This window comes from Macaca thibetana, chromosome 4 (assembly GCF_024542745.1).
Source record: "Macaca thibetana thibetana isolate TM-01 chromosome 4, ASM2454274v1, whole genome shotgun sequence".
Taxonomy (NCBI): Eukaryota; Metazoa; Chordata; class Mammalia; order Primates; family Cercopithecidae; genus Macaca; species Macaca thibetana.
In genome coordinates, this window is record NC_065581.1 from 150798143 (window position 1) to 151374858 (window position 576716).

Here is a 576716-nt window from a genome sequence, read left to right on the forward strand (position 1 = left end):
AAGCCACTGTATTTAATTGCTAAATGTTGTATTTCAAATACCAAAAGGTAGAGTTGTATTTTTTAAACCCTTCAGGTACGGTCTAGGCATAGATATTTTTAGAAAGCTTTCTAGGTTATTCTAATATGCAGCCAGTAATGAAATCCACTGTGCCGGAAAGTCTCCACCCTGACTGACGAATAACTTTCAGTTCTGATTTAGGAAATCAAGGTGAGGACACAGATATGAACCCTTTGTTTCTCAAACTTTAGTGTGCAGAAGAATTATCTGGGCTTCTGTTAAACACATACAGTCGGCCGGGCACGGTGGCTCACACCTGTAATCCTAGCACTTTGGGAGGTGGGCGGATCAGGAGGTCAGGAGATTGAGACCATCCTGGCTAACACGGTGAAACCCCGTCTCTACTAAAAATACAAAGAATTACCTGGGCATGGAGGCGGGTGCCTGTAGTCCCAGCTACTCAGGAGGCTGAGGCAGGAGAATCACTTGAACCCGGGAGGTGGAGGTTGCAGTGAGCCGAGATCACACCACTACACTCCAGCCTGGGCGACAGAGCAAGACTCCGTCTCAAATAAATAAAAGCATACGTACATACATGCATGGCTCTGGGGCTTAGACTCCAGAGAATCAGATTTCACAGGTCATATATGGAAACCCAGAACTCACATTTTCAACAAGAGGCTCTGGTGATCCTGATGCAGCGGTCTTCACACCATGCTTTGAGGAAGGCCACTCAAAAGTCAATCACTATCCAGTCCTGTGAACTAATATTTAAGAGATGATATTTTAGATCGTAATAAAGTAACCCAGAATCAACATGTCAACATGAATATCTTGTAAAAGTGAATTATTTTATAAATTTATTTTCATATCCTTTTAGTGTGCAGTATTTGATTCATATTCTTGCTGTTTTATCATCACTAGATAGATGTTCAGAGAAATTTGAAAATTATCCTCCTCTTGCCACCCTTGGACTTATTTAGAAGACTAAAACAGTAGAGATTCACTATTTTAGAAAATAAAAAAGAAATATGAAAAAATGTAGAAAGGAAGGAAAATAGCTTTCTTTAGTTTGTACATGCATGTTTCTATATCTGTGTTTTTTTAAAAAACTTTATGACAAAAGTTAAAGTTCTTATTTTAAAATTATTAAGGACTTTAACTAATGTTATATACACTCAAGACAATTATGTGACTTGCTCATTTTAGCTCAAGGTAATTGTTTATTAAAATGACCAACGAAAAATCTTTTCAAAAACATGTTTATTCCTCCAGAGAAAAATGTTACATGAGCAAAAATAGGACAGAAACAGAAAAATGCACAAAATAGGTACTTCTTCTGCCATTAAGTAGTTGGAAATTAAATGTCAATGTAAATGCAGAATGTAACACATAAGAACAACTGCCCACATCATGACATACAATGTGTAACAATGTTAGATAACATAAAATGATATGCTTGATATGCTTTATTTATGTTTTTTTAGAAAAAAAGATTCCAGAACAATGTTAATAAAACTTTATATTTGTACTTTTAAATTCATTTAACATTAAAATTGAGAGCATGTATTTTATTCCTGTAGTTAATTCTATTGTCTCCTTCTCTCATGTAGTTAAATCCATTCTCTCTCTTTGATTTAAGGCTTGAAATTCAGCTAGTTTAAACCATCTAAATCCTACCTGTCTAAGAACAGGCACACCTGCAGAAGAGCACAGTTCTCATTGACCTTGGGAACACAGCAGTTTCAATGAAATAATCTCATTTAGTAAAAAGAAAACCATATGCGAATCAACATTAACCGCTTTTAGCCCACATCAGGGATGATAGCTCCCTTGGCACCAGTTTGAATTTTGAGCTAAGGAATTTGGCCTGATCTTCCCTATGCTCAGCCAGGACAGATTGATAAAGAGGTACAACATTAGCTTAATCAGTTGCTCCATATTTCTGAATTTTTCTAAATATGTTCCTCGTAAGTTTGCTTTCAGTGGAAATATAGAGAATGCTTTCACACACATTTTTTCTTCTGAAATCAGTTCTCTGTGCATTAGAGCATTAAGCTTAGCAAATATGAGTTATGATACTACTAACACATTTATCGAGTGCCTACTTTTTGCCAGGAACTGGACTAGGAGTAAAAAATATATATACACTTTGTTTCTGATATTCACAAAAATCCCTCTAAAATAACTATCATTATCCCCATTACACAGATGAAAAATCTAAAGGTCAGAGGGGCTAAGTGATTTGCCCAATGGCAGAGAATTACGGGGCCAACAAAACACTTATAATATTTGTAATAATGTTTCATGTGCATTGATTTACATTTTTCTATTATATACTGTATTTTAAAAGCAAATGGCTAACTTTTATGAAATGTTCACTATATTCTGGGCATTGCTCTGAGTGCTTTGTATGTATTAACTCATTCAATATTTCGAATAACTCTTTGAGAAAAGTATTTTATTTCCATTCTACAGGTGAGAAAACTGAGGCACAAAGAACTCAAGCAACTTGTTTCTGGTCAAAAAACTGACAAATGAAGGAGCCATGATTTAACCCAGCCATTGGCTCCAGACCATGCTATACAAATATTAAGTAGGTTCCAATAGCCATTTTTTACACTTAGTTATTAAAATGTAACACTACATGCTGCTTGTACATCAGGATTTACTATAACAAGACAGAATGTCAATGCGAGTAATTCTAGTTGATAAAAAGGACTACTTCAATCCTCTACCTGCCAAAAGATGTGCAGGGGAGATCGACCAGACATCAGAGGCATCATGCTGTGTAGGACAAATCCTGGGTCTTTTCCAGCAGTCGAGAAATTTCAGAGTTAATAGTCACATCATCCTAAGCAAAGGTGTATTTTTTGCAGACCCCTTAGCATATCTAAAGGGTACAACAAACAGTAAATAGGAGGAGGTGTTGATAAATAGCCTCTCAGTCCTGGGAGAGGTGACACCTGACATATAATTTCCATTAAGTTGCCTTTTCTGAATGATAGCACCACAATTTTGAAGCACAAAGATAAATATAGTGTATCTAATAGGAAATAAATGCATATAAGGTGGCATGGCACTTCATAAAAATAGGAGAACTCTAAGAGAATAGTAAAATTCTCTTAGAAATCTAAGGAAGAGAAGGAATGGTGTTTATGATATTTAGTAGTTTTTAGTGGGTTTGTAAAATTTGAAGGAAAGTAAAAAGGATGATTATCAATCTGTCATGGGAACTGGCCATGATGTAACAGCTTGAACTAAGAGATTTGTTCTACAAAAGCCCTAAGACTTGTTAGCAAATAATAATTTCATTAAAAGACAGAAAAAAACATGTATCTGCAGAGGAAATAAAACTTTATCTTTTTTCACTTAATAAAATAGCAAATATCACCACTGAACTCAGACATATGCACTGCCAAGATTTTAAGTGTTGAGATACTCATAAAATACGGAATCTCTCTCAGTAATGGTGTTGTTTCTTCCCTCCACCCCTCCTTTCTTACTCCCCTGGGAGTCCAGTCCCAACAATTACAGGGTTGCTATCACAGCAGCTGTCCCTCTTGCATAGTGCTGATTTTCTACATGCAAAAAATGTGGACTCCAGAGAGCCATGACAATGTGAGTTAACAATATGTCTGAATCTAGTTTGGGAAGACATGAGTTTATTGTATTGTAAGAAAAAATACTGAATGTAAGTTATTTTCTTAGGATTTTTAATTGTTGCCATTGTCATTCTGGTTTCAATTAACAACTAATACTCTAAATGAATTATTTGAATAGAAATAATGAAGTGTACAAATAACTTAAGGAAGTTTCAAACCCTGGCTTCTGACCTGCATATAATTTAATGAACAAACAGAAAAGAAAATGGAAAATGGTTAAATGAATGTATTATTTTCTTGGTCTCTTTCTTAGATTTGTCTGATCCATCTAAAAGCCAGTTTCTGCATTTCTGAACTTGACTGCTCACTACAATCAAGAGAGGATTTCCACACAATCATTTAGAAATTTCAAAATGTATGGTGTTTGGGAATTATATATTCATTATGACTACATCCAAAGCGTGGTATCAGAAGCCAAATTATTTTTTCCTTGAAATATAAATACTGCAACTTAGGTGGCATGGCACTATTGAAAACAGCTTGCCATATGCCTTTGATTTCACTGAGAGACATGCCATCTGCCACCACACTCAAAAATGATTCAAAAAAATTAAAAAGAATGGCAGAAGATTGTGGTCAAATGCAAGAATATTACCCATCATGTGTGGTCTAAGATTGGGCCGGGGTACTTGTTCAGATGACCTGTAGTCATGAAGTCAAAGTTGGACAGAAACAAATACATTGTCATTTTTTTCTGTGGGCAATGAACTGAGTACAGTGTAGTTCCCTCAGCATGATTATTGATACCGATTTAGAAAGAAGTCTTTGATATGAAAGTAAAAAAGACAAAGATCCTAGGGCAATGCATATTTTAAAGGAGTTTTGGCCCAAGGACTGGGATTAAAACAGGGAGAACTTGCTTATGCACAGTTAATTTATTTGTAAAAATTCAATACCTTCATGGGACTTTGGAGAAAGAAGAAAATGGCAAGATATCAGAGACTTTTGGGGGGATATATATATATATATATATATATATATATATATATATATAGAAGATATATATATATATATATATATAGAAGAAATGTATAAATCTATTTAGATACTATATTTTATCAAGTGCTAAATCAGCCAAGTGTGTATTTTAACTCTACATAATAAAATCACTGTGATAAATCCCTTCAGATGATTCCCAAAGAACAGAGGTAATTTTTCTAAGAAGCTTAAAAATAGAAATCTCTCTTATGCATCCAGACAGTGCCCCTTACAATCACTATTTTGTCCCAAAAGAAAAAGAGAGCAGAACAAAATGTAAATTTTACAGGAAAAATTTTACAAGTAACTATTTGTTTATTTGGTTTGTTTATTTGAAGAAGGAAAAGATTCAAAATCTATGGACCAAATTTTGGCTAAGAGAATACTACCTTAGTCTGTTTTTCTTTGTTGCTATGCCTGACTGAGGTTGGGCAGTTTATAAAGAAAAGAGGTTTGTTTAGCTTATGGTTCTGCAGGCTGGGAAGTTCAAAGACCATGACACGAGCATCTGCTCAGCTTTTGGTGATGGCATTTTGTGCTGTGTCAAGACATGGCAGAAGGTCAAAGGGGAAGCAGGCACATGTGAAGAGACAAATTCTGAGGGGTATCCTGATTTCATCACAACCCACTCTGGTGGGAACTAATCCAGTATTTCCAGAGCAGAAACTCAGTCATTACTATGAGAACCGAACCAAGTCATTCATGAGCGATCTGCCTCTGTGACCCAAGCACATCCCACTAGGCTTCACCTCCCAGCACCACCACATTGGGGATCAAATTTCAACACGAGTTTTGGTGAGGACAAACTAAACCATGCCCACATGGGAAGTACCATATGAGCAATGAAGCTGGATTTCTTTATAAAAGAAAAAGAGAGAACATGTCACTAAATGGTAAAACTGGTTTTGAGAATGAAATGCAATCCTGTTTCAGAGATTTGTAGCCAGTATTACAAGGTAGTCTTGTGCCTGGCTTATGAGGTTTATTTGAAATGGTTCATTCCAGATAATCAAGGGAAAAATAGTTTCCAAATAATAGCATTTCCAGTACTCTTCTAGAAAATAAAATTAAAGATATGTAGCTCCCCAAAAATATCTAATAATTACAGATAACTATATTAGAACTGCTCTAGAAATTTTATACCACCATTTATTGAAAAGTATTTAATGACCATCTAAAACGGTATTATAGGAAAAGAAGTAAAGTAATAATAATAATACATAGTATTTGTATATCACTTTTTTATTTATTTGTATTATATTTATAAAATATGTGTTCCTATTTTATAGATGAGAAAATTAAGGCTTATCAGGGTTCACCTATCTAATGTCAAATAGCTAATAAATGTTGAAATCAGAAGTGAACATAGGTCTTATGATATCATGTCAGAGTTCCTTGCATTCCAGCATCATCCCTCTTAGCCTAAGACACAGTGGTTTCCACTTTCAGGGTGTGATATACAATTCCATACAGTTTCCCTCAATAGTTTCCATCTTGTTTGAGTGGAAGTACCCTGGAAGTAGTAACATTTTAGCTGTTCTCAACAATAGACCCCTCTGTATAAAACTAAGGAATTAAGAGTTTACAAGGGAAAGTGAGAAGTATCTTTATGTCACAATCTGACACAATCTACTTGTATGACAAGTTATACATGCATGAAATAAATACTATAGTAAACAATATGTCCTTGCTGGTAGTATCAAATATTGACATATGAGAGTGACAATTTGATCAGTACAATAGATCAGACATTATATAACAGGGTTCACATAGAATAAACATCTCACAATTTGCCTATCCAGATCAAATTTGTATATATAGTATACAAATGACTATATATGAAATATATATACAGAAATGACTATATATATGTATATAGTTGCCATAGCACAGTGGTATTAGGCAGAGAATTTTGAGTTGTAAAATAAATAATCTGTCTGCAAATTATCTAATAACTTAATTGTGAAGAAGATCTAATTTTGAAACTGTTTTGCTGCTGTAAAATCAACTTCAAATATGAGACACCACAAAAGAGGGTGTCTCCAAGGGAAATCTTCAAAGACAGGAGAGTAGGGTAATCAAAGAAAAGTTTAAAGTTTGCTGAATTTCTTGGGCAAAAAAATTGAAGTCTTTGAATAATATTTCTCTGCTTCATATTACATCTACAATTTCTAGAAATATGTACAGCTGTTAATAGAGAAAAGCAAAAGAAGTATCAGAAGCTGAGAAAAGGCAAGAAGATAAAGCAGGAAAGAAAACAAATGTCTTTGCAGCGCAGCCCTCGGAGTTTAGTCAAAATACTCTAGGACCATGAGACTGGGATCCTGTCCAGTCGGGAGGAGACAGCTAAGATATGGATGAAGGGACTTATAAAGTTCAGTTAAGACCTCTGATCCATTCTTTGTCTACACTCTGAAATCAGCAGAGTCCTTCATTCACGGGGGAGTTTTCCCTTCACTTAGTGGAGTTAAGTATGTTAATAAAACATTAACCAGAACTGTTCCTACAAAAAGCACGTATCAAATAAGAAGGTAGAGTGAGATGATCTCCAAGGTCTCTTCCCAATTTAACATGAGAATTTGCTAAGTGAAAAGTCTAATCATATTTTCAATGTTAAAAAAATAGAAATTTTCATTTTAAAAAAAGTCATAGTTCAGGGGCTGTTTTATCAAGAGGCTGGGAGATTAGATGGCTAATGTTATACAACCTATTTTCTATTAAGTTTGGGATGCAGTTTTGTCCCTAGATAATGGAAGAAATTCTCTTAATTGATACTTGTTATTAATTCTTTTGTTTCCCCATTTTCTAGTTGCTCTTTTTTTCACTTGCCAGTTTAGGAATTTGCTTGGCTCTTTTCCTACATTTAATGACTATATTTAAAAAAAGGACTTGGCCATGTGCCTAGAGGCTCTTGGGTGTTGGGTGCCATATAAACAAAATTAATTACCAACTTCAGTGCCAATATCACATCAATGGCAATGAGAGGTTAGTCGACAAAAGAAAAGACAAATAAAAATTTCAACAAATAATAGTATGCATAGGATGCATAAAATAAAAAATTAATCAACCTAAATTTGTATATATTTGTATAGTGTTCAGTTTTTCCTAATGTACTCATATGCATTATTTCATCTGGTTGTCAAAATAACCTTATGTGCTGGCCATTACAGATGCTTCTAACTTCATTTTACAAACTTAAGGAACTTAGCCCCAGAGATGTTAATCTGTCTTTTTTCTTTTCTTTTTTTTTTTCATTCACTCAACAAATACTTAAGAAAACCTACTAAGTGCCGTATGTTGCCCTCGGAATTGTAGGGTGACAAACCATCCCAGCTTGCCTAGAACAGGATTCCTGGGATGTAGATTTTTCGTGCTAAAATGGGACTGTCCCAGACAAACTGGGATGGCTGGTCAGCTTAACACAATCTGGCCACTCTAATAGCACATCACAGTTCAAGTCACAAAACAAACTGTACACCAGATGAAGAGCTCTCTCTCTCTCTCTCTCTCTCTCATTATTTTTGCCTCACTTAGGACTTTTATTTCTGAACCCCACTAGACTAAAAGTTCTCCTTAATGTTGCCAGTGATCACCCAAGCAAGAAAAATAGCTTTGCTGCCCACTTGTCTGCACGATTTGACATTTTGACCACCTGATACTCTCTTTGGCCTTTACTCTTTCCCTTGCTTTTCTCTCTCTTTCATAATGCCCCGCATCTCCCCATGTAAACTTTCACCATTAAGCACATGGTCCCCAAATGTATACCCATAGCTGCAATGTGATGGTTTTGACACGTGGATGTGTATGACTGAAAGATATCTCCTTAACTCCTGGCTATCCCAAGTATTCAAATAAACTAAATCTCAACAAAAATGTTGTTTTCTCCACAGCCAATTCTTCCTCTTGACTTTCCTATCTCTGTGTTCAGGCAACACCACTCTCTTGGTACCAGGCTCATTCTCAGCCCGCAGCGGTCTCTTTCTCTCCCTATTCACCACATCTAAGGTGTTAACAGTTCCCAGCAAGTAGTCCTTCAGAAAGTTTTTCATATTCATCCCTCCTTTTCTTTCCCCACTGTTACCACCTTAGCTAAATTCCTCCTTACCTCCCTAGAGTTATTTTTCTGGTCTCTTCCCTGAACCAACTCCACCCTCCACCTGTGCATTCATTTCTTTCTTACTCCAATTTAGTCTACACTGCTCCCAGGTTAAAGTGCATTTCGGCCTTAATGACCAATGTTCTTGTGTATGAGCCCCATTCTCCAGCAAAAAAATAACCATTTGCTATGCAGTCTTTTCCTCTCTGTGCCTTTGTTATATTATTCCTTAGGTGCATAATATTTTATTCTGTCAAATTTCACTCATCTTTCAAGGCAATCTTAAATTTCAAAGTTCCACAGATATATTTTGTAGTTTCAAATGAATGAGAACCCCTTCCTATGAACTTACTTCACTTTGTACTCCTGAACACTCATCCTTATCTGCTTTGTGTTGTAATTATTTGTATTCTTTTCTCAGTCCTCCAACTAGAATGTATACTTCTCAAGACCGAGGCTGTGTCCTACTCATTCTAGTTCCCCTGCTTAACGCAGCAGGTGTTCATTATATTTTTATGAAAGATTCAATTACTTTAACTCCTCATCCAAGTCTGGCTTCGAAAATGAATTTTGCAAATTAGTTATTTCAGATATTTAAATTTTAGCATGTGCCTTACACAAATATATAATGAATTCATGAACAATTTAATTAAAAAAAAGAAACAAAGAAAACCTCAAACACCCAAGGATTATCCAACATCAACACAAAGTTTCTAAGTACAGAGGTATCCCTAGGATCATTACTCTAGTGTGCAGGTTTGTACACATACATGTTGTCAGCCCAGCCAGCCCCTTATCAGCTACTCTGCAGAAAAGGCCGCAGACAAGGAGAGCTATTCCAGGATGGGCAATCACTTGCATTCAGAAAATAGAATTTAATTGAGTAATTTTTCAGATGGTTGAAACTGAATTGGTATTGCACTGGAAAAAGAATGCCTGTTTGGGGCCTAAATTGTTCCTCCCCATTTAGAAGGGGACACAATGTAAGCTTAAGATTCATGCAGCTTGGGAATTATAAAGATTTGGATTTTAGGACAGTCCCAAAATAAACCCTTTAATTCAAGCCTTAGAAGGTTTCACTTAATTAACCTGGAATCAGTTGAAACACTGTAACTAAAAGGTTCGTCACAATATTTGTTTAGTCTTTATAGACACAATTTCCAAAATATCAAAGTTGAAGGAAAGTAGAGTCATTTTTCATCATATTTGTGAAAAAATTCTCCTACAGGCTTTGGACCTGCATCTGGAGGGAAAAATAAGAGATTAATGAGAAAAAAAATCATATTATGTCTTACCTTATCCACTGCCCCCCCGCCTTCAAATCTTTCCCTATCATAAAGTTTCTTCAGTCATGCACAAATACTTCAGAGACCGCTACCTCAGACACTGCCGTCAGCGCCCAGAGGATTGAGATTTAGTCTCTGCATCTTAATTACAGCTGACTCTTTTTCCCTTGTTCTGAGCTGAGTTATAGCAAGGAAAGGGGGAGATGAATGAATGACCCATGCATCTGACATCTAATATCTGCCACTTCAGATTTGGGGTTTGATTTAGGGTCTCTATCAGAGAGTTTGAGGAAACAAAGTCTTTTATCTTCTTTAAATAAATTCATGCACTGAAGCACAATTTACCTTCTCTGGCAGTTTTATTATTCAGAACAATGGGCTTTTTTAGTTGTGCAATATTTGGGCTTTTCCCTTTCCTCTCACGTTTATAAATAAAAACATTCAGTTTAGTAATTTAAACAAGGATAACACAGAAGCGATGTGTGGCAATAAGGCTACAAAAGTGTCATGTTGTCATTTTCATTCTTTTTACAAAGGACATGGAATTGAAAGCAAGACTCCTCATCTTTGTATTTAAATAATGACCCGAATTCAGTACACAAAAATGACCTTTTCTGTGGATGCATTGTAGTTGTTACCTCATCACCCTTTCATCTATATGAAACTTTGTATGAGTCAGTTTCGGAAGCATGAGGGCCTCCACTCTGCCCACAGGCTCCAGCCACAGTGATAAATGGGGCCCAAGCCCCACCTCTGTTCCACTAGCTAACCATAGCTGCCCTTCCTGGCAGTTGCTCTTTCCCAAAAGACTGAGCACCTCTTTCTCAACACAAATGTGCCACCTGTTCTTCCAAATTCTTCCTGGTGCTGCACTGGCTCACAGGAATATGCTTTTTTCCCCCCCCCTAATTGACCTGCTTAGAAGAGGCATTGTTTTCTTATTTGCATGAAGGCATTATATAAGCTAGCTGCGACTTGGCCCTGTGGATCTGATGCATGTGTTCTAGATGAATGGTGAAAACAGTATGCAACTAGGATTAAGCAGGCTTCATGAAGAAAAAATCATACAACAGCTTTGCTAATCCAGCATTTACTTGCATTGAAAGTCAGCAGATGGGTGGGGTGGGTGCTCACGCCTGTAATCCCAGCACTTGGGGAGGCCGAGATGGGAGGATCACTGGAGCCCAGGAGTTTGAGATCAGCCTGGACAACATGGTGAGACCCCGTCTCTGCAAAAATAAATAAATAAATAAATAAAATTAAAGTTTAAAAATTTAAGTCAATTGATGACAAGAAGGGAAGTTGCAAAGACACTTGGGATTCTGACAGAACGTGTTCAGATGATATGTCCCACTGGGGAAGCTGTTACGGAGTAAATGGGCCCTCAGGGACACTAGAACTAGGTTTATGTCACCCAGAACAGTGTCATTACCAAGAGGACAGGTGGAAGGGAATAAGCCCGTGATTATCATGAAGTAGAACACACCTTGGTGAGGTGCGTCTCTAGGTGGACTATTCATTACAAGCTCAAGACAGTATGCCGGAGAGGGTGCATCTTGAGTTTAATGGAGAAATCTCTGAGGCAGCAGAAGATAACAAAGACCTATCCTAACTGTAAAGTAGGTCCTCGGAAAAAAATGGATAAACCTAATTGCTGTCTTCATCTCCTGTGGATGCTGATGGAGAACATCAACCTCTGTGTAACAGATGCTACCGAGATTCCATGGTCTCCTGCAACCTTTTCGTCTCATTTTTTGCCTACAGAAACTGTTTCAATGCTTCTTCACTCTGATCAGTCTCTGACCCTACCACGCCCTCCTTTACTTATCGTAGATTTTTAACTAATATTTTACAGAGAAATTGAAGATGAACTACTGACCGCTTCCCTAATCATTCATTCATTTAATAAGTATTGATTAAGGGTATGCTGTCTGCCAGGCACAATAACAGGTGCTGTTTATAAAGAGATGAACAGAGACAGGTGCCTGCACTCTTCAAGATTACTCTTCTAAATAGAACCACATCCTTTCTTCCTTTCTCACTGCTTGTTTCATTAGATCTTATTAGATCTATATTAGATCCTGTGTTATCTTATCCCACAAGACTTTCTCTGCAATTCACATAAAAGTGAGACTCTCCTCTCACTCTTTTTTCTTCAGTTTCTTTTTCCTATCAGAATATCATATTCAGTTCTCTTTAAAAAAAAAAATTCTCCATCAAACTCCCTTGAGATTCTGGTTACTACTCTCTCTTGACCCACTTCCTCACAGGCTTCATGGATGTATTGCTATTTGCTTCCTCACCTACGACTTCAAAATTGCTCACCTTGCTCTCACTAGAGTCACAAAATTCAATGAGTATATTTCAGATCTCATGTTACTGACTCTTAGGTAGCAGTTTTAATGTTAGGCAAACTTTCCTACATTAACAGTTCCTTTCTCTAGTCTTCCAACACAACACAAACTCTGGTTTTCTTCTTCAATGTCTGTCTATCAATTCTCACTGTCTTTTATAAACTGCTCTTCCTCTGGGCTTCTGATAAACACTGGTGGTGTGTTCCTTCTCTTCACCTCCCTTGGGTGATGTCACGAGTGAACATTTTCAGTCACATAAATTAGTGGACTTCAAATCTTACTGTGAGAATCAACTGGAAAATTCAATCTAGTAGACAAAGGCGGGGCCAAATTTAGTATTTTAACAAGCACTCCTGATAATTCTGAGAAAAGTAGTCATCACATTCAAATTTCTCTTAAGCTCTGAGATAAACCATAAATTCTGCAATAACATGAATTCTACCTTTCTTGCTTATCATGGTCTTCCCAGAGTTTAGCAGGGTATCTAATTAACACAAGTGTTCATTTGCTACTTGTAGAACAATTGAATGTATATGTAATTGATACATGATCTCCAGCCCAGAATTCAGTTTGCATTCCCCATCAACCACCAATCTCAGTGAACAGCCCTATAATCCACTGATATCAAATCAGAAACCCCGATTCTTCTATCCACTTCCACCCTGCCAACCAAATCAATTGACAAGCACATCTACTTTAATCTTCTTATATCTTGCCAAGCCTTCCACTTCTTTCCATCACCATTGCCAATGTCCTAGTCCAGGCCACCATCATTTTTCAACTGGATTACTTCGATGCTCATTTAACTAGTCACACTATATCTATTCTTAATCCAAGTTTTCTTAAACAGAACTTTCATCATTAGAGTTCAAACACAGTGATATGGCTTGCATTGTCCTTTATGAGATGGCCTCTGCTCACCTCTACCATATTCATTTTCAACTTGCTTACCTCTGTTCACCCCACTTTATGCCCTACACAAATTTTGGAAAGTATTTTTCTTACCTTTTATTCTAATGGTATTTCTTGTTATAAAAGCTTTTAAAGACATATTTAAATGCCAGTTCCAACTGAAAAATTTTATTTTAGGTCTCATCTATATAAGTTACTTAGTTTTTCATATTTTGATTCCTTTACTATACAGTTTCCAACTCCATTTTTCAGCCTTTGTTCATTTGATATATTTGATATAAATTATTATTGTTACATTATTATTAAATTATTAATTTTGCATATGTATTTTCTTTCAAGAATAAATTTTTGAAATTTTAATTATATCATAACAATGAAAATATTTTCCATTTTTCTCTGATTTTAATAAAAAAGTTTTTAACACTTCTGTGCTTTATCTCTCATTCTGTTGAATGGTATCACTAATAGTTTTTCAAAAAAGTTGACAATATTTTAATATTTTCTTAATAAAATCTGAAATTACCATTCTATTATCTAAATGACAGGATGATAAAATTTTTAGATTACAGAATTTTTTACACACTCTCTCTTTTTTTTTTTTTTGAAATAGGGTCTCACTCTATTACCCAGGCTAGAGTTCAGTGGTACAATAATGGCTCACTCAACCTCCTGGGCTTCAGCAATCCTCTTGCCTCAGCCTCCAAGTTGCTGGGACTATTTGCTTTTTTATTTTTATTTTTATTTTTTTTAGAGAGAGAAAGAGATAGGCTAGACTCGAACTCCTGTGCTCGAGTGATCCTCCCACCTCCGCCTCTCAAAGTGCTGGGATTACAGGTGTGAGCCACCATGCCCAGCCTTCAATATTTTTTGGCATTAATTTTGCATTGGACAACATGTAACAAAACTGAATTTTCCGCCTTGAAAGGTCAATTACTTTTGTCTACTTAGACACTTATAAGGTATTTTAATCTACATAGTTCAACATTTTTTTATTCTGTGATCAGATGGAGATACGTTTTCATTGTATCTTCATTGTATTCTTCCTGGAATACAGTGGAGTCTTGCAACCCACTGTTGAATATTAGCTTTCTAAAATATCACCAAATCAACCTGTTAATAAGACAGAGCTGAGTTTATTGCTTACTTCAATAAGAGAAAGCACTTCAGAGGTGTTAACAACACCTCTGAAGAAAAATCACAAAGTTATTTATGATATTCTGAAGTCTGGCTTAAGGTAGGTCTTTTAACGGGTAGGAGGAAAGGAAGAGGTTTGATTAGGATTGGGTAAGGATCATGATAGAATAATATAGCATTGGTAAGCATAGGAAGGAGAGAATTTTGAAGAGAAAGTTTCAAAATATTTTGAGAAAAAAAAAAAGCCACAATAGCATTATCTTTCCTAAAAGATAACATTTTTAATATCATTAAATATAAGCATTCAAATTTTTCCACATTATCAAATACATTGGAGGATGAAAGAAATATCTTGGGATATAACCTTTGCTTTCTGTTGAAGGGTTGGTGAGTCTCTCAGGAAGTTTCTGGAGTAATCAATAAAATTAATTGCAGAAAATAAAAGTCATTTGCAATTTTTACCTTCCAGACCAGGAGTTTCTGGGAATAACAAAGCCACGTTAATGTAAACAGGAGCAGTGTGGGTGTAGATATTAATAGTTTCGGCTTTTAGTGCATGCACATGTCTTTCTTCAGCTCAGGAGAACATCACTGATTTGAATGTTTACTTGTTGTTGTTCTGAGCTCTTCTTCAGAACTGGTGATGCAAAACATGGCCACTTGTTTTCTGAGCTTTTCATTATCATCCTGGGTTGCAGAAGCTGACTCACCAAGTGTCACCTGAGTTGTAGAGAGGGAGGGTGCCCAGATATATATTTTGTTCATACCTTGGGTCTAAAGTCACCAAATGGGTATGGGAGAAGAGAGGTATAAAGTATAATTCATTTCTGTTAGATAATATGGTTTGTGATATGGAACCAAGCCTTGAAATGAGCTGAAGCCTGAAGATTTTATATCAAGCCATTTCTATTTGCCTAATAATTATTGACAGTCTTTTCCAAATGATTGGCATTTGTCCTTATGCCTGCTTATAGACAGACAGACAGATACATAGAAATACAGAGAGACATAGAGAAAGAGAGATAGATGTAATTTTTCATATACATGAAAAACTTTTTTGGCTAGGCCCAGTGGCTCATGCCTGTAATCCCAGCACTTTGGGAGGCTGAGGCGGAAGGACTACTTGAGCCCAGGAGTTTGATACCAGCCTGGGCAACATGGTGAGACCCCATCTCTACAACTGTTTTTTTAATTAGCTGAGCACAATGGTACACACCTGTGGTTCCACCAACTCAGGAGGCTTAGGCAAGAGGATCACTTGAGCCCAGGAGGCTGAGGCTTCATTGAGTCATTCCAGCCTGGGCAACAGAGTGAGACCCTCTCTTAAAAAAAAAATCACACAAAAAAAAATCAAAGAAAATCTTTTCCCTTTGGAAAAATTTTATATTTGCTAAAATGTTTCAAACACAGTACAAAGAGTTATCATATATCACTCACTCAGCTTTATCCATTTTTATCATCTTATTTTATCATGGTATATGAAGTAAACAGTACATTACTAAACCCTAAACTTAGTTCATGTTCCACCTTTTTTTTTCCCATTAATGCTCTGTTTCTGTTCCAGAATTCTATCCAGGGTACCACAATATGTTTGAAAGTCACACCTCCTAAGTCTCCTGGACTTCTACCCTTTCTGTCTTCCCTTGCTCTTTATGTCTTTGAAAGTCTTGATGGGGACTGGCCAGTAGTCTGCAGAATGTTTTCCAATCTGGGTTCGTATTCACCAGAGAAAAAGAGCTAGAATGGATAGACAGATAGATTGATATACCGATGGGTAGACGGCAAGAACTTGGCTTATGGGACTTGCTCAGTAAGACCAAAATCTGCTGGACAGGCCATCAGAAAACATAGGCTGGAAACTTTCAGGCAGGAGTTAAATCTGTAGTCCAGAATTTCTGCTTCCTCAGGAAAACCTCACTTCTTTTCGTTCAGAATTTTTAGGATAATCTCTTTTGCTTAAATTGATTATACAGGCTAAACACATCTGCAAAATTCCTCCACAGCAACACCCAAATTCATGTTTTATTAACTGAGTATTGTAGCTGAGCCTAAGTTGACACACGAACCTGACTATCACACCAAGGTTATGGGATTTTTGAAATCATGCAACAGAGGTGCATCTCATTATATCAGGGTGTATGTGACATCTAGATGACATTACAGTGATATTAACCTTTATCACTTTGGTAAGGGGGCATTTGCCAGGATTCTTCACAGTAAACCCATCACTTTTCCCTCTTTCTTCTCTATTCTTTGGAAATAAGCTACAAAGCCTAGAATGCCCTTGCGGGTAGAAGGAATTAATCTTCACTTCTTATATTGGAGGGTATCTACATACGTTATTTGAAATTTTTCTGTAAGAATCAGTTGTTTCTTTTCCTCATTTATTTCTTTATTCTGTCATTTATCTATATCAGGATAGATTCATGTATATACTTTGGATTACAATCTAGTGCTGTATCCCTTTGTTGTTCACATTGTTCCATTGCTGGCCGCTGAGAGCTCTATCAGGTTGGTTCCTATGTCTCTTTGACATGCCCCCATCCTTTTGCTTTTTAATCACTTTTTTTACTTTCTGGTGCTAAAACATATTCCAGGTTCATCTTGTATTTCCCCTGTCCTGGTCCTGGAATCAGCCATTTCTCCAAGAAACCTGTTGCTTTTATTAGAAAATAATATTTAGAAACCAAGAAAGATCTGAATGTGCAGTGTGCTCATTGATAGTGGGTGTCATGGTTTCTAGACCCTCTCAGAAGACAGCACTAGGTAAAATATACTTATACTAACCTGTATATCTATAATTGTTTCTATATTTATCCAACTGTATCTTTAGTAAGCTAAACATTAGTTTATACCAATGTGTCCAATTCTACTCCAGCAGTGCAGGGCTCATTATAGACTTTCTTTCTTATTTATCAGTGACTTCCTTCTCTAACACTGACAAACCTGGCCCCCACACCCAAAATCCATTTACATATTTGTTCAACATCAGTATCCACGTAAAGCACTTTTAGAATTGTTAACCCATATGCCTGTGCAAACAAACAAACAAACAAACAAACAAAAAAAACAAAACTAGAGTACAGTGTTTACGTCTAGTTCTTTTTCTGTAGTCTTACAATTTCTAGTAAAAAATTCATTTACCAAAGTTACTTGTTAGGATTTTTTTTTAGGTTGCATACATTAAACTTTACTTTCTATGTATAATTCTAGGAATTTTGATATGTATAGTGGTGTATCATCCCCCCAGGACCACAGAGAATGTTTCCTTCATCCTAAAATTTCCTCTGTGCAACCTCTTTGCAGACAACCACTGCCACTTCCTTAAATTTTCCTAGATTTTTAATACTGGTTTTTTTTCAGTCTTTTTCTTTATATGTTTTATTGAATAATTATAGAGGAAGCTCAACCAAAGCAGGCTAACCATATAGCATCTTTCTGTTCATTCTGTCTTGAACAACTGTTTTCCAAGCTCTTCATTCTGTTTTGAACAACTGTTTTCCAGGCTCTTCATATTGCCATGCATTTGGATGGGTAGAGAATATATACACAAGGATACTTTTTATTAAAGGTCATGTTCACTGTAGTAGCATATTTGAAATTTCAATTATTTTATTTCTTTATAGTTTATACTTAAGATATAGTTAAAAATCAACAGAAGCTTTAGTTTTAAAAACCAATTAAAATCACAAAAAATATTTTATGTCATACTAATGACAGTATATTAAGGAAGAAAGTACAATGACATATGTGAATTATACTTTCTGTTAGTTATAGTAATTATATATCTAATTCTGTGTTTTAAAATAATTGTATACTAAATGTAGCAACTTAAAACAGATCAACCCTGAGGTTCAGTGTTTCATGCCTGTAATCCTAGCACTTTGGGAGGCCAAGGCAGGGGAACCTCTTGAGGCCAGGAATTGGAGACCAGGCTGGGCAACATAATGAGAGCCTATCTCTAAAAAAAAAAAAAAAAAAAGAAAGAAAGAAAGGAATGAAAAATTAGTTGGATGTGGTGGCACATGTTTGTAGTCCTAACAACCTCGGAGGCTAAGGTGGGAGGATCGCTTGATCCCAGAAATTTAAAACTGCAGTGAGCTATGATTGTGCCACTGTACTATAGCCTGGGTGACAGAGTGACTCTCAAAGAAAAAAAAAGTCAACTCTGTACCTTTAGAATATACATGAATTTCATTGTCATATTTATTTTGGAATCTACAAATATTAAACCAGTAGATTATTAAGTTTTACTTCTCCTGTACCAGAGAAATCTCTGGAGGCCACTTTGTTTTCTGATAAACTGATATCTCAGGCCAAGTGTGCATGGGTATGTGTGTGGTTATTGGGGGAAGGAGCTGAGATTCATCTTTGAATAAATTTATAATCTTATCTTCTCTGACTCCATAGAACTCAGCCTGCTTAAGTACCAAACAATATTGAAGAAAATATGTTCAGAGAATTTTGAAATAAAGTCTAATTATCTTTAAAATAGACAAACAGAATTAGATTATTTTTTCCATGATAATAATTATCTCTTGTGGAAAATAGCAGTTGGATGAATTTAGAAAATGAATGAATTACGTTATATAATGTGTATACCCATTTCGTGATACCATTTTTTAAGACAGAGAATTTCTGTAATAGCAAATCACTTACCATAAGAAACTCATAGATTTTTTTTTCATTAATTTGCATTCTTCACAACAACTAACAGAAAAGTATTGTGATTGTGCCTCACCTGCAATTTGGTGGGCAAACTGGTACACCTACTTTAACCTCTATGATCAAATGACACATTTTAGGAAAGCCTGTTGCCTTGACAAATATGATTCTCAACTGAATTTAAATAATGCATTTTGAACAATACTTGCAGTTGAGAATACAGAGCATTTGTAACTTTGCTAAATAACATGGAAGGCCACAAAGGGTAGGAATGTGTTTTTGCTGTTGTTGTTTTGTATAGACCTGGGAAAGCCTTTCCCCTTATTATCATCCTAGGGTTTGAGAGATAGAGGGGACTACAGATGTCATCTAGATGTCAGGTTTTGTAACTCATGCTTGTTTTTACAGGTGAATATTTCTTGTCGTTCCATTATCTCTTTACTAAAAATAAATGTGGCGAATGCTAATGGAATGTGATCTCTTTGGGAAAATATTCAACAGAATGATTAATTAATTGAGAGAAAGGTTAGGTGATAGCTGAAATAAAAATTAGTGTTTTTTAATTCAACATTCAAAAACACATTTGACATTTTGTTGTAAACTATGTTTCTAGCAGCTGTTAGGGTAATTGTTTTGCTAGTTTCTAATTGCAGATGTTGGCAGCTGGAAATTAGAAGCAAGTAGTAGTTTCTTTAGAGACTTGAATTAAATGTGTGAAAACATGAGATTATGCTTTTTCAGTGATCTTCAACACAGCTACGAAGATCGGAGTTTTAGAATCTCTACTAATTATTTTAACGGTCAGATAACCTTAAATATTAAAAAGCTTTAAGCCTTTACTAGATACATAAAGGTCTGTCACTTTTCAAAAGTAAGTTAGATGACAAAGAAGTCTCTACGGCCAGAGAAAAGAAGGAAAAATAAAGATTTATTTGAATAATTAAATAAAAGACGGGGGTTTATTAAATTATTCAGAAAATTGCTTCAATTTTCCCACTTGGCCTTGGCTGTGCAGACCTGAGAAAATGGTCTTTTCTCCTACATTTAATCTCCAGAGCAACCTAAAAGGATGCTGACAAACATTAATTTTGCATTATAAAATAGTCTCGGCAAGTGACAGCAATTTCAAGATTCATGTGTTGGCCTCCTGAGATTTCAGTAAGGAAAAAAGGTTCTCTTAAACTTTGTATTCAAGTCTTATATAGTATTGGTCACTGTCTTGCAATGGTATTTTCCAATCAAACAGACTTCTGAAAAGACTATGGGTTCTCTAGCAGCTAGGAATGAAGAGTGCCTGTTCCTACAGGTATGGTTTCTATTGTGCAATTCACTGAGCTAGTGACTCACACTAAGTCTCTGGGATGCTTCTTTAAGATATATATTCAGGTGTAGGATAGAGAATAAAGGCAATAAAGATAAGGAATTTAAAACATACCCAAACTTTTGCTCTATCAAAGTTACTGTTAAGAGAATGAAAACATAATCTGTAGGCTGGGAGAAAATGTGCAAGTCTGATAACTTGTATCCAGAATTTGTTTAAAAGCCCTCAAAATTCAACAAAATAAGAAAAAAAAAATTACTCAATAAAAAAATGGGCCAAAGATTTGAACAGCTTCACCAAAGATGTACAAGTGGCAATAAGAACATGAAAATATGCTCAATATTATTCACCATTAGGGAAAAACAAATTAAAACCATAAGATACTACTATGTACTTATGAGAATGGTTAAAAGTTAAATCTTACAATACCAAGCGATGGCAAGAATGTAAAACTACCATAAATCTCATACATTGCGGGTGAGCATGCAAAAAGGTACAGCTACTCTGGAAAACAGGCAATATTTTATATTTAAGTGAATGCTTAGCCATATGACCCAGCAGTTCCATTCCTAGCTATTACCTAGCAAAATAGAAATTTCTGTTTGTGCAAAAACCTGTATGTGGATTTTGTTTTATAGAAGCTCTGTTTATAATCACCCAAACATGAAAATAACTGTATGTCTTTCAATGGGTAAGAAAACTATAGTTCAAAAATAAAATGGAATATATTCAGCAATATAAAGGAATGGGGAATTGATATACACAACAACATGGACGAATTTTGAAAGCTATATGTTAAGTTTAAAATCCAGTTTTCAAAAGTCTTTAATAAATGAATTAATTTATGTGACATTCTGGAAATAGGAAAAACCACAGCAATGGGAACAGATCAGTAATTACCAGGGTGGGGATAGGAGGAATCAGGTTGGTGATTCTAATTCCATATTCTGATTGTGGGAGTGGTTATTTAAATCTATGTGTTGAAATTAATAAACTATATACCAAAAAGTTAATTTTAATGCATATTAACTTTTAAAAGTTTTAAATTAAAATTAGCTTATTAAGCACTCAAATTGTGATGTAATAATCCATCTGTTCCTAGTTTTACCTGTTTCTCTTACTTTTTTTGCTGCAAATTGTTTGTTGACATTTTCAAATTAGTAATAATTACCTATGCTGTGGAGAGATTGGTGGGAGAAAGGCTTGAAAAATTTCTCACCATTAATCAAGTCTCCTTGGTCTTTAAAAATAAGTTTCTGATATAATGTACATTTTATCTCATAGTCTACCCTCAGGATATTGCCAAACCCTCTTTTAAAGGAAATAAGGAAGCAGGGTCTGGGCCATTACCAGTCTTTGGGACAGGACATTTTGGAGTCTACCATGCTAGAGCTAATAGGCGAAATTTGAAAATGTGGGGCTTCTGCCTCCTAAATTCTGCGGTGATGACTCCAGAGTAATCAAGGCATCAGAAATAGAAAAGCCCTGCAAATCAGGGTCTCTGTTACTGAGAGGTCCTAAATAGTAATCCTGGCCAAAGTATCAAGCTCTAACTCCCTCTGTGGCAGCCACAGTGCTATCAGAAGGCTAAATCCATCCTCTCTTTCAGAGTTCAGCCTCTCTCCCACACTCACATGGCAATAATTGAAACTTTGGGTACATTTGCCTTGCCTTTCCATATATGATTCTACACTGAATAAATCCTGCAGCTTTTATGCCATCCACTTTATCTCCTCTTTCTTCTCAACTTAAAGTCCCACTTTTCTGAATACTCTCAGAAAGAGCAGGCATAAATCCGAAACTATACATCAGATTAGACTAGAAATCCCTACAGAGCTCTCTAGTCCCTGTAGCTCAGTCTTCAGATCAGGTGTGGAGTCAGGATAAAAAGGCATGATTATCCAGAATAAATGGCCATGGCTCGTTCCACAGAGACCAGCGTAAAACTTGGAGGGGAGACTTATCTTGTTAATTCTCAGCAGCTGTCTTTAGGTTTTAGCAGCTGTTTGGGAGTTTAATGAGAGTAGAGGAGAATAGCTCTCTATTTGGAAATGCAAGAGGGTTTTGGACTAATTTTTTTCCAAAGAATTGGTGCTGAATGCATAAATGAGCTCCTAATATTTTTCACGTCTTGCATTTTAGCATGTTGAATTGTAAAGGGTTAAAAAGATTTAAAGAGTTTTTAAGTTCCTCCAGCAAAGGTGAAATATTGGCCAACTGGTAGATCACTTAGAAATTGCCCATCATAATTTCCGCATGAGGGTTTATGAGGTCAAACAGGAAAAAAAGAGATGAATAATTTTAAAGCTGTCAGAGACCCAGGTGGGAGTTAAGTTAATGACTGCACTGTTCTGAATGGAGAGGCTACCTGTATCCTGGAGCAGATGTACTCGTATCCTAAGTCTTGTAAGTGCCTTTCCTTGTCTCCGTTCCTCAGAGTGTGACTATAGGACCACATATGATGCTTTTGGACTCTGCAGTTACCCACAAGCATGTCCTTTATATAGTGTATATTCTATAATGTGTCAGTGTTTTTGTCATAAAATATTATTTATCATATTTATGCCTATCAATCAACAAGTGGATAAAGAAACGTTGGAATACTACTCAGCCACAAAAAGGAATGAATTAACGGCATTCACAGCAACCTGGATGTGATTGGAGACTATTATTCTAAGTGAAGTAACTCAGGAATGGAAACCAAACATTGTATGTTCTCACGCATAAGTGGGAGCTAAGCTATGAGGATGCAAAGCTATAAGAATGATACAGTGAACTTTGGGGACTCCAGGGGAAAGGGTGAGAAGCTGTTGAGGAATAAAAGGCTACAAATGGGGTTCAGTGTATACTGCTTGGCTGATCAGTACACCATAATCTCACGAATCACCACTAAAGTACTTACTCATGTAACACCTGTTCCCCAAAAACCTATGGAAATAAAAAAATTAAAAAAAAATTACTTATCATATTTAATTTTAAAAGGACACAATAATTTATTTTGTCGAGAGCAAAACCAATTTCCTGATTAAGTTTATGAGGCACTTATTTAACTTGAGTGATAATTTAGGATAAGATGTTCCACAAGTTTTTTGCTAGAATAGGTACATTTCAAGAAAAAAATTGCACCCACCTCTATGTATTCAAAAGCTTTCTCTTAAGTTCTAAAAAATGCTCACTGATTGACATCACAGTGAGTGAGATTTCTTAATACAGAGGCCTATTTTTTTTTTCTAATTTCACCCAGATGCTATAGAACCTCTTGTTCACTGACACTATATCACAGTACTGGTGTCTTTAGACATCAAAGCCATGACTTTCTGATAATCCTGCCTCCTATCTCTTCTTTTATATTGATCCTTATTTTCACAACCTTTCCAAACTGTTTAAATCATTGTAATACTGCAATGTATTTGCAGTTATCAAAAATCATTATTTACTTTTTAAAAATAGTTTTGACAATGCTCTGGTTATTCTTACTGATGTGATAGAATCATTCTCTCAATACCTCCTTCACTCCTTCCAACAAAATCATAAATTTACTTAGAAATATATTAATCTATAATTAATACAGTTATACACTCTGCCTTCCTGATGGGCAGGGACCATAACTGGCCATTGTATCTCGGATTTAGCACAGAGTGGAAAACACAGTCAACAGTAACACTTGCTACATGTTTACTGAATGAATAAATAATTCTCATCATACTTCCCCACAGCTTCAGAAGGAAAAATAGTACTTCCGACACTGGACCTTATGTCTCCCTTTATGTATGAAAATTTTCTGTACCTCTGTTTCTGTTTCTCTGACTGCCTTTCACATCTTTCCCGAAACTTTGTCCTCCAATGTTAAACTCGGCTTACGGCTTTTGAGCTGTCCTCTTTCTTCTAGAATGTTCCAGTCCAAGAGCAGGTGGCTTCTGAATTGATTCTAGAATGCTTTTCTGGCTCATGCAACTTCATCTACTTCACCTCCACTATACCAGAAACTAGTCAAACATTTTTATTTTTTCTTTTAATTAATATCATTTCATATCATACCAAATGATGAAGCATGCTTCTCTCATAATAAAAGAAAATAATTTAAAAAAATTAAGTTCCAAACAATGATATTGCAGTTGCCCAGTAAAATAAGAAATAGAAAACATTTTCCGCTGGGCGCAGTGGCTCACATCTGTAATCCCAGCACTTTGGGAGGCCGAGGTGGGTGGATCACCTGAGGTCTGGAGTTCGAGACCAGCCTGACCAACATGGTGAATTCCTATCTCTACTAGAAACACAAATTGGCCAGGCATGTTGGCGGGCACCTGTAATCCCAGCTTCTTGGGAGGCTGAGACAGGAGAATCGTTTGAACCCAGGGGGGCGGAGGTTGCAGTGAGCCAAGATCCCGCCACTACACTCCAGCCTGGGCAAGAAGAGCAAAACTCCATCTCAAAAAAAAAAAAAAAAAAAGAAACTGAAAACATTTTTGGTTTATTCAATTCAAAAATCATCTATCGAGAACTTAGAACTTACTGTGTGTCAGGCTCTGTGCTGGCCACTTAAAATATTTCATTTCAACATCGCAACACTATGAGGTAGATGTAATTTTGATTCCCAAGTTCCATGTGAGGGCACTAAGGCTTGAAGAAGTTAAATGGACCTAAAATGGGAAAAGTACAGCTGGCATCGGAACCCAGGTGATTTTGACTCTAGGATCAGGGCCCTTGAGCGCAATGTTATTATGTCCTCCCAAATTCACGTACACAAATCAACATTTACACCAAGTTTGGAGATATCGTTAAATATTATTTTATACCAGAGTCACAGTTAACAACTGCATTTCAACAGGCTCCATTCAGAGCATTAACTCATGACTCCTTTCAATGGAGATAATGGCTGAACAAACTCTCTAAGCTCTAGGTAGAGTCATCCCTTGATATTCTACTGGTGATGTGCAAGGATATTTTAACCAAGGGAAGTGCAAAAAGGGTGAGAACAATTTTTTAAAAAAGTAAACCAAAGAGAAAGCAGATGTATTTCTAAAGCAACTAGCTTTACACAGAGTGCCCTGGACTTAGAAGCATTGAGAAAAAAATTGCCTGTTGTCATAGACCCAAACTGGCTGGAAAGCAGGGCAGTCTCTGTGCAGGTGAGAGGGCAGCAGGTTGCAGCAGCTTGTATTTGCCATGTGTCTTCATCCACCTCTGTGCATCCTCTGGCGTTCCCCCTATCTGCCCATTTAATACTAAATACCTAAAGTGCATTTTAAAGTCTCGTATCAGATTTGTCCTGTTGAAAAGCTATTAAGCTAGTTACCCTGCAGCCCAGAGGGCTCTTCTTCAGTAAAACTGATTGTACCACAGCATCACCATTAGAACAGCCCTCCATGGCTGCCTGCATAATTCCTGCGAAAGGTCACCGGTACTTCAACTACAAAGGCCTTTTTTCTTTTACCAAAAAAAAAAAAAAAAAAAAAAAAAGGAAGAAAATGGTAAATCGGTATTTTCAATTTTTCAAGAACAAAACTGACATAAAAGCCCAGACACATTTTTTTTTCCTTCTTCTCACCGTACTCATAATAACTGCATTCAATTGCAAACCTTGGAAAGAAAGTTACCTCATTATGTTATGATCTAAGCCAAAATCCATTTTAATGTCTATTCCTGTATCTAGATATTGATTCTATTCTTCAGATATCCCACCTGGAAGTGTGGAAATTTCTAGCATTGGATGACATAAAGCAGAATCTGGGCACTATTTTAGGCTGATTTTGTAATGATAAGCCACTCTGCCCCGCAGTGGAGTAATAAACAAGCTCCCTGCAAGGTGCCCATGGGGAACCACAGTGAGAAATAGCTGATCTCCTGTGTGACATCAGTTCAAAGCAGTTGTCCTACATCCAACCTTGAGACTGGGGTAAGACTGTGTGTGATGGATTCATACCTGGTAGAATATAATAGAATATAACGGGATTGTGAGTTGCATCGAAGCAGTACATTAACAGATTATCAGATTATCAATTTTTCCTTCATAAGTACCCTATCTTCTCACATCCAAGCTACCTGTAAGTACTCATCTTTTAAAATCACTCTCTCTCTCTCTGTCCTGTTTTCTGTGAGCACATTCTCAGTGAAAAGCACACTCAGAGGCTGAGAAAGCAAAAGCTGAAGGAATTGTCAGTGAAACTTGGCCTTTATCGTAAACAAAAATTAGATTCTTTAAATAGTTTATGAATGAAATACAGTTTGATAAGCACTATTTCTTCTGATTTCTTATAAATGGACAACTCTTTCTCTGGATTTTACCCTGAATAATTTAAAGACAAATTTTCTATTGTTTTGGCATTAAAAATAGTTTTTCTTTCCAAGATAAAGGACTAGAAAGCTCTAGCATTGTCATGAGGATAAGGACACTGAAAGACAAGGATTTACTAATGCCTCCTCAATCCAAAACACATAGGAGCAAAGAAAATTCATTTTAAAATGTGAGCATCTTGCCCATCATGGTTGAGAGGAAACTGTTTCCATAAGTAATTCAGAAATATACTTTACTGGACTCCTGGACAATTTCACTTTCTTAGAGGGGGAATAATAGGTCAGTGGACTGTGGGATAACCTGTTTATTTGGTGATTTAGGGTAGAATAAAGGAGGTAGACAAGAAAGTTTTAAAAAATCACAGTAGTGAGGCAGTCCTAAAAATTCAACTTAAAAACTAAACATTGTTAGGATTTTCCAGTAAGATTCTTGAAGCTAATAGCCTTGTGATAGAGACTATAATAAAGATAGCAAAATTGAGGCACAAGAAATTCAGTTATTTTCATAACATCCGATTTAAATTCCCACAGCTCTTTCATGACACTTAACTGGTCCATTTCTTCAACTGTGCCACATCCTCTGATATTCTTGTTTAGGAAAAAATAAAATATTACCTGAAGTTTTCACACTTGGTGATCCTGAACCTTCTATAGTCCTAGATTTTATTCTGTTTAAGAGGTAAATCCTTTCACTCCTTATAATTATCATTTAAAAGACTTTAGGCACTGTGCTAGACAAGAAAGGTAAAGATAGACAGTGGTTCCACCTTTTAAAGGGACAGAAGATAAAATATGCACATATAAAATAGCTGGACAATTATCCCTAGACACATAGACAAGGGTCTCAAACACTTAATAACTAAAGAGCTAAAAGAATTAAAACATGGAATAAGGATCCTCTTGGGATAAAGTTAAAGAACTTTCATTAAGGATGTCATTTGAGTTCAGTCTTAAAGTAATCATAGGACTTGGTTGAGAGGATAAATATAGTGTGGGGAGAATAAAATCTTGTCATTTAAGAAAAAGAAGCAAAATCAAGCAGGGCATGCTTTCTCTTAATAATTAAATATTTTTTTTCCTAACCTACATCTTCTGCAAATGCTGATAAACATCAATAACACAGAAAAGCCTGCAATGTTCTAGGCACAATAGGAAAATAAGGAGAGTTAAGATACAAGAAGCATTCAATAAGTATTAGAAGAATGAATTAATTAATGAGTGATGTTGGTGAGATGATAAAATAAAAATAATGTCTTACTGTAGAATTTCATATTCAGTTGCTTTCTTACCAAAAAAAGAAAAAAAGAAAAAAAAAAAGAATTTGAAATGGCCTGAAATTATTTCTCTTAGCTTTAGGAACCCTGCCGTGCTGCCTCCTCTGCAGACCACACTGAACAACAAAAATTGAAGAAATCAATTTCAACATTTGCTTTGGAGACAATGAAGAATGTGATCCCTGTTTGCTAAAATTCAGTTGGAGATGTCAGCATTCAGCTTTATCTTCTACTGCTGCCCCAAGGCAGAGCCAAAAGAGGCTACTGTGGTTGTGTGAACATGCCTTTTCTCTCTTCCACACCATGCATGTCCTAAGGGAGAATCTGACTTTTGAGGAAAATGAAGCTTGTACAATTTGGAAGGGGGTACTTTTAAAAAATACAAAATTAGAAATGCAAACAGCTATAGAGCCTTGGAAGGAGTCCATGCAAGTGAGAGACATGCAAGTTTAAGAGTCAGGAGATTAACAGTAAATCCATGTATTCTCTGCATTTTGTGACTGGTCGTGTCTTTCTACATGCCTTTTGGGTAAACAACTTGAATCTCTTCATATGAATACTGAAACGTTACAATATGCAATTTTCTCTGACACTTTGACACCCAAACAAGAAGCACAATCACTCCAGAACTGCTCATTTTCCTGTCATTAATACAATTTATTTAGTTGTTTTGCAATTGGTTATGTGTATTTCTGTTTACGTATTTATTTATTTTGAGACAGAGTCTTGCTCTGTCACCAGGCTGGAGTGCAATGGCGCCATCTCAGCTCTCTGCAACCTCCACCTTCCAGGTTCAAGCAATTCTCCTGCCTCAGCCTCCCGAGTAGCTGGGACTACAGGCAATTGCCACCACACCTGGCTAATTTTTTTATTTTTAGTAGAGACAGGGTTTCACCATGTTGGCCAGGATGGTCTCCATCTCCTGACCTCGTGATCTGCCCACCTTGGCCGCCCAAAGTCCTGGGATTACAGGCGTGAGCCACCGCGCCCAGCCAGTTATATGTATTTTTGAGACCTCTGTTAGACTGTGAGCTCCTTGAGGGCAGAATCTTTGCCTTTGCATCCACAGCACAGAGATCTCGATACAAGGTTAATTGCATGATCGGCTAAATTATGTTTTTTGTTACACAATTTACACATGCTTAAAAAGACAAAAATATTACTATTTTTATATAAACTAAGTAAGGTTTTTACCGGACTATTGCTGTTGATTAAAGAGCGGCACCAGAACAGCAGGTTAGTTTTCTGACATATTTTTTTTTTTCTTATACCAAGGAGGTGATTTTAAAGAAGTGTAGAAAGTTACAAAAACTTACACATACAAACAGTCAAACACGCTGAACACATCTGCAAGTAGCCTAGAAGCACTTTCTTCTTAGTCACGATGATCATTTTCAAATGAATGATCTAAATTGGAGTTTTGCAAGCAAAACAATTAAAGACTCTATTGCAAAATATAACCAGTATAATCTTTGATTAACAAATTATATTGTGGAAATAACAATGGAACATTAAATATACCATTTTGTGAACGTACTATAATGAGTTTCAGAAAAAAAAGAAATCATTGTGTACTATTTTCTGGGCTGTGGCTTGGATTTACACAGAGGGAGAATAAAAAGAAATTAGAACAAGCCTGAAGTTTTTGCTTTTTAATATTATTTTTCTGCAGCAAAGCCTATAGGAGCAATTAAATTGGAAAATAGAACCACACTGGCTGTTTTTTTAATAAAGTCACAAAAAATAAACATACAACTACATTAAAGCAAGAAGATATAAGAAGAGAAAAAAAATGAAAAACACACCATATTTTGTGTACCTCTAAATCCCATCCCCTTCCCAAAAGGTATTTTCTGTTTCTGAGATTTGCTTGTCTTTACTTCAGCCATATACAGCTTATAAGCACCACTTAAGATTTATTATTTTCAATATCTAAATATGATGAGAAGTATTTATTATAGCAACAAAATAAAGATGAATAATACAGACTACTACATTATAAATGGTCTAAGGACTAAAGTACTTAATTGATTTACATAGATATTGATGAAAATAATATAGATGTCATAACTCGGTTTTTGTTTCTGGCTTGGTTTCAAGAAGAGTTTCAAGTTAACAGTCAAATCTACCTTTTCTTTGAATTCATCAGCAAATATTAGCACATGGACAAAGTATAGGACTGGTAATCTTGTCATGTTACTTTTTTCTCCCTCTTTTGTGTACAATTCTCATATGAAAAAGGGGAGAGCAAGTTCAAAAAGATCTAAAATACATAAGCTTATTACTATTATTTCATACAATGAGTGGCTTTTTTCTAGTTTAAAAAGTAACTTTTTGGGAGCTATGGCAATTCTGATATAATCTGAAATCACCTATGTTAATTAATTTGATTTGCAAAATATGGCTTTCCAAAAATCAGATTTTTTCAATTTTAGCTTCCCACCCTGCTTCTTTTTCACTATCAGCAAAATAAGATATGAAGAAAAGGCATAGAGAATAGAAAAATCTGATCTCTTCTGTCTCATAAAATATATGCTTAGACTAGGCTTTTTAGTTGTTATTTGATACAAAGATTATTATTTTGAATTATGGATGCAATTAATGATTTAAAAAGTCATTATTAACATTATTCTGGTTTTATTAAACAAGAAAATCTGGTAGCCATTATCAGTTTCCCACAACATAATCACCATAGTTGGAGGAATAGCATAATTTTGGAAATTATAATGTAATTAAATTTCACAAGTGTTTTCTGTATTTATACTTTGAAAAAATTTGTAAATGTGTTCTTACTCTACTGTGTGCACACAAAGATCTGCTGTTCTATTTGCTTTTTATTTCTCATAAAAATAAAACTGAATTATAGGAGCCACTATGTTAACTACAGTTTTTAGCACCTCTGTTTATCATTGCAATCAAATTATATTGAAAGCCACTGAAAACTTAACAGATACACTTATTTTGTTGACCTTCACTATATGTCAAGAAAATGGGACAATGTAATCTTTATTTGCAGGCTAAAATCATTTTAAAGTTTTCATGGAGAAAATAAAATCAAAAGTACAAAACGCCAAATTATCCAAATGAAACGTAGTTCACCTCATTCAGTTAAATAGTTTCTTTTAACACAAAAGATTAAACGATGCCAAAGACAAAAGTGAATGGAGGAAAAAGAAAAAGAGAGGGAGAAGAGGAAGAAGGAAAAGGAGATAAAGACAGCAGTCTCTCTTCCGGCCATTTTCAAACTGAGTCACTTGGTTTGCTTTTAGCCAGAAAAAGGTTCTGTATTTTCCTGTCAAACTTTGAAAATCAATCTATATTTTCAATATTTATCAATATTTGTTCATATAACTTTTTAGTAAAACTTGTAAAGAAAAAGAAAATGAGGCCCCAATGTTTTCTTGATTCAGTACCTAAATGACCAAAGAGCAAGTGCTGCTTTGATGTTGCTGGGTTCAGTTGACTTTACACTCTCTATCAGCTTGCATCATCAGTAATGTCCTTAGAGCTCTGAATCTTATTTTCTTTTTTTTTTTTTTTTTTTTTTTTTTTTTTGAGACGGAGTCTCGCTCTGTCGCCCAGGCTGGAGTTCAGTGGCGCGATCTCCGCTCACTGCAAGCTCCGCCTCCCGGGTTCACGCCATTCTCCTGCCTCAGCCTCCCGAGTAGCTGGGACTACAGGCGCCCACAACCGCGCCCGGCTAATTTTTTTTTTTTGTATTTTTAGTAGAGACGGGGTTTCACCGTGGTCTCGATCTCCTGACCTTGTGATCCGCCCGCCTCGGCCTCCCAAAGCGCTGGGATTACAGGCGTGAGCCACCGCGCCCGGCCTGAATCTTATTTTCATGTGTTTCTGCCTCCCAGATGTGATGTTAATACAGCCAGTAAACTAAGCACATAAAATTCATAAGAAGAGCCACAACTCACAGCCTTCTTAAGTCTTTTTTGGTCAAGCGAAAGAAAAAACAAACAGACTCTAGAACCCAATAAGCAAATGATTGAAATAACGAGAGAACAGCAGATGAATGTCAGCTGTGATGATTAGAGAAAGGGTGTGGGCTCAATTTCTAAATGTGTAAGAAAGAGAAGTGTGAGAAAGAATTGAGAATTATACCACTTGGTAGGAGGTCAATGCAATTATATTCAGTGAAAAAACAAAATCTCTATGCAGAAATTAATGATGAACCAAAATATGCAGTGGACTCTGCAGGACAAGTTAAGTATACTAGTTTATCGTAATTCCATTGCTGTTTCTAGAGTAGGAACTGGCTATTGAGCTATTGACTGAAGATGATTAGGGGACAGAAGAGCAAAAATAAAGAAAAAAGACATAATGGAAGAAGGAAAAGAAGAAAGGAAGGAATTATGAGGTCAATTTTTTAACTCACAGCCAAGAAAGGCTAGAAGCTCTTACTAGGATTTATAAAGCAAAAAATTAAAATTGTAAATATCTTCTGACAAAGAGAATCTATATGACTTGCTGATATAATCAGTTTGTATCTTTATTCAACAAAAAGTTGTGTACTCATGTAACAACCTTATTTAAATATATACAGACTTATGAGAATGTGTGTTAAACGAGTTTGCCTAAAGGGGGTTTGGATTATAATCCCCAAAGATACAATCCTAAATGCCATAATCCCAAATGTTGAAATCTCAAAAGATCAAAATTTCTAAAGTCTAAAATCCCCAATGTCTAAAATCTTGAAATTCACAATCACAGAATAGGTGCATCATGTTAGGTAGAACTATTACCTTGTTATTGTCTTTATTTGGAAATTAAGTATGGTTTAAGGCAAGGGTGTCCAATCTTTTGTCTTCCCTGGGTCACACTGAAAGAAGAATTGCCTTGGGCCACAGATAAAATACACTAACACTAACGACAGCTGATGAGATTTTTTTTAAATCACAAAAATTCTCATAATGTTTTAAGAAAGCTTATCAATTTGCATTGGGCTACATTCAAAGCCGTCCAGGGCCTCATGTGACCCACGGGCCATGGGTTGAACAAGCTTGGTTTAAGGGGTTATTTATGAGTGCTAAATTGACAGTGAGTGAGCTTGTGGACTTAATTTTAGGTGTCAAGTTGACTGGATTAAAGAATGCCTAGAAACCTGGTAAAGCATTATTTTGCATGTGTCTGCGAAGGTATTTCCAGAAGAGATTAAGGTGTGAATCTGAGTGGACTAGGCAGGGAAGACCTGCCCTCAAAGTTGGTAGGCATTGTTCAATCAGACAGGGACCTGGAGAGAACAAATACTGAGGGTAAATTGCTCTCTCTCTGAGAACTGAAAAGACTTTTTACTATTATTATTATTTATTTATTTATTTATTTATTTATTTATTTATTTTTGAGACAGAGTCTCACTCTGTCACCCACAGGCTGGAGTGCAGTGGTGTGATAGCTCACTGCAACCTCTGCCTCCCAGGTTCAAGCAATTCTCCTGCCTCAGCCTCCCAAGTAGCTGGGACTACAGGCGCGTGCCCCCCACATCTGCCTAATATTTGTATTTTTGGTAGAGACGGGGTTTCGCCATGTTGGCCAGGCTGGTCTCAAACTCCTGACCTCAGGTGATCCACCCACCTCGGCCTCCCAAACTGAAAAGACTTTTATCCTGCCACCTTGGACATCAGAACTCTAGGTTTGCTGACTTTTGGACTCCAGGACCTCCACCAGCTGTCTCTTGGGTCCTGAAGTTTTTGATCTCAGATTGAAACTTATACCAGCTACCTGGGTTCTGAAGTTACTAGACTTGGACTGAGTCATGGTACCAGCACCTCAGGGTCTCCAACTTGTAGACGACCTGCCCTATGACTTCTCAGCCACCATAAGGATGTTAGCCAATTCTTCTAAAAATCCCCTCTCGTGTGTCTATATACATATCCTATTGATTCAGTCTCTCTGGAGATCCCTTACTAATACAAACGTGGTATTGAGGAAGCCAAGTATCATTTGTGCTACTGTATTCCTTACCACACAGTGGAAGAGATCTGTGAAATTGTTCCCTCACAAAAAGGCTGTGATAAGTTAAGTGTATGAAGCTTCTTAACGGTGAAAGATAAAAGTTTAAAAGCTAATTATTATTGGTGCTGCAAAAGCAGAAAATCCCTTAATTGCAAAGACCAAGCAATTATCAGACTTTCAGATGGACTGCATATACTTACAAAATTTGTAGACCACAACCACCGCCCAAATACAGATCACAGAAGTAAAAACACAGATGAAAAATACAAGAAGTCCTCCAAGCCAAATTATCCAGTCACATATAACTTCTATCTCTTCACACATAGTGTCAATTTGCTATGCTGTGTATTTCATCTTCATATCATATCCCATGTTAGAGGTCTAAATTGTGTGGAGACTTTTAGAGAGTTCTAATTTGTTTAATACTGCAAATCTGATTCCATTAAAGTGCATTATCACAATGTTGACTTTGTGTATAAGCACTGTGCATTTATATAGAAATGTTGAAATTTCCTCACTAAATGAAGAAATGTCCTTTTTGTAGATCTGCATTTGTGAAAGATAAAATTTCTTGAGATCTTGACTCTTTGGGCGATTACATATGTGACAGTAACTCATCATGGATTTCCATCCGCCTCGCCAAGACAAGATCCATGTTGTCTGTCATTATGTTTCATATGACCAAAGTTGTAAGCTGGATGCACATAATTACCAACCATAGTCATGTGGGTTTATAGTATATATTTTGCTTTTGACCTATTTATATGAATACAGTTTGACTGCTTATGACTGTTATACCCATGCAACTGTCATTAGTATGCCAAAGTGTCAATGCTTGCAAAAATATGCACGTTATTATTGCCTATTTTCTTATGTAAAATGGCCTAGGAAGTGTTTTGTTGTGTTTTTATGTTTCTCAAATAAATTCCCTTTAAAAAATGTAAATAAATATTTTAAAAAATTATTTTTAGGATTCTATTTTCAGTATTTTGATCTTTGGTAATTTCAACACTTGGGACTACGGCATTTGTGATTGTTTCTTTTGGAATTATGATCGGCTCCCACCTGAAGGACATACTGAGAATCTTCACATATATGCAGTCTTTTGTGGTTTTGGTAAATTTAAAATTCTTTGTTCACTGAGTAAGTACTCTGTGTAGAAGAAATGCTAGAATGTTAATTCCTTATGAATATTTTAAATCTCATTATTTAGAAGTTTGGCTAAAATATTTAACTAGGGTATAAGATAAAAGCGGTACGTGGTAGTAATGTGTGGACTCTCATTTCTAGGATTTGATGGATGCAAACATTCTTGAGCACAGAATTCCTATAACAGAATAAGAGATTAAATTTTTACTAAAATATTAATTATATTCAAAGTAGAATTGAATAAGGCTTATGTGCCTAAAACATACAGCTCCAACTGTATAGCTCCAATTGGAAGAATCCTCAAATATATGCAGTATTTTTTTGTTTTGGTAAGTTGAAAATTCTTTGTTCGCTGAATAAGTACTTTGTGAAGAAGAAATGCTAGAATATTAATTCCTTATGAATGTTTTAAATCTCATTATTTAGAAGTTTGGCTAAAATCTTTAATTAGCTTATAAGGTAAAAATTGTATCTGGTAGTAATGTGTGGACTCTAATTTCTAGGATTTGATGGATGCAAACATTCTTGAGCACAGAATTCCTATTCAAAGTAGAACTGAATAAGGCTTACGTGCCTAAAACATACAGCTCCAACTGTATAGTTCTAATTGGAGTCTGTTGTATACTTACCTAAAATTTGCTCAAATGAAATTGTAGGTAAATATACAAGAAGATTACAATTCTTTTATGTAACAATTATTGAGTCACTACTATGTGCTAGCTACAGGTGCTCTAAGCCCTTGGAGCACAGCAGAGAACCCTGCCCTCATGGGACTAGTATTCTAGTGAGAGAAGTCAGGCAGTAAGCAATCACTGTAATAAATGAGGATGTCATCCACTCTGCTGGAGATGAAAAATGCTATGGAACAATAAGAGAGCTGGGTAACCAATACTGAAATTGTTGAGAGTGGGAGGGGAAGATATTCAGTTTGCAATTTTAAATCAGTAGTGGTGAGAAGTAGTCAAAGTGCAGACATATCTTGAAGGCCAAGAAAACAGAATTTCCTGATGAATTAGATACTGATCTTGTGAGAGAGGGTGGAAAGTCAAGGACAAGGACGGCTCCAAGGTTTTTGACTGAACAGCCTGATGGGGTTGCCGCCAACTGAGAGGGAGAAGGCTGCAAATGACTAGGTGCCAAAACCAATGAGCTTTTTCCCTGTCATGCTAAACTTTAGCATATAGGGATGCTATTTGTTAAATACCCGCTTTCGTGAAATCTCCTGCCGCTGCAGTTTTTGTGACACCAGTCTCCTGAATCTTCTGTTTCCCTTTTCCCTTCTGCTGCTCCACATGCCTTTCTCAGGAGCACCTCTTCTTTTACTGGCTCTTACACGTCCATGTACAATCAAGGTTCCTTGATCTCTAACTCGCCACTCCTTCCCCATTCTTCTGCCATCATCCTTTGATACTTATCCCAGTTCTCCAAATTGTCTTACACTCTTATCCAAAAAAATCTAATTCTGGTTCTAGTAATTTAGCAATTTAAACAAATATGCCCTCTTTTCCCCCCTTCTCAGTCCTCAGCAACAAAAATACAGAAATTATAAAGCATACCAAAAGATTTACAATCTTGTCAAGCTTGAATTAAATAACAGAAGTCTCTGTAAATGAAGAAAGAAAGGAGTTAAGGCCAGAATACAGAATACACTAACTAATACTTCCAAAGGCCAAAGGGACCTAGATATTGGCCCAAGGCAGTTGACCACTCACGTGGGAACAGAGTAACCTTGGACTTGTGCACAGTAGAAAGCAAGATGTAAGACTGTGCATAAAAAGAAATCTGAAAGGCTACATCTGAGTGTAATGGTAGTGAAAATAGCTATTCATTTAGGGAATCCAGTGTCAAGCAAGAGGAGGAGGAGGTGGGTACTGTGTGGATTGAGTTTAATTGGAGAAATTCAACCTCTGAGCCTATCCTAGCAGTAAAATTTGAATGTATTAGTGTAATTTGAATATATTAATGTTGTGTGGAAATTTCAAGTTGAAAAATTAACATGAAAACTGAGTAAACTCATAAAGTTCCAAGAAACTGCTATTTAGGGACATTTTTACAACCCGCAGCAAAATTATCACAAGACCAAAAGAAAAAAGCCAGAAAAAAAAAAATCAAGGGAGAAAGTCAAACACATAGAAGTAGAGAGTAGAATAATGGTTTCATAGGCTAGTTTTATGGGAGGGGTAAATGGGTGAAAGGGAGAGGTTGGCTAGTGAGTACAAAGTTTCAGTTAGGAGAAGTATGAGCTGGTGTTCCCTTGTACAGCATGGTGACTATCATTAATAAAGCATTTCAAAACAGCTAAACATTTTAAGAAAGAGGGTTTTAGCTGTTCTTACCACAAAGAAATGATAAATATTTAAGATGTGGATACTCTAGCCTGACTTGATCATTCTACAATGTATAAATGTTTCAAAATATCACAATGAATCCCGTAAATATGCAAATTATTATTTGTCAATTAAAAACAAAACTTAGAAAAGAATAAACATCTTTGATAATTACACTGAACTAAAATTTCTAGCATATATTGGCCTATCCTAAACTGTAAGAAAGCATTCAATTTAGTTCTTGTATTAGAAACTGAACAATGTAATACTTTAAAAGTAGTAAAATTTTTCATGTTTTTTTTTTGAGACAGAGTCTCACTCTGTTGGCCAGGCTGGAGTGCAGTGTCACAATCTTGGCTCACTGCAACCTCCGTCTCCCGAGCTCAAGCAATTCTCCTGCCTCAGCCTCCCGAGTAGCTGGGATTACAAGCGTGTGCCACCATGCCTGCTAATTTTTGTATTTTTAGTAGACATGGGGTTTCACCACATTGGCCAGGCTGGTCTTGAACCCCTGATCTCAGGTAATCCACCTATCTCGGCATCCCAAAGTGCTGGAAATACAGGCGTGAGCCAGTGCTCCCAGCCATGAATTTTTAAAAGAAATAATTTGCAGTTGATAATGTACAGTATCAGGAACTTTGGATCTGGAAATAAACGCCTGTAATAGTGAGCATGTTGACTGAATCGCATTAGCCAGTGACATTTTTTGTTAACTAAATTATAATCGATCAATAAGTATATAGAGTTGATAACTTTCCAAGATCAATTAAAAGCTGGCACAAAGGTAATATAATACATATCTAGAGATAAATATTCTTGAGATTTCCGGACATTAAAAACAAATTTGATACAGGCCAAACACTTTGCCCTTTTTTGACCTTGGGATCTCTGTCTACAAACTCCCGCCCTTTAATACTCAACAACGGCTTTATATATGCCATTTCCCATGGGAACAAATTTGTTTCTCTCCAGGTAGAATTCATCACTTTCTTTTTCCTGTTTTTTTTTTTTTTTTTTTTTTTTTTTTATTGCGATGGGGTCTCACTCCATCACCTGGCTGTAATGCAGTGGGGCAATCTCAGCTCACCGCAGCTTCCTCCTCCTGGGCACCTTAGCCTCCTGGGTAGCTGGGACTACAGGTATGCACCATCACGCCTGGATAATTTTTGTATTTTTTATAGAGATGGGATTTTGCTATGTTGCCCAGGCTGGTCTCGAACCTGTGAGCTCAGGCAGTTCACTGGCCTCAGCCTCCCAAAGTGCTGGGATTACAGGCATGAGTCACTGCACTTGGTCTCATCACTTTCATATTTGAGCTAGATCCACTTCAAGTTTTCCTGGACTACAGAACGCATCATGTTATATTATAGTCATAGTCAACCCATTCTTTTCTTCTGGGAACCATAAGCTTTTTGAAAAGCAGGAGACACTTGTGTTCCAGTGCCTTCTAAAACATCTGACAGACTCCTATTCATAAGCATTTTACTACTAAACAAAAAACTGTTTTGAATCCCTTTACCTCCTTATATCTAATACTTTGTAGTTAAATGTGTTATATTAAGCAGTCTATAAAATAAAAAGAAAGACTTGTATATTTTCTATTAACAGTAAATACATGGAAATGCATAGACTGGGCAAGTTCAGTAACTAAGCAAATCCACAGAATCTAATAACTTAATGAAAATTAAAATGTGTAGCACCTGTAAAGCTATGCTCTCATGTTTATATCAATAAACGAAGTTAATCTATAAATTGGCAAAATTCATTGTATTAATCAATTGTTCTATAATACAATCTTATTAAATCACACAAACTCTGTGCATGTGCACAAGTAACTAGTAAGTATGATTTTCAGATAATTTAATTTTGCTTTAAATTATATATTTTGTTAACGTGAAATTATTGACATTACTTTTAATCTCTTATCTGGAAAATGCCTGAAAAATAAAATTTGCCCAATATGTACCCAGTTAATAATAAGTCTTCAATGAGTGAATCAACTGAATGAATATGCTTATTCAAAATATAATTTTACAGAGTGTAGTTTCAATTTATATTTATCAGTAAGTAACTTGTGAATCTGCCTAAGCAAAGCTCTAAAATGCATTTTCATCAGGTTGGTTCATCTAAATATCTTCTCCTTTAAAGATTTGTCAGTGGGAAAATTAAACCATATTGATTACAGTATAATTGCATAGGTGATATAACTATAAAGAAAAGTTGCTAAAGGATTATCAGGCAGTGGGGGAAAGAAGTAGGCTATGATAAGAAAGGGGTATATAAGAGACTGTTCCAAGGATTCAGAAATATCATTCTTGTTTATTGACCTGGAGGGTGATCAGAAGGATATTTGCTTTATAATTTTAAAATTGTACATATATTCTATCCATAGTATATATGCTTTTTAATATTAGAAAGCAAAAGAACAGATTAGCATATAGCCTCTATGTAACCAAGTGGCACAAACTGGGTGTCTTTCAATAGAAATTCACTCTCTCACATTCCTGGAAGTTAGAAGTCTGAAATCAAGGTGTCACTGGGACTGCACTTTTTCTGAAAGCTCTAGGAAAGAATCTAATCTATGCCTTTCTCTTGGCTTCTGTTGTTGCCCAAAATCCTTGACATCCCTTGGCTCATAGATGAATCACTCCAGTCTTTGTCTACATTATCACACGGCATTTTTTTCTGTGTGTCTCAGTGTGGCTTCTCTCCTCTTCTCATAAGGACACCAGCATATTGGATTAGGGCTCCCCCTAATTCAGTATGACCTCATCGTTATTTGATTACATCTGCAAAGACCCAATTTCCAAATAAGGTCATATTCACAGGTATAGGGGGCTAGACTTCAACATATCTTTTTGGAATACGCAGTTCAATTCATAATAGCATCTTTCTCAGAAGCCTTGTTAATATAATAAAAAAGGAAAGTTTGAGCTATTCCCTCATTATTTTAATTATGTGCAGGCTATTTTACATATTCCTGTATTTATTATTTTAGTAATTTGTTCAGTATTAATGGTAAAGAGTGTGCACCATGTGTGGCAATGTGTGTGAAAGAAAAAGAGAAAAAGTGAATTATCAGAAATTAAGTGCTATCATCAGGCCTGAGTTAAATTTGGCCATGTCCATTTATTCCATTAGTTAAATGTGCAGTAAATGAGATTCACATTGTAAAACAGTCAATGGCAGAAGTCTGGTCTCCTTATTCTTTTAGTTTCTGCTTTTTTACTTCTCTGGGTTTTTTTTTTTTTTTTTTTTTATCATGTTTGTCTTGTTTTTTATTACTTTTGCAAGCATTGGTTCTCGAACTTGCAATTAAAAGTTAAGTAGAAGTTCTTGTTTATTTTGCAGCAGTATTCTTAAATATTTATGAAGGATCTTAAGTCTGACTCGCTTTGAGGAAATATAGATGAATTAATAATTGATGTGGCTGCTTTGCAGAAAATTAAAGGGTGGAAGCACGTGTTAAAAAATTAAATCATCCATGGCTAAGACAGCAGATGTTATTTATTTAAAATCTTGCAAAAATGTACAATTAGGTTTTTTCTTCAGTCCAAGTCAACTGAAAACCTAATGACTCATTTCAACTTTTCAGATTCTAAAACTTGAGGCTAGTCAAATACTAGACAATAAAGGAGAAAGAGAAATTTCGATTCTTTATCCTAGGAATTTTAAGAATGCTGCTTATTCACACAGAAAAGAAAATAAGTAGGAAAGAAGGATCTGCGTGTTCTCTATGGACCTAGAGGCAGGACCCATGTATAGTCTTAGTATTTGTTTATACTTACAGAAATCATATTGCTTATTAGCCATTTTGGCACAAAAAAAATATCTCTACAGAGCTCTAACATATGGACATTCACTTGTGTGAATAAAATAATTCACATAAAAAAAGTACATAAAATAATGAAATACGAAGATGTGGAAAAATGTTGGGTTAAAAAAGCTTGCTATGATGAAGCAAAGGTAATTCCAGCAGCTGGAGAAGAAATTCACACTTTTCCACAAGATTTATACAACTTGCAATCTTGGCTGGAAGTACTTAGGCGGCAACTTTTCAATAAAAGATCAGCAATTTTATTTCTGCCTATGGAGAATGAGAGAGAGTCTACCCGAACACTCACACTGTCCTAGAGTGAGGAGGATGGAAAGCATAACCTCTACAAATCCTCACCAAAAGCCTTATTTTCTTATCTGAAACAAAACAAAGCAAAACAAAACAAAAAGTTGCAAGTTCAATGAGAAACAAACTATGCTACTGTTGTATCTTGAAGTTACTACTTCAAGCTGTCTAGTTGTTTTGAAGGTGTCATTTTTAAAAGACATATTCATCTAGCCAGATTTAGAGCCTCTTTTATTTTTATTTTTTGCAATAAAATACTCCATAACTTGATGGATCATTTTTTATAATTCTGGTTTACCTATCTCTTACTGGAAGATTCCCATAAAACACCTGTCCTAAGAATGGTTACTATCATCAAGTTGTAATGCACAGGGTAATACTTTATGTATTCCTTAAACATATGAATCAGGAAGAACTTTCCTGAGTTCCCTAAAAATTGAAAATTGTAATTTTTCTCATATAAGCAGATTTTTGAAGAAGATGCATATCCTCAGTATATCCAAGGTGGCCTAAAATCTGAAATATCCTTCCCCAATTCACCAGAAATAGCTATTTTTCTAAAGATTTCATTAACCCAAACCTTACACTTTTTTTCTTGATTATATCAAATTCCTTATATTTACTGTTGATTCTATCTTATATTTCCTGGGAATATAAAGGTTGGTCCCATCAAATTCCTTATATTTGCTATTGGTTTTAACACAACAAAAAGAAAGTTACATCTCTATCACAGTATTGACTGGAAATCCTCTTTATTTGATTCCCCCAGTGGCTCAGAGAAACATTATGGGGTTGAAGTAGTGGTTTCTCAATAGTCTCATGACTGGAGGGTCAACAAAATGTGCTAGCTTCATTTAGCTCCTATTAAGTGTCCTTTAGTCACTTGATGGAAGTCACTGAGCTTGCGTGGCCCCACAGAGAACTGATGTACCTCGACATCTCATTGCTTCTTACATCATCAAATATTTTCTTATTCAATCCAAGAAAGACAAATAATTTTTTTCTATTCTCTCCTAAATATCTACTACCTCTGTTTCTAAATTAAATAAGCCCAAGAGCCTATTGTATGATCCCAAAATGGGCTTATACATATCTTTGCCCACAATTCACTATGAAATGAAAGTATTGTGTTACTAAATAGCTAGCCTTCTCAAGGCAGTTAAAATTATTACAGTGTCTTCCAATCACTGTTATGTGGTATGTCCTATTGTTACAATCTTTGCAACAATGGTATAAAAAAATTAATAAATGTGTTCAAGATTTAGCCAGTGCATTCAAGAAAACACAAGAGCAATGCATTCAAGAAAACATAAGAGCAATGCTTTTAAAGCTTAGAAAGGAGTGGACTGGGCTTGTTCATCCAGCTTTCAGTTACATTAGTAGACTCACTGCATCATGATGGAAATATGTAGCTTATACAAGGAAAAGCAGCTATTCAGTACTTTCAGAGAAGTATTAAGTCTAGAATTTAAAAATCTAGACTTAATAGGAGTAATTTAAGTTAGAAACTAAAATAATCTTCCTCGCTTTAATGCTATAGTGAATGCTGAGACAAGCTGTACAAATCCCTCTTCAAGACTTTGGGACTTGTTTCTCCAGTTGCTAGAAGAGTTGTCCTCAGCTGCCAGCCCTCTCCAGAAACTATCCTGGACTACAGAGAGCTGTCTTGCCTAGCTGCAAGCCTCCTTCCTGGGGCAGCAGCACCCACTGACTGGAGTAATTTCTAAGGTATAGTAAATAGCATAAACTCTATATAGCTGTACAGTATAAACTATGCAGTGTATTACATAGCATGTTGAATAGGATGTAAGGATCCAGCACCCTCACTGAAGTATGGGATAACTCTTTGTTATTGAGACACCATCACAGCTGCAATTTTTCCTTCTGCTTGTGTCTTAGGTTAGGCTATTATAACAAAGTACCATAGGCTTGTTGGTGCATAAAACACAGAAATTTGCTTCTCATAGTTCTAGAGGCAGGAAGTCTGAAATCATGGTTGCGGTCAGGCTCTGGTAAGGACACTCTTCTGGGCTGCACACTGCCAACTTCTCCTTGTATTCTCACATTGCACACGGAGAGCTAGCTAATGCCCTGACCTCTTGATAAAGGCACTAATCCCCATTCTGAGGGCTCCACTCTCCTGACCTAATTACCTTCCAGGGCACCAGCTCCAAATACCATCACACTGAGCATTAGGTTTCAACATATGAATTTTTGGGGTACATAAAACATTTAGCCTATTGTGCTGCCCAGTCCTGCTGCCTCCCCTACTTCTCCCTTTCATCCTCTCCGTCCTTTTCCTCTCCACTGTCACACCCAATTCATTCCCTTGTCTCCTCCCTCTTCTCCCTTTCCCTTCCCATCTTTGCTTCCCTTCTCTTCTCTGAGAGCAATCTTGCATGTAATCTCAGTCTCAGAGTTTGCTTCCCAGGGAACACAGCTGCAGCCAATGCTTAAGAAAGATGGGAATTTAACCCAATTTGGTTTGTAACATTTCTTTTCTAGACAAGGTTTTAAAAGAATAAAATATGTGATTATCTTTCTGGAATCATTTAGGACTGAACCAACCCAGAATTATTCAGATTAAATGATGTTGGGAATTATGAGATGTGGGCCGGGTGCGGTGGCCCACGCCTGTAATCCCAGCACTTTGGGAGGCCAAGACGGGTGGATCATGAGGTCAGGAGATCGAGACCTTCCTGGCTAACATGGTGAAATCCTATCTTTACTAAAAATACAACAAATTAGCTGGGCGTGGTGGCGGGCGCCTGTAGTCCCAGCTCCTCGGGAGGCTGAGGCAGGAGAATGGCGTGAACCCGGGAGGCAGAGCTTGCAGTGAGCTGAGATTGTACCACTGCACTCCAGCCTGGGCGACAGAGCCAGATTCCATCTCAAAAAAAAAAAAAAAGAATTATGAGATGTGCTGAGATACAAAATCAATTAGTGCACACACATGTAAGAATGAGTCAACAACAGAGAATAACAGATTCCATTAAAAACAAAAGTGATTTCACCAGTGAACTGTCTTTGTATACTTTCAATATTCTTTTACTTTTCTATTAACGGTTGCCTTTTCTTGTTAACTTCTCTTATCTTGAAATGATACAAATATGAATTTTCACCGTAATACAAATCAAATATGCAGTCTATCTGCTTTGCAAAATACCTGTGTTCTCTTTTGAGAGGTAAACTGTAGTTACTTTAATAGAGGTCTAGAAGCCCACATATCCACTATTGTCAAAAGAATCACATGGTACAGTATTAGAAAGCATCAGCAATCCCAAAATTGGGGTGCTCACATCAACAAGGGGCCTTGGGCACTAACACTAATGTTGGTAGAAAAACATCAGGTGCTAAGTGGCTATGCATTGCCAACACAGTCTTTTATCTCTGTTGAAAATAGCAAAGTATCACTCAGGCACCTTTTGTGTTGTTTTGAAAAGTTTTCAAACTTGTTAAACTTTCATATTATAAATTCACAAGCAGCTGATTTGCATTTAACAAAAATTCTTCTATCATTTCAGAATGGCTACCCATGTCTAAACGGATGGCATGTATCTAAGCTGAAAAAGTGTGTTCTCCTTTACATTTTAGTATCCTTGTCTCATTACACAGTTAACATTCTGTTTCACCATCTAATGTAACATAATATGACAAGTAAAATTTGAGGAAAGGAATCATTTTTTATGTTGTGTAGCTACTTTCTATTTGAAAAGCTGATATCCATCTCCACTTTCTTAAGCACACCGAATAGCACCACAGCTTAAGCCAACATCTGCTTGCAGATACTGGTTAATGAGTTGATGGCTGACTTTTAAAAAATCGAAGTAGCTTGGCACATCACATTCCACCAAAAAAATTGTGACATACGATGTTTTATAGCTTCCAATTTGCTTGAAAAGGCTGTGTTTTTTTCGTGTGTGTATCATCTTTTCTTGTCTTGTTTATATATTTTACCACCTACATGGATTCACACAAAAATATTGAATTCTTTTTCATTTTCTTAATTAAGAAAAACTATACAATTCTATAAATGCCAATGGAAAAAAATATTGCTAAATTATGTTCCTTCTAAGATAAAAGCACAGAAAAAGATGGTCTAAGACTGTCTTTGCTTCCCATATGTTCCAGTTTTGAAGAGAATGTACTTATTTGCCCCAGTTGATATAGTGCCCAGGAATTTCTGGGTGCAAATATATCATTCTCCTTCCAATAGCTCATATTTCAATATTTAGATAGTCTTCATGTACTTTTTCCACATTAAATGTTAAATGTTTATTCCCTCTTCCAAAACTTTTAAAAAATTATATCAACTATTTATTTAACAATAAAACTATCTTGTTATCAGAGGATCAAATCATTGACATTGAATCCAGTTCTCTGAACACCCACTACTTACCTTTCTTACTGTTGTTTACATTTTGCCACTATTATCAGCTCTGTGTTCATCTTTTGACTTGTACCTCATTGACTCTGAATTAAAACAATGCAAGTTTCCTGTGGGGAAAATTTCTTGGAATTTAATACTGAATATCCTTTTCTCATTTAAAGTGGTAACTTTATTGGCAAGAAGCAGTGATGTTGAGGGGAAAAATAACATTTACATTTTTTAAAAGACTGCTCTAACCTATTTAATTTTTATAAAACTTCAATTGTATAATTGATATAGAATAGAATTTTGAAATTCCAATTCCTTAATAAAGGATGAATCTCTCCTGCCACCTGTTTTCATATGGCCCACAAGGTAAAAATGCTTTTGGCATTTTAAATGGCTACATTTTAAATGGTTATATAAGTACCTACACAATATCCTTGATTTGTCTCTTTACTCAAAAAGACTAAAATATTTACTATGCATACCTTTAAGAAAACATTTGAGAGCTCCTGATCTGGAGGAGAAGATCCCTGTGCCTTTGTTACTAATATGCTAGTATATAGTTTTCTTCTCTTTTTTTTTATTTTTTTTTTTGAGACAGTCTTGTGCTGTGGCCCAGGCTGGAGTGCAGCGGCAGGATCTCAGCTCACTGCAAACTTCGCCTCCCCAGTTCAAGCTATTCTCTGCCTCAGCCTCCCGAGTAGCTGGGATTACAAACGCGTGACACCACACCCAGCTAATTTTTGTATTTTTAGTAGGGACGGGGTTTCACCATTTTGACCAGGCTGGTCTCAAACTCCTGACCTCAAGAGATTCGCCCACCTCAGCCTCCCAAAGTGCTGGGATTACAGGCGTGAGCCACTGTGCCTGGCCTGTTACTAGTATGTAGTTTTCTACGACAATTGTGGTCACTGGAGTCAGAAATTACTTCCCTCAGAAAACATAACCAGATTAGATGGCTGTAGGAAGGAAAATGCTTTGGTTTATTTTCCCCCCACTTTATGTTTTCATGTATTTTGTCATATTGTAGTTGTCAATCCAGCACTGTTTTCCCCTATTTCTTCAATAGGTTTTTCTTCCAGATAGAAATAACATATTTCTTACAGAATATAAATGCAACATATATTTCATGTATTTGTGGCAAGTGGGGACCATGATGTCGTTATCTGCCTACCTCATAAAATCTGACAAAGTGATTACTGTGAGGTAATAATTGACTAATAAATACACATAAATCAAATTAAAAAATAAATCAATAATACAAATGTAAAATAAATTTTTAAAAAGAAAGAAAGTGTTTTTTCCCCCATAATTAAGCTTTGGGTAACTGAAAAATCTGTATAAACTGAAAACATGCTAATAATTGATATGAATTACTAACTTAAATAATGTGTTCATTTAATAAAATTTCGGTTTTGTTGAAGATTTTACACTTTAATTTTTTATTGGCATATTTTGACATGAATATTCTTGATTATCTCAACAATTTAGTGATGGTTGCAGATACTGAATTTGTAGGAAGTTTTCTCAATTTTCTAGGTGTCATCTTTTATAAAAGAACAATTATTCTGTCTATAAACATGACCTTTTTGATGTTCTATTTGTATGGCCCTACTCTAAACAAGCAATATTTTAGACCTAGATAAGTAAGTGTCTTCTGAAGTGTCAGGGATTCTATATTCTGTCTTTCTAAGTTATTACAGAACAATGAGTTTATCATAATGCTCCAAGAGAGTTGGACACCATACTAGATATTTCATTTTCAGATCAGAATAATACATTCCATGCCATGCAGGTCTGGCTTCCCAGGCTGCTCAGAATGAAAAAATGTAAAAAAGTAAACTTAAGTCTTAAATTTATATTTTTTGGGAATAGCTAACAAGACGAATGACATCTAAAAAAACAACTTCAAGACCTCATTTTAGAGAAGAGAGAAACCGAGGTCAAGGGCAAAAAAGGAGGGGGGGGCTTTGCAGGCTCTTCCAACACTTGGCTTCTGTGATTTTTTTATTTCTAAATGAGTAAACATGAGCTTTTGTATTGTGTTCACACTTGGAATAGAATAAAATAGTACCTAATGCAATTCAAAACAGCTTTAGTAAGTCATTGTGCTAGTATCATAACATTTCTTTTTTCGGTACATCTTTCTTCCAAAGTCAGTTTTTCATTTAACACCAAAAGAGCCCACATTGCAGCACTCAGAAAAGAAATAAAGGTTTTATTTTTAAAGAGTGTTAAGTCTACAAGTGACTAAAGAGTCTTTGATACTAAAAATACCCTAGGTAAAGGGGGAAATTTTTCAGTTTGAACAGTATGTAGTCATAAATGTGGCAGACTTTCTATTAGCTCAGACTCTGGGAAGAACAGTTGGTGAGGCTGCAGCTCTTTGCTAAGGAGCATAATACATATCACAGGGAGTCATGAAATAAGAACCCTCCATTCTGCCATAGGTACAACTACACAAGAACACACACACACACACACAAACACGCCTATACACACATCCACATCTAAATAATATCACATGCAGAAATGCCACATCCATATACAGACTCAGAGATATACACACCCAGTATCATGGACACACATACACACATGGACACACACAGACACACCAATGAGTAGGTACCACAAGTAACTATAGTAATAGCAACTGTCATTTAAACTATATCACTTATATTAGTTATTGGTCTTCTTTAGTCTAATGAAATGACTTCCTTATTACAAAACATCTTGTCACCGTATTGAAAACAGCATGTTACAAAGATGGCAGAATCTTGATCATCTTAAGAATGTGTAAACATAATGGCAATAGCAAAAGGAACAAACGCAAAAATTGTATGTCTACAAAAACATGGCTCATTGACTGTTCTTGGGAAAGGATAATAGGTCACTCTGGTTCCTCATCTGTGAAATACAGGGGCTGGACTGGGTGTTCTGCGAGACTTCTTACAGCTCTCATACCCTTAGAACATACACTTCTATTTGCTTATGAATGAGAGTGATAATTCTTACTGGCTAACCCCAAATGGTTTGCCAAAACATTTGATTAAAGCATTTACTGCACACCTGAATATTCTGCAGAGATAAATTATAATGTTTTCCATATAAAACATTTAATTTGCCTGGGCACGGTGGCTCATGCCTGTAATCCAAGCACTTTGGGAGGTCAAGGTGGGCAGATCAGCTGAGGTCAGGAGTTTAAGACCAGCCTGGCCAACATAGCGAAATCCCATCTCTACTAAAACTAAAAAAATTAGCCAGGCATGGTGGGTGCCTGTAATCCCAGCTACTTGGGAAACTGAGGCAGGAGAATCACTTGAACCTGGGAGGGGGAAGTCGCAGTGAGCCGAGATTGTGCCACTGCTACATAGCCCTGATGACAAGAGGGAAACTCTGTCTCAAGAAAAGAAAAAAAGAAAAAAAAAAGAAGAAGAAAAACATCTAATTTGTGCTTAAACTAAGCATAGAAATGGTTGATCAACACACTCACCTTTAACCTTGACCACATGAGTGTTTCAAGAGACTAATAATCATTCCTTAGGAGTTATCAATAGTAAACTATCTATGGCATCACGAAATACATAATTTACTAAGGGCATCACTGCCTTGGGTGCTAAATAGACACTGTGCATGTTAAGCAGACTTCAAATAATGATGGCAAAGTGATAGCTCTATATTAAAACAAAATTTTCCTGTTTGTGCTTCTTCAGAAATTATGTTTTAATTTGGATATTCTTTCTAATTTTTTCATATTAGGAAAAATATTAATGTGACTTAAGTACTATTGTATTTCCTCTCTCACATGGCCAAAAATATCAGTGAACTACCTACACATATCATAAGCTATCAACTATTGAGTCTCCTAAAAAACTTTGCATTACCAATGTCAATTTTTAATTCAAGGTCATAATCTGTTGTTAAAAAGAGGACTCTGAAAAGATCCCTCCCAGTAGCAATAAATAAGAGAACACAAAATTTCCTCTATAGCACATAAAATGCACCAAATGATACAAGAATTAAAGGGTTCCAAATCTAGTTCTGGATAATAATAAACAAGTCTCATGACTTCTTTGTGTCTACTTTTCTTCCTTTTTAAAATAAAGAATTTAGAGTAGATTATTTTAAAGTCTTTTTTAGCTCAGAATTATTTGTGTATTGCTATGGTTAGAACATTTGTGTCCCCCCTCCCCAAATTCATATGCTGACACCCTCTCAAGTCGATGGCATTAGGAGGTGGAACTTTGGGAAGTTAATTGTGTATTGAGGGCAAAGCCCTCATGAATGGAATTAGTGCCCTTATAAAAGAGGCTTCATGGCTAAGATGGTGAAACCCCACCTCCACTAAAAATACAAAAATTAGCCAAGCATAAATTAATACAGGTGGCCGGCACCTGTAATCCCAGCTACTCAGGAGACAGAGGCAGGGGAATCGCTTGAACCCACGAGGCGGAGGTTGCAGTGAGCCAAGATTGCACCACTGCACTCCAGCCTGGGTGGCAGAGTGAGACTCTGTCTCAAAAAAAAAAAAAAAAAAAAAAAAATGCTTCAGAGAGTGAGCTTGTCCCTTCCACCATGTAAGGACACCACTAGAAGATGTCATCTGTGAGGAAGCTCAACCATGTTGACACCCTAATCTCAGACTCCCAGTCTCCAGAATGTGATAATTAAACGTCTGCTTTCCTGTTTTACCCAGTCTGCGGTATTTTATTATAACAACCCAAACAATCTAAGACATGTATGTAATTAACTTTGAATTAGTCTCTACTGAGCACTCAACGTATTTCCATACTCTGCTTGCAATATGCTTTTGAATGCAGGAGCTGTGACTTGTAAATCTTTAAGCCTCTACAGCATTCTTATCATGCTCAGCTCATAGTAGGTTCTTCCATCTGTCTGTTGGAAGCACTAGAAACAAATTATGAACTATTTTCTCAGGATACCTTTTAACGTTTAAAACAACAGCTAGATTTTCACTTCTTTTCTTTGCAGAGATTGTCTTTCCTCACACTAATGAGAAAGATGCATACCCTGAAAAATGTTTTTAAGTAACTATGAAAAAAGACTTGCACAAAGCATCTGCCCTATTGCATCGCTAATGGGGTAACCTCTTTATGTTTATGCAATCCATAAATAGTGGGCACAAAATGCCAAAGGTTTTAAAAGTGCTGAAAATAACTTCTCTTGGAATAGTAGCATTTTTATTTTAAGCTGCAATTTACAGATATTAGAGATTGTCATTTTGCCCCATCTCCTGCAGTTGTAGTTTAAAAGCAAAATAGGTAACTACTTTTCGAAAGGGCAAAAGCAAAATGATGAAAGAAAATAAAATGTATTATTTTAAAGAGTTCAGTACTTTCAGTAACACTGGGTTTGAACTCTTGTTTTTCATTTCCAAAACCGTAGGGGCAAGATAATTTCTCCAACGGCTAAAACCAAGACAGGGTATTGGCGGAGACCTGGGGCTCAGCAGGCCTGGGGAGATAGTGAAACCTGAGAGTTAGAGTTTACCAGGAAGGTGTGAGAATTATAACTTGGCTGGGAAAAATAGTAAAACTAAATTGGTTGGGTTGACAAATAGCCAAATTACTCAGCAAATTCTAACAAGGAGTTGAGACCCATAGAAAACATGGAGATCTGTCTTAAGAAACAGAAGGCTAATGACAAGGTATAGCCTTGAGAACCATGAAGGGAACAAAGACTAGTGTAATCTATTCATTAGCGTTGTTCTGAAAAATTGATCTGGGTACAAAAAGTAGTCTAAATGATAAAAATAATGCATTTTCTGCCTACAAAAGGAAAGTATCCATTTTTTCAGCCAGATAATACACAGAAACAAAAAATTATAAGAGACAGAGATGGATGAAAAATGCTTAAGTAACAGAAGCAGAATACTAGCATCACAGTTAAGACATATGACACTGGACTTTAGCATAAGGAAGCAGAAATATGAATTACCCCTGATGACAGCATAAGTGCCATCTCTATGCTTAGTGTTGGGGATGCCGTAATTAGCAAAAACAGACATAGTACCTTCCTATATGGACCCTATTATTCAATATGGAAGATGTCCATAAAACAATCACTCAAGCAAATGTAAAACTGTGATTGACACTAGGAAAGAGAAGCGCATGGTATTCTGATAGCACAAGAGGGGGATTTGACTCTACCAGGATGATACAAAACAGCACTCTTAAGGAAGTGATGATTTTGCTGAGATCTGAACAATGAGTAGGAGTTAACAGGATGATATGTGTGTGGTGGTGGGGAGGAGGTGTTCATGAAGAAGGGGTAAGATTTTCCGGGAAGTGGGAAGAGCATGAGCAAAGTCCTGTATTCAAGGGAATGGAAGAAGGCCAATGGCTGAAAAGTCAAAAGGAAGGAACATGCAGTGACAGGTGACACTGGAGAAGAGATGGAAGGAAGATCAGGCACGGAAAAGGCCTTTGGTACTATGTCCTTTTGGAGTTTATTCTAAGATTAGTGAGAAACCATTTAATTGTTTAAACAAGGGACTGACATGGAACGTTAAGTTTTATTCAAAAGAAAAATAAAAGATTTTTCCAGCAATGACAGAGTGATGTAGTACAGCCCAGATTTGAAAGAAATAAAGTAGAAGGTTTTGGGTGGCTTTCATTATTTTCCAGGTGAAGATGACAGCAGCTTGAGCTAGGGTCATAGCAATGAAAATAGAAATAAGTTGGTTTGTGAAATGTTTAAGAAGTAAAATCAGCGGGCCTGGAGATGATTTAATTGGATATCAGATATGAAAAGAGAAAACTTTTAAGGATGACTCAGGTTTTTGGCTTGTATATCTTCGAAAAAGCAATGCTAGGAAAAGATCTTATTTTGTTTTGTTTGCAGTGGGAAGGTGGTAATGATATTAAGTTCAGTTTGGGATAAGTAGAATTTAAAATGGCTTTAAGATGTCCATGTGGAGATACCAAATAGGCAATTGAACATACCAGTCTGGAGCTTACAGGATAGTGCTGGGCTAGAGATAAAAACAAACAAAGCATGAACATGGTCAGAGCCACAGGCCTGGGTGAGATTGCCTGGGAAGAGTGGATAAACTGAGAAAAGAAGAGATCTTAGGATGAGACTAGTTAAAGCTACAATGTAATGGAGAAGGGTAAATCTGCCATACCTTCCTCACTCTGACCAGACTTTACCCTAATGTAAAAATGTGCTATCAGTAAAATGAAAAGTAACAGATAAACGGAGAATACACTAACAGTCAGGCATGGTGACTTATGCCTGTAGTCCCAACACTTTGGGAAGCGGAGGCAGGAGGATGGTTTGAGCTCAGGAGTTTGAGACCGGCCAGCGCAACATCAAAAGACCGTGTCTCTATAAAAGAATACAAAAATTTTTTTGTAGGTGTGGTGGCGCATAACTGTAGTCTCAGATAGTTGGGAAGCTGAGGTGACAGGATCGCTTAAGCCCAGGAGGTCGAGGCTGCAGTGAGTGGAGATCACGTCACTGCACTTCAGTGTGGACAACAGAGTGGGGCCCTGTCTCAAAAAATAATAATAAATAATCATTAGAAGAAGAAGAAGAATACACTAACATTATTATTGCAAAAGTCAGGGAACATACCAGAGAAAGACAGCTTAGAGTGGTCAATGATTTAAGTAAACTATGTAAAAAAAAAAAAAAAAAAAGAAAAGAAAAGAAACCTCAAATAATGAAAATATATACTAAGTTCTGATTTTCACCTTACCAAACGATGTTTTTCTTTATCAACCTAATTCTTGTCCCGTGTCTATTAAATACATATCTTTTTCAACAATTTAAAATGAGATTTGCTTTGGCATTTGGACCAAGTGAGCTGTCTGTGCCCTTATTGATTAATACTGGGGCTGAATCTGAAGACAGCAGCCATGTGCCTCAGACAGGAAGCTGAGAGCCAACACAGCAGTGCGGGAGAGGGCCTCCACTCCAAACCGTAACAAAGCAGACCGGGGTTCCAGAGACAGGAGAGGGTTTACAATAAAATAGAACAGGAATAGTATCTCCTCTCTGAGTACAACATATATATTCATGTACATATCTCCTTAGAAGCTCCTTCCTCAGTGACAGTCAGAAAATATTGATTCCGAGGGAAAAACCTGGATGTTGTTTGTGAATCACTAACCAAGCACTTAAGGTTTTAGACTGAGGTTAACCTAGAAGTACAAAGGTGAATTTTAGTAAGGTATTTCTAGAAAGAAAATAATGCATCTAGGTCTTCATTTTGTAATGGTTGATTCTATATTTTATTACAAAACAAAAGAAAAGCACATCTGCTAGAAGTAAAAGATAAAATATCTGTAGTTTTTACATCTGAGTTTATGCAAGTGTTAACGCCTTTCTATTTTAAAAACAATAGCTGTTACGGGAGCCATAATGGTCTGCAGTGAGGCAGATGAACAAACTGAAGAATTAGTGAAATACTCCCAGTTGGAAACTTCACCATGAGAAAGAAATATTCTGTCAGGGCTCTCAATGAGCTTTGTAAATCTTGTGTTGAGTGATTTATTGTTTTATATCTACAATTTTAAATTGTTCTGAGAAATGTTTTTGTACTCTGGAGAGAACTAATGAAAACATAACTGAAAATATATGCACTGCACTGCCTTTTAAAAATAACTTTGTGATCTTTATTTCAAAATTCCTTTTTATGTTTTCTTTCAAAAAGATGGTTTTCTTCTGACAATGTTATTCTATTATAAATTTTAATTTTATTATTCTGCTTTGTCTAACTTTATAGATTTAAATACCTCAGCAAACCTAAAGTATAAGGAAGAAAAAAAAAATTCTGATGTGATGACAATGTGCCAACTGAATGGTATTTATACTTTGTAGTCAGAAATGTTACAATGAAATTGTCTCTGCTTGTGATCTCACATTATGGAGAGTTCTGAGGGTCTGACAACTCCTGACATTATGATATACTCCTATTACACGGTTAAAGCAGACAGTCAGAGCAGAGTTCTCAGCAGAGCATAAGGAAAGATTTATAGACATGGCAAAAGAACACTTTGCCTGTTCCCTTCTTTAAATAATTATGACTTTCCATGAATCTCTTTCTAAATCAACTACAGAATGACAAATATCTGGGCAAAGAAAAGGCCACAAAAATATCACTTACTGTAAGCACTATTGAGGTTTTAGAAGCACAGTATTGAATTCTCTGTTGTACGTTCTGCATATGATTCATTATGTGGGATGCTCCCCACCTCCCCACACACCATATATTTCTCCCATTATCATTCAAAAAGGACTTTTAAAACTCCCTCTCTCTGTCAAGTTCGTTCTTTTCTCAATACGAGGAGTCAAGAAGAAAATATTTCAGTGTATTTTTCATCGAGCAAGTTAAGGAGATGTGATCAAAAGATTTGTCTAATTGATTACATGGTATGAGCACTCCGGAAGGACTTTCCAGGATTTTGGAAAAATAAAAATAACATTTTCAGGTATATGTTTTATTTAATTGTGAAGGTTGATATAAAGTAACATTTTGAAATACTGGGCCGGGTGCAGTGGCTCACGCCTATAATCCCAGCACTTTGGGAGGCAGAGGCAGGTGGATAGCTTGAGCTCAGGAGTTTGAGACCAGCCTAGGCAACATGGTGAAATCTCATCACTACAAAAAATACAAAAATTAGCCAGGCATGGTGGTGTGCACCTATAGTCCCAGCTACTCAGGAAGCTGAGATGGGAGGATCGTTTGAGCCCAGGAGCCAGAGTCGCAGTGAGCTGAGATGAGGGCACTGCACTCCAGTCTGAGCAACAGAGTGAGACCCTATCTCAAAAAAATAAAATAAATCCTGTATTTTTTTCAGCACTGAAATACTGAATTTTGAAAAAATGCTTCTTTGTTCTGAAAAGGGAAAGACAATATTTATAGAGTATCTACTCTGCAAGGGCCTTTCCATAGATTATATCTGTCAATCTTTACAACAGCCCAAGGAGGGAAGAAATATCAGCGCCATTTTACAGATAAGCACACTGAGTTATAGACAGGTTATGTGCCCAAGATCACACAGCGAATAATAGACCCACAATCTAAAGCTTTGTCTGGCCCTCAATTCATGTTCTTTCCCAAGACCTGACTATTGCCTACTCCTAAGTTTTGCATACAAAAATGGATAAACACAGAAAGCGAAAACAAAAATAATCTTGCCCTCTTGCTTTGCTATTATAATGTAAACGCACAATGGGGAAAAAAGAGGTGACTGCTGATTTCATAGTTTATATAATTCCACCTATTTGAAGAGTCTAACAATAAAATACTTAAGGGATGTAACATTTATAAATTTGCAGACTTGCTGAGCTCTGAGCTATGCATATTACCTGCATTATATTCTGTAACTATTTTAATCCTCACATTAATAACACAAGGTAGGCACCATTACTATCTCCATTTTAATGATGAGGAAACTAAGGCTGAGAGGTTGAAAAGCTTATCCAGGATCACACAAGTGATTCTGTAAGTGGCAGAGCTGGTCTTGAATCTATGATTATAGGGTGCTGAAGCGCTCTTATCTGTGATGCTAAATTGCCTCCTTTAATTACATAATTACTACAAAATGAAACTATAATAAGCCACTGATTACGTTTATATTTCTATGTATTTTACAAGCAATATATTGCATTATCTATGAAAACTGTTTATTTTCAATTTCCAAAAAATGCATCAATTCTGTAAAACAATGCATTAATTCTGTTAAAAAAATACAGTATCAATGCAAAAAAAAAAAAATGCATTAATTCTGTAAAAAGAAAACTACAGAAAACCAATACAGAAACTAACTTGAAAAGTAACAGGTGAACCTAACCTGTCACATTCCTCATTAAACCTATCTTTCTTATCAAAGGTAACTGCTGTTCACAGACATACAGCCTTCCAGACTTTCTCAATGTGTGTGTGTGTGTGTTTATAAATAAATGTATTTATATATACCAATGTATTTACATATATACACACATATACATACATATATATCACAGTGTATATTATATCACATTATATATGTGTGTATGTGTATATATATGCATGTATACATATGTATGTATATGTGTGTATATATGTACATATGTGTGTGTGTATATATACAATACAAATATAATTTTAAGTCATATTACATACCCTAACTTTTTTTTGGCTCAATAACATATCTTGGAGTTCTTTCTATATTGGAACACTTAACTTTAATGCTTTCATTCTTCACTTCTGAATAGCTTACCATAATACAGATATGTCATAATTTAATTTTCCATTTTACAACTGATGAACAATACATTATTTTGTGGGTTCTTTAACCTTTCTCTAAACATCTGTCATGTTATCTACCCAATTACTTATTGAATGCTTCTGTTTAGATGCCCATCAGATGGACTTAAATTTCCCCATGTCCAAAATGAAATTTATCACCATCCTCCACATTGCTAGCTCCTGTATGTTCTTTAAGTCAAGGCTACTGAAAATGTGAGCAATGGACAAGTGATGGTCAGGGATTATTTGAACTAGTCCATGGTTAAGTAAGTACAGAAACTAAGAGAAAGCATTTAGAAACCTTCATAGCATTTTAGCAATGCTGCCACATCTTCCCGCACTAACACGCTTCTAGTAATTTATTTTTACTGCATTTTACAAAGTATGCAATGAAAAAGAAACTTAAACAATAAAAATAGAACGCTGATCCATCACCACAGATACTCTGAGAAACAGTTACCATTGCAATTCAGTGAAGGGCCTTGGTATCCAACCAGTCTAAGCCAGAAATGTGAGACTTATTCTTCCTATCTCTCTGACCAAGAATATACATCGATAGATAAGCTAGAGAAAAACCATGAGGATGTTTTTAGAGCAAAGGAATTGCTTTCAAAATTTTGCCTTTACTGGTCCCTTTTCCATTAGGAAAAGCATGCTGATTTTCTCTGATCTTTTGAATACCCTTCTTCAGTCCCACTAGTGGAATTGAAGTGACGTTCCAACTATTACCTTAGCTCTTTCCTTCTCTCTAGAATAATACTTGTGTCAAACATTTTTAGGTATGCAAAGATCCCTTCCACATTCCCCATCAGTTTTGTTAAACCACTGCAGTGTGATTTTCCAGAACTCCTCTGTTGAAAATCTCGAAGTAACCAATCATAGCCTTATTTCTATGAGGTTGGTGGAAAAGTAATTGTGGTTTTTGCTATTGCTTTTAATTGCAAAAACTGGAATTACTTTTGCACCAAGCTAATAAACCCCCTGTTCTTTTTTTCCTTGACTTCTGTGCAACATTTAATACCACTGTCCATTCACCTCTTCTTGATACTCAATCTGTCTAATAGTTTCTATTACAAATCATTCAAGTAAAATGTGAAGTTATCTGTCAATAGGTATAGGAGAAGATGTAAAATTGCCCCTGTAGAGATTAAGAGAGGGCTACGTCTGTAGAAAATATAAAGATGGCCAGGCAGCATTGTGGGCCTAGGTCTGCCTGGAGACCATCAATGTGGAGTAGTACCAACTGCTTCTTTCTCTTATTTTCTTCAGTGAATGTAGTCCTGGTGTAGATACAGAGAAAGTGGGTGGTTGGACTGACCCAGAGTTTATCATTTTAAAGAGTTTGGGTGGTAGCTGAATGTTATTAGAGTAGATAAGATTGCCTAAGGAAAACATGTCAAAGGAGAAGAAAGCAAAACCAAGGATAAAGTTTCAGACAATGCTAGCATTTAAAGAGTTGGCAGGAAAGGTGCTTACTGATGATGTTAAGGAAAAATAGCCAGATGAAAGGATAAACATGAAAAGGTAGGGGCTAAAAATTAGAGGACAGAGTTTTAAAAGGCAGATGTCATCAATAGTAGCCACTGTAAGCAAATTATGCTATATGGGGCAGGGAAATAAATAATTGGTTGTAAAAATTAAGAAGCCCTGAGTGATTTTATCAAGGGTAGTTTCAGAAACACCCTGAGAAGTCCATGCAGCTACAGCTTTTGCTGAATCAGACTTGAACACTGCTTCTGCAGCTCTGGGACTTACACTACTGGCCATGGTATTCCCAAGGCCATAAAATATATGACCACAATTAGCGGGCAGAAGCAAATCTCCCTGGAAAACTCTTTGTACGCACAATGCCTTCCCAAAGGCTTTGACCAGAGTGTGTTATCTGTCATCATCTACTGTATTGCATAAACCACCCAGGCCCCTCTGTGGAAGCCATTCAATCAAGATAAAGTCCCTTTACTTTGATAAAGAGAAATAGCAAACTACAAAGTTGATATTTCCCACCTAATGCCACTTCCAAGCCCTGTCTTAATTAACTTCTAAGCTCTCATGTCTGACTTTTTATGGTGATTTTCTTCTCTCCCTCTCTTCTTCAAGACTTTTTTCTGCCCAAAAAAAAGTTACATAGGATATGAAAACCTTCTAAATCAACAACAAAAAAAGACTAGTCTTTTTTTGTTCTTCTCATTTTCCATTTATATTTTTCATTCCAAAATATATCCCAAGAGCCCTCTTTGTTTTGGCACACGTGTCATGAAAATCCCAGTCACTTCCTCCCACTCCCAAAGTGCGTGATGAAGGGAGCACAGATTTCTCACCATCCAACTTGAGGGAAAGGAGTTTGCAAATACGAGACTTCCTAATGTGTCAAAAGCCCAAGAGAAGTCTCAGGACCACCCTGCAACTTGAAGTGTCACTCAGTAAAGAGGAAAATTATCCTGCTTTTTCAGAAAGCACTGGACAACAAACATGTTCATGAGACAGGAGAAACTATTTCATTGGATGCATTCCCTGCTGTAATGTAGCACTATGGCAGAATCAATGCTATGTGGCTACCCAATTTCATTTTATAGTTGTGATGGTTAGTATTGAGTGTCAACTTGATTGGATTGAAGGATGCAAAGTATTGTTCCTGGGTGTAAAGGAGATTAACGTTAGAGTCAGTGGACTGGGAGAGACAGACCCATCCTCAATCTGGGTGGGCACCATCTAATCAGCTGTCAGCATGGCTAGAATAAATCAGGCAGAAGAAAGTAGAATAAGCATATTTGCCTCCATCTTTCTCCGGTGATGGCTGCTTCCTGCCCTCAAACATCAGACTCCAAGTTCTTCAGCTTGTGGGCTCTTGGACTTATACCAGTGATTTGTCAGGAACTCTTGGGTCTTGAGCCACAAACTGAAAGCTGTACTGTCTTCTTCCCTACTTTTGAGGTTTTGGGACTCTGACTGGTTTCCTGGCTACTTACCTTGCAGACGGCCTATTGTGGGATTTCACCTTGTGATCATGTGAGTCAATTCTCCTAATAAACTCCCCTTCATGTATATATCTATCCTATTAGTTCTGTCCCTTTAGAGAATCCTGATTAATACAATAGTTGTCTTCCAAGTATATATCAAGCTAGCCTAGCTACCATGCAGTTAGGGAGGGCTATGATTCTGTTCCAGCCAATGAAATGTGAGAAGAGCCAATGTGGCTTGAGGTGGACTCCCTGTAATGGTGAAGGTGGAGTTCGTGTATACAATGGTAGATACAAAATATTCAAGCAGACTGGTTTGCATCAGCTGAGATATCACATGGAGAACAGTCATTATCAAGTATCTCTCTACTTGTAATCAGGCTTTTCATGAGTGACAAACTTTTGTTATTTTAAGCCACAAGATTTGAAGTTTAATTTGTTACTACACAGTGTATGTAGTCTTTCCTATCTCGAGCAATAGAAGCTTCACACAATTGTAGACCTAAAAGAGATTATTTTCTCCAATTCCTTCCGAGGCCCAATGAGTGTGTGTGACATGTTCAGTATCACAAAATTACTGAGTGGTGCAGAGGAGCCTCGAATGCCAGTCTTCTAACATTTGGTTCACCGTTCTCACTTTTTTAACAAAGACTACAATCTACAATATTGGAACAATAGTGACAAATATTTTGATAGCATGCATTTATCAATATTTTAGAAAAATAGGCACATTTATATACATATGCATAATAAATATTATTTTAAATGTGTGTGTATAAATGCAGAAATATACATCTTCAATATCTTTTACATAACATGTTGGAACTTGGTGCCACCCATCTTGATAAAGATTTGTAGACTTACATTGTTGTTTTAACTATAAACTGCCTTAAACATTACATATTGTTTAGTTTTTCCTTTGTTATTGGTAAATGAGGAAACAGAGGTCCAGGAAGTAAAACCATATTTCATGAGTTCATGCAATCTGTAGGAGGGTAACATTTGGGAGGGAATACGTTGATAGTCTTTAGGAATTATTTATTATTATTTTCTGCTGGGGACTAGGAACAAAGCAAAATAGTGTGAAAAGAATTGCTGTCCGTTACATAAGACTGCGGTAGTCTCTTGGATTCCTCAGGGGAAGGAGGTGATGAAAACAATGTCACTCCAACTTCCATTTTCCCCTGTGGTTGAATAAGCCATTATGATAAATTACCTCCCACCTTGTGTGCCTATGTGATGTCTCTACACAAGCTTTCCTTTTTGTGGTGTTTTAATGTCCTTTCTTGGTAAAGTACTCATGCCCTAAATTCAAATGATCCTCGGTTAGACTCTAGTCTATGTGAGGCCCTGAGGTCCTGGGGTCCAACAGGTCTCTACTAGTGATCTATTTAATTGTCAAAGAGCAATGCAATTCCTTCAGAAAGCTCTGCTAGAAAGATAATATTTCAAATCCCCTCCTGTTTATGAAGTATTTTCTCCATTAGAATTGTGAATATTATATGTACACATCATATATGCAAGCTCAACAGCCATATTCCATGAGATGAGCCGAACATAATCAAAAATCTATGATCCTGCTCTCAGTAGCCCAACCACAGAGCTCACGATTGCTCTCTGTTGGTTAGCTTTTCCCTTGCCTTCACTGGTCAACAAGTAGAAGCTTTTCTTTCTTTTTTTTTTTTTTTCTTGAAAAATAAAATAAAATAAGGTATTTGACACATAGTAACTGTACACATTTATGGGGTACATAATGATGTTTCGATACATATGATATATAGTGATAAGATCTGACAATTAGCATATCTATCAACTCAAACACTTACCCTTTCTTTGTATTGGGAACTTTTAAAAAACTGTTACACCTCAGCACTAAAGGGTCCCAAGAAGGTTGAAAAAGGAAGAAACGCTGGTTATCCCTCCACTGGCAAAATTATGCATATAGCATTGCCTCTTACCAGTTAGCAATAACCGTATCTCCCCTATGCCTTCATAGCACTTGGGACATATGTTCATTACAGATGATTTCATTGTGACTTAGTATGATTCATTTGTATAAGTCCCCCCTGTTAAACTGTAAGTGATTTAAGGTAGGGGATTGTTTCACATATGCCTACATCCCGGCATTGACACTAAAAGCTAAATTTGTTTGTTTCAATAAGTAAAAGGATGAATTGCTATGGAAGTAATGATTTGAAAGTGATGGAAAGGATCCCACAAATATAAATAAATTACATGTACAGAAAGCAAGAAAGTGAGATTCAAAGTTGATTCTGGCTTCACTGATTATGAGTTTTACATCCATTTATCTTTCAAGGGGGTCAGGCTCACAAGCTAGCCTTCCTCTTTCCAGGAGAAATGCTTTTTCAGATGCACAGAAATACCCATTCTTGGCTTAAGAAAGAAAAAGAAAAACACAGACTCTATGTAGAAATCAGAAAGTAGGGCAGGGCCCAGAAACATGGTAGCTGATAAACTCTGTTCTCTGAGAAGGAAGAAGAAAATGCCTTTTCTGAGTAACCCAGCTAGCTTCAGCTTCAGCTTCAGCTCACTACATTTTTCAATAGGTGGAAGTATATCAAGCACAGAGTAAGAAGAGGGTCCTTCTGGAGCATAGGATTTGTCTAAATCCTGCACAGAGAGCAAATATAAAGGCATAGGAAATGAAAATTATGATGCTGGAACCACCCTGACAGTATCCGATGGGACTTTCTCACTCTCCCTTGATTGCCGGTTAAGTGTTAATGAGAAACCTGGGAGTATCCCCAAGATACCATGGCCAAGACTTCTATTCTCCCCATTTTTTTAATCCTCAAGCTGAATATCATCATAACAGGCACTTATTCACAGGGACAGTTAAATAGATGTTTGTAATATGGCTTGAAACCCCTCAGGTGAAAGTGACTTTCTGAAGACAAAGCTGTGGTGATGGATCGAACTTCCTCACACTTCCTATAACTTGCTCTGCTTCCTAAAACTCGATTCTCTGGGTTGACCTTGCTTAGCTTAGCTGGTATTATATTTTAGATAAACCTATCTATTAATAATTTACTCATTTCTCATTTACATTATGTTATGTTTGTTTTTTAAGGAAGTAAGAGTATTGATTTTAATTCCTGTATCATGAAGCAAATTATTTCTGACCTCTGTATGTACAGAAGATATGCACTTAAGCTGCAAATCTTACTAGCCATAAAATATCCTGCCGAATCATGAATATTAAAGCGGATAACTTCCCATCTTGAGGCCAAGGGTGTATACTTCCATGGGAAAACAAAATAAGGTGATTTAATTTTAAGAAAAAAAATGAATCATGTAGAAGTTAGGGAAAATTTAAGGAGGACTCTAAGAGTTTAATATAAGAAAATCTAAACATTATTGTCATAATTGTAATGCTATAGGGGAAAATATATTCAGAATTGTATCATCCCTTTATAATTGAAAGACAACTATATTTTCCTCAGGAAGTTCTTACTTTAGTGATCACCAATCCTTACCTTAACTTCCCAGGATATAAATTTCTCTTATTTGTCTAGCCACTCTATTGAGGCATATAAGGTCATGGCCTTCTAAAGACTCTACGCACACATACACACACGCATGTGCACACACACGTACACACATGTATGACGTCATCAAAAAATTTTAAGGCTAATTTATAATTATCCTTTAAGATTTCTTATATGTACATGGTATTACTACTCTTTCCTTCCAAAATCATGAGTGTTCTGAATTTTGTGAAATTGATCCTTCTAAAATGTTTAAGCTAGAAGTGAAAGAAGTATGGGTGCACCACTGGGAAAAGAGAAGGAAAGGTGATGTAGTAGGGGTGGGATCTCTCTGCTAGGACCTCTGCAAAAGCAAAAGTTAAAAAGGGATTAATAACAGGGTTGATTTGCAATAGAGTCCAAATGCACATTTCTTTGACTCTATTCTTATTCTGATAACACAAACCAAAACGTATTCAAAATTGTAGCATACAAACATACATCGATTTTAGGCTGATGAAACGCTTCTCTTTGGGACCACTATCATCCTTACCCTCATTAGTGCTTCCCTAAGTGTTTCAGTACACACTGGCTTCTACCTTTCGGCCTTCTGTGTTCTGCCTTCTTTGTTAACTATCCTTATACTCAATTCCAAACAATTTACCAGGTTGCTTGTATATGATCATCTTTTCTAACATTTTCTTATCATCCCAATGATACTGTGAACTCCATGAAGACACAGTTTCTCTTTTCACGCACCAAAAAAAAAAAAAAAAAAAAAAAAAATTCCAGCGCTATGTATGACTCTTTATATTTCCAACTTCTGCACAGTGCCTGGCCCATAGCAAATGTTAATTATGCATTTAATTAGTTAATCCCAATAGCTGAAGAATGATTTATTTTATCTAGAAGCTAAAGATGGTATTTCCATTTTAATAAACAGATAGTAAGAATATAATTTTGCTCTTAATCTTCTTTAAAGTTGTCACAATAGACCTCTGGAAGGGAAATATATCTATCCCATTCTATTTTACATTTAAAAACCCACAAAGAGCCATCTAAACCTCTAGGACAAGTGTAGGTTTAAGTGGCTTCCCTCCTGCTCCAATTTAAAAAAAAAAAAAAAAAACACTACTAAGCAACTGTAAAGTATAAGAGAACATTAAAATATCATTTGTGATTTTGTGGCATGATTCTCTAACGTACAGTTTTACACATTCATCCAGATGGTCATTAAGGCAATTTTTGTGATAGTTAATTGTTTTTATCTTTATTTAGATCTAAGTAATAGTTACGCCAGATAGTTTTCAAATTTGTGTATTCTTAAAGAAAGTTGAGATAAAGCACTGATGAACAGACTTTTACATGTTATTATAGTTATTTGTTTTTTAAAAAAACTTCATTTCCGTTGGGCGCCATGGCTCACACCTGTAATCCCAGCACTTTGGGAGGTTGAGGCGGGTGGATAGCTTGAGCCCAGGGTTCAAAACTAGCCTGGGAAACCTGGCAAAACTCCATCTCTACAAAAAATATACAAAAATTAGATGTGTGTGGTGGTGGGCACCTGTAGTCCCACCTACTTAGGAATTTTGAGATGAGATCACTTGAGCTTGAGAGGTCGAGGCTACAGTGAGCTGTGTTTACGCCACTGCATTCCAGCCTGTTCAACAGAGGTAGACTCTGTTTCAAAAATAATAAAATAAACTTCATTTCACAAGTAGGTAAGTAAAAATCAATATGCACTTAAAATAAGGCATGCCATTAATATTTAGATAAAACAAATTGCATTTTCTCAATATCAAAGTGCTTGGCAATATAGCTCATTTTATCTTATCAATTTTTTTTTTTTATTTTCCAGAGGTGAAAATTTACGGAGAATTATGTCATAATCAATCACGATAAGGAAAATATATTAACTGTGGGCTATTAAATAAAATCTTTTATGTGCTTGTGATCCACCTCCAGGTAGATTTATTGATATATAATAGATGTCAAATTACTCTAAATGGTTGTCTAGTGGTAATAATTACATTTTGGGACCACACTTTATCAAGTCGATTTTATGTATAAGAATTTTACTACCCAACTGGCAATGCTATGATGGGCTTTTCTCTCCTAACTGATGATATTTTGTTAAATACCATGATCAAACTTTCAGCACTTCTTGAAATTAAGTTGAAGACATCTTGCAAAATTAACATTCCACACACAGTTTGAATTCAGAGGTGTGTTTAACTCTTGAGACAGAAGGAAATCAAGGAATCATATTTAGCAGTTGTTTTTGCTCTCAATCTATCACGTTTTCTAGATAAATATAACACTGATGTGAAGAAGTAAATTTTCATATGACTTCTGTAATCTCTAACAGCTCATTCCATGTGTATATTTATACAGATTTTATCTCCCTACGCAAGATCAAAGTTGATGTCCAGCAGCCTCTCTCTGGTTCCTTGCATTAAATTCACACCACATGCCTCCACCAGCTTTTGTGTAATTAAACTTGCTATTCTTGACACTCAAGCAGAAACCATTGAAAGGTAATGGTAACTGTTGTGTAGATGAAAAAGACCTATTTGTCACCATTCATTATACCAATTCAGCCATGATAAATGAACAGAAATGGAGTGTTCTCCATATTTCTAGTGCGACTCCCCTAAGTTCATGGTCTGAATGCTGAGAGAGGGTGCTCTGTAGGGAGATGGCATGCATAATGCGGAAGTACTTAACAGCACTTTGCAGTCTGGAGCCAGAATGGCCCAGATCTGACTCATCTCCATGTCAAGCTTGTTTGGCATTTAGCTAATGTGTAATTTTATTTTGACATGAATCATTGAAACTTAAACATGTTAAACTAAATATTTGAACTCTACATAAAACCTCTTCTTAAAAAACTAGAGTATATATTTAAAGCCTTTTTAAAAGTGTCTTAGCTAAACATAAAATAATTATACATAATAGTCTCAAAGATTCCCGACTTTTCTCTTTTGAAGGGGTAGACTATTCTGGGCATATTGATATTTTGCTTTGAATAAAAGGAAAATTATTTCAGTATGAACTTGGCTCTTCAGAATGAGGTAATGCAAAAGCTCAGCATTTATCAGATAAGCTAGAAATTCAGGTCATCAGTGACAGAGGACTTGGGGTCCATAAACACCAGAGGGCAAATTTTTGCATTATCTGGGTAAGTACTGCCTTTTCTTTTTAGGCCATTTAAACTGGAATGGAGAAATAGAAAAGCTAAAAGATAGAGTAGGAAATTTTTTAGAAAAAGTCACTTTTTAAATAACTAAACATAGTCTTTCCGATATTGTTAACATCTTAAACTGATGATCTGAAGAGAAGAGTTGTGATACTATACCTTAGATTTAGCATATAGGCATTCACTGGAAAATAGAGGATAGAAACCAACTCTGACTGGAGACATTCTGGGTCTAGTTAAGGGATAGTCTTCCAATCTAATACAACAAGTACTTTACCCAGAATTCAGACATCTCAAAACTTACAAATATTATAAAAGGCCCAACCTTACTTCCCACATTTTAGAAAAGCATACTGTGGGTACTAGTGAAGCATCACAGTACTGAGATCAAAATGGTATTCTTTATAACCTGACTCCAACTTGCCTCTCCGTCAAATGGTTTTCCCAGAACTGTCTCTTTATTCAAATTTGAAAACAGAAAAAAAAAAAAAAAAAAATTCATGACAACCAGTTGTTGAAGAAAGCTCAACTTACTAGATAAAATGAATGTGAAATACAAAACACAATATTAGAATATTTGTAAAGACAATGGAACCCAGTCCTAAAACAAGTTGTAATAAAATAGATTGAGTATTTATTTGGATCATGAATCAATTCAGAAAATATAGAAATAGTTGAATTTCCAATTTTGCACTAGTGACAAAAAGGATAACGGTAGCTTGCCATAGTGGTATCAAATGCAGAGTCATGGCCCTCTCAGCCATAGTTGAAGGAACCAGCTCAGCGAGTGGAATGGTGTGAAAGGATAAAAACCTCCCCTGACAGCTGCTCATTCCCTCCAGCAGAGCTGATTTAAAAAAAAAAAAAAAAAAAAAAGTGCCCTTTTGCTCTACATTGACCTTTTCCATGAATAGGTCAGCCAGGTGCAAGCTACCAGATGTGACTTTCCATGGTCTCTAAGCCCCAGGAGGCCATTTATCTCTTTTATTAGATAGGACTCAATGTAAAAAGAGGTGTGGAAGAACCAGCATCTTACTATTAGGATATCTGAATTTGACAAAATTTTACCTTTTTCAATACGAAAAGCACTCTGAATGTGTTGTTTCTCTTCATTACATCATGATTTTATCATAAAATAGACGTCTCAGTACTTTGGGAACAGTTTAGACATGCTTATAAAGCCATCTCTGACAGTCTAGATTATTTTATGCTTCTACAAAATGCCTGTTTCACCCACTTTACCTAGATTTTTTAATGATTCAAAACATTGAACAGACAGTTTACAAAGCTCAAATATCTAGTGGAGCTTTACTGGAGAACCTCATAACATTGAAAGAATGCTTTGGAACTCTCAGCGCTGCCCTTGGGAAGCCCTCACTAAGGCTCAGGCCCCATCTCGTGCTTTGTGGCTTTTCCCCTAGAAAATTGCAGATGCTTCTTCCTCCTTGAGGAAACTTGAGGGTCTCCAATACCATATTTCCACATCTCAGCCCCTGAGGCACCAACCTAACCAGATAAACTAATTTCAGCTGACATTTAAAAGACCTTTCCAAAGATAACATGTACTCAATTTAATATTCCCCTACCTGCTACTGCTTGTCTATCTCAACGAAACCTAAAACTGGTTGCCTTTAGAATAATCTGGAGAGCTCCTTAAAAATGCAAATTCTTGGGGCCATTTGTGGTGGCTGACACCTGTAATCCCACCACTTCGGGAGGCCAAGGCAGGTGAATCACCTGAGGTCAGGAGTTCGAGACTAGCCTGACCAACATAAAGAAACCTTGCCTCTACTAAAAATAAAGAAATTAGCTGCATGTAATGGTGGGCACCAGTAATCCCAGCTACTAGGGAGACTGAGGCATTAGAATCACTTGAACCCAGGAGGCGGAGGTTGCAGTGAGCCGAGATTGTGCTACTGTACTGCAGCCTGGGTGACAGAGCAACACTCTGAGAGAGAAAGAAAAGAGAGAAAGAGGAAGGAAGGAAGGAAGGAAGGCAGGAAGGAAGGAAGGAAGGAAAGAAAATTCTTGCGCTATACTCCAGACTTTTATTCTGCAAGTCTAAGGGGACTCAGGAATCTCCAAATAAGTTTGGGGATCATTTGGTCAACTCATCAGTGGCTATCGTGGAAAATTTGTGATCACAATAATTGGTAGGACACTATCTCCAGGCAATAAATAAATTCATGATCTTTAATATCAACAGATCTGGGTTCAAATCTTTATCACTTGTGAGTTGCTTGGCCTCTCTGAGCCTCGACTTTGTCCCTTAGGGGAAAAAAAGATGTAATAATACTTGCCCATGTTGTTATGTGAATTGAATAAGAGAATTTTGCCAAAGATGTTAATATGAGGTAAGAAAAATAAAATTGGGAGAAGGGAGACAAAACAAATCCTAGTACAGAAATAATGGTTATGCAAGACAGTGCTGGAAGAAGCAGTCAGCTATACTGCTTTCCTGGGGAGGAATTAAGGTCATTACACTCTTCTGGGCTCTGGTGTGGAATAATTCTGGGTGGAAATTAAGAATTGAGGAGATTAAGAGGTGGTCCCGGTTAGGACACAGGGAGCTTCCTCCCATGAGCAACCTGAGAATTCCATTCATTGAGTTAACATAATTGCTGAATGCTTATTGTCTTCCAAACACTGTTCTAACACAAACTATGCCATACAAGAATGTAAGAATGACATTGTTCCCACTCTGTTGGAATTTATATTCTAGTTGGAGCAAGACTGGTAATACACAAATAGACAAATTAGAAGTAAATAGATGAGCAAGAAAGATCAGACCATGACAAATATCACATACAACATTAAAAACACAATATGATAGCAAGTGACTAGGCAAGTGCTTTTGATTGGATGGGAGCAGAAGGGCATCTCCAGGGAGTGATAGCTAGTCTGAAACCTGTAGGGCAAAAAAGAGTTGGCCCATGAGAAGATTGGGGCTAAGTACATTCCTGGCAGAGGGCACAGCTAGCACAAAGGTCTTAAGATGACAAGCTTGGCATGTTCAAGAAACAGAAGAAAGCCAGCATGGCTGAGGACAGTGGGTGTTGGTGAGTGGGTAAGCACATAAGGTTGAAGAGATAGGGAGTGGTCAGAGAACAGAAAGCATTGTATGCCAGAATAAGGAGTTTGGATTTTATTCCTAGGATGACAAGAAGCCACTGAAAGGTTTCAAATAAGAGTAGTAACAGGGTTCCATGTATGTTTCACTGGGATCAATGTGAGCTCTCAGTAAAGAATGAATTTTATAAGGAAAGATGTGAAAAAAAAAAGCAAACATTTAGGAACATATCAAAGTAGCCCAGGCAAGAGGACTGGTGGATGCAGCTTGGAAGAGAGCGATGATCTTAGAGAGAGAAAGAAACGGATGGAATCAAGACATATTTCAGAGGCAGAGTCTACATTCCTTCTGACATAGTGGATGTGGGATGCATAGGAAAGAAAAGAACCAAGGAGAAACAGGTTTTGAGGCTTAAACAGGTGGGTAATGGCTGGCAAAGAGCAAGTTACAGAGGGAAAATGCAAGCGCTCTCCTGGTGATAGTTGAATCACCATAAAACTTTAACAACAAAAGAAGTAACCAATCTAAACAGGTCCATGAAGGTCATTCAAATGCTGACAACAGAGGAACTGAACTTCAGTAGATGTTCTATTCTTAGATTTTTAAAAGCGTTTGACATTGCATTTATATAAAGAACGACTTTTAAAAGTCACCTTCTTGGTGAGATATTTTAATATTATAATACACAAAACTATGAAATGACATGGCAAAGTACAGGTAAGTTGATAATCTAAGTTAGGGCTTGATTTTCTTGTTGCCATGAGGTTAAAAGTGGACAAACGTCCTTTAATATCCGGTCAGCTATAGAGACAGCAGAAATGACTGAGCACTCACTGTGTGTCAGGCACTGTTGGAAATGTTACTCTTTCAGGAACCTTGTGAAATTCCATGATCATCCCATTTCACAGAGGAGGAACCTGAAGTAACTTCCCCATTGCCACTGAGTCTGCCAGGGGGAAGCAGAGCCTGAATTTAGGCAGTCTGACTCCAGAGCCCAGACACTAAAATCACGCTTGGACCCCCTGAGCAGGACGTTGCTGTGACCTCCGGCTTCCCTGGCTTTCTTCTCTTCAGTGTTATTTCCATGGAAAGAGTTAACAACTCCACACCCCTGGCATTCCCTTGACAGAGTCTTGTCCGTATACAACTAAAGATAAACGAGTCCAAAGCCCTAGGTGTTTGGAAGCTATGATATGAGAAAAAAATAATTGGGTTGTTTATTTTATGCGTATATTGCTTTAACTTGCATTATGCAATAAAACTCCATTAATCCGCACTTCACTGATCTCATGTGAAGATAACCAACTAAACAATATGTAATTAAGAAATGTTACTTTTTCTTCAGATAATTCTTTAGAGTCTTATTTGTCAAGTAGGCAAATCCAGTTTTTTTTTAAAAAAGAGTCATTTATTTTTGGTTCTAGTAATTAAATTTATTATGTTATCAAAGTAGCTTATACTTATGATATCATATAAAACCAGGGCCTTTTGTGAAGTATATGTTTTATAAACTTAGCTTTATTACTTGTTAAAATCCTTTTATATCTTAGCTAATAATATTAACTTTCCTTGACATTACTAAAACTCCACTTGTTCCCAAATATATTCTCAGGCAGATTTCTCACATTTTTCTTCCATTATTCCAAATGAATGAGGTTTTAAAGTTTCACATTTATGAGACCACATATAAAAATAATAATAAACACCAACTTTTAAAAGTATGTTCTTTTTCATTTTGCAGAGATTGCTTAGAGAAATAAAAATGTAAATGACACAAATGTACAGCCCTTGATTCATGGAGCAATCCTTCCCAAGTGAATGGAAGAAGCCCACACATACCCATAGTCACATAAAACTTTTAATGCAGACATTTCAAACACCACCAGATTTTTGTCACTTCTTTTAAGGAGGAAAATTTTTGTGTTGAACAATAGGAAACTATGGATAGCTGGTTTCGACTGAAGCCTAGTTTTCATATTTTAAACATGATCATTTGAGGTCAGAGAAACCGAAACTTGACTAATAGTGTTACTTTTTGAAAAGAAGAAAGACGGCTTGTTTTGAGAACTTGCTATGAGCCAATACCTCTATTAAGTACTTTCCATGAACATTCACAATGTCCTGTGAGATGTGCCCTCCTATTATGCCCAAGCAGAGGAGACACTGGCCTGCCAACTGGTGGAGTGCCTGCTGGGGTCACAGTAAAGGACAAAGCGGGTGCTGGAATCTCACCCACCTGCTTCAGCAGGGTGGGCTCCAGATGAGTTTTCTTTCCTGAGAAGTGCCCAGGGAACAGGATCAGCATTGGTCTTTTTTTACATCCCTATATCAGCATCAGGCTCTGGGTGGTATTTACAGTGACTTAGAGAGGAAGAAGTGTACTGGCCATTGGATGCCCTTGAGTGATAGAGAGTATCAGTCTACGGGGTTATGCCAGCTTGGGGACCTCAGGGAAGGCTTTTGATTCTGTCCAAACAGCCTATTCATTTACAGGTGGCCAAGACAACATACACATCTCTTGACACATTTACCCCTTCCCAGACCTCAATTGTTTTGGGGAGAAACTTCAAAACAAGGATTTTTGTATGTGGTATAAGAATAATATGTTCTTATTTACAAATTTTAAATCAACCAGAAACATATTATATGTTCACGAGTAAGACTTCCCTACACATTTATCTCCTGTTGCTTTCCCTTCTCTTTTCCCATAACCTTCTGTTTTCTCCCTCCTATTCTCTTCCTTTCTGGTATTTCTCTCTTGCCTTCATCTATTTGGAGGAGGAAGGAGGTGAGAAAGGAAAACATGGGAAAAAAGAGAAGTCGTGGCAAAGCAATTACGCTAAGAAATTCTTTTACATGTAGCATATGCTTGTGCCGTACCACTTCTTGGGTATTTGCTTCCTGGTTTTAAACTTTTTTTTTTTTTTTTTTTTTTTTTTTGAGACGGAGTCTCGCTCTGTCCCAGGCTGGAGTGCAGTGGCGCGATCTCGGCTCACTGCAAGCTCCGCCTCCCGGGTTCACGCTATTCTCCTGCCTCAGCCTCCTGAGTAGCTGGGACTACAGGTGCCCGTCACCACGCCCGGCTAATTTTTTGTATTTTTTTAGTAGAGACGGGGTTTCACCGTGGTCTCGATCTCCTGACCTTGTGATCCACCTGCCTCGGCCTCCCAAAGTGCTGGGATTACAGGCGTGAGCCACCGCGCCCGGCGGTTTTAAACTTTAAACTTTATTTCTTTAGATGAAATTCTTTAGAACTACTGAGGGTGACTTTTTCCTTACCATTTTTTGTGCCTCAAGCAGAGAACTGGAGTTCTACATTCTGGATGCATGTCTTGCTAAATGTGTGACTTGGGACAAGCAATAGCCCCTTGCACTTTTCACTTCATTATCAGTTATACAGAGAATAATACATGTTTTACCAATCAGACAGGGCAGCTGTGAAGATGAAAAGAAACAGCAAGGAAGCCACACCGACAAAAGCCTGATTCCATGAAGCAATTCTGGTCACACCATAACATTTCTGTTCCTTTCCCCTTCCTTTCTCCATAGTCTTATTTCCTCTTTTCTGCCTTTCTCATCTGCCATTTTAGCAATGTCTCATTTATTTGGCATATCAATAAATAAGGTGTTCCATTAGAAAGTAATGGATTTTTTAACCAAGGAAAACCATGGAAGTTATTTTTTTTTAGATTTCATCATTTTAAATGGAATATTTTAAATACAAGAATTACTTATATTCTGTCTCTTTAGACATAGTTTATTAAACACAATGTACGTTTCCTGATGATTCAGGATTATCTTCACTATAAACACATGCTGCTCTCCCTCAAATTGTTGACACCCACCCCGTGCTGCCATTAGTATACATACTGCCTCCGTTACTGGAACTTACTTCCATTGTTTCACCTTAACCCACCGTCTAGCTTATATTTTACAATCTTTCTTCCCAAATAACTCTAAGTTCCTTGATGATACAGACTGTCATTCATTTATTTCCATGTCCCAGTGCTTTGCATGGTGTCCACATTGTAGTATGAGTTTAGTAAGCACTATCTGAAGTTATAAAAGTCACTGATAAGCTGAACACCTATTCATTTCTAGGGGAGAAGGAACTATTTGCAACAACCATGTTGGTTTACATAGATTTAGTCTTCACAACTGAATAAGGAAGGTATTATTACCATCTCCATTTTAGAAATGAGAAAAATGAGGCTCAGATAAATTAAATACCTGCCCAAGGTCACACAGCTACCAGCAGAAGAGCTGTAACTTGAGTCTGGACCTGTCTTATTTCAAAGTCTATTCTTTTCCTGCCACAACACATACCACATACAGTAACTCCGACACTGAATGGGCTTTGTGGTTTGAGATGAAGTTCATGGCTTTTACAATTTTTCTGCCCCACCCTCAATATTGCCTGCCACCTCTTCGGCTATCATTTGTCTCATCCTCTCTTTTACTGCCCTAATCTGCAACTGACTTAGAAAATACTACGTTTGTTAGACTTGTTTAAAAGTAAGAATAAAACATTTTCAGCAACAATAAAAGGAAAGAATGACAAATGGTTTTAAAGCTGCACACTGACCTGCGCTGAGTAGTAGCACCTAGAGTTGAGGTTTCTGCAGCAATATCCATGGCTCTTCAGGAACGAAGGCCCATAGGGAGTGACAGTTTCTGGCGTGGTTAAGTAAAGGGAAAGTGAGGCCACACTTCTGGGACCTGGAGAGTTTTCAATAAGTAAATTGCAATGAAAAAGACCATGTAATCTTGGCATCATCTATCTAGATTTTCAGATGTGATTTTTGCCTACTCCTGGTTCTTAACTGGAGGATATATTGTTAAGGAGGCTAGATAAATGACGTCTGGATAACCAAAGTGTTCATAATGGTCTTTTTCTTTCTTGTTCTTCTTACTTTATTTTTCTTGGCTCATGCTCTGTGTTTTGGGTCTTAGGTTTGGCAGCATCACCCGTAGCACCTATGGGCTTTATCTAAGTCACTGAGAGCACATAGGCCAAAGAGAGTGCAAACTTCTGGTACAAATTAGACAACTGCAAATGAGCAAGTAAATTATCAAACAAACAAATGACTCCAGTTGGCATAGGAAGTTTTTTCCAGAAATATTGTTCATGTGAAGATTTAATTATATATGGTACCCAAACATCCATTGGGTGGCTGATAATGTCTCTGGACTTCAAGTCTGCCTCATTCTTTCTACTTCCACAGAGCTGATGACATTTCTTGGGCTATTTTGCTACTACTTCTGTCTTTGTTACCACCACTTCTGCTCCATGTATAATCTCCTTTGCTTGCTTTCCTCTTCTCTCTGCCTTTTTTATTTCTAATTTTGTTAGGCCCCTATCATGTCATCTGAGCTTCTTGGCTACTTCTCCCTGAAAAGACTGACCTCTTTTTTTTGTAAATCTCTATTAAACCAGAAGATTTCTTCCCTCTTTTTGGAGAATTAATCAATCCTGGCTTATCCACCATAACTTTCATATCTCTGGCTCCTCTTAATCATGTACAAAATACTCAAAGCTCTTGGTTTATTTCCTTTTTTACAAGATGCACATTATTCTTCCTTTTGTAACTGACACCATTCCTGGTGCTTGAACACTAGACTCCAGATAACTGAAGTTATGCTGTACTCCATAAAGCCTAGCTGCCAGAAATCACTTCTCCATTGTCGCACACATGGTAGTTGATGTGTACATTCACGACCCCTCCCAGGAGGTATCCAGGTTAGGCTCAACTTCCAAGTGCCAGCTCCAACAATTCCCTTTCTCTCACCCTTCACCATGTATCTCAAAGTAAAGGAAACTGGCATCACCAGACGGGTAACCAGAGAGGTAACCTGATTTTTTTAAATCATTACAGATAGATTAGGTAGATCGATAAATAGACCAATTATTTTGTGGCAACTCATAGCAAAACATAGTGAGTTTCAGTCCTGATATTAAAAACTCCTAATACATGGGCTTTAATTTGCTAGAAGATCATCTTTAAAATATGGTTCCTGATGGTTTCACATCACCCAGGTAGCAGTTTATCAAGTGGCATCCTAAAGGACCCTGTTCTGCCATTAGCCTAAGACCAGAGTTACCTGCTACTGCAAACTCAATTAAATAGAGTTGTGCAAGAAAGAAAAACACTAGAAAAATATCTTTGAGGAAGAATGAGGAAGGGTTTATTGTTGTTATTTTGTTGTTGTTGTGTAAGATATAGGGTTTTATCTATGTTTATCTGTTGAGGAGAAACAAGAAAAGAGAGAGAGAAAAAATACTGAGTGGGTGGGTGAAAGGAGGTATTTGTGGTATAAAATTGTGCTGTTCAATATGACAGCCAGTAACCACATGTGGCTATTGAGCACTTGAAATGTGGTTAGTCTAAACTGAGATGTGCTGTGAGCATAAAACACACATAGAATTGTGAAGACTTAGCATGAAACAAAAGCATGTAACTATCACATTAATATTTTTCATATTGATTATAGGTTGAAAAGATAATACTTTGGCTATAATTGTTTAAATAAAATACATTGATAAAATTAATTTCACCATCTATTTTCATTTTTTAAAATGACTAGAAAATTTTAAATTACACATATGGTTCACATTTGTGACTCACATTATGTTTTTTTTGACAGCACTGTTATAAGGTCTTATCTACCCAGACTAGGTTCGATGAGGAGTAACAGAAAACATTAAAATTACCCACAGTGATTACAAAATAGAAATGTTTATTGATTCCTCACATGATAGGCCAAAGGTAGACTGGACTAAAATGGCTTATGATCATCAGAGACTCAGGCTTCTTTAATCTTTCTGTTCCACCATCTTAAGCACACTGCCTTGTGATCCAAGACTGCTGCTAAATCTCTAACCAGAAAAACCACACTCCAGTCAGTAGGAAGAAGAAAGGAACCCATTAAGAATATATCTCTGTGAGGCCTTCTATAGCCACCTTGTACAATCTTCCCTGATTGGTAAGAACCAGCTTTGGTCAAGATATGAGCCATCTCTGTAAACCTTGGGGAAGAGGGGAACTAACTACTGTGATCTGGTACCATTTCCATTACTTGGTCCCCTGTATCGAACAGTGCAGACTTTATTCCTAACAGTCAAGCGCACAGCTAAACATCAGGAATTATATTTAGGATGACCATTTGTCCCAGTTTGCCTGAGAGTCTGTTTTGTATGTGTCGTCCTGGCACAATTATTAATAGCTCCCCCTTTCTCTCTCTCAAGTGTCCCAGTTTGGATGATAAATTATATGGTCACCCTTGTTATGTTTCCAAGAAGAAAGAGAGAAACAGATGATAGGGTGGCAATTCTCTCTGCCAGGGGTTCTTGAGAAATCACTTAAGAAATCCTTAGCAAATAAATGTGTCATCCAACCCACCCCACCAGTATTCTGAAGCTGGTTGGAGGTGGGTTGAAGGAGATATGTATTTGCTAAGGACTTCTTGTGATCTCCATACAGACAAATTAAAGGACTTTTCTTACCCTTTATTATTATTATTTATTCGCTTAAATATATATGGTGCAACTCCACTTGCCAAGTGCTGTGGATTTGGGAGATGTAGAGGTAAAACAGAATTAATACTATTAATCCCATACTATTAAACCCATTTTCTATTATAATGGAGTAATAGGAGTTTGAATTATCTGAATAATCTCAATCCTGGGACTGCTATTTCTCCCCCTGAATACTTTTGTAAGTCTCTTTCTGTCTTTTTCTGGTTCCAGAAAATTCTAGCCTATTGTTTTCCAAAAGTCTTCAAATATATTGCTAATTCTTTAAGAGAGTTCCTAGCCAAATAATATTTGGAAATGCAGCATTATTAAAGCATTATAATGCAAGTTAGTACATTAATAGAATTCCCATTTAACTTTTCACATCTGAATAGGTTTGGGGTTTAATACCTGCTAACATCTAATGCAGCATCCCTTTGTACTACTCCTAGAGTCCCAGAAGTATGAAGATATTATCAGACTCTTGGTCCTCGGTTCCTCCCTCTACACTCTGCCGCCTCATGCTCACATTTGTTCTCTATTTTTACTTCTAAAGAAGTAATGCCTAAGCTACCTTCTCTAGCCTTTACCTCATTCTCAGAACTAACTAACTGGACATCTCTGCTTAAGTTAAAGTTGTAATCTCAAACTTAACAACCTCAAATTTAATTTGACTTTTTGTCCATAATCAAGTCTCCCCTGATGCATGCCTGTTTTTGGAATAGTACTACCTGCAGTAGACATTTTGTTTATCTGTTTGTTTTTGGTTTTGTTTTAGTCTGGGGATTTTTTGTTGTTGTTGAGGGTGAAGGGAGGGTTTAGGGAGCAAGTCTAGCAGTATTGCACTTCATTCCTATTTTTGTTTTAGTGAGAAGTGCATTACCAATGGCTCCTGGCCAGACCAGGCTTGAGCATGTGGTCTGGGCCCAGCCAATCAGCCTCCCACTGGGCACTTTGAATTTTGAGTTATTAATATTAGAAGAGAGATGTAAGAATGGTCTAAATGCATTCACAGCATGGTGGGGTGACATTAGCAGTGTTCTGTGACAACAGTGTCCTCAACTTGGTTACTTTAGATGATTATGATGCAACCTAAAGTTTGAGAACCACAGTATTAGGGCTTATACATCAGCTTTTCCAAGAATAATTATTTCACCCCAAATTGACTCTTCCATTTAAGTCCTATAACCCTTAATATCTATACCACTCATGCTGAACCTATCCCATATTGCTTTGCAGTTATTTATCTTATCTCTTGACTAGCTTCTTAGCTTCTAGGAGGCAGGGTGATATATATCACCATGACTGACATAGAGTAATAACTCACTTAATGAATCAATGAATATTCACTAGTGACAAATTAATTGCTCCTGATATATGAACTTCCCCATTTTCTATAAAATAAACTTTAAATTAGTTCACTTCTATTCAAGAGCTTCTAAAGTAGGGATCCTCAAATTTGCCAGATGTTTAATTAACCTAGAGAGTTATAACAAATATTGATACTCAAGTCAGAGCTCTATAGATTCTTAAGTAATGGATTTGGGGTGCAGCAATCTGGTCACTGTGGTTTTAAAAGTTCCTGAATAGTTACATATTGTAGGCCAGGTGGTGTGTAATCCAAAGGCTGAACTGCAGGAGCGGTTTACTTGGGAGTTTCTGAACATGCAGTTCAACAAGATTCCCAGATGATTCCTATATACTTTAAAGTGTGAGAAGCACTTGGTTTAGAGCAAGGATGTTCAACAGAAATATAATATGAACCACATATGTAATTTAAAATCTTCTAGGAGCCATATTAAAAAAGATCTTTAAAAGGTAAAAATACTTCTAATAATATATTTTATTTAACCCAATGTATGCAAAATATTATCATTTTAACAATATAAAACTATTAGTGAAATATTTTACAACATTTTTTTGCACCGAGTCTTTGAAATCCAGTTTGTATTTTATACTTCCAGCATATCTCAAATCAGACTAACCACATTTCTAGTGTTTCATAGCTACATGGGGTTAGGGGTCACTGTACTGGATAGTGCATATCTGCAGTGTTCTGACCTTTCCTTCCCCAGCACCAACTATAGCTTTCCTTACAAAAGCTTTTTGCTTTAGTCAAAAGAAAATTTTCATGAAACAATCGGCCCACCATTCACTTTCCTCTCTTCCACTGTTACCTCCACTGCTCCTCGAAGGCTGGAAAGACCCCCATCTGCTCCCTCCTGGTCTAGGTTCCATTTTTTTTCCTTTAAACACAGTCTAATTTTTCAGCTTTTTGGTGAAACCTTCCTAATATGGTTCTAGATTACAATGATTAGTTGCTACTCTAAAGTTTGCAGGGTAAACATATATTTTCATCTATTAGGGGAGACGGTAAAAGATGGTTTTAGAAGGCTAAACATGGAATGTAATTAGAATGATAAGACATGCTGCCCTTCTTAATAAAAATGAAACCCAGACCTCAGAAGGCCGATATTGAAAGGCCAACTCTGTGGTGAGGAGTAACAGCCTTCCTAGGAAGGCTAAATCAAACTGTACAGTTCTACTCCTGGAGCTCTTCCATGGTTACCCTTGCCTACCTTGCCCTGACCCCATAATGCTAGAATAACTAATGCTCCATCTCAAGCATAAATTCAGGTGTGAGCAACAACTCCTCTCTTGATTGCTCTAAAATTTAACTGAGATAAAAATGAAATATTCAAAAAATATCTTTTCAGTAGCCAGAAGGCAATTAAAACAAAAATTTCGGAGTCCAATGAACTTAGACAATGTATAATAGTTTGTAAAATTTAGCCTGTTTTGTGTATGAGCAAGATTACCCAATTCACAGACTGCAGGATGGGGAATCAAGAAAGAACTTGCCAAGTCCCCCCGTTCCTTGATCTTCTTCTCTTTCCACATGGTGATGCTATGTTTAGGCTACAAACCTAGCTCTTCCTAGACATCTTGACTCCAGTTGGTCTAGATTTGCACTGTCCAATACCATAGCCACAAGTCACATGCGTGGCTGTCAAATACTTGAAATGTGGCTAGTACAAATTGAGATGTGCCATACATGTAAAATAAATACTAGATATCAAGATTTGTTACATACATGAATTTTCCATTGCTGCCATAAAAAAATTACCTTAAATTTAGTGGCTTGAAACACCCCCTTTATCACATTTGCTATCTCACAGTTCTGTAGACCAGAAGTCCCATATCAAGTGGCTCAGCTGAACCCTCTGCTTAGTAGAGACTCATAAGGCCAAAATCAACGTGTACATGGGGTTTCCTTCTTTTCTGGAAGCTCTAGAGGTAAATCTGTTCCAAACTAATTTGGATTGTTGGCTGAATTCTGTTCCTGTGGTTGTAGGGCAGGAGTCTTGTTCCCTTCATGGTTATTAGCCAGAAGCCTCTCAGCTCCTTAACGCCACCTGCATTCCTTGTCACATTGTCCCCTCCATCTTCAAACCAACAAGGACATGTTGAATCCTTCTCATGCTTTGAATCTCTCTTAATTATCCTGTCATATCTCTTCTTCTTCCAGCCGGAATAAATTCTCTGCTTTTAAGAACTCATGTGAGGGAGATTTCCAAAACACTTGGTGAGAGATGGAGGAGTGGTAGCTGCCCAAACTCCTTCTTGCTCCCACACACCAGCCTTAGCCCACTTGCCAGCTTTAGAAAGTGGTGAAAGAAACCACTTACTGTAATGGTTTGGGGGTGAGACCCAATGCCATCCAGGAAGAGTTAAGAGAGTCTTACAGGAAACTGATCTTGAATTACTACACTGGTGAGAATCCAAATAACGAACAGAAGTGTAAACAGATTTCTTAAGCTTATGAAGTACTCTCTGAAGCAAGGAAAATTGAATTATTTGAGAAAAGAGGAGAATGGGCAATTAAAAAGGGTGAGTGGCAGTATTGGCTCCCTCACGGACATAGTTGATATGTTATTTGAAGGAAGAGGAAGGATGCAGAAAGAAAAAGAGGTAAAAATATTGTGCATCAGCTCTCAGTAACCACAGAAGATGTATTTAATGGTGCAACAAGAAAACTAGCTCCATAAAATAATGTGATTTGTGACAAGTGTGTAGGCCAAGGTGGTAAGAAAGGAGCAGTAGAGTGCTGTCCCAATCACTGAAGTACTAGAATGCAAATAAGAATCATCAGATAGGACCTAGAATGGCTCAAGAATCTCAGTCTGTGTGCATGGAGTGCCAGAGCCATGGGGAGCAGAACAGTCCTAATGACAGATGTAAAAGCTGCAATGGAAGGAAGATAGTTTGAGAGAAGAAGAGCCTACAAGTTCACGACAAAGGCATGAAAGATGACCAGTAGATATCTTTCATGGTGAAGGAGATCAGGAGCCAGGAGATATTATCATTGTTTTAGATCAGAAGGACCATGCTTCCTTATTCGACCAGAAGACCTTTTCATGTGTATGGACATAAAACTGGTTGAAGCGCTGCATGGCTTCCAAAAGCCAATACCCACCCTTGACAACCAAACCCCAGTCAACACCTCTCATTCCCCAACTCAGATTGTCAAGCATAGAAATACTAAGTGTGTGCTAAATGAAGGCATGACAGTTTATTGTAGATCCTATGAAAAGGATCACCTAAGCATCAAATTTAAGGTCTACTTTCCTGAGAATGCCTTTCTGTCTCCTGATAAACATTTTTTGCTGTAATAACTCCTGCCTGAGAGATAGGAAGTAAAAGAGGCTGATGAAATGGATCAAGTACATCTGGTGGATGTTGACTGGTATCAGCAAGGATGGGCCATTACAATGGAGAAGCTTATGAGGATGATGAACATCATGCCAGAAGTGGTGTTCAGTGTCAAACCTCTTAATGGTGCCAGTGAATAACACTCACTGCTGGTATTACATATGCAGCAGTGAATAAGTGAAGGACTATAACCAAATATGCTCACTTCTTGGTATTGTTTTTGTTTTAATACTCAATTGTAGTAGTGTTTTAAAAGTTAAATGAATAATAAGTGAAAATATAAAAGCTCTGACTTTGCTCTAAATATATGTTGACATCAGGGTGCAAGATGAAGTTTAGTATCTGTAAAAATTACTTTCAAGAAAAGTTCCGCTAGCATTTGTTAGGTCATGTCTTGTAATTAATTTCAGATGTGTATATGAACAAGCTTAGCTTGAAATGCTAAGTATGTGTATCGACCTCCACTTATGGCCATTCATTGTTAAACTATGAAATTAAAACTCTGTACGGTTGGCCCTCCATATCAGCAAATTCAACCAACCCTAGATTTAAAATATTCAGAAAATAATACAAAACAAAAAATGATAAAATTTTTTTAAGTACAGTATAACTATATAGCATTTACATTATGTTAGGTATTATAAGTAATCTAAAGATGATTTAAAGTATATAGCAGGTTGGCCAGGCACGGTGGCTCATGCCTGTATAGCACTTTGGGAAGCTGAGGAGGGCGGATCATCTGAGGTTGTGAGTTTGAGACCAGTCTGACCAATATGGAGAAACCCCGTCTCTACTAAAAATTACAAAATTAGCCAGGCGTGGTGGTACATGCCCGTAATCCCAGCTACTCGGGAGGCTGAGGCAGGAGAATCGTTTGAACCCAGGAGGTGGAGGTTTTGGTGAGCTGAGAACACGCCATTGCACTCCAGCCAGGGCAACAAGAGCAAAACTCCATCTCAAAAAAAAAAAACCCACAAAGTATATAGCAGGTTGTGCATGTGTTATAGGCAAATAGCACACTATTTTATATAAGGGTCTTGAACATCTGGATTTTGGTACCCAGGGGGGTCATGGAACCAATCCCCCATGGATACTAAGGGACCACTATATTTAACTGGTAATTAGAAGATAAAATGAAATAACAAGAAGTGAGCATATTATGGTTATAGTCCTTCGCTTATTCACCACGGCATATGTAATACCAGCAGTGAGTGTTATTCACTGGCACCATTAAGAGGTTGGACACTGAACACCACCTCTGGCATGATGTTCATCATCCTCATAAGCTTCTCCATTGTAATGGCCCATCTTTGCTGATACCGGTCAGTGTCCACCAGATGTACTTGATCCATTTCAAGTACCAACAGAAATGTTGGTCTGTACAGTTAATGTGTATTAAGTGGAACTCATTGTGATGCTTCTGCATTTACCCTATTGCTTTGGCTTTTATTTGAAGATGCATAATACATAATTTAGGTATGGCATCAGTAATAGAAATGATCATATTTATAGTTTATATATAATATAACTAATGTCATATGATGTAGTACATACATAACATATGTAGATCCTGTATAGTTACATAGATATAGAAAACTTTGTTGATCAGTCCTCGTTACATTCTTTTTTCCTTCTTTTTAGGCCATCATGAGCCCCTAAGTACTGACTTACAGAGCTGGGTTAAACTTAACTTAGAACTTAAAGTGATGAGACCTTTACATGGAGGAGAAGTAATTTTCATGTACAATATGGGAAGGTATTCCTTAGGTATGTTACAGGCTCATTTTAAACCATTTGATTTATGATCCAAAATATCTGTAATTAATGTTGGGAGTATAGCAAATTGTGATAAATGCCTTTAATTATATATTTTAAAGCCAGCATATGGTCACATGCTTAAATTTAAATATCAGAATTTAAGCAATTTTCGAAATACATGAATGTCTCCTTAGTATACTGATTACAAAGCATTTTCAGCATTTGTCACTATAGGCTTCTCCTCCCTAGGTTAAAGAATTGGCTTTTCACTAATTAAAACATGTAAATTTTCATTTTAAATAGTTAAAATAAATAATACAAAAATATTATTTGACTATTTAAAAAAAGAACTCATGTGATTAGATTGAGCCCATGCAGATAATCCAGGATAATCCCCCTATTTTAAGGTCTTTAACCTTAATTACATCTGCAAAATCCCTTTTGCCAAGTAATGTAACACATGTACAGGTTCCAGAGACTAGGGTGCAAATATCTTTGGGAAGTCATTCTTTCTACCACAGTATGAAAAAAAAGCAAAGTATTTCATTAATGATAACTATATTGATTACATGTTGAAACAATATTTTTGATATATTAGATTGAATGAAATTTATCGTTAAAATTAATTTCATCTATTTCTTAGTTTTTGAATAAGTTCCTAGAATATTTAAGATTATATATGTGGCTCACATTTGTGTCTTACATTGTGTTTCTATTGGCCAGCACTTGTCTAACCTAGAGAGAGGTTAAATCCTCTTTACCACTCTCAGAGTTTTTGATATTTGGTCTGTGGACCCACTCCTTCCATGAGAAATGCTTCCCTTACAATCCGTCGTGGCCTTACACTTTCAGGTCTCTCTTGACTAAACACAGCATTGCACGATACAAAACCCACAATTTTCATACAAGAGATACCCAAATATAGTGATGGAGCAAGGAGATGTGGGTACAGGGGCTCATTTCCTTATAATAAAATGAACCTTGTTCAACTTGATAGCCTTAGTGATTACTGACCTCACTCAATGAGAGCAGAGACTTCTATTCATCTTCTGGTTTCCAATGGTGGCACATAGAAAGACCCTTTTCTTTTATTTTTAAAATGTTTTTGAGATAGCGTCCTGTTCTGTTGCCCAGGCTGGAGTGTGGCACAATCATAGCACACTGCAGCCTTGACCTCCTGGGCTCAAGCAATCCTCTAGCCTCACCCTCCTGAGTAGCTGGGACTACAGGCATGTGACACCAAGCCCATATATATTTTTAAATTTTTTGTAGAGATGGGGTCCCCCTATGCTGCCGAGGCTGGCCTCATACTCCTGGACTCAAGCAGTCCTTCTGCCTCAGCCTCCGAAAGTTCTGGGATTACAAGTGTGAGCCACTGTGCCTGGACTGAAGGGCCCTTTCAATGAATGTATTTACTAAACCAATTGAAAGTCAGCAATTGACTGGTTGAAAGAGAAAAAGATAGATTTTGGAAAGTAAGTCAGCTACCCTCAATTTCTTCATAAGGACAAACATTTCTATATTTTACTGAGAGGGCAGCCTCCGTTTGAAGCTGTAAAGTAAATAATTTTTTTTATATTTTGGAGACAGAGCCTTGCTCTATTGCTCAGGCTGCAGTGCAGTGGTGCAACCATGGATGACTGTAACCTCAAACTCCTGGGCTCAAGGGATCCTCCTGGCTCAGCCTCCAGAGTAGGTGGGACTATAGGCATACACTACCCTGCTCAGCGAATTTTTTTGTTTTCTAACTTTTTGTGGAGAAGGGGTCTCATTATGTTGCCCAGGCTGATCTCAAACTCTTGGCCTCAAGTGATCCTCCTACCTTCTCCTCCCAAAGTGCTGGGATTGTAGACATAAGCTAGCATGACTGGCCTAAATAATATTTAGCGGTTGCATCTTTATGAGACAAGAGAGTATGCTGATGTTCAGGAAAAAAATACATTCTTTACCAAATGAACACTCTAATTAACCAAATGTTTTCATTGCTGTGTACTTTATTTGGCATAGATGACTAAGCCAAACCAATAAATCTGTGACTGTTTTCAAAACTGTATTTCAAATAGATTTTTTGGGTGTACCATTTTGTCTGGGGTTTAGTTTTATTTGTTTAATTTACCACAATACCAAAATGTTTCTTAAAATGTTAAACCACACCCACCCACCTCTGCACTTCACCTAGCAGAAAATCCAGGTCATCTGTAGAAGTTGAAAAGCAACACGAAAAATCTCATGCACCTTCATCTAGTCCTCAAACCCTGGGCAAGGTAAAATAGCTCTTTCCAGAGCATTGTATCCCAGTTTTTGGAACCGTACCCGCTCCCAGCCCCAGGTGTGACCCTGTAGCAGGTAGGCAAAATTACTGTGACAATCTCACAATCCATCAGCTACAGAGCAAAGCATACTCTGAGGAGAAGTTAGGATTGCTGAGAAAGCACAGGCTGCTGAGCGTTCCTCTCCTGCCAGACATAAACCTGATGCAAGACAGAATTATGAGAAACCAGATTCAGCTCACCCATCCTCCTTCTCAGTCATCTTCCAGGTACAAAAGACAGACTGAATACCAATAAAAAGATAATATAAATAAACCTTTTAAATAAAGTTTACTAATTGAAAGGACTAATATAGATGGAGTGATGCATTCTTCAGAATCTATTGTCATGCCCTTGTGGACTTTATTGCGTATCAGCATTTTTCGCCTCAAGAAATAAACAGAACAGCAACATTTGTTCAGGAAAAAAACAAATTGTGTTTCTTCCTTTCTTATTACTTTTATTGTCTGAGGTTTCTTTTAGACTATAATGTGGCATTGTGATTTTGAGATGGGAAAAAAAAATCTCTTGTCTTTCAGACATAGGAATGTGATTGTATGCTATTGTTGCCAACAATGAGCTAAAGAGGTTAATGGATCACATATCTGGCAAACAGCCATCGTTCCTCCTGCTCAATATATTACACAGTATACATTTTGTTGTTGCTGCTGAGCATATGATTTTGTCTGAGTAGTTGGTAAAGAAGTTTAGACTTAACTGGTCTCTTTCTAAAACTCAGCAGCTTTGCCATTCAGGCTATATCCTGAGATTTAAAAAGTGCAGTTTGGGTTCTTAGCTCATGACCTTTTGAGGTGATGGTGAGACTGGTGGGAGGAAGGCGGGCTGTTGAATGCGAATCTAGAAATATTGTGCCTTGTAAATTGCATCCGACCTTTCATTTTCAGATTGCCTAAATTAACAGAGTGAAATTACCATAATAAAAAGGAATGGGTACTGGAGAAAGTACAGCAATTCTTTCTAGTGTTGTTGCCCGGATTCCTTCCAAAGACCTCTAATTAAATGGACTAACTCTCCACTGACCTCAGGTTGACACAAATTTGCATTCTGCGACTGTCATTTGAAAACAGACAAGCCGTCATAAGCAACAATGCTGTGATTTCTTGCCTAAAGGGCTTTTTTGTGTACTGTATTTGTGCTATGGAATGTAAGCAAGAGACTTAATGCCTCTACAGAGAAAAGGGGAGGAAACATTTTCATTTTTTAGGGAACCCCAGAGGGAAAAAGTTTATCAATGAGAAATACAGTGTTCTGGGTAATTTTGGTTGGGTAGGGATATATGTTGAGGGAGGGGACTAGAATTGAGAGAGAGGAAGCAACACATCAGTCTCCTTGGAGCAATAGGGTACTTTCAATACGGTAAAGAGCACAGTAAGTAGCAGGTGGAATCAGCTCCTGGCCTGTTGTTTTGCTGGGGGCAAAGGCTTGGGGGAACACAGACTAAATTGGGAAGGCTAGTTTGCGTCTTGGTTTCTGGACTTGGGACCTGAAAGAAGGCTGAGTACTGAGCTCCGCTTCCCAGCTAGGCGGTGATCGCCCCCTGTGACTCCGGATGCACACAGCAGCCCCAAGCAAGCCGCAGCCGCCGCCCGACCCCCTCACTGCCTCCGGCTCTCCCGCCTGGCACTCTGGAGCCACACACACCAGCTTCCTGGACACCTGTGTGCCCCAAGCTCTGGGTTTAGCCCCCTACCCCCCACCACAGAGAGACCGGTCTCAGCGCCTCAGCGATTGGGTCCCTCCGACCTCTGTGTCCCCGAGTTCTGCCACCCTGGTCATTTCCGCAGGTTCCCCAAGCTGCGACCTCAGTCCAACTGGGAGCCCCGCGCGCCCACTCGGCCGCCCCACTGCGCTGTTCGCCCGCGGTTCCAGGTCCTGGGTGGGACGTGCAGTGGCTCAGCAGCAGGACCTCCGCCTCCGGATAAATCCTCCTCCTCCCCTTTCTCCGCCTAAGGCCCTGCCCTCCCCCCGCAGCAAGCCGCTCCGGTGCGTGCGCCCATCTCTCCGCCAAAGACACCTGCGCTTCCTTCCCCACCCTCCTCCTCCTCCTCCCTTTCGCTGCGGTTTCTCCGCTGCCTTCGGGAGCTCGGGAGCGGCAGCTGGAGGAGGAGCAGGGGGAGGAGGGGAAGGCGAGGAGTAGGGGCGGGGTGGGTGGGGAGAGAGCCGGGAGGGTGTGGACCGGCAGCCACTCTGCAGCTGGTCGCCGGGGACCCGGTCCCTCCTGCGCGCCCAAGTGATGGAGGGGAAGAGATTCGCTTAGACACACACACGCGCACACAGCTGGGCACGTCTCCGGGAGGCAGCTGCCGGCTCGGGCGCGCTGGGGGCCGGGCGGCGGCCGTGACAGCGCCAGCCGCGGGGAGCGGGGCGCCCTCACAGCTTGGCACCGGAGGCTCGAGGACGCAGGAAGGGAAGATCCCAGCCACACTGACTGTTGCTCTTTTGGGCGGATTGGGAAGGAGCGGGCTACCCGAGGAGCTGTCACCGAGGACGCCCGAAGTCTCGCCTTCTGCGCTCAGGGGCCGGGGCTGCGCCGCTGCCCTCGTGGGGCAAGGAGGATGCGCACCTCTTCCCGCAGAGCGGCTGCGGTCTCCGGCACTGCGCGGACTCCGGCTCCTGCGGCCGCCAGTGCCGTGCCCGCGCCACGGGAGCGCGCCCTGCCGCACCTGGTTCCAGCCTCTCGGGGAAGTGCGGGAAACGCGCCCTAAACTCCACTACTTCTCGCCCGCCTGCCCCCCCCGCCCGGCTCCCCGCCCCGGACCTCGCAGCCGCCGCCGCCGCCTGCGTGTGGGGCCCGCTCGCCTCTTACTCACACGCGCCACGCGCAGCCCTGTTCGTTTGCTCCCATTCACGCCGATTCGCTCTCTGCCGAGCCTAGCCTGGGCATCCGAAACTACTGGACCAACTGCCGCCTGGACCGCACGAGCGACCCGGTGTCCCCACGCGACCCGCCGCCGGCCCCCGCGCCCTGGGGCTCCTGCCCGCGCCGCCACCGCCGGGGACCACGGTGAGCAAGGCGCGCTGCCCACCTCGCGCGGGGGAGGGGCTTTGAGACCTCTAGATTTGGGGGGAAATGAGAAGGGGCAAATCGCCAAAGGGAGGCATCCGGGTGATGCCAGCAAAAAAGCACTTTGTGGGGTGCGGTTCTTCTGGGCGCTGCCTGGGGAAGACTTTTGAGAGGTTTGCTTAGGACCAGAGGTTAAACTAGTGCGAGATGAGAAAAGGCGGGGGCAATTCCTGGGGTAAAATTAGACAGAAGGTGTCAGTCAGCCCGCCTGTTTGTTTCTCTCTCAGTCTCTCCCAGAGCGCTGGGTAGCGCTCTCTTTGAGGGAGAAAGGGAACACGCTTTTACTGCGCTCGCCAGAGTTTGGGGGTTCGTGTTCGGTCACTTCTGGGGTGGCTGTGGAGCTGTTTGGAGCTCGAGGGCAGCTTTGGGACAGTGGGGGCCTGCGAGGCCCGAGCAGAGGACAGACAGAGGGCAGTCAAAGAGCAGGCAAAGGCTAAGTTAAAATGTGGGTGGGGTGTCTTCTCTTCCCAGCTGGCCGCTCCCACACCCCTCACAGCCCCACTTTATGCATCTCTTCCCACCCAACAACACACACACACACACACACACACACACACACACACACACACGGGATGGATGCAGTCGAGGGGTGGTCATACTGTTACTACTAACAAGTCTGAGAGGTCGCTGTCGCTACTCACTGGAGCGCTGAGAATCCTGCTCCTGTTACTTGGGCGACCACCTTGGTTTAGGGCAACCTGCAAGGAGCGTCCAGCTTAAGGCAGATATCTTTACCTGGAGATTCCAAGTGCACAGCAAACAAACCTCTACCACAACTCCGGAGTCACTCCACCTTGGTGGGTTTCCTCTGCTCTCCCGCTTCCCTACTCCAGTGCTTCAGGGCACCCACCCAAAGGAGCTGATGCTCAGATCCCTGGTCTAACCTGTCTTCACCCGGTGGTTCTCTCTCTCTCTCTCTCTGTCTCTCTCTGTTCCTCCCTCCCTCCCTCCCCTCTTTCCCCCTCTCCTTTCTGTCTCCGAGTACCAGTTTCTTCTTAGAAAACATTGGGGAAAGATTTAATATTTGCAAAGTGCTTTATGTCATATTACTCCGTGGATACATTTAATTGCACCGTAACTCTTCTCTGATTTATGTAAACTTGGCCTGATAAATAGCATGCAGGGTCGGTTTGAGTGGGAGCGAAAGTGGGTGGGTGGGCCTCCTTTCTGTGCTAGTGCTCCTTCCTAAACTGATTTGCTAGAAGTAATAAACAGCTGGTGCTTCTCAAAGGTTTTACTTAGTAGTTTCTACATATTTCAGAGCTTTAGACAAATTACACATTATAATTTATTTCAAATATATTAAGCTTCTTTTCAAAGAAAAAGTTGAAGACAATAAAAGGGGATTACAAATTTGAATATCAAAAATGATTATTTTTTTAAAAAAGGTTTTATTGCTGTCAATTATGTTGAAACAGATTTTTGTTGTTGTCATCGTTACCTTGGGGTTTCCTCCTAGTGACGTTTTTAAAGAAATGGAAACAATGCTACTTACCTTCCTCTCTCTGTTTGGTCACTGCTCAAAGTAACTGAATGAGCATCAGGGCAGGCTTCTTAACTTCAGAAATATGAAGTTATTCACCAGTGAACTGATGGAGATACAAGAAGATATTACAAGACACACAGCAATAGGAAGGAAACTGTTGCTTAAATGTAACCACCTCCAGTGTTTTCACAGTGAAAAAGAAAACTGCTTTGACCTCTCCCAAGCTACTCTGGCCTTTTAGAAACACTCTTCTCTCAATTAACAAAACATATAGAAAGTATAGAAACAACATTACTTGAGAAAAATATTTTCAAATAGGTACATAAGCAGATTACATGGGAAATTATGAGCACAATATTCATGGAGTATTACAGCAAGTACTGCGATCCTGGTTTCTAGGTTAGGCCAGAGCTCATGCTTACATTTTAATATTTGAAGTTGCTCCCTTTGACATCTTTGTGAGGAGGTGTTGCCCAGTGTTTTCATTTTGCTTTTATCATTGTCCTCACCATTTTTGCCGGCATACGCAGATGTTTTTGAATGAATAACCTTCTTACTCACTGAATTTTCACTCATTCAAAAAGTATTTATTGAGCACATGAACACACACAATATGCAAAGCTGAGCTGGGGTGTTATTTTAAACAAAAAGAGAGGATTTCTGGTAGAAGCAGGATGCTTACTCCTACACAGTGTAAATAGAACTGTAGAGCAGTGGCTTACTTAGGGAAGCAGCATCTTGCCCAGAGTAGGTGGTCAACAAAGAGCTGTTGACTCAGAAATCACATAAGATATTAACTAGCCAACTTTGTTTCCATCCTAAATTCTACAATTATCCTTAACCCACCATGTCATTAAGATGTGACTCAACTTCAGAGAATTGATGTTGACTCTAATCTCCTTGCTCTTTGTCTGAATACTTTAGAGTAATATAACTATCTGTGCACTGTATGATTTCTAGCTCTGGCTTTCTGTGTGTGATTTCTATGGAGTAATGCCAGCTCTGAATTTGTCATTAGTATTCATTTATGAGTAAATGCAAATGTTCTTGTTGCACTGAAAAAGTGAATTCGCATTCATAGAACTCAAGAAATATTTTGCTCCTAAAACTTACCGTCTCTTTATTTTTATAATCTCAGAAACAGTAACATTTTTTTAAAAAAGCAATTATATATAAATGAACAACTTAACAAAAGTAGTTATTTAGGATTTTTTAGAAAAGGGGAAATGTCTTATGGAAATTTTAGTTGAAGTGAATTTTGTTTGATGCTCTTGACATGTCTAGAAGGATGGTCTATTTATTGTAGGCTCCCTCATTGATGAATAAAATTATTCTCAAGGTAACTTCCTAGTAGAAGAGGCTAGTGGAGGAGAGAATGCTTACTATAAATGATTCCAATTTGAGAATAGAGTATGAACAGTAACACTAGAGTTGTGTCATTGAAATTATGTGAATATTTCTATATTTCATTGGTTTTTATATGGATGAATTTTTTTAATTTCTCAATACTTTATCCCAATATTTTCATATTCTGAGATTATTGCAATTAAGTGAAGAATTATTGTTTGGTAATGGAATAGTAGTTTATTTTAAGTACAGCTGAATAGCTTGAAAGAGAGAACAAGTCAAATTAAGGAAATTGTTTAAACCATAGATTTAAAATCATTTAAGTCCTTTCCATTTTTTTGGTGAGGGGAGCTAAAAACAGAAGTACCTAAACTTTTCATTGTAAATTAAACTGTTACCATTTAGAAAAATCCTGTATTTTAGGTTTTCTGTGAATTCAATATTGTTTCAAGTTAGCAAAAATGTAAACTGGTATATATTTTCTGGTATCTAATTTAATTATTGACAATTTTTGCTTCCTCTGGAATCAATGTTTGTTTCTGAGTTGTAATGTTATCTTAACCTTTAAGCACAAGTGCAATTAAAGCAAGATATTAATAACTTCATTTAGAAATCACCAATCTAAGTAAAAAACATTTCAGAGTAGCTAACCCTTATCAAAAGGAGAGTAAAAGATTATATCTGAAAATTCATATAATGTACATAGGATAAATGAACCTCTCTAAATCTCATATGGAAGTTCCATTAGAGTGTCTTACTATTAATTAACATTGGTACAATAGACTATTTTTCTTCTTCTTGAAGTTTTATGAGGGAAAGCTGTGTCCATATTAAGAAATAGTTGAAGAGTTTCTTTGACTTTAGACCACTTTACCTAATTGACTCTGCATGGGGAAGGTAAATTTTATGTGTATATACACAAATGTGTATGTATACATATATACATATGTGTATATATACACACACACACACATATACACGTATACATATATAGTATATAGTTATGTTTCTGTTAATGTAGATATCTGTTTTTTAATAACCTTGTACAATAGGAATAGAATCCCTTTGTTCCATATGTGGTTTGTGAAGTCGGCATCACTTTGAGAATGATACTCATAAATGCTCTATTAGTTTGATATTGAAAATATGGGGTATGATACATTCTTTGAACAATTTATTTAAGAAACACTTGTAATAAATTTTAGTATGTGCCTGACAATGTCCAAAGAGCTCTACTCATATTAACTCATTTAATTCTGGTAGCTCTCCTGCCATTTCCCATTTTACAGAGGGAAAATAAGTAGGTACAGCTACTATTATTATTTTATTTTTCTTTGATGTTATCATTTTTATTGCCATTTAGGAGATGAGGAAGGTGAGAGTTTATAAACCTAAATAAATGACTCAAGCTTCTCAGCTACTGTATGGCAGAACTGGCGTTTGAGTCTGGGCAGTCTACTCTGCTCTTGAATATATATATTTTTTAAGTTTACTTAAATAGAGGGCCTAGTGGGGAGCAAGTTAGGTTGTAAAGCAAATAGATTCTAGCAACTGAGATTTATGATAATTTTCAACTTCTAGTGAATTCTTCTGAAATTCATAAGGAAGGCGATTGTAATGAAGCCGTGACATAACCTGAACCACAGCAGTCCTTGAGCATAGTGCTCTAACTTAATGTAGTTTTTAATGGACTCAATAATTTTCAAAGGTTCAGCTACTTTTAAATTAGGTAACTTTAAGAACTGATGCCATATTTAAGTAGTTTTAATAGCTCAGAGACTCTGATACTGAATGTTTTATGCTTCCCATGATATCTTTATAATGTGAACCTCTTGCACAGAGGTCAATGTTGTGTTACTACAGTGTATGGTACTTGCCAAAGGAATCTTGAGTTTTATAGAAGGTGTGAAGTGAGAAGACTTATTCTGCTCAGACTCGGGTACACACAGTTGGCATCCCATTAATATTTACTGCATGTACTGAAGCAGGGCATTCCACATGTTGCTACTCCAGAGGTTAAAAAAAAGCTTCAAGTGTCCTTATAATGGCACTGTTTTAAGATGTGATTTAATACTGAATAGACATTTTATTTTGTCATGATGATCTCAGGACATTACTATCTATGAAACCTTGTGGAATAATAACTTTTATGAGATGGAATGGCCTGAGATAGAAAGGAGAAGGATGGTGTAAGAAGTGTGAAATAATAAACCAGTTTAAATGTTTAAGTTTAGAAGTAGACAAAAGGAAGAATGCCTGTAATTGTACTTTTTATTTTAAAAAGGCATACAAGGCATAATTAACATGAAGTAACAGAATCTTTAAACTGCTAATGAGGTACCACAACTGTTCTATCATAAATATTAACAATCTTACTATTTGAGTATAGTTTGGGGAACTATTCAAGAACATATTAAAATGTCACTGTAATGCTCTCTGCCATAGCTAACTAACTCAAGTCAATGAAAAAAATCACAATAATTCTGAACATGCCTCAACATAAATAAAGTATTTATTGGAGTGTAAGTACTGTAGTCAGACAGAGTTGGCTGAATTAAAATCCCTGCTTTACTGCTTATTAGCTACGCTATCTTGGGCAAATTACTTCTCTCTTCTAATTCTTAGTAATTTAATTAATTAATTATTATTGTTATTTATTTATTTTTTTTTGAGTTGGACTCCTGCTGTGTTACCTATGCTGGAGTGCAGAGGCACAATCTTGGCTCGCTGCAACCTCCGCCTCTTGGATTCAAGTGATTTCGTGCCTCAGCCTCCTGAGCAGCTGGGACTAGAGGCATGCGCCACCATGCCCAGCTAATTTTTGTATTTTTAGTAGAGACAGGTTTTCACCATGTCAGCCAGACTGGTCTGAACTCCTGGCCTGAAGTGATCCGCTCACCTCGGCCTCCCAAAATGCTGGGATTACAGGCATGAGCCACTGCACCTGGCCAAATTCTTAGTAATTTTATCTGTTATATGGTAATGGAAATACCACTTCATTGATATCCATATGATAGCCGATAGCCTATGTAAAATACCTAGCATTGAGTGTCATACATAGTAAAAGTTCAGGAAGTAGTAATTGATACTTCCGTTATCACCACCATCTTTAACATCAACATACCATCATCACAGATGGTTAAACATAATGGGCACAACATGCTCATTATGTATATTTGAATACATTGTTCTCCATTATAAAGCATGGGTTCTCTTACTCTTGAGGGAATTGTATGAAGAAAGAACTATGTGTTTTAAGACTTAAGCTTAATTAAAGTAATACCAGATTTAAAGGCTTATGCTGAACACAGAAATTAAGAGGAGGCTTTTGGGGCCAGGCGCAGTGGCTCACGCCTGTAATCCCAGCACTTTGGGAGGCCGAGGCGGGAAGATCATGAGGTCAAGAGATCGAGACCATTCTGACCAACATGGTGAAACCCTGTTTCTACTAAAAATACAAAAATTAGCTGGGCGTGGCAGTGCACGCCTGTAGTCCCAGCTGCTCTGGAGGCTGAGGCAGGAGAATCACTTGAACCCGGGAAGCGGAGGTTGCAGTGAGCCGAGATTGCACCACTGCACTCCAGCCTGGCAACAGAGTGAGATTCCATCTAATTATAAAAAAAAAAAAAAAAAGAAAGAAAAAGAAAACAAAAAAAGAGGAGGCTTTTGGGACAGCAAATTCACTGTTCTTTCTTACAAGGCCTCGCTTTATAAGTTCACATGATTCTTTGGAATGTGTATCCTCTTATCCAGATGTAGTAAATGGAAAAGAACGAAAGTTTTTGCTAAAGGAATTGAAGTATTTATATTTGTCTTTATATCTGATATGAGTTGAAAACTTTAGGTCACACAGAAATTTCTTCCTGACATTTTTATATTTCATACCTTATAGAACTCATTGTATAAAGGGAAAAGCTATTTCCTAACTCTGGTCACTAAATGTGAATAACTTGACTTAAAAGGTTAAGTTTAATTTTATTCTTAGATTTTTTTTTTTTTTTTTTTTTTTTTTTTTGCCACTCATTTAATTCTGGTAGTTGATATTTACTATGTACCAAGCAGTGTAGGTCTTTATACATTTTGCCATTACAAAGCATTCATTGGGACATATGCCGTTAGTATTTCCATTTCACAGATGAGGAAATTGAGGCCCAGGAAGGACCCAGAGCTAAAGGAGTGGAGCCATGATCCTCACCCACACCATCTGTCTCTGAAGTCCACATTTAACCTGCACACTAACGGGCTTCTTAGTTGCAGTTAGCCCCCAAGTATTTTCTGTGGATTTCTGGTCCTTAAAACCCATGCCTCCCTACTTTCCTGTATCTTCCTTGCAACAAACAAAAGAGAAATTTAATTTCAATAAGGCTCAATTTCTTGACTTTGTCATGTCATACTTTTCATATGTATATGCAATGGCCACTAGAACAAAGAATTAGATAACATTAATTTTTAGCAAACAATTGAATTGATCTTAAAATAGACTTAAGTAAGTCTGCCAAAATCCTCCTAAATACAGTCATGTGTCGCTTGACAATGGAGATACATTCGGGATACGCATTGTTAGGCGATTTTGTCATTGTGTAAACATCACAAAGTGTACTTACACAAACCTGGATGGTATAGCCTAGTATACACTTAGGGTATATGATATAGCCCATCATCTCTAGGCTTCAAACCAGTATAGCATGTGACTGTACTGAATACTGTAAGCAGTCATAATACAATGGTAAGGATTTGTGTATCTAAACATAGAAAATGTACAGTAAAAACATAATAGTGTAATCTAATGAGACCACTGTTGTTTATGCGGTCTGTCATTGGCCGAAACGATGTTATGCAGTACGTGACTGCAGTCGCATTCACACTCTGTATGCGGTAGTGGGAACTGACATTCTATGCAAATGGCATGTACTCATCTGGTGAGCTAGCTGTGTGTGACCTAAAGTTCCTATCTGGCTCACTCTTTCTGAGCTGAATGCAACAATATAGGATGAGAGGGCACTGGAAAAGAGCCTTCTTCCCAGGAATGCAGCATGGAGAAGTGGAAAAGCTTACCATGGGGAACTCCAGGGTTCCTGCGGATCTGAAAGGTCCCCTCGCACCCCTGAAAACATCCAGAAAAGGCTCAAGGACTGTTGTCTTGCTCACCTGACTTGAGTGCTTCTCAAGGACAGGGATTGTAGTCTTTTCATTCCTATTTCCGTGGTACTTGGCACACGGTTGAATGGGGCATACACAGAGCTCCTTGGTGTGGGTACTCAGAACTTCAGAAGCAGAGAGATGAGGCACCCAGACAGGAGGACATGGGGAAATTGGGCAGAGGCAGAGCACAAGATACAAGGGTGTATGAGGGACTGATGGGCTTGCAGATGCATGGGTAGCTGAAAGATACTTCTTTCCATTTTATTTTTGCTTAACTATGGTTCTATTCCTCTGTTTCCAAATCTAGACTAGATGTGTGATACCAACTTAGCTCTGATATCTGACTCTTCAAAGTGAAGAACATTATTCTCATTGTCCTGATAGATGTGCCTGGCACATCATAAAATCTTTAAAAATATTAGCCATAATACGTGAACCCTGGAGGTGGAGCTTGCAGTGAGCAGAGATCGTGCCACTGCACTCCAGCCTGGGCGACAGAGCAAGACTCTGTCTCAAAAAAAAAAAAAAAAAAAAAAAATATATATATATATATATATATATATGCCATAATATTATTTTCAGATTTTTCTATGAATATAATTTTTTTTTCTTAATCGGTTGTTTATCTTATCTTCATATCCTGTCTACTCTGAAATGGATTGCCAGTGAGTTAACGGTTATTTATAGCAGCATTTACTTTGGGAGTTTCTGAATTCCACAAATATTAGCATTCTTTAAATAACGGCTTCCAACTCTATACTACCAACAAAAAGATCAAGTGCTTGAACATTTTTATACACCATTACTTTCTTAAGGTTACCTCTTCTCAAATACTTTATGTTATTTTGCTCTTCTGTTTTGGCAGTATCATCTGCCCAGACATCCAAGAAAAGTGAGAAACTAAGAATAGTTTGTCACAAAGATCATAGTAGGAACAGAGGTACCTCAAGATCATCTCCACCCACTTGTCGTCTGTCACCAAGATGTGACAATCCTGCTTCATGAACACTACCTATCTCACCAGCCCTAGTGCTATTCCTTAAGTTCAGGCTATTGGAACTTCTCACCTGAATCATAGTAGGCTCCTAGTAAGCCTTGGATCTCCATCCTCTTCAATGCTTGAATTTTTTCTGACTACAAACCTGATCATGCAGTTCCCTTGTTTACTAACCTGCAACATCAGCTTACCTTCAGGGTAAGTTCAAACTAGCTCAACCTACAAAGCCCTTATTATTCCAGTGGACCAGCCTAAGACTCAACTTCTGTCACTCCTCTGAAAGGTCCTTACAATTGAGTGACTAAAGGGAAGAAATGGACCATGCTCCTTCATACTTCATTCCTTTCTACATGCTGGTCCCTCTCCCTAAGGGTTCTCTGCTTGTCTAACCTCTTATCTTCCACATTGCCTCTCTTTGTTCTCTTGCCCCTTTTCTCTGTAGCCCACCCACCTCCACCCAAGCCAGGATGGGCTATCTTTCTGCTCCTCTGTTTGGTAGTACAGATCATACTCTACTGAGTTAATGTTATTCCCCTGTCACACACACACACACACAGACACACACTCTCTCCCCACCCCCAACAGTACCTACATCTCCAGTGCCTAGCATAGTGTCTGGGTTATATAGGAAGCACTAAATACATTTTGATAGGAGAAATAATCATCTTATCTCTCCCTGTGTCTGACTTTTTTATGCCTTTCTTACTCGCTGACTGATTCAGTATACATTGAACAGGTACTGTGTGTCAGGCAGTGTGCTGGATCTGAGAATATGATGACTTTATTAGTCATTATATTACAAGTTCTCAAAGAACTTGTAAACCCAAGGGCAACTCAACTTTTAACGAAACAAACAAACAAACAAACAAACAGTATCGAGTGTGCTAGATGATGGAGAAGACACACAGTGAGAGCACAATGTAACAAAGTGGGAACCATGTGCCTGGTGGAGCAGGGAAAACTCCACCCCTCCGTCGTGCCCTAACCCCCTACATACCTATTTTTCCTCGTCTCTAGTGTTCTAAGTGCCTAGAAGTAAGCATTCATCTATCAATACGATTATAATAATTTTTAAGAGACAATTTAGGGCTCCATTTCTCTAATAATAGTCTATAATTAGACCATTTTTATTTTTATTTTCTACTTGCAGACCAAGAAAGCTTCTAAAGGTTCCATAACAGTCCATAAGCTCATTTTTGAGGTTTTCTTGTATTTAAATTCTTTTGAATATATCTAATAATCATATTATTTAAGTTCATTTTTCTCTATAAAGCAAGGGACTTATATTTAACCAATTATTAGTATCCACTTAATGAGATATAAAAATCTGAGTTCTCTTTTAAGAATGGAAATAAGTATGAGATTAAATTCTTTTACCATGACCAAAATGGAAAACTTAATAAGATCAAAAGATGAGCTAACGACGTATGGTAATCGCACTACAGATGTCTTACTAAATAAATAGCAATGACCTGTTGATTAATACATTTAATGGCAAACATTTGGAAGCAAGTCTTTTTTTAGATGTGCATGGTCATCCCTGGTAAGTAATTATATATGCAAGTAAAATAAGAAATTAGTTTCAAAAAAAAAAACCATGTAAAATGTAATATTACCTTCAAAACTATATAAAATATAATACACTATTCTCTAAAGACATTGACACATTTAATTTACTGAATAAACTAGACCATTTTAGGTGACTTCTTGTATATTATTCCTGAAATTAAAAACAAAGTAATAATTAAATATTATATTGTTTGCTTTCCTCTAAAGTACATAAAAACATTTTAATTAATATTCCCTAATTAAGTGGATGTTATATTTCCATTTCCTGTCTTAAAGTGAGAGAAAATCATGAGCAATAAAAAAGTAGAAGCAAATTAATTCTATCTGCTTTTAGTTATAAATTTACTTTGAAATTCTTAAACTATTTTGAAGATGTAACTGTATCCTGTTTTAAAAGGCACCTTAACTTCTTTCTCTGACTTTAGTAGCTTTCTGATTACCAATAATTCCATTGCCCTAAGAAAGGGCCTAGTTTTATTATCTTGCAACCATGAAGTTTTCTGTGACTTAATTCTATCACAATAACAATCAGCTATTCTTGGTCTGTAGGCAGTTCCCTAGGTACTTTTAATATTCCAAAATATTGCAATGTTGGAAAGCTGAACAAGACTTACATGTGTTGTAAGTAGCTGCACACAGGACTTACAATTCATACTGGGGGACTTTTGAAATTAAAAGGGGATATATTAATAATGATGCTGAGAAAAATGTTATGAAGTCCTAAATGTGGTTAATGCAGTGCTTGCTGCCTTCCTGGGCCAGTGGTTTACTATTTGGGAAGATCACTTCTATCAGCCTGTCTTTTCTTCCCCAACACAAGGCTGGGGCAGACATTCTGGTAATGACTCATGTTGCAGTCTTTGTTTCACCCAGGACTCCCTAGATACCTACAGTAGGCTTGAGGAGAAAGACTTCATTGTTTCAGAAGAGAACCAAGTGGGGTCTTCGCTCCCCAAGTTAGAAAAAAGGGAGACTGATGTATAAAGGGAGTATAGTGCAGAAAAGGAAAATAGGGACCTCTGTGAGTGTGGAGCTGGGTGGAACCTGTGGATGCCCATGTGAGGAAATATGGTCCATGTTCTCCCCACTGTAACCATCACTAAACCAGAGGGTTGGAAGCATATCTTTGGCCCTGCTGCCTAAACACTTGCCCTGAAGCATCCCCCACTCACTTCATCTAGCTGGAGTGGCTAGCAGGAAACATGACAGTAACTCAATATCATAATAGCTCAAAAATCATTGCTCATACATTCAGCAGCTATTCACCAAGCAACTACTATACTCTAAGAACTTCATTTGCTGATACAAAAGACCGTTCAGCATATTACAGGCCATTTAGGAATGCATTGGAGGAGGCGGTAGGACCCGTAAAAGTAAAAAAACTTTCAGAATTCCCACCATTCTCCGTGTTTATTTTCTTGGTTTGTCCCTTTCAATAAACCCTACTTTTCAAAGGTGTCTATTTAGTGTGTTCTCTCTTTAGAGATGCAGATGACTTGGAATTTTAAATATTTTTAAAAGAAACATCCAGAATCATCTAAATTTTCTCAGGAAAGGAAGTGAGAATGTATGTCGTGGAAACGGGGACATTTATACCACTCCCACTGGACTGTGCATCTCTTACCCAAGAAGGAGCACCAGGAAGAAGAATGCAAGTGTGTGTCTTTTACCGACTGTATTTCAAACATACATTTAAGTAGTTCTACTTTTTGTCATTATTCCCATCTGAAAACTTTCTTTCTTCCTGGGACAAAAAAACTCAAGTTATGAATTCTATTTAAATAATGTGCTGTATTCAGAAGAGTAGCTGCCACATTTGTTGAGACCTATAACAAGATAATTAATTATCTAGCACACAAGGACTATTGGAGTGTTGGATATAAACCAGATGGTGGAAGAAGAAGGATGAGGCAGTCAGGATGCTCTGAGGGTGTGATAAGTCTTTCAGCCTCAGTGGGGTAAAAGCTACTTGTGCGCCAAACCTCCTTCATACTTCCTGCTGCACTTACATTGTTTTGGTTGATCCTTCCATCACCCCATCACTTTACTCCTTGAGATTCCAGCTTCCATTTCCCACTGCCATCATATTCATTTTAAATGTCAAGAGAAGTTAGAGAATTTAGGGGAAGTGAGGGCAAAGGTCTATTCCCCTTGGACCTAGAACTCAGTGCCAGCATCTGTGGCAGCCCCAATATCAATCCCGTGGAGCAAAGCAGACTGCAGTATCCTTGTCCTGACATTGCTTTTAGTCATGCAGATGTAGACTATTACAGAGTTTTAGGTTCATACCAGAATCAGTTAGATAAATTAATATCACATGCAAACACCATGATTTCTTTTGATTTGCAAATTTCAAAGTCTTAAACTGAAATCTAAACATTTTCCCAGAGAAAACCTGGTTGAATATCAGTGAAAAAGGTTATACAAGGAATGGTTACTACTCCCCACTTCAAAGTGATTCTCCTCTATGTCTAATCAAATTTGCCAGCAATTAGAAGGTACACTCATACTGAACTAAATATTTGATGGTAGAGATTATAGTGACTTCACTGTTGGTACTTTTCTTATAGATTTATCATCTATTACAAATTATCATCATGACACATTTATAACTCTGAGACAGTCTTAGTACTTGGCATTACAAAGAGGGGCGACAGTTAGATTTCAGATATTTAAAAACAAAACTATTTAATTTCAAACTTTATCACTCATGCCCTAAAGAAATACAGAATAATTCAGATAAGACATCATCACAATAAAGGTACTCATTCACCATAAGAAAGAGTGAGTTTCTGATCTGGGAAGTAAGCAGTCACCTTGCCTATCCCACCCTCTCAATATCAAGCCCATCTTTTATCATTTAAAGTAGAGTTCCCTAAAATAGATTACACTGACAAGTAGTAATTACTGACAGCTGCATTTAATTAGCAAAGCAGATTCCTGCTCATGACAATAAAGTATTATTACATGTTTAGCATTAGCACTGCCAGTGAGAGGTGACTTTGCTAACACAGAACTAGAAACCTGTTTTCTTTATTTAAAAGCACAACCAGCTTGGCTGGAATTGAGCTTATGCTACGTGGGAGTGTCTATGGTTTTACAAAAAGAAAGAAAAACAGTAGCTGTAAAGTGTTTTTCCTTTTCTTTTTCTTTTTTTAGGAAAACAGGCAGATTGTACAAGGATGAGAAGTAGTCTAGTGCCAGCCATTGGTTCCCATTCCGGAATTGTGTGTCAGTGTTTTTGTGTTTGTGAGTCTCTGTGTGTGACGGGTAGGGAGGAATGGAGGTGTTTGGGTGCCACAGAAAGAAATTAATTAATCCCTGTAAATAAGTAATTTCTGAGTATATTAAAGACACTACTGCTTCCCTCCCTCCCTCCCTCCCTCCCTCCCTCCCTCCCTCCTTCCTTCCTTCCTTCCTTCCTTCCTTCCTTCCTTCCTTCCTTTTTTTCCTTCTTCTCTTCCTTCTGTACTTAACCCTATACACATCTCTAGTTTGTGGAATATCATAAAAAGTATATGTGATCAAATTTAGGGTTTTATATAAACTCTACATTTTACAATTGATTGCAATTTCCATCCATTCTTTTTTGTAGTAAGAAGGCTTGACTTCTCTGCTCCTACCTCTATTATTTCATTTCCACTGCCCTTTCTAGGTCTCTCACCTGGCAGTTCTTACTAAATGTGAGCCTATACTGATGGGATTCCAAGCATCACATAGATGTTCAGTATCTTGAGCAATATCACCTTTCCAACATCATCGATCATAGTGCATAGGTAGATGGTGTTAACTTTAAGGATTGTGAAGATGACTAAAACTAGCAATTCTTGACTTGAATGACATTTGCTATTTTTATTTAAATATATTAAGATATGTGAACAGCCTATTGTGACATTATCAGTAGAACCATTCCTATAACTTAATGTAGTTTCTCGCATTCATGGAACTCAATTCCAGAAATATTTACTGGTAGTCTAAAATCTTAAAAAAAAAAAAAAAAAGATGTTGCTCGTCTGGACCTTATGTTTGTTGGGATAGTGTAGCGTGTTTTCACAATGCTGTTTTAAGTTATCTGGATGTTGGCATTTATTTTTCAAGTTGTAAAAATAGACTCTGTATAATATAATGCCATCTTGTAATTTGCCATTATAAATGCTATATTCATAAAAATCAACTTATGTATCCATGGCAATAAGAGGCAAGATGAATATGAATAGAGAAATCCTAAATTGATCCTCAAACTAATTTGCATCATCAAACTGTTCAGCAGATCTGCCAAACTTCTTCTTTTGTCTTTTCTTCCTCCCTCCCACTCACCCTTTAGTGGACATAGCTAAAGAACAAGAAAGATGCATAGAGAAAGCCCACAGCCAGGTAAACAATGTGGAATCCACAAAGGATATGGCCAACCCACTAGTTTAATACTTATCACTATCCACAAGTACATATGACCACCGACTGTGTTCACAACCCCAGACAGGGCACTAAATAAATGAATTTAAGGTGAAGAATGTGTCATCTTTGTTTGCAAACATTAATCATTCTAACAAGGGTATTTAAAGAAAAAAAATGTCAAGAGCTTATCTGTATTCTAGGAGATTTTACTCAAAGAAAATTCCAAGAAACAGCAATTGTGTGGATACTAAATATAAGTATCCAAATGGGCATTCAGTTAAGACCATTTAAGAGTTATTTTGAATATTAAACCACAAAGCTTCACTAACACCCTAAATTTAAAGCCCTACTGAGTCTTATAATATTCTGATGTTTAAATCCTATTAAGAATAGAGGTTTATTTTTATTTTGTGCTTTAGAATAGAAGATTCTTCACTGAAAAAGAAGTTTACAGGATTCAAGGGCATTGACAAATTTAAAGCCCTACTGAGTCTCATAATATTCTGATGTTTAAATCCTAGTAAGAATAGAGATTTATTTTTATTTTGTGCTTGAATAGAAGATTCTTCACTGAAAACAAAAATTAAAGACTTCAAGGGCATTGACTAAAAAAAAGTATTATGATCATTGAAATTGAGTATGTTTGACAACTCAGTATTTCAACTAGAAAACTTTCCAAAATTACATCTATAAAATTGGAAACTCTACTATGCAACTGCTGTAATTACTGTGCTAGCTTATAAATTAGTACTGAGGAATAAAGGCTCAAATATTCTCTTTTAAGAATATCTTTGACTTTTAATATTGTCATTCCTGTTTCAGTCATTAGGCAAATACTTATTGAGGGCCTACTGGTTTGTTTGCTTTGTTTTGTTTTGTTTTGTTTTGTTTGAGACAGAGTCGCACTGTCACCCAGGCTGGAGTGCAGTAGCATGATCTCTGCTCACCACAAACTCCACCTCCCAGGTTCAAACAATTCTTGTACTTCAGCCACCCAAGTAGCTGGGATTACAGGTGTGCACCACCATGCCCAGCTAATTTTTTTATATTTTTGGTAGAGACGGGGTTTTGCCATGTTTTCCAGGCTGGTCTGGAACTCCTGAGCTCAGGTGATCCACCCTGCTCACCCTCCCAAAGGATTATAGGCATGAACCACCATGCCCAGTGGGGCCTACTTTTTAAATAAAGATAAATAAAACACAGTCCTCTGGCTTCAAGGAGTCAGGTTAGAAAGTAAATTATTGCACTGCAATTTAAATAAGGGTTAGTTCCTTGTCATTTCTCCCTTCTCGTCAACTAGAATGTAAACTCCATTGAAGGCAAGACTTTTTGTTCACCAACGTAACCTAAGCATGCTAAAATATTGCCTGGCACAGAGTAAGTGCTCAATATATACTTGTTGAATGAAATCATAGGTATATGAGGTGGCATGGGAGAAGAGTAGTGGAACAGAAAAGAGGCTGTGAGGGAAAAGGGTCTGAAAATGCTTCCAGGAGGAGGTAAACCTTGAGATCCATTTAGAAACTCTAAATAGAAAATAATTTGAGCAAAACTTGCCAGGATCATGTATGCCTGCATAATGCTGAGTGGGTTTGTTTTTCCCTTTTTGTTTTGTTTTGGTTGTTTTTTTGTGTTTGTCTTAAAACCTGCCTTAACAGTGAGTTGGAGAAACACTAGTTTGGCAGGGAAAAGTAATATACAAGTAATTTGAATCTTAGGATGCAAGAAAACTCCTTGAGACACCTCTCTTCATCTCTATGCATGTTTCACATGTTCAACAGTTATATCCCAAATCTGTCTTTCTCTCCAGACACCTAACAATACTATCTGCCAAACCCAACCCACCTTAAAGAAATAACACTTTCATCATGTTCTGTTCTAACATGTTTTTGAAAGTTACCTATTTTTGATCAATATTGGGCTAGAATACCTTTTCCCACATTTTAGACTGGAACAGCCTTTTCCATAAAGCCTAGACTACTTTTGTGGTCTAAATAGGTTATTATTTTAACCCTTCATCCATTGTGACTGAGTAACTAACCCCATCAAGTTGATGGGGTCTTGGTCTCAAGACCAAGTTGATGAGGCTTGGGTCTCAGCCTCAAGCCAAATTTCTTACTGAAGATGATAAACAAATCCTCTGCCCATGCTAAACCTAGCGATTCATTCATTCAGAAACTGGGAGATTAGACAGATGCAGTCAATGTTCACTTTCTACACCAAGCCAATCCTAAGAATTTTTTAGAATCTTAGTTTAAATCTTTCTTTCTCCTGATTATCAGCCCGGAACTAACTGTAGACATTTCCTGCAAGTAAAATCATTTCCTAGTTTGACACTACTTTATTAACCAGCTACAGGACTAAAGTTTTCTTAGGCTGTAATATCCCTTAAGTCGAGTGAGACACGTTATCCACAATTGGAATAACTAGAAACCTTAAGAGCAGTGATTCTACAGATGTATAAGTGAGAGTTCAGACCTGTGGAGCCCATCCCTGGCCCATCTGAATGCACCTGAATATGTTGGTTGAATGTCTACTTTCAGAACATCACTATACAGTGACGGTACTGATAGACTTCGTGCATCTAGACGAGTTATCTTATAAATTGAAATAGGCTTTGGCTTGAAAAGGCAAAGAACATAAAAACAAGTCAATAACTGACAAGTGACACTTCATATGCATAAGGGAATTTGTGTTGATGGACACTTATCTGCAAGAAAACAAAGAATACATCCTAGCCTATATAATGATTAAATAATTCGGGGAGAAGGTCATTCATTTTTCAAAACTGAGAGTCAGAGTCATCAAGCTAATGTTGCATCAAAATGTTTTAGGTCCAAGGATTTTGTTCTATGGTACCATGATTGAAAGTCAAAAGCCATGTGTAAATGATGAAGAAAAGTGATGAGCTGAAACTAGAAACCTGCTCACGTAAGAAACTACTTGTCCCTCTAAGGCCAAGTTAGAGATGAGAGTTTTCAGAAAAGACATTAAAGGGAACACAGCTTTAATTCTCTCACATGAAGCTTTCTGATTTTTCTTACCCAGTCACTAAATTGGGTGCGAATGGCATCTGGCAGCCCTGTTGTCTAAAAGGGAACCGCAGTGGGTAAGCGTTTTGATGTAGTGACATTATATGTGCAAAAATGACTACAGCAATACATAGCGGTTTTTCTGTTAGGTTTTATTTATCTTCACCTTCCTCCTCTTCAATCTTATACTCTCAGAATCTAAGAAAAGACGGGAAGAAGCCAGTGTCCCCTAGTCATCCCTGCTGGGGGCTTCTCAGAATGTCTTTGTTAACAGAAGGAAACAGCACGGCTCCTCAACCCCTGACTCAGTGTTCCTTTAAAACAGCCTCCCAGGCCTCTTTGGCCCTAAAGGTAAAACCGTGTTTGCCTTTTGAGAATCTTCTGTCTCAAATTAAGATCTTAAACCTGAAACCAGTACTCTATAGCTTTATACCCTGGATAACTCTGTATACTTTATTTTTCCATTTACTGAATGGGAAAGTGTAAAACAATGTACATACGTAGTAAGGTTTGTACTGGTTGAACAGACATTGTATGCCACATCACATATCATATTAGACCCTAACATACATTATATGTTATCTTCATAATAATCCTAATAGTTAGGCTCCATATTATACTTTCACAGATGAGGAAATTGCAGCTTAAATTAAATTATTCAAAGTTGAACAGTTAGGAAGAGGGAGAGATAGTACTTGAATGCCTTATCTTTCTGATTCCTGCCAAAATTCATGACCTGTGCCACCAATCATATTGTCAACTAAGGGTTACAGTGAGAACATATTGATTTTTGAGGATACAATGTAAGCACCTTTGTACTATTGGTATGAACAGATTATTTTACCTGTATCACCCCCAACACATAAAAATCATCCCAAAATGACTCCTCCATAACCTTTTATTAATTTTGCATGTAATTAAATAGGCACTCTGCAGTTTTACATAGGCTGTCTTTCTCCAATCTGAATACTAATCCTGCTTTATGTTTTCTTCCTTCATACCTTCTAGGTAAAAGAGCCCTCCTTCATTCTGGGGCATGGCTCCTTATCATGTTTGTTAGTTGGGAATAGGCTACATTATGTTGAGGTAACAGATGAGCAGTCTCAATGACTGAAGACTTTAAAGATTCATTTCTCCCTGCCACTATGTGTATATTGCAAGTTGGAGACTCCACTCCAAGCCTGCACTTTGAGACCCCCACCAGCAGAGCAGCATTTATCCGGAATGAAAAGAGATCATGGCTAAGGACACACTGGCTCTAAATGCTTTCCTCTGAAAGTGACACAAGTCACTGTGTTCATTTTATTAGCCAAATCAATGCCTGTAGACAAATCTGACATCCATGAAGCAAGGAAATATAATTCTCCTCCCCCAGGGAGGAGAAGCAAATGTTTGTGAAGTTTAATACTGTCTTTACTATTAGGTATGCATGCATTGCCATACCGCAGTAGTATATCTATTCTTTTATGTGGGTAAGTGAAATAAACCTTCAGAGAGATTGGGAACTATAGATGGCAAGAAGGGAAATAAGCTCCAAGGAATTTTCTCAAGTGCTACCTTAGCAGCTTCTACAGAAGTGACCTCCGGGATTCTTGTCCTTTCACAAACAGGTTTCTTCACATTTATTACTTTTGTTTAAATGGATTTTGGTCATTATCAACAGGGAATTTATAGGCTTCACTGTTACCTTTTTGAATTTAGAATATATATTTAGAATTTGGAATCACTTTCTCTGATGTCAGTTCTGCAGCTGATTTTTTTCATGTGTTATGTGAGCAAATGTAGATTATAACCATAAACACAGTACAAGGAAAAAGCAGGCCCATCTGTCTCTTTCAAACTTGATTAGGAAAGGTTGTGCAGACAATATATTTAGTATGGTCTTAAACCTAAGGTTAAGCTACTTTGAAGTCCGTTGGCTACCGCAGACTTACTCATTTTGAGGGTTAGGATAAAGCAAATCTTAAATGTATACACATTCCTAAAGACCCATTATATTGCTACTTTAAAACCACATTTATATTTCAGTTGCGCAGGAAATACATTTGCAGGCACATAGAGTTTTTCTTCTCTGACTTTGTGATAGAAATTCTGAAAGGCTAAAAGTTCTATTACTTGTAGTTAATGCTACTAACAAGAATTAACATGCCAAGGAAAAGTCTGTATGCTATCAAGAACTGTGTAAATGAAAAAAGCCACATACTATGATAATCTAAATGGTGTAAAGAAAAGTAAATTCAGTAGTGATTGTAAGAAAATAAGTGGCTTTTCCACTTATTATAAGTATGATTTTTAATAATTAATCAAAAAGACCAAGTCACCAAGTTATTAAATTATTAAGTGACCAGAAAGTGTCAGACTAGCCTGTTTTTTCTCTACGTTCCTTTATAATGGGATATAGACAAATGCCAACAATCAGATAAACAGTCAAATGCCAGACACAGATTACGTGTTGTCTGTGTGTAAAAAGATACATTGATGTGCATATTTTGCTAGAACATTATATATTGTACCAAATCTAATACTTTGAAGTAGACTTTGTATTATGTTGATATTAACATTTTTATGTGGGTAAGTGAAATAAACCTTCACTTATTATTATATTATGCTACGTATATTTCAAAAGATCTTTGTAACTATCGAACTTGCACTATTAACAACTATAGAGAGATGGCAATGGATTGGAGTCCCCAGCTTCTTCAGTTTACAGTCTTGCAGAGAATGTGGAACACAGAGCAATAACCCAAGCCAGAAAGTGCTAAGCCCAAGCAGGGTAATAAAGACAATTACAACGAATGAGAGGCAGAGCCAGAGCTGTTCACCAGGCTAATTGAGAAAGACCCTGGGAGCACCTCTAATGGCATTAATGAAGAAAAAATTAAAAGAGAAAGAGGACAGGAAATTTCAGTTAAAGGTAGGTTTATGAAACAGTAAATAGTTTTTGATGTAGATGTAGCAATAAAGTCAAATGTCAGAATGTTTCAGGCACTGTGCTAGATATTTTTGTATTTTTAATCTGTGCAATGCTATTAGGCAGAAGTGGAGGGTTCTACATGAGGGAAAAATATAAAGAGGCTTATAGTAGTAGGGTGAATTGCCCAGAGTTTCAGTTAGATGAAGTCAAAATTAATTAAGTCCATTCATTTATTTGTCCATGCGAAAATATGCCTGTTCGTGCCTGTAATCTCAACAATTTGGGAAGTTGAGGCAGCGTGATTGCTTGAGGCCAGGAGTTCGAGACTAGCCAGGGCAACCTAGTGATGCCCTGGCTCTATTAAAAAATATATATGTGTATATGTGTATATTAAGAATTTCCGGCCGGGCGCGGTGGCTCAAGCCTGTAATCCCAGCACTTTGGGAGGCCGAGGCGGGCGGATCACGAGGTCAGGAGATCGAGACCATCCTGGCTAACACGGTGAAACCCCGTCTCTACTAAAAATACAAAAAGAAATTAGCCAGGCGTGGTGGCGGGCGCCTGTAGTCCCAGCTACTCGGGAGGCTGAGGCAGGAGAATGGCGTGAACCCGGGAGGCGGAGCTTGCAGTGAGCCGAGATCGCGCCACTGCACTCCAGTCTGGGCGACAGAGCGAGACTCCGTCTCAAAAAAAAAAAAAAAAAAAAAAAAAAAAAGAATTTCCTAGGTACTACCATTGTAGGTGCTGAGAATACTAGAGTGAACAAGAGAGAAAAAATACACCTGTCCTTATGGAGCTAATATTTCCACATTATTCATGGTTTTCTGCTTGGTTTTTAGCTGTGCAAATTTTTCTCAAATAAAACATTAATAACTCTCTCCCCTACATATAAAGCAGACTCTCCCCTACACATAAAGCAGATACAAATAAATCTGTTTGGTTAAGGTGATGTAAGGGGCTGGGACCTCTACCTGGCCAGCACCTCCTTCACCCTTTCTTATTTCACTTATACCTAGTTAGAAAGCCCCTACAACCCAATACTGCTACCAAGATGGTGGAGATATCAATGAGGGATAAGAGAAGTGGGTGCAGATAGTGAAACAGGAAAAGAGAGATCACAAGAGCTATCTTACGATGTAATCGAGTTAGTATGGGAGTGAGGTTATTTGGAGAGAGGGTGAGAGGAATGATAGAAGGGAAGAAGACTTTGGGAGGTTTTTCAGTAGCCCCCCTGAACTAGTGGACGCTGAGTAGATTCAGAAGGATTTGGAAGACATAACGAATCAGCATATAAAGATTGTCATGCATTAGAGAGACTATATAGATTTGAAGATAGAGTATAAGTTGAGAAATTAGAGAGTTGAGGCACCTAGCCTAGCTTTAGTACTTAAACTTTAAAACTTTGGTGAAATTACTAACTGACCTGAGTCTCAGTTTCATCAGAAAAATGGATGTAATAAATACACCCTGTCTAATTGTAAGAATTAAAACTAATGTATATAAAGTCCCAATAACAGTGCAGTCACCTACAGAGTACTCATGCCACCACTGATATTTCTAAGATTTTTCTAGGGAATGTCTTGTATGCATTCAAGAACAAGTTCTAATAGTTATTATTATCATTATTATTACCACTATCTTTTCCTCTGCAGTGAAAGATTACAAAAAAAAAAAAAAAAAAAAAAAAAAAAAACGGATGCAAATGAGAAACTGACTGAACTTGATATGCCATCCATTGTTATGAAAAAGGATGAGAGAGGCAATGAGGCTCTAAGCCCAACTGGGATAATAGTAGAGCCACTAACAACAACAACAACAAAATAGTATCAGGTGCTTAAAGACATACTCACACATATATGCAAAGGATAAAGTATATTTATTACAATGTTGTTTGTAGTAGCAAAAGACTGGGAAAAACTTAAATGTCCTTCTGTAAGGACAGAAGAAATAAATTAAGGCATAGTCATACTGTGGAATATCATTCAATCATAGGAGTATAAAAGCAAGATACATATACTCTCTGGAAAATTAATATTTTAATTTGCTCACCTGTGCTACTTACGATATATGTACCCAGGGTACCAAAAAAGAGAAAAAAAGTAGAATTAAAAGATAAGAAATTGATGTTGCCCCTTAACTAAGACTTCCAAAATGGCCTTCACAAGGCACCAACAAGACATAGCCATAGACTTTGAAAATAGCAGTGACAGCTGGTAACCAGAAGCTGTACTATATGAGTCAAGTTTACCAAAAACTTCAAGATACAAATTATTCTCTTAAGCAGTATTTGCCTGTAGAATCATTCCCAGGAGTAATATCTTTGAATCCAAAAGAGAGGAGTGATCTAAATCACAAAGTTGTATAATGGTGCATGTAAATTGGATAATGCAAAAGAAATGTATTAAGTAAGAAAATTAAACAGTCTGAATTCTTATATTTTCTGTGAGACTGGAATATGTAACATCATCAGAAACATGCAAATAAACTTGTATCATGTCTAACGGAAACCACATAAATAAAAAATTGGATGCATGTTTAATTTATGTAGCTAGGTAAATATATCCAGTTTATCTTATATATCCACTGTTTGTTTTTGTTTTGTTTTTTTGCAAACAAATATAACAAAGCAAAACAAAAGACTGCTAAGATGATAGAAATACCTACGTTTTGTGTCTCCTTGGGCTGATAGGAGCTAATAAAAGGGATGTTTTCATCATTCTTAGAAAAAAGACTGTGGAATTGTAAAACCTTAATAGGCATTGAGCACTTTCTAGGTCCAAGCATAGTGTTGAGTGATTGATATTTTAGTTGGTCTTCATAACTACTTGACAAGGTAACTGCTTCTATTTCCCCAAGAAGTTCATTTACTTGCCCATGATCTTATATGTAGTAAGAGGTCAAGTGGGCATTTGAACCCAAGTCTGCTGACACCTTATTTGTAACCATGATGCTGGTTGCTCTAGGCTTAGGGTATAACCTGCAAGAGGGAGATGGGGTAGGACTCAGTTAGTTATAAACAGCTAGAGGAAAAGCAATTTAAGAAAATAGATTTGTACATAGAAATAGGAAATAATGCTGTGAAGAGCCTTGGTGGGCAGAATCAATGACCTATATTTTACTATTATAATTTTGCCCAGGGCAACCTTTTGTTGTCAGAACAATTATTAAAAAAAAAATCTACTTAAAGAGTCTGAGATTAGATCCCTGAGAATAGGTGAGAGGAGGAGAAAAAAAATAGCAATTTGAACAATCTAGTGAGGAGTAGATATATAAGTTAGTAAGATAATTCACATGAAATCAATGAAGGGATTGAAGTTGAGTTGAAGCATTGCTAAGAACTTGTTTAAAAATATATGTCCTATGCTTCTGGCTGGTACAGACATTACAGCTTTTTCTACTTAGTCACCCTATATTATGGGCTGGACATAAAGTGGACAGAATATAGTTTACTCTCCAGGACAGAGAGCCGTGAATAGCAAGGTGTTAAATGGTGGAGATTAATAAGCCTTGGCAGGTCAGGGTAGGGGAGTTTGGGTGGCATCTGCTCACACTGCAGTGGGCTTAACTCTCGCCAGTTGTATGTGTAAGAGCTGATAGTTCTAACTTTCAAGTGGAGAAAAGCTCATTTTGTTTACTAAAGTACCCTAATTTGAGTATTTGAATTAACAGTGATGTTAAGGAGGACATCCCGTTTTCCCTTGTTAATGTGTGTTTTAATGTACTTTTGATGATGGAGTTGTCAGATTGCTAGCCACCCTGTCTAAAATAAGCCTCATAACTTTTTCTCACCCTCCAGCCTAACCTCCCCCCCCCATCATTACTCTTGTGCTTCCTTCATAGCCCTTAGGACCATTTGTGGAATAGTTCAGTTTACCTGATGTTGGTGTCACTCCCCAAAGTGAAGCATAAGCATGACGAGGGCAGGCACCATGTCACTTTTGTTCCCAGCTAGGCAGGTGCCTAGCCTACCACTATAGGTACTCAATAAATATCTACTAAATAAACAGATGGCTGTATGAAATGTATTTTTCATTAAATGTAGAAGAATAAAAAATACAATATACTATTTAAATATTATATCCATAGATATGGCTCCAAACCCTGCAGAAGGAGTATTTTCCTTATTGTGATTTTAAGACTGTTATAGAATTCCTTTGCATTTCAGTTAGCACCTTCATTCTTAAGGGGGATCCATAACTGGAACTACATGCATCCGTTTACTCCAAGTGTGTTAACGATTACCCTTGTTAATAATACAGGAAGTGAAGATCATTGGGGAGGAGGAGGGCACTTCTGCATGAGAATGTGACAAATCCTATGAGTAGTTTCTCCAAGATTGACCTGTATATTTTCCCTAAACTGAAAATAAAATTATTTATGTTTTCACAGTGCCTTAGCTTTTAGAGAGATGTCGGACATCAATTCCACATTTGATATTTTTACACCTTAAGGAAACCAGGAATCAGGGAAATTAAACTACTTGCACAAAGTTTCCTCACTGATGAATGGAAAATCTAAGACATTGAATCAGAGCTTTGAATCAAACTTCAGTGAGTTTCCCATTAAAACACACAAGAATAATTTGTTTTTAAAAGGAAAATCTAATTTTATTTTTCTAGCTAACTGTGTAACTGCTATGCAACAATTTCATTGCCTCAGAACCTGAAAACCACTACCTACCAAACAAAAAACCCTCATGATTCACAACTCACCTCTTTCATAGAAGCTAAACTAAAACATTGGCATATTAAATAATCTAAAACATTTTAATCTTATCTAAGATATAGAAAACTTGTTTTTGCCCTTAAAATCTTTAAAATAATTTGTGCCGTTGATTCGATTAACTTGTTTATCTAGGAAAGTTTTGGTTTTTTCTAGCAGCATTAACTGTAGAACATATAAGTAATATTGAAATGTTTTTTGTTAGCCCAACAGTGTAAATATCTGGCAAGTATAATGTGAGTTACTTTTCCTTTGCTTTTGTTAATTTTTTTTCACTTTTTGGATCATGTTGTCACTTGAACACTTTTGGATATGTCTGGAATCATCTCTCTTCTCTGTTCTCCATTTCTTGTCCCCTTGGAATTAAAAAATCATCAATTTGATTTCAGTGCTCATCTGATATGTGACAGAATAAACAATACTGGATGTGTTCCAGGCACACATTACATTGAATGCCATCCCTCCTCCAACAGATGGCCAATGTGGTGTTCGTTTTATGAGTGTCCTTAGATCGGGACAGCTTCCTGCATCATTGGTTTATTGCAACCGGTAGTGATATGGTTGGAAGAGTAACTTCCAAAAGCAGATGACATTTTGGTATAATTTATACAAATAATTATCTATACACAGGCAAACTACTAAAATACAAAAATAATTTCTACAGTCTTGAACAAAGGTGGCATTATGGAGGATCCCTGCTCACTGATGGCCTGATTCACTTTATATTACAATAAATTCAATAATTGTTGATAGAAAAAGTCACATGCCTGCTTCCGCTTCTCTTAATGGCACTGCAGGGTTAGATTGCAGCGTGAATGAAAAGATGGTATGTTTTCAAAGCCTTGGCAGCCTGTGGTGACCTTCAGGAGAAATGAAATGCTCTGCTGGCTAGAGAAACAATTGAGCTGAAACCAGTGAGGCGCAGTAAACTCAGAGATAGACTTCCCAAATTAAAAGCTGTTAGCAACAGCTCAGACAAGAAGAGAGAGAGTAAAGAATATCACTCTGCAAGGTGATTTTATGCAGATTTTAAAATTGGAGAGAAAACAAAGTGCAGATAAGAAAAAACTGTTTTTCTCTTCCTGAAGAACTTAGTGTACATATGATATCTAGACTGGGAACATATATGTCTATAACCTGTTGAAAAGCATGCAGAAAAAGAAAAGTCCAACCTTTTCATAAAACGGAGCATGAAAGAATTAGTAGGGGTCTTAACATTTTAAAATCAAATTGTTTTCTATGCATCTCTAAGTCACAAAACATCAGTCAGTGGACTACATATTTGAAGAATCCTTTTAACGTATTTGTAATAAAATATGTGTGCTATTATTTCTCAGATGAAATGATTTAAAAAATGTATACTAAATCTGCTTACTAAATCTGTTGATGGTTAAGCTCTATGACTGTTTGCAATTTTTTATATTTTATTAAAATAAACGAATTTAACAAGGTTTCTAGTAGTTTGTTGAAAGAATAAAACAACTCCTTAAATATGTGTTTAGGATATAGATAAGACAAAGAGGAAGACTGAAAATATATCCTTTTTATATTTGCAAGGAATAAAAAGAAATGTGATGGACAACAAATAGATGGGCCATGTTCTAATATGTGCAGCAATTCTGTTAAAATGCTTATAAATAATAGTAAAACAGGTATAAAATAATCCTAGCCATTCATGTTTACATATTCCACACATGAAAATTTATTTGCACAAATAAAAATGCTCTTATATCCACAAAGGCTCTATTATTCCTGTGTTACCCAAGCCACATACTATAGTTATTAATTTTACTTTAATATCTGTTCCTTTAATTACTTTGAAACTAGAAATGGTGGAGGAAGATGGAGGTACAATAACACAAAATTAAAAATATGTTAATTTTAATCTTACTTTAAAAAAATTATACTTCTAGAATGTCTTGCAACTCTCAGAAGCTCTCTTTACTTGTTACCGTTTTAATGGTGCACCCTTATTCATTCCTCTTCACAGTTAGTGACCTACATAATATTTATGCCAAGTCTTAAATCTAAAACTTCTGAGTGCTCAGCATAAATAAAAAATGAAGTTGTAAGCTTTCATGTGTACCTACTGTTTATGAAGAAAACAGATGTAAATGAAAATTTAAAGCGGAAAGGATTCTCCTAAAGTTATTTTAGTGCTTCTTAATCTTTTTTGATCATTTTCACTTGAAAATTTGATGAAAGCCTGGCCCTATCTCCAGAGAGGAAAAAAAGAGCATAGACACAAAAGAATTGTATTTTATTTTTGAGGACTTGCCGGCTCTTTCTATGAACTTCAGGGACTTCTTGGGTTTATGAAAGCAAATATAAAGCTCATTTTTATTTTTTCAAAAAATTACTCCAAATGTTAAACTTCATTACCATAAAATTGAGAGGCATATGTATGGATTTCAACTTCAGCATTTGCTCCATACTGAACTGCAGCAAGCCTATCTTGCTGCATCTGAAATTCTGCTGTATAATGTCTTAACTTAGGAATCATTTGTGTCTATGTTTAAAGCAGTGGTTCTTAAAGTATGATGTCTAGACCAGTAACATTAGTGTCACCTGATAATTTGTTAGAAATGTAAATTCCTGAGACATCACTCCAGACCTATTGAATCAGAAATGGGAATGGTGGCTCGCACCTGTAATCCCAGCACTTTGGGAGGCCAAGGTGGGCAGATCACTTGAGGCCAGGAGTTCAAGACCAGCCTGGCCAACATGGTGAAACCCTATTTCTACAAAAAAATACAAAAAATTAGCTAGGCGTGCTGGGGCATGCCTGTAATCCCAGTTACTCTGGAGGCTGAGGCATGAGAATCACATGAGCCTGAGAGGCAGAGGCTGCAGTGAACTGAGATTGCACAACTGCCCTCCAACCTGGGCAACAAAGTAAGACTCTGTCTTAATCAAACAAACAAACAAACAAAATGGGGCTTAGATCCAACAATCCAGTTACAGAAGCACTCCAGATGATCCTGATGCAAGGAATTCCCTTATTTCTAATTCTCATATCCAAGCATCTGATTTTAATTATTAGATCCATACATAATTTACATACAATAAATGCACCTATTTTAAGTATACATTGAGTTATGACAAAACTATGTACTCATTTAACAGCCACCACAATCAAGATATTGAACATTTTTTCCATGTCTCCAGAAAGTTCTCCTGTATATTTGCAGGCAATTCCCACCACCTTCTCCCCAATAAACTACTGATCTGATTTTCATTACTATCAATTAGTGTTGCCTGTTCTAGAACTTCATTTCTAAATGAAATTATACAGTATTTGCTCTACGTGATTTATTTTTAAATCCAGTCAGCTTGTTGTGTATATCATTACTTCATTTCTTTATTGCTGGATAGTATTCAGTTGTATGGACATACCATAACTCTTTATCCATTCACCTGTTGTTGGACATTTGGGGTGATTACAGTTTAGTGCTATTATAAACAAAGCTGCTGTGAACATTCTTGTAGAAATCTTTTTGTGAACACATTTTTCTTTATTGTAAGCAAGTACCTAGGACTGGAATTACTGGGTTGCATGTACAATATATCTCCATAAGGCTACCAAACTGTTTTCTAGTGTGATTATACTCCTACCAGAAACGTAAGTTCCAGTCGTTCCATCTACATCATCTCCAATATCTTGGTATTGTTGGTATTTTGTGTTGTTATTTTTAGCATTTACCCTGCTAATGAGGGTAAAGTGATCTCTCACTGTGATTTTAAGTTTCATTTCTCTGATGACTAATATTTAGCATGTTTTCATGCATTTATTGGCCATTAGTGTATCTAGTGTATCCTTTTTTTATTTTTATTTTTCTCTGAGGCAGGGTCTCCTTCTCTCACCCAAGCTGGAGGGCAGTGGCACGTTCACGGCTCACTGCAGCCTCAACCTCCTGGGCTCAAGTGATCCTCACCCCTCAGCCTCCCTAGTACTGGAACTACAGGCATGTGCCACCATGCTCAGCTGATTTTTGTATTTTTTAATGGAAATGAGATTTCAACTTTGTTGCCCAGGCTGTTCTTGATCTCCTGGCCTCAAATGATCTGACCACCTAGGCCTCCCAAAGTGCTGGGATTACAGGCATGAGCCACCACGGCCAGCTGAGTATATATCCTTTGATGATGAATTATCTGTTCAATTCTTTTTAATTTGGTTGATTTTCTTTTTCTCATTCAACTTTAAGAATTTTTTTATAGGTCTTTTGTCATTACATGTATCAGAAATATTTTCTCTCAGTCTGTAACAAGCCTTCTTTATTTTCTAATGATACCTTTTGAAGACCAGAAATTATAACTTTAATGAAATTCAATTTCTCAGTTTTATTTTTTAAGTTTTTAATTTATTATTTCTGATCTAAGAAACCCTGATCTACCTCAAGGATCTTCTCTTGTGTCTTGTTGTAGAAGTGTTATAATTTTGGCTTTTATATTTACAAGTATTTTACATTTCTATTGAGATCTAAATATATTTGGTATATGGTGTGAGGTATAAGCCAATGGTTTATGTTTTTGATTTTCCATTTGTATATCCAGTTGTTCCAGCACATTTGTTGTTGAAACTTCAGACAAGCATCAGTTTTTAATTTTCTAAGATAATGTACACCAGTTTTGTTTTAAAAGTTTAAGACTCTTCTCCATTATTCTTAGATTTTGGCCAGAGCTTCCATTAGATAATGTTCATTTGGAAACATATTAACATGAAATCCAAATATTCCTAGAGTATTTAGTATTAGTCTAAATATATATATTAGTTTTGCCTTAATTCAGCTAGAGGAAAGAAAAGGTAAGAATACTCTAGGTAGAACTCTACTTCATTGGAAAGGTGAATCTGCTATGGAGAACATTTCTTAGCTGGCATAGTTAAAATACTACCAACTTTCAAAGCAGAATGCTAAATTGAAAGTAAAATGACTGAAATAGTGAAATGCCTAGTAAATTATGAAATTATGCATAGATTTAGTTATGACCATTGAAAATATCTTCCTTGAGGCCGGGCATGGTGGCTCATGCCTGTAATCTCAGCACTTTGGGAGGCCAAGGCAGGCAGATCACTTGAGGTCAGGAGTTCAAGACCAGCTTGGCCAACATGGTGAAACCCTGTCTCTATTAAAAATATAAAAATTGGCCTGGTGTGATGACGCGTGCCTGTAGTCTCAGCTACTCAGGAGGCTGAGGCACGAGAATTGCTTGAACCCGGGAGGCGGAGGTTGCAGTGAGCTGAGATAGTGCCACTGCACTCCAGCCTGGGTGACAGAGTGAGACTCTGTCTGAAAAAAAAAAAAAAAAAAAAAAAAAGAGAAAGAAAATATGTTGCTTTAAATTTTATTTTAAATGGTAACAATTTAAAAAAATAGCTTTATATTTAATATTGTGGTAGAAATATGTTTATTTATAAAAGTTGAGAAGTTATAGGAAAACATAAAGAGTAATTTAACTCAACCATAATCCTTCCACTCAGAATAAGCATTCTTAACATATTGGTATATATTCTTCCAAATACATAATCACAAGGACCAAAATGGAAACATATTCTAAATATCATTCTTTTCCTTAAAACATTATAGATCTCTATATCTTAGTAAATGAAGGTCGAATAGCATCAGATTTTATTATTTGAAAGCGATACATCTTGTTTAACCACTTCCCTAGTAATGTTCATTACAAATATTTTTCTTGTTGTTTTGTTTTGTTTTGTTTTTTGTCATTATTAACAGTGCTATGATTAAGAGCCTGGTAGGTATAATTTTGCATTCTTATCTGATTGTTAGACTGTGTTTGTTTCAAAGAATAAAATTGGTAGTTATGTTTCTTTGTTTATTTAATGCATTTATTATCGAGCCTGAACTTAATCTTGATGACTTTGGCTGTATTAGCATATTCAACCTACTGGAACATTTATAATCTGGAAGTAAACCAGAAAATTGCCAAACTGTATTTACTTTTCTGGGGGATTTTGAGGACTTAAGTGAGTTTACATATGTGAAAGTAGATGGAATATTCTGTTACAGATTTCTATCATAGAAAATTGTGGGGCAATATAATCACATCATTAATTAAATATATACAGACAGTCCTCTACTTGTCAAGGTTCAAATTAACGATTTTTCAACTCTCCGATGGTGTGAAAGTGAATAACATAAGGTATTTTTAACTTCCGATTAGTTTCTGGGGACATAACCCTATTGCAAGTCGAAGAGCATCTGTATACAACAAACATCTGTTGTGCACAGTTCTCTATCTAGATGCAAAAAGGCCTGAAAAAAATAAAAGACTTCCTAGGTTCCTAGCAGGAAAAAAAAAAGAAAAAGAAAAAAAAAGAAAGCCATTTGTTGAGTAAATAAAGTCTTTTCCACACAAAAAAATTTTGAAGTTTTTGCCATTTATAATACAATTGAATTTGAGAACTTAAGATGCCATTTTAATAGGAATTTCTTACTCCGGAGTCCTTAAGTAAGTTACAGATAAGCATAATTATTTGTTTTCATATCTCTCTGAAAAAAAATCTAGAATCCCAAACCTTTTCTTACACAACTACCTCTCCCTGACCATTGGCATATAGTAAAGGCAGGTTTTCATTCATTTATTGAGTAGCTGTTGTGCAATAAACATAGTGAGCATCCTGGAGGAGCTTGCCACCTACTTGGGACTATAACATTTGAAAGTTATTTCAGATAGGAGAATTTTAGTTTGGATTTAAATCTGTCTTCTGTGAGGACTATGAGTTTAATTTTTTTTCCCCATCATTCCACCATGGACTCATCATTTCTTTGTCCAGTACAATATACTGGAGAGAGCAAGTTTACTGCTCACTTCCATTGAATCATAGGTGTTTTTCTCTGCACATTACCCTGAAGACCTTGATGAAAGGCATGTTTGAAAGTATAAATAAATATACTTACTTTTTCTTTAGATATACTTTATATTTAGAAATCAAAATTGGAAAAGAGCCCTGGCAGGCAATATTTAGTGCAAACTTAATTCTCTGTTTAGAATGTGAAACAATCTTGGCCCAAAGACAAATGTAGTACTATATTTTTCCGTGTTTTATTTCTCATATTTAAAAAATTTAAAACAAAAGGATATTTAATATTTTCTTTTTTGTTGTTGTTGAAACAAAGCAGTCTCACTCTGTTGCCCAGGCTGGAATGCAGTGGCATAACCTTGGCTCACTGCAACCTGCCCGCCTTCTGGGTTCAAGGATTCTCCCATCTCAGCCTACTAAGCAGCAGTGATTATAGATGCACACCACCAAGCCCGGTTAATTTTTGTATTTTTAGTACAGACAGGGTTTCACCATATTGGCTAGGCTGGTCTCGAACTCCTGACCTCAAGTGCTCTGCCTGCCTCGGCATCCCAAAGTGCTGGCATTATAAGTGTGAGCCACCACACCTGGCTGGGATATTTAATGTTTTCAACCTGTGGTTACTACTTAATTCATTGTACTGGGTAATATTTTAGAAATAGGTGGACGTGTTTTATTGACAAGTCCCTCACATGGTAAGAGTTTTTACCTATTACTGCCTAAATCTCTGTTCTGGACAACTCTATTTGTACTTTAAGTGTTTTACACATTTCAAGTATTTAAGCCTACCACCCTTTTAGAGACTTTGTGTCCCCCAGTGCTCATATGTGTTCTGTGAAAAGATTTCTTAGAGTGTGGTCAAAGAAACCATGTTCAACAGCATCCCCTAGGTTACTTGTTAGAGGTCAGCTTTCTTGGCCCTCTCTCTTCTAAATCTGAATCTCTGTAAGTGGGACTCTGTATTTCGTATTATTAACGACATCCCAGATGAGTATGATGTTCACTGCAGTTTAAGTACCAATGACTTGCGGGATCAGTTCTCATTTTTGCCTCCTAGTTTCCGGTTAACATGATGCCTGATCTGAAGGGAACATCATGCTTCTCTTATTTCATACCTGCTTGGCTCTGAGAGCACTTGTCATCAAGGACAACTGTGTCTCACCTATTCGGGAGGAGAAATGTTTCTATGCGCATTTCAGGGTTTTGTTGGTATGCAGGGAACTGTCAAGAGAATCACCTTACCGATCTATTTGTCCACTCATTTCTCAGTACCTGGCCTTCACCTCCTCCCGGGACTGGGTGCTGGGGCAGTTCACGGGGTCAGAGGCATTTCACGAGCTACGGGTCTATCTCAGCAGTGAAAGAGCTATCCTTTCTTGTACTCGACTCAAATGTTCAGTGAGCCATCGAGTTAGTTTTAAACTACACTATTTTCTGCTATGTAGGAGGGTCAACTAAGGTCAAGAATATTAAGCTTAAGAGACTTATGCTCCAGAGATAATTTTTTAAAATTCAATTTATGCTTAAGATATTCTTAAACTTGTTAGTATATAGATTTTCAACTTAAATATTTTAATAGTCATTTACTATGATTATTTTTCTCTGTTTTTCTTGAAGAGTATTCTATTAATTACTTATTTTCTCTCTGTGAACAATGTCTATGTATAAAAATTTTACTTCCAAGTTAATATATTGTTATCTGCTTCCTAAAGCAATTTCTGAGCTTTCATTTTATGACACAACTCATTAGGTTTTTTTACTAATCAGATTAATATTGCACATTGAGTAATTATAAATTTGAGTAACATTATATATACAGACATAATCAAAACTCCCAAATCATTTCAATCAAAAATCAATATAAAACTGGTAAATAATAATATATTGATAACAAATTTTAATTCATCTCACATTGATATTAATTGAAATGGTAGTATTCCAAATTTTCTTGGTTATATTGCTATCAATATTTTATTATCTATTAAAGGAAAGCAAATCACATCTCACTAGTAAATGCCAATTCATCTACTTTTTAAATTTAAATGCAAATTCTTTCCACCCCTTACCTTTACAAAGAGATAAGTCAAAATAGGAATTGCATATGTTATGCATTACTTTATACACACTTCAATATCAAAATTATTTTTTATCATGATTCTCCAAAAACTTATTTTAGACCAACATCAAGGAATTCAATTTTTATCCTAGTTTCTATATTAAATTGCAATACAACAATAAAATTCTTAGACATTTCTTATTAAAGAAAAAAAAACTATGTTTTATCATAGTTCTCACAAATCCCTGTGTAATTTTCAATATATTACTAGATGGAAAAAAGAACAGTAAGGATATTTGTGCTATACATACTTCAAATGTGGCATCCTATGCTTTTCTCATGAAGGAAAGAGAAATGCCTTTTATATTATGAACCACTGGTAAAGTGAGTAATGACTAAGAGGATGTCCTAGCAAACCTTCCCTAGGTAATCTCATATAGGTTTCAGAATCAAAGTTAGGAATTTCCTCTTAGTGCCTACAAAGTTTGGAAACTGCAGTTTTATAACATAAGGCTTTGGGCCTTCTGTGTCAACAATAAAGGAAGCCCAATTCACATTTTCTCTAATCGTGATTTGGCAGTCCTTGCTTACATGAATATAGTAAGATGTTCATGCTGCCCTTGCTACTATCGTTAATTGTGCGCAGTTCCCCCATGATCCTCCACCAGCTGCTGCTACTGCCTATACTGAGGTGGTCAGAACAAAGTTCAGGAGGAATAGATGTTGAAATGGACAAAAATAAGTGATTGTATGTCCTTTATGTATTTCTCAAGTAGGAAATAAATATTTAGGATTTGGGGAGTCTCTTGGTTATTCAGATTTCTAGCTAGATCAGAAATAGGTAAGATTTACTAGATTTCTTAATCCTTTTATTAAACTTATTGGATTCTGGATTGTAAAGCACTTGATACACTTTCATTTAACTTGGGTACTCAAATAGTGTCTTTCACATATAACTATTTTTATAGCAACCACACCTGTGTCTTATATAGCACTCCATATGTGTCTTTTTTATTTAATCTGTAGAATATTGAGAATGTTTTTAGTCTGTATTTGCATTGATGGATAACACTTCACATTTAAAATGTACAAACACACACTTTAGAAAAATTATTATAAATATAATATCAAGCACTATAAAACAATGTTTTAGTAATGTTGTAATTTAAAATAGGCTCTGAGATATATTCTAGGTCAAAATTATATACTATTTGTAATCCAGTGAAAAAATTATTTGCTTATAGATTATATATATAATCATTTATATATAAATGATTTTACTAAGAGATAAAGGATGAGAGGATGAAAAATGTCCCCTAAGGATGCCGTAGGGATGCAGAATATATATTTTATATATATACATATATAATATTTATATGTAGATATTTATATTTATATATTTACATATAAATATAAATAAATAAAATATAAATATATAAATTACATATATAATTACATATAATTATGTAAATATATAAATTACATATAAATATATATTACATATAAATATAAATAAATATAAATATAAATATATAAATTACATATATAATTACATATAACTATGTAAATATATAAATTACATATAAATATATATTACATATAAATATAAGATATTTATATATATATGTGTATATATATTTCATTACAGAAGCTTTGCCTTAAATACTCCCTGAATAAATGAGAAAAAAAGCTAAAGTGAAATTTGGACCCTTATGAGAGTGGAAGGATATGTTGAACATTTTTCAATAGTCATAATTATTTAAAAAATTACATTCAGGCAAAGAATCCCAGAATTTAAAGCACTTTCTTAGAGGCAGAATGCAATGGTAATTGTACAGGAATGTGGCTTTGGACTTTCTCAACTTCAGTGTTTATGTCTGTTAATTCAAGATGCCAACCAGCTGGTCTCTCAGTTCAATATTATATAGTCCAATGTATTATATCAATCCTGCTTCTCAAATTGTGGTCCACGGACCCCTGAAATCTTCTAGTCACTGTCAAGAGAGTCCCATAATAATATTAAGGTGCTCTTTGTCCATTTCATTGTGTTGAGATTTGTATTGATGGTGCAAAAATCAGTGGTGAGTAAGATGCTGGTGCCTTAGCATGAATCAAATCTAATTGGCAGTAGACTGATTGTATTATTTACTGCCACATTCATGTCGAGAGAAGGAGAAGAGACAGGAGAAGGAGGAGGCAACTTTTCTTAAGAATGTCCTTGATGAAGCAGTAAAAACCTCAACCTTTGAGTATGGACTTTTTAATAATCTATGTGATGAAATGAAAAGTACACAAAAAGTATTTTTACTGCATACCCAAGCACAAGGGCAGTCTTGAGGAAAAGTTCATGGGGGTGGTTTGAGTTGCTAGCTGAACTAGCCACTTTTTCATGGAACATCGTGTTTACTTGAAAGAACAGATGTCAAGCTACCCTTATTCATAGTTGGGCGTTTCACATGCATTTTCTCAAAAATAACAAAGTGAGTCCATCACTTCAAAAGAACAACCCACAATGTTTGTTTCCAAATTTGAACTTTTACTTGAAAGCTTGAATTTTAAAATTAGAAAAAAGTATTAGGAAATTGTATATGCCACTGTGAATATGACTGCTTCTCAAATGTAAAGACATTCCTGATGAGATGGGTGGTGATATTAAGGAATATGATTTTTAAATAATGACGTATGTCCACATTTGGGAGAGCTGCAGAACCCAGTGCAATGTTTTCAAAATGACCAGTCCGTGATGGTAAAATTTATGCTTAGTAAGAGATCCATTCAAAGTGAATGATAGACCAGTGAATTTTAATGTAATAGAGCACATTGATATGGTTTCATATTTCACATTGCAACTAATCTTTAAGAAATAATCACTTGTCAAGTTTTGGTGTAGTATTAAAGAAAAATACCCACAGCTGTTTTAAAAAGCTATTCAATTACTCCTTCCTTTTTCAGCTCTATATCTATGTGAGAGCTAACTTAAAAATATGCATCAACCAAAACATCTTGCAAAAGATTGACTACTGAAGCATTTATGAAAATCCAGCTGTCACTTATTATGCCAGACATAACAACTTTTCAAAGATATAAAATAATCTATCTCTTCTTGAAGTTTTTGTTTGCTTTGAAAGGACAGTTATTTTTTATAACAATGTTATGTGTTAACATGCAATGAGTTCATTTTTGCTATTTTCAAATGAATGATTTTTTTAAAAATCTGTTTTAATTTCTAATATGGTTAATAGTAATAAATATAACCTACATAAACAAAAGCCTCTAAGACCAAAAAGTTTGAGAATCGCTGTTATAATCAGGGTGGTTTCAAGGAAGCTATTCAAATCTAAAATAAAACTTCTTTTGCCACTAGAGGGAGCTTTCATTTTACATAAATATATTGTATAGAGGCATTAAGAATTTATATGAAAAATAAATGTAAGAATTCTAGAATCACAGCACTTACTATGCAGCACAAAACTTTGTGAGAACTCTACTGCTTTGTTTCTTTGGTAGCCCTTTAGACAAAATGGAAGGATTTTTTTTCCTACAATCATAATTTTGTGCCTGGTATGCTTGAGAAAATGATGTTTACGTTAGATATTTGAGAAAACATCACAAATTCTTAATACATGACACCATATAGAAAGAATTCATTAACTTTTTCATTTTTCTAACTGCTTCCTTATAAATAGCAGGTGTTGATGTAGTTCGTTCTTTTCTAACTGACCTTTGAGTAATTGCTAATTGAGTGTAGGTCAGTCAGAAATACTTCTGACATCTTGTATTTCTCCCAGAGACATTTGTATCAGTTACAGAGAAATGACTGTGCATATGGAAGCAGTGGGGAAGTCCTGAATGATTTAGTTCTCTTCTCTGAGGTCCACATGGAATCACACCACTACTGCAGCCAGTCATTCCTGTGGTTTTATAAACTCTCCCTCAGTGACATGCATTTTTTTTTAAATAATAAAATTTATCTTTGTTTGTCTTCCTGAAGGCTTGATATGGAAAACCACATTCTGATTTATGGGCACAGGCTCAATAGGTAAAGCTGCTGGATTAATTTTGTAGATATTTTAGAAATAATTGCATGTATTATTATATTTCATAAATAATCTTAAATAGTCAGTGTTATAGTAGAATTTAAGTTAAGCACATCCAAATTTGCAGCACCAATGCTGGTCCAAATTCTTTAGGATGTTTGTCTTCTTAATATGATGTAATGTGCCCTGATAAGGACCAAGATGAGAAAACCGCCGTAAGAAAAATCATTTTCCTTGAGTACTTTCTTCTCCCTGCAGAGCCTTTTCTTATATTCTGTTAAACTAGTGGTTCTTAACATATTGAAGTAAAAAAAAAAATTGTTTTTAAATCAGGTGGAAGCCATAGTCACTCTGTCCAGAAAAAAAATAATGCAAACACAGTATGATACATTTTTCATAAAAATATTCAGGTTTTTGGACCTCCTGAAGTCCATGAGAGTTCTAGGTTAAGAATCCAGACTTTAAATCAATAGGAACCAGTGAAGCTAGAATGTGGCAGGTTTCTTTTGAGGGGGGTAGGGTACTGAGGATGGAGAGGACAAGTATCTGGGACTAACATGCGTTAATCACCTTATTTATTTGGAATCACAAACAAATATCTTTGGGGATCCTGAAATACTTTTAGTAAAGGCTCCAAAATCCATTTCTACTAAAATATTATATATATATAAAAGTTAGAGCTGAAAGCTTTGGTAGAGTTGAGACCAGACTTGGTGAAACCTGGTTACACTCCAGTCCAGAAATCCATTCAACTTGCCAGTCTCCATCATGGATTTTAAAAAGCGATTTATTTAGAAAAGCAGTATTGAGTCCATCTTAGTTTAAACAAATTAAACTTTTTTGAATTTCCCGGAGCCAAATTGGTCTCAAGAATTCATTAAGAATAACTATACAAGTTTAAGTTATATAAAACAAGCTAAGAGCATTTCAAATGTGGGCAAACAACTCACAATAGTAACACTAAAGTTGTTCATCCATATTCAGTTTGTAACATTTTCACTCTTAATTGAGAAAGGATTTTCATAATATATTTAAACTATGAATAGTGAAGACATAAAATGATTTTACTAAGAGATAAAGGATGGGAGGACCAAAGATGTCCCCTAACGATGCTATAGGAATGAAGATGACAAAGGAGAATAGAAAGATAGTCCTTTGCTTACAAATTCTTGGCAAATGTTGACAGTTGAAGCTTACCCAGAAAATTAAATAATTTTTTCTTTCTTTCAAAACAATTGTACCCCACATCTCTGCTCCCTAAAATGTTTGTAAAGAATTTTTATTATTATACATTGCTCTCTAGAAGTCCTTCTTTTAATCTCACATCTATATACCTGAATTATTGGCCTAGGTTTTACTTAAGTCATAGGTGATTGATAGTTTAATTTTGCATATGTGCTTGGATATAGCCATGGTGGTGAAATGAAACTAGATAAACTTTATTATTAATATACTTAACTAACTATGACTTTCTCTTACCGTTTCATGTCTACTGCCATATTCCAGTAATCATGAAATAATAATTTGCAATGACCTTCAGCATGAATGGGTTACTGATACCTTGATTCTACTTTTTGAGGATTATGTTGATTGAAATGAATAATTTTTCTGTCTTTCTCATTACCTAGTTGAGCCTAACAAATATATTAAGGGTGTCTAGGGTCATCACACATAAAATGAATGTATAACTCCTGCAAAACTGAAAAATTGAGTTTGTAGGCTGCCAGTTTGGCAAGAATACATTCAACACCTTTATGGGTAACTTCAAATATTTGCAAAACTTGGAGAGAATAGCAGACAGTATGATTTGCAGCTTGGAGAGTAAACTTTGTGAGTCAACAATGATGTTGAAAGCCAGCAAAGATCTAATGAATACATGTTACAGTTTTAACACTGAAAATCAACTTTCAGTTATTCATGAGGCTATTTTTTCTTCTTAAAAAGCCCTTGGTTGCCCTTCCATTCTTCTAAATTTGGCAGGCACACTTAAGTGGTGATGATGAGTGGATAGTGGCATGTGGCAGGCTGTGTCATGGTCCTGGGAGACCTGTCCCATTCTGAAGAGAACTCCATGAAGCAGCTGAGGGCTCAGCCATATGTCCAGATTTTTCAGGAGATAGATGGTGAGAGCTAAGGAGAGTGTCAGTGTCCCTGAAATGGAGCTCAGGTCAAGGATTCAGCCCCAGGTAGAGAAGTGAACCAAAGCTTACCAAAGCGTGTGGGGTAGGGAGCTCTGGTGTTGGAATAGGGAGAATATTCTGGCTTGTTCCATGTAGATGCTTTAAATGTACACAAGTGCCCAGGATACCAAGGCTAAATCTTAGACCTTACTTTCTACTGGGAATGAGGCTTCTCAAATTAAATATGCCTTGTTCAGGATTGACTCAGGTGAGCTAAGACTGCATGTGTTTGATAGTAGATCCACGACTGAGAAAATGAGGGCATCTTTTCTCTAGTGCAACACTTTCATTTCCCAGGGGACCCTAGTGTGTCCTGTGAATGACCTTTAGAAATAAATTAACTTTTCCTAGAAAAATAACAAAGGTGAACTAAAAATGAACTTACTATTATTAACATAGATTTTGCACAGAATTGACTTTTGATGAAACCTGCTTATTATTTTTTAAAAGCTTTTACTGAGATGTAATTCTCATACCATAAAATTCGCCTATTTAAAGCATACAGTTCAGTGGTTTTTAGTATATTCACAGAGTTCTGTGACCATTACCACAATCTTTGGAACGTTTTATTCTAGAACTTTTTCTTCATTCCCTCAATAATCCCTGTACCCATTAGAGTCACTGTTCAGACTCCCCTACTTCAAACTACTAGCTCTAGGCAACTACTAATCTGCTTTCAGTCTCTGTAGATTTTCCTATTCTGAGCATTTTATAGAAATGTAAGCATACAATATGTGATATTTTGTGACTGACTTTTTTCACTCAGCATAATGTTTCAAGGTTCACCCTTCTCATAGCATGCATCAGTACTTTATTCCTTTTTACTGTACAGTAATATTCTATTGTATGAATAATATGAATATTGTATGAATATTCTATTGTCTTTTATTTATTCATTCATCAGTTTGTAAGTATTTGTGTTTCCACTTTCTGGCTATCATGAGTAAAACTGCTGTGAGCATTCAGGTACGCGTTTGTGTGTGTGGACATATGTTTTCATTTTTCTTGGGTATATATCTAGGAGTGGAATTGCTGGGTCATATGGTAACCCTATGTTTTATATGTTGAAGAATTCACAAATTGTTTTCCAAAGTGGTTGTGCCATTTTATAATCCCACCAGCAATATATGAAAGTTCCAATTTCTCTACATTCTTACCAGCACTTATTATTGTCTGTCTTTTTTGTTTTAACTTTTCTGATGGTGGTAAAGTGATATTTCATTCTGATTTGAGATTGCATTTCCCTAATTACTAATAATGTTGAGCATCATCTTATGTGCTTGTTGACCATTTGAATATCTTCTTTGGAGAAATGTCTATTCAAATCTTTAGCCCATTTTTAAATTGGATTTTTTATATATGTGTATTTAAAGTGTTCTTTGTAGATTATATACACAAAACCCTTTTCAGATAGATGGCTTGTAAATATTTTCTCCTGTTCTCTGGGTTGTCTTTTCATTTCCTTGATGAGGTCCTTTGAAACACGATAGCACGATAGTTTTAATTTTGGTGAAATCTAGTTTTTTTCTTTTCTCATCCATACTTTTGGTGTCATATCTAAAAAAGAAAAAAGATTGCCTAAAATACTGTGCATATTAAACCACTTTACATTTTGCCCTTAGTCTTTTAGACTTGCATAATTTTTCCTTTGCTGCATTATCAGGCTGTCTTCACCGGCACTTAAGGACCATTTCTCTGGTGTTAGAACACGAGAGAGGGAACGGTTTTCAGGAAGTCCTTTTTTTGATACAGAAATCAAACCTTTTTTTGATACAGAATTCACCTCCTAGCTGCCACTAGCAGTGAACATGGGAAAGAGCAGATAAGAACACAAAACCTACCTTTTCTTCTTAACCTCATGTAGAAATTTCACGAGGTATAGTATATTTCTAGTTATTTTTATGTATTTTAACTAATGCCTAACACTTTGAATGGCCACAAAGGATATTATGACTAGAAAATTCAGTCTTATCTTTTCCAAAATAAGTTATTGGATAGTGTTACTTAGTACAGGCCAAGAGTGTATACTCTGGAGTCGTGCTTCCAGGTTGAATCCTGACTCTCTTAGCTGTGTGAGTTTGGGCAACTTATATGATTTTTTGTGTGTGTGTTTTAATTCTCATCTATGAAATTGGAGTAATGACAGGACCTACCTCATAGACTTGTGAGGATTAAATGAGATATTATAGGTAAACTAATTAGAACAATGTCTGACACATAATAAGTTCCCTTAAGTGTTAAATGATAATGATGTTATTGTTTTGTGCTATAGAATTAATGTATCTGTGGAAAATTGGCCAAAACAAATTCTGATGGATCTTCTTTACTGCTGTTTAAATATTTCAGACAAAATGAAATATAACCTAGAATATGAACAGCACTAGGTATGCATACTTGAAACAAAAATCATCATGATCATTTATAGATTTGTATTTTACTAAGATTTTTTTCTCTTATAGAAATAAATTATACCTTCTAATAGTAAGGAAGTTGCCTCTGCAAGTCTTTGTTGTTTAATTTGTTTTAATTTCAAACATTAAAATAGCACATTAATTGATCAAGGAGTCTCAATTAATTTCAAATGCTGCAAATATACTAATATTTATTCATGGCAATCACAGCAGGGGTAGAGGGACAGGAGACAACCATCTTGTAGAGGAAGAGCTTTTAAAACAATTATATTAATTCCATTTATAGGGAAAAAATAATTCATAGAAAAATTCATGTTACAGTTCCTAAAAGCATGTTCCAATTACTATTCCGAAAACAATGTGTCAGATTCTATTGTATTCATTGGCTATTACTCATTTTGGCAGTTTGGGCTATGCTGCCACTAACAGTTTCATGAGACTAGCATACTATCTTCTAGTATACACAAAATTGTGTAGATACCTTGTCTCTCTATCAGACTGTCGCTCCTTGAAGGAAAGCATTAACCAAACCTGTTCTGTATTCCCCGTATCCAGTACAGTACTTTGTCCATAGAAAGCACTCAGTAGATTCCTAGGGTTGCAATTTTAGAGCCACAGGAGAAAGGCCTTCATTAGATATGGCTCAATTCATGAAGTATTTATGTAATGTGTGAAAAAAATATACTAACTCTACAGTAAAGGAGTGAAAAAAGTGTGGAAAGATACTTTCCCCCATGAAGCCTGCTTTCCCTTTGCTCCTTTGCAGTTTCCCAATCTTGTTCCTCTTCCTGTCACTCATGGTGCTAACACAGATGCCTCAGGAGACCACTTGGCAGGGTGCAGCTACAGGTGTTCCCTGCATATCTGGAACGGCCTTATTCAGCAGATTCTCTCGCTTGTGTAAGTCCCTGTCTCTCCCTCTAAACTGGAGCCCTGTGAAGGCAGAAATCATTCTTGTTTTGTGTTGCATTATTTTTGTCTAGTGTGTAGTGGTCTGGCGTATATCTAAAAAAACCACTCAGATATATAGTAATGATTGAAGTAAATGTCTAGCTCTACTGCAGGCTAGCTGTGTGATTTGGGGGAAGTCTGTTAGCCTCTCTGGGCGTCTGTCCATCTCTCTATAAAAAGATGAGGGCTGGACCTGATCAGGGTTTGAAATGAGGTGATCCATTTGCTGATTTTGATCCAGAACGGTGCTTTTTTTTTTTTTTTTGGTTTGTTTGTTTTTGTTTTTACCAAGAAGCATGTACTACCATTTTGCTGCAAGACCCCCTTTCAACTTTCACCTTTGTGCTCAGTGTTATCCTCCAAGCTTCTGAAAGCACGCTGGCATAGGCTGAAGCTTTGTGTTACCTTTCTGTTCTCAGACTTGCAGTCTGTGGTTTTAGGATATGCATGATTTCATGCTTCGCCTCCATTTACTTACAAGCAGGAGCTTTCATTTACGTTGTCTTGTCCTCTTGAGTATCATTTGTTTTGACTCTATCCACCTGGCAAAGCTTATGGATTTCAAAGCTCACAAATTCCTGCTGTTGACTGTGCCCTTTACTTTAACAGGGCCAATTATATCTTCTCTCTAGATCTTTTTATTAGCACCCTACAAGGTGTGAATTTTTAGCATTATGATGAAGATAAAATGAGTAGTGGGAAAACATCATCTTTCAGAATATATATCCACACATGAATTTTAGAAATTCTGTTATTAATTTGAAATTATTTATTTTCCTTTCTATGGATTATACCTATGAGTCTATGTTGGTTATGGAGATGGATGATTACATTTTGATTCCGAACTTACCAGCAATATTCATAAGTAAGTATACATATGTACTATAGACATGTTAATAACTTTAATTAGTTATACCCCAGGATTTTTTTTCCAGGGCGAAACCAATATAAAAACGGGGCATAATCCTCTGTGAATCTTTTGTGTGAGGTCTGATTACTCCCATGAGGTGGCATCTATAAATGTTGCTGCTTATTAGATTGAAGTATAGTTGACACGGACCCATATTTAGTTAGAGTTGAGTGGGCCATAACATTCCTTTTTTGAGTAAAAATGTTAACATAGCTAGTAGTTATGAACAGTGAGATGAACTTCTGCTATTTTTGCACTCAAAAAAAGTAAGAAATGTAAATTTTGTGACTGTGTTTTCAGTACTGAGTAGAATAGCAGCCATTACATTGAGAAATAGGTGACCGTTTGACTGCCTATTGCTGCTCATTTTAGAACATTCTGTATGGTTAGCTACTTGAAGCATAGATTCACAATAGAAGCAACTTTCAAATCTAATAGAAACCCGTGGGACATACACATGGGCCTTTTCAAATAATTGAACTCCCTTCCGCTCATGACTATCTTATTTGCCACTTGATGCAGCCCCGAAGATTGTACAAGCTGTGAAGAAGCCACTTGGATATGGTCTGACAGTCTCAAAGCAATCATTTCAGCTTCCGTCACAGTAGACCTACTTTATGGAGCACTAAGGGGCATTGTCATTAAAAATACTGGAAGTAATTGCTCGTACATGGTCCTGAGTAGTTCCTTCCCTTCTATATATTTTGCATGCTCTTACACTGTTATTCTCCACATTGTTATTTCAGATATTAGGAGATTTGTGGTCACAGGCTAAAGATGACCTTATTATACAACAATCTGATGTTTGAAGCAGCAGTATCTAGATATGTCAGTTTCTTATATATCGCCTTGAATAAGTGTTTCTGCTTTGGGGGAAGCTCTACCTAACTGATACATCTGTAAATGTGGCAATTTAAAGATTACCATGGTCAATATAGTCTTTCTCCACCTTTGGCCTTATTACGCTCACCCTATGTCAAGTGCTTTATCTCTTATGGAGAAGGGATCTTGAGTTTACTGAGGACTCAATGTGCTTGCCGTCAATGCCTACTCACTTAAAAACCATTTATTATTAATTCATAGATAAAATTGATTGATTAATAAAATATCTGAAATGAATAAGGGGCGTTAGAAAAGACAGTTCTGATTCACATTTATTTTCCCCTTATTTTCTGTAAATATATTTTACCTTATTTATTAAATGTGTATGAGTGCATAACAATGAGAAAGAGAATGAATGAGAAAATGTGGGCACATACTCTCTAAGAGTAAAATCTTGCTGTTGTGTGTGATTTTGTTCTGATGCCAGGTACTTGGTTTGGAAAAAAGTTTCTAGTGCCTTATTAATTATGTGTTCACCATTATTACATAAGTAATTACCTTATGTAATATTAATGATATTACGCTCCACTCAATAAGAGAACTGTAATCCTCAATTGCACAGACATCCTCACCTTTAGATATTTATTCAAAATTTAGAGAAAAAGAAAGATACATTAGATATTTGATCTTTGTAAGGATTTCCAAAAGACTTTTTCACCAATTTCAGCCAATATTAGTGAAACATAATCAGTGATATAACACTACGTGGTATTAACATTGTTTCAGGATCATGAGAAAGCTCTTTCTATATCAGAAATGCACACCTTTATATGGATTAGACATGCTAAAAAAGTTTCTAACCTTGACCTTAGCAATATTAATTTTAGGAGTTCAAGAGGACACACCTAAAACCATCTAATCCAAGTTTTTACCAAAAGCTGGAATGTCTCCTAAGATCCTCATCAAACATTTGTCCAGGCTCTGCCTGAATACCTCAAAAACAAAAAGGTCATAATCTAGTAAAGCGTAAGCATTGCGGTGTTGGTAAACACTAATTCCGCAGGGTTTTTTTCTGCTTCCAATGCATCAGCTCTCTTTTCCCCAATGCCATCTCCTGGAGACAAGCAAAATGATCACATTTTCAATCATCTGAAACATTCCAAATTTCCTGCAGCTGCTTCTCCTTAAGTGTTTCTCCGTAACACATTATTGAGATCAGGTGGCCTCCTGGGTTCCCTTCTGGATGGATATTGTCATCCAGCTCTTTCCATAGTTTAAAATATCTCCATAATTTTGTGTCATGCTAATGCTTCCTCACTTGTAAGGCGCTCCAGAAAGTACCACAGTTTGGTTTCTCCTTTGACCTAAATTCTCCTGAAATGTGCCTCCGTGGGGTTATTGATGGTCTCCTGGGCATCAAGCCCTGAATATATTAGTCTCTCTGCAGCATTTGATCTGGTTGGCTCTTTGAGGCTCTTTCTTCTTTTTTTTTTTTTTTTTTTTTTTTTTTTTTGAGACAGAGTCTAGCTCTGTTGCCCAGGCTGGAGTGCAATGGCCGGATCTCAGCTCACTGCAAGCCCCGCCTCCCGGGTTCACGCCATTCTCCTGCCTCAGCCTCCCGAGTAGCTGGGAGTACAGGCGCCCGCCACCTCACCCGGCTAATTTTTTTTGTATTTTAGTAGAGACGGGGTTTCACCGTGTTAGCCAGGATGGTCTCGATCTCCTGAACTCGTGATCCGCCCGTCTCGGCCTCCCAAAGTGCTGGGATTACAGGCTTGAGCCACCGCGCCCGGCCAAGGCGCTTTCTTCTTTTGAGGTCCTGAAATCTCCTTCTGCTTCTTCTCAGGCTCTTCTTTGAGTTCACCATTTAAAGCCCAGAGTTGGCATTTTCCAAGGTGGTATTTGTCAGCTTTTCATATAGTACACATACTTACTGAGTGATTTTATATGCTATTATGTATTATTATCCATATTTTGATAATTCACAAATACACAATCACCAATCCAGATCTCTCCTAACTTTTACAATTCAGTTGCCCCATGAACTGCCCTGGCTTAGCACCTTGTCACTTCCTACCCATTTTACTAGAACGGTATCAGGACTGGTCTTAGGTGGAATTCATGTATTCTCAGAGGCTAGGCTAATCTTCCTGAAACAAATATTAATAATTATCCTGAGTCACAGACTTCAATGACTCCCCTTTGCCCACCGAATCCTTTTCAAGCTCCTTAGTTATTTAGTCCATAGATTTTTTTATGACGTTTTTCAGGTTATATCTCCAATCTCACGTAAAAACACATTCCATCTTAAAGTCTCAAGTTATAGTCATAGAGAACCAGCCTCTGTGTCCTGAACACTTGGTGCTCTTTCTCCTGCTCTGAGTCCTAGGCAGCTTCTTCTGCCTGAAACTCCTGGCATTCCCTCTCTCCTCTCTCTTCACTTGACTACGTCCTGTACAGCTCAGAGACACCACTCCTCTATCCCATGGCTTACTCTTCCAAAGAGTTAAGTGCCTCTCCCGTGGACTCTTGGAGCTCCTGTGCACAGTACAACTCTCTACCCTAGCACTTCTTACACTGTATTATGATCATTCGTGTACAGTCAGCCCTCTCTGTCCATGGATTCTACATCCATGGATTCAGCCAACCTTGATCAAAAATATTTGGGAAAAAAAAATTAGCAATACAATACTAGAATGTGATACAAATTTCAAAACAATATAAAGTGATTTATATGACATTTACATAATGTTAGGTCTTACAAATAATGTAGAGATGATTTAAAGTATATAGGAGAATATTGGCAGGTTATATACAAATATTGTGCAATTTTATATCAGAGATTTGAGCATCCTCAGCTATTGGTATCCTCGGGGAGCCCTGGAACCATTCCCCTGTGGATACTGAAGGATGACTGTACGTGTCTCTCCACCACCAAACCATGAGTAACTTGAGGGAAGGGGTGTCTTTTCTCATATGTGTAACCCCACTACTTATGAAAATGACTTTGGCACTTGAATGTATGCCTTAATATTCATTTATTCATTCAGTGAACATTTTTTGAGTATCCATCTGCCGTGGTTTTAATATGTGCCCCAAAATTTGTGTGTTGGAAACTTAATTTGCTATGTAATGGCGTTGGGAAGTGGGTACTTTTGCGAGGTCATTAAGACCTTTGGGTCATTAAGAGAAGCTGAATGGATTAATGCCACTATGAAAAGGGCTTGCAGGAGTGGATTCTTTCATTCTTCTGCTATGTGAGAGCACAACGTTTTGTCCTTTCTTGCCCTTCCACCTTCTGCGATGTGAGGACGCAGCAAGAACGCCCATACCAGATGCATAGTCTTGATCCTGAAATTTCCAGTTTCCAAAACTGCAAGAAATAAATTTCCATTTGTTATGAGTTACCCAGTCTGAGATTCTCTGTGATAGCACCACAAAATGGACAAAAATACTATTAATCTACAAAGGGTTACAATAGACGTTACTGAAAAGATAAAAATGAACTGGCTCTTACAAAACTTACTAACAATTAAACAATGTATTTATTCCCTTTAAATGTTATTTCATTTTTTATTTTAAAATGTGGGATCATTTTAAATCTTCATCTTGCTATAAACCATATTAGTTAGTTTTCCTGTCTATGTCCTATGTAGATTTGTTCTTTAGAACATAGTTTGGGTTGCAAAGCGTGCACTTAGTGCTAACATTTATCTCCTTTCATCCTCAGAGTAACTCTATAATGTCCATATTATTATTCTCTTATGTGTGAAAAAATAGAAATGTGCAGACTGTGTCAAAGCACAGTTTCAAATTCAAGGCCCTAGAGCTTTACACTAAGCTGATCTAGAAGCTCTTTTTGTCTTTATTTAAGGCACTGATAACAAATGCTGAATGAAAAGGAGCTGAACTCTGAGCCCCCAGGACTGACATTACAGATCTTTTTCCTGGTGCCACCATCCATTTATCAGACATTCTTATCAATCTCCCTAGTAGGCAACCCACCTTTCTTCATCCTGTCCACAAGGACATTACAAAGAGCTCACTAATGCCTTGCAGAAATCGCTCTCCGCCATCTCCATGGCATTGCCTGTATCTACAAATGGAGTACCCCATCAAATGGGGAAAATGGAACTACATGACCCGAGGTTCAGTCCCTGCTCAATACTGAGCCTCATAAATATCTGTCAGACTAATGACTGACTTGACTTTCTTCCCTATTCTTTCCGTTACAGCTGCTAATAACTTGCGGGTGCATAAATACTGAGTTCAATTATCCTTTAAGTCCTTAGGTGTGCTACATTACTGTTAGTATGAATACAAAACAAAACCTCTCTTCAGAGATTGGATGGCTTCCTCACATGAAATGTGCATAGTTGTGTATCTGTCTTAATCAGTCTTCTCCTTGCTCCAAAGAAAAGATTTCTGAAATCATGCACTCCCCAACTAGTAGTTGTACTAAGTGGCCAGGCAAGCAGGACTGAACCCAACTGTGTTGAGACTTCTTTCATCTCCAGAGAAAAGGAGCATCAGGCAGCCCTGCCCTGGATAGGGCCTGAGTACGGAGCCCGTTTGACAGGGGACAGAAGGAGTACGTGTCATACCTAGAAAGAGGCTGAGTAGGGTCAACTCCCCGGAATTGGGCACTGTTAGGTTCCCACGCCCAGTTTTCCACTTGCTGCTTGATAGTGCAGTCAGGAGTGACAGTGGGAAACAAATTAAATAATAGGTTGTTTACAATATATTTTTAACAGTTTTCCCCCACAAGGGTTAATGGCTTCTTGCTTAAAAAAAAAAAAATAGTAACACAACTCTTGTACATCAAACCATCTCCTTTTTATTTTTTTAAACTTTCTTAGGCGGATATGACAGTACCAACACAAATGGCACCTAGTAATTGTTAAGTTGTAATTTTAGAAATAAAAAATGTGTTCCCAATGAGCCTGTGTTTTGAAAGAAAAATTTAGCATCAACTCTGATATACCATCTGGCATTCAAATCACATTAAAAAAAAATTCATAGTAGTGTAAATTCTCCTAGGACAAGGCTGATGAGGAACAGGAGACTGAATTGAACAACCTTGATGAAAATAAAACCCCTTTTGGCATTACCAGTTTCTGTGTGATCTTTTCTGCTAGTACTCCAATTTTAGTATGATCTTGATCAGAAAGGCATAATTTATAGACAAAATTTCAGGATGGGACTTTAGTTGGTGTCTGTACCATGACCTCTTTAAAGAAGTTCCAAATTCTCCATTTAATCCTAATGGTTTACTGATTATTCTGAAATTCCAAAAAAGAGCAATAGATTGAACCTTTTGTCTTCCTCGGCTGCACTAGTAGAAGCAGTAGCCACTGCGTCTGGTACACTTCACAGTTTTCAAAGCTGATTCATGCTGTTTAGCGTGTCTTTGAAAAGACTACTTTTGGCATGGTAATCAGATTCTAAAAATGTAAGTACAATAGAAACAACAACAACAAGCCTTGTGGTTTAATCTCTCCATATTTATGTAATCATTTTGAAATAGTACGTAAGTGTGGAACTTATAGAAAAATATCATTTATAATTGTGCTGCATTTCAGTGACTGTTGAGGACAAATAATTCTTATATAATAAGTTGTTGTGGCTTTTTGGAACCCCAGAGCTTATGTAATCATTATTATAAAAGAAATCTATCATTTTTGTTTTTCATTTGAGGTACAATACTATTATATAACCCATTGGACATTTTGTGCTAAATTTAAAACTGTGGTAAATGAAAAATATTTAACTTTGATTTCAAAGCCCATAGGAAGATAGTTTGGATAATTCAAAATTTATTTCACTTAACTTTCCTGAGTTCAGCTCTATCTGTGCCTTAGGTAATGACTACGAAGTATGAGCTTTGTACTCGTAGAGCACGTTTCTATGGGGAACGTAGTGAGCAAGTAAGTTCTGGAAATTACTATTCTTTACAGTCTTCCTGAGGAGATAGATAACAAGTATTAATGTCCTTTAGCTGAAACAAACTAAAACACAAGTTATGATTGACTCAAGGTTTTATCATCTGTGATTTACAAGGAAACCAACCTCTTGTAATGACTTCTCCTCAGCCTCCCAGGTACGCTGGAAAAAGTTGAGAATATTTGGTGAACTAATTCTATAAATGCTTGGTTACTGACTGGGGCCATTTAAAAATAATGAGGAGGGAGATAATTGGTGAGATGTCTTTAAATTTTATGTCGTGAGTTTTTTTAAAATCCAGTTATTTGTTCTTGTAGAACATATAATATTTTTGTGTTTCTTGGACGTACCGCCTGTACGTGTTGCTGATTTCGAAGCAGTTGCAGCAACATTTTTCCTACCCAAGGAAAAATTTATAAATAGTACTGATCAGTATCCAATGTGTATTATTATTATTATTATTATTTTTGCTGTCACTGAATTGTCTTTAGTGGGCATATTTCGGTGTAAAAACTGCAATGTTGTATTATAATATCTTCTGTGAAACAGATTTTAAAATATGTATATTCTAGGTGGAAATGTAAAGGATAACGTTAGAAAAATGCAGTAAATGGTTAAATATATTTACTCATCCATTCAAATATTCCATCAGTCAGCATTCATCAAGGGCCTACTATGTGTCAGGCACTGTTCCAATAAGAATGTGTTGAAAATGTTCTCTGTTCCGGAAACCATGTGAGGCTTTCCAAATACAAAGTTCATAAAGCACAGCTCTGTTCCTTGGGAGCTACAGATCTGTGCTATTGTAGGAAGCAGAGACGAGTACTTAGTAGCTGATTAAGTCAGGGAAAGTTCCCAAGGTTATGGGGCAATGGTCCTCATAACTATTGGACTGAATTACTTTTATTCAATTCTTAGGCACAGGCTATATCTAACATCTAATCATTTCTGGGAATGGCAACAAAGGCAAGCAGGTGAGAAATTTTGGAAAAGAGTCAGTATAGAGATAGCATAAATGCCTTCTTCATGAAACCTTTAGTAATCAAATTGGTCAAAGATAATCACTGTACCTCACAAAGCTCATGGATCTGGTGTCATACATCTATATCTACATGACTCTCTGTCTGCTGCCTATGCACAGCAGCTCAGAGCTCCAAGAGCAAGGATTCCAAGAGACATAAGTGGGAGGTACAAGTCTCTTATGTTCTTATGTCCTTTTTCATTAGAAAAGGAAAGATATCAAATAATTTACTTTTTGGAGCCCTCTTTAAAATGTTGATGGCTGCCTGGCTAGCATGCCAATATACTAGTGATATTTTTAGAACCACACAAAAATCCAAATATGATGTAATCCCAGTTCAGTGGTACTTTCATTATATATGAAATAAAATAAAATGCACCATTGCATTGATTTTCTGATTTGCACTGTGTAGAAACTTACCCAGTGAATTTTGCCATTCAATAATTGCCCTTTGGTTATCTCTGTTAAAGAGTGTATTTTATGATCCACTGTTAATGGAGGAAAAGATTACTCTATCAATTGCTGTTTACCTATTGATTACACTGCTGCTTTACATTACTTAACAAATATTTTTGCATAGTCCTAATGGATTAATTATGCACGTATATTCTATGTATTATGCATTGTTAGAGATAGCTATAGTAATTCCTGACTTTCTTAAGCTACACAGGAATAAAACTCATTTCTTTACACTTTTAGTGTATATGTGAGTGGATATGTGTGTGTTAAAATAACATCTTCACACATTACTAGTTTCAGTAAGATAAAATTTCAAGGACGATTCCCTCTAAAGTTTTTAGGTGGTAGATGATAAGATGCTGGACAAAGAGGACATTCTCATCTTACTACAGTGTATCACACAATTAAGCACTTTATGGGGAATTTTATGTCTTCTGCTAAAATAGCCAGCATTGGACAATTTCAGAAATAGGTTATTGGAATGATCAGACCATTGGTTGGTTCTGCTATGGTAACTTCTGTTTTCCTAAGAGGGTGATGTTTGTTTGATTTGAATATATGTCAGAAAATAGAGAGTGTTCTTTGTTTCAGGCTTCTTGAATCATCCCATGCCAGAAACAGCCATAACACAAAATTTCTAGCAAGTCAAAATGCTTCTTTTTCACATTCTGTGATAGGAGATTATTTAACGATGTCAGAAGATATTTGTAATATGTTACATGGATTAAACAACAGGTTGTAAAATAGTATGTACATTATAAATTATAGCCCTTTTATGTTTTACACACAGAAAAAGACTTCATGTGGTACAACTGTGGTTATGTCTCCAGCACAATCTCTGGTGCAGTTCAAAGAACCCAGTTTTAAATCCGTTTGTCCACTTACTGGAGATGTGATCCTTGACCCTGAGCAAGCTACTAAACATTTCTGGGCCCTAATTTCCTCATTTGCAAAATGGAGACAATATTAGGGTTTGTAAACTAATGATTAAATATATATAAATAATTCAGAACAGTGACTGGTACAGAGTAAGTGCTCAATATTATTAAAATTATATTACTGCTATGAATGCATAATATTAATAGTACTTATCTTTGGATAATGACCTTAAAAGTGATTTTTATTTTCTTATTTATAATTGTCTGTATTTTCTAAATTATCTAAATTCCACTTGAATAAAGGTTATGTTATTCAAATAAGAAGAAAAAAGGCGAGTACACTAATTTATACAAGACATCTTCAAGCACAACTTCAGTTATCTTTAACATCTTCTAAAGAGAAACTACTCTGTACCATTGTAATTTTTATTTCATTTTTACCTTTCTTCTTAATGAATTAAAATTGGAGTGTTACTAAGTTACTAATGTCTTAACAGCTCCACAAAAGTAAGATTAGCAGACAAAAATGTGAGTTGTTTTTTTCTTGAAATATTATTTATAATAAATATTAAGACAGACTTTTATCATTTATTGTAACTTCTTAGGTTTCTTTTTAAAATTAATTACTTATTTCGTTCTAATGTAAAGTGAATCACAAGAAAATGAGAAAAGCAAAATTATATGCTTGAGGGAAAAATATTTAATAGGTCACTGGTTATTCAATGCTAGTTTGTAAAATGAAGGATGGATTTTAACAATTTTCTTATACATTTATTGGGAAGAAAAACAAGGTTCTTTGTAGTAGAACATAAACATACTTACTGTCTCTTTTTAATTTGTTAAGCAAATTAATCAATATAATATGATACACGTGGCTAATAACCATTTAAATGGTTTTTAAATTTTATATTGGCAAGAACACTTAACTGAGAGCTACCCTTTTAACAAATTTTTAAATGTACAATGCATTATTGTTGACTAAGCATAATGTTGAAAGCATATCTCTACAACTTATTGATCTTGCTTGACTAAAACTTTATGCCCATTGATTAGCAATTTCCCATTTTTTTCCTCCCCTCAGCTGCTGATAACCACCATTCCAGTCTTTTGATTTTTTTTTATAAATGGGATCAAACTGCATGTGGCATTTTGGAACCTATTTTGTTCATTTAGTGATGTCTTTCCAAGTCATTAGCAATCGACTTCACCACTATTTGTGATGGCTTCATGAAAGTTCATAATTAATTGTACTATAATTTTTTTAAATTTTATTTTACTTTTAGTTCCAGGATACATGTGCAGGATTTGCAAGTTGTTACATAGGTAAACATGTGCCATGGTGATTTGCTGCACCTATCAACCCATCACCTAGGTGTTAAGCCCCTCATGATAGCTATTTATCTTGATGTTCTCCCTCCTACCGCCCTCCCCACCCTGACAGGCCCAAGTGTGTGTTGTTCCCCTCCCTGTGGAATTCAACCATTTTATATACCTCATATGAGTGGAATCATGCAGTATTTATCTTTCTGTGATTGGCTAATTTCACTTAGTATAATGTTTTCAAGGTTCATTCGTGTTGACACATATGGCAGAATTTTCTTCATTTTTAAGGCTGCCTAGTATTTCACTGGATGTATACACCACATTTATTTAAATTTAACGTTTAAGTTCAAGGGTACATGTGCAGATTTGTTATATAAGTAAACTTGTTTCATAGGGGTTTGTTGTATAGATTATTTTGTCACCCAGGTATCAAGCTTACTGCCCATTAGTTATTTTTCTGATCCTCTCCCTCCTCCCACCCTTCCTCCTCCAACAGACCCCAGTGTATGTTGTTCCCTTCTATGTGTCCATGTGTTCTCATCATTCAGCTCCCATTTATAAGTGAGAACATGCATATACCACATTTTTAATATATTCATTTGTTGACGACTGTTTAGATAATTTCCACATTTTGGCTATTGTGATAATGCTGTAGTGAACATCTAAGTGCTAATATCTCTTCAAGATCCTGATTTAAGTTCTTTTGGATAAATGCCTAGCCTTAAGATTCAGCATTCAAATATTTACTAGCTAATCTATTTTAGTTTGTAAACATGGCATTTTCTTGAAAATAGTGTGCAAATAGAATATCCTAGCACCTTAGATAATGGGTCATATTATATAGACAAATGAGCTGAAGATCAATCCAGATTTTAGTGTGGTGGATATTTTCTCAGTCTTTTTCCTCCTGATTTAATTTTATGAAGTTTAATAATTTTCTTCTCAGATTTAGTACTGTTCTACTCTGATCTGTATGTATGTATTCACGTATATATGTGTGTGTGTGTGTGTGTGTGTGGTGTACATGTGTGTGTTATAAGGAGCAGCTTGGAGATTCACTTTTTACCTCTACAATATAAGTGTATTCTGGCTGTAACTCGTACGTTGTAATTTTACTTTCTGCAGCTTATTATGGAAAACAATATAAATATTTGTAACACTAATATTAAAGAAGCATTTAGCTCTTACTTTCCCTGGGTTCCATGGTCATAGACCCAACTTGTAGGAGCTGGAAGATTCCATTCCTCTTGGGTTGTGGTTGAGGCAATGCATAGTAGAGAATGGTCATAGGGTTTTCTATGCCAAGTTGTGACCAAGGCTAGATCTTGTGGCTGAGACAAGCTTCTCAACCTTCAGCACAATTACTTGAGAATAAAAGATTTCATAACTGGTTTCTCACCATGAAAAGGAACTCACACAAAAACAAGTTTAAAAAAATGGATGACTGTAACAACTCTCTAACTAGCACAAAAATACATTCTTGGTAAAATAATGTCTCAACATAGTTGAAAGTCTTCAGGTTTGTACATTGTGAATGAAGAATGGATTATTAATGTGAAAAATGAAGCCAATATAGACTTAGTATTAAACTTTAAAATACTCTAATGACTTTTAAGTTCCCCTGTAAGGTGGGCCAAGCATTTTCTGAGTAAGGGCATATGAGCATATAATCATTTTATCATCTTTAAAGGAAGGTTTATTTCCTTTTTTCTTTTTTCCTTAATGTTGAATGTTTAAGATTAGATTCCTGATCAATTACAAGGCACACATATAATTAACGTCCAATGACTAGACCTGCATGGAATGGAGATAACCTCTGCCTGATAAAATTGGGTGAGTCCCTCATCAGTTTTTCCTGCCTCAGATACATGCAATGTTATTTCTAATAAGTTCTTCCTCTCTATATTTCCTGCCTAAATAATCCACCTGCTTAAAAGATTTGGGGTTATTTTTGCAGATGTATCATTTTTTTGATATCCTGAAAGAGTTTCTAATAGCATTTCTCAGCACAGGCAATAAATTTCACAAATGCTCTGTTTATTAACTAGAAGACTTGCACATCTCATTAGGAATTTTCAGGGAACATATTTTTCTTCCCTGTCTTTTTCTTTTTTCCTAAAAGAACAGATTCACTGTGTAGGAAAGGAAGATAATTTGACTGTCTGCATTGTGAACTAGGTAACTTATTTTTGTAAGCAAACATTGGAGAAAGACTTCCAAAACATTTTTATTGAACTGAGTGAATTGAAATGTAAACTAAAGATGACATTTATTTTATGATATGAAAAAATAATAATAGCACAATATGTTAATTTATATTACTTTATAATTTTGAAAATAAACTTTGCTGAATATAATCCTATGTGATTTTTGTAGTCTATTGATAGCATTTGTATTGTTACTAAGATGCCAAGAGGTCTTACAGGTTATAAATGACAAACTAACCTTAGAAATTATGGTTACTGTCAGTGCAATGATACATATCATATGGATCGTGATTTTGGTTATAAATAAATCATAATGACAGTTCAAAACCTAAAAAATTAAAATAAAGGAAAACCAAGGATGATATTTTAAGCAAATGATCAAAAACCTAATCAAAGACTGAAATCTAGACTTTGGTATTTAAACAGCATTCTTTCAACTAAAAATTTAAAAATAATTTTAAAATTAAAAAGCAGTATTTTGTATTCTTTCCTGTCCTCTTTACTGTCTTTCCCTCCATGTAGCTTCAATAGAAAATATCAAGAATTCTCTTACTGATTCTATTTTAGGAGTCAAACCAAATTTATAGCTTGGATTTGAAAGAAAAATGTTTAGAAGTCCTGGAACTCTGACTACCAAAGTATATAAATTATGTCACTTCTAGTAAAAAAAAAAAAAAAAAAAAAAAAAAACTGTTTAGGATAAAAAGCTTTTTTCTACTTGAGAAACTTTAGTTGAGAGATTATTTTGCACGTGACTTCACATACTTTCTGTAAGAAATTAGCTACACTAAAATCCATGATTTATTGTTGTCAAGCTACGTAAAAGCTTACCAAAGGGGTTCTTGGTTCCTGCCTGTAATAATGGAAGAAAGGGGAGGGAGAAAGGATAGGAGGAGGAAAAAGGGAGACAGAGAAATCAAATCTGTGGAAAAAGAACAGTTCCAAGTGCACCTCAGTGGGCCAAACAGAGCATTCAATACAGTGTATTAACATGGACTTGAATAATTCAAACTTTCAAACCACAGGAAGAGGCTTTCCAGGGGGAGGAAAAGTCACCATAATTAAAGCTTCGCTGGCACATGGAGGCAGCTGTATCCTCCGACAGACCGAGAAAAATTGGACATGGCCTAATAGCCTAAGAGAACAGGGATGCTGTGGGGTAGCATTGTTTGAGAAAGTGTTAGGTTTATTTTGGCGTTCTCCAATTATAAAGTCAATTCTCTGGATACCAGCTTCTTTTACATATTAATGGCCTAACCCTTGGCATATGGCAAGAATGCAGGATTCAACTTAGACTGCTTGTAAAAGGAATAGTGAGTTCAAAGATGCAAAGATGCCAGTGGCTGCATGTTACATTTTTGAGAGGTAGCCTTCAAAGTAAACAAGAAAATGGGATTTTTTATGTCAATATGTGATTCATTTTAGAAAGAATGTTTCTTCACTTAGTCTCTCCACATAAGGTAATTACGGGTTTCCAAATATTATATACATTTATTATACATATCCATAAACTCATATATACACTTATAGTTTCTGAATTTTACTTAAAGATTATTTCAGTATATACCTTCTTTTCCATAGCAAATTGAAACGCCTACCTCAACTCACTGCTTTAAAGTGTTGAAAAATCCCAGTTGATTTTAATTCATCCAAATGCCAAGACTCATCAGCACCTTGCTTTTTTTGTAAAAGGTGCTTATTTTTCCCCTCGAGTGCACTTCCTACTTGAAATTTCCTGCTGTCTCCCAATATCTTCTGCAAGGATGCTAATTGTCATGCTTGTTTTCTGGGGATTGAATACAGCAAAGGGTCTATCTGAAATAAACAATGCAGTGTGTTCCTGGGGGCCTTGCCAGACTGAGAAAAGCTAAAACATATTGCGGTGTTCCCTTGGGGATTTCACACCATGCCTGGACTAAGGAAGGTGGAAAAAAGAGGGTAGGAGCAATATTTCCTCCTTCCTCTTTTTCTTCTTGACAGCAGAGTTTAAAAGCTTACCTCTCTCTTCAAGTTTGATTTCCCACTTCCCCCACTATCCCTAACATCAGTGTAGTGGTGAGCTGTTTTCCAAGTAGCCACAGGGGATTGGAAAATAGGCATGGAAAACAAGGAATCTGAAGTCTACTCCTCCAGGGAGAAAAGAATTTTATTGTTGTCAAGCTACCTAAAAGCTTACCAAAAAGTGTTTGTAGCCTTTTAAAGAAACTCTTCATTACATTTAGGACAACCTTTAAAACGATCAGAGCAAAATTGTGTTATACAGAACCATCATTCCAAGAATTAGATCTGACACTATAAAACTACACTGGCATAATTTGTAAAGTACAGCTTATTTAAAATCAATTATTTTAATTAAAGATTCTTGTTAGATGTTATTCTGTAAGTTATACTACTGATTAAGGATGCAGTAACATAAAGTGAAACACTGAGATACATTGGAAGGCATCAGAGATGGAGATATGATATGTTATTTGGGGAAGTGGTCTATCATATCCTAGAATATATCTTCTTATCCTGAATTCCAAAATTAAATGGTATCTAAACTCTTACTTTCATGGGAAAATCTGCTTCTAATAAGAACTTTGCCAAACTTATAAGACTTATCTTTCTTATAAGCCTTACTTACAAGGCTACTGTCTTATGTTAAAGAAGCAGAAGTGTGTGGCCTCAACAGGTATCACAAACCCACTGACGTGAAGCTTACGTTTACAGGTTGCAATGTTAGTTTGATGATGATTCGAGGTTTTATGAATTTATTACTTACCAGTTTTTATGATTCCTAAAAGCTCTGTCTACAGCTGAAGGCGCCCTACTTTGGTTTTAATGCTGAGTTGTGAATAAGCAGGTCAGATTATCTTCAAAGGCATACAAATTGAAATCAGATCTCTGAAGGTTCATCCAAAAGAGAAGAGATGAAGTCTCTTATTTACCGCCTTCAGAAATATCTTACTTTTGAACTTTTTGAAAATAATTGTACTGAAATCAACTTTGAATACACCATTTACCATGTGTAAGACAGCAAAATGTAGTCAGAAGTAACTTAATAGTATAACATTCAGTAACCATCGTTATGCCACTGGAATGAGTCTTTGATGAACTGAATTTGGAATAACATCTCCTGGCCCAGATTCTCTTTCCCAGTAATGTGTCCCTCTGCCTGTTGGAAGAGGGCGTACCTCCTGAATCTTAGCCTGGGGCCAGAGCCCTCATCTTATCTGTTGAAAGGCTCTGTGATGCTGACCGACGTCTCCTTTCAGGCTCAGCTCACCAGGCCCCTGTTAAATCTTTCTTAACCTTCATGGCTGCCATCTCCTGCCCTGTATCACCTCCTAACTCCCTGTATCCTGGGGTCGAATATCCCATTGTGCTCAGGAACAAGTGAAGTCATCCTGAACAATTTTCCACTTTCCACATTCTTTGTATTTTCTTTCACTCTGCCTGGAATACCTTTTTTCCAACATCTTCCCCCACACCTCATCCCCCACTCTCTCACACATCTTTATCCTGGAAAACTCTCAATTTTTTCAGGTATCACTTAGATATCACTTCTCTGGGAGGCCCTCCAGGGCTGGCTTGGCCTCCCTTCCTGTATCCTTTCCTAGTTCCAGTACCATGTAATTTTGCCTTGGTCTTATTTATCATTCCGAATTAGAATTATCTGCTCACTTCTGATCTGCATGGGAACTTTCCAAGCTATTCCACAGTATTGGAGGCCAAGGACCAGGATTCACCATGATGTTTCCACCACTTGCCCTAGGGCTTCTACATGGTAGTATCTCAGTAAATATTTGTTGAATGAATGAGCACACTATTTACAGCCAGCTTGTCCAAAATCTCCCAACTTCTGGAAGGTAGCTCTTCCTCTCCCACCACACCACTGCCCTGCTGCAAGAGACGTGTCCTATTTCTGGTACTCCTACTTCTGCTCCTTCCTTTCAAGGTAAATCCTGCCATACTGGGGCCATGTCCTAACCATAATGAGGAGATTTTCAGGAAGCAATAAAATGGGGACAGCCTTCAGGAGCTAATAGAAATGTGGGGACTGTCCAGAATAGAGAACACCCCCATTCGGCATTTTTATCATTTAGATCTCACTGCAATTGCAACAAAAATCTGGGACAGCTTTGTTAGATGCCATCACTACATGGTCTAGATTTTAGAACCGTGTATAACACACAAAGCACAGATTCCACCTATTTTTCCCTAAATAGAACAGGTTATAGTTAAAGTTGAAATTATGCTTCTGTGGCAGAACCCCATGGTGCAATTTACTGCTCCTTATTTCTCTTGTACTATATTAAGAACAAACACGATTTATAGGGCATTTCCTGAAGCAGCACTTTTACATTTTAGTATCATTGCATATACCTGCTTTTGCTTGTACAGACAGAAATACATTCCTGCTTTCAATTCAATGCTGATAAACACACAAGCACACACATCTAAATATTGACATAGATGCTGATTTTCTTGTAAAGAAATACGAACTTGGAATATTCCTGAAGTTTTAACATACTTAAGTAGCTCCAGATTTCTTTGTCTAATTGCCAACTAAGGAAATTGACTACTTGTTGCCATTAAAACTTATCAGATATTGATTTGCAATCCTGTAGTTTACTGCCTGTTTATCTAAATGAAATGGATGCCGTAAAGTAGAAAAAGAATGAATAAAAGAAGTTTTCTTCTTAAAGTGCTTGATTCTTTACCAAGCTTGGGAGCTTTTCCTGAGTGGTGACTTACTGATAAACTGATTGTTAGCTGCGTTCTGTCATTTGCTGTGGAGAACACATTTCCATCTGGTTTTTGAAAGGAATCCTTTGAGATCTGCATGTGTGCATGAAATTTTATGCAGAGAAAAAAGTATGTTCCCCTAGTCTTCGTCTTTTTTAATGTAAATTCACTCAGAGGTTCTTATCACTCCCGGTCTGTTTAATTTCTACTTCAGCAGTGTGCTTCCTCTCACCCAACCTGCCCTCAGCCTTTGGCTTTCTGGAAATTAGTATGCAGTAATCCGAATGCAGCTGACCAAAAATTAAAACCCTGGAGATTTATTATGAGCTATGGTCCCTCACTTTATTGAACTTTTAAGGAATACTGAAATATCAGAATTTTAGAAATAAATATGAAAAGACCTCACGTTTCTGTTAATTTCTAAATTCTTCTCAACTTCCATTTCATTTTGTTGGACTTCACTGTTTATTCGGGAGAGATTTTTCTGTTCTTTTTGACTCTAATCTTGTAAGAATTGTTAAATTCGCAAGCAAAATTATGCAGAAAATGTAACCTTAAGACAGATAAATTAATAATTATGACAAGAAAAAGAATAATGCTTTAAATTGCCTGCATTTAAATTCAAGAAGTAGAAGAATTGAACAGCAAGGATTTCTATTGATTTTGACATTTATTTTTTATTACAGCATGGTGTTCATTTATGGAGCTATATAAATCTCATAAGAATAATTGAAGAGCACATGTAAACCTGCTCCTTTGCCCCTTTTGGGTCTCCTCCCTCATGACTTAACCCGAATGTCAGGAAGCAGCTGTCAGTCATGAGTGGCAGTGTTTAATCACCTATTGTTTCTCCCACTAACCTGCCCCCTCCAAGCCCATCGCAGGTGGCCTTCATCAGAGGTAAGTAATGAGAGCCACGAAGCTTTGTCATCAATGATAATTAGGGTGACCATTTCATGTTTGGAAAATTTTTTTAAAAAATTTTAAAATGACAGAGTTTAAAAAAAAAAAAGTTCATCTTTTTGTTCCTTTATAATTACAACTATAACCTTGACAAGGCAACCTGCAATGAGAGCATTTTTGCTCAAGAAGGGATATAAGAATAAGCCTCTGGAGCTAACTCTTTTAAAATGACCTTGAATAATATCTACATGTGGCTTTTCCTGAAGTTAGTGAAATTTCCACATGTGTACTCAATCACTGGGCAGTTTAGAATACATTCACTTATCGGGAACTGTTTCCCCTTCCCTTTGACTATGAAATGTTTTGTGCAAGAAACATTATAACCCATGAATGTATCCCTTTACTCTGGACATACAAATGGAATGGGAAAAAGGGATGGGGAAAAATTAATATTTGCATTTATACAAAAAAATTTATGATTGTTATAATTACTGTTACTGTTTGTATAACTGCTGTTGTAAGCAGCAGTGTATTAGGTTGGTGCAAAAGTAATTGCAGGTTTTGACATTACTTTTAATGGCAAAAACTGCAATTACTTTTGCATCAGCCTAATATTTCCTCTTGTAAAGAAGCAAAAGAAACATAATTTATTTTTCCTTTTCCTAGTTCTGCTTGTTACTTATCCACCATGGGCAGACAATACCATATTGATACTCTAACTCAGAAGAACCACTCTTGGGTTACAGAATTTAAACAAGAATTAAATCAAGAATTTTAAAAAAATGGCTTTAATAATGTATCATCCTTATTAGAGGAGGAAGTGATTCTGCAAATATTTGAAACATTAAGTTGAAAAGCCATGAATCTTGTGGTATGTGGTCTTATAAACAAAACAAACAAAAACTCCAAAATACTCTGACTATAGAATTTCCACTGAGGTGAGGGAAAGTCATACTGGGAAAAGGGTAAAGCTGAAAGGTCATATTGATGTTCATTCTTTACCAAATGCACCACTCCCTTCATATCGTGGCTTCCTAGTGCAGCGAGAGGATCATAATATCTTCCAGCAAGATCTAACTAATCCCATGCCGACCATCATTCCATTTCATTATTTCCTTACATAAATAGCAGGATATAGGAAAGAGCAAATATTTTATGCAAGGTGAGTTATGTGAATCAAGTAGGAAAAAAGGAACAAATGCACATGCTTAATAAATAGGCCTTTTGTGCCAATTAGGCCCCAATCATTGCTGCACAAACTGTCCTATATTTTATAAAATGTGAGTTAAAAAGTAGAAAATTGAAAATGTAGTGCTGAGTCATTTAATGTATTTCATCTGGAAACTTTCACCAAAATTTGAGAAGTTTTTTGTTTTGTTTCCCCCCCCCCCACACACACACACACACTCGCATAGCTTTTGGAGATTTAGCTGTAGCAGGTCATGGGCTAGTTTATGTAAATGGAATTTGTACTCATACAAAAAAAAATGCTTTTTGCTCTTTAATAGCTGATCAGAAGAGTACTCTTATCATATGTAAAAGCATGAGTTACCCATTGATTACAAAGATACCGAACACTTATTCACTTACCATGCCAATATTTAAATGTTAATTCATTTAACCAATAAATATATAAATAACATTTTATGTGCACGGCATATGAAGTATTCTAAGCACATTCAGAGCAAGGTATTAATTATTAGTGTGTCTTTTACAACGTGGTATTCTAGGATGTCCAATGAACTGAGAACCCAATAGATCACTGATTCTAATCCCAGCTCTGTCACTTTGAGAGTCACTTAATTCATGTAAACTTTGGTGTTACTGAAGAACTAAAATAAGCATAGTAAAGGGTTTCCAATTTCTCCCCTTACCTTCTCTGTGCCTTTTATTTGGGGGTGGGGTGGGAGGGGAGTTATCCACCTCTCCAACCCCATAAATTTTGACCAGCCTATAAACAGCTGTCAGAAAATAATTTTCAGGTGGTGTTTGAGATTGTGCTAATAACCCCAAGCAAGAGACATGAAAACAGGAAAGGGGCCCAACCTACATTCCCATTAAAGTTGAAAACTGATGCCTAAGCGTAAACCGCAAGGACTTTTTCCTATTACAGAAGTCAGCAAACTATAGCCTGTGGGCCAAAGACCTGCACCAGGTTTTGTACATCTCAGAATTAAGAGGGGTTTTTATACTTTTAAATGGATGGGGGGAAGATTAAAAAGAATAGCATATTGTGATGTGTGAATACGATATAACATTTAAATTTCAGTAACCCTAAATAACGTTTTGTCAGAACGCAGCCATACCTGTTCCTGTACTCTGTATGGCAGCTTTCATGCTATAATGGCAGAGTTGAAGAGTTGCTGCCGAGTCTAAATGGCCAAATAACCTAAAAAATTTGCTATCTGGCCTTTTACAGAAAGTTTCCTGATCCCTACCCTATGCTATAAAAACCCTAACCTTGTTTTAGTTGGGAGCCTCCTGGTCATGATGTGCTCCCTGATGCACATCTGCTGACGAAATCCTCCATGTGAGACACTTAAATCATTCCCTTTTCACAGTTTCTCTATGTATTGTAAGCATAAAATGTATACAAGAAGGTATTAATGTAAAGTTTGGTAACGCTTTGTGAAGCACTTAAGAGAATGCTTGGAACAAAGGGACAGTGTTAGCTACTACTGGTATTCAGTTGTATAATTAGTTATATGTTTATTGACTTAATAGACATATATTTGACTTAATAAACATATATTATGCTCTTTTTATTTATAGTTGTATAGTCAGGGAACTAGTAGGTGCTAAGGAGCACAAAGATGACTCTGACACATTCTCAGAAGGTACTTAAACTCTAGAACATACCCAGATAACAACAAATGCAAAGTAGAATATTGAGTCATAAAGAATTGTAGTTAAAGTATTATGAGACTTAGAAAGTAAGAGAGGAGGAGAAGGGAAATCAGGGAATGCCTTTGACGAGGAAAATATTTGAGCTGATCTTGTTCTTCACCTTGCTGCAACCACTCTAATAGCCATAAAATCTTCAAGCCTTCTCATTACTAATACCTGAATATCCTTCGTAATCCCAATTTCAAGTATTGCATCTTTAGCAGCCACTGTCTTTCCATCTGGCTCCCTTTATTATTCCAATTTCAGAAATTTCTAGGGGCCTGTGATCCATTGATTCTTTATCTTTTCACTGTCACTTACTCTTTTATCTTCACTTTACTCCTACCAGCTTAAGAGTGTATTCCTTTATTCAAATTAGTTTCTTCCTTATAACCTCAGTTCCATCCGTAACTAAACCCAACTCCCAGTTTATGTGAGACCTGCTCCCTTGCAGACCAACATTTCTAGAGAAAAACACACTACCATGCTGACTATTATCACTTTACATTCGTGATCACTAACTTCAAGGGATCCTTAGTGCTGCCCAGAAGCCATGGTATATTTCCTGAGTCTGTCATGAGTCTCTCTTCTCAAAACTACACGTATCTTCTCCACTGTCTCTCTCCGCTGATCTCCTTTCCCCCTATTTCATTAAAAATAGAAGCATCAGAAGAGAACTTCCAAAGATTTCACCAACAGAACCATCTGGCCCCAAGCCTTTGTGCCTGCATTCTCTCTCTTCTCCTCATTACTCTGGGTGAACCACCCATGCTTCTACCTGAGGCCACCATGTTGTCACTAGATCCCATTCCCATGAGAACTGCTCCACCAGTTCTCCCCTCTTCATGTTACATCATCAAAATGTCCTTCTCTACTAGATCTTTCCCACATACGTAAACATGATTATTTCTTCCATCTTGGATTTCATTTTTCTTCGCCCTACTTCTCCCTTCAGCTACACCCCAATTTTTCTTTTGCCTTTTAGAGTAGAACTTTTCTAAACAGTGGGAGGACTCTATCTCCAGTGCCTCTTCTCCCCTCTCTTGGGCCTCCCTCCCCAATCAGGCTGTCACCCCACAACTCCTCTGACACAGCTCTTTCAGCATCACCCATAACTCCATCTTGCACATACGGTGGTCAGTTCTCATTCCTCATCCAATTTGACCTATTGGCATTTGACACAATCAATTACTCCATTTTTCTTGAAACACTTTTTGTTTGCACTTGACTTTCAGGAGACCATACCCCTCTAGGTTTTCACTTTCCTAACTGGCTGCTCTTTCTCTGCATCTTGTTTATTCCTCCTCATGTCCCTAAACTCTTAGAGTGTCATAAGGCTCAGACACTGGATCTCTCTTCTTTCCTATTCTTGCTCCTTTAATGATTTAATCTAGTCTTATGGCTTTAAATACCATCAATAGTCTGATAATTTTCACCTGGACCTCACACTAGCGCTCCAGGCTCAGATGCAACAGATTATATCACTTAGATTCGAATAAGTATCTCAAATTTGAAGATCCAAAACAAATCCCAATTTTTCAGTAATTCTCTTCCAGCACCTTTTCCCATCTCAGTAGATGGTAATAGTGTCCTTCCAATTGCTTAGGTCAAAAGGGTTGTTCTCTCATACTTTACATGAAATCCATCAGCATTACCTGTTGGCGGCCGGGCGTGGTGGCTCAAGCCTGTAATCCCAGCACTTTGGGAGGCTGAGACGGGCGGATCACAAGGTCAGGAGATCGAGACCATCCTGGCTAACCTGGTGAAACCCCGTCTCTACTTAAAAAATACAAAAAACTAGCCGGGCGAGGTGGCGGGCGCCTGTAGTCCCAGCTACTCGGGAGGCTGAGGCAGGAGAATGGCGTAAACCCGGGAGGCGGAGCTTGCAGTGAGCTGAGATCCGGCCACTGCACTCCAGCCTGGGCGACAGAGCGAGACTCCGTCTCAAAAAAACAAACAAACAAAGAAGCATTACCTGTTGGCTCCATATTCAAAAGTTGACCACTTCCCACCCTTCTGCACCATTATACTCTCTCTCTCACCACAATAATCTCTCAACAGCATTATTTCACATCTTTCTTTGTCCTTTTCTCTGCCCTTGTTCCCTAAAGTTAATTTTCAACACAGCGTGATCCTTTTAAAACTTAAATGTAATCGTGTCACTCCTCTAAATCCTCCAATGGCTGGCCATTTTACTCAGAGTAAAAGTAGAATCCTGGCTGTGACTTGCAAGGCTGCTCTCTTTCCCTCGCCCTCTCTTGAATGTCTCTGAATGTATCTTCCACTGCTCTTACTTCACTCCACTCTAGTCAGACACTGTCCACTTTGTGTCTTCAAATTCACCAGGACTATTTACACTTTAAGGCCTTTGTACTGGCTGATGCCTGGAATTTTCTTCCCTCTGTTATCTACATGCCTTGTTCCTTCACCTCATTCAGCTCACTGATCAAATGTCATCTCAGTAATTTCCCTGCCCTGCATGTGTTGTTAGAGAGAAAGGAGTTTGTAGAGGAATCCCAGAGGTCTTTGTGGAGGTCCCACAAAGATCCTGGGCTGAAGGCTGGGCTCAGGGAGAACTCTCCTGTGGCTTAGCAGTAAGTGACTATGTACTATGGGATTGAGAATGGAACAGCAGCACGGGAAGACTTTGGTGTTCTATCTTAGCCAGATTAACATCTTCACACCTTGTTATCACCCCCAACATATGATGCAACATTAGAAAGGCTATGCCTTAGGTTTAGTACCATACCCTTCTCTGCAAAGCTTAAAAACATGTGTGTCAAGATTCCTTAGAAGGGGAGATAATCTTTCAAAGTTAAGTCTTGCCCTGCTAGAGGGGATTGAGGAACACCTTGACCTTTTTACACATCTGTCCTAGACAATGTCCAGGTGATCATCCAGTCATTAACTGCCTACTAGAATAGAATGAACACTCCTCAAAGGGAGAACACAGACTCCAGAACCTTTATAACATATCATCTACCAAATCTAGTATTCAATCCAAAATTCTATACATGTAAAGAAATAGGAAAATGTGGCTCACAATAATGGAAAAGAGTTAATAGAAAGTGACTCTTAGATGACCCAGATGTAGGATTTAGCAGACAGACTTTAAAGAGCCTATGATAAATACGTTCAAAAAATTAAATAAATATATGTTCAAGGAAGTGTAGCATTAGGATATGGTTGATACAGTGGCTCACCAGCGTCATCCACTATCCATTCAACACTGTCATTTTTCTGCTTTGCTATATGTTGAGAACATATTTATAGCATGCCAGGAAAGAAGGAAGATTTGAGAAAAAGAGGGAGGACTTAATGGGCCATGGTCCTCCTACAGGCAGGTGGGAATCATAGCGAGAGTGGAAAATGTAGAATATGTTTTGGAAAGGAGAGGAGAGAATTCTTCCTCTGAAGTGGAAGAGAAGGAGAAAACGAAAATATTTATCTTAATATAAAGTCTTAAGATAAATATATAGCTTAAGGCAGAAAGAATACTAATTGGGACCTCATATTGAATTAATTCAATCATGTGGGAGGCAATGAGGGGATAAAATTGAGGAAAATTAGAAAAAAATAGGATACAACTGTAAGGAAGAGATACTGAGTCAGCAATAAGTAAACTAGATTTTTGCTTTAATTTGAAATTACAACTTTCTTGCTAGGTATAGAATATATATTTCCTAAACATAAGCCTCCCCAAAGCCTGGATTAATTATATTTCTAATTTAGATTATCTGTTCATCCAGGGCTAGATTGTATTTCTTCAGTGCTACTTGATTTCTACTCTAAATGAGTTTGTCAACTCGTTTATTTCATATATGCATAATCTCAGTTATTGTGTTTAAGAATCTCTAAAAATTATAAAAGAGAAACAGGAATTGGTAGAGATTAGCAAGAAGAAAGAAAAGAAACCAGGGAGTGGGCCTGATGAGACAGCAAAATTTGGCCTCCATGATCAATTGAGAAACAACATACACCAGAACTGAGCAGCAGAAATCAGCAAAGGCAACCGGAAGCCAGGTTTTAACTACTACAGAGAACTTTATACCAATTAGACCTGTCCAAGTGGACTTTCTCCTATTGTTAGTTAATAGAAATATTCAAGCAACAGATAAACATCATGTCTCTGTGTTACTTTAGAGGAAATTTTTATTGCAAATGGTAATAGCCTCTAAGATACCTTCTGATTCTAAGATTCTATGATAAACTATTATAATAAGTCTACTTGAAGCATTTGTTTCTTTAAAACATGGAACTTAAACAAAATTATATTGATTTAATTTCTTTTTTCTCCACTTTTTTGTGATAATTGTTAATCTGCACCACCTATTTTTGGTAATGTTACTTTTTATCTGGCTAATCCCAACCTCTTTTATTTTTTGTAATGAGAACAAGCTTCCTGAATTCATATTCAGGGATAAAAATGTTATGACAGAATCATAGGCTTATCAACTTAGAGCTGGAAAAAGCCTTAAAGGTCACACAGGCAAACCTCCACATTTTTCAGGAAGAAAAAGTAAGGCCTAGAGAGGCCAAATGTGCCTCCACATTTTTCAGGAAGAAAAAGTAAGGCCTAGAGAGGTCCAGAGAGAACCTCCCTGGACCCCATTCCAGAGCTGTCTCTACAGCATATGCTACCTCCTGCCCATTTAAGTCAATTTAAATGAAGCTTTCTGCAGTGTTTTTATTTAAAATATGTAATTTATTTCAGTACTTTAGGATCGTGTCAGATGACTAGGAGCATGCATCAATTTGTACCAAAATGAAATTTTATAATGCAGTCTAAAAATGCAATTTATTTTAGCAGTTTCCTCTTACACCCGGTTTAAAGATTTTTTAATGGATTTTTTTAAAAGTTCCTTCTTATATTTTCACTGAAATGGAAATCAATGAAATCATAATGCTTTGAAATAATGGTGTGGATGAAATGTTTTCATTTGCAATAGACTAATTAAATTACTTATTTTGTCATTATAACTTGCCTTATATTAGCAAAATTGGCAAAGTCTGCCTCATTAAGCTGCATTTGAGAAGGGCATCTTCTTTTTTCTCGTTTACTAATTCAGAATACAAGAATTCTCAGCATCATGTCAACTTTTCCTGACATCGTCCACAGACCACTCTGGTGCCAGACGACTGTGGTGCCACCGCAGCTAATCTGATTAAAGCTCAAAAGCTAAATAGTATCTGGTTATGCCAGATCAATACTAGGACTGGAAGGGTCAATTTGAGCATGAGCCCAATGTTTTCTCCTCCCATTGACTGATCATGGAGGCACAGATGATGGCCAACAGTGACTGATTACTGGATAAATATTAAATCCATTATCAAGCCAGTGAAAGGCTGTATGACAATGTGAGTCACTCTAGCCTGAGGGTCTTGGTTTTGTCATCTATAAACTGAGGGGATTGGACTATATGATCTCCAAGGATCTTCTAGTCTAAAATTATATTAATGAGCCTACGATAGCCCCTGGGGTGTGCTGATAACCAGAAATTGTATGGGCAGCCGCCAAACAGCACACATAGCCAAATGGACTCTTGTATATTTCATTATTATTTAATCTCCTTCTTTCTAAGGTTTCCACCCTTGCTCCAATCACCAGAGAAAACTGAGTATGTCGGGAATGAGCTTATGACACCATATGGTGGAACTGAGGGGGGAAATGGCTATTGTTTTCTAAATACACTGAGCGCAGTGGTTCTTCAAATTTTATGATTAACCCTTTGAGAATATGATGAAAACTATAAATTGTCCCTTCCCAGAAAATTACACAACTATTCAAATTTTTCTTTAGCTTCTAGAGCTACCTCTGTCTGTCTCCCTTTAAATATCCCTGGTTTCATGCATGGTCTTACATATGGTGGCGTTTTCATAGAGGTATAATAATGTGATAGAAAGAGGATGATCACTGAATCAGATCTCCACTCTCTGCTACATAGAGCTGTGAAATATTAGGTAAGACAGTTAATCACTGAGTCTGTTTTCTCACCCATAAAATGGGAAGATAACTCCTTCATCACAGGATTGTGGGGTTATATGAGATAATATGTGTACGTTGCCTAATACCATGCTTGACACATAGGCATTCAACAAGTTTGTTTCTTACTTCCTTTCAAAAACGTGACTAGTTTATACTTTAGGTGAAGTTTTAGAAAGCAACTAATGAAATATTTTAGAATCATAAAATAAGTGTTGGAAGGTAGCAATCTAATAGCCCATAACATTCTTAACCCTTATCATAACTTTCGCAGCTTGAGATATTGGAGAGCTAGCATGAGGGATGGGCAGCATCTTCAGAGTCCCACCACCTCCTCTTTGGAGTTTCAGTGACCTACTATGGTCAGCTCTGCCTCCAATGCAGGGCTCCATCCAGACCAGGAATGGCCTCAAGCACCAGCCTCCTCTCTCACACTCATCACAGCCCATCTATCCTGTGTTTCCATCCCTCTATGCCTCACTCTCTCAACTACTTTGAGTTAAAGTGCTAACAATGAATAATAAAACACTCCTTACTGCACCTCCCTTTTAACTGCTGCCTTCAGTTCTTGTTACACAAAGAAATGACTAGCTGCAAGAAATGGCCTGATTGTTCATTTCTGAATTGTTGCTAATCTATCAACTAGCTATGAGTATTCCTTCATTTTTATCTTGGGAAAAGAAGAATGATAATTGATCAGCACTCATACTGTATTACACATGTCTCTTCTTGTTGTCGTGTTAGGATGAAAATTAAAAAGGAAACAGTTTTAAAGTGTTGGTTATGAGAAATACTAGGTAAGTGCTTACGAAATATATACTGTTTCCATTCTTTGTAGTTATTTTCTGTTCCTCAAAGTCAGGAGGAAGAGCAACAATGGCGGAGATAAACTGGGCAGATCTGAGCTGGCTACCCTTTTAGCTTTAGTGCTTCTTATTCCAAGAATAAGAATACATTCTATACCAAATCTCTAAGAGAACTGAGTAAACCCGTGTGCCTGATACATCTACACTGGATTGTGGAGGAGTGGAAACTGCACAAACAGTGGCAATGAAAGCCACCCGAGAACTTGGGGTGTGGTATGAGTGCCTGAGCCACAGACAGACAAAGCCACAAGGCCAGTGAACCAGAGGAGGGAAGTCCCCTGCCCAATCATAGGTTGAGGAAGTGGATATTCGTGGTTGTTTGGCAGAAAGCTCAGGATGTATATACATGGTGCACAAACTGAATGTTGTGTATCTGTACACAGGGAAAGATGACAAATTTTGTAGATTTTTTTTCTGGTGATTAAGTGTGTCTATAGAGACTTGTATCATGAGAACTAGAAGAGGGAAGGGTAATAATAAAATTTTTTCTAGGAAATATATCCAAGAAACAAGTCCATATTTTCTGAAACTAGTGACCTGGAACTCGAGAAAGAGTATACTCGTATAGATGCTGTACAAAAACCAGATTGCTTGCTCTACCCGGCTTCTGGATGCCATGGCCCTTACTCTCAGGCCCTCTGGAATTCTAAAGACCAAAGGCAACTTGGCCAAACCGGCTGTTTGGTTGGTTCTTCTTGTTCCCTCGATTTGGCAAATTGTTCCTTTGTTCAAAATCCCTACCTTATAAATAAAGGAGTAAGTACTCCAACTCTAGAAGCTAGATATATGCTACCCCAATTCTAGGAAGGGAGCTTGTGCCTTGTGTTCTCCATATCTGATTCTCTGCTCAGTTATCTGAGATCTGTCATCTGCTTCACCCTCCCTCACCTCCAGACCCAGAGCACTTAGGACACCCTACTCTTAGCATCCTGCATAATGGTGGGAAGTGGTAGGTGCTAAGCACCTCTTATTTTTAGCTGTACATTAGCCCTTTTATTGGTGCTTGTTGTCATGGAAAATTACAAACAACCCCAACTAAAGATTTTCATCTAACAGATTCTAGCTTCAATGGAAATTGATCCCCTTTAAAATGGGTACCCTTTCTTGTTGAAGCAAATAACTAGATTATTAATACAAAAATAATTTTATCACATTGACTCATTTTTATCACTTCCATTCTTATCATTATTAAATTAGCCATTAATAAATCTTTAGTTATTTGATTTTTCCCCATACCTCCTGATAGACCCATGTGTTTTGTGTCACAATTGCCATTTCTGAGATTCCCTGTCAAGTCACAAGTGACTATGTTTTGGGCAAAGGCTGGCATTTTTGTATGTGTGTGCAGAGGCAAGACAATAATAAGATGTAATAAAATGTGAGAGCCAGTGATCTCTGCAGACATGAAACAACAGGTACCAAAAAGTGTATCTTGAGGGCAACCAAACATACTTTTTACAATTGAAACTGAATTTTCCCCCAAGTATATTTGAACTTCGAACTAATATTTGAGTACTGAGTATGAACTAGAAGCTTAGCTTGGCCAACCACTTTAATGATCTCAGACATAGATGTTCTGTAAACTTTTTAGTGCCTTTTGACCAATAAAAGTTAGAGCAAACATTTTATTTGCAAAGAGCTGATACTTGTCACTTATCACAAGGTTCTTGGTGATATATATGTCTATGATGAAGAAAAATATTGGCAAATTATTGTTCTCAAATCAGCATAAGTATTAATGTTGTTTTCTGTTCTTCGTAATTTGATGTACTTCTCATAATTTTTGGAAAATAAACCCACACATTGCATTTTAAAATAAAAAGTGACAATCAGTAATTGTTTTTCTTCTCTCATGAACAGACAACTGATACAGAGAGTAAGCTAATGCCTCGCCATTTAACTTAGCAAGTTTGAAGTGAAAAGACAGAAATTTTGATTCCACTTATTTCCCACTAACTTTTTATAATTTTATCTTAAGTTTTTTGCCAAATGTTTCCTAAATTTTTAACCTTATCTCTGAATTCAAGCATTTTTTTCTTATTTAAATTCAGGGCATCAACAAGCCTAAGAGAAGAGATACAAATACACCATAGGTAGACATGTTTTTCATCATTGAGTTTATAAGAGCAAAGATCTAGAGGGAATTTCAATGTCATCAATAAAGAATGAATTAAATAAATTTTTGGATATGGCATCTGGTAGTTGACAGTATCGTTAACTGAGAGAACAGAATATAGGAAGCAAATCTTAAAGCAGAGAGTGTGATGAATTCAGTTTGGGATCCTTGAGTTTTAGGTTCCCGTGGGATATTTGGGTGAAATTGCCCATCAAGCCATTGGCTATAAGATCAATTTCTGAGGTTGGAATTAGGTTTCAATGTGGAAGCCATTGACATATTAATGATAGTTTATTCATAAGTCCAAAAGAGATCACCCAGTGACAGCATGCAGAAAGAGAAGAAAAATGAACCAGAGATAGGGTACTGAAACACACCAAGAATGGATGGACAGGGAAGAGATGCCCCCAAAGAGGTTTAGAAGATGCATTCAGAAAGAACAGAAAAGAACCAGGAAAGAGAGATGTATGGAAGTCAAGGAGTAGAGGGAATAAGTAAACAAATGTATTGGGTATATTAGTAAGATGAAAATTAATAAATCTTCATTAGGTTTGGTATGAAGGTCATTGGTAAGCTTGGCCAGAGATTTTCACAGGAGTCCATCCTTTTGCTAGAACCCATGTCCTCTTGCTTTCTTAAAAACTTGCCTCCTTCGGTTTTCCCATCATTCTCCCGCAACACAGCATCTCTTTGAATGGATTATTGCCATCATAGTGAGCTTCTATCTTCAAGCTTGACCCAGGCTTCCCTCCAGCCACTGTGTTCTCTCTCTACTCTACTTTCACAGTGAACTACTTGAAAGAAGTGTTTATGTATGCTCTCCCTGCCATCTAGGATCCAATTCACTCATTAACCCATTGACAGTTAATGTCTGCACCATTACCTTCCCCAGTTTTCTGCCAGTAGCCTCCAAGCAGCCAAACCCCACACACTTTTTTTAGACCTCTCAGCAGAATTACACATCATCAACCACTTTCTCCATTTTGATACAGTCTCTTCTCTTGTGACACCATATTCTTTTGGCACCCTTTCTGCCTTATTAACAATTCTTGCTGGCCAGGAGAGGGCTTAAACCTGTAAGCCCAGTACTTTGGGAGGCTGAGGCTGGAAGATCTCTTGAGGCCAGGAGTTTGAGAACAACCTAGACAACACAGTGAGACCCCATCTCTACCAAAAAAAAATTAGTTGGGTGTGGTGGCATGCACCTGTAGTCCCAGCTACTCAGGAGGCTGAGGCAAGAGGATCACTTGAGCCCAGGAGTTCAAAGCTGCAGTGAGCTATGATCATGTCATCGCATTCCAGCCTGGGTGACAGGGCGAGACTGTGTCTCAAAAAACAAAACAAACTCCAATTCTTGCTCTGTATTCTTTGCTGACTTCTCATCCTTTCTTCAGCTTTCAAATATCAGTTTTCCTGGATTTTTCCCTGGAACCTCTTCTTACTTTCTAAACTTTCCTCATAGGTGATCACATCTGACATCGGACTTTCGAGGCATCCCATAGACTCTCAGGTTTACAACACTGGTCCAGGCTTTTCACTGAACATCTGATAGGCACATACCTACTTAATGGAATGAACAGAAGAACTCTTACAAATAAGTGTAAGAAGAAAAAAGAAAAAGAGACGCCACATTGGGAAACTAAGAGAGCAGGAAAAGGTGAAAATGTCCAATAAGCACATGGACATCTATTCAGCCTCACTCATAATCAAAAACCAATTAAAACTAAATTTCATTGGGCAAGATGAAGATGAAATATAATACATATTATAATGAGGAATGTTGAAGAGATGTGCGCTTTTATGCAATATTGGAAGCAATAACTGCATTTAGAAATACAGTTTGTAAATATGTATCAAAACATAGATTTTACGTGTCCTTTTCCACAATGTTACCACTTTCAGAAATGCATCCTGAAATAATTTCATAAATGCATGATATGCAGACATGTTTTTCATCGTTGAGCTTATAAGAGCAAAGGTCTAGAGGCAATCTAAATGTCAATCAATAAAGAATCAGTTAAAAAATTATGTATTATCTGTGCATATAAGAATATCATACATATAGTAATATGGCTCTACATTTATTTTTAGAAATAAGAGCAATACCATATTAAGTTTATAAGGTAGTTTTTAAAATAATATTCATATTACAGTCCTTTTAAAAAGTATTTGTTTTGACATGCCTAGAAAAGCATCTGGAAAGAGATACGATATAAAGTTGACAGTGAGTCTTTTGGGGTAGTGTTATTGTGAGGACTCTTTGTGTTATTCTTTATACTTTATGTGATAGAGATTCTTTTACCATGACTATGTTATTAGATTTTACTCCATTAATTATAAAAAACTATCTCCTTGCAAATGAATTATGGGTGTTACTTTTCAGTCCTTAATTACTATGATTGACATTTGACAATATGGGATAGAGAGATCTCTCTTCATAATACATTTTCTCTTCTGACTAATTTTGAAAGGAGACCAGAGATGCTTTGTCACCCACTCCTTAGTTTTTCCCACTGCTGACTATGTACCTTGTGGTTCCTAAACACCTTTATGGAACACCTTAATGCTGTTTCATTTGGGGACTTCGGCTATCAGCAAGCTTTGTGTTTTGTTTTTCAGTTAGAAATCAATGATAGCAACTTTCAAAGAAATGAGCTTCCATCTAAAATAAGGTTGGCAGAAAAGTACCCAAAAATAACAAATTTCAAGGCTTTGAAGATTAGGAGATATGTGAGAAGTTCAAACAGCTTTTCTGTTATCTAGAGAACTGGATAATTCACTGCTTCACAAGCTAACAAGAGTTTTGTTTTTTATTTTAACTGGATTTAATGAGAAATGAAATCATGTAAGAGTTCAAAGCATAGTGAAGATCTTTTTCTTATAAGTTTTTTTCCATTTTTGAATATTAAGATGGAGGCTCTACTATTCTGAACAAAAGTAGATAATAAGTTAATAAAATTATTGAAACATTTTACTTAAAAATATGCCTGACAGGCCCAGAATCCCGAAAGAAAATGCTACTTTTAGTAATTATTAAATGCTTATCTACTAAAAATAAAACAAAATTTTATTGTTTGAATATTTTGTAAAAGGTGGAGTCACTTAGAGTCCATGGGAGATACTGATTTCCCTACCCCTTATTTTCAGAACTAAATTGGCAATACTTAAAAAAAATCAAACTTAAATAAAGAACTTAAGGGAAACAACAGCAAGTGAATGCCATTATATATTTGTGTCAATCTCCTACAGTTTCTACGTTTTCAAGCATATTACTGATAATATTCTGGTTATATTCATAAGCATAGAAAAATCATCAAATGTCAAAGAAGATTGATTTGAATTCAATATAATTTCCAAAGGAGAAAGGTGGTTTTTGATAGCACTTCTCCAATAAAAACTCATTAAACAAAGAGATTTCTGAATCACTATCAATTAACCTGAAAATTTAATAGTTCATAGTCTCCCATGCATTCCAAATAATTGAGTTTTTAAGTTCCTTTGGCTGTTATCTTTATTGTTAAATATTATTGCTGTTTTATTAATTCCTTTTTAAAGGTAAATATATGTGTAGTATGAAAAAATCAAATACATTTGCAATATTCTAAAACATTTTCATTTCATTTTAAAGTAAGAGGAAGTACATTGGTGCAACTTAATCAAAAGTATGTGCTATGAAATTTTTTTTTGTTTCTTTGAGACGGAGTCTCACTCTGTCTCTCAGGCTGGAGTGCAGTGGCACGATCTCGGCTAACTGCAAGCTGCGCCTCCTGGGTTCACGCCATTCTCCTGCCTCAGCCTCCCAAGTAGCTGGGACTACGGGTGCCCGCCACCAAGCCTGACTAATTTTTTGTATTTTTGGTAGAGACGGAGTTTCACCATGTTAGCCAGGAGGGTCTCGATCTCCTGACCTCGTGATCCGCTGCCTTGGCCTCCCAAAGTGCTGGGATTACAGGCGTGAGCCACCGCGCCCGGCCGCTATGAAATATTTTTATAAGACGTTATAATAGTCTTTTCCAGAGACAAGATACAGAGTTGTCATTTCTTAGAGCAGAATTCCAGTTTGATTCATAGATCCAATATTATGGAAAGATTCTTTAGGTGATCTGTGACCTCATTATTCAGATGAATAATCTGCAAAATAGGATGTGCAAAATAGAGAAACTTCAATGCTTTGTCTTACTACACAAATTAATAATGCATGAACCTCACAATGAAATTCCATTGAAAACAATACTCATTATTTTCTGCTGCTGGTAGAGAAATTGTGTGAGAAGAGGGCTTGCTGAAAAAAGAGGGTCCAGTAGACGGTAAGTTCCATGAGGACAGAGACTGTCTTCCTCATTGTAGCATCATGCCTGTGTGGAGGCCCTCCATAACTACTTGACAAATGAATAAATGTGAAGGCAGAAACACTCTCCTGCAGAATTTTAACATGGAAAAGCACGTGGGGCCTGGAGGAGGCTTTGTCCTTCTGAAGCATTGCAAAAAGCAAAACTCTTGGAAGACATATCTAATGTAAGAATATTAATCAATAGTTAGGAATTTACACATGGTTTAGCAATAAACTATACTGTAAATGGATTTGGGGAAAAGGCTTATTGTTAAATAAGGCATAGAGGTATTTCCTTTGTTTGTAGTATACAAATTATTAAACCCTACTTGTCTCTTCTCGCTCTGTGAAAAATAGTACAAATATCAACTTCAGTTCTGTTCATATGACTGATTATTGCCACTCTCTTTAATACTCAGACCATTACTTACAGAAAAAAATAGAAACCATCAAGTATATACTCAGCCAACTTCCCTCTCATCCATCTAAAATTACCTTCCTGCTTACCCCTTAAACAAGAGATTCTTAGTCTCTTGCCTAGTTAACTCTTCTATATGTGTGAGTGTACCCAATTCCTCAACTTCCCACAATAGCATCTCATTAGTTAATTCTCATCTTTTCTTCAATTGTTTTTTTCTTAAAAATCTCCTTTCTTTTAACAAAACCATTAACTTTTCTCATCCTAAAGAACAGCCTTCTCTCAGTCGAATCTTTCACTACCTACTGCTCTAACCCCTCATTTTTTTTCCTACCCATATTCTTGAGTAAGAGTCTGCACTGTTGCACACTCCTCCTCTTAGGTGTTATTCAAGCCACTGAACTCGGTTTCTGCCCCCATCATACTCAATGAGTTGCTCAGATAGCTGCTATCACTATTGTCATCGTCACAGCCATCGTCATCATCCTGATGTCACTGCTGCCATTGTTTTCTCCCTCAAATCAATCTCACATATCGCATCTAGAGTGAGAGTTCTAAAACACTAATGTGATCATGCCATCATGCCTATTTTTAAACCCAGTTCAGGACCTACCTAACGTTGCACTCCTCTCCAACTTCCTTTTTTTGCCATTTTATATTCCAGCCAAAAAAAAAAAAAAAAAAGCAGAAACAAAAAGCCACCTTGGGCTTCTTGAACAGATCATGCTCTCTCAACTCTATCCCTTTGCAGGTGATGGTCCTTTTGCCTAGAACACCTGCCTTCTCAGGTCAACCCAGCATTTAGCATAGAGGATGCCTTCAAGTATTTGTTTTTATCTTTTAGATTAAAATAATCTGGAGTCTGATCACTTACATTATTTTAAATTCTGGAAATGACAATGATAGCTGTGGTTACTAGGACCCTATGACCTTTGTCTACATCTGCCAAATAAAACTGCACGTTCTGGTTAATACCCTGACTTCTCTCTTGAAAATCTATTACTGCCTTTTTATATTGATTATAAATATCACATCTTTAAACTAGTATCTTACTGTTAAAAGAGCAAAGTGAAAGAGTTGTTTAAAAAGTCTTATAATTATTTTAAGCATTTTTTATAGTTAAACTCACAGACGAATTTTAGCGATTTTATAATTTTTGTACAGTAATTTTCATAGTCCTTACCTCTGAGGAAAATGTGTGTTAAAAATTAGTTTCAAAAGATCCAAAGCATTCCTGAAGTTTTCATAACTGTTGTTATGTTCATCAAAGTTATATATATTTTGGCCATATTAGAATAGATGATAAAAGATTTATGACCAAATAATACTCAATTTTGCAGTTTTTATTCAATAAGAAAAACATTATGATATTGAATTTATTAAGATTCTTGGTATCAAAATATATGTCAACAAATTATAATTTTGTTACATGAACGATCACAATTTATCTATATGTGGCATTTTAGATTATTAATTAGGCTGAATTCTTATGTGTAATAACCATAATACACATAGTAATGTGGAATAACTCAACTTGATAACTTATTTTTGCATTTTTATTGTGACATAGCATAAGTTAAATAGAAATAAGAAATTCCATTTTTAAAATATGAAACAATTTATTAGTGGAATTTTTTGCCATTAGTTGCTTTTTGTTAGTTATAATATTAGCTTCCTTTTTGAGATGTTTCATGAAACTTGTGCATTGTGGATTGATGCACGTGTTCCTCAGACATATTTCTATGTCTACAGCTATATCTATTCTGTATCTATATATATGCATTTAGGGGCTTCATCAAAAGCATCTAAAAATCTTAACACTATACTTTCCAATAAATAACAATGAATACATTGAGGTATCACATTGATTTTTTTAACTTGAGTGTTTAACAGCATAACCACCAAAGTGTTATCTCCATAAAACAACTGCTTAGTTTCAATAGAGAGCCCATTTCACCCTGTGTGTGGTACACATGTCCTCTCGTTTGCTTAAAAGGATCAGTCAATAGATTTTAATTGAATTCCTACCATGTGTAAAACAGGATGATCTGTGGAGACACCCAACAGGGAGAGACAGTCCTGCCTTATGTATTTACAGTCTAGGAATGGAAACATGATATATATTTATAAAAAGCCAACATTACAATGATGCCACATGAGTATTAAAAGAATTTAATTTATTATATAGAGGAAGAGATTGATGGAAAGGCAACAGTGTCATCAATTATGAACACAAAAACTCCTTCCGAGAAATCCTATGTGAAATGATTAATTGCTCATGTTTTTACTGGCTACAGGAAATGATTCCCATGTTACCTAGAACTGGTGGCTAATTGGTCAATAACATGTAATAGTCTCTAGTTTATAAATGGTATTCAGGAGGATCTGGGGAAATTGAAACTAATCTGAAGGTACAAATCAATAACACCAACAATATTAATAGCTAACATTAACCATTACTACTGGCCAGACACTGTGATATGGCCCATGCATGTCTTATACAAGGATAAAAAACTTTTTAGCATCTCAAAATGAGAATCTGAGCCAAGGAATCATAAAACTCCTTGCCCAAAGCCTCTGTATTAATATTTGTTTTCCATATCATCTCCACTTCAAACCCCATGTCTTTATTTGCTTTATTGTCTCTATAATTTCAAATAACCTGGAGCTAGCAATTCAGTTGGAAACAAACAGCCTTTTCAAATAGAAATCAACATGAGTAGGAGAGTTCAGACCTTAGAAGATCAAAACCAGGGACTCTGGGTAGTTAGAAGAATATAGCAAGAGGTTAGAATGGCCAACAGTTTTTAAATTGGAGGAAAATTGCCTTGAGGCAAAGATCAAGAGCAGGACAAGGAGAAGGGGCAAAAAGGGCTTCAATTAAAGGGAGAGGGACATTGCGAAGAGGTGCTCTGGCCCCAAGTGGCTGGCAAATTGAAGCCTGAGAACAAGACACTGTCACTCACCCCAGTCCTGTGGCTACAGCTGCAAGCACCTCTCTCATTTCTTTGCTTTCCCTGGATCTCATTCTTACCCCCAACGTGTTGCACAGCATTGGGCTGCCCATGCTAGTGTTTGTCACTATGCTGCTGTTTGTCATCAACTGCTGCTGATGCTGTCAAATTGATACTCTGAATGGAATCTGGGTTTTTTTTCCAATCTAAATGCAGATTTCTGTGAGAACTGGTAGAGACACAGGATCCCAGCAGGGAAATCCTGAGTCTTCAAGACCTGCTGAAACAAGAAGGGAATCTTCATGCACTCCCCACAGAGTCAGATCAGCTCTCCAGAGGAGAGCATATGTGGGTAACAACAATCACCCCAGACACCATCTTTTATTTGTGATAAGGAAAGGCAGTTGGGAGTCTCTGCATTTAGTGACTCATTTGGTAAATTTACTGAAAGACAGACCATTTATATTTGGATTTCAGATTCTTAATAACTTATGAACTAGAAAGAAACTGAGCATGGTGGGACACACCTGTAGTCCCAGCACTTTGGGAGGCCAAGACAGGAGGATCCCTTGGGGCCAAGAGTTTGAGACCAGCCTGGACAACACAGCGAGACCTCACCTCTACAATCAATCCATCAATCAATCAGTAAGCCAAGTGTGGTAGCACATGCCTGTAGTCTCATCTATTCAGGAGGATGAAGCAAGAGAATGACTTGTGCCCAGGAGTTTGAGGCCACAGTGAGCTATGTTCATGCCACTGCACTCCAGCCTGGGTGACAGAGTGAGACCCTTTTTATTTAAAACAAAAAAAAAGAAGAAGAAGAAGAAAGAAGAAGAAGAAAGAAGAAAGAAGAATAAGAAGAAGAAGAAGAAGAAGAGGAAGAGGAAGAGGAGGAGGAGGAGGAGGAGGAAGAGGAAGGAGGAGAAGAAGAAGAAGAAGAAGAAGAAGAAGAAGAAGAAGAAGAAGAAGAAGAAGAGAAGAAGGAAGAAGAAGAAGAAGAAGAAGAAGAAGAAGAAGAAGAAGAAGAGGAAGGAAGAAGAAGAAGAAGAACTCATATATGTGACATGTACAAATAAAGGGATTAAAGACAAGTGTGGAGTGTGGACAAAAGTTTTTGAATATCCAGGACCATGATAACGAAAATACAGGGTTGCCTCAACCAGAGTATTCTTAGTATAAGTTTTTCATTAGTTTTAATCAATTCTTGAGTTTCATTTAGCCTGCTATCTAACAGGAGTAGAGGTGTACAAGCCAAATGGTGAACCCAGATTGTCTAGGTTCAAATGCTGGTTCTTCTTCTTACAAGTTATAACTTTGGATAAGTTATTTAACCTCCCTGAACCTTACTGTTCTTCTCTATAAAACAGGGGGGAAAATAATAGTACCTACATCATAGGGTTATCATATGGATTAATGAGTTGCTATTTGTCAAGAACTTAGAATAGTATCTACTATTTGGAAAGTGCCTCAGAAGTGTAAATTTTTTTCAAAATTTTTCTTATTTTTCTACATTAAAAACCTGGGCTATGCCCTGCATCCCCTCTTTCCTTAGCCTACCACCTCCATTTAACAAACACTGCTGATATAATTTGGTTGTGTCCCCATCCAGATCTTATCTTCAATTGTAGTTTTCATAATTCCCACGTGTTGTGGGAGGGACCCGGTGGGAGATAATTGAATCATAAGGGCAGTTTCCTCATACTGTTCTCGTGGTAGTGAATAAGTCTCATGAGAGCTGATCGTTTTATAAGGGGAAACCCCTTTGCCTGGCTCTCATTTTCTCTCACCTGCCACCATGTAAGAGATGCCTTTTGCCTTCCACCATGATTGTGTAGCCTCCCCAGCCATGTGGAACTATGAGTACATTGAACCTCTTTTTTTTTTTTTAATAATTTATCCAGCCTCAGATATGTCTTTATAAGCAGTGTGAAAACAGACTAATACAGTAAATTGGTACTGGTAGAGTGGAACACTGCTGTAAAGATATCTGAAAATGTGGAAGTGACTTTGGAACTGGGTAACAGGCAGAGGTTGGAATAGTTTGTAGGGCTCTGAAGAAGACAGGAAAATGTGGGAAAGTCTTCTTAGAGACTTGTTAAATGGCTTTGACCAAAATGCTGATGATGATATGGACAATGAAATCCAGGCTGGGGTGGTCTCAGATGGAGATGAGAAACTTGTTGGGAACTGGAGTAAAGGTGACTCTTGCTATGTTTTAGCAAAGAGATGGTGATATTTTGCCCCTGCCCTAAAGATTTGTGGAACTTTGAATTTGAAGGGGATGATTTAGGGTATCTGGCAGAAGAAATTTCCAAGCAGCAAAGGATTCAAGAATCCTTTGGGTGCTGGGTGCTGTTAAAAGCATTCAGTTTTGTTTGTTTGTTTGTTTGAGAGGGAGTCTCGCTCTGTCCCCGAGGCTGGAGTGCAGTGGCGCGATCTCGGCTCACTGCAAACTCCACCTCCCAGGTCCATGCCATTCTCCTGCCTCAGCCTCCCGAGTAGCTGGGACTACAGGTGCCTGCCACCACACCCAGCTAATTTTTTGTGTTTTTAGTAGAGACAAGCTTTCACTATGTTAGCCAAGATGGTCTCAATCTCCTGACCTCGTCATCCACTTACCTCAGCCTCCCAAAGTGCTAGGATTACAGGCGTGAGCCACTGTGCCCAACCAAAGCATTCAGTTTTAGAAGGAAAACAGAGCATAAAAGTTTAGAAAAGTTGTAACCTGACGATATGATAGAAAAGAAAAACCCATTTTCTGAGGAGAAATTCAAGTCAGCTGCAGAAATTTGCATAAGTAACGAGGAGTCAAATGTTAATCACCAAGACAGTGGGGAAAATATCTGCTGGGCATGTCAGAGACCTTTGCAGCAGTTCCTCCCAGCACAGGCCTGGAGGCTAGGAGGAAAAAATGATTTTGTGCTATGTGCAGCCTAGGGACTTGGTACCCTGCATCCCAGCCAGTCTAGTCACGGCTAAAAGAGGCCAAGGTACAGCTTGGGCTGTGGCATCAAAAGGTGTAAGCCCCAAGTCTAGCCAGCTTCCACATGTTGTTGGGCCTGCATGTACCCAGAAGTCAAGAATTGAGGTTTGGGAATCTCTGTCTAGATTTCAGCAGATGTATGTAAATGCCTGGATGTCTAGGCAGAAGTTTGCTGCAGGTAGGGGGTGACCCTCACAGAGAACCTCTGCTAGGGCAGTGCATAAGGAAAATGAGTAGAGGCCCCCACACAGAGTTCCTACTGGGACACTGCCTAGTGGAGCTGTGAGAAGAGGGCCACCATCCTCCAGACCCCAGAATGGTAGTTCCAGCAACAGCTGGTACCATGCACCTGGAAAAGCCACAGACACTCAATGGTGTCTGTGGAAAAGCTGCAGCCCATTAAAGCTGCCTGGAGGGAGGCTGCACCCTGCAAAGCCACAGGGCTGGAGCTTCCCAAGACCGTGGGAACCCACCTCTTACATCAGTGTGACCTGGATGTGAAACATGGAGTCGATGGAGATCATTTCAGAGCTTTAAGATTTGACTGCCCTATTGGATTTCAGACTTGCATGGGGCCTTTAGATCCTTTGTTTTAGCCAATTTCTCCCATTTAAAATGGGTGTATTATTCAATGCCTGTACCCCACTGTATCTAGGAAGTAACTAACTTGCTTTTGATTTTACAGGCCCATATGTGGAAGGGACTAGCATTGTCTCAGATGAGACTTTGGATTGTGGATTTTTAAGTTAATGCTGAAATGAGTTAAGTAAGACTTTGGGGGACTGTTGGGAAGGCATGATTGGTTTTAAAATGTGAGGACGTAAGATTTGGGGAGGGGCCAGGGGTGCAATGATAAAGTTTGACTGTGTCCCTACCCAAATCTCATCTTGAATTTTAGCTCCCCTAATTCCAATGTGTTGTGGGAGGGACCCAGTGGGATATAATTGAATCATGGCAGCGATTTCCCTCATACTGTTCTCGTGGTAGTGAGTAAGTCTCATGAGATCTGATGGTTTTATAAGGGGAAACCCTTTTCGCTTGGTTCTCATGTTCTCTTGCCCATTGCCATGTAAGACATTCCTTTCCCTTCCACCATGATTGTGAGGCCTCCCCAGCCACGTGGAACTGGGAGTTCATTAAATTAAGTCAATTAAACCTCTTTTTCTTTATAATTTTCCCACTCTTGGGTATGTCTTTATCAGCAGTGTGAAAACGGACTAATACAACTGCCAATTCTGCCTCCTAAGCAGAACTTGACACCATCTATTTCTCTCTCTGGAAGGTCTGCTACCCTACCCAAGAGACTCAACTCTCTTACTTGACTTGCAGCAGCATTTTCATTGGACTTTGTAGCCTCAGCCTAGCACCGCTATGGATATGAATCTCAATCCACAACTCAAGTGTCCAGAACAGATTATATTAATACTATTTTCCATAGCCCCAGCTACTTACTAGTTTGAAGTCATGTTGAACCTGCCAAGATGGCCAGAAATTTAAACACATTCATTTGGGAGGTTCAGAGTCTTCCACAGTGCCAAATCTCAGGTGGGGCAGGGACAATCGAGAATCTGATCCTTGATGAACACTGGCTGCCAGGAGGCTCCACCACCACAGTGTGCTTCATCCTGTTTTCCAGGACGCAGAGCTCAGACAGCCTCTGCACCATAATTCAGAACCCTCTCTCCTTTCTCTTACTTTTCTCTTCTCTCTCTTTTCTTCTCTTCTTTTAGGCCTCTCTCTTTTCTGTCTCAAGGACTGCCCTTCCTGCTTTGCATTTTCTCACACCTCTACATTCTCTTCCTGTTACCCATTGCACACAATCTCTAAATTGCTCTAAGGCAATTTTGGATCAAAAGAGCCAGAGAGAACATTTCTATTTTTCACCTTGCCATATTCCTTTCCTGAGGCAATGAGCAGAGAGGGCCTGCTGTCTGCTTAAATAGAGAATAGGGGAGAAAAACAAAACACAGGGAGAAAAAGATAGATGAATATCTGAAATACTATCTCACCATGCATTCAATATGCAGAAGCCAAGCAGACTGGCTGCAAGACCTAAAACACTAATTGAATCTCGTTATTCCCTTGTGTGAACATTTTCAGTGGCTTCTAATTGTGCTGAGTGTCATGTCTGAACTTGGAGACCTAGTATACAAGTTGAGGCAAGTCATTGCAAGCCCACAGCCTCCTCTTCTCTCCTATCATTCTCTTTCTCTTTCCCAGTATGGGCCATATTAAAACTTGTAGCCCTTCTGAGAAGGAATATGCTAGCTCTTCAGATTTAAATTACAGTGTTTGATAGTATTTGCATTCTTAAGATTCTCCACACCCCACTCCAAACAAAACAGAACAAAGCAAAACCCAGTAGGAAACAATGATTCTTTGGATCTTTGTTGACCAATACAAAGTACCTATGGCTACCAAACACCTGAAATGTGCCATGATTTCAGATTTTGAAGACTTACTATCCAAATATGCAAAATATCTTATTAATGTTTTTATGATTACATGTTGAAATAATGTGTTTCATATATAGGGTTAAATCAAGTCAATTAAAATTAATTTCATGTGTTTCTTTTGAGATAGGGTCTCACTCTCTTGCCCAGGCTAAAGTGCATTGGCACCACCATAGCTCACTGCAGCCTTGAACTCCAAACTCCTAGGTTCAAGTGATCCTCCTGCCTCAGCCGCAGAGTAGCTGGGGCTACACACAGACACTACAATACCCACCCACCTAAGTTTTAATTTTTTGTGGAGATGGGGTCTCGTATCCTGTGTTGCCCAGGCTGGTCTTGAATTCCTGGGTTCAAGCATTTCCCAAAGTGCTAGGGTTACAGGCATGAGCCATCATGCCCAGCTACTGTTTCTTTTAACTTTTTTTTTTTTTAATGTGGTTACCAGGAAATTTTAAATTGTGTATGCGGCTCACTTGCATTATAATTCTCTTGCATAGCGTTGCTCCAGATTGCAACTGTGCAGGAGAACAACCTGATCTATGGAAATACATAAAGAAAGGACAGAGTTTCTGCTCCCATCCTGTCCTCTGAAGACCCAAAGGTGATGGTGCTTTGATGTGAGCCTCAGATAGGATCAGCCTTAAACTGGAGTGACTTTATAGGCAGATGATATTTTTTTTAAAGAAGGCATTGCTTTTCATTTTTAAACAGATTCTGTTCAGAGGCCCTTAAACATCCTGAAAGTTTGATTAAGAATTCTAAGTACCCCCACAATTATCCTCAAGTAACGTAAGTTTATCTTGCAACCGTCTAGACCTTATGCTCATCCCCCTCCACAGTTGTTCAGGATATTCTTAAACAAATAGTGATAATCCTGCTTTGACTCCCGTGGATTATACATTCCCAGTCATCCAGTGTACAGCTTCTCTTTTGAGGGTCACCATAATTTCACAGTCAGGCAGTCAGCTGAGGGAGGAACAGGGCCACCTTAACCTTCAGCTAATGAAAAATTCTCAGTGGGCTAAATTCGTACAGAATTGAATCAGTACATTAACTCTAAAACCTCTGCAGGTTGTCTGAGACACAAACACCTAGGCAATAATCTGCATGAAGGCATAGAGACACTTACAGTGTTAGAGTACTAATGGATTTTTTTTTTTTAGATGAACCTGAACAACTTTCTGGTTTTAAAAAATAGAGGAAATAAGACCTGGAGTAGTTAATTGAATTGACAGTTAGGGCCAAGGAAATAATTATAATTTATGGCTCCTACCTCTTTCAGTCAACAAATGCTGAGCTACCCACTGTGTGTGAGGTACTCTTCTAGGTGCTAGGATACAATAGACACCAATTACAGTGCTTGCCTGTTATAACAGAAGACACAAGGAAAAGTTGACTTGAAGAGTAAAGGCAATTTATTGTCATGTAACTGAGAAGTTAGGCTAGCATCAGACTACTCTTGATACAGTGGCTCAAGTGATGTAATTAGGATGACTGTCTTCCATTCTCATTGCCACTTCCTCAGTGCTGGCTCCATTTCTGTGGGCCTCCTCCATTATTGTCACAATATAACCATCAGCAGCTCCTGGGGTTGTGTGTTTTCAGATACCAATCAAGTACAAAACAACTTGGAATTTATTCTTGCAGCTCTGATTTGCCCAAATTGGGTTGTGTGTTCAACCCTGAACCAATTGGTGTGGCCTGGAGACTGGATATGCTGACTGGCTTAAGCCAATCAGGGCCCATTACCAAAGACAAGAATAGAGTCAATTCCATCCAGACCACATGCTTGGAATTTTGAATACTGTAAAGAAGGGGAAAAGGGAATGTAAATGCTGAGAAGCAACAAAAAATATGTATATAATTATTTCCCTCAAGTGATCACACTTGAGAGCTTTCCAATTCTCCTGCTGGTTTTTACACTCTATGTCATGGAGCCCTAGATGTTCTCTAGTGGCATCTCAGGATTTGAGGGGATATGCATCACTATAGCCTCCAACCCATTACCTCCAACTTTAACAGAGCTAGTCCTCTTTCATTTCTTTGACATATTGGGCTTCCATATGAGATTCTATTTGAAGAAAATGGTTTACTGTACTCCTGAGTAGCTGGGACTTACAGGCATGCGCCAACACACCTGGCTAATTTTTGTATTTTTAGTAGAGACGGGGTTTCGCCATGTTGGCTGGGCTGGTCTCAAACTCCTGACCTCAGGTGACCCACCTGTCTCAGCCTCCCAAAGTGCTGGGATTATAGGTGTGAGCCACTGTGCCTGGCTTATATATTATTGTTTTTAATAAAATAAGTTTAGGCTTTTAAATTTTATTAGAAAAATAATTTTCTGTTAACTTAAAAAAAATTCAAGTTTCTAACCCCTCTCAATGTTATTCATGCTTACATAGACTGGGATATCTAGTATGCAGAACAGAACATATACAGATGCTAAATGAGGACTAGAAATGCAAATATGAGATGTAGCAATGCTCACAGGCATGGGGAAAGCCGAATGATGACTAGAAAACAGAGTGCCTAACCCTATGGAGTCTCTTAAATTTGTTTTTAACTGCAGACTTTTAAACATTAGCTTTTTATGTTTATAAGAAATGCCCTGGTACCTTGAAACAGACAAATTTGTGGTTTATAAATTGATTGTAGAAGATCTAGTGCTTTCTTCCAAATCACACTTCTGCCAATTACTCTTGTTTCTTGAACTAATCTCAAACCTCAAATTCATGCATTTTCTACTTTTTGGAATTTATCTTATTCTTAGTTTCTCTCTCGTTTCTCATAAAGATGCAGTTTTCCGGTTTTCATCACTAAGGTACAAGTAAAGACCAGCCTAATATGTTGGTAGCCATTGGGTTAACTCTTTCATTGCTTGAGTGGCTGGTATTCCCAATTCAAATTACACCTCTACACAATTACAGAGCACCTCCCTCGTGATTCCTTATGTTAAATTCATGAAAGCTGAAGAACCACCATGTTGCAACAAGATTAACAACAGTGGACGCTTAATCTCAGAACAGTTAAAAAAGATAAGAAACAATAACCCACAGTTGGGTGAATTACCAGTTCCACCATGATGGCAAAATAAACAAAATTAAGAGGCATTACAAAAATGACTTCATTTGGGTTGGGAACTGTCATTGAAAAGAAAAGAATATCAGAAAAGAAGAAAGTTTTGTTTAATCTCTTCTTTTGAGTCTTTTTCCTGTTACCATAATAAATGAAATCAGGGAGGGGGGAGGGGGGAGGGGGGAGGGATTGCATTGGGAGTTATACCTGATGTAAATGACGAGTTGATGGGTGCAGCACACCAACAAGGCACAAGTATACATATGTAACAAACCTGCACGTTATGCACATGTACCCTACAACTTAAAGTATAATAATAATAAATAAATTAAAAAAAAAAATGAAATCGGGGTGGTGGAAGAATAGAGTTTACTTTCTCATTCAAAGTTGGTTTTTTTTTGTTCCTTTGTTTTGTCTGCATAGATAAAGTAACAGTTTGGCTAAATGACAAATCTTTTCTCTTTGAAGATTCTCCTCATTATCTTGGTAAAGTAGAGCAAAACCCATATTCTTTTCAGTGACTACAAGTTGGTAAACAGTGCTCACCCTTACATTCAGAAGTTGCGTAAGGTCTAAACAAACTCACCAGTATAAAACTTGATTTTGAGTAGGAGATGGATTTCCTATAACTATTAAGAAGAGGAAGGAATTTTGTTCTTTTTTTCTCTTAATAGGAACATTGCTGTATAAGCATTGCCTAAGGTATCATTAAAGCCACTTTTTATTTGCCTTAGCTTAAACGACTGGCAGACAAGCTATCTTATTTTCTTTTAAAGCTGAACTGAGTACAAGAGCCAATTGTAATAGGTCTGCTTTGAACATTGTTGTTGAAGCCCTCTTGATTATACTTTAAAGCTTGCAATATGTATGTGTAGTGCTTGATGGATTACAAAACTGCGTCTATATCTATTATCACTTTCTATCCTAAAAAAAACACTGTGACTTAAGCAAGGATGCTGTCTGACAAATTACAAAACTCATGTGCCTCAGCCATGCCTGCAAGTTTCCAGTAATTTCCCTGGGTAATTTAGTTCATGGAATATTGCTCTGTGTCACATTTCCCTTTGCTAGTAATCATGGAAATAGTTGAATGCTGGACAAGAACTGTTCCTACAATGTTATATTAGGATATTTTATTCACAGAGAATATAATACTGCTCATATACAAGCATTACATATGTAGAGTGCTGTATCCTGGGTTATAGCTACTGAGAATTTCTGGGCTAGGTCAGTGTATGAAAAACCTTATTCAGTTTGCCTGCATCCAAAGCCTTAAGATGCATGCTGCTCCATCATTTAAGCTTCAGTTTCAATGGAGTCATGAGATTTGATTGAAACATGTTTCCTGAACCCTTTCCACGAAAACTTTTATCTTTTTTTTTTTTTTTAGACGGAGTGTCACTCTGTCGCCCAGGCTGGAATGCAGTGACACGATCTCACTGCAAGCTCTGCCTCCCAGATTCACTCCATTCTCCTGCCTCAGCCTCCCAAGTAGCTGGGAATACAGGCGCCCGCCACCACGCCCGGCTAATTTTTTTTTTGTAATGTATTTTTAGTAGAGACGGGGTTTCACAGTGTTAGCCAGGATAGGATGGTCTCGATCTCTTGACCTCGTGATCCGCCCGCCTCGGCCTCCCAAAGTGCTGGGATTACAGGCGTGAGCCACTGTGCCTGGCCAACTTTTACTTTTATGTCAGTATAAAGCACAGTGTTTTTCCAGGAGATTTGTCACTAGTTTCACTAACCGGGTTTGGGTCCCACATGTATGCAGCTTTTCTTTCCCACCTGTGTGCATAACGCCTGTCTAGTTTGTTGGTGGCTTCTGCTGATGTGGGCAGAGCCTAGGACTCTAGGAGTCTGCTGTTTATTGAGGTTTGCTTGATATTTTGCCTTGAAAACAAGTCACTATCCCTGATTTCTATGTGTCAGAGCAATCTATCAAGTTTTCTAGCTTCTCAGCAGTCTACTGCTCTCCACAGTGTCCACTGAAATTACGCTTCAGTGTCCTTGTAGGACTGTATTTGTCCTCACAGCATGTGGCTGTCCCCTCACCAGCTCACCAAACCACTTCTGCTTGGTTGTCCTGTTGTTGACTATTCTTCTCACCTCTGGTGTTCCAGTGTGACAATCCACGCAAGAAGACTGGCCGCATACCAAAACATTATTCTTGATGATGATCCTGACTTTCCATTTAATGCTAAGAATAACGCCACAAGTACATGGGAAAACCAGATGTTTTTCCAACCTGTTTCTGCCTCATAACTGTGGGTTAGGATGCACATTACCGTCCTATCTCTCTAAACCTTCATTTTATGTCAGAAGCGTGATGCTGTATGGGGACTTCCCAATTTCCAAAAAAGCATATTTATCTTTTTAATCTAACTTTATTCTTGTATTTGTTCTGTGCAGTCTTAGGCGAGATGCTGCCTACATAGCATCTGCTATTCATTTCATGTTGTAATTGCAAACTGTAGATATGTAATTACCGATGCTTTTTCAGTATAGATCTTCTACACTGAATAGTATCTAAAACCTAGATGCCACCTTGTGATTCACTGGTTGTATTGCCAATTAAAACTGGAATTCTATAAGTCCCTAGTCAATTTCCATACAGTAACAATGTATGTTTTCACTACTGAAGGTAATATGTTATCATGAGATCAAAATACTGTTTTGATTGTGGGTATACGTCTGCTGTCTCCTCCTTGAAGTAAACTTAAGATAATAATGGAACCAATGTAAGGTGATCTTTCAACCTTTTAATTTAAAAGCCCACATAATTGGTCACTTCTTTATTGGTTGACTTTCCCATCATTTGAGTTCTCTCTACCTGGGGAAGCTCCTTATCAGTTATAGATGGTAAGGAATAGATTGTTTTCTTTTTTTGATCTTCCACAGAAATAACTATAAGGCAAACAGAGATCTCTTTGTCAATTAGCAACTGCCTAAGTAGTCAACTGCAGCTACTACCTTTGGATCACAGCTTGGAGGTACAGATACAGGGACAGTGACTTTAGGCCAAACCTTGAATTTTCATAAAGAAAACACTGTGCTCAAATATTTCACCTAACATTTATGTCTAAAAAATGAGCTAGATATTTTAACGTTCACTGTCTTGTTTAATCCTGAGAAGAACCTATTAAATACGTTATTTTCTCCATGGTATAAATGAAGAAAATGAGTCTCAGAATGGTTTAGTTAACTGTCCTGTTACACAGCTAGTAAGTGATATGGTCAGTGAATAACCTTATGGGTCCTGTGCATTCTGTCCACTCTAGCCACCATGCCATCACTTCATTCCATATTAAATGTTTTGTACAAAATCATTACCATAAAGCTGCGATCCACAGGCACCAATCTCAGAGAGATGATATGGTTAAAAAATAATAGTGAATTAAATTAACTCAAGTTTTCTACCTACAGTTTTCCAGTCTTGTAAAGGGAATTCAAAACCTGCAGAAATGTTTGCTAAAACCTTCTTTCTCTCTCTATCCCTGCTCTCTATAACCTCACTTTATCTGGGTCCTCTCATTTAAAACCCTTTCACAAGCTCCTCTGTCCCTGTTGGAGCTTCTCAGTCTTCTACAAAAGGATAGTGTTCTCCTCATCTTACCCTCTACTATTCTACCTATAATTCCACTCTATCTCCTTCTCACTATTCTAATTTGGCATCACAAAAGCCCAAAGAATCAGGCAGTAGAAGGACCCTCCTAGGAGTGTACTGGGGACAGCATAGAGGGATGACCCAAGTGGGCAAAGCCAGTACCCTCCTCAGCAGTCAGTGTAATAAGACAAAGGGGGAGTTGAACAACACAAGTCACATGGTTGAATACAAAGAAAAGGGGTAGAGAAAGACATCCCACCTTCTTATTGGGTCAAACTAAAAGGAACATAGCAGTGGGCATGGATACTGGCAGAGGAAAGGATTGGGGACATATGTCAACAGCTTTCCCCCAACAACAACAACAAAATCTAGGAACATCTACATCTGGATTTAACAAATCCAGCACTTTCTTGGAAAATTAAGAACTGTGCTGTGCTAATTCAATTCCTCTTAACTCCTAGCATCCCTGCTGCTGCTTACCTTAAAAACCCCCATGATAACCAATGAGTTATACTTCTAGGTTGAATTTGCCCAGCTCTTGCTAAAGTATCTTTCCTAGTTCTCGTATGTGTCATGGTGGCCAAAAATATTTTATTTAAGAAGTCAGAGAAAGGGAGATTTGTAAGTATGATGCTGAGATCTCCTATATTGTCCACTCAGTTCAGTTCTGATGATTTCACTTCACATAATTTAGGTATTTTCAATAAAGGCAGGATAATAAACACAAAATCTCAGCAACATATTATAATATGCATTTGTCTAGCTCATGGGTCTGTGGGCCATTTGGAGTGGGCTCATCTAGGGTGGGATAGGCTGGAGAGTTATGATGATCTTAGCTGGTTTGCTTCTGTGGATGAGATCAGCTAGGGATTAGGCTGGACTCCACTGGAGTCGTTTAGTTTTGCTCTGCATATCTCTCATCCTCCTCCTTGGATAAGCCAGTTAACCCAGACAGGCTCTCACAATAATGAAAGTGCTAGAGGGCAATTTCAGTAGTGCAAGCATTGCCCAAGCCTTTGGTCACATCATACTCACTAGTGTGAGCAACACAAGTTGAACAACACAAGTCACATGGTCAAATCCAAAGAAAAGGGGTAGAGAAAGACATCCCACCTTCTTATTGGGTCAAACTAAAAGGCACATAGCAGTTGGCATGGCTACTGGAATAGGTAAAGAATTGGGGACATTGATAAAGTCTACCAGCATTGACTTATTTTTTCTTGAGTATCATCCTCTCAGAAGTTATATGGTATACCTAGTGTCAGCTTTAGATGCAGGTACCATCCATTCACTTATTCATTATTCATTTAACACCTAATAATAATTGTTTATGCAAGTGCTGTTTAATAGAAATACATCATGAGTCACGTGGAATTTAAGATTTCTAATAGCCACATTTACAAAAGGTAAAAAGAAACTGATGAAATTAAATTTAGTAATATACTTAATTAAATAAAACCAAAATATTATTATTTCAATATATAATCAATATAAAAGTCATTAATAAGACTTTACATTCTTTTTCCCCATAGTCCTAAAAATTCAATGAGATCTAACACCTCTCAGTTTGGACTAGTCACATTTCAAGTGCTGAACCAAAAACAGCTAGTAACTATTGTATTAGTGAAGTTATAGACTACGAATTGAACTTGGTGCTGAAGATACCCGACACTTGCCCTGTGGATAGTACAATCTGGACAGAAAGACAGAAAAAAATGACCCAAAGCAGTAAACAATTGTTGCTGATGTTATGATGGAACAAAACAGGATGGTACTATGGAGAATGACAAAAGGAGAATTAATTTAAATTGCATAGTCATTATATACCTTTCTGAGAAGTTCACATCTTAATGAAGATCTTTGGGAAGATTTTTGTGTTTCTATCTCTTAGATCTTGTCATGCCACTGTGCAGCATCACTTCTCCTTATTCAAATAGTTCTCTATTACACACCCCCACACAAAACTCATCAAAGTTTCCAATCTCCTAGCCTGGTTTAGTTGGAGATATTTCAATATACCTTTTCAAAATCTCTTGTAAAAAGTCATCACTATGCTCCTAAGTCTGGAAACGAAGATGCAATTTGTTGCAAAACCAATATAGCAAAGGGATATTACCTGAGATCTTATTACCAAGTGGATAAGTTTCCTCGTTATGACTTTACCTGATAAGAGCCCAACATTTTATGATGAAAATGTTGAATGGAAAAGTTGTTTTTCTCTGTGTTTATCTGCTTTATAAAAAATGTGAGTGGTAATAGAGAAAATAATAATGAAAGCAGATAAAAGGGAGAATATTGCTTCAGAAGTAGTACAAGGACTAACAGAAGCAGAGAATGGAAAAGGTGAGAAAAAAAGGAAACATTAACAGTATTAATCTATTCTTAACCTGATTAAACTTGGAACTGCCTAAGAGAAAGTTTTGACTTTTCCATGCTAAACTATCCAAGCAAGGTTTATCAAAGAGGGTAATTTTACTGAAGCAATTATTGTCTATTGAATTTGAAAGGGTCCTGGTAAGTATTAATAGGGAGATAAGGTATTTCTCTGTATTATAGTAAAAAAAAATCTGATGTTTCTTTAAATATATAGACGTAGCTTAAAGAACTGAAAGAGCTTTCTTTTAAAAGGTACGAATCACCTTGTGATTCTTTTTTTTTAATCACGTTCAGTTTATTACATGCCTTTTCATTGGTGAGTCATTGCTTTGATTGTGTAACCCATTGATATCAAAATTACCTTGCTCAGTGTCTTCATGCTTCACAGTTCTTCAGGGAAAATGGCAGGTCCCAGGGATGGCACTTGGAATAACACTGTCAGCCAACCCAGAGCCCCTTTGACTTTTATTTCTGGTGTGATCGATACTCACATCTAAATAGCAAACAGTTGAAGTAGTTTTGGGGTGACATGGCACAAAAAGCAGCATGCTGAATTTTAAGCTCTGAGATGCTGTTTTCACAAGATATTGCTGAAAACTACAGTTATGGCTCTGTGTTTTCATAGTAGACACTCTAGAAAATGACTTTAATTACATTGAGAAGAGAGTCCAGATTACATGGTGAGCTTTTTTACACTTTAAATTACAAAAATATATTTGTGCATCTACTCCAGTTTTTCATGAAGGATTTACATCAGAACAGCAACACTGGCCTCGTGTTTAGCAACAAAGGACCGCTTCTAGTTAACCCTTCCAAATGATATTTTTTCCACCAGTGGATAAATACCAGCTAGTTCCTCTCCTCTCCTTCCACATACTACACCTGACATTCTGGATTTTAACATTGAGACGTTTTGGGTCATTTCATTTCATTGAGATATTTTTAGATGGGATTAAAAACAAACTGACAACAGTCAAGCAGCAGTACAGCTAATGCCAAACCAGTGCTTTATGAATTGGTGCTTTATGAATGAAAAGCAGCTGTAATAGGGAGGCCATGATGAAGGCCGGAAACTACCACCACTACTACCACCACCCTCTGCCCCAGGTCAGGAAGCGTGCAGGGGACTTTGATTAAAGTTATAGAGTGGGAAGTTTGGCAACAGAGACATCATCATTAACTCAGAGGCAGCGAATGGTCCTGTGAAAAGGGAGAGCCTTCATTAAATGGTAAAGTCACTCAGTAAAGACTAAAAAGATTTCCAGTATAATAGAGAGTAAGCGGGGGTTGGGGGGGGATTTGTGTGTGTGTGTGAGTGTGTGTGTGTTGAAGCTCAAGAATTGATGTAAAACGATTTAAGCTGAATTCAGTGATGAGCTTTGTGCTTGCAAAGTATCTAAGAATCTTTATATCCCCATGGCTTAGAACAAGGAAGTTATGCTACATGTTTTTGTTGGCTGAACAAATGAATGAATGTTCCTAATTAAACAAATTGTAATTGATGCTGACCCAGGGAGTATGGTTCACCTATTTCTGGATATTAAGCCCCTCCAAACAGAAAGGGGGATCTCAGAATTAGGCAGTCTTTCGGATACATCTCTCAGCATCCTGTCTGTGGGAATTTCACCTGTCCCTGCTGCAGTGTCTCATAGACCAGATGGAGGCCAACTGCATCCAACTGCAGAAAACGAGGCTAGAGTTAAGTACAGGTGGCAAAACAGGGCTGTAGTTTTCATCTCCTAGTTTCAAACACAACTACTGTCTCCTAACTGTGGCTGAACAGAAAAGTACAAAAGAGAGGAGACAGGTCTAACCCTTGTATGCTTATTATTTACCTCATACATCTTTCCCTCCCCAAAGAAACCCCATCACAATTTCAAGATTGGGGACAGGGCCATTTTAGCTCCATTTGGTGCTTTTGTGCAAATGGTTAAAATGTATCTCTCCCTCCTGGTGGATGCAGTTCATATCAGGGTGATGGATGGCAAGCAAAACGCATGCTTGGTTCGAGCTGCTGAAAAATCATCCTCTCCACTAGGTACCCTGGTACATGAACAGACCTGTTTCTATGCCTCTTACTGACTGAAAATTAATAACAGAATCCAAATCAAGGAGGATTGTTTTATGTGTATAATGAGATTAAACAACTTTGCAAATTGAAGTCACTTAAGAAAGTGTAAAAGCTTACAAATTTGAAGTTTATAGTTGAAAGCTTGCCTGTGATTTTTTAAAATAATCATAATTTAATATCTGATTACCTTCAGCATCTCTTTATGTCCAGTATACGGAGTGCTTAGAAAAGTATGATCTGTCTTTGGAGAGCTCTCAAGGTGGAGAAAGTAAAAAAATATTTAGAAACAGAAATGCACAAGGGATAATTACTAATTTGAAACTGACAAACCTAGATTGTATATATTATTCAGCTAAACAGTGGTACAGAGGAGCACTGGCAGAGCATACAGGTGAAAAACAACATTATGTAGAATAACCTATTAATATGGTGGCGGGGGCTGTGGGGAACAAACTTGGTCCTTTCTGTTTTCTTCAGGGTACAAGTCTATAATATTCAACCTTGTCTATTATCCATCTCACAAAATGGATAGTTGGTGACATCTCAGGATATTTAGTCAGAAAATGCAAAGTGTTAGACCAGCCCTCTTCCAATGATTCCTTTACACTTTCTTAAACCTTCTTTTTTCTATTACATATTGGGTACAATGTTTACTATTCAGGTGAAGGGTACACTAGAAGCCCACACCCTACCATTATGCAATATATCCATGTAACAAATCTGTACCTGTACATCCTGAATCTATAACAAAAAAAAGAATGTTTTAAAAGACACAAAAAAATTTTTTTCATATTCTTTTTTTTTTTTTTAAACTTATCACATAGTGGTAAAATGATCCTCTAGCCAAGTAAGCACACTATGCCACAGCCAATCATCTACACTGATGCTCTTTCCTTTGGCCAAACCACCAGAAGTTCTACTGGGCTGAGTTTGTGTGGTCCGTAGAGACACTATTGAGCAATTTCTGGACCTTCCTGTAGAAAACCTAGAGCCACCAACTGTTTCCTAGGAAAGCTCTTTTCCAATAATTCGATAGACATAAGGTCTACTTGTACTCATGGGGGAGTTTTAGTCATTTAATAAATAATCATCGAGCAGCGTCTTCAGTAAAATAAATCTTTGTCTCCTTTAAGCAGACCAAGTCTCAACATTTCTGTAACAGTGAACTTTGTGTTCCCACTATCATGATTATCTTTTTGTATTTTGTATGTTTAAAGTAGATGAATTTTTAAAAGCTTAGGATTCTAAATTGCTATGTGTATATAAGCACCTAATAACATTTTAATTAAATATTGATGAACAGATACAAAATTGCTTTTAGAAAGCATATATTCTGACAGTGCTTATATTTTGTTTCTCTGCTTCTCTTTCCTCTACCAATCTTCTTTATTAATACTTTATCTAATTTGCACAAAAGGTACCGTGATTTTCATTAAAAATATAGACCTGACTTATGTAGAAAACTACTATTAGATTAGAAATGAGAGTCCAGATTAATGAACAAACTTTGCCTGTTTCTGTGTGTGTCTGTTAAGGAACTTTTCCCAGAAATTCCAGAATCATACACTCTTAGGCACTAAAGGTGCTTGGAGGATATATATTCAGTGACTCTCAGCTCAGGGTGCATATTAAAATCACATGGGGAACTTCAGAGGCTCAGTTTCTCCACCCCAGACCAGTTGAAACCAGAATCCGTGAGGATGGGGACTGGGCACTGGTATTTCTTTACACCCAGTTATAGTCTAAAGTGCAGCCAAAGTTTAAAAACCTCTGTTTTAATCCAACCACTTTTTATATGAATGGATAAAATAAAAATTAGAGGGGAAAAATAACTTATCTCAGGCCATAGTAGAGCCTAGATTAGAAGCCACATCACCTAGCTCCAGTTAAGAGCTATTTTCATTTAAAAAACAGTACTCGTGTCTTGTTTTATTTTTGACTTATTTGAACTTTCCCTTGGTATTAACATTAACAGAAGAATTCCGTTTCTTAACTTTTCTGTGAAATGAATTTTTTTGTCAACTAGAGAAATGATGCTGTGCGATAGTATAAATTAACACATGGATGTTCTACATTTCCCAGCATTGTTTACCTCCTTGCCTTTCGTCAAAAATACATTAGTCTTTGATTGTTGTAAAGAGTTTTCAAAACATATTTATAAATTTTATTTTATGTAAGTCAAGAAGATGTCTCAAATCATTTTAGCATATGTAGACTCATTTTTAAAGTCTTCATAAAAAGTATGGATAGCTCACTTTCTGTGTAACGTTCTAAGAAAGTGGAACTGATAACATGGGCCCAGCGTCGGCAGTACTGAAGATGTAGATAGCTCAACATTTTCCAGTTCTTTGACATCTATCTTTTCGTTATGTTTATATCTATTGAGCCTATCAAAGTCTAAAATATTTCAATACAGCATACAATTGCAGTACTGATTGTTACATGGCATAGGTTTTATCTTGTGGAGGGATGGAAAAGTGTATCTAAATGTATCATGCCTATGCTCAGACGTAATGCAAATCTTGTCTTGCTGGTACCAGAAATAAATGAAAACGATAGTAGATAAAGACTAGATATATTTTTCTCTTTTGCGCACACGCAAAATATTGTGTATAGTGATCATCATCATGCTTTAAGCATCCACTATAAGCCAAACATTATATTATCAGCAGAGAAATATATCTGCAACAGACTCCTCCCCCACAAAACAGCACAGAAAAGCTCAGCTGTCATTAATCAAAAACAAAATATAAAACAAGTATACTGCAAAGGAGTTGGGAGTACAGAGGAAACATTTAAATGAGAAAAAACATATAAGTGTGAGGATATTCTGTGAATTATAAGTAAAGCTATATCCATTCACTCAATTTTTCAGCCTATTACAATTATTCAATAAAGATATATTTACCTAATTGGGATATTTGACCTGAGTGTACGTATGTATAAGTTGATGTTACCTTATGTCAGTTGTGTATGATTTGTACTAATTATCGCTATAGTACAGAACATAGAGAAATTCATAAATGGCAGATGTCTTAATGATCACTTTTTTAGAAGACCTGAAAAAAGGCCCATGGTAGGACCACAGAGTGAGGAAGATCAGAGTGTTGAACAAAGTAGACCAGGTGGCTCTCTATAATGAACCCCATTATAGATCTGCACTTGTGGAAGGTACCATGGTTTAGGGTACAGATGTCTGAATTATCAACCTGAGAGTCTGGCTCAAAGAGACACTCTCATTTTGGTCAGACTCCTTAGGAGTTGAAGTTTCTGAACTGCAAGGTTGATTCATGAATGGGGACCACTCCTGACCACTACTGTTTCCAAAACATTGGTGTTCTTTGTGTCCCCTACCTGGACCACCTTTTCTGTCATGTGAACTGATCAGTGAACATGGATGGTTGCAAGGGATACACCATCCAGACAAAGGGAAATTTGTGGAGTCATCTGAATAAGTGACTTCTGCCATTACCTGGAGGGTGTAGGATCCTGATCAACATGGTCCACTTCTGACTCCTGGATTTTCTCTTCCTTCTCAAAGCTGGTGGTGGTCAACCCATGTTCCAAAGACTCCAGGATTCGATGTAACAATTGTAACAATTGTTTTGTGGGAGATGAATCCTCTTAAGAAGAAAAAAATTCCAAAATTTTAATTGCTACTCTCATCTAGCCCTCCCTTCCCTGTATTAACAATTTTAGCTTCTCTAACCCTATTCCAGTTCTGTCTCCTTGTAATGACATTCTTTTTAGATCTCTTTAATGGAGGACTGGGAGTTGCCAGACTTGTCTGTCACTCATTTATTGAGAAAATCACAGAAAACTGATCATGTAGGGGTTACAATGTACGTGTATTTTTTTTACTTGTTCATTTCTTATCATACAATATTATTTCTCTTGTTTCCTTGGGAAATTTTTTAAATTATGAGGAATAATTTTACTTTTTATTAATAGGATCTATCATAGGGTATTCTAAATCTTTTAACTAGAGATGAATTTAAAAAGCTTTTTACCATTTTATGCAATATTGGAGGAATACATGCATTAAGTATATATAAATGAGCAATCTCATACTCTTAGAAAAAGAATTTTTGTTTGTTTGTTTGGGGGTTTTTTGTTACTTGTTTTGTTTTGTTTTGTTGAGACAGAGCTTTGCTCTGTCACCCAGGCTGGAGTGCAGTGGCGCAATCTCAACTCACTGCAACCTCCACCTCCCAGGTTCAAGCAAATCTCCTGCCTCAGCCTCTGGAATAACTGGGACTACAGGTGCATGCCACCACACCCCGCTTATTTTTATATTTTTAGTAGAGACAGGGTTTCACCATGTTGGCCATCCTGGTCTTGAACTCCTGACTTCAGGTGATCTGCCCACCTCACTCCCAGAGTACTAGGATTACAGATGTGAGCCACCCGACCCAGCCCCAGAAAAAGAATTTTTAAAGAAATATAAATGGTTTGTGCTATAATTTTAGAACATATATCAATCTTCATGCACGGAATAAACACAGTTTTGTCAAAAGATTCAGCAATTATTAAATAAAACAAAAACGTTTAGCAAGTGAAATATCCTACACATGAAAATTCTTTTTTTCCCCCAAGTACAGAAAAGAAGCGTGTCGGAAAAGGCAGAGCATAAGAAGCTATTCTTCCACCATTCTGTTAGTCTTATATTTTATTTATATACAGAAGAGCAAAATAAACAGTGCAGCTTCAACCTACCCCTTGGAGTTTATGTTTCAGGAAAAATGAAATCATGACTGACACTTTAGTGGAATTTCTTATTTTGCTGGAAAGCAATTGAATATTAAATCATGATTCACTCGTTTCCTAAAATATCTTTTAGTACTCTAGGGGAAAGTGTAAAATAGCCTGCTCTTGGATTTTTAAGAGAACTATGTGTAGTCATTCTCAAAATGCATTTCATGCAAGAAGGCTCCTTTTCCTTTTGCTCTCTCTCTCTCTATTTTTTTTAATTATACTAATATCCTAACAGATTTAATACCTTGTGAAAACGAGAAGGTATTTATAACTGAATAACAGGTATATAGAAACCCAAAGGCAATTACTTCTTGTATAACTATGCCTTAGGCAAACTTCAACTTGTTTTTTAGAGCCAGAAGATTAAGCCTACTCAGGAATTTTATTCAGGCACAAAATTTGTGTTGTCTACCCTTACATTTCCTGCCTCTCTTCCTTTCGTATCTCTTCAATCCTAGTTCTACCTACCATTCTCCAACTTGGAAAACATTATCTGGCCACAGCTAACACAGTTAGAAATCCTGAAGAAGCAGGAATCCCTGTGTCCTCCTGTTTAACCTAATACATTCCCAGACCCACTGTTTTCATTGCTTTTATGTTCCCTATGTGTGTTTTCAATATAGGCTACTCTGGGAAATATTTCTCTTATTTGGAGTGATATTAGTATATAAAATAGGCTAGAATTTCATACCTACTTTTGAATCTCTGAAGATCCTTTTGTTCTTCTCAGGTAAATATCCACTAGCTAGGAATTAATTTGTACTTGGGATAACTGTTTTCCAAAATAATGAGTCTCTAACTCAAAAGACTTCAGCTCTTAGTGATTAAATGTATTTTTTTTCTATTTTTCGAGGATAAATGATGTCTAAAGAGAAATACAAAATATTTGAAAGTATGACCATGAAAATAGCAAACATGCTTGAGTGTTTAGCCATAGAACTCAAGGTTTAGCTGAGGGTTTTTCTTGTCATGCAGAAAAGCAACTTCTTTATAATTAATCTGTGGAAATTCTGTAGAATTCTGATCAGACACAAATTTTCTATTTTTTACTACCTTTTTTTTTGGCAAAGTAATAATATATTTCTTCTGGGTCATTTCTAATCTTATAGAAAAGTGGTAATCTAGCCATTGTGAGGGAGAGAATCAACTTCAAACTTTTAAAAAGTGTTCAGAGTTGAATTATTAATATCGATAAAATCAAATACCTTGTGAACCCATACTATTTGCATGGCATTCTGTTATAGGGTGTGAAGTAATGTAACACATATCCTTATCTTCAATATACTTATAAGTAATTCAGACAATAATACATAAAGGAAAAATTTGTAACACGAAGTGCTTCATGATTCAAGAGTTACTGCAAAGTAATTGTTCATTCATTCAACAAATATTTATTGAGTGCCTACTATGTATTAAAGACTCTGCTGAATGTTGGGTATCTAAAAATGAAAAAAAGAAAAGTGTCTGTCATCTAGGGAGATGAGACTAGAGAGTTATGTAGGGATCAGATGATATGAGGTCACAGTAAAGTGTGATCTTTCTTTAGCCTGAGAACAGTGGAAAGGTATTAAAGGTTTTTATACAAGATATTAGCATGATTAATTGTCTTTTTTAAAAAGGTCACTCTAGATGCCATGTGGAAAATATGCTGGAGGGAAACAGACAAGGTTTCGATGGTGGTAGAGGAGGAGGAAGAGAAGAGGAGGATATACGGAGAAAAGTAGTGAAGTAGGTTTGAAAATTATTTAGGAAGTAAAATCAAAAGGATCTGATGATTAGATGATGAACCTAAAGAGGAAAAGAAGGATCAAATCTACTCTGATTCCTTTTTAAAGGGTTGAAAACTTTGGATTTTGGCTTATTCAACTGATGACTGATGGTGCTGTTTACAAAAAGAGAACACTGGATGGAAGCTGTTTTAAGAGGAAGGTTTTTATGGATTTAGTTATAAACAAATTCAGTTTGGAAGGTCTTCAAAATGTTCAAGTTGGCATGTCAACTATTCAATTAGAAATAAAATATGGGCCAAGCATGGTGGCTCATGTCTGTAATCCCAGCACTTTGGGAGGCTGAAGTGGGTGGATTGCTTGAGCCCAGGAATTTGAGACCAGCCGGGGCAACATAAAGAAACCTCATCTCTGCTAAAACTGCAATAAATAAATAAATATGGAAACAAGGGAAAACATGTTAAGCTAAAGATAAAATTTGAGAATCATCACCAAGTGATTGGTCATAGACCTTCATGAGCTTTCTTATTAGTATATACAGTGGATAATAAAGTGGTTTCGATTTAGGATTCTCTCATTATGAATTAGAAGAATCTGGAAAGGTTTAATTCGGGAGGTGAGCTGAATCATGAAAAAAATGTAGAATATGGATAATAAGAGAGATGAGTAAAATGAATGAAATTGGTAGGCACACGATAAAAATAGAAATAAATAGAAAAGATATTTTTAACTGAACGTAATGGAAATACCAACCCAAAGTGGCTTAATCAAAAAAGGAATCCCTAGATTCACATATAACCGAAATGTTTAGAGTATTCCTACTGCAAGCAAATCTCTCTCCAGGAGTGAAACAATAGTCTCAGAACCCATTTCTTCTTTTTCTGTTTCTCAGCTCTGTTTACTTGGTGTTCACTTAATTTCATGCAGGTTCTCCTCATGATCCCAAGATGGCTGCCAGTAGTTCCAGAGGCTGTATATTACACGCTTGTGTCCAGTAAGAAAAACAGAGTTGTTTTGTTTCGGTTTGGTTTGGTTTTTTTTAATAGATTGGGGCAACCAAAGCCTTGGTTTTTGGCTTATTCAGCTGATGACTGATGATGCTATTTACAAAATGAGAGCACTGGAGGAAGGCTGTGTTTAAGAGGAAGGTTTTTATGGGTTCAGTTATAAATCCATAAAAGATGCCACACACTTTTAAATGACCATATCTCATGAGAACTATCACAAGAACAGTACCAAGGGGATGGTGCTAAACCGTTCATGAGAAACCCACCCCCATGATCCAATCACCTCCCACCAGGCCCCACCTCCAACATTGGGGATTACAGTTCACCATAGAATGTGGGCAGGAACAAATATACAAACTATATCAAACTTAATTCAATAGACAAAGAGAGCTCTTTTGTTTTGAACAGAATAGGGATCCAATGAGATCAGTGCTTTAAGAAGTAAGTCTTAGGGGCTGGGCGTGGTGGCTAGAGCCTGTAATCCGAGCACTTTGGGAGGCCAACGTGGGCAGATCATAAGGTTAGGAGTTTGAGACCAGCCTGACCAACATGGTGAAACCCCGTCTCTACTAAAAATACAAAAAAAAAAAATTAGCCGGGTGTGGTGGTGTGTGCCTGTAATCCCAGCTACTCGGGAGGCTGAGGCAGGAGAATCGCTTGAACCCGGAAGGCGCAGGGGTGCAGTGGGCTGAGACCATGCCATTGCACTCCAGCCTGGGGTGGGACTCTGTCTCAAAAAAAAAAAAAAAAAAAAAAAAGTAGGTCTTAAGTCATAGAACATACTATAGCATCTAAGAAAAAAAGAAAAAGTGAAATCTGTTAAAGAGATGGTGCCAATAGTTTAGGAAAAAGATGGTGAAAGCCTGAACTGTGGTTAAGGAAGAAATATTTATGAAAGGAAGATAGTAGTGAAGTGCTAAATGTGAAAAATATTTCAGTAAAAAAGAATCCACAAGACTTCGTGAGATAAGAATAATGAACTTTGAGGTGAAACTTGTCTCTCGCTGAGATTTTGAGTAATGTCACAGCTTTGTCACCGACGCAAAGATGAGAGTCTTCCTTTTTCCTGCTATAATACTGGCCCCTCTTCTTCCAAACCAAGCCTTGCGCTAGGCTTTCCATTCCATTCTGTTTTAATTCATTACCATCATCTCCTGTCCCATTATTCCCTACATTCCCAACTCTCCTAGGAGCCAAAAAAAAAAAAAAAGAGGCAAGTTCCAACCTCTGTCAGAATGAAGGTTGTTTTTGACTCTACATCATGAAAACTTCTCCTTATTGCAGATTACACTCTAAAGAGTTAAACAGTAGCTATCATTGCAACCATTCCAGTGGCACTTACTTTTTAACCCATTTTTTGAGCATTTCGTCAACCAGCAATGCCTCTATTAGCAAGAAACCGACAACTGAATGGTCTATATAGGTAAAATTTCAGGGAAAGCAGTTAGTGCTATTGGTTAAACTGCTCATCCATCACAGGCCCTATATCTTTGTGTTTCTCTGAACTTTTTTGTCTTTTACATCATGGGAAGAGGACAGCTGCTCTATCCCCAAAGCATCATGTCTTCATTCAAGACAAGCAAATGTGTGAAAGAGATAAGAGAAGCAGGATCTCTGTATCAATAGAGCAATATTCTGCCAGGATTTCTTACCCAGCATAATTCTTATAGCTTATGAGCCCAAATGGGGAGCCAAAATGGGGTCACATGACCGCTGTTAGCAGTAAGGAAGAATCAGAAACAGAACATTTGATTTTCTGTTCTCCATTTGTGAGATGTATAGCAAGAAAGAAGAGAATTGGGCGTGGTGGTTGGCCAAGCAAGAGAATCTTCTCTGAGAACTATCGTTATACAGTGTACTCTGGGTTTGCATGTGTGTACGCTCTTGTCGTTTTGGTTTTGACCATGTTTTTATCTGTACATTTCATTTCCTCTATTCTTTAGGAGAGTACTTGCATAGTTGATTACCAATTTTTAAAATAGGTGTTTTCTTTTCGTTTTCTATCAACCACTACCAACTTCTGCTTCACTCATTCAACAAAGATTCTAGAATTTTGGTTTTCCTGAATAGACAACACATTTTGACTAAAAAGAATATTTTCTTGTTTATGCCTAATTATCTTGGCAAGCATTACCCATGTGAAAGGAAATATAGCAAAATTACCAGATGATTCCATGGGGATTTAGTTAAAGTATCCCATTTTATCTTTTATAGAGGTGATAGAGCCTCATGTAAAGAAATATTTCCAAGAGACTTCATCAACCTGACTTTGAAATTCAGCTGCAAAATGTAGCACCTGCATATCCAAAATAAAATTAGTAATGATATCACTTGATGCAACGTGTAGAAAAAATAGTCAATTAAAGCAATAGGAATTCAACCAGAATGCTGTGCAGGCAGCATCATATAATTCTGACTTCACAATGACATGAAATTTTAAATGACAACTGTGCTAAATTAGGGAGCAGCAAACCCAGGCCAAGTTTAAATTTAGTAACACTGAAAATAACTTTCTCCACAGCAGATTCTCTATGAGTTACAGGTGACCAATCACTTGTTTTTCTGTTCTGTTTAGAGATAATCAGATACTCACTGTCTTCAGCATTGATGTCTTCTATTCTCAACGGCATTTCTGGCAGCCACCCCAGGAGTCTCCTTGACCAATCTTAAAACCATTGAAAATTAAAGAGAGAATCCACCACGTATATTCCTTTGAAAGTTTCCACGATATATGTTCAAAAATTTCTGAATGAGCACAAGGATTTGAAGGTAAGTGAATTTGGGGGTTAACACACATTCTTGCATAACTCTTAATTGCATCAAAAGTAATGATATCTTTTAATAAAATATAAAATATAGGAAAGTAAAAGAAACTATTAAATGTAAGAAAACTATCCATGTATGTGTAGTTCCACAGTAAAAAGGAGAAATAAAGAAAACATAATGTTTAAAAATTGTTATCTGTCATGTAAATGTAAATACAAGAAGGGCAAAGTAGAAACCTTGATATTTGATAATCAGTATCACATTAAAAAAGCGTAACATACTGTGGTTCTCAAAGTTTAATGTGCATAGGAGTCACATGAAGTTGGGAGGAGGGATCATTAAAATGTTAATCCCTGGGGATATTTCACCAAAACTTAGACCCACTAGGGATGGGATGTGGCCCAAGAATATGTATTTTTACATTTACCCACTCCCAAGTGATCCTGATGCCTGTGGGTCTTAGGCCTTTGAGAAACACTGAAAGTGACATTCAATACAATCTACTCCTCATTTTCAAACCTTATGCTAAACCTGAGCTTTTATGTTGGTTGTCTCCTATAGTCATAAGAATAAATAAAGAAGGGGTAATTTTGTTACAGAAGTACTAAATTGATGCTCCCTTTTTGACTCCCCTACTTTGAGTTATTAATTTTCATTAATATTCCTTTTTAAAGTTCAGTATGATGAGCTAATCCCCAGGTGTCACTATCTCTCTTTCAGAGTGATAGCCCTGTCATTGCTCTCTTTAGCTATTGCTCTGTTCCGTGTAATGTTTCAATTTATTTAGATATTTAGGGTTATTGTATCTAATTATAAGAAATTTCTAAAAGATGTAAATAATGAGTTATTACTAGGTTTGGCTAAGTATTTCTAAATTTTGAGGATTGTATCTTTTTCTCTTCATTTTGAAAGCTCAGCCTTAGATTTTAAAAGAACAAATCTGCTTAATACCTCTTTCCATTACTTTTTTCTTAGCAAATAATAACTTATCAATCATATGATACATTTGTGGAAGGTTACATGTACAGTTGGTGGATATCACTTTATTGTATTTTTGTTTCCTATATGTCATTTAGCAACTTCATTTTTATAATTTGTAATTTTAAGTTTACAAAAGGTTTTTTTATTCCAGTGAAAGTGTTTAGTAGGGATATATTCAGATCTTAAATTGTGATGATTTTTTAAAGGTTCAATATGATATTATTTTTATAGTGAAGAATGAAGTTTTCAATCAAAATCCTTTTATTGGCTTTCAGGCTTATAGACATTTTTTGTCTCTTTGTGTACACTTGTTCACGTTGTGTAGAATTTTTTGTCCATAACGTATTAAAAGGCAACAATAAACCCTTCATCAAAAAGATGTAGTGCCAATTAGCTACACATATTAGCTATTAGTTTTACACATAGAGAATTGAATATGATCATATGCATAAAATAATGGAGTACTTTTTTCAAGTAATCAAAACTAAAAATTTACAGAATTGGATTAACTATAATAATGAAGTTTCACATGCACTTGTTATTAGAATTGTGCTCAGCAGTAAGATTGTCATACCTGAACATAGCCTAAAACTTGTAGTTCACAAGTTTATCATTGGATAAAGTCTCCAAATAAAATTTCATAAAGCTTTTAGTGGAAATCATCTGCAATATTTCAATTTCAGAGAAACATATCTTTCCTTTTCTATCTTTCTTTTTTTCTTTTTACTTACTTTTTCTGGAAAAAGGAAGAGGTGGAGAAAGAATGAATTGTGTCTTGAAGTGAATCATGTTCATCATCATTGGTATGTTTATCAGACTATGTTTTTAAGTTGCAATTTCTTTGGTTTTTTTTTTTTTTTTTTTTTTTTTTTTTTTTTTTTGAGACGGAGTCTCGCCGTGTTGCCCAGGCTGGAGTGCAGTGGCGTGATCTCAGCTCACCACAAGCTCCGCCTCCTGGATTCACACCATTCTCCTGCCTCAGCCTCAGCCTCCCAAGTAGCTGGGATTACAGGTGCCTGCCACCACGCCTTGCTAATTTTTTGTATTTTTAGTAGAGACGGGGTTTCACCGTGTTAGCCAGGATGGTCTCGATCTCCTGACCTCGTGATCTGCCCGCCTCGGCCTCCCAAAGTGCTGGGATTACAGGCATGAGCCACTGCACCCACCAAGCTGCAATTTCTTAAAGAAAATTTACAGTGTAGTTTCAGGGAACCTGAGCAAGACAGTCTCAATACGCAGGAAGCAAAACATGCAACAAAAGAATAAATTACAGAAACTTTATAGAATCATAGAAACATGAAGTTTTAGAGCAGAAATGGACCACTTTGATCTTCTAGTCTGGTCCCCTCATGTATAATCACATTTTCTCCTCCAAACCTGCCATATAAAAGTCTAAAACAATGAGCAGTAAACAATCTGGTTAGAGATGACATCAGCAAAGAGAAGCTAAGTGGGTGTTTTACAGTAATGATCTCTTCAGTAAGAAAAATAGGGAGGAATTTTCCTCCAAGATGAAGATAGAAGATTTATAGGTACCTAAGTACTTAAAATTGAATTTAAAATTATTTGCATCCAATTAGATCAAAGTAATTTTTTTGATATAATTCTTCATTTGTGGAATATTGTAGTGGTATAAATTCTCCATGTTCTCTTCTTCATTAAACATTGATGGTTGCAAATTATGACAATTAATTCCTTGAAAAGATTCTTTATTTCTGGCATCAAATATGACAATGTACTTTCAAGTATTCTCTAACTATAATAGTTTGTTCCATTTGGAGGATAATGTTGTACGTTGGTTACATTAGTGTTAATATGTCTTTGTTTTTTAATTCTCCAGTGTAACATACGGTTAGTTTCACCATTATTACGACCAGCTGCGGTTGGCCTATGATTTTGTTCATTCTGTCTGAATCCAAAGTAATTAGCTCTTTAGTTTAATGACAATATTTGTTAATGGGTTTTTAAGGCCAAATTCTGCTGTTTGAGAGTGGGTGGTATATTTGAAGATAAAATCTAGCCCTTATGTTGTAAGCATAAGCTGTGTAATTTTATTTCAAAAAGATGGTTTACAGAGTTTGCAGTAGGAAAATGAAATGTGCATTTGTCTGAAGTTTCTCATTGTCAAGAATCAGAAAACAAAAGTGACAGTTTATGTAGATGAACAGCAAACCCACTGAAAGTTCCCTGGTACAGCTATCCTGCATGTGTTATTCTATAGCTAGAATATGGAACAAAATGACAATTATCAAACAGACTTTAGATACATTATTTTATGTGAGAGGACACACTCTGAGTTTTTTAAGTGCAGTACAACAGTTTTGATCATTGTATTTTTGAAGGACTTAGTGAAGTGGAAAGAATCCTTGCCTGGAAGTCACTGGGGTTCAAAGTCTGACTCAGCTTACTAGTAGTGGCATGACCTTAAGAAAATATCTTCACCTTTGCCTGAACCTGTTTCTTTATCCTAAAATGAGACTTTTACACCAGATGATCCCAGAGGGTCTTTCCAGCCTTAAAATGATAAGTCTAACTTGCTTTAAAAGAGCACTAAAAGGATGGTAGGGAAGACGCAATGACTTGAGCTAACTGAACAAACAAAACAGCAAGTCTACTACTAGAAGGTATGTGGGGATATTTTGGCCTTACGAACTTTCGTTCAATGCTTTGTTACTTTTATCCTGGAATAGAGAAATATTTGAAGGGTTTTATGGAGAAGAGACTATAGGTCATGCTGTTGGAAGTTTTAAGACGATGAATTTTAGCAAAATTTGAAAAAACTTCCAAAACTAGTAACAGTTGAGATATCCAACAGTGAATAGGATGCCATGGTAGATAATGAGTTCACCATCCCTTATGAGCACCAAAGGTTTTATGACCTGCCAAAGTGCTCTTCAAGCTATAAAGGCTAGAGGCAAATTTTCTGAACATACGGGAACTCAGGAAATATTGTTATCAAGAGCCCATCTTGAAGCAACTATTAGCAACTATTAGAGCCCTTCTTGAAGCAACTATTCTCTATCCAGTCAATAAGTGACTATAGAAACTACTGCAAAACAAACAAACAAACAAAAAAAAACACACACACACACACACACACAAAAAAACTGATCGCAAGCATTGAATATTTAACTCTAGCACTAAATCTAAGATAAATATGGAGATTAGGATGATGTAATAGAACATAGAAGTATAATGTCCTGACAATGTAAAACTAAAACAACTAACAAAAATTAGGAAAGACACAACAGAAAGAAGTCAGTGTACATATATAGTAAGTTATTTGATTACTTTATTCTCAATATCAAGGAATCAATGGATGTTTTTTAAACTGACAATCAAACTATAGAAGTATAAGCAGATTTAAGAGTACAAAAAAGATACTAAAGGAAATATCGTTATTGCTCAAAAATAGCTGGTAGAAAATGGGAGGAGAGAGAGAACTTTTGCTATCACTCACAATAGGAAAATAGTAAATATTCTAAAGAGATAAATAATCAAAGTTATGAGGTTATAGAAATGATATAATTTATTATGTGAACTTATAAACATTATGAATTAGAAGAAATTTTATATTTTTAAAGTTACTAAAAATAGACCATATCATGAAAGATTTTTTCAAATCCTTTAATGGAAAATGTAAAATATTGTGACAGTATGTTTCTGTCATATCTTTCACATAAATAAATATAAAAAATACACTTATTTCTTTAAAATATTTTCAAACTGTATCATAGCATAAAACCCAATTCTATGTTATACAAGTATATGACCAATAGAAGCTAAGTACCAGGAAAATGCTATGTAAAGAAATTAGGAATTAAAAATCTTAATATCAGAAAACATAAAATTTCAGGGCCCAAAAGCATTTACTAACATAAAAGAGGGACTCTATAATCAATGCTGATGGTTATAATAGATAATGAAGGTATATGATCAGCAATAAATAATAGCTTTAAGAGCTACCATAGAAGTTTGTTCAGCAAATAAACTTCTGAAAACATCCCAAGAAATAGAAATAGCCCATTTTTTAGGTGGTAGACTAAGTTTAAAAATTCAGCTCCTGTATTATGAAGCCCAATATTTATATTGAAATTTATTTTCAAGAAAAAATATTTCTATGTCAAAGATAATTAAAACTATTCATTAACCAAAAATTAGGTACTTGACCAGTCACAAAATTTTTTTCATTATCAACAGAAAGAGGTTCCACGTAGCTTCTCTTTTTGAAAAGAAAGCAAGCAGGCTTCCAGTAAGGCTGTAAACGTATGCATAAAACTTATTTGATTTGAAGAAAAATGGAATGTTTGGACTCCCTCTACCCCAAACAGCTATTCTAAACAGCAGGATATAATTCCAGACTTTTTGCAGTCAAGAGGTTTCTGCTGAGCAGAAATTCTTGTTCAATTTAGGAATGCAGATGATAATAATTTTCCTATCCTTCTCGCAGCAGGTTTCCTGCCTTCATTTTGCAGACTCCTAAGCTCAGTTAAAAACAAGTAGGGAACTTCAGTTCCAGGTAACACATTCTTCAAACGTAGTCCCATTAACCCAACTTAGTTATCATGCAAAGCTGCTTAGCTTCACTACTGAAATGGAATACAGTTGAATTGCTTTTCTAATGTAATACCTATTTGTGATAAATGCAAAGTGGTTTGTGATGGCAAATTTTGTAGAGCATGAAAACTTTTGAGAAAAGAAGCTTATATTTTCTAACCTAAAATTATGAAAAAAATGTCGTATATGTTGGCATGGGATACTCCTATTAAAATGAAAAAAATATTCAAAAATGAAAATTTAATACTTGACCTTTATTATATATACCTCAGCCAAAAAAAAAAAAAATAAATCAAACTATTATATTTCACAGTAACATTTTTCCTAGCTTGCACATTCTTTCTAATTTAAATGAATTTTCTCTAGTTTAATTTCTTTCCTTCTACTAGATCTCAACCATGTGGCCCAAAATTTCCTTACGTTGTTTAGGAAAGTAAAGATTGCTCAAATGCATCTTTTGTCTGCTGATAGAAGAATAATCTTTTCTGTATAAATGCAACTTAAACTGTCTAAACCACACATTACTACAGAGTGGGTCACTAAGACATTGGACTTATCCTTCGAATGAGTAAATTTTCGATGATAGTTTCCTCAGGTTAGCTAAAATCATATTTGATGAGTGTCATAGCCAACATTTTACAGCCACAAACCATTCTCTCTTCATTCCTTGCTCAGGTAACTCACTTTGTTCTTCCATTCCTTACTCTTCCTTCACGAGCAGGGTACATATACACTGTGCCATAGCAACCACATTTCTATCATGCCTCATCAACATTACCAAATTTCATGACTGATTTTAATAACAGAAAAAGTAGGTTTCCAGCCAAGCTCAATATCAACTTTATAAACAATGGTGGCTTGATGTCTGTGTTCTGATGCAGGAGAGATGTACATCTGTTATGCATTGTGTAGTGATTTCAGCTGAGAATCAAGACCCATTCCTATATACATTTTAATTCAATGCATTCTTCATTTCTTCATTCATTCAACAAGCATGTGGTTAATAACTACTTTGTGGTAGGTTCCTTTAAGACTTGAGATACATCATTGAATGAAGCAGAGGAAAAGCTTTATTTTCATGGCCTTGTTGCAGCATGGCAGGCAATAAAAAATCATCATAACAAGTAAATGATTTATGTGGTATTATGGACTACAATAAGGTATAAAAGAAAGAAAAGCCAAATAAAACATAAAATGGGTAAGAAACAATATGACAAGATATGGGAAGTGAGATCAGATCCTATACTTTGTTCCAGTTCTTCTGGCTGATGTTTTTCAATGTTCATTCTTGTTGTCTTAAAATCAGAATGTATGAATTAGATTTGGAGGGTGGAGTCTTTATTAAATGAGTGTTGCACAAATTTTCTTTGTTTAATGATCAGCTTCTCTACATTGATATTTGTACCTGAGATGCTTACAAGCTCTCCGCAAGCAATACTGTGGGATTTCCAAAAGGGTCAAACAATGAAGAATATTAAATTTAAATTTATTTTCTTTTTCCTGATAGTTTAGAACCCATGGAGTAATTTTAAATTATTATAATATCACTGTAACTATAACTATGATCCTTGTCAGTGATGTTAAGCAAAGCCTGATTAGTTGAAAAAGACACAAATATCAGGTAAGAGTATATTAACTTTTAGAATCTACCCAGATTTTAAAGGTAGATCATTATGGAACCATTAGATAAAATTCTTACTTGATTATCAGAAAAATGAGGACTGAACTTTAAATTTGAATATATATTTTTACGTATTTTATGCATCGTTTTAAAATGATCCATTTTATAGGTCGTTTTCAGTAAAATTTAGTAAATTTAGAACCCATAGAATAATTTTAAACTATTATAGTATCACTATAACTGTAATCCTGGTCAGTGATGTTAAGCAAAGCCTAATTAGTTCAAAAAGATTCAAATGTCAGGTAAGAGTATGTTAACTTTTAGAATTTACCTTGATTTTGAAGGCATGTCATTCTGGAACCATTAGATAAAATTGTTACTTGATTATCAGAAAAATGAGGACTGAACTTTAAATTTGAATATATATTTTTATGTACTATATGTATTTTAATCACCTATAACAATTTTTATAGGTAATTTTATTAAAATGTAGGTAATTATAGTAAAATTATGCCACTTTTAGACTTATTTTTATGTTAGTTACCATGTAAATTCCTACTTACCAATCCTGTAGAGTCACAGACTGATTGAGCTAAAAGTAATTTCAGAATTTCTAGTCCCACTGCCTTTGTTTGACAGGTGTGAAAAGTGAGTTCCAGAGAGGAAAAGTAATTTGTCCAGGTTAGATGGTGTGTGCAAGTCCCTGTGCCAGTTAATAGTAGAACTGGGTTGGAAAGGAAACCTATTCTTTTAAATCCCAACCTAGTATGTTTTTTAGTACTTGACTCTACTTGAGATTTGTCATTGCCTATTATCAAAATAATGTTTCCCTTAAAATTAAGGAGAGTTGACCATATCTTTGCATTTCTTAAAGTTATCTGATTAGTGAGTGTGCCTAAGCTCCCTGAAATAGCCTCACTTGTTTAAAAACCTCTTCAGCACAACTGGAATTAGACTTAAAAAAAAATGAGAATGATCTTATCTACAGCCACACCACCCTGAACATGTCCAATCTCATCATCTCATCAGATCTCAGAAGCTAAGCAGGGTCGGAGCTGGTTAGTACTTGGACAGAAGAATGATCTTTGGAGAGTTTTTTCCTTTGAAAAATAAAGGAAATTATTTATGAAGCCATGAAATGACTTACCTATTAATCAATATATATGGCACAAATAAAATACAACTGTATTATTTTTCAATGAATTTATGAAAGAAGAAAATACTAAGTAGTAAAGTGCTGAGCTTAGAAAACAACTTAAGTAACATCTGTGCCCTGGGTTCCTCAGAGTCCTTAGGAAGTGATACAGAGTCATTTGAAAACTCTCTGAACCCTCATATGGAAAAATTACATAACTCACTGGAAAATTTCAGTAGATTTAATAGAGCAGAGAGGTAATATATTCAAAACACAAAGAAAAGTATAAAAGACTGTCTGCTAAGCCTAGGGAGTTTCATATGCAAAAAATTAAATAATTCAAACAATATCAGTTTATTTTCAAAGACAGTTCTAAGTTTAAGCATTATAATACATCATTAAAAATTATACATTTGGTGCTTATAAATGGATTCTAAATTTCCTTGAAATGAAAGATAAAACCTTGGCTTTATATAATGGCAAAATGAGGCTTTCTCATTGCACAGAATAGAATTTTCATATGTATTTGCAGGCTTACCACTTGTTAAACCAAGATAATTTAAATTGTAAGTAAATTTAAAAATATGTATAGCATTAGAAACAGGGCTGTAAATGATTTGATAAAGATGATTATGGAAGCAGCTTTAAACACTGAAGTCCTGAAGACTTAATAAGTACTTTATGAACTTTTCAAGGTTTTCATGGTTTTTCTGGTAGTGAATGAAACAGAAAAATAAATAATTCACCCAGCTTTTACTTTAGTTGTTGTACATTTGTAAATTACATAAAATTAAGAAGCTGAACACTGGATCTTCTGCCTGTTCCCGTACACATGGCACCATTCAATTAAAGGCTTCTATTAATAAGCAAAGCTAATTGAAAATCACAGTTTAAAACTACATCTGGCTCTTATTAATGTGATGCCCAATTATTAGCATTCTAGCATTAGGATTTTAGACTAATTGTTTATTGTTTTCAATAATAACAAAAAATGCTTAAAATACAAAGCTAATATCTTTCAGATTACCAACGAAAGAAAACTGTGAAAATAACTAATTTATGCTTATTTTTGATGGATTGAATTCATTTTGTCTGAAGCCCTTAGTGATGTCCTTGGAAATGTCTATCCCTCTCCTTCCCCCTCTCCCTTCCCCCTATGAATATGTATGTGAATTAGAAGGTAACATTTTTTTGCATATTATTTTCCCAAAGGAACTTTATTTTTCATTTTTAATCACTTTGTAGTTGAATTGTCCTCTGATCAACAAGGGGATTAGTGGGCCACACATCCCCTCTGTGTAAACCTATATGGTCCAAGATTGTTGTATTTTGCCTCTTGGACTGAGTAAAATCAAACCTACCTTTGCCTTTCATTGTTTTTTCACACATTATGTAAATTGGTAAGAATAAAAATAATGTGATTGGAAGTAAAGCTTGACAGACAATATAGTGTAATATAATATCCAAATACTTATGAGGTAGCAATAGTGCCTTGGGGCACCACATTTATTGTGAATGAGGATTTGCATTTACACATTTTTCTCTGTGGTTTAGATTGCATACTAAATCGCTCTGGGAAAGTAGAACTGTTTTTAAAACATTCTGCTTAACCACTCTACGGGTAACAAAGAAATGCCAAATCCAGTTTCAGTCTAATTTGAGAAGTAAAGTACAGAGGCACAAGAAGTCACATTACACAAGAGTTAATAATAATAGAAATTTCTGTATGGATTGACATGACCATTATAAATTGTCGTTCTATATTTCATATCTAAATAAATTCAGTGTGTGCAGAAGTTTCAGCAAAATAATAGAATTAAAAAGTTTTTTTCATGGTTTAACAGCAAGAGTGTATTTCCTAATGATTTAGACTTTGGACATAAGAAAGTTATGAGTTTGATTCTGAACAGGGATCAAATAATACAACTCTAATTCTAGGCCTACTCAGAGCATGGCATTTTTCATTTCTTTAGGCTATGCTATTTAAATACCAGCTGTTTAAATACCAGTTCACTCCAAGCTCATCATAAAACCACATCATTCCTTTGAAACCTTGCACCTACTGATGAGCTTAGTAACCTTTCAACTAAGTTTTTCAGTTTTCCAAAAGAAGCAATATTTTTAACACTGAGGTTTTGAATGTTATTTAGTTTCTGAAGAGAATTATTCATACCAATATATGTTTGTGGACATATCAAAGACATTTGTCATTGAAATTAGAACTGCTTAGTTGTTCAGGTAACAAAATGAAAACATTCTTTTCCATTTTGTTTTGCACCTTAGCACGTAGAGTCATCACTTATGGGAAACAATATATTAAAACGGGGACGGTGGCTCATGCCTGTAATCCGAGCAATTTGGGAGTTCAAAATGGGCAGATCTTCTGAGGTCAGGAGTTTGAGACCAGCCTGGTCAACATGGCAAAACCCTGTTTCTACTAAAAATACAAAATTTAGCTGGGTGTGGTAGCAGGCACCTGTAATCCCAACTACTTGGAAGGCTAAGGCAAGAGAATCACTTGAACCTGGGAGGCGGAGGTTGCAGTGAGTCAAGATCGTGCCACTGCCCTCCAGCCTGGGTGACAGAACAAGACTCTGTCTCAAAAAAAAAAAAAAAAACTAAAAAAGAAATATGTATGTAGTTTAGTGTTTGTTAGAATCATACAAGATGGTAACTTAAATATTTAGGCTAACACTAAACTCATTTTAATGCAAGGAGAGTGAGGGAAGTGAGTCCTACTTTTTCCAGGTTAGTGGTAGAGCCATCTGTGGCTGAGTTTTCTGATAACATACAAGGCAATATAGAATAGTGATTATGAATGTGAGCTCTGGAATTAGATGGCCTAAGTTCAAGTCCCCAGTTCTGCTACTTACTAGCTGCGTGACCTTGGACACCTTCAGTTTGCTAAGTCTCAGTTTCCTCATCTGTAAAATGCAGATGATAACATTGCCAACATCTTAGGACTATGGGAATTAAAGAAATGTACTTTACGTTGTAGAGTACATTGTAAGGCTCAATAGATATAGATTATTCTCATTTCTGCTATTCCAAATGGTCTCTCTTGTTATCCCAAAACTGAAATCTTGCCATGAACACTTTGAACCCTGATTGCTGCTTCATTTTCATTGTTTTCATTGACTTGAAAATGAAGAAACTGTTATTATACAACTTTATATAATTATATAACTATATATGAATAGTATATACATATGCATATGCATATATTGAGTTGTGAAAATATTCAAGTATGATTGTTTAATAGAATACTTTTATTCTCAGGGTAGTGGTTGCTTTAAACCTGCAGCTTTGGAAAAGGATTTAAATGGCAACCTAATGACTTTGTCATCATAACCACATAAAAGATCTGGCAAGATATGTAAATGTGGCCATATGGGCATGGTTGGCAAGACCTTTGAGTTGAAATTGAACTCACCCAACAAGTTGTTTCATCAAAACATTGCCTGGAAATGTTTTTATCTTACTATATGGTGGTTGGCTTTCTAGCTAAACCCGTCAGTGAATGGAGAATGTGGCCAGTTTGAATAGTATGAGACAGGAGATTCAGTTCATCCAAATTGTTGAGCAGCTGGAGCAAGTGAGTCATGTTCAACTGACACTGGACAGCTGTCCATCAGCTCATAATCATGAGAAGAGCTTTATGAAAAAGCAGCTGGCTTCAGCACCACAGCATCATCAGAGAAATGCAACTGCCTGAAATAACCCAAGCTTTCCTCCCATCCTTGTCTACCCTGAGAGAACTTTAACCTACTGTGGGTAGCCATGAGATCCTTCCCCAGCTAAAACCATGCAACCTTCCAACAAGGAAAGTATTCTTTAGGTGTCCTGCACTTTCAGTTTTCTTTTCCTTTTCTTTCTTTTTTTTTTTTTTTTTTTTTTTTTGGAGGATGATTCTGTTCTCTATCTCTGAGGTTTTTTTCTGAAGGTTTTCTGAGTCAGAATAAGAAGTTCATCAGAAACCATTTTTATGGAATAAACTAGCATGCCTGCACACATTAGCTCATTCTCTAGTTCACTTTTTTTTAACTTCCTGTAGATAGTAAAGCAATGAATGTGCAATACAAGGTTATATGTGTTTATATGTGTGTCTACTGGAGTGTAAACATGTTGATGAGTAGAATTGTTCTTTTAGCAAAGATTAAAAGTATCACTAGAATGCCTCCTGATCGGCATCAGTGAAACTTTGTTTACTATTTTGGGACAACAGAGTATAAAACAAAATTAACAGCCTGTTTCATAATTGAAGGTGCATGCATTTATGATATGCTGGTTTTATTTGTGCATTGTTGCATTGGGCTTTGCCAGACTGCTGAGAAGACACTGCTGCAAGTTAACAAGTCGCAGGCTGCCTGAATGATTTGATTTACTCCAGGGTCTAGCCAGTGCATTCAGCTTTATTTGTTAACCTAGCAGAACATTATTTATTAATGAGTTCTTCATGCTTTATTAAACCTAATGTCAAAACACCTCTCTGGGACCCTACTAGTCGTGTTTCCTCTTTGTGGTAAGATCTTCCAAAGAAAATGAAAAATTATGCAGCAGAGCCGCAGTTAAAACCCAACAGATACCAGTTCAATTGTCCTTGATCCTGTCAGATGGTATTTCTGAATCTTTGTGAAAGATCAGAATAAGATGCAGTACGGAACTGAAATTAAAGAGTCCACTCCTTCAGATGTCAGAAATTAGATCCCACCAAAATGAAACAAAGCTTCTGTGGCCCTGGAAGATAGGCGAACTCTTCAGGAGGCCACAGCTACTGTGGGGATTCAACAGTAGGGGAAAAGTACAGATGCAGTCTGTACAACAGTAGTGAGGAGGTATAGGCTTATGCAGATATCATAGTGATTTGAGATTAATAACAATGTGAAATAACTAGATAGCTGTGGCATAGGGGGAATGGAATCTATTCTGAATATACCACTGAGTCTGCTGGCATATAGCAGCAGGGGCCTGTGGGAAATGAGAGGAAGCCTTGATGGCCAGGAGGACAACCAGTGGGTATGCCAACATACAAAAGGCAAAAGGCTTGAAACTGTCAGCTGAGGATTCTCCTGGCTTCCTAGTGGAGGTGTGGAACTCAATAGGGCCAGAAGGGTCATATCCATGGGGAAATCCAGGCAGCAGGGGGATATAAAAGGATAGGTGAGTGTTGACATCCTGGTTTAAGGTATCGTGACACACTCATCAATCATTTGTAGGGAGAACCAGAAATGGAATCAGCCAGGGTTCAGGGTCCCATGCAAGAAGACTAGATTTCTCTGTCCTGAGTTTTGTTTTTTTGTTTTGTTTTGTTTGAGATGGAGTCTCGCTCTGTCGCCCAGGCTGGAGTGCAGTGGCATGATCTCGACTCACTGCAAGCTCCACCTCCTGGGTTCACACCATTCTCCAGACTCAGCCTCCCTAGTAGCTGGGACTACAGGGGCCCGCCACCACGCCCAGCTAATTTTTTTGTATTTTTTAATAGAGACAGGGTTTCACTGTGTTAGCTGTTTCGGGAAGTCAGGGACCCCAAACGGAGGGACCGGCTGAAGCCATGGCAGAAGAACATAAATCGTGAAGAGTTCATGGACATTTATTAGTTCTCCAAATTAATACTTTCATAATTTCTTACACCTGTCTTTACTGCAGTTTCTGAACATAAATTGTGAAGATTTCATGGGCACTTATCACTTCCCCAGTCAATATCCTTGTGATTTCCTGTGCCTGTCTTTACTTTAATCTCTTAATCCCATCATCTTCATAAGCTGAGGAGGATGTATGTCACCTCAGGACCCTATGATGATTGCGTTAACTGCACAGATTGTAGAACATGTGTGTTTGAACAATATGAAATCTGGGCGCCTTGTAAAAAGAACAGGATGAGAGCAATGTTCAGGGAACAAGGGAGATAACCTTAAACTCTGACTGCCTGTGAGCTGGGTGGAACAGAGCCATATTTCTCTTCTTTCGAAAGCAAATAGGACAAATATCACTGAATTATTTTTCTCAGCAAGGAACATCCCTGAGAAGGAGAATGCGTCCCTGAGGGGAGGCCTCTAAAATGGCCACTTTAGGGGCAGCTGTCTTTTACGGTCGAAGACAAAGGGATGAAATAAGCCCCAGTCTCCCATAGCGCTCCCAGGCTTATTAGGATGAGGAAATTCCCGCCTAATAAATTTTGGTCAGACCAGTTGTCTGCTCTCAAGCCCTGTCTCCTGATAAGATGTTATCAATGACAACGAGTGCCAGAAACTTCATTAGCAATTTTAATTTTGCCCCATCTTGTGGTCTTGTGATCTCGCCCTGCCTCCATTTGCTTTGTGATATTTTATTACCTTGTGAAGCATGTGATTTCTATGACTCACACCCTATTCGTACACTCCCTCCCCTTTTGAAAATCGCTGATAAAAAGTTGCTGGTTTTATGGCTCGTGGGCAACACAGAACCTGCCAACGTGTGATGTCTCCCCCAGACACCCAGCTTAAAAATTTCTCTCTTTTGTACTCTTTCCCTTTATTTCTCAGACCAGCTGATGCTTAGGGAAATAGAAAAGAACCCATGTTGAATATTGGGGGTGGGTTTCCCCAATAGTTAGCCAGGATGGTCTCTATCTCCTGACCTCCTGATCCACCCACCTCGGCCTCCCAAAGTGCTGGGATTACAGGCATAAGCCACCACACCTGGCTCTGAGTTTTTATCAGAAAGCTACAGGACAGAAACAAAGGTTTAGAAATAATAGGGAGTAATTACTCTAGCTCAGTAGTCTGTGCAAGTGTCCAGGACCCATCCCTGTCACAGGATACATGAGGTCTATTGATAGTGAGGTCCAACAGCAAGTCATGCTAAATGCTGGGACTGAGGCTGTGTCTGACCTTTCTACTGGCCACCAAGTTTCCATGTCCCATGATGCTTAAGAGTTGGAAGCTTAAGAGTTGGAAGCATCAGTGATTCTTGTTCTGGGGCCTAGAGAAACTGGGCTCAGAAATAGTGTCTGAAAAGAGAGTTGTCTATTTTACCATTTCTCAGTCCTGCTCTCTACCTTTTGTAATAGCTTAAATTCTGTGTGGCATACAACTCAGTATTTAATTATGCAGATTTTGTTACTGTCCTTTCTAATTGTTTCTGACATGTAGTTAAGGAGTAATTATGAGCTCCTATCATGTGCTGGACACATTGGGAATTAAAAACGTGTCTCAGTGACAAATCTTATGGGAAACTTACAACAGAGTAAGGAAATAGATGTGTCCAGATGTAAGGCTATTATAAGTTAAAAAGTTGTCAAGGTCATGAAAGAGTAAAAGAGGCTGGGGAACTGATCCAGTTTAATGGAGACTAGGGAGATGCGACAATTAAACGCAATGTGGGATCCTGAATTGGCTCCTAGAAGAGAAAAAGTACATTACTGGAAAAACTGGGGAAATTCAAATAAACTCTAATGTTTAGTTAAAAGTTATGTGAGATATTAACATTGGGAGAAGCTGGTTAAAAGGTACAACAGGAACTCTGCAACTTGTCTGTAAGTCTACATTTATTTCAAATTAAAAATTTAAAAAGTGATAAATGCTGTAGGGAAGATGCTGATGATTATCTTTGGATGTTCTGAGAAAGAAAGCTTTACTTCAGTTGGCGAAATAAAGCTTCATAAAGAGGCAGTTAGATATCCAAAGGTAAGATAAGAGACATTTCCTGGGAGATAAAACAGAGTGAATGAAGGCTTAAAAACAGGCAAAGGGATAACTTCTTTAGGAAAGAAAAACAGAATAAGTAAAATGAAGAGCATTGTAGTCCTTGAGGAAGAACTTAAGATGCAATTTATAGGTAAAGAGAGAGTTAAGAACATGCAGGAAGATTAGTAAGCAATTTCATTTGCTAGAGTTCACCATATGTGAACTGAGACTGAGTGTGGATCAAAGATGGATTGGGGATTGTAAAGATAAAATTGTGAAAGATTTTGAATACCAAGTTAGGAGTTTTTCATGCCTCTCCTTTGCAGCAAGATATCCCTGCACGTGTTTTACCTTGTTCTCTAGGAGACTATGGATGGGTATGATAAAACTGGGATTGTATCTTATCTTGAGATACCTGTGGACAGGCATACAGAAGGAAATACCTTAAATTGGAATGTTACAAAGAAAAGGGAGGAAGCTGCAGAGAATGCTTTAATCTGAAAAACAGAAGACAATGCTGTACCTGGGAGAAAGGTTAAAAGTGGTAACAGACAGGAGGCAGGGAAATACTAGACAGAGAAGGGTAGAGTCCCTGGTGAAGCCCACCCTCAAATCGGGACCCATGGCCCAAAGTGAGAACATGCATTCCTGTTTTCCTGCCCAAATGTTGCAAAACCAGCCTTGCCTGCCCTGCCCACCCCCACCCCGCCATCCTGTACCCATAAAAACCCCAGGCTCTACTGGCAACAGACCAGCAAAGAAGAAGAGAAAAGAAGAGAAGAGAAGAGAAGAGAAGAAGCAGCCGGATGTCAGAGAGAAGAAACAGTTTGATTTCAGAAGGACGGCTTGATGCCAGGACTTCGAAGAATTCAACCAGGGATGGCCGAACTCCAGGGGAAGGCCACTTCCCACTCCATCCCCTTTCTAGCTCCTCATCCCACTGAGAACCACTTTCATGGGCAATGAAATCGTCTGCATTTATCATCTTCAATTAGTTCATGTGACATGATTCTTCCTGTATGCCGAACGAGAGCTCGGGATACAGAGGGCTGTCACACTGAGCTGTTAAACACTTAAGCCATTTGCAGACAGCAAAGCTAAAAATGCTGTCAGCACCCAGAAGCACTCGACCCAGCCCCACCATCCACTCACCTGCATTCTCCCCCTCCCATGAGGGGTTGAGAGCTACAGGCTGAGCACACCAACCATCCGTTTCTCGAGTCCCTCAAAGGGGTCAAGGAAGTTATCCTATTTCAAAAGAACTTACTAACTGGAATGAAGGCTCTTACTAACCTACTGCAACAGGCAAGTTAAGAGTGTTGTAAACACAGGCAATATATTTAGAGCTAACTGCTTTAAATTTTTTCAAGAGATGTAATGGAGAGAGCTTTCTTTGATGGAATTGCAGCAGTAAATATGTCTAAGTTAAAAAGAGGACTATTAAAATGCTAAATAATACTGAGAATCATCTAAATATATAAAAGCATTTATGGTCTAATTAATGCTTTTTTTAGTAGGGAGTAGTAAACTGCAACTGATGTTTTGTTTTCTCCACCAGTATCTATTGAATATGAATGTTGGCATCATGGTGTTAGGGTTCAAAAGGAGAAGTGGTAAACTGGGGGGTGCTCATTACTCTGGGGCAGCAGGAGAGAAAAGAGCAACGAAACATCAACATCTCCATGTATCCATGCATCTCCCAACTGAACAGCAGAAGCTCTCCATAGGGAAAATATATTAGGAATTTGGAATATCCATCATCACGATGACTACAACTTTGCAGAAGGCCAGCCTGCCCTAATTGAAGGAAGCTCTGTGTATCCTAGAGAGGAGACTCCCTGTGGTGATAATGATCTTATTAACTCCTAGTCAGTGTCTACTAAGGAGCCTGGTTATAAGTGAACAGCATTATCTGTTAGCAAGCAGGGACTCCATTAACACAAACCCCTTTAACCGGGCATCCAGGAGAGGTCATTATAGACCATGCCCACAGTCATACTTGAAATATTGGATTCTGGTTGCCAGTTCTCACAAAATCATTCCAAAGTGTACAATATGTCTTTCTATCATATTTCCCACCCGGTTGCAGAACAATGTGGGGCACATAACATGTGCACATGTTATGTTACTTGAGGATATTTTTCCCATTCGTGATGTTTTAGCCATTAGCAATTACCTTACATGATCTTTCAATAGTTCCGAAGCTTCTGAGTATTCAGAGTCTATTTTGAATTCTATTTGATTCTTCTTGCTTAGTCTGTTATGCCAAGTATTTTCTGTACCACTACGGTATCATAAATGGAAACAATTTTCTGGTCCTTCTGTATAATTCAGGAATATATTAATGAAAGCTGGTTTTAACACATTTTTCCCTGACATATATAAAGTTAAATGCTTGTCTTAGTAAATGGAGTCTTTATATTAATAGAATATGTCATTTTAGGAAATATATTCATGAGTCTGATAAAAAAAATTCCTAAAGTTACTAAAAAGAAAAATCATTTATATAGCTATCATATAAAATGTTTGTATAATTTTATCTTTAATTTTATTATTGTGAAATGGCTTTTAGAATGAGTCATAGGAACCAGTGGGTCTCTGGAAATAAAACTTATAGATGTCATGAAACTGAGGAATAACTCACACAATGGAAGTTAGGATCAAGACTCAGAAAGATCTGTATTGTCTTCAAAACTGGGCTAAATCTGAGGAAATAAGATGAAATGGAAATAAATGTAAAGTCCCATTCTCCAATTAAAAATTTAAAAAGTAAATTGGGAGGAACTTGGAAAGAAAAACATATATGAAAGATTCTGGACATTCATTTAATAATTAGCTCAATATGAGTTAGAGATTTGATGTAATTGCCTAAAAGCTCATATGATGTTAGATTATATTTGTAATAAGAATGTGTCCAGCATGACAACCTGTCTTATTCTAGGTTGGCCACACCTGCAGCCATGCCTAAAATGGTACATTATGTTTTGAAAGCTGTACTTTACTGAAGCAGAAATAAAATGTGTTCAGAGTACCATACCTAGGATTATAAAAGGGTTGAGGAGGACCCTAAAGGAATGGGAACCTTTAGCCTAGAGGAGGTAAGATATAGTGGGGGACTGAAAACCGTCTTCAATATTTGAAGGCTGACTTGGAGAATATGGAACTTAGACATAGGATAGAACAGGGAGGAAAGTGTGGAATGGTATATAAATCTTGTCTCATTTACGTAGAAATTTTATAACTATGACCACGATGCCTGGCAAGTAGCAGTTGTCCCTGAATTGGGTAAAGGCCAATCACTGCTCATTGCAAAAGCTGAGCGAGCTATATCTAAATGCAGTTGGTCTGAGGGAACAGAGTGCCTTGTCCTTGGTACCTTCTAAACCTAGATCTGAATGACATAGAAGTGGCCCAGACCTTAACTGGGTATAGTACATGCTCTTATGGACTATAACGCTCTTATGGTCCATTTGTCTCCTGAAATTGTAATGAAATATCAGTTTCGCGTTCATAGTAAGCCATTAAATGCAGCCCCTGTTAATCCAGTTCATGTTAGTCGATACTCACATTGCTGCTGCTTAAGCTGCAGAATTGCTAACAGTTTTCTTGTCCATTTTTTTTCAGAAACCAAAGTAGCTGCTACAATCGCTAAAATAAGCTAAAATCCCTTAAGGCATGAATTGTGATCGCAGATTTTTTTAATGCATTTTTTGTTCGTATAATTGAGGTCCAAGTCTACAAGAGGCTTTTGCTTTCAAATTATGCAATAAAAATGTAGAATATACGTAGAGGGGCACACAGATGAATAGAGCTACAAAATCACTACTGCTCATATGGAATTTTTATTTCCTAATTTCAGATTGTAATTACTAGCAATGAATATTTTGTCTAAGTGTTTTTACAACATTTCCATTTTATTTCATCTGGTTGATTCACAATAGAGTATTTATGTTTTTTGTCTATCAATTTTGTTACTTTGGCCTTTGACAGAAAAATCAAAGGCTATGAACAACCTGGTATGGTGTCAAAATTCTATTTGAGTAATAAGTTTCATCGATTTTTTTTTTAAAAGCCCAAGATACATTGAAAGTTCACCTTATGCTATTGCCTGGGAATTTTCTGTTTCTACATTACCCTGAAAGGAGAACAAACTTGAAGTTTTTGCTACTGTCCACCAACATACACAAGCATTCATATGTGTTTGCTTGTATTTTCACTCCCTTTCTTCCCTCTCCCCTTCTCCCATTTCTTTTTTCCCCCTTCTGACTTCCAATCATTCACCCAAGATATTTGAGGTTGTATTCTTTAACTGATATGGGCTATTTATTTGTAACCAACTTAAATTAATAATTGCATGCCAGTTTCTACTATGAGGGATAGCAAAATAAAAATTGGAACAGTTACAAGTAATTTTCATCTTCTGCTTAATGGCTTTCTTTTTATCAAAATAAGCATCTAGAATTTGAATACCAAATCATTTGTTCTAACACTGCTTAATGAGTTGGTGAAAAGATAAACAATACACAATAGAAAAGCTGAAAGAATACAGGAAGTAAGAATGTAGGAAGAAGGAACTTTAAAAAAAAGAGAAAATTGGGTCAGAGGAAAATAATATTGAAAATTATGCACGGAAACACTGTTAAAAAAAAAAGAAGGTATAAAAAATAAACAAGTTTCATTTTCAGTAATAATAAAGGAACTCCAAATGCACATTTTAAAAAAATTTAAAATATATAATTAGTGATACAAAAACAGTGCCAAAATTTAGCATATGCTTAATGAAACTTTGCTTATTTGCATTGAATTGACTGTAGAGAATGTACAGTCTCACTGACAATGCAGAATGTAAAAAAGAACATCATACCCATTTTAGTTTGGCAATGATTAAGTGATTCTGAAAACCTGTACAGCCCAGATTCCAACAGCCCCACACCTCATAATTCCAATTTAACTGAACTAAAGTCTGTTGTTTACATACCAGCAATTACTATGATGCCTTGTGGATTTAATTCCTATCCTCCGTGTTTGGCTTTGGCTAAATTCATTGCATTCATTGTCCAGTACTATTTAGTGAGCTTATAGTATAGTCCTGTAAGCATTATATTTGGGAATAAACACATAATCCAAGACAATCCCTAAACTTTTAAATAGCTGCATCATGATTTACAATGAACAAAACACCTTGCATAAAATTGTATCAAGACATTAAAGCAGGCATTATCATCTCCTTCTCAAAATTGAGAGCGCTGAAGCTTAGAGACATCAAAAGCCTCATCCAGGGTCACTGAGTAAGTAAAGGAGACAAGATTGTTTCTTTCCTACAATGCAGTGCTAAGAAATGTATCTATAGCTTTTATTAGTATATGGACTGGTCAGATTCAGAGTCAACACAGCAATTTGAAAGCATGGGGTCTCCTGGTGGGTTGCACACTCGCCCCTACAATGATCCTCTCGTAAGTTCTCATAAGCAATATGATTCTTTGTACTATTCTCCCCCAGCAAGGAAGCATTTGGCCTTGATCTTATTGGTGGTCACAAAGATTAAGTGATACCATTGGCATTTAGTACTCAGTGTCAAGGGACAATAATTGTCTGGATGAATGACCAGTGCCCACAAAGAAGAGTTCTCCAACCCCAAATATGGGCAGTGCGTATGTTGAAAGCATGTTAGGGGTGAATTACAAATAGTGAGTTGTGATGTTTTTAAAAATTAGGACCTCGTAAACTAAAATTGATGATTGTCAGAATTTATCAAGAATGTGCTTAAGAATGGGCCACCAACACTCAGAAGCCCCCACACATCCATACACAACATTGGAGTGTCCCCAGTTTTTAGAAGGAGCACATTATCGGTGTCTCAGTGATGAACTTTTCAGTTGGTTAGGGTTTTTAATTGCTACTCTTTCTAGTTTTAATTCATCATTATCTACTTAGGTTATTATGAGCTATTTGGTTAACCCTGAAGTATTTAGTGATCCCTACTTTTGTGAGTGATATTTTTGGCCTAACTTAGAGTAACTATACCGTAGTAAGACATGGGATATATTATAGTCCCAAGGGGGATCCCTCATACTTCCATCACTAGAGTAGATATATGCACAAACTTCCCTCAGAATTACACAGCATAGTACAATACAGAGTAGTATAGTACAGGACAGTATAAGACATATGGTATAGAATGGTATAATTATATTACATAATTGTAAGGTATGTTAACAGTATAGTAGTACTGTAGATAGTACAATATAATACAGCAACAGTATAGTATAGTAAGGTATTATGTATCACCAAGTTTTTTTTTCCATTGGAAAGGTATAAAAGACATATGGGTGGTGGGGGCAGGGGAGTCTTTTGTCCAACCAAAGTCAGTTAAAAGAGAGAGAGAGTGAGAGAGAGACTGAGTTATAGAGCAGCATAATCTGAGTTTGGACTTCTCGCTGAGAATGCTTGGCATAAAACAGTAGGAATGAGCCGTCTTCACCATGACTATCCTTAGGGGAATCCACTAGGCTGCTCTAATGCTGCTCTTTATGCTTCTCTATTTCTAATGAAGTGCTGTGAAACCCTGTGGCAGAGATAGTATTGGTTGTTTTTTTTCCAATATCAACTGGTATTTTTTGCCTACAATGAAAAATGTTTTGTCCATAGTATTTATCACCTTGTCACTGGTTTTATTGTTGGAAACCACCTGCTTGCACTCCTTTTCTTTTCAACATTTTTTATTAAGAAAATATTTGGAAGGAAACAACAATACTAAATTGCAGAATTACAAAAGGGCAGCTTATACAGCTAAATTTTAAGATACTCTGAGGGACAAAGAAATAAAGCCACTGATGGTGGGTAAGAAAAATGTGTGACAATGGAAGTATGCAATGTGATTTACTTGGCTGGCTACCATGTAGGAGAATAAATTCTATAATCTTGCCAAAACCTAAGGGGAATGTGAATTGAATAGCAATAAATAACCTTATTGGAAACAGTTGAATGTGATATACTGTATCCTCTAGCCTTAATACATGAAAATTTCTCATTGATTGCAGCATCAGACTCAAGTAGACTGAAGATGGGGCAATTTTTAATGTACTCCACAATGTCCCTTCTGTTCCCTGCCACAACCTTCTCAAACTTGATGAGTTAGAAGGTCAGGTTAAGCTGTGTATGCAACTCCAAGCTTTTTGGCCTCTTTCAGGATTAAATAAAACTTACAGCAAATATTTTTCTCTATTCCTTTCATTTTGCTGTTCAGAAGCCATTCTATGTTTATAAATATTGTATGTTTAGTAACATTTTAATTTTTCCTATTCGACTAATGTTTTAAAGGTATGATCACTTTAGTACGTTTTCTTATTCAATCCTCACAGTATTGCTGTGAGCTAAAAGAGAGTATTGTTTTTCCTGCATGTTTACAGTTGAGAACATTCAGGCTTACAGTGTTATGTGACTTGCTCAATCATATGTAGCAAGTAAGTGGCCAATCTGGGGCCAGATATCTGGTTTCTGCATCCCAAAACTGAGTTAATAAGAATTTTTTCACGTGAATGATTACAATTTATGATAGTTTTATTTCTGCTGAAATGTCTAGTTATACCATATTTTGTTACTGAGCAATGTTATAGATGAATAAAATGCAATTTGCTAGTTTCATTCAGTTTCTCATTTATTTTAAAAACGTGAGTATCTATCTGTTTTGTGCATCAGTTGGAAAAAAGAAAAACCGATACAAAAACTGCCCTCCAGGAGTTTACAGTCCAGAGGGGAAGCAAATAAATAAAAGTGTTCACTGCAATACCATAACAATTTGTGTAGTACAATAAAAAATACATTTGGTCTTTGTCCTTCCTCCACCCCCAATAAAGCTCCTAAAAACTGTTTGAATTTCCTGAGTGATAGGGGTGTCTTTTTGTCTGTTAATTAGGTGACTCAAGAGTGAAGAGGGGGTGGGAAGGTCTAGAAAAATGGAATAGAAATAGAGAACTCAGAGATAAACACAGGAATTAGAGCAGGGGTCCCCAACCCCCTGGTACCGATCCATGGCCTGTTAGGAACCAGGCCACACAGCAGGAGGTGAATGGTAGGGTTGGGGGTTTGGGGTGGGAAAGTGAGCATTATCTCCTGAGCTCCGCCTCCTGCCAGATCAGTGGCGTCATTCAATTCTTATAGGAGCATGTAGCCTATTGTGAACTGCACATGTGAGGGATCTAGGTTGCCTGTTCCGTATGAGAATCTAATGCCTGAGGATCTGAAGTAGAACAGTTTCATCCCAAAACCATCCCTCACCACTATCCCAAGTCCATGAAAAAATTGGTCCCTTTCACAAAACAGGTCCCTGGTGCCAAAAAGGTTGAGGACTACCAACTTAGAGGGTTAACACTTTCAGCCCCACCAATTGATGTCCAGGGAGGGGAGAAGGGCTGGTGATTGAGATAAATCATCAGTGACCAATGATCTCATCAATCATGCCTATGAAATGTAACTTCACTTAAAAACTTTGAGACATCAAGGCTAAGAGTCCTTCCGGAATGGTGGACATGTTGATACATTGGGAGGGTAAAGTGCCTGGAGAGGGAATGGAAGCTCTGTACTCCCTAACTCCCTATACCTTGCCCTTTGCCTCTCTTCCATTTGACTTCTCCTGAGTTGCTTCCTTAATAATAGGCTGGTTATTGTAAGTACAGTGTAGTGTTTTCCTGAGTTCTGTGAGTCATTCTAGCAAATAATTATACCTAATAGGCTGGTTATTGGAACCCCTAAATTTGTAACCAAGTCAGACAGAAATTCAGGTAGCCAGAGGGCCCAGGACTTGAAACAGCATCTGAAGTGGGGCATCCTTGAGGAACTGAGCCCTTAACTTGTGGGGTCTGCACTAATTCTAAGTAGTTAGGATCAAAATTGAATTAAATGGTTGGAAACCCAGTTTGTGTTAGAAAACTGTAGAATTGGGTGTTGTTTGGAAAAAACAAACAGCAGTATTCACCATGCTCTCAAGAAAAGGCCCTGAGCATGGTTCAAGGCATATGGAGTGTGCATGGCCAGTATGATACCCTTTTGATTACCATGCATTCATGTTTTTACCAGACATGTTGCGTAGTTATCCAAGAGCTGGTAGAATTTGTTCCCAAACTATTTGTGCCGATAGTATTCTCGGTATAGTTGTATGTTTTAGATAAATGTTTAACAGGTTTTAGAAATCTAAGTACAAAACGAAAGAGTAGTTTCTATGAAAATTAAGTAAATTATTTGGAAAAACTCAATAAAGGTAAGTTGCAAAAAAATTCTATCAAAGTGGACAAGACAACTCAAATATTAAAGAAAAAATAATTCTAGAAAGTTTAAAAATAAAGTATGTGTTTTATACCATAAAAGTAAATCTTATAGTATAAAATTACCCAAAAAATACTTTAAAACATACTTAGAGCTTTAAAAAAGAAAAGGTAAATATGAATTACAGTACAGAAGTTTCAGATTTTAAAAAATGAATCAACTCTAAAAATTCTTCAGGGTGTTTGCAGTATTATTTTGAAGATATGAAACTGGAATTTGTAGATGGTGAAATATGGGTTGTGACTTAGCAAGGAAGAAAATAAAGAGTACCAATCACCAGTCCTACATTCAAAGAAAAGGTCTTGATTTTCCTTTAAAAGATGATTCATATGTATGTTGGGACCCGGAAACTGATACGTCAAAATGTGGCATTTTGACACGCTGAACTGAAGAAGCCTCAAGGTCATTCTGACCTTCTACTCCACCGCTGTCTCTCCCAAAGCCCTTTTCTGCCTCAGATCCAGACCCACCAAAAGGAACAATTGTTATTTTTCCCTTCCCTGTAAGACCAAGAACATAACCACACCTGAGCAAAGCTTTCACAGGATAACATACAAGCTAATCTATGTTCCCTGATCCGTTCATTCTCCCTAGTAGTTCCCTCCACATAATTCCTCTTCTCTGCACGGCCATAACCTGTTTTGCCAGGTGGTATCCAAGCTTCCAAACCCTGTTGGAGGGTGGGGAATCACTCGATGGTTCTCCCTATGTACACATTAATAAATTTGTATGCTTTATCTTTAATTGTAACTGCCCACTGTGTTCTTCTTGCCTACTGCACAGAAAATCCAATCACCCTAAGACAGTGGTGTTGTGGTAGAGAACACATTTAATTATTGCTAAGCCAGCCATGCAGGACAGGAGACATCGCAAATCTGCCTCCCCAATAGCTCAGAGGCTAGGATTTGTAAGGATAATTTGGCAAAGAGGAGCTAGGGAATGGGAGCAGTTGATGGTTGGGGATTAAATCAGAGGAGTGTTCAAATTGTCTTTGTGTGCTGAGTCAGTTTCAGGGGAGGGGGAGTAGTCACAGGACCAGTTGACTTAGTTCCTTGGTATGACTTAGTTCCTTGCTATGCATTCAGGCTGTCACCAGAATGCAGAAGTCTGAAAAATATCTCAAAGACAAATCTTAGACACTATTTGACAATAGTGATGTTATCTATAGGAGCAACTGGGGAAGTTACAAATCTTGTGACCTCCTGAAAATGGCCGTTATCATTTAATTATGCCTACATCTTAGTAGAATTCAGGGTTCCCACATAATCCTAACCTTGTGGCCTTTCATTAGTCTTACAAAGGCGGTTCAGTCTCCAGGCAAGGAGGGAGTTAATTTCCGGAAGGAACTGTTACCATCTTTGTGTTAAAGCTAACCAAGGCAGTTAGCTTGTGAGGTTAGAAGCCAGATGGAATCTATTGGGTTAGGTTTCTGTCACTGTTATAATTTTTAAAACTACAAAGGCAGTTTCATAGTTAATCTATCTTTTGTGAGTTCAGCAAGCCTTCAGAGAGAGAAGCGGAGTTTTCCCTTGGCTCCTACATGTTTTAAGTTAAAGTGAAATGTACAAACGTACAAAGTATTAATTGTCAATTTTCCACCTTAGCCACTTTTGCAGTTAACTAACCACCAGTTCTGATTACAAAACACGAGAGTTGGCCATTCCTCAACTATTCTGTTTATGGTTAAAATTTTTGAACTTATCGCCTGAAAGCCTAGAAGATAATGTTCAAAATTTAAAATGTTTGCAACACCATTTTGCCAGAAGGGAATTATGACTTCAGTTTTCATTTGAGGAGAGTTAATCAAATTTCAGTGAGCATATTACTCTCATATTTATTTTGAAATAAAAAGTATAGCCCTCAATTTTTTTTCTTTCCTTCTAAATTATTTATATAACAATAGAGCTCTTTGAATCTACCTAATGTCTGCTTCATTACTCTTCCTCCAGGCTGGCTTCCCCTAACTATTCTAGACTGTGTAGGAATGTGCTCTAGGCTCATGATTTCCTAAGAGAGGATTTTGTGACTTTGCTCATTTACCTGTAAATGAACCTGACAGCCAACCTATTGGGATTTTAATTTTCCATGCATCAAACCTTAGTCTCACCTGCTGCTAGTTTCTAACTCCACTTGTTTAATTTGTTCAAATATTCATTGACTAGTTCCATGTAACAGGAACTCCCTGGACACTTGAGATACAAAAATTCCTGCCATCTTGGTACTTATATTTTAGGGAGTGGGGAGAAGATAATCAGAAAATAGCAATAAATACAACAGGAAAATTAATTAGTAGATTAGAAAAAAGTTAGTACAATGGGAGGAAAGCAGCAGGATAAGGGGGGTCAGGAGGACCAAGGATTGGAGAATGGGGTTGCAGGATTTTTTAAAATGTTTTATAGAGACAAGGTCTTGACTATGTTGCCCAGGCTAGTCTCGAACGCCTGGTCTCAAGCAGCCCTGCTCCTCAACTTCTCAAACTGCTAGGATCAAAAGTGCTCGGCCTTTTGACTTTTTTAAAAAAACTTTTTTGTAGAGGTTGCAGTTTTAAATAGGGTGGTCAAGATAGCCTCTGATGTGGTTTGGCTGTGTCCCCACCCAAATCTCACCTTGAACTGTAGTTCCCATAATCCCCATGTGTCATGGGAGAGACCCGGTGGGAGGTAATTGAATCATGGGGGCAGCTCCCCCCATGCTGCTATTCCTGTGATAGTGAGTGGTTTCTCACAGATCTGATGGTTTTATAAGGGGCTTTTCTCCCTTTTGCTCAGCACCTTTTGCTGCCACCATTTAAAGGACATGTTTGCTTCCCCTTCTGCCATGATTGTAAGTTTCCTGAGGTCTCCCCAGTCATGCTGAACTTTGAGTCAAACCTCTTTCCTTTATAAATTACCCAGTCTCAGGTTATGTCTTTATTAGCAGCATGAGAATGGACCACTACAGCCTCATTGAGAAGCTGATGTTTAGGCAAAGACTTGAAGAACATGAGGAATGCAGCCATGTGGGGGAATATTACAGAGGGAGCAGTGACCCTAAGGTGAAAGGTGCTAGTGTATATGAACAGCAAGAAAGATAGTGTGCCTGGATGAGGTCAGAGAGATAACTATTAAAGGAACAGTTTGGCTGTCCTTCTAAAGATGGCAGGACAAGAGAGGGACCAATGGTAAAAGAATGGTAAAAGCAGGGAAACTAATAAACGACTATTGGAATAACAAGTAGGAGATGATGGTTTCCCACTCCTGAGTGATAGCAGAGGAGATGAGGAGGGTCAGTTCTAGACATATTTAGAGGTAGAGCCAGCAAGATTTCTTTACTATAGGTAAAAAAGAGAGGTCAAGGATGACTCCAAGGTTTTTATACCTGACAACTGGAAGAATTGAGTTGCCGTCAAGTGAAATAGAGGAGATAGTTTGAGGAGCAGGTTCATGGAGAAAGATCAAATTTAGTACTGTACATATCAAGCTGGGATTTTTATTAGACATCCAAGTGGAAATGTCAAGTCAGCAATTGCATGTATGAGTCCAAAGTTCAGAAGAATTGTCATCGGTTTATAGACTGCTCTATTCATAGAGGAGCCGATGATCAGCCAGTCTTCTCAACTGGAGTTTCACAAGAGAATTAAGCCCGCTTGCCTTAAAATATCTCTTATATGTAATAAATTAAGTTATATCTTATATGTACAGAATAGTACTGGTTATGGGGCATCCTTGAGAGAATTGATAAATCATTTTTTGTGCGTTCTCTCAGGTGCAGATGAGGAAGCCCAAATGAGAAAGATTGCTTGCATGCTTAAAAAAACTTATTATTTTGTCTCTTTTTTAGTCAAATGATCTTAATTCTCATTCTTAAAATAATGGGAATCTTAAAAATATTTGAAGCCATATTATAAAACCTTAAATAGAATACCATAAATCATTGTTTCTCAAAATGTGCACAGTTTTAATTGGAGTTTGCAAAAAGGCATGTGTGTGGAGGTTGGGGGCTGGGGAAGCTCAAACATGTAGTGTTTGGAAAGTAAAGTTTAAAGTAAATCTTTTCCCAACCCAGAAATCCCCTCCACAAAGGTATAGAACAAGAAGGTACTTTTATTATTCAATATGCATTAAACCAAAATGTGTTGCATGTCACAGGCAATTCACTGTGATATCCACAAAGATATTGCAAAGACAAAAAGGAATCTCACCACCTTGTATAACTGAGTGTTTACAAACCCATTATATACATGTTTTCAAGATAAACAGTAACTAGTTCTCAAGTGAGAGGACTTGCTAACACCTTTTGTCACACATAGTGTGACACTATGGGGTGATCATCTGTGTGTGCTTATTGTCTTTAACCAGAGAAAAAGCAAACCTCATTTTGTTTTTGTTTTTGTTTTTGTTTTTTTGAGATGAAGTTTCCCTCTTGTTGCCCAAGCTGGAATACAGTGGTGCAATCTCAGCTCACCGCAACCTCCACTTCCTGGATTCAAGGGATTCTCCTGCCTCTGCCTCCCAAGTAGCTGGGATTACAGGCACGTGCTACCACACCCGACTAATTTTGTTTTAGTAGAGATGGGGTTTCACCATGTTGGTCAGGCTGGTCTCGAACTCCTGACCTCAGGTGAACTGCCCCCCTCTTAACCTCCCAAAGTGCTGGGAACACAGGCGTGAGCCACTGTGCCCTGCCCAAACCTCGTATCTTTACAACAGGTGGTAGCTTTGCAAATTGGAGCAAGGTACCCATTGAAGTTAAGCTACTTTGCCACAAAACTGGAAGATGCAGGTGTTATCTTTTTTGGTGTTTGCATTTCAAAAAGATGGCTCTCATGTCCTTAAGAAAAACATTTTTGAGACATAAAGCTGACAAAAGGCCTATCTAGCTCTCAAAAGGTTTATAGACATTTTTTAAAAAGAAGAAAGTATTTATTAATACAATGGTAAGTTTTCTAAAATAGATGTTCTTTTTAAAAAAAAAAAAAGGAGGGGAGAAAAGTATCTCTTCCCTTATTCTCAACCGGAACTTCTGACTCTTATTTTTAATTTTTATTTGTCCTTACAATAGTTAACTCTGGTTGTAAAATAAGATGAACATTTTTTTACTATAGGACTTCTCAGAGCTCTTAATGTGCTCGTGTGCATTATCAAATACCAAAGGGGAAATGTGTTTTGCAACATTTCTCAAACTTATTTGAGCATAGAATTTTTTTTTTTAATGGAGCATTTCATGGGACAATATTCCACAAATTCACACACTGGAAAACACCACATTGACCAAACAGGGACCTAATTCCAGAAAGAGCAGAGTATTTATTTTGTTCCAGTACATTATCCTGTGCCGGCATCCTTTATGACCATAAAAACTTAAGTCGCTTTTGCAGTCAAATTTGTAGTTTCTTGTTGTTTTCCCTGTTTATTTGGGTGTATGGTATGCTATTTTAATGTCCCTAGTTTTATATTTGGCTAAAACATAAACATTCTATGTTTCTATTTTATCACTTTCATAATAATGGCATCAATATTTTATGACTCTAATATTTTTACCCCTACCACTAGTCCCTCAGTTCTACTTCTAGACAGTTACCCTATGTCTTGGAAGTGCCTTGGTATCTATTTGAAAATCATATGTGATATTTTAAGTTTGTAAAATGTTTGTGATTCTAAAAATAACCTTTTATGGGCCAATTCACTGCATGAGGGCACTGAGTCTCTAGGTAGCTACACCCGGGAATAGGGAGAGGTGTGTGTGTGTATGTTATAAACAGATGTTTGGTCATCATGAGAATTAGCCATAAAACCTGTGATTATCTAATGCATTTATTAAAAAAAATTGTCTACTAAGTAGCAGATATTTCCATTAATCTCTCATTTCTACTTATAACCACATGATTTACAAAGTAAAGTCTGCAACCAGTATGGAATGCTTCCAACTATGCACAATTATTTCTTTAGTTTGCTTAATTGTACACTGAATTTTGTGAATTTACAGAGTTTTCTCAGGGTTTCTTCATACAACCTGGTGAATCACTTTCTGTGTCAGCTTTGCCAATGTGTAGAACAGAAGGTGCTAATTACACCTTAAACCTATTCCCTATTTTTCTTCATTAACTGATTGTTCCTTTGGGTTGATCTTGGAAATTCTGATGACTGTGTGCCTGTGGAATAATCGAATTGTATAGTATTTCACAGGGGTTCTCTGTTTCTTGTATTTCCATGTTAACCTCTCCAGCAAAATTGGGGACATTTTCATTGATTATATTCTCAAATATGTTTTCCAAGTTGCTTACTCTCTCTTCTCTCTCCAGAATATCAGAGTCATAGGTTTGGTTACTTTATATAAACCCATATATCTCGAAGGCTTTGTTCATTTTTTAAAGATTCCTTTTTCTTTATTTTTGTCTGACTGGGTTGATTTGAAGGATCAGTCTTTGGATTCTGAAATTCTTTCTTCTGCTTGGTCTAGTCTGTTGGTAAGGCTTCCAATTGTATTTTGAAATTTCTGTAGTGAACTTTTCAATTCCGAAAGTTCAGTTTGCTTCTTTCTTAGTATGGCTATGTTATCTTTCAAATCTTGGATTGTTTTTCTGGCTTCCTTGGATTGGATTTCAACTTTCTCTTGGATCTCCCTGAGCTTCCTTGCCATCCAGATTCTGAATTCCATGTCCGTCAACTCAGACATTTCAATCTGGTTAGGATCCATTGCGAGGGAGCCAGTGTGATCCTTTGGAGGTAACAAAACACTCTGACTTTTTGAATTGCTGGAGTTCTTGTGCTGATTTTTTCTCATCTAAGGGAGCTGGCATTTCTATTTTTTTGAAATAATGTCCTTTGCAGCAACATAGATACAGCTGGAGGCCATTATCTCAAGCAAATTAACACAGAAACATAAAACCAAATATCACATATTCTCATTTATAAGTGGAAGCTAAATCTTGAGTACATGCAAACAAAGATGGAAACAGTAGATGCTGAGGACTCCAAAAGGAGGGAAGGAGGGAGCGGGCAAGGTCTGAAAAACTTCCTGTTGGGTACTATATTCACTGTCTGAGTGCTAGTATCAATAGAAGCCCAAACCTCAGCATTATACAATATACCCTTCTAACAAACCTGCATATCTACCCCCAGAGTCTAAATAAAAATGGAAATTAAAATAAATATATATACAATGAGATTTTTTGAATTTGACAAATGATTATAAAATTCAACTAGAGGATAAATGTGTAAGAATAGTTGGAAAATGTTTTAGACTACAATGAATTATTGTAGAGTATATGGGAAGCCATCATAACCTAAGAGATATTAAAATGGTTTTAAGATGCAGTTATTAAATTTATATGGGACTGACAACAAAACAAACAGAAATATCAGTAATACAGAATATATGGTCTTGAACAGGACCAAATATGTGCAAGAACTTGGTAAGTGATTTTGTGTCAGTTCATTCACTTAGTTGTCTATTCAAAAAATAAAGTACTCATTAAAAACAACAAGAACAACAACAACAAAAAGAAAGCACTGTTCCATGGAATAAAGAGGTCTCTTCTCATTTTAACCAAAAATCACTGGTTCTTCACCAACTGGTTGGAGCCCTGGGGTCTTGGGCTGTCTCCATCCTGAAGCTAAACTTACCTTGTCTTTTCAAGGCAACAACTACCAAAAAAAGCAACACTGCATCTTTACTTCTTTACCCTTCAATAGAATTTTTTCCTCATTCATTGCTCTTTTCACCCAATGTTTAATTTTTTTTTCCATTTACAAACTTGCCCAGACTTTAGTTTCTCCTTCCTAATGACACCAAATCCCCTCCTTTAAAAACAAAATCTTTCAAAATAACATTAAACAGTAACTTCAAAAAATAATCATATAGCTTATTATCATCACACATTTTAAATTCCATATCAAGTGACTCTTACTTCCTAGGCTAAGACTCTACTCCTATGGAATTATAGGTCTTTTTTTTTTAGAGCTCCAACCTGGCTAAAAGGTGCTTACAATGATGCTAATAATTGAGTTTTAGGCAAGTAATGGAGGAGACTTCACGAGAGCCACTCCCTGTTTATTTGGTTTTGTCATTAGAATTTGGGCAGTACATTATCTGTTTGCCCTTTCAAAGAGTAAACACAAAGAAGTTAAGTAAGCTGAAAGAACCTGCCATAAGGATGTAATATCTCATTATTTTACAAAAGCCCCACTCAGTGGAAGGACCAGCATGGAAAAATCTTTTTGCTTTTTTGCTCAACTCCCTCTCCCTGCACCGCAATTCATAGGCAAAACAGAAAATCCTAAGAACAAACTGGCAAAGCTACAGAATATAGACCCCCATAGTAATTTCCCTAATTTAATGTTGATCTTACAATTACAGTCTCGCCAATGCACCACGGAGTTTTTCATCTCACAACCAAGAGAATTAAGAAGTGTGGACACGAAGGGTGAGGTTGGAGCGAAAGTTTAATAAGCGCAAGAAGAAAGCTCTCTGCCATGGCGATGGGACCCGGAAGAGGGCTGCCATTTTTACAGTTGAATGCAAAGACTTTTATAAGAAACTGAGGAGGGCTGGGTGTCTCATTTGCATAAGCCATGAATTTCTGGTAGCTCCACTTCCGTTCTCCTAGTGTGCATACAGGCCCTTAGCTTGAGTTACTCCATATTGCTTTGCTCCCCTTACTGCACTTGTATTAGGGGATGGAATTTTCCATTGAGGGCATGTCTTAGGCAAGCCCCTCTGTACAAGTTCCCTTATTTGTACCTGCAGCTTGATTTTTCAGGCTATTCTTTTGTTTGAAAGAATTCAACCAAGGACCCACCCTAACTGCCTGCTTGACTGGTTTCCCCCTTTCTCTTCTCTCCAACTGAAGTTCACTCTTATCCTTCCTGAGGACATACAACTATAAATTCTATTCCTTCCGTTTATCTACCTAATTGCATGTTTATTAACAAATGATATTATCAGTTCTGCCCCACAGTGTGATTTCTCCCCTCTCAGCATAGGCCAGAGGCCATGAGCCCACAGGATTATAAAACAGATAGAATCCTGGTCCTGGAAACAGGTGTATTTAGTGTGGCTTGTGCAATGCTTTAACAATTTTTTTTAATTGTCATTCCTTTACTGGGGCAGGCACACTCCAAGCCTGACCTCACCACTCTCTTTTGGCTTACAACAGCTGAATACACACTTTACCTGCTTAGTGACATGGGCAGTAGGTCTGGTCTCCCTATAGCTCTTTAGTTTGACTTATATTCATATATCTTATTTTCTCCTGTATACAGGATTTATTTGCCTCTAGCTGCAACTTGCCTTCACAAAAATGATCATTTTTCCCTTTCCCAGATGGCCTGACCTAGAAAACTAGAAAAGATCTCTTGACTGTGGAACTTGGTCATCTCTGGGGAAATTGCTCCCTCTAAATCTGCTGACATCATCCAAACAGCAGTTCCTTAGTGGCTCTGTGGACTTCATAATGACTTAAAACTCTCGTGTAAAGTGGTGGAATGTAGAATCTAAACATCAAGGTTATGTGCCCTGCCCACTTGGCATCTATTGAAGTAGGTCAGCTGAAGAATGACAAGGTGCATCCAAGTGGAAAGGAGAGCTTTATTTCTTATAAAGGGTTGCAGCCTGCAAGGTGGCTATTCTGATAGACTGGGAGGCACGGCCTCTGGCCAAAAGCCAGAAACAGACTGCTTCAAGGGTGAGACAAATAGGATGGGGATTTATGCTGAATGAGGTGGCCAAATATGCATATTCAATAAACTATGGGAGGAGTCATAAATATTCATGAAAGGAGAGACCTGCCCATATGCAACTGAGCTTCATACCTCTACATGGGACCCATGTTCGAAAAATGGCAGCATTAGCATGATCCAGGGGTGGAATTTTCCACCCTCTGATGTCAAAGGGGACATGAAAACTCTCACTGTGTATCCTCTATAGACTGGCCAGAACCACTCCATGGGGAGTGCTCCTTTATCAAAAAGAAATGCTGGTTGGCTGTTGTGCCAAAACCACAAAAGGGAGAGCCAGCAATAAGGCAGTTGTTTGAAATAGCAGTGGAGTCTTTTGAAAGGGCTGGTTTCTGTTTAGCCCTTACATAAGAAAGCCTAAAGGCAGTTAACAAAGAGACTACAACGTGACAAAGTGTGTCCTACCTCCCATCTTGTCATGGCCAGGAACTCAGCTTCCAGGGGTTCTCTGATTTCCCTTTGGCCAACAAGGGGTTCGTTCATCCAGTTGGAGGCAGGCTTAGAATTTTATTTTTATTTATGAAGTGATCATAATTATTTAATATTATTCATCTAAAGGGAGCTAGCTTTTAGGAAATTAATTTCTTCGGGTCTTTCTTGCATTCAAATGCCCAGATTTAGTCAATGCAAAAGATATCTGTGTCAAATCAGTTGAAATTAGAAGATTAATTTCTGAGTTTTCCAGCCCAAATGATAACATGTTTCTTTCAATATGATTCTGTTCTCTTCAAAAGATAAACTTTATGTATCTTGATGAATACATGTCTCCTCCTCAAGTATGTACATAAAGTATCTAGTGACAGTATGTTCCTTGAACTTATTTTTATATGCCCATTTATCAACTTACTTCATAATTTAGGAGACCTGAATGCTTAGATGGGCTGTGAAACAGCTATTCAGACACCATTCAGAATATATGACTTGGAAGCTGCCCCCAGGAATAGATTTCTGACTTGTAGAAGAAAGTACCTGTCCAAAGGAATGTATAACCATAACCTAATATTGCTTATTGTTAGTGTGAGGACACATGTGGGGGAAATTTCACTCATAATAGTGATACTGATTACTCAAGAAGTAGTGGTCCTTTGGGGATAATACTACTGATAGTTAACATTTTTAAGTGTTTATTATGTGCCAGGCATTACAGTACTATTTCATTTAACCCTTAAAAACCCTACAGTTTAGGTACTGTTTCCTTTCCCATTATATAGATAAGGAAATTAAGTCACAAAGAAATTAACAATGAATTTGTTCAAGGTCAGTGCCACGGAGAATGATGCCAGAGTCTATTATCTTAACCTTCATGTGACACTGCTTCTTGCCTATACCACAGCCATTGTAGTCCCCAGACACACCAAACTCTGTGTTTTGTGAGGTTTTCTCTTTATCAATAATAACCTTTACTCACCAGGTCCATTTTTGGCTTGCTACGTATCCTTCAAAATATGGTTCATGTATCAGCTCATCTATGAGGACTTCCCTGACTTTTCTAAGCAGAATTATAGCTCTTCTTTTCTTCAGCTCCCATAACACTGTGTGTGTGTGTGTGTGTGTGTGTGTGTGTGTGTATCCGTGCGTTTGTTCATGTGTTTGTCTTCCACCAGTGCTGCTTAAGAAGCAGGTAGCTTTCATCTCCAGAGTTCCACCCATTAGTGATTAATAGAAGCTTGCTAATTTAAAGTGCTCCATGAATGGCTTAACAGGATATTAACCATTTAGTCCTGGTTTGATAAAGCTGCTGTGATGATAGCATGACAGAACCTGAAAAAGAAGAAAAAATCCCACAGATATACACCCATGCTCTGATTAAGTTAAACTTTTAAAAAAGTGGGGGCAGGTGGGAGAAATGAAATAAACACTTAGATTATAATCACCTTCTATGAAATGCGTGGATATACAGTTGGAGAAAATAATAAAATGTCTTTCTGTTGCATAGAAGCTCGTCATATGACGTCTTTCAGAGAAACTGTGGTAGCCTATATATATTTTGACTGACATTAGAGTATCGTATTTCTTTTTACTTTATAACCCTAGGGTAGAAACTGTGACTCTGGGATCAATTTTCCCCAAATTGTATAGTTCTGAGGTCTCTAGCTGAATAATATGTGGCCCTACCTCTGAGTCTGCTAAATTTTCCAAAACGGAGTGCTATCCTTTTTCCTGGGTCTTGCCTTTTTTAATTGACACTTTAGAATTACAAGACAGTTGGCTCTTGTCTTGTAATTTTGACAAGACAAAGCCTTGTTTTGAAAAGTTTGAATGTATCATTATTCAAATTCCTTCAAAAAATCCTGGGTGGAAGAGGTGATTAAAATGAAATTGTAAAATGCTAGGCAAAACAGAGTTGAATGCACCTTAAATAGATAGGTTTGGCCTTGTATTCTTGCCACTTAATAGCTTTGTAATGTTGAGAAAGATACCTCTCTGTGAGAGAGTTCTCTAATCTGTGAAATGGGATGATAGGTATCTATGTCTTATAGTTATTAAGACGATTAAATGAGTTCTGTTTGCAAAGTGCTTAGAACACTCAACCATCATCAAGTTACTTAGAAATCTATATGCATACATTAAATATCAACCAAAAAATGCTTTCAAAAATTCTTATAAGTCCATGCCCTCCACTTAATGAAAGTGTTAGAAAACCCTATGAAAATCCATTATGTTGCTTAATTACATTATGTTGTTTCTTCTATAAGGATTGCATGACACATTCAATTTTAAAGTTAGTAACAGAAAAATATTTTCTGTCTTGAAGAACAGATAACTGTTTCTATAAAATATTAAAATGTATATGTTACCTTTGGCTTTGGGGAACAATTTGCCAACAGAATTCAAGGTAACAACCATTGGAGGAAACAGAAATTTAAATGCCTGTGTTGGTGAGACACATATGTCTTCATGATCAATTAAATGAAAATAGGGTTACGTTTTGTTTGCAGAAACTAAGGAGTCTAATCAAGCGGTCTGCCTCAAAGATGGTCAATAGAATCTAGAGTGGAGGTGGGCCAGGGGCACCATGGTGGATAGGGCCAAACATTTCCTCAGAAAATAGTTCCCTCCACACACAGCCCAGAGTAACTGTCAAGCCCCAGCTTCTGACACTGCAAGGCCCTGACGACATGGATATTTGACTTCGCCTGAGGATTATCCTCACTCAACTTAATGCTGAAACCAAAATGAAGATAAAGTCTCTGCCACTTAGCCAGCATCCATTGTTTCCTTTTCAAAGCCTGGGAATTACCTGCCTCAACACTGCTTCTCATAGAATTTGCTTCTCAAGTCGTCTTTTCCTGGCCCTAACGTGACCTTTACTTCAGAACAAATAAGTATAGTGTGTAGTGACCTGTTCACCTATTTCTCTAATAAAGCAGGTGGCCTATTTTCATGTGTTTTTTCTTCAAGCACAGTAAAAAGTCTAATTGTATAGTATTGTGTTAATAGCCAATAAGGCAGAATCGAGTGACAATAATTATACATTTAAGAATATTTTCATTTTATAGTAATGATTACTCTGTAATTGAAAATAACATAAGGAGAAAGATCGAGAGAGAGAGAGAGCACACGCATACATGGAATATACATTGTGAAGAACTTCCCATAAGAGGAAAAACTGTCAGGATATATGCAGTGGGATCCTTTTGTGAGTCTATGTTTTTCTTTGTCCCATATTTTCTATGCTTAATATTATTAGACCACCATTAAGTCTGTACCAAGGACATGTGTCAACAGTTGAAGTCATTTTCTCTTTGGCCACAGCTGCAGTTTGAGGTTATTCATGATGACCCTGTATTCAAAGGGCTTCAATAAAGTGACCTTCACCACCCAAGAATCTATTCAAACAACTAATATACATGTTAAGTGGAAACCAGGACAGATGGCAATAACAGCCAGAGAAGCTCTTGTCATTGTTGGAGTCTGGTATTCTGTTTCAGTCTAGATGGTGCATTCATGCAAAAAAGTTATCTTCACAATAGCGAAGTTCTAAAAGACCAAGAGCTCCATGCACAGCTTTATGTTAAGATAGCAAAGAATATGTAATATCTTAATATTGGGAGAAATATACATAGAACCCACACAGAGACTTTGCTTAATTGGTGAAACCTTATTCACATGAGGAGAATGAAAAGAATTATACATCATGATGATTCTTTCACTCAGTTGACAAATACTTACCAGGGACTTTCTAAATCCCTGGCACTGCACTCTATTCTGAGGACGCCATCATAAGCAAGGTAGTCATGGTGCATGAACTACCTTCCAGCCCCAGTGAAATGACTTTTAACAGGGTTTATTGTTTTAAAAGGCACACACGTGTAAGGCCAAAACGCACGCACTAGGAGATAATAACAACAAATCATTTAAGCTGGAAAGCAGATGTAATCATGGAAATGAATATTTGGAAACCCCAAAATGCTGACTTCTGAAACCAGAAGTGGAGAAAGTCCAGATGCAATCCAGTTTCCACCAAAGGACTTCCAGAAAGCTCAGGAAATGGCCTCAATGTGTGTCTCTGGAACTGTGAAGCAAGGGTGAGCTTAATAACAGGAAGATTGATTAAGAGCAACTGAACACCCTCTATCTCCCACTCCTCCATGTAGCTGGGACACTGAAGTTTTGTTCCATGACTAGGGAAAAACAGAGTCAATGAACTTGGAATCATTAGGCAGAAGAGTAAACAAAGTACCAAACTGAAAATAGTGGATTTAACTAAGAGTTTAGCTACAGAATGTTGAGACTCACAGCTTTCTTCCTCACGAGACTTAGAGAATCCTGTCAATCAGATTTCTTGAGGAAGGATACTCAATCAGTTTTCTTTGGGAAATTTGGTCAGTTCAAAATGAAAAACCTAAGGATACTAAGATAAGGGATTCCCTAAGGAAACAGCCCAGCCAGATCACCCTGGAATGAGAGCACAATTGACCTATTTCTTGCACATTCACAAGTTCTTTATTCAAAAACGAGTAGATAATAGTGGATCAACACATATTTAAGGAAGGCATCTAATTTGACAAACAAAACCAGACAAAAACACCTTACAGGAAACAGAAACTATGTGAAGAGATAAGATACTGCCTCAGCAGCGAGACGGGCGGATCACGAGGTCAGGAGATCGAGACCATCCTGGCTAACACGGTGAAACCCCGTCTCTACTAAAAATACAAAAAAAAAACTAGCTGGGCGAGGTGGCGGGCGCCTGTAGTCCCAGCTACTCGGGAGGCTGAGGCAGGAGAATGGTGTAAACCCAGGAGGCAGAGCTTGCAGTGAGCTGAGATCCGGCCACTGCACTCCAGCCTGGGCGGCAGAGGGAGACTCCGTCTCAAAAAAAAAAAAAAGATATTGCCTCAGCGGAAAAAGAGTATGGTACAAAAGAGGCACATTCAGAAAACAAAAGAAAAATATGCCTGGAAATTAAAATTATAATAGAGGAAATGGAAAACTAAATATAAGATAAAAGTAAAGATATAGTTGAGGCATTTTAGCAAAATGATAGAGATGGAAAATAGCAGAGGTTTTTTTTTTTTTTTTTTTTTTTTTTGAGACGGAGTGGTGTAGACAACAAACATTTATTTCTCATATTTCTGGAAGCTGAAAGTCCAAGATCAAGGTGCCAACAGGGTTGGGTTCTTGGTGAGGTCCGTCATCCTGGCTTATGGACTTCTTGATGTGTCCTCACATGGCAGAAGGAGGGAGAAAAAGCTCTCTGGGGGAATTTTTATGAGGGTTCTAATTCTATTCATGAGGGCTCCACTCTCATGACCTAATTATTTCCCCCAAAGCTCAACACATTATATTAGGGGCTAGGATTTCAACATGTGAGTTTGGGGGAGGGGCACAAACTTTGAGTCCATAACATTCTACCCTTATCCCCTCAAAACTCATGCCTGTTTCATATACAAAATGCATTCATTTCATCCCAACAGCCGCAGAAGTCTTACCTTGTTCCAGCTTCAACTCCTAAGTCTAAAGTCCAGGGCATCATCTAAATATCATCTAAATCTGATTTGGGTGAGTCTCAAGTAATGATTCACTTGAGGCAAAATTCTTCTCCAGCTATGAATCAGTAAAACCAAACATGTTATGTGCTTCCAAAATACAATAATGGGACAGGCACAGGATATGCATTCCCATTTCGAAAGACAGAAATGGGGAAGAAGAAAGGGGTGACGAGTCCCAGGCAAGTCCAAAACCTATTAAGGCAAACTCCAGAAGACTTTAAGCTGGAGAATAATCATCTTTAGCTCTATACTCTGCCTTCCAGACCCACTGGGTCAGCAGTCCCACCTTTTGGCCCCACCGGGGTAGCAATCCTCTCCCCATGTTTCTACCTGGCAGGGAATGAACCCCCATAGCTTTGGACAGAGATCTTATTGCCTATTGAAAACAAGGCAATGGCTCCTCATTTTGACACCGGGGAAGCAGCCCTGATAATTTCTGAGTCGATTTTGGCCTCATTCTTCCCTTGAAACATAGATCATGTTCATAGCCAAATATCTCTATGGTCACATCCTGTGAACTCCCAGAAGTCTGATGCCTGCCTTCATTTCTTTCCATCTCTTTCTCTTTTAGTTCAGATTGGCAGTTGCTTTACTGGGGTAGCTAATTAAGTCCATGGTTCACACCCATACTAATCTCCTTACTGAGCAGTCTCTTGGCCATATCTACAGTACTCTCTTCTGAACATGGTTTCTCATTTTTTGCCATATGGATAAGCTGAGAATCTTCCAAATCACTCAGTTCTAGTTCCTTTTTGCTTAATAATTCTGTCTTCGAGTCATTTTTCGCTACTTACATTTTACTATAAGCAGTCAAAAGGAACCAAGTCACTGCTTAAACACTTTGCTTAGAAATCTTCTCAGCTAGAGGTGGGAGAATGGCGTGAACCCAGGAGGCGAAGCTTGCAGTGAACCGAAATCACACCACTGCACTCCAGCCTGGGTGACAGGCGAGACTCCATCTCAAAAAAAAAAAAAAAAAAAGGAAACAAAAAAAGAAATCTTCTCAGCTAAATATCCTATTTCATTGCTTGCAGGTTCTACCTTCCACGAGTCACTAGAACATGAACACAATTTAGGCAAGTGCTTTGCTGCTTTACAACAAAGCTCACTTATTTTCCATTGCTTAATAACATATTCCTCATTTTCAGCTGAGACTTCATCAGAATGGCCATTTTTACTATCTGTGTTTCTACCAACACTCTGTGCATGATTATTTGTGTATTCTCTAATAAGATGGAAACTTCCTCTACATCTCTCCTTTTTCCCTCCTGAGCCCTCACCAGAATCTCCTTTAAAAATCCCTTTATGACCATCTCAGTTTCTTAGAGCAAGCACTTCAGAATTCTTCCTACCTCTACTTATTACTCAATGCCCAATTCACTTCCACATTTGTAGGTGTTTGTTACAATAGCACCTCACTTCTCGGTACCAGTTTCTGTGTTAGTCAGTACTCTCCAGAGAAACAGAACCAATAGGAGATTATATAGCTATATAAAATGAGGAATTGGCTGTATTAGTCTGTTTTCATGCTGCTAATAAAGACATACCTGCGACTGGGCAGTTTACAAAAGAAAGAGGTTTAGTGGACTCATACATAGTTCCACGCAGCTGGGGAGGCCTCACAATCATGGTAGAAAGCAAAGGCACATCTCACATGGCAGCAGACGAGAAGAAAATGAGAGCCCGGCAAAAGGGGTTTCCCTTTATATGACTATTAGATCTCATGAGACTTATTCACTATCGTGAGAACAGTGTGATGGAGACTGCCCCCGTGGTGCAGTTATCTCCCACTGGGTCCCTTTCACAACCTGAGAGAATTATGGGAGCTACAATTCAAGATGAGATTTAGGTGGGAACACAGCTAAACCCTATCATTGGCTTATGAGATTACGGAAGTTGAGAAGTCTCATGATCTGCCATTTGCAACCAGAGACCCAGGAAAGCCAGTGATGTAATCCCAGTTTGAGTCCAAAGGCCTGAGAACTAGAGGAGCTAATGGTGTAAATCTCAGTCCAAGGGCCGAAGAAGAACAATATGCTAGCTCAAGCAGGCAGGCAAGGAGGGGACAAATCCTCTCCCACTCAATTTTTGTTCTATTCAGACCCTTAACTACTTGGATAATGTTCACCCACATTGAGTAGGGCCATCTGTTTTACTGAGTTCACCAATTCAACCCTCACACACATACCTAGAAATTATATTTCACCTGGGCATCATGTGGCTCAGTCAAGGCGACAAGTAAAATTAACCATCACAGGCTGGTATAATTGGAGGATGCCACCTGGAATGTACTGTTTCATAATAATGACAAGCTTAGCCCCTGTAACCACATGTAGGATAATATTCACCTGGGATAACCTTTACTGTCTTTGTTCATGGAGATTAATTCCACTGATTCTAATGCAGAAATAACCACCTAGAATTATAGACTGGGAGAACCTAAAGGTCTTCAGAGCTCTAATCTTCTTATACTCTCCTTTTGCAGACAGGAAAACTTAGGCTCCAGGAGATTTAGTAATCTACTTAAGGTATCAGAGCTATTTAATTCCAGGGCCAAAGCAAGAACTCAAATCTTCAGGTTTATTTTCTATGACTATTCTCTAGAATTTTTTCCTCATAACCTGACCTTTTAAAGAAAGTAGTTATCTCAGCATTGCCCAACAACAGAAAACTTTAAATTTCTTTTTTCAGTGATGAAAGAAAACATTGTAAAAAATGATTACTTTTTCTACTTGAGTATTCCATTATTATCTAAATGTAGAACCTGATAGCAGCTCAGGGATGATCAATCTCTTCTTTACAAAATAAGTAGTTTATATTTTATACTCATAAATAATTATGTGAAACACTAACAGTAATAATTTGTTATAATATTTCCAAGAATTCCTATAAATATGGCAATATATATGACTTGCATACATTCTCAGTCTGTTTTAAACAGTGGCTTTGCATTTACTATAAATGCTTATATTTTAATAGTTTTAATCTTACATTAAAAACACATTATCATATCTTAAAATATAAAGCTAAGAAAACATATAAGGAAATATCTCTCCTTCAGAAAACTGCAATTCAAGATAGTCTATATGTGTGCATGCACACACACACACACACTTCCCTAAGTTCCCTGAAAAAAGAATATTCATGAGTCAGGAAGTATATTTTTGCCAGAAAACAAAACACTCTTTTAAATGGTTCATACTGCTGCACCAGAACTCCTTGACATTTTAGTAATGTCTAAAAGGCCAAATCTATAACATTTTGAAATCCTGGCATAGGTCATGATACCATGTACTCTGCTCTTCTTCAGGATGTCCTACCACACCAATAGTGCTTAATACAAGATTAGAGAACAAGAGTATTGTTACTAACAAGAGCATGTCACAGGCTTTATTTTTTTCTCTGTGTTAAGGAAACGTTTTAATAACTAGGTCAGACTATATTTCTAATTTTGAGATTCAATTTGGAAAATTCCAAGAAACACTTATAATATCTCAAAGAATAATTTAGAGTTGTGTAAACTTCATGGTTCATTGTCTCTTCAGAACAGGATCCCGGTTATAAGAAAATAGCATATAGATGTAATGACCATTGGAAAATATATTAAGCCACATTGTAGCTATGAAATTTCATTCTGGGCAACATCAGATATCCATGGTTTGGGTGATTCAGGAAAACAATAACTTAAAAATATATACTTTGTGATTTTCACATTGTTCCCCAGGTCACACAGATAGAAAGAGGGATAGGATTCAGGTCTGTCACCCTGAGTCTGTGTTCTCCTCTGCAATGCTAACTCTGATAATGTGATGGCCAGGGTGAAGATCTGGAAAGATCAAGAAACCCCTGAGGAACTACTTTTGGAAAAGTGCATCAGCAGAATAACTTGGCTACAGAGAGAGTTTTAACAGTTCTTCAAATCCAATACACATTTAACCTAGATATGCACATTGATTCTCCAAATTACTGAGGTCAAAATATTGCAAGAAGCCCCTAAGGTGGCAAAAGTTACTACAGCAAGTGTGACAGTGAATCATGCAATTAAAGCACAGAAATTGAACATGTTTGGTTGTTATTGTCCTTGGCAGGTTAGCTCTGAGGGATACCTGCTATGAACTGAATTGTGTACCACAAAATTCTTGTGCTGAAACCATACCTCAGCAACATATTTGGAGATAGAGCTTTTAGGAAGTAATTAAGGTTAAATGAAGTCATGTGGATGTGGTCATAATCTGATAGATTGGCAGCTTTATTGGAATAAAGAGAGAGAACTCTCCACAATCATACACCAAGGTAAGGCCATGGAAGCACACAGTGAATAGATGGGCATTAGGAAGAGAGCCCTCATCAGAACCCAACCATGCTGGCACCTTGATCTTGAACTTTCAAGCCTCCAGAATGATGAGAAAGTAAATACCTATTGTTTAAGCCACCCAATCTATGGCATATTGCTATGGCAGCCCAAGCAGAGAAAGACCTCACCAGCATGACATACATGGAGAGATAGGAGTGTTGAAGCAAGGTTTACATTATGTGCAGCACAGGATCCCCACAAAGTTAGAGAGCAGGATTGTGATGGTTAATATTAGGTGTCAACTTGATTGGATTAAAGGATGCAAAGTATTGTTTCTGGGTGTTTCTGGGTGTTGCCAGAGGAGAGTCAGTGGACTGAGAGAAGACCCACCTTCAGGAAGACCCACCCTCAGTGTGGGTGGGCACCATCTGATTAGCTGCCAGCACAACTAGAAAAAGCAGGCAGAAGAAGGTGGAAGAAACTGACTTGCTGAGTCTTCTGGCCTTCATCTTTCTCCTCTGCTGGATGCTTCCTGCCCTCAAACATGAGACTCCACATTCTTCAGCTTTTGGACTGTTGGACTTACACCAATGGTATGCTAGGGGCTCTCCGGCCTTCAGCCACAGACTGAAGGCTGCACTGTCAGCTTCCCTGCTTTTGAGCTTTTGGGACTTGGACTGAGCCACTACTGGTTTCTCAGCCTACAGACGGCCTGTCGTGGGACGTGAACTTGTGTTTGTGTGAGTCAGTTCTCCTTAATAAACTCCCTTTCCTATTAGTTCCATTGCTCAAAAAACAAAAAACAAAAACAAAAACAAAACAAAACAAAAAACCCTGACTAATACAAGGATTTACAAGAGGCCAAGGTTCAAAATCCAAGGAAATTTTGATGCTGTGGATCAGAGTCATTGAGTAAGCAGTATTGAACTGGTATTTAGCATAGTAAGTCAATTTGGAATTAAGACTAGGTTAACTTCCTTCTACAAGTTGCAGGATTTTAACTAAGCTGCTTAACTCCCTCATTCTAACTTGGGTACTTTATGAATCCTACAGTAGAGATAATAATATCTTTGTCACATAGTTGTTGTGAGGATTAAACGATTAGATATTAAATGATTAGTATTTGGCACAATGTCTGGCCTATGCTCACATCTCAGTGAATTGGTAACTACATACAGCTGCCAAAGTTAGAGAATGTGAGGTCTGGATGGCATTCGTCTATTCATACCCCAAATATTTATTGCTTGCTTACTATCTGCCAGGCAAGATTTTAGGTGCTAAAGATACAGCAGTGAGCAAAACAAATAAAAATATTTAGAAACCTACCTTCATGGAACTTACATTCTGGAGTTCTGAGGGTAATGACAAAACCAGGAGTTGGCAGGCTCCCAGCTGTGTACCATATCCTAAAAAGTCTTGTTCTGGGCAGCTCATGCAGTCCTTGACTGGGAGTGGCTACCTATATGGAAAAAGAGACAAAGAAAATGCATGCTGACAAATAGCTTGTTATATATTTGGTATTACTCTTGACATGGCATTTTGTTAAAAGCTACTTGTCACTCTTCTTTTTTTTTTCTTTTTAACCCTCTCAAGCCAGCTTTTCCCAGCTCCAGGAGGAACCAGGAAGAGAAGCTATCACCCATATTTTCTAAAGGCTTTCTTCTCCCTCATCTCTCCCCTTTGAAAAGAAAGGCTTTATACAAAGCCAGCTTCCTTAGCCTAAACAGGAGTATACCTTGATCTGTCCATTGTCCTGTAATGTTTTACTTGCTCTCTTGAACCTTGTCTCTGAAAGATTTCAGCCTAACACAAAAGAAAACAGGCGTTAAAACACTTTGGGGAATTAAAACTTCACAATGACGCATTTCTGAGAGGGCCCAGTTGCATACTCCCTTCCTTAACCTTCGTGGAAGCTTGTCTAGGGCAGCTCCGGGAACCTTCTAGTGTTCCTATGTGTGTATTTTCCCTTGTCACCATTCATCTTTCCTTTGGATTAAGGAGGCAAGTTAAAGTAGTGAACTTTTGCTGCATAAATAATTAGAGGCTAGATTTTGCTTTGTTTTGTGGCCATTTACTATGTACTTTGTGATGTTTTTCATTCTTTTCTAACCCATGTGCAGGGCTGATTGGTAAATGGATGTGGTTGTGAATAATAAACCAGTGTTCACATCTAAAAATCCATTTACCGAGAGATGCTTCTGTAGTGAGAGTGTGGCAAAACAGCTTATTCTTTTGTTGCTTTAGAAATATGCCTGATTTTCCTTTATTGTTTTGGGGTAGCTTTTGTTCATGTATATAGAATCCAGTCAGAGGAGCTAAGGGAAGCACTGGGAACAGTCGCCTATCCTTGTATGCTTAAATAAAAGAAAGCCAAAAACTGTTAAGAGCAAGACATTTTGCAAAATATCAATGAATAAGCAATTTTGGTAAATAAGTAACCACTAGAAACAATGCTGAATGCTGAAAGCAAACTACACTTATTCCAAAAAATTTTCATGTTTAAACAAAGTTTTGAGTTTCTTTTCCTCTTCTCATGTAAACGCATAAATATACTACTTTTTCTCAGCTATGAAAAAACATTCTTATTTCAGTAAATTTCCTTCTTTTAGGTTTACCATGTGGATCATGGAAAAGGTATAATTTTACAGAGTTTGTTGCTTTTAATGCACATTTATACATTTATAGTACCAAATAAATATAGCCTTTCAAATAACAAACTTCCACAAAAGGAAATTCTTCCTTCATAACTAGAACACCTCTCACAGGACTAAGTCTTTTGTTAGTAAGATAAATTCCAGAAATGGATTTCAGAATAAAGACCTCAGTGTTTGTTTTTATTCTTGTGAAACCAATAAAGTGCTGACAAAGAGTGCTATAATATGCCACCGTAGTTTAGAAATAAGGCACATTTAAGAGTGCTCTTTATTGCCTTTTGCAAGTTGGATACTGCTAACCCTCGCCACACTACCACAGAAGATGCTTTGCATTAGCAGAAGCAGGGTGGTTGATCCATTTGAGCACCACCTGAATATTACATACACACTTAAAAAATGTCAAGCCTTTAGGAACACTGGAGTGATTATCATACTGCGGCATTACGTTCCCATAGGTTTAAGTCTGAAATATACTGAATTTAAAAGAGGAAAAGGTATGGCTATCATAATATCTGTTTCCATTGTTCTTCATATCATTTATTTCCTAACAAATTGCAACCCATCTCAAAAGACCTATTTCAAGGGTTATTCTTGTGGATAAAAAAATGCAAAATTATTTTGATACATACTTGCCTCCTTGAATCTGGATGTTAAAATGTATGACACTGCCCATTCAAACTACGGTAGTATCGCTTTGCAATTCTGAGGACAGGAGAGGGAAATGGGATAGGGAAATACAAACTAATTTTCAAGCCCTGGTAAAAGGACTAAGAATGTGAAGGAAATGCAGGTTGCACAGATGACTGAAAACAGGAAGTGGGTAGGGAGTTTGTTGCTAAAATGCAGAGCAGAAGAGGGCTTAAGAGCAGGATTCCCAACTCTGGCTGCAGAATCACCTGGGGAGCAGACCAGTTCTTGGGAGTGACTTGCATCTAAGCTAAGACCACAGAAAAGAACAAGTATATAGGACATAAAAGTAGAATTTATACGCCAGAGCCTTTCTCTATGCTTTTTAGAACACCTATACTGCATATGTTCAACAATTATACCTTGCCTTGTTTTTGGGGGCATAGCGTGGGGTGAAGAGGTAGATTTTTTTTTAAATCATTTACCCTGAGTAGGCATTCAGTAAATGCTTTGTTGCCAGTCTGACTCCATTTCCAGCCACAACCCCATGGAGTTGAGTTGAATGACATCTAAACCTGCAGGTAAGCATGCATGTATACATAATACTTGTTGTGAATGAAAAGGAAAATTAGTTCTTTCAAAAATATTAGCTTGGCTCTGATTAAAGATAAAAATAAAAACTATAGGTTTCTGCAAATGATACAAGTGGCTTTTTCTTACAAGGTACCCATTTATATTTTCGACAGCATTTGTCTTTCTTGAGAGAGTCCTTCATTCAAGGACTACATTGCAAACGTGGATCATTTATGTATAACTTGGTAGATGATAGACATTTGAAATTACTGTGACAGGTGTTTTCACATTGTTTCTGCTGATCTGAGAAAAAGCGCATTGCCAGAAAAGAGTGTGGAGAACTCAAATTCCTCAGAATCAATTTGAAGCAGTCTTTTAAAATAAGAACTGCTATAAAGAGGCATTTTGGAAAGGGGTGGGGGTGGGGAGAACAGTTCTTGAAATGAAAATACAGTTCAGTAAATACAGTTCAGTAAAACAAGTTTATTTATTTGATGGATACTATATATACACTGTGCTTTAATTTATTCGTCATTATTATTGCCTTGAAATTGTTTTTTGTTACCATTCATATGATGGCCTCAGGAGGCCCAGAAGAGAGCCAATGAAAACAATTCCATGGGTGTTACTAGTGAAATATTTCGTTATACTTCAAGATAAGAAATAAGAGTATACTAAAGAGACAAAGGAATACCAAAAGCTGAAGACTAAAAAATACAGAGAAAGAATGTCTTTTAGGTAGAATGGCCCATCAGTGCTAGCACTTAATCTGTAAAACCAGTAGCAGTTGTATTAAGTAATTTATGTGGGAATAAGAATTGTTTTTATATTGTTTTTGCTGTGGATGATAACATTCTGTAAGCTCATCATATTTTTAATCTTGACTTAAGAAAAATACTGCTGTGGCAATTATTAAAATAGGAGTTCCACTTATCCTTGTGCAAGTAGCTTCTCTTCCTCCTGTGTCCTCCCCCTTCACGTGCCCTCCCCCACCTGACTCCATCCCTCCTCCCCCTTAGCCAAAGGCATTTGTGAAATATAGAAGCAGTTATGTCATGCTGTTGTTTTGGGTATTCTTAATAAATGCTTACTGTATTTCAGAGGTGGTCTGAGGAGGTCAGCTAATGCAATTTCACTTTGATTACTTTTTCTATTTTTGGATGCAAAGAACCCTGAACCAATTCCCTGAATCTGTCATAATCATAATTTAGTTATCCACAGCTGCTTCATTAGATTTAAGTCTCTTTCAAGAGGATATTGATTATTCCAATTCTTTATGATATAATAACAATATTCATAAGATGCCCTGTTCTCCATCTTCATTTGCTTGACCCACTAATGGGTACTGGTTTCAAATTTTCTTTTCCAATCACAACGTCCCTTTTAAAGTTCTGTGATTATAGTGACATAGCAATATCAAGCAACACCTTTAGCTACTTCAGGTGTTATACATTGGATTTCATAAACTATTTCTGCCCCTTTCAATACATCAATACACCTTTGCTGTTACCATTAGAAGTCTGTATCTTTTTTTGTTTGTTTTTTTTGTTTTTTGAGACGGAGTCTTGCTCTGTTGCCCAGGCTGGAGTGCAGTGGCCGGATCTCAGCTCACTGCAAGCTCCGCCTCCCGGGTTCACGCCATTCTCCTGCCTCAGCCTCCCCAGTAGCTGGGACTATAGGCGCCCGCCACCTCGCCCGGCTAGTTTTTTGTATTTCTTAGTAGAGACGGGGTTTCACCGTGTTAGCCAGGATGGTCTCAATCTCCTGACCTCATAATCCGCCCGCCTCGGCCTCCCAAAGTGCTGGGATTACAGGCGTGAGCCACCGCGCCCAGAAGTCTGTATCTTAAATCTTAGCGTTGCATTCCAGAGTTTAACATCCTTCAATTCTCCTATTATCTACCTTGCACTTTTCTTTTCTCTTCTTCTTTTTTTTTTTTTTTTTGAGACAAAGTCTCGCTCTGTCACCAGGCTGGAGTGCAGTGGTGTGATCTTGGATCACTGGAACCTCCACCTCCCGGGTTCAAGCAATCCTCCTTCCTCAGCCTCTTGAGTAGCTGGGACTACAGGTGCGCACCACCATGCCCAGTTAATTTTTGTATTTCTAGTAGATACAGGCTTTCAACATGTTGGCCAGGATGGTCTCGATCTCTTGACCTCCTTATCTGCCCGCCTCGGCCTCCCAAGGTGCTGGGATTACAGACATGAGCCACCACGCCCAGCCTGCATTTTTCTTTATGGAGATAGGTGGTATGAGAAAGGTCTTAAACCAAAATGAGAAACTTGTTCCACCTAAATGAAATAACCAAATGGGAACATTATTGTTAACCTATACTGACTTAGGTAAGTTATTTTTTTAAATGTGGTTATATTTGACAGTTTGTATTATTGCCAAAAAGAAAAAAGAAACACATTCATCATATATGAACTTCTCACTTAAATGATTCATTAATCTTTTTAAAGAAGCTTTTTTGAGAGCATCTAGAATATTCCAAGCACTGGTCTAAGCTGTGGAGATTAGCAGTAAAAAGATAGACGTTGTCTCAGCCCTTATGCTGCTTACACTCTGTTGGGGTTACAGGCCAGTAAAGAGACAATCACATCATTCTGTGACAGGGATTTTGGTTGGAGAGAACAGGGTTGTAAGGATCTAGAGAAAGGGCACCTGGAAAAAGAATTGCCAGAGAAATCTTCTTGAGGAAAGTGACATCCAAGCTGAGACGGAAGAGGAGAAATTAGCCAGGCTGATTGGGATAGTGATCTAGGCAGAGGATCAAAGCCCAGTGTATTCAAGGCATTGAAAGCAGCTCTGGATGAATGAATGGGCCAGACAGGGTGGAGTGGGGACAGATGAGGCTGGGGAGCAATTAGGACCCCAGTTGTGCAAGGTCACAATTGGGGGAGGGGCAATTTTGGGGAGCCAGAGAGGTCTTTGAAGTGTTGGTTTGAGGTGCCTATAGGTATCCAAGTAAGATTTCCAATAGGCAGAGCCTGCATTGCCAATTAACAAAGCATTTGATTTCGTTTTTGGGCTTTTTGTTGGTTTGTTTGCTTTTGTTTTTGTTTTGTTTTTTCTGAGATGGAGTCTTGCTCTGTTTCCCGGGCTGGAGTGCAGTGGTGCAATCTTGGCTCACTGCCACCTCTGCCTCCTGGGTTCAAGTGATTCTCCTGCCTCAACCTCCTGAATAGCTGGGACTACAGGCACCCGCAACCACGCCCAGGTAATTTTTATATTTTAAGTAGAGACACAGTTTCGCCATGTTGGCCAGGCTGGTCTTGAACTCCTGACCTCAGATGATCCACCTGCCTCAGCCTCCCAAAGTGCTGAGATTACAGGCATGAGCCACCGTGTCCAGCCAGCATTTGATTTTGAAAGTTAGTAGCTAAATTTAATTAAGAGGTAGCTCAATTCCTTGAGATTCCTTGGCTAGTTTATTAGAAATTTCTTTTACTTATCTCTTATTACTAATTTATAATTCACTTAGTTCTATATCTGTAACTCCTTTTCTCAACAAATTTCAGAATTATGTGCTTAAAAATATTTTATTGATGAGTTAAGTACTCATTTTTAATTTTTTTGTACTTTTTTTGACTATAAGTTGATATAATTTAAAATGTTGTGGCCTGCCATAAGAAGTGCAAAATCGAGAATATAAAATAGGTTGTAGCATTACATTAAAAGAGTCGATTCTGTGGAAGTTTAATTCCCCATGCTTGTCAAAAGTTGTTAAAACATTGCTAGCCTCTTTTGAATAGAAAATGTGGGCAGACATGTACTAATATATCAAAAAATGACACTTTGTCAAAGAAGGCTTTCATGGAAGAATGTTCTGAATAAAATGTTTTCTTTTAAAAAGAACTCAACCTGTTTAACATTCCAAAGCAAACACAAAAGAACACAGAATGCCTGAACTCACTGCCAGTCACAACAGTTAGTTTCATTTACCCTTTAATACTTTTTTTATATTCCAAAAATTGTTCCCCAAAAGAATTATCAGTTTTATTCCATGATAACCCTGGCTTGAAGTAAAATAACAGTAGCTCTGACCCTCCTCAAAATGGATTCTTTTCAGACTTACTAGCACTTCTAATAGTATGATGATGATATAGTTGGCTATGGCTATGTCTACTGTTAGACTCAATGTAATTATATGTGAAGCAACAATTCCCTTATCTATTAGGAACACTTGCTGCGGTTAACTGCATTTCACTGTCTGACAGATGAAATACAGAATTAAAATCTCAAACTAGTTTCTCAAAGTTTTTTCTTCCCCCAAGTCATTTTAAAATCTTTTAGCCTAGGGGAAGATGGTAGCTGGAAAAGAACGGAAAAACAGATGGCATTTAAAGGTCTGAGCAAGACTTACAAAGCAGATGTGCCTGTATTTTTACCTATTCTAGCTCCTCAAACAGGTCTTCTCTGCTATAATTGCTTTGCAATGGTTCCAATCCTTTGAACCTTCTGAGGGTGTCCGGAGTTAAGATAGTGTTTGATAGTTGAAATGTTAAACTGAAAATCAATAGATAATTGGCTTTGATTACTACCTAATACTGTCTAATCTAAATAGGAGGAATATTTGTGTGTGTTACTCATATTCTTTGCAGAAAACACATTGAAGCCTAGCTTTTGGGTGGGGATATCGTTCATTGGAAGAAACAGAAACAGATGGCAGTTGTGGTAATTGAGATACAGCATTGCTTAAAGGCATCCTGTAATTCCACCTAATAATACTAGTGTGAAAAGGAAAGAAATATTCTGCACAACTTACTTGATGTGTAAGCTGAGTCTGATTTTATAGCCTTATAGCCTGCTCACAATTAAGATGCCCCAAAGGTTGTTGGTGGTGTTGGGGGTAGAGATTGTGCAAAGTTTTGAGCTAATGTCACAGAATGGTGGGAACAAATCTCCCCAACTATAGAGGTTTGTTGGAGAATAGAAAGCCCAGGTTTTAATAAAATATTAGAAAATTCTGCATATATTAGTATTTGTATAAAAGGACACTAAGATTGGGGGCAACAGATTTTAATTACTAATAGTCAAGCCAAATGTGTTACTTTTACCATTTCATTAATTTACACTATTACTGCAAGGGAGAACTATTTTGTTGTTTGTGGTGGTGGTGGAGGTGGGGGTTACAAGCATCTCACAATTGAGAATGCCTTCCTAGCTCTCTGAGATGGGAGCTGAAGACAGTAAGGGGTAGCATTGTGGATTTAGGCTTTGAGTCTTGCCTCTATAACTTACAAATTATACGTATAAGTTATGTATGCCTTAGTCTCTCCAAGCCTCACTTCATTCATCTGTAAAATGGGCTGAATACAATTTTATTAGGTATTTAGTTCAGTGCCTAATACGTATTCAGTACCTAATAAATGGTAGCAATCATCATTAATAGACAAATGTGCACAGCTTAAAAGTTTTTCCCATCAAGCACACTAAGAATTGTAGGACATTCATGGATATAGTTTTTCACCGCACCAGGAAATCCCGTCCAAATGGATACAAGAGTGTTTCAGAATATCCTCAGAATCCATAGACCAGGAAACATTGTTATATATCACTACTCACTATTTAAACTGTTTGTTTAAATACAAGTTAAAAGCAGAACTTTTCCTTGAAAACACCTTCTGGTTACATTTATTGGACTGACTCATAAGAAATTTTATCACACTGATTGTTACACACTTATAAATCATTTGCTAAAAGCAATGGTTTCTCCTAAATGTATTAAGTCCAAAATAATTTCTAAAACTTACATCGCTTTAAAGTTTAAACAATCATATCCTTAGCTATGAACTATTATTCCTGGAAGGTTAAAGTATATATCCTACGTGCAAAAGAAATGTCAAGGACATATCAATATTTGATTTCATTACACATTAGCTATGCCAGAGACCCTGCAGTCCTACCTAATGTAAACAGCTCACTAGGAGTCCACAACAGAAACCAACAAAAGATGCAAATTGATCCTGCTGTATTTTAATATTAATATTTTACAGCACTTTTTGAACTATTTTATAAATTAATTAATTTCAAAATGGATGAGGCAGTAACATTGAACTTTAGATAATTATGTTTAAATTAAATATAAGCATTTAAAATAATCATTTTAATTAAATACAAGGCACAGGCAGCTAATCATTAAAAGTGGAATTGGTAACTTGAGATTTATCATCCTGAAACCACTTGTACCACATTTCTAATGAGTTATTTCCTCTACTTAAATGAAGGACTAAATTTATTTCCCCAATGTGGCAGCTAGTAACAGATAACCCTTTCTCAGGTCATGGTTGTCAATTTGATGTTGAATCAGAGTAAAGAAATCTGTTTTGCTATACTTGCTTTGATCCAAAAACAGTATTTACTATTTGCTAATCCATTTCCAACTTACAGTACTTTAGTTCTATGAAAACCTAACAAAAGCCCTAGTAACTGAAATAGCATTTACTACTGCAACAGAAAATAGTTATATTTTGTAAAGGAAATTGATGCTTTTTATAGAGGAGACTCCAAGGAATAAAATCTAAATAATTTTGTGATTAATTTTTTTTACATTTCATTACAACTTTAAGAACGAGGAATAACACTCAAAACAACATCCTTTTATAAATTATGGATATGTATACTCTATATTTGTAACAATATACATATACACACACATAAACAAATTTGTATGTTTTTAAAAAACCATCAACTAGTTTTTCTAAAGCAATGTCATTATCATTTAGTATAAACTCTGACAATAAATGTTTGTAAAGTAAGTGAATACATAAGTGATAAATTTTATAGAATGTCTTTTAAAGGGCTCTCTCTTAAAATCATTTTTTGTTAGATCTTACCTTCTACTTTAACCTTCTCCATTGAAAGAGCTGATAAAGCTGAAGTGCATCTACTCACAGCTTTGAAGACTGTGTTTTTCCCTTATCTGTTGCTTTCCTGTATTCTAGAATTAGTACAAATGTTAAGAATCTAAAAGAGAGCATAACCTGTGGTGACTGAAAGGGCAATTTAAAGGCCAGTTTGTATGTTTTGTTCCTTGAACTAAATACCTGCAATTACTGATTGTCACATTTTTCTTCTGTTGTAAAAACTGAACTAATTGAAGGTATTACCCTTAGGGGACAAGCTCTACAGTATAATGAATGTTGAGTGCCCTCTTGAGTTTAGCATTTTAATTATTTATAATTATAATGATTTCTGTTTATTTGAGAACTTTGGAAATAATTCTAGTTTATCAAACAAATTGAGAAACAGAGTAGTTGAGGCTTTATATTGTAATGTTTCATACCGAGGTCAGCAGGCTACTGGATATGCCAAGAAGTTCTCACGAGCAAAGGAGCCAGTTTTCTGGACATAACTGATATATGCCATGTCCTAAAATAGCTGGATGTGCTTTTTGCTACCCACTCTCTGATTTATCTATAACTATGTGGACAATATTGGGGTTGTGAGGTGAAGAGTTGACAAGAACACAACTGGAAGAAATTGGAAATAATTTATGAAAGTATGTTAATCAGAGAGGAGACAAAATAGACTCAGTAGCTGGCTATTAGCCAAGTGTATAAATTTTTAAGACCTGTTCCTTTACTTGAAAGAGATTTTGTGTGTGTGTGTGTGTGTGTGTGTGTGTGCGCGCGCGTTTTGTACCCTAAATATATTTGCATATAATGGATCCAAGTAAAAGATGGGTTTCTAGGCCATTATGGACCAAAATAATTTTTTTGTCAACTGCAATTGGATATATATTAGTGAAATGATGTATTAGGGTTCTACAATCTGTTTAGATGTCATATACACTCTTGAAAGTAGCCTGAAATAGTAATTAAATATTACTTTTAAAAAAGAGCTTGGCATTGCTCTGTTTCATTTTTCTCATCTCTTTCTTTTTTTTCATCCCACTAATACAGCACTTTAGTTTTAGAGCCAAACATGTACTCTGCAGCTAGAGAATCAGAATTACTGGTAGCTTATATTCAACTTAGGAAGAAGCAGCAACTGCATAATATATCCAAATGGTAGCAAAGGTAAGAATGATTGAAATAAATAATCATATGACTATCAGCAGGTCTTGAGATACGCAATACATAACATTTTTAAGGAGAATAACTTTAACCACTCTCACCTAAAAGTCTCAGCAGCCAGATTGGAAACAAGGTTCTGCTATACAAATGTTATTGAAAAGTCCATATGGGCAGCTCCCCGTTTCGTAGCCCATCTCTGATCAAGGGAAATTAACAATTACATATTCCAGGGTTAAGCTCAAATATGATTCCTGCTCTTCCCATGTAAATTGTTCAATAAAGGGACTGGAAGTACCATGAAAAAAGAAAAAGAGAAAGAAATGTTCTTATCATCCACAATATACTTCTCCTTCCAACAGCAAATCTAACCACAGCTGGGAAAGGGCAGCAAAAAGAAACAAACAAAAAGACTCATTGGAAAATCACTTTGCCTCCGTGTCCACCCCCAGGTGCTAAAGCAAGGGACAAACCAAAAGGACAGCCAGCAGGTGAGGAGAGGCCATGGAATACCCGCCAACAAGATAATCATCGCTGGAATAATAGGGACCTGTCTGAATGTAGGTATGTGTGCCGAAGATTTCTGCATGCTCTCGCAGTCCGTTATCTCGCATTCCCTACCTTCATCCGTGTTATATACCTGCCATCTCCTCACTCACAGTCACTCGGAAGCCCCTGGTGGCCCTCTAGCAGGAGGTCTTTCTCCTCTCTTGAGTTTCTAAAACACTGTACAAAATCACTTTAAACTGCCCCCGCTCTACCCTCAGTGTTGCCCATATTGAAACCTTCCCCGTCACTGAAATGGATTCTTTTTTCAAAACAAAAATTTTATTTATTTTCTTTTGTGTGTGTTGTTTTTTGTTTGTGTGTGTGTGTTTATTTTTGGCAAGCTGCAGTTATCATGAAACTGATTCTTATTTCCTAAACACAGAGATCCTTTGTCTTTCCTGTTCGTATTATCTGAAATATCTTTCCCAACTACTCTTTAATAGTTTTAGGTCTGTTTACTCTCGAAGGCGAAACAAAGTCAAAGTCCACCCACATCACAACAATCTTGCCGATGTCCTTATCCCCATTATTTCCCTTCTTCCAAACTTCTGTAGAACTTGTTGTATACCTCCTCTGACATTTGTTGGACAAGTTCTATCGTGCTTTTTATCCATATGTGCATATATCCTGTGTCCTTGGTGTAACAACTGTTTCTTTCTGGAAAAGACAGGATCTGTTGTGTTTTTGTATACCAGAATCCAAGAAGAGGGGAAACCAGCATGTCATGAGCTGCTGTGATGGAGTGAGGCAGCACAGGGAAGTGGCTCAGAGCATGGACTCTGGAGTTAGACTGCCTGCGTTTGAGATCCTGCTCAACCAATTACTAGCTGGGTGATCTTGGCAAGGTTTTTTGTTAAAACTGTTAAGCCTTAATATCTTTAAAATAGGAATAATAATACTATGCATTTCATTGAGTTGTTGTGATTAAATGAGTTGATTAGAACAATATCTGACACACATTAAACACTCAAAATTATTACTTACTACTGTGTCAACAGTAATATCCCATCTTAATTTTCTTCATAATGCTGTAAAATATATGGCATTCTTCCCATCCTCAAAACAGGAACATTGTGTCCCTGGATAAAAATAGTAAAGGAAGCAGAATCAGAACTAAAGTTTCTGGTCTTAAACCCTAGGCTGTATCATTCTGAACATTGTCTCACACACATGTGCATAGTGACCAGTTGCTATTAATAACAATAAAATTTATTCCTCGCCAGCCACACACGGTGGCATGTGCCTGTAGTCCCAGCTGCTCAGGATACTGAGGCAGGAGAATGGCTTGAGCCCAGGAGTTTAAGGCCACAGTGAGCTGTGATCGCACCACTACACTTCAGTGTGGATGACAAAGTAAGACCCTGTCTCAAGAAGAAAAAAATTAATCTTTTCTGTTCTTATAGTTTTAAACTAAAGTATGCTGAGATGTCACTGTTTTATATTAAAAAATAATCAGAAGATGAAATGTTTCCACTTAACTGTAAATACCTTTTTTTAGTGGACTAATTCAAATGGGATGGAGTCATAACTACATTTTTTGGTCTAACTCAGAGGCTGAAATGCAACTCAACAAGTATTTTATGTTCTGAGGCACTGAAGGAAAAGGAAGGAGAAAAACCAAATGGTTATTCCTACCCTAGGATATTTTAAATCTGGGTGACTCAGTAATGGAAACACAGCAGAAACACCGAACACCATTTAACCACTCATTCCTAGGTTCACTGTGAGATTGATCCTTTTGCTGTCCCTCCCTCAGCCTGTGTAATAGTGCAGGTTGGATACAGTATCAGTGTCTATAAAAAAATAACATTTCGGGATTTGGTGGAATATGCCATTTAAAAGTAAGCTATACAATTTATATGAAGTAGTTTTAAAAGTATTTTATTCTATTTGAAAGTGTTGGCCGGGCGCGGTGACTCAAGCCTGTAATCCCAGCACTTTGGGAGGCCGAGACGGGCGGATCACGAGGTCAGGAGATCGAGACCATCCTGGCTAACACAATGAAACCCCGTCTCCACTAAAAATACAAAAAAATTAGCCGGGCGCGGTGGCGGCGCCTGTAGTCCCAGCTACTTGGGAGGCTGAGGCAGGAGAATGGCGGGAATCCGGGAGGCGGAGCTTGCAGTGAGCCGAGATCGCGCCACTGCACTCCAGCCTGGGCGACAGAGCGAGACTCCGCCTCAAAAAAAAAAAAAAAAAAAGAAAGTGTTTTGGAGAATTTACAAAGACCTTGGTTAAATGGAACATACCAGCCTCTCTTGGAATCACTTTATCGTCTAGAAAATCATTAAGTCTTGTTCTTGTTACTTGCAAAATTCCTTGGCTGCTGCTGTTTCTTTGTGCATCGGAAGTTCTGAGCGCTGTGCTGGAATGTGGCAGATGACTGATAAATCCTTAGATTATTGGTAAATATTTTACCACCCTACTGATACATTAAGTATACTGTGCCCCCCAGCCCAACACGGAATTCCAGAGTCGCTTCATACTCTCAGTAGACCTAAGGAAAGTACCTTTAGTGAAGATGACCAAGACTAGGGATTAGAAGGATGAGCAGTTTTGAACACTAAACCTTATTCTAGGTATTTTTACTTTATTATTTTTATTTTTTAATTTTTTAATATTTTTAGAGATGGGGTTTCGCTGTGTTACCCAGGCTGATCTTGAACTCCTGTCCTCAAGGGATCCTCCCACCTCAGCCTCCCAAGTAACCGGATTATAGGCAGAAGCCAGCATGCCTAGGTTAGGTTTTTAACTTTACACACATCATTTCATGTAATCCTCAAATAACTCTATGAAGTAGGCATTGTTGTCCCCATTTACCAACAAGGAAGCTAAAATCCAGAGAGTTTACCTAATATATTTAAAAATCACAAAGCTGGTGAGAAAGAATTTCTGGTGCAAGTCTAATCCAAAGACCAAACCAATGACGAGCAGTCATGGGGGTGAAGTGAGTGCTAGGTTCAGCGTCCTAAGGCAGGTACTCTGCTCTGACATTGACGTCAAGTTGCCTCAGGCATCTTATAGAACTTCCTCATGCTTCAGTTTTCTCATTTCACTTGACATTACTATGAAGATCAAGATATTTTATTTGTGAAATAGCTTTGAAATGACCAGAAGTGCTATAAATATTAATTATAGTTGGGTTTGGTAAATACAAACATTGAAACAAAACATCCCTGAAGGATTTGAAAACCCTGGCAGGTGATGGGGAGGAAGTGGAAGTAATAAAATGAAACAAAGACGAAAGATGTAGAAACCCCATGCTCGTGCAGATATTCTGGGAGCAAATCTAGACAAGATTGCCCCTAGTGACCTAGCACTGATGCTGACCCAATGCTATGCAGTTCTCAGTTACTAAGTGGCAGTTACCCTTATATATTAGATCATATTTTAAAATGTAGGTATAATGGCCATGATCGCTAAACCAAGGACTGGACATAGGACAAAACATTAAACATCAGAACTGTTGCATATGGAGCCCTGTACCTTGTATAAGGAACAGTGGTATGGCAAGCTCTTCATTTGGAGCATTAAGAGTAATGCTATCCATCCACACGTCGTTTTAAAAGTACATTGCACCTCCCAGCATCCCTGAAACACCCCAGGAACCTCAATGGGATACAGGCTGGTGCTTCTTGGAACAATCTCTTTAACAGTTTTTCAGAGGAATTAATGACACTTCAAGTTACGGCTGATGACTGGTTTTGACCTTGTAGATGTTGAAGGGAAGTAAATGTATTTGATGAGTTATTAAGCACATGCTTCAGTTATTATGATAGTAAAAACAGCTCAGTCTTATAAAACTGTGAGGCGCTTTCTGTTTCTTAGCACTTAATTGCATTCCTACCGAGTTTAGATAATGTCATTAATCTCAGCATGCAACATAGTATATTTATTTAGATTTAAGAAAATTACCCAAATTTCTTTCTGTTCTTTTGTTTACACTTATATAGGCTTATTTCAGAATTACTTACTCGATTTTTTAAGAATTGTATTTTAACTCAAATGAGAACAGACAACTTAACCAATACTTTAGACGACATTTTAGAAGTCAAAAAGAAGTTAAGAAACCAGTTTTAGATGTCCTTTGTCAAAGCCTGCCTAGAGGAGGCCCCTGCTTCCAAGATATACTGCTGAGATGGAGAATCTATGATCCATTGCTCAATTTCATCTGGCCAATTTCAACTGTCAAGTATTTCTAAAAATATAGGCCTATGACAATAACACATTGGACTTTGTTCATAGCCTTCTTAGTATTTGCAGTTTATCATTATTGTTAATTATTAAGCATTTTGATGGCAGGATGGGTTGCAAGAATAATGATCACAGTCACACAGCAACAAATGGCTAATTTAGGGGTATAGTCCTCAGTTTCAAAGGTATTTTGTAAACTGTAAGTCACTATACAAATATTATTTATAGGAATAATTTTTATAATACCAAATTATGTTTTTCTGCAAGATAGTGAAACATAATAGAGAAAAAAATCCTACATATCTTACTTTAAAAGTATTCATGAGCATGTGTTCTTCTACATATAACAGGATGACTGTGAGAAGACTCATGAGAATTATAATAATATCTGCTCTTAATAAAGTACCTGCTGTATGCCTGACACTTTAAAATGGATCATTCTTAGTCTTCAGAACATTACTGCAAGGAGATTTTGTGATCTTCTTATACAGCTGAGAAAACTGCAGCTAAGATAGGTTCATAAGTAGATTAGTAAACTAATAAGTCGTAGAACCACAATTCAAACCCAGATCTTTTAGACCCCATGCTCTTCAACTATAAGAGAAGCTAGGAGGCAAGGAGTGAAAAAGAAAAACTCTCAAATAGAAGCAATGATTGACAGATAAATTAATTAATTAGTTAATTAATATTAGCTACCATTTATTAACAGGCCAGGTACTGGGTTAGGTGCCTTAGGGACCTTAAATTCATTATCCTAGTAAACAGCTCAAAATAATTCATTCATCTCAGATTTTTCAAATAAATTAGAAATTAATATTCTTATTTGCCTTATGAGATGTTTAACATTCAAAGACATCGAGTAACTGACACAAAATGGCACACCTGGTGAAGAGCAGATCTAAGTTACCAATTCAGGTCTTGTCAAGTTCTAAAAATCCATATTCTTTCTATTAAATAATATTACATGCTAAAATATGTGTCTTATTTATACAATAAAGACTCTGGACTACTGTGTACTTACCTTTTTTTCTTTTAACTTTTTCTTGGGATGATTTCAGTTGTATTTGAAACTTACCGAGCTTTATGATATTAAGGAACTTTCAGATAGTTAGTATTGGTTTGACGAATATGGACTGGTTTGTGTTTATTCTAATGCTTCCCATGATTTCTGAGACAGATTTTTACATTATAAATCTCATGTGTTCAATTTATATTTCATAGTCTACAATTTCACTAAGAACTTTTAAAATGAAAGAGAATGTATTAAACTCAGGAAAACTGCCTCACATATGTAAATTGTTGGTCTGAAATACCACAAGTCACAAATACAACTGAATAGCTTTCATTCTAATCATATAAGAAGCCTAGAACAGCATTTTTTGTTTTTTGTTTTTTGTTTTTTTTTTGAAATGGAGTCTCCCTCGTCGCCCAGGCTGGAGTGCAGTGGCGTGATCTCGGCTCACTGCAAGCTCCGCCTCCCGGGCGCAGGCCATTCTCCTGCCTCAGCCTCCCGAGTAACTGGGACTACAGGTGCCCGCCACCACACCCAGCTAATTTTTTGTATTTTCAGTAGAGACGGGTTTCACCGTGTTAGCCAGGATGGTCTCGACCTCCTGACCTCGTGATCCACCCGCCTCGGCCTCCCAAAATGCTGGGATTACAGGCGTGAGCCACCGCGCCCGGCCTTAGAACAACATTTTGCAGTCATTCACTAAACAAGTGTCCATTGACAGCCAACTATTTTTATAGTGTTGTGCTGGGGACATTGGCCCATAGTAATTCAAAACCCCCTGCCCTCAAAGAACTTTACAAATTCATCAAGGAGAAAAGGCAGGGTAACCATTAAATAACAAAAGCCAAAGTTACATAATATTGCAATGGTGAAATTAAGCACGCTTTAAAAAAAAGAGTGCTCCAACTTCATGGCTGGAGGTGCTGACTATGGGTTGAAGTGGTCAGAATGACTCCAGAAAGGAAGGTAACTGGATCAGCAGAGAGGATGGACAGCACTGGTCAGGCAGGTGCAGGTGGTGCAGGTGGCCAGGAAGCAGATGCAGTTATTGTTCTGAAGGTTTGTGCAGGGGAACTGGAGAAGACTGGAAAAGGAAGTGAGGCCAGACAGCCAAAGGCTTTGATTTTAGCTAAAGACTCTGGCCTGTGGCCTCCAAGTGATGGGGAGTTGTTGGACACTTCTGAGCAGGGGACTGACATCATTAAAGTAGTCCTTTAAAAAAGATTAATCTGGCAGGACTAGGCAGGATGGATTAGTGGAAAAAGAACAGGACCAAAGAAACTACTGCAATAATTCAGGTATAAGGTGATGAGGTTCTGGGCAGAAGTGACAATAGGAACAGAAGGAAAGAAATAAATGGAAGAGATAGTGCAAAGGAAGACATGACAGAAGGTGATGACTAGATGTGGGAGGAGAACAGACAAAATACACTAATTTTAAATCCTATTTGGAAACTTTTATAGTTTATAACGTGTGTAGAGTTCATGAGACATTATATATAATATTCCTGGCCTGAGATGTCATTGGATCCAAGGAAGATGTTGCTTTTACTCGACGTAGCATTTATTTTAGCAAAATCTAAAGGAAACTGCTGCATTTTAAGAGATAATAAATTCTATTATAAAAATTACTGAGAGAATAATTTTATCTTTATGTCACAATAATAATAATAACTGCAGTTACAGAATGGCAGCACAATTAGATGAAAATTCAGCTAAACAATGTTTCATTTACCTCCAAAATTCTATTTTATTAATTTAGCTGTTGTTATATTTTCTACCAAATTGGCTTTTTTAAAGTGTGAATTAATTAAGTCTAGACTGGATTATTTTCCGAAATATGTTAACATGATTTTCCAGTAACTTGGGGGTTTTTGTGTCTTCATTTTAGGAATAATTCCACTGTCTTCAATATATCTTTGTATAATAATTACATTACTTTCCAAGTAGAAAAATGGAACCGTAGAGAAAGTGATTTTATGATTTATCCAAAGTAGTGTGAGAGGTCAAGAATCTCTTCCTATGGGTCCAGTGGACTATATATTAATAGATTTTAAAAAATTAGAAAACAAGTAATATCATTTTTGATTGCTTATACTTAGTGAAAATATTGAGCGCCAGGCAAATGCAACCTTCTTCCCTAACACACACACACACACACACACACCCCATTGCATTACATATATAATATATATATAATACAACTTCAGGAAGCAAGTGTCATTTTAGAATTACTTAGATGCTGTTTTTAATGCATCAGGTAAAACGTATCGTGGTTTCTAATATTAATTCATTCTCTACTTAGCATTGTTAAAAATATTTATGATCTAGTGTAGAGCAAAACATATTGTTATCCATTTTCCCAGCTTTGATATAAAAGCATTCTTCAGTTGTTTCCTAAGGAGAAATGTTGTCAAAGTTTGATGGTAATTTATGTTGTCAGTCCATTAAGTTGATTTTATGGCAGCCAACACAACTATTGTCCATTTATGAGAAACCCGAGGACCACTCTAGGTCTCCACGAAGGCTGTTTGATACCTGCCCTCTCATATCGCTGACCTTGAGGGGAGTTGAGTTTGGTAATTTATGGCAAACACCATCTAGGAAGACCCATTTGCAAGATTCACTGTCATTTAGTGCTAAATGATCATTGCTGAGTCCAGAGACAATCTGAGCTCCTGACAGAGCAATCCCATAAAAAATATTGCCTACCCACCCAGGTGTCCTTTCCAATTATCTGGAGTAGAAATTAATACTTTTAAAAGCTGCTAGTTTTTGAAAGGTTATTACAATTTATTCCAGCGGTTTCTTTTGCACATTATGATGAATTAGTTTATTACACCATTATTTTCCATGTCAGCTTTTTAGAAGATTGAACCATAATGTTGAAACATTAGTGTGAATGGCAAACATACTATTTTACAGCTGAGTAATATATTTCTTTGAGAAAAATGTGCTCAGTTTTTAATAACAGGTAATTTTATGTTTATGTTCCCTAATGCTGTTGTCAGATATTATTTATTTCTTTTCGGTAAGAACTAGAGAACTTCCTTTTAAAATGTTAATGGTGCATTAGACAGATTTTAGAGTCATAGTAAGAATATATTACTGAAAAATAGAAAATATAAATTGTAAGTGTTTTTCCCTGAAAGCTAATATTTTCTAAGGTTTTCTTGACACCGATTTAATATATAGTTACTTCCAGGGAGAATCATACTTCTTTCTCAATATTTTCTCTAAATATAGTTGGGTGAGGGGGGATTTCTAATTCATTTTTCTGAGATCTCAAGTTTTTCTTTAATGAAACTTCTTTATCTTAAATGACTGGCTTCATATGTCATTTGGAAGTATTTTGTAAAATAATATGAATTAGCACTTTGATAGAGATTTATTTTAGTCGTTCTCCATTCAATGTCTACTAGGATACTGAGAAAGTATTAGTAATTTCCTATTTAACCAGGTATTAAAAATAATCATGTTGTCGACAAAGATTGATTAGAAGTATTCTAAAAGGTACCCTGTATACCATCTTCATTCATACAGCAAATGCACGCCTATTGCATGCCAGGCATCATACAACTGTGTGGAGTTGAGACACATCCATAACAACATTCTAGAAATGCAATCTTTTTATTCCTCTCACAATTATTTTTATTCCTACAGTTTTTAAAAATGTAATGCAGCTTTACAAAATTCTGAATCTTGTGTAAACTGAGCATGTAAACAAATGCAGTAACACTTCAGAAGTTTTACATTTGCTACCTCCAATCCAACAAGTACTTGCCAAAGGAAATACTGATTTTTGTTTTCTCGTCAAACACATTTGTTTCTTTAGCAAATGTTTGCAATACTGAAGTATTTGTTTTTATTGATATACGACTGGAACAAATGTTAGTTTTAGCAGAATTAAGATTCAAGACATTTCACAAATTTTTCCCATTGTGCCAGAAAATTTTTTTGTTAATGTCTTAGGCTTCAACGAGTTCCAAGTTTCTTTTCCAATTTATATTGAAATCTAACATATACACAGGAAAACGTATACATTGTAAGTGTACAGCTCACTGGATTTCCACAAGGTGAGCCCACCTGTGTAACTAGCACTTGGATCAAGCAACAGAAATCACCAGCATCCAACAAACACTTCTATGTCCCCTTCCAGTTGTCACCTCCCAGCCCTTGCAGCCACTCTCCTGACTCATGACACTATAGATTAGATTTTCCTGTTTTTATGAACTTGATATAAACATAGTCATAACTTCTGCTTGGTATAATGTTTTTGGCATTTATTTACTTGGTTGGTTGTGGTTATACTTTGTTCTCATTGTTGCATAGTACATTCCATTGTTTAAATATATTTTACTTACCCAGCCTACTATTGATAATCACTACCTTGATTCTAGTTTGGGGTTATTGCAAAAAAAAGTGCTACTGTGAGCATTATTATACATGACTTTTGGCAAAATATGAAAGCACCTCCGTTGGGTCTATTCCAAGGAGTGGAATGGCTGGGCCACAGAATAAATAGAAGTTCAGCTTTCATAGATATGGCCAACCAGTTTTCATGAGTTACTGGTAGTCTCACAGTTACTAGTTATTTTCCTTTGGACTTCAGGCTTAGACATAACTGGGAAGAATTGGGTAAATAACTTCTAGGTTTCTCTCAGGCCTAAAATTCTGTAATTCAGTACTTGTTTACAGTGGAGAGCATTGGCATAGATTTCAACAAAAGGCAGATAATGAGAATCTGCTATTTGGTTTTCTACTATATTTCTCTATTTGCATTTGCATCTGGATTTGACTGTTAATAAACATGTGAAGTCACATTTTATGATAAATAAATGAGATTACAGCACTGAATGCAGAAAACGTGAGAAGTTTTTTCTTTTGCCCAATTATGTGCTTCCCTGTAATACAGAACATTTTTTGCCAGGCTGATGGTAATAACTAGCTAAATGCAATGCCTTCTCTTCAGGGTTCCTGGTTATTCTCACTGGAGCAGAGCAGGAACTGTGTGTATGCACGGTATTTTGCAAAGAACAATTCCTCAATACATTTTGGTTGAACGTATTTATCCATTTTGTCAAATGGTTTTTTAAGAGCTTTGGGATTGCATAGAATCCTAGCTCTGCCAACTGACTTTTGCCAAGTGCTTCCTCTCCCTTAGCCTCATTTTCTTGGTCTGTTATGTGGAAAAAATAATAGTCCCTGCCTCCCAGATCACTGTGAGAACAAAATGACATAGCAAACATGAAGCACTTCACACATGTTAATAATAATAAATAAAGTCTACCCATGATAAATACTCAGTAAGTATTGGGTGGTGTTATAGATGTTTTTCAATTTTAAGATGAATATTCTTCCAACCTTTGCCTAAGATACTAAAGATTCTGCTGCTCATAATTTATGCGTAGACAGACATGCTATATAATCAACTAGTATCTGACAATTAGATTTTATTCTTTCTTTTATTAATATTTCCACAAATATTTGTTGAGCACCTTCTATGTCCTGTGCACTATGTAAGACACAGGGATTCCACCAGAAACAGTTCAGACACTGTCCACAGGCATGCAAAGCTGTTGAGGCTTGCAAGTCCACAGACAGTTACAGTGCCATGGGAGCAGGCATGAAGGGAGGATCCAGACACAATGAGTTTGCACAGGGGAGGCGCTCCTTCACTTCAGGAAGGTTTCCTGAAAGAAGTGACAGCTCCATTGACAGCTGATGGATGCAAAGGAGTTAATCAGGTTAGGGAGAAGTAAGGGATGTACAGAAACAAGAATGCAATAGGCAGAAGAGGCAGCATTAGAGAACAGGAAGATTTCAACAAAGCCTGAAGCTTAGAAGCCTAGGTATGGGAGGTGATGGGGGAAGGAAAAGTGTCAGAAAGAAACAGGTAATGCTAAAAAAGCAAGCATTAAGGTTTTATAGGCTGAACTCTTGGACTTGGTACTTTATCCTGAGGGTAGTTAGAAGCCACTGATGGTTTCATTATTTTTAATTTGTAAATTAAAGTATGATTGGCAAATAGAAATTTTATATATTTGTTGTCTGTGTAATATTTTGATGTATGTATACATTGTGAAACGATTAAATCAAGCTACTTAACTTATCACCTCACATATTTATCATTTATTGTTATAAAAACATTTAAGGTCTACTTTCTTAGCAGTTTTTGAGTGTACAGTACACTGTTATGAACCATAGTCACCACACTGTGCAATAAATCTCCCAAACTTATTTCTCCTATCTAACTGAAACTGTACCATTTGACCAACATCTTTCCATCCCCCTGCAACTCCCAGCCCCTGGCAACAACCATTATACTCTCCGATAAGCCATTAAATGGATTTAAATGTGAGTGTCTTGATCAGATGTGTATATTAGGAGCAAAGTAAAGAATGAATTGAATGGGAATGAGACAGGAGGCAGGAAGACCAGTTAAGAGGTTGGGGCAGTAAACAGAGTAGAAAGTTATACTGGTCTGAATTCAGGTCTCAGCAATGGGAACAGGGAGAAGAGGATGGGTAGAAAGTAGAAAGTATCACACTTGGGAATCTAGGATGGTACCTGTAATTCCATCCTGAACAGTGGAGTGGATAGTCATGGTAGTCATGGAAGGAAAAGATGCAGAAGGAAGAGAAGGTGAGGGGTGGAAGACAGTGTATTTCACTGGGCATGTTAAGGTTGAAGTGCCTGTTATTATCTAAATGCAGAAGACATGTAAGTGTTGAATAAATAGCATTGAGTTCAGGTGAGAAAACTTTTATGAAGATGTAACTAACATGGTAATTACAGCATCCTTGGACACAGAACAGGTTGCTGAAGCAGAGCTTGAAGCGAGAGGAGAAAGGCCTATAACAGAGCCCCGAGGAAAAGCCATATTTAAGATAATAAGTGGAAGAAGAGAAACTTCAAAGGACACTGAGAAGGAATAGCTACAAAGGTGGTAGGAAAATGTGAAGAGGGGATTATCATGATGACCACTGAGATGAAATATTTCTAGAAGAAGGGAATGAATGGTCAATAGTGCCAGATGCTGCCAACATGTGAAATAAGCTGGATATCAAGAAGTGTAACACCAGATTTGTCAAAAAGGAGATCTGTGGCAACTCTGCTTAGAAGAGGCTGGCTTTGAGCAAACCAGGGTACAAATAATAAGTGGAACCACAACTAAAAGTTGATGAAATTCCAGGTAAATGTGATTCCTCAACAGCATACTACACAGTTATATATTTAAGTGAGTTACACTATCTATTGTCTGTTAAATACATATATTTAAACTTAAGTACAACTACAAAATACATACCAGTTTTGATCACAACAGGTTTTCCATCACTGTTTTGACATTTACCTTTGAATCATGCATACGTTCTTTAGAAGAATATGAATTTTATGCCCCAATCCAATTGTTAGAAATTTGCCTCGTGGTGAAACTCAGCTGCAGATTCTGAAGAACCAGGAATGGGATGATGGAGAAAATCCTCTTTGGAGAAATTCCTTTTGGAGATTTTTTGTTAATTTGGGAAAGAATAGGATGTGAAAGCTTAGTGTAGAGGGATTCCACATGGAAGGAAAGGTCTTGTCCTTGAGTGAAAAGAGTCAGACTCAGAGAATAGACTCCTTGGAAGAAAAGTCGGTGATTCATTATTGTGAGTTAAGAGAAGACATGCTATAAATCACAAGCAGGGGAAACACGGTTCTGCTTTCTCTGCCCTGTTCCACTGTTGAAAATTAATTTTCCTCAGGATTTTTTTTTTCCTGGTGGCTGTTACAGTATCATCCACCCAGACTAGCTTATTCATCTCTGCAGACAGTTCCTGTTGGTGCACCAAGGTAGAAGCCTAGCAAATTAGTTTAGGGGATTGTAGGAACTCTATGTGAAAGCACTGCTTCCATTTCAATCTATAAATGTAGGGTGTGTTTATTACCACATTTCACACGAAGCCCAAGCTAGGTCAGTATGTGATATTTGTGTTTAGAAGAGATTCGAAGGGATAGTGTTTGGGTAATTTTCCATTAAAAAATATATATTATGTCACTTAGGTGTGTGATATAATGAGTCCCTTCATGAACTCTGCATCGTCACAGGGTGGTTTTGTTGCTTCAAGGGTAGTTGAGGTCAACACTGTAATTTTATCTGTTTTATGGAAAGGGAAAGTCAGAATTTGAGAAATTAAGTCATTTGCCTAAGTACACATCTGGTAAGTAACAAGACCTGGATTCAAAACCAGGTTTTTTCACAGCAGCCTGGTAGGAACTGAAGAGTAGTGTGCTCGTCTTTTTTTCTTTTTTTCTCTTTTTTCCAAGTTTTGAATCCATTGGCTTGATTGACAGAAGACTAATGTTTTTGTTTTCTAATTCTACCACGGACTTCACTTTACTCTCTATTCTTTTTCTTCTTTCTTCTTTATATTTATTTGTATCCTACTATTTATATCTCTGCAGGCCACTTAAAATTGGCATAGGGGATGAATAAGAGGACACTTTATTAAGTCGCAAGATAATGTAGTCATTAACAAAATTTGTATCATAATAAAATACGATATATAAGAAGTAGAGTTAAATACATTAGCATTAAGCACGAGAGATATTGTTCTGCAAAATAATTAGCATAAATTTGTTCAACAAATACGTCTCAAGCACCTCCTACTCTTAGGGTTCGTCTCTGTGCTGGGTCAATGGCAGTGCACAGAATGCATGGCCTGCCCTCCGGGAGCAGACATTCCAGCTGTGGGTGGGGTGCTGGAGGGGAGGCAGGCAGTCATATGTAACCAGCGCAGTCAGGAAAGATAAGGCAAACTCAAATGGATAGAAGATGCCCAGAGGATGGGAGGAGAGAGGCTGCCTTCTTATGCATGGCAGTCAGGGAAGACTTATCAGTGAGATGACATTGGACAGAGGCCACAGGAAGCACCCTGCCCACATCTGCATGAAGCACATCCCAAGAAGGGGCAACATGACCAGGAAATGCCAGAGACAGGAACTTGCTACGTGTTTATGTGCCCCTGCTCCTGCCTTCCCCCAAGCAAAGTGAGCAGACGAAGTGGGTGAGGGGAAGGGAGAATGGCAAGAGACTAAATCAGATGTGATGGAGCGCAGTAATCTGACTTGTACGGGCAGGTACAAGCCCTTCAAGGATTTATTCAAATATGTCACAGTTACAATGAATATTGTTTTGATACATCTAATCTATGTCTTTTTTAAAACTGATTTCAAAAACAATAGACGTGGGGTCTTGCTATGTCGCTCAGGTTGGTTTCAAACCCCTGGGCTAAAGCAGCCTGCCTGCCTCAGCCTTCCAAAGTGCTGGGATTACAGGTGTGAGCCACCACACTCGGTCCCAATCCAAGGTTTACCACCTTGCTTCTCTTCTGGGTTCCTTTTTCAGCTCTGAATAGTGCCAGCTGGAATATTGAGCAGGATCAGAAAATAAGCATGCTTTCACCCACCTCGCCTTCCCACTGAGGCAGGCAACAATAACTGATCACAGATTTCTCTAGTCATACTGCAAAAAGTAAGAGCTGGCCAAGAAATGAACCATTCCAGACATAGCCTTGAATACTCAGACATCTCCTTTCCCTTCTTACCTCTCCTTCATAAATAGAATGCAGTCCCAAGAGCCAAACCTTCAGCATCTGGATTTGCCTTTGCTTCTGCCCACTTGTCTGAGACCCAGGAACTAAAACTTCCTGCAATCCTGTCTGCTCCCCACGAAACCCCCTCCTGGTCCTGTGCGCATTCAGTCCCCCTGAGCCCCCTAAATAACCCTTCCCTGCTCACCATTGTCCAGTTGAAGAGATGTGAACAACGAAGAGCTAAAAGCAAAATAATCTTGGCCTTTCTGCATCTTAGTTTCCTCATCTGCAAAATGGGCCTCACCATGCCCAGCCTGCAGGATTGTTGTGAGTACTGAGATAGTAGCTATTAATAAGGTGACTGTAGCTGACACCATATGAGTCCTTGATCTCATCAGAGGAAAAGAGAGGAGAAAAGAGAGCCCCAGGAACTTGAAACAGAAGAAACCAAGGTGTAAATTACTCACATTTTGTACTGGCCTCCTAGTTTCACCACACTGCCTCTTCTGTCATACCTCACTGAGCACAGAAGAGCAAATGAATGAGATAAGACAGAATATGATTGACCAGGACAGAAATTTCATCTCTCCACCAATATGGTGCGATGGGAGTCTGCCCCACTGAGAAAACGAATATGAAGATAAGCTTGAAGCAAATCTTGCCATGGAGAGAGGATATGATTTTTCAGCAGGTAGGTGGGAAAAAGGAGGGGATCAGTGCAAATGTAGAAACAAGCCATTTATAAAATTAGGAAATATAATGGAATTCCAATAGAGCATGTAAATATTTTCACCTATACCTATTGTTATTTAATGGGGATTACTGGACTTATTAAATTAGCTATCCTGGATCAGGGCTGACCCCGGTTTAGGACCTGGCACTACCGCACCAGCATGGAACATACAAAAGGAGATATCCCAGCTGTTGGTACTGTGAGGAAGTCTAAACCGGGAGACAGACCCCAGGATCCGAACAGCAGCACTGCCCACATTAACAGTACCATGGGCATCAGGCAGTAAAGGGGTGTTTCCGTGAATAAGTTAAATACTGCAACTGGGAATATTCAAGCTGATAGGTAAAGTCTCAACCATTGGCGGGGGATCAATGGCAAGACTTCAACTCCTTGTAGAGTCAAGAGGGGTGTCAGGGCTGAGAGGAAGACTAGGACCAGCCCAAAGCAAAATAAAGAGCATGAAAATTATTAGATCCCCAAGCAGAATCAGTTAACAAAATTGGGAGCCAATCATTCAAGACAAGGAAGATTTGGAATCACAGCTGAAGGCACAGGCTGAAGCCTCTAGCAGCAAAGGCTTCATGGGTGCTGAACTTCTACATCCCTCCCAGTGGAGACAGGGACTGACTGCTCAAGGGGCAGGTCACTTGGGATCGCGCCTACACTGGGAGGTTGGACCACAGGAAGAGAAAATGTGTCAAGGCAGAGAACTGAGCCAGCGCTGGCCCCTCTAACTTGACAAACTCCCAGCAAAATCCACTTTAGCCTCTGGACTTTGCTGCCCTGTAAGATGAAATTCCGAGAAGAAAGATGAGAAAAGTAAGTCTGTAGGGTTTCCAGGAGGTTTCACACTCCTCCTTCTTTATAAAAACCAGTTTCTGCTTAGCTCAGGTAGTAACAGAATTATTTCTAATTACCTAAAATTTCTCCTCTAACTGGATTTCGGCAGGAAATGATATCCTCAAAAGCTTAAGTTTCTGGAGTGAAAAATGTAAAAAGTTAAGAATATGGAAGTGTTAACAGTTAATGGATTATCAGAGTGGTATGTGCAGCATAGATGTGTACACTGAGAGAAAGAAGTGTGCACTTACAAGCAATAATTCTTTTTCTTCAAAAATAGAAAATGCATGCTAATATTGAGAATAGAAACAAACTTATTTTGCATAAGAAACATAAATTTATGGCCAGGTGCAGTGGCTCATTCCTGTAATCCCAGCACTTTGGGAAGCCCAGGCAGGTGGATCACGAGGTCAGGAGTTCAAGACCATCCTGGCTAACACAGTGAAACCCCGTCTCTACTAAAAACTTAGCCAGGCATGGTGGCACGTGCCTGTAGTCCCAGCTACTCAGGAGGCTGAGGCAGGAGAATCACCTGAACCTGGGAGGCGGAGGTTGCAGTGAACCGAGATTGTGCCACCATACTCCAGTCTGGGTGACAGAGACTCCATCTCAAAAATTTAAAAAATAAAAGTAAAAAAAAGAAACATAAATTTGAAATTAGTAGCATATAATTAACCTAGCAACAAAGAATGGGAGATAAGAGTATAGCTGAATGTATTGAATTGAAAAATAATGACCTTAAAAACACTGGCACAATAATTTATATTTTTTCTATTTTAATTTACAGCTTGAGAAGTGTTGATATAATTTTCTACATTGTACATAATTTGGGAGTGTCTTCTTTCAAAGAAGCTTTAAATATATTGGAATGTATTGGGCAACCGTTAACTCAGAACCAAGTGGTTGTCCATCTATTGGCTTCCAGAGAGAGGTTGCACTGGTTCATTTAGGCAACTGGAATCCCATTTACCAGAAAGCTAATCAACAAGATGGCTAGTTACATTTATGAGTTTTTCTTTTAGAGGCATTTAGTTTCAGTCCCACAGATGGTAGCTGCAGACCATTAGTTTCTGAGCCAAGCTTTTCAGTGTCCTATTGTACTTAGCAAGATTGCTATTGCAGCAACACAATTATTCCAAATTCAGTGAGAGTCAGCGGGCCTAAAACAAAGCTATGCTGTAACCATTTAATCCCAGCTCACCTTCCCCCTTTGGTGGATAAACAATCAAACACCTGCTGAATTCTGTTCCGTATAATGAGAACATCTGAGCAACAAAGATCAAAGAACACTGACATTTGATCTCTAAGTAAAACCCTATTATAAAAAAGGATTTTTATTATGTGGTGTTGGATAGCTATTTTGTGGGTCAGATCATGCTGGGACAAATAAACAACACCAAAAAATCCTAACTCAGCGTGATTAATTTGTAAGGCAGGGGTCACTCCTTTGCCTCAGCATCAACATTTTTGAGGGCTTCATTCTATCAGAGTCAGCCATCTTTTGAATGACTTGAAAAACAGTCATTTAAAATGTACAGGGGCAAGCGAATATGTGCTTTCTGGTTTTTTATTCATGCTTTTACAAAAGCAGTAAAAATGCAAGGTGAGAGGATATTAAGGATGTTTATCTTTCTAGTTACACTAGAATTCCCACTTTCAAGAACAACCAAAATAGTTTAAGCTTTGAAAATGTCCAAAACACAAGTTTTCCAATGTAATTCACATAAGACAATTTGATGATTCTTTCTGGGGTTTCTTTTCATGGTTGTAGTGAATAAATAAGTATGAGCACAAATGATAATGCTTTCTTTCAGCATTTTATTATAATTGCTGAATACATCTCCTACACTCAGGCATTAACTCCTTCTCTGAATCTTTTTTTAAAACATATTGCATGTACGCTATAGAATGCAAATCCTCCTTTCCTTCTCCCATCACACCCAGACAGCTTGTGAAACCCGACTTCATAAAACCTCTCTCAAATGAAAATGAAATAGGGCTTTCACCTCCAGTCCTTCATATAAAGGTCTAATTGAAACAGCTTTCCCCAGATTCTCTTCTCTGTAAAGGGCACTTGTACTATTCCTCACATATGAAGTAAATACTTATTTTGATGTATTTAGTCAAAAGGGCAGCTGGGTCTCTATACGTTTGCTTATGAGATTGCCTGTCTTAGAAAACTTTAAGAAGTCAAACATTGAACAACAATCCTTTGGCACTGTGTGCCACTGGAACTTAATAGAGCTCTATGGTGTTTTTTATGTTAGCAGTTGTGTAAACGTAGGCTATGTGACATCTAGATCTGTGTGAATATCACGGTGTGCACAAATAACAGTACAGATTATAAACAAACTTAACAGGACATCCAAAGCCTTAATTGTATTGAAAGTGTTGTTAAATTAATTCCATTGACGTGACAATACTGAGCAGAAGACTAGTTTTCAGTAAAATATTTAATGATCATCAAGAAAAACAGTCATTTCCTACTCCCTATAGAATACAAATTCTTGTATTTAAAATTAACACTAGCCAAAAGTACCAGAGCATCCTCCTAACATGAATAGCCTCAGTTATCTTTTGGCTAAATGTGGATCTAACCAACAAAGGGAAATCATTTTAAGCCTGTCTCTTCTTGATATGAGAGGATGCAGAATTACCACAATTTTGGACAGTGTTTTCAATCATTCAGGACTACTTTTGAGAGTTGATAAAAGCTAAACTTTCGTATATGTGTATTACACTTTTCTCCATGTAATATCAAAGAGGTGATATACCCCAGATTTAAAATTTCTGCTGACCTGCGAAATTTTTTTTAATTTTTTAAATTTTACTTCAAGTTCCAGGACACATGTGCAGAATGTGCAGGTTTGTTACATAGGTGTATATGTGCCATGGTGGTTTGCTGCACCTATCAACCCACCATCTAGGTTTTAAGTCGTGCATGCATTAGGTATTTGTCCTAATGCTCTCCCTCCCATTGCCTCCATCCCCCAACAGGCCCTAGTGTGTGATGTGCCCCTCCCTGTGTCCATGTGTTCTCATCGTTCAACTCCCATTTATAGTGGGAACATGTGGTGTTTGATTTTCTGTTCCTGTGTTAGTTTGCTGAGAATGATGGCTTCCAGCTTCCTCCATGTCCCTGCAGAGGACATGAACTCATCCTTTTTACGGCTGCATAGTATTCCATTGTATATGTGCCACATTTTCTTTATCCAGTCTATCATTGATGGGCATTTGGGTTGGTTTCGAGTCTTTGCTATTGTGAATAGTGCTGCAGTAAACATGTGTGTGCATGTGTCTTTATAGTAGAATGATTTATAATCCTTTGGGTATATACCCAGTAATGGGATTGCTGAGTCAAATGTTATTTCTGGTTCTAGATCCTTAAGGAATCACCACACTGTCTTCCACAATGGTTGAACTAATTTACACTCCCACTAACAGTGTGGAAATGTTCCTATTTCTCCACAGCCTCAGCAGCATCTATTGTTTTGTGACTTTTTAATAATCACCATTTTGACTGGTGTGAGATGGTATCTCATTGTGGTTTTGATTTGCATTTCTCTAATGATCAGTGATGATGAGCTTTCTTTCATATGTTTGTTTGCCACATAAATGTCTTCTTTTGAGAAGTGTCTGTTCATATCCTTTGCCCACTTTTTGATGGGGTTGTTTTTCTTGTAAATGTGTTTAAGTTCCTTGTAGATTCTGGATATTAGAGCTGTCAGATGGGTAGACTGCAAAAATTTTCTCCCATTCTGTAGGGTCCCGGTTCACTCTGATGCTAGTTTCTTTTGCCGTGAAGAAGCTCTTTAGTTTAATTAGATCTCATGTGTCAATTATGGCTTTTGTTTCAATTGCTTTTGGTGTTTTAGTCATGAAGTCGGCATCCCTAAGTCCTGAATGGTATCGCCTAGGTTTTCTTTTAGGGTTTTTGTTTATTATTATTTATTTTTGAGACAGTTTCACTCTTACTGCCCAGTATGGAGTACAGTGGCACGATCTTGGTTCACTGCAACCTTTGCCTCCCAGGTTCAAGCGATTCTCCTGCCCCAGCCTCCTGAGTAGCTGGGATTACAGGCATCCGCCACTACGCCCAGTTAATTTTTTAGTAGAGATGGGGTTTCACCATGTTGGCGAGGCTGGTCTCAAACTCCTGACCTCAGGTGACCCCCAGCCTCGGCTCCCAAAGTGCTGGGATTACAGGTATAAGCCACCGTGCCTGGCCTCTTCTAGGGTTTTTATGGTTTAGGGTTTTACATTAAGTCTTTAATCCATCTTGAGTTAATTTTTGTATGAAGTGTAAGGAAGGGGTCCAGTTTCAGTATTCAGCATATAGCTAGCCAAATTTCCCAGTACCATTTATTAAATAGGGATTTCTTTCCCCATTGCTTGTTTTTGTCCGGTTTGTCAAAGATCAGATGGTTGTAGATGTGTGGTGTTATTTCTGAGGTCTCTGTTCTGTTTCGTTGGCTGCAGACCTAAGAATTTATGATATCTAGAAAAATGATTTTATGGTACCTAGAAATGAAATTTCCAATTCAAATTACTCTAGAAGTAACGATTTTCTTATATCAAATCATTCTGAAATTATAATTTTATGCATTGAGATGAAGGAGGATGTATCTTCTACAACAGAGATCAAAAGTGACAGAAGCTTACCTTTAAGAGAAGTTTATTTCTCTGCCGGGTGCGGTGACTCATGCCTGTAATCCCAACACTTTGGGAGGCCGAGGTGGGAGAATCACTTGAGGTCAGGAGTTCAAGACCAGCCTGGCCAACATGGTGAAACCCTGTCTCTACTAAAAATACAAAAATTAGCTGAGCGTGGTGGTGCTTGCCTGTAGTCCCAGCTACTCTGGAGGCTGAGGCAGGAGGATCCCTTGAGCCTGGGAGCCAGAGGTAGCACTGAGCTGAGATCATGCCAGTGCATTCCAGCCTGGGTGACAGAGCAAGACTCCAAAACATTCCCCCACCTCACAAAAAAGGAAGTGTTTTTCTCACTGACCTAACAATTCAGAATGAGTAGTCCAGATTGGTAGTTTGGCCCTGCTCCACTAGGTTATTCCAAGACCCTATTCTCCTGTGCTTCAGTCAAATTCATCTTCATGGTTGAAGTGAGGTCACTGCCATGCCAGTGTCCCTGTGCACAGAGGAGCAGAAATGAAGGGCAAACAACCCTCTTTTAAGTGATGTGGAAGTTGCACACATCACTTCAGCTGACATTCTATCAGTGAGAATTCAGTCCCATGGCCACATTTAGCTGCAAGGGAGGCTGGAAAATAGTCTGTGGCATCCCCATCTGTGTTCATACCCCAAATAGCCAAATAACTACACGCTTTCAAAATCCCATTTAGTCTTTGATTCAGCATATACTGGCTTTTCCATCAAGAGCTGAGATAACTCTTTTGTGCTGGTAATGAGCAAACAGTTCCGATTCCTGACTTTACCCAGAGTGCCCCTATATAGTGTTAGTGTAGTAATAGGATAATGCAGTATAATCTCCCATTCAGAAAAGAAAAAAAGGAAAACACATAGTAGTCCCTGATCCACACCAGTGATGAAAGCCTGCTGCTCAGTGTATTCAGTCATTCTTGAATGCCATAAAGAAATACCTGCAACTGGGTAATTTATAAAGAAAAGAGGTTTAATGGCTCATAGTTCTGCCAGCACAAGCATGGCAGCTTCCCGGGAGGCCTCAGGGAGCTTTTACTCATGGCAGAAGGTAAAGCGGGAGCAGGCATATCACATGGCAGAAGCAGGAGTGAGGGAATGTGGGGAGGTGCCGTATACTTTTAAACAACCAAAGAGAACTCATCAAACATTGCAAAGATGCACCAAGCCAGGAGGGATCAACCCCCATGATGCAAACATATCTCCCCAGGTCCCACTTCCACCGTTGGGAATTACAGTTCAACATGAGATGTGGGCAGGAATGAATATACAAACCATATCACTTAGGAACAGCCTCCCTGCTCTTCTAGGGGCTGATGCCCTTTGCTTAGACCCTGGTGGACATTCTTGGCCATTGGCCTCCATGGCTTCTGACTTTCCTCTCTGGAGGTTCTTCCTTGCCCGTATTCTCCTTAGCCACATGTAAGGCGAGACAGAGAGAAACCCTCCTTGGGGACCTCGTTTAGGGACTGAACAATCACAGGACTTTATGGGCCAGACTTCTACTTTCTTTAACTATATGATTCTCTCAAATCTTAGTCAATTTAGGTCAGCCAACTGTATCTTCTGTAAGGGAGGAACAAAGTTGACTACCTTAAAAAAAAAAAGTACTCTTTCACAGTGCTCACAGATTTCTATCTCAAATATCCTATTTAGCTGTCTTTATGGTTGGCCGTTAGGATAAAGCTCTCTACTCTCAAAGATTGCTTCTTGTAGAACTGTGGCTTACAGAGAAGAGGCATATCTACAACTGGACTCTGTAATTTTTTTTAATTTTAGTATAAATGCTAAAGGTGATTTTATTTCTAAATCAAGACTATTTTTTTCCATTGAAAATTATGAGAGTTTGAACCCATTTAGTTAGCCAGTCTGCAATGACAATCTATTCCATCACAACGTTAGGAAGATGTACTTTTCTTTCAGATGTCCATTGGTTTAAAGGTGATGAGACATCTCAAGGGCATCAACTCAATTAAGGTCACTTACCACAAATTCTTTAAATTCAACTACGATAGGTACAACACTACTGTGAGAAATTATCCTCTCAAAGCTGAGGGCTGTGGCTTAGGGGCAGACAGCTGTGTTCCTGCTAAGTGAGGAAGGCCCCTGCTTCCCACAGCACCCCCACACGAGCACTTCCTCCCACTGCAATTCCCAGCAGCTCAAGACTCAACTCTCACGTCTGCATCTGCTGTCTTTGTTTGCTTTGGTGTCCTTGACCCTGCCTGCTCCACATACCTGGCCACTCTCATTGAACCTTCACGGTTTTGACATCTCTCATTTTCCATCCATGTAAACCACCCTGGCCACTCTCTCCAGACTCCCTCCTTCTAATCAGGCAGGCTTCATGGCCCCATGTGAACGTTCCTGTCATTCCTCTGGTTTGGGGACCTGCCTCTCCCAAACCCAACATTGTCATTTCATTTCAGCCTTGCCTTAAACCAGGGCTCAGATAAGCCAGGCTTACTGCTGGGACCACTGCAAATGACACCTGAGGTGAAACTTGAAGCACACTAAGCCATTTTGAGAAAGAATCTTTCATAATAAAGAAACTCTATTCCTGGAGAGATGATGAGATTTCAGTGTGAGGTGGTTTTGTTTTGCTTTAGCAAGGCAGCCTTTGAGCTGTGTGAGATAGGACTGGAATGTGCTATCAGGACCAACCTAGAAGTACAAAGCCAAGGCCTGCCTCCAGGGCTTGTAGGAATGTCGACAGAATACCAGAACCTAGTTGGTATACAAGGTATGAAGTCAGGTTCAAAGCCAAGATTCTCAAGGTAAACAATGAGGAATTCCAAGAATTAAGGGTCAGGTCAGCAGCAAAAATCAACAGTGAGTGGAGGAACTGGAGTGAAGTTGGAGCACAAGTGAGAGTAATTTCCATGAGCATCGGTTGAGATGTTTGAATGGCCCAGGCTCTGCAGACACAGGTATGTGTCTGACACTACCTGGCCAAGGCTCCCACGGTTCAGGTCCCAACTGACAGCAGAGCAACAAGTTAGACAGACATAAAACATTTACTGAATAGCTGTTATATATCAGGCACTGCCACAGGAGCTATACAAAGGTTACTCATTTAATTCTAACAACAGTACTTTGAAGTAGGTATCAACTCAGCCTTTTACAGCTAAGATTAGTGCCCAGTTCTACCTAATGCCAATGGTTTTGCCTTTTCTGTCCAGCAGGGGTTAAAAGTCTGTTTAAAACAATCTATGGATTTTTGGGACCTGCTACCTCCAGTTTCCATGTTTCTTCTTATGTCCTGTAGATGCATTTCTTTGAGAACTATCTTCTGGATAGAAGTTTCATGATTAAATGCTCATGTTTGGTCATACGGTAGGAGCTTTTGGAGAGTTTAATTTTAGGCTGTGTGGGACCGTTATGCAACTTCAAAGACAGTCCCAAAGCTGAAAGAGTTTTCTTTCTTTGTGATGTAACTAAAAATGTCTTTATCAGGCTCTGATTTTATTTGTGAAATTTCAATCTTTGAAAAATGACTGGTGGGAAATCCAGTTAATAATGTGATCTCTTCACTGAATGTATCAGTCATAGGTCATCCAAAGGTGATGAGAGGTCTGCCAGTGTTTGGGAATGCTGCATGCTTGTTTCTGTACAGTCCAAAACAGAGTGAAGTTTTTCAGCCTAAAAACATAGGAAAGTGGTTCTCCTATATTCATCAATCCGATCAGGGGCAGTTCTGTGCCAGTCTGCTCAGACTACAGAGTAGAGTGGTGAACACAGTTGCCACTGGGAACTCTGGGAGTGCATTTACACTGCCTGCTGGTTTCCCACTCACTTAAAACCTCAACGTAAAAAATACAGATGAGTCTCTTAAGTAACAATTGTTTTATTTGAGAATAATATGCAAGAAGTTGGACTGCAATCTGGGACATATATACAGACCAGATGGACCTCTGGAGTGTCCACAGAATAAAGGAAAAGGTTAGAGTTTACTGGGGAAAGTGGAGGCTATGCGTTGGTTTTGGAAGAAAGCTTATTGGTGCTGGCACAACAAAAGAGCTGGTGAGTTCTGACTGGCGAGTGTCAGTAGTTATTAGGTAGGACTTGTAATCCTGAAGTTACAGTTAGGCCCTTGTAGTTTTAGGCTCAGCTTGTGAGACTGTGTCAGGCACGTGTTCTTGTATAAGCAGCTAGCTGTCCTTATGCTGCAAACTGTCGTTGTGTGACCCATGTAGTAAGCTGCAGTTTGGAAAAATTTCTTCTGATAGTTCCTGTTGTCAAGCAAATGATGTGTGAGATCCCTCCCTTCATGACTCTTCTTGGCTCCATTTGCCTGAGTTTGACACAAGTGACTCTATTTTGAATCTTACGACTTTCACACCCCAAATGCTAGTATTGGAATAGTAATGATACTACATATCTAATCACCTCCTATTCTGCAATGGACATGCACAAGTTCCTGAGAGGAACACAAATCCAGAAAAGGAATTAGACAATGGTTATATATGGTGATCTCCCACTGAACACAACGTATATGTTATTAACAATGATAATCATTGTTATACTAGACATTTATGCAGTACTTATCATGTGCCAGGCATTATTCTTGTATTTTATGGATATTAACTCATTTCACCTTTACAACAGTCTCATGAAGTAGGTATTATTATTCTTCCAATATTACAGATGAGAAAACCAAGGCATAGAACAGTTGAGTAATTTGCCCAAGGCCACATGTCTAGTGAAAAGCAATCACCGAAATTATGCTTCCTGTTTGAAAGAACTGATGATGAGACCGATTTAATGAGTGACAAGTACTTTGGAGTCAATAAAGGGAAAAGAGAGAGCGTGATAAACTTACATATAATATTTAGTCTAAGTAACCCCACTCTTCACTGTGGCCACCTTCCACCACTTGTAGCTCTTCTCCAAGACCTGAACATTTTTCCCTGTGAATGTATTTAGGCAAAGATAATTGCTGTGATACTAAGGCAGGTATTGGTGAGTGAGGTGAGAAGATAACTTTTACTTAGTAGCAGTCCAGAAGAAATGACACCATTCTTGACAGCACTCCTCCCTTAAGCTTCCTTATCCCCTATAAATGGCTAAACATACAGGAAAACCTTGGTATGGGACTATTCTTTGCATAGAGCTCATGAAGACTAGACTGATTAAGGGCAGTTATGTTAGCTTCTCTTATGAGACTTTGAAATAGTTTTATTATACAGAATGCTTTCTGTAAATGGCATTTACCTGTAAGAGGAAAAAGATGATTATATCTATTGATTATATAATTATTCATCTTTACAAACATTTTGCAATGATTATCACATTTAAATTCTGTCTGGCTCACAAGGCTTATGTTATCCTCACCCACCCTCGCAGTAACTGCTCCCTCCTTTCTCCCAGCCACGCTTACCTCCCATGACTCGTGAGCCTGCCACGTGACCATATTCAGAGTTTCCACATAGAATAGGTTTAAATGAAAAGGAAGATTGTTGACATTACTTTCTGATGTTACTTTATTTTACTCATTCCTTTTATTGGTTTACCAATCCCAAACTGTAAACCTTATTTGACCCAGGACTTTTTCCATGTTTTAAACCTTCATTGCAATTGTACAGCTCCTATAAATGCATGCTCCTCATATCTCCATCTAAAGAATTCTATACAGAGATGGGAGGTTGTTACCCTTGACATAATCAGACAGTGATGCTCCAAGCAGGAGTAATGAGGATGATAAAGGAGACAGTATACAAATGGAAAAATTTAAAGGCAGGGCATTATTTTGTGAGAGAGAGAAGAGAGACAAACTTGAAACCAAGAAATATCATGAATATTACAAACAACCAGCTGTAGGAAATGAGGAAGAAAATATGAGATGGAACATGAAGCAGGGAAGCCTTTGTTTTATTCAAATAGATAAGGATCTGAGAGCCATTCGCATAGCAGGCTTGTATGCAAAATACACACACACACACACACACACACATACACACACACACGAACTATCATCTTAGAGCAGGAAGCTGACAAAGTGGCAAGATGCTGAGAACACTAGCAGTCCCAAGCCCGTGTCTGTAGGACAGGAGCCAATGGGCAGGAAGAGTGCACTCACCTTCTCAGCCTCGCCTTCCAAACAGCCCCTACTGCCTTGTCACATTCCAACTGAGTTTCATGCATTTGGTATTGTACGTATTGTTAAAATGAATACTAAAACTGTTACACTTGAGTTACTCAGACACATTTATAATTTATCACCTTTCTTAACAGTTAAAAAGAACAACCAGGAGATGTAGCTTTGTTCTCACTCACAAACTCTCAGGACTGCCTAAAGAGTACTTGAGCCTCCTAGGACAGATACACCGCACACATTTAGCATATTTATTTCTCCCCTTATGGAACTTTTTCTTATCCCTCATATGCTTAGCTTTAAATATATTCAGAGGCTATAAATATTATATGGCATTTTGAGATCTGAAAAATAACTTCTTCATTGCTGATTTACTGATACGCTGAAGAACAAATTTAGTATCCATATTTACATGATAAAAGTTTTCAGTTAATACACTGGACTGTTTTTAGCCATCCATGGCAATGCTGTGATTACATTTCAATCGTTGAGTGAAGGAGAGAAAAGGATCCAATTTAGAATGAACCCAGGTTTCTGGGTAAGTAGAGATTTGCTGAAGTTGTGGGGGCAGGAAGAGACACAGGTCTCCAGTGGTAAAGTTAAGCATATTTTAATGAGGCACTTTAGCCAGAGATGTCCTCTTGATATTTAAAGTATGTATAATGCACTCATTTGCAAAATGCCATTTTATTTACCTCTGAATAAAAATAATAGTTACTACTTATTCAGTACTTGATTTGTTACAGGTATTGTTTCTCACTCTATCTTATTTAATCCTTATAACAACCTTGTGGGTATATTTCTTCAACTTACAGATGAGGAAACTGAAGCAGAAAGAAATAAAATAACTTGCTAAAAAAAAAAAAAATCACACAACTAGTAAATGCAAAGAACTGCCAGGCTCCAAGCTCTTGCCTTTGCCTCTGCCCTATACTGCTTGCAATTTAAAAAATAACAAACTAGCCACTTTTGACAGAGCAGTGACATTTCTCTCTGGTGGCTCAATCTCAGAGCAGCCCTCTCTGCATTCCTCATTGTGCTCCTCTGCCCAGCGTGTACCGTTGGAGCACATCTGAACATGACACTAATGCCCTGTGTTGGATTCACAGCCAAAGTGAGGATGGAAAAGAGTCAGCAAGGTCCAATGCTTTCTAAGTCTTTATTTGTTATACAAATAATCTTAGAACACTATAACAAGCAAGGAGACGGGGAGCTTAGAGAACTTCTAATTCATCTCAAACACGTAATGCATCTCAAATTTCAGCCAGTCACACACCACCTTCGTGGTTTTCGCCAGATCTACCAACCACTTTTACAATTATTTAATACACCATTTAAATAAACTTTTTAACACTTTTTAAATGCATTTATGTTAAAAAATATATATCATTATTATAAATGGCAAGCCAGTATCACTTTTCATAAATTAAAGATAACCATAAAAATGTACAAAAATAACATTATGAAATTCTAGTCTAATATTGCCAAAACTCTTTGAAATTGATAGCCAGTATAGATTAGACATTATTTAAGAGGTGTGAAAGATACTGTAGCATCAAACTGAGACTTTTCCCCTTGAATAAATAGAAGGATTGAAAAAGAAGTAGAAGAAAATTACTCTTTCACCAGGTAGTTCAATGTTATTTCATGCCATGTCTGTGCATTACTTATAGTCATCTCTAGCATAGCCAGTGGTTTGTATCCATCATTTAGGAAAGTCTAGGGAATAGATATTCCCCATATTAAAAAGAAAAAAAGACTAAGGTCCAGAAAGGTGAAATGTTTACATGTCTGATACCTGACAGCTAGCATTTAGTTCAGTGAGTGAATAAATGAAGTATTTATTCAGACATATTTGCACTTTGAAATCAAATATGGGTTCTAATGTTGTAACTGCCACTTCCTCCCAGTATGACCAAAACCCAGGTGGTCTCTTGACTCCAACAATGTTCTTATTCATGCCACATACTGCTCCACAATTGAAGACGATGCATAAATGGTAGTTGAGAGCTAGATGCGGATTCTATGACAGATCCAAGTTCTACAAGGCAAAACCTAGCACAGAGTTGGGAATCCAACATGTATTAAATAAGTAATAGGGGATAAATCTTTAAATAGATAGACAGGAATCTTGTTGTTTCCTTCCTTCTGAATTCAGCAGTGAAGTTCAACTTCTGTTTACTGAGAATACCTTTGTTTCTGGCACAGTTCATATAGAGTAGAATCAGATAAATGGGTCTACTCATGCTGAATTACCCAGATGAAGTGACCAACAAACGTACACTCTGCCTTCTTCCTCATCTGCTTTTTTTTTTTTTTTTTTTTTTAACCATTTGTCCCTAATGTCATTTGGGAGAGTTTAAAATTCTGAGTTCTTCAAATTTTTCCAACCGCTTTTCCCACCTACATCAACCTCTTCAACCACAGTAGCCCAAGAGTGGCCACTATTAGGCTATCATGTTAATCATCCCAGATGGCCTAACTGTTCAACACCAAAGCTCAGGGGTAGTTGGAAACTAAACACTCCTTCAGTCACTGCAGTGAGAACAATATAAGCGCATCTGAAAGGAGAGTGGGGAGAAGGTCAAGGCAACGGGGCAAAGATATTCCTGTGGGACTGAATGGTGCTGCTCTTCGCAGAGTGCACTCCTGCTATGGATTGAATATTTTTGTCCCTTCAATATTTTTATGTTGAATTCCCAACCCCAAGGTGAGGGCATTAGGGGGTGGGGCATTCTGAAGCCCTAATGAATGGGATTCATAGCTTTATAAAAAGAGACCTGAGAGAGCTCCCTTGCCCCTTCCATGTGAGGATGCAACAAGAAGATGCCTTCTATGAACCAGCAAGCAAGCCCTTACCAGGCACTGAATCTACCAAGCCTCCAAAACTAAGAAATACATTTCTGTTGTTTATAAGCTACCCAGTCCGTGGTGTTTTGTTATAGCAGCTTGCAGGGACTAAGACAACTCGCCATTACTATCTTTGGTGGAATTCACCTTCATGCATTCCATTCCAAGAGTAGGAGCTTGAAGAAATGTTTCCGATAAATTACACTCAATATTTTTTACCAGGAGAGCCACGTAGATGGGTCAGATGCAAGAGACTGTCAAGTGTCATATTTTCAGCCATTTTGAGAGATGCTAAGAAGGCAATTAAAGTGTATATATAAGATATTCCTGCATTGTTACCTGGTCATTCCAACCCAGCTTCTCCTAACTCTGGGTTCTGTTTTTATGTGGCCTTTTCGGATATCAAGACCTTTGGCCCACATTTCCACCATTCCATCATTTACGTAGCAACTGCTCCAACAGTAATAACAGGAAAAATCTTACTAACCCAATTATTAATTATGCTAGCACCATAGTAGACATCCTTTTTAGAGAACAAAATAAATCCAAAAGCCATTTTGTGAAGAGAAGAATTTTTTCAAGTCAACAGTTGAAAGCAATATGCCCTCACTTTATGAGATCAGTGACTGTCCCTTTCCCAGCACTTAGAACTATCATGGCATATAGATGTTCAATAAGTACTTGTTCAATGAATGAATGTAAATTTGAACAAATAATGGACTAAGGAATCAGAAAAGGGTGCTAATTTAATTACTACTACTTCTCCATCTGACCAATATGACTTCAGACAAGGTACCCAACTCTCAGAGCCTCCTTTTTTTTTTTTTAAATCTATAAAATGCTAGTGTTATTTTTAAGATTAGAGATAAAGTATTTAGAGCATCTAACACAGTACCTGGCTCATAAGAGGGATTTAATAAGTGAGAGCTCTTATTATTATACTTATAAGTGTATCTATTTGGGGGCACTGAAGAAGTCTGAAAACTCCTTTAATTTCAAAGACCTAATAATCAGTGCCACCGATTAGTCATCAGTGTCACCAACAGGGCACAGCGTTGGATGTCAGAGGAGACATCAGAAGCAGGAAATGGGAAGGGTGGAAGGGGTGAAGTAGGAATAAATGAATGGATAGGAAAGGCAGGCAAAGAACGGGAGCTCAGTGGAGGAGCGGTGACTTGCCATGAATTCCTGCCTTGTTAGCACTTGGGACAGTGGGCCCTATCCGCATAAGAAATTGCATTTCCTTTCCTCAAGAGTCCACTCAGACTGCAGGAGAGACACAACTTGACAACTTTTGAATGGACACCTGAAAAAAGTCCTCTTATTTTCTGCCACTGCTTTGTGTTTCATTGTTTTGTTGGGCCAACTTAATATTAACTATTTCAATTTAGCAGATATTTCTGGAGAGCAACACCAAGTTCAAAACCCAGTTCTTGGCACTCAAGCAATGATATACTAAATATTTTTCACCGAAGACTACAGAAGATCTTACATCCCTGTGACATCTATAGGTGTGTATTTCTCTCACCACCTTGACAAAATTAAATTGGCTTTCTCATATGCAAGGAGAAATATACTTTCTAGTACCCAAGTGTTAAAGCCAGCATACTGTTACTTTTGTACTTTGAAACTATAAATGGGATATAGGTGGGGGGGAGAGAAGAAATTGGAATTGCTCTCATTAAGGGAGAAAAATCTTTTCCAGATAACCTATTCAAGAAGAGATAATTCTCAGGTTTCCACTTTGGATACTGACATTATCCAGAAAGTCATCGAAACAAGATTGCTGTGATACATTATATTGTCATATCCACATATCCATTTAGGAAAAAAATACATTGGCAATAGTTCTTCAGCAGAATTCATTGTGTTCTCTGAATGAATAAGATTGAGAAGGCGAAACATCAAAAAATGATATTCTCTCCAAAAGTAATTCTTCATAAAAACACCAGGACTTTTGGCACTCTGTAAATACCATTTTTGTAACAATTATAATTAAAAGAACCAAAAGGAGGTCAGAAAAATGCAGAACCCAGTGAAAAATGCCCCCATGCCTTACTCCATGAAAATGTCTAGAATGATTTTAAGTACTGGAAATATGCAAATGAATGACGAATATTCCACAACAACCTCCACTTGAACAAAACAATGCTTTTGAATTGGCGTAAGTTCCTTGAATAGTATTCTGAAGTGAGTCTGTGCCAAAAATATAAAATAAGAGCAGCACATTACAGTAGCCAACAGTCAAACAAACAAACTGGCCCTTCAGGAGAAACTGAAGGATTTCAAGTTAATGCCCAATTCACTTCAATACAACAAAAACATGTTAACTTTCAAGGTGCTATGAGAGATACAAGGGTGTATCAGTCTGTTCTCACACTGCCGATAAAGACATACCTGAGACTGGGTAATTTGTAAAGGAAAGAGGTTTAATTGACTCACAGTTCCACATGGCTGGGGAGGCCTCACAATCATGGCTAAAGAGCAAAGTCACATCTTACATGGCAGCAGGCAAGAGAGTGTGTGCAGGGGAACTACCCTTTATAAAACTATCAGATCTCATGAGACTTATTCACTTATCCACTTATTCACTGTCACAAGAACAGCATGGGAAAGACCTGTCCCCATAATTTAATTACTCCCACTGGGTCCCTCCCATGACACGTGGGACTTATTGAAGCTACAATTCAAGACGACATTTAGGTGGGGACACAGCCAAACCATATCAAAGGTGGATGTAGCCTGATTCCTGTTTTGTGAGGTTTGTAATCTAATGAGTTAGATGGACAGCTACCCTTGCAATTACAACACAAGGCAGGATTTATTATTCATTCAACCAATATGCACTGAGCACCCACTGTGTGTCCGTCTCTGTTCTGAGTGCTAGAGATAAAGCAGAAAACAAGGATCTCTGCCTTCCTGGTGTGGGATTCTAACATGTGGATTGTTGGAATGACCATGAGTGATATGGAGGAAAACAAAGCAGACAAGGGGGATGCAACCTGGGCTCCAATGATAAAGCCCAGGGGAGTAGGAGTCCTCACTGAGAAGGTTGCATTTGAATAAAGACCTGAAGGAGGTGAGTGAGTCATTAGGGTGGCTGGGGAAGAGCCTTCCAGGCAGAAGAAAGAGCAAGGACAGAGTAAACACTATGCCTGGCATGTGCAAGAAACAGCAATAAATAAACATCACAAAGAAATTAATCTTGACTGTGGAATAGGAGAAAACATCATAGAAAAAGATGACATCTGACCTAAATCTTGAAACAGTGCCTTAGGCGGAGAGGGAGGACGGTGACATGCAGTGTGAGCAGCACGAGCAGGGAGCAGAGTGAGAACGAGACGCAGGTCAGCTGTGCTGGCACCCACCTGTCTCTTCCAGCTCTGGTTCCGTGGGTTACTGGTGTTCATTACTTCATCAACAGCTCCCTGCTGTTTCTTTCTGCCATTCACATCCTCATCTACCTCTATTTTTTCCTGCCTGGAGTGTGCTGTGGTCATCACCCCTTCTTCCTCCTGTCTCTGGGCATAGTCCCTGCCCCAGAAAACCCATCTGTTTTCTCACCTGACTTAACATATATATCAGTTATCCTCAGGTCAGTATCTGAGTCACAATCTAATCAATAGTGCTGTGAATTATGGAAGGAATGATCAGGGTGTAGGAAACATTTGCAACCACCTATAGGAAGAGCAGCTGTCAACACTGGGGCCTCTGCAACCTGCAGGTGTCTGCAGGGGCTCTGAAGAAAGAGCTCACAGTGTCCTCTCCACATTATCTATTTGCCAGTGTAGGCCTCTGTATCTCTCATGCCGCTTCCACCCTGGTTCACCAATCTAGAAGTCACTTATAGAGAAAACCAGTGTCACCTGCTCCCCTGGTGTTTCTGAGCTTCCTCACTGTGCAGCCCTTGTGCCGTGACACCCTCATGGTGAGCATGGATGGCAGACTTGGAAGCTGCGACAGTAATGTGGGCTGAAGATCACTTTAGAGGATTGCACACTGAAATGCACACAAAATTTCAGGACACTGGAGGAAAAGAGAGAAATTCACAAAGGCTAGGGTCAAAGAGCAATGCTTACAGGGTAGGGTCTAAGGCACCTCCCCTCAGCCCTGGCAGTCCCAGCATAGAAGGAGCTAGGTAGGAATGATGGTTTCCAGCAGCCCTGGCTGCACACTAGAATCACCTGAGGATCTTTTAGAAAACTGATTCTTCGTCCCTAATTAAATGGGAATCTCTGGGGTAAGGCCCAGGCAGGTATTTTCTTGGCAGTTCCACGTGCAGCCTAGGCTGTGAGCCATGGAGGCAGAATCAAAGCGGCCTTCTCCTCACTACAGATCCTGCTTCCTGTGCAGCTCTATACAAAAGATTCTGCCTGCCTGGGAAGGACTCCCCCTTTTAGCCTCCCTACCACTCCTGTATCTCCACAATGGGGTGTCAACCAGACAGTTCTTCAGAGGAGATGAAAATAGATGGCTACGTGTTAGAACACTGGGTCAGACCTTGGATCCAAGCCAGCAGTGCAACCTTGGGCAAATTATTTAACCTCTCCTGGCCTCAGTTTCTTCACCTGTAGCCAGATGGCAATAATCATACACACCTCATGGGGCTGTGATGATTCCATGATATCATAAGTGCACAGCCCCTCGCATAGTGCCTGGCACACAGTAGGAGGCGCTATTTGCTGTCAGTGTTATGTATCTTAACCCGGCTTATGCAAGTCCTTACCCTGCCCTCCAGACACAAGGCTTGCGAGTTTCTTGACTCAATGTACTCTCAAACTTGAATTGTTTTAAATTTCTCTCTCCTCCTCCTCCTCCTTTTCCTCGCCACCCACCGCCTCCCGCTACCGCCCGCCGCTGCCCTCACTCTGTCTCTCATGCTCCCACATACACACACTCTGTGGTGTCTATCACATCCCGGTCTTGCTCCCTCTGCCTGGCCTGGCCTCTCTCTGTCCTTCCAGGCATGGACCCCTATGCAAGCTCAAATCACCTCCCTGGAAACTGTCCCTGAACAAGCCCCTGCACCCTATCTCAACCGGAATCTTCTCTGTGCTACTGAAATGTCCCATACATATTTCTAACTGCATTTACCACATTATATTCTATCTGTGCATGTAGCTCTTGCCCCCACTACAAATGGGCATCTTAAAATGCATTATTTGTCTTATATTTTTGGTGCTTAAAACAATGTCTGGTACACAATAAACACTCAATAAATGTTGACTGACTGAATAAATGCTCTAAAATATCTTTCCTGGTGGCATATTAAGACATCTAGTCCCCTCCTCTTAGCCTAAAATTTATACCATTGGCATCATTTTCATGGGTTAAACAAGGAATACACCACCACATGGGTAGATTCTCTATGCAAATCTAGCTAAAATACAACTGTGTATACACGTGCACATGGACACATGATACTACAGAGGGGCAAGGACTATCTACTGCAGCCATCCTCATCACCTCCCTCTCCGTTGGTGTCCTCTGAGGAACAGTGGGGTCATGGACTAGAGAAGCTCTCAGGTTCTCTCCAATCCTGGAACTTCGTAGAGGCAGGCTCAGGTCTTTGGGAAGTGCAAAAAAGCTGACTCTGAGGGAAGAAAATGCAGAACTGGACAGGGCAGTGAGGAACCAGGCCCACTGTCATCCCTTGATGGGTAGAAGACAAGATGGGAATGATGAGATCTGTGCAAGAAGATCATTCAGGAAGGGCAGATCTATATGCAGGGTCTAGAGGAAATGGAGAAGGAGGTGAGAAATAGGGGGTAAGAGGAGGACGAGATCCTCTCACAGCAAGCACTGTGGAAGGGTTTGGAGTGGGGGAAAGATGAAATTGGAGGGTTGGTTGGGGATTAAGTTGACAAAAGCAGAATGTGGATAAGAGGACAAGGAGGACAGAACAATGAAAATGTCATGTAAGGCACATTAACATTAGCCCTGAAAATCTCCTGGAAGAAAGTCAAAACACAAGTCCTCTGAATTCAGACTGGCTTGAAAGAGAACCTGGGCTTCTGGTGGTGAATGGGACAGGAGACTCAAGGTCCAGCCGTTAGCCTCCCCTTCAGACCTACCAAAACCCAGCCTTCGTTCACATTAGGTGCACACACATTGTTTGGTGAAGACTTTATTCAGTGCTCACAGAGAGGATAACTATTTATAAGCCTGCCTTTTCCCCCCTTGAATCTGGCCAAAACCTTTGCTTCAATTGGACCAGGCAATCTCCATCGCTTCAGGCCGTAATACTGTTCTGTTTGCTGTTGCTTTTAGATTATAGGTGAACAGCACGGAAAATGCTATTTGTGACCAGGAGCACATTTCTGGAAAATGCCTGCCCTACTGGTATTTGGCTGAATTTTGAATGGCTGTCTTTCTGACTACCTTGGCCAGCCAGTTGCTGTGCAAACGAGGGTAATCTTTACTCATTCCCAACATTTATACGGCATAATAAGATATGACAGACTTTATAGGAAACTATGCATAAATTGATATCAAAAATTGATGCATTGGTTGTCTGAAAACAAAATCACATTTGCTGATAAGCTTTAATTTATTGTGGGAACAAGCAATAAAATGAAGGTTTCCTTTGGCAAAGTTTTACTGGAAATTCATAAAATCATGCAAGTGTACTGATTACAAATCAGCCATCTATACCATGCACAGATATGATCATTGTACAGTCCTTATCTTTCTTATTTTGTCACTTTTGGCACCAGTTTGTGTTTGAGACCCTCTCAACTATGATATAAGCTATGAGAATATTGAAAAAGGGAATCATTAATATGCAAAAAATAAATTAAAATTTAGGGTGCAAGTAAGATAATAATTCAAAATGTTTATATGGTAAAATATTTAAAAATTAAATTGAAGTGAAAAACGTATTAAATGATTATGAGAGAGGAATTTCCAAATGGAAGCATATACCACAATCACTCCCTTGGCACCAGTGTAAGGGCACGTTGGAATATTAAATGCCCATATGGTTACAGGCAAGGCTTATTGTGGCCACTGATAACGAATGTTACTAATCAGAAAGAGAAGTACAGAGAGAAACAATAGTAAGTAATGATTTCACAGAAGGGAAATTTGTGGATTTTTTATTTTTACATAAAAAGAAACTTAATCAGATAAAGATACTGAGTAGGTCTCTGACTTCTTAGGCCCAAGAACAAACTCCACAGTAGATAGTTTCAAAATTCAGTTTCCTGGAAGAAGTATTTTAAGAAATTTTTTAAAATTTCAAATTGTCCCCCTTCTCCTACTTTTTAATCGTGATATAACACCACGTTCCCTAAGAAGTTTAAGGACACTTTTTTCTCTATATGGCATATTCTTTTACAAGACATCTTTTATGATCTAATATTTTATGTATTTTTATACTGTGAAAAACTATTATCAAAAGGGGGAAATACTTCGCAGTTTTTTACTTCCTAAATTCATAGGAAAAGTCACTTTTTAAAAGTTCACTTTTATAACATTTTAAGAAAGCAATGAAGCCTACATTTCCTCCTTTGTATTCTACTTTATGAATTCTCTCCTGAAATATGGTCTACTTAAATTTCACTTACCTCCTTTTTTTTCCTTTTGATAATCTGTAGTAGATATTTGCATTAGATTGCTCCTGAAATGTATGACAATTGGAACATTAAAATGGTTTCCACCTCCATTTCCAAAAATTACTCTCGCAACTTTGATGCATCTGCAAAGTTAGGCATTCAGTGGTGATGCTCGCCTGATTTTTAATGTGAAACATTTGAGTGCAAAGTTAGATTTTTTCTATTTATTTATTTTTTAGGGACAGGATCTTGATCTGTTGCACAAGCCGGAGTGCAGTGGCATGATCGTAGTTCACTGCAGCCTTGAGTTCCTGGATTTAAGCAAACCTCCCTGCCTCAACCTCCTGAGTAGCTGGGACTACAGGGGTGCACCACCATGGTCAGCTAATTTTTAAATTTTTTTTGTAATATGTCTGGGTGCGGTGGCTCACACCTGTAATCCCAGCACTTTGGGAGGCCGAAGCAGGTGGATCACAGGGTCAGGAGATTGAGACCATCCTGGCTAACATGGTGAAACCCCATCTCTACTAAGAATGCAAAAAATTAGCCAGGCGTGGTGGTGGGTGCCTGTAATCCCAGCTACACAGGAAGCTGAGGCAGGAGCTTGCAGGGAGCCGAGACTGCGCCATTGCACTCCAGCATGGGCGACATAGCGAGGCTCCGTCTCAGACAAAAAAAAAATGTAACAACAGGGTCTCTATATTGCCCAGGCTGATCTCAAACTCCTGGCTTCAAGCAATCCTCCTGCCTTGGCCTTCCAAAGCACTGGGATTACAGGCATGAGCCACCATCTCCCACCCCAGATTTTTCTATAAACTAGCAATTGCATAGGTAACTTGAGAAGTACATTTGAAAAATTTGGTAACAACATTAAACAAGCTTTTTATTCATTGTGAAATGCTTTCAGTAGTGACTGAAAGTTACTTTTCTCTCTCATTGTAAAACTAACACAGTGCAACTCAATAGAATGTTTTAGGATGATGAAAATGTTCTATGTATGTGGTGCTTGATAAGGGAGGTGCTGGTCACATTAAAGAGCTGAAAGGTCATTAGTTTAACCAGGGAATTAATTTTAAAAATTTTTATTTAATTGTAATTACTTTAAATTTAAATAGCTAAATATGGCTAGTGGTTACCATACTGGACAACACAGAACAAATAGATGTGGCTTGTTACGTACATACTTCGTTTCATTGAGATGGAACCTTTGTTTGTATTTTCACTTACCCCATGTGCTCCTCAATTTTCTTATCTAGATGAAGGTGTAGATTACATGATTTCTAATACTGTTTACAGCTGAAACTTGTCTGATTCTCCTCTTTATCCCAAAATAGCACACTCTTTAAAACCAGCTTTAATTCTATCACAGATCTAAACTCCAAATCTAATAATATGAGCCTTTAGTATCCGTAAGAATTATCCTATATATTTGAGTTTTATACAAAATCTTTGAAGTCAACATTATCATAACGACTTTTCACAAAGGTGGCAGAAAACATTTTTTCTGAAAGTATCTTTGCACAATTGCAATTACATAAAAAATACTAGCAAAACTTTCTCCTTAATAGCTCACCTAACCTTCCTTTCTCTCTTCTCTACCCCCCAGAGAACTTTTCGGTGATGTTACTGAACTCTCCTTACAATAGCAAGCATAATGCTTTATTTGTTTGGCATCCCACCCTCTGCTAGATGTTATATTAAGATTCTTGTTGAAGGTGTGTGTCTCAATTGTCTCTGCATCTCCACCTCCTGGAAAGAAAGATGCCTGGCCAGTGATCAGACCAATATGCCAATGATGTTAATATTTACTAAGAGCATTTTATGTACCAAGCATTGGGCTAAAGGATTTGTATTCTCACTTCTCACTCACAACATCTATGAGGTAGATACTATTACAGTCTCTGTTTAATAAATGTTTGACAAATGGACAAAGAAACAATCCAGAAACTTGGCTTTTTCTTTTCCTGGAGTTTGACTTGCGCATTATGGAAAAACAAAGAGAATTTATTGGCAGCTTTTTCTACAATGACAAAGCCTTAGCAACAGTTTTTCTTCACTGCAAAACATATGTGTCTGCCTAATATTTTTAACAACTAAGGGTTCAAAGAGCAACACTGAGAGCTATAAGGAGCCAGATGTATTCATTGACATTCACACAAGATTGGAGCTAGTTGCTTACTTTCTTTTTCTGTACTTTTTACTCTCAGCAGTTGTCTTAATCACCTGACATGCTCCTGAGCTGGTTCAGTAGTCTCAATTAAATTACAAGATGAAAATACAAGTTGTAAAATCTACAGGTTTATTTTGTTTTGATTTGTTTTACTTTTTTAAATCTCTTAGACTCTAATGTGTGCTTATTGAGTAGTGTTTATTTTTCAATGAAAGCCTGCTTACACATCATCAATATTTCTCTGAGATCCTTTCTACTAGTGTGTAAGATTCGTGAAGGCAGGGACTTTGTCTGGCTTGCTCATCTCTGAATATATCCCCAGGCCTTGGAAAAGTTCCTGACGTGTATGCACACAATCAACATTAGTTACATAAGTAATAACCAAAATTCTAAATATTTACATGGTTGCACTATGTTTCTCTGCCTCACTTTTTTTTTTTTTTTTTTGGTGCAATTTTGCCACCTTTAAAAAAGATTAGTATTTACATAAAATAATCAGAACATGGAACAAAAATGCAGCATACAAAATTGAAAGTGTTAAAAATTCTTAAAATTTCAATTAGTTAAGTAGATTAAGATGTGATCACAGAAACTTTTCAGTGGTTAACCAGAGGTACATATCAGAATTATCTGGAAGAGCTCTTTAAAACTACAGAGGCTCAGGTCTTTCTCCAAGAGATACTGATTTAGTAAGTTCAGGGTATAGTCTGAAAATCCACGTTTTCATAGAGCATCCCAAGTGATTGTCTTTTACTTTTTCCTTTTTCAGTAAGCTGTATAGTTGTGTTAGAGAGAGGACAGCAGGCTATATGTACATATATATACACACACACATATATATTTATTTTATACATATATATATAAATTTCTCCATATATAAGTCTCTCTCTATATATGTCTATATATATAAGTCTCTCTCTCTCTCTCTCTCTCTATATATATATATATATTTGTCCTTTTTGACTGATTGATTTCACTTAGTATAATGTATTCAAGGTTCATCCATGTTGTAGCATGTGTCAGAATTTCCTTCTTTTTTAAGGCTGAATTAATATTTCATTTGTATGTATAGATTACATTTTGTTGATTAATTCATCTCTTGATGGACACTTGTATGCCTGGCTTCTTTCAGTAGGCGTAGTGCCTTAAGATTCACCCCTTTTATGACTTGTATCTGTTGTTATTTGCCCAGGTAATTTTGATAGTTCTCAAACTCTGCTAGCCATATGAATGCTGAAATGCCCAAATTTGGAATCAAAATTGTTTTGGGTTAAATGTGTGTGTATTTTCTTTCCTTCTCTGGTTTATTCTTGACCAGTTAGGTTACTATTTGTTTCTCAATGGTAAAAATTTGTATCACTCTTGGGGCATGTTCTATGACAAGGGCAAGGAGTGGATCATGGTAATAATTTACACTTGTATAACACTGACCATTGACGGTACTCATTTTCATGCCTGTTTCCAGCATCATCTACATCAAAGGCAATTCCTAAAAAATTGGTAATTAAGTAGAATTTTCTTCCAATAATGGAGGAATTTGGTTTTTTATTTTGTTTTTAATAAAGACGGGGTTTCACCGTATTGGCCAGGCTGGTCTCAAACTCCTGACCTCAAATGATCAGCCCACCTTGTCTTCCCAAAGTGCTGGGGTTACAGGTGTGAGGGTATTTCTATTTTAAAGAGGTTTTCAGAGGATTGGAGAACTCGCAGGACTAAAAGATGTCATTTTTATGCTTTGTGTCATGTAACCCTCTTATTAACCTCTTATATGTCTTACAATGACCTCTTATATATCGTTATCCCCACCTTATCTATGTGAAAGCCTAGACCATGAAGGATTAAGTAGTAATGTGCTTAAGGTTCACACACTTGGCAAGTAGTAAAACCATCATTTGAACCTAATTCCTCTGATCCAGATTCACTGCTCATGGCTTCCTGTGCATCTGTTTGAAAGGTACAAGGAAGGCTCCCATGACAGAAATTAACTCACCCACCAGCCCAGCAGGGTGCCTGAAATGCCTGAATTAAATTGACATCTTTTGGTCCTGAGAGTTCTCCAATCCTCTAGAAACCCCTTTAAAATGGAAATATCCTACGGATGAGTTGCAGCGACAGCAGATTCACCCAGGGGGAATCAGTTTATAGCAACAAAAACAACAGCCACTTATTGAACCTGTTCCTACATACATTAGATACCTCACTTCATTCTCAAAATCATCTTTTGAGCTCAGCATTATTATCCCCATGTAACAAATGAATAAACTGGCCCAAGAATACTTAAGTAACTTCTTCAAAGTTACATAGCACATAGCTGGAGGATCCTATTTCTTAATCTGAAATCTGCATATGTGTATAGATAGTGCTTTTCCATACCAACTCTTACCAGACTTTCTTCCAATAAGATGCTGAACAAGGGAGATGAAAAGTTGGGACACCTTGAGGCAAGTGGCTGGGAAAAGGAGTCAGGTTGGACTTCGTGTATAAGTGTGTCTGGAGCTGGCTTGAATTACTATTTGTGAATGACTAGCTATAAAAAAAAAACTTATAAAGACCTCTCTGTTTTTTTTATTTTTACTCTTTTTAAAAAACATCTCCCTCTACAATGAATACTTTGCTTGTGTAGAATGTGTATTTGGCAGTTTTTTCTTGGTCTATCCAGGGAGTATTTTTGAAATGTTGTTTCTTACTGAGCGCCCTAAGGAACTGATGATATTAATCATGCTGAAGAAAGAACAAGAATATAAGATTCACACTGCTCTTTGATTAAAGCTTCTTAGATAGAATTTTACCTCAAGAGCTTTGTTGTCTTAATGGCCTCCTATAGGTATTTTTCTGAGCGGTCTCTGAGGGTTTTGTTTCCTAGTTCCCTGTAATACTGCCTGTCAGCTTCCAGGCTGCATGTATTTCACTTCAAAAGAGAGCCTGGGTGATCTGCCTATTTCTGCATTTTAGAGCAGAGTCAAACAATGCCAAATGGGCTTTCACGTGTTGACAAGAAGTCAGCAGGAAAGGCTAGTCAGGTAATCATCAAGTTGATATATTTGAGACGCTGTGCAATGATTTCAGCTTTGCCTCAACGAAGTGCTCTCCCTGCACAGTGGGTATCGATTAATCAGGTGGGGTTCAACTTAGGGTCCTAGTTATGCTGTTTGTTGTCTCAGTGCCTTAAATAGGAATATGTGATATAAAGCTCTGTTATTGGAATAAAACTCTACCTAATTACCAATTTCTTAAGAACTGCCTTTTGATGTAGATGATGCTGGAAATAGAATGCCTTTTGATCCTCCTGAATATTTAACAACCTTCATTAAAAAGATACAACTTTAGAAAACTAGTTTACTAGAATTCAATGACTCTTTTGCTGAACCAAAATAGTTTTAGATATTTATGACTATTTTTGATATATTGCCCTACATTTTACAAATAATTTTCTCAGAATATTCAGACATTTTTAAGTGACTTTCAGAATGCACCTTTTGAATTTTAAGCCTCAGTAGAGAAATTTCTACTGAAAAACATAAAAGTTTTTAAGTTGTATATGCTTTTCCTAATTGAAAGGCATGTGTTAGATTGCCCTGGATATGTGATGCTAGAAAGCTCAAGTTGTAATTCTTTCTAAAAATATTTCAACTTCATAAGTGTTTTGTATTTTTTAAAAAATCATTTAATTTATTGAACATATTTTATTTTACATATTTCAGTGGAAAATCGCATCTTCCAGAGAAAAAAAATCAATTATATTTTATTTGCTTTCCCCAGACTGAGTTTAATGACAACCCAAGATATATAAACTTATATCCTGGCTGCTTTTCTTAAGAGATTTCCAGCAAAGGTAGCCACCCAGGTATATTGTTTGTGCCACACAACTAGACTCACCCCATGGGTCAAGCTTTGAAACATTGCATCTTACTTGCTCATTTTATAGGATATTTTCTTTGCTACCATCTAGCAATGTTCTGGAGAGAAATACAACAAATGACCCGAAACAACGTAAACCTGAAAATCGATAGCTGATTGTTAATAATATGATCTAAAAGATAGATTTCAGTTACATTGTCTCATGGACCAAGAAAGCAGGATAATAATGTTAAATCCTTTGTGTATTATTTTTTTCTCTGATTATCAAGGTTTGTTTTCATTAGCTGGTCCCATTAGATTTTAAAAAAAAAAAAAAAAAAAAAGCTAATCATGGACAGAGCTGCTTACCAAAAAACTGAACCATAGTAATGGAAAAGTATTAATAATCTGTTTGATACAGGCAAAAACAAAAGCAAAACACAAAAACCTCCTGTATTATTTTAGTCACATATGTGGTTGGGTGCCAGGGAATGGGTATGGTCAGTTGAAGCCCTTGTAGAATAAGAAGCTGTAGACTGAGAAGAATGAAAGGAATTGATAAGCGTTAGGAGTTTCAGTCTGGCCAATACGCATCCTTGGCACACCCTGCATTCCAGGGTTTCATATTCCCTCTGAGGTCCAGGGCACGTGTGACTTGGGTTGGGACTCAGGAGCTGGGATTGTATGGGGTTTTCAGCCCAGTAGTTTAGTGCAACATCAGGAAAAACAGGGGTCTAAGGTATCAGGTCCATGGTGGTTGTCAGTCACAGCAAGAGCTGGACAAAAAGGCAGGCATGGCAAAGGGAGATGTTGAAGGCACTGCCAGCTTTGACCTCAGCCTTAGAGAGTGGATGTGATAATGATCATGGTAAAGATCAGTGAGAGAGCTGGTATCCTTATATAATTCTTGAATAAAGAAATATATAGAGCAACAGTGAATTCTCCTCCCTAGTGCATCCTGAGAAGTTCACAGGGTTGTAAAATCTTGGAATAAAAAAAAAATGTCTTGGAGTTACCACATACCATCATATGCAAAGAATTATTAAATTTCCAAAGTAACGTTTGTACATGCAAATGAATATGTGTTCCATACAGAGTACATGTTAGCCAAAGATCCATAGCTATAGGACCTACTTGTCTGGAAGGCAGACTGAATTTCTGAACTAGGCGTGAAGCAGGTCGAGTCGTGGATTAGCAGGCTGAACGGGATCATGGATCTGTATGCTTTCATTCAAAAAGTGACTTGGCTGGAGAGGAGACCTTATGTTAGGAAGGACAAGAAATGGACCTTGAATGTCTGGCTTAAAAGTTGGGATTTTATTTAATTGGACAATTATTCATTTTTATTTTTATTTTCTTGATACTTTTTGAAGAATTATCCTTTAGGGTATTACCTTATTCTGTTCAGTTTTCAGTCAGAAATAACTCTTAATTGCTTTTGGACATTCAAATTCTGAAGTGGGAAAACTTCAAGCCATGTAATGTTGGCTTAGTTTTCTCATTTCTACAATGAATGTCTTGGGCTAGAAGATATTTGAGGTCTCTTCCAACTTAGAGTGTTGAGCCTGGGTAGTGTAAAAACAATCTGTGTGGCCGGGCGCGATCGCTCACACCTGTAATCCCAGCACTTTGGGAGGTCGAGGTGGGCGGATCACCTGAGGTCAGGAGTTTGAGACCAGCCTGACCAACATGGAGAAACCCCTGTCTCTACTAAAAATACAAAATTAGCCTGGTGTGGTGGCTACATGCCTGTAATTGGGGCTGAGGCAGGAGAATCGCTTGAACCCAGGAGGCAGAGGTTGCAGTGAGCTGAGATTGTGCCATTGCACTCCAGCCTGGGCAACAAGAGTGAAACTCCATCTAATATTAAAAAAAAAAAATTAATAATCTGTATATACACTTGACATTGAAATAAGAGAAAAGTTTTCATTGGCTTAATGATTCAGTATCCAAAAATAAATAATGCTGCGGATTGGAAGTTCAGAGTATCCAATGTTACAATCTTGTTTAAATCACAATAATGTTATGACCCACAAGTCATCCCGTGTTCCTTGCTTCTGTCCCCACACTTTACCTATAACATACACACTCCTCCAAGGTAGGGAAGGTGGACGTGGTGGAGGCATAGTTGGTTCTATGTATTTCAGTGTATTTGTAACCTATGTTAACAGAAGGGTGGGTTTCACATCCTAGGTGCATTATTCTCTTCCAACCTTGAGTTAACAAGGATTTCCGTGAATGTAAGAGGGAATATCATTGAAATAAAAATACCTAATGCCACAATTGCTCCAAACTAAATGTCATCTACCACTCTATTGAAAATGAATTCCAGAGATTTTCTAACTGGATGCCATAAATGCCTTCTCTCTTGGCTGAGAATTCCCTGGGATTTCTGAAAGTTAGACCCACTCCATGAAGATAGAGTTTATGTTATACACACTTGTATCTCCAAACCCAGACAAAATCTAATGAAAAGTACGATCTCACTAAATTGTGTGATAGGTGAATGAATGAATGCTTATGTGAATGATGAAATGTTTACTCACAGCCCCCAAAGGTCAGCCTCGAAGGATGGTATGGGTATCCTGCAGAGTGGCTCCTAAGGGCTCCAGGTAGCAAAGCATGATTTTAAGGGCTCATCACACATTCTGGAAACTGTCAGCTTAGCAAGACTGGCTAAGAAGAGTGACAGACAATCGCGGCTGGACCTTCCCTTCAAGTGTTATGCAAGACAGGTTCATCCCCAGGGACAGGTGGTGATGTCTGGACTGGGTCAGGGAAGAGCCCCAGTCTCAACAAGGAGCGAAGCAAGGGTGTAGAAGGTAGAAGCCCCTGGCATCTAGCACCCAGGTGGGGCCTGGGACAGGACTTCCAGCAGGAAGAAGGTAGGACGCACTGTCAGAACTAAGATCTAATATTCATTAACTCCTTATCACCCAAAATTGTATTCCCACCTCTAAAATGTTATTTTTAACATTTGCAAAAAATAAACAATTGTACAGATAAATAAATAAAAATAAACATTCAACTTGTTTTATGACAGATATGCTAAGGAATGATGTGATAATAACCAAATATTGGAGACAAATATTCAAATATAGTGGTTGGTTTTTAAAATATATGGGAGAGCCATACACTAATACTATACATCTGTGTTAAATTATTTGTAGATATTATTTTAACCTGTGATTAAGTAAAAAAATAATAAATATTAGTATTGTATTTTTTGTAAAAATAAAATTTTATTTATCTACGAAGAAAAGGGTTTGGAAAGTCACAAACCAAGATATTACCAATTTTTTTGTTAGGTAATTAGATTATACATTTTTCCTTTTTTTGCTTATTTAGAAATTTAAATTTTTCTGTAATGCAAAAAAAAATGTAAAATAATTAACAGGCAGTAAATTTGTCCTTGATGCACTGAGTTACAGAAAGAACTCTGAGTAGAATGAATATCACATGTCTTTTGGATGTCCTAGGAGATGAGTTGACACTGGGCTGGTTGCTTGTGTTAGGTGGAGCGAGCAATATCACAGAAACCTCCCACATGGAGATTTCTATTGTATTTGAAAAGCTTAGAACACTGTTATGTGGTGTATAAACTGTGGGTCAGAACAGTAATATAAAAATAATAAAAGTAGTTTTGCTTCAAGAAATCCAACTTAATTTAAAGTGACTGGATTCCGATTTATAGGCCTGAGGTACATTAGAGTTTGAACGTTTTTCGTTTCCTTTCAAATGTACATTAATATTTGGCTCAATGCTCATAGGGAAGCAATTCAGCACCAAAGGTGCAATTATTCTTCCAGAATGCTAAAATCAATTTAGCTGTTTGGCTTATAATAAATGCTGAGTTATATTCTCAGATGCCAAAATTCCTCCAATTATAGGTGTACATTACTGGGACTTCTGAAAAAAGAAATATGTAAGACCTCCCTTTTTAATTCGTGGAATTCAAGCCCTGAAGAAAAAGAACAAAATCCTCTTAAAAATAAGAAAATGTCTAACCTCACCTATAAATTTGTAAAACCAATTTGGTCGCTTGTATTTTTAGAGAGGATTTTGTCATTCTTCCCTAAGAGTATCCGTTTTTCTCCATTAAATATTTTTAGACTCTTTGTTGAAAAGCAACTTTATATCTTACATGTGACTACTAGAAAGGTTCTCAAATCATAGCCTATAAACCATTAATGTCCCCTGATTTTCTGTAACTATTTTCCAGTTGAACTGAAAAAAAGAACAAAATAATCACATAAAGAAGTATTTTTTGTCTGTGAGATAAATCTATTGTTCATTTTACACACACACACACACACACACATTTTTAAAATGTAAAAACAGTATATAGAATCTCAAAGTTAGATATGAAAGGCATCAAAGTATGGTTGAAAGAATACAGACATTGAAATCATAGAAGATTGACTTCCTGTCATAGTTTGGACAATTACTGTATAAATGTAGGGCTAAATTACTTCGTTTCTCTGTGCCTCCGTTTCTCCCGTTTACTCCTATCTAGCAGGCTTATAGTTAGGGGAAAAAATTAGGTAAAGGCACAGTCATAATCACTAACGAATACTAAATATTTAATAAATGCTACCGGGGGCTTATCTGTTTATTGTTTGTTTGGGTTTTTTTGTTGTTTTCTGTTTTGTTTTGTTTTGTTTTGTTTTGAGACAGCGTCTCACTCTATCACCCAGGCTAGAGCAGTGGTGGTCACTACAACCTCTGCCTCCTGCGTTCAAGTGCTTCTCCTGCCTCAACCTCCTGAGTAGCTGGGATTATAGGCACATGTCACCAAACCTGGCTAATTTTTATATTTTCAGTAGAGACGGGGTTTCACCATGTTAGCCAGGCTGGTCTCGAACTCCTGACCTTGTGATCCGCCCACCTCGGCCTGCCAAAGTGCTGGGATTACTTCTTTATTGTTTGTCTCTCTTGCTTTACTGTAAATTTCCTGAGGGCAGAACTGATGTCCTCTTTGAGCCCCACCATTTTGACATGATTTCTAACTCCCAGTAGTTACTTGATAAACATTTGTTGAATGAATTGGTGAAGCATATAGTATACTGCAAAGATTGAGGGCTCCTAATCAGGATTATTTGTGACTTTATTGTAATCGAATATACTAAATCTTCCCATCCTGCCAGAGTTCCAAACCCTTTTAAAATGTATAATTATGATATCACAAATATCTCTTCTATAAATCTTTCATGTTCACTTCTCTAAAAGCTGGAGTCCAGTTCTGTGTGCAGTGCTCTCCCTATGTTGGTTGCTACTTAATCTCCTAGGTTTTTCATGTCGTCCTTAACATTACGCAGTTCTTCCTTATTGAGAAAGTTTAATTTCAATTTGCAATCCCCCTCACTGCCTCCCCAACTTTTGAAAGACCACATTGTTGGTTTTAAAAGAAATGTCACATTATTTTCTGGAAGTCAAGAATTTATCAGATTCTGCCATTTTATCAGAACAAAAGTTCTGACATCTATCAAATGGATGAAGTCTCCCAGTGGTGGTCTAACCACCATGCCAGTGTTGCCATCCGTGTAAGGAAAGACTTTGGCTCACTCACTCCAATGAAATAACTTCTCTACTGCCTTGTTTATCGTCCCTCAGACACTTTGTGTTCTACTTTTCCCTTTAGGTTTGTGGACATCCATTCACTGTTTGCCTCTTCTTAAGCTTTGCTATTCTTACTCCTTTAGTGCCTTTGCTGTTTTTGAATCAGGTGAATTTTCTCATAGGAACAGTACATGTTATGCTTTGATTACAAACAACCCTCCAATTTAAGTGATTTAAAATATATGTTTTCTCTTTCTCAAGCTATGTATCCATCATGGCTTGGGTACTCCTGTGTTCCCCTTGGCCTTCGTCCAGGACCAGACAAAGAGAACAGCCACTATCTGGAGCATTCCCAGACACTAGACATGGTGGCAGAGAGAAAAGAGACCCACATTTCACACTAACTGTTAAAACTCTCACCTAGAGGTAACATGTGCCATTTCTGCTCATGTTTTATTGGTCAGAATAGTCCTATTCTACTCCTGTCTTCTAAAGGTGATGGAGAGATATTCTCCTACCACCTGTCGGAAAGAAGAACTGTAAACCATCTTGTGAAGAGATTAATGACTGAGACATATACCTTTCTATCAATTCATTTTGGTCATGAGGCCTGTCTAACCTGTGGGAGCTCATGTTTACTTCCATGTTTTAAACTTTCAAATTTATTTAATTTGTTCACTATATATTCTTGAGTAGAGAAATGAGAACCAGTAGCCAAGATAATGGTAAATAATAGTAATAACACCATATGATTGCTTTCTTATATATAGATTGTTTATAATGCAGTTAACTCCCATCCTTAAGAAATACATAAAGTGTTTGAGAATCACTGGTGTCCAGGAAAGAACATCAAACTCTTAAAGACAAAACACAGATTTGCCCTTGTGTCTCTTCTCTGTATTACCTGCCTGACTATAGATCAATGGCTCCTTTCTATATGCCATTGTTTTTCCACTGAAAATTACACCTAGCTATGACTTATGTGGAAATGGCTAAGCTGGCAATAATAGTATAGGTGTCCATACATGCTCCCTCAGAGTCTCAATGGTACCTCAAGGTCATCTGCCTTGAGGACTGGTAAATCTGGTCATAATATGGATAATTTACAACTGGAGAAATAAAGGAGTTCTCCTTGCCATGCAAAGAAGGCCTCTTTGAATGTTAGTATCAGCATTAATTCCCTTTATGACCTGAGGCAAATCACTTAATTGCTAGCTGTCTTCTTTTTCTGATCCAAGGATAATATTAACATACTTCTCTAAGTCCTTGTGAAGCATAATATATAGAATTGATTGCAAAAGCATTTTCAGAATATGAGACACTATAGAGACATTTGATGAACTCTGAATTCCCTATGTTGCCCACAGTGCCACTCCTAGAGGTAGATGTCTGGGTAGGGAGTGAAATATTTGAGGGAAGGGGTAGTTATACAGGGCAGAGATGTCTATTTCTGAATTCCCAATTAGCCTAAGTCAGTTATCTACGTTGTGGATTACATCTGGCCTGCTTGATGCACTGATCTTCCTGCTTTCTTTAGGCATTTTTCTGGTTTCTTTTTACTTGGCAGAGGAGATAAAATTCAAATTGGTCTTTTTTGCCTAGTATAGTATCACTAGGAAGAAGTTAGGATAGCCAATTTATAAACAATACTGACACTTTGGGTTTAGGGTTAGAGTAATAGCATACTTGTTTAGCATTTAACTTTCTGAAGTGCTTTCACATCATGCATCATCTTACTTGAGACTTGCCATAACTTTGTAAGCTGGATATTACTCTAATTTACAGAATAGAAGACCGAGGTTCAAAAGATTCAGTATGTTGTCCAATGTCACCACACTAAGAAATGACAAACTCAAACCCATATTTTCTGATTTTGCGTGGAGTTATATTTGTTCCATTATTCCAGGCTACATCTGTGTTTTCTAGTAGAGATAAGTGACGTCCAGCTATAAACCATGATCGGTTGGAACCAAGACAGGGTTGAATGAAAAATTAGCCCAAAGGAACTTATTATTTGAAGTCAAATTCAAGATCTTTTGCCTAGAAAGTAAAAGAAATGAACTATTTCTTCAAGATTAATTTTAGTATTCTAATGAATTAAAATTAATTCAGTTAATTAGTTAGTTATTTTCCACCAGAGCATTCAGCTGGAATGGGGAGGGGGAAGTATTTTGAATTCCTGGTAAAAATGATGATTTGATTTCTTGATAATGGTATTAGCCAATGACTCAACTCCATCACCCCTTCCCCTATAATAATAGGAATAAGAAAAGTTGATTTTCATGCATTCATTATTCATTTACTACCCTTTGCCAAAAAGCGTTAAGTCTAATGGATGAAGGGAGTGGGAGAACAAATACGTAAACAGATTATTATAATACAGTAAGTGCTAAAATGTAACAAAGAATGGCACCAAACCCAAAAGGAAGGGCAGCAATTAAGGTGAAGTAAGTCATTACTTAAACTCATTAAGTAAGATTTGGGTCAGTGGTGGGGGAAAATGGAGATCCAGCTGTTAGGGCAGAAGCTCTATTAGTTCTGGACAGCAAGAGGATGGGGAAGGAGGTGGGAAGTGGAAGGTGATGGGCAATGTAAGAAGTAAGCAAGGGTTAAACCTTGAAAGACCTCTATGGCCTGCTAAGAAATTTAACTTTATTCTTAATGCTCTTGGAGATGCTGCTGAAACTTATAAAAATAGAAAGGTCTGTGGGGTAAATGGATTTGGAGACCTAGTAAATGTGTCAGCTGACTCAAAAACACTCCAGGTTGTTAGTAAAATCCAAGCAAGAAAAGACCAGGTAAGGAGAGGTTATGGTCTTTGCTGCACATCATTTAGCCCATAACGTAGGCAAACTAGAACCGGGATCTCCTAATTCTTAGGCTGGCATTTCTTTCCCCCATCCCACATTGCCTTCCCATCTCTTTGGCATTTTCTTCCTTTAGAGAATTTTATTCCTTTTGGAATATATGCTGAGATGCTAGAATATCTTTAAAGGTAATCTCATTCTCCACTAAAAACAGATATTTATCATGGTGATGTTCACATTTGGACAGTTCTTACCAGCAATCTCATTAGTGTGATCTCATTTGGTTTTCTTCTGAGAACACTAAAGCCTTTTTACTCCTATGAGTAAAAATAAAGATACCCTAAATTTCTCTAGTGGAATACTTTAAACTTCAAGCGGTGCCTTTTCTTTATATTGTAGTTTGGAGAATAGGGCAAAAAAAATTGTTTTATTTTATTCTTTAGTGTCAAAAAATAACTGCTCATTGTTAATGAGAATTATAGGGCCAGTTTGACTGCAGTGATAAGTTCAGGGCATAAAAGATCATATATCAACATGACCTCACTAACCTTCTCTGTACTAAATGACAAACTGCTAGGAATAGCCTTTGGATCAGGTCACAGAGACACTAAAATACTTACCCTTCACCACAGAACTCTATCGAACCCTATGTGTCATTTACCACCGTCAATCACAGAAGCCTGCTTCAATGCTAAACAGGATTTCAAACAAAAAATAAAAGGAAAGAGAACTTCCTTCAAATAGTTCAACTTCTGATTTTATTTAGTGTCTTTCTGGACATTTGAAATAATGTGGGGAAAGATCACAGCCCATGCTTTTTGCATTTGCGGAGGGATTGTGTATGAGAGAAAGAGCAAGATTTTAGGGCCAGTGGGATTCAATCTAGCATCTACACTTCTTTCCCCTTCCATAAGAGGTTAACACTATATCATTATTATAATGATAGGACAGATATATGACATTACTCTTTTCTTTATAGCAGGACTAGACCAAGCTAATAGAGACTTGGTTAGCTTTCTAAGAGACAGAGACTCATGTAATTTAGCCAAAAGGTTCTGAGACTGCTAACTTCATGCTATACATACTTATTGCAAAGACTTATTCCCCAACTTCAAATAAATGTCATTGTTTCTTGTTTGTTAATGCGTCTATGAGAGACTTTTACAGTTTTCTTAGAAAGTCAGAATTTTAAAAAAATTATCTTCAGGAAAATGAACATACCCTTCAACTACCATTAACCACTCTAAAATTCACGTGTTACTTTCATGCCTTTTTCATGTGAGAGAGAAATACTTGGGATGGCATAAAAAATAAAATATATCCTCATATAAGTTTTATTGTCCTCATAATTTGCCAACTGGTAATTACTGAGATTCCACATTGTACATAGCATTAATGCACTTGATTTTGGGACCAGGACTCTGGCTCACTGCAGAAAAAATACTGAACCATATGAACACTGTCTTTGCATTTATAAAGCTTGTGAGGATAATATCAAAGGTGATTTGCTGACTGAATTAATGAATTCAAATGACATTTGTGTTCACATAACCTTTTAACACAAAAAGAGTATATTTTCCTATGGCTGAGTCTAAATTACAATAAAGCAACTGATCAATAAGATCTTTAAAAAAAGTAACTTGCAGTTTCAACTGCAGCATTTTCTTTAAGCATTTTTGTCCTCTCAGTAATATCAATTGCTTCATTTATATATTGTACTATGATTAATTTAGTCAAGAAAGGAAAACTCAAAACATGAATATTGTGCCAATCATAAAAACATATGTATAATAATAACAAAATAGACCTAATATCTGCACATAATCAGATTTTAAAGAGCAGTTTTGTACATAGGAAAAATGTGTGACTTTATATTGCCAATGACTGAGGCTTCCCAGCAGTCCTGTTTTTGCAAATCATGCTGTAAGAGATCACATAATTATATGATCCTATTGGATCTTCAGTAGCTAAGACTCTGTTGAAAAGTTCTAAGAGTTCTTATGTCATTACCATCAAGAAAACTTTAGTAACATCCTATTTTGTAAATCAGAATGGGAGGGATTATTCCCCCACTTCTGCTATCACTTAAAAGTAACAGCACAATGGATAAAGTAGAAGGTGAGTGTATTGTAGCCATGAAGGAAAGGAAGGCCTCAGTGAGGCAAGAAGTATTCGTGACTCCATAGAAAATCCATCAGTGAATCAAACTAGTCATAGAGAACCTGCTGCATGTTTGGCACTATAGTAATGTAAAGAACTATACATTGTTTCCACCACCCAGGTTATTCCATTTTAGTCTCAGAAACCAAAGCAATGCACATGTGACATATGCAGAGAAAGCCCACAGCTTGTCATTGTAATGGCAGAAGAAAAATTAAAATATAAGCATGCTCAGTTAAGTATAAACTATTCGTTTGAGGTAATCATTGCTGTCACTAGTCCTGTCATAGAATCAAAGTAGAAACACAGAAAGATGGGTAGGTACTGCAGCTGGCCAGCCTTATTTCTAACGATAACAATGGAATGATACACAGGCATCCTACTTTCATACTTTCATAGTACTTCCAAGGACAAGTAAATGATCACATAAAAAAAGACTTTGACAGTTATCTTGCCCAAATCTTTCTTCAACCAAGTTAACTCTGGAGTGTTAACTTATAGACTAGCATAAAAGTCAGTCATTAAAAAAATTATTGAAAGACTATATGCCAGGCATTCTCGTGGGCACAGGCCGACAATAAATTGATGATGTTTTAGTTAATGGATCCATGAGAGTTTGGATACTGATATATGCTATGAGTAATTTAATAGAGCAACTTTAGGCTTACTTGGCTAGCATTAATGAAGTCTTCTTAAAAGAGGTGACTCTTGAATTGAGACATCAATGCAAAGAAGGCAGCCATCCATTGAAGGAGAAGAAGATCATTCCAAGAGAAGGAATAGCAAATACAACTGTCCCGGGTAGAAACAAGACTATTTAATGTGAGGGAGAGAAAGGGGGCCAGCATGACTGGAGTAAATGAAGGGAAAAGTTGTAATGAGGCTGGAGTAAACAGGTGTCCAGTTACATATATTTTCATAGCGTGTGCTAGAATCTGGATTTTTTACTGGTTGCAGTGGAGAGAATTTTGAAGATTATGGGTGAAGAAATAGTTTAATCTACACTTTAGAAAAAAATTACTAAGGCCATAGAACAGTGGAGAGTGAAGATAGAAAGGTCATTGCATCCAATCGGGTGAGAGATGAAGAAGAACTGGACCAAACTGTAGCAGTCTCATCTCTAGATGACAGAAGTATTGGACTCACGGCATTTATGGTGTAGAGACAACAGGAATTACCAGTGCATTTGGATATGGCATTTTGGGGGAAGGTCAAATTAAGACTTCAGCATATTTTGCCTGAGCTGCTAAGTGTTACTGCCATTAGGGAGGCCCCTGAGAAGTCAAGAGGGATGGGATCCAGGACTCAATGGAAGAGATTGGCTTTCAATTGGCTCATGGACAGTTCATCTACTACTATAACATGTGGAAGACAGAGAACCTGTGCAGCAATGGAAACAGATGAGGAAAATGGCAGGAACATGTGGTATTTTCCAATTATTTATTATTGTTTTTTCGGTAAAGTAAGAAGCATTAGCTAAGAATTAATTGAGGAGATGCAGTGATGGAGATTTCAGGAAAGAGAAGTTGTAAAATAATTATCTTGGAAGAGAAGGAGAAGTGTGATAAGATAGTCTGAAAAAGTCAAGAGGCCAATTGTGACGTGTAGCCATATTTGAAGTGAGGCCAACTAGCATGGTGGTATGCTATTTGCAATAATCAACTCTGTAGATGCTGGCAGAGAGTAAGTAGATAGTTGAATTTAACCATGGGCATTAGTTTTCTATTGCTCTTCTGTTGCTCAGACTTAGTGGCTTAGGGAACACGAGTTGATTACCTTGCTACAGGTCAGAAATCCAAACTGGATATCACTGGGCTAAATTCAAGAAGTCAGCAGGGCTGCATTCCTTCTGGAGGCACTAAGGAAGAATCCATTTATTTGCCTTTTCCAGCTTCTAGAGCTCATCTCTTGGCTTTGTTGATCCCTTCCATCTTTAATGCCAGCAATGGCTGCCATACCTCTGCTTCTCCCTCCTCTACCTCCCATGAGATTACACTGGGTCCACCTGGATAATGCAGGACAACCTCTCCATCTCAAGGCTAGCTATTAGCAATCTTCATCCCATCTGCAACTTTAACTCCCCTTTGCCATATAATCTGACATATTCACACATTCAGGGATTAGCACATGGCATCTTTAGGTAGCCATTATTCTGCCCAGCTTATCATGGTTGAGGTTTTGGCAAATGAAGAGGATGGAAAAGAGTGACGGTGTTTATAAGGGATAATTATACAGCAGAACCATGGACTCCAAGCCAAGGAGAAAGTGCGGTTATGAGAAGGATGGCAAGGAGGGAACACGCTAGTCATGTCAGGGAGTGATGGGTCCCAAAGAGGTCAGAAAATTTCTGAAGTGGAGTACTGGAATCAGTAAACTGGATAAATAGGACGTGATGGTTGAGACAGGAGATTTCAAAATCGGATTTCAGAAATGTGAAGTCGTTGGACACGGCAACGCTTTTGAGTTTTGAAACTGAAAAACCCAAGAAAATGAGTAACAAGTCACTTTCCTCTAAAATAAGTCAAATACCTAGCACTGGCCCCAACGTTATGGTAAGGTTCTAAGGTGCTTATTTTTTAATGGAATATGCACAGTTTATTGATTCCCGAAAAGTAAACCCAGATTCACATTCTGTTCCTGGCCCCTAGACCTCTATCGAGAGGAAGTCATTCCCCAGCACGAGCTGTGTGAGAAGTAGGGAGTGCAGTGCATAGAGAGGGAGTTCTGCCACCCAGGGAAGCAGAGGCCAAAAGACCTAGGCAGGAGACCCATGCTTTGTGTGAGGAAGACAGGACATTTTGTTTGGGGACGAGTAAATGACTCAGAAAATGATGTGCAAATACTTCCACCAAAGTGTGGTAGAGTTATCTGGGATGTCTTTATGGTACCTAGGGAACATTTAGCATCTAATTTGCTAAGGATGTTCCTATTTTGAAGTTAAAACTGTTTCAAGATATATTTTGCCATACAAATATGGGCCATCTCATTGCACTATTCGTTGAAAGATTTCTCTCTAGTGTACTATGCCCAGAAAGCAATGAATTAGTTATGCTCCATTGAAACCAGTACAAAATGGACTCAGAAGTTTGTAGTTTCCATGTCAGATTATAAAAATAACATTTTCTTCCAGGCCCATGCATATACTTTTTTCCGAAGTAGTAAAAAATGACAGTTTACTAAAAATAAGAGATCAGGTTTGCATGTTCTCTGTATTTTGGGGAGTGAATATGAGTTGGATATGGAATCCAAATAAAACTACAGAATAGATGAAATGGTGCATGATGTATTCCAAGGCCAAGAATTAATTCAATGTAATTATCACAATGATATTCTTAGAAAATAAGAATTTGCCCTACGCTTTTTGAAGAGAATGAAATTTGATGGTTTAATAGTTAGAAAATAGTACACTATACATATTTTAAATATTTTCTCAAACTAATAGAAGCCACTACATTATAGAATATGCAAAATACAAGTTGCAGTTTTTAAAAATTCATGTGATTAATTCCATGACACTGTTAATAGGCTCACCTGTCTCATCCCACATCATGCCCTTCATTTGCTCTCTTATATCCACTCTCCCCAAACCCTTCTTTCAACTTTTCAATTTTCTAAATATCCTATGAAGCTTAGCTCTTCCACAGAAAGTCCTTTGACTGTAAGGCCCAAACACGATTCATTTCCGACTTTCTTTTGGCCTTGGGTTTAGTACCACCATTCCAAAGCAAATGCTCTATGCTGGCTAGATTTCACATTGAAAAATTTGAGGTTTGTAAGGACAAACGGAATTCTTACATGGCTCTCCCACACCCCTACAGAACCAGCCTGGTCCTGGGCACAGAGTCATGCTCAAAAGCATGTTTTATTGATTGATTTAATGGATAATTAATGCATGTCTCAACTCACCATCCAACCTCCAGCACACCCTACCTAACTTTCAATAAACATCTAGTTTGAAATTCATTTTGTTGTGGCAGTGGTGACAGTGGCAGGGAAATAAAATAATGTATAGACTCAAGGCCACCGTTACAAATTTCATCAACAACAACAATTTTAATTACCTTTTGACAGATTAATTTAAAGTAAGCTAAGGGAAAATCAAACCAATCTCTAATAAGCCCTCATCTATCAAAAAGTCATCCCAAGAGGTGAATATTTTGTATGCACATGTGTGCATATGTAAATGGCATCACTGTAGTCCATCGTTTCTGAGTCCCTGCCCTTGAGGAGCTTACAGTAATTCTGGTTTGAAGAATGACAGGGCATATTGAGAGAAAAATCATCATATTATGTCCATTTGACCATCATACAAGTCCAGCTAAGTTGGGGTTTTTATGTTTTCTGCAGTTTCTCCTAAAAGGTAAGCACCATCAAGGCAAAGACTATGTCTGCATTGTTCATTGTTGTAGCCTTCATAGCTAACACAATGCTTGCATACAGTAGGCAATAAATATTAAATTAATGCAGAATTTCTATTTAACATAAAGAAGACTGAGGAGTGAGAAAGGGAGGGCAGTCAGTACATTCTAAGACTGCAAAGGTAGCAAACACTGTGGTAACATGGTGTATTATACTAAACCTCTCATGACCAGCAGCCATCGACCAGGTCCTCCCAGAAAGGAGAGCAATGAGGGTCCAGGGATCTCCATTAGCCAGGAAGCAAGAAATGGCCAGAGAGGAAGGGAAGGAGTGCTGTGCTGCAGCCAGACAGCCGGAGCTCATGAACACCAAGTATCTGTTAAGACTGGCCCCGGGGAAGTCCAGCCTCCGGTCCAGAGCCGCTGGATTTTGGTAAGGGAGGTTTTTAAATTCTTGGTCCCGCTGAAAAGGCAGATGCAGGTGAGCTTCCCCGGCCAAACGGGGCTCCCGAGCTGTGGATCTGAAGGTTGAGCCCCTAGGGGATTTCACCCTGAGGAAGAGTCCTCAATGGTCAGTAATTTTGCTCTTGGTATGAAAAAATAATACATAAATGCATATATATATACACACACACACACACATATAGATACAAAACGCCTTTCACTTAAGCCTTTAATCAGTTCAAGGATTGCTTCTGTTAGGAGAGTAGTGGAAGACTTTCAGATACATTTTTTTTTTTTCTTGAGACAGGGTCTCACTTTGTCACCCAGGCTGGAGTGCAGTGGCACAAACACAGGTCACTGCAGCCTTGACCTCCCAGGCTTAAGCAGTCCTCCTGCCTTAGCCTCCTGAATAGCTTGGACTACAAGTGCCTGCCACCACATCTGGCTAACTTTTGTATTTTTTTATGGGGTTTTGCCATGTTGCCCAGGCTGGTCTCCAACTCCTGAGCTCAAGCCATCCACCAGCCTCAGTCTCCCAAAGTGCTGAGATTACAGGAGTGAGCCACTGTGCTCGACCAGTTACATGTTTAACAGCTTTATTAAGGTAGACTTGACATATAATAAATGGCACATTTTTAATTGTACAATTTGATAAGTTTTGACATATGTACATACCTGTCACTAAGTCAAGATAATGAACATATCCATCACCACTTCCCCCTAAAATGTCCTTATGCCTCTTTGTTATCTATTTGTGCTAGTTAATGATTTATTACCTCTCAGCTCCAAATGCATTTTTTGCCTGCTCCATGAAAATGGACCTAGGCCCTTTAAATATTTTCCCTTTGGAGCTGGCAGCATGTTGAGCTTTGTCGGTAGAGGGCGCCGGAGAGATATTACCAGAGGAAAGAGTTTCCCTTCTGGGGTCCAGTGTGTACACTAGACAGGGTTTTCTAGGGGCCGGCGTTACCAGGTGTCCAGAAGCTCCCTGAAATACTTCCTCGGGCATTATCTTCTTTTTTTTTTTTTTTTTTGAGAAGGAGTCTCACTGTGTCACCCAGGCTGGAGCGCAGTGGCACGATCTCAGCTCACTGCAACCTCTGCCTCCCGGGTTCAAGCGATTCTCCTGCCTTAGACTCCCGAGTAGCTGGGGCTACAGGCGTGCACCACCACGCCCAGCTAATTTTTTGTATTTTCAGTAGAGACGGGGTTTCGACCGTGTTAGCCAGTATGGTCTCGATCTCCTGACCTTGTGATCCGTCCGCCTCGGCCTCCCAAAGTGCTGGGATTACAGGCGTGAGCCACCACGTTCCTCGGGCATTTTCATAGGTGAGTGCCTCTGGTGAGACACGTTCTATGAACAGCTCCTTTGGCAGCCTAGAAAGTGGATTTCAAGCAGCTTACACCAGTGCTGCACCAGTCACTTCGTTTGCCGTCCAGTTCTGTATCTCAACCTTATTGAGGCGGTGGCAGCACGGCAAGGAATGGGGCTTTTTCTCGGGTGCTCTGCCTCAGCATTCAAAAGCATAGCTGCTCCTTATAGCTGCTATTCCTGTAGAGTTCTCTTTACTCCTGGTTGCTCCAATTCCCTGTTATAGTTAGTAATTCTTTATATTTTCTCTGTTTGAATTACTGTACAGATTTCCTCTCTTGATTGGACCCAGACCATATCTACCTTCTCATATATCTATATCTACATGCACACGCACACACGCACACACACACATCTGTTTGTATTTGTATACCTATATCTGCCTTCCCATGTGAATTTCCATATGAATTTTAGAACTCCTATCAGTTTCTACCAAAAAAAGCCTACTGGAATACTGATTAGAATTACATTGAATCTAAAAATTAATATAAGGGAGTTGACAGATTGGCAATATTTTGTTTTCTAACCCATAAACGAGTTATACTGCTCCATTTATACATGCATCTTTAATTTATCTCGGTAATGTTTTGTAATTATCAGTGTACTGGTTTTGCATATTCTTTGTCAAATTTATTTCCTAAATATTTCACACATTTATGTTATTGTAATGACATTGAAATTCCTATTGATCACTGCTAGGATATAGAAATACCACTGAGCTTCTATGCTGAACTTGTATTCTGCAACCTCACTAAATTAACTTATTCTAGTAGCATTTTTATAAATTCCATCTGTCTTTCTATGTAATCATGTCATCTGCAAACAAACAGTTTTACCACTCCCTATCCAATCTGTCTTTTCTTTTTCTTTCCCATCGCACTGGCTAGAACTTTCAAAACAATGTTGAGTAGAAGTGGTAAGAACAGACGTTGTCATCTTCCTGATTTTAGGAGGAAAGCATTAAATCTTATTAATTCTGATGTTAGCTGCAGGGTTTTTTTTGTGATGATCTCTATCAGATCAAGGAAATTCCCTTCAATTTCTCATTTGCTGAGAGTTTTCATCAGAAATGGATGTTGGATTTTCTCAGATGCTTTTTTGGCATCTTCTAAGGTGATCATATGGTTTTTCTATTTTAGTTATTACTCTGATAAGTTACATTATTTGATTTTCAAATGTGAAACCATCTTTGGGATAAACTCCACTTGTTCATGACGAATTATTTTTTAAATGTTTTTCTATCTTTCTTCTCAAAAAGGCAGAATATAAAACTTTTGGGAAGGGAAAAAAACAGTGAGGAAAATATGCTGATGACTTCTCAACCTCTTACTCAATTTTAGTAAGTAATTTGAGCTTTGGGGAAGAACAGAATCTATGTTTGCTTCCCATTACTTCTCAGTATCATTTCCAACCCAAGTCTCTTTGTTCAGTTTCTGAGATGGGCTTAATGAAATTTTTTTAATATACTATTTGTTGGTCTTCTAATTTTAGCATCAGTAACAAAGTCTGAGATGTGATAAAAGATACATAACAATCTTACCTGGTAACTTTTCTCCAACAGAACTAATATGCAAGTAGTTTTTCCTTATTATTTTCTAGGAGTAGATAATTGTATATGTTCTCAGAACCTTGTCTTGATTTTCAACTTTTATACATTGTACCTTGCACTTCATAATTACCTTGACTAAGTGATTTCAGTAATGGTATAAACTTCAGTTCTAAACCAGGAAGGAAGTTTTTTCAAAAGAAAAGTTTCAACTTCATGTTAAATATTCTCCCAACTTCTAGACAGTCATTTTACTAGAGCTGCCACAAATCAATACCTTATTTTCATGTAATGCATAAAAGAAGTTGTTATAGATGTATTTTTTAAAGTATGGATATGTGCCCATTATACGTAGTTTTTACTCTGTACTGTTATTTACAGAAAAGTACAAATAGAATATATTGTAAGTGGGAAAGGGAGAATTTCTTTTTTGGAGGTCTTTTTGTTCAATTCAAATCAAGGAACAGTTATGGAATGCCAACTCTACACAGCGTTCTTTTGTTAACAGTATTTATTAATTTGTTATCCTTTTCCTAAGTGACAGTATTTTATCATTTTATTTGATAGGTCTATTTTAACAGAGAAGTGGCTACTCTTAGATTAGTCATATGATGGATGATAATGTAATTTATTTCATTCAAGTAGGGATAGTTCCTGCATTTCTGGGAATCTCATTATCTTGAAAACTTTGCCCTATTATCTTCTTCTTTTCACGAAATTACCTCCTTAGCTTAATTACAAATGTAGTGTTTTCCCACAGGCAATATAATATCTACTTACCCTAAATACCCCAAAGTAAAGAAAACTTAGAGCATTAAGTAAAATTGATTTGTTGAGCCCAAATCGAAAACAACATTACAGCTTACTGGTTAATCAATGTAAATTTCACTAATGCCACAAGGAGTCAAATCCATTTGTAAAAGAACATGTGTGCAATCTATTTCATAAACTTGAATCATATGCAATGTTAATTTGATCTCACTAAGGTAGTTCTGTGAGACAAAAATAATATTACCTCAAAATGCTCTATTTAATCATTGTATAACATGAGTTATGTCCGGTTAGGGCAGGAGATGTGTACAGAGCTATATAGAAACATTTATTGACATAGAAAATAGCTGTTTATAAATTTGATCAGTTAGTTATTATAGCAAATTTATAGCACACATCCTAAGGAGAAGCTACTCAATAGTGACCACATGAATAAGAAGTCCCCACTTTTTGCCAAATTTAATTCTTGAAAATTGTTTCTAAGATGACAACAGCATTTCTCCACAGGCAGAAAATGTTATTGTGGTTACATTTCCCGATCAAATAAATAAATAAATAATGTAATCAATATTATATCACAGTAGCAAAGATACAACAAATACAAACTTCTTTCATGAGATAAAATGGCAAAATTATGCTGCCAGTCATATAAAACAGCACAGATTTACTTATTACTTGCTCCTCAGGAGTCAAAAATCCCACTCCCTGTACACATAATTTCTAACAGTTCTACTCTACTGTGTGGTTACCTAAAGTAGTATACTAGCTGAAACATGCTTTGGCTAAAATTTTACTGACGTTTCTTTGGCTTAGAATTTAGGATAATTTGGAAGGACTATATCACTTTTCAGCGCTCCTGAAACTGTCCATAGACATTTGAGCTGCTGCCTTCTTTTTCCTAATGTATTTTTCCTCTAGCCAACAAAAGTGTTCATTCATAATTATCCCTTTGACCTTAAAACCGCCTCAAATAATGAAGCCACTGGTTACCCAGTGGTTCTGTTGACAGCTATGAGAGTAGTTCACACTTTACTGGGAGATCATAGGAAAAAAAAAAAATCACCAGGTCATTAGCACAAACTGTTTTTTTCCTTTTTCTGTGGATGTTTGAAAGTGCTCTTGTAAACCGCGAAGATGACTGGTATCCCAGAGCACAGGTACTTGCTTCAAAGTCTGTCAAAGTTTTAAGTGGATGGACAAAAGTGGTAAAAAGTTGAGGTTTGGGTGTTCATTGAGCCTGAACTGAGGAAAATGATATTCAATGCTACAAAAATGAGTCTTGTGACATAACCCTTAATCCATGGGTAACTTGAACCAAAAGTATTCTCCTTCTGTGTATTTGTTCTCAACCCCCAATTCCTCACAACTTTCTAAGTAAGTAGGGTAAAAAGAAAGTCAGGGCTGCCTAGGGAAGCTACATTTGCTTCTCAAGGCTTGCACCTGCGTATTTCTTTTTTTTTTTTTTTTTTTTTTTTTTTTTTTTTTTTTTTTTTTGAGATGGAGTCTCGCTCTGTCACCCAGGCTGGAGTGCAGTGGCCGGATCTCAGCTCACTGCAAGCTCCGCCTCCCGGGTTCACGCCATTCTCCTGCCTCAGCCTCCCGAGTAGCTGAGACTACAGGCGCCCACCACCTCGCCCGACTAGTTTTTTGTATTTTTTAGTAGAGACGGGGTTTCACCGTGTTAGCCAGGATGGTCTCGATCTCCTGACCTCGTGATCTGCCCGTCTCAGCCTCCCAAAGTGCTGGGATTACAGGCTTGAGCCACCGCGCCCGACCGAACCTGCGTATTTCATGCCTGACATGTTGCTGAACACAACCGAGTAAAGTGCCAGAATACAATCAGCTCTGTTCAAGTGGTACCAGGAGTGCTGCTGAAACGAAGGTAGGTATAGGATTCTGCAGATCCCATACAGGCCAGGGAACTGGGACTAATTCTGAGAAACCTCAAAGCTGAGCATATTTGAAGAAAATGCAGAGTGAAATGGCTATGGGGGCCGGGAGGTCTGGATTTAGGGTACCAAGCACCACTGATATAAACACTGATGCTCAGAAAAAGAGATGATGAGTGTGTATTTGTGTCCCTTGAGACCTAATTTAACTTATAATTATTCACCAGAGGTGAGAGGTAAGGTATGTCTCCTTGCTGGATATCTGAATTTACACAGTTCTCTAGTCGTTAGTATTTTTTACAAATATACCACTCAGACTGGGGGTCAGAGGATCTAGGTTTAATTCCAAGACCTGTCACTTATCTGTGATGAGTTTTGTAGCTTATAAAAATCTCTACAGTTTAAACACTTTTTTTAAAAAGTCAAGTACTCCCCCTCCTTGGATAACAGGATTGTTTTAAATATCACAAGGAATGAAATATGTAAGAGTGTTTTGAAAAGTAAAACAATAGGCCGGGTGCAGTGGCTCACGCCCGTAATCCCAGCACTTCCCAAAGTGGATCACGGGTGTCACGAGGTGGATCACGAGGTCAGGAGATTGAGACCATCCTGGCTAACACGGTGAAACCCCGTCTCTACTAAAAATACAAAAAAAGAAATTAGCCGGGCGTGGTGGTGGGCGCCTGTAGTCCCAGCTACTGGGGAGGCTGAGGCAGGAGAATGGCGTGAACCCGGGAGGCAGAGCTTGCAGTGAGTCGAGATCGCCCCACTGCACTCCAGCCTGGGCTACAGAGCAAAATTCCGTCTTGGGAGGAAGGGAGGAAGGGAAAATTAGAACAATAAAGAATACAGTTAGGCTTGAAGCCAGGAGTTTGAGACAGGCAACAGAGTCAGACCCTGTCTCTACAAAAAAAAAAAAAAAAAAAAAAAAAAATTAATTAATTTTAGAAAAAGAAAGAGAAAGGAACATAGTCAATCAACAAGAAATGAATTGCTCACTATGTTTCTGAAGTCAGCTAACTGATGTTCATGAGCTTTCCCATGTCTTCTAATAATCTGTACAATTATTTAGTTAATAGTTTTTCTTAAATCAACTCATTTTTCCCCTTTTGCACCCACATTACTCTTACCCTAAAACATAATATTCATAAAATCAGAGGTCAGTGTGTTTATCTTTTTTTTTTTTTTTTTTTTTTTTTTTTTAGCTTTTAAGAGTCAGGATCTTGCTCTGTTGCCCAGGCTGGAGTGCAGTGGTGCAATCATAATCTCTAATTCCTGAGCTCAAATGATCTTCCTGCCTCAGCCTCCCAATAATTCTAATACATATTAAAATGAATTCATACTTATTAAAAGTTTTAAAAGTTCTGTATATCATGCCTCAATAAACACTGCTAGAGAAGAAGAAGTTCTTAAAATACAGGCAAGTAGCTGAGACCGAACAGGGTAAGAAACAGAAGCCATAAAAGGGTTGAAAAATTGTTATTTGATTCTTTTTCAGATACCATCACTCTCCTCTTTAAAAGTACAGTATTGATTTTTAACTAAGGTGAGTTAGAAATTTTTTTGAAAATTCTCTTTTTCAAAAAAAAATTACAGTCACTAAAGTCATCTGGAAGTGTAGAATCTGAAGAAAAATTTTTATTTGAGGTTTAAAATTTTATTTTGGTATGGCAACCTCTGTTTTGTCAAAGGAAGGGGTGATACTGGCACATTCTGGAGTGCAGAATTTTTCTGTAATGCGTTCTTTTTTTTTTTTTTTTTTTTTTTGAGGCCGAGTCTCGCTCTGTCGCCCAGGCTGGAGTGCAGTGGCGTGCTCTCGGCTCACTGCAAGCTCCGCCTCCCGGGTTCCCGCCATTCTCCTGCCTCAGCCTCCCGAGCAGCTGGGACTACAGGCGCCGCCACCACGCCCGGCGAATTTTTTTTTTTTGTATTTTTAGTAGAGACGGGGTTTCATTGTGTTAGCCAGGATGGTCTCGATCTCCTGACCTCGTGATCCACCCGTCTCAGCCTCCCAAAGTGCTGGGATTACAGGCTTGAGCCACCGCGCCCGGCCTGTAATGCGTTCTTAAGAAGCCAGATTTTAAACTTTTTATACAGCCCTACCTGTGGCTCAGCATGTTAGCATTATGATGTATTTTAAGGATAGGGTTTGAAATAAGATTATAGTGTGTGATTTTTGGCATAGGCGAAAAATCCAATAAACTGAGCGTTTGAAAAGGGAAAACAAAGACCTTGTAAATCTCTTCAAGCCAGAATGTCTATTTCTTGCTTCCTTGGGTAGAGCTACTGTGGTCAAAGTTTATTACCTTTAAGTTACTCCTGTCTTTACCCTCCTTCATCATGGCAAAATTCTCCCTAGGCATCTAAGGCATAGGGGACCCATCATGGTAATGTTCAAGAGGTCTGGAACACCAGTCCTTCTGCTCCAGATGGGGGAAGGTAGACAACAGCGAGCTCCTCCAGATCCACAAATAGGCTCCTATATCAGTGCCAAATGTCAGAGATTCTGGAACCAGCTTATGTTCTGGGAATGGCAAAGACCTGAGGTAGAAAGAACTATGTGCCACCATTTCTAAGCCAGGAGTGCAGTAACATATTGAATGGTTAGGCAGTAGAGGCAACTCTGCAGTTAATACACATTCTTTAAACTTTTATTTTAGGTTCATGAGTACATGTACAGGTTTGTAATATAGGTAAATTGTATCACAGAGGCTTGGTATACAGATTTCATCACCCAGATAACTAAGTATAGTACCCAATAGGTAGTTTTTTCCATCCTCACCTTCCTCCCATCCTTCACCCTCAAGTAGGCCCCAGTGTCTCTTGTTCCCATCTTTGTGTCCAAGTGCACTCAATGTTTAGCTACCACTTATAAGTGAGAACACATGGTATTTGGTTTTCTGTTCCTGAGTTGGTTTGCTTCGGATAATGGCCTCCATGTCCATACATGTCGCCACAAAGGATGTGATCACATTCTTTTTTATAGCTGTATGGTATTCCACGGTGTACGTGTACCACATTTTCTTTACCCAGTCTACTGTTGGTAATTTAGGTTGATTCCATGTCTTTACTATTGTGGATACTGCTGAGATGAACACACATGTGTGTGTGTCTTTATGGTAGAATAATTTCTATTCCTTTGGATAAGTACCCAATAATGGGATTGCTGGGTGAAATGGTAATTCTGTTTTAAGTTGTTTGAGACATTGCCAAATGACTTTCCACAGTGGCTGAACTAATTTACCTTCCCGCCAGCAGTATATAGGCACTGCCTTTTCTCTGCAGCCTCACCGGCATCATAGAGTTTTCTTTATCGAAAATATTTTTGGAGCCTTTGATATACCCACAGGCACTGTAAATCAACAAAAGGGGCACTCTGTCCTCAATTTCATCATTCTTCTAATTTTTTTAACCACATGGTGCTTTTTTGGGAGCATGTGAGGAGAATAGCATCCCAGGAGAGTCCTTCTCTAAAAAGATATTGCTGTTTGGGACAATATAAATATAATGCAATATCATATAGGAGGTTGTCCTTTTGTATATTTTTAAAACATGCTACTTTTGTGCTTTGGAGTTGCCCTAGATAAATATGTTGTAAACCTTTGTGAGTCTCTGCTTATTTGGCTTAATAACCCTTTTGTGGTTTCTGAATAATGTAGGAATTCGATTCATTATTTAGAAATCTGAGTCGCTGCAGTAATGAACTAGATATTACATTTAATCGAGACTGCCAATACTACCCAGATTGCCAGCCTCACAGGGCATCAGACCTAACTGAATTTTCCTGCTAGCTTTAGAAAAAAAAGACAGAAAAATAATTCACTTCCAAAAGTTAAAAACTTTGCCAATTACTAGTGACCCTTGATGTGACTTTTAATTTATAGAAAGGCCCAGATTAATTGTTTTCAAACCAAAAGCTGTGACTCTTAGATAACACTTTAATTTTGAACAAATCTTCTCCTCCATCTTGACTGTGAGCTCGTACCTACAGAATGATAAGCCTTCTAACAATGCCTGGCGTAGTGTCAGCTTGTGAAGCCATACACTGTATATGTTTTGGAACTAAATATTTCTTCTTTCCATTGACTCTTGACCCCCTTAGAACAACTGTCACCTTCTTCAGATGCTTTCACTAAGTAAAAAGTCAATTGGCTGTAAGTGGTGATGAAGAAAATGTCGTGTGATTAATGCTACAGTTTAGGCTGTTGTGATTAGTCACAGGAAAAACAGCTAAACTTCCTCCCCCAAGAAACATGGTATGTTAACGGCAAATGGCCTGCCTGAAGCCCAATAGGAAGAAATAGTTGGGCAGTGTTAAAAGCTGCCTATTGATTTGGGCCCCGACTGAAAGCCATGTGCTGATGTAAATGAAAATGTGTCAAGAGTTGATATCGATTTTTTTTTTAAATCAGACCATCTCTGGGGAAATACTGCTAGCCATACTACTGCCTGTCTATGAGTGAAATAAGGTTCCTTTCCACAAGACTACACATGTCCAGACATCAAATTTTTCTCCTTAACTGAGGTGTGGTAGGATGCCTCTCTATCGTCTGCAACCTCTGCATGGAGAACATGGCCCAGAGACTATAAAGATTGTCTTGATGAAAGACGTTTATGTGGGGAAGGGTGTGAGCTCATGCCACCTATCTACACATCGGTCTGTTTGTGTATGGTTCATAACACACACGTAGGCTTCAGCTAGGAATTGTCATCCTATGTCTCCTAGAATAAATCATTGCAGAAGAAGAAATTTATTTTTAGAAAATTCTATCCAGAGAGAACCACAATATAGGATAAAATGTAAAACATATTAGAATATGAACCATGAAGTTGGGGTCTTTCTTTTCCTTCAGACTGTAGGAAAACTAGCCACATTTTTTTCCCCATTTCTTAGGAGTTATTCCCTGAGCTGTACCTTATTCATAGACTGCAGTGCTTGTAAATATTGACTAACTATATATGAAAAGGCCAAGAGTCATAATAATCACGCAGCTTTGGGTCATATCTGTGGGGATTTCAGCTGCCTAGGTAAGGCTGCACTTCTGACTCAGCTGGGATAAAGTATGGATGCTAATATTAAGCGATTAGAGTGGAAAATTAGTGTGGAAGAGGAGAGGGGTCATCACCTAGCAATATATGTGGATTATTTGGAATCAACTACCAGGATTAGAGAAAACCCTAATAAACTAATAAGGGAAATGGTCTTTCCCTCCATGCTAGCTTACAGAACTGAATCCACTTAGTTTGATTTATTGGCCTTAGGCACAGACACATGATGAAGACTTCACTTTGCAAATTGATTAACTTTTTGTTGATTACTCAATGACTTTTGCCGTACTCTAAATTTTATGATCTGTGTGCCTTGTGCTCGACATTAAAGGAAAAACAATGATCTGAAATAGACCTTAAGGGAATAGGAATTACTATGATGAGACAATTTTATACTGAAAGTTCTACATTAAAATTTAGGAGTGTGTAACAAAACTTTCAACTAGTGTTTTAAACTAGTTGTTACCAGTAACTGGGAAGACAAATGAGGTCTTACAAATGATCTAAGTAGATGGAACTTTTCAATTAGGGCTGCTGCCTTAACATACTTAACATTAACTTGTACTTCTTAAAGCAGGTGTAGCTTGCTGGCCCTGTAACTTGACTAACAAGCTAAGGTTTCTGGCTGATCCTCTAGGGTATCCCTAAGGTGGCTACAAGAGCAGCCCTTTCTGCGGCATGGAAGACCAGCGCTGACTCAGAGACTTTGCCTATCTATCAGGAGTTCTAGACCAGCTCTTGACTGCTCCAACTCCCGTCATTTCTTGTATTGTTATTTAACTTCAGGTATATATTTATTAAGAATCTCCAACAGGACATTAAACTCAATAAAAACATGCATTATAGTTCATTGTGTTGGCAGCAGTGCAGAAATTCATAACTGCTCAAGGGAAAAATACACAAATATACATACATACATGTACACATATATGTGTGTATGTATATATTTTTAATGCAAGATGAGCTAGTCTTCCTATGACATTAAATTATTTAATCACTTTTTAACTGAAATCAAAGAAATACTCACCAATGACTTTACACAGTTATTTATTCTAAGGTGAATGCAAATTATCTCAGAAGATATTATCCAGAATAACAATAAATGTTTATTCTTTCTTCTTATGGTTTATATAGCTGCCTAGTATGCCCATTCATCAAGTATTTCATAGTTGTATTTCATGCTCAAGCATATAAATATCATTTTCAAATATATATATTAAATATTATATTAAATTATACACTAAAATACATATTTGAAAGTGATAAATATATATGTATACATATATATGTACTTGAGATGAGAAAAAATAATTTGAGACAGGCCATAAAGTCTGAAAATATAGACAATATTAATTATCATCTATATGTAATATAATATTAATACATCATTTGTTATATGTTTTATTTCCAGGTTTAGTGACCACTCAGTATTTGTAAATATATTGTAAAGATATACATTCAACAAATTAACTGATCTTCTGATTTTAACTTGAGTTACCAAGTTGAAGGTTTTTCTTTACTTGGTTTTTTTGTTTTAAATAAAAGAAAGCAAATGATTTCAGGAAAAGAATTGTCACAGCCAAAAACTTCCAGGTTAAGCAAAAGATCATAATAACTTTATCTTACCAACTACCTTGAATGTTTTAGTATGTTCTCCACTCACTTAGTAAAACATCTGAATTAGAAAGCATGTATTACCATTTAATTCCCAGCCTTTCCTTTCAGGGGCCAACCTCACTTTTCCAAGTACTGTACTAGTGAAAGAAGCAGGGAACTAAATGTCTGTACATGAGTCATGCATTTGTCTTTTGATTGTAGAGAAGAAAAAGAAAAAAAATATATATATATATATACACATATAAACCTAAAAATAAGAATGAATTATTTGCCAGCCCACAAAATTTTTCACTACTCCTTTTTTGTCCTTTGGGGGTAGAGTTAGTTAAAAATCTGTTTTTTTTAAATTTTGGTTTGGAATTAACAGGCTGAGATGGGAAACCAGAAAATAATGAGAATATATACTATTTTTTGATTTTTTTAAAAAAAGGAAAGAATAAGGAAGTAGAGCTCAGGAAAATTATCTTCCTTTTCTCATTCCCCAAATCTTCTATCCAAAAATAATTTTGATTACTTCAATTCAAAGTGTTCATATTTTCCAAAGCACAAAATAGACTCCAAATATAGTTCTATGTAGAATTTTATATATTTATGCCACAACATTTGACAATCATAGAAAAATATAAGAAATATGCAACACAGAACTCATAATTGGAACATATTTGAAAGCATGGAAACAAACATAAATTACAATATACAATATAAAGGATGCTGAATACCCAATATTTCCTTCCCTAGTAATAATGCTTTTGTTTTAATATGTTTTAATGTTCCTAGGAAAAGTTGTTAAACAAGTTTTGCATTTTGCATGTCTTAGAACAGTAAATGAAATACATCCTAATAAGTTACCTTTTTTCTTAAGTATATCCACACAGGACCAAACCTTTTAATGAATTCCTTTAACTGGTAATACATTAGTATTTACAATTTAAAAGTTTTATTCTGTATATTCTGTTGAATAAGGTTAAACAACCTAATATCCAATTATATATATGTATAGAGATACATATTTCATATCTATAAATAATTATCTATTAATTGATGGAATAATTCAAGTGGCAAAAATTTTAAACTTTGTGTTTTGTATTACTCAGGAAGAAAAATAATCAGGAAACTAGAGGAAGCTCTTTTTTTCCCCCTTTTTATTACACCAAAGAAATTGAGCGCAATGAACCACATTATGCCTTTCTTTATCAGGTGTGTATTTACATTTACATTTCTAAATTATTTGCCATAAATACATTTTTAACACTAGAAAACCTTAAAATAATAAAGTTCCATTTTTCAGGCTTTATACAAACATGCAAATGTTAATATGACTAAGGAATATACTTTAAATTACAGGGCTTTTTTATTCATTATTCTATTACCCCTGCTGTGATAGTCAGGCTTCCTGCCTACGGAATGTTAGAGAGCCCCCTAGTGGCACTTATATGCCTATTAAGTTTCCAAACTAAGAATAAAGTTGTTTTCCTTACTAACTGCTTGGACCAGTTTTGATACCTAAACATAATTTGGTTGACTTTTTCCCCCAATTTTTAAACCCAAGTTGACTTCTTTTTATGTGCCACACAAATTGTGCACGTTTATTGCCTCAAAAATGTAATAATAACATTATCTCTGGTTATTCAAATGCTCAGTTGCTAAACATCTCTTTTCATTTTTTCTCACCTGGTAACCTTTCCAGTCATCTCAGGAACCATTTGGAGATTCACTGTGAAAAACATTTTTATGGGGAAAAAAAGTCCTGCGTTAAATGGTAAAAGCATACACTTACCCAAATAGATGTTATTTTAACGTTACTGCAGTAAAGAGGCGTGTCTTCATTATACTTTCATATAGCCAGAGGAAAAGATATACAAAATGATACCTAAGATGCATTATCACTGAGGCAGCCACCTAACATGTTTGGAACTTTTTAACGTTACACTAGTTTATGTTCAAGATTTGATGATGGGCTCAAGGGTGATGTTGCCTTGGACTAGTGAACAATTTGCAGCATTTTTGATGCTTTTTCAGCTGGATACCCACAAAACCTCTGCCCTTGCCTAAAATTATCCTTCTTAATAGGTGAGTGAATGCTTCCCGAAGGTTTAAAATACATCCATGGAATCTTAAAAGGTAAGGTAAAGTTAGTCTTACAAATGCTGGAAAAGAATGTTCTTCACAGTGAAAATAACTTCAATAGGAATATGGAGATGAAAAATAGCGGCCGGGCGCGGTGGCTCAAGCCTGTAATCCCAGCACTTTGGGAGGCCGAGACGGGCGGATCACGAAGTCAGGAGATCGAGACCATCCTGGCTAACACGGTGAAACCCCGTCTCTACTAAAAAATACAAAAATCTAGCCCGGCGAGGTGGCGGGCGCCTGTAGTCCCAGCTGCTCGGGAGGCTGAGGCAGAAGAATGGCTTAAACCCGGGAGGCGGAGCTTGCAGTCAGCTGAGATCCGGCCACTGCAGTCCAGCCTGGGCAACAGAGCAAGACTCCGTCTCAAAAAAAAAAAAAAAAAGAAAAGAAAAATAGCATGAATATGCCCCGGAAACTATACTATAAACAATTAGTATCATTGAAATACAGAGTGACAGGTAGGAGCATAGGACAGGAGATGTATCCAGAGATGTAACAGCGACCAGTTACACTATGGAAGGCTTTGTGGACTACAGTAAGGGGTTTTAATGTATCCTAGATACTAGTAGAAAATATTGTAAGATAAACCAGATTTCTGTTTTAGGAAATCAGTCTGGGAATAGACTCGAGGATAAATTAGAGGGGGAATAAGATTCCAAGTCAGAGTGAACATTTGGTCCAAGCAGGAAACAATGAGAGCTGGTAGAGAAAGTTGTCAAAAGTGCCTTTACAGTAAAGTGAGGTCATTGCTGGGCTACTGATGCCCCGGACAATGGTAGAATTAACTGGGGTCTGAGCAAAGGCCTTGGCACCACCCTGCCTCGGTTCAGTAATCAATCAGTGTTGTCTTCGTCGGTTATTTGCCCCTTATCCTTGGCAATTCTGTTGCCTCCCTCCCTCTCCCATATTCATGTGAGCATCTTATAGCCATCAGCCCTGAAGAAAGGCATGGGTTGTGTAGTTTGAGCTTCACTAGTTTGAAGGGTATGAAGCATAGAAAAGAAGAACTGGTTGAAAGGTAGGATTTTGGAACATGCAGAGTGGTTAGATGCTAGATGTTGGGCATAAGGAAAGGGAGAAGGTCAGAATGGCTCCAAGGTCTCTGGCATCACAACTGGGAAGATGGAAGCACTAATCACTGTTTATACAGCCAATAATAGAGGAGGGCCAAAAGTGAAGTTTATTTGCTTTCTATGCTGTCTTACAGATTCTCACAAAGTTAGCAACTTAAAACAATACACATTTATTTCCTCATCACTCCTGTGGGGCATGAGTTTGGGCATGGCTTAGCTGAGTTCCCTGCTTCAGAGTCTCACAAGACTGCCATCAAGGTGTCATTTACGCCTTGGTTCTCATCTGGAGGCTCAGCTAAGGGAGGGAGATGTGCTTCCCTGCATGTGGTTGTTGACAGCATTCAGTTTCTAGCAGCTGAAGGTTCGTGACAGCTTCCTCCTTCAAAGCCAGCAACAGAGATAGAGTCCCCAGTAAGCCTACTAGAAGGACCATCCTCTGTCAGGTATCAAAATCACAAGGGTGACATCCCATCACCTTTGCTATGTGGGCTAGACACAAGTCACAGGTTCTGCCCATACTCATGGGGAGGAGATTATACAAAAGCATGAACATCAGGGACCAGGGATCACGACAGTCACCCTGTCTATCATAGGAGTATTTTTATAACGTTTACAAAATGTGAAATTTCTGAGTGTTTTTACTTCCAACTATCCATTCAAGGAAATTATATTATACTATAACTTGGATCATTATTACATAGCCTTAGGATTATTAGAATAAATGTCCCAAGAATAGCTACCATATAGGAGGAAAAAAAAGAATAACTCCATTCTTTCTGATCTTTACCCCCTATTCATAAGGGTTCCTACTTTTCTAACAGAAATTTGTTCTTCACTGTCTCATATACCTCTGAGAAATCTCAGTTCATGGTTTGGAAACTATCAAAGAGCAAATTCCAAGAATACTTAAAACTAAATAACACTGTAACATTGGATTGTTGCTGGCTGCTTTCCTATCCACTGTGAAGTTTGATTTGTTGTAAATATTTAGGGAAGTATCAAAACTCACCTTAAATTCTTTCCTTGTGCACCTCTTCTTGAACTCCCCCCAAATAAGTCAAGATTTTTTAAAAACTAGGGCAGTCCTAAAATGGCATATATTACATCCAGTCTTCTTCTAAGTCCTAATGACTCTTTCTTTAAAATATTCATACTGGCTCTACCCCATCCCCTTTTTTCTATTTACACAACTTCTCAACACTGGTGCAAGCTGTTACTACTGTCTATGTCTGGATAAATCCGCATCACTGTCCTATCTGGTATCCTTACTCTACTTTTCCCTTTCCTCTTCTGTCAGAGCTATTCAAGATTGAATTTTTATCATATATAAACAGCTTTGAACATGCAGTTTCTTTTTTCAGTCATGTGTGCTGGTGCTCCGTTTCCTACACTACCATGTACATGCCCATGTCTGCCTTTTTAGAAGGTCTATTATCTAATGTACCTGCCTATTCAATTATATTCCCATTCTTAATACAAACCATATTTTCTCTTCCAAATAATTTCCTCTTGGCCTCTATACAAAGCAGGCTTGTTTCTGTTTTTTTATGTCTGCTCAGATTTTACTTCCAGTTTGGGTTGTCCATGCATCTGTCATCATGTCTGCCCTAAGTCACGATGAATAGATATTGCACGATGGGAGAGCCCAGGTAAAGAGTAAGAGGAAGCCAGATGTATAGAAAAGAAAAGGAGAAAGACGAGATGAACCCATAATGGAACTCAGAAGGCAAAGCCCATGGCAGAGCCAGCAGGTTGGAATAAGGTAGGCAAAATGAACAGTAATAACATCACATTCTAGAAGTCAAAACCAATCCAAGCCCAGCAGGTTAGCCAGGACAAATGTAAATATCAAGGATGGAGACAAGCAAAGAGGGGCAGACAGAAAACATCCACCAAAAAAAAAAAAAAAAAAAAAAAAAAATCCCAGAAGGCAAAAGAGATACAAGGTCATATGTGAGGATATTCTCAGGCCTTATAGGGATGAATCAGCAAAGAGAACAGGCAGGTGCATATTCACCAGGAACAGCTTGATTAGAGAGGCCACATTCGTCCTGAAAGCCAGGTTCTTTAACAACCCAGTGTTCTTCCTGTTCAGGCAGACTGATGTGTGTGGAGGATTAGGGTCTTTGTAGCCAGTTAGACATGGGTTCAAATTCCTCTTCCACCATTTGTTAACTGTTTGGCCTTGGACTTGTTATTGAACTTCCTCAACCCTCACTTCACTGATCTGTAACATGTGGATCATTCTACCAATCTCATGGGGTTATGAGAATTAAATGTGATTACATATACTATACGAAATGCCTGACATCAACCAGGTTTAGTGGCTCATGCTTATAATCCCAGCACTTTGGGAGGCCAAGGTGGGAGGATCACCTGAGGTCAGGAGTTTGAGACCAGCCCGGCCAACATGGTGAAACCCCATCTCTACTGAAAATACAAAATTAGCCAGGCATAGTGGCGTGTGCCTATTATCCTAGCTACTTGGGAAGCTGAGGCAGTTGAATCACTTAAACCCAGGAGTCAGAGATTGCAGTGAGCTGAGATCGCACCATTGCACTCTAGCCTGGGCAAAAAGAGTGAAACTCCTTCTCAAAAACAAAAAAACAAAAAAGCAAAGCAAAACCAAAAAAAAAAAAAAAAAAAAAGCCTGACATCTGGCAAGTATACAACATATATGTTGATTTTCATCATTTTATTTTTATTTTTATTTTTCTATCTGCCAAAACCAAAATAGCGGCCAAGTTGTAGCTATCCTTTTATGAGGTCTGCATGCCTTTCTCTAACCTCTTGTGATCCATAAAACCTGCCTCATACATTGTGCCACTTACCACAGAATGTTCTTTAGGTGTACTAAGTTTCAGGTTATTTAAGCTAATTTCTTCAATGATATTAAAAGCTCCTTGGGGAGAGATTTCCCAGTGCTGAGCTCATCATACTCAACCTGCACTTGAGATTACAACGCATTTCAAGGCCCCATTTCAGTCACCCATTCAGCAGGTATGTATTCAACACCATGTGTGATGTACTGGGGATGAAACAACAAAGAAGACAAGCTCAGCTTCCTAGAGGTAGGCGTGGGTTACATCACTAAAGTAAGGGCACTGTCATCTTCAAACTGGAAGGACCCTAAGAGATTATCTAGCCCAGCTCTTTGCTTTTACAAAGATGCAACTGAGAATCACAGAAATGACAGTGGCATATAATTTTTTATTCACTGGCCTCTTTTTGGCCTGTTGAATCACTGTCATTTGGAAAAACAAAGAGATAAAAGTCTAGAATGTTTTAACTGAGAGTTTGGGAGTGAATTGTTTTGTCTTCTGCCATGCCACTGTAAAACAGAGGCCACTTGCCTCGGACAGCATTGCCAGCAAACGTCCATGGTATAGCCTCCTGCAAGTCTCTACCAGAAAACTCAAGAGTTGTCTATGGCTGCTATGCTCTGACCTCTTTGCTTGTTCCCCAGTGTGAGAAAAAATAAATAAAAATCATCGTAGGAAGAAACACAGGTAATTCAGAAAACACGCACAGATACTTTCTGCTTTCTTTGTTGGGGAAGGCCGAAACATGGTGGCTTCTTCCAGCAATCATTCCAGACCACTGCTTAGCACACTTCTTTTTTTCTTTTTTTTGACATGGAGTCTCCTCTGTCACCCAGGCTGGAGTGCAGTGGTACAATCTCAGCTCACTGCAAGCTCTGCCTCCCAGGTTCACGCCATTCTCCTACTTCAGCCTCCCAAGTAACTGGGACTATAGTTGCCCACCACACACACACAGCTAATTTTTTTTTTTTTTTTTTTTTTTTTTTTTTTTTAGTAGAGACGGGGTTTCACCTTGTTAGCCAGGATGGTCTCGATCTCCTGACCTCATTATCTGACCGCCTTGGCCTCCCAAAGTGCTGGGATTACAAGCGTGAGCCACTGCACCCGGCCACTGCTTAGTACATTTAAAAAGACACATGTAAACATTTGTATGTAGGGATGCATTTGAATCAATAACATGAGACTGGCATCTGAAGACTCAGTGGCTTTAATCAAAGTGTTTGCTGAACATCCTTCAATACTTGATCCACAAACTTATTTCGAAATTAAAATGCCAAGGTGAAGATTAACACCTCTAGTTCAGTGGGGCTAATGAGACATGACTTATTAATCCTACAAGAAAATCTTAATTAGGCAGCGGGGCACTGCTTGTTTCATTGTTAAATACTACCCAATCCCCAAAGAATTGGAAAATAAATAGGGACTAAAATAGAAAGGAGTTTTATAATTAGGCCCCTTGAAATGAAAGAAATAGTTTTTTTCTCCCCACAGAAAGTATTTGTCGCTTTTTTCCCTAAATAACTCAGTATTAGCATTTGTAATAAAAGTTTGATGCAAACATTCTTGAAATAGCTAGACATGTGGACACCAGAGAAAGAGGAGAATCTGATGCACCAGAACTCTGCTAAGAAGGCAATTGTACTGCTGAGTTTCAGCTGCAGCAAAACTCAGGTCACCGTCCAGGTTAATTAGCAAGATGACTTCATTATTATTTACTTCTTGTTCATTTAATAGGCTCTTCCACTAAGATACACTCATTTTAACACTAAAGATTTCATGATGCAAGTCAAAAAGGAATTGCTTCACTTAATTTCGCTGGCATTTTTTTCAAACTATCCATAGTACCCAAAAAGGAAATGGGAGAAGGGAGGGCTGCAGCACAAGGGAAGAGCCGACATTTACCTCAGCTTCCTAAAACTGGAAAGCTGGAACATAGCGTACCCATGGTAACGCTCATGACCAACAACTTTGCCATAATATTTGGTGTTCTAAAATTTGTTGTCATCAGTGGATTAAAGATAAGTGTAGAGAAGAAGAAAGAATAAGAGAGAAGAGGGAAGAGGGAGGAGGAGTTGGGAAAGTGGGAGAGAATCTTTGTAACATTCATTTACAACTTCAGAATAAGTCACCTTGTTAAGTTACAGCTAGAAAAAAATATCACTGGCATTCAACACACAATTTGTTACAAAGTATACTAATAAACCAGATTGCCAAATTATGTCAGTCACATCTAAATAATAACAAGCAAATTGCCTTACACAGATGGACAATGTGTAAGGTGCATAGATTTCCTGTGAGGCAACCTCAACTAAGACTTATTGATTAATGTTGTCCTGCTTGTTTATTCTGTTTAAAAGCACGGACTGCATTATTTTCGCCTTCTTTTAAAAAAAAGAAAAGAAAAGAAAAGAAAAACCATTAAAGCCTAAGCCCCACATTTCAAAATCTTCAAGCTTTAAATAAAGTTTCCTTATCTTTGGCAGAGGGAAGATTCCACATGTACAGGGTTCTCAAAGAAATGTCAGTGGCTAACTCCCCAACGCCAGAGCTTCAGAAATGCAAGAGTACCCCCAACTAAAGTTTTGGGAAACCAGTTTAGCAATTATTCCAATTATTGTTATATTGGATAAAACTATTGAAAGAAAGGTTGTTTTCTTTCCATGTATACTAAACCATCAAAATTGTGTTTGAAGAGAATAAAGAATAAGAAATTATCTAGGGAGACTGAGATCATGAGATTGCCCAACAGCTTCCCTCCATTCAGTGGCCACAAATTATACCCCTTGCTCAGCATGATGAATCTGTGCTCTTATTCAATACAAGTAATAATGGGAAGCAAAGAAGCAATCATAATATTTGAAAATAATATAGAAGACATATACAGCTCCAACATTCCTAAGGTATGTGACATCTGATCAGTTTAAGTTAACTTCTTTATTTGGCTCCACATTTCAAAGTGGAAGTGCTCATAAAACCTAATAAGTTTGCTTTGAAAATTTGATGACATAGAATACATAAGACAGGTGCTCTGTAAAATATCAAGCAACAAATACATGTATGAAAGGGACCAGGACACGAAAGGATAGGGGATCAATGAAAATCCATCACTGAAAATTAGGAAAATTATTGAAAACACATATATACTGTTTTCTGCACAGATAAATGCCAGCAAGATCAGTAATGACCAACTTGGAGAGGGTCATTCGAAAAGGAAGGAAAGGTGTAATTAACTCTTGTGAATCCACCTATGCCTAGATGCCATTGCCAGAAAAACTGTTAGATGGCAAATTTAATGGTCGGCTGAAATTCTGTTATAAATATAGCTCCCCATTTCTTCCCAACTGTCCTTCCCCTCTCTACATGGTAGAGTGAAAATATTACTGTTTTGAGAATCAGGAGCTAGGTAGCCTAGTTTGAGTTCACTAGATGTGTTTACTTTGCATTGATCATTTATTCATTCATTCATCCAGCCAATGTTTATTGACCTCTTAAGTATCAGGTCCTGTACTGACCACAGGAGATAGAGCAGTATACTTCTCACATGCCTTCCCTTCTAGCAGGGGTCTCTTAACTTCTCCAGCCTCAGTTCCTTCATCTGCAAGAAGCGGGAAATGAGTGCAGTGCTCTCTACAGTATCTTCCAGCCCTAATGTTCTCAGTGTTGATTCTCTCTGAAGATTTTCATTTTTTATTCTTCTCTAAAGACCTACATAATCTTGCTGAGTCTTTCCCTCTTCATTAAATTATGAAATGTTGAGTCTGTATTTATGTATATATATTTACATACATGAACATGTATATATGTACACACATATCTGTATATAGCCTATAACCTATCTTCTAAATAGAATTCCTCCCTTCAATTTATGTATTGCACATTTTTGAGAGTTATTGAGGGAAGTCACTATGCTATTTGTGAAGGCAATAGTCCCTATCTTCTAAGTGCTTATAACGTAATAGACAAGACAAGATAAATATACAATAAATACACATCAGAATCCTTCCTTTAGAAGAAATCCCTTTCCATTAGTGGGATCAGAGGAGGTTTCTTCCAGGCAGTGAAGCTAAAGTGAGCTTGCAGGAGAGGATAAGATATTGATAAGCAAAATTTAAAAAAAAAAAAAAAAAAGAGAGAGAGAGAGAGATCATCCAGGTAATAGTATGAGCAGAAGAAAAGAATAAGAAAGCACAGAGTCTCTGAAAAAATACTGGCCATGGTGGACATTTCATATGTGGGATATGAGAGTTGAGACAAGTAGAGGAGATTGCAGCCAGATGTGAATTACAGCACCAAATTCAGGTGCTGGGACTTTATGCTGTAGGCTAGCACATCCCAGTAGAGTATAATACAAGCCACATATGTAATTTACAATTTTAGAGGCCTCATTAGAAAAGGTAAAAAGAAACAGGGGAAATTAATTTTAGTGATAAATTTTCTTTACTCAGTGTAGGCATTGCAACATAAAATCAATATATTTGACATTCTTTTTTTCATACTATGTCTTTGAAATCCAGTGGACATTTAACACTTTTGGTACATCTCAAGCTGTGCTCATGGATAGGGGCTAGTGACTACCATATTAGATCATGCAGTTCTAGGCTATGAAAAGTTATTACGGGGTTTTAGAGGGAGAGCAGTTTAGTAAAAGCAACTTTTAGGCAGCTGAATGAGGCTTTTGTATGTAGATGTGTATCAGATTGTGAGGATGTTATAGCACAGGACAGAGAGTTGAACCTGTTAAAATCATCTGGTTTTGAAGCCTGGTGGTTGACTCATGGGTTATGAAAACTTGGGAGAAACATTGAGGCTACACAATCCAGTTGAAGAGAAAGTAGTGAGCAATATGCTGACTCATACATTTAAAAAAACAGAACTATTCTTTTGCATACAACTATTCTTTTGCACCTGATTATTTTGTTTATCTCACTGGGCCTGAGCCAAATTAGGTTCACTCAATTCCACAAACAAGGATCAAACATCTAATAATGAACTGTGCCAGGTTTTGGGGATTCATAGATGTTTGGGGATTCATAGGCCATTGTTCTTAATGTCAGTAACTTAATGTCATGGCAATTACACAACAGAGGGCAAAAGCTATCTTTGAAGACTTTGGAAACACAAAATAGGAACTATCCAGTTCTGCCTGGAAGAATCAAGAAATGGGGCAAGTGATGCCTGAGCTGAATATTGAATGATTACAGTTTCTACAGGTGGAAATGGAAGAATGGTCATCATGTAGGGAAGGAAGAACCTGCTGGAAATTAGGAAAGTACCTGGCATGTCTGGGCAACAATAAATATCTTCCCAATTTAGGATCTGTGTGGATATTTATCAAAAATGAAGCTAGAAAGGCAATTAAGGGTGAATTGGAGGAAGAGGGAGGTCAACATGTAGCTAAATGTAAAGTGGCTCCACTTTGCTGCAGAGACCTACAGCCTCATCAAGGAGAGAGGGCACTTCCAGAGCCCACAGGTGAGCACTGGAGAACATGGCTTTAACCTGAGAAAAGACAGAGAGGAGTCAGCTTCTGTGAGAGTAATGTGAAGACAGTGGCTTACAGATTACAATCCAGAACACTGACTTGGTGTCAGATAAAATGATCTGCCTTTTCACTGAAAAGTATTTGACATTTCACTAAATTGACCTTTGCTTGCCAATAGCAAACTCAATTGCATTATTTTCTCTGTTCAAAGTTTAATAGTATAGTCATAGGCACAATGTATCTCTTGAAGGTGAGCTTTTGTCGTTCGGTATTCTGTGTTCCCCGAACCAAAAGCTTCAAGAAAAATTCACTAGTTTTGTTTTTTCTTAAAGTTACAGGTGATGGAGAAATATGCCTGCTTGAGTTTTCTATTGCCGCATAACAAAAGCCCACCACCATGGAAACTTAACATCTATATTAGCACATAGTTCTTTAGGTCAGAAGTCCAGGTAGGCTCAACTGGATTATCTGCTGAGCGTCTCACAAGGCTGAAATCAAGTTGTCATTTGGATTGTGCTGTTGTCTGGAGATGACTCTCAGGAAGAATCTGCTTCCAAGTTCATTCTTGTGGTTGGCAGAATCCAGTTCCTTGTGGTTGTAGGAATGAGGTCCCAGTTTTCTAGCTAGCTATTGACTAGGGGTCACAAATCCTAGAGGCTGCTTTCCAAATCCTTGCATCTTCAAACTAGCAACACTATGTCAATCCTTCTCTTGCGTGGAATCTAATCACTCCTTCTGCTACTTGCTAGAGAAAATACTCTGCTGTTAAAGAGCTTATCTGATTAAATTAGACCCACCTGAATGATCTCCCTATCTTAAGTTCAACTGATTAGTAACATTAATTACAATCTGTGAAATCTTTTACGTTGTAATGTATCACAATCATAGTAGTAACACCAAGACCAGGGTTATGGGGTCCATGTACAATTCCACACTCCCTTTAATAGCATGTCAGAGTATCTTTCAAATAGAACTATTTTTTTTTCCTGTAAACTGAAAGAAGCATTTGTTGCTAAAAATGAAACAAAAACAAAACAAAATCTTTGAATGTCCATAAAAGGACAGATATAGGAGTTTTTCCTCTCAGTGGCTGATTAAATTGGGGGGGGGAATAAATTTATATGAATTTAAGAGAAAATGAATAAAATAAAAACAATTTTTATTTCCGGTAGTATGGTAGAATAGGTACCCTATATCATCTATATCACCCTCACTGTTGAAATAACTAAAATATATGATGAAATAATTAAAATATATGTCTGTATCTATAAATATACAACTATATCTATGAGGCTGCTTGAAAGTAAAGAGTGAACAGATCCCTAACATAAAATAAAATCAGAAAATCAGATTGGTAAGCAAGTTCCCAAGTGGGTATTGCTGTGAGAATTTTTGCTAAACCCTAGAATTATTTGGCTTCCATTCTGATGGTTGTGTGGGACCAGCTGTGAGATACAGCCTAGGTCTTGGTTAGTGCAGGAAATCTAACAGGAGGCCTTCATAATAACAGTATTCTAGAGAGCTATACTGTCAATGTAAGAATGAATTTGCAACAAACTCTGATATTTCACAAGCAAATTGATTTTGGCATCGTGTGAGAGGATGGAATTCTCTGAGGATTCATAATCCCAAATTGGTCTTTGCTTGAGTTCTGATTCATCGTGCATGTGTGGTCCATAAAACCTCAAGCATGATCCCAGACGACCATGTCCTCAGGTGACCAGCAGAAGAAAATTTATAACTTCTTTGAAAGAACTCAATTTCAGCCCAGGATTCAAGATACCACAAATAAAGTTTCTTATAAAATGAGCAGTCAAGAGTGAAGAATCGCAAAACAATGAAAGAAGTAAGGCACTGTGAGTAAAATGACAGACCACAAAATCCTCATATAATAGAATTTTTGACATGGAATATAAAACAGTTATGTTTAAAGAAATTTTCTCGCTTTGGGAGGCTGAGGTGGGCAGATCACAAGGTCAGTAGATCGAGACCATTCTGGCCAACATGGTGAAACCCCGTCTCTACTAAAATACAAAAAATTAGCTGGGGGTGGTTGTACACATCTGTAGTCCCAGCTACTTAGGAGGCTGAGGCAGGGGAATCACTTGAACCTGGGAGGCAGAGGTTGCAGTGAGCCGAGATCACCCCACTGAACTCCAGCCTGGCAACAGAGGGAGACTCTGAGAGAAAGATAGAGGGAGGGAGGGAGGGAGGGAGGGAGGGAGGGAGGGAGGGAGGAAGGAAGGAAGGAAGGAAGGAAGGAAGGAAGGAAGGAAGGAAGGAAGGAAGGAAGGAAGGAAGGAAGGAAGGAAGGAAGGAAGGAAGGAAAGAAGGAAGGGAAATTTTCTAAGAGTTTGAAAATACGCTGAAGTTTGCTGCTGCCACTGAAGCCACTCCAATTGCTGGCCTCTTCACTCCTGGAAACTTCACTACCCAAATCCAGGCAACCTTCCAGGAGCCACAGCTTCTTGTGGCTACTGACCCCAGGGCTGACCACCAGCCTCTCACGGAGGCATCTTATGTTAACCTACCTGCCATTGCTCTGTAACACAGACTGTCCTCTGCGCTATGTGGACATTGCCATCCCATGCAACAACAAGGGAGCTCACTCAGTGGGTTTGATGTGGTGGACACCAGCTCGGGAAGTTCTGTGCATGCATGGCACCATTTCCCGTGAACACCTGTGGGAGGTCATGCCTGATCTCTACTTCTACAGAGATCCTGAAGAGATTGAAAAAGAAGAGCAGGCTGCTGCTGAAAAGGCTCTGACCAAGGAAGAATTTCAGGGTGAATGGACTGCTTCAGCTCCTGAGTTCACTGCTACTCAGCCCGAGGTTGCAAACTGTTCTGAAGGCGTGCAGGTGCCCTCTGTGACTATTCAGCAGTTCCCTACTGAAGACTGGAGCACTCGGCCTGCCATGGAAGACTGATCTGCAGCTCCCACTGCTCACTCAGGCCACTGAATGAGAAGGAGCAACCACTGAATGCTGAATGGTCTTAAGCTGTTCTTGCATGGGCTCTTAAGCAACATGGAAATTAAATTAATGGGAAATAAACATCCGTTTCTAAAAAAAAAAAAAAAAAAAAAAAAAAAAAAGAAAAGAAAATATGATCAGGGAACCTGAGACCATAAAAATAGACCAAGTGTTTGTACAATATTAGATTCTGCAAAGTAATATATAATAATTAAAAATTATAATGAAATGGATAATACCATTCAACATATTAGATAATAATGCAGATAGTGAACTGGCAGATCAATCCTAAGAAACAAACTAGAATGCAGTCCAGAGAGATGAAAAGATAGAAAGCATGAAACATAGGTCATTATAAAGGCTAGTGTAAGAAAGTTAAGCATATATCTAATCAGAGTTTCAGGAGGAGATAATAGAGATAATGGAGAAGAGGAATACTCAATGGGGTGATAAGAATTTCCCCCAGTTTTTAAAAGATACCAATCTTAGAGCTGGGAAACCTAGTGGATCCCAAACAAGATAAATGAAAAGATTTCTACGCCAAGACATATTAAAGAAAAGCTATAGAACACCAAAGTAAAAGAGAAGATCTTAAAAGCAGAAAAAGTGAAAAGAGAGATTGCTTTCAAAGTACAAATAGTTAGCCTGCTTATAAACTACTTTTTTGATATGTAAATCTTCTGCCACCCAGAGCTATCTCCTTAATGACCTGGAGCTCTCTCTTCGACCTCAAAGGAGATAGTGTGAGTTCCACTCATCCCCAACCCCCACTCCCCCACTCCCATCCCATCTCCTGTCTTCTTACCACCTTCTTGTTCTTTTGTCTCCCAGGCTCCGTGGGAGGGTAAGGGACTAATTTTGATAGGTGCTTTACCCAATTTGTAAAACTACCTCCTGTCCTGGAGATTCAAAGTTTGTTTCTTCTCCATAAAGTGCCAATTAATAAACCAGATGGCCTGATTACATTGACCAAGCCCCTTCTTGTTTTTTGTAATTTTCCACTTCCCTGACTCTCTTGGACCTGCCACTGGTTTCTCCCTCCCTGTTTCATCAGTCTCTCTTTAAACCACCATTACCTCTACACAATTGAAGTTGAGCTCAGTTTTATACTTGTTATAAATAAAGTTTCTGTACTGCAAAAGAAATAACATTCGAATATAAAATTTTCTTTTTAATTCTCAGCAAGGCAATGTACTTCTACAGAAGGGTGCACCGTTACAGATGGAGCAGTGATGAGTGCCCACTTGACAAGGGAGGGGAAGGGGTTCTTATCCCTGACACACGTGGCCCCTGCTGCTGTGTCATTCCCCTGTTGGCCAGAGTTAGACCGCACAGGCTAAACTAATTCCAATTGGCTAATTTAAAGAGAGTGACGGGGTGAGTAAGGTTTGGCAGGAAAAAGAGCAGTTAATCGGAATGAGTCAGGATGGAGCAGGTAATCGAAAAAGGTTGCTTTATGAGGAAGTTACATTTAAAAGTAGAAGGCAAAGAATTGAACATACTGACATATTGATTATTTGAAGAGAAATTTAGAACTCATATCTACTATACTGAAGTCTCTCTCCACTACTGCAGTAGTATTACTGAATAGAAACTGTCTTTACCACCTTTAACTAGTGTCTGGCTTTGTTTTTCTTTAACACCTCTCAATAAATGCAAACTTTATTCTGATATCTCAATACATTTCCCTGGTCCCCGTGAAGGTGTTTTGCCTCCTGGATACTGACTCTTCTTTACAAGTATGTGTCTTAAATATTTTGCAGGCAATTACTAACCAAGAGGTCTTTATTGAACACTAAATATCTTAAAATCCAGTTAAGAAAAAAAGACTAAGATTAATTTTTTGAGGAGAAAATTTTAGTAACTTACTCTTTTGAAACCAGCTTCAACTCACTACTAGTCTCAAGAGCTGATCATCAGGATGATCTTTCAAGGATTAGTTCATCCTAATGAACACAGCTCAAAGAAAGAAGTCCTACATATTTTTGCCTTTGGGAATGAGAAGAAATTAAGGAAAAATATTTTGCATTTGGTTTGAAATGTCACAATTTTTGTTTGCTGAATGGAGGGAAATTCTACTTCTGGCAGAAGGAAAATGAAAGAGCTGAGATGCAAGAAGGAATAGTGTGACACAAACTAGATTAGCAGTTGCCAAGGGCTGGGAGGGAAAAATGGAGAAATGGGGTAGACTGCTAAAGGGTACAGTGTTTTTTGGGGGATGATGAAAACGTAAATGTAAAGTTGATTGTGGTGATGATTGCACAATACTGTGAATATATTAAAATGTAGGTATACTTTTAAATGGGTGAGTTGCATGTGAATTATATCTCAATAAAGCTGAGACCAATAAAACGGAATAGTGAGTGACAGTATTGATAAATGTGGATAAATCTAGAACAAATATTGTCTAAAACAGAAATAAAAATAATGTCCCATATAGGGGGATTTGGAGAATCAGTCTATAATGAAATTTCTGCTTAAGAAAATGTACATATTAGTGAGGAGGAGATATTGGAATTGGTGTACTAATTCCACCGTTGTCAGTCTCAGAAATTATTCAGGTAACTAGTTTATTTCCTCTTTTGCTAGGCTTGATAAATCTATTATAATCCTTCTCATCCTAGCATGATGTTTTATGAGAGGAACCATTGCTCCATCCAGAGAGACTGAGAAAGACTATTAACACTTGTTAATTTCAAATTATTTGACACCTCTTTCATTTCTTCTAAGTTCTGTACTTTTACAAAAATTACTTCAGCTCTCTCTTAAAATTTGTTTGTGCATACATTGTTTTACTGTGCTTCACTTTATTCTGCTTCACAGATACTGCTTTTTTTTTTTTTTTTTTTGTAATTGAAGATGTGTTGCAACCCTGCATTGAGCAAGTCTACTAGCACCATTTCTCCAAAGGCATGTGCTCATTTCGTGTCTCTGTGCCACATTTGGGTAATTCTCCCAGTATTTTAAACTTTTTCATTATTATGTCTGTTATGGTGATCTGTGATCGGTGATCTTTGATGTTACTACTGTAATTATTTTGGGCACCATAAACTACACCCACATTAGACAGCGGACTTGATCAATAAATGTGTGTGCTCTGTCTGCTCCAGCAACCAGCTGTTCTTGTCTTTCTTCCTCTCCTCAGGCCTCCCGATTGCCTGAGACACAGCAATATTGCAAGTGGACCAGTTAATAGTCCTACAATGGCCTCTACGTGTTCATATTAGAGTCACACATCTCTCGCTTTATTTTTTATTACTTTTGTTGTAATTTCAACTTTTATTTTAGATTCAGGGGGTACGTGTGCAAGTTTGTTACCTGGGTATATTGTACCCTGAACTCTAGGGTACAAATGGTCCCATCACCCAGGTACTGACCATAATACCCAATAGTTAGTTTTTCAATCCTTGCCCCTTCTCTCCCTCCTACCTCTAGTAGTCTGCAGTGTCTATTGTTCCTATGTTTATGTCCTTGAGTGCTCAATGTTTAGCTCCCACTTATAAGTAAGACATACAGTATTTGGTTTTCTATTCCTGCATTAAGTCAGTTAGGATAATGGCCTCGAGCTGCACCCAAATTGCTGCAAAGAACATGATTTCATTTTTTATGGCTGCATACTATTCCATAGTGTATATGCACCACATTTTATTTATCCAGTCTGCCACTGATGGGCACCTAGGTTGATTCCATGTCTTTGCTATTGTGAATAGTGCTGCAATAAACATATGAGTACACATTTCTTTTGGTAGAACAATTTAATTTCTTTTGGATATATACCCAGTAATAGGATTGCTGGGTCAAATGGTAGTTCTGTTTTATGTTCTGTGATGTCTCTCACTTTAAATAAAAAGTGTTTTAAACATATGTGTAAATATCACATCTGTTTACAGCATTGTTTATTGAATGTGTTTAAGCTTATTGTTGAGACCTACTGTTTATTTAAAAAGGCTGCTTTCAAAAGATTACTGTTCATTGACAGTGCACCTAATCACCCAAGAGTCCTGATGGAGATGTACAAGGAGATTAATATCACTTTCATGCCTTCTACAGTAAATGGATCAAGGAATAATTTCAACTTTCAAGTCTTATTATTTAAGCAATACATTGTAAGATGAACGCGGTAGCTCACACCTCTAATCCCAGCACTTTGGGAGGCTGAGGTAGGCAGATCACCTGAGTTCAGGAATTTGAGACCAGCCTGACCAACAGGGAGAAACCCCATCTCTACTAAAAAAAACAAAATTAGCCAGGCGTGGTGAAACATGCCTGTAATCCCAGCTATTCGGGAGGCTAAGGCAGGATAATCGCTTGAACCTGGGAGGCGGAGGTTGCAGTGAGCTGAGATCCTGCCATTGCACTCTGGCCTGGGTAACAAGAGCCAAAACTCCGTCTCAAAAAAAAAAAAAAAAAGAAATATATATATATGTATATGTGTGTGTGTGTGTGTGTGTGTGTGTGTGTGTGTGTGATTTCCTGAGGCTATAGCTCCCACTGTGATTCCTCTCACAAATCTGAGCAAAGCAAATTGAAAACCTTCTGGAAAAGATTCACCATTCTAGCTGCTATTAAGAACTTCTGTGATTCATGAAAGGTGATCAAACTATCAACCTTAACAGATGTTTGGCAGATGTGGATATCAACCTTCATGAATGACTTTGGCAACTTCAAGACTTCAGTGGAGGAAGTAACTACAGATGTGGTAGAAATAGCAAGAGAATTAGTGGAACCTGAAGACGTGACTGAATTGCTGCAATCTCATGATCAAACTTGAAAGGATGAGGAGTTGCTTCTTATGGCTGAGCAAAGAAAATGGTTTCTTGAAATGGAATTTACTCCTGGTGAAGATGCTGTGAACATTGTTGAGATGACAACAGTGGGTTTAGAATATTACATAAACTTCACTGATAAAGCAGAGACACATTTTGAGAGGACTGACTACAATTTTGAAGTAAATTCTACTGTGGTTAAAATGCTGTCAAATAATATTGCATCCTGCCGAAAACTCTTTCATAAAAGAAGAGTCAATCAATGTGGCAAATCATTGCTGTCTTAACTTAAGAAATTGCCACAGCTGCCCCAACTTTGATAACCACCACCCTGGTTAGTAGCCATCAACATTGAGGCAATGCCCTCCACCAACAAAAGGATTACAACTCACTGAAGGCCCAGTTGATCATTAGCTTTTTTTTTTAGCAATACAATATTTTAAAATTAAGGCATGTACATTGTTTTTTAGAACACTATACTATAATAATGCTATTACACACTTAATAGACTACAATATAGTGTAAACATAACTTTTATACGCTTGGGAAACCAAATGATCTGTGTGACTCACTTTACTGTGATTTTTGCTTTATTGAGGTGCTCTGGAACCAAATCCACAACATCTCCAACGTGTGCCTATACTACTCAAGGATTAGATTTGCACTAATGAATGCGTATCCAGTCCTAGAACCAAATAATGACAAATCTTCATAAAAAGGGGATGAATGTACCCAGCACAAATACTGAAGATCAATACAGCTAGACTGTATTTTGAACTCTGCTAGTTATAGGTGCTAGGTAGACCGGGGCACTACACCTTAATGAGGTCTTGGCTTCCTCATCTATAGAATGGAGAATAAAAGAGTCTTGTATCCCTTATATTTTTGTTGTGAAAGTCCAATAAAATGTTTAAACTAGTGCTTTAAAAACTGAAAAGCGCTATACAAATGGATAGTATTTTGAAAACTGTTTGTTTGCCGGGCATGGTGGCTTACGCCTGTAATCTCAGCACTTTGGGAGGCCGAGGCAGGTGGATCATCTGAGGTCAGGAGTTCGAGATCTGCCTGGCCAACATGGTGAAACCCCATCTCTACTAAAAGAAACACAAAAGTTAGCTGGGCGTGGTGGCGCATACTTGTAGTTCCAGCTACTTGCGAGGCTGAGGCAGGAGAATTGCTTGAACCTGGGAGGTGGAGGTTGCAGTGAGCAGAGATCACGCCAATGCACTCCAGCCTGGGTGACAGAGCGAGACCCCGTCTCACAGAAAAAAAAAGAAAGAAAGAAAGAAAACTGTGTGTTTATGGTTATTAAGTGAACAGTAGGTTATCTGTCTGTAAAGTTTTCAGGAGGTTATACTTACACAAATTTGCTAAAATTTTATATTAAACGTTAAATTTTCTGGATCTAACTTGGTAATTTGAATATGATACATTCGTATTTCTGCACAGTCTGCTAATGGTTTAATTCTTCACATAAAATATTTAATGTTAAAAATCAGCATTCATCATCAGTCATTACGAAAGAAATATATGGCATAGTGTTATGGAAATTAAAAAGGAGAAAAAGTCACTGCAGAGAGAGGTTAATGAAAACTACAATGAAATGAAGCTTGATGATAAAAATACCATCATACTTTTAATGTATTTATGGCATTAAAAGTCATTTTATATATATAAATATATATATATCATTTTATATATATATTTCTTTCATCTTCATTATAAACAAAAACAAAACTTGAGGTAAATAAAATTTAAAAGTTGGCTTTCTGTCTGGTAGTGAATACTACCTTTGATTTTAAAATAGATACCTTCAACTGTTAACGGATATGACAAGTAGAACTAATATTACTATAAAACTGATGTTTGCTACATGGAGCAGAGGGAAGAGCTTAATCCAGTTAACTGGAACTCTTTAACTGCAGGAGCCTATATCTCTAAAATGATGTTTGGACTGTGTATATTAACTTAATTAACTATATAATTGTTACCTCTGCAACTCACACTTTTCTATATAAATACAAGATTAAAGAAGGAAAGATTCTGCTTCTGAACTCACTAGCAGGTCAAATTTACTAAACTAACAACCGTTTAATGCAGTGAAAAGAAATTTGGGGGAATAGTGGATAAACATTAGTTTATCCCTTCTGTAAACATTAGTTATCTATACCAGTGAGACACTGGGATTAAGAGTAATTGGGATTCCAGGCCCAAGCAAAATTCAGTTCCCATATTTTTTCTTAAGACATCATTCTACTAAATGAGACCCCAGAACAGAAGCAGAATTAACTGGCTCCTTTTAAGTCTGGTAATTACAAATGCAAAATGAGTATCCTCCTGCAGACAGAGAGCCAGAGGACTACTCAAGCTAACGCAATAATGGGGGCTGTGATAAATAATCTATGCCTGATATGGAAAGCTGAATGGAGGAAAGAAACGAAGAACCCATATGAAAATTTGGAATTTGCTCAAAGCTACTCCCGCCACAACTCCAGGGAGGATAAGCAGTATTCCACCATGCAGTTCTGTATAATTTATCAACCTTTTTCCTTTTCATTTCTAACATTGATCCTTTATGGTTAACTGAAGAAACATAGAGCTAAATAGCTTCCTTAGCCATTTGATAGAGCAATTATGAGCATCCTGACTGATAGACTTTCTGCTTAATCTACTAACAAATGGTGTCCATTTTCCTCTTAATCTCTACCCCATCTCCACATTCGACTTGACACATGCACAACACTGCTTTTTGTGCCCTGTTCCTGTGCCCCTCTTCATTTGTTTCTTTCTCATTACAGCTCTCTTATGTGATTATTGTTACAGAAGGAAAACGAATTCTTTATGACAATTTTCCTCAGCTGCCCTTGGTTAATTTTTTCAAAATGTGATTTCTATAGGCTCCCTGACAACAGTGCAGATTGAAAGCTCATCAGTACAATCTTTCTTAAGTATCGGTTTCTTTTCTAAGAAATTTTATGTCTTAGGACAAGAGGATTGTTTCTCCCAGTAATAGGCAGTATGATGTGGTGCAGCCATCTTTAAAGAGGTCAGGACTGTTTAAAACTGGGGGCTATGAAGACATTAAAAATTAAAATGTACCTCAGGCACGACTTTCCCACCACAATGCAGTTGTCTTTACTTCCTTCTGCATTCATCTCTCATTATAAGAACATTCATTTTTCCCTAGAATAAGAGAATTTGGGGCCCAGAGGGATTGCTGAACTCATTTCTTCTCAGGCGTTTGTTTCTTGGATGAAAAAAAACAAGATCGGGGGTTAAGTGGTTTACACAAAGTCACATAGCAGCAGGGTAACATAGTTTGAGCTTCCTGTTTTGTTTTTCCCTTGAAGGGAACATGAAATGGAGAAATAATTTCCTGCGCCACAGAAGGAGCAAATGTCCTCAGATATCTGCATTTTCTTACCTGTTTGATAGAGATACTGTCCCTTCACCTCACAGGATTTCCCCCACTAATCTATTGTGATGAAACCCTTTCTTTTGGGGGCGTGTGTGTGTGTGTATCTCAAGCACTACCTTGTGTGGCACATTCTCTGCTATGGTTATTGTACTTAAGACTCTAAGGCTTTGTGGAGAGCTACCACGTTCTCGAAGGCAGACACCATTTTCAGTGTTTGTTACCCAAGGAAGAGATGAGCCTCAGGGAAGACCACAGAACTGAGAGGGAGAAATAAAAGGGAGTGAAAATCCCAACTCTGTAAAAAGATGTGAAGGGTTGTGTTCCTGTGTGATGGAGTTAAGACAGTGTCTGTCTCTTACAGTTCAGTGTCAGAAGAAGAAGGGAGGTACCACTGTGAAGAGCCACAGTCTCCACACAAGTAATCTATCCTGAAAGACCAAAAAGTCTGGCTGCAGAATCAGGCACATAATTGGTGGGGCCCAGGGCAAAATAAAAATGCAGAGAATTCTAAGACAGCGACGACAGAGCATTAAACCAAGCACAGGGCCTTTCTGATCACAGAGCCCCCATGTAAATGCACAGGTACCAGCTCATGTCTCACCACAAGTAGTTACTTAGTAATGTCTGGTCTACACATACCCAGTGAAGTCTTCACTTGCATGTGGTTTTTGAAGAAAAGAGTCTTGTTGAAGGAAGAGTTGTGCTTTTTGGTATAGTAGTTTGATTGTGCCTACTTGGGCAGGAGGCGAGGACTCTTCAAGGCTGATTTTAGGGTCAGGAGGTGAGATTCCAAAGTGCAGCAGATCCCGCCTTTGTAGGGATTCTTCCTTCACTGCCAATCTAAGAGAATCAGAGGCTACAGCCACACCCCCCGAATGCGCCTGAACTCTCATAAGAGGATCCAAGCTCTATGTTTAGTAGATGATGCAGTTTCCTTAGATGTATACCAAGAGTTGAACAGTAGAAAACTACAAAAGTAATGAGGCAGAATCTGGGTCTGTTGTCCATATTATTTCCGGCATCTGCAGTTCCTGATGCATGGTAGGTCCTCAGTAACTATTTGTTGATGACTGGTAACAGGTGGTTATCTTAGTGTTGAAATTTGGTGGAGTCCTTCTGGCCCTAAAAGGAAAATCAAATATTTAGAGAAGAAAGGTGTCTCTGGTAATAAAAAGAAAAAAGTTTTCAAGCATGTTAAGAATGCTAATTTTAATACTGCAATTTAAGAAAATGTTAGCACGCCTAAGAAGGGGAGACTTTTAGTATCATTTTGCATACAAGCTAATTATATATTATTTTATAGGTTTATTAAATCCTTATAAAATTTCCTAAGATTTTTAGGTGTACTTTTGCTATCAATGTTACTTAAGAATAATATCTCAGCAGTCTTTTCCTTTTTTTTTTTTTTTTTTTTTTTTTTTTTTGAGACGGAGTCTCGCTCTGTAGCCCGGGCTGGAGTGCAGTGGCCGGATCTCAGCTCACTGCAAGCTCCGCCTCCCGGGTTTACGCCATTCTCCTGCCTCAGCCTCCCAAGTAGCTGGGACTACAGGCGCCCGCCACCTCGCCCGGCTAGTTTTTTGTATTTTTTAGTAGAGACGGGGTTTCACGGTGTTCGCCAGGATGGTCTCGATCTCCTGACCTCGTGATCCACCCGTCTCGGCCTCCCAAAGTGCTGGGATTACAGGCTTGAGCCACCGCGCCCGGCCAGTCTTTTCTTTTTAGGTTATTTTATTTAGAGAACATAGTCAGTGGCAGGGTATAGTGAGAAGCAAAAAAGCTGGGAAGAAAGACTTAGAAAAGTCAAAAAAGAAAGAAAAGGATCACAAGGGTCTCAGAAATGAAAATAGGCCCCTGTAAAAAGGCAGAATGAAGAGGGAGGCTAAAAACAGAAGGTGAGAGGTAGGCCCCCCTCTTTTTTAAAAGAGTTCTTGGCACCATACTGCACACTTGATTGGAACTTGGGAAAGACCTGATTATTGAATGTGCAAAAGAAAAATAAATGGGGTACAATCAGTGGTATCCTGGTAAATACTTAACAACTAGCTCTTGGGGAGAGGGGTATGGTTTGTAGTATTTGTCAATTTCTATTGCATAAATTCTTCATGGCCAATTTTTTTTGCTCTTTTATTATTATTATTATTATACTTTAAGTTCTAGGGTACATGTGCATAATGTGCAGGTTTGTTACATAGGTATACATGTGCTGTGTTGGTTTGCTCCCATCAAGTCATCATTTACATTAGGTATTTTTCCTAACGCTATCCCTCCCCCAGCCTCCCACCCCCAAACAGGCCATGGTGTGTGATGTTCCCCTCCCTATGTCCATGTGTTCTCATTGTTCAGCTCCCACTTATGAGTGAGAACATGCGGTGTTTGGTTTTCTGACCTTGTGCTATTTTGCTGAGAATGATGGATTCCGCCATCATCCATCTCCCTGCAAAGGACATGAACTCATCCTTTTTTATGGCTGCATAATATTCCATGGTGTATATGTGCCACATTTTCTTTATCAAGTCTATCATTGATGGACATTTGGGTTGGTTCCAAGTCTTTGCTACTGTGGATAGTGCCACAATAAACATACATGTGCATGTGTCTTTATAGTAGCATGATTTATAATCCTTTGGGTATATACCCAGTAATGGGATTGCTGGGTCAAATGGTATTTCTGGTTCTAGATCCTTGAGGAATCACCACACTGTCTTCCACAATGATTGAACTAGTTTATACTCCCATCAACAGGGCAAAAGTGTTCCTATTTCTCCACAGCCTCTCCAGCATCTGTTGTTTCCTGCCTTTTTAATGATTGCCATTCTAACTGGTGTGAGATGGTATCTCATCGTGGTTTTGATCTGCATTTCTCTGATAACCAGTGATGATGAGGATTTTTTCATATGTCTATTGGCTGCATAAATGTCTTTTTTTGAGAAGTGTCTGTTCATACCCTTTGCCCACTTTTTGATGGGGTTTATTTTTTTCTTGTGAATTTGTTTAAGTTCTTTGTAGATTCTGGATATTAGCCCTTTGTCAGATGGGTAGATTGCAAAAAGTTTCTCCCATCCTGTAGGTTGCTGTTCACTCTGATGATAGTTTCTTTTGCTGTGCAGAAGCTCTTTAGTTTAATTAGATCCCATTTGTCTATTTTGGCTTTTGTTGCCATTACTTTTCGTGTTTTCATCATGAAGTTTTTGCCCATGCCTGTGTCCTGAATGGTATCGCCTAGGTTTTCCTCTAGGATTTTTATGGTTTTAGGTCTTACATTTAAGTCTTTAATCCATCTTGAGTTAATTTTTGTATAAGGTGTAAGGAAGGGATCCAGTTTCAGCTGTCTACATATGGCTAGCCAGTTTTCCCAGCACCATTTATTAAATAGGGAATCCTTTCCCCATTTCTTGTTTTGGTCAGGTTTGTCAAAGATCAGATGGTTGTAGATGTGTGGCATTATTTCTGAGGCCTCTGTTCTGTTCCATTGGTCTGTTTATCTCTTTTGGCACTAGTACCATGCTGTTTTGGTTACTATCGCCTTGTAGTATAGTTTGAAGTCAGGTAGCGTGATGCCTCCAACTTTGTTCTTTTTGCTTAGGATTGTCTTGGCTATGTGGGCTCTTTTTTGTTTCCATATAAAATTTACAGTAGTTTCTTCCAATTCTGTGAAGAAAGTCATTGGTAGCTTGATGGGGATAGCATTGAATCTATAAATCACCTTGGGCAGTATGGCCATTTTCACAATATTGATTCTTCCTGTCCACTTCATGGACAATTTTAAGCTACCAACATGAATTGACTGAATATGGAATCTAAAGCTACTAAGATGAATTCACTAAATGTGAAATTGGGAAGAGATGTGTAGTATTCCATTGTACAGATGCAACAGACTTAAACTCAAGACCATAGATAATAGTAAAATGGAGTAAGATACTTAGAAAATAAGGAGTTTTTCAAATTTATTACCTTTGCTTTACTTTACTTAATTATAAATTTATATAATACAATTTTAATTTTTAATAACGAGTTTAACAACTGGCTTGCAAAGTAGGAGCCAGCCGTAGCATGCCAGTGGATGGGCATCACCACATGACTCTACCATCTGTGTTAAAATATAAAAAGAGCTTTTTCTATTTTTTCTTTCTTAGAAGGAATTCAGAATAGTGTAATATGAGACAAGACAAGAATCTCCTAAGAGTATTTTTTGTCACCACCCTGCCAAAGGTTTTGTTCTTTTTAAACACTCAACTCAGAATTTGCAGATTGAAAGTTTAGACAGAGATGAGGGATACATTTATTTCTACCAATAAAATCTGCAATATTTTCAACTTTGCATGAACTTCATAGAGAGGCAGAGTGGTGCAATGTAGAAAGCCCTAATATAATTATTTACAACCCCAGACTAAGCAGTTTGAAGCTTTGAGCAGGTCATTTCACCTCCCTAGGCTTTGAGACAAGGATGCCCACTGCCCCACTTCTATCACAGGGCAACATGTGTGTGTCAGGTGGGGGCTTCTCACATGCTGCAATGTTGAGATCTGCCACTTATTTTTAATGGTTCCATAAAAGTAATATGTATTTGTATAGAGACAAATAAAGCAAATATGGCAAAACATTAATAATCAGTGAATCTAGGCAAAGGATATATGAGTGTTCAATTTTTTCAAAATAAAAAGATAGAAAAACTAAGGTCATTTATACACAGACAGCACTTGGCAAACCTGCTAAGTAGTATACAAAGACAAAGTAGTAGTATCTAAAGAGATGAGGTATCCAGATGCCATAATCTTAGGATATTCAAAGTTCATTTCATCTAACTGATTGGATTACTCAGCAATCATTTACTGAGTATCAATGACCCTAAATGCTGGAGATAACTCAATAATGCACAACACATACTTCTTAATCTCACAGAATTTGATCTAGTTAGAGTTACACACAAGTAAACAGACAATTACAATATGGCTTAAATAGAATTAAGTAGAGACTGCTGTGGTGCCATATAGGAAGAACATCTAAACCAGCCCTAAGTGATGAAGAAAGACTTTCCCAAGGAACCTAAGAGCAGTGAGAACCTAAGATCTAAAACACAGGAATTAAACCATGGCCTGGGAGGGAGAGCAAGCATCCGTTGACGTGTCTAACATTTATACTATAAGCCAAGCAACACATGCCCATTTACTCCTCGGAGCAGTGCTGTGGGGCAGGTTATTGGTATCCCATTTGACAGAACTGATAAACAGAGCACAGAGTTGGTGTTTTCAAGCAATGGAAATCTTATGAAGAAAGGCCCTGAAGCAGAACTGATCATGGCTTATTCAAAAGAACTGCAAGTTGTTCTGTGTATTGCAGTTTGTATATATAAGCTTTGGGCGGGGTATGTGGAGTTACAGTGGAAAGGAGTAAAGGGTCTTGTGGATGATAGGCATCTATTAAAGGGTATTAAGGCTGGAGATGATGTGATCCAGTTTCCGTTGGGAAAGATTACTCTGGCATCAGTATGAAGAATAAATTGAGGAAGGAACAAAACTAATAGTAGGGATACCACTTGGCTGCTCATAAGGTAGTCTAAAAGACACAGTGGCCCGAACCAAGTCTGTCACAAGTGATGACAGAAATTAGGTGGATTCTACCAGTACTGGAGGTAGCATCTTACTGGCTGATTGGACATGGGGACAGGGTGGAGACCAGAATGACAACTTCCAAGGTTTTTGGCATGGATGAGGGGCAGATGGGGAGCCATTCACTGAGATATTGAGAGGAAGTGCTATGGGAAGGGGTGTGTAGGGATTGGGTGATAATGGGAGGGCAAAGACAGATTTAATCAAGATCTTACAAAGACCAGCACATAAGAATCTGAGTCTGTGACAAGTGGCAGCTAATCCTAATGGTATTTTGATCATCTACTATAAATCTTTCTAAGAGATAGTTCTTGAGTCATGGAGAGAAAAAGTGGGGTATGCATGATTCTGGTTAGTTTTAATTATAAGTGGCTTGGTGAATATGAAAAACCCTTGGTAAATTATGGAAACATGACCTTTCATTATAATTGCTACTGTCATTACTTATTAGTATTTTCTCCCTGCTTTCATCAGGTTCAAACAACCTAAATGGTCCCTTTTACCTGGCCTTTTATGGAAACATTTTTCCTCTTTTTTTTTTTTTTTTTTTCATCTCCCCATCCTCTAACTCAAGGTTCAGTGGCAGGTAATTTGGGTGGAGTTAAGTGTTTTTTTTTGCTCTCAGTCAATGAACAAATATTTATTAAGAATCTCCCAGAAGCTAAGCTGTGAGGGCACAAAGGCATAAGAGTGATAGAATGGACTTTGGGGACTGGGCCGGGGTAAGGTATGGAGGGGGATGAGGGATAAAAGACTACATATTGGGAACAGTGTACACTGCTCGTATATCAAGTGCCCTAAAATCTCAGAAATCTCCACCAGAAGATTTATCCATATAACAAGATAACATATAACCACATGTACCCTTGAAACTATTGAAATTATTTTTTTAAAAATCTCCCATGTAAGTGTAAATCACCACTAGAGGACTTATCCATATAACAAGATAACATATAACCATCTGTATCCCCAAAACTATTAAAATTATTATTTTTTAAAAAGTCTACAGGTGTGGTGGCTCACACCTGTAATCCTAGCACTTTGGGAGACCGTGGCTGGTGGACTGCCTGAACTCAAGAGTTTGAGACCAGCCTGGGCAACATGGTGAACCCCTGTCTCTACTAAAATACAAAAAAGAAAAATTAGCCAGGCATAGCGGTGAGCGCCTGTAGTCCCAGCTACTCGGGAGGCTGAGGCAGGAGAATTGCTTGAACCCAGGAGGTGGAGGTTGCAGTGAGCCGAGATTGTGCCATTGCAATCCAGCCTGACGACAGAGTGAGACTCTGTGTCAAAAAAAAAAAAAAAAAAAAAAAAAAAATTCTCCCATGTAAGTATCCAAACTCTGTGGCTGGTGCTGCAATCATAGGGTCATGTTCTTTGGGGTCAGATAATTCTGAATTTAAATCCTACTTCTGCATTTACCAGCCACAGCCCTTGGGTAAAAAAATCTACTCATGTCTCTGCTCAGTTTCCATAAAAAAAAAAAAAGATAATATTACAGAGGTCTGTTGTATCATATGAGATAATAAATGTAAAAAAAGTAACACAGAGCCTAGTGTTCAATAAATGTAGTTCCTGTCCACCTCATAAGGCTGTTGCCCAGGATAAATGAGCTAATACTCAAAAGAGGGTTATGATTTCCTTGGAATAATTCTGCTATATAAGTTCAGTCATTTTTAATGAACTTTGCTGCTATTGTTCCTCTTACTGTTTTTACTGGTACCAAGGGCTTGTGGTAACCATGTCTACAAGCCTTTGAGCAGCACTTGAACACATCTTTATTATTATTATTTTTGAATCTCCTTATTTCTTTGTTTCATCTGGGGACTCATTTCTTTCTTTGCTTAGTGCTGCTTTAGAGAAACAGCCAAATGTCTCTACAATTTGTCGTTTCTGGCCACATACTCTGTTATTTAGATACTCTGCTTTGTTCAGCCAAGATACCATGTCTGTTAAAGCTTTAGGAGTCTGAAGAAACTAATTGTGCTGTTCTTGGCAGGCGAAATGGAAGACATTGAGAGATTAAAAACTGGAGATAGGGGGAGCTTAAATATCACTGTAGGTCTTCAACCACTTTTTATATAAAAAGAAATAATAAACTTTTTTTTAAAAACTTTATATAAATTTCCCATTACCAGTATAACTGCTTTGATGAAAGGTTATTAAAATACCCATTAAAGCTGGCATAGCTGAAGGAATGGGATTTGAGGGTTGGAGAAGCAGTTAACATGCTACCCAATTTAACAGCATTGTCCATAAGGATCGAATGGTGTGCCTTCTCTTTGTCTTATATTCCTAGACCAAAAGCAACAATCTCCAGCTTTTAAGACACCATCCTGGCAGATTCAAATGCTTTATAATGTTATAGAAAACCAAAGAGGCATTTTCGGAGTTAATTTAACCAGATATCTTTGGTTTTCCCTGGGGAAGTTTTATTCAGAGCTGCTATGATATAGTCTCTTAGACATAGTCTGCGACTGGTTACAAAACAGAATGAGATTTCACTTTCTATCTGCTAGAGAGCCTCAATAGAAACTTCTGGCTTGGCCTCCTCATTTCTCAAAAATTCCAAGAGATTTCAGCTCAAGAAGAGCTGAAAGAGAAATATTGACTGTGTGTGTGTATATGCATGTACCATCTTGCTTTGAACCAAAAAATATAGCATTAGCATTCTAATTCTTAACAAGAATTTCCATTAAAAGTTATTTATACTTAAAATACTATTTTTCATAATTCAAGTATACTATTTATGAAAACTGCATTTATTTTATTTTTCTCTGTAAAATGCCTTGCAATAATTAATCTGCCTCCTGAAGCTATTAATTATGCTTCATTTTTGTACAATGCACAAATGTTCACAACTTCTATCCTACTGTTCTACTCCGTGCTCACATCTTAAGAACCCTGTGAGACAGATATTATTATCATAATTTTATGGATGAGGAAAGCAAAACTCAGAAAATTTCCATTACAAAACCAAACCAAAATGTAACCCAAGGTCTTTTGACTCCCAATCTAGTGGTCTTTCCACTTCACCATGAGTGGCTCACTCATGTTAGTTGAGATCTTCAGTAAAAATATTAGTTCTTCTCAGTGTCACAGTAGATAGGAAGGTACCTTGCCATGCATACCGGGCCTGCCATAACCAGAGGGGGCAGTGTAGGGAGCCAGACCAGTCTTGTGAACAAAATGCTGGAGAAATCATGTCTCCTGAAGAGGGAAAAAACCTCAGCAGGCATATTTAAGGCATCTCAGGCACAGAGAAGCTAGGCTGGCAGTAGTATCTAATCCCACAGAGCAAAACCTCTATGGTGAAAACTGGGTTTATAGCCTAGTATATACCAGATGACCTGTGCATTGCAATTGGATGCTGATAGTTTTGTCATCATAGTCTCCTAAATCTTGCACTACTTCTTCAGCAGGCTTCACATTCTGTCATGTTTTTCTTCTTTTTCCTGTCTGCTAAACTTGAACAGTTTAACAATGAGGTCATTTTATAATTTCACCCACCCCTACATGCAAAAGCCTTGCAAGTTTTATTCCTGAGCCCACCTATTATCCTTTGGTCCTGTAATTATTTATCCAATGGACATGACCCATTCCTACCCACCAAAGGAATGTGTATTGGGATTTTTCCCCTAAACTCCACATCCACCGAGATCAAGATCACTTCCTAGGAAGACACCAGTAAGATCCGGAAGTCTCGAAGGAGGAGACATAGGAAAGATATCCCAGGTCAGCAAGCAAGCTGATGATTGCACAGAGATTAGAGAAAAGGCATATGGGGAACGGTGCAGGGACTGACCTGACAGGCTCAGAGGCTGCAGTGAGTGACTTAAGAGGGTGAGAAGCTGACTGTCTACACTGGGACCTCAGAAGGAAGGGCGTAGACTTTCAAGAGGAAGCGATTGAACTTGATCCAGTGAACAACCAAAAATAGATGAGGGACAAAATAACTTATATTAGGAAGATTAATAGTACTATGCAGGGCCATGGGAAATGAACGAGGAGAGCATACCAAAATGTTAAGGAGCAAGGGAGGCACAAAGTGCCTGCACGGCACAAAGCAAGAAGAATTAAGGAGAAATCATTTTTACTGACCTTGGTGGCTGAAGATACAAAAGATGGTAGAAAACGATGAGCTTTATTACTTTATTCTAGGTTTTTTGTGTTTTTTTTTATTTTTGTTTTTGTTTTTGAGACGGAGCCTTGCTCTGTCACACAGGCTGGAGTGCAGTGGTGTGATCTCGGCTCACTACAACCTCCACCTCCCGGGTTCAAGTGATTCTCCTGCCTCAGCCTCCAGAGTAGCTGGAATTACAGGCACCCGCCATCATGCCTGGCTAAGTTTTGTATTTTTGTAGAGATGGGGTTTCACCATGTTGTCCAAGCTGGTGATCCACCCGCCTTGGCCTCCCAAAGTGTTGGGATTACAGGCGTGAGCCACCACACCCAGCCTGTTCTAGTTTTATAAATACAAAATTAATTCACACCCGTTGAATCAGAATATCTGAGGGTGGTAGCAAGTGTGTGTGTTTTAAAGGCTCTGCAAACTTACCATAGAGAATCACTGGCCTGTGCAGCAAAGCAGATTCTGGGCTTAGTACCTTTCCGTAAGCTTTCTAGTGCTTCTGAGTCAGTCAGTAGGTTTAGTCCATTGCTAGGAGATGATGATGATACACACCAAGAAGCAGCTAACACTAATCAAACACTCATGCACAATGAAATGCCTAACTGTGGTTCTGACTGCAAGAACAAGAGTTAGTGGAGGTGGGTGATGATCCTGGACTGGAAGCTGGAGAAGGCTTCCTAGAGGAACTGTGATATAGCCCAGACCTTAGAGAATGGGTGGACTGGAGCTAAAAATAGACAGGTGGACCAAGGAGCTGGTGAAAGTGGACGAAGCATTGTGCAGTATAGTTTTAAGCAGGAGGGTGTGGGCATTATGTTTAAATAGCAGAGGAGGTCGACAACTTCCCTAGCCTTCCTCTGAATTGGCCCCTTGTATGAGGCTGGAGACCCTTGCAAGGGTCATGGGGCAGGCACATTTTTCCTTTGTTTTTCCCATCCCTTCCCTTTGCAGCTCAGCCACAGACAAGCTTTATTCCCTCACACTCCTCATCTGTGAATGCACACTAAATTCATTCATGCTAAGAAACAGATGACACATAGTCCTTTGCATTAGTCTGGCAAGCTAATAAACCTTTATATAGTAATATCACTTGTAGAAACCTCATTTCATTCTTCCTGCAGCACTATGGAATGGGGACACCAGAGGTGGTCCTCATATTGCAGATAAGAAAAGGAAACCCCAGAGAATCCAACCTCAAAACCGTAGAGCTACTAAGGGGAGTATTTAATTGGGGGACTTGAACACAGTTTTCTTTCTGCCACCCTGTTCTGCAACTTGCTGCAGTATTTGCATTTCAACAAGGATCAGAGCCCAAGGCACGTGGGTCTAACTGAGTACTTCAGACATCAACCTGTAGACAGGAGATTGGTTCTTTCAGTGGAGCTCTGAATCACATTACGTAGGTAACTGTCTTTGTCTTCACATTATCTGTCAGTTGTGTGATCACAGGCAAGTTGGAGAAAATTGTGAGCTTCACTTGACCTATGAAATGGAAATAACTCCATCTACTTTATAGGGTTTTTGAGAATTTCCTGAAATACCACCTGGACAATGTCCTTGCTACACAGTGAGCCTCAAGAAACCTCACTCTCTTTGTCTTCCGCATTTTATCTACACATAAGGCACTCTCTGCTACATCAAAACCACAGGCTCACCCAGCCTACCTGTCTTTGCTCTCTCTTTGCTTATGCTCTTAGCCTTTTCTCTCTTTCCCTCTACCTTTGTCCAGCCACACCTTCCTACCTTCACTTCTTAAACAAGCCAAGCATTTTCCCTCCTCAATCCCTCATGTGAGTTGGTTCCTCTGCTGGCTCGTGCCTCTTTGCTTCTCCTCCTCCAGGTGTCACCCCAAGTGTTACTTCTTCAGGAAGCACTGAAGTAGGTTCTTCCTATTATTCTTTCTCACTAGGTCCTGTAACTTTCCTTTGTCATACTGAATACAATTTGTAAGTATGCATTAATCCTGTTGTAGGCTTAATGCCTGTCTTCTCCACTAGACTGTGAACTCCCACAGGACAAGAACGTGTCTATTTATTCGGCCACTATTCTCCATGGTACCCAATACAGAATCTAGCACATAACACATATTCCATAAGTATTTGTCAATTGTGTGTTGGATGAGTACTGGTCTCATCTCTCCCTCTTAGGATGCCCTCCTACCATTTCCTCAGCAATTCACATAGTACATTCCACACACAAAAAAAAATTTTACCATGCCCACATTCTCTGACCTTTTCCTTAATTTTCTTTTCCCAACACTTATTCATACATTATCATAATTGGGTAAAGTTCTCTGGTTGTTTCCTGATTCCCTAATCACATTATCAGTTTTCTAAGGACTAAAACTCTTTGGGGATCTGTTTTGGAATCTCCTATAAACCTAGTGTAATAGTTGAAAATGCTTTGGGAATTCAGTGATTTCTCGATGAACGAATGAATAGATCAATCATTCAATCCTAGTATATCCCTTTTGCACAAGGAAAATCTTCACATAGCAATACAGAGATATCATTGCAGCAAAACAATTTCTAACCATGACTCATTTCTATCTATATAGCTTCCTTCTTGGGTTACTATTTTGAGTTTCAGTAAGAGGCAAACAATCTTATCTTGAAAGGGGATTGGATTTATTTTTAATAAGAAAGGCTGAATTGGGAGCTTGCATTTTCCCAAAAAATTTAATAACAGCACTAGTAAAGCCCTAGACTCCTCAGCTGGCCTTATTTCAGGTATATGAGAACAGAGCTTCCAGGTAAGCTTCTTTCACGATCTAAGAGTGAGACCAATATCACCAAACCTGTCTAAATTCATTGACAGCCAGGGGAGGTCACACAGCAAAAGCATCTAGTCTGAACATGTTTCAGAACCCAGGACTGGGCAGAGGACATGGAGGGAAACATCAGGTTCCCCAAGGCCATTGTCCTCAAACATGTGACATTCTGATACTTACCACTGATAACTTCAGTAAGTATCACTTTGATCTCACCCCCTTCTACTCACAACTAAAACAAAACAAAAACATATGTAATTAAAATATGTCATTGCTGTGCTCAAAATGATAACTTATGAACTGGGATTTCAAATTCACCTTGTTATTCTGAAGCAGAATCTTCAGTTTATGATTGCCCTGCTGGTAAGCCTCAAGTTGCTCTTTTATTTTTTTTCTTTTTTGAGACAGGTCTTCTCTGTCACCCAGGCCAGAGTGGAGTGGCATGATCTCGGCTCACTGCAACCTCCGCCTCCCGGGTTCAAGCGATTCTCCTGACTCAGCCTTCCTAGCAGCTGGGATTACAGGTGCCCACCACTGCGCCCAGCTAATTTTTGCATTTTTGTAGAGACGAGGTTTCACCATCTTAGCCAGGCTGGTCTTGAACTCCTGACCTCAGGTGATCCACCTGCCTTGGCCTCCCAAAGTACTGGAATTACAGGCTTGAGCCATCGCGCCTGGCCATGTTGTTCATTCTATCCATATTCTTTGAATCATTTTATACACACACACACACACTATATGTCACATGCATTTTAATTTACTTCGACAATTATCTAACAGTGTTCTGTCTAGTTAGCATCTTTTCCCCTAGAGTTAGTATTTGATCTTATAACATGGGCCAGGAAAAGAAAGGTAAGTTTTGCTAAATATACCTGTTACATCATGACAATTATCAGAGTTGGTGTGGGATCTGCTCTTTGTGCAGTGTCGCTTATCACCTGTCTTCCACCTCTGCTTAGCTCTGTGACAACAAACAGAGCCTCTAAGAGATGACTGCTGATGAGTCCTTCTATCGCAGGCTGCAGCAGTCCTGAAGGTTGATGGAGGGCCATGCTATTCAAACAGCAGGCGTGGCTGAGACAGAAGCTCCTGGTGCTGGGAAGCCTTGCCGTTGGGAGTCTCCTGTATCTAGTCGCCAGAGTTGGGAGCTTGGATAGGTGGGTGCTTAAACACATGCTTATACCCCTGTGACTTTAAGTCTTGATGTAAACTTCTTTAGGACATAATTTTAAGTCTATCCACTTGTTTTTCTCCCTCAAAATTCCCAGGAAACATGCTTTTCTGCAGTATTGATTTTGATTTATTGAGCCTTTAAAAGAGAGAGATCCAAGTTGCTCAAACCAAGATGTTCTGTCAGGATCCATTTGTATTCCGTGTGCATTGACACTTGTTTTCAGGGAAGGGATAAAGCTGTGTACAGTAAAACTGTCATTTACTAGAGCTCAGTGTGGTCTGCGTGCATCTGGTGTTGACCTCTACCTGTAGCAAAACAGTGATGATGTATCTATGTATCTTCCTTTTGAAATTTATGAGTGGACACTTAATGTGCTATCAGGAGCATTAAAATTATGTATGAGTCTCTAAAGGAGCTCATCAAGTTTGCAATCCATTGCCCTGGAAAGATGGCTGCAGGCATGGGGAGTTTTAACTATGCTAATTAGCTCTGGTTTTCAGGGCCTGAATGCACCAGACAAGGAGGCTGTTGCTCAGAATAATTGCCCAGAAAGCAATGGGAAATCCATGGAGAGAAAATTACAGTGCTAGGTCTTAGCTCTAAACAGACAAACAGTTGAGAGGTATTGAACTTGCAGAAGTCCCAGCAACATCAGCTGGCTTCACATTAAATGTTTCTGGTATGTTCTGTGTCTAGTCTAACGGGCAAGAACAGAGAAGTTAATTTCTGAAATGTGAAGCTTCCTTTTTTGCCCTTCAAAAAAAAATTTTTTTTTTTAATTGCAGTTTCGTTCTTGTTGCCCAGGCTAGAGTGCAATGGTGTAATCTCGGCTCATTGCAACCTCCTCCTCCCATGTTCAAGCTATTCTCCCGCCTCAGCCTCCCAAGTAGCTGTGATTACAGCCTTGTGCCACCACACCTAGCTAATTTTGTATTGTTAGTAGAGACAGTTTCACCATGTTGGCCAGGCTGATTTTGAACTCCTGACCTTAGGAGATCCACCTGCCTCAGCCTCCCAAAGTGCTGGGATTACAGGCATGAACCACTGTGCCTGGCCGGCCCTTTAAAATTAATTCTTGCACTGGAAAGACTGAAGTGTGTTCTCTGTGAGTTCAGTTCTCACCATCAGTGAAAACACATACAAACTTAAAAATGAAAATCTCTTCCTTTCAGTTTTCTTTTCCTTCCAAAGTTTAAGCTAATCTGTAGACCTTATCACTTAGATATTTAGAAATAACATAGCAGTGGTCCTTGTTTTCCTTCAGTTGCTGTCATTTTGACTGGTAAAGTGAACTCCTTTGATGCTTCTCAATTCAAAATTGCTGAGTAATTGTCCCACTCACTAGTTGTTACCTACCTGAAAGTGTAATCAGAGCTTCTCCCCGACTTCCAGCACTTTCCTAAAGTAGCACTTGATGATTAATGAGAAGCCTTGAGGTGGTGCCATTGGCCTACCTCTGTAATGGAACTTTTATATCCAGCCCTTCCCAACTGACCTTTAATTAGCTTCCAATCATTTACCTTTTACTTAGTAATTGATCTAATGATCACTAATGCATTATTATTTAGTTGACGATTCTTTTCATTTTCTTAACTCTGTCTCTAGTCTCTAAGGGGATAGCTTTTATTCGGAATTGAATGGTTTGGTGGGCTTTCTAAAAGCCTCTCACTTGAGACTTTGAGATTACGTCTGAAGGTAACACAGGCTTATGTAGGCCCACCCTCCACTAACTGAAGACCCTGCTTTCTGGGAGGGAGGCAGATATTACTTCTTCCATCCCTTCCAATCCTAAACCTGTATGATTTTTCAGTCTGGGACCCACATTCAGAATCTATGCTGTCAGAAGTGGGAAAGAATAGGATATTTTCTCATATTTTCACATCCTATCTTGAGTTAGGGAGTCCAAAAGGCGACTGTTCTGCAGCGTGTGATCTCCCAGGGTAGAAGGTAGAAAAAGGAAGGAAGGAAAGAAGGAAAATGACCCTTTCTACAAGTAGGGAAATTCCATTTGACCTCAAACAAAGCAGAGACTATCTATGTCAGCCACTCTCAGCCAGGGTACTATGAGAGAATTAAATCCTGCAAAAGAGAATTTGAGTGACTGTTTACTCAATTCTTGCAAGGCTGGTACTGACATCATTCTAGGTGCTTAGAACAGAAATCCATCAATGGATGCCTTATGGAATTAGAGCTTAATTCTCAACCAGAACCCAAGAAGAACTGAAAGATGAACTTGTAATATTCCAATCAGTGTCACAATTAAAAGCATCTTTGCCTATGTATCTACTGATAATTTTATATCCTCTATTTAAAGCCCTAGTACATTAATCTCATTAACAAGTGTAAAAACAAAATTCATGTTTGTCTAAACTATTAACTGGGTTAAATCCTGTTTTTTAAAAGCTGTCTAGGCCAGGCTCAGTGGCTCACGCCTGTAATCCCAGCACTTTGGGAGGCCGAGGCAGGCAAATCACGAGGTCAGGAGTTCAAGACCAGCCTGGCCAACATGGTGAAACCTCGTCTCTACTAAAAATACAAAAATGAGCTGGGCATGGTGGCACATGTCTGTAATCCCAGCTACTCAGGAGGCCAAGCAGGAGAATCTCTTGAACCAGGAGACGGAGATTGCAGTGAGCCAAGATCAAGCCATTGCACTCCAGCCTGGGCAACAGACCAAGACTCCATCTCAAAAAAAAAGAAAAAAAAAAGATTCTCTATATTTTCACACTTTCCACAATGAGCATGAATTGTTTTAAAAATCATGAAAGGAAACATCACGAAAAGTAATATATATTGATATTTCTCCTTAAGCAATATGATAGATAGTTGTTTAAATAACACAGACCAAGACCATGCTCCTCAATTCTGCAGAACAGATTGGGTGTATTAGTCCGTTTTCACACTGCTATAAAGACATACCTGAGACTAGGTAATTTATAAAGAAAAAAGGTTTAATTGACGCATAGCTCTGCACGGCTGGGGAAGCCTCAGAAAACTTACAATCATGGCAGAAGGCAAAGAAGAAGCAAGGCACGTCTTACATGGTGGCAGGAGAGAGAGAGAGCTTGCAGGGGGAGGTGCCACACAGTTTTAAACCATCAGATCTCATGAGAACTCCCTATCATGAAAACAAGGGGGAAATACACCCCCATAATCCAGTCACGTCCCATCAAGCCCCTCCTCTGACATGTAGGGATTACAATTCCGGATGAGATTTGGGTGGGGACACAGAGCCAAACCATATCACTGGGCATGACCTTGAGGTTGTTTCTCATCTCAGAAAACAAGAAAGATGCCATACGGTCTCTTGGGAAGAGCAAGCAACAGCCTCATTGCCACAGAGGGGGAGATACAGATTCCAAATTATTAGAATAACTAGAAGCTTTCAGGTGTAAGAATTGGTTTAACAGCCTTTTTGACTGATATTAATTCCTTTTACCAAGAAGGCTAAAATGCCCTCACAGATCAACCTAGGGAAAGTATAATGAATTTCAGTTCAATTCAGACTATACCTAAATGGAAACTCAATTTGCTAACCATATATGTTAGCCATGACAAATTAAACGGTCACCATCGTCTACTATCATTGTGACTGTTACCACATCTTTCTCCCTGAGAAAAGCAGAGATGGTCGTTCACTATTCAGGATAATATTGAAGTGAAAATCCTCCTTTCTGGCTATATCCATTGCATTCCTTCCTTTATGAGCTTGAGTTCCTGATTTTAATGGGCTTGGCAATGAGGGCTTGAGGTTTCTGGCCCTGTCAAGGTCTTGTTGATGCCTGGTCCCAGGTGTGGTTGGTGATATATAGCACTTGCTGATGGCAATTGGGTTTGATCCTATATTCAGCAAAGTGGAAATGTAATCCTGACCTCTTTATATAGAAAGAGAAAGAGAGGCAAAAGAAATATTATATTCTTCTGGCTGTCCTCAAGGCCAAGCAAGGGCAGAGAGTCTCAGAATGAAAAGCTCAGCAAGTTCCAAGATTGGAATTTTGCAGGTTGATGATGCAAACAGCCCAGGGCAGAAACTGGGACCTCCTTTCAGATTATATCTCAAAGAGTTTCAACAGCCATGTGAGTGCTGCCGGGCTGCAAGAAAATAATACCACACGAAACATGAAACACGTGGCCTCCCTGCTACCCTTCCGCCCCCCAGCTGAAGATTATAATCTCCTGCCTTTCACTTTTTCTTAATGATTTTAACTGGTGAGCTGTTAAAAAGCTATTCGTATGGCTGGTGTCACTTGTCTATCCTGTACTGCGAACAGAGGTACGCGCCGTAGTCAATTAAGTGCTTGGGGAATAAAAAATTTTAAGGAGCACTAATAAAAAAATCTCATCAATTATGTGTGCTCCATTTAATACATGGTTGCTTAAAATAAAATTTCCCAAACATATGTTCATTATGGATTGCAGCAGGCTGGGAATCAGTGGCTTTATTTATGCATTTAAAGTCTTGGTCTGACTGGGGAACCAGGAAAATGAGAAGTTAGCTGCAATGAGCTTAAAGTGTCTCTGTCTTGCTTGCAGGCTACAACCCATTTGCCCCATTGAAGGTCGACTGGGTGGTGCCCGCAGTCAGGCTGAATTCCCACTCCGCGCCCTGCAGTTTAAGCGTGGCCTGCTACACGAGTTCCGGAAGGGCAACGCTTCCAAGGAGCAGGTTCGCCTCCATGACCTGGTCCAGCAGCTCCCCAAGGCCATTATCATTGGAGTGAGGAAAGGAGGCACAAGGGCCCTGCTTGAAATGCTGAACCTACATCCGGCAGTGGTCAAAGCCTCTCAAGAAATCCATTTTTTTGATAATGATGAGAATTATGGTAAGGGCATCGAGTGGTATAGGAAAAAGATGCCTTTTTCCTACCCTCAGCAAATCACAATTGAAAAGAGCCCAGCATATTTTATCACGGAGGAGGTTCCAGAAAGGATTTACAAAATGAACTCATCCATCAAGTTGTTGATCATTGTCAGGGAGCCAACCACGAGAGCTATTTCTGATTATACTCAGGTGCTAGAGGGGAAGGAGAGGAAGAACAAAACGTATTACAAGTTTGAGAAGCTGGCCATAGACCCTAATACATGTGAAGTGAACACAAAATACAAAGCAGTAAGAACCAGCATCTACACCAAACATCTGGAAAGGTGGTTGAAATACTTTCCAATTGAGCAATTTCATGTCGTCGATGGAGATCGCCTCATCACAGAACCTCTGCCAGAACTTCAGCTCGTGGAGAAGTTCCTAAATCTGCCTCCAAGGATAAGTCAATACAATTTATACTTCAATGCTACCAGAGGGTTTTACTGCTTACGGTTTAATATTATCTTTAATAAGTGCCTGGCAGGCAGCAAGGGGCGCATTCATCCAGAGGTGGACCCCTCTGTCATTACCAAATTGCGCAAATTCTTTCATCCTTTTAATCAAAAATTTTACCAGATCACTGGGAGGACATTGAACTGGCCCTAAAATAATATGTCATACAACACTATGTGTTGTGCCTGGAGACACACAATGTCTCCTGTAGATTAAAATATGCACTTTTCCTAGGCAGAGCTATCCAAGTCATTTTTCCATGTATACTTGTACATACGCAGTGTGTGACCAAATATAAGATCAGTTCTTTTTCTACTGAAAATTTACAAAAAAAAAAAAAAAATGCTGTCTGCATAGTCACATCTTTTAAGCTATTTACAAAAAAGAAGAGGTGGTGGTATGGGGGGAAAGTGACTTCAGCTATTCTCAAAGAATTAGTCTTCCTTTGATTCAGAATCTGTCACCCACCATTTTCATAGATTTAAGCCAAAAGATAAATGTGTGAAAATGTACCAATGGCTGCGAAGCTTCAGGAAGTAGAGATCCAGTGATGCTTTTTTTTTTTTTCCTAAGGGAAAGCTGGCTCTTTAATTCAGTTGCTGAATTGGTGCCATGAAAACAGAAAATGCTATTTTCTTATTATTTAAAAGAATGTCTTATCTCATAAAATTGACATTGTCCAAAGTTCCTATGGTGATTGTGCACTATTGTTTTCTCGTATGGACCATGGTGTCACTTATAGCATGTCAATCACACGTTGGAAAGTCAAGTCCTTTTACTTCCACGTTGTACGTCAACAGAGAGAAATGTCATGTACATAATGTATATTGTTGTAAATACTGGTTTCACACTAAGTAATTCTATTTTGTAAACTGAATATGGCTATTTAATTTATTGTGAAAATTAAATTTATTGTGGTATTTAAAAATGGAATGGATTAAAATTACTCTATGTGCAATTTTTTTTTAACTCATTTTGTTTTACATGCCCCCTGCTGGCTTCCAAAATGGAAGCTGTTTACGTGCATATGAGAGCACTTGGAAAGATGTGCTTCCCTGCTGGATTTCTGTACCCTTGTGAAAATGTATTTATGAAGTGAGGTTGAGTATATTAAAAAAGAAAAACCTCAACCATCTGGAAATCAAGTATAATAGCCACCTCAAAGAATCCTAGTGCTGCTCTGCTACAACTTTGTAACAATTAATTTACTTGCAGTTGCTGCTGCTCAGGGCAAGAGACAAGGGATATTTTAACAGAATCCAGGCATAGAAGAATCACCATTTTATTTGAACCTCTAATCAGAGTCAGACCGGTAGAGAAATTAAATAAAATAAGATTAGAAAACTCTGTACTGAAAGCTGCTGATGCTTCCAAAATGAATACAAGATCTCAGAACTCTCCCTGTTAGATGAAAATATATCAATTTGCTCAGAAAGGATTCAGTTGCCTAGTGTTGCCATTACTAACATAAACATATGGCTCATATTTCCATCCAGAGAAATTAATGCTAAATTGGTGCCTCGCTAACATCAGATACACAGTATTATGCTTACATATATTCAGTAAAATGTGGAAAGGGGTATTAACAACAACAACAAAAAGATGAATTTTTTTTTTTTTTTCTCACAGTCACAGTTGCTAATCCAGTGGGAGATATTTTAGAGTTTTGTTCAACATCACAGTGAGAGTGCCTAGGGAAACCAGCAAATTACAATGGATTCCCCTTTGATTGTAATAAGTGTTGATTTTCCCTATGAGTTGTTTATCCTGTCCAGTGATTTGATGGTGAACTTTTCTAAATAAATAGCCCTTTCCCCTCCGGTGTCGGTATATATTGCTTCTCAAGTCACTGCCTTGGTAATCATCTCTATTGTTTGAATTAGCAGTGATGCTGTTCTCTCAGCATGAAACAGGCATGACACCAACACGTGCTGGCAGGCCAGCTCCTCCCTCACTGTGGGATGACTCTAGAGTGACAGCCTCAGGTCTAAATGTCAGCCACTTCTCCCCTAAGCCATGAATGAAGTCAATATAAGGATCCTGCTGTCAGATTTCTCTGGGCCTCAACTCTCTGCTAACCGTCAGTATAAACTCTTTGAATACAGTGTTCAAGGACACAATCACTGTATTATCATTAGTTTCATAGAAGTATTCCTAGAGCGCTATACAGCCAATATGATTTTGTCCCAGTAACTGTCAAATTATGCTCCCTTGGAACACTGATGTTTCAAAAACTCAGACCAGGTATTCCATCAGTAAAATTACAAAATGGTCATCTTTTCCCAGATTAATAGAGGAATAAAAAATAAGTTAATAAATTGAAATTTCTCAGTAATCATCTTTTCTGTTACCAATTTTTCTTACACTTTGCTACTGCTACCAATAGCGTATATCAGACTTTATTCTAAGATTCTATTTGACTTATGCCAACTTTTATCTCAATAAGCCAGTATTTCTTCATATTTGGGGGCAGGAGGAGGGAAGCACTGTGATTTCTAGTTGTTCCACTTCCTGAGTAAGTTTGAGAATTGTTTTAAATCTTCAAGCCTCCCCACGGAGATTTAAAGCAAGGGCCTATGTTGGGAGAATTTTTTGGGTGGCAGGTTTTATTTCAGTAAAACAACAGTCACAGCCACTGCTGATTGAGCTAGGTAGGGAGAAATAAAAATGCTATGATTTAATAGCATAACACTCGTGGAGATTTTAAACCTGCTTGTTTAGAAAAATGTTTCCTGTTGTTATCAGACAGACAACAGAACTCTAGAGAAATCTTCACCTCGTTACAATAGCTCCACTAGGGCTCTCTTTAATAAGTTACGTCTTTTATGTCATAAACACCTTGCATGTTTTCAAGAGGCACAGTGGAACCATACAGTTTTGTGAAACAGTTCTAGCTGCAAAGAGAAAAATTGTTTAAGCAATGGCAGGGTTTCTGCTGGACCATAAAGCAGAAATTACACCTTTTCTGGAAGCCAAGGAATTCCAGTTACAATTATACAAATAGCCCAAGAGAACAGAGAGAGACTAGGGATCGGAGAGATTTTAGATTTTAGAACAGTAAAATAAACCCACAGATACACATCCTCAAATTCCAAGTCTATCTCCTACCCACCTGAAACCACTGCATATAAAACCTTGATTAATTAAGGCACTAAACTTTTCTTAATAATTGCAATATAGGATAACAGAAGCCCAAGACATTTTGGTTCTGAGTTAATATATATGATCAAGCAAAGGCTTGTAAACTCCTCTGAGGTTTATAATCCCATCTGATCTTAGATTTGGTAATCTTTACGTTGATGGAGCAGTGAGAAGTCATTAATTGGCAGCCCAGTTCCTCCTCATGAGTGTTTCATGGGCATGCTTCCTGGAATTCTGCCCCTGAAATGAAGGCTTTTCTGGAAGACAAGCTTCAACGCCTGTGGGGGGCATCACTGGGACACTGCAGATGCGCTGCTGCTCAGGGAAGGTGAGAACCAGGGACAAGTGCAGTCCAAATTCCATCCCTGCTGAGATGCTTTTGCTTGGTCCAATAAGCTGCTTGCTAAATCAAATTGCCTTCATAAGCCTAATTTGAGAATTTTCCAGCAATGGAGAATTTCAAATGATTGTAGTATCTTCCCACTGAAATATTGCATACTCTTTCCACACACTCAGCAGCCATTTTCCACTAAAAATAGTCTACAGTCTAGGAGAAAGAGAAAAACACTCCCCCTCAAAATTACTAAATACAGCAAAATCTTAGCAATTTGGGCTAACAAGGTGAAAATATAAAATATTTTAAAACAAATTCATTGCAATTATTGCCAAGTAGACAAACCATCAAACTGGGAGGCTGAGTGGGCAGATCACGAGGTCAGGAGTTCGAGACCAGCCTGACCAACATGGTGAAATCCTGGCTCTACTAAAAATACAGAAATTAACTGGGTGTGGTGGTGCGTGCCCGTAATCCCAGCTACTCAGGAAGCTGAGGCAGGAATATCGCTTGAACTTGAGAGGCAGAGGTTGCAGTGATGCAGTGAACCAAGATTGCACCACTGCACTCCAGCCTGGGTGACAGAGCAAGACTCCATCTCAAAAAAAATAAAAAATAAAAAATAAAAAATATCCAATTGTGCCTGCTTTGCCAAATCAAAGCCTCATAATTGGCATATTGGATTTTTTTCCAAATTGGTATTATTCAAGTATTTCAAAATAGTCTGTTCTCTTAAGCAGGTTATTCAAGCCCCCTAGCATCTGTCAATTTTTATAGCACACCTTTCTTTTATAGCTCGTGTAAGAGTGAAATTTTGTCCAAAATATGATCATTTGGTAAGGTTCTAATTAACGATACCTTACTATACATCTTATATAAACAGTTTCCTTACATTTGGGCTTTCAAAAAATTCTTTTCAGTTACATTTTATTGCACCTTTTAAGAATAATAGTGCTATTTCACAATGATTAGAAACGGATTGAGGAGTTGAAAGGCAGAACTGAACTGAGAGCAATATGCAACTCCCACAGAAACACTTGATTGGTATTCCAAAAACAAGTGTCTGTTATTTAAAGGTAGTTCAGTTGAAAAGCAGTAGTACCTTTTCAGTCATATCAAGTAGGCCGTAGCATGATTGGTACTTGATCAGGCTAGATCTATTGATGAATTTATGAACCACATCAGTCTACCAGGTTTGCGGGAAGTGTTGGTGAAAGGTTTTATTCTTTCTAAGGATATGTGTCACCCTCTCTCAAAAAGAGTCTGTCAAGAAGGTGTCTCCCAACAGATGTATAGCACCATTCCAAAGAGGTAGCTTATCTTACACGTATCTAAATGCACATGTCTCTGCTTTGCATTTCCATTTCTTTGATGACACCAGAGAACATCCTTAAGGCCAACTCTAAAACTGCCTGTTTCCTTGGTAAAGCCTCAATAAGGCTCACATAAAGGTTTGGGCATAGATCATAAAAGAAGTTGTAATTGTTTCATGGTCAGGTAATCTAACACTAGGTCCTGTAAATAAACTTAATAAACTCTTTAAAGGTGAGACTCTCTGGCAAGGCCAGATGACAATGTTGCCATACCAAGTAGAACTAGTGAGTCACAGTTCAGAAACTGTAGGAGAAATAAATAAATAACTCAGCCTGGAAGAATCAGAGAAGGCTTCCATGAGGCCACATTTGAAGATCATAACATCTCATCAGGGAGACAAACAGGAAAAACATACTCCAGGATGAGGGAAACACTACAGCAAAAGCACAAAGTGTGAAAAAGACTAGCAAATCCAGTATAGCTGGAGAGTAGGTAACAAGAGAAGGTGGAATGTAAGAATGGAAACTGCAACAGAGCTTCCTAGGCCCTGAGCGACTCCTTCCACCATAGCCCTGAGGGGACCCTGCTAGGTAGCAGGCCAGGCCCATCACGCTGAGTCTACACCCAGCTGATTCTTAGAGGTTGAGGGTTCAATATTGGAAAAGATATGATAAAATTAATAAGCCGAAGGTTATCTTTCAAAGAGAAAAAAAATCAAATGATTGGTGCCTAAAGAATCACCATTTTCCTTCCCATTCTGCTTTACTCTTCTCTTTGCTTCTCTCACTGTTTGCTTCTTTCACTTCTCTTCATGACCAGTAGCTTTGCTGCAGCTGATGGGATCCTCCATATTTGGCTCACTTTTTTTCTGAGGTTGAGGAAAAAGTGTTTCTGTGGGTATACTGACCGTGGAAGAGTCATATTGTCTCCTTGCCACTGGGCTTCTCACCAAAACTTCACCCATCCTGGGACTGTAACAGGAGACATGGGAATGAAAAGAAAAACAAGCACAATATTCTCCTGCAAGATAGGTGTAAGAGTGTTCTCAAAAAAAAAAAAAAAAAAAAAAAAAAAAAGCCAGGAAACATATTCATTTCATTACAAATAAAGCAAATAAAATCATGCATCACTTAATGACAGGGATATGTTCTAAGAAGTGCATCATTTGGTAATTTTGTAATTGTGTGAACAACATAGAGTGTACTTACACAAACCTGGATGGTATAGCCTGCTAGACACCTAGGCTATATGGTTTAGCCTATTGCTCCTAATCTATAAGCCTGTACGGCATGTTACTATATTGAATTCTGCAGGCAATTGTAACACAATGATAAAGATCTGTCTATCTAAACACATCTAAACATAGAAAAGGAACAGTGCAAATATGGTATAAAACATTTTTATATGCTACGCTTGTGGAGTTAGGGCATTTATCATGAATAGAACTTGCAGAACTGGAAATTGCTCTGGGTGTCAGTGAGTAAGTGGCGAGTAAATGTGAAGGCCTAGGACATTGCTCTACACTACTGTAGATTTTATATATAAATACTGTACACTTAGGCTACACTAAACTTATAAAAGAATATTTTTCTTTCTTGAGTAATAAATTAACATTAGCTTACTGTAATTTTTACTTTATAAAATGTTTAATTTTTTCTTTTTGACTCTTTTGTAATAGCACCCACCTTAAAACACAAATAACACTTTGTACAGCTGTACAAAAATATTCTTTCTTTATAACCTTATTCTATAAGCTTTCTTCTACTTCTAAATTGTTCCACTCTTTCACTTTTTAAGCTTTATTTGTTAAAAACTAAGACATAAACACATACATTAGCCTAGGCCTACACAGAATAAGGATCATCAACATCGCTGTCTTCCACCTCCAGATCTTGTTCCATGGCAAGGTCTTCAGGGGCAGTAACAGGCATGGAGCTGTCATCTCTTATGATAACAATGCCTTCTTCTGGAATGCTCCAGAAGGACCTGCCTGAGGCTGTTTTCCAGTTATTTTTTTTTAATAAGTAGAAGGAGAACACTCTAAAATAATGATAAAAAGTAAATACACAAACCAGCAACATAGTCATTTATTATCATTGTCAAGTATTATATACTGTACATAATTGCATGTTCTATACTTTGATACACCCGGCAGCACAGTTGGTTTGTTTCTATCAGCATCACCAGAAATGTAATGCATTGTGCTACAACATTGCGATGGCTACAAAGTTACAAGGCAACAGGAATTTTTCAGCTCCATTATAATCTTATGGGACCACCTGTCATATATGTGGTCCATTGCAGACCCAAAAATATCATTATGTGGCATATCACCGTATAAGCTAAACTTTCAGGATGAAATGGGCAAGCCATTTTGTCTTTTTGAGCTTCCTGTTAAATAGAAGAATCAGAACAGGTATTTGTACACTCCTTCTTATGACATCATACCATTCCATGAAAGGGATTATTGGAGCATTTCTTGTGACACTGAACATCCACAGAGTCAAGGCATGAAGGTGGAGGAGGAAGGAGGGGCCAGACTCAATGTACCCTGCTGTACTTGTGCAAATGATCTCTCCAAAAAACATTGTCTATGGTTTTGCCTGTAAGGTCTCTTCTTTGTCACCATTCCCTTGCAACCAAACTTCCATTCATTCAACCTCATTCTCAACTTTGGTTTCTAGTTTACCTATCCCTTCCCACATTAATTAACTTTTGCCACACAGCCAACCACCCCTCTAAAATTTAATTTAGCTCACAATTCTGTTGTTCAGCTGGGCAGTTCTTCTGTTCTGACCCCGCTTGTCTTCCCTCTGCTGGCCTCTTTCACATACCTGTGGTTTCTGTCAGGTCAGCAGCTGCCTGGATGATCTCAGGTGGCCTCATCTAAATGTCTGGTGGCTTGCGCTGCTTAGTGATTGGTGCTGCCTCCCAGTTTACCTGTTGGCTTGGTGACAAAGGTGCCTAGGTCACATGTATCTTCTCACTTAGTATATGCACCAGGCCTCTTCACATGGTAGTCAGAAAGGGCTTAAGAGAGGGAAAGTCCCAGTGTGCAAGTACTTTTCAAGTATCTGCTTCCATCATGTTTGCAATCGCCTCACTGGCCAAAGTATGTCATATGGCCAAGCTTAGAGTCCACATGAGAGGGTATTTCATAAGTGTGTGGATACAGGACAGGAAATTATTTTTTAAAAAATGTTTTGGCCAAGCATGGTGGCCCATACCTGTAATCCCAGCACTGTGGGAGGCTGAGGCAGGCAGATCACATGAGCCCAGGAGTTCAAGACCAGCCTGGGCAAAAAAAAGTTTTTTAATTAGCCAGGTGTGGTGGCATGTACCTGTCGTCCCAGCTACTCAGGTGGCTGAGATGGGAGGATCACCTGAGACTGGGAGGCAGAGGTTGCAGTAAGCCAAGCTCATGCCTCTGCACTCCAGCCTGGGCAACAGATTAAGATCCTGTCTCAAAAAACAAAAAAACAAAAAAAAATTGAAGAAATGGAATCTCTCTTAGTTGCCTTGGCTGGCTCGAATTCCCTGCTTCAGGCAATCCTTCCCCTTACCTTAGCATGAGCTGCCACACTCAATAAGAAAGGAAATTATTGTGACCATTTTTGCAAATAATCTACTACACTTCAACCTTGACTTTATCATGATGAAAATTATAATACAGAATAAATTTTATGTTTCTTAATTTTTAAAGAAATACATAATCTTAATAAGAAGAGTGGTAGGTAGAATAATGCCCTCCCTCAAAGATATCTACATCCTAATCTCGGGAACATGTGAATATGTTACCTTACATGGCAAGGGGACTTTGCAGATATGAGGAAGTTAAGGGCCTTGAGATGAGGAGAGTATCAAGGATTATCTGGGTGGCCCTGATGTAACCATAAGGGTTCTTAAAGGTAGAAAAGTGAGGCAGTAAGGGGCAGTCAGTGGAATAATAAGAACTGAAAATGGGTTTACACTTCAAGGACCTTCAGGGAGATGCAACAGTGCTGGTTTTGAAAATGTAGAAAGGGGGTTATAAGTCAAGGAATGTGTGCAGCCTTTAGAAGCTGGAAACGGCAAGGGGAGCGCTTTCCCCCAGGGCCTCCAGAAGAGAACATAGCCCTGCCAACAACTTGATTTCAGTCTGGTGAGACCTGTGTTGGATTTCTAAACCTGCAGAAATGTAAGATAACAAGTTCATATTGTTCTAAGCCACTAAATTTGTGGTGATTTATTACGGTAGCCATAGCAAACTAACACAAGAAGCAAGAGGAAATGGAGGGCTCACAAAATGTCGTGTTTAATCAGCTTATTCCCCTTCATCATGAATGGGTGATATGGCAAGAGCCATCAATCACGAAGGATATTTCCGAACAAGCCAAACAGAAGCCCTGAAGGACAGGAGAACCTTTGCAAATCCCTAAGACTGAACAGGCCTAGTGAATGCAGGCAGAGTGACCCTGCAGGACACAATCCCCTGGTCATGGAGAAGCCTCATTGCTTCTGGGACACCTTCACTGTAGCTCAAAGAGTAAAAAACAATTTTAATGCTAAATTTCAGAATCATTTATGCAAAGTGCAGATTACATGATGTTTTTGAATATCTTTAACATTATGGCTTTTATGCTGAAAACAGAAAACATTTCTCTTTTTGTTACAAATTTGTAGTATCTCACCTTGATCCAGAAAATCTGAAGTCCCCAAAGGTCGGAGCTAGGAACCTCCGTCTTTTCCCAGGTTGATCCCAAAATTTCCTCTAAATGGCACTGAAAATCATCCCGTGGGAAAAAAAGACCTTAAATGATTTTTCTTGGACTTAATGAGATTCAGAGGTATTTATTGACCATCTAATATGTTCCTAGCTCCTGAAGAATTCATCAATTACTAAAAGTCACTAGGAAAACCAGAGTTAGGCGTGTGACCAGAATACAGCTCTCCAGAATTCCAACCCAGGGCCACTTGTCAAGAAAAGTCTCCAAGTGGTTCTATTTATTATTTATACCTGCCTACTTCCTAAATGGATTTGAGGTGGCAATTTTCTAATTAAAATGTGTTTCTAACCTCTTTCTAATCTTGTTTCATTGGGTACATTTTAATCCCTTGTACTTAACCTTGAATGGAAGCATGTACTGAATCTGTATAAAAATATGAATTAGCTGGGTGCGGTGGCACATGCCTGTAACCCCAGCTACTTGGGAGGCTGAGGTGGGAGAATTGCTTGAACCCTGGAGTTCAAGATGAGCTTGAGCAACATAGCAAGACCTCATCTCAAGAATATATATATTAGCATTAAAATTAAGATGTACATCCATTTATACATGTAATATATGTGAACACATACATTTTTATTTGTAAGCCTGTTGAAAGAAGCCAATAATAATGGTTCATCCTTGGAGCAATTCAAACATTCTTTTGCTAACAGTTACCTGTCAAATTTACACAGCAGCTCTTTAAAAAATTATATTTCAAAGGTGTCGCAGTCTAGCCAAACAAAGTAAGAATATATAAGAGAAAAAATAGAAAAATTCAATAAATTGATATTTCAAAAGCACATCAGCCAATCTGGAAACAAATACTTTGGCAAAAGAGGATAGCTTGCCTAAAGTGTCAGTATATAGTATAAGAAGTTTCAACAGTAAAAGGCAGATGTCTTCTAATCCGAGGATACTGAAAGTGCTTTTAGGAAGTATTATACATCCAACTATTGTGTGTGTGTGCATGTGATTTTCAGCCATTCTTTAACTGATTCATCCCATTGTGATGATCACATTGCCTTTCATCCTGACCATCACTGCAAGTCTTCCGCCTTGAAATTGTATCAGTTTTCTCTGAAAGCACAATTAAATTTAAAGATAAATTTAAGAACAAAGTGTTTACTTGGTATTATTGTCTGCATCTATTGTGTTTGAGGTCTCCTTCATTAACATAAAGTGATAAATTAATACGAATACAAACTCAAGCCTGAAACTCTGAGAACAGAGGCTTGATAACTTTCTCTGAGATCCTGAAATGTCCTTAGGAACTCTGAGCTAAAGAGCCAAGCAATTACTGAAAACTAAAGGTGTTTGCAGTGAGGGGTCAGATTCACAGGGACAAAAGAACCCCAACACACACACCCACTGACACCCATTAGCAACTGTGTTTATACTCACAGATGAACCAGCCAAATCTAGCCACACAAGCCATTATTTTGGATGAAGTTTGTTAAGTTGGTCAAATTATTGGTTACTACATGATCATACTCCAACCTTTCCAGTATCTGTCTCAAATAATGTCTGAAGTATCTGGAGAAGGAACTTAAGAATTCTTTGTGTGAAATTAATTCATTGTCAATCTCTTTGGCTGCCTCAAGCCCCACATGGCCCCAACTCCTGTAAATGTACTCCCAGAGTATTTCCAGGAGTCCTCGGGAACTTCTAAGCTCTGCTGACACACAAGCCAGTCAGCACTACACATCACCTGTCAAGCGTAGCTGCCCTCCTGCTGTGTGCCTCAGTACTGCAGCCAAATCTGTTCAGGAAGTGTGGCTTCCCTAGTCAGGCATTGCCATAGTCTCCAAATAACCAAAGACCAATGACAATAGGGGTGTGTGTGTGTGTGCATGTGTGTGTGTGCACGTGTATGTGGATGAGGGCAGGTAATTCTTTATCTCCTGTGTAATACTCCCTTTTAAAAAGTACCAAAGCTGCACTATGGTGATATATCAATAAAGCCGCTCTTTCAGTTCCTATGTTCAGAATCTACCCCTGACCTTAATAGAGTCAGGCTGGAGTGGAAGACAAATCTGGGTAGTAGACACCATGTTAAACTCAGAAGCTCATGATAGGTGTTTAATAGACATTGATGGAGTGGGTGAATGAATCACTCTTTCATTACAATGACAAAGGCATTACTAGTTGGATAAACTTATCTGCCTCTTTCTTCCCTTCAGTTGGATTCTCTGCCAAGAGAACCTAAAATTCTTTATGCAAATAGATTTCTGGTGGCTAATCCACCAAAGAGCCAGACATATCCCCTAGCAGTGAACACAGTGCAGGATTTTGCTGAGCTCCTGAAAGTCCATTATACTTTTCATGCATTGTAAGACACAAACACAAAGAACCAAGGACTGGCTTCAAACTCTGCTCTTCAAAAGCCTTCTCGTGCCAGGTACCAGCATGACATTTCAAGTCACTTTGCTCCTTTATGCCTTGTAATATACTACAGTGAGGTGGTAGATGTCAACTCCTATTTATGTAAGAGTCCTTGTCCCTCAATAACATGGCTCCCTAAATTTTCTCTGTTAAGCTGTTAAATTTTACATTTAATTAAGCATGAGTTAAAATTGTAAGTTTCCAAAACCATAACTCAAGCAATAAATGAAGTGCCACTTTCATCATGTTAAACCAATGTTCTGAATATTCATTGTTCAGGGTTTTATGATATTAAAAGTGAACATCTTAGTTCACTAGTGGTATGGAAGCTAGAGCTAGTTTTTGTTGTTGTTTTGACACGGAGTTTCGCTCTGTTGTCAGGCTGGAATGCAGTGGTGCGATCTCAGCTCACTGTAACCTCCGCCTCCTGGGTTCAAGTGATTCTCCTGCCTCAGCCTCCCAAGTAGCTGGGACTACAGGCGCATGCCAACACACCCAGATAATTTTTGTATTTTTGGTAGGGACAGTGTTTCACCATGTTGGCCAGGATGGTCTCGATCTCTTGACCTCATGATCCGCCTGCCTCGGCCTCCCAAAGTGCTAGGATTGCAGGCGTGAGCCACTGTGCCTGGCCATTGTTGTTTTGAATTACACTTGAATTCTATCTTTTTTTGCATGTTAATGAATCTTAGCCTGGCAAAGTGCCAGACACAGTCTGGTGGACTCAAAGAGAAGCAGGCAGTTCAATGACTCTGGAGAGTAATAGGGGTCTACATATACACAACTTTCCAGTCATAGATTAGGAGAAACACTCACTTTTATTTACTTTGACGTATTTAGGAAATCACTATTAGACATTAATTAAAGAATGATTAAGACTAATTATTTGCACAAGGCTTTGTGTGTACAAATAAAATAATCAGACCATGGATGATCCACTTATTTCTACTCTCCAAAGTTGCAAACTGAAATTGTCATTCTCTGAGTCTAGTTATTATTGCATCTCAGTCGATTGGTTACATCATACAGACACAGGCAAATCATTTAGGAACATACTTTAATGCATGAATAACTTTGGAAAATTCACCAAACGAAGAGGCAGCAGCTGTGAATAAATGAAAAATTCTTGGCCTGGATATCTATCTAAGTCAATAGAGATAGTTCTGTCTAGGCATGATGGATAATAAGGTTAACATCTACCCTCCAAACTGGTTATTTCAGCATCTCACAGGTAATTCTGGCAGAGACTCAAAATAAATGTTTATGTCACTTCCCACCCTCATATGTCAGAGGAGAAAACTGGGATGCAGAAAGTTTCAATGACCTGCCTAAGCTCACACAACAGGTAATTACAAAGCTGGGACCAGATCCCCAGGGATTCAGATTCCCACCACTCCAGGAACCCATGTGTTCTGATTATATTTAGTCCATTGTTATTATTACACTTAGGAAGGGTGGCTGTTTTGTGGCAATTCATGATTTAAAAAAAAAAAAAAAAAAGGTGGAGAGTACGAAGGACAGCCATATCCACATCCTGAAAGTGCCAGGTATAATCCTTCAAAATCTGGGATTACAGCACACAGGCAGGGAATGGGGTTTCTCAAACCTTTTCATGCCGCAGCACACATATGTATATGTGATAATATTTGTTTGCAACCTAGAGTACATACAAAGCTATTATTCCTGACCCTGGAGACTCTTTAGCTATCCAGACCCTGTCCAGATGCTCAGAGGGCATCAATTTATCATCTGAGGACAACAATTTTTCTCGGCACATTTCTAATCCATTCATGACTCACCCAGATACCTTGGACCATAAACAGGAAACCCTGCCAGATAATAATTATTCTTTTAATTATTAGAATTAAATGTAAAAACTGAAATTACTATGGCTTCTTGGCTTACATTATTCTTTACTAAAGAGCATATCAAGTAGAAAAAAGGTTTACAGAAGCTAAAAATATAAGGGTGTACCTGGTTTACAAAAAATTATCGAGAATCTCTGAAGTTCATTATTTGCTGAAAAATAGCTTCTGATGCAAAATAACTCGCAGAGAACACCTCGGATGGTCTTACATATAGGCATTTAGTTCAGAACCCATCATGGGAATGCAAGAAAGCCCATTTGTTCCAAGCCTCACATCGACAGAGTCCCAACTTTACAGCAGTGATATTATACCTCCAAATGAGATTATACTGTGCTCTTTGAAAAGCTCTGACACATACCACATATTTTGACTTTTTTAAAAAATGTGCCTGGAATCTCACAAAATATTGGTGGCCCCTGGGCCTCTGAGAGTCAACAATCCTCATACATATGGGACTAAACTCTTTCATAACAGGATTGTTAATAGAGAAGTTGCCCTTTAGGTATTCATTTTGCTCTCCCTTGTCAATACGACTGAGAAACAAAAGCATGAGATCTACAGGTCTGCAGGAGAATATGCTTTTGAACAGAGCAAGTGCAAACGGGAGAAAAGGTACAGGAACACTAATCCACATTCCCATAGAAATGCTCAGGTTTCAATATTCCTTTTGAAAAATGTAGCTTCTCTAGTAAGTTGGTCACACTCCAAGAGGAATTAAGCTTGAAAGATAACAGAACTTCAAAAGCCAAGTTGAAAAGACCAGACCTGAGGCAGTGAAGGGCATTCAGAAGAAAGAAGAGTTTTAACTCAGCTTTCAAAGCATGTTCTCCTTCCTCTTTGAAAGTTTCTGACACTTTCAGGGTTGCTGAAGATGTTCCCACCCGTGACATCTTTCATCAGAAAAGCATGAAATAACAAAACTCTCTCTACAGGTAGAATAGGGAGAAAAATGGGAAAGTAAGTTAAAGTAAGTTGCTTCTTGTTCTGCTTCTTCTTGAGCCTAGCAAGTCATCTCCAAGAAAATTACTTGAGCCTTATCTCACTGCAAATTAGCAAGATGCAAATTCTACTATGCAGTGGAACTGAGGCCCCAAACGAGCGGTCCCTGAAAGGAAGCAGAGGCCGGTTGCCAGTCATGATTTTCCCATGACTCATTTTTCAGGATTGGCCAAAATATGAAAAACAAAACAACAACAACAAAACAGTAGGGAAAAACTAGAAGGTAAGAGTGAAAAGTGTACTTAAGACTCAATAATTACATCTGTGTGTTTTAAAGGCTACTTCCATTATCAGTAATCCCCTGTTGTTCTGCATTTACCTGGGTAACATCTGCTGATCCTTCAAGGCTCAACTGAGAATCATTCCGATTACTACTGGGTGCCAGGCAAGAGCTGAGCACAAGGAACATGATAATGATATGCACAGTGCAAGGCACCTACCTTCAAGGAGCTTTGGCCAGACTCAGTGCTGGGTGTATAGGACACGATGGTATACAAGATGAGCCCCAGTGAGCTGAGAATGGGTTGACTGCTAGACAGACACAAGAAATGTGACACAGGGAGACCCCATCTCTACAAAAAATAAAAAATAAATTAGCTGGTCGGGCACGATGGCTCACGCCTATAATCCCAGCACTTCAGGAGGCCAAGGCAGGCGGATCACGAGGTCAAGAGTTCAAGACCGTCCTGGCCAACATGGTGAAACCTCATCTCTACTAAAAATACAAAAATTATCTGGGTATGGTGGCCCATGCCTGTAATCCCAGCTACTTGGGAGGCTGAGGCAGGAGAATCACTTGAACCAGGGAGTCGGAAGTTGCAGTGAGCCAAGATCGTGCCACGGAACTCCAGCCTGGTGACAGAGCAAAACTCTGTCTCAAAAATAAATAAATAAATAAATTAGCTGGGTGTGGTGCCTCATGCCTGTAGTTCCAGCTACTTGGGAGGCGGAGGAAGGGGGATTCCTTGAGCCCAAGAGTTCAAGGCTGCAGTGAGCTAGGATCACACCACTACACTCCAGCCTGAGAGACAGAGCAAGACCCTGTCTCTTAAAAAAAAGACAGAAGCGTGACAATGTGCACAACAAGATTGTTGCTCATAAAGAGATGTGTGCCAGGCTCAATATGGGCAAAATTATGGTATACAATGCAAAGGGTCACACCTCCAGGGGCTGCCTTCTTGAACCCCTGGCCTAATCATTGCTTTCAGAACCCCCGTTTATATACTGATAAACACCAACATTTTTGAGTGAAATATTTTCAGTGTCTATTTCCCCCATTAACTATAAGCATATTGAGCATATTGAAGGCCTTAATTATAACTTGTTTCTGCTTGTATCCCTGGCACTACACACAGTGACTGCAAAAAAACAAAACAACTGCCACCAATTTCAACACAGATGTGTGTAGAACTGAGCCAAATTACTCCATCTCTGCTCCAGAAAGGTCAATGAGGTTTTAAAGGAACACCTTATCTGCTAGCGTCTACGTAGTGTTTTTTACATCGATATTCATGAGTGATATTGGTCTGTGGTTTTCTCTGTGCTATCTTTATCTGGCTTATACAGCAGTGTTATACTTGCTTCACAAAGGTAGTTGGAGAGGTTTCTTTCCTTTTCAGGGCTCTAGAGCAGCTATCAGCACATTTTTCTTTATAGTCAGTCACAGTAAATATTTTAGGTTTTGTGGTCCATATAGTCTCTGTTGAAACTACTCAACTTTGCCCCAAAGCAGCCATATACAATGAGGAAACAAGTAGGATGGTTGTGTTCCAATTAAACTTTATAAAAAACAACAACAACAACAACAAGTGGCTGGGGCTAAATTTGGTCAGTGGCTGATACCTTCTCTGGAATAATTTATACACCACTTGAATCGTGTGGTCTTCAAAGGGTTGAAAAATGCTATAGACCAAATGTTTATGTCCCTGTAAAATTCATATGTTAAAGTCTAATCCCCAATGTGATTCTGTTACAAGGTGGGGCCTTTGGGACATAATTAGTTCATGGGGGCAGAACCCTCACGAATGGAATTAGTCCCTTTGTAAAAGAGACTCCAGAGAGCTCCCCTGCCCCATCTGCCATGTAAGAACCCAAGAAGAAGGTGCCGTTTATGAACCAGGATGTAGGCTCTCACCAGACACAAATGTTCTCGGACCTTGATCTTGGACTTCCCAGCCTCCCAATCTGTGAGAAATAAATCTGTGTTGTTCATAAGCCACCCAGTGTGGTATTCTGTTATAGCAGCCTGAATGGACTAAGACACTAGAAGAATGCCTGATCTTAATGGAAAAGCCTCGTGTTTTCCCATTAAAAAGATCACAAAATGTTGCAGGTTCATCTTGTATTTTCCTTACCTTAGTTCTGGAATAAACTATGTCTCCAAGGAGGCAGTGTCGTACTGTCTTAGTTATAGAGGATTTATAGTGTATTTTTGATATCTAGTAGAAGTAGTTCCCCTTGTAGTTTTACCGTTTTCCTATTTTGTGAAAGAGTCTTTCTCGGCTGAGCCAACCACAGAAGAACAGAGAAGACTAAAAGGGTGTGTGATCCAAAGCCAGACTTGCCACAGGGACAGGGGGTGCAAGGAGGAAGCGCAGTTTATCAGGCCAAATGTGGAAGCCGGTAGCTTGAATATGGCAATATTGTGACCGTGGGTTCCAGTGCGGGCTCACGTCTGTGGGTCCTGGCATGTGGTCGGGGAGGCTGAGAGTTTAACACCAGTGACATAAGGCTCCAGCAGCAGTGAATCCAGGTGCAAGGGAAATCCTGAGACTGACACATGCTGGGTAGCAACTGGTAACAAGGGTCCCTCCAGAGGAAGGTTAGCCCGGTAAGGATAAGGCAAAGCCTTCACTGCAGAGGCTCAGGGTCCCAAGATAGCAACCCAGCAGAAGGATCAAGGCAAACCCTTTGGTAGAGCTGCCAGGCATCTGGGGAAGAGACTGAGATGCCAAAATAGGCCCCAAGATGAGTTACCAGAACTGGAGCTCAGGGCACAGCTGGAAATGCACCAAATGGGGCTTAGGCTGAACTCAAATGTCAAGCTAGAGCTCCTAAGTCCCTCCTGACTAATGTCCCAATTAGACCCTGAGCCTCCAAGTAGAGCTGATTACTCTGGCTTTGAAGTCAGGAAGGAGAGCAATCTTGGATATAATCAAGGTCAGACAATGGACTGTGAGTTTTGGGGGTTGTCCTTGATTAGCCAAATGACCTTGGGCAGACCACTTAACCTCTCTGGGCCACCAAGGGAATTGAATGAAATTATGTCTAAAGCTCTGTTCACTTCTAAAAGGCTAATTAATTAACCCATTTGAGAGCAAAAGGAACTTGTATTTCACCTGCGCATTCCGTGTGCCATGCACTCTGCCAGACATTTTACATACATTAAAGGGAGGGAAACTAGTGTTTTTTGTTACCAGTGGCATGTTGGTAAATATTTAACCAATATCTTTGGTTAGCCAAATGCAAACCAGCTCTCCTGTAGGTGGAAAGGGCCTTGATTTGTAGCATTTGCTAATGTCTGTGGTATGAATACTCCCATCGTGGTTTCACGCTACCACCAGGTAGTCACTGAATGCAGAGCTGGGAAGAAATACGCCATGGAACACCATAATATGCCATTTCTATTGCACAGAAACAATCCAGGTAAAAAAACCTTAGAGCGGCCAAGCGCAGTGGCTCACACCTGTGATCCCAGCACTTTGGGATGCTGAGGCGGGTGGATCATGAGGTCAAGAGTTAGAGACCAGTCTGGCCAATGTAATGAAACCCCATCTCTACTAAAAATACAAAATATTAGCCGGGTGTGGTGGTGCGTGCCTGTAACCCTAGCTGCTGGGGAGGCTGAGGCAGGAGAATCACGTAAACCCAGGAGGCGTAGGTTGCAGTGAGCCGAGATCACACCATTGTGCTCCAGCCCAGGTGACAATACAAGACACTGTCAAAAAAAAAAAAGAAAAAAAAAACCTTAAGGGATAGCTATTAGTAAAATGTAATAAAATTATTAGTAAGTGATAAGTGATAAGCTTTAAGTATTGATTACATTTATTCTTAATATAATTTATTTAACTGCAAGTATATATAAATTAATTTTGCATAATGCCTTTGTTTAACAACTGGCTCTCAAAATTTCTAATTTATCAATCAGTTTTTGAGAGCTTGTAGAGGTCAGCTGTAACATACCACTGACTATTATCTGTTGTCTGCCAGTCACCATGATTGGCATTTTAGATACATTCTTTCATTAACCCTCACCGTACCCTTCTGGAATGGCTATTATTTAGAGATGAATAAAAGGTCTCAGAAAGATTAAATAAATTGCCTGGATTCACATAGCTAAAGTCTGGTTGTATGACCTCCAACCCCTAAATCTCCATATTCAATTATACTGCACAGCCACTCATATAACAGAAATTTGCTTTTAAACTGTTTTATTTTTTATCCAAGAGAATAGATTGTGTTCCATGTAAGCTGGGATCCTCTGGATTCAGTGAGTTTCTGAACATCGATGCATGTTTGAGTTCACTGACACTGAGTAGTCTGGTTACAGAAAATACCATTAAGCTGGATAAGAAACCCAATGTTAGGCAGGACTTCAACCATATGGAGGGTGATCATGGCGAGCTGATTACACCATGTTAAGTCTTCCACCCAGAGACACTAGAATCACTTCAACCTCTTATCTCATTTTCCTTAAGTTAATTTCAACTCAACAAAACTAATCCTTTTTAAGCAAGTCTCTTTTTATGCACAATGATCATAAAGGTAGAACATCCAATAACATTTCAACCACTGTTTTTAACTAATTATTGTTACTGTTGTAATTTTTGTGTCAAAAAAAGTGTTAATATTTTGTAAGTTTTGTTTCTTCTTACAACATAACATAATGGTATGTTTTTTTTCATTATTTAGAGAATATTAGTCACTGTAATCAAACGCATATAGATAAAACCTTACATATTTAATACAAGTGTTACCCCTGTACAAATGGAAATAAATTAAGTTTAATGTTTCTACACAAATATGGTTGTTAATTTATGTACAATGTCAACTCAACGTGGTAAACTGGGATACTTTTTCAAAAGTTTACAGTACAGCTAAAGTTTCCAAAAATTCAAATTATATATATATAATTATGTTTGTATAATTATATATACAATTTTTTATATATACGCATTTATATAAAAAGACCAATAATAGCAGCATGTTATACATCAATAGCAGCAACAGCTTGTCCAGGTTCTGCAATCATCTGAAAAAAATTATAGAGACACTCAGCACACTCCATTTAAAGAAAAGGGGAAAAAAGGGTAAAAACCAAAATCCCAGAAAATTGCAAAATTCTGTTACTGTTGTGGTACCTGGTACCATTTTTTAAATTAGCTTCTGAATCATTATCTGGAAGAAAAACGTTCTAGAATAACATTATTAAAAACGACTTTGATAAAGCATGGTCACTACTACGTATCATAAAGTGGGTACAAGATATTTTTGCATTCACAGAGGTATGATAAAGTACTGTCCTACATCTGTATTACTAGAAGATACAATTAAAAAGGCATTATTTCAGACTTGATTCTACTTTTCTAGCAGAGGTCCCAAAGGATGGTATGACACAGCTCTGTAAAGAAATGCTCCTTCTTAGGATTTCCTTTCATTAGCGGCACAGTTCTAGGTACTCACTGTTCTTCATGAACATCAACTAAGAACTGTTTTTTAAAAAAAACAGGCCACGTTTTCTTTATCCAGTCTATCATTAATGGAAATTTAGGTGAATTCCATGTCTTTGTTTATTGCGAATAGTGCTGCAATGAACACAGGTGTGCACGTGTCTTTAAAAAAGAATAATTTATCATTCCTTTGGGTATATACCCAGCAATGGGATTGCTAGGTCAAATATTTCTGTCTTTAGGTATTTGAGGAATTGCCAAACTATCTTCCACAAAGGGTGACCTAATTTACACTCCCACTAAGGGTGTATAAGCATTCCTTTTTCTTGACAACCTTGTCAGCATCTGTTGTTTTTTGGAATGTTTAATATTAGTTATTCTGACTGGTGTGAGATGGCATCTCATTGTAGTTTTGATTTGCATGTTGAGCTTTTTTCCACATGATTGTTGACTACATGTATGTCTTCTTTTGAAAATGTCTGTTCATGTCTTTTGCCCACTTTTTTATGGGTTTTTTTTTTCTTGTAAATTTGTTTAAGTTCCATATTGATGTGGGATATTAGACTTTTGTTGGAGGCATAGTTTGCAAAAACTTACTCCCATTCTTCAAGTTGTCTGTTTACTCTGTTGACAGCTTCTTTGGCTCTGCGGAAGCTTTTTAGTTTAATTAGATCCCATTTGTCAATTATTTTATTTTTCTTACAATTGTTTTTGGTGCCTTCATCATGAAATCTTTGCCCATGCCTATGTCCTGAATGGTATTGCCTAGGTTATCTTCCATGGTTTTTGTAGTTTTGAGTTTTGTGTTTAAGTCTTTAATTGATCTTGAGTTAATGTTTGTTTATGATGTAAGGAAGGGGTCTAGTTTCAATCTTCAGTGTATGGCTGGCCAGTTATCCCAGCACCATTTATTGAACAGGGAATCCTTTCTCCATTGCTCTTTTTTGTGAGGTTTGTTGAAGATCAGATAGTTGTAGGTGTGTGTTCTTACTTCTGGGTTCTCTATTCTGTTTCATTGGTCTATGTGTCTGTTTTTTTATTTTATTTTATTTTATTTATTTTGATCTTAACATTTTAATATGTGTATTTTGATTCTATTAAGAAGCACATTCAAACTTTTCAGTCAGGAATAAAAGAATCAAAGATAATTCAGTTTTTTAAAAAGCAGTACCACCCCAGAAAAATAGACTGCAGCTTTTATAATTGTATTCAAACAATTCAATAATAAGCTAAAGTGAGCATATGTGACTTTTCAGGATCTCAAAGCTGCTAGTTTGCCTTCCTATGTATCAGACACTTTTCTCTAACTAATCTTTTTTTAAATTATTATACTTTAAGTTCTAGGGTACATGTGCACAACGTGCAGGTTTGTTACATAGGTATACATGTGCCATGTAGGTGTGCTGCACCCAGTAACTCATCATTTACATTAGGTATTTCTCCTAATGCTATCCCTCCCACTCCCCCTACCCAATAACAGGCTCTGGGTGTGATGTTTCCCACCTTGTGTCCAAGTGTTCTCATTGTTCAATTCCCACCTATGAGTAAGAACACGTGGTGTTTGGTTTTCTGTCTTTGTTATAGGTTGCTGAGAATGATGGTTTTTAGTTGCATCCATGTCCCTACAAAGGACATGAACTCATCGTTTTTTATGACTGCATAGTGTTCCATGGTGTATATGTGCCATATTTTCTTAATCCAGTCTATCATTGATGGACATTTGGGTTAGTTCCAAGTCTTTGCTATTGTGAATAGTGCCACAGTAAACCTATGTGTGCGTATGTCTTTATAGTAGCATGATTTATAATCCTTTGGGTATATACCCAGGAATGGGATGGCTGGGTCAAAAGGTATTTCTAGTTCTAGATCCTTGAGGAATCACCACACTGTCTTCTACAGTGATTGAACTAATTTACAGTCCCATAAACAGTGTAAAAGCATTCCTATTTCTCCGCATCCTCTCCAGCATCTGTTGTTTCCTGACATTTTAATGATCGCCATTCTAACTGGTGTGACATGGTATCTCATTGTGGTTTTGATTTGCATTTCTCTGATGACCAGTGATGACGAGCATTTTTTCATATGTCTGTTGGCTGCATAAATGTCTTCTTTTGAGAGGTGTCCGTTCATATCCTTTGCCCACTTTTTGATAGGGTTGTTTGATTTTTTTCTTATAAATTTGTTAAATTCTTTGTAGATTCTGGATATTAGCTATTTGTCAGATGGGTAGATTGCAAAAAATTTCTCCCATTCTGTAGGTTGCTGTTCACTCTGATGATAGTTTATTTTGCTGTGCAGAAACTCTTTAGTTTAATTAGATCCCATTTGTCTATTTTGGCTTTTGTTGCCATAGCTTTTGGTGTTTTAGACATGAAGTCCTTTCCATGCCTATATCCTGAATGGTATTGCCTAGGTTTTCTTCTAGGGTTTTGATGGTTTTAGGTCTAACATTTAAGTATTTAATCCATCTTGAATCAATTTTTGTATAAAGTGTAAAGAAGGGATCCAGTTTCAGCTTTCTACATATGGCTGGCCAGTTTTCCCAGCACCATTTATTAAATAGGGAATCCTCTCCCCATTTCTTGTTTTTGTCAGATTTGTCAAAGATCAGATGGTTGTAGATGTGTGGTGTTATTTCTGAGGGCTCTGTTCTGTTCCACTGGTCTATATATCTGTTTTGGTACCAGTACCATGCTGTTTTGGTTATTGTAGCCTTGAAGTACAGTTTGAAGTCAGGTAGCTTGATGCCTCCAGCTTTGTTCTTTTTGCTTAGGATTGTCTTGGCAATATGGGCTCCTTTTTGGTTCCATATGAACTTTAAAGTAGCTTTTTCCAATTCTGTGAAGAAAGTCATTGGCAGCTTGATGGGGATGGCATTGAATCTATAAATTACCTTGGGCAGTATGACCATTTTCATGATATTGATTCTTCCTATCCATGAGCATGGTATGTTCTTCCATTTGTTTGTGTCCTCTTTTATTTCATTGAGCAGTGGTTTGTAGTTCTCCTTGAAGGGGTCCTTCACATCCCTTGTAAGTTGTATTCCTAGGTATTTTATTCTCCTTGTAGCAATTGTGAATGGGAGTTCACTCATGATTTGGCTTTCTGTTTGTCTGCTATGGGTGTATATGAATTCTTGTGATTTTTGCACATTGATTTTGTATCCTGAGACTTTAACAACAGCAAAAAAGGAAAATTTTAGACCAATATCCCTGATGAACATCAATGTGAAAATCCTCAATAAAATACTGTCAAACCGAATCCAGCAGCACATCAAAAAACTTATCCACCATGATCAAGTCGGCTTCATTCCTGGTATGCAAGGCTGGTTCAACATATGCAATCAATAAATGCAATCCATCACATAAACAGGACCAGTGACAAAAACCACATGATTATCTCAATAGATGCAGAAAAGCCCTTTGACAAAATTCAACAGCCTTTCATGCTAAAAACTCTCAATAAACTAGGTACTGATAGAACATATCTGAAAACAATAAGAGCTATTTATGGCAAACGCACAGCCAATATCATACTGAATGAGCAAAAACTGGAAGCATTCCCTTTGAACACTGGCACAAGACAGGGATGCCCTCTCTCACCACTCCAATTCAACATAGTGTTGGAAGTTCTGGTCAGGGCAATCAGGCAGGAGAAAGAAATAAAGGGTATTAAAGTAGGAAAAGAGGAAGTCAAATTGTCCCTGTTTGCAGATGACATGATTGTATATTTAGAAAACCCCATCGTCTCAGCTCAAAATCTTCCTAAGCTGATAAGCAACTTCAGCAAAGTCTCAGGACATTTTTACTTTTTTGGGACAGAATCTTATTCTATCATCCAGGCTGGAGTGCAGTGGTGTGATCTCGGCTCACTGCAACCTCCACCTTCTGGGTTCAAGTGATTCTCATGCCTTGGCCTCTCAAAATGCTGGGATTACAGCTGTGAAACACCACTCTGGCCTATGTGTCTGTTCCTGTACCAGTACCATGCTGTTTTGGTTACTGCAGCCCTGTAGTATAGTTTGAAGTCAAGTAGCATGATGGCTCCAGCTTTGTTCATTTTGCTTAGGATTGCCTTGGCTGTTTGGGCTTTTTTTGTTCCATATAAATTTAAAATAGTTTTTTCTAGTTCTGTGAAGAATGTCAGTGGTAGTTTAATGGGAATAGCATTGAATCTATAAATTAATTTGGGCACTATGACTATTTTAACAATATTGATTCTTGCTATCCACGAGCATGGAATATTTTTGCATTTGTTTGTGTCACATGATGGTATTTTTTTAAATTTAATAAGTAGCATCACTGTAAAGATAGAATAGAAGTCCTGGGAGCAAAATACATTTTAAAAAATTAATAATGCATTTTCTATAAAATAGAAAGAGCTTCCAAAATAAATACACAATTCAAAAAAGTTAGTAGATACTTACTGGATAATATTTAAACCTTTATATTATCTGCCTGAAAGGTTAAAAGGCAATTACTTGCAATCATGAGTGACCAGCCTTGCCAGAAAGAAGATAGATATTAAAATTGACTAGTGCCATCTATTAAATACTTTGAGCAATACATTTTTTAAAACACAGGTACTGTTCTGAAAAAACATTTTCTCTATCATTTGTTGGTTAAATTATTCCATATGCCTTTACTGTAAAGTCATTTTAGGTCTTGGGAAGAATGTAATATATTACTTTTAATTACCACATCAATTCAGAATGTTATTTTTCCCTTTTTGTTTGCATCAGGGACCACACAGGAAGCTCCACAGGATGTGTGCAGCCTAGAAGCCTAACCTGATATTGAATGTGTTTCCTCTTATCTTCACTGTTCCTGCTTCTCTGTCCCCTACATTCAGTTATACCCTTCTTTTATTCTCTCTCTGATTCTCTCATTTCCTCCTCGCTCTTCTCCATTTCTCTCCTGGCATTCAGTAAGGGAGTACATGGAAAACAAGAAAGGAGAGTGGATATGTGTCTTTGATCTCAGTGTGCCCAAAGCCTGGCACAGTGCCTACCACATCAGGGGAGGGGGAGCCCAAGAAATGAGTGACTGAAGGAATAGAGAGCACGTTGAGCAAGGGCTAGAGAACCGTTGTTCTGCTCCATATCTTTCATGATGCACTTTTATATATATAGGAGGGTTTTGTTGTTGTTGTTTTTTGTTTTGCATCAAAATAGAGGACATAATGGAGGGATAGAGTGAGCAAAGATATAAAATAGAGTAAAATAGTTGATGTAATTGGGACTATTGAGAAAAGAGTAAAATTTACTGAACCAAGTCATAACTCAGGAAAAAAGGGGCTGATGATGAATGATGGAAGAGGATCTTCCATTTTATTTCATATATTTGTTTTATTTAAAAGATCTATAAAGAAGAATTTAGCAATTTGAAGATGAAGCTTAGGAATGATTACCCAAGAAACCTTTCCTGTACGCTGCTGAAGAGATTGGTGTCAGCATCTTCATAATGCTCCTTCATACTAAGCAATAAAAACAATACTAATAATAATTTAAAATAATAATCACTGACATTGAGGGCTTATTATATGACAAATGCTGTTCTAAAGACTTTATATGCATTGTTTCTCACAACAAGCCTATGAAACAGGAACTATTTTATTATCCTAACTTAATAGTTAACTGAAGAGCAAAGAGATTACTAATTCCTGTAGTAATTTTGCATTATTCTAAAGACAAACTCGAGGTCCATTAGGATTTCAATCAGGGCCCTCCACAATCTGGTTCTAAATACCCTTTCAAACTTAGGTCCTACTCTTAACTGACAAAAATAGTACTATGAGGTTCCTAGCATGTCTTCTTGCTTTCTTGACTGTAAGCTTCACTCCAACCACTGTTTCCATCCAAAATGCCTTCTCCCTATCCTTTGCCTATTTGGATCTTTCCCATCATTCAAAACTCAGCTGTAGTGTCAACTCTTTTATGGAGACATCTCTGACCAATCTCACCCAATGACCTTGCACTCCTCTGAATTCACAACTCACTTTTACAAATACTACCTTATAAACTTCTATTGACTTACTGTCTTATATTATCATTTAAATGACCATATTGCATTTTTGTTTCTCCAACTAGCATGTTAACTTGATATAAATCATGTCTCCATAATGTATCCACAGTGCTTAGCTAAGTTCTCAGTATGCATAGTTATCATCAATGACTTTTTTGTTAAAGTAATGTATTGTGTAGCATACACAGAGATTATTCGTGTCGTCGAATGTATTCTATTCTTGGAGCCACACTTCACATATCTTCAGCATGAAAAATGTCCATATGCCCAAAGATTACATCCATTCTGGTAAAAAGAATTGATGAGATTTATCTATTAATCAGAATATTTACTACTCCAACCCATATTTTATGGTATTTTCATATTCTATTAAAAAACAGAATACTAAAAAATATTCCCACTTTAAACAAACTGGTTATTTGAGAAATAATACTGAGAAAACTTGCAACTTACACAAGAAATAAGAAATTAAATTGATTTTCTTTTAATAATGTACAAAACCAAAGGTCAGGCAATCGTAAGACAGGTAGAATGTCCTACTCTATTGGACTCATTTTTTTGTTGTTGTTTTTGTTTTGGAGAAGTTACAAACATCTAAATTATATATATAATACATATATATATAAAATACATACATATAATACATATATATGGTTTTTTTTTAACGGTAAGTGAATTAGGAAGTTTGGAAAACTTTCAGGACAGTAGTTCACAGCTTTCTGAACGTATTTAAATGAGATGCAAACTGACAAAATTGAATTGTTTTGGAAAATTTGCCCAAGGTAGACAAGCAACAGATGGAAAGATTATGCCAAGAAACATATCACATGCTACTTAACTCGTTTGGGGAAGGACTGTTAGCTAAAGATGAGAAGAAAAAACAAACAAACAAACATTTAGTTCCAAATGAAAGAAACAAGCTAGCTGCCTTCAATGTACTCTGCCTGATTTTATTTCAAACTGCTCTTTAGGAATCAGAAGTACATCAGTTTCTTCGAAAAGGCAGTGAAAACCATCTCCGTGTCCCTCACAGGCTGATTTACTCATCAAACAAAAGAATGAACAAGACTGCAGTGTCAACATTTACTGTCACGTTATCAAAATTCGTGTTGTCATTTTATCATTTATTTATTTATTTTGAGACGGAGTTTCGCACTGTTGCCTGGGCTGGAGCTCAATAGCGTGATCTCGGCTCACTGCAACCTCCGCCTCCCAGATTCAAGCGATTCTCCTGCCTCAGCCTTCCAAGTAACTGGGATTACAGACGCCCGCCACCCCCCCCGGCTAATTTTTTGCGTTTTTAATAGAAACGGGGTTTCACTATGTTGGCCAGGCTCGTCTCGAATGCCTGGCCTCATGATCCACTCTCCTCCGCCTGGCAAAGTGCTGGGATTACAGGCATGAGCCACACTGTGCCTGGCCAGTCAATTTTAAAAGTCCTGATTAAGCCTGTGTGCAGTAGCTCATGCCTGTAACCCCAACGCTTTGGGAGGCCAAGGCAGGCCGATCACTTGAATCCAGGAGTTCATGGAGACCAGCCTGGGCAACATGGTGAAATCTCATCTCTACCAAAAAAGATACAAAAATTAGTTGGGCCTGGTGTTGCACACTATGATCTCAGCCTCTCTGGAGGCTGAAGTGGGAGAATTGCTTGAGCCCAGGAGGCGAAGTTTGCAGAGAGCCAAGATTGCAGCATTGCATTCCAGCCTGGGTGACAGCGAGAGCCTGTCTCAAAAAAAAAAAAAAAAAAAAAAAAAAAGTCCTGATTAGAAAAATTCTTAGCACAACACTTAAACACCAAGGTGATTTAATTGGAATAACATCAGCCAAGAATTCAGGAAAAATTCTTGAGGAATTGAAATTAGATAACGATAACAGTAACAACAGATCAAGAATGCTCTAGATTCAGAAAATTGTGGACTGGCTAGTTTAACTTCTATCCTAAAGAAATTATTAGGCTTTATTTTTAGAAACCAATTGGGAATACTAATGGACAAAGATTCCCTTCATTAAACAGAATTAGCCTGCCTGCAGGAAAATATGATCATTTTCACTAACAGGGGTAATAAGAGATGCCATTTAAAGATATTAGAGCAGCAGCACACACACATACAAAAGCCAACATCATAATTAGTTTGCCATGAAGAGTATGAGAGCATTTCACACTCAGAGTAAAAGGTGTAAAGGCCAGAGTCAGGGAAATGCTACTAATGACACGCCAAGCACTCAACGTTAACTCTCGGATGCAAGAAAGAAAGATGCTGTAACCTTGGAATCTTAGAAAGTCTGCATGACAGTACCCTACAGGTGAAATTGTTATGTACCAAGAACCAATTTTTATTAAATATAAATAGTAGATTACAACTTGTCTAAAAAAATGTTCTAATATGATAGACAATATGATGTGAAGAATCATCACTTAATAAGGAAAAGTCAATCCAACACAAAACTTGGTAAATCAGGGCTATTTCTCATCTGTACTGCTTTCTGAAGAAGGTGTAAGCAGACAGAAACATGTCTAGAAACTTCTGAGCAAAAATAAATGTCCTACATTTCTTGTCACAGACTTTCGCTCTAAAAATATACATTGGCTTTGAACAGAACAGCTGGCCGATTCAGTCCAAAGTTCCATCAATCATCAAAGTGCTCCCAGGCAGCTGGATTAATGACCTTTTTCATGTATTGACTCTCCATTTTGGTGTCCTGAGATTATTCAAGGACATAAGTGACTTCTTAAGAAAGTTGGTCCTTTGATGGGCACGTTAACTCTTTTATCTTCTAGACTTTGAAACAGCATATATAACTCTAGATTTTTCACCATCACCAAACATTTACTGAGGCAAAAACCAACATACATAAGAATATGTACTGAAAAGACTGGGAGCAGTGGCTCAAGCCTGTAATCCCAGCACTCTAGGAGGCCGAGGTAAGCAGATCACCTGAGGTCAGGAGTTCAAGACCAGTCTGGCCGATGTGGTGAAACCCCGTCTCTATTAAAAATACAAAAAATAGCTGGGCATGGTGGCACACGCTTGTAATCCCAGCTACTTGGGACACTGAGGCAGGAAAATTGCTTGAACCCTAGAGGCAGAGGGTGCAGTGAGCCGAGATCGCACCATTGCACTCCAGCCTGGAAGACAAGAGCAAAATTCCGTCTCAAAAAAACAAAAACAAAAACAAAAGAATATGTATTGAAAATAGCTAAGTGTACAAACTACCAACCAAAGGAAAGCTAAGGAAAACAAATGCTACAGAAAGAGGTAACATCTTGCTCTTAGAGAGGTGTCAATGAAGAATTCACAGAGATTACAGACATGAAGTGAGTTTGAAAGTACTGGAAGCACTGGACAAATGAAGAAGAGGAACTTGGGCATCCAGGGTAAGGAAAGCATGTCAGCAAAGGGCTAGAGATTGGAATTCATCTGGCTTTTCTGATTTGAATACAGTCAGGATTCCCGTAGCAGATATAATGGAAAATAAAAGTGAAAAGGTAATTAAGAGCAAAAAGATGTAGTGTCTTGAATGTCAGGCTTAGCAATTTGTACTTTATTCTGCAGATAAATGGACTGATGATTTAGGAAGATTAAGGCAATACCTGTGAACAAGACAGATTAAAAGCATGAAGCTGGAAAAACCAGCATAAAAACTATTTCAATAATTCACACCAATAGAACCAGATTCATACACTATTTGCCCATGGGCCCAGTCTGGCCCACAGCTGACTTTATTTGGCCCACATACTTTTTTGAAAAAATAAAAATAAATTTCCAATATTTAATATATAATATTGCATATTATAACCTGCATTTGCAACTTCTCCAGAAAGGCTTGTTTCAAGGCCCTCAAAGTCTTTCAAGGCTGAGACACTGAGTTTGGAGGCCCAAACCCAATGAAGCCACATGTTTCAATCAAACATTTCAAAGTGAACCCAAATACTACACTAAATGTGATTTATATGTAATGGTATAGAAGTTGACTTGCACTTAATTAGTTGATATTTTAGATCTTGCAGAAAACCTTAGTCTACCTCCTTTTGTAGTTTACTCAAAACACTAATTAGAAAAATGGAGTTCAGGCCGGGCGCGGTGGCTCAAGCCTGTAATCCCAGCACTTTGGGAGGCCGAGACGGGTGGATCACGAGGTCAGGAGATCGAGACCATCCTGGCTAACATGGTGAAACCCCATCTCTACTAAAAAATACAAAAAAAAAAAAAACTAGCTGGGTGAGGTGGCGGGCGCCTGTAGTCCCAGCTACTCGGGAGGTTGAGGCAGGAGAATGGCGTAAACCTGGGAGGCGGAGCTTGCAGCTCAGCTCTATTTCTTCAAATGTTGCACAATCCCTAGACCAGACCACATGGACCCTGAGCTTATTTCTTGTAGAAAAAAAAAAATAATGATGCATTTCACTTAAGTAGAAAAATCAGAAAGAAAAGGGGAATAGAATAAATAATTTTAGACATGTTGAATTTCAGGTGTTAGCAGGAAAATCTATGTTAAAAGATTCAACAGGCCACTGTGCACACACAATTGGAATTTGAAAGAGATTAGCTCTGGAGATTTAAATTTGATAATCATTTACACAAAAGTAACAATTGGGCCAGGCACAGTGGCTCACGCCTGTAATCTTACCACTTTGGGAGGCTATGGTGGGTTGATCTCCTGAGATCAAGAGTTTGAGACCAGCTTGGCCAACATAGTGAAACCCCATTTCTACTACAAATACAAAAAATTAGGAGGAGGTTCCAAGATGGCCGAATAGGAACAGCTCCAGTCCATAGCTTCCAGCATGAGCAACACAGAAGGTGGGTGATTTCTGCATTTCCAACTGAGGTACCAGGTTCCTCTCACTGGGGCTTGTCAGACAATGGGTGCAGCCCATGGAGCATGAGCCGAAGCAGGGCGGGGGGGCATCACCTCACCCAGGAAGCACAAGGGGTCAGGGAATTCCCTTTCCTAGCCAAGGGAAGCTGTGACAGACGGTACCTGGAAAATCGGGACACTCCCCCCCTCATACTGCACTTTTACAATGGTCTTAGCAAATGACACACCAGGAGATTATATCCGTGCCTGGCTCAGAGGGTCCCATGCCCATGGAGCCTTGCTCACTGCTAGCACAGCAGTCTGAGACTGAACTGCAAAGCAACAGCAAGGCTGTGGGAAGGGCATCCACCATTGCTGAAGCTTGAGTAGGTAAACAAAGTGGCCAGGAAGCTCAAAATGAGTGGAGCCCACCACAGCTCAAGGAGGCCTGCCTGCCTCTGAAGACTCCACCTCTGGGAGCAGGGCATAACTGAACAAAAGGCAGCAGAAACTTCTGCAGACTTAAACATCCCTGTCTGACAGCTTTGAAGAGAGTAGTGGTTCTCCCAGGACAGAGTTTGAGATCTGAGAATGGATAGACTGCCTCCTCAAGTGGGTCCCTGACCCTCGAGTAACCTAACTGGGAGGCACCTCCCAGTAGGGGCCTACTGACACCTCATATGGCCAGGTGCCCCTCTGAGATGAAGCTTCCAGAGGAAGGATCAGCCAGCAACATTTGCTGTTCTGCAATATATGCTGCTCTGCAGCCTCCACTGGTGATACCCAGGCAAACAGGGTCTGGAGTGGACCTCCAGCAAACTCCAACAGACCTGCAGCTGAGGGTCCTGACTGTTAGAAGGAAAAGTGACAAACAGAAAGGACATCCACACCAAAACCCCATTTGTATATCACCATCATCAAAAACCAAAGGTAGATGAAACCACAAAGATGGGGAGAAACCAGAGCAGAAAAGCTGAAAATTCTAAAAATCAGAGTGACTCCTCTCCTCCAAAGGAACACAGCTCCTTGCCAGCAATGGAACAAAACTGGACAGAGAATGACTCTGACAAGTTGAGAGAAGAAGGCTTCAGATGATCAGTAATAACAAACTCCTCCAAGCTAAAGGAGGATGTTTGAACCCATCGCAAAGAAACTAAAACCCTTGAAAAAAGATTAGACGAATGGCCAACTGGAATAAACAGCATAGAGAAGACCTTAAATGATGTGATGGAGCTGAAAACCATGGCACGAGAACTACATGACGCATGCACAAACTTCAGTAGCCGATTCAATCAAGTGGAAGAAAGAATTTGATTCGATCAAATTCAAATGACTGAAATGAAGTGAGAAGAGAAGTTTAGAGAAAAAAGAGTAAAAATAAATGAACAAAGCCTCCAAGAAATATGGGACTATGTGAAAAGACCAAATCTACGTCTGACTGGCATACTTGAAAGTGACAGGGAGAATGGAACCAAGTAGGAAAACACTCTTCGGGATATTATCCAGGAGAACTTCTCCAACCTAGTAAGGCAAGCCAACATTCAAATTCAGGAAATACAGAGAATGCCACAAAGATACTCCTTGAGAAGAGTAACTCGAAGACACATGACTGTCAGATTCAACAAATTTGAAATGAAGGAAAAAATGGTAAGGGTAGCCAGAGCGAAAGGTCAGGTTACCAAAAATGGAAGCCCATCAGACTAATGGTGGATCTCTCAGCAGAAACTCTCCAAGCCAGAAGAGAGTGGGGGCCAATATTCAACATTCTTAAAGAAAAGAATTTTCAACCCAGAGTTTCATATCCAGCCAAACTAAGCTTCATAAATGAAGGAGAAATAAAATCTTTTACAGACATGCAAATGCTGAGAGATTTTGTCCCCACCAGGACTGCCTTACAAGAGCTCCTGAAGGAAGAACTAAACTTGGAAAGGAAAAAATGGTATCAGCCACTGCAAAAACATGCCAAATTGTAAAGATCATCAATGCTAGGAAGAAATTGCATCAACTAATGAGCAAAATAACCAGCTAGTATCATAATGACAGGATCAAATTCACACATAAAAATATTCATCTTAAATGTAAATGGGCTACATGCTCCAATTAAAAGACACAGACTGGCAAATTGGATAAAGAGTCAAGACCCATCAGTATGCTGTATTCAGGAGATGCATCTCACGTGCAGAGACACACATAGGCTCAAAATAAAGGGATGGAGGAAGATCAACCAAGCAAACGGAAAACAAAAAAAAGCAGGGGTTGCAATCCTAGTCTCTGATAAAACAGACTCTAAACCAACAAAGATCAAAAGACACAAAGAAGGCCATTACATAATGGTAAAGGGCTCAATTCAACAAAAAGAGCTAACTATCCTCCTAAATATATATGCACCCAATACAGGACCACCCAGATTCATAAAGCAAGTCCTTACAGACCTACAAAGAGACTTAGACCCCCACACAATAATAATGGGAGACTTTAACACCCCACTGTCAACATTAGACAGATCAATGAGACAGAAAGTTAACAAGGATATCCAGGAATTGAACTAAGCTCTGCACCAAGAGGACCTAATAGACATCTACAGAACTCTCCACCCCAAATCAAAAGAATATACATTCTTCTCAGCACCACATCACACTTAGTCCAAAATTGACCACATAGTTGGAAGTAAAGCACTCCTCAGCAAAGGTAAAAGAATAGAAATTACAACAAACTGTCTCTCAGACCACAGTGCAATCAAACTAGAACTCAGGATTAAGAAACTCACTCAAAACCACTCAACTACATGGAAACTGAACAACCTGCTTCTGAATGACTACTGGGTACATAACAAAATGAAGGCAGAAATAAAGATGTTCTTTGACACCAATGAGAACAAAGACACAACATACCAGAATCTCTGGGACACATTTAAAGCAGTGGGTAGAGGGAAATTTATAGCCCTAAATGCCCACAAGAGAAAGCAGGAAAGATCTAAAATGGACACCCTAACATCACAATTAAAAGAAACAGAGAAGCAAGAGCAAACACATTCAAAAGCTAGCAGAAGGGAAGAAATAACTAAGATCAGAAGAGAACTGAAGGAGATAGAGACACAAAAAACCTTTCAAAAAATCAATGAATCCAGGAGCTGGTTTTTTGAAAAGATCAACAAAATTGACAGATTACTAGCAAGACTAATAAGAAAGAAAAAAGAGAAGAATCAATTAGACCCAATAAAAAAGGGATATCACCACCGATCCCACAGAAATAAAAACTAGCATTAGAGAATACTATAAACACTTCTATGCAAATAAACTAGAAAATCTAGAAGAAATGGATAAATTCCTGGACACACACACCCTCCCAAGACTAAACCAGGAGGAAATTGAATCCCTGAATAGACCAATAACAGGCTCTGAAATTGAGGCAATAATTAATAGCCTACCAACCAAAAAAAGTCCAGGAATAGACGGATTCACAGCTGAATTCTTCCAGAAGTACAAGAGGAGCTGGTACCATTCCTTCTGAAACTATTCCAATCAATAGAAAAAGAGGGAATCCTCTCTAACTCATTTTATGAGACTAACATCATCCTGAAACCAAAGCCTGGCAGAGACACAACAAAAAAAGAGAATTTTAGACAAATATCCCTGATGAACATCGATGTGAAAGTCCTAAATAAAATACTGGCAAACCAAATCCAGCAGCACATCAAAAAGCTTATCCACCATGATCAAGTCGGCTTCACCCGTGGGATGCAAGCCTGGTTCAACATACGCAAATCAATAATCGTAATCCATCACATAAACAGGACCAATGACAAAAACAACATGAATTTCTCAATAGATGCAGAAAAGGACTTCGACAAAATTCAACAGTGCTTCATGCTAAGAACTCTCAATAAACTAGGTACTGATAGAACGTATCTGAAAATAATAAGAGCTATTTATGACAAACCCACAGCCAATATCATATTGAATGGGCAAAAAATGGAAGCATTCCCTTTGAAAACTGGGACAAGACAGGATGCCCTCTCCCACCACTCCTATTCAACAGTGTTGGAAGTTCTGGCCAGGGCAATCAGGCAGGAGAAAGAAATAAAGGGTATTAAAGTAGGAAAAGAGGAAGTCAAATTGTCCCTGTTTGCAGATGACATGATTGTATATTTAGAAAACCCCATCATCTCAACCCAAAATCTCCTTAACCTGATAAGCTACTTCACCAAAGTCTCAGGATACAAAATCAATGTGCAAAAATCACAAGCATTCCTATACACCAGTAACAGACAAACAGAGAGCCAAATCATGAGTGAACTCCCATTCACAATTGCTTCGAAGAGAATAAAATACCTAGGAATCCAACTTACAAGGAATTTGAAGGACCTGTTCAAGGAGAACTACAAATCACTGCTCAACGAAATAAAAGAAGACACAAAACAAACAAATGGAAGAACATTCCATGCTCATGGATAGGAAGAATAAGTATCGTGAAAATGGCTATACTGCCCAACATAATGTATACATTCAATGCCATCCCCATCAAGCTACCAATGACTTTCTTCACAGAATTGGAAAAGACTACTTTAAAGTTCATATGGAGCCAAAAAAGAGCCCACATTGTCAAGACAATCCTAAGCCAAAAAAACAAAGCTGGAGGCATCACCCTATTTGACTTAAACTATACTACAAGGCTACAGTATATAGCAAGGTACTGGTCTCAAAACAGATATATAGACCAATGAAACAGGACAGAGCCCTCAGAAATAATACCACACATCTACAACCATCTGATCTTTAACAAACCTGACAAAAGCAAGAAATGGGGAAAGGAATCCCTATTTAATAAACGGTGCTGGGAAAACTGGCTAGCCATATGCAGAAAGCTGAAACTGGATCCCGTCCTTACACCTTATACAAAAATTGATTCAAGATGGATTAAATACTTAAATGTTAGACCTAAAACTATAAAAACCCTAGAAGAAAACCTAGGCAATAGCATTTAGGACATAGGCATTGGCAAGGATTTCATGATTAAAACACCAAAAGCAATGGCAACAAAAGCCAAAATTGACAAATGGGATCTAATTAAACTAAAGAGTTTCTGCACAGCAAAACAAACTACCATCAGAGTGAACAGGCAACCTATAGAATGGGAGAAAATTTTTGCAATCTACCCAGCTGACAAAGGGCTAATATCCAGAATCTACAAAGAACTTAAAGAAATTTACAAGAAAAAATCAACCCCATCAAAAAGTGGGCAAAGGATATGAACAGACACTTCTCAAAAAAAGATATTTATGCAGCCAACAGACACATGAAAAAATGCTCATCATCACTGGCCATCAGAGAAATGGTTGTGGGGTGGGGGGAGTGGGGAGGGATAACATTAAGAGACACACCTAATGTAAATGATGAGTTAATGGGTGCAGCACACCTACATGGCACATGTATACCTTTGTAACTGCACATTGTGCACATGTACCCTAGAACTTAAAGTATAATATAAATAAATAAATAATACAAAAAATTAGCCGGGCATTGTGGCAGATGCCTGTAATCTCAGCTACTCGGGAGGCTGAGGCCAGAGAATCGCTTGAATCTGAGAAGCAGAGTTGCCATGAGCTGAGATCCAGCCTAGTCAACAAGAGCGAAACTTCATCTGAAAAAAAAAAAAAAGGAACGATTGAAGGTATTTAAAATAAGCCTTGGAGAATATGAGAATTAGCAGACTGGACGAAGTAGAGGAGTCAATGAAAAAAGAGAGAAAAGCAAAAGAAATGATATCTTCTAGGGGTTGGAAGCCAGGAGAATAATGAGTTTTAAGATGAGTCAAACTCTGAGTCCAAATCAGCTTGCACTCCCATATACATCTGCTTATTTAATCCATACAACAACCCTTTAAGATATGTCATTATACCCATTTGACAGATAATAATACCAAAATACAGAGAGATTCCTTGAGTAATCTGATGGTACACAGCTAAGAAGTGATAAATCTAACAGCGAGTCTCAACTACAGGTGATTTTGCTTCACACAAGACATTTGGCAACATCTGGAGATATTTATGGTTGTTAGAACTGGGAGTGGAAGGGAGGAAAGGAGAGAGGAGTGTGAGAGAATTACTATTAGCAACTAGTGGATAGAGGCCAGATATGCTGCTAAATATCCCAGAATGCCCAGGACAGAGGAATTAAACAAAGAATTGTCTAACTCCAAATATCAGTGTTGCTGATCTAGCACATAGTCTTTCAAATGTGATGTTTAGTCTTTCCGTAAGAGCACTCTATCCAAGATGCAACCAGGTTCCTGCACTAAGGCCAACATTAGACTAAGGGAGCCTTGACAGAAGTTTATAATTTTTTTTAAGAGACAGGATCTCACTATGTTGCCCCAGCTAGACCCGAGCTCCTGGGCTCAAGTGATCCTCCCATCTCAGCCTCCTGATTAACTAGTATTATTGGTGCATGTCACCATGCCCAGCTCAGGAATATGTGTTTTTGGGTAGCACACAAAACTGAATAAGAAAATCTGGAAGTGGGACCCAACAGTCTGTGTTTTTAAAAGCCTTCAAGATGATTCTGGTATATTCCAAAGTTTGATAACCAGTAAACTTTAAAAAAATAAGTCTGATGAATTTGGCAATTTGAAAGCCATCATGGCTTGTTGAGTATGTACTTTTTGAGAAGGTGCTAGGGAAAGAAGTAAATGCTTCAGCTAGGCATGGTGGCTCACGCCTTTAATCTCAGCACTTTGGGAGGCTGAGACAGGAGGATGGCTTGAGGCTAGGAGTTTGAGACCAGCCTGGGCAACATAGCAAGACCCCATCTCAAAGAAGAAGGAAAGTAAGAAGAGGAAGAGGAAGAAGAATAGGAAAAAGAAGAAGGAGAAGGAGGAGGAGGAGGAAGACAAAGAAAAAAAAAATAAAATGCTGGGGGCAAAGGAATGAATGTTACTAAGGAAACATAATTCTATCTAGTTAGGCTCTAGAGGATAGATCCTGCCTTGCGTTTACATAATAATATCCCTTATGTTTCCTCATCTAGTACTGTAGCCTGATTGCTCAAACGTAAGAAACATATCTTACACATTTATAGATTTCCCTTGGTACTAAGCACAAAATACCATGTAGTCAGTTTTTAACAAATGTTTGATGAGTGAAATTAACCAAACTTTAAAAAGTCCTGCTTTCTGTTTTGGGCAAGCTGATATTTACCTTTACCTTCACAAGGCCTAGAACATACTCATTCTCTCAGCCTGATTCTCTGACATATGGGTCAGAAGTAAAGCAATCAAGGAAGTTCCTAAATAAATTTATTAGGATAGGAGAATTTGTAGATAAGGGAATAAATTCCTTCTATTCATTCATTGGGTCAACTTTTAACCCCTACAGAATTATGCAAGATAATTTGGTTATTTCAGTATCATAGCTATTCATTCTTAAGGAATTGCATATTTGCCTTGTTCTAGGGACTGTGCTGAGATCTGGCAATATAAAGACCAATACTTTATGGACCTTGCTCTCAAACAACCCACAGTCACTTAGAGTGAGAACATAAAAACAAGAGTGTATAGTTGTTTGAAGATCTAGATGGAGTTCGCTGGGGCACTAAGGGTAAAACTAGGTATGAGAAAGGGGATTGCTGGTACTCTAAAATGAAACAAATAAAAATCCAGTGAAGTTAGCTTACGAAACAGTTAAGGATTTAGGGGTGTCTGATGAATCCCAAATCCAGTGATGCTGCTGGACTTTAAGTACAGAAACCAGAAAGTAGGAAGTAGGGCAGGAGTTGAGGATAAAAGCTTTTTTTTAAGATGGTCTTGCTCTTGTCGCCCAGGCTAGAGTGCAAGAGCATGATCTCGGCTCCCTGCAACCTCCACCTCCTGGGTTCAAGCAATTCTCCTGCCTCAGCCTTCTGAGTAGCTAGGATTACGGGTCCCCACCACCACGCCCAGCTAAGTTTTGTATTTTTAGTAGAGATAGGGTTTCATCATGTTGCCCAGGCTGGTCTTGAACTCCTGACCTCAGGTGATTCACCCGCCTTGGCCTCCCAAAGTGCTGAGATTACAGGAGTGAGCCACCGCACCCGGCCAAGGACAGAGGCTTCTTACACAACATGGTTACTAAAATCCCACCACTGAAAGGAAAAGCTTCGTCAAAAAGATTATTCATAAGACAAGTTACAAAGAGAAGAAAACATTTGGCCCGCAGAAGAGCTATGGGAGGGCCTTCTAGGCAGGAAAGCAAAATGAGCGAAAGTATGGGAACGTGTACCAGTGTGGACCATATTAGGGTAATAAAAAGCAGCTAAAGGTGACTAGAGGACAGCCAGGAAAATGCTGGCAGGGGAGGGGTCAGTTTGGAGGGCAGAACTGAATGAATTGGCAGTATAGGCAGGACATGGATCACAGAGCTATCAAAAGAGATCGGGGTGCTAAAGAGTTTTCAAACATGAAAATACCTGAATTAGATACACATTGAAAAAGTTGACTGGGCGACTGTCTGGAGAGTAGACTCAAGTAGGATGTGAGGCTAGAAAAAATGTTAGGAGGATACTATTGTATTCATGTCATCAGTGGTGTCCAAGGTGAGAAGAGTGTATGTGCCCTAGGAGAGGGGCAAGCCTATCCATTTTAGTGGAAATCAGAACTTCAGAACTTCTTTTTCCTTTTTCTTCTTTTCTTTTGAGACAGGGTCTTGCTCTGTCACCCAGGCTGGAGTGCAGTGATACAGTCATAACTCAGTGCAGCCTCAAACTCCTGGGCTCAAGCGGTCCTCCCACCTCAGCCTCCCTAGTAGCTGGGACTACGGGCTCCACGCACCATCATGCCTGGCTAATTTTTAAATTCAGAACTTCTTTTGATATGTTGTTATATTTATTGTTGTCTAAAACATTAAGGTTTACCAGTAGTACACGAATTAATACTGAGATCTTTCCTTGGTCTACGTGCAAGAGGGCCATGTGCTATTTATCCTGATGGCAGAGTGAAGAGAGTTCTGTGATGTAGAACCATTGACAGTGACACTCTTCATCTCACAAACTTTAGAGTGTCTATTTCAGCTAAGATGTTCCCAGTGAGATGGATTTATGGCTTATATTATCTAATTTAAGCTAAACTAGCCCTCAAAAAAATGAGCACATGATTTTTAAAAGATTCCTGCAAAGAGATGTTAGACTGTAGATGATATGAATAATTCAAGCACAAGGAAATGGCAGAGCTAACGCCTCCTCTTCTGCGAGCTGAAGCTCTTTCTCAACCACATCGTTAAAAGCAATGACCACGTAGATCTAACAAGAAATTGGCCAAAACAGTCTAAATTATCCATAAGTCTATGTAAAATATTGTTTCACATCCTTAAAGATAAACCTTATCCAAATTGTGTATTGTGCTGTGAGATGTCATCTATTAGTTAGTGGTAGTACAAAGTCACCAGAATGTCTAAGACGTTTGAACAGCGAGGATGAAAATATATATTGCTACTTACAGCAAAATGAATGAATCTCAGAAACTTCACATTGAGTAAAAGAGGCCAGACACAAAGGAGGATTTGCTATTGATGAAATTTGTGTATAAAGTTCAAAACAAGTAAAACATAGCTGTAGCGTCAGAGGTCAGGCTAGCGATTATCCTTGGTGATGGGGGAGGAGAATGAGTCACTGGGAGAGGTCATGAGGGGAGCTTGTAGGTACTGGCAATGTTCCATATCCTGGTCCTAATTTAAACTACATGCTCACATGCTGTGTCCACTTTGTGAAAATTCATCCAGCTGCACACTCACAGTGTATCATCTTTTCTACATAAAAGCTGCAGTTGAATAAAGTTTACTTGAAATAGATTTTTTTTTTTTTTTTTGAGATGGAGTCTCACCCTGTCACCCAGACTGGAGTGCAATGGTACAAACTCAACTCACTGCAACCTCTGTCTCCTGGGTTCAAGAGATTCTCCTGCCTCAGCCTCCCAAGCAGCTGGGATTACAGGTGTGTGCCACCACACCCGGCTAATTTTTTTTTTATCTTTAGTAGAGACAGGGTTTCACCAGGTTGGCCAGGCTGGTCTCGAGCTCCCAACCTCGTGATCCACCTACCTTGGCCTCCCAAAGTACTGGGATTACAGGTGTGAGCCATCGCGCCCAGCCTGAAATGGATTTTAAAAAGTAAGATGTTTAACTAGTTTAGGTAGCACATATAAAAAAAATTACACAGTATTTGTCCTTTTCTTACTAGCTTATTTCACTTAGCATAATGTCCTCCAGGTTAATACATGTTGCCAAAAATAACAGGATTTCTTTCTTTTCAAAGGCTGAATAAAATTCCATTTTGCCTTTTGCATGTGTGTGTGTGTATAAATACCACACTTTGTTAATTCACCTATTGATTCCACTGATATGAGGCCATCTAAAATAGTCAAACTCATAGAAGCAGAGAATACAATGGTGGTTACCAGGAGCTGGGGAGAGGGAAAACAAAGAGCTGTTGTTCAATGGGTATAAAGTCACAGTTATACAAGATGAATTAGTTGTAGAGATTTACCATATTGCATAGTACCTCTAAGTCAACACAGTCAACAATACTGTATTATGCACTTAAAAATCCATTAAGAGGCTAGATCTCATGTTAAATGTGCTTACCACCACACACACACACACACACACACACACACACACACAAAGATGCAAAGAAACTTTTGGAGGTGATGGATATGTCTGTTACCTTGATTATGGTGATGGTTTCACAGGTGGATGCACATGTCCACACTTCAAACTGTACATACTTAATATGCTTAGTTTTGTGTGTATCAATTATATCTTAATATAAAAAATAAATTTAAAAAATAAAATTTATTTTCTCTTTTTAAAAAAGTAAGATGTTTAATAATTATCAAGAGCATTGACAAATTTCTATAATTCATGGGAAAACTGCTTTTGTGCTGTTAATAAATACAGTTTCTAAAACACTATTGTTTCATTATCTCATCTTCTAAAATTTATATTTGAAATGTATAAAATATTAGACAAATAGTACATGTATTTAATCTCATAATGTCATCAAATCTAATTTATTGGAGAGTTTGAATACATTAGTTTGCTGAAGGGGACGTGTCATAAAAAGCCTACCCGTCCAAACAAGAGCTGATAAGAGTCTGAACTATGTCAATAGTATTGGGAATGAGAAGAGGGGATGGAGAGAAGAGATGACAAGAAGAAAGAATCTGCAGGACCTGATAACTGATGTTTGGGATGATTAAAAGGAAAGAATCTCTAGTGTCTCCAGCTTTCCATGACGGCTGGTGATGCCCTTCACCAAGAGAGGAAACCCAGGAAGACAATGGGTATGAGGAATATGCACACATTTAGAATGTGGAAAACACACCTCTTTATTGAAATTCACGACAATAACCCCTTGTTATATAGTCAGCTCTTAAAAATGATTAATACTTTATTTTCTAAAGCCATACAAAGAAGTGTCATTCCTAAGAGAAAATCTTAACTAATTAATGTTGTATACTTATGATTACACTGTAAGTGTAAGGTATAACTAGCAATGAAAGTACATTTGCTTTTGAAAGAAGGTCTAGGAAAAATTATTCTAAAATCGAGTGCTGTAATTATTTTCATAAGTATGGTAAAAAGTATAGTGTTTTATTATCAGGTCTATGAAAAAGGGCAGTGTAATTAATCATCAATTATATTCTTAAAATTAGGCTTCTTTTAAAACATAAAAGTCAAAGAAATGCATTTATTTTTAACTGAGGTTCTAAGAATATTTTTAAAATTAGCATCATGAAATTGTTATTGGGACAAAAATCATTTGCATTGCCCACAAATGACCCCATTTTCAGTAATGTGCATCAAGTGTATTATCCATAATAAGACTTCGTCCTGGCTTGGCTTTTTTATTTTAATCTAAAAAGTTTTAATTTCTTTACATATATTTATCCAGTGTCCCTGTGCCTCATGAGGATAATTCTCTGGGAAATTAAACCACAAAAAGATGCCTGCCTTTCCCCCAAGTCACAAGAGGCACAGGAATAAACGACACCCCCAGGCAAGACTTCTTGGCGTTCCATGTTGCTCTCTTTACTACAGTAAAATGATTCCACAAAGTTATGAAATTCAAATGCAAGGCCCTAACATGTGTTAGAGGCCAGAAAAAAATATCCCTAAGAAGACAGGGGCTGGGTTTGGTGGCTTACGCCTGTAATCCCAGCACTTTGGAGGCCAAAGTGGGTGGATCACCTGAGGTCAGGAGTTCAAGACCAGCCTGGCCAACATGAAACCCTGTCTCTATTAAAAATACAAAAATTAGCCAGGCATGGCGGTGGGCACCTGTAATCCCAACTACTCAGAAGGCTAAGGCAGGAGAATCACTTGAGCCTGGGAAGCGGAGGTTGCAGTGAGCCAAGATTACTCCACTGCACTCCAGCCTGGGTGACAGAGTAAGACTTGGTCTCAAGAAACAAAAAAGGAACATATTGGAGGAAGAAAGAGGAAACTGGCTCCAGCATTTAAAGGATCACTCTCTGCCATGATCTCCCACTCTTGTTTGAAGTGTTTCCTTTCTATTACATTAATTCTTCATAACTGACAGAAGTTTCCTTTCCTTCCTTTTCTTCCTTTCTTCTGCAGTCAGTACCCTGCAAGGCATCAGGGATGTCAGCATAACTAGGACACATTTCCACCCTCAAGGAGCTCAGAGGCTAGTAAGAAACTTAAGATTTAGTCAGGGAAATATATGCCTTTTATACATTGTTTTATTTTTTTAATAGACAGATAAAATGGTATGTATTTATCATGTACAGCATGATTTTTAAAGTATATATGCATTGTGGAATGACTAAGTCTATCTAATTGACATACACATTAACTTACAGAGTTATCATTTTTGTGGTGAGAACATATAACATCCACTCTCTTAGCATTTTTCAAAAATGTAACATACCATTAACTATAGTCATGATGTTGTGCACTAGATCCCTTGAACGTATTCCTCCTGTGTAACTGAAATTTCGGTTTTGCCCAACCTCACCTCCTTGTCACCTCCAATAGCTCGAGCCTCAGATAAACACCATTCTACTCTTTTCTTCTCTGAGTTCAACTTGCTTAGATTCCACACACGAGTAAGATTATACAGTATTGTCGTTCTGTGCCTTTTACCTAACATAATGTCCTCCAGGTTAATCCACATTGTAACATAAAACAGAATTTCCTTATTTTTTCATGGCTGAATAGTATTCCATTGTGTTTATGTATCACATTTTCTTTATCCATTCATCTGTTGATGGCCACTCGGGTTGATTTCTTAGCTTGCTCCTGTAATGCTGCAACAAACGGGGGTGCAGATCTCTCTTCAACACATGGGTTTCATCTCCTTTGGATACATATCTAGTAGTGGAATTGCAGAACATATGGTAGTTCTATTTTAATTTTCTTAAGGAACATCCATATTGTTTTCTATAATGATTGTACTAATTTACATTCCTACCAACAGTGTGCAAGGATTCCTTTTTTTCCACGTCTTCATCAACACTTATCTTTTGTCTTTTTTATAAAAGCCATTCTAACAAGTGTGAGGTGATATCTCATTGTGCTTTTAATTTGCATTTGTACATTTTTTGGCCCAGGGAACATTTGGAATTTTTATTTTGACCAGAAAACTATGAATATTTTCACTTTGAAATCTTAAAGTACTGATAGATTGGCATCTTAAAAGCGAATGCTGCTTGGAGGAGGTGGCCATAATGCTGCTTTGGCCCAGGGCCTCCCCGACTGGCCTGCGCCAAGGCCTGGCCTGGTCCTCAAGCTGCCTAGGGGCCAGCCTGCCTGCACCGGGACCTGCGCTCCTTCCTGTGGCTGTGCCTGCGACTTGACTGCACGCCCGACATCTGGGCGCTGCAGGACGGGAGTGCCTGGCTCACACCTTTCATGCCCGCCGTCACTCGTCACTCCCGCGCGGCCTCCTTACTGCGTTGCCTCCTTGAGCCGCTGCCGGTTTACCCTGACTTGGCCAAGGTGGTGGGCTGCCAGTGGTCATCTCTGTCAGTTGCAGCTGAGTTTCTTATCAAAAGAAATGTGGTTGGCACCCTCACAGTTCTACGAAATAAGAAGACTTGAAAACTTGGCCTCTCTCCCTGACTTGCACAAATTTTGTCTGGATGGTGCATTAGAAGGATAGGAAAGATGAATGCCCATCACCTTGTTAACTGCTGACGGGAGGCTCCAGCTTTTTCCAATTGATGAGCTACACTTGGAAGATTCAGACTTTTTCGAAAATCTTTTGTCTACTGAAAAGAAAGTCTGGGCCGGGTGCGGTGACTCATGCTTGTAATTCCCGCACTTTGGGAGGCCGAGGCGGGTGAATCACCTGAGGTCATGAGTTCGAGACCGGCCTGGCCAACATGGTGAAACCCTGTCTCTACTAAAAATACAAAAATTATCCAGGCGTGGTGGCAGGCGCCTGTAGTCGCAGCAGGAGAATTGCTCGAACCTGGGAGGCGGACCTTGCAGTGAGCCGAGATGGCACCACTGCACTCTAGCCTGGGCGACAGAGCGAGACTCCGTCTCAAACAAACAAACAAACAAACAAACAAACAAAGGCTGAAGAAATCATGAAGGCAAGTAATTTCACCGAATAGTGATATCCAATCACCATCTGTATGATATCTACGTGACTGTTCAAAGTGTAAACACGTTTATCCCGAGAACTCCTTAGTAAGAAAGAGCCATCTGTAGGGTGCCCATGCTGGTTTGTAAACTGGCTTACTTGGAGTCCTTGTGATTAATGAGGGTTGAATTTCAACTTGCTCAAAACGTAAGGAATTTTGTGCCTATAAAAGTTATTATAATGTAGTATTTCTTATTTCAAATGTTTTAGGGAGCTATCTTGCTTATTTTATTCTTTAAACCTTACAGTGTGCCACATGTATAAAGTTTATGAAGTATTAATGATCTTGTTAACCAAAATAAGAAAAAAATATCACAAGGGTTCCCACTCCTGTATTGTTTTATTATCTCAAAAGTTTAAATAAGGCCAGGCGCGGTGGTTCATGCCTGTAATCCCAGCACTTTGGGAGGCCGAGGTGGCAGGTCATGAGGTCAAGAGATCAAGATTATCCTGGTCAACATGGTGAAACCCTGTCTCTACTAAAAGTACAAAAATTAGCTGGGCATGGTGGAGTGTGCCTGTAGCCCCAGCTACTTGGGAGGCTGAGGCGGGAGAATCACTTGAACCCAGGAGGCAGAGGTTGCAGTGAGATCACATCACTGCACTCCAGCCTGGTGACAGAGTAAGATTCTGTCTCAAAAAGAAAAAACAAATTTAAATAAGATGTTCTGCTGCTATTGTTTTTCTTGCCATTCACTATATTGGCACTTTTCCAAATGTGCTTTAGAGGTTGATCCATGAATTTCTTAGACATTTTGCTGGAATTATTTTAAGGGTGCCTGATTAGATGGTGAACAGGAGACTGAGACAAACTAAAAGTGACCATGTCCTTGTTTTCTTTCTATGTCTTTAGCTTGATGATTAAGATACAATTCCTTTTAAAATCAAATGACATTAGTTATTATGCTTCCCAAATTAGAAATCTATTTTAGTTGACATTTTAAAGATTAGAAATCTATTTTAGTTGATATTTTAAAGAAACACAAAGCCATAACAAAAACCATCATTATTTTTACTCCAGAGTGTTAATGAATGTAAAGAGGTTACAGAGATGTGGTGTTTAAAATAATGATGTTTATTTTTACTACATTTAGTGAGTAATTTTTCATTGTCTTTAAAGATAAATAATATTTATTGACTAAAGGTGAGAAGCTGAGTGCAGTGGCTCATGCCTTTGGGAGGCCGAGGCTTGAACCCAGGAGGCAGAGGTTGCGGCGAGCCAAGATCGTACCAATGCACTCCAGCCTGGGCAATAAGAGAGAAATTGCATCTCAAAAAAAAAAAAAAGGTGAGAAATGATAGTTAAGACACCCACTGTGTCAAGATCTTTGACTGTATTATGCATTGGACAAATGATTTCATTTTGAGGCAAGAAAATAGGGTCTGGAGCCAAGGGAACATAAGGCTGATTCACACTTCAGCTATGACAGGAAATATCCTCTCCATAGGGTGTTGGGGACCAGCTTCAACACAACCCATAGGGTACCTGAAGTCTGGTGGCGACAAAGGAATGAGAAGAGACAGGTTAAGAGTTCATAAAGGTAGGAGCCAGGGGGCCAGAGCAAATCAGAGGCTGCAAAGACCCAAAGTTCTGGTCTCCACACTATTTATTGAGTACGGTCACTTAGATCTAAGAAGCAGATGTTCAGGGCGAACAGTGAAAGAGAGGCAGTGTGTCATAAGTGTAATGTATAGCAGAGGTGGTTTAAATGAATCTCCTTTATGCTTAAACAGCATATCTTTAACTTATCAGAGAGTAGCTAGTGGGAGCCTGCTTAACTAGGAGGCTGCATGTCTGGCCACATTCCAATGCTTCAAAGGAGTATCTTTCTCCTTGAACACAGTGTTTATGGACAAGAGAGCAGATCTCGCTCTGAGCATGGGAACATGATGGCAATTAGGAGGCTTTCCTCCTCAGAGGCCTCTCGTGGCTTTCCACAACTTATTGTCCCATATTTTTATGGCCAGCTTATGCAGGCCCCCCCCACCTCCCCCGCCAAGTACTTTTCCCAACAATAGGGCATACACTGAGTAAATGACTTTGTAACTTTACTTCATCCTCTTCATTTACATAGGGAGTACCCCCAAGTAACCAGTGGAATCTTCTAGAGGGTATTTAAATCCCCACCAATTCTGTAACAGCACCCTATGCTCAGGCCCACTCCCACACTGTGAAGTGTACCTTCATTTTCAATAAATCTTCCATTCCTTCCTCGCTTTGTGCATTTTGTCCAATTCTTTGTTCAAGATGCCAAGAACCTGGACACCCTCCACTGGTAACATATTTTGATGAGCCAGTCAGAAGTTCCAGGAGAAGGTAGGCCTAAAGTTTGGGACTTACTTCTCTTCTTCTTTCCCCTTTCCTTTCTGCTCTTTACAGGGGAATCTCTCTCTCTGTCTCTCTTTTCTTTCCAACTCAGGACCCTTGGTGGACAGCACTGAAGCAAGGAAGCAACTGCAGGTTACTGGCGGTGGCTGGTGAAACTAAGGGGTTTCCATGTGAAGGTGCCGAACTGCCACCACCCAGTTTGCTTAAGGGACCAGGGTCTTTTTCATTTCTTTTTTTTTCCCCCTTTCTTTCTTTTTCAGTCTTTCTGTGGCTGTTTCCTAGTAGCTCCTTGGAAATTGAGGACAATTGGCCGGAGTCACTCCCTAGTATTGCCTGAAGGCCTACGAATGCATGGGAATAACTGCCTTGCCCAGAAGAGGAAATGACTCTTTTTTTTTATCTTTTCTTGGTGTGGTCCCTGCTCCCTACATGTAGCACAGCTCAGAGCAAACCTGCACAAATTTCAGGTGACTTAAACCTTCTTCTCTTATGCTATATTCTACCCTTCCCCTGTTCAACTGGCTAAGGGCAAAAGAAACCCACCCAGCCTCCAGTTCCTATCATTGAAGTTTGTGGAAAGGAAAGCACTGGGAAAGCATGGCCTTATCAAATTATAAGGATGCTAAAAGTCAAGGATTACACTCAGGTACAAAGGAAAGCTCATAGTAGGCTCTGAAGGGAAAGCACGAAAAGTGGCACTGGTGCCCACCTAAACAGTGACATCTGACACTTTAAGATTGCACACCACAGGAGGACACTCTGAGGGATCCTGTGGACCTCAGCCTCCCCAAAGGGGAGGCTCTTAGTAGAGGTTGTGAGACCTAGTCATTGTCTCATGTGTCCATGTGAAGAGACCACCGAACAGACTTTGTGTGAGCAACAAGGCTGTTTATTTCACCTGGGTGCAGGTGGGCTGAGTCCAAAAAGAATCAGAAAAGGGTGATGGGATTATCATCAGTTCTTACAGGTTTTGGGATAGGCAGTGGAGTTAAGAGCAATGTTTCGGGGGCAGGGGGTGGATCTCACATAGTACATTCTCAAGGGTGGGGAGAATTACAAAGAACCTTCTTAAGGGTGGGGGGAGATTACAAAGAACCTCCTTAAGGGTGGGAGAGATTACAAAGTACAAGGATGGGGCAGAAACAAATCACAATGGTGGAATGTCATCAGGTAAGTCTATTTTTACTTCTTTTGTGGATCTTCAGTTGCTTCAGGCCATCTGCATGTTTACGTGCAGGTCACAGGGGGATATGATGACTTAGCTTGGGCTCAGAGGCCTGACATTCCTGTCTTCTTATATTAATAAGAAAAACAAAACAAAATAGTGGTGAAGTGTTGGAGTGGTGAAGTATTGGAGCGGCAAAAAATTTTGGGGGTGGTATGGAGAGAGAATGGGCGATGTTTCTCAGGGCTGCTTCGAGTGGGATTAGGGGCAGCGTGGGAACCTACAGTGGGAGAGATTCAACTGAAGAAAGATTTTAGGGTAAGGGGTGATATTATGGGGGTGTCAGAAGGAGCATTTGTCGTATAGAATTACTGGTGATGGCCTGGATGTGGTTTTGTATGAACTGAGAAACTAAACCAAAGACACAAGGTCCAAATAAGAGGAGGAGAAAAACAGGTATTAAAGGACTAAGAATTGGGAGTACCCAGGACTTCCAATTACAGAGTGTCCAATGGGGTTCAGCATAATTATTTGCTTGGTTGGCTAGTTTTTGGGCTCTATCCTTGAGTTTTTTTTATGTTGTCATATACCAGGTCAGATTGATTTAGGTAAAAACAACACTCTTCATTTAAAAATATACAGAGTCCCCCTGTTTTTTAGCAGTGAGTAAGTCAGGGTCTCAGTGATTTTGAAGAAAAGACAAATGCAAAGCCAGCAATTGTTTGTTAAAGAAGGATTAGAAACAGCTAGGAGAGAGTGAATTTGATAGTGTGGTGGAGATGGCTGGGGAGAGGTAGAGGGTGGCATAAGAATGGGAACCAGAATAAGAGTGAATATAAATGAATGAGACTTCTTCAGGTGAAAGTATTGGAGGGCACCTTGCCACTGAAGATCTTCTATCCACTTCAAGAGAGACTTAAGGGTGGCGATTTGAGGTAAAACCAGGAGCCACTAATTACCAATGTTATGCCCAGACCGTTTATTCCCCGAAGAAGACCACCAGAGTCCAGAGTCAAAGCTAAGCAGCAAGGATCTTTATTACAGGTTCGAACCTGGAACTCTCCCTCGCTCGTGAAACGAGACGGGCAGGAGAGCTCCCCCACTGAGCTCCGAGCAGTGTTATATAGTCTAAGAAAAGTGGGCATAGAGTTATTATACAAATCAGATATATGATTGGCTAGTGTTTGAACAAGGCGATTTGGCTAACTATGATTGGTTCCCGCCATTTCTGATATTTTGGTTCAAACTTTGAGGCGGGAGAGCAGGTTTATGGCAGCAAGAGTTTATCTTACTTAAACACGTCTTGTGACCTTGCCTCAGAACTTACAAAATCTCTGGATGTGCAAAACAAAATCTCTGGTACGTGCAGAAAACCAGGTACTCACAGAACTTACGAAATCTCTGGTATGTGCAAAGATTAGAGAGCAGAACAAGGGTGTAGCGGGTGGGGGGCGGGTACACATCTATCTTTGTGTCCTTTCACCAAGGGCCTGAGAAACTGCTTGGGTCATTTGACCAATAAAGGCTGGTCTGTTATCAGACTGTATAGTGGTGTGAAGGCCAAACCAAGGAATTATGTCTGACAGAAGGGAAGAAATGACCACAGTGGCCTTCTCAGACCCGGTGGGAAAGGCCTCTACCCATTCAATGAAAGTGTCTACCCAGACCAAGAGGTATTTCAGTTTCCTGACTCGGGGCATGTGAGTAAAGTCAATCTGCCAGGGGCAAATCCCCCAGCTTGATGTGTAGGGAAGGGAGGGGGCCTGAACAATCCCTGAGGAGTAGAATAGCAGATGGAACAACTGAGAAGTGATTTCCTTGAGGATAGATTTCCATGATGGAAAGGAAATGAGAGGTTCTAAGAGGCAGGCTAGCGGCTTGTAACCTACATGGAAGAGGTTATGAAATGATGACAGAATAGAATGGGCCTGTGAGGTGGGAAGGAGATATTTTCCTTGGTCCAAGAACCATTTGCCTTGTGTGGGAAGAGATGGATAGGTGGAAGTTTCAGTGGGAGAGAAGGTGGGAGTGACCAATGAGAAGGAGAAAAACTGGCCATGAGGGACAGAAGTTGGAAGGCTAGCTGCTTCTTTAGCTACCTTACCAGCGTAAGCGTTGCCCTGAGTGATGGGATCTGATGTCTTTTGGTGGCCCTTGCAGTGTATGACTCCAGCTTCCTTTGGAAGTAAAGCGGCTTTGAGAAGAGATTTTATTAAAGAGGCATTAATGGTGGAGGACCCTTGCATAGTGAGGAAAATTTCTTTCTGCCTAATATAACAGCATGGTGGTGCAGGATATGGAAGGCATATTTAGAGTCAGTATAAATATTGCCATGTAATTCCTTTGCAAGAGTGAGGGCTCGAGTTAAGGCAATGAGTTCGACTTGCTGAGAGGTAGTGGAGGAGGGCAGAGCGGTAGCCTCAATGGTAGATGTGGAAGATACTATAGCATAGCCCGCCTTTGCTGGTGTGTGGCGATTAGGCCTGGTGGAATTGCCATCAACAAACCAGGTGTGATCAGGGTGAGGAACAGGAAAGAAGGAAATATGGGGAAATGGAGTGAATGTCAGGTGTATCAGAGAGATACAGTCATGGGGGTCAGGTGTGGTATCCAGAATAATGTGGGAGGCCGGATTGAAGTCTGGGCCAGGAACAATGGTAATTGTGGGAGATTCAACAAAGAGTGAGTATAGCTGAAGGAGCCAGGAAGCAGAAAGTATATGTGTCGGGTGTGAGGAAGAAAATACATTTTGGAAGTTATGAGAACTGTAAAGAGTTGAGCATAGTTTGTGATTTTGAGGGCCTCTAAAAGTATTAGGGTGGTGGCAGCCGCCACACAGACATGACGGCCAGCCTAAAACAGTGAGGTCAAGTTGTTTGGACAAAAAGGCTACAGGATGCAGTCGCAGCTCTTGTGTAAGAATTTCAACCACACAGCCCTGCACTTTGGCTCTGTGTAATGAAAATGGTTGGGATGATTTAGGGACAGCTAGTGTGGGAGCAGCTTTTGGGGCTGTTTTTAAGGAACAGAAAGAGGAGTGGGGAAAGGATTTAGGATCTATGGGGTTACCTACATTTGTTTTTGTGAGTTTATATAATGGTTTAGTCAGGATGGTAAAACTAGGTATCCAAAGGCAGAAATACTTAATCATGCTCAGGAAGGAAAGGAGTTGTTGTTTTGTAGAAGGAGTTGGCGTTTGGGAGATTAGCAAGACACGATCGGCAGGCAGAGCATGCGTGTTTTCATGAAGAATTATGCTGAGATAGGTAACGGATGAGGAAGAAATGTGGGCTTGACTGAAGTAATGGGGGCTGTCCATGAAGCCTTGCGGCAGTACAGCCCAGGTAATTTGCTGAGCCTGTTGGGTGTCAAGGTGAGTCCAAGTGAAAGCAGAGAGGCTGGGATGAAGGGTGCAAAGGAATAGTAAAGAAACCATGTTTGAGATCCAGAACAGAATAATGGGTTGTGGAGGGAGGTGTTGAGGATAGGAGAGTATATGGGTTTGGCACCACGAAGTAGATAGGCAAGACAATTTGGTTGATAAGGCACAGATCCTGAACTAATCTTAAGACTTGTCCGGTTTTTGGACAGGTAAAATGGGGGAATTGTAAGGGGAGTTTATAGGCTTTGAAAGGCCATGCTATAACAGGCAAGTGATAACAGGCTTTAATCCTTTTAGAGCATGCTGTGGGATGGGATATTGGCGTTGAGCCGGGTAAGGGTGATTAGGTTTTAATGAGATGGTAAGGGGTGCACCCTCCGTCGCCAAAGAGGGAGTAGAGGTGTCCTATACTTGTGGATTAAGGTGGGGAGATACAAGGAGAGGATGTGAAGGAGGCTTTGAACTGGGGGAAAAGGCAGCAATGAGGTGTGACTGTAGCCCAGGAATAGTCAGGGAAGCAGATAATTTGGTTAAAATGTCTCGGCCTAATAAGGGACGTGGGCAGGTGGGGATAACTAAAACAGAGTGCATAAAAGAATGCTGTCCAAGTTGGCACCAGAGTAGGGGAGTTTCAAGGGGTTTTGAAGCTCGGCCGTCAATACCCACAACAGTTATGGAGGCAAGGGAAACAGGCCCTTGAAAAGAAGGTTATGTGGAGTGGGTAGCCTCCATATTGATTAAGGAAGGGACGGACTTATCCTCCACTGTAAGTTACCCAAAGCATCTGCGATGGTCCAGGGGGCTTCTGAGGCGATGGGGCAGCATCAGTCTTCAGCCGCTAAGCCGAGAAGATCTGGGAAGGAGTCAGTCAGAGAGCCTTGGGCCAGAGTTCCAGGGGCTCTGGGAGCGGCTGCCGGGTGAGTTGGATAATCCGTTGATTTCCAGTAGGGTCCTGCACAGATGGGACACAGCTTAGGAGGAATCCCGGGCTGCAGGCATTCCTTGGCCCAGTGGCCAGATTTCCAGCACTTGAAGCAAGACCCTGGGGGAGGAGGTCCTGGGGGACCGCCTGGCCGCTGTGGCTTAGGCATTTTGAAGTTCTGTGTGCGGGAGATGTGGCTGGGGTTTCTCTCACAGTGGAGGCAAGTAATTGCAACTCAGAAATAAGTTGCTGCTTGGCTGCCTCTTTTTTATTATTGCACACCTTGAAGGCAAGGTTAATTAAATCCTGTTGTGGGGTTTGAGGGCCAGAATCTAATTTTTGGAGTGTTTTTTTTTTTTTTTTTAAAGGAGTGGACTGGGTGATAAAATGCATATTGAGAATAAGATGGCCTTCCTCTGGGGTCTAGGACAGTAAAGCATCTAAGGGTTGTTGCCAAATGGACCATGAACTGGGCTGGGTTTTTATATTTGATGAAAAAACCTAAATTCTAACTGATTTGGGAGAGGTCGGATAAAGAAGAAAGAGCATTAACCTCGACTATGCCTTTAGCTCCAGCCACCTCTTTAAGAGGAAATTGTTGGACAGGTTGGGGAGGGTTAGTCACAGAACGAAACTGTAAGCCAGACCAGGTGTGAGGAGGGGAGGTGATAGAAAGATTATGGGGTGGGCGAGAAGAGGCTGAGCAAGAATTGGGACCTGGCACGGCCTGGTGAGGAGCAGCCTGAGGAGGAGAGAGGTCAGATGAGTCTGCAGAAAGGAAGGATTCAGAGGACTCAGAGCTTGGGGTGAAGACTGAAGGAACAGACAGGATAGAAAGAAGAAAGACTTGGGATGAGTCTCACTGGGAGCAGAGACTAGGTAGGGACCAATGTGTAAAAGAATGCCCAGACGTCAGGCACTTCAGACCATTTGCCCATTTTTCGACAAAAATTATCTAGCTCTTGTAGGACAGACAAATCGAAAGTACCATTCTCTGGCCACTTGAAACTACTGTTGAGTTTGTAATGGGGCCAAGCGGTATTGCAGAAGAAAATAAGGCGTTTAAGTTTTAGGTCAGGTAAGAGTTGAAGAGGTTTTAAGTTCTTGAGAACACAGGCTAAGGGAGGAGGAGGAATGGAGGGTGGAAGGTTGCCCATAGTAAAGGAGGCAAGTTTAAAGAGGAGGGTAGAGACACGGAGAAACGGGGTGGGGAACAGCCCTGGGCTGCAATGTGGGTGAGCAGCCAAAGCAGGTGTCCCCGCAATTGACTTGCCACCAAGGGAATGTGTGTCAATGACCAAAGCGGGCGTCCTTGTGGTGATCAGACACCAATGAAATGTGGCTGAAAAATCAGGCAGGCGTCCCCGCAATGATTAAACACCGAGGGAAGGCTGTCTCCCCAAGTTCGTGACCGGCGCCGGAGTTTTGGGTCCACAGATAAAATGTGTCTCCTTTGTCTCTACTAGAGAGGGAAAAGAACTGGAATTGGAAGGACAGGGAGACTGAAGAGTAGCGAGAGAGGCTGGAGAAGAGAGTGAAAAGACCACTTACCCGATTTGAAATTGGTGAGATGTTCCTTGGGCTGGTTGGTCTGAGGACCTGAGGTCGTAAGTGGATCTATTCATGGAGTGAAGGTGAGGACAGGGGACTGGTCTCCTGAAGGAGTCCCTCTGACCCAGGTCTTCAGCACCAAATGTCTCGCGCATCCCTGTGGAGAGACCACCGAACAGGCTTTGTGTGAGCAACAAGGATGTTTATTTCACCTGGGTGCAGGAGGGCTGAGTCCGAAAAGAGTCACCAAAGGGTGGTGGGATTATCATTAGCTCTTATAGGTTTTGGGATAGGTGGTGGAGTTAAGAGCAATGTTTTGGGGGCAGGGGGTGGATCTCACAGAGTACATTCTCAAGGGTGGGGAGAATTACAAAGAACCTTCTTAAAGGTGGGGGAGATTATAATGAGCCTTCTTAAGGGTGGGGGAGTTTGCAAAGTACATTGATCAATTAGGGTGGGGCAGAAACAAATCACAATGGTGGAATGTCATCAGTTAAGGCTATTTTCACTTCTTTTGTGGATCTTCAGTTGCTTCAGGCCATCTGGATGTATATGTGCAGGTCACTGGGGATATGATGGCTTAGCTTGGGCTCAGAGGCCTGACAATCATAAGCCCTCCTTAGAATTTTCTCTCAGAGTTGCAATGCTGCTTGGCCCCAAAATTGTTTAGAATCTGGAGTTCACTGTCTACTGGGAGAGTGGGATGGCCATTGCATGTATGCAGGCTTTTGTGCTAAGCAGCGGGCCTAGTTAACTAACATATGATGCTCTCATTTGGTGCTGTTTAGCCTCAGTGTTCTTTGGAGTCTGGGGAAGTTTGGCCTTTAAAAATCAAATTGCTGTCAAAACTGCTTTACCTGAAATTTTGGTTCACAGCCTTCATTGGATTATCTATTGGGGCAAACAAAGTAAAACTGGTGAGCTCTTATTGCTATCTCATGGCTAGGGTTGTAAGCAATTGGATCTTCATTGATGCCTGTGTATACGTGTCTAGATGTGTTTATTTATATGTATACTTAGTGTTATATCCTGTGTCTACCAAATTGGCTTATAAGTAAAAGAGTGCCCATAAATTAAGTAAATAGTCTAAGCAGTTTTCAAGTTCATGTGACTTACATTACTAAACAAGCTGGCTTTAAAATTATTGGTAAAAAAAAAAAAAAAAAAATTATTGGTAAAATAAAGATAGAAATGCCTTCAGAATTGTAAGCATACGTTTTTGTCTGGATTTGATAAATTTGTCTTTGCTAGAGATTTTGAGATGTGAGTGTTTGACATAGAAAGTTATAAAACTATAAACCCAGCCAAAACAAAATGATCTTGGTTTGCATGCTTTTTTTTTTTTTTTAAACAAATGAGAGTAATTTATGAAAGGAAAATATCTTGGGCCCTCAAAATCACCAAGCTGAAGGGAAAATTCTAGCTAAGAACTCTTTAGGGCAAACCTACCTCCTATTCTATTTAAAATCTCACTGAGATGAATGCATATCTAATTGTCTCCTTGGGAAGGCTAATCAGAAACTCAAAAGAATGCAATCATTTGTTTCTCACCTACTTGTGACCTGGAAGCCCCCAAACCCCCTCCCTGTTTTGAGTTTTCCCGCCTGCCTTTCTGGAGCAAACCAATGTTCATTTTACATATGTTGATTGCTGTCTCCTGTCTCCCAGGTTAAAAGTCAAAGAATTGAGTACAGTGAATGGAATAAGTGTTTTAGGTAAACTTTTTGTGTAAATTAAAATCTTAAAGTTATTTCTGATGCTCATTTAATATCTGGGTCGTTTTCAATTAAGAAAGGGTCGTTATATAGACAAATATGTTTCCAAAATTGTGGAATTGTTCTCATCTATAAATTCCCATATCTGAGAGTTCAAGATTTCTTGCTTTTTAGGGTTTCACTGAAGTATTAGGTTTCTAAGGATAAAAATTCTAGTTAATCCATAATTTTGTATACAAAATGTGCCAGAAAGGGTTATGTTGTTAGTGAAAAAAAGAATAATTTTGTCTAATTCAGAAGTTATCTAAAAGTTAGTTCAAAGTACAGATTTGAAAAGGTTATTTGTGAAACAATGTAGTAAGGAATCATTAAGTAGGGGAAGATGTAGAAAAAGTTTAAATAATAAAATATTCTTTAAAACCTGATGGAGAATTGGAGATATTTGGCTAACTAACATTTTCATAAAGCTCTTAATCTTGATTAAAGTAAAATAATAAATATTGTAAAGAAATGCCAATTTACTCTCCAGCTGTGGCAGGGAATATCCTCTCCATAGGGTATACATGGAGTAAATGACCTTGTAACTTCACTTCATCCTCTTCATTTACATAGGGTGTACCCCAAGTAACCAATGGAATCCTCTAGAGGGTATTTAACCCCCCACAAATTCTGTAACGGTGCTTTGAGCCCCTATGCTCGACCCACTCGCACAACGTGGAATGTACTTCCATTTTCAATAAATCCCTTCATTCCTTCCTTGCTTAGTGCATTTTATCCAGTTCTTTGTTCAAGATGCCAAGAAACTGTGAAAGGAATGAGGCACATCCCCCATATATCTCCCAACTTCCTGAGCCCAGCACAAACACATTCCTCCATATTTCTTTCAAACTTCAGAAAAACATCACCTGAGAGATCTCCGATAAGGAATGCTAAATGTAGAATGTTAACCAATTGTAATGCTGTAACCGAGAGGATTACCTTGTTCCCTATAACTTTACATATCCTGTTTACATCGGGCTATAAAAAGCAAGCACTCGCATTGTTCGAGGCCCTCCTGTATGCTGTGGAATGGAGGGACCAAGTTCGAACTTGTAGTAAAGATCCTTGCCGCTTGGCTTTGACTCTGGACTCTGGTGGTCTTCTTTGGGGAACAAACGGTCTGGGCATAACAACTGAACACCCTCCACCGGTAACAATTTTTCATGAAATGACTTAGTTTTTCTACTGTAAAATAAAGACAATGATGAATTTTTTAAAATGCCTACTTGGACTTGTCTTTTATTAAATAAATGCCTTTTACAAAGGACTGAAAGGCAAGGAAAGTCTACTGTATCTTTGGATGATGCTTTTCCATGACCAGAAGTGATTTTTTTAATATAATGAGTTTTTAGTGATACTGACACATACTGCAAACATTTCAGAGTGCCACTAAACCCCAGGCTTTACAGCTTTAAAAATTCAAGTTTTTAACTCCCTCCTTGCCCACATTTTTTGGTCATTCTAAGACCAACTATTAAGCACAGGCACAGCAAGCATGCTTTCTTTCTAATAGGCACTGCAATGTTCCAGAACTCCAGTTTCCCTCCTTATTCCTCGGCTCACTGTTAAAGTGGAAAGATAGGGGCTTCCATTACATGGGGCAGGGTTATCCTGTAATCTCACATTGGGTTCTGGAGTTGGTAACTGATGCATTTTTAATGCAGCAACCACCCCATTGTTTTAAGGACATGAGGCTGATGTTGGATATTATGAAATGAATAAGTAAACATCAGCTCGTGCATCTAAGTATCGTCCCTCAGGGCTCTGTGGTGTAAAAAGTGCTTTGATGTGGTTGAGAGAATGAGACACCCTCATGGGCTGCTTCTGCTCCCCAGCACAGAGTAAGTGTCTTCCAGTGACGTAGTCAAATGAAAAGGAACCACAATCATTGTGCAGATGAAGCAGATTTTTGTCTAGTGACCTGTTGTAAAATGTAATCAGAGCTTTCCTTTAATGGACTGAAAATCCAAACTAATTAAAATACTGTCTGACCCAAACCATAGTTCAGATCAGACTGTGAGAGGCTATTGTCTTTAATGCACTTCACCTCTCCTCTGAAACATGCCCTGCTTCTTTTGAAAAGGTTAAAATTATGTCCATGCAGCAAAACTATAAATGGCCTGCTTTAAAAGGAGTAGGCATCCAAAAGATATCCTGAATCCTCACCCTTAGCAGGATGAAAGAGCAGACACTGGAGAAGAATGTCTGCTTATATTTTCAGGCAAAAGATGTGAAGTAGGGAAAGAAAAATTTTAATAAATTGACATTTATTCAAATCATAATGGGAGGAGTTTTACATGTTTTTCATTGTGTTTTAGAAAGACAGCACATATCACTGCAGGTCCATACATGCAGGGAAGAAGTCTCCACTTCCCAACAAGAGATGCATGGATATCATGGTACCATCCATGAATTCAAACTGAAGGGTCTAGAAAATCAAACTGGAGGTCAGTGTGCGTGAACAACAGGGATAAGAGCTCCATGATCCTTTCTTCAAATATATCATGAGACTGAGAAGGAATTAATTTTGGAAAAAAAAATAGAGGTAGACAAAAGAAGCCAAAATATTGCTTTCTCCAGCTGAATCATCTGCCACGCAATCTGGTTCCATGAAAGTCCTGAGCAGACTGGCAAGAAAAAACTTAAAGAGCTTATGGGCTGCGCTTGGTGGCTCACGCCTGTAATCCCAGCACTTCCGGAGGCCAAGGCAGGCAGATCACGAGGTCAGGAGCTCAGGACCAGCCTGACCAATATGGTGAAACCCCATCTCTACTAAAAATGCAAAAATTAGCTGGGCATGGTGGCGGGTGCCTGCAATCCAAGCTACTCCGGAGGCTGAGAGAGGAGAATCGCTTGAACCCAGGAGGTGGAGGTTGCAGTGAGCTGAGATCGTGCCACTGCACTCCAGCCTGCGCAACAGAGTAAGACTCTGTCTCAAAACAAACAAACAAACAACAAAAAAACAGCTTATGGACCAGCATGGCCAAAGCAGAATGAATGAGGGAAATAATTCTAAGAAATGAGGTTAAAGGGAACAAGAAGCACAACTGTGAAACACAGAAAGTCCTTATTCCGGTGTCTAAGACTTGCTCCCTAAATGGTACCTATAAGAGCTGCCTGTGGGACTGTGAGCTTCTAATAGAGACAGAAGCCCTCAGAGCCGGAATCCATCCTCTTCACTTCCATATTTTCAGCACCTATGGTAGTTCCCAGCACAAGTGCTGAGTGAATGACGAACAAATTATTTACTCTAATTATACTCACGAGACTGTTATGTGAGGTCAGAGCATTAAGTTATTAATTTATAACATGTGATACACCTCTCTAATGTATTAATTATATCAGGCGGCTATCCAGGGCACTTTCTACCGGTTATCCAAGTAGTTAGGTAGCCTAATTAATCAAAAGGAAACTGCTTAATAAGCATGGAATAAGGTCAAAGAAAGCTGAACAGTCTTAAGGGATGTTACCTGCAATCTTGTCTTCTTTGCCCTCGCAATTTTACATATCAGAAGACATATCCAGCTAATAAACTGGGTCAAAGGCTGGACGTGGTGGCTCACGCCCGTAATCCCTGCCCTTTGAGAGGCTGACGAGGGTAAATCACTAGGTCAGGAGTTCAAGACCAGCCTGACCAAGATGGTGAAACCTCGTCTCTACTAAAAAATACAAAAAAATTAGCCGGGCGTGGTGGCCTCGGGAGGCTGAAGCAGAGAATGGATTGAACCCGGGAGGCAGAGGTTGCAGTGAACTGAGACTGCACCACTGCACTCCAGCCTGGGTGACAGAATGAGACTCCGTCTCAAAAATAAACTTCAATTATCTCTTAAAAATTCTATCTCCAAATTCCTCAAATGTCCAAATATCTCCTGCCTCTTTACAGGCCCTATCACATTAAGGGTTAGAATTTCAACATGAATTTGAGGGGGACACAATTCAGCCCACAACAGCTTGCCTCTTATTAATAATATGCCATTTATTTAGTCATTGTGACAATAATTTCAGAAGGTCAATGTAAGCCTATATCACAGCACTAATGCACAACAGTGATTACAGATTGTGCATCAAATTTTTAATTTGGATAACACAAGCAGAGGATTAGACTAGATGACCTTTAAGGTCCCTCCCAACTCTGAGACTCCATGAATATATTTGTTAACTGCTAATATTTTTAAAATTATGATTGTTTATATTATATCAGTTGAATTACCTTTAGGTGGGAGCATCAGAACGATCTAGAGAAATGTATCAAAAAGTGACTTAAGCTACATTATGTAAAAAGCGTTCCAGGAGTAAAGAAGTTCCAGGTTAGTTAACAAAATTGCTTAACAAATCATCAGAGCCAGGATTCTTTCCATCTTTCCAGCCTGCCAGTCATCAATGTGCCAGCAGTTTCCCCATGGTCACAAAATGGCTGCATTAGCTCCAGGTATCACATCATTACAAAGTCTCCACAGGCAATACAAAGGAAAAGTGAAACATCTTTGTTTTTTGCCATTTTTTTTTTTTTTAAGAATAAAGAAAGCATTTCATAAAACTCCCCATCAGGCTTCTCATTGGTCAGATTTTTGTCACCTATGTACTATGATTGGTTTAAATCAGTAGACATCCCCTCATTTCTCATTGATAGAACTAAGTAACATATTGTACACACCAACTCCAATGAAAGGCAAAGCAGGGAAAGGCACACGTAGACTATAAGTCCTTCCTAGGGGTTGGTGAGGAGTCAGTTTCCCTTGACATGGAATACATAAGAATTGATCAAATCCAGGTTCTGTTAGCATTGAAGGATAGGAAGATCTGTTGGCTACAGATATAACCATATTATATCAAAACCCCAAATCAGAGCTAGCAGTAAAAATGAGCATTTGATAACAAGATTACCTTGGGAAATCTGAAAAACCACAAAGATGGTGACGACAGTGGTTCCTACCCTAGTGTTCCTTAGAAATATCAGAAGGTACTGATGGAATTTCTGAGCTTATTTTCAATATCTCAAAAACCCTAGGAGAAAAGGTCTATACAAACTAACTAAAATGTTAAATTTTTTTGATTTTGACTGAAATTCTATAAAGTCAGTATGCTAAGGATTGCTCTCTCATCCTAATCAGAAGCTCATTTTAGTTTTAAATATATATTGAATTAATGGAATGTTTTCAATAAATCAATAACTAAATAAACATATTTGAAAGGTATATTTCAAATATGAAAGACTCTTTTAAAACAAGAATTCCATGGGAGAAATTTTTTTTTTTTTTTTTTTTTTTTTTTTTGAGACGGAGTTTCACTCTTGTTGCTGAGGCTGGAGTACAATGGCGTGATCTCGGCTCACTGCAACCTCCGCCTCCTGGGTTCAAGCGATTCTCCTGTCTCAGCCTCCTGAGTAGCTGGGATTACAGGCATGTGCCACCACACCTGGCTAATTTTGTATTTTTAGTAGAGATGGGGTTTCTCCATGTTGGTCAGGCTGGTCTCAAACTCCGGACCTCAGGTGATCCGCCCGCCTCGACCTCCTAAAGTGCTGGAATTATAGGCGTGAGCCACCATTCCCAGCCTGAAAGTACTCTTTAACGGGTCACTCGTAGAGGAAAATGTGAGAAATCATTGATGTTCAAACTATTCCCTTCTTCAAGGTAACGTAAAGAATTTCAGCTCCTTGGGACTCAGGAGTGCTATCCTGTCTACAGAGAGAAGCAGTAAACACCCACAGACATTAAACATTCAACCTCAGTCTATTCTGTGCCTAGGCAGATATCTTTCCACTGACCATATGCTAAAAAGTCATGATCTTTTCATATCATTAACTTAAACACCACCAGGATTTCTTGAATAAATGCATTCATTAATATAAGTGAATGGAATATGCACTCCTGTTATCTTTTATTTCTATGAGAAAAGGACCAATCAACAATGAGCATTTAAATTAAATTCTATCAGCAAAATATACTTGTATGATACCATAGACATTTGCATTTTATACCCTGCAATTACTATCTGCTAATAGTAATTTAATTGTTTAATGAATAATATCAAGGAGAGTAAATATTAACGAAAATGTAGAACATTTTATTTTATTTTATTTTATTTTATTTATTTATTTTTGAGACGGAGTCTTGCTCTGTTGCCCAGGCTAGAGCACAGTGGCGTGATCTCAGCTCACTGCAGCCTCCACCTCCCGGTTTCAAGAGATTCTCCTGCCTCAGCCGCCTGAGTAGCTGGGATTACAGGGGCCTGCCACTGTGCCCGGCTAATTTTTGTATTTTTAGTAGAGATGGGGTTTCACCATGTTGGCCAGGGTGGTCTCAAACTCCTGACCTCATGATCCACCCGCCTTGGCCTCCCAAAGTGCTGGGATTACAGGCATGAGCCACCGCGCCCAGCCGAAAATGTGTAACATTTTAATGAGAACTTCTGGTTTTATTTGTCAATAGTGACAACTATATTCAGTAATTTTTAAAAGATGATTAATCAAAGCCAGAAAATAGTAAGGAAAGATGATTGCATGGCTCTTGAATATTAGATGGCCAAAGGAAAACAGCTAATTTCTAAAAGTAGTGTTTGGGGAAGAGAATAGAACAAATTGTAGCATAAAGTGTAGCATAAATTGTCAGGTGTTTCGCATATGTATTTTGATACTAATGGGGACAATTTTGATACTAAACTGGCTAGAAAGAGAATGCAGTGAGATTCCATGAATACCCCTGTCTACATGCCTTTTTTATTAGAGTAACATCTAATCCTGCTTGGCAGCTGAAAGATATAATTAGCGTGCTAATGAGTAAAACGTCTACAGAGTAGAGAATGGTCTCAAAGGTTGGTGGAAGATGTTCTGGGAAGACATGTTTCTGCTGTTGTTGCTTTATTTGTTTCTAAGTTACGGCTTGCATTCACACACTGGTGAAGTGGACACTAAGCAACAAGTATATCCGATACTCCTTGTCATGCTGGAGGGTCACTGTCTTAAGGAGCTTTTTGGTTTCCAGGAACAAAGACCCAAACTAACTCAATTAAGTCAGGATATTGGGAACATATAAGAGGACAAAAGAAATGTCACAGATACAGAAGCCAGAGTAGGGTCAACACACATACATTCAGGAGAATAAACTGAAAGGTGGGTCTTACTCCAAGACTTCTCTGGAGATCTCAGCAGTATGTCTTTGCCGCAGTGCTCTGCAATTGACAGGGCACCTACCCTTCCACACATGCCTCTCTGTTTTCTCTTCCTAGGAACTGGCTTATTCACCCTCTAATCTGTGATTCTTTTCTCCATCTTGAAGTATATGCTCATTTATAACTATAGCTCATGCACAGTTTACCTCACTCATAACATGGTCCAGCCTATCTCCATTTCACTCCCTTTCACTGTATTTTCCCACTGATAACTCTATTCTCCTAGAATATCCCACTTGGATTGCCTAAGATAGATAGTCTCATTGGCTTAGACCATCTTTCATGCATGGGTCACTAACTAGCTCATACACTGACTGCCCTGGGTCTGGTGCCCACTCTTTTCCAACCAGTTGTGTCCTGAGAGGTGGGAATACATGGTACCAAATGTGACTGCCCAGGGCTCTTCCTTCAGTAGGGAATGGAGAAGGGGCCACTTTCCTTTGGAGCACCTGCAGGTCAGCCAGGCAGTGTGACTGACATCTCTAGTTAAACAACTAACTCAGGGGAACTCAGTCAGAAGACAAGCCAGTAGATAGTTTCATTATCTGGTTTGGAGATCTTCAGTGAGTCGGTAAATTGATAATTGTTTCATATTTACTCTATATAATATGATTATAGCCTATATTTCTTTTAATTTGTAAGTAAATGTTAGTAATTATGAGAGACACTTTTCAGGTACACTGGAGTTCTGATGCAATTAGCTTCTTGAGTCAAAACAACTCCAACAGATAGAAACATCTAGGAACCCACCATCTTCCCTCTCATAAAATAAGCTCCCTTTAGAATCCATGAATCATGACTATCCAATCCATTTTTAATAGCTTCTGTCGGAGACATTTCAAAATAAAGGGCAGTTATTATTTATTGTTTGTAATGAAGCCTGCTCAGCCCAGAGGGACATTAAGAGGATCACTGTCAGATTTTGTAAAATACCTTTGGCTTTTCAATGGAAAGGTACTATATATGATAATAAAAGGAATAGCAATAATATTCTTCCACCATCTTGACACGGAGTTCATCTTTCTCTTAAAAAATAAGTTCATCTTTAGGCCTTATGGGGATTACTGAATTCAATTTGTCCTAAGAATGCTAAGGCTGGTGAAAAAAAAGATGCTTATTATAAAAGCACTTTCTCCATTCCCTGTTCTGTTCAGTATGTGTTGTTCTTAACTTTTGTGTATATGGGAGAGTTGACTACCTCTTGTAAATGCACAATAAAGTAATGGCGAAAACTGCCATGGCAAAAAATGGTGCTTTTGCCATTACTTTTGCACCAATCTAATAATTGAAATTTGAACTCTATAAAAATTTTAGGATGGTATAGAAAGAAATTTTTCAGGTGAAACTTTGCAAATGTTTCCCAGACTCACATGCATGCACTCATATGCTCAGGCAGTTCTATGCACACACATGAGAAAGAGACAAAAATAAGAAAAGGAGATGTGAAGTGAGAATTTTAAGAAAAACATTATATTCACACCTATATATGGATTGTGTTTATATTGCCTTACAAAGCACTTCTGTACATGTTATTTCACTTGATTCTCACTAGAAACCTTGGAGCTAGGTGGGAAGATGAGGATTGCCTAGCTCTTTTGCCCTGGGCACTGTAAAATTCTTTTCCAGAGAACAGGGCTGGGGATGGGAGAGCAGATGTGTCCACCATTTCATGCAGGCCACAAAGGGAGAGACTCTGTGGAAGCCCAGAAAGCTAGTGAACCCAGACATTGTTCTCCATCATGTCTTAATGTAGATTTCCAACTGTTTTTCCTTTAACCTTGCCAATACCTATGTTAAGGTGAGGAAAAGGATGCATTGTGAGACAGACAGAGTTGAAGGGGTTAGATCACTTGGATTATTCATTTCTTGTCAATTTTCAGGAAGCAACAGAGACCAAGATACTTAGTGCAAGCCACAGAGCTAAAAGTAATGATGAAGTAACTATATATGATACGAGGAGGCCAGGAGCAAGAGAGCTTTCCAAATCTGAGCCTCATGCAGGGGTTCCTGTGGTCAGTTCTCTATGACTTTAAGTCTGACTCACATATTTGATGTGCAGTTAATTCTCTATAAACAAACAACCTGTTTGATATGCTTTGGCTGTGTCCCCACTCTGATCTCATCTTGAATTGAAACTCCCACAATTCCCATGTGTCATGGGAGGGACCTAGTGGGAGGTAATTGAATCCTGGGGGCAGGTCTTTCCTACATTGTTCTCATGATAGTGAATAAGTCTCACAAGACCTGATGGTTTTATAACGCGGAGTTTTCCTGCACAAGTTCTCTCTTGTCTGCCACCATGTAAGATGTGCCTCTCACCTTCGGCCATGATTGTGAGGCCTCTCCAGCCACGTGGAACAGTGAGTCCATTAAACTTCTTTATCTTTATAAATTACCCAGTCTCAGGGATGCCTTTATCAGCAGCGTGAAAACAAACTAATACACTGTTTTGACCAAACCACGGCAAAGAATTAAGTAACCACCCCCAGAGAAGTTGCCCAAGGCTTGCCTCTGCAGATACCCCTACCATCAACTCCTGCCTCTTGTGAATGATCACACTGCTCTAGTTTTTTTTTAATTTCCACTTTTCAGAAATTCCAGGCTGTCTCAAACAAGGCAACCTAACAACTTTCTCCCTATAGAAAACTTAACCTTGTCATTCTCCCACTTCTAAATCTAATTCAGAATTGCTTTTCTGGTTTTTACAACTCTTCATTGGTTTGCTCTCCCTGCATATCCAAATTCATTTCTCCTTATCTTCATCAATCTGTCACCTTCAACACCACCCGTCACTCCACTTCTTGGCTTTTCAGGCAGTTACTGTTTGAATGAGAAGATTGAAAATCTCATTTCTCACTTTTGAGAACTCTTACAGGAACATATTGCAAAGCCTCCCTCACACCCAAGAGAGAGGAAGAGAGAGAGAGCATGACACCTCACAAAGAATGTCTAAAGTGGGAGTAGCCCTAAAATAGAGTACAATAATAAACTGATGCTGCTGTGCTTTCTTTAAAAAAATGAAAACAAAAAACAAAGCAAAATCTCACAATGGAACTTTCCTTCAGTAAATGAGTTATTATCAAAGTATTCAATTCTAGAAAAATCCCACAAATTGCTAAATTCTCTTTAAAAAAATATAAATAAATAAAAAACCATGCCGTTCAAACCTCTGCAACAAGCCACAAGGGAAAAAAGGCTACAAAGACAAAGCCCCATTCTCATTTGGTACCAGTGCTACCCTGGTATGTGTTACACCACTGAAAAGACTTGTTAACTCAAACATCTGTTCTAAGGCACCCTTCACCATCAGAACTGGTACTCCATTCATATTCCTTCCTTCCACAGGTTTGACAGATGGATGAATTCCTAATGGCCCCAGATAAGATTCAAATAGTTGCAATAACCACCTCCTCCTTAGTGAACACGACTTTCCCCCCAGGTAATAAAATGGAGATAATGGTAGAGGGGTGTAAAATAACATACATTGGGAATCTAGGTTCAAAATCCAACATTTTCCCTGCCAGCAGGAACACCAGACGGTGGTGTCTTGATCCTGCCATGCACATATTCCATGAGTGACAACAGGCAATGAGATGTGAAGGAAAAGAGAAAGATGTGCCCACCAGCTCCTTCCCAAAGGGCAGCCAAGTGTTTTATTTGAACTGCCTTGTGGCTTATTGGAGTCAGAACTGCATGTTCCGTAGAAAACTGTCAGCCACCAAGTTAGGATCTTTACTGATTATCACCGAAGGTCTTTTGTCTTTGGAATGCAATGAAAAATAACTCCCATAAAGGAAGCTGGTACAAGCTGGGAAATGCAGGCTACTATATCAGAGTCATGTGGATAGATGTGTTCTGCTAGCAGGCTTCCATTTTACTCTATAACAGAAAAGAAAGATAAAATTTCCAGGAAAAAGAAATGAAAGCTGCTGCCAGTGGAAAGAATGTCTACCACCAAGTCAAGTAGGCTGGGGTCTCCACTTACAGATGGTGATTACCATAGACTATGGATTAAACCGTGTCTGCACATCCACACCAGAAGTCTCTACAACTCGATTTGGTCCCCATGGTCTTTTCTTTTCTTTTTTGAGATGGAGTCTCACTGTGTTGCCCAGGCTGGAGTGCAGTGGCGCAATCTTGGCTCACTGCAACCTCCGCCTCCTGGGTTCAAGCAATTCTCCTGCCTCAGCCTCCCGAGTAGCTGGGACTACAGGCGCCCGCCACCACACTCGGCTTATTTTTTTGTATTTTACTAGAGACAGGGTTTCACCTTGTTGCCCAGGCTGGTCACAAACTCCTGACCTCATGATTTGCCTGCCTCGGCCTCCCAAAGTGCTGCGATTACAAGCCATGGTCTTTTCTTACACTATAATCTTCCAATTTTGATTTTTGCTCTAAGTTGGCATAAGATTCACATATCTAAGGATGTCAGATTGTAAGTATAGAAATGAATGTCATTCTAATTTGTTTCTGTGTATGAAAGTTAATGTAGAATGAAGATGTATACATCATGATTAAAAGAGACTGTGAAGAATATTTTCTAGTGAAGAATTTGCTTCCTATAGTTTTGTGGCCTCTGGTGTTATAATAGAGGGTAATCCACTTATATATTTTCATTAAAATTTATTCATAGTCTTGTCATGTCTTTTTTCATAATGTGCCAATATTCTTGTCCTATCCACTATCAAAATGAACTTAAAACATTTATTTTTTAAAAGGTTGCATGCTATTGACTTTACATGTTTTCTGTTGGTATATTTGTCCTCCACACCCTCTTTTCCCCTCTTGTCAACTGCAATTCCTATTCACATTTGGCTTTGCATTACATTTTCCCCAATTCTAACATTCCCATTTGCTTTCTTTCCACTCTCGTTTCATTGCTAATTCTCTGGAGAGAATGAAATTCTATTGTTGTTATTGTTATTTTCTTTTTTCTTCTAAAGATTGGAGAGTAGAGCTCATATTTGCGAAATGACTAGTTCCATAAATATCAAGAAGTGAGTAATAAGTGGAAACTGTTCTTGGAATCCTAACTCCTAGGATGTGGTCTATTTTTAGTAGACCACATAATAAATGGGCGGAGACCAAAAATCCAAGTGCCTTGAATATTGGGGGTGAGCTGAAATCAAATCAGGTTTCTTTCTGGTAATTGATTATAAAGTAATTTCATCCACAATGACAATGAATTGATAAGTCAATTTGAGAAATATGTTATTAACTTATTTTTATAATTAAGAAGCTCTTAACAGATTTCTGTAAATGCTACAAAAATAAAACTCCAAAAACAAACATAGTTTAATTTTGTTAATAAGATATAGCTCTCATTTAAAAAAAATTTTTTTTTGAGACAGAGTCCAGCTCTGTTGCCCAGGCTGGAGTGCAGTAGTGTACTCTTGGCTCACTGCAGCCTCCATCTCCCAGGTTCAAGGGATTCTCTTGCCTCAGTCTCCCAAGTAGCTGGGATTACAGGTGCCCACCACCATACCTCGATAATTTTTTTGTATTTTTAATAGAGATGGGGTTTCGCCATGTTGGCCAGGCTAGTCTTGAACTCCTGACCTCAAGTGATCTGCCCGCCTCGGCCTCCCAAGGCCGGGATTACAGGAGTCAGCCACTGCACCTGGCCTCATTTAAAAATTTTTTTTAAAAAGGTAAAATTGGCCTCTTAGCTAAGTGATTATTTATCTTGCAGTGTGAAAGGACAAGAAAGCTCTACCGGCACAGGACTTAGCTGCTGCTGACCTCCTTTATGTTATCAGTGGACAAAAAGGCTGGTTAAAACTTGCTTTGATGCCAGGCGTGGTGGCTCATGCCTATAATCCCGGCACTTTGGGAGGCCGAGGTGGGCGGATCACTTGAGGTCAGGAGTTCGAGACCAGCTTAGCCAATATGGTGAAACCTCATCTCTACTAAAAATACAAAAATTAGCCAGGCCTGGTGGTCGGTGCCTGTAATCCCAGCTTACTCAGGAGGCTGAGAGAGGAGAATCGCTTGAATCTGGGCGGCAGAGGTTGCAGTGAGCCAAGATCGCTCCACTGCACTCCATCCTGGGTGACACAGCAAGACTCCATCTCAAAAACAAACAACAACAAAAACACACAAAAAAAAAAAAAAACAAAAAACAAACAAAAAAACCTGATTTGATATAGTTTCCTGGTGATTTTTTGTTTTGTTTACTGCTGAGATTTAAAATGGTTGCTTACCTTAAGAGACAGAGAGTATGCTTGTAAAATTTAAGTGCAGGACCAAAACATGGACCCAAGGGAGCGGAGGGTGAGCACACAGGAGATCACAGCTACTCTCTGCTGTGTTATAGGAGAGGGTAGAGCCAGCTGGCAGACAGCAGGCTGGAAGCCAGCAGTTAGAAGCAGCAGCTGTGGGTGACCTCGTCTGGGAGAAATGAGAAGGATCCCTAGAGTGGAGAGATGTGACGACAGTGCTCATAAAACCATTGTTGCCTTTACTGAAAGAGCAGAAGTCAGGTGTTCTCAGATATTAGAGGACAGACAAGTCAGGTGAGCTGCTTAAAAATTCAAATTCCTTGTCCTACTTCAGTCTTGAGGCCCGAAAATCTTTACGTTACACCATCAACACGGATGACTCTGAGACAGCTCTTTCAGGAACCACATTTTAAAAATCCCTGGACTAAGGTGCAGCATCTGTGAAAATAAAACACAAAGATCTGTAACAATTTTGCAGGCGATCGGGCTACATATTTCTACTTAGGGATTTGGCTTTTGTTTAACCCTTTTTAAAAGTCTCACTTACCCATGAAATTAAATTACTTCAGGGTTATTTAATTAAGTAAGACACTTCCATTTTCTGATATTCTGACCTCTTGTCAGACAATGTGTCCCCATTTGGAGTGTTCTAATATAATCTTTATTTTAGAAGAAACTATGCTCTTTGCGCAGTTGTTTCTATTTGTTGCTGTTTCATTCTTTAAAAATAAAACCATACTGAGATAAATGCACAATTCCTGCTTCTCTCAGTTACCTACCCAGAAATAAAATAATTCTAGCTGTAACTGAGTCTAAGTTATGCCAAGCCTGTCTGGTAGCCACTGTTTGAAATGCCTGCATAGAGCCTTGAAGGAATTCATTGTTCTTCAAAGTGCCAGCTGTACATACTGCGATTTCCTGCATGGCTTCTGCCACTCAGGAATGCTGCACCCTGGTGGTTCTTTAGGGGTGTCCTTTTTCTCAATTGCTTCATTGTGGGTCCCATAGTGTCTGTCTGAAGATGTTCCACCACAGCTCAAGAGCACCATCTTGGGATGCACATTTTTGCAACAGATAGAGGACTTGAGTGGCACAGAATTCCATAACTTGCTAGAGGCAAGTGCAGTAAACCTAGAACAAAAAATCAAAAGAAAGAAAGAAAAGGGGCAGTGAGGCAGTTACTTTAACCATGTGCATTAGCTTGGCAACACCTCTTAGAATTTTTCTTGGTAGGAGATGCAGACTTTATCCAAGAAAGACAGTGCTACTGCCTTCCACAAAATTTGTATTTTGCTATTGTTGTCTGTAGGTCAAGGTCACAGTCAACTTTGAAAGAATCGGCTATAAATCTAATAAGCGGCAAAGAAACTTAGAGGGCTTTATGGAAAAGTAAGTTCTTTTCAGATATCCTGCAAAAATGTGCTGGCCTTAAATCACCGATGGCATTGTAATATTTGAGATATGCGAGAAAATCATTGAACTTTGGGACCATTTTCAGAAAAACAAAAATATAAAAGTACTTTTATTTTCACATCTCTAAAGTGAATCATCAGTCAATTATCATGTAATCTAAAGGTCTGACAAATTGGTCCTTGCACCTTGGATATATGTGTTAGAAATTCTGTGATGGAGTCTCATTTGGCCTTTGCTTTTTCCAGGCTAGGCTTTTCAGCACTGATGTCTTATGCTGGATCTCCCTCAGCTGCCCACACACCCCATGGAAATGGGACAGATGAGGCAGTTGGTGGATGGGGGAAAGAAGAGTGAGACTAATAAGAGAGACCAGACTGGGAGAGAATTCATGTTTTTCCTCATGGTAAGTAGAGAGCTTGATGTATACGCAAATTCATATACATTTCTTTAGGTTGCCATAGACACTGATGCCAATATTCCCTTTTGTCCTCAAATTCTCTCCCTGAGCACAGGCAGACTATTTAACAATGTCAATGCCAATCTGTGTGTGGAACACCAACTACAAAAAAAAGTTGGATGGCATTAATTTCACATGTGAAGTGGTCTGAACAATGCAACTAGGAGTTAAGAAAATGCCAATACCGGCCAGGCGTGGTGGCTCACACCCAGTAGTTTGAGAGGCCAAGATGGACGGATCACCTGAGGTCAGCAGTTCGAGACTAGCCTGGACAACATGGTGAAACCCTATCTCTACTAAAAATACAAAAATTAGCCGGGTGTGGCACACATCTGTAATCCCAGCTACTCGGGAGGCCAAGGCAAGAGAATCGCTTGAGCCTGGGAGGCTGAAGTTGCAGTGAGTCAAGATTGTGCCACTGCACTCCAGCATGGGCGACAGAGCGAGACACCATCTCAAAAAAAAAAAAAAAAAAAAGAAAAAAGAAAAGAAAATGCCAGTAGCATCTCTCAGCCTCCCTGGTGTCTAGGCTGCTGTGGAAGAATGAGCAGCCTCTCTTCCAGAAGCTTGAGGGGAACTGGACTGCTAGGGGAGAGGCAGGAGAAGAAATTTAAGGCAAGAAGTTTGAGGATGTGAGGAAATCAATTAGGTATCAGTTAGGGTAATGCTAGACAAACGCTCACGAATAAGCCCTCACATTTCAGTGGTTGTCGTCACCCCCAGGTTAAGAGTCCATTGCAGGTGTTCTTCATTGACTGCAGCTTTTTTCCATGGAATAGTTCGGAGATCCAAGCTCCTTCCATCTTGTGGCTCTGACTTCCCCTAAAGCTACAGAATCCTTCCTATTCAGACAGGGGAAGAGAGCAGAGAAAACAATGATGCTTTTAAAAAAACCAATCTGTTAGGTGACATAAATCTCTTTCTCATTTCATTGATGAAAACTAGTCACATGGCATAATCTGGATGCAGGAAGGACTGGAAGATGCGGTTCCTGGCTGGGCAGCCAAATTCAACTGACATATCTACACTGTGAAAGGGGATGCTGAATTTTAGGGGACAGCAGCCATCTCTGCCATGTAAAGTCCTGATAAGGCATAATAGACAGGACTGAGAAGGAAACCAGCAGAAGAAGAAACAGAATATTATGGAAACTGGACAAAACAGTTAACTAAAAGGAATTGCATTTGTCTCGTAGCCTGGCATAACGAAGATGAGATGGATGATTGAATTAATTATCTTTGAAATTTGGGGGTAAGGTAGTCTAAGAATTCAGGCATAATGAAATTAGGAGGCTTTGTTCAGTGTTCAAATGGGATATAATCAAGAACCAGGCCAAGTGTGGTGGCTCATGCCTATGTAATCCCAGCACTTTGGGAGGCCGACGTGGGTGGATCACTTGAGGTCGAGTGAGTCTGGCCAGTCTCGAGGAGTTCGAGACCAGTCTGGCCAACATGGCAAAACCTCATCCCTACTAAAAACACAAAAATTAGCTGGGTGTGGTGGTGTGCACCTGTAGTCCTAGCTACTCAGGAGGCTGAGGTACGAGAATCTCTTGAATCCAGGAGGCGGAGGTTGCAGTGAGCCAAGATCATGCCACTGCACTCCAGCTTAGGTGACAGAGCAAGACCCTGTCTCAAAAACAAAACAAAACAAACAAACAAACAAAAAACAAGAACCAGTTCTGGGGTCTCCAAACAAAAACTTTCTTTCCAAGTTATTGGAGGACAAGGTGAGATGTTTTCTAGTTGTTCATGTCCCAAAGAAATTTGCTGTTTCTCTAGCTGGAACACTTGGGCTTTTGCTGGTAGAACCAAAAATAACTCTAGAGGAGAGGTGTTCACTATGTCTGCAATGAGGGAAATGTTCTATATCTTTACTGCTCAATACAGTAGCCACTGGCCACATGTGGCTATTGAGCACTTGAGATGAGGCTAATGTGTCCAAGGAAATTTTAAGAAGTTTACATTTACAATTAAGTAACTACATGTGGCCAGTGCCTACCATTTTAGACAGCTCACCTCCAGAGGGATGTAATGGGCACCTCTTGTATCATCTGCCCAGGCCTCCCCTTTCTCTGTAAACTGACACCTTCTTCTACAAGCTTCCTTCAGGTGGCTCTGAACAGCCAGGTTCATAACGTTTTTCCTTTTCACCAGTCATGGTTGCTTAACCCTGGGGTGATCACTATACCAACATTTTAGACAGTCAGAGTCTCTTCACAGATGCTGGGAAAATAACAGAGCAGTCAGTCTCTCTGCAGGTAGATTCAGAAGCTGTTGGTAGCCATATTTTCTGTATGGGGATTCGAGAAGCAGAGGATGCCAATCTGCAAAAAGAGATGAACGAAGCACACATGAAGAGAACAATGAGGGGAAAGAGAAAGCTAGAATTCTGGCTGCTATTCTAGCCCCTGAGTCCATACTATTTCTAAAACAGGGCTGCAGCTGACCCTCAGGGCATGATGGCTTATGTCTATAGACCCAGCTACTCTGGAGGCTAAAGCGGGAGGATCTCTTGAGCCCAGGAGTTTGAGGCTGCAATGAGCCATAATTGTACCACTGCTCTCCAGTGTGGGTGACAGAGTGAGACCCTGTCTCTAAAATTAAAACAAAACCAAAAACACATTAACTCAGTTTGGAATGTCTGACTGCCATCTCTACCTATCAAAATTCTACCAATATTTCAAGGCCCATTTCAAAGGCCATCTCCTCCTCTATCCTATTTTTCCTTCTATTTTAGTTTTTGACTACTTTGAGCACACGGCCTTCATTGTTTTATAATTGTTTATAGATGGTTTGTAGGTGCAATACTCCAAAACCTTCTCCAGACACAATTTTTTATTAATGCAGTCTAAAATGGCATTCAATTTTCTGGTAGCTACTTCATATTTTCATCTCATATTGAGTTTTGTGGTCAATTAAGACCCTCAGTGTCATAATTCTTGAGGAGTGAGGCCAGAGCATGCTAGGTCCTCACTGGCAGGCTGCTGAGGAAATGGAGGAGGGAACAGAAGAGTACAGCACAGGGAACTTCATACCAGTCTGGAAGTACTAACGGCAATGATATCTGCTCATGGTCTGTGAAAGATTTAATACTTTAGTGGTGTTCTTTATACCTTGATTAATTTTTTGTGACTTACAGATTTCTAACAATGCATAATTATAGAATCACTCTTTTAAGTTTAAAATAAAAAACAAACACTGGATTGGTTTAGGTGAGAGGGAAACAGCAGCAGGTAATTTGGGATGGTCACAATATCTGGAGTCACTTGGCTAACTATTCTGTGGTCCAAGGTCCATTAGAGTTGTACAAAAATCTAGCCAATAGCTAATGAGGCTTGGGGAAGGAGCTCCAGGCCTGGACACCTGAGAAAGGTGGTTAAAGACAGGATGGGCCCTTTGGGGCTCAGTGTACAGGTAAGTTAGGTAGTAGAATCATTGGCTGCAGAGCCAGACAGACCAATATTCTTGTCCTGGGAGGGACTTGGAAGAAGTCACTTCACTTCTCTAAGCCTGTTGTCTTATCTGTAAGATGAGGAAAAATTGTCTTTTGTGGGATTGTTGTGAGATTACCTGAAGGGGAAAATATATACCTGCCCCACAGTAGACACTGAATATATCACAGGTAAGGGCTTGGTGGGCTGTATGTTCTGAGTTAGGCTGGATTTCAGGCAGAACCATGCTCAGCAGAGGAATCAGAAATCAGTAAAAGAAAAGAGGCTGACAGCCAGGTATGTAGGCTAAAGCAGGAGAAGTTAGAAACTCAAAAGGAAAATAGAAAGCTTACGGTAATAAGATGAATGGCAGTTCCCCCTAGCTGTTTGATACTGTTTGGCTGTGTCCCCACTCCAATCTCATTTTGAATTATAGCTCCCATAATACTCACATGTCATGGGAGGGACCCAGTGGGAGGTAACTGAATCATGGGGACAGCTTTTTCCCTTATTGTTCTTTTTTATTTTTATTTTTTAATTTTACTTAAGTTCTGGCATACATGTGTAGAACATGCAAGTTTGTTACATAGGTATACACGGGCCATGGTGGTTTGCTGCACCTATCAACCCATCATCTAGGTTTTAAGCCCTGGATACATTAGGTATTTGTCCTAATAGTCTCCCTCCCCTTGTTCCCCACCCCCCAACAGGCCCTGGTGTGTGATGTTCCCCTCCCTGTGTCCATGTGTTCTCATTGTTCAACTCCCACTTATGTGTGAGAACATGTGGTGTTTGCTTTTCTGTTCCTCTGGTAGTTTGCTGAGAATGGCGGTTTCCAGCTTCATCCATGTCCCTGCAAAGTACATGAACTCATTCTTTTTTATGGCTGCATAGTATTCCATGCTGTATATGTGCAACATTTTCTTTATCCATTCTATCGTTAATGGACATTTGGGTTGGTCCCAAATCTTTGCTATTGTAAACAGTGCTGCAACAAATATCTGTGCATGTGTCTGTATAGTAGAATGATTTATAATGCTTTGGGTATATACCCAGTAATGGGATTGCTGGGTCAAATGGCATTTCTGGTTCTAGATCCTTGAGGAATCGCCACACTGTCTTCCACAATGGTTGAACTAGTTGACAGTCCCACCAACAGTGTAAAAGCATTTCTATTTCTCCACATCCTCTCCAGCATCTGTTGTTTCCTGACTTTTTAATGACTATTATTCTAACTGGCATGAGATAGTATCTCATTGTGGTTTTGATTTGCATTTCTCTAATGACCAGTGATGATGAGCTTCTTTTCATATGTTTGTTGGCTGTATAAAAGTCTTCTTCCGAGACGGGCGGATCACGAGGTCAAGAGATCGAGACCATCCTGGCTAACACGGTGAAACCCCGTCTCTACTAAAAAAAATACAAAAAACTAGCCAGGTGAGGTGGCGGGCGCCTGTAGTCCCAGCTACTCGGGAGGCTGAGGTAGGAGAATGGCGTAAACCCGGGAGGCGAAGCTTGCAGTGAGCTGAGATCTGGCCACTGCGCTCCAGCCTGGGCAACAGAGCGAGACTCCGTCTCAAAAAAAAAAAAAAAAAAAAAAGTCTTCTTTTGAGAAGTGTCTCTTCATGTCCTTTGCCCACTTTTTGATAGCGTTTTTTTTTTCTTGTAAATTTGTTTAAGTTCCTTGTAGATTCTGGATATTAGATCTTTGTCAGATGGATAGATTGCAAAAATTTTCTCCCATTCTGTAGGTTGCCTGTACACTCTGATGATAGTTTCTTTTGCTGTGCAGAAGCTCTTTAGTTTAATTAGATCCCATTTGCCAATTTTGGCTTTTGTTGCCATTGCTTTTGGTGTTTTAGTCATGAAGTACTTGCCCATGCCTAAGTCCTGAATGGTATTGCCTAGATTTTCTTCTTGGGTTTTTATGGTTTTAAGTTTTATGTTTAAGTCTTTAATCCATCCTGAGTTAATTTTTGTGTAAGGTGTAAGGAAGGGGTCCAGTTTGTTTTCTGCATATGGCTAGCCAGTTTTCCCAGCACCATTTATTAAATAGGGAATCCTTTCCCCATTGCTTGTTTTTGTCAGGTTTGTCAAAGATCAGATGGTTGTAGGTGTGTGGTGTTATTTCTGAGGCCTCTGTTCTGTTCCATGGATCTACATATCTCTTTGGGTACTAATACTGTGCTGTTTTGGTTACTGTAGCCTTGCAGTATAGTTTGAAGTCAGGTAGTGTGATGCCTCCAGCTTTATTCTTTTTGCTTAGGATTATGTTGGCTATATGGCTCTTTTTTGGTTTCATATGAAATTTAAAGTAGTTTTTTCTAATTCTGTGAAGAAAGTCAATGATAGCTTGATGGGAATAGCATTGAATCTATTAATTAGTTTGGGCAGTATGGCCATTTTCACAATATTGATTCTTCTTATCTGTTAGCATGGAATTTTTGTCCATTTGTTTGTACTATTCTTGTAATAGGGAAAAAGTCTCATGAGATCTGATGGTTTTATAAAGGGCAGTTCTCCTGCACATACTCTCTTGCCTGCCACCATATAAGACATGGCTTTGCTCCTCCTTCGCCTTCCACCATGATTGTGAGACCTTTCCAGCCATGTGGAACTGTAAGTCCATTAAAACTCTTTTTCTTTATAAATTACCCAGTCTTGGGTATATCTTTATTAGCAGCATGAGAACAAACTAATACACTACTGAATCATAAATACTGATCCAACAATCAATTTTCAGCACCTCTGATATGTGATCACTCTGCTGCAGCTGACACCAGCGACATCTCCAGCCCCTCTTGGCTTCTGTGCCTCCGTTGACACCATGCTTCCCCGTGGCCTCCTCCTACTCCAATGCTGCCACAGTTTCCTCTCCAACAGGCACTTCTTCACCTCCTCTTATAAACACTGCTGTTCCTTGCAGTTCTGTTCTGGGCCTCTTATCTTCCCACTTCACACATTCTTCCCCAGTGGTCTCATCTACGTACCTTTGATTGGTTTTCTACTATTTGCTACTGACTTCCAGATCTTATATCCAGTTAATTACTCACAACTCAAAACCCTTCAAAGTTCTCTTGGAACCTTGAGAGTAATTTGCTTTGGAACCCAGTTATGCCTTTAATCTTCGGCCTGCCACCTCCATGTTTTTCCTGAACTAGACCTCTGGCTCAAAAATGACCATTGCTATGGTTTGAAGTTTCTTCCCTAACCCTCCTTATTCATATATTGAAATCCTAACCCCTAAGGTATCAGGAGGTGGGGCTATTGGGGGGTGATGAGGTTATGAGAATAAAGCCCCCATTAATGGGATCAGTGCTCTTATAAAGGGTATTCCAGTGAACCCCCTCTCCATTTTGACCATGTGAAGACACAGAGAGAAGATGGCTGTCTATGAACCAGAAACAGGCCCTCACCAGACACTGAATCTGCTAGTGCCTTCATCTTGGACTGCTCAGCCTTCAAAACTGTGAGAAAAACTTTCTGTTATTTATAAGCTATTCAGTTTATGGCATTTTGTTATAGCAGCCCAAACAGACTAAAACAACCATTGAGCATCTAAGTCATCACCACAATCGCTGTAATCAATCCTATTATATTGCCAGCGTTTTTAAAATTGGTTATCATGACCCATTACTAGTTCTAGAATTAATTTCGTGGGTCACAATTGACTTTTTAAAGAATAGAACAAAGAATAGAATGGAATGGAACAGAAATAGCAGAATGCTTGCCTCCCTAGTAAGTATTGTTTTAAGATTTTTTAGTGTGTGTGCATTATGTTATAATAAACATTTTATTTTTTTATTGTGGCTCATAGACAAAAGTTTAGTACCCACTGGATTAGACCTCTGTGTCTTCCAGAGCATCCTGAATCAAATTATAAGAAACACAATTTGGAAACTAAATTTTCTGGGTTCAGTCACAGGTTCTGGTGCTTACTAGCTGTGTTTTCTTGGGAAAATTACTTAACCTCTCTATTTCTCAATTTTCTCATCTGCAAAATGGATTTAAAAATTGTATATCCTCATGGACCTATAGTGAAGATTAAATGAATTAATACAGTTCTTGCCTGACATGGATGAATGCTTTCTAAGTATTGTCTACTCTTAAACAATAAAATATCTAAATACTCTATTAAAGTTATCAAAATCATGAAAGTACATGAGAGATACTGAAACATAAGCATATTGTATATAATACGAAAATAGAAAAATTCATCAGATTGCTTTACCTAAAACAATCGCACTTTGAAAGACTTTACATTCATTCAGTGCCCTTTCTTGGTTTGGCACTCTTCTTCACCATTTTAAGGATTTTTTCAATCAATTCTTTTGAGGACATTTTGACTTAATTTTTATAAGTCTAATAAATGATTATCAGATTTGGATTTTATTTATATCATGTGGGCATGGAAGTTTTCTATGCATTATCCATGCTCCCTTCTTCCTTCTTACCCTGATATCAGTAAGAGATATACTTCTAGTCTACACATCCCCATACTTCTGGAAAGGGACTGTATCCACCACCTAAGCCAATGCTTCCAGCTTTTTTTGTGTGTGTGTGTGATGTGACAAAAAAAATAGTGCTTGTATAGCACTGTAGGATAAAAGGAAGAGGCCGCTCTGCTTGGAGATGACTGGTCAGATGTGACAGTGGCTTTGGGGCAAGAACAAATGGCAGCCCTAAGGCCTGAAGGGATCCATATCTCTACATGTGCAACCCATTCTCAGCGTAAGATGGAAACCTCTGTATTCTAAACCAAGAAGTGCATGTCTTTCCCATTGCCACAATTACCAGTTCAGCATGGGCCCATGATCAAGTCTGGCCAAGGAAACTGACAAGAACAACTTAGACCCCATCATATCTTCCTCTGTCTTACTAGATGAGAAGAAGGACGACCATTGCCCTAATTGATGCCAACTTTAGGATGACACTAACTCTGTGGATGGTAGAAAATGTCATCTAAGGAACCTGGCTCTGACAAAACTGCAGAGCTGCTGCATCAGCCAACCCTGAAGTCTACCCTATTCTAGATTCCCTGTTAAGAAGATAATAAATGTCTTTATTGCTTAAGCCATTTTGAATTATGATTTCAGTTACATTCAGCCCAAAGCATCTTAGCTGATTCAATGGCTTGTTCTGTTTTATAGATTTTTCAAAACTGCAATTCACAGAATTATATTGTACTATGAAATATAAAGTATTACATACAACTTTGATAATTGGTGTTATGGACCACAGAGCACAGATAATCATAAGTGTTTAAATTTGGGGTTTTAGTCTCTTCTCAGACCCCCATTAACCCTTCCTTGGAAAAGCTTATTGCTAACTAGAGGTTTTTTGCCCCATCTATACCTCATTTAGATTCTTTAGCTTTTTGGTGGAATCAAAAAGCACTTCCCTAAGTCTGGGTAATTTCAACATGTAAGCTGCTGGAAGCCAAAATGACACCTACCTGCGTAACTGCTTTTTTTGGTAGTCCATAGGGAACTCTGGCACAGGAATTTTATATTTACTATAAAAAGATTTAAGTTCATAAAACAAGTAACTGTGGACATGTGTATTAATCCATTTTCATACTGCTATAAAGAACTGCTCGAGACTGGGTAATGTATAAATAAGAGAGGTTTAGTTGACCCCACAGCTCAGCATGACTGGGGAGGTCTCAGGAAACTTATGACCATGGTAGAAGACAAAGGGGAAGCAAGGCACCTTCTTCACAAGGCAGCAGGAAGGAAAAGTGCTGAGCAAAGTGGGGAAGAGCCCCTTATAAATCCATCAGATCTCGTGAGAACTCACTCTATCACAAGAACAGCATGGGGGAACCACCCCCATGATTCAATTACCCCCACCTGGCCTCTCCCTTGACAAGTGGGGACTATGGGGATTATAATTCAAGATGAGGTTTGGGTGGGGACACAAAGCCTAATCATATCAACATGTGAGCCCCAGTGCCCTCAAAATGGCCCATAATTGATTGTGCTGGCTTTCATAGTATGGCCATCTTGAATGTGTCAAAAATCTACAACTGCCACAACTAGGAAAAGGCCAGGGCAAGCACCATAGGAGTTTTTTTGTATGTTGGCCATTGCTCTCCCAGCTGTTCTTCAGGCGGCTATCTGGCATCATCCTCCAAATGTATTGGCATCCATGGAGCAGAAGGCCTGGAAACTCACAAAAACCCCTGTGTGGCCAGCATTTCAAAGCCCCTCCTAACTGACAGAGGATGGACAATGGGTTCTAGCTCCTGCTTGTGTCTCAGCAGGCGAGTGTATGCCAAAGGAGAGGAGTGGACTTAGTTTACAGAGCCCTAAACAGTGGTTGGGACAGTAACAAAGCAGTTCTGAAGATCCCAACCACATAGCTGCCCCTACATTTTTAGGCAGCTTTGAATGACAAATGGTAGCAAACTCACATCTTCGGTCTTGCAATCACTGTAGAGGAACTCCCTCCGTCTTCTCTGCCACTGGAATTCATCTAGAAGAAGCACATCTAGCTATGAGTAGGGGTCACTGGATTGGCTAGCCTATTCTTACAAACTCCCAGACTGCTTTTTGTTTGTGTGTCTAATATTAAAAATATTAAGGAGCTGAAGAACCTTGGCTGCTCTGACCCCTGGACTTCCCTTATGCATGAAGAACTTCCACTCCTAACTCAGCTGTTTGAATTTAGCATCTACAGAGCAACTCCCCTTGGGGAAGGATGACTGAGATAGCACAGGTTCTGGGGGCCCCTTCATGAGAACCTCTGCATTTCCATCACTTGAAGATACAGGGAGGCCAATCCTCTACCTATTCCCAAGGCCAGTTCCAAGTTCTTGTCCCCAGGGTGTCTGACGCTTCTTTGAGGAAAACTTAACATATGTATTTGTTTCAACTAGGGTATGCCCTGCCCTTTTGCACAGTTAATGGCAGTTTCACTCCCTAGAGAGGAAGACAGCATTTGGACTTGATGCCCTTCATTTGAAAAAAATTTATGAAATTATTTATAAAAATAAAGCAAGTAACCATCCATTGTTCTCAGAGATTAGTCTGAGGTCACTGAAATCTATGACAGATGCTAAAGCCTAGGATTTTAAGGATTATGGAGAACAATAAACATGGACTAAATGTAGATTTAGATCCTTCCCTGAAAAAAAAGAGAGAGAGAGAAATAGAAAAGATTTTCAATAGAAGAAAACTTAGGTGGTGGCCCTCTTACGAAATTATTTATTACTGAAGATCTAGATTTTGAGAATTATACTATCACTGACAGCACTGCTTTTCTAGGCCATAATGTCCTTGGTTATTTATATGGAGCACATAATCTGTGTGCAGTTAAAAGAAATAGACTATGTATATTCTTGGATGTACATTGAGACGACAGCACTTGTTCTGGGCAGAGCATGTGGCTGATGCCAGGGCCTCTCCTTACCTGGCACCTTGAAGACTCCTTGATGGGAATAGTAACAGCAGCAGCAAACGGGCTGCTTCAGCAGACCATTACATTTCCTCATCATGTAACTATGGCCCTTTTAGACAAATCACCTCAGTAGTCTTTTTTTTTTTTTTTTTTTTTTTTTTTTTTTGAGACGGAGTCTCGCTCTGTCGCCCGGGCTGGAGTGCAGTGGCCGGATCTCAGCTCACTGCAAGCTCCGCCTCCCGGGTTCACGCCATTCTCCTGCCTCAGCCTCCCGAGTAGCTGGGACTACAGGCGCCCGCCACCTCGCCCGGCTAGTTTTTTGTATTTTTTAGTAGAGACGGGGTTTCCCCGTGTTAGCCAGGATGGTCTCGATCTCCCGACCTCGTGATCCGCCCGTCTCGGCCTCCCAAAGTGCTGGGATTACAGGCTTGAGCCACCGCGCCCGGCCACACCTCAGTATTCTTAAATGTATCACAATGGAGATCCTGAAGAGATCAAAGAATAGATGGAATGGGAGTCTCTTAAAAAGAAATATGACTTGGCCGGGTGCGGTGGCTCACACCTGTAATCCCAGCACTTTGGGAGGCCGAGGCAGGTGGATCACGAGGTCAGGAGTTCAAGACCAGCCTGGCCAAGATGGTGAAACCCCATCCCTACCAAAAATACAAAAATTAGCCGGGCGTGGTTGCAGGTGCCTGTAATCCCAGCTACTCGGGAGGCTGAAGCAGGAGAATCACTTGAACCTGGGAGGCAGAGGTTGCAGTGATGGCGCCCCTGTACTCCAGCCTGGGCGACAGAGCGAGACTCTGTCTCAAAATAAATAAATAAATAAATAAATAAATAAATAAAAATAAAATAAAATAAAGAAATATGACTTTACTTTTATCCTCCAGCCTGTGAATTGAAATATTCATATTATAAGCATGTGTAATGGATATATACTTAGTACTCTTTTTGTTTAACTGATGTATAATTTCTGTACAACATGCTGCACTGCACATATTTTAAAAATACAATTTGATGTTTTGACCTGCATATACACTTATGAAATCATCCACACAATCACAATAATGAATATATCCATAAATTCCAAAAGTTTCCCCTTGCCTCTTTGTAATCCTTCCCTTTCTGCTCCTCCCACTGCTCCTCCCATCTCCAAGCAACCACTGAAGTGCTATCACTAAGTGCATTTTCTAGAATTTAATATAAATGAAATTATACAGTACGTATTTATTTTTGTCTAGCTTCTTTTACTTAGCACAATTGAGACTCATCTATGTTGCTTCACATATCAATAGTTCGTTTTTTAATGCAGAATGCTATCACACTGCATGGCTATATCACAATTTGTTTAGCCATTCACCTGTTAATGGACAGATTGTTGGGTTTTTTCAAGTCTTTTGCTATTATAAATTAAGCCCCTGTGAACATTCATGTACAAATCTTTGTATGTTTATATCCTCTTATTTCTCTTAAATAAATACTTACGTGTGGAATGGCTGGATCACAAGATAGATGTATGTTTAACTTTAAAAAAAAAATTAGAGACAGGGACTTGCTAGATTGCCCTGGCTGGCCTCAAACTCCTGGGCTCAAGTGATCCTCCCACCTAAGGCTCCCGAAAAGCTGAGACTATAGGCACATGATACTGTGCTTTTTTTTTTTTTTTTTTTTTGAGGAAGAGTCTTGCTTTTGTCGCCCAGGCTGAAGTGCAGTGGTGCCATCCGATCTCACTACAACCTCCATCTCCTGGGTTCAAGCGATTCTCCTTCCTCAGCCTCCCAAGTAATTGGGATTACAGTGCCCACCACCATGCCTGGCTAATTTTTTTTGTATTTTTAGTAGAGATGGAGTTTCACCATGTTGGCCAGGCTGGTCTTGAACTCCTGACCTCAGGTGATCCACCCACCTTGGCCTCCCAAAGTGCTAGGATTACAGGTGTGAGCCACTGCGCCCCGCCGAATGTTTAACTTTTATAAGAAACTGTCAAATTGTTTTCCGTATTGGTTGTGCCATTTTACATTCTCAACAATGGTGCATAAGAGCTCAAATTGCCCCACGTCTTTGTTAACACTTGAGGTGATCAGTCTTTCTAACTCTGGTCATTTTAACAGGTGTATAGTGGCATCTCATTGTGGTTTTGATGTGCATTTCCCTAGTGACTGAGGTTGAGCACCTTTTAAAGAACCTGACATCTGCCAATCTTCTTTGAAGTGTCTTTTCAAATTCTTTTGAAAAGTTCAAAAGAATTCAAGTTCTTTTGCCAATTTGTAGTGTACATATATATATAATATTCTTTCATAAAAACATATATTTTTGGCTACTCATTCTAGATCAATATGAGGAGGCAGATTACTACCTAAGAGGTCACCAACCTCTTATCCCCACAGCTACTAAACACACTTTACAAGTAGAAAATTTGTAAAGCTTCAGCCCATTCAAGGAGTAGAACATAGAGTTCTATTCTATGTTTGGAACATGGAGTTCCAAAAGTTTCCACTGTCTCAGGAATCATATACATAGTTTGGAATTTAGATGGCCTTGGGGCAGAGCGTGGGAAAAGTCAACTATGAGTTGTGCATAGATCCTAGGACCAGTGTGTACAAGTGGCATCCAAAGATAACTGAAAATAAAGGAGGTTAGAAAGTCAACTGCTGGGCCGGGTGTTGTGGCTCATGCCTGTAATCTCAGCACTTTGGGAGGCCAAGGCGGGTGAATCACGAGGTCAGGAGTTCGAGACTAGCCTGGCCAACGTGGTGAAACCTCATCTCTACTAAAAATACAAAAAATTACTGAACATGGTGGTGGATGCCTGTGATCCCAGTTACTCGGGAGGCTGAGGCTGGAGAATCACTTGAACCCAGGAAGTGGAGCTTGCAATGAGCCGAGATCGCACCACTGCACTCCAGCTGGGGTAACAGTATGAGACTCCATCTCGAAAAAAAAGAAGAAGAAAAAAAGTCAACTGTTGTTTCTAAGTGGCTCTGGGATAAAGGGCAACATTAGGGTCTTTTTTATTTGCTTTTGTTCTCTTTGCTAACATGACTCACAGGAGGGTGCCACCCCTCATTATCTGCTGCACTGCACGGTGGCAGCAAGAGGCACATGAGACAACTGGGCCCCAACAAATTCACTGGATGTTAATCCCAGGGCTCTCTTGAGAATGCCAATCTTAAGAAGGTTCACAGAGGCCTAAAATTAAGCAGACTGGACACAGAGTGGGAGGGGTGTTACTGCTGGGAGTAAGTGGCTATGATTCAGTAGGCATGGTACTGCCCAGTGTGGCCAACAGAGCATTTCAAAGATGGCTGCAATAATCCTTTCAATCCGTAATGTTTTTCTGAAATGTTGCCTTGACATTGGAGTAGTGGGCTCTATGTCCCCCCATCTTAAATGTGGGTGCACCTTTGTGACTGCTTCATCCAAGAAGGGCTGTAGAGGTAAAGTTATGCGACTTCTGAGGCAAGATCATAAAAATGCCACCTTCTTCAACTCTGTTGGTACATCCATTCTTAGAAGCCATCTAACCATTCTTTGAGGAACACTAAGGAACCACATGGGGAGTCTTAAAGTCTATTACCACAAATAATTTATTTACAAAGCGGTAAATGAAAACTACGCAGTGGAGAAACCTGGTAGACACCACCTTGACCTAGTTTTCAAAGTTAACAAGACCGACAGACAAGGAAAATAGATTAATGCATCTCCTGTCATGGTCACTAAGGACACATCATCACTCCTGTGGTATTTCTGCAGACATCACAGCTAAGTGTAATATATGATCCTGGATTGGATCTAAAATTAGCAGAAAAATTAGCTGTAAAAATATACTGGGATAGTTTGTAGGAATTTTAATACAAACCCTGAATTAGATAAGTTTTATATAGATTTCCTAATTTTGATGACTTTATCTGATTATGTAAGGGAATGTCTTAGTTCTTAGGAAATACACACTGAAATGTTTCCAACCTACATTTAGGAAAAACAAAAACAAAAACAAAATGTGTGTGTGAATAATTGGCGAATCTGGGGAAATGGTATACAGAAGTTTCTCATACTATTGTTGCAATTATTCTGAAAGTTAACAATTATATAAAAATTGAAAGCTCTCCCCAACCCTCTAAAAGAAGGTAAGGACTTAAGCATTCATGGGATAGGGCTGGTTTGGACATTGGCAATACTTACTCCTACATGTTTCTCTGGATCTAGCAACATTCTCAGGCTGGCTGTGTTTTAGAAAATAACAGATGATCCTCAGGGAATGGGAATGAACTACAGAGGGATGTTACTGATATTTAGACAGGGGTTTGGACCAGCAAGGGTCTCCCTACAGCAGAGGGTGGCCAGTCTGTGCAAGCTCTTCCTTCTGTGACACCTTGTGGCAATGAAGAGCTATTGCGGACCTCAGTGCCATCTGTTCACAGGACAGACCTGCTTTTAATTCTGTCATCTCCTAGAGTTCTTCGACAATTTGAGAGGAAAGATGTTTAGGAAGGGATACAATCCTTCCAGTTAATACGGCATGTGAAACTTCAAACTAGAAATGGGAAAAATAAGAGATGTAACAGTGCTTGTGTCCTTAGTTTATAAAGTAATGCCAATCATATTTCTGTAGCTTTATTGTACAACAATTGTGTCAAAAACTATGCAAGTATTAAGATATAATGACAAAAGTATGATTGAACAGTTCTCTCCAATGCGAAAAGTGCAACTGCAAAGCAAAGTTGTGTAATAGTGTCTTTGCACATTAATGTGTTCTTGAAAAGCTGAGTAAACTGAACTTTCATAACTGCAACCATATTTTCACTGCACCTTGAGCATTTAGAATAATATTATAGGACGAAATTTTGAAATGTGAAGTCATAGAAACTTTTTATTTATCTAAATATTCAGTCTCTGAAAAAAATCATGTTTTGCTAAAGTACAGTATTCCTACAAAGTTAGATGTTTACTTAGTTAGAAGCGAGTGATAAATCATGTAAGCTTAAGAGCTTACATGTTTAAAATTGTGGACCACATAATACGCAATTAGTTTGTATAACACTTAATTTACTGATAAGAAGAGTGAATTTTTGTATTTTATTTTGAATTTGCATTATGTAATAATAAAATCTGTTTGGGTTATAAGTAAGAGAGATCCATATCAACTAGTTCAAGCAAAAAATGGGAATTTATTGGCCCATATAACTGGGGAGTTTAGAGGCAGTGCTAGCTTTCAGGCATGGCTTAATCCAGGGGCTCAAATGTTTTCTTTCTAGCTAGCTAACTAGCTAGCTCTCCCTCTGTCTATCATCTATATCTCTTTACTTCCCTCTATATTTTTCTCAGTTCCTCTTTGTACAAACAGGCTTCTCCTTAAGGTCAAGGGAGACAGCCAAAAGCAAATAGAGTAAGTTTCTCCAGTTTGCTCTGTCAGCAATGTCTGGGGAAAATATTCTGGCCCAATTTGGATTACAAGCACACGCCTGGAATGGGAGGATGGAGGCTATGTGCTTTACAACCCTACCAGGATCCTGGCCCAGGATGAGTGGCCAAACAGGATGTTAGGAGTTATAGTTCACCCAAAGAACCAGAAGATGAAAGAAAGAAAGAAAAAAAGGTAGTAAACCGACAAAAACTATAGTTACCACTGTCCCCTATGCTTCAATAATGTACACTTTTATAATTCTAATGGACATAGAGATAACTATGCATCAAAAGCTTTTTAAGGTAAATATTGGACCAATGCATGAAGACGTATTTTAATAGATTTAAAGAAAGCACTATTTGAAACAGCCAAAAGGTTTTTTAATCTAACAGGGTTTAGTTAAATCTTAATTTATTTTTTTTTATTTTTTTTATTTTTTTTTATTTTTATTTTTATTTTTTTCAAATGTTTATTTTATGTACAAAGAACTATCATGGTTTTTCACTGAGTAGATGGCCTTGGATAATGCTTTGAAGGAAGATCATTTAGTCCAACTTAATGAAACCGATATCCTTCGCGTACTGACGGAAACACTGGCGGCACATAGTGAGGCCATATTTCCGGATCAGACCGTTGCCGGTTTGAACACACGCGACAAGAGCGAGAACCCTGGCGAATTTTCGCGGGTGGCTCCAGTACAGCTGCTGGTGACCCATCTTGCTCTCCGAAGTGCAACGAGGTAAAAGGCTAAATCTTAATTTATGCATGAAATGTTTTTGCATGTATTTATACAGAAATGTATTATTGAGAGGGGAAAGGCAAATTTAATACATTATGTATTTATAAGACAGCATATAAACAGTAAGTCCCAATTTTTGTTTTACAACATATATCCTCACCTGCTTACATAGACTTATGTGTATTTCTTTTTTGTTTGTTTTTTTTGAGACGAGTTTCACTCTTGTTACCCAGACTGGAGTGCAATGGTGCGATCTCGGCTCACTGCAACCTCCATCTCCCAGGTTCAAGTGATTGTCCTGCCTCAGTCTCCCAAGAAGCTGGGATTACAGGCAGACGCCACCATGCCCGGCTAATTTTTGTATTTTTAGTACAGATGGGGTTTCCACTATGTTGGTGAGGCTTGTCTCAAACTCCTGACCTCAGGTGATCTGCCCGCCTCAGCCTCTCAAAGTGCTGGGATTACAGGCGTGAGCCACTGCGCCCGACCAACTTATGTGTATTTCAAAAGTAAGGAAGTGTGTGTGACAAAATGATATTAAGGGCTGGGAAGAGAGATGCATGATAAAAATTTATTTCCTTTTTGTCTGTATTTTCTTATTTTCTATTAAATGACATATAAAACAAAACTCAAATTCCCTACAACTCAAAGTTTTATGCATTCAACCCTAGCTACAAATATAATCCGTTCCTGGCCAAGTGTGGTGGCTCACGCCTGTAATCCCAGCACTCTGGGAGGCCGAGGTGGGCAGATCACCTGAGGTCAGGAGTTCAGGACCAGCCTGGGCAACATGGTAAAACCCTGACTCTACTAAAAATACAAAAATTAGCTGGGCGTGGTGGTGAATGCCTGTAGTCCTAGCTACTCGGGAGGCTGAGGCAAGAGAATTGTTTGAACCCGGGAGGCAGACGTTGCAGTGAGCTGAGACCATGCCACTGCACTCCAACCTGGGTAACAGAGCAAGACTCCATCTGAAAAGTAATAAAAAAAAAAAATAATAAAAATAAACAAATACTAATCCATTCCAAACTATCATGGTGCCTAGTGGCAAAAGGCAGAAGTCAGGTCCCACTAACTTACCCAGTTAACATGAGCGAAATGATTCAATTTATAAGAAAATTTAAGCTAAAAATCTAAGTGGGCTACCCTGATGTGCAGAAAATGTTTGGATACCAAGCATTAGTCAATGAGTGGATCTCGGCTCATCTATATCAGAATTACTTTGAGAAGTTTGTTAAAATGCAGACTCCCCACATCTCAGTCCAGAACTTCCAATTCAGAAATATAGAAGGTAGGCCAAGGAACTGGCATAATAAATCAATTCCCAGGGAGTTTTTATATACACTGAAGCATGAAAACTCCTGTTTCAGAAATGATAAGGTAGAAACAGTATAAAAGGGAAGTGATCGGTCTGCCAAGAGAGACTTCCCTACATCATTTATGTTACAATCATTATTAATAGCACAGTTGCCTTGTATAACATTTTGACTAAGAACATTAATCAGAAAAGTATAAAGTTGTCATTAAACATTTGAAAAATAGAGTAATTTTATTACATGTAGGGCTCAACATTTTTTTTCCCAGTAAAATACGCTCCAAATTTTTAGGGATTAAAATTCATAAAATTCACAAACTTCTTACTACAGAAACCATCCTAGGATCTCATCTATGTTGTTAACAAAAGTCTTGAAAATATGATTGTTCTTGGAAAAAAAAAAAAAAGAAAAGGCATGTAAAGAGGGAGGGAAGAAAGAAAGAAAGAAAAACTCATCAGAACTTTGCTGGGCACCAAAAGAGAACTTAGGGAAAGCATTTTTAAAGTCATAAAATTCCATCAAGGGTAGTCTCTAAATGATTTAAAATATAATTTTAATAAACCAAATTTCAATTTACAAATTAACTTATGGGGAATCTACAATTTTAGGGAATACCTATTATCCTAAAATTTTAAGATAATAAAATGAAGAAATAAAATGATCCAATTAAACTTGCTTCAACCCTCTACCTAGGTAATGTGCATTTGCAAGTATATTGTAATGGAAAGCAGTGAGTAATAAAGGAAACAAACGGAAAATTTTTGTTTAGTAGAGTAAAATGTGTTAAGCTAAATTCTGGTAAATCTTTATTATAAAGACACTGAATAATTTTCTATTGGGAAGAGCAAAAGTCTTCATTGCTTGCTATAAGTACTTTTAAAGTACTTGGAAATATATTGTAAAGGAAAACAGCAAAATACAAAAATTAAGTGACCTTTTCAGTTATTTCCTTCTTTAGTGTCTATAGTGTCACAAGAGTTGAAAGAAAATTTTTAAGATGGGAGAGCTTCAGTGTACCAGACTGCAGTTATGTAGCTCTCAGTTTATTCTTAAGTGACATAGTACTGATCCTTTTACTACGGTTGCATTAGAAAGGGTTCTCCAGAGAAACAGGACCACTATCAATCCGATGGAGTTTTCTAGTTAAACCTATCCAAAACTTATGTAAAATTTCCTAGGAATTTTCTGTTTCCCACCTATGATCAGAAAGAATCTAGGAGTCATCCTAATTTTGATATTTTATTCATTCAAATTAGGATGACTCCTAGATTCTGTGGGTTTACAATATAAAAAAATTCTCATTGCTTACAATGCTTTGGCATTACAGTTGACCCTTGAACAAAACAGTTTTGAACCATGTGGAATTGCATTTCAACCAAATGCAGCATTCCCTGGATGTAAAACCCATGTATATGGAGAGCCAGCTTTTTTTATACTGTGGTTCCGTATGATCAACAGTGGGACTTGAGTATGCATGGATTTTGACATATGCAGCAGGTTCGAGAACCAATCCTTCACGTTTACTGAGGGAGGGATGACTACATTTTGTCATGAACTGTAAAGCATTTAAGATTTTACCCTTCTTGCAAGCTAATAAATTAATCTGCTGGTTTCATGGATGCTGGCAGAAGTCACAAAAATTCTAGTTAGGAGACAAAGTACTTTATTGCTTATAGCACAGAAAGCAGCATGAGCATCAGCATATTTGTCAGTTCCTCTTGCCCCCAACTCCCACAGGGAATATATAATGGACCCAGATGCCCCCTGCACACTTAGTGGGTTGCACTGCAAAAGAGAAACCCAGATCCAAGGGTCCAAACTTCTTGAACTAGCAGCAAACAAGCCAATCTCCCTTACCCTGATATTGAGCAGTTACACAAGAGTCATTGTACAGTTACCCTGACCCACTTAATTGTCTATGTGTCTAGCTGCAAAAATGCTCAGTCTCAGGAGACAGGTAAAACTTGCAATCTGGCATACTTAGCAAGATTATGCAGGGACACTCAGGACCAAGACAGATCTTCCTCTTCTAACCACCCACCCTTACACGTTCTTGGTAGAACTCAAAATTTCATATGAATATGTGACTCCATTGACCACTATGATTAACCTGATGTATAGAGGCTTAATTCCATTTGTCTCATATAGCACTTAATTAAGGGACTATCAACAATACCCAAGCAGCAGGACAAAGTATTGACCTTAATCATGACACCCAGAGTTCTGAATACCATAAACCAACAGGGTCTACCTTGGAAAGTCAGTGGCTTTCTCCTTAAGACTCTCATTTAACCCTTCTACTTGGTTTGTGGCATTAATCCAGGCATAGCTGGATGTTTTAGGGATGGTTCAGAATCTGACATCTGTTGCAATTCTATCATCTATAACAATTCTGGTCAGTGAGTTGAGTTGGAGCTGACTGCCTTCTAACGCCCAGGTGATATCATTAATCACTTCAGCTGAACTCAGTGACAAACTCACTCTGTCACCAGGCTGGAGTGCGGTGCTGTGATCACGGCTCACTGCAACCTCCGCCTCCCAGGTTCAAGCAATCCCCCACCTCAGCCTCCTGAGTAGCTGGGACTACAGGTGTGCGCTACCACACCTGGCTAATTTTTTGTATTTTAGTAGAGACGGGGTTTCGCTATGTTGGCCAGGATGGTCTCAATTTCCTGACCTCATGATCCGTCCATCTTGGCCTCCCAAAGTGCTGGGATTACAGGCGTGAGCCACCGCGCCCAGCCTCAGGACAAATTTCTTACCACTTTTCTAATTATCTGACTCCCATTGTTGGGACAACCAACCACAAAGTACACACAAATAAGTCTGCTTTCCCGCTGGAAAGTTCCTCCAAGTAACTAGGGTGGCCCTATTTCAGAGAGCTGCCCACAGTCATCTGAGGTCTATGCAGTCTATTCCAGGTTCCTTAAACAATCTGAAAATTTACCCTATTTGCAAGCTAATAAGCTAGCCAGCCACAGTTTCATCATGCTAGTATTAGACTCAAGACTCCTATGTTAAGGGATAATTTATTACTCATGGCAATAGCAATGACCAGAGCAACAGTATTAATTTTTGTGCTGCTGTTCTGAACCCCAATTCCCATATGCCAACATGAAGATGCCACATAATACTTGTACTGGCAATGGACTGCAGTATAGTATAGTATAGTATAGTATAGTATAGTATAGTACAGTATAGTATAGTAGTACAGTATAGTAGCATAGTATAGTATTAGTATGGTCCAGTCCAGTCCAGTCTAGTACTTAGAGAACCTGATTCTTTTATAATGGGTAGTAATCATGCTTGTTCTTCTCTCCAGAGGGAGTCATTTTTACTATCTTGGAACGCTGTTCACTACACAAACATCACTGAAAAGATAGTTTCAGACAAAACCAGCACCTCTGTTCTCAAGATATTCAGAAACCCAGAAAATTGTCTCCCAAGGGAAGCCTGTAGTTGGGAGAAATTACGAGAAACCACTAACTTCTAATTCAGATTTTGCATGAGTTAGGATTATATTCAGCTACATATAACAAAATCTCAACTACAGTGGTTTACCTAAATGTTTTTTTCCATTTGTTTCATTTTTTTTTTTTTTTTCCTGCATGTCACCACAGTCCAGGAAGTACACAGTCCAGGTCTGGAACGGCTACATATGAGGTCATCAAGGACCCAGGTCCCTATCCTTCTGCTCCACTATTCTTGTCATGTGGCTTTCCACCCCATGGTCACAACATGCATACGCCACCTCCATCTGTACAGTTCTGGTGGTAGGTGGAGAAGAATAATGACTAGATTTTAAGGAAGGTTAAAAACACTAGGATAGGAGGCCAGGTGCGGAGGCTCCTGTAATTCCAGCACTTTGGGAGGCTGAGGCGGGTGATCACCAGGTCAGGAGTTAGAGACTAGCCTGGTCAACATGGTGAAACCCCACCTCTACTAAAAATACAAAAATTAGCCTGGGGGGGTGGAGGGCGCCTGTAATCCTAGCAACTCCGAAGGCTAAGGCAGGAGAATCTCTTGAACCCGGGAGGAGGAGGTTGCAGTGAGCTGAGATCATGCCATTGGGCTCCACCCTGGGCAACAAGAGTGAAACTCCGTCTTAAAGAAAAAAAAAAAAAAAAACAAACAAAACACTAAGATAGGAAAGAGGAAGAATTAAGAAAATTAAGATACACATGTAGGGTGATCAGGAGACACTAACAAGTTAATTTTCTCAGATGCAGTGTGAGTATAAAAATTAGAAAATTTGAGCAAGTGGGTGGATTAGATCAAAGTGATAGTTTCGAAGGTCATCTGCAAAGCATTAGTTAACAGTGTAACATGAATGTCTTGAAAGGTTTAATGTAACAGTAATTTAGTAGATAAGTTATAGTTCAAAAATATATTTTTAATGTAAATGGGTAATTTGAAATTTTGTTACACAAATGCACAGTTCAAAAGTACTATAATCTCTCATTGTTAGATGTTGCTATTCAGGTTTATGAATTACAGCTTGTAGTACTGTGTAAAGATAGGCACTATGCTTACAAGATCAGAATTCAGCTTGGGCTGTTGAGTTTACGACAACACTCTAGTGTGCCACTGTACTTCTCTACCTTCTGTATCACCGTATGGAATTGCTACACAAAATTAGCACTAAGAAACCTAAATTTCCTTAGAGTAGAAATAAGCTTACATGAATAATTCTCTTACAGGAATTAAAAATTAAACTATCTGCTGCAGTTGTCAGCAGGGTTTAATTTTTAGCATAAGCTGAGGCTATCAGTTTCTTAACAGTCCTATTCTTAAATAATCATTTATGTTTAAGAGATCATTTTACCGAACAATTTCAACACACTGAATATCTTCAAGATTGAAAAAATAAGCACCTAGAGATGGAGCAGAAACTAAAGAAAAACAATTTAAGGAAAAAGACAGTCCTTAACTATGCATGCATCCTATGAATTATCCATGCTTTCAGTTGGTTTCCTTTTACTGCATGCTGTCTAAAACTCCATATTTAAAAGGGTTTGATACAGAAGAGTTAGAATGTGGTCAATGAAATTTGGAGCTTATCAATGGGTTTCAATAACTGATGCCACTTTTAGCTCTGCTAACATAGTAGAGATTATAGACAGAATTCTCTTGGCCGACTCCTATCATTGGATAAAACTCCTTCTCCCACACCAGTTTCTAAAGGTAATACAACTTGCTTCTATTGGTTTAAATTATTAAATAACAAATAAGTTTCTCAGCCAGTCAAAAGATATGTCCAGGCTCTTCTTACAAGTTCAATGTTAGGTGCTGTGGATACAAAGAGTAATTAGTAATCGTCACTGTTATTATAGTAATCCTAATAATCCCTTATTCATATAGTTCTTCATTTTTAAAAAGTATTCCATATTAATTTTCTTATTTGAGATTCTCAATACTACTCTCTAAGTAATACTGCCCCATTTTACAGATAAGGCAATTCAAAAAAAGTTTTAGTGACTTGCCCTAAGTCACAGACACTAGAGAAACTATTATATGCAAGATAAACCTGGTTCCTTCACTTATGATACTCTATTCATAGTGGGACATTCAGACAAGTTGTGGGCAACTGCAACACGGTTAAGTGTTGAGCTACAGCATACAAGGTACATGGAATGGAGAACAGTCTTGGCTGGAGAGGGGTCAGGGAAGCCTTCCCAAAGGAAACAAAGTGTCATTTCAGACTTCATTGTGTTTGCCCTGGGTAAGAACATTCACTTCTACTAAATTCACTTATTCTGTTCTCAGAATCTTCCAAGTTGATTTTGTACTTGATAGAGCACAACTTAGAAGGTCAATTAACTTTACCTCTAGGCCAGTGCTTCACTCACCGTAATTTCTCTAGCAACTTCATCAGTCATCTGGGGTCTTGTTAAAAATACAGAGGAGGGGGCAGAGGGAGGGCAGGGGCCACCCTGGACTTTTTCTAAATCTCTTGGGGGTGAGGTTGGGAAAAATTGCTGCTTTAAGCATGAACACTTTCGGGATTTTGAAGTAAAACAGCAAAATAAAAAGGGTATTTTTGGTAGTGGCTCTAAAATTCCAGCATCAATACAGCTTTTTTTTTTTTTTTTTTTTTTTTTTTTTTTTTTTTTAAAGAGGGGTGTATTGTGGGGGAGGGGGAATCTTAAATTATATAATCGGGATGGGTGCTATGAAACAGGCTGTTAGCCTCTAGCCCTCACCTGCAAGGTGGCTGGCTTAAGGTAGGTGCTTGATAAATGTGTATTTACTGAACACAGGAACACATATATTCATAACTTCCAAGAGTTTCGAAAGCTTTCTGCTCCAATCTTCCAGTGTCTAGGCAGCAGCATCGCTGCAGAGTGGAACAGCAAAGGTGCGTGGAGTTTGCAGAATGAGTTCAAACCTCCAGACATTATCAGTTAGCAGTAAGAACAAGTTCCTTAATCTGTCTCCATCTATAATGAAGGAGTACAATTACCACTTACTTCCTAGAGTTGTTGGGAGCCTTAAGTGAGATTATTATAAATAGATTATCAATGAAATATAAATTTAAGTGCTTAGAACTGTATCTTATAAATGAGCTCCACAAATGCTTATTAAAACCCAAGCGGTACCCTCTCCCCTTAACATCAGTGATAGGTCCCTTTATACCTCCTACCCATTACGGGCCAAAACAATAATAATAATAATAATAATAATAAATGAACAAACGACAAACGAGAAAACTAGGCTACCAGGCACTGGGGCGATGGGCCGCAGCCCGGCGCGGTCGTGGGCCCGGAAGGGGCGCGGGAGTGGGCTCTCCCCGCCGTGCTCCCGGCACGTGGTCGGCTCGGGCGGGAGCTTCGCGGCAGTGGGGGAGGGGAGCAGCGTGGGACGCCGACAAGGGGTCCAGACCGCCAAGGCTACGAGGCGCCGACTGCGCAGGCTCGGGGAGAGGCGCAACCACTGCGCGCAGACCTGAGGGGGGCGAACGTTCACCCGGCTGCACGCTCCCTGGATCTACTTGCGCAGCGAAAGCTTGTCTTCTTCCTCATTTTAAGACTGTGTATGGCGCCGCCTTGCGCAGGTTGTTCACCCTCAGAGGGCCTCTAATCTCGAGCCCGAAGCGACCTCCTTCTCCAGCCGTGCCCCTTCCTCCCCCGCGGAGGCCGCAGTGGGCGCGCCCACCTCCCTGCGGCCTCCGGAGGTGGTTTGGTGGCCCCCTCCCCTCTCCCGTGTCGCTAGTTGGTGCCGCTGCCACCCCCGGTTCCGAGCTTTCGGCACCTCAGCCTTCCCGGCGCCCCCTCCTCTCCTCCCACCGACCTGCCCTTCCCCGCGGGACTACCGCCCCCACGTTTCCCTTAGCCCTTTTCTCTCCCGGCCGAGCCGCGGCGGCAGCAGCAGCAGCAGCAGCAGGAGGAGGAGCCCGGAGGCGGCGGTGGCCGGGGAGTCCATGGCGTACAGTCAAGGAGGCGGCAAAAAAAAAGTCTGCTACTACTACGACGGTGAGCTGCGGGGCCGGTGTCCGGGTGGGCGCGCGGGCCGGGTGCTGGGTTCCGCGGCCGCCGTCGCGAGTGGGCGCCGGAGCTGAGGGGTGGGAAGGAGGAGGGACCGACATTTGGCCGCATCTTAACCCGTTCCCGGCCCGGCGCGGTTAGAACGAGACCGTCTTCCTCGCGCAGCACCCGCGGCTCCTGCGGGCGGGAATCGGGGGGCCGCCCCGCTTGTCTCCTGCCTCTCCCCTTTAGTCCGTGCCGTCCGCAGCCTCGAAGGTGGCCGCTGCTGGGGACGGCGCCGGCCTACCCCGCCTTGGTGGTGGCGGGGAAGGGGGCGGCCCATTCTCTCCTCTCTCCTGCCCACCATTCGTGGCAGCGCAGGTTTGGGGTGCCCGGCGTAGGCTTTCTATCCCCTCGACCTGTCCCCCGCGAGGCAAAATTTCTACCCCGGCCTTGACTCTACACAAAGCCCCGCGGCCGCGAGAGCTCCGCCCCTCCCGTCCCCTTCCCCCCTCCTCGCCAGCTCGCCTCCCCTCCCCTGCGTTGGGTCTGGCCGGAGCGTCTTCTCCTTCCTCGGCTTCCAGTCTTTCCCCGGACCCCTCCTCCCGGGTGGGCGCTGGAGAGTAGTTACTGAGGGTGGGGGCTCAAGTCCGGCGTGTGGCTTTATCACACCCATGTTTTGCGTGGGCTCCAACCCTCTCCTTTGTTCGCCGGATTCTTTGAGCGCCTCTTAGGATTCAAATGGAAGGGCTCCACTTCCTCAATAATAGTTCGGATTTTCCAGTTTCAGGCAGAAAGCCTTCGCAGGAAGTAAGAGGTGGTAGGGAGATGTGGAACTGCTACTGGTGTTGTAGATCACACTCGATGGGTCCTGGCTCGCCTCTGAGAGTGGTGGTTACCACCCACTTCTTTGTTGCTCTTTGTTCGATCGGGAAATCGACCCTGCTTTGGGGATTTAGAGAGCACTGGTATCTTGCAAAGGCTGTTCCTAGGTGGTGGGCATCCTGGTGTGGGAAAACTTTGAGAAGTGGGAGAAGTGCAGAAGTACTAAATATTCTAATAAGGTAAATTTGAGCTCACCGTGTAGTGAATTACAAAAGTCAGATAATTTTAAGCATTCTATAATTTGGAGTATGAGCAGTAATATTAAATCTTCGAATCCTGTTTCGTGGCTGAATGGAGTAGTAACCTGTTTTACAGATTTCACAAAGGCTTGGTAAATAGTTTCTAGTAGGTTACTCTTGAGAAAAAGGATTCCAAAATTTAACAGAGAACCTATCCTAGGCTCTTTGACCTGAAAGTCCTGATTTGTATGAAGCAATACAAATTTTGGAAGCTGTTTCCTACATTTGGTGTATTGTAAATCACAGTATCTTAGAGAGGTAAGAACCTAGAGCACCAGCTTAGAATAAATCTGCCTTTAACTTGTAAATGGCCGTACTCTCTTTTTAGTTAAAAAGGATTAATCTTTTAATGACTCTTATATATAAAATAACCACCTGTGTCATTTGGAGAAAATCTGAAATCTTACAGAATAAATCTGAATTGTCTGATCTGCGATAGCTAGGACAGAATAATAACAGCCCTACTTTTAAAAAATGATTTTTCAGAGGACCAGATATGTGTTATATAAATTGATTTGAAATTATGCCATCGTGGAGGGGTGGAGATGGAAATACATTTTAATTTCAACATGATTTACATTGCATATTTTGGGTTATTCTTGCCCTGCATTCCTTGATCAAATTGGAAAGGAAGTAACCCTGTGTATAAGTTAATTTGTAGAATTACCTTGTTTATGAAGTTTAGAGATTTATCCTTGTCAAGGGTTGGAGTAAAGAGGAAAGGTTTTGGGTAGGGAAAGTGGTACTGAGGTTCTTCTGGAAGCTGTCAGTTGCTGTTGGTAGTGATGGGCTCTGATGAAGGAAGCTGCTTGTAATTTCTTGTCACCACAGTGGAACCCTAGAACCAGGAGGGTACACTTGAGTAGCGGTTTCTGAACAGCTCTCTTGTCGTGGGTCCATTTGTGATAATCTTTGTTGTGTGAATGGGAGCAGGCACTAGTCCCCGGGGAAGGATGCAAGGTTGATGAGTGGAAATATTTGTCTTGTGATTGTGACTTAATATAATACTTTATTGTAGCCCATTCACCTGCTTTACCTGATGGCCAGCAACCAAGTGAATAGCTGATAGTTTGGAAATCTCTGGTGGGTTATTTTGTCTTTTGTCTGTGACTCACTTTTTTTTTTAAAGTGGAGTTCTTAGTTGCTTATATTTCACATAATCTGAATTTTTGTGGGAGGGAGTTAAAATATTTTGCAGAGATTATTAAATTTTATAGGTATTATGCTAATTATTAATATGTGATAGCGTGCTGACCTCATCCAAAAACTTACATTTTTATTACTAGAGAACACTGTTTTGTCAGCTTAGAAAAGCGGCAATACTAATTCTTTTTTTTATTGTGAGAAAAGAATGCAAGGAAAGGAGCTTCTGTACCTATGTGACTTTAAGGTATATAACATGAATTGGATTGGGAATGGGTTATATCTGTAGTAATAGGGTCTGAATTATCTGCTAGCCTAGGTTAGATGGTTTTAACTTCTTGGTAAAGGAAGTAGAAGGAAGAAAGTGAGTGAAAAAGAAAAGGAGGGAAGTAGCAAATTCTATAACCATAGGAATCCTACCTTTAGTCTTCCTGGGGCTGTTAGGCACACTGAGCCTCTTGGCCACACAGAATGTCTGCCACTGAGGCTGTTTGCATCTTAATGAAAGAACTTTTAAAGATATACATATTGTTCTCTGCACACATTATGTAATCTTCCGGTAACCATTTAGGTCACTGAAATGTTGGTCCCAAGGGAACCTTCAGACATTGATGGATTAGGTATCCTTAAATCTTTGAAAAGTAAGAGAAGTTATTACTTCTCTGACTGTAGCTATTGACCCATGCCTCCAAATTCCCAAAAACATACTTCTAAATCATGTTCATTCTTTATACACTAGATCATCATCAACAATCTGTAAAATGATACAGCTAATTAGATAGTCACTAAGATCCTTTCTGGGCCTTAAAACGATGTGATTTTTCTCTACTTAAATATAATTAGCAGCCAAGCTGTGTTAGGCTCTAGTTATAGTACTCACATTTTTAATACTTTATCTAGACATGTTTAACTATACTTTGTTTTGAATTAATCTTGAGGCCAAATATATTTAGTGCCTGTTTTTATGGTGTATGCAGTATAATAGGGTTTATATACCTAATTATGTAACTACACACAAATTGCTCTGTGCTTTAGTTTTTACTACTCTGAGAGGGATGCATAATCAGATTTGGAGACAAGTGGTCCAGAAAAAAACACTCAAAGACTGTATACAGATAAAACTATATAAACATAAAAGTTGTCAAGATTAGGCCAGGTGTGGTGGCTCAAGCCTATAATCTCAGCACTTTGGGAGGCTGAGGCAGGCGAATCACCCGAGGTCAGGAGTTCGAGAAGAGCCTGGCCAACATGGCGAAACCCCGTCTCTACTAAAAATACAAAAACTAGCTGGGTGTGGTAGCAGGCACCAGTAATCCCAGCTACTCGGGAGGCTGAGGCAGGAGAATGGCTTGAACCCAGGAAGTAGAGGTTACAGTGAGCCGAGATAGTGCCATTGCACTCCGGCCTGGGCAACAAGAGCGAAACTCGGTCTCAAAAAAAAAAAAAAAAATTACCAAGATGATACCTCCCAATGTACTCCTTCTTTAGCAAATTATAGAAATTCTACTTGGCAGTCAACGGTTGTCAGATTTTCTTAGACTTGTATTTAGGAGTGGTACCAAAGTCTTTTGCCAAATAACCTTTAATACAACTGCATAGATTCTTAGCTGTAGTATAAATCTTTATTATCCGTGAAATAGGTAATCATTTCTTTGGAGGCAAATAAGTGCTAAATTAATTACAGCAGCAGTTCATAAATACCAATAATACTAATTGCACAATAAAATGTGACTAAGTAAGACTGAAATTTTCCTGTACTTGTCTTTCCCCCAGAAATCTTTTGCCTCTCTTTTCTTTCAAATTTTACCTTATCAGAGATGCTTTCTCCTATTACCTAAGTCCCTGTTACTGCCTTATTTTTCTTCCTTTCGGTTGTACCATATAACTTTTGTCTCTCTCCTCACTATAACATAAGCTTCATTAGGACAGTCTGTCTGTTTTGCTTGTGTCTGTATCTTTGCCAACTACATTTAAAAACGTAGCTTTTTTTTTTTTTTGAATTAATGATGAATAAATGATTAATTCCTTATACCTTTTTTTTTTTTTTTTTTTTTTTGAGATGGAATTTTGCTCTTGTTGCCCAGGCTGGAGTGCAGTGGCGTGATCCCGGCTCACTGCAACCTCCACCCCACTCCCAGGTTCAAGCAAATCTCCTGCCTCAGCCTCCCCAGTAGCTGAGATTATTACAGGCACATGCCACCACGCCTGGCTAATTTTTGTATTTTTTAGTAAATACGGGGTTGTACCACGTTGGCCAGGCTGGTCTCGGACTCCTGACCTAGGTTGATCCACCCGCCTCAGCCTCCCGAAGTGTTGGGATTACAGGCGTGAGCCACTGCGCCCAGCCAATTCCTCATTAGAACACTTTCATAAAACGTTCCTTCTAATTCTTGGAACTCCTCTGGACTACATTTAGGTAGGATGGGTGGCATTTTGGCATTTTTTGTATTGTTTAGATGAAAACAGATTCACATTTCTGTTTGGTGCAGTCTACCACTTTTCCTTTTCCACATTGACTCTAGTTTTAATGTCCAAGGAGAGATCAACATCTGGAATCTTTATTTTTCTTTTCTCCTTTTCAAAGAGTTTCCTCTGCTACCAAACAAACAAAAATCCTTAACAAAAACTTTAAATGCTTCTGTTGACAAGTCCTTAAAGGAAAACACTTGGGATTGGAGAAGGCATCTCTTAGGGAATGTTAATAAATTTAAACTTGGAAGAATTCAGATAAGTCTAAGAATTTTTTTGTACTGATGAGTAAGCCTTATTCCTCTGTATTTCAGTAGCAGTCTGCTTATACTTACTTGTTCATTAAGCCAGCTTTGGGTTCAGACATATCAAATAGGCTTAAAGTTCCTACTGTGTGCCAAATAGACAAAAGATTGCTCAAGTCCTAAGAAGGAAATAAAAGACTGCAGGTATAAAGTAAGAGAGGGGGCCGGGTGCAGTGGCTCACACCTGTAATCCTAGCAGTTTGGGAGACTGAGGCGGCAGATCATGAGGTCAGGAGTTCGAGACCAGCCTGGCCAACATGGTGAAACCATGTCTCTACTAAAAACACAAAAAAAGGTTAGCCGGGCATGGTGACGGGTGCCTGTAATCCCAGCTACTTGGGAGGCTGAGGCAGGAGAATCGCTTGAACCTGGGAGGCGGAGAGGTTGCCATGAGCCGAGATCATGCCATTGCACTCCAGCCTAGGTGGCAAGAGCAAGACTCTGTCTCAAAAAAAAAAAAAAAAGTAAAAGAGAGGGGACCTTTGATAGGGTAATCAGAAAAGGGAAGGCCTGAAGGAAGAGAATGGGCCAGCCTTAAAAAGAGTTACTACATAAGGTATTACAAATAGTAAAGCCAGATAGTTATTAATAGAACTTGGTGCACTTAATGGGAAGGAAGATGAGGAAAATGTGGAGTCCCATGTTGGGCAGTAAAAGGTGGGACTGCACAAAACTGTGTGGTAAGAAATTTGACTTTACCCAGAGGTGGAAAGCCATTGAAAGTTTTTCAAGTACAATGCAATTATTTCTCTTCAAATAATTGGTAAGGAGTTGTGGACTATAGGCTGGAAGCAAGAATTGAACGCATTTTAGTCCATATAAAATGTAATGGTTGCATTTTAGATAGAAATAGACACATTTAAGAGAGATTTGGGCCTCAAACCAATAGAACTTTTTGATGGATTAGAAATGGAGTTGGAGCTGGGGGATGGTGATAGAGAATAAAGCCAAGTTTCTGGATTGAGCAGTTAGGTGGTATGTGGTACTTACTCACTAAGGTTGGGAATACTAATAAAGAGCTGTTTTGAACATGTATTTGGGATCCTTATTGAATTCAAGTGAAAAGACTGAGAAGAGAGTTAACCTCTGTGAGTTTATAATCCAGAGAGGAGAGTCTAGACATAGAAATTTGGGATTTCTCAGTTTATATCAGGTGAAGTATTGGGACTGAAAAAGATACAGCGTAGACAGACAACTGGTCCCAGGACTTAACTCCCAAGAGAAGAGAATTTAGGGCAGAACTATTGTTCACTGATGAACCCAAACACTTAGAACAATACCTGCTTGGCACATGGTAGGCTCTTGATTTATTAAATGAATGGATGCACTGAAAACCCTTGATCTTTAAAGGTTGATGGTGGAGTGGCCTTGGGCTAGGAGTAAAATCCAAGAAAATGGTATTATGGACGCCAAGGCTCCAAATGTCTCAAGGAGAAGTGACTTCCTTGAAATATGTATTAAAGATGTGTTAATATGTATAAAAAATGGATAGTGGGCTACGTAGTCTGGAAGACGAAAATAATACACTTTTTTCTTTTTTCTTGTTTTTTTCTGAGTCTTTTTTTTACAGTCAACTTATCTTTGGGTCTAAAGGTACATTTCACAGTTCTGAAATCCAAAATGACCTGAAAATTGAAAAAAATTTTGGTAACTCATTTGGAATCAAAATCTTAACCTGAATCAATGTGAGGCTATTTATGATCTTTATTCCACTGTGAATACTGTAAATATTCACACTTTTTTGCTGCAGAAATATTTATGTTTGATTATGTCATGCCCCCCAAACTCTAGGCTATTACGTAATATATGGCAGGTGTACCATATCTCTACAAAATCTGAAAAAGTGTAAAATTGGAAACATACCTAATTTCAAGGAATATGGATAAGAGATTGTGGACCTTAGTAGACACTTCCATTCTGTTAGCTTCTTGAAGAGTGAGCAATTTGTAAAAGTTTGCAGATAAATAATTCTTTACAGTAATTTCTTTGCATTGACAAAGTTTGTTGTGTTCAAGGAACCACCTTGAGCTGATTTTTCTGGATATTTATTTTATTGGTAAAGTATTTTTATGTAAAGGTTGAGTATCCTTTATCTGAATTCTTGGGACCAGAAGTATTTCATATTTGGTGATGTTTTACAATATTTGTAATTATTTACCAGTTAGCATCCCTAATTCGAAAATAAAAAATTTGACATGCTGCAGTTAACATTTGCTTGACCATTAAGTTGGTGCTCAAAAAAATTCAGATTTTGGAACGTTTTGGATTTCAGATTTTCAGATTAGGGATAATCAAGCTGTATTTTGACGAAAATCAGTAACGTTTAAAATGCCCAAATTATTAATACATTACTGACCATGTAAATGATGAATAAAAATTGTAGGGTCTTAAAACTTCTTAGCTTTTTTATGCTTTATGCAAAAGTGGGCCAGGCACAGTGGCTCATGTCTGTAATTCCAGCACTTTGGGAGGCCGAGGCAGGCAGATCACCTGAGGTCAAGAGTTCGAGACAAGCCTGGCAAATATGGAGAAACCCCGTCTCTACTAAAAATACAAAAATTAGCCAGATGTGGTCGGGGGCCCTTGTAATCCCAGTTACTTGGGAGGCTGGGGCAGAGAATCGCTTGAACCCCAGAAGCGGAGGTGGCAGTGAGCCAAGATCGTGTCACTGCACTCCAGCCTGGGCAACAAGAGCGAAACTCCATCTCAAAAAGAAAAAAAAAAATGGATGCCTGCAAAGTAGCCATCTAGAGAATTGTGAGATACAGAATTAGTGGGAAAAAGTTGGAGATGGTTATTTTATAACCCCTTTGTATTTTAGAAGAATTCTTTTTTTTTTTTTTTTTTTTTTTTTTTTTGATACAGAGTCTCTCTGTCACCCAGGCTGGAGTGCAGTGGCACAATCTCAGCTCCAGGGTTCAAGTGATTCTCCTGCCTCAGCCTCCTGAGTAGCTGAGACTACAGGCACACGCCACCACACCCGGCTAATTTTTTGTATTTTTAGTAGAGACGGGGTTTCACAGTGTTGGTCAGCATGGTCTTGGTCTCTTGACCTCGTGATCTGCCCGCCTCAGCCTCCCAAAGTGCTGGGATTACAGGCGTGAACCACCGCTCCCAGCCAGAAGAATTCTTGGTTAACCAAATAATTATCTGTAGCTTGGCTGCCCTGTATACATGTATCATTTAAGTTCTTTGTGTATTCTTTGTGGGACTGGGGTCCCTAAATTTCAACAGAGAAACTTGTTGAAAGCTATGCATATTCGTATACAATTTGAGGACCCTATTAGTAAAAAGTAAATTACTCTGATATATTAGGTACATAGTTTCTTGTGTTGGTTTTCTTTAAATTAACCAAGATCCGAAGCCTTTATTTAAAATATTTATATTTCATATTATGTCTTGTTTTTTTTCAGCCTTCACCCTGCCATTTCTAGTGAATCTATAAGTGCCCTTGGCATTCCGTGTTACTACTTAAGAACATTAGCTGTGAGCTGTCTTGCCGGAGTTTGAATCTAGCTCCTTCACTTGCTAGCTATGTGACATAGGCAGTATTACCTGACTTGTCTGTTTCTCATCGTTCTTTACTATTATACAATAGGAATAATGTAATAATACCCACATCATAAGTTTATTGGTAAGATTAAAAGATATGTGAAGTACTTAGAATAGTACCTTCTCGTAAACTCAACAAGTGTTAATTACTGTTTTTTGTTTTTTTTTTTTCCCAAATACACTTGCTCAGAAATTGCTACTGTAGTCTCCAGTTACTGGGGCCTGGGGCTTTTCACTGGATTTTCAGTGTGTGCATAACTAGAGTATTTGATGTTATGACGTAGTAGATGTTAGAGACATTTGATTTGGGTAATTCTTACGCAGAGGCAGATAGATGGAAGTTAGTGTTTAGTTTGTGTCTTTTCTATTTTAGGTGATATTGGAAATTATTATGGACAGGGTCATCCCATGAAACCTCATAGAATCTGCATTTCTAGTGAAAACTAGAATTTATTTATTTTTACTTTAATGATTAATTTCTTTAGTAGCGATAACTAAGAAATGCTTTCCCTTGTATTAACTTAATTACATGATGCTTTATAACACTAGTGGGTTTTCCATATCTAAGAATTGATGAGACCAGGCTGCTTTCAAGGAATTGTATGTGCCTTATATTGTCACCATGTAAGGTAGAGCTTTATGGTAGATTCTTTCTTAATAGGTAGTTTATTTTCTGCATTCATTGCCTCTTAATTATAATTGCAGAGGAATGTTGCAAAGGGCCATGGCTCTGCTTTGCTAAAGTCTATATTGTTTCTTAGCCTTGTTGGCACCTGCGTTTGAAAAGGTGGCTTTCCCTTTAAAAGACCTTGTGTATATGAATTGTTTTGAGAAGAGAGCTGTGTTGAAAATGAAGTTAGGTAAAATTAGAGGTATGATACCAACAAAAGCAAATATTTGTGTTGTTAGAAGCATGGATTTTGTAAAAGCTGATTGCTTATCCTGGACTGTTATCAAATATGTAGAAGAGAGGACAAAAAAGTTTTGGGGTTGTTTCCATTAAACAAACAAAAGGTGTATTTAGGGAGGACTTTGAAAGATTTAGTGGATAAATCGCATTCTTTATCCTAGCTTTTATTGTAATATATGTCTATGTTGAAATGATAGACTTCAAACCATTAAAATAGCTTGACTCTCCTGACCCTGTGGGGTATTAGTTCCAAGACCTCCACAGATCGCAAAATTCATGGGTGTTTTTAAGTTCCTTAAATGAACTGGTATAGTATTTGCATATAACCTATGCATATCCTCCCTTATACTTTAAATCATCTCTAGATTACTCATAATACCTAATACAATGCAAATGCAGTGTAAATAGTTGTTACACTGTATTTAGGGGAAGATGATAAGGAAAAAAAGTCTATACATGTTGCACACCACCATCGATCTTTTAAAAATATTTTCAGTCCTCGGTTGAGTCCACAGATACAGAGGGTTGACTTTATATATTTAAGAGACTTCTTGTTATTTACTATTATAAGAAACACTGGAGCTTTACCTAGACGTATTAATTTTATTGAAATTTAGTTGATGAAAATCTGTGCTTTTGGTGTTATTTTCTCTTTTTTAAATCTTATGCATGAGTTTAAAGACATTGTGATATAAGATGCCATTTAACAAGAATTGTAACTTTAACAAGGAATTATATATTTAACAAGGAATTAAAACTTTTTAGTCATGAAGAATGAGACAGTATTTTTATCACCTTGCAAAATGTCATGCTGTGTCTTAGTGGAGCAAAACCTCATTTAGGACCTAAATTTCAGTTACCAAAACTTCCCTGATGGGCCTTAATATGGACACAGTATGTTTTAACATTTAAAACGCCATTGGCGTTTTATGAGATTTCTGAAATGCCAGCAATTCATCCAAGAAGCAGTTATTTGCTGAAAACATTTTAAATCATACCAGTAAAACTCAGAGAACTTACCATAAGCATCTGAATTTGCCAGAGAATACTGAAAGCAGGCATCACTTCAAGGAACAGAAATTTTAAAAACTGGGGGTAACTAAAAATCAGAAAAGCTTGCTTTCCTTAATCTACAGATAAATGTAGTATGTAATAATGGAGTCTTCAGCTGGTAAAAGTGTGCATAGCATCTTGGTCGTCTGATACAGTTTGAAAGTTGCAAAATCTAAGTCACTAAGGTTTTAAATACATTTTGTTAAGTAGTAAATGCCTTCTAATGATAGATATACATAAATTCAAATAATTCATGGAGAGTCTCTTGTCTGTATTTAGTTTGTGTCTTTTCTATTTTAGGTGATATTGGAAATTATTATTATGGACAGGGTCATCCCATGAAGCCTCATAGAATCCGCATGACCCATAACTTGTTGTTAAATTATGGCTTATACAGAAAAATGGAAATATATGTGAGTATTCCTTTTGATACATATTCAGCACTGATTTTTTTTTTTTTTTTTAGCTACTGTGAAACTTTGTCTATTACTCCCCTTTTGAGGGCATTTAGCAGATGAAAAGATCTGGAAGAAAACAAACTTCTTTTTTTGTTTTATTCTTAGGAGATGAATAAGAATGAGCGCTATAGCCTCTTTTTTCCTTTTCCTTTAACCATTTAAAAAAGTTCTCCCTACCCTAGGCTTTCATGTTTCTAGAGAACAACTCCATATAGCATATTAACTATTTTTATTACAATCATTGGTAACCTGCCTGTGCTGCTGAAAAAACTCTTTTTGTTTTATTCTTAAGAGATGTATAAGAATGGGAACTATAGCTTTTTTTTTTCCATCTTCCTTTAAGCATTTAAAAAAGTTACCCCTACCCTAGACTTTCATGTTTCTGGAGAACAACTCAGTATAGCAACAACTCAGTGTGGCATATTAACTATTTTTTTTTTTTTCTTCAATAATTGTTAATCTGACTGTGCTGCTGAAAAGAGTTGACCTGCGGCTGTTACAAAATAATTACACATAAAATTAATCCCACATATATTTACAGGGCATATAATACATATAGAATACTGTGTTAGTGGCCAAGCATAGTACAAATAACACAAGTGCAACAGCTGCCTTAATGTTTTTGTAGATAAAGATGAGGGTATGTGTAAACAAATACAGACACAACAATTAGCTATTTGGGGAGAAAATAAATATTTAAAGCAATTAATGTTAGGCAGTATATGTGAATATGTGAATTTTCAGTTACATGTAGACATTTAGAGAAGAGGGGAAGTTAGAATAAGATTCAGTCTGGAAGTCTTGTGGAAGAATTGTGTCATACGTGAAATTGAGCTCTTCAGAACAAAGAAGATTAGGATAGAAGAAAGGACGAGAGGTCATGAACAAAGATTTAGAATTGACACTCTCGTTTAGTGAGTGATTTCATTGATGAAATCATTGTATGTTTTATCATGGAAAAGGAGAAAAAGTAGAGTTTATGAACATATGGATTTGACTTTTTACTCAACCTATTTCCACTAAAATAAGGAGTGATTAAATCATAGTTGATATGCCTGTGTAATGCTTTTAAAGGAGTTTGAATTAGTTTTGAAATTGATTACTGTTTTCTAAAACACATGTATAAGTTTGGGTTGGTTTTGGAATTTATATATTTTGTTCCGGTAGACTTAGTTCTTTTGAGGAGACTATTAGGAGAATTTGTATATTTGTTTGATAATACTGATATAACCAGTTGTAATTCCACAGTTCTGACATTTATTTCTCTTCACAGAGGCCCCATAAAGCCACTGCTGAAGAAATGACAAAATATCACAGTGATGAGTATATCAAATTTCTGCGGTCAATAAGACCAGATAATATGTCTGAGTATAGTAAGCAGATGCAGAGATGTACGTTTCTAAGTAAAAAGTATTTTCACATTGATAAATGTAAATTAGTATTTTTAGGAGCTTCAAATGATCCAAATCTGAATATTTTTCCTGTTGGTCTAATATGTTACAATTATTTACTACTTTGAAAAGTCATTGTAACGCTACTAAAGCTACTTAAGAAAAAAAACAAACCTATGTGAAGCTTACTGGTTCATGAAACTGCTGTTTGGATATTGTTCTACTCCTAGTTTGCTCCCCTGATAACTTTGGGTAAATACATATTGGTAGGGAGACCTCACTCCCTTGCTCCCTTGCTTCAAAAAACAAAAACAAGATTACACTTTGATTAGCCTTAGCTTGACATATACCTCTTGTCTTCTCTTTGTGTGTACTTCAGTTAACCTGGACTATAATACACATCTCTTTTTCTGTGTTGAGATGTTAGTGAAGCTTTTGATTCTACATAATGTTCTGTTGTACAGGTTAAAAATATTTTATTTTGAGAGACTGGTAACAAATTGGCTTGAAGGTAGAATGCAAAAGTCAGCTTAAAATTATTGGAACAGTATCTTAAAGCTTGATACTGAAGATCATTCTCATTAGTGTTTGTATTGATTGACTTAGTGATGATTATAATACTAAATTAGTGTAGGTACTAGACATCTCATATTTACAACCTCATATACATTTCTACCGTATCTTGTTTGATTTGTTATAATGCTACAATATAATTAGAACAGATAGTATTTAATTATTATTTTTTTTCAATGAAGTTTCCAACTTAGACGCAAAAGAGGCATGGGTAGCCCTTGGGCAAACAGCGTAACAGGATTGATATAAAACCTGCATAATAATGACTTATATTAAGCTTATGATCCTGGCTGGGTGTGGTGGCTCACGCCTGTAATCCCAGCACTTTGGGAGGCCGAGGTGAGTGGATTACCTGAGGTCAGGAGTTCGAAACCAGGCTGGCCAACATGGCGAAACCCTGTCTCTACTAAAAAAAGTACAAAAAAATTAGCTGGGTGTGGTGGCGTGCACCTGTAATCCTGCTACTCAGGAGGCTGAGATAGGAGAATTGCTTGAACCCCGGAGGTGGGGGTTGCAATGAGCCGAGCTCACGAGCTCACGCTATTGCAGCCTGGGCAACAGAGTGAGACTCTGTATCCAAAAAAAAAAAAAAAAAATTATGATCTATCTGAGCAGTAAGAAACTAAAATGTATTTCTTATAGTGCTTGTGACTTAAGGATGTACAAAGATATTAATATATAAAACAAGGACCCTTATTCTTGAAGAGGTTACAATTCAAGGGCATAGGGAAAGACTAAGAAAGGGTTATATATGTCTGCCATATCCCCTTCATTCTGTCAATACTGAGGAACTAAATGTGTGATGTTGTGTCATTTATCTGTGTATGTTTTTTCCTTGTTGTCTTTAATATCCTTCTGTATTTTGGCTCCCATGAACCTAGTTAATTCTTACAAGCTTTCAAGATCAAGATTAGCCACGGAAATAGGCAACCAGCTGTTACATCTTTTTGGTTTAGTAACTTCCTGACATGCATTTCAAAGTTACAGATATTAATACGTATTTAAGGAGTTTTAAAGAAAGTAAATCATACAGCAATTGAAGTTACTTTTAGAATGTTAACTTACTGTAATATTAAGGGGAAAGGTCTAGAAAATTTAAGCCTGTGTTTTAATTAAATGAGAACTGTTGTGCATAGACAACTATTGAGTTCTTGTTAATAGACCAGAAATATTCCACAGATACTCCTGATAAGATTTGATGATGATCTTTCACAGATAACACTGTAATTACCTTGGATAAAACAATAAATATATTTTAAAGTTGTAAACTTTATATTACACTGTGAAGTGTATGTTTGATGATTGCATCAAGCAAAAAAAGTATTTGTAGGAAATAGTTTTTGTAAGAAAAGGCTTTCATTAATTTGCAGAGTGTGTTGAAATTAATGAAATCCATCTTCCACAGTTAATGTTGGAGAAGATTGTCCAGTGTTTGATGGACTCTTTGAGTTTTGTCAGCTCTCAACTGGTGGTTCAGTTGGTAAGTGCTAATACAATCAGATTTAAAAGTTGTTCTAAATTTGGTGTGTATCTTCCAGGTTATTTGTGTAAAGCAGGAGTTTTAATGATTGTGAATTTTGATAACAAAAGGAAATCAGTATGTTTATAGTACAGTACAATTTGCTTTCAAACCTCTGTTTTGTTATTGTGACTTAAATACTTTTGTAACTTACATTTTTCACTTACAGACTTCTTTCATCCCCCTTGTCTTCTAGCTATCATTGTTAGTACCACCATCTACATAAACCATTATTTAATCTCAGGGCGCAGCTCTGGGAGAATGTTTTTCTAAGGAGAAACTCCTATTTGTGTCATAGATGATTTCTGTTAAGTTTTATGATTTTAAGCTCTTTCTTATGCATGGCATACACTTGTAGGGTTTTCGTCTCGTTGTACTAATTTTTTATGTTAAATATTTAAAAAGTCTACCTTGTTTCTACTTCTTAGCTGGAGCCGTGAAGTTAAACCGACAACAGACTGATATGGCTGTTAATTGGGCTGGAGGATTACATCATGCTAAGAAATCAGAAGCATCAGGATTCTGTTATGTTAATGATATTGTGCTTGCCATCCTTGAATTACTGAAGTATGTTAATTTATATTGGTACTTTTTTCAGTGATAAAATGTTTTCATTAAAACACAATAAAAGTCTGTGGCTTAAAAAAAATCAGGTAAGCCATAGGTTGAAATAGTTAATGGTGAATTTTCTGGGAATTCATTACAAAACAATGAAGAAATGCAGGAAGTTTGCCCAAATCTTCAATTATTAAGAGTTAGTGTGTGGCCAGGCACTATGGCCGAGGCCTGTAATCCCTACACTTTGGGAGGCTGAGGTGGGTGGATCTCTTGAGCCCAGGAGTTTGAGACCAGGCTGGGCAACATGGCAAAACCCCATCTCTGCCAAGAAAAAAATTAGCCAGATGTGGTGGCATGCATCTGTAGTCCCAACTACCCAGGAGGTTGAGGTGGGAGTATCTGAGCCCAGGAAGTAGAGTCTGCAGGAAGCCATGTTCCTGCCACTACACTCTAGCCTGGGCAACAGTGTGAGATCCTACCTTAAAAAAAGAATTAGAAGTGTATAAAAGGCCGGGTGCCCGTGGCTCACGCCTGTAATCCCAACACTTTGGGAGGCCAAGGTGGGTGGATCATGAGGTCAGGAGTTCAAGACCAGCCTGACCAGCATGGTGAAACCCCATCCTACTAAAAACACAAAAATTAGCTGGGCATGGTGGCACGTGCCTGTAATCCCAGCTACTCAGGAGGCTGATGCAGGAGAGTTGCTTGAACCTGGGAGGCAGAGGTTGCAGTGAGCCAAGATCATATCAGTGTACTCCAGCGTGGGCTACAGAGCAAGACTCTGTCTCAAAAAAAAAAAAAAAAAAAAAAAAAAAAAAAAAGAATTGTATGTAAATGTCAAAACTCCCATTAAATATCCTTTTTTAAAAGTAGTTTGGCAGTTTTCATTTTAGTTAGTTTCAACTAATAAAAAATGACAATGACCTTGGAAGTTTATGTTCTAGTATTTTGTAAATTGTAAATTGAAGACAAAAATTTGAAACCAGTATTTAAGGAAATTTGTTGACCTGTTGAGTTAGTCTAACTGCCTAACTTCCATATGTGAATGAGGCTTTGTTCTCTACTGATGGATATAAAATTATCTCTGAGTTGCTGCAGGAGTTATTTTTCCTTAGCTGTGGCTGCAGTTTGAGAGAGAGAGATCTGTAGAGGTACTTATGAATGTGGACATTTGCAATGTTATTTTTTGCCATCAGTTATGACACATCTTAGCAGATTCTACTTTATATTGTACTGAGCTGTTTTTTGCTTGTAGTTATTCCATGCATGCTATCCATAGAGGCTGATTTTTCAGTCACTGAAAATTGATACTGACTCCTCAAATAAACAGTAATTGAGCAGGATCAGTGTAACATCTTGTCAGCTCATCAGGAGCAAAGGAAAATCATTTGCAATCATTTGCCTTGTGTTTTAATTGACTGTTGATGTTGGTTCCAGTGTCTTCACCTCTTTGAGCAAGTTCTTGCCCACTCAGCTAATAGTTTTAAACAACTTTAATTTCTCTGGACACAATTTTTTTGGGTGGTGTAATCAAACATGATTTAATAAATTGACTTGGTGCACAGCTATCCTTGCTTATCTAACACATGAGCCACTCAGAAACTTTACCTTGATCACAGCCTCATTTCTGTTTTTTAAATTTTGTGAAGAAATTTTGCTATACTATTATACGCTCTTTATATTCTTTTTTTTTTTTTTTTTTTTTTTGGAGACGGAGTCTCGCTCTGTCGCCCAGGCTGGAGTGCAGTGGCCAGATCTCAGCTCACTGCAAGCTCCGCCTCCCGGGTTCACGCCATTCTCCTGCCTCAGCCTCCCGAGTAGCTGGGACCACAGGCACCGCCATCTCGCCCGGCTAATTTTTTTGTGTGTTTTTTAGTAGAGATGGGGTTTCGCCGTGTTAGCCAGGATGGTCTCGATCTCCTGACCTTGTGATCCGCCCGTCTCGGCCTCCGAAAGTGCTGGGATTACAGGCTTGAGCCACCGCGCCCGGCCGCTCTTTATATTCTTATGAGAATAGTCTCATGAGTGCTTAGTCTGGAAATATCAATTTACATTGTATTGTTTTATTTAGCACAGCTATGGCACCATTACATAATAAATACAATGCTTTGCCATCTAATAACAAAATCTCACTTCATTGTACTTCAGAAGGATGACATGAGAAGTCCATTTTCCCTTTATTTTGACATGAGTATACACTGGTAACAAAATGTCATGATATGGTGATTCATGTGGCTCCTAAACTGTGTTTGAGTTACAACTGTGTCATTGTTATCTGTGGTGTTCCAAGCACCAGTTTGAAGTGATGAGAGTACCACATGTAGCCTCTGTCACAGCTAACCAATTCTGAAGTTCAAATGGAGCCATGGGTAATAAACAATTGAGCATGGCCATCTTTCAGTAAAACTTTTTCTATGGACACTGAAATTTGAATTTTTTAATTGTCACATGTCAGAAAATACTCTTGTTTCGGTTTTGTTTTTAAACCATTTAAAAAATATAAAAACTATTCTTAGTTCAAAGCTGAAAAAAGAGGCAATTGGCCAAATTTGGGCCATGGGCTATAGTTAGCCAATCCCTATTTTATAATATTGAAGATTTACTACAGAGGTGTTTTAATTAAAGTAACAATCTTGAGTATGGTATAATCTTCAGTTTTTCATATATTAGAAACATGTGCTATGTTTTTGAAGCATGTAGAATGGAACAAATTTCACAAAGAGTAAATATGTATTTTTTAACCTACGTAGGGCCATAAGTGGGTATTTAAAGGCCTAAGGCTCAAACCTCAGATATTTGAATAGCCTTTTAGGCCGAATTTAAAAGGTGATTAAACATCCTGGAATGCTAGAGCTCAAAAATAGGTTTCCTGAATTTGTGGTGCTTCTTCCCATCTTATAACCTTTAAAGAAAAAAACAAAAACTTACGGATTTGCTTTCAGGTATCATCAGAGAGTCTTATATATTGATATAGATATTCATCATGGTGATGGTGTTGAAGAAGCTTTTTATACAACAGATCGTGTAATGACGGTATCATTCCATAAATATGGGGAATACTTTCCTGGCACAGGAGACTTGAGGGTAAGACTAAATTCTGTCTTAATAAATACTGTGAGACGAACCTAGGAGATCAGTAACCTTATACTTGAAGTAGAATTTTTCCTGAGTTAATAATTTGAAACTTGTATGCAGAATTAAATTACTTCATATGCAGTAACATTTGCTAAAATTCACTGTTGCTAACTAAGCAAAAATTTAGTGAGAGCTTAAGGACTGTTTTTTTTTTTTTTTTTTTTTCTCAGCTGTTTTCTTTGGTTGAATAAATATTTTTGAATATCCACAAAGCACGAAGCCCTTCTCTTGATGTTCAGTTTGAATCTTCAAAACTACCTGATGGTAGCCTATGTTGCTATTGATTATAAGGATCGGTGGAATAAAATAGACTAGGTCTTTTTAGGTTCTTCTGCTCCTCTCTTTTGTGATTGGTCTTGACTTTTAGTAGATCTAATTTTAATCTTTTTTTTTTCCTTAAACTTCTAAAATTGGTAATGTATTTACGTAGAGAAAGAATAGTGTAGCCCTGCCTGCCTGTTACATTAAGTGTATTTCTATTTTATTTCTGTTATCTTTTTCCATTTGATGCTCTTGTCTTTTATGACTGTGAAAACCACTGGTCAAATCCTATTTCTGTAAGCTCATTGAAGGTTTTTTGCCTCACCACACTTTTTTTAAACCTAACTACACACATGTTGAAATTTATTCAATAATTTAAACAGCTGTTTTTAGTTCAACCTGGATTATATGGGAGATTTGTCTTATATGGCATTGAACAAAGTTCTAAACTATTTTATTAAGGTTATTTTTCACGTCTATGGTATGTCGTTACAGTTTAGCAACCAGAATTTAAAGAGTTGCCATAAAGTATTATTAAGCTGTATGGCTTTTCTTTGTTAGACCACAATGTGATCCTTTCTCAGTAAACTCTTTGAGTAAAAGAGTTACCTTAGTAAAACTTTTCCATACTTACAAATGGGTGGGAGGTCAAATGTTTGGTTTGAGTTTAAATTATTTAGCTTTTAAAATTGCAGATTTGTAATTTCAGTTCCTTGCCAGTAAACTCCTTCAATTTATCCTTTTCGCCACCTGGTCATACAGACTAGTGGTTCTCAAACAGTGGACCCTAAACTGAGGAGAAAGCAGACCAGCATCACCTGGGAACTTGTTAGAAATACACATTCTTAGGGCCCAGAAACTGGGTGATTTGAGAATCACTGCTGTAAACCGATAGAATATATTTGTCAGCAACCATTACATCCTAGTGGAAGTCAAGCAAAAGTCTTCTCTGTTTTAAGCTTAAAGAATAAGACAGTATCTTTGCAGTATGATCCTAGTTTATCTCAGAAGTGGAAAATGGAAGCCTCATGTAATTTCTGACAGGTGAATGTCACTATGGTCTCTTCTCAGTTATTATTCATAATTCTTACAGTTTGAAGTTTTTGAAAATATTAGAGAATGCATGTTTTAGAAGGATTTGAGACTGGTTTTCAACATCTCTTTTTCTTAAGATTTTATAGTCGCTGTATTAAATGATGTTTTAAGGATAACATTTGAATATTTTAAGCATGTCCCCATAATTTTGTGAGAGAATTAAAATCAGTCATTACATTATACGTACAGCTGTATTTGGACTTTCTGTGTAACTCACCTGTATCTTTGGATGTTAATTTAATAAACACTCGCTTTTTCTGCCTGCTAATTCATTCTAATGCTGAAAAGAAGGCTACGCTGAGCTTAGCTCATTGTTGAAACTCTGTTTGCTTTAATTCGAGTAGTCAGTGGAAGAAAGAAAGGTGGCGTAGTAGCAGTTGCAGAATGAGACCTGGAAAAGATAAAGCTTAGTCTAACAAGGGCAGCAGCTCTGAGTTGCCAGCTAGTTAGTGGCAGTTAGGATGAGAAGTGCTGACCAACTTTTCTGCATTCTGAAATCTTAGAGTAAAAATATATTTCGTCTGTGTTTTAACTGTGCAGTAGGAGTGTAAAGATTCACTATACTTTGTCTTTTCCATATTTGTATGGCTTATATTTAGTTACTAAATCTTAATAAAAATTTAGACTGCAAGAAAAATTGGGAGAGGAGGTGTGTAATTTTGCTTGCTTTCCCCTCGTTGGATGATGGGTCTCATAACTCTAATATTGAGGGTAAATTTTGCTTTTGTGAAATTGAACTGAAGCTAAGACCATTCCATGAGAGGTTCAGGAAGAACTTGCACAAGTGCTAGTAATCCTAAAAATTCATGGATCTTCAGACATTATAATTTAACACACATAAGAATTAGGCACCCCACACCCCAGCCAGGCACGGTGGCTCGTGCCTGTGATCCCAGCACTTTGGAAGGCTGAGTCAAGTGGATTACCTGAGGTCAGGAGTTCGAGACCAGCCTGACCAATGTGATGAAACCCTGTCTCTACTAAATACAAAAAAGAATTAGGTGGGCGTGGTGGCATGCACCTGTAGTCCCAGCAACTTGGGAAGCTGAGACAGGACAATTGCTTGAACCAAGGAGGCGATCTTGGCTCACTGGAGTGGAGTGAGGCGAGATCACGCCACTGCACTCCAGCCTGGGTGACAGAGCAGGACTCCATCAAAAAAAAAAAGAAAAAGAGTGGCACGCTCCTAATCCTTCGGTATTGCAGTTAAAATACTAGTTTGTAGTAATATCTGTACTATACAGTATCTTCTAGGAATACATAACACACAAATGCATACGCACACATACAAATGCATAACATATACAAATAAGTATATGTAATACGTGTATATATCATTTAAGAGTATATGTAGCTGGAACCTTTGTGTCTTTTGAGAGAGATTAATGCCTGGAGTGATACTCATTCAACCAGTAGAAACAAAATTTATTTGAAGTCCAATTAAAGAACAACTCTGATGCTGGGCGCCATGGCTCACACCTGTAATCCCAGCACTTTGGGAGGCCGAGGTGGGCGGATCATCTGAGGTCCAGGAGTTTGAGACCAGCCTGACAAACATGGAGAAACCCTGTCTCTACTAAAAATACAAAATTAGTTGGGCATGGTGGCGCACACCTGTAATCCCAGCTGTTTGGGAGGCTGAGGCAGGAGAATTGCTTGAACCTGGGAGGCAGAGGTTGCAGTGAGCCAAGATCGTGCCATTGCACCTCTAGCCTGGGCAGCAAGAGCAAAACTCCATCTCAAAAAAAAAAAAGAACAAATCTGGTGCTTTAGTTGGTAGCTGTTAAATCTTCGAGAAAGTCTGGGTCGTTCTTTCATCATAAGTAAACTCATACCAACAGATTGTGAACCACAAGAAGGATTCTGCGGATGATTGTCCTGCAGGGTTTTTTGGCTTCATTTATTTTCCACAGGTTTACTCATAAAGTTGCCTTGCCATCTTACATATTCTGCTTATGATGGATTTTCTGGTTTAAGGTAATAATGTAATTTCATTGCCTTTAACTGCTTGTGTTAAATTTCTTTTCTCTCAAAAATAATCACTACAGATTAATTGAAAATGGTTCTTGTGTGCTTTACAATCAGTTTATAAATATTGGAGCATATACTTATTTGTTCTTTATTATTTCCTTTCTCAATTTGATTGTTCCGGTCTCAACTTCTAAGATGAATTCAAAATTGGATCCTTAATAGTCTTAGTCTTTTCAAAATGTAGTAAGCAAATGTCAAACTTTTTGTTATAGAATATTCTCTAAGATCTGTTTATGTATTTTAGGATATTGGTGCTGGAAAAGGCAAATACTATGCTGTCAATTTTCCAATGAGAGATGGTATAGATGATGAGTCATATGGGCAGATATTTAAGCCTGTAAGTATTGTTTTCAAAATTGGAATGGAATTTCAGAATGTTATTGGAGATGCTAACATTTGTTATCTTGTGTGTAGATTATCTCAAAGGTGATGGAGATGTATCAACCTAGTGCTGTGGTATTACAGTGTGGTGCAGACTCATTATCTGGTGATAGACTGGGTTGTTTCAATCTAACAGTGAAAGGTAAGCAATTCAAAGGGTGGTATTCCCAGAAAAAAAATGGTTTTTCTTCCACCTAAGAACTTCCCATAAAAGTTCTCATTGTAATTTCTTGCCTGCTGTTTTAACACTATACTCTGCATTTTTCCTGGGGTTTTGTCTGTTGTATATATGACTAGAGTTATTCTTGTTACATTGTGGCAGATTTATATGTACATTTGTATATGACTAGTTTTTTAGTTTATTGTAGTTTGAACCCAAGGCAGCTATTTTCGAATGTTTTTGTTGACTCAGTGTCAATAAAACAATGCATACTTTATTACTTAATTGGATTATTCTCATTAAGGAAGAAGAGGGTTTAGCTCTCCTCACCACTTTGCCCACAGCATACTTGTAACCCTTCCCACATCTCTATTTTTTACAAATCAGAATTTGGTTGTGACATTTAGTGTTTACAGCAGCATCTTTAAACACTTTTCAGCTTATCTAAGTTTTCTTTGCCGAATAATTGTTCCTAAGTTTCACATTTGCTTAGTTTTCTCTCCACTTATTGCTAAACTACTGGTGTCTCAGTATCTCCATATGTTCAGATACATTGAGTATTCTGTCACTTTTACCTTCTTGAAAAACAGCCTTCTCATCTGTTCATGTTTGGATGACTGTCTTTGGTAGACCTGGCGGGACATATAGCTGTTCTCTGCTTTTTTTCTGTTGTATTGGTTCTCCCTGGTGGCTCTATTCTCTGTCGTTAATTTTTTTCTCATGTTTTCGTGGAGCGCCTTCTCAAGTAGCTTCCTGATAAAAAGTGTGTGGGAGATTAGGAGTGCTGCAGTACATACTAAATTTTGATCACGTGTTGAAGTCAGCATATGATGGAAGTCTAGGCCAAAGCAAAATATCACCATTCTGGAATGAACTTCTAGGGTGTAAGAATAAATCTGAAATTTAATAAGATCTTAAAATTTATTTGTTGGTTAGAAATGATTTTTATCATGAGTGTTTGTGTATGATTTTAGAGGTTTTTTTCCATGTGAACTTTTAGGTAGCAAGTTGATACTCTGCTTTGTATTCTCTAAGATGTAGAGAATTCTCAGATAGAACTTTCTCCAGAACAACTGCTGGTCTTAATGGAATTGGATAACTAAATACAGATATTAAAAGCTTCTTTACTTAATGTTACAATTGCTACTATACCAGCTGTATTAGAATTATGGTATAGTCTGTTATTCTACATTAAGTTAAATGATATTAAATTAATTGTCCCTTTGTAGGTCAGCAGTGGTTGAACAGCATGTAACTTAATGTGTTAATAACCATCTTTTGCCTCAAAATGTTTATAAACTTTTTTTTTTTTTTTTTTTTTTTTTTTATGAGACGGAGTCTCGCTCTGCCGCCCAGGCTGGAGTGCAGTGGCTGGATCTCAGCTCACTGCAAGCTCCGCCTCCCGGGTTTACGCCATTCTCCTGCCTCAGTCTCCCGAGTAGCTGGGACTACAGGCACCCACCACCTCGCCCGGCTAGTTTTTTGTATTTTTCAGTAGAGACGGGGTTTCCCCGTGTTAGCCAGGATGGTCTCGATCTCCTGACCTCGTGATCCGCCTGTCTCAGCCTCCCAAAGTGCTGGGAGTACAGGCTTGAGCCACCGCGCCCGGCCTATAAACTTTCTAAAACAATCTACCTGATGTACTCTTAAGAGTGTGTATTAACTATCAGTTTTCCTGTTAGACATGAAAGTCCTTAATGTTTTTGTACTTAATAGTTTTTATAATCATTTCACTCTTAGAGAAAAATTAACGTTGTATTTCAGCTAATAGTGTTTCAGTTGTATAAAGCATGTAAGGATATTTGTAATTCCCAAGTCTTAAACTTCATTCTGAGTTTCTCTACTGCCAGCTTTGATTCAGCTTTTTCTTTTTTTTTTTTTTTTTTTTTTTTTTTTTTTTGTTTTGTTTTGTTTTTGGACGGTGTCTCGCTCTGTCGCCCAGGCTGGAGTGCAGTGGCGCGATCTCGGCTCACTGCAAGCTCCGCCTCCTGGGTTTACGCCATTCTCCTGCCTCAGCCTCCTGAGTAGCTGGGACTACAGGCGCCCGCCACCGCGCCCGGCTAATTTTTTGTATTTTTAGTACAGACGGGGTTTCACCGTGGTCTCGATCTCCTGACCTTGTGATCCGCCCGCCTCGGCCTCCCAAAGTGCTGGGATTACAGGCGTGAGCCACCGCGCCCGGCCTGATTCAGCTTTTTCAGATCTGCTGAAGTTAGTTATCTCTTGTCCATCTCCTTGCTCCCATCAGCTATGTTCTTGCTCTTGTATTCTCTCCCATTCTTCATTTTTCTGAATTTTGGCCTTTAAAAAAATCCCTTTCCAGTCATCTTTGTCGAGTTTTGGAATGAAGGAAAAGTAAACATCTCTTTGTTTAGCCAGCTGTCTTGACTTGGAAGCCTGTAAGTTAACTTTTTGTATGTTTGTTTTGTCTTTAAAAATATCCAAATGGTTTTTATCTGTTATAAGAAACTTTTCTAGTAGCAGTAATAAAAATTGGGTGCTAGAATTATGTAAATCACATAGGGCAACTATTGAAGAATGCTTAATGAAAATTCCCACAGTATACAGTTACATGAAGAGAACGGATAAACTTTGTAAAATTAACTCTGAATTGGAAAGAAATATAGAAAAACGATTTTCTTCTTTAAAGATTGAGTTATGTGCCTAACTGGTAATATTCCTCAAGGAGAACTTACTGGTAACTTATAAATGATTATTGAATTAAGACATGTATCCACAGAAAATATTTACTTTTATGTTAGGTTTACTATTAATATTATATTTAAATTTTTACACATAGAAGTTGAAGAAGTTTTTGAAAATAGTAATAGATATTTTTAACTCTTAAGTTATGAAAATTACTCAGTACCACTACCTAAAGTTAACTCAGGGTTAAACTATGTTGTTTAGCTTTCCGTAATTATTTTACACATGTCCATAAGGAAAGAAGTGGTAATAAAAATTAATTTAGATTATACATAATGTTTTATTGTAACCTGATTAATTTCACCATGTAACCCTACATGAACATCTTTCTGTGTTAATAAAATAGGTGTATGTTCATATTATAGTCTTAATATAATTGTGTACTTGACTTCCATCAGGGACACTTTTAAAAAGTGTTTAAATAAAAGTGTTTTAAAAAGTGTAAAATAGTGTTTAAAAACTTTTAAATAGCTAGTTAATCTTAATTTTTTAATGTATTATTGTGTGAAACGTGTTTGGAAAGGAGTTTTAGACTCGAACTTTTTTACATTTTTATTTGTTTTTTAAATATTTGGAAAACCATTTTGGTTGAATAACATTTGCACTTACTATCTTTTTAAAATTTATTTTTCAAACTGTTGCAGTATGCAGATTTTGTTGTTACCCAAATCTTCTTGTCTTAGGTCATGCTAAATGTGTAGAAGTTGTAAAAACTTTTAACTTACCATTACTGATGCTTGGTGGAGGTGGATACACAATCCGTAATGTTGCTCGATGTTGGACATATGAGACTGCAGTTGCCCTTGATTGTGAGATTCCCAATGGTAAGTGTTCTTATTATGATATCTTTATTGTATGAACTGTCAGTACAGATGCTCCTCCACTTATGTTGCAATTAGGTCCTGATAAACCCATCATAAGTTGAAAGTATGATAAGTAGAAGATTGATACAACACACCTAACCTACCAAACATGACTTAGCCCAGCCTACTTTGAACATGCTCAGAACAGTTAGGTTAGGCTACAGTTGGACAAAATAATCTAATACTGAGCCTGTTTTGTTAAAAAAAAATGTTGAATATCTCTTGTAATTTATTGAATACAAGACATTGAAGTTGTGACAAAAAAGCGAGAAAACTGTAAGTCAAGCCGTTGAAAGTCAGAGACTGTATATCAAAATGGATGGATGGATGATTAGAGTAAGTGCCATTCTTTATAAATAGGAGAACATTCACTTTATGTTCACTTTTAAACCTTTTCTTTGGAACTATTTCACCACCTAAATCTGGATTCTGTGCATGGATTTTTGTGAAAACTCAGCTTGTAATGTGTAACTCTATTTTATTGTTTTCAATAGAGTTGCCGTATAATGATTACTTTGAGTATTTTGGACCAGACTTCAAACTGCATATTAGTCCTTCAAACATGACAAACCAGAACACTCCAGAATATATGGAAAAGATAAAGTAAGAAATCGTTGAATTGTTTTGATAAACATTTTATCTTGACAAAGATTTAGGATGCTTTAGAGGGCCAAGTATGATGGGTCCTTTTAACTTTATTAGACATTTCTCTTGTTTCTTTCTAAAGGATTTGAAACATTAAGTTACTGATTATTATTATTATTATTTTTTTAATTTAAAATTTTTTTGTCAGGGTGGGTGTCTCGAACTTCTGGCTTCAAGTGATCCTGTCACCTCTGCCTCTCAAAAGTGCTGAGCTTACCGGCATGAGCCACCGTGTTCAGCCAGTTAATTTCTTCAGTTAATGGAAATAATATTTTTTTATTAGTTGAAAAGTATTTGAAAATTGCAAGGCGCACTATAAGTTATTTTCATTGTCTGAAACATTTTGTTAAGGCTTTGTCTCCACAAGCAAAGTAGAGACATTATAGTACATAGCATGGGTTTGAGTCACCTCTGTACCACAAACAAGCTGTATGATGTTTGATAAGTTCACCTGCCTTTGTGCTTGTGTTTTCCCCTCATTGAAATGGGGGACTAAAATAATGCCTCCTTGGTCAGTCAAGGTGGCTCATGCTTATAAACCTTAATGCTTTGGAAGTCAAAGATGGGAGGATAGCTTTAGACCAGGAGTTTGTGACCAGCCTGGGCAGTATAGTGAGACCTTGTCTGCAAAACATTTAAAAATTTGCCAGGTATGGTGGCGTACAGTTGTTGTCCTAATGCAGAGGCTGAGGCAGGAGGATTGCCAGGAGTTTGAGGCTACAGTGAGGAGTTTGAGGCTGCAGTGAGCTATGATCTTGCCACTGCACTCTAGTCTGGGCAACAGAGAGAGACCTTTTAATTTATAGGTTTAGCTAGACCAAAGATGAAATTTTTTGCTAAATATTTTCTCTTGCATGTAAGAACTGCAAAGAAATTGAATTTTGTCTAATAAACTTTGCGTGTGTAATTTAGACAGCGTTTATTTGAAAATTTGCGCATGTTACCTCATGCACCTGGTGTCCAGATGCAAGCTATTCCAGAAGATGCTGTTCATGAAGACAGTGGAGATGAAGATGGAGAAGATCCAGACAAGAGAATTTCTAGTAAGATAATGCCTTTATTTTTCCAGTTTGTCAAAATGATACTTCAAATTGAAGGTTTTAGTGGCCTAAGAACTTCACTGTTAAGTCATGTTCACGAGCACACTATTATTGTCATTTTTGCCACTTTCAGAGATTTACCCTCCTGATCTCAAAACCTGATTTGGGTGTCAGCAGTTTCAGTTTGTATGGCTGGATATACATACATGATTGAAAGTTATCAAAAGCTAGCCACTTCAGTATATTTGGCAATTAATAAGACATCTCATTTATCTGAAGTAGGGTGAACCAAATAACTAAACATCTGTTTGATTTTGCAACTTCTCATTACACTTAATATGATGGTTAGATTGTAGCATAATGGTACATGTAGTGGTATAGACTGTCTAACATATTTGGTATTGGTACTTTTTTTGGTCTACTTCACCTCTCAGCTCTGAAATAAAATGCTACTTTTTAAGTAATGATATTATTCCTATCCCCATTAGAAAAACACACTTTTTTCCTTCAGAGTTTCAGCATTTTTAAAAGAAAAAGAAATTCCCCCAATTTTTATTATGTGTTTTTGAGCCATTTCTTCATACTTGAAAGAAAAGTTTTCAATATTAAGTAAACCATTCATTCCATTCAAATTTTAAAATCATTAGGCATCTGTTATCCTTTACCTTTAAATGTGGTAACTGCTGGTGCGTTTGTATGAGTATGCTATAATGATTATAAAACCTATGACTCTTTTTGTCAAAATTTATTAAAATCTTTTGTGCAGTTCGAGCATCAGACAAGCGGATAGCTTGTGATGAAGAATTCTCAGATTCTGAGGATGAAGGAGAAGGAGGTCGAAGAAATGTGGCTGATCATAAGAAAGGAGCAAAGAAAGCTAGAATTGAAGAAGATAAGAAAGAAACAGAGGACAAAAAAGCAGGTCAGATTTGTTTCTTGGTAGTTATTTTAATTGTAAATTTTAAAAATTGAGCTACATTGTAATGTTTATGGGATCCTAAAGTCAGTTTCACAAGTATCAAAGGAGGAAGTATGCTAGGTAGATGACTCTCTTTTTTCTTACATGTAAGTGGTGCTTAGCTCTTAAAGCTTTTATATAAATGTTATTGTTCCTGTTTGCTTTAATAATATAGGAAACTTTATCTTCTTGATAACGTGGGTTTAAAATAGTAAACATTGTACTGTGATAGAGATTGGGTAAGAAAGAGGACAAAGTAATTATGAATCTATTTGTAATGCATGGTCAGAACTGAACTTCTAAGGTAATTTTTAACTACCTAAAGCTTATTTAATGGGAGAAAACACAAAGAAGAGTTACATACCCTTAGACTAGTTTTGCCATTTTGAAAAAGGTCAAATAATGGATTTTGTTCAGAAATTGAAGAAAACATTAAAAGCTCTGAGGAAAGCTAGGAGGGGATTTGGGATGTGGGTTAGGAAGGAGTTAATACGTTGATACATTGCCTTACCTTAAAACGCTGTGTTAGCTTTAGGCAATTGAATTTGCTACCTGAATCTGTTACCTTTCATCTGACTTCCCAGAACACTTACACATGCCTCTGCCATTTTATTTAACACATATTATAGCACCTCACAGGATTTTGTCTCCCTGCTAGATTGAGCTGCTCATGGCTAGGGAACACAATATCTTAAATACTTATATTCTCAGCGCTTGATGCATTTCCTAATGCAGGTAATGGTGATGAGCACACGTTTTAGTTAACCTGTTAATTTTTATCCTGTAGCATGTGAAAAACTGATTTAGAGGTACTGATCCAATTTTTCCTGTATCTATCAAATTGAAGTTATGTGAATAAGCTGGCTCTTTTTTTTTTTTTTTTTTTTTTTAACTAGAGAGTTCGTAATTTGTAACATCTGACACATCTAGTTCTATTCTTTTCCTTGTGAATTCACTCCTCAATAGGCTACATACAGTTCTCTATCTACCATTTTATAATTTTAACTTCGCAGTGTATTATAATGATGGCTTCAGTCTATATTTGTATACTGATTGACATCCAAAAATTCAAGCCATGACTGAGGTAAGGACTTGACTTTAGCTGTAGGATTTTTCTAACTTTTTTTCTTTTCTTTCATTTTCACTATGTCGTCGTCTTGTCTATTTTTTGGTGTTCTCATTTTTAAAAGCTTTATCTTTTCTGTGCTTAAAAAATAAACCCTCTATTTGGTGATGGGGCTCTTCTGATAGGGCCTTGCAGTTGTTAAACTTCTTCAGCCTACAGAAAAATGAAATACACTTTTTAAATCTATAGGTCAAAACCTAGAGTTAGGGCCACCTTTTCTCTTCCTCCCCACCCCAATCCAGTGACTGTTCATAGCTTGTACTGCCATCGTTTAGGAAACACCCAACACAAAGCTTATTTAGACCCTAATTCATTAATAATAAGATTGCATGATCCTTTTTTATATTTTAAAAATAAAGTATATTTTGAAATAATATATATACATTTTATATTTCAAAATAGGTTTTAATCTTTTCCCAATCTTTATTTTTAGACGTTAAGGAAGAAGATAAATCCAAGGACAACAGTGGTGAAAAAACAGATACCAAAGGGTAAATGATGTTCCTTATTGAGTACTTTTTACATACTATAAAAATGCTAAACATGTTTATTGGTGTGTGTGTGTACACACTTCAGAAATACTAGACTGAACCTTAGAACATCATTATGAGGTGCTCTGAATTTTAGTTTGTATTGGTACATAAGACAACATATGCCATCTTACCTATTGGTTTATCAATATAAACTAAGTCAGTTTGTATTTTTATACATCATTTATCTGAGATCCTTTTTTGCTATTGTCTTTTATATGTGCACTTAATGGTTTTCATGGTGTTATTTCTGTGTACATGATTTTTTTAGTGTGAGATAGGTACGTTTAAGAAACAATTTTAAGTAAAAACAGTTGAGGATTTTATTGTCAGAAAGCATGTAAAAGTTTGAGCATACATAATTTTGTGCCAGCCTTTACAGGATAACTTGGAATGATTATAAAATCACTAGAAAGATTAAGGCATTAATTATCCAGAAACACTTAAGACATTATCAATTAATGTGTTTGTTAGCATGAGCCTACAGGACCTGATCAATAGAGTAGGTCAGTGCATTGAAATCGAGATTGTGCCATTGTTGATATTTCACATTGCCTCTTTTAACAGAACCAAATCAGAACAGCTCAGCAACCCCTGAATTTGACAGTCTCACCAATTTCAGAAAATCATTATAAAGAAAATATTGAAAGGAAAATGTTTTCTTTTTGAAGACTTCTGGCTTCATTTTATACTACTTTGGCATGGACTGTATTTATTTTCAAATGGCTTTTTCGTTTTTGTTTTTCTTGGCAAGTTTTATTGTGAGTTTTTCTAATTATGAAGCAAAATTTCTTTTCTCCACCATGCTTTATGTGATAGTATTTAAAATTGATGTGAGTTATTATGTCAAAAAAACTGATCTATTAAAGAAGTAATTGGCCTTTCTGAGCTGATTTTTCCATCTTTTGTAATTATCTTTATTAAAAAATTGTACTTGGATTGTCTTTTGTCTGTTTATTACTACAATATGAAATCTTGTTTCAACGGCTAATGACATCATTTCTTTAGACTTACAATACACTCTAGATGAAAGATAATAATTACAGCTCGAAAGATATCTTATTTGCTGTTTCTTTGGGAAGAGTATTTATAGTAATTATTATTTATTTTTGCAATAGAAATTCTACCACCTTGCCCTCTATAACTTAGCCAGTTAGTATCAGTGAAGATTAACATCCCATTACAATTTATGAAATAATAATACAGACTCTACAGTTGAGATGTAGGAGTTCTTTGAGCTGACCCAAAGATCCTCAAAAATTGAAATGGAAATTCTGAATTGAAAGAAGAAACGGACCAGAACTTGTGTTGACCATACTTGCCTGTTTAGTATGTTGCTGGGTTATAATGGAACCTGCTATTCAGACAAAACCTGTTTCTTTTACTGCATTTACATGGCATCCAGATTCCGTTATTAGTTACATGACATCCAGGTTTCTAAGTCAAGGAAGTAAACACAAATGATTTATCATTCAACAACTACTTACTGTGTGTCTGCCCATTTTAAGACTGGGAGTGTAACTGAATAATGGAAAAATGCTTTCACTCAGAGCTTACATTCTAGTGCCAGGAAGCAGACAAGTGAGGGTAATTCCTGCTACTAAGATGTGCAAAGAAGACAAAACATTTTAGGAACTTGCCAAAATCAGTAAAATCTCCTTTTTTGTTAGGCCCAAATTGATTCTTTTGAGATAAAATATTAAGAGAGAAAATATTTCTCTACAGCTCTGTTAAATATTTCAGACATTCACAATAGCACGTGGACTTTTGTAATGAACAGCTGTGCACCCACCCAGATTTAACAAATATTTTACTTTTGCTATATTTGCTTCAGTGTTTTTTTCTTAAAATACACCTAAGTTGAAGCTCTCTTCGTGTACTTTTGTCATCCGTAATCCCAGCCTTAAGAAGTAATCACTATTGTGATTATTTTATCCATGTTTTTGTGCATGTTTTACCCATGTTTTTGTACTTTAGCTACGTATTTGTTATCAACCTGTAAACCTTTATGACATTAGGAACTAAGGAACTTAGTCCCTTGGTTAGGAGGATAGTTAAATGTATTTAGTGTTGGTGAAACAGATGGTATTACATTTAGACAATTCTGTAACTTTCGTTTTTTTCTTTTTATTATTTTTCCATAGCTTATTGGGGTACAGATGGTGTTTGGTTACATGAGTAAGTTCTTTAGTGGTGATTTGTGGGATTTTGGTGCACCCATCACCCGAGCACTGCACCCTATTTGTAGTCTTATCCCTCGCCCTCCTCCCACCGTGCCTCCTGTCCACCATGATGATCCTCAGTTTCAAATAAGAAAATACCATTTCCCAGGCTCCAGATGTTCCGGCATCCTCCCTATGGATCTCCCAGTACCTGCAGCTCACAGGACAGTGGGGGCTGTGGTAGAGTCACCTAGGAGATCCCGGAGATGGACAGTAAAGATGGGAACTGAGCTCAGTACTCAGGTGCTGGGAGACAAAGGCCCTTTGCTTTTTTCCATCCAATATTCTGATCTACCCCTGTTGAGACATGTTAAGTATAGTTCATTTTGACTGCTATGTATTCCATTGTGTGAACATGCTGAAATTGTACACTTTAATACTATACTGAATCTCCTTGGGTGTATTTAAGAGTTTTTGTTTTTCTAAGTAGTTTGTTATATACAACTCACACCTCAAGAGAATTAAAGCAATTTCAGCAAGGTGATTTGGTACAGCATTAATATCCAGAAATCAGTAACAGTGACCAAATCTGTTAGAAGAACAAAGACCCCCATTTGTAATAACAAAAATTTCTAGAAATAATTTGTAAAGACGCTATGGTTCTGGTGTCTAGTAAGGTAAGTGTAACATAGTAGGATGTCAAAATACTCTAATACTTTAAAAAATTCATGTAGGATAAAAATGATATTTGAAATTGGCAAGGACAGACATTATTTTGTAAGTGGAATTAGGATAACAACTGATAACCAAATGGAAAAAAACCCAGGAGTTTTCTGCCCTCCACTAGAAGATTTAAATAGGAAAAGATAAAACTACCAAAAACCTAAACTCTTAAAGCAAATGGATTGGATTATGGATTGGAGAAGGCCTAAGTGTGACACCAAACTCAACTATAAAAGAAATGATATATTTGATAACAAAAATTAATTCAGTGGACCAACAAAAACTTTGAAGCCAAGTCAAGAAAAATGACAAGAGACAGTGGGAGGCAGATTTGTAACACATCCCAGGTCAAAAGGCTCATATGTAAAGATAGTAGAGGAACAATGTATAAGGATGTGAACTGGGAAACAGTTTGTAAATATGAAAAGATCTTTAACCTCAGTAAATAAAAAGCTATAGAGAGACTTACTTTTTAACCTCGTTTTTAAAACATATTTTGTTTATTTATTTTGAGACAGTCTCACTCTGTCACCCAGGCTGGTGTGCAGTGGCGCAGTCTCGGCTCACTGCAACCTCCACCTCCTGGGTTGAAACCATTCTCCTGCCTCAGCCTACTGAGTAGCTGGGATTACAGACGCCTGCCACCATGCCTGGCTAATTTTTTTGTGTCTTTAGTACAGGATTTCACTGTGTTGGCCAGGCTGGTCTCGAACTCCTGACCTCGTGATCCACCCGCCTTGGCCTCCCAAAGTGCTGGGATTACAGGCGTGAGCTGCTGCGCCTGGCCATTTATTTTTTTTTAGAGAAAGGATCTCGGTCACCCAGGATGGAGTGTGGTAGCATGATCGTATCTCACTACATCTTAGAACTTCTGGGCTCAGGGTATTCTCCCACCTCAGCCTCCCAAGTAGCTGGGACTACAAGTGTGCACCATCACACCTAGCTGATTTTTAAATTTTGTTTTGGAGAGACGGTGTTTCCCTGTGTTGTCCAGGCTGGTCACAAACTCCTAGGCTCAAGCGATTCTCCTGACTCAGGCATAAGCCACTGTACCTGACCTAAACCTATCATGTTACAGACTTAGAAAGCAACTATTGGCAAGTGTTTGAGGAAACTCATGTCAGGTTTAGTAAACTAAGACATTAACTCAAAAGTTATTTAATTCATTTAATGAAGGTGCCACATTGTCTCAGTTGTCTGTGGCATGGGTGGACACTGTTCTAAGTCAGCATTGGTACTCTAAGCTAGTTATATCTAAGCTTTGCCCTTCTACCAGAGCTACTAGCATTCTGTCAGTGGGTGATTATTTGAAGTTTTTACATTGAAGTTAGTCACCTGCATCTTCTGTTTTTTTTATGGTTTTGATATAGCAATACTGCTGAAGTTTTTTTGATAACTGGGATTGGTAATATTTGTTATTCACATTGTGATATAAATGATAGGGGCTTTTGAAAACAAGTAGTAATCATTTCAATAACTTAGGGTCTCTTCACTATAATCTTAGGAAAATTACTAACTTCTGTGCCTCAGTTGCTTTGTAACTTAAAATGAGGAAAATAATAGTCCCTGCTTCATAGGTTTGTTGTGAGGATTGAGTTAATAACATAGTTAATGCTCAGTAAGGGTTAGCTGTTTTTTTTTTTTTTTTTTTTGGTCTTTTTTTTTTTTTTTTTCTTAAACAGAGCTCACTGTGTTGCCCAGGTTGGAGTGCAGTGGCATGATCTCAGCTCACTGCAACCTCTGCTTCCTAGGTTCAGGGGATTCTCATGCCTTAGCCTCCCAAGCAGCTGGGATTACAAGCGTGCACCATCATACCTGGCTAGTTTTTGTATGTTTAGTAGAGACGGGTTCCCATCATATTGGCCAGGCTGGTCTTGAACTCCTTACCTCAAATGATCCACCCGCCTCGGCCCCACAAAGTGCTGGGATTACAGGCATGAGCCACCGCGCCTGGCTTGCTGTTGTTATGAGGTAAAGGTAGGTAGTTGGGTAAGAGTGGTGCCAGGGGAAGTTCTAAATTTTCGAGTGTTCCTTTAGATGCCAGATGGGTTGTATCTGAGCCTGTTGTTGCAGTTTGAGGCCTACTAGCGTCAGACTGCTAGGTCGTGGTGGATAGAGAAGCAATCTTTTTGAGACCTGATTTTAGCAAGGATACAAATAATATTTGACAACTTTGGGGGGATTTAATGCCTCTGTAATGTACTCAAGGATAATCTCAAGAAAAATGGTATTAAATAGATTACAGAAATATAGAACTATCTTATTATTATTGGCTATTTACATGAGCAATGTGGAGAAATGTTCAGGATCACAGCATTTAGCAATTTCTCAATTGCTGCATTTCCTCACTCTACCACAAGATGGCAGATACTGCATTTAAAAATTTTTCTGTGTGTTTTACAGTCACTTGGTGGCCCATGTAACAAGCAGAGCAACATGTATTAACAGGTTCTTTTTGAATGCAATATTGGATTAAAAACTATTTGAATTAAACTACAGTTAAGTATACTGTTTAAGGTTTTTCTATAAGAATTATAACACTAATTTCTAAGTTTTACATCTGCAAAACAGTAGAGTATATCTGGTAGTCATTGACTAATTGTGACTTTGCTGATCAGACAAAATGGAACTAATATTAGAGCCAGAATAATTTCTGTTTTGACTGGTGGTAAGAATCGGTTAGTATACAGAATGGGAAATAATTGAAATTTATTTCTAGGAATTATAGCTTAAAACAGTGAATATTCAGGGGCATTGGGTGCTTGTTCCACGACTACTGTTTACTAAACTAAGTACCTAACTCCTTTGGTCTTTGAACACTGCAGAGTTATGATTAGGATTATTATGAAAAATTCTTTTTTAGTAGAATAAACAGCCGGTTAAGGACAGAAGACACCTTGATTAGATTCTGTTATTTGCTCTTTTTATTAAGGTTGTTTTACTCTAAATGTTAAAGAAATGTATAATATTTCTAAAGTAAAATGAGTAGCAGGATTCTGAATAGGAAATTTTTTTGGCCAGACCCATTTTGCAACCAGTGGTTTATACTTAGGAGTGAGTTGAACAAAGAAGCTCTAATCTGTTTTTGTGTTGTGGATTTTTGATTCTATTGATAAATCAGTAGCTTCCAGCTTCTCTCGTATCCTCTACTAGTCATCTTTTTGGTTTCTTCAGAAATAAACATCCAGGGTCACTTCCATGCACTTGCCACATACTTAACAGGATGGTGTACAGGTTAAACTTTTAAAGGAAAGTACAGACAGGCAATTCCTAAAGTAAAAGAGAACACAGTATCAAAACTGGTTGTACTTAACAAATACCAACAAAAAGTCATTACACTTCTGGCAACAAATAATGTTTGATTTAAAAGGCCAAGAATTTCCCCTTTTGCTTTTATTTTTTTAGTATGCTATGTCCTTAAGTGAGAAATGCACTTCAAAAATTTTCTTATTCTGAAGTCTAGCCAGAAGGTTTGAAGTTGTGTTGCCTTTGACTAGACTAGGTGAAATTAAGGTGCTCAAGAGGGCACTGTTGTGCCCTGTTGTGCCCGTGGTAGATAATAGCCCTCCAAGCGTAAGGATGGGAGATCTGTTCACCAGTATTTCCAAAGTCATATTCTTAAAAAGGCTAGATTTCTAATTTTCATAGAATCTAGGTATGTTCTTTTCAACTCAGCATCTGATAAGAAAGTTTGGGCAAGTAGGTGTGAAAAATTTACTCTAAATACCATTTTCCAGGAAAGAATATAATTCAAAGTCCAAATTATTACTAGCTGTCATCTTCCCCAACAATCACATAAGCATTGTTATTGTCACACACATTTATTTGTATAATTCAGTGTTCATATGTAATAGGCTTAGGCATAATTCCTGTGCTATTTCCTTTTGATGCCAAACACCCTTTTGTAATCTGTTTTGTCTGAAATCCAAATTAATATGTCTTAAAGTAAATGACAAAGCACTGGGCTTTCTTAACGTAATGACTCTTCTGCCATCCTATTTCTAGAGTTAGACAGAAAATTCTGTAAATCTATCTTATTTCCAGTCTGTTTGCGACTTTGGTGGGCAATAAATCTGTAGATTTATCTGGGTACAGAAAAACACATCTGTACCCCAATAGGTAAGTAAGGTAAACAAGCCTCGTCTTAAATTGTTTGTATTTCTGACCTGACCTCAAAACACCATCGTCATCTAGAGCAGCAACATGTAAAGAACAATGCACTGGAAGTCGCATATACGGGTCTAGCACCAGCCTTTACATTATACAACTTTGCTTTGGGCAAGTCATTTAAATTTCTGTGCTTCAGTTTACTAAATCTATGAAACTGACTAGGTAACAGCTGACATGCTTTTCCACCACTCCCTGTTTTTTACTTGTGTCTGATGTCACAAATTGATCATTCCTTTCTGGCCTTGAGATCCATATCAACCCAAATAGCCATTAACCCAGATAGTAAGAGTTGGCATTAAAGATAAAACGTTTTTGCCTTTCCTGTCCTGCAAGCTCTTTAAAGTCCAAAATATATATGCCTTTATGTCTTTATGTATAATAGGTGTGTAATATCTTTCTTGGTTGTTGAATAGGATAGGCTTATTAGACATTCCTTTTAATGTCAACTTTTTTTCTCATATTTAAACATTTGCCCATAGAAATTCATTTTTAAAAAGTTTTAAATCAGTTGATTATACCAAGCATTACTATTAAAAAAAATCAAAGTCAGAGACCATGTAAAGTTAAATATAATCCTTAATAATAACAGGATTGGAATAAGGGATAAAAGAAAGAGAACTCTCTATATATGTACACACACACACACACACATATATACACACACGTATATGTGTGTGTGTGTATATACATTCTAGAGAATCCACACTCATGGGTCACTGGATGGCAGAGAAGTCCTCAGAGCATTGCATGGGTATAACTTGTTGAAAATTCACTCTCAGACGTTTGCTGGATATCTGCCCTCTAGAGTGTTAGGGAAAGCTGTTCATGGAAAGTTGTCTCACAGGAGGAACTCTTATCATGAAACTCCCTGAGCTGGTGCAAGGGAAGCTATCTAGTGCTGCCAATCATTATACACAGCAGCGGTCAGATCCTAGAGAACTGGCTGGAGATGTAGGAGTAAGGAGCTAAAGAAGCCATGTGTGTTTCAGGGACCTGATGAGAAGAGCACACCTGAAAGTGAGAAAAGAAGCTCCTTCCTCCACTAGCAAAGCAGCTTGACATCATGCCAAGTGGCAAAACAGAAATATTTAAAGGGTTCAACTCCAATACTGCAGTGCAAACCATAGAGGAGATACTTGAAGTTGAGAGGCAATAAAGTGTTAACTAGCCTATTCCCCTTTCCAAAGGACTTTGGTGTTACCTTTTGTGTGCAATGAAATAGTGTGTCCGCTATTATCTCTGGCCTGGGCTTAGCTAGACCTGAGTCTCTTGCTTTGCCCTCCATTCCCTAAAAGTGAATCCATTCTTCCTTCCTGCGCAACTATCAACATCTTTCCGAGCCATTATCACCGCTATTCTGAGGGTGAATTTGTTGACTTTTACCATAAAGAACAGAGGGAACTCTAAAACAAAATGTGATTTTGAACAGTGAAGTCAGATGATATTCAGGCAAACTGTGTGTACTTATTCTCAGGGAGGCTATATAGGGCAATATAAAGACCATTGAAACTAGGCTCCATCACTTATTTGTGACCTTGGATAAGTTTCCTACACCTCGGTTTCCTCATCTATAAAACGGTGAAAATATCAACTTCAGATAGCTATGAAGTTAAATGAGATATGAGTTTATCTCTGATCTTTCCCAAAGCTTCACTAGTATATTAAAAGGAGGTAAAAATCCAGAAGGAAAATGGAAGAGGAAACCACAGCAGAGAAGGGAAATGACCATTTAGGAAAGTTAACCAGCAAGTGGTGACTAAAACCACCTGCAAAGGGAAAAGCTAGGGAGCAATCGGTTCCCAGGCCAGAGCTCCAGAAAGGTCTAGAAATGTGAGGCATCATAGAAAACCAGTGCAGACTGGAGTTGAAAATAGGAAGACTGACTCATGTCATTAAGAGGAGTATTTAGACCCCTGGATACTCTCCCCTACACTGAGAAGCCTAAGGAGCACCCTCCTCCACACTAATAAAAAGGTGTACCCTCTGCTGAAGTTGAATCAGATTGGCTCTAGACTCAGAGGCACAGGAAATGAGGCATCACACTGAGAAAAATAATAGTCTTCATGTTGAACTGTGACACCCCATTGAATCTCAATATGGATCTCTTTGTGTTTATCCTTGGATTTTGTTGCTCCTTAGATTTGTAGATTCACGTATTTCATCAAATTTGAGAAGTTCTTAGAAAAGATCAACAAAATTGACAAACCACTAGGCTAAGAAAAAGATTATGTAAATAACTAAAATCAGAAATGGAAATGGAGATATTACTGCCAACATTACTGAAATAAAGATTATGAGTACTATGAAGAATTGTATACCAACAATTCAATAGCCTAGATGAAATGGAGAAATTCCTAGAAACACAGAAATTACCAAAACTGGCTCAACAGCAGATGGAAAATTTCCATGGACCTGTAACAAATAATGGGATTAAATCAGTAACCACAAACCTCCCAACGAAGAAAAGTCTGGGACCAAATTCACTGATGATTTCTACCAAACATTTAAAGAATTAACACCAATCCTTTTAAAACTTCTGAAAAATAGAAAGGAATATCCTTAACTATGAAGCTTTCCCGAGACCAAAGGCAGTCAAAAGCACCACAAGAAACAAAAACAAAAGCAAAACCCCAAACACCCCTGCCAAAAAAAACCCTACAGACCAACATCTATTATGAATATAGATGTAAACCCCCAACAAAATACTAGCAAACTGAGCCCAACGGCATGTTAAAAGGATTATAAATCACAACTAAGTTTATCTCAGGAATACAGGATAAGTTAAATATAAGATAATCAATCAATGTAATACCCAGCATTACTAGACCAAAGAAAAAAAACCACACAACCATTTGAAGTGACACAGAAAGGACATTTAATAAAATCCAGCACCCTTTCATGATATATTTTTAAATGCTCAGAAAACTAACAATAAAAGGGAACTTCTTCAACATTATAAGGAACATTTATGAAAAACCCATAATTAACATCCTCAATGGTGAAAAACTGAAGTTTCCCTTAGATCAAGAAAAGAGAAGGATGTTAGCTTTCATCATCACTATCCAACATTGTATTAGAATTATAGCAGAGCAATTAGACAAGAAAAAGAAATAAAAGTCAATTAAATTGGGAAGAAACAAGTGAAACTATCTTGATTTGCAGATTACACAATCTTATATGTAGAAAATCTCAATCCAAAAGAAAACTACCAAAGTTAATTAATTCAGTAAAGTTGCAGGGTGCAAGATCAGCACATGATAATCAGTTGGTTACTATATACCTAACAATCTGAAAAGGAAATTAAGAAAACAATTTTGTGTACAATAGTGCTCAAAAGAATAAGATAACTAGAAATAAATCTAACCAAGAGGTGAAAGACTTAATACACTGAAAATTACAAAGCACTGCTGAAAAAAATTAAAGATCTAAAAAAATGGTAAAACCTAAATAATACTAGGCTCATAAATTAGAAGATTTATGATTAAAATGGCAATACTACCCAAAGCAACCTACAGATTCAGTGCAATGCCTGTCAAAATTCCAGTATCAGAAATGGATTAAGATTATAAAGAATACTGTAATATTTGCAGTCTTTCCTAGATAAACCAAAGCTGAGCAAGTTCATCACCACCAGACCTATCTTACAAGAAATACTAAAGGGAGCTCTTCAATCTGAAAGGGGGGGAAAAAACCACTAACACACAAAAATAAAACAATTGAAGATTAAAAAAAAAAACCCACTGATGGAAATTCAGTATATTGACAAACCCAGAATACTTTAATACTGTAACTATGGTGTGTAATCCACTCATAACTCTAGTATGAAGCCCAAAGGACAAATCTTTCAAAAATAAAAATAGTTACAGCAACTTAGAAAGAGATATGCAATATAAAACATATGTAAATTGAGACAAAGTCAACATTTGGTGGGGGATGAAGTTTACATTTAGAGTTTAAATTTTTTTCTTTATTTTTATTTTACTTGTGATCTATGATAAGTTGTCATCTTTAAAAAATAACTGTATATCTATACATTGTTTCTTATAAGTATAATGTAACCACAATATAATATAATCACTAAAATTGAAACCAATAAATTAAGACATACTACCAGAGAAAAATCACTTAACCACAAAGGAAAATAGTAAAAAAAAAAAAAAAAAGGAAAGGAAAAGAGGAGATACAAAACAAACAGAAAACAAGCAACTAAATGGCAGAAGTAAGTTCTTATTTATCAATAATAACACTAAATGTAAATATGCTCAGTTCTCCAAATAAAAGGCACAGAGCGGCTCAATGGATAAAGAAACAAGACCTAACTATATGCTGACCACAAGAAGCTCACCTTACCCATAAAGACACAGACTACAAGTAAATGGGTGGAAAAAGATATTCCATGCAGCTGGAAACCAAGAAAGAAGAGGAGTAGCTACATGTATATAAGATAAAATAGACCACCAATGAAAGACTGCAAAAAGAGACAAAGAAATTCACTATATAATGATACAGGGATAAATTCAGCAAAAGGATATAACAATTATAAGAATCTATGTGCCCAACACCAGAACTCCCAAGTATTTATAAGCAAGCAATAGATCTAAAGCGAGAGATAGACTGCAATACAATAATAGTAGGGAACTGGCTGGGCGCGGTGGCTCAAGCCTGTAATCCCAGCACTTTGGGAGGCCGAGACGGGCGGATCACGAGGTCAGGAGATCGAGACCATCCTGGCTAACCCAGTGAAACCCCGTCTCTACTGAAAAATACAAAAAACTAGCCGGGCATGGTGGCGGGAGCCTGTAGTCCCAGCTACTCGGGAGGCTGAGGCAGGAGAATGGTGTGAACTCGGGAGGCGGAGCTTGCTGTGAGCTGAGATCCGGCCACTGTACTCCAGCCTGGGCGAAAGAGCGAGACGCCCTCTCAAAAAAAAAAAAAAGACAAAAGAAAAAAAAAAAAAAAAAAAAAAAAAAAAGAAAAAAAAAAAAATATATATAGTAGGGAACTTTCAAAATCCTCCTCTCAGTAATGGACAGATCATCCAGACAGAAAATCAACAAAGAAACACTAGAGTTAAAATACACGCTAAAATGAATAGACCTAACTGACATTTACAGAACATTTCTTCCAACTGCTGCAGAATACACATTTGTTTTATCAGCAGGTGGAATATTGTGCAGAATAAACCATATCTTAGGCCACAGTACACTTCTCAAAAAATTCAAAAAAGTAGAAATCATATCAATATTTTTTCTGACCACAATGGAATAAAACTAGAAATCAGTAACCAGAGAAACCTTGGAAAATACACAAACAAATGAAAATTAAATTATATACTCTTGTATAACCAAAGGGTGAATAAAGATATTAAGAAAAAAATTAAAAATTTCTTGAAACAAATGAAAATTGAAATGCAACATACCCCAATCTATGGGATACAGCAAAAGTGGTACTAAGAAGGAAGTTTACAATACTTCCCAAAGCAATTTACAAATTCAATGCAATTCCTAGTAAAATACCAATGATACTCCTCACAGAAATAAACAAATCTGAAACTTATATGGAACCATAAAAGATCCCAAATAGCCAAAGCAATCCTTAGCAAAAAGAACAAAGCTGGAAGCATCACATTACCTGACATCAAAATATACTACAAAACTAAAGTAACCAAATCAGCATGGTACTGGCATGAAAACAAACACAGACCAACAGAACAGAATAGAAAATTCAGATATAAACCCATCATTTACTACCAAATAATTTTCAACAAAATTGCCAAGAACATACTACGGGGAAAGGACAGCCTCTTTAATAAACTGTGCTGGGAAAACTAAATAACCATATGCAGAAGAAAGAAACTAGACTCCTATCTCTAATGATTTACAAAAACCAAATCAATATAGATTAAAAAATTAAATCGAGCTGGGCGCAGTGGCTCACGCCTGTAATTCCAGCACTTTGGGAGGCTGAGGTGGGTGGATCACCTGAGGTCAGGAGTTCGAGACCAGTCTGTCTAACATAGTGGAACCCCATCTCTACTAAAAATTAGCTGGGCGTGGTGGTGGCTGCCTATAATCCTAGCTATCAGGGAGGCTGAGGCAGAAGAATCGCTTGAACCCCGGAGGCAGAGGTTGCAGTGAGTCGAGATCACACCATTGCACTCCAGCCTGGGCAATAAGAGTGAAACTCCATCTCAAAAAAAATGAACCTCTCTTCATTCCCTCTTCCCTTCTGATTTGATCTTGACAAATTATATAAATGTATTAAATTATCACATGTACCATGAAATACGTATATTATGTATCAATTTATAAAACATTAAAAATATCTTTAAGAAGGTATAGTTTATTAATTATTTTAAATACTTATTATTCCATAAAAGTTATAATGTATATCTATATTCTTGACATGGAAATATATTTACATATATATTAATTAGTGAGGGAAAGCAGATTATATAACAAACATATAATGTGACTACATTGTTGTTCAGGTGATAACAAAAAAACAAATACATACACCGAAAATAAATTTCACAACATTTAATCTATTAATAATACTTCCCCAAATTCTTTGAGCATAGAATTCTTTCTTGTTTTCGCAACTGCTAATAAAATTGGGACCTAGTACCTGCAGAGCAGATTATGAAAGATTTGAGCTTAAATGGTGATCCAGACTCTATATATGTGTATCAACATAAATAGAGTCTAGAGGGTTAACAATCAAAATATTAACAGTGATTTTTTTTCTGTATGATGTGATTAATATGTTTTTAAATTTCTTCTATTTATTTCTCAATTTATCTTCAATGAAAACATAAATTACTTTGATAGTTTCTTAAAACAACTCATTGGCTGCAAAATGTGATTAACTTTCTACCACTGAAATATTGTTAACATTTTCTAATTTCCAGATAAGAGGAAAGTTGGAGATGAACAATTTACACAAAGAAGCAAACTTTGGGATTCTCTGTATTTTTGTCTTTTTTTAATCCAACTAGAATATTGAAGAGATCAAAAAATATAACTATAAAGTACTTGATGACAGTGTACAACCTGCCTGATGGAGACCTACCACAGAAAAAAGGGAAATATTAGATTACAGACCTGTCTCTTGGAGAGATTCCAAGGGAGTCTAGGGACTGCATGTACTAGCTGGTCAAACTGAATTTCACTCAAGAAAAGCTGAAAAGTCCGTAACAAAGCACTGGATCACCATTTAAGTTCATGTCTCTCATAATCTGCTTTGCAGATACTAGTTCCATGGTATATTAGCAGTTGATAAAACAAGAAAATAGCTCAATGCTCAAAGATTTTGGGGAAGTATTAGATTAAATGTTGACAAGTTCATTTTCAGGAACACCTTCACAGATTGAATGTGCAGGAGTGACTGGTGATCTCTTAAAGTGAGGTATCACGTTCACAGTTCTCTAACCTATTGACCACACAACACTTTTTCTCCACGGAGCACCTCAAAGGACAACACTAGTGACTTCAACTAATGCTAACTAAAGAGCTAGGTAGGTCCAATCAATGAGGTAACCTGCAGAAAGACATCCTAAGGCTGAGCAAATGGCCTGCAAGTGGCAGAAAGGATTCAATGTGGACCAACAGATAATATAAGAATATAAAGTCACAATACCAACTTCAGCAGTATTCGTTCTTCTCTAAAAATACTTTGTTTTTGAAATGATACATGATTATTGTAAAAAAAAAAAAACAAAAAGTAGTGTAGAAATGTACAAAGAAAAAGTAAAACTCGCCTTGGATGCCATCATAGGTAATTGTTAGTAGAACTCAGAAAACAATTTTAAGGACTTTCTATACCTACTCCATATGTATTTATGTATTCATTTTTACAGGATTACATTCTACACATGGTGTTCTTTAACCTATGGTTTTTTAACGCATTTGTTTTAAAATATTTTCCATGTCAATAAATACAGATCTACCATTCTCTAAAGGTTGCATAGTTTTCCTTTATGTGGATGTGCTATAATTTGCTGAGCATTTAAATCCCCCTTGATGGGCATTTATGGTCTTTCCAATGTATTGACAATGTAATAGTGTCAATTATCCATTCATTGAGACTTTTCCATTGGTTTCCATGGATGAAGGCTTACCTAGATCTCCTCCTAAGTTTTTAAAAATTGATCTTCTTCTTTTGTTTTTCTCTAAATTATGGATGTTCTCCAAGGTTCTGCTATTAGCCTCTAGTGAGTTTGTCTGTTCTCATGGACTCACATATTATTTCTCAGTACATGATTTTAAAACTCGTATCTTTAATCCCAATATGTAGCCCCCCGGAACCTTTCACATGTGTTCCAGTACTGTATTTCCAACTACATTCTGCACGTATTTACTCGGATAGCCTGCCATCGCTTCAAGCTCAATGTGTTCAATACTAACTTCATGAGCTTTTACTCTAAACTGACTCTCTTTCCCCACTACAATATGTGTGTCAATAACCTAGTTACCTTCCCATCTTTGAGTATCTTTCTCCTTGGTTTCCTGTATTCAATCCATTATTTATTTATTTTTTCTTTTATAATATCTCTCAAATATATCCATTTAAAATCATTGAACATCTATTATATACTAGGTGTTATAAACTGAACGTTTTTGTCCCCTCCCATAAAATTCATAAGTTGAAATTTTAATCTCCAATGTGATAGTATTAAGAGGAGCCTTTGGGAGATAATTATGTCATGAGGGTGGAGCCCTCATGAATGAGATTAGTGCCTGTATGAAAGGGACTGCAGATTGCTTTCTTGCCCTTTTTCTGTTAGGTGAAGATACAGTGAGAAGATGACCATGTATAAACCAAGTAGTGGGCACACATCTAACACCAAATCTCTTCATGCTTTTATCTTAGACTTCCTAGCCTTCAGAACTATGAAAAATAATGTTTGTTGTTTAACACAGTCTATGGTGTTCTGTTGTAGCAATTTAAACTGATTAAAACACTAAGCATTTAAAAACTTTTATAATTCAGTCTTTAGAACAATTACATATGCTGATTTCATGCCCATTTTATAAGTAGAGAAAGTGAGGTTTAAGGCAGTTGGGTACCTTGCTTGAGGTCACAGAGTTTATGAGTTGTTGGGCTGGGATTCAACCCCAATTTTTCTGATTTTTGAAGTCCATGCTTTTCCCAGTAGCACATGTTTTTTTTTTTTTTTTCACTGAATTTTACTGTAGTTATCTTCTTCATTTCGCCTATGCATGATGGCCAGAGCCTCTGAGTTTGTCCTCCCCCCCTTCCAATCTCTTACTGCTTCAATCAACCCTTCTCAATGTATCTCTCCTGCCAGGTTAATTTAGCTTAAACATATATATCCCAAAGATATAGGTCCACAAAAGCTTTTTGTTGAAACTGGCAGGAGAGAGAGTGGTGAGTTTCCAGTGGCTTCACAGAACTGCAATTTTTCTGCTCCCAGTAACATTTTCAAAAACAACAAAAAAAGAAAGTTATAAATAATCAGAAGAGGACAAAACAGTTAAAATTTCAAGAGTACTTGAATGAGACCTCAAGTCAGGTGAAATCTAGAGAGGAATAAGATGTGGAGAAGGGACAAGCCCATGGTCCAGATGTTGCCTCCTTTCCCCTCTGCTCCTTCCTATGCACCAAGAGGAGGAGGGTCCCAATGCACAGCACAAGAGACCAGGTCTGGGAAACCTACCAACAATCCACAATGGAAACTGGAAAAGGAAACTGATGTTTTGATTAAGTGAATATTTGAAATTATTTCATTCCAAAGAAAAATATCCCAATGAAAGTGCCAAGCATTCAATATTCACAAACAGAAAACAGATGCAACATGTGTTCAGTCTGAAACTGACTTGGGAATAACTCTCATGAAGCTTGAGTGAGTACATATTTAAACAATATAATTCATAATAGCTTTGGAGAGGTTTCATAGAGGAGACAGAGGGGTACTATACACACATTTAGCTATCCCTAGAGTATATGCATGAACCAAATGTAATAAATATATGTCTGCTGCTTAGCTTTGCAATTTCCACATACTTTTTAAATGATGGAATCACTTACCATATAAAACACTAAAATATTTTTTAGCAATATATATACTGGTAATGTTTTTAGAACCAAATTATCAAAATAATTAACCAGTGGAAAATATTTTTTTTCTACTTCCCTAGTTCAATCCTTTCCTGAAAAAATTTTCTACTTCCTGATTTGGAAAATGAATTTGGAGCCAAGATTTACTTTCTCTTAGAAGGAAACCTTCAACAAAGCTTTCTCATCCTTTGATCCCCTTAGAAAAATGAGGCTTACCACTCTTCAGAAAACAAAATTCTTTGATAATTCATTTTTCAGTAACTTAAAAGTGTGTTTGGAGTGCAAAAATAAAATCATAGCTTTAAAGTGGTAACAGAATGGCTAAATTTTAGCTAATCTTTCATCCAAGTGGATCAAAATGTTTTAACAGGCCTGTAAAGTGCTTCCACGTGTTTCTAAGCAGAAAGCTGAGGATGGATACTAAATTGTTACATTTTACAGTTTATACTGCCATCAGTATTTTGTATGTATTTTTTACTGTTGCTGTTGTTCTTTGTTTCAACAAATGAGATTTTTCACATTTTGAATCTGTTGTTTTAGCAACCATTCCCACATTCAAAACAAATTCACATAGAATATATTCAACAAACATGATTGAATGCTTGCTATGTACAAAACACTACACTGTGCTGTTAGGAAATTTTCTATGTGAGTTAAACTTTCATATTGGTTTATTTATGCGTTAATTTTATTGACTAATTTTTTGCAACAAATTTTCAATGTGATTTTCTTTATTCTAGTTCCTCACTATCCCACCGTGCAATTGACCATGTACCTCTGAAGTCTCAGTTAATATATATAAAGCATTCAATAAAATAAAAAACATGAATTTTGTTAAAAATGTGATGTAAGATTAAATATTAAGTGAAATTGGAAATACATAGTTACAGTATGTGGTCTAAGACTGCTGCAATATAAACAGATATGTGAACACTAAGGTATCATGGTAGATTATATCATTGGCCCTGATTCCTCTGCCCCACTGTCCCTCCCCCACATCTACACTCTTTACCACGCCACTTCGCAATGCTTTCCCATGGTAGGCACAGCATAATTCTCTACCTTAGGCTTACTCATGTGAATTGCTTAAACCAATAGAATGAGACAGAAGTGACAGTGTGCTAGCTCCAAGATTAGGCCTCAAGAAATTTTGCATGTTTCCACTTTCTCTCTTGTGTTCTTGCCATCCATGAGAAGGATATGCCAGAGCTTGAAGTTCACAGGTGCTTGAAGAGAAAATTTAGACATTTGGAGATGAGTTGCCCCAGCAAAAGTACCCTAGACAAATCTAGCCTAGAGCAGATCTCTTAGTCAACCTACAATTTGAGCCCAGTTGATAGCAGCTTGTGAGTTTGCTAGGGCTGCCATAGCAAAGTATCAGAGACTATGTAAGTTAAAACAACAGACATTTATTTCCTAACAGTTCTGCAGGCTGGAGATCTAAGATCAAGGCATCAGCAGGTCTGGTTTCTTCTGAGGCCTCTCTCTGTGGTCTGTAGATGGTTGTCTTTATTTCACATGGTGTTTTCTATATGCTCAGGTTTGTGTCCAAATCTCCTCTTTTTACAAGGATACCAATCTTATTGGATTAGGACCCACCCTTATGACCTCACTTTATCTTAATTACCTCTTTAAAGACCCCATCTCTGAATACAATCACATTCTGAGATACTGGGGATTTGGATTTCAACACAGGAATTTTGAGGGCCATAATTCAGTCTATAATATCAGCGAAGCTCAACCTAAGTCAGTCAATACTTAGTCCTCAGGTGTCACACAGATTCATGGGCCATAATAATAAATTAGTACTTTAAGGCTTTGTTATAAAACATTAGCTAACTTATACAGATAGTATGAAAAGGTATTTAAATAATTATTGGATGATGAGATTTTTAATAATTAAGAATTTTTTAAGATTGTTGCTACATATTATTTTAAGCTAGTTAAATTTATTTCAGAATGTAAACTAATACTTTTTCATTACTATAAAAACAGAAAATATAGTAATATATAAAATATAGAAACAAATATCACTTATCATCTGCCTCCCATCTCATCCATGGAAACTTGTGTTGGATATCTTCCAATTATTTCCTATTTACAAACACACACAACCATACACATTTTTACACATATACCCATACATGGTTTTTTTTTTTTTTTTTTTTTTAACAAAAGGCATTATATCAAACATATTTTAAACTGCTTCTATTTTTTAAATAAGTTTTTTGCCCAAGGATAATATTCTATGTAAATAAATATAGAGCAACATTGTCTCTTTAATGACTGCATAGTATGCCATTTTACCATAATTTACCAACTTTTTAATGATTATTATTTAGATTGTATTAATTTTTCAGAAGTTTCTTGTTTTTTCTATTTTTTTAATAATATATTTGGCTTTGGTACAAAGTTCAGTGAATTGAAATGAGGATGACGATAACAGCAGAACTGGTGATCTCATTTTATTAAACATTAATTCAATCAACATCTATGAGTTACCTACAATATATTTGAGTTACCTACAAAGCATATGACACTGTCTTACCAGTGACAGAAATGAAGTAGACACATGTGGTTTCAAATCTCCTCCTGCGTAGCAGGGGGAGCAGAGAGAGATGTTCCTGGGTGATCCTAAGGACTCTCCACCTTCAATCCACAAGGTTGCATATGAGATTATGAAAGAAGCTCAATGTAAATGGTCAGAAGAAACATTTGCTTTTCAAGGTTTTCTAATTTTATAATGGATGACATTAAAATACCTTTTCTTAAGAGCACTAATTTTCTTTTTGTTTTTTCTTTTTGAATAAGAGAAAGATAAAACTCTCGTTTTCCTAGTAACAGGATATGTTTAGCAACTCTGAGTATCTTTCCAAGAGCCTCCTAGGCAAGTATTTTCTGAGAAGTCTTTGGTGTAGTCTCTGTCCCTTCAACTTTGACCAGTCACCTGTCAATTGCAGCTCTGGTTTCTTTCCTGCTTTCTGCCATCTCATCTCTGTCCGTGTGGCCACAACAGGAAGTCAGTGCTGATCACACGAGGACAACCTCTACTTCTACAGCCCACCCGAACCAAGGCTGGCTGCATGGCTGCTGCCATTTGTTCTATAGTTTTGAGACCCCACCTTGGTTGTGATTTTGTGCCAGAGAATCTTTACCTCTGGATAATGCAGTGAAGACATTCTTGTGTCATTTCACTTCCAGAATGCAAGGCCACCCATTGTGTTAAGTAATGAACTAAACAGAGGTATTCTTCTCTGCAAAATTGGAAACCTCATGGAAGGAAACAATATTTTTATCTGAGCACACACTGTCTGAATTCAGATCAGTGTGATCCATAAATTGTACAAACTCCATGCCAACCTACTTTCTTCACTTCCATCAGTAAATTTAGAAAGCACAGATTAGTGCAGCTATATTGAGTCTTTATTTCATTTAATGCTTTTAGCAATGCTAAGTGTTTTCAATATTAGGTTTCTAGGAAACCAATACTCATGCTGACAGATAATGTAAATGACAAGCATACTTACCACATACTTACCTCTGAATATACACTCAGTTGATCTGAGGTGCAGAAGAGTGAGACTGGGGACCAGCAGGTAAACATATTTTCAATCAAAATGACAAAGGTCTGAGTCATGGAGTAGGATCAGATTTTATATTGAAATGTTTGTTAACAGATGAAATATAGAAAGTTGTAGATAATGTTAGTGTCATAATAACAATAATAGCAACAACAATAATCATAACCCAACCACAACGAATTATTGTATGCTTCCTGTTGCCTGATACTATGTTACATACTTTATCTATAGTAACTTGTTTCTTCTCCACAATAATATCATGAAGGCAAACACTATTACTGTTATTATTATCAGTATTATTTCCACTTTTTAGAAGATTGAGGCACAAAGCTATTACGTGATTTAGGTTATTAAGTGACAGAGTTGAGATTTTTACCAGGCTTTTAATTACTGCATTATACTATTTACATGCATTTATCTTTCATTGTGCTTTGCTGTACTGTCAAGCTATTATCACTTTTATAATAAAATAATGACTATAAACATTTATTTAACAGGAAGGGTGGATTTTTGGCTCAAGACTCCTTATTTGAAGAGGATCACCATTGGAGGGAGCTAAGACCCAGCACTGCCAGCGGGGGCTTTTAATACCCATTACAGCTCTTGCCACATTTCCATTTTTGATTCCTTCTAAACTAATAATGAAACAGGATTTCTAAGGAGTTGCTTTAAGACTTTTACACAGAGCTTTCTGTTGACAAAATGCATTGCATGCACAGAGTGCACCCTCTACAATGTAGGCCCTGGGTTGTCCGGTATGGTATGCTCACCACAGGTAAGAAGAGATCCAGCTTCACCATCCATACCTCCTACATAAGTAACCCCCGACCTTTTTCGTAGGCCCATGCCTAAGGCTCCCTTTCCTCCTTCCCTCATCTTCTCTTGGCTCATTCTAGGGGTGTTACTGGTACTAGCTGTGCATACACCTCTGCGTTCACCCTCCTCGAGAGTGGTGTCACTTTCAATCCACAGATAACAAATGCAGCAATGCAGGCAGCCAGGGAACTGGAGGCAGAGGACAAAAGACACATTGCTACTCTCTTACCTGATCTATCAGGTCAGCAGAAAATACCTTCTTGGGAGCAAAGCAAGATCACCAACCAGTCGGGAGGGAGGGTGCAGTTTCTGTGGCAGCTGAAGAAACTTCAGAGTGATGAACAAACTTGACATTTCCTACTGAAGCCATGTCCACACTCATCTGTATCCACATTTGCTTTTCCAAGTTGAGAATCGAAGAGTTTGGTGTAAGCGTTGCGTGTCCCAGTAATTAAATCCATCTCAGCCTCCTCATTAAGGCCAGTGAAGTCTGTGATAACTGGTATTTGACTGTAGACCAGTCTTTCAAAATGCATTGTAATTTGCCCTTCTGTGAATCCAGGCAGCGATTGACTACAAGTAGAAACTCTATGTCAATAACCCCATGTTTTCAACAGTAACCAATGCCTCACCTGCTAAGGGCCAAGAGTGCACAGTAAGATGGGCTTGGCTGCCAGACACCAGAGCTACTACACAATTCACTGAATGAAGATGTGAATTCTAAAGCCACAGGCACTGCTCCTGGCCTGGATCTGTGCACATATCTAAAGTCACATGTTGGGCCTTGGAAATTTTAAAATTCCCTAAAGGAAATTCTCCACAGAAATCAACCTTTCTCTTATTCTGAGAGTTGTTTTTATTTTGCCTTTTTTTTTTTTTTGAGGCAGGGTCACATTCTATTGTCCAGGCTGGAGTGCAGTGGCACAATCTTGGCTCACTGCAGCCTCAACCTCCTGGGCTCAAGTGATCCTCCCACCTCAGCCTCCCAAGTAGCTGGGACTACAGGCACATGCCACTACACCCGGCTAATTTTTGTATTTTTTGTTGAGCTGGATTTCACCATCTTGCCCAGGCTAGTCTTGAACTCCTGAGCTCAAGAGATCCAGCCAACTCGGCTTCTTGAAGTGTTGGGATTATAGGTGTGAACCACTGAGCCCGGTCTAAGAATCGTTAACAATTGCTTCCTCAATTAAACGTGCAAACTGTTTTTCTATTGATTTATAATACAAACCATTATTTTAATATGGGACTTTATTGTTTTTACTCAATACTTTGAATGTAGTACATAATACGTTCACATTGTCTAAAAATTAAAAAAAAGACGTATATAAACTTTCTTTCCTATTTTGCTTTCCCAACTCTTCCTTACCACCATGGCTAACTGTGTTTTTTAGTTCCTTGTATTGTTGCAGAGAGTTTTAATGTGTAGAAAAGTAAATACAAATACATATGCACATAAACACATAATCTTTAAGAACAAATAAGGTAGAATTCATTCATTCACTCACTCATTCATTAGTCAACAAAAGGTGGTATCATCATGTGGCTAAGAGTATGGACTTTAAAGTCAAGTAGACCCAGGTTTGGAGTCTGGCCCTATCCCTTACTAGTTGTGCAACCTTAGTCAAGCTACGAAGCCTGTCTGCGGCTTCATTTACTCAACAGCAAAATGAGGGTAAGAATATCTACTTATAGGTACGTGATGGTAGAATGCAAGCAAAAATTTGAAGCACTAATCACAGTGACTACCACATAATTGGCCTCAGAATGTTACTAATTATAGTCACTAAATATTTACAGGTGCCTATTATATACTACGTACTTCAAACATGTAAGTCACAATTTCTGACCTTAAGGAGCTTGCAAAAATAACAAGGAAGACGTATGTCATTTCAAAATTTTAAAAAAATTCTTAGAAAAGCACAGTTAAGAAAACAAAACGGCAAGCCATAGAGTTGTAGAAAATGTTTGCAAAACATCTGACAAAGGACTTGTAACCAGATTTGTAGTAAACCCTTATAACTTACTAAGACAAACAACACAATTGAAAAGAAGGCAAAACACTTAAACAGGTATTTCACCAAGGAAAGATATAGTAATAGTTAATAGACACTGTGAAAAGAAGCTCAACACAATTAGTCAGTAGGGAAATGCAAATTCAGACCAAACAATACGCAACTACACACCCCCTAGTATGGCTAAAATTAAAAAGACTGACCAATAGTAAGTGTTAGGGTGTAGAGCAACTGGAACTCTCAGATGTTGCTGATGAAATATAGTCTGGCATTTTCATATGATCCAGCAATCCCACTGCTGGGTATTTACTGAAGAAAAATGAAAACATAAGTTTATACAAAGACTTGTATGCAAATGTTCATAGTAACACTGTTCATAGAAGCAAAAGAGAAACAATGCAAATGTCCATTGTTGGAAATTCAATATATTGTAATAAATTTTTATAAAAGGAATACACCGCTGATACAGACAACAACTTCGATGATCCTGAGAAATGTTATGCTAATTGAAAGAAACCATATAAAAAGACTACCTACCGTAATTGATTTCACCTATATAAAATTTCAGAAAGGACAAAACTATAGCAACAAAAAGAAAATCAGTGCTTGTCTGTGGCCAGAATTTAGACAGAGTTGACTGCAAAGGGGCATCGGGAAAGTTTTTGAGATGATGGAGATGTCCTACATCTTGATTGTGGTGTTGATGATATGACTGTATGATATAACAGATACAATCAAGTTAGGAAGAAGTCATATTGGATTAGGGAGTGTCCTAAATCCATTGACTGGTGTCCTCATAAGGAGAAAATGATTTGGAACAGAGAAGACACACTCAGAGGGGAATATGGCCATGTAGAGACAGAGGCAGAGATTGAAACGATGCAGCTAGCTACATTGCCACCAACCACAAAAGCTAGAAGAGACAAGGAAGAATTTGTCCTTAGAGCCTTTGGAGGGAGTACGGTCCTACCAATACTTTGATATTAGGCTTTTAGCCTCCAGAACTGTAAGACAATAACTTTCTATTGTTTTAAGCCACTTGGTTTATGATAATGTGTTATAGCAGCCCTAGTACACTAATACAGCAGTTGTACTGAATTATATTCTCAGTAGCATTGTATGAATATTTCTTTTCATTTGTAACTCATCAATAATTGGTATTATCAAACTTTTTACTTTTTGTAATTAAGACCATACACAATTGGTCAGGAATAAATTATTAGACCAATGGAAAAGAGGACTCAAAAATCGACTGTACATTTATGAACATTTGACTTATTATAAGAATGTACTTCATAGCAAAGGGAAAAGTAGATGGACTTTTCACTAAATATTGCTGAAACAATTATATATCCTTATGGGAAAAATGTAATTGGACCTCAATCTTACTCTATGCTCAAAAATCAATTCCACATGAATTAAAAACTTAAGCAAGAAAGGCAAAACTATAAATCTTTGAAAAAAGAAGAAAATAATATCTTTGTATCTTAGGGTAAGCAAGAAAAAGGTTAACAAATTGTAGTACTTTAAAATTGTTTCAGTCTTCTGCTTCCAACCAAGATGGTATAATATAGTGCCAGATTTACCCTCTCCCCCAAACCAACTAAAAACTAGGCAAATATATGAAACAATAGTTATCAGACATCGGGCTGTGCCGAAGAGTGATCCATGGGAGACAGGAAAAACAGAATGAGGGCAGCATTACTGTTATAGACTGAATTGTATTCCTCTATAGTTAGTATGTTGAAGCCTTAGCCCCCAGTACCTCAGAATGTGATGGTATTTGGAGACAGGGCCTTTAAAAAGATGATTAAGTTAAAATGAGGCCACTAAGGTGGGCCCTAGTCTGGCCTGGCCGATGTCCTTATAAGAAGAGAAATTTGGACAAATAAGGAGATTACAGGGGTGCACACCCACATATAGATAAATGATCATGTCAGGACACAGTAAGAAGGTGGCCATCTACAAGCCAAGAAGGGAGACCTTAGCAGAAACAAAACCTTACATCTTAATCTTGGGCATCTAGCCTTCAGAACTGTGAGAAAATACATTTCTGTTGTTAAAGCTGTGGTTTTAATACCCAATCTGTGGGTATCTTGTTATGGCCACCCCAGCAAATTAATACACCTGTGATTGCTCCAGCTTACTTTCTGGAGACAGTTTGCAGGCCACAGTGCACGGAAGGAGAAATCCAGATGCAACCCAGTGGTCTTTCTGAGCTGAGGAGTTGGAGCTGGGAGTCTCAGAAGATCAAAATGGCTTGACTTCATAGAACAGAGTACTGGAGAGGACAGAGCTATACAGAGAGAGAGAATTTCAGGTATCTGTAGCTAAGTCTTCAACTATATACTGATCAGCATATACATGTAACTTAATGGGTGAGGTGGGAGAAAGAGCCATCCAAAAGTATCAGAGGAAACAGTACTTGGATCTCAAATAGGGCTGGAAGTAGTTTGTATTTTTATCAGTCAGATTACAAAACCCCATAATTAATGTAGCAACAGGTAGAGTTCTCAGAAGGGCATCGTCTATAGTTGGAAAAAATCAACTCTAGACTAATGGCTGCTTTGATCTCATATAACAAAACTTAAAAGGAGGTCAAGAGAAAGTCAAGCTGTTTCTATAAATTTCCTGACTTTTGGAACAAAGCTTAAGATTTTTTATAGATATACAAAAATCTAGCCTCTAACAAGGTAAAATTCACAATGTCTGGCAAATAAGACAATGAAAAAATAAGACAATTTTCTTCTTATTTTGCATCCAAAATAAGGAGAAAAAAAATCTGGTCAGTAGAGACGGATCCATAAATTATACAAGTGGTAAATTAGGTGTGTAAATAGGGACATTAAAATAGTTATAAGAAGAAACATATAAAACATGTTTAAGAAGATAGAAAATGGCTTTTTCAATTCAACAAGTGGAAAAAATGTAGAGGAAAGATTGAGCATGTTGTATGATGACATTAAAGACATAAAAAAGATCCAAACATAACTTCAACAGATGAAAAATACGATGTCTAGGATATATAATAATGGATAGGACTAAAATCAGATCAAATACTGCAGAAAAAAGATTAGTGAACTTGAAGACATAGGAATCAAAACTATTCAAAATGTGACAAAGAGAGAAAGACTGAAAAAAGATAAAGAGAGCATTATTAAACTGTGGGATAGCATTAAGTAGCCTAATACTGTGGTTTGGCTTTGAGTCCCCAACCAAATCTAATCTTGAATTGTAATACCCATATGTCAAGGGAGAGACCTAGTGGGAGGTGATTGGATCATGGGGGTGGTTTTCCCCATGCTGTTCTTGTGACACTGAGTGAATTCTCACGAGATCTTATGGTTTTATAAATGGTAGTTTTTCCTGAGCTCTCACAAGCTCTCTCTTTCCTGCCACCATGTGAAGGTGTCTTTGCTTCCCCTTCACATTCTGCCACAATTGTAAGTTTCCTGAGGCCTCCGCAGCCATGCAGAACAGTGAGAAGAATATCTTTTCTTTACAAATTACCCAGTCTCAGGCAGTTCTTTACAGCAGTGTGAAAATGAACTAATACAGCTAATAAACCTGTAATAATAGCTTCTGAAGGAGGAGCGTGAGGGTAGAAAAAATAATGAAGGAAATATAATAACAACTGAAAAAATTTAAAATGTGATGAAAACTATGGGTCTACAGATTCAGGAAGCTCAAAGAATCCCTAGCACAAGAAACCTGAAGAAAATATTACAAGAAATATAATGATCAAATTGCTTGAAACCAGTGAGAAAGATAAAAATCTTAAGAGCAGCTAGAAGGAATATACATTATGTACAGAGAAACAAATATTATATAAAAATGACACCAGATACCTCATTAGAAGCAACGGAAACCAAGAGAGAGTGAGGCAGCATCTTTAAAATATTGAAAGAAAAAGACTACCCAGCTAAAATTCTATATCCAGTAAAAATAGCTTTCCAAAGCAAAAGGCTACATACTTTTTCAGAAGGTAAATTTAAACTGTCTGTTTCTTTAAAAACTAAAAACAAAAATAAAAAAACAAACAGAACAGAGAAAGTATTTATAGCACATATATCCAAAAAACCCCTGGTATTCAAAATATATAAATATTAGTATAAATCAATAAGCAAAATGGTTAGAAGACCTAAATATGTATGTTACAAAAGAAGAAATCAAATGGCTAATAAATACATAAAAGGTACAAAAATCTTTTGGTAGCCAGAGAATTACAAATTACAACCATACCATTAAATACCTATCTTATTGGCTAAACAATGAAAAGCTCACATCTCACCTTTTCTTTTATGATTTATAAGGAGAGAGTGAGGGCAATATTATTTATTTATTTATTTATTTATTTATTTATTTATTTATTTATTTTTGAGATGGAGTCTCGCTCTCTCGCCCAGGCTGGAGTGCAGTGACCAAATCTCAGCTCACTGCAAGCTCCACCTCCTGGGTTCACGCCATTCTCCTGCCTCAGCCTCCTGAGTAGCTGGGACTACAGGCGCCTGCCGCCATGCCCGGCTAGTTTTTTGTATTTTTTAGTAGAGACGGGGTTTCACCGTGTTAGTCAGGATGGTCTCGATTTCCTGACCTCATGATCTGCCGGTCTTGGCCTCCCAAAGTGCTGGGATTACAGGCTTGAGCCACCGGGCCCAGCCAATATTATTTTAAATACATTTCTATTCAGTAAAAATAGATTCTTATTTCTCTCCCTGATACAGTGATAACAATGTATTGAAATGATTGAGGCAGTTTGTATAAAAACAGCTACAAATTGGTTTTCTTATTGAGTTTTCAGAAGTCTTAAATTAGAACCAATGAGTCAGAATATTATATAGATTAAATTATGTTAAGTTTTATTAATAATGTTAGCAATCATGGAACTAGAATATCCAAAGGAATATTCTTAATCTGGTAATTAAATTTGAAAGAATTGTTATAGAAATACTTTTGTATTTTTTTAGCTAATTAATTTATGAGACTAGAAAAGATTGTGGTTTCATTGTGTGAGTTTATTTTACCAAAAATAACTGTTACTGTTTGAATGAAAAAAATTTCTCATTTAGAGTAAGAACTATATATTACTTATTTCTTTGTCCCTTGTGCTTCTGGGAGTGCCTGGGAAATAGAAGGTTGCTCACAAATTTTTTTGGACAGACTTTTGATGTTCTAAGATTTTTTTTGTAAACTTTAGGAAAGGTTAAACTAAACTCCTATTAGAGAATTTGTTTCTCTCCTCTTTCCCTTACATTATCCAGTATGTTTATCAACATTGATCAACATATATAATTAAATGCTTGTCTTCAAAATTCAAATAAGTGAAGCTATAAAGTCTAGCATGTGTTCATTTAAGCTGAGATTAACTTTAGAAACCCCAAGTAAGAACAATTCTACTCAGCAAGATGGAAAACTAATGATCAATGTCATAAGGTATGAAGTTGTATTAGACCATTCTTGCATTGGTATAAAGAAATGCCTGAGACTGGGTAATTTATGAGAAAAGAGTTTTAATTGGCTCATGGTTCTGCAGGCTGTACAGGAAGCATAGCACAAGCACCTGCTTCTGGGGAGGTCCCAGGAAGCTTCCAATCTTGGTGGAAGGTGAAGGGGAGCAGGCGCCTTACAGTCTTACATGGCAGCAGCACAGGCTAGAGAGAGGGTGAGCGGGTAGGTGCCATACAGTTTTTTTTTTTTTTTTTTTTTTTTTTGAGACGGAGTCTCGCTCTGTCCCCCAGGCTGGAGTGCAGTGGCGCGATCTGGGCTCACTGCAAGCTCTGCCTCCCGGGTTCACGCCATTCTCCTGCCTCAGCCTCCTGAGTAGCTGGGACTACAGGCGCCCACCACCACGCCTGGCTAATTTTTTGTATTTTTAGTAGAGGTGGGGTTTTACTATGTTAGCCAGGATGGTCTCGATCTCTGGACCTCGTGATTTGCCCGCCTCGGTCTCCCAAAGTGCTGGGATTACAGGCGTGAGCCACCGCGCCGGGCCAGTGCCATCCACTTCTAAATGACCATATCTCAGGAGAACTCACTCAGTATCAAGAGGACAGTACTAAGGGGATGATGCTAAACCCTTCATGAGAAATCTGCCCGCATGACCCAATCATCTTTCACCAGGCTCCCCGCTCTAACATTGGGGATTACATTTCAACATGAGATTTGGAGGGGACACATATTCAAACAATATCAAAGTTGATTGCTTTTCAGTGGAACCACCCATGAAATGCCAACTAGAAAGATGGAAAGAAAGGTGATCAAATTACTTTCTACAACTTTTAAAAAAATGTGAATAAGGGCTTTTGAAACAAGGTTCAAATCAAATACAGTAAGCATTTATAGAACATCTACCATGTGACAGAAGCTGTGTAAGTTATAGCTCTGGTTTGATTCTTACAATCGCAACGATGCATCTGTCCTAAATTAGTGATATGGTGTGGCTGTGTCCCTACCCAAATCTCATCTTGAATTGTGTGCCCGTAATCTCCACGTGTTGTGGGAGGGACCTAGTGGGAGATAACTTGAATCATAGGGGTGGTTTCCCATGCTGTTCTTGTGGTAGTGAATACGCCTCATGAGATGTGATGGTTTTATCAAGGGTTTCCACTTTTGTATCTTCGTTTGCTCTTGCTGCTGCCATTTAAGAAGTGTCTTTCACCTCCTGCCTTGATTCTGAGGCCTTCCCAGTCATGTGGAACTGTAAGTTCAATGAAACCTCTTTTTCTTCCCAGTCTCAGGTATGTCTTTATCAGCAGTGCGAAATACAGTAAATTGGTACCAGTAGAGTGGGGCGCTGCTTAAAAGCTACCTGAAAATGTGAAAGTGACTTTGGAACTGAGTAATAGGCAGAGGTTGAAACAGTTTGGAGGGCTCAGAAGAAGATAGGAAAATGTGGGAAAGTTTGGAACCTCCTAGATACTTGTTGAATGGCTTTGACCAACAGCCTGATAGCAATATGGACAATAAGGTCCAGGCTGAGATGGTCTCAGATGGAGATCAGGAACTTGTTGGGAACTGGAGCAAAGGTGACTCCTGTTATGTTTTAGCAAAGAGACTGGCAGCATTTTGCCACTGCCCTAGAGATTTGTGAAACTTTGAACTTGAGAGAGACGGTTTAGGGTATCTGGCAAAAGACATTTCTAAACAGCAAAGTATTCAAGAGGTGATTTGGGTGCTATTGAAGGCACTTAGTTTTATAAGGGAAGCAGAACATAAAAGTTTGAAAATTTGCAGCCTGACAGTGTGATAGAAAAGAAAAACCCGTTTTCTGAGGAGAAATTCAAGCCGGCTGCAGAAATTTGCATAAGTAATGAGGAGTAAGAGGGGATGTTAATTCCTAAGACAATAGGAAAAATGTCTGATGAGGGCGACCCCTTTCTTTAAGAAATGGTGGGATCTGGAAATGTACATCTTTGAAGTTGTTTCAAATTGAACTAATTTCGATAGAATATGCATTTATCAATGAACACTTTTTAAAGTTTTTTTTTTTTTTTTAAATTTAGAGACAGAGTCTCACTCTGTTGCCCAGGCTGGAGTGCAGTGGCATGATCATAGCTGACTGTAACCCCAAACTACTTGGCTCAAGTGATCCTCTCTCCTCAGCCTTCCAAGTAGTCAGGGCTACAGGTGCACTAACATGCTCAGCTAATTTTTTTTCTTTTTCTTTTTTTTATAGAGATGGGGGTCTCAGTATGTTGCCCAGGTGGGTCTTGAACTCCTGGCCTTAAGTGATGTTCCCGCGTTGGTCTTCCAAAGTGTTGGGATTATCGGCATGAGCCAAGCAAGGATCATGGTCCAATGAGTACTTTTTATGGTGATAAATAATAATATTACTTCCTTAGAACATTTATAGTAAATTAGTTGATATATTAATCAGGTGATAATTGCATTTTGGTACAGTCAGAAACTCAATAAACACATAGAAAACTGATAATCACTAATTATAACAATAATACTAGATCCTAGATGTTGAGATTCATCGTGAATATTATGGAGCCTATTTGGTAACAAGCAAGAAAAAAATTGAAAGTGTAAGTTCAGTTGTAGCAGAAGATAAACTGCTTATTAAAATAAATATAAATACGTGGCAGATTTGATAAAGCAGTAAAGATTATTTTTGGCCACTAGAGGGAGCTCATACTTTAAAAACTCTTTGGAGCACCCATCGGGTTTCAAGGACCACTGCAGGTTTTAAAAATCAGTAATGATTTGCCCTGAATTGTTTTTGGAGGCTTCTTACACTCTAGCATACCAGAGGGACGGGTAAGTAACAAAAATTGTAAGTGAATATTTCAGAACTGGCCCTAAATGTTCAAAAAAACAAAAATTATCTGATCATACATATTTAAAGTTAGGGATTTAATTTACTCTTCTCCCCCTAACCATAAAGTATTTCTTTGAAAAGGTATTTTATTTGAAAAGCCACATTTCTCCAGAAAGTAAAATCTGTGGAATTATTTGTTTTCACTTATTCAGGGAATAGGAGAATTTGGGTTATAATTTTGTCATTATGTGTATTTCATAGTCTTATCTACCTCTAGAATATCTCTTAAGCCTAGTCTCTTTAACCTCAGTCCCATGGCCAGCCTTATTCGCGGGCTCATTGCTTCTCCCTGGCCTGTCATGATAGTTTCTTCACCGGTCTCCCCAGGCTCACTGACCACCCCATCTAGTGTCTTCCAAATGCAATTGCCTTTTACGTCCATCACTTTCAGAACAATGTTTTTATGAAACATATTTTTGATCACATTACTTTTCTGCTCAAAACTTCTTACTAGCTCCCTACTTCTACAAAACAAGTCCACAAACTTCTACTTGGTGTTCAAGGTCCAATTCAATGCCACCTCCTTTTCAGGCCCACTGACTCCAGGCTGGAATAATTCTGTCCCTCTCTTTTCTGAGTTCTCTTGGAAGCTATTTTCTGTACAGACCTCACGGCATACCTCCTTACTGCTTTATTTTGTAGTCGCTTATGAGCATTTCTTATATCACCTCTATGGCCAACTTCCTTAAAGCGTGCCTCCTTGCTCGGAAACCAGAGAGGAAGCTTTGCCTCAGCAAGGAAGTGATGTTGAAGGCCAATTTAAGAGATTCAGATTTGGGAGAAATTCTGACGTGGAATTGCTAGAACTGGATGTTCTGGCTGTGTAACAAGCCACCGCAAAAATTTAGGAGCTTCAAATGACAGCTTATTATTATCTCTGAAGCTTCTGAGGGTTAACTAGACTCAGGTGGTTCTCGCTTTGAGTTTCCAAACGTGATTGCAATCACATGGTGGTTGGACTGGGGTCCTCTGAATGCTCAACCAAGCTCAACATCCAACATGGCTTCTTCGCTTACCTGTCTGGATCCCTGGGCTGGGATGGCCAAAATCTCTGGGGTTTGGCCAAATACCTTGCTTTCTCCACATGTCCCCTCCATGTTGCTAACTTGGGCTTCCTCAATGCATGGTGGTCTCAGCTTACATGTCATATATGGTGGCTGACTTTCTCTAGAATAAGGAGGGAATAGGGCCTTTCAAAAGGCCCGGGTAGAAGCGGCAAGGTTTCCTATGCCCTAACCTTGGAAATCCCACAGCATCACTTCCTCCAAGTGCAGCCCAGACGCAGTGTGGGAGGAGACGGCACAAGAGCATGGACGCCAAAAAGGGTGGTTCCTCATGGGGCCTTCTCTGAAGCATGGCTACCTCGCATGCTCACAATTTCAATGGGAAAAACATCTTGCTCTGAGGAACGGAAGGGATAAGCTGAAGACACACCAATCAGAAGAACGGGAAAAGATCAGGGTGACAGAAACTTAGTTTTAAGAGAAAAAAAGGTGGTCAGTCACTACTGTTTAACATGTCTGCAGACCTTTTTACACTCTTCTCACTGAGAGGTGGGGCTATGTTTCCTCCCCTTGAAACTGGGCAGGCTTTTCTGAACGTTTTTTCCAGTAGAGTATAACAGAATTCATGCTATGCAGCTTCCAAGATAAGGTCAAAAGAGGGGATGCAGTTTCTACCACGTTTCTGAAATATTTGTTCTTGAAACCTTCAGCTACTATGTGAGCCGTCTGATTTTTCTGAGGCTGCCATGTTGTGAGAAGCCCAAATTAGTCCATGTAAAGACCACATGGAGAGGTTTTGAGACTACATGAAGAGAGATGCACAGCCAACCGCTTCCCAAAACCCTGACCCACAAAGGCCATGAGAGATAGCTTGACTGTAGCTGTTTTAAGCTGCTATGTTTTGGGGCGGTTTTGTTGCTGTATGTTGTTTTTAAAAGACAGGGTCTCCCCTCCCTCTCTTGCCCGCATTTGAGTACAGTGGTGCAATCATAGCTCACTGCAGCCTCAAACTCCTGGACTCAATTAATCCTCAGGCCTCAGCCTCCCAGGTTGGAAGGACTACAGGCATGCACCACCACAGTTGGCTAATATTTTTAGTTTTTTATTTTTTGTAGAGAGGGCTTCTCGCTATCTTGCCCAAGCTGGTCTCAAACTCCTGGGCTCCAGTGAGCCTCTCACCTCGGCCTCCCAAAGTGTAAGCTACTATGTTTTGGAATGACTTTTCATGCTGCAAAGTATAACTGGAACAGGTGAAGATTGAAAACACCTTATATATAGTGACTACGTGATTGTCTTCCTGTCCTCCTTTCTGTCTTTGTTTTTAACAAGACCGAAGCTTCTCCTGATGCAGCAGGGGAATCTCCTGATTCCCCACCTGCCTCCTTCTAGGCAGGGGCTGGGGCCCTCTACATGAGGCCTGCTGTCCCCAGGCCCTCCACGTGAAGCCTGCTGTCCCCGGGCCCTCCACGTGAGGCCTGCTGTCCCCGGGCCCTCCACGTGAGGCCTGCTGTCCCCGGGCCCTCCACGTGAGGCCTGCTGTCCCCGGGCCCTCCACGTGAGGCCTGCTGTCCCCGGGCCCTCCACGTGAGGCCTGCTGTCCCCGGGCCCTCCACGTGAGGCCTGCTGTCCCCGGGCCCTCCACGTGAGGCCTGCTGTCCCCCGGTCCTCCACGTGAGGCCTGCTGTCCCCCGGTCCTCCACGTGAGGCCTGCTGTCCCCCGGTCCTCCCGTGAGGCCTGCTGTCCCTGGGCCCTCCACGTGAGACCTGCTGTCCCCCGGTCCTCCACGTGAGGCCTGCTGTCCCCGGACCCTCCACGTGAGGCCTGCTGTCCGTAGGTCCTCCACGTGAGGCCTGCTGTCCCCGGGTCCTCCACGTGAGGCCTGCTGTCCCCCGGTCCTCCACGTGAGGCCTGCTGTCCCCGGGTCCTCCACGTGAGGCCTGCTGTCCCCCGGTCCTCCACGTGAGGCCTGCTGTCCCCGGGCCTTCCACATGAGGCCTGCTGTCCCCGGGCCCTCCGTGTGAGATGTGCTGTCCCTGGGCCCTCCACGTGAGGCCTGCTGTCCCCGGGTCCTCCACGTGAGACGTGCTGTCCCCGGGCCCTCCTTGTGAGGCCTGCTGTCCTTGGGCCCTCCAGGTGAAGCCTTTTGTCCCTGGTCCTGTGGCTGCACCTCCTGGTGGATGCAACCACGGCCACACATCCATCTCATCTCTACCACATCTGAGTCACAGTTTCCAGAGCAGAAAACTCTTGCTAACATTTAGGATTTAGACAGCATCTCTTTGCTTCCCTTTTCCCAATTTTAGACTTCCCTTGTAAGGAAAGAAAACCATTATAATTCTGAGAAGCATGGGCCAGACAAAGCCTTCCGAAGCTTCATGGCCATTTTCCTCAGCTCATGGTGCCCTGCTAGGCCAGGGGTAAAGTAACTCTCCCCTCAATCCATCCATCCTGTTCCAAGTCAGGAGCCCTCACAGAGTTTCTCAGCTTCCCACTAGTAGGTCTTTGTTCATCCCATTCTCCCACCTTGAAGCAAATTGGAGCCACCTTCTTTTTTCCCCTCCTCTTGGGAGTTGCTTTATTTTGGGTTTCTTTGTACAAGTTGTTGCCATAGCCCTTGATGGGAAGGATCAAGATGGATCCTCTCATCCTTCGCCTTACTGAGCAGAAGTGTCTGACCCTCCGGCCTTCTATGAACCACTGGGACCCACACAAAACATGTCAGATCCAAAGAGCACTGGCCTCTGACCATGGAAGTAGGTGGGCAACTGAAGGAAAGGCGAATAGCGAGAGCAGGGGAGGGGAGGACAAAGCAAAGAAGGGAAGGGACGGGAGATAAGACACTGACACGTGCAGTGAGCTTAGCTGGGTATGGTGGTGTGAGACCATAGTCACAACTCCTTGGGAGGCTGAGAGAAGAGGGTCGCTTGAGTCCAGGAGTTCACGTCTATCCTGGGCAACATAAAGAGACCCTGTCTCTTAGAGAGAGAGAGAGACTAGAAGTCCTGGACATGGCCAGGCTGTGGGCAGCCCACGGATGGGGTGAGATGTCAGTGTGATCATCCCTGGAGGTGTGAAGGAAGGGCACGGCGGGTTATTGAATGCGCTGTGTCATTCAATTACCGTCATCATTTGGATTTTATATGGGATGGGGGTTGGGAATTCCTGGTCTACTTGTGCTGGAGAGATGTTTAGCTTTTCTCGGATGGTAACAGAGGGCACCAGCAGTTGTTTGGTGGCATTGGAGGAACAGCTTTTTGTATCCCAAATGACCCTTTCCAGATAAAATTGAAGCTGGATTGCGACTTCGGGAGGATAAGTATAAAGTTGTAAGTGGGTGGGACAGAGAACAGTGACGCAAATGTCAAACCTTCTGCCTTGTCACTCCTATCTTAGGCCGAATGTGAGGTGCCCAGTTCTTTCCTTTCCAGGAACCCTTGAAGCTTTTTTCCTTTCTTTAAAGCTCACTTAGTGGTTAAAGACTTGAGATGGGCTGTAAAGCTGTGAAAAGCCTGGGAGGAAATGGTGTTGGCATGAAGGGGTAAAGCTAGCTTGGAGGAGTGCCAGTGGCAGGGACCCACACTGATTCCTCTTGTTCTTATGCCCTTCTAAATATGTCTCTGAAGCACAGGAGAACATTCTTAGGGAAAAACAATGTTCATTGACCTCATTCCAAGAAAATCAGTAACAACATCCAATTGTCTTTGAGAGGAAAGAAGAGGACATTGGGAGCCATGGCATCTAGAGGAAAAGCGAGAACCACCGGTCTTCCTTTCAGACTTCGCAGTGGGATCTTGGCGCCTCAGATAAACAAAGGCACTGGCAGAAAGGAAAGTGCAAATCAGAGGAGAGGTCTGGCAGGCCACAGCCGGAGCAGGGGCAGGGGGTGAGAAAACCCTGGGTCCGAGGATCCTGGTTCTCTTCCTTAACAACCTTTGGGTTCCTCTTTCTGAAACAAGACTTGAGAGCATGTCCTCTGGCTTGGGGGACTTGGGTGAATCTGAGGCACCCCAGGTAGCAATGATGGCCGGTTTTGCACTTGAGCTGGAGGGAAAGCCGGTGGTGCTGAAAGCAATGGAGATCCAGGGTACAGAGACCTTCTTGCCAAACCCATTCCCAGGCTTTCTGCCTCTCTGGGAATGGAGAGAGAGAGAATGCCTTGGCTGATTTCCTGAAATCCAGTTCGTGGAGCCACAACCCCAGTGAGTGTTCACTCAGAAAACAAATACGCAATAGAGGACAGGCACCAGCTAGGAAACTCCACTCGGAAAGGGATCAGCTGTTGTGCTCACGGGCACACTGCTTTGGTCCAGGAAGTCAGTAAAGCGCAAACAGGATCCCAGCGAGGTCATTTGTTTTGGAGAAGACAGAGAGGAGAAGGGAGGGGCAGCCGTGTGAACGTGCAGTTATGTCAGCAGTTATCCCAGATCCCTGGGACGTCCTGCCTGAGCACACCAGGGAAAACCTCTCCCTGCTCACTAGTCCTGGGGCAGTACAGCTCCCACTGAATGTCTGTCAGCGTAATTAAAAAACGAACACCCCTCCAATTGCAAGGTCAACGCCCAGGGTTACCTTCCTGGGGAGCTGCCCAGGGGGAGCGTGGTTTCCTAAGAAAACTTTTGTGATTGTGATCTGCGTAGAATGTTTTTGCTCCTTTTTTTTTTTTTTGAGACAAGGTCTGGCTTTGTTTCTATCAGGACATGTTTGAATGTTCTTCCAGAAACTCTACTGGGAAGAGAGCTCCGTTGGTCTTCTAGGAGAGATAATTGTTGGCACATCAGGGGCCAGAAGCTCATCTCTTCATTCTCTGGGCTTGGGGAAGAGGTGGCATCATTTCACCCTTAGAGCATAGGATAAATGTTATGATTATTCAAGCAAAAAGACATTCTACTTGCTACTTTTGATTTAGCATTACAGTTTCTAATCTATCCCAAAGATGTACTGGAAGAAATGGAAAGATGTATTCACAAGGCTGCCTATCGGAGCATGATTTGTGTATTAGAAACAACTCAAATGTCCATCGATAGGGGACGCTCCACTATAGTACATTCACACAATGCAGTAGTACACAGCTATAAAAAAACGAAGAATATCTCTATATGCAGGTATGAAAGGATCTCCAAAATATATAGTTGATCAATTAAGTATGAAGATATGATCATTAAAACTCAAAACAAAATGAAAAAAATGAAACCTGACTAGATATTGAGTTGGTGGCATATTCTCTTGGGAGAAAGTATTTCAAGTGACATTAAAACATGGGAATTGACTGCAGACATCAAGTGGGATATACTCTTAGAACAAAAGGAACTGCAGAAACACACACACACACACAAACTTCAAATGTTTCCAGTAATTACATTGTCATGGAAAGTTTTCCTATTGTTATTCGGAGACTATTGTATATGTTTCCTGGTATAAAACAAGTGAGTAATATGTAAGTGTTGTTGGGAACCAGCAATTTAGGTTGAAAAGAGATGTAAATTTAAGTGGGATCAAGTAAAAGCCCTGTAGTCCTGAATCAGAATTTGAATTGGAAACATTCAATTATAAATATGATGTTTTATCTACATATCTATCTATCTATCTATCTATCTATCTATCTATCTATCTATCTACAGATCCATTCATTGATCTACCCCTAATCTCCTAGCTTTGGGCCCCGAAAAGGCCTAGAAACAAAGAGCAACCTGTTAGCAATGAGCATCCCTAACACACAGACAATGCTCCCCTAAGAGTCAGGGCTCCTTACAGAAGTACCTAGCTCCAGGTCTCAGCGAAAGATGTGCAAGATGCACATTTAACACCTGGTCCTACCTGAAAACAAGTATACTGTTGAAGACTACCATGGTTGTGTCACAAGGAGTCAAGAGTCAATTTTCAGGGATTCCCATTTGAATATCGGAAATAATAACTGCAATAAGTTAAAGCGCATCAATTATATTTAAATTTATGAGTTTATAAAAAGAAATTCCCTGGGACGTGATATCTGTGTGTCAGTGACAAATTGCCATGGTAAGTCAAGAACAATAGTGTGACCACAGCAATAACAGCAGCAACACAGCAGAGCAGGATTCAGGGATTGACACTGGTAAAGCAGCGGCAACAGGAGCCTGAAGGCCTTGAGGAGAATGGGTGCATGATGCTGGGGCCTGACCAGTGGACAGGAAGGCCGAGAAGGGCACAGGTGGGACTGAGGTCCAGGGAAGACTGATGCAATCTACAGGGAGGTCTCACTATTACATTCACCTCCACGTTGTTGCCTTCCTGGTGCTATGACCCAGGAAATTTTGTGTTAGCATTAAGGAAATTGAAGTCTGTCACCCCGAGAATCTCATATTATTGTAGAAACATCTAAACCCAGAGTTTTATTATTAAAATCAATCAATTTTATTAGAAACCAAAATGTTTTTCTGCACTTTTATTTCAAGTAGAAAATTTGTTTGAAAACTAAGATCCTCTGCAGCCATCTCGCTGGGATTCATATCTGCAAGAGGGTTTTCTCTTGTAATTTAAACTCTCCACAGTCCACCAATAATTCTTCTTTGCTCCTGCTCTCCAAGAGCTAAGTAAGTGACTCAGTTCGGTTTGGCTTTAAATTGTCTGTAGATCCTACCAGGCCCTTCTGTGGGGGTGTGTCTGAGCAGTGATTGAGGCTAAGCTTGCTTTGCTGAGGCCTGATGATTTTCCTGACTGAGGTACCATGATTGAATTTATGTATTTTTATGACTGTAGGCTTATTTCCTGGTTTTTCAGGTTTAAAAAGTACTATTTGAAATAATAAGCTTCGTTGTTTTCTTTTGATTGAATCTATGGTGGTAATAAAAAAATAAAGAACAGCTGTGCAGAGAGGTAACAATGACTCCGTAACTTCCAGCCAACCTTGGATAACAACAAAGGCCTACAATGCAAGAGAATGGAAATCTTCCTTGGGATCAACATTCTGGAAAACCTAACCCTAACCTTTGTGGTTTCTGTAATGTTCTGTATTTGTAAGAGAGAAGTGATCCGCAGAGTGTAAAGACTGGAGACCCAGGAGCTGGGGGAAGCAATTTGATAGATTTACCTCTTACTACCTGGTCTGATGTACTGGTAAATTTAAAACCCACTATTTCTCTCTCATCTTCCTCTGTCCAGGTTACACTCCCTTGATCCCCCAATGAAAGTGAACCTTTCAACAGCTGGCCTCACCTCAGACCCAAAGCAGAAAGGAGTTGAACGTTGACTAAAGGATTTAGATTCCTTATTTTATATAGGGAGATGCAAAGTACATAAAAACACTTTTGTTATTTGATACAAATACTCAATTTGACCTGTATCTAGTGGTGGGTTTTATGTTATACTGCCACCTGAGTCTTAAAAACAAGGTCTGGAATGTCACTCTGGCTTGCATGTTTGATTCTATGAAAGGTGTTTGGGAACTGAAATTCTATCTCATTTTCCCCACTAAATTTGCATAGTTACACATAATTTCTTAAAATTGTGCAGGGCCAATTTCTGATGCCTGCACATGGTTCATATTTATACAAAGACTCAGGAGATTGCCAAAATGGCTGTACCCTGGGAAAGCTTTATAGAATAGATGATTTATGAGAATTGTTTGAAGCAGAAAAAGGGTAGGCTGGTGGAAAGGAGAGGACAGGGAAAAGTTTGGAGGGGAGTAAAAGGCTTGGAATTGCCAGAATAATGTCAAGCAATATGGAGGGATAAGTGGAATTTACTGGCTAGAACAAAGAAATCCAATTTATGTAGGTAGGCAAAGGGATGCTGTGGAAATGGCCATTGGTAACTAACTTTAATTTAACTAACTGTAGTTAGAAACTTTAATTTAAAGTAGCGGAAAATTGGCAACTTGGATTTGTTGAATGATTGAATGGTAGCCATTGGTAAGTTTCTGAGTGGGAATATATCTTTCAGAGTGGGGAATTACATCATTAAAAAATATATGAGGGGCCAGGTGCAGTGACCCATACCTGTAACCCCAGAACTTTGGGCAGCCAAGGCAGGAGGATTCTTGAGGCCAAGAGTTTGAGACCAGCCTGGGCAACATCTTTTGTAGAGATGCAATCTCTACAAAAGATTAAAAATTAGCAGGGTGTGGTGGTGTACACTTGTAGCCCCAGCTACTGGGGAGGCTGAGGTGGGAGGGTGGCTTGAACCTGGGAAGTCAAGGCTACAGTGAGCTGTGATTGTGCCACTGTACTCTAGCCTGGGTGACAGAGTAAGACCCTGTCTCAAAAGAAACAAACACACACACAAACACACAAACAAACACACAAACAAACAACAAAGAAAGAAAGAAAGAAAAAGAAAGAAAGAAAGAAAGAAAGAAAGAAAAAGAAAGAAAGGAAGAGAAAAAAAGGATATAAGAAAGTTTCTTCTTAGTCTCAATAAGGAAGTCTGGAAGAAAGGCATTTAGAGAAGTTTGAGGAATCTATAATGAGGTCCAAAGGGCCTTGAGTCAGGTCAGTAGCAAGGCAAGGGCTCCAAGTGTTGTATGTAGGAAAAAGAAGTATTGTGAGAGAGCAGCTCCAGGGCTAGGTATGAGGCAGAAGAAAGTTTTTGGTTGAAGGGAAACACAAGGTAAAAAGTCAGGAAAATGTGAAGAACATAATGCCACTTCTAACAATGAAGCAAATTAGAAGAAAGGGGGATTGCTGCAGTAAAAAGAGTGATTGCTGTGTATAGAACATGGCATGCAAAAGCTTTTTGAAAGGTAAAAGTTAGCAGAGAGTTATCGTTCATAAAACATTTTGTAGATGCCTAAAGATTATTTTTAAGTTTTATTGGGATGGTGTACAAGAGTTTTCAAAAGGATATTTATTTTGGTCTTTGCCTTACCAATGGCAGTTGGGTTCTTCCAGTGGCCTTAGGGAGGCACAGTAGGAGACCTGCAAGGAGTGCACCATGCGGGCACTGAGGCACATCCACAAAAGTAGATGAAACTGGGAAAGCAGGCCGATTAGAGCAGAGGGAATAGACCATGCCAGGAGTTTTAGGTTTTACTCAACAACTAATGGAGGGATTGCTGCAGAAATCGCTAAGATGAAGGCAATTGATGCTTTTTCAATTCAGATAATGAATGGCATGGTCAAATGTACATGTTAGAAAAACCCAACTGGCAGCAGGCAAGGAGACTAACAATGACTGAAGGCAGGGAGACCCTACAAGTGAGACCATCACTTAGAAAGGAATTATCTAAAGAACGACCAGAAGTCCCATTTCCTGGAAAATGTTAGTTATGAAGATGCCAAGATGAGGACAGTTAAACAACATGGGCTAAATTCCCATGACATTTAGACTTAATGCCATGGCATCTATTGTACAACGAGAATACTGAAGGTTTTGAAACAGCTAGGGGTTAATTTGCTGCAGAAATTGCTAAGATGAAGGCAGGAAAGCATTTGAGTGAGCAGAGCCTTAAATGGGAAAAAGATAAAGAATGTTCTGGTTAAGACGTAAATTACAGAAAGTGCCTGTATCAGTCAGGGTTCAGCCAGAGAGGCAGAATCAATAAGATATATATGTTTACAGGAAGGGATTTGACTTACACATGCATGAGGGCTGGCTAAGCAAGCCCAAAGTCCAAAGAGCAGGCAGGTGGGAAGGGAAGGTCATAAGCTACCTGGAATCCCATGAGCTTGAGCTGAAGCTTGGAGTCTCTGGGCTTTAGGAAGTCTACTTGCTCCTTAAAAGGGCTTTGGCTTGACAAAATCAGGCCCAACCATATGATGTCCCTTTTTTATTAACTCAAAATTAACTGACTTGGGACTTTAATTACGTCTGTATAATCCCTGCTCAGCAGCACCTAGATTAGCATTCGGCAAAACAATTGGGATAAGGTGTGGATAGTCCACAAAATGGCCACTGCCCCCATCCATCCTCCAATTCTGAAGAGAGAATATCCTTGTGGTCCACCCTATCCAGAAACATGCTAGAGAGGGAATTCTGGGGGGTACAGTCCAAGCCATAACACTGCCATTCTAAGACAACATTTCAGGTGGAGGATACAATTCTTAAGATTCTGAAAGTTGAAAATACAAATTATATTCTGTCTTTAATAGTCATAAGGTGTAAGTTTCTCCATGAAGTATTGCAGAACTTTATTACTATTAAATGAGAATGTCTTATTTCAGAAAACATTCACGTTTTAGTTATATTTCATTTTGTATTAAGTAATATACACATTTAATTTAACAAAGTAGAATATATATTTATAATTTAAATAAAAGATATTTGTAAATAAGGACCAAACGTACAATCAGGACACTAATTTTCTAAGGAAAAGTCAAACGACCTCTGTTTTCATCCATGGCTTAGCTTCTAATTAGCTTAGTCTCCTTGGCCAAATCTGTTATCCCATATCTCAGTTTTCTCAAGAGTAATATGAGGTAGCTGACTCAACACACTCCAAGGTCTTTCAAGATTTGGAAGTCTGTTGGCAGCATTCACAAAATAAATACTAAATTATTTCTTAAAAATGGTCTATTTGACATTATTGTCTACTTACATACAAATTCACTCAAATGATTCAATATCTCCTGCAAAATTAGCAACAGTTTCTATTGTTTTTTATATTCATGACTTTCTAGAAATCTGTATTTTATCATGGACCATCGACCTCCTTCAAGCAAATCCTCTTAGGCAAGCTTCAGAATGCTTCAGCCTTCACTGGATGGAAAATTTGAACTGCAGTGGGCTCCCCATATCAAGATTGAACTGACAGGCTGGGTGTGGTGGTTCACGCCTGTAATCCCAACAGTATATTTGGAAGGGCAAGGGGGACAGATTGCTTGAGCCCAGGAGTTCAAGACCAGCCTGGGCACATGCAAAACCTCATCTCTACAAAAAAAAAAAAAAAAAAAAAGGAAAAATTAGCCAGATGTGGTGGCACATGCTTGTCGGTAGCCAGATGTGGTGGCACAAGCCCGTAGTCCTAGCTACTAGGGAGGCTGAGGTGGGAGGATCATCTGAGCCCCAGGAGGTCGAGGCTGCAGCGAGCCATGATTATACCACTGCACTCCAGCCTGAGTGACAGAGTGAGACCTTGTCTCAAAAAAAAAAAAAAAAAAAAAAAAGAGAGAGAGAGAGAGAGATTGAACTGACAGTATTACACATCACATAACTCCTGTAGAATAAGATATGGACGGCCGTTCGTAAGTTCTAAACTACTGTACATCACAGACCAGATCATAGATTTACATCCAGGCTTGAGGACTATTTACTCTGTATACTGTAGTAGTCTAGCTCTGGAGTGACCTTTTTCTGGTTTGCTTCAGGATCTCAGCAATATAAATTACTAACCATTATTCCCCTAGAAAGAATGAATATGTCTAGAAAGAATTTCACAGCCGACATTGTGGTTCACATAAATAATTTTTTTTATTCCCTAGGAGGCCATTCACTGGAGTCGTAATTATTGCCTGGTTCCAGGATAGGTTTTGGTGAGAACAACTCAAAGATCTGGGTATTCTGAGGAAAAATGATATCAAACTGTTGATTCCACTTTTGATGGGAAGAAACATTATGAATGAGAACAAAACTGTGGCAATGTCTTTCATTTTTTCAAATTTAGCATTTAAAAAAAATGAATATGTAATACCGGGTCAGACAACATATTGAAGATCTCAAAAAGCTAAGAAAATGTAAATAATGGTAGAGAAAACACGAGACTGTTGAAAGAAAAGAGAGGAGAGAAGAAAGAGGAAGGAGGAAAGAGGAGAGGAAACAGCTAGGATGGTGTCTAACTTTATAGACAACAGTTAGAAATGACTATATTGCTACCCTCAAACTGGACTTTTTATTAGCTAGTTAGAAATGTATGTCATTCTTAACTTATATTTTTTTAAGTAATTTATTCATTCAACAACTGCATGCAAATATTTCCTAAGCTTCCACTCTATGCTAGACCTTGTCCCAGGGCTAGGAAAACAGTAGTGAACCAATGAAGGCCTTTTGTAGTTGATTCTCTACTGTGTCTCTTCTCTGGCCTGTGCATAATCTAAGTGGAAATATATATATTTGAAGTGTGAAATATTTTGGCCTCCTAGGGAAAAATTTAAAAATGAAAAGGAAGCACAAAAATCCTATTTCTCTGATGCTCCTAGTCTATGTTTTTCTTTCCTTTTTTGTCTACTTTTTATGTTTTTGAGACAGAGTCTCACTTTGTCGCCCAGGCTGGAGTGCAATGCTGCAGTCACCACTTACTGCAGCCCCAGCCTCTGGGACTTAAGCGATCTTCTTACCTCAGCCTCCAGAGTAGCTGGTACTACAGGTGTGCACCACCATGCCCAGCTAGTTTTTAAATTTCTTATAGAGACAGGGTTTCGCCATGTTGCCCAGGTTTTTCTTGAACCCCTGGGCTCAAGCAGTCTGCCTGCCTGGGCCTCCCAAAGTGCTGGGATTACAGGCATGAGCCACTGCTCTTGGCCCTGTTTTTATTTTCACAGAAGCAAGTTATGGTCATTACTCCTTCCTAGGCATCTACAGTCAGGCATTATATGGTTTGTCCAACATTATGCTCGTCCCCCCCAAAAAAGGCATCCTAATACAGATGACACACAAATATATAAATCTATCTATGTTGTGAAATTTGACCATCAATAATTTCCCTTTGGCCTTCAGGAATCGAATTTCTTTAAGAGTTTATAATTACTTTTAGAAGAGGCCTTATCTTTTAAATATATAGGCTGACATATTTATAGATGAAATAATGTGATGCCTGGAATTCTCTTCAAAATAATCTAGGTGAGAGAAAGTGTGTAAGGATATAGATGAAACAGGATTACCCAGGAGTTAGTAACAATAATTATTCTTCTTTTTTTCTTTCTTTCTTTTTTTTTTTTTTGCGATGGAGTTTTGCTCTTGTTGGCCAGGCTGGAATGCAATGACACGATCTCTGCTCACCGCAACCTCCGCCTCCCAGGTTAAAGCGATTCTCCTGCCTCAGCCTCCCGAGTAGCTGGGATTACAGGCATGCGCCATCATGCCCGGCTGATTTGGTAATTTGAGTAGAGATGGGGTTTCTCCATTTTCGTTAGACTGGTCTTGAACTCTCAACCTCAGGTGATCCACCCGCCTTAGCCTCCCAAAGTTCTGGGATTACAGGCGTGTGCCTCCACGCCTGGCTTTAGTTAATAATTATTAAAGCTAGCTGATGGATACAGGGCATTCCTTACACTATTCTATCTACTTTATATATATTTGAAAATGTTCATAGTGAAATACTTTTTAAACCATCACATAATATAGAGTAAACTGCACGACTTTCTTTAGTGCTTAGAATTAGAACGTGAATGACAGGTAAACTCAATCTACGGTATCAGAACATTCCCTGCCACAATGTTCCCTCCACGATGCGTTCAAACCACTGAAAAAAAAAGCGATTTGATTTTTAAAAATCAAATCAAGGATTTTTATAACAATATTTCATTTGTGAAAACATCGACGATGATGTTTTTGGAAGTAAATTAAATAACTAAAAAGGAGAGAGAAAATGAAAGAAAAGAAAAACCTGTAGTATCTCAACTGGTTACTTTGGGAAGAAAATAAACAAAAGCGTTTCATAAGCCAGGCTGAACATTTGGTGTCCATGAAGAAGAGAAAACACTGTGGACTGAGATCATAGAGACAAGAAAAACAATATTCCTCACCAAATGCAAAACCGGGCCTGTCAGCTGTCCCGCTGCGTGTTTCCTACGTGCTCTCACTTTGTGCACTCCCAGACCATATGTTTAATAAAAGTATTTATGTCACGTGATTCCATAAACAGAGTATATAAAGAAACTGTGGCTTATGAGACAATGTCTACACAGTAACAAATATCTGATCGGAAAATGTAAGTTATAATTAATTTTGATGTTTTAGAACATCTGGATTTCTGGTACTTTGCCTGTGCTTAGCAAATAGTTATTAAATACATTCTATGCTCCAGGCACTGTTTGGGGGAGTTTAAAAAACAAGAAATAAGATAGGCAAAATCCCTACTCTCATGCCGCTTATAGTCTGGTGGAAAAAGTCAGACAGTAAACACAGTAAGTTAGAGACATTTGTTGCAGAATAAAATAAAACAGGAACTGGCCCTAGAGAGTACAAGACAGACAGGGAGGCAGGCACACTGTCATTTTCTTAAAGGCTGGTCAGAGAAGGGTTCAGTGAAGACAAGTAAGAGGATCGAGGCACACAGACATCTGGGTGAAGATTATTCCCTGCAGAGAAATGCAAGTACAAAGGTCCGGTGGTGAGAGCACACCTGGTGTGTTAGAGAAACACTAAGGAGGCCAGTGTGTCTGGATCGGGGTGAGCGTGGGGAAGGGGTGGGAGGTGACGGGCCCCTGTGAAGGCAATAAAGCTCTGATGAGTCTATCCACGCCTACAGAGCAAAGACTGCTACAGGAGTCCTCGATTGGTCAGAAATGGTGAAGCCCCTGTGCTGCCACCTTCGTCTTTTGCGAGGGCCACCGAGACAGAGCTGTGACCTGGCTGGACCCTGGCTTGCTCAGCGGCTGGAGGCTGGCAGTGCAGCTCACTCACCACAGCTGGGCAGAGTTCTTTCTTGTAGAGGGATCTGAGCAGCTTGCACGCTTTTAGACACAAACAGAGCCTCATTTTAATAACTAAAACCTCTGGGCAAACAGAAACGCATACCTCCAAACTCAATTCAAACTTAAAAGTTTTACCCCTCCGCTAAAACCTGTTTCAGGCTTGGACGCCTGTATGGGAGGGATGAGCATGCACAGCTGGCTCTTCTTGCCTAGTCTGAGTCCTCCCCATGCTTGGTCGTCAAGGCCAGAGGAAGCGGGATCAGAAGGAAAAGGGTTCTTTCCATCGTACTTGGATGGCAAAGTTGGGGCCTTCTGGGCCTATTAAATATTCAGCACTGACTGTCTCAGAGGCAGGGCCTTAGGACTAGAGGAGAAAGGCAAGGCAGTCGCCTTAGGCACGAAATTTAAAGAGGTGACAAAAATCTCAATGGTCAAGAGAAATTATATATATATATATATATATACTCAAGATTAAAGCAAAAAAATATGATGAATTAAAACTTCACATCCTTCCCTGGTGGTCTAGGATGTGGGGATATCGGCATATGTCCTATTACTCTCCTAGTCTGGAGCTGTTGAGGCAATAGAAAGAGTTGCATTTAGCATTATGATCTTTAATCTGGAAACTACGTGCAGCTCTGCACATCTGCCTGCCTGCCTACCTCTTCACACCTCTCTGCCTTGATTCCCTTAAGTTGTTCCTCATCTTATCAATCTTGTGTGCTTCTCACTCTTCAGGACCCAACTCAAGGGTCTCTCCTTCCTTGAAGCCTTCATTGAATAGCTGCTGCTTTTCCTGTTGCTGAGAAGAGCTTTCAGCTCTTCCATTATACCCCCCTCAAATATCACACATTTTCTTGACGACCATTTTGTGTGTCCTCAATAAATTCTGATATCCTCTTAATCGCAAACACTTTTCTTCCCATTTCTTCAGTACTCTGCAGAGTACCTGGTGTTTAGTAGTTACTTAACAAAGTTGTTGGACAAATTAATACATGCACATCCCTTGTTTTGCTTCTCACAGATTTGGCCAATGCAGCACTCTTTGGTGTATTGTAGCAAATATTTTTTCTTCAGTGAGTAACATTTTGGAAACTAACAAATTGTACTTCTGGGGCTCCCAAACCTAATTTCTTAAACTTTTAAAGTAATTATTTCTTGATTAGAGAATAATTCTCATAACAGTTCTAAAAGTAGTTACTGGAAAATTAGTCAAGCACAAAATATGGGTCTGCATAATATCTTGGTCATTAAAAAAAAGTGGCTTTTCTTCTACATTTGCTTGGCCTCCTGTTAAAAAAACCAACAGAATTTTATCAAAAAGTTACTGCCTCTAAATGACAACATACAGTCATGTAGCCATGGGGGACTGGTTCCAGTACCTCCCATGGATACTGAAATCCATGGATGCTCAAATCTCTGATAAAAAGTATTATAATATTTGCATATAAAACATGCACATCCTCTTATATACCCTAAATCATCTCTAGATTACTTATAATATCTCATGCAATATGAATGCAATGAAAAGAGTTGTTATACTGTATGATTTAGGGAATCATGACAAGAAAAATGTCTGCATGTATGTGTCAGCACAGACAGTTTTTTCTTCTGAATACTTTTGATCCACGATTGACTGAATCCATGGATGTAGAACCCATGGATATGGAGGGCTGACTGCAAACTAGGAGTTCTTTTTCTTCTTCTTTTCCAGATAGTATAAAATAAAGATAGTGATTTCAATAAGGATGGCATTTTGAAAATAATAAAATGCCCTCTTAGATATGTTTTTAAGGGGTAAAGGAACTTGATGTATGCAACTGACTCAAATGGTTCAGAAAAACTTATGTAGGTAAGATAGAGTGGCAAACTGTTAGAAACTGGTGAATATGGGTAAAGGGAAGGTAGGAGTTAGTTGTACTAATGTTATAACTTTTTAGTTTGTTTTAAACTATTTAAAAATAAAAAGTTTTTCTTTTTTTTTGAGAAGGAGTCTCATTCTGTCACCCAGGCTGGAGTGCAGTGGTGCTATTCAGGCTCACTGCAACCTCTGACTCGGGGGTTCAAGCGATTCTCCTGCCTCAGCCTCCTGAGTAGCTGGGATTACAGGTGTCTGCCACCACACCGGGCTAATTTTTGTATTTTAAGTAGAGACAGGGTTTTACCATGTTGGCCAGGCTGGTCTCAAACTCCTGACTTCAAATGATCTGCCTGCCTTGGCTTCCCAAAGTTCTGGGATTACAGGTGTAAGCCACCCCTCCCAGTCATCATCCATTTTTAAAGGAGTCTACAGAGACTAAAAATGTGCCCTTCATAAGCTGAATGTTGAAATTTAAAATGCATCAGAAGCATGTATTAAAATGCCCTTTTTTCTTTTTTCCCTCATTCTGAACCCCATGCCTCAGAAAGGCTATGACATTGGCAGAGCCGTGCAGGGGAAAGGTGCCTGCAGGTAGAGTTTGAGGAAGAGAGCTCCGGTCAGGGCCCTGCCATGACCCTCCTCTTGGTTTGGTGGGCCATAGCACCTTAGGAAACAGCTAGGGGGGCAGGAAGTGTGTTGTCTTGAACTCAGCCCTGGTTTTAAATTCTGGCTCCAGCTCCTACTAGCTTTGTTCTGGGTGAGCCATTTAAACTGCAAGCCTCCCTCTCCTCTTCTGTAAAAGTGACAATGTAATCCCTATTTCCCATGATCACAGAGCTCATCCTGGTGAGTGTCCTCCTGGCCTCCCTCCGGGCCTCAGTTTCACTAATAATGAGCCCCTCTGTAATTTGGGGGCTTCTAACCAGGGGAAGAGAGCCTATAATCCAGGTAGAGAACCCTTCCGCGTAGAGACACCAGCCAAGTAGAAAAGGGAATCTAGAGACAACGATATTCAGAGAAAAGACTGCTTTGACTTCCAGAGCTAAGGCTCCCAATCTCTGTTGCATTTTACATTGTCTTCCTTGACTATGTCACCCTTTCCTAAGGCTTCTAACATTATCTCTATTTCTATAATTGCCATATCATATCTCCATCCCTGAATTCTCTTCACAGGACATAGGTATGACTCACAGACTGCCAAAATGCAAAAATGTATAAAACCCTGAAATGAAAGTGGAGGCAGATGGTCCTAGATGATAGATGGCAGGTATGATTAAAGCCGCCAGGGATGACAGAAGTGTGGAGGGATCCCAAGCCCCTCCTCCCCAGGTCGGCTTTTCCCAGTTTTATATTCTCTGCCAAGACGCTCATGCTGTGCTCACATATTCTTTTCTCATCAAGACCATACTTTCCTCTATTCCATCATGTTCCTCCTCAATTCTGAGTTCAGATACCCCTTAGACAAAATTCCCAATATTCTTGGCCTTTCCTCTTCTTCTAGCGCTGTTTATAGCATCCATTTCCACAAAGGCTTGGACTGACTTCAGGCGGGAGCAGGAAAACCCAGTACCACTACCTGGGATGACTGTGGGGGAATGGCCAGCACAGTGCTAGGGCAACCTGGAAGTGTGAATGACAGAATGTCCTGTGGGACAGTTGTTGACCCATGGAGGATGGAAACTGATGGATAAATTCTTCCCTTGTCTTCCCCTTATTTCATAAGTCTTCTCAGAAGGTTCCTATAGGATTGAGCCTCCACAATGGTGGCTATCTGATAAAGCATCTTTGTCCTGGCTTCCTGCTTCTTCCCTTTTGCCCTTCTTCCCTTCTTCCCTTTTGGAAACTTTTGGAAGTTTTCTCCTTCCTCATTCCTACTCCCTGCAATCACATTACCAAATAAACTACTGTCAAATGACAAAATTACAACAAATTTAGTTATAAATTGTATCTTCATTTGTGATTCATGAATCAAGTCAGCTTCCATTCTAAAAATAGGATGAGAGTTCTCACTGGGCGATGACAAAATACTAGGTTAGGCAGAAACAAGGAAACAGAATAATAGGGAAAAAAGAAGCTGATTGGTTAACATCAGGTTACTTCAGGCTACTTTTTTTGGTGAAGGTTAAAGAATAGGGAACTTCCCAATTACACTGACTCAGCAAGACTGGAATCTCCTGTTTTCTGGAAAAAATGATCTGTTTAGGAATCTGTCTGATTCCTTAAAGTTTCAGTTTGACTGTGTGGCATTTGGTTTGTTCTGTCACACTGGGGCCTCATGGAGGAGCTCAGCAGAAAACAATGGCTTCTTATAATTTTTGTTTAACATTGCCCACATATAAATCTTTCTTTCAGGCTCTACTTTGGGGAAATCCAAGCTAAGATGTGGAAAAACAGTGAATCATATTATGTAGCTTGTAAGATATGTTATGATAAATATGCATTACAGTGAAAACACAAAGGAAGGCACCAAAACTATACACAGGAATTGACGAATTGAGGAAGTCTTCCCAGACGAAGTGATGTCCACTTAAGAGTAAAGGGTAAATAGCCAGAGAGAGTGGGAGGAAAATATTGGGGGTTGGGGGAGCAAACTTACAAGAAGGAAAAGGATGTATAAAGGCCTGGAAGTGATAAAGAATATGACACACTTTTATTAATGGTGTCACAACAGTCCCAGTAACCCAGGCTCAAAATCCCCTTGTGACCCTTGATTTTTCCTCCACCCAGGACCTTGACTCCTGCTAATCACCAAGTTCCACTGGTGCTGCCTCCTCCATATTCATTCCACTACCTTTCCCTCTTAGGGTAACATCCTCGGTTCAGGCCCTCCTCCCTCCCTGTTGGCCATTGGTACAGTCTCCTAACTAGGATCTCATGCTCCTCAATTCATCCCACACTCTGCAGTCAGAACAATGTTCTCAACTCTCTAAACAAACCTCTTTCCTATTCGAACACCTGCAGTAGTTCCTCCAGTTATGACTGCTTTCCCCTCAAGTTTACTTTATTTCTAAAAGATGCTAATAATTATCTGAGCCTTCGGCAAGTCATAATCTTTTTGCTAGTGGAGAGTTTTGTCTTGATATTGCTGGCTGTTGACTGATCATGGTGGCAGTGGCTGAAGGTTGGAGTGGCTGTGGCAATTTCTTAAAATAAGAAAATGGGATTTGCCTCATCAATGGACTCTTCCTTCCACAAAAGATTTCTCTGTAGCATGCAATCCTGTTTGATAGCGTTTGCCCACAATAGATTTTTTTTTTTTTTTAATTGGAGTCAGTTCTCCCAAACCCTGCTGTGGCTTAATCACTAAATTTATGTAGTATTCTAAATCCTTGGTTATCACTTTAACAATATTCATAGCACCTTCACCAGGAGTAGATTCCTTCTCAAGAAATAATGTTATTTGCTCATCCATAAGGAACAACTTCTCCTCCATTCAGATTTGATCATAAGATCGCAGCAGTTCAGTTCAGTTACATCGTCACATCTTCATCTCCACTTCTAATTCTAATTCTCCAGCTATGTCCACCACAATCTGTAGTTACTTCCTCCACTGAAGTCTTGAACCCCTCAGCATCATCCACGAGGATTGGAATCAACTTCTTTCAAACTCCTGTTAATGTCAATATTTTAATCTGAATCTAGTGGCATCTAGAATGGTGAATCATTTCCAGAAGGTTTTCAGTTTAATTTGTTCATCGGAAGAATCACTATCTATGGCAGCTATAGACATATGAAATGAATTCTTAAATAATAAAATTTGAAAGTCAAAATTACCCTTTAATCTATGGGTTTCAGAATGAATGTTGTGTTAGCAGGAAAGAAAACAACATTCATCCCCTTGTACATCTCCATCAAAGATCTTGGGCGACTAGGTGCATTGTCAATGAGCAGTAATCTTTTGAAAGGAATTTTTTTTTCTTCTGAGCAGTAGGTCTCAACAGTGGACTTAAAACATTCAGCAGACAATGCTGTAAACTGATGTGCTGTCATCCAGGCTTTTTTGTTAACTTACAGAGCACAGGCAGAGTAGATTTAGCGTACTTTCTAAAGATCCTAGAATTTTTGGAAAGATAAATGAGCATTGGCTTCAACTTAAAGTCACCAGCTGCATTTAGCCCCAACAAGAAAGTCAGCCCATCCTTTGAATCTTTGAAGCCAGGCCTATTGGGCAGAAGAGGCCTAGCTTTGGCCTATCTTAGCTTTTGACTTGCCTTCCTCAATAAGCTGAATCATTTCCAGATTTTGATTTAAAATGAGAGACATAGAACTCTTCCTTTCACTTGAATACTTAGGGGCCACTATAGGGTTATTAATTGGCCTACCTTCAATAGTGTTGCATCTCAGGGATTGGGAAGTCTTGAGGAGAGGGAAAAAAATGAGGAACAACTGATCAGTGGAACAGTCAGAACACAAAACATATATTGATTAAGTTAGCTGTCTTCTATGGGTGTGGTTTTTGGCACCCCAAAACAATTACACTATAAGAGCAAAGATCACTGATCACAGATCACAGTAACATATATAATAATAATAATGAAAAAGTGTAAAAGGTTGCGAGAATAATCAAAATGTGATACAGAGAAATAAAATGAGAAAATGCTGTTGGAAAAATGGCTCTGATAGACTTGCTCAATGCAGGGTTACCACAAACCTTGAATTAGTAAAAAACAGAGTATCTGAAAAGTGCAGTGAAACAAGGTATGCCTGTATCTATCTGTGTGTACACAAAGATACACACACCCCACTTTTCTGTATCTTGGACTTTCTCTAACAATATACCTTAGACATTGTTGTGTTTATTTTATTTTATTTTATTTTATTTTATTTTAGTGACAGGGTCTCACTCAGTCACCCAGGCTGGAGTGCAATGGTGTGATCATAGCTCATCTCAAATTCCTAGGTTCAAGTGATCCTCTTGACTCAGCCTCCCGAGTAGCTAGGACTACAGGCATGTGTCACCATACCCACTAACTAAAAAAAATTTTTTGTGTGGAGACAGGGTCCTGCTATGGTGCAATACAAAAAACTAGCCGGGCGAGGTGGCGGGCACCTGTAGTCCCAGCTACTCGGGAGGCTGAGGCAGGAGAATGGCCTGAACCCAGGAGGCGGAGCTTGCAGTGAGCTGAGATCCGAGCACTGCACTCCAGCCTGGGCAACAGAGCGAGACTCCGTCTCAAAAAAAAAAAAAAAAAAAAAAAAAAAAAAAAAAAAAAAAAAAGAAAGAAAATAGAAACACATGAAAACAATTACACAAGGAAAAAAAATCAAGAAAAGTTGGAAGTATTTTTAGGATAACATAATGCAGCAAAAACACAAATTTAGAAACATCTTTGAAATTCAAACTAGAATTCTTAGGTTATTTTTGAGTAGCTGAAGACAGTTGAGAAGAAACAAACATGTAAGACACCAACAAATCCCATAATTCTGTCACTGTGTGGTAACGGATCGGGGTGTGTGTGTGTGTGTGTGTGTGTGTGTATGTGTGTGTTGGGTTTAAGAATACAGTGTTCAAGAAAAAATGTCGGGCCAACCATGTATAAACAAATCTCTCCAAGTTCCAAAAATTCCCTGGTGGAATATCTTATATCATCTCAGAATTTCAAAGTCCCTGAAAATAAACTAATTCGCTGAAGCCTGACCTAAGAGGTTACTCTCTAGGCCAAGTGTTTCAAATGCCCATTGCAAAGTGATAGCAATGGATGTCTGAAGGCCATTTCTGCGCTCGTCAGGGTATTCATCCCTTGGTAGTCTCTTGAAAAATGCAATCTTAGAAAAGGAAGCCTCACCTTTGAAGGTTACTTACTGATCTTTCTCCAGGCTTGGTCCATGCAGAAGGAAAAAATCGGATGCACTTCTGGGTTTCACCTGGAAGAAAAACTCACTGAAGCTGTACCTGCTCTCCTGCCTCTCAGATGAATGAATGTGGCCCTATGGGCTCAGTCTACCCTGCTACCTTGGATCTTAATCATGAGCCATAGTGAGATACTAGGAAAAGCCCCCGAGCTCCTAGATTGCAAGGCATATAGTTCCCCAGTTTGAGGTGAGGCTGGGCACCTGTCTGCAGGTGAGCACACATCCCTCGTGACTCACCTCCTGATGTTCCTGGACTGGGACCCTTTCTCTGGGTAGAGCCAAATATGCAATGCCTGCCTTCTTCCTGCTTCCTTATCACTAACCTCCTCCCCTCACTTAATTTTGCTCTGACCTCTAACTCCATACCTCTTCAGTCGGACACACTGGACCAGATACCAACTTTGGAAACAGACAGATTTAGTTCAAATCTGGCTCTACCACTGAACCAGCCTGTGAACTTGTTACTTAGAAGAGTTAGCTCCCACCTCACCTCCCAACACCCTAAGCCTAAAGAACTCCATGTTACTGCAAAACAGATCTTAACCTTACATGTGCACATAAAGCCAGTCCAAAATTATATTTAAGACGCTCGAATACAGACTATCTACTGGAGAGGGCATAGGAATTAGGTTATTGTGGGACAAAGATGGGAAGTATACTTTTGTTGCATATCTTTTTAAATTTTAAGTATTTGAATCATTTGAATATATTATCCACATAACAAAAGTTTAAGAAGAGAAATGAGGCCAGGCGCGGTGGCTCACGCCTGTAATCCCAGCACTTTGGGAGGTCAAGCCGGGCGGATCACGAGGTCAGGAGATCGAGACCATCCTGGCTAACATGGTGAAACCCCATCTCTACTAAAAATACAAAAAATTAGCTGGGCGTGGTGGCACACACCTGTAGTCCCAGCTACTTGGGGGGCTGAGGCAGGAGAATCACTTGAACTCGGGAGGCGGACGTTGCAGTGAGCCGAGATTGTACCACCACACTCCAGCCTGGGCAACAGAGTGAGACTCAGTCTCAAAAAAAAAAAAAAAAAAAAGGCTTCTTTTACCCTGAAGAGCATGATGAACTAATACTGATACTATACGATGACAAGATATGCTATGTTGCACATTGGAAAAAGAGTATTTTTACATATTTAGTTTATTTAAGGGAAAATGGTAAATTGAATTATGTGTGCAACATGATATGAAAAAATGTGAAAAAGGAGAATTTTACTGTTTTGTTTTTTCCCCCACTCCCACAAGCAATTCTCTTTTTAGCAGTAACTAAAGAAAGCTAAACATTTATTTTTATCTTTTAACAGTTCCATTTTTGTCTTGTCATCATCTTTTGGTTGCATATAACTGTTTTTTTTTTTTTAATCAGAAAATTTAGGGCAATCTAACTGCAAGGCTTAAGTGTGTGCATGCATGCATGTGCATACACACACAAGACACACACACACACATACACAAGAACTATTATTTTATAGCATAGTTGTTGAAGGGCTTTGGAATCAGAAGGCCTGGGTCATGCCCTGATACTTAATACCTGTTAAGACTTTGGGCAAGTAACTCAGACATTCTGAAGATGACTTCCTACCTTGGAATGATGTGATGCGACAATCAAGCTAAAAAACGTAGGTAAGTAAAAATGTAGTTCTTGGAACATGACATTCATTTGCTGATGTATTCACTCATTTTTTCATACATTCATTCGATGAATAATTACTAGCACCTATTTCATGCAGGCCCCGAACCAGGACCTGGAGATAGAGCAGGGAACAAAACAGAGCAACTCCGGCCCCAGAGTTTATATTCTCTGAAAGGAGACGAACAATAATACGTAAGGTAAAATTTTAGAGTGGCAATTAGTCTATTGAAAAAGTAATAGGTATGGGGGACAGAGTGTTAGGGGTGCAGTTTTAATTTGATTGAACAAGGCTATGCTAAGAAAGAATGGGTTTAATTCAAGTTAGTTGTTAAAATTATTTTAATTGCTGCTGAGCACAGTGGCTCCCGCCTGTAATCCCAGCACTTCAGGAGGCTGAGGCGAGTGGATCACTTGAGGCCAGGAGTTCGAGACTAGCCTAGACAACATGGTGAAACCTCATCTCTACCAAAAATGCAAAAAAATTAGCCGGGTGTGGTGGCGCATGCCTATAATCCCAGCTACTCGGGAAGCTGAGGCAGGAGAATCCATTGAACCTGGGAGGCGGAGAATGCTGTGAACTGAGATCATGTGACTGCACTCCAGCCTGGGTGACAGAGCGATACTCTGTCTCAAGAAAAAATTATTATAATAGTAATACATTCTACATTCATATATCATATCTACAAGTCTTTGTGAGTAAACTAATGACTGTGATATAATTATAAGAGCAAGCACAGAAGATCATTGAACACACATGCACAATGGCCACGCTCAGCTTTCCTCTCTGAAAAGAATTTAACGTCCTAGAATTGTTCTGTGGCTCCCTATCATTAAACACTTGGTTTACATAAAATTTTACAGCAGATCTTGTATAAAAGTTATAATAATATTATGGTGAAAACTAGCCTGAATTTACCAAGCAAATGAAGAAGATAGATCTAACTCTCCAAAATAAATGCTTTCTGTAGCATGGAATGTCCATTTTGCAGTTCCTTGACTTGGCAAAGTTACTTGCTCCTGGTCTGAAGCTTCCTTTGAAGCAGTTATTACATCTGGAGAAAACAGGCCCCTGTACCTGGGGTCAGGACATAAGGAAAGGTATTTTATTACTCTTCAGAAAATAGAATCTTTATTCAGATTCCTTTTATTTAATTGGCCCCACTAGTTCTTCCCTGTATTTCTTACCTTTTAATTTTTTTCTTTCTACCTTTTCCTTTCTTCTGTACTTTCTTCTCTCAGATTCCTCCTCTTCTTCCTCTCTTCCTTCCTTGTTTTGGTTAGCTCTCTTCTCAGTGCAAACTACGTAAAGAATAGGAAGCATTTTACCATCAAATGAGAGCATTTCAGACTAAACAGAATGAGAATCTTCATAATCGATAGGCTCCCTTCACTCTGGAGAGCTTGAATCATCTGAAAGCTTTGCCCACATCACCAGTAAGAGGAGTGGTGTCATGCAGCAGCTGTGTGTCTCCAAGAACTCAACCTCGCTGAATCTCAGTTTCCTCAACAACCTACAATTACACATTCTGGTGGAAGTTTGTTTTATCCATTAGAAATAATAGATGAAAGTGCTTGGCCCTTTGGCATTGCAATGCGGCAACTACTGAGTGACGTCAATGCATGAAATTTGAAAGGATGGTGATGGATTCATTACGTGTTTCAAAAAATATTAATCAGTTATTTTTAAAAAGTGCTTGGCATTCTGTAGGTACTAAAAAATATGAGTTATTGTTTCCTCACTCGGAGGTGTTCTCTGCAGTTTTCTCTTCGAGCCCAATCCTTCCTTTCTGTCCTCTCGGGTGTGTCTGTGCTTCTTCTCAGTCTAATATAAGCCTTTCCTCAGTTTCTTTGGGTTACCGAAGCAGCAGGTCCTTTCTTTCTGATTCTAAAGACCTTTGCCTAGGTCTGTGTATGCATGAGCTGATCCTGTCTTTCTCAGTTAGTTGTTGGCAATGCCAGGGCAGGAACCGGGGCTCCTTGACTATGGTTGTGGAGATTTTCCTTCATGACACCATATGGCCTCTGAGAGCTGGCATATGATTTTCATTTAATTGAAATTCTCGTAGAAGATCATGAACAATACCATTAGCAGGAACCAGCTTTTTAAATGGTCAGAATAATCCTTGTCTGTTTTTGGAGATGTTGTCTTGCTCCTAGAGCAGCTGTGAGTGTGTGAACTCATCAGTGATGTGGACACTGCCCAAATAGTAATCAGCAAAGAAATCTTATAAAATTACCAACAGATTACTGCTTCAGCCTGCCAGCACTTTCAATGCCAGCCAGCCCGTTTTTGTTTTTTCTTTGTTTGTTTTCCATTGCAATAGGTTGCAATTTAGAGTAAGTCTTTGTGGACTATAAATGAAAATAGAGTTTCACACTCAATTGATAAGCTTTGACAAATGAAAAAACACATACACGGTATATTTGGAAGAATAAACAGGAACGTAGAAAACTAGGGATTCATCTCCCCCTTTCCTTTACCTTAATAATACGAGACAAATGTAATAAAACTCTGTCTTCCCCCCTTCATAATGCTGTACATGTAAGGAATGCCAAAGAAGTATATGATATTTCTTGCCCTTCAAGGATAAATGTCAGAAACTGTATCACAATGACCATGGTACAAATAATTCACCAGGACAGAAAAGAAAAAGAGGTTAAAAGTTTCTATTTGCATATATTTCGATGCACTTTGAAGTCCAAAGGATACAAGTTACATAACATATAAGTTAGATGCATTTCTAAACATCTTAGTGCTACCTCTGCTTGCTGTTGCTCACATTCTCAATTTTCCCCAGTGCCTCCTTCAGCTGTCCCTCATGACTTCTCTAAGTTACATTTTATAGATTCTTCAAAGAATCCTTGCTTCTGTAAGGTTACCTAAACCAGGATCCCATAAAATTAAAGCAATGAGACAGGAACCACTGAGAGCACTGCAGGTGGCAGAGCAGTTCTCAAATCACCAGAAGTTGATGCCACCAAATGGCTCCAGGCCTGAGCTTCTTCCACGTGCTTCTACCTACTTTCTACCTCAAGGGAACTGTTCATTTTTTTAAAAAAAACAGGTTTACTGCTATTGCTATCCAAACAGCTATGCACTATTTTTTCTACTCTATTCTATGTCCTTCCTCTGGATGCATTTTGAAATTCTGTTTTGAAAGCATTTAGATATTTGGGGAGCATAAATTTTTTAAGATTTAAATCAGTTTTGTCTTCACTACTGATTTTTTTCTTTTATTTTTAATTGATGCATAGTAATTGTACATACTTATGGGGTACTATGTGATATTTTGACACGCCTACACACTGTGTAGTGATCAAATCAGGGTAATTAGCAAATTCATCACCCCAAAACTTAATTTCTTTGTGTTGGGAACATTCAAAATCCACTCTTGTAGCTTTCGAATATAAATTATTCAAAAAAATTGAAAGTAAATTTTTGTTAATTGTAGCCATTCTATAGTGCCATAGAACACTAGGATTTATTCCTCCTATCTAGCAGTAACTTAGTATTTGCTAATCAACCTCTGACTAGCTCCCTATCACTCCAACCCCAACACATACACCTTCCTCAGCCTCTAGGAGCCACTATTCTACTCTCTACTTCTATGAGGTCAACTTTTTTGCCTTCCATAAATGAGTGAGAACATGCAGTATTTGTCTTTCTATGCCTGGATTATTTCACTTAACGTAATATCCTCCAAGGTTCTCATTTTAACCAAACAACACGTCCTGGTATAGAATGTGAATTTAGATTTAGCAGGCAACTTTTATTTCAACACCGTGGAGTTTGGAAAGCACCCAAGAAGTCAACAAGAAACCAAACCTTTTAAGAAGCCTGGGGCAAGTGCATTTAAGTCCGTTTTCCCATCTATCACCAGGGCACTGGGCGAGGCCACACAGGCTCTGTCCTGCACAGCTTCAAGGAACATGCAAAGAGGCAGCCTGTGTATAACATGACGAAGGATGGACAAGTTAACTGATTTTCAAAGTCCCTCTGAACTGAAATTTAATCGTTCTGACAATGGATACTCCAGCATTTCTCTATATCTTCTTCACATTTGCTTTTCTTTTTAAAATGTCATTTTTTAACATATATTGTTTTAATAACTGTTCTGAATTAAATTTAGTTTAGAAGTAATTTTCAGTTTGTGTGCTACTTTATGTAATAAAATGAAATAGTAAATATTTAAAATGTTAATGAGTTTTAAAACATTATAAATCCCATGAAAATCAAACTCTAGTAACTCATCTGTCAGGCCATAGGCACGGTGATTTAAATTGAGATCTCTAACAAATGTAAATGGATTATTAGATATCAAATACTTTTACTTTCCATTGTAATTTAAATTGAATATGGGTAAGGCTTAAACATCACCATAAACACTATTTGCTCTAGAGTGAACCTCCTTATAAGAATTACTGCTCTTGGAACTCAACCAAGGGAACTTAGTTACTGAATTGCTGACAGGAGACCCAGGGTGAAGTGATTCTCCCTGTTAAGTGGCTCTAATAGTGGTAGAATCCAACTCTTTTGTTTTAGACAGTAGTATATTTATGTCAAATCACTATACTTCATATCCAAAAAAGACACAGGGAAGCTTCCAAGTTTACTAATGCCATCTTGACTGACATTGAGTAGGTGTTCCTTTCTTTGCAACTTCCAGCTCAATAGTATCTTACAGTGCAGTGTGCCAGGAAGTCTACAAACTTGAAGCTAAGCCTTTCCTGCTATAAATTAAACCTGTTTCCTCCTTGGTACCAACCAAATGCTTAATTATCTCTCTCCTCTTTCACAATCCCTTCATGTAGGCCAAGACTCTTTGATCTTCCTATTTTTTTCCACCTCTAGAAATGGGCATTATTTTAAAACTTCCACCAGTTTTATGGTTCATCTGGAGTCTGCACCAACTTAAAAACTGGGCAGAGTATTCACTTTGATGTCTGAGTGCTTACTATGTGTCAGGATTAATGTTCACAATATCATGTGATACATGTATTATTACCTCATGAATCCTCACAGCAACCTTAAGAGGTAGTTCTGTTATCCTCCTTTTACAGGTGAGGAACCTGAGGCAGAGAGAGGTAGGTAAATTGCCCAAGGTCACGTTGCACAAATTCCCCAAAGCAGAATGCGTGCCCATAACCACTGCTCTGCACTCCTTGTCCGTTACATTAAGCTTGCTGGTTTGGTTGCCCAATTCCTAAACACTGATGACCAACATATACTAAATTGCCTCTAGAACATTCTTCTGGCAAGTAGTATTATTGAAAGTCTAAAATCAGGCTTACCCATGAAACACATTCAAGTAATTTGAGAAATTATGCTCTAGGCCTGGCAGAGCAGCTCACGCCTGTAATTCCAACCATTTGGAAGGCTGAGGTGGGAAGATCACTTGTGCCTAGGAGTTTGAGACCACCTGGAGAATATAGCAACACCTCATCTGTACCAGAAAAAAAAAAAAAAAAAAAAAAGAAAGAAAGAAAAGAAAGCCAGGCATGGTGGTGTACAAGTAATCCCAGTTACTTGGCAGGCTGAGGTGGTAGGACTGCTTGAGCCTGGGAGGTCAAGGTTGCAGTTATCCATGATCATGCCACTGCACTCCAAACTGGGTAACAGAGCAAGCAGAGACTCTGTCACAAAAAAAGAAAAAAGAAAGAAAGAAAGAAAGGAAGAAAGAAAGAAAGAAAGAAAGAAAAGAAAGAAAGAAAGAAAGAAAGAAAGAAAGAAAGAAAGAAAGAAAGAAAGAAAGAAAGAAAGGAAGGAAGAAAGAAAGAAAGAAAGAAAGGAAGAAAGAAGGAAAGGAAGGAAGGAAGGAAGGAAGGGAGAGAGAAAGAAAGAGAGAGAGAAAAGAAGTTATGCTCTAAACATGTCTCCTCATCCAGCACAATCTCCTCCCAGACCACTCCCACTTAGTTTTGTGGATTTCGTTTTTCAAATGATGATTTTGATATTCAACCCCTTTTTCATCTTGAAAATATGGTATATATACACCATGGAATATATATATATAGCCATTAAAAAGAAGGAGATCATATCCTTTTGCAGGGACGTGGATGGAGCCAAAGGCCATTATTCATAGCAAACTACTGCAGGAACGGAAAACCAAATACCACATATTCTCACTTATAAGTGAGAGCTAAATGATGAGAACACGTGGACACACAGAGTGGAATAAGACACACTGGGGCCTTCCAAAGGGTGGAGAGTGGGAGGAGGAAGAGGATGAGGAAAAATAACTAATGGGTGCTAGGCTTAATACCTGGGTGATGAAATAATCTCAACAACAAACTCCCAAGATACAAGTTTACTTATGTAACAAAGCTGCACTTGCACCTCTGAAGTTAAAAGTTAAAAAAAAAATGAAAAAAAGAAAACATTGAATTTTACTTTAACTAACAGATATCGTCTTGCAGCATTTAAAAACGTACTAAAGCAGCCAAGCCAAGTGGGAGATAAAAATAATAAAGGTAAAAAATTAATATACTAAAAATATGGAGATTATATAGTAAACTATAAAAAGTTTAGGCTAGCATTGGTAGTTGAAAAGTAAAATAACAATCAATACAGTGAGAAATATAAAAATAATATATTCTTCTGAATTGTTCATAAGATAGATGAAAAAGACTTCCTTAGGAAAAATTTTCTACACGTTATACTCACCTCAGCCACTGCATGGTATAAACGTGTATTTTCAGATAATTGGGGCAAACCTAATAACTTTGAGATAACAGAAATCAAAACAAACTGAAATCCTAGTTTGAAGGCTAAGACTATAATTTCAGTAAGTCTAAATTTAGTGCTTAATCTACTAAGGAGTGTCCTTGGCAGTGAAATTGAGATACAGTACACACCAGTGACCTCTTCGTGTCACTGGTGAGCTTTCCTTGGCTCCCTTCTACCTATCTCTTCAACCAGCTCCCACTCCAGTGCTATTGGTGTGCTTGCAAAGGCAAGAGCTAAAGAGAACAGGTTTTTTTTTTTTTTTAAATTTTAAATCACAGCTAATCTTTTCCCAAGACAAACAGTATTCAGTGTGAAAAGAAAGCTCCTGGTTAATTTATGTTGCTTAGAAAACTGAAACAGATAAAGGAATCTCCTTTAAAAATCACCACCAGACTGTAATATAATCAGGAACTGGGTAAATTCAACAATAGAAGGAAGTCAAATAGACTGACCTTTCCCAAGTTGTTTTAAAACTGACATGTGAGTGGAAGTTACTGGTGTGGTTTTGTTGCCGCTTCTTGTTTTCCTAAGGAATTTGGAATCTGAGCAGGGAAGTCGCCTGCTCTTTAAACTAGGAGTAGAACAAGAAGGAATACACTCATCCTTCTGGGGGACAAAAAAAAAAAAAAGTTATTCTAGCTGGGATGCACCTCCCCAAAAAAGATAGATAAAATCACCAACCAAGAATTTAAACAAGAAGTATTATGTATCTCTTACTATTGGCCCGTACTGTCCTAAATATTGGTAGTGATGAAGGGAACAATTGTGCAAAAGGAGTATTGAAACACATGGAGTTCACAAATGGTCTCTTTTGTCAAGAAGTTTACAGTCTAACTCAAAATTGTTGTATTTTAAGCATGTTTGGAACTATTTAATTTTTTGCATCATTGTTGCTTGTCATTCTAAAAGTTACTGCTATAATGTCTACAGAAACTGTGGTTCCTGAGTTTTCTGACATAGAACCAATATATTGTTATATGTTACATATTATTTTGTCTTTTCATATAAATACATTAACAAATTATCAAAATGTAGTGGCTATTGCTAAGCCATCTGCTTTAATTTGGATTTATGAAATGTGATCACTAGAACTATGCCCCAAGTTTTTAAGGGTGCTTATCCAATTTATATTTTTCAGTCAAAAAGTAATGTCTCCAAATAAAACAGCATCAGTCATTCCAATCTAGGTTGTATCTTCACCCAGAATTGTTTCATGTTTGAAATCTTCAACTTCACACCAATAATCAAATTATCTTCTATTCATCTAACTTCACTACCTTCTCTCCCATTACCATCTCTGAGTCTGCATGGGTGCTGCTGAGTTTCCATTGTCGCCTGTTTCTTTTGGGTTCCTGTGCAGGACTGCGTGGTCAATGGCTTTTAACATGTCTCACATCAGTGTCCCTTCACATTCTTCCATCCTCCTCCCACACCTGTGCTGTTCATCCTCAACCCTGCGTCACTTCATGATCTGTTTCCTTTGTAACTGAGTGGGCAGAAAAAATCTCATCGCTGTGTTGATGACAGTGTGGGAAATTCATGTATTTTTTGACCTGTCTAGTCTACTTGTTCTTACTTTTTAAATTCATTTCCTATGGAAATGCTGTTAACCTTTTTCATTCTCTTCAAGTTTTCCTCTTTATTCTCAAAAAATCATATTTAGGAGATAACCTTTCCTCTTCTTTCACATAAAAAATAGAGGCTGGGTGCAATGGCTCATGCCTGTAATTTTAGCACTTTGGGAGGCCAAGGCGGGCGGATCACCTGAGGTCAGGAGTTCAAGACCAGCCTGGCCCACATGGTGAAATCCCATCTCTACTAAAATTATAAAAGTTAGCCAGGTCTGGTGGTGCACACCTGTAGTCCCAGTTACTCGGGAGGCTGAGGCAGGAGAATTGCTTGAACCCAGGAGGCAGAGGTTGTAGTGAGCTGAGATCGTACCACTGTACTCCAGCCTGGGCAATACGGCGACACTCTCTCTCAAAGAAAAAAAAAAAGAAAAAAAGAAAACCATTAGGTTTGACCCTTCTTAGTCTACTTGCTGCAACTTGTCAATATGTACAGGTCATCATTTCACTCTTCAAGACCTAGCTCAAAAGCCATCCGTTTGTTGTGGCCACCCTGGATCATTCTCTTCCAGTTCCGGTGTCAGTCTTTATCAGTCACATTGTGAATATAATCACTATCAAAATGACAGATATTTTAGGAATACATTTCAAATTTCCTGCTCTCTACCAAATATCTCTTAATTTTTAGTTCAGGAAATGTAGCCTATGATACTTGTTATAATTTTTAGAGTTTAACTTTTAGAATAAGGTAATACATTCATATTATTCAAACTTCACCAGACACAAAGATAAATTAGTGAGCATTCTTACATTCTTGGGTTTAACTACACAGTTTCTTGTGTATTTTCTAAAGATAGTCATGTGATATGTAAGTAATTAATCTTGCGTTTTCCCCTGTACCCATACTTTTTGCATACATACATACATAGTATATTATAGTATGTATGTGTGATTATACTGTACTGATGTACACCCATTACTTAACAATAGGTACTAGAAATTATTCCAAATCAATACATAAAGTATTACTTCTTTCTATTTTATAGATGCATAGTATAGATTAGAGACTGCCACAAATTCCTGGCCACTTCTCTAATTAAGAGGTAGAGTCCACTTTTCTCCCCTTGTATCTGGGCTGGCTCTGAAACTTATTTTTCTCTATAGAATGAGGTAGCAGTGATGTTGTATAATTTCTGAGATCTACAGCTTTTGAGATCTTAAGATATCTACAACTTTATGTCCTGAGAAAACTCCCTGTTGGAAGCTAGCCACCATGCTGAAAGAAGCCCAAGCCATGAAGAGAGGTCACATGGAAGAAAGCTAATGCTAAAACCCTCCAGTTCGACAGTCCATGTTGATTTCCCGTCCAACAACCAGCACCAACTAACATGCATGTGAGGGAGCCATCTTGGATATTCCAGCCGATTTAACTCTCCAGATGACCCTGTGATGACCCTAGCGGACATCACACAGAACAGAATTTCTCAACTAAGCACAGTCACCCATGGAATTGTGAGAGAAAATAAGTAATCGTTATCGTTTTAAGCCACTATGTTTTGGGTGTTTTGTGACTATCAATAGATAACCAAAACACATAGTAATCCATCATGTGGGTATACGCTGTTTGATTTAACCCAACCTCTACTGATGGACATTCAGGTTGTTTCTCTTCTTTCACTATTATAAACAATGTTGCAATTAATAATTATGTAAATATGTCACTTCTCATATGTGACTGTATCTGTGGGATGAGTTCCTAAAATTAGAATTTCTGGATATAACAGAATATGCACTTACAGGCTTGATAGATATTACAAAATTGTTATCTGGGAGATTTCACTAACATACACTTTGAGCAATAATACATGAAGTTACTAGTCTCCTATACCTTGACTAATACTACGTTATTAAACTTTCTGATTTTTCCTAATCTAATTGGTAGAAAATGGTATAATTTTAATCTGTATTTCCATTTTTAAAATAACATTGATCATATTTTAATATATTTAAGAGCCATTTGTATTTTTGCTAAATAGTCCATGTTCTTTGCTCAGGCTCTACTGGGATGTTGGTTTTTTAAAAAATTGATTTATAAAAACTCATTACGGAATTTAATCATTTATTTATATGAGTGGCAAACATTTTTTTCTCAGTTTGTCATTTTTCTTTTGGCTTTACTTAGAGTAATTTTTACCATGCATAATTTTTTACTTCTATGTTGTCAAATTTATCAAAACTTTAACTACTCTGTTAGGAATTCTGCTTTGGATTCTTCAAACACTTTTTTTCACATTTAAATTTTATTGTATTTTTAACATTTAAATTTTCTCTGAGACACGAGTGAGTTTCCTTTTTTAGGCCATTTTCTGTTATATTTAATTATGTTTCAAATCTTGCCTATTGCTTGTGTGCTTCTCAAGGGCAGGAAATCTGTCTTTTTCATGGCTGTATCCTGAAAACCTAGCACAATGGATCATATATAAAACACTCTCAGTAAGTATTGATACCATATGAAATAAACTTTAGGCCTGCACTGGGTTCCAAAGATAAAGCCACTCTTTCTGACATCATCTGAGAGGAATTTGTTGACCACGAACAGAGAAGCTGCATTTTGAACAAGCATGTTTGAAACTCTAGAACTTAAAGCTAAGCAACATAGAAATATTTTTGAGTCTCCTTTTTCTTCAGCTATATTTACTGTCTACCATGTGTGACTTCTCTTTCTTCTGATGCTAATTAATTAATATCCCACATGCCAAACCCTTATTTACCACCGACACATGCAGACCTCTGTTAGAAGTCCGGAATGTTGATGGTTGGGTAGGTATTTTAACCTAGCTTAACCTCTATCACAATAATTAATTTTAATTGCTTTTCACTTTGGTTACATGACCCCCCAACTCCATGGAAATGATATAACCTTGTAAAAAATAAAAAAAAATAAATAAAAACCTTGATATGAGCTTCTTAAAAAAACAGACGTGAGATTTGACTTGAGCGTTCAGTAACCAAAGGTATAAGATATTCAAAACAAAGGAAATGTGGTGCTTTCACTGCTTGTTTTTAGTGCTGCCACTGCTCTCCCAAGGAATGTCGCTGCCTTAAACTCTGTTCCATGGCAGATACTTCCTGCCCCTATACATCACCTTCAGATGTACTAAATGATCAAAATCTTTACCATCTGGGCCACTCCTCTAGCTCTAGTATTCCAAATGATTTACACTTTTAATGGTTCTTTGTGATCTCTCTGATATAGAAATACATGTATGCAGGCATATGTGCACTCAAAAAGAGTCTGTCTTCCTTCTTTGCATTCCTGTGTGCTTTAGCCAGAAGAGATGCTTTAGGATGGTGGTACAGTGAGAAGTTTATGAAACAAGGGCCACTGGGTCACTGAGATGACTATTTGTGGTTAAGCAGAATCCAAAAGGATGATATGGGGTGTCTCTTTCTTTACAAGTAGTAGCCACTGCCATTGAACAAATATTTAAATAATACGAACAATTGTTAATAATTATTTAGCTTCTCTTAAATAAGTCACGTACCCCCTTTTCATGTATAAAAACTGTACTTATACTTTGTGCTTCCCTTGTGCTTCTCAAAAGATCACAATAAAAACATTCTCTTGAAAAGTTTACTTAATTTCACTGACTTAGAAAAAAAAAATTTACTGCATTTTATGCTAGATTCACACACTTCACATGGTGGTTGAACATATAAGGAAAGATATATTTTTACCGTGGCTTGATGACATTTCTTCAATATGCTATCCTCACAGCAGATTATATTTATTCAGAAAATTTGAAGTCATCTATTTGAAATGACCTCTAGTAGTTTGTTAAAATATAAGAGATCCATTTACAGACTTTTAAAAGATGGAATTTTTATAAAGGTACAATTTGTTTGTTTGTTTTTAAGACGGAGTCTCATTCTGTCGCCAGGCTGGAGTGCAATGGCACGATCTCGGCTCACTGCAATCTCCACCTCCTGGGTTCAAACGATTCTCCTGCTTCAGCCTTCTGAGTAGCTCAGATTACAGGTGGGCGCCACCACACACAGCTAATTTTTGTAGAGACGACGGGAGTTCACCGTGTTGGCCAGGATGGTCTTGATCTCCTCACCTAGTGATCCACCCGCCTCAGCCTCTCAAAGTGTTGGGATTACAGGCATGAGCCACCGTGCCCGGCCAAAGGTAGAGTTATTATATGTCAATTATACAATAGATTCCCAATAGGGTAAGATCCTAGGGGAATAACATCACTAGAATCTGATGTGTCAATCTCAAATAGTTTTTTACTGAATTGATTACATCTCAATAATGTTTTGGAATCTTGATAAAAACTTTCATGGCTAAAGTATACCATTAACATGACAATATTCTATAATAAATAAACAATGATATTTACCATATTACCTTTACCATGTGTATTTGTATCCAAAACACACTAATTTATACCATATCAGGGCATAGCAACTCCAGCTTGTTTGAAGAACATTACTTCATAAGCAGCAATGAAGGCAGAAGAGTTGATGGAAATTCTGGTATTACTACCACCTCCTTCCCCTACTGCTGCCCTTGTAAAACTCATAATATACTTTCTTCATGTGACCAGACTGAACTCTTCTTTCACTCAGGAATAAAGAGTATCCAACATGTATTGTGGCGCTTTAAAAACAGTCAAAATTCTTTGACATCATCTCAAGAGGTGGTGTCAATGTCCTTCTTTCCCAGAATCTGGGTGGGCTCAGTGACTGCTTTGACCAATAAAGCATAGTGGAAGTGAAGCTGTGCCAGTGTCTCGGGCTCAGGCTGTAAGAGATTGGCAGCTTTCACTTCCTGTCTCTTGGAAGTCACTTGAAACTTTGGACCTGGGGGAAGCCAGCTGCGGAGTGAGAAGTCTGACTATCCTGAGATTGCTGTGAGTATAGAGAATTCCTGGTAGGTCTCCTGTGTTTCAGCCATCCCAGCCCAGGCACCACAACACATTATCAAAGGACTGTCTTGGACCTTGTCATCCCAGCAAATATCCAATGGAGAAGAATGAAGACCCCAGACATATGATCCCACTCTAGCCATCCCAGGAGCCCCCAGCTATCCAAACAACTACAGCTGTGGCCACAAACATTGTGTATCAGGGACAAACTCTCTCTGCTTATGGCTACTCTAATCCTTGACCTACAGAATCATGAACTTTGTGGGTCCAGTCATGATCTTGATTTTGGCAATGGCTTCCCAGGTATGTGTATGCTTATCAAACTGTGCACTTTAAAATGTGCAGTTTATTATATGTCAATTATATACAAAGCTGTTCAAAAATTTAAAAAAAAATTATTTTTTTATACCACTGAGTTTTCAGATGGTTTGTAATATGACAATAGATAACCTGAACATGCACTTACTATGTTTTAATGTTTATTTCTTCCTGATATTTATTAAAATAAAAATATTATTAAAATACAAACTTGGCATATAAAACTTTACTAGGTACATTAAGAACTTTTTTTACAATATTCAATTTGTTTTTACTAAATGTCTATAATCTAAACTATAGGTTATATAGTCTAGATTCTAATCTATAGATTATATAGTCTAGATTATAATGTATAGATACATAATAAGTTATATTACTAGATATAATATGTCAAATTGAATTGGCTTAAAAAAATCACATTATGGATTACTACTGATAATATTAGTATTAGTATTGTTTTTTACTCAAGTGAATTTCCTACCAGAACAGATTCAAGTCCTGTGTACATTCACTCTTAAGTTTCTAGATCCAAGTCCATTCCCTAGAACATATTAGGTATTCAATAAGTGTTTGGTAAAAAAATAAATGAAATATGGAATAGAATTGAAACCTTTTCTTTTGTTTTAATATCTTTATCTAGTATATCTTAAATGTATTGCAAATGATTTCAGGACACCAGTATCTACCTGAGCTAGATTGCTTCCAAGTTTTAGTTTAATATTCAACCAAAAATGCACATTATAAAACAATGTACCTTATATTACAAAAAGTTTGCATGTGACGGAGCCAGATCCCTTTGAGTCCAGCACCTGAGTGTCTAATCACTAATTCATTCTCGTGACCCCATCAGGAAATAACATGACCACAAGTCTAACTGACAGGAATGAGACCTACAGAAGAACAAAAAAGGAATAAGTTACTAATGTTTATTCTGTCCTTTTTCTTCTTTATTGTAGGTCCGATGTACGTGATGGTTACCATTATAACTACATTCTATGAAAGATTAATCAGTGGGAAAAAAACAAATTAAAGACACACAAAAAACTTTAGAGAATCAACTTCTGGTCAAAAAAGTCCTCCTTTAGCCAACTCTAAACCTCATTCAGCCATTATTCTCTATACTCTTAGAAAGCATTCAAAAGATATAATATTTTTTAAGGACTTCAAACAGCAAATGGCAGAATTGACAAAAATTGAAAATAGAGGAAAATTTTGTTTTGTTTAAAGAATTCTAATTTTACTAATGGGAAGCATGCATTCATGTTTATGCCTAATTGATCTATATATGCTATATATATATTTCTTGTAAATGTACTTTTGCTAATGAAATAGGAATTCAGGACAATAAGAAGGTCGAGAAGAAGCATGCTTTATAAATAATTGGTTTCAATGATCGTATTCTTGATCTAAACAATAAAAAATCAAAACTCTGCATTTTCTTAATAAATATGTTTTTCTGTGTGTTCAAGAAGTTATGGTAGAAATGCTTCGCAGAAGATATTTTTCAAGTCAGGCATGGTGGCTCAAGCCTGTAATCCCAGCACTTTGGGAGACTGAGGCGGGCAGATCACTTGAGGTCAGGGGTTCAAGACCTGCTTGCCAACATAGTGAAAACTTGTCTAGACTAAAAAAAAAAAAAAAAAAAAAAAAAAAATTAGCCCGGCATGGTGGTGCACACCTGTGATCCCAGCTACTTGGGAGCTGAGGCACGAGAATTGCTTGAACCCAGGAATTGCTTGAACACCTGTAATCCCAGCTACTTGGGAGGCTGAGGCACGAGAATTGCTTGAACCCAGTTGCTTGAATTAAAACAAAAAAATTTTTTTTTTTTAGAGTTTGTATTGGGCTGAGATGGCACCACTGCACTACAGCCTGAGTGACAGAGCAAGCAAGATTCTGTCTCAAGGGGGAAAAAAATGTTCATATGATGATACTACAGCTAGAATGCTAGAATTCTTTTTCACTGATTTTTATATTAAGTCCTTTTCTGTTTACTAAGCATTACTAAGCATGAAAAAAATCTTTGTGCTGTGGTAAGAATGTTGAAAAATGTATAATTTCTCAGGAGATATGAATAACAACTTTCACTATAGTTTAGAAAATAACCTAGTATCGGTATCTTTTGTTTGTTTTAAATAAACTCATCACTGGAGTTCTAATAAATTTTGCTTCTAGACCATGTGAAAATTTTAAATTAGAAGCTATGCAGCAACTAATTTTTAAATTAACATAAAAATTCTCATTTTAAATGTTCTGAAAACTTTTAAACATATGCAGTTGCTATAATTTAATACATTCCTCTGTCTTTTACTGTCATTTAATACATTTCTCTTGTTTTCTGTATCTCTTGTATTTCCTGGCAGTAACTCATGCTTTCAAAACATCAGGAAGCAAATGAGAAAAGGAAAAGAAGACATTCATTGTATATTGTAAGCCAAATAATGAACTAGCTAGATAGTGTCTCAGACTGGAGGAAAATGACATTGTTAACATAATTGTTTTTCCAGTTAATAATTAGTGTTGTATAATCTGACCTTAACCTATAGGCGTCTTTTTCATTATAATCTCACCAGAAGTCCTTAATTCTATTCAAATGTTATCTATTTTAGATTACCTATTGCCTCATCCAATGCTTCCCAGTTTCTCAAATACACTAAAACAAGTAGCTCTAGTTGGTGTTTATTTGGAAAGAAATGTTACCCCATGGTCACAAATCCAACATCCCCAAAAGTTCTTTTTTTATATAAAGCTGTCAAGTAATCCTGCCAAAGGACACTCTGGGCTCCAGAGTGAGTATAATTTTTCCTTAAAAATTGCCAATTTCTTGACCTATATTCTATGATAAAAGTTTTAATATTTTATATTAAATTGGTCAATAATATGCCTATTGACCAACATGTTCTATTTAGTGTACTGCTTCACCAAGTGCCAACATATATGTCTCCAGTGACTGCTGCTGACTGAGTCTCCTCATGTTAGTAAATTTCTAAACATTTTTCTTAGTACATGGAGTAATGTGTTATGTTGATAAATGTTTCATGACACTTAAATGTAGCTACACTGCAGTAATTCGAAGGTAAGAAAAAGTTACCATGACTCCCATTTCTTTGAAATTGTGTACAATGAAAGGCTTCTCAGCATGATACCCCAACTAAAATTTAGGGGTGTGACAGCATTTATAAGTAAATCCATTTTGTTTGAGTGAATATGGAGTTTCATTTACCTTCTAGCAAATTCCCAAGTAGCATCTCCATAAATTTAAACTGATTTTACTTATTGAGTTCTATTATTAACTTTAAAAGACAATCTACTTTGGGTCATTTTGAGCATCACATATTGCTTACATAAAATAAGTTTAAATCTGAGTCCATAATGATACTAAGCAAACAAATACAGGCATTTGTCGCTGTATGGAGTCTGTTTTCATGCTGTTGATAAAGACATACCCAAGACTGGGCAATCTACAAAAGAAAGGTTTAATTGGACTTATAGTTCCATGTGGCTGGGGAAGCCTCACAGTCATGGTGGAAGGCGAAAGGCACATCTCACATGATAGCAGACAAGAGAAAAGAGCTTGTGCAGGGGAACTCCTTTTGTAAAACCATCAGATCTCATGAGACTTATCCACAGGAAAGACCTTCCCCCATGATTCAATTACCTCCCACTAGTCCCTCACATAATACATGGGAATTGGGTGGGGACACAGCCAAACCATATCAGTCACCTTTGAAGAATACTAGAGAATGTATAATTATTCTGAAAATTAGTAAATAAAGGGAAAGAAGCAAACATTTTTTCTGTCTTTTCATAAAAAAAAAAAAAAAGTACTTTAAACAACCAAATGGGTGATAATGAAAGTTTGTCTTTATAAAAGTAACTGAAGAGCCCAGGCGTGGTGGCTCATGCCTGTAATCCCAGCACTTTGGGAGGCTGAGGTGGGCAGATCACTTGAGCCCAGAAGTTTGAGACCAGCCTGTGCAACATACCTAGACCCTGTCTTTAAAAAGAAAGAAAACATTTTAAACAGTAACTGAGCATCAGCTATTGTGGGCACACTGCCTATAGGTAGCCCTGCTCCACAAGAAGTAGTTTAAAAAAAAAAAGTAACTGAGCAGATAAATGAGAAAGGAATGATAATTACAATAACAAGATGTGGCGATCCTGATTTAATTAATGAATCTAAGCAAAAAGCAATGGCTTTGAATAGAATACAGAAAAGAAACAACTAAACATTACGTGCCTCCTGGTAGAAATATACACCATTAGCTATGATTTCACCTTTTGAAACTGAATCTGATCAAGCCTCTAGATCTATTCATCAATTTACAGAAAACACAAGGGACAAAGAAAAGACAAAGGAACGTACTAAACTACAGCATGAGGTACAATCAGCAAAATTCATACCATGGAAACTATAGAACAAATAATTTAGTTTTTTGCAGAAACGAATTGCAAGGGAAAAATAAAGACATGCATGAAAACTCTTCAGAGATATGCTTACCAGATGCAATTCATGGATGTGTATTAGCGTTCTCTAGAGAAACAGAACCAAGAGGATATATATAGGTATATAAGAGGCAATTTATCATGGGAGCCAGCTCACATGATTATGGAGAGTGAAAAGTTCCACAACATCCCATCTGCAAGCTGTAGAGGCCAATGTTGTAATTCAGTCTGAGTCTGAAGGCCAGAGAAACTGGGGGCATTAGTGTAGTCTTGGAGTCGGAAGGCTCAAGAACTTGTTGCTCTGATTTCCAAAGGCAGGAGAAGATGGATGTCCCAGTGTCAAGAGGGACAGAATTTGCCCTTCTTTTCCTTTTCTTCTATTGGGACCCTTAACAGATTGGATGATGCCTGTCCATATTGATGAGAGTGGTTCTTCTCTACTCAGTTTACTGCTTCAAATGCTAGTCTCTTCTGAAAATTCTCTCACAGGCCCACCCAGAAATGTTTTACTAACTATCTTGCTATCCCTTAACCCAGTCAAGTTGACACATAAAATTAACCATCACAGAATGTTATTTGGATTCAGATTTAAATCAACAAAGTGTGAAAACGTAGTAAGATTATTGGAGAAATTTGTGCATTGACTGGATATTTAGTGACAAGGAATTTTTCATGTTTGCAGGTGTGCTAATGGTATTGTGGGTTTTGTTGAGTCTATATATTCTAAAAATACTTCCTAAAATAGTTACAGAAGAAAACATGTATAATCTGAAATTTGCTTCCAAATTATCCAAGAGTGTGGGGTTGGGGAGTGAGTGGAGGTATAGACAAGTCAATCTTGGCCATGGGTTCATGTCCAAATTTCTTATTCTTATAAGGACACCAATCAGATTAGATCATGGCCCACTCTAATGGCCTGATTTTAACTTAATCACCTTTAAAGTTGTCTTTCCAAATACAGTCACATTCTGAGATACTGGGGGTTAAGGTATTAGTGGGAATTTGTGGGGACATAATTCAGTTCATAACAAGTCCATGCAGAATCTTGCTGTAATTATTTGTAATATCAATGCCATATAAACTGCTTAAAATGGTTACCTTCAATATTGGCTCAAAAGCTGAACTGTGTAAGCTGCTGGCATTAATCACCATGCTATACTTTGCAAAGCCCATAGCCCAACAATCCTAACCACTCCTTCACTTTCAGACTAATTCTATAGATCTATTTTCTCGAATATGGCAGTCACACATCAAGTAGTACACGCTTGAAATGTGGCTGATCCAAACTGGGATGTGTTGTAAGTATACATTACACTGAATTTCAAAGACTTAGCAAGAAAAAAGACAGTAAAATATCTCATTACTAGTTTTTGTATTGATTACATGTTGAAATGATAGTTTGGATATACTAAATAGGTTATTAATTTCAGCTGCTCCTTCTTACTTAAAAAATAGGGCTAGTAAATAACTTTAAAATTATGTGCTCACATTATATTTCTATTGGATGGAACTTTTCAAAAATATAGGTATCTGTCATTTGACCTAAGATTTGCTTCAAAGACTTTCTTAGGCTTCCAATGTATAACTCTCTCCAATAATCTCTTTCCTTTTTGCACCACACATTTAATAACCTAGGAGCAGAATTCTAGTGCTATATGCAGTTCTTAATTCACATTTCTTTTTTTTTTTTTTTTTTTTTTTTTGAGAGGGAGTCTGGCTCTGTCGCCCAGGCTGGAGTGCAGTGGCCGGATCTCAGCTCACTGCAAGCTCCGCCTCCCGGGTTTACGCCATTCTCCTGCCTCAGCCTCCGGAGTAGCTGGGACTACAGGCGCCCGCCACCTCGCCTGGCTATTTTTTTGTATTTTTTAGTAGAGATGGGGTTTCACCGTGTTAGCCAGGATGGTCTCGATCTCCTGACCTCGTGATCCGCCCGTCTCGGCCTCCCAAAGTGCTGGGATTACAGGCTTGAGCCACCGCGCCCGGCCCACATTTCAAACCTAAAGAACATGTGCCTACTTCTTAGGCAGACAATATGTAGTGCTAACTTAACAAATGACACTGAAATTTGTTATATTTATTGAAATCCTAAGTGATGGATAGTTCTGTTGCCTTTTACCATTTCCAAGGAAAAAGAGAAGCTATAATAATAGGAATTGACAAAGATACTCTCATTTTTCCTTTACCAGTGGTACTAGATATTCTCAGACTGGAGCAGTGGTTCACATCTGTAATCCCAACACTTTGGGAGGCCAGTGTGGGAGGATCACTTGAGTCCAGGAGTTCAAGACCCCATTTCTACAAAAAAATTAAAAAAAAAAATAGCTGGGTATGGTGGCATACACCTGTAATCCCAGCTACTCTGGATGCTGAGGTGGGAGGATCACTTGAGTCTCAGAGGTCTAGGCTGCAGTGAGCCATGATTGCACCACTGCACTCCAGCCTGGGTGATAGAGTGACACTTTATTTCAAAACTAACTAACTAAATAATTTTAAAAAGATACTCTCATATTTCATTTACAAACACTAGAAAAAGTCTTATGCTCCAATTTTATCAAAACACTAGAACTGGGCTTATACATATTTCTAGAAATTTTTGCAATACTTACATATTTGCAGCTGCTAACTTTTATGACAAAGATAAATATTTCATTTTGCTTAAAAGTTGACTCTGAGAGGAGGAATTGTAGTTAGGAGTATTTCAGCATCAGTAATTTTTTACTTTTTTACTTCAGGAACATAAAATATGATTAACGTCCACTGCTTGTATTTCTTGGCAGGTTCGGTTGTATCTTACCCAGATTTTCATTTTAGTACAATTAATCCATATAGGTTTAATTAGGTAGATTTAAATGATCATCAAATGAGTATACATATTTGGCAGCACAACAGTGGCTCAAAACCTACAGGATTAAAAACTTTGCAGTTTGGCTTATCATCTATATCCCTGAATGACAGTTTCCACAATCATCAAAGTAATCTTTAAGAATTGCTAAGAAATCAAATAATGAAAACATCAGTTTTTTTAAAAAAAATTTAAGGCATTGAAATAGGAAAAAAAAGCTTTTTGGAGAGTCAAGTTTTTATCAAGACTTCTTGTAATTAGATCTCTTTTTCACATCCTTAATTTTGATTGTCTCCTGTAAAAGTATTAAGGTCCACATAGAATCTCAAAATAATTATTTTTATAGTTGAAGTATCCTTCCAAACATTTCTTCAAGCAGTACTTTTGTACTTTTTTTTGTGGAGTTTGAGACCATTTTGGGGTGACGGGATTTCCTGTTTGGAGGACTGAGCTGGAGGAAAAAGGGGAGAGGGAGAGTACCCTGTTACAGAGAAAGCAAAATACTGTAGAAGTGGATTGCTGAGTATCTTGTTCCTTGAATGCACTTCAACACTGCACATTAGTAAGCATTATAAAGAATCAATGCAAACATTAATTTAGCTTTCTCAATATTACAGTCTTTAAATGAAATTCTTTAGATTTAAATTGATTGCTATAAAAGGTTTACTTTTTTTCCCTTCTTGTATTTCCAGGGGCATACTATGCCACTTAGCTGTGTATTTAACTTCATTTAGCCTCCATCAAGGACCTGAAACAAAATGCTTATAAAGAATGCTATTTTGTCTTGGCGCGGTGGCTCACGCCTCTAATCCCAGAATTTTGGGAGGCAGAGGTACGCGGATTGCTTGAGGCCAGGAGTTTGAGACCAGCCTGGCCAACATGGCAAAACCCCGTCTCTACGAAGAACACAAAAATTAGCTGGGCATGGTGGTGCATGCCTGTAATCCCAGCTATTAGGGAGGCTGGGGCACAAGAATTGCTTGAACCCAAGAGGTTGCAGTGAACTGCACTCCAGCCTGGGCAATCAGAGTGAGACCCTGTCTCAAAAAAAAAAAAAAAAAGCAAAGCTCATATTTTGATACTAGATGGTCATTAACTTTGTAATGTGGAGTTTGAGACCACAATTACCCCAGAATTCTATAAAGAGATACACAGTTTATTTTTGAACATTCAAATTTCAAGTCCCATAAACAAAAATTAAAAAAAAAGTTTCATTCACATTTTCAACATCAATCTATAAAGAATTTTCTAAGAATGAAACACAACTTATATACCTAAATATGGGGCATCCCTTACAGTGGTCTTGAGAGGTTTATTCATTCATTTAGTTGATGCTTTTAAGATTCAAAGTATTTTTAGAATTTAACAAGAAATGTCTATTATCCAGAAGACAGTTTTTCTAAATGATGCTAAATCCTCATCTTTTGAGAAAAGGTATGGCTTATGATAAGTCATTATCACTCAAAGTAAGAAAGAGATCAAACTACGTATTACCATTTTTTTCTTAAATATGAGCTGTAACTATAAATAATAAGTACATTTCCATATGTCTCTGAAAGAGGAATTTCAGAAAATCTTTTGGGTTGAATAAATTCCAGGCAAAAAATTGATCTCAGTTTCACCTACCTACAACTTAAATGAAGAACATACGTAAATAAGTAACACTGAAAAGATTGCTTTTTATAAATTCATTAGTGACTGGCATATTACTAG

The 576716-nt window shown here is 38.2% G+C and overlaps 2 protein-coding genes, 3 long non-coding RNA genes and 3 pseudogenes across 7 annotated transcripts; 4 read left to right on the forward strand and 4 right to left on the reverse strand.

Annotated features, from left to right (window-relative positions):
* Positions 1–81226: 81226 nt before the first annotated feature.
* Positions 81227–82294, forward strand: LOC126953465 (dnaJ homolog subfamily A member 1-like; annotated as a pseudogene).
* Positions 82295–88389: 6095 nt separating this feature from the next.
* On the forward strand, positions 88390–371202 carry HS3ST5 (heparan sulfate-glucosamine 3-sulfotransferase 5). 3 transcript variants are annotated; one of them, XM_050786651.1, is made up of 5 exons: positions 88390–89209; positions 198708–198901; positions 256508–256619; positions 363903–364041; positions 368592–371202. In XM_050786651.1, the coding sequence occupies exons 4-5, from the start codon at positions 363935–363937 to the stop codon at positions 369523–369525; spliced, it is 1041 nt and encodes a 346-aa protein (XP_050642608.1). In that variant the 5' UTR covers positions 88390–89209; positions 198708–198901; positions 256508–256619; positions 363903–363934; the 3' UTR covers positions 369526–371202. The 3 variants fall into 3 exon arrangements, with proteins under 3 accessions (XP_050642608.1, XP_050642610.1, XP_050642609.1); XM_050786653.1 differs by having other exon boundaries at positions 256508–256615; XM_050786652.1 differs by lacking the exon at positions 88390–89209 and having other exon boundaries at positions 197924–198901.
* On the forward strand, positions 315228–345994 carry LOC126953466 (40S ribosomal protein SA-like; annotated as a pseudogene).
* A 64922-nt stretch (positions 371203–436124) lies between the features above and the next one.
* On the reverse strand, positions 436125–441054 carry LOC126952255 (uncharacterized). The gene is made up of 3 exons (XR_007724829.1): positions 440327–441054; positions 439766–440221; positions 436125–436382 (listed from the first exon to the last, which is right to left on the reverse strand). It is a non-coding gene; the product is annotated as an uncharacterized LOC126952255 (long non-coding RNA).
* Positions 441055–458318: 17264 nt separating this feature from the next.
* LOC126952256 (40S ribosomal protein S29-like) lies at positions 458319–458650 on the reverse strand (annotated as a pseudogene).
* A 5782-nt stretch (positions 458651–464432) lies between these two features.
* LOC126952259 (uncharacterized) lies at positions 464433–466584 on the reverse strand. The gene is made up of 2 exons (XR_007724830.1): positions 466153–466584; positions 464433–465238 (listed from the first exon to the last, which is right to left on the reverse strand). It is a non-coding gene; the product is annotated as an uncharacterized LOC126952259 (long non-coding RNA).
* A 313-nt stretch (positions 466585–466897) lies between these two features.
* Positions 466898–498339, forward strand: HDAC2 (histone deacetylase 2). Its single transcript, XM_050786654.1, has 14 exons — positions 466898–467421; positions 478269–478381; positions 479700–479817; positions 481796–481870; positions 482338–482476; positions 485410–485551; positions 489234–489326; positions 489404–489512; positions 492920–493060; positions 493594–493702; positions 494657–494787; positions 495551–495706; positions 497302–497359; positions 497966–498339. The coding sequence occupies exons 1-14, from the start codon at positions 467370–467372 to the stop codon at positions 497994–497996; spliced, it is 1467 nt and encodes a 488-aa protein (XP_050642611.1). The 5' UTR covers positions 466898–467369; the 3' UTR covers positions 497997–498339.
* Positions 498340–516986: 18647 nt separating this feature from the next.
* On the reverse strand, positions 516987–534294 carry LOC126952260 (uncharacterized). The gene is made up of 4 exons (XR_007724831.1): positions 533937–534294; positions 521149–521254; positions 519160–519503; positions 516987–518161 (listed from the first exon to the last, which is right to left on the reverse strand). It is a non-coding gene; the product is annotated as an uncharacterized LOC126952260 (long non-coding RNA).
* Positions 534295–576716: the final 42422 nt, after the last annotated feature.

Bases quoted from the DNA above. Each gene is read 5' to 3' on its own strand.
- HS3ST5 (XM_050786651.1), top strand. From the start codon at position 363,935: ATGCTATTCAAACAGCAGGCGTGGCTGAGACAGAAGCTCCTGGTGCTG. The intron at 364,042-368,591 runs GTGGGTGCTTAA...TCTTGCTTGCAG, and splicing joins AGAGTTGGGAGCTTGGATAG to GCTACAACCCATTTGCCCCA.
- HDAC2 (XM_050786654.1), top strand. From the start codon at position 467,370: ATGGCGTACAGTCAAGGAGGCGGCAAAAAAAAAGTCTGCTACTACTAC. The intron at 481,871-482,337 runs GTAAGTGCTAAT...TCTACTTCTTAG, and splicing joins CTCAACTGGTGGTTCAGTTG to CTGGAGCCGTGAAGTTAAAC. The intron at 489,327-489,403 runs GTAAGTATTGTT...TCTTGTGTGTAG, and splicing joins ATGGGCAGATATTTAAGCCT to ATTATCTCAAAGGTGATGGA.